The sequence below is a fragment of the Eschrichtius robustus genome, chromosome 7, assembly GCF_028021215.1.
Source record: "Eschrichtius robustus isolate mEscRob2 chromosome 7, mEscRob2.pri, whole genome shotgun sequence".
NCBI lineage: Eukaryota > Metazoa > Chordata > Mammalia > Artiodactyla > Eschrichtiidae > Eschrichtius > Eschrichtius robustus.
Genome location: NC_090830.1, coordinates 101,852,854 through 102,429,569, shown reverse-complemented (window position 1 = coordinate 102,429,569; position 576,716 = coordinate 101,852,854). Strand labels below are relative to the sequence as shown.

General features: G+C 40.1%; 7 protein-coding genes, 1 long non-coding RNA gene, 1 other non-coding gene and 3 pseudogenes across 28 annotated transcripts; 8 read left to right on the top strand and 4 right to left on the bottom strand.

The window, feature by feature from the left end:
* The first annotated feature begins 34,734 nt into the window (after positions 1-34,734).
* On the top strand, positions 34,735-42,378 carry LOC137767180 (serine/threonine-protein kinase MARK2 pseudogene; annotated as a pseudogene).
* Positions 42,379-93,038: 50,660 nt separating this feature from the next.
* On the bottom strand, positions 93,039-167,937 carry KIF20B (kinesin family member 20B). 9 transcript variants are annotated; one of them, XM_068548179.1, is made up of 33 exons: positions 167,806-167,937; positions 167,380-167,429; positions 164,265-164,412; positions 156,093-156,179; positions 155,872-155,988; positions 155,256-155,394; positions 154,184-154,368; positions 152,319-152,355; positions 151,619-151,846; positions 149,964-150,075; positions 148,881-148,952; positions 148,653-148,799; positions 147,834-147,996; positions 146,986-147,276; positions 142,932-143,071; positions 142,516-142,654; positions 141,195-141,423; positions 140,335-140,387; positions 137,170-137,323; positions 126,759-127,998; positions 126,278-126,416; positions 118,953-119,072; positions 116,619-116,679; positions 110,958-111,083; positions 110,194-110,321; positions 108,201-108,356; positions 104,535-104,711; positions 102,659-102,769; positions 101,061-101,258; positions 98,367-98,468; positions 97,810-97,960; positions 94,372-94,514; positions 93,039-93,223 (listed from the first exon to the last, which is right to left on the bottom strand). In XM_068548179.1, exons 3-33 carry the CDS (start codon positions 164,409-164,411, stop codon positions 93,146-93,148), a joined length of 5,370 nt encoding a protein of 1,789 aa, XP_068404280.1. In that variant the 5' UTR covers position 164,412; positions 167,380-167,429; positions 167,806-167,937; the 3' UTR covers positions 93,039-93,145. The 9 variants fall into 9 exon arrangements, with proteins under 9 accessions (XP_068404280.1, XP_068404276.1, XP_068404284.1 ...); XM_068548175.1 differs by having other exon boundaries at positions 167,811-167,937; XM_068548183.1 differs by having other exon boundaries at positions 141,195-141,303; positions 167,811-167,937.
* Positions 167,938-168,120: 183 nt separating this feature from the next.
* On the top strand, positions 168,121-278,408 carry PANK1 (pantothenate kinase 1). 7 transcript variants are annotated; one of them, XM_068548164.1, is made up of 10 exons: positions 168,121-168,226; positions 173,626-173,775; positions 180,624-180,679; positions 250,545-250,736; positions 252,113-252,465; positions 261,123-261,376; positions 266,409-266,585; positions 267,086-267,209; positions 273,704-273,829; positions 276,930-278,408. In XM_068548164.1, exons 5-10 carry the CDS (start codon positions 252,130-252,132, stop codon positions 276,987-276,989), a joined length of 1,077 nt encoding a protein of 358 aa, XP_068404265.1. In that variant the 5' UTR covers positions 168,121-168,226; positions 173,626-173,775; positions 180,624-180,679; positions 250,545-250,736; positions 252,113-252,129; the 3' UTR covers positions 276,990-278,408. The 7 variants fall into 7 exon arrangements, with proteins under 7 accessions (XP_068404265.1, XP_068404266.1, XP_068404264.1 ...); XM_068548165.1 differs by lacking the exon at positions 250,545-250,736; XM_068548163.1 differs by lacking the exons at positions 180,624-180,679; positions 250,545-250,736.
* On the top strand, positions 259,186-259,293 carry LOC137767909 (U6 spliceosomal RNA). The gene has a single exon (XR_011074600.1). It is a non-coding gene; the product is annotated as a U6 spliceosomal RNA (small nuclear RNA).
* On the bottom strand, positions 264,586-312,593 carry LOC137767320 (uncharacterized). Its single transcript, XR_011074508.1, has 6 exons — positions 312,535-312,593; positions 311,549-311,701; positions 302,689-302,837; positions 278,830-278,901; positions 274,255-274,314; positions 264,586-264,776 (listed from the first exon to the last, which is right to left on the bottom strand). It is a non-coding gene; the product is annotated as an uncharacterized lncRNA (long non-coding RNA).
* Positions 312,322-405,855, top strand: SLC16A12 (solute carrier family 16 member 12). Of its 5 annotated transcripts, none has more exons than XM_068548171.1 (7): positions 312,322-312,372; positions 381,265-381,513; positions 392,951-393,054; positions 395,684-395,785; positions 397,446-398,025; positions 399,978-400,237; positions 403,170-405,855. In XM_068548171.1, exons 2-7 carry the CDS (start codon positions 381,404-381,406, stop codon positions 403,430-403,432), a joined length of 1,419 nt encoding a protein of 472 aa, XP_068404272.1. In that variant the 5' UTR covers positions 312,322-312,372; positions 381,265-381,403; the 3' UTR covers positions 403,433-405,855. The 5 variants fall into 5 exon arrangements, with proteins under 5 accessions (XP_068404272.1, XP_068404270.1, XP_068404273.1 ...); XM_068548169.1 differs by having other exon boundaries at positions 395,642-395,785; XM_068548170.1 differs by lacking the exon at positions 312,322-312,372 and adding an exon at positions 328,771-328,910 and having other exon boundaries at positions 395,642-395,785.
* LOC137767723 (SNW domain-containing protein 1 pseudogene) lies at positions 363,565-365,193 on the top strand (annotated as a pseudogene).
* A 9,536-nt stretch (positions 405,856-415,391) lies between the features above and the next one.
* LOC137767316 (interferon-induced protein with tetratricopeptide repeats 5) lies at positions 415,392-427,809 on the bottom strand. Its single transcript, XM_068548157.1, has 2 exons — positions 427,644-427,809; positions 415,392-419,470 (listed from the first exon to the last, which is right to left on the bottom strand). Exons 1-2 carry the CDS (start codon positions 427,646-427,648, stop codon positions 418,027-418,029), a joined length of 1,449 nt encoding a protein of 482 aa, XP_068404258.1. The 5' UTR covers positions 427,649-427,809; the 3' UTR covers positions 415,392-418,026.
* Positions 427,810-532,596, top strand: LIPA (lipase A, lysosomal acid type). 2 transcript variants are annotated; one of them, XM_068548160.1, is made up of 10 exons: positions 427,810-427,951; positions 502,782-502,893; positions 504,952-505,069; positions 518,115-518,313; positions 519,436-519,545; positions 521,088-521,224; positions 523,744-523,890; positions 524,768-524,839; positions 531,329-531,400; positions 532,279-532,596. In XM_068548160.1, exons 2-10 carry the CDS (start codon positions 502,783-502,785, stop codon positions 532,510-532,512), a joined length of 1,200 nt encoding a protein of 399 aa, XP_068404261.1. In that variant the 5' UTR covers positions 427,810-427,951; position 502,782; the 3' UTR covers positions 532,513-532,596. The 2 variants fall into 2 exon arrangements, with proteins under 2 accessions (XP_068404261.1, XP_068404260.1); XM_068548159.1 differs by lacking the exon at positions 427,810-427,951 and adding an exon at positions 499,909-500,035.
* LOC137767722 (interferon-induced protein with tetratricopeptide repeats 1-like) lies at positions 434,022-451,251 on the bottom strand. Its single transcript, XM_068548963.1, has 2 exons — positions 451,092-451,251; positions 434,022-436,003 (listed from the first exon to the last, which is right to left on the bottom strand). The coding sequence occupies exons 1-2, from the start codon at positions 451,094-451,096 to the stop codon at positions 434,566-434,568; spliced, it is 1,443 nt and encodes a 480-aa protein (XP_068405064.1). The 5' UTR covers positions 451,097-451,251; the 3' UTR covers positions 434,022-434,565.
* On the top strand, positions 456,840-487,986 carry LOC137767179 (serine/threonine-protein kinase MARK2-like; annotated as a pseudogene).
* Positions 532,597-539,591: 6,995 nt separating the features above from the next.
* On the top strand, positions 539,592-540,940 carry CH25H (cholesterol 25-hydroxylase). The gene has a single exon (XM_068548962.1). The coding sequence runs from the start codon at positions 539,689-539,691 to the stop codon at positions 540,499-540,501; it is 813 nt and encodes a 270-aa protein (XP_068405063.1). The 5' UTR covers positions 539,592-539,688; the 3' UTR covers positions 540,502-540,940.
* Positions 540,941-576,716: the final 35,776 nt, after the last annotated feature.

The window sequence follows — 576,716 nt, the reverse complement described above, 5'->3', positions numbered from 1 at the left end:
CATCATGCTGGTCCACTATATTGATGACATCTTGTTAATTGGCCCTGGTGAGTGCTAACTAGTACTTCAGAAGAACTCTAACACTGAAGTCAGAACTGCTGTTAAATCCTCTGCTACTAGAGAAAGAGTTTTGGGACCTTAGGCAATTTTTTTAACCTCACAGATTTTCAACTTTTTTTTTCTCTAAAATGGGGGGAATAGTTCTCAAAGAATTATTAAGAGAATGAAACAAGATGAATATATATTAATTAGTTTAATGCCCAGCACGTAGTAGATATACAAAAAACTAAAGAAATGGACGCTATTTATACTGATATTTTTTTAAAAGCTTTAGTGAGCCTTAATTTATCTATTCTGTGTGTGTGTGTGTGTTTCCCTTCAAAAGTCTTTGTGTGTTTTTAATTCATGTTTTCCTCATAGGTTTTACTAAGTTAAAGCCAGAATTTTGTTTAAGAAAAAAGCTCAGAAGGATGACAAATGTGGGTCCCCATTGTAACCTTCAGGCATTGTTGAATGTTAATCTCTAATCTTTTTTATTTAAATTAAAACTTCTTTGAAAATCCAGTCAAGTTACAGCCAAAGAAGACAAACCAATTTTTTTAAATAGCTTTTGAATGTCAAAGAGATTTCTCTGCCTAGGGCACCAGCTACATAAAATTAACAGCCCCTCCTCTGACATGTTGAAGCAGAATAATTTTAAACCCTAAATAATTCCTTCATGCACATGCAATGCTTTCAGAATATCACAAAACATTAATCTTGTAGTTCAAAAATAAACTTTCACATTTAAAGACAAAAGATATTATTCTATTTTCCAGAACCAACAGTCTAACAGCACACTATTTCTGCAAAGATAGACCTCTAATCACCATTTCAAAGATTAGTGAAAGCAGGTAATTTACTCCCCAGTCCCAGCCTAGGTGGGCAGCAAGGCACAACAAGAAATATAAATAATTTAAATCAAATCAACACATCTATATAAGACCCTACTCTAGGATTTGTTTAATCATTTTTATTGCCAGAAAAATGGAAAAAAAACCAAACTGAAGTCAATATTTGAATGAATTTGTACATGCTTATAGGAAACCTGTACTGGGATGTTTCTGGAGGCAAGAAATGGTAAATATTAAATTCAAATCAATTATTCACTTGCAACAGCTGAGAAGGTAGAAGAAAAAAATATTTCCACTTCAAAAATGGCTTCAGGGTATGGGGATATTTGAAAAGAAGAACCTAAAGCTGAAAGAATAATATTAAATATGTTCAAGTGGAACAAAATGACACCATTAATTCTCCGGATTAGGGTGCAAAATGCTCTTACAGTTTAGATATTTTTAAGTTATAACTTGCAGCACATGTATCTAAACAGTGGTATTCAAATGGTTTTTCATCCCCAAAACCTAAGGACACGCTCCCAAAAGTAAGAGTGAGTCTCAAAGTTGTTGAGACCTGTTAGAACATTTAGAATGAGAATTCCTCTGGTTCTGTTGTGTTCCCCCTTTAAGGTGATCTATTCTCCCATCCTAAGCACCACTGATAATCACTGATCAAAATCCTGCCAAAGTCTGTATTGTACACATTAAAATATTCTGTAGCAAGAGTTGCAGATTTTTTTAAATATTGGAAAATACATCTTTCGATATACAGAATCCCAGATGGAAAACTTCACAGAGCAGGCCCCTGTGTTGTTAAAAGCCCTAGTTGTTAAAAGTTTTTCTGTTCAATGAGCCATAAACTGCCTAGTTCCTTCCTTCTGGGAGAGTACCCCAGTTTACTAATCATTCTACACAAAGGAGCTTCAAATCCTTGAACATAACACGACTTTACTAAAAGAAATGTGGACTCTATAGTTAGAGAGCTTGAGATTCACAGTCTACTTATTTGCACTATGACCTTGGACACATGATTTAACTTCAAACTCAATTGTCTAATCTGTCAAATTGGGATAATTACCTACTCTGCAAGATTGTGTAGGGGAGGAAAAATAATACCCTCCACCATTCTGAGTTCTTAGCTGAGATCCCTGTCATAAAAGAGATTAACAAGAGAAAAACAAATGGAAGTTTATTAACTTATATACCTCATGGATCCATGGGAGATATCCAGGGAAAAAATGAGTAACTCAGAGAGGTGGCTTAGAACCCCAACTTCAGTACCATCTTCAGCTAAAGATAAAAGAACGAAAAGTGTGGGTGGGAGGGAGGCCAGTGTTAGAGAGGTTACCAGGAAAATCATGGTAAGCACAAGTGAGGTTTGTTACGCAGATTTAAGTCACTGCCTTCTCTACTGAGAGGAATTTCTAAAGATTTAGAATCATCCTTCTCTTCCTGGTACGGAGAGTGAAATACTCTTACAAATGGAAGTTTTCTTTATAAATATAAACGTCCCTTACAAAAGGATAACTTCTACTCAGTTTTCAAAGCCTCTCCTGTATCTACTGTTTCTCAGAATAATCGTCTCAAAATAATGAAGAATTAAATGAGATAATATCAAGAAAGCATCCAGCACAAGTACCTTTGACCATTCTTCATCTGCTATAATTTCCAAATTGCTCATTTCCTTCCCCCATTTCAACGCTCTGACTGGATCATTCTTATGGTATATCTGAGTTATAATAGGAATCATTTAACAGTTCAACGGGTATAAAAAGGAATGTCTATGGCTGATGGAGAGTTTTGGGCCAGGACCCTTTCATCCCAGACACAGGAGTCTGCAAGGTTGTCTGTAAAACCAGATTAAATATTTTTTACGTTGAGGGCAACAGTCCCTGTTACATGCATATTTTGGGGTTTGGTCTTGGTTTTTAGTAACCTTATGGCAAAGACAAAATGCACCAGACAATTAAGGTGCTGGTTTTATTCAGGCTATTGGAATAGGGTCAACATGCATTAATAAGGAACGTCTCAGAGAAAGGGGAGGGGACCTGAGCTACACAGGGGAACCATCCATGAGTTTTAGAGAAGTCTTAAAGGAGATTGGAGACAACTTTGATCTCAGAATATGCCAGGGTGGGATGGTCCTCTACAATTAGCCTCAGAAAACAAAAGATGAAGAGATTGTTTAACAGTTCCTTTTCTCCAGGCGCACAGGGCTCAGGTGAAGTTCATTCAACGTTTTCACCTTTAAAAATGTGATTCATGTGGACTAGACAGAAACAGGCTGCCAGCCAGATTTGGCTCTCAGGCATATAGTTTGCCATACCCTGTTTTGGAGGATTGTTAAATTAACAGTGGGCCATCCTATCGTGCACCCCCGTCTCCCAACCTGCCTCATCCAGGCACTAAATACAAATAGTTACTTGGCACACGATGGATTTTTACCATGGCCCACCGTCAGACCAAGTGCTTTATGTGCACCCCCTTGCTTAAACTTCACAAAACCTTCTGAGGTAGGTACAATTGCAATCCCATTTTACAGAAAAGAAGCCTGGAGTATAAAAAGGTAACAAAATGGACTCAAGACCACCTGGATGGAAAAAGGCAAGGCTCGGCTCCAACCCAGGTGTGGGGTCTTTAACTCCACTACCAGATCCCTTAACCACTAAGTAGTAGGTCCCCTGCTAAGTTCTCATGATTTGATCAGCCAATTGCCTCAACTCCCTGACTTTCTTTTGCTGTGCAGACTCAGCCCGGATATGGCCAGGGTGTTGGGGTTTTGTTTTCAGTTTAACAGCTACAAAACCTTAAAATGACTTCAATTTGAAAACATAGCTCTTTATTTCTGTAAACAAGTAAGAATTTGGTACATAACGCATTCACTCAGTTACTAAATTCGGAGAGCAGCATGTGATAAAAGTCCCAAAACGCTCTGTAATTCTTGCCAAAACATTTTGGGTGCAGGGCTAGATTTACAGAAAATTTAAGATATTTATGAGCATTATTTGTAGAAAAACATTACCCTCAGCAGGTTATAAAATGTTATCAGCGTTCCTGATTCTAATAATAAGTTTCTTAGAAGGATTGGATCCATCAGAGCCGAGCTGCTATGCTCGGCACAATGCCAAATCAAAGCAGCTTTGGTTCCGAAAAGAGCGGAGTACAATTACTTCTAAGCTTTTTTCTGATATCTACCAAGGAAGGGAACTGCCCTGTGAGTCATGGCCAAAATATAGCTGTCCAGAGCCACCACTGAGCTAACTGGACATCACCTCTGGGAAGCTTCTATGTAAAATGGCATGCCCAAGCTAAGCATAAAAAAAGAACTATATTCAAGGGTGGTACAGGCAAGAAGCCTCTGTTAAGACCTATGTTTTGCCAGGAATCTAGTGTGTTATGTGTTTTACTTAGACTCTTTTGTTGCAAGTAGCAGAAACCAACTCAAGCTAGCCAGGAAAAAAAAAAGGAGAGGGGAGAATTTCTAAGAGGAATACAAAAGAATCTCATGGAACCCCATAGCAGAAATGTACATGGGTCTGAAGAAGAAACTGCAGGAAGGGACGGGAAGGACATTAGGACTGTCCACAGATTTGTGGTTACCAAGGAGGAGGGAGTTGGGACAGGGAAGGAGTGGAAGGCTGGGGTTAGCAGATGTTAAGCTATTATATATGGAATGGATAAACAACAAGGTCCTACTGTGTAGCACAGGGAACTATATTCAGTATTCTATAATAAACCATAATGGAAAAGAATATTAAAAAAAGAATGTATGTATATGTATAACTGAATCACTTCACTATACAGCAGAAATTAACACAACATTGTAAATCAACTGTACTTCAATAAATCAATCAATCTCTCTTTCCATCTCTCACTTACGCTCATCTTTACACATCTTCACGCTTCTTTCTGCTCTTCTTTCTTTGCTTCCCAATCTACATGGTAGATGTTCACCCTGCAGCTCCCAAGTTTACATGTTAAAGGTCCAGCTACAGGAACACTCTCAATTTTAAATTCCCAGGAGAAACAGCCAAATTTTCCTGTTAAACTTTAAGTTTCTACCCTTCGTCCAGTCGACCAAGACCAGGAGACCTAGGGTCACACAGGATAAAAACTTCAGCCCGGAAACCAATCTTTACAAATCACGGGACAAAACAGAGAGAAGACCAATTCTCATAGAAATAGATGGTTATTTACCTCTGTATCTAGACGAACAATTCTAAAAGCTCTATACGCTAGCCACCATAGCTCAGAACCTACAATGCACCGGGGTCTCAAAATGGTAGAGCAACACTGTGAAAATTATTATATCACCTCTTCTGGACTAAATGTGTGTGTCTCCCCATCATCTCATTCACTGAGTCCTACCTAGTCCACCTCTTAAGCATTTCTTGAACCCATCACTTCTCTCCAATCCCACTGCCCCCGTCATTATCCAAAGTACCATTCTCTCTCAGCCTGGATTTCAAAAGCCTTCTTAGCCCTCTCTCTTATCTTTCCCCATCTCTACTCTTGCCCCCTCCAATCCTCTCTCCACTCTGCAGCCAGGAGGAATGTTCTAAAACACAAATCTGATCCCATCACTGCCTTGTTTAAAGTTGTTCAGACACTTCCACTGCATTTAAATTAGAAACCAAATTCCTTCCTGTAGTTTAAAGAGGTCCTCCAGAATCTGATTTCTGCAGTCTCTCCACCATTCACTCTCTGCCTCCGTCTCTTACCCTCCAGACATACAGAACAGCTTTCAGATGCTTGAACACACCCTGCTATCTCTCACCTCCAGGCCTTTGGACATGCTGGTCCCTCCACCTTAAACACTTCCTTCTGCTTTCCCCATCCATGTATTTTTCAATTTTCTGCTTAAACATCTCTTCAGAAAACCTCCCAAGCTTCCAACACCTGAGTTAGATTGTCCCACCCATGGGCATCTACAGGACCCTATACTTTCCCTAGCATGATATGTAATAGGATTGCTATTTACTTATTATTTTCCTCCACTGGGCAATAAGCTCCACTAAGGCAGGAACCCTATCTGTGCTGTTCAGCATTAAATCCAAAGTGTCTACCACAGACTAGGCACTGAATAGGTATTCATGGCAGAAACAGCCTAAAATCTATCTGTGCTTTTCTCTTTCCGTCAGGCAGAAATCTTTATAGTCTTTTACCACCCTGCCCCCACCAGAAAGCTCCCTACTTCTCACTGTCTTCTGGGTATGTGGCCCACACACACACAGTGGTCTTATGGGTCTTGCTTGGCACAAACATCAACATAGTCAGCTCTTACTGAGCCACCACAGTCAGAGGAGAGCTGATGGGAGAGGTGTTTCATCTACTCTATGCTTCTTCCCTGAGCCTCCCTGGCTGCCCCCATCCCCGTGCTAGATGCTCTGGGCAGCACCTTAGGTGGTCCTGAGTTGCAAACAGTTGTGATCCTGAAAATACCAAATATCTCTGACTTTGTAAGCATCCCCCAGTATGTTTTAAAACCCCCTCAATACCTCAGAAATGGATTCGGGGGAGTAATTTGTATACTCACATAGGCTTAGAGCTGAACAGCAACAATGAAAATATCTTTGAAGGCACCCAGTTCAACTCAGACTTTCTAGTTAAGGAAACCAAGACACAGGGAAAAGATGTATCTTGTCCCAGGTCATAAACCTTCAAAATAAAGAAACTAGGAGGCCCAAGACCAGGATTCATGACTTCTTACACTTTCACCTCCAACAGGACTTCCCCAAAAAGGAAACACGTCAACTTGAACTTATGGCCCAAGGCACTCCCTGAACATCCCAACGCCCATCCCCCTGGAAACAAGCTGATTCTGCCAAATTAAACTTTCTGAACAAAATGACAAGTAACTTCAGGAAAATCACCAGTTAATCTGATTTTTTAACTGAATTTTCAAAGATGGTATGGGCTGCCTTTTTCACCGAATTTCTCCTTTTGTTTTAATATCATATTGGCTCACTGTCAATACAAGTAAAGCACTTTATTTCTCAAACCCTCACCTTAAATTGGTTCGTCTTATGCTCGACTAGGTAACATATCCACTTTCAGAGATTTTTGAGGAGTTGAAGTGGCTTGTATCATTTTGATTGAGACTTTTGTTTTCTCTAGAATTGAGGGAGAATTAATTGGATTGACCAGTGACAGATTAAGTATCTCTAGAATTTGCCCAAGCTTGTACACAGTACTTGGCATCTAATCTTGATGACCCAAATAATTTAGCTGTGAACATAAATATGTAAATACATCTGCCTACACATATAGGCAACTAATTTTCCCCAGGAATTAAATATGGAATGTGGATATTCATTTACACGTTCATTCAAAGAAAATTTTACTGAGCATCAAATATGTACCCAGTGGCCCTGTGCTAGTGATAAAAATAAAAAGATGAATACAACAGAAGCCCTGTCCTCAAGTAGCTGACTGTCTAGAGCAGAAAAGATGGTCAAATAAACAGATACAGGAGGAAGGAAATGGAAGAGTGATCACTCCATGTCTCCCTATGGTGAAGCCTGTGTTGTACATTCATCCAAGTGGGTGACAGGGGATCTTTCATTCTAGACAGAAATACTGGCTCACAGAGAAAGACACCATGCCCAGACACACTACTCAGAGGTCCAGGACGTGAAAAAAAATGATAACTTAGATGATGCTTATATTTAGTCCTATCTCAGCTTTCCCCTCTCCCCACTCCTAGCTCCAGCTACAAAACTATCCCTCTGTTCCAACATGGCCTTAACTAGAAATAATAACAGCTAACATTTATGACTGTCTGGCAGGCATGGCCCTGTGTTCCTGACATATGGTTGTGCATTCCATCCTAATGGCAACTACTAGGTAGTGTCATTATCCTCACGTCCTGTATAAGGAAACAGAGAAACAGAAAGGCTAAATAATTGGCACAAAGAATTTGGACCCGGGTTGTCTCCTCAGAGCCCAATGTCTCTACCTCCTCATTTCTCAGAATCTGATGCACTGAAATGATTTCTCTGGCTAATAGTTAGTTTATGGTGTCCTACTCGCCATCCACCCCCCAAAAAAGCTATTTTCTTTCTAAAGAAGCACTTGGACCCATTGTGTTGGAACATCAGGCACTGTGGAATGATGGAAAAATGAGTAGTTGGGGAGGGGGAAACAGATCCAGACACTGCTCCTCAGGAAACAGCAAAAAGTCATCTGACTTGTACTTTTTTTTCCAGTTTTATTCACGTATAATTCACATACATCACTATATGAGTTTAAGGTGTACAGCACAATGATTTGACTGGTATAAACTATTATGAAATTATTACTGTAAAAAGTTTAGTTAGTATCCATCATCTCGTATAGGTACAATAAAAGGAAAAAGCAAAAAAAGGAACAATTTTTTTCCTTGTGATGAGAAACCTTAGAATCACTCTCTTAACAGCTTGCATGTGTATCACACACAGTAGTGTAAACTATAGTCAGCACGTGCTGTATGATACCCCTAGTACTTACTTTTTTTATAACTAGAAGCTAATACTTTTTGACCACCTTCTTCCAATTTCCCTTCCTCCCACCCCGATGACTTGTACTTTTAAGAAGCAAGGAGCTGACAAATTTAGCCTTAGATCAATATGCAAATGGCTCACATAACAATCAACAAGAAGATGCCAAAGTCTGTTCCTGACTCATTCTGTTCTCTCTTGAGAGCTGAGTGGTAGGCTCCAAACACTCTGGCATAAACCCAATAATCTCAGCAATTACTGTGCACACATGAGTGGCATGAGTCATCTTGGCTCAGGCAAGATGAAAGGTCTAACAACCACATTTTTCAGGTACTTTAAGCTCTTTTAAGCAAGGTTTTTGGGGTGTTCTGTTTTGTTTTGTTTTACCTGCATTGCATTTCTTCCCAGATTAGAAGGGTAGGTATTATAAGACCCATCCTAAAGATGAAGAAACTCAGGGCCAGCAAAGCCTTGCCCCCAAAGCATGTGATTCTCAAATGGCAGAGTCCAACTCAGTAGGAATGTCCCTCCCCTGCAACTTGCTTTACTCCATGTGAACTGTTTCTTATCCTTCCAAACTCAGATGCATCTCCTCTGAGAAGACTCCCCCAGGAAGAATTAGTCCCTCTCTTTTTCTGTGTACTCTCAAGTCTCTCTGGTCACCCTTGCATAGTGGTTCTGGTTGGAAGGAATTCTTTTTTTTTTTTTTTTTTATGGCTGTGTTGGGTCTTCGTTTCTGTGTGAAGGCTTTCTCTAGTTGCAGCAAGCGGGGGTCACTCCTCATCGCAGCACGTGGGCCTCTCACTATAGTGTCCTCTCCTGTTGCGGAGCACAGGCTCCAGATGCGCAGGCTCAGTAGCTGTGGCTCACAGGCCCAGCTGCTCCGCGGCATGTGGGATCCTCCCAGACCAGGGCTCGAACGCGTGTCCCCTGCATTAGCAGGCGGACTCTCAACCACTGCGCCACCAGGGAAGCCCTGGAAGGAATTCTTTATACACCCAAGGTGCTTAGTAGAGGACAGGGGTCAGCAAACTACATAATGCAGGCCAAATTCAACCCACTGCTTTTTGCACAACGCTTGAGCTAAGAATAGTTTATATTTTTAAAGAGTTTTAAAAGAAGAAGAAGAAAGAGGAGAAGAAGATGGAACAGAGTCTGTGTATGGTCTGTAAAGTCTAAAAAATGTCCTATCTTGTCCTTTACAGAAAATGTTTGTTGAGGCCAGAACAGCAGAGGCACATCATGGGTGACTGTATGAAGTCATTCATCATTGGGCTTCAGTCTGCCTCTCTGGCCGTCGTCTCACTAAACTTGATGCTCCAAACATATGGAACCAAGGATTCGTGCCATTGGTTCCATATAATAGACATTTTCCACACCTTCATATTCTTTGCTGATGGTGGGCCCTCTCTTTTGGCTTGCCTGATAGTGTGTGTGCGTGTGTGTGTGTGTGTGTGTGTGTGTGTATTTTGTCCTCCTTTCATTAACAAATTTACTGTTGGTATGGCAAATTTCATTTTGCTTTTCTTTACTATTCAGATACAGTTTAAATGCAAAGAAATGTACTGATCTTAAGTCTACATAGTTCAATAAAATCTGATAAACCATACACCCTATCAAGATATAGAACTTTTCCATCACCTCAGAAAGTTTTCTTCTGTTCCTTCCCAGTCAATTTTATTCCCCACCCCAAGCCAAGAGACAACCAATATTCTGCATTTCTATCTCCATAGATTAGTTTTGCCTGATATAGAGCTTCATGTAAATTGAAGGCTTTTCAGCCTGTTTTTGAGATTCATCCACTGGTGTGCTGGAACTGGCTGATATTGGTCCACAAGAGCTGAGTGCCGAATTTTTAGGAATTCTGAAAGTTAGAAACAAATACTATTTAAAATTAAATTGACATTCACAGAAAGATAGACAAGATGAAAAGGCAGAGGGTTATGTACCAGATGAAGGAACAAGATAAAACCCCAGAAAAACAACAGAATTAAATGGAGATAGACAATCTTCCAGAAAAATAATACAGAATAATGATAGTGAAGATGATCCAGGACCTCGGAAAAAGAATGGAGGCAAAGATCGAGAAGATGCAAGAAATGTTTAACAAAGGTCTAGAAGAATTAAAGAACAAACAAACAGAGATGAACAGTACAATAACTGAAATGAAAAATACACTAGAAGGAATCAATAGCAGAATAACTGAGGCAGAAGAACGGATAAGTGACCTGGAAGACAGAACGGTGGAATTCACTGCTGCGGAAAAGAATAAAGAAAAAAGAATGAAAAGAAATGAAGACAGCCTAAGAGACCTCTGGGACAACATGAAATGTACCAACATTAGCATTATAGGGGTCCTAGAAGGAGAAGAGAGAGAAAGGACCAGAAAAAATATTTGAAGAGATTACAGTCGAAAACTTCCCTAACATGGGAAAGGAAATAGCCGCCCAAGTCCAGGAAGCGCAGAAAGTCCCATACAGGATAAACCCAAGGAGAAACACGCCGAGACACATAGTAATCAAATTGTCAAAAATTAAAGACAAAGAAAAATTATTGAAAGCAGCAAGGGAAAAACGACAAATAACATACAAGGGAACTCCCATACGGTTAACAGCTGATTTCTCAGCAGAAACTCTACAAGCCAGAAGGGAGTGGCATGATATAGTTAAAGTGATGAAAGGGAAGAACCTACAACCAAGATTACACTACCCAGCAAGGATCTCATTCAGATTCGATGGAGAAATCAAAAGCTTTACAGACAAGCAAATGCTAAGAGAATTCAGCACCACCAAACCAGCTCTACAACAAATGCTAAAGGAACTTCTCTAAGTGGGAAACACAAGAGAAGAAAAGGACCTACAAAAACAAACCCAAAACAATTAAGAAAATGGTCATAGGAACATACATATCGATAATTACCTTAAATGTGAAAGGATTAAATGCTCCAACCAAAAGACACAGGCTTGCTGAATGGATACCAAAAAAAGACCCATATATATGCTGTCTACAAGAGACCCACTTCAGACCTAGGGACACATATAGACTGAAAGTGAGGGGATGGAAAAAGATATTCCATGCAAATGGAAATCAAAAGAAAGCTGGAGTAGCAATACTCATATCAGATAAAATAGACTTTAAAATAAAGAATGTTACAAGAGACAAGGAAGGACACTACATAATGATCAAGGGATCAATACAAGAAGAAGATATAACAATTATGAATATATATGCACCCAACATAGGAGCACCTCACTACATAAGGCAACTGCTAACAGCTATAAAAGAGGAAATTGACAGTAACACAATAATAGTGAGTGACTTTAACACCTCACTTACACCAATGGACAGATCATCCAAACAGAAAATTAATAAGGAAACACAAGCTTTAAATGGCACAATAGACCAGATAGATTTAATTGATATTTACAGGACATTCCATCCAAAAACAGCAGATTACAATTTCTTCTCAAGTGCACACGGAATATTCTCCAGGATAGATCATATCTTGGGTCACAAATCAAGCCTCGGTAAATTTAAGAAAATTGAAATCATATCAAGCATCTTTTCTGACCACAACGCTATGAGATTAGAAATCAATTACAGGGAAAAAAATGTAAAAAGCACAAGCACATGGAGGCTAAACAATATGTTACTAAATAACCAAGAGATCACTGAAGAAATCAAAGAGGAAATCAAAAAATACCTAGAGACAAATGACAATGAAAACACGACAATCCAAAACCTACGGGATGCAGCAAAAGCAGTTCTAAGAAGGAAGTTTATAGCTATACGAGCCTACCTCAAGAAACAAGAAGAATCTCAAATAAACAATCTGACGTTACACCTAAAGGAACTAGAGAAAGAAGAACAAACAAAACCCCAAAGTTAGTAGAAGGAAAGAAATCATAAGGATCAGAGCAGAAATAAATGAAACAGAAACAAAGAAAACAATAGCAAAGATCAATAAAACTAAAAGCTGGTTCTTTGAGAAGATAAACAAAATTGATAAACCATTAGCCAGAGTCATCAAGAGGGAGAGGACTCAAATCAAAAAAATTAGAAATGAAAAAGGAGAAGTTATAACAGATACTGCAGAAATACAAAGCATCCTAAGACACTACTACAAGCAACTCTATGCCAATAAAATGGACAACCTGGAAGAAATGGACAAATTCTTAGAAAGGTATAACCTTCCAAGACTGAACCAGGAAGAAATAGAAAATATGAACAGACCAATCACAAGTAATGAAATTGAAACTGTGATAAAAATCTTCCAACAAACAAAAGTCCAGGACCAGATGGCTTCACAGGTGAATTCTATCAAACATTTAGAGAAGCGCTAACACACATCCACCTCAGACTCTTCCAAAAAATTGCAGAGGAAGGAAAACTCCCAAACTCGTTCTATGAGGCCACCATCACCCTGATACCAAAACCAGACAAAGATACCACAAAAAATGAAAATTACAGACCAATATCACTGATGAATATAGATGCAAAAATCCTCAACAAAATACTAGCAAACAGAATCCAACAACACATTAAAAGGATCATACACCATGATCAAGTGGGATTTCCCAGGGATGCAAGGATTCTTCAACATATGCAAATCAATCAATGTGATACACCATATTAACAAATTGAAGAATAAAAACCATACGATAATCTCGATAGATGCAGAAAAAGCTTTTGACAAAATTCAACACCCATTTATGATAAAAACTCTCCAGAAAGTGGGCATAGAGGGAACCTACTTCAACATAATAAAGGCCATATATGACAAACCCACAGCAAACATCATTCTCAATGGTGAAAAACTGAAAGCATTTCCTCTAAGATCAGGAACAAGACAAGGATGTCCACTCTCACCACTATTATTCAACACAGTTTTGGAAGTCTTAGCCATGGCAATCAGAGAAGAAAAGGAAATAAAAGGAATATAAATTGGAAAAGAAGAAGGAAAACTGTCATTGTTTGCAGATGACATGATGCTATACATAGAGAATCCTAAAGATGCCACCAGAAAACTACCAGAGCTAATCAATGAATTTGGTAAAGTTGCAGAATACAAAATTAATGCACAGAAATCTCTTACATTCCTATACACTAATGATGAACAATCTGAAAGAGAAATGAAGGAAACACTCCCATTTACCACTGCAACAGAAAGAATAAAATACCTAGGAATAAACCTACCTAGGGAGACAAAAGACCTGTATGCAGAAAACTAGAAGACACTGATGAAAGAAATTAAAGATGATACCAACAGATGGAGCAATATACCATGTTCTTGGATTGGAAGAATCAATATTGTGAAAATGACTATACTACCCAAAGCAATCTACAGATTCCATGCAATCCATTTCAAATTACCAATGGCATTTTTTTTACAGAACTAGAACACAATATCTTAAAATTTGTATGGAGAAACAAAAGACCCCGAATAGCCAAAGCAATCTTGAGAAAAAACAAAAAAAAACGGAGCTGGAGGAATTAGACTCCCTGACTTCAGACTATACTACAAAGCTACAGTAATCAAAACAATATGGTACTGGCACAAAAACAGAAATATAGATCAATGGAACAGGATAGAAAGCGCAGAGATAAACCCACGCACCTATGGTCAACTAATCTATGACAAAGGAGGCAAGGATATACAATGGAGAAAAGACAATCTCTTCAATAAGTGGTGCTGGGAAAACTGGACAGCTACATGTTAAAGAATGAAATTAGAACACTCCCTAACACCATACACAAAAATAAACTCCAAATGGATTAGAAACCTAAATATAAGACCAGGCACTATAAAACTCTTAGAGGAAAACATAGGAAGAACACTCTTTGACATAAATCACAGCAAGATATTTTTTGATCTACCTCCTAGACTAATGGAAATAAAAACAAAAATAAACCAATGGGACCTAGTGAAACTTAAAAGTTTTTGCACAGCAAAGGAAACCATAAACAAGATGAAAAGACAACCCTCAGAATGGGAGAAAATATTTGCAAACGAAGCAACAGACAAAGGATTAATCTCCAAAATATAGAAGTGGCTCATGCAGCCCAATATCAAAAGGACAAACAACCCAATCCAAAAGTGGGCAGAAGACCTAAATAGACATTTCTCCAAAGAAGACATACAGATGGCCAAGAAGTACATGAAAAGCTGCTCAACGTCACTAATTATTAGAGAAATGCAAACCAAAACTACAATGAGGTATCACCTCACACCAGTTAGAATGGGCATAATCAGAAAATCTACAAACAACAAATGCTGGAGAGGGTGTGGAGAAAAGGGAACCCTCTTGCACTGTTGGTGGGAATGTAAATTGATACAGCCACTATGGAGAACAGTATGGCGGTTCCTTAAAGAACTAAAAATAGAATTACCATATGACCCAGCAATCCCACTACTGGACATATACCCAGAGAAAACCATAATTCAAAAAGACACATGCACCCCAATGTTCATTGCAGCACTATTTACAATGGCCAGGTCATGGAAGCAACCTAAATGCTCATTGACAGATGAATGGATAAAGAAGAAGTGGTACATATGTACAATGGAATATTACTCAGCCATAAAAAGGAATGAAATTGGGTCATTTCTAGAGACGTGGATGCATCTAGAGACTGTCATACAGAGTGAAGAAAGTTAAAAAGAGAAAAACAAATATCGTATATTAATGCATATATGTGGAACCTAGAAAATGGTACAGATGATCCGGTTTGCAGAGCAGAAATTGAGACACAGAAGTAGAGAAAAAACGTATGGACACCAAGGGGGGAAAGCGGTGGGGGGTTGGGGGGGTGGTGTGATGAATTGGGAGATTGGGATTGACATGTATATACTGATGTGTATAAAATGGATGACAAATAAGAAAAAAAAATTTTTTAATAAATAAAAAGCAATATAATAAATAAAAATTAAATTAAATTATATAAACTTACAATTAAATAAATTATATTCAAAAACAAAGATAGTCAAAACACATCATTTCCTAATATTTTACTGCATTTCACTACTATCTATTCTCTTCAGGTTATTTACATCCATCCTTTCTGTATAGCAGTTGTGCTACTGTGCCTTTCTTCCCAATTCTGGGCTCAGCGTCATTACATTGGTAGCTGGAAATTGGACATCATAGCAGTAATAATAGCATGAAAATAAGAAAATATTACAAATCAGAACTTTTTCTACTTGCTGTTAGAAAGCCAGTTATTAAGCATTTACCAGCACACCACTAGATACATCTATGTGCTTGCACGTGTCAATAGCTCATTCCTTTTTTTTTAATAAATTTTATTTTATTTGTTCTTTTTTAGTTTTGGCTGCGTTGGGTCTTTGTTGCTGCATGCAGGCTTACCCTAGTTGCGGCAAGCGGGAGCTACTCTTCGTTGCGGTGCGCAGGCTTCTCGTTATAGTGCCTCCTCTTCATTGTGGAGCACAGGCTTTAGGCACAGGGGCTTCAGTAGTTGTGGCACTTGGGCTCTGTATTTGTGGCTTGCGGGCTCTAGAGCGCAGGCTCAGTAGTTGTGGCACACGGGCTTAGTTGCTCCACGGCATGTGGGATCCTCCTGGACCAGGGCTTGAACCTGTGTCCCCTGCACTGGCGGGCAGATTCTTAACCACTGCACTACCAGGGAAGTCCCGCTCATTCCTTTTTATTGCTAAATAGTACTCCATTGTAACTTTATATTACAATTAGTTTTTACTGTTTATGGATATTTTTATTGTTTCCATTTTTTACTGGTATGAGTAAAGCTGCTATGAACATTCTTCTATGAGCATTTCTGTTGACTTGTATTCCCATTTATTTTGGAGTTCTCATTTTGTTTTGTGTTTCTATTATTTCAGAGAATTGAAGAGTAGGTGTATGTTTGATTTTGTAAGAAACTGTCACACTTTTTCCAAAGAGGCTGTACCATTTTACAATTCCATCAGCAATTTATGAGCATTCCAGTTGCTCCACATTCTTAATTACATCAGTTTTATTTCTGCCATTCTATTAGGTGTGTAGTGCTAACCCACTGGATTTTTCATTTCCCTGATCACTAATAATGTTAAGAACTCTTTCATGTGTTTATTGGCCATGTGTATATCTTTTATTATGAGGTTTCATATAAAGAAGATATAGAAAGTTTCATCAACTCCAGAATTTCACTTGTTCCTCAATTCTTTGCCTGGTTTTGGTATCAGAGTTATACTGTCTCATAAAAGAATTTGGTAACTATTAGTTCCCCCTCTGTTCTCTGAGTTAGTGTAAGATTGGTATTATTTTTCCCTTAAACATTTGACAGAACTCACAAAAAAATGCATCCGGGCCCAGAATTTTTCACATGGTAAGGTTTTTAACAAGAAATTTAAATTTTTTTGTAGGCAACTCAGATTATAGGGTTCTTCTCGTGTCAGTTTCAATAATTTGTGTCTATCAAGGAATTTGTTTTGTCTAAATTGTTTAATTTACTGGCATGAAGTTGTTCATAACATTCCTTTACATTCCTTTCAGTGACTGTAAGTCTCTAATGATATTCCATTCTTTTATTCCTGATATTGGTTATTAAAAGTCAATCTAGATAGATGTTTATCAATTTTACTGATCTTTTTAAGAACCAACTTTCGTTTTGATAATTTTGTCTGCTCTTTGTCTATTTTCTATTTCAACGTTTCCACTCATATTCTTATTATTTCCTTTCTTTTATTTATTTGGGCTTCATTTGCTCTGACTTTTCTAACTTCTTAATGTTGGAAACTTAGAACTTTATGCCAAACTTTCTTTCTTTTCCGATAAAAGTACTAAAAGCCAAAAATTTCTCCTAAGCATGCTTTAGCTGCATCCCACAAATTTTGATATGTTAGTTTTTACTTTCAAAATTCCCATTGATTTCCTTTTTTCCTATTAGTTAGGGAAAATGCTGCTTAATTTCAAATATTCAAGGATTTTCTAGATATCTTTTAGTTATTGGTTTCTAATTTGTGGTCAGAGAACATAGTCTGTATGATTTCAATCCTTTGAAATGTAATGACATTTTTAAATTACTTACTGTATAGTCTACCTTGATGAATGGTCCATACATATTTGAAAAGAATGTGTACTTTACAGCTGTTAAGTACAGTTTCTATAAATATCAACTAGGTTAAGTGGGTTGTTAGTGTTGTTCAAATCTTCTGCATCTTTACAGGTATTTTTTGGTGTTGAATTCTCCGATGGTAATTGTGCATTTGTCTGTTTTTCCCTTAAGTTCTTTCAATTTTTTTCTTTCTGTATTTTGAAACTCTGTTACACAGTTAGGACTGTGATGTCTTCTAAATGCACTGCCCATCATAAGAGTTATAAAATGTTCCCTTTATCTTTACTCATACCCTTTTTCTGGGTCTGATGTTAACATACACACGCTAGTTTTCATTCTTTCTCTTTGTAGAGAATATTGTTTCCATCCTGTTCCTTTTCATCTATCTGTGCCTTTATACTTAACATGTGTCTGTTACAAATATATAATGGGATCCTGCTTGTAATCCAGTTTATTATTCTCTACCTTTTAATTTAAGCAGCCATTTGTCTATGGCAAGAGTACCCCTATTCTTTCTTTTTTTTTAAGGATTTAATTTTATTTTATTTTTGGCTGTGTTGGGTCTTCATTGCTGCACGTGGGCTTTCTCTAGTTATGGCAAGCGGGGGCTACTCTTCGTTGCGGTGCGCGGGCTTCTCGTTGTGGTGGCTTCTCTTGTTGCAGAACGCGTGCAGCCTTCAGTAGTTGTGGCACATGTGCTCAGTAGTTGTGGCTTGCAGGCTCTAGAGTGCAGGCTCAGTAGTTGTAGCACACGGGCTTAGTTACTCCACGGCATGTGGGATCTTCCCGGACCAGGGCTCGAACCTGTGTCCCCTGCATTGGCAAGCGGATTCCTATCCACTGTGCCACAGGGGATGCCCCAAGTAGCCCTATCCTTAAGGTATGATCTTTCTGGGCCCTTAGCTGTATGTCTGGAATGTTTGGCAAGGCCTCCCACTCTAGCTTTTCAGAGCTCCACTACCTCCCAGCACCAGGGAACCCTTGGAATCTCCAGTTGGCTCACAGCCCCTAGCAGCTATTTTCTGCCAGGTATCATAGAGACTCATCTTGCACATGCACAACTTAAAATCTGTCCCAAGACTGAAGAGAACCCCTATGCAGATTTCTGGAAGTCCTTTTCTAGGCAGTTTCCTCCTCTCGGGTACCCTGCCCCGCCAATTCCAATCATCCAAGAGCACCAAACTCTGATCCCTGTTTATTCTTCCCATTGAGACTACAGATCTCCACGTGGATTCTCCTTCCTTGTGCAGAGGTTTGGAAAGTGTACCCAAGCAAAAAGTTGAGGTGAACAGGAAGCTCACATCATGCATTTCCCTATTCTCAAGAATCTATCCCCATGGTTTTAAACAGTTGATTCATATCATTTTCACAGTTTTATATTTTCTTATAACAAGAGGATAAATCTGTTACCTCATCATGGCCAGAAAAGGAAGTCGGTATCTTCTGATCTTTTGAGATTCAGCTCAAGACTTTCCCTATCCCTAGTCCTCTGTTTGGTTCCCAAACTCTACATTATACATAATTTTTTGTAGTTTCATTTATACACATCCCTGCCATTACCTCTTAGGGTGTGAGCCCTTTGTGAGAGTGGACATTGGCTAGCATGGTATGGAACATACTAGGCATTCAAAAAATGCACTGGAATGGTTTTTTAAATAAATTGGATAAATGCTTTCTGCTTAAGCCATGGCATCCCTATTTATAGAATTAACATAAGTGTCCCACATATATGAAAACTCTTTGAACCAGCTGAGAAAAAGGATGGAAAAAAATTGGACACTAGAACCTCAAGATTTACACAAAGGGACAAAGATACTGCCCTTGGTCTGAGAGAATAAGGCCCAGTTAACAGGAAACTTGCCCTCATGTAGGAATGAGCTGGGAGGCCTGGGTTGTGTTCTGGGACTCTGGGACTGAATGGCTAAAGGGAGAGGAAATTTGCTTTTGCTTCAAGGAGAGAGAGCTGTCTTTCAAAGTTGCTCTGACCCAACCCTGAGAACTTGTTCACACTACTTATTAGAGATTAAAAACTGAAATAGCTAAGAAAAAAAAAAACGATACAAATGAACTTATGTAGAAAACAGAAATAGACCCACAGACATAGAAAACAAACTTATGGTTACCAAAGGGGAAAGGCGGTGGGGGGGATAAATGAGGAGTTTGGGGTTGACACATACACACTACTATATATAAAATAGAAAACAAACAAGGACCTACTGTACAGCACAGGGAACTCTACTCAATATTTTGTAATAACCTATAAGGGAAAAGAATCTGAAAAAGAATATGTATATATATATATGTGTGTGTTTGTGAATCATTTTGCTGTACTCCTGAAACTAACACAACGTTGTAAATCAACTATACTTCAATTTTTTAAAAAACTGAAAAAGCAAGTACAGCTGTCACATAGGCGTTTAGAGGTAAAGACTCTTGAGATGGATTTTGCTCAACTTCTAATGCTTGTCTAGCACTTAGTATTTGCTAGGAAGATTATTGTTGAATAAATTAATGAGTGACTAAACAAGTGAAGAAATATTTAAACCTTACTTCCAGAAATGAGGAGCCGGGCTCTAGGTGTGCAGCCAAGCAGCAATCATCTCCTCCATCTGGGGGCTGCTTTAGAGCCCCCAGAGTGCTTTCTCATGCAGCATTGCCCAGTGACCTGCACTGGAACAATGGAAGACAACCTTTATTAAACTACTCTGTTCAATTCAGAATTGAACAAAACCTAGTGAACTCAGAGAGGTCTACAGAAGAGCAATTTTTAAAAAAAAAGGATTAAGCAGACATTCTGAGGAAAGGTTAAAAGAATAAAGATTATTTCAGCTAGAAGAACAGAAGGTGACTATAAATTTTCAAGCGATGAAAGAGTATCATACAAAGAGTGGCAGTTAGCCATGAGCCCATTCCACTGAGCACAGAAGAGAAGAACTGACAATCCGAAGAGGGAGAGATTTGCATTAAATCTAAGGAAGAAATGGGAGGAACTGTGCTTTAGGACTAGTAAGAATAATCAGACATATGGATTTAAGGAAGTCTGTGTTTACATGACACATATAATGCATATTCATTAAGTTCTGTTTGAAGTCAGAGAGTTCTTATTTTTCAGAGTGATTTTTATGTCACAGTTCTACATATGTGGAAATTTCTTTGTAATGTAAGGCAGTATTTGGACAGGAGATTACCATAAAATGAAACTGGATTTTTTAGTGTACCACAACCTGAGCACCCTTAGGAGACACCTGTCTTATTCTCACTTCTATTTTACTGTGAATAATAACATTACGGAGATGTCAGTGAGTTTCTACCATAAAATTCGTGATCGTCAGGCTAATGAGCCTGTAGCTGTCTACATATTTGTTATGCTTTGGGAAAGAAACAGTTATCTAGTTTTGCATAAAAACATATGCTACTGAAAAGAGCCTCAAAAACAGTTGATGAGACACAGATTTGACTGGGGCAACGAAAACAAGAATAAGTGATTTCACACTGGAGAGAAAAACATCAAATTTCCAATCAATTAAATCTAGGAAATGGAAAAAAATTCAGACTACTTTGGCACTGGGTAAGCCAAACATTAGAAAGATTATCTGAATCTTTTTATATTTCATCCAGATGTTCTGAAACCCAAAAATGTTGGCCAAGAGAGAATTTAAAACCAGTATAAAATTTTAAAAAGTCTTGGAGACAAAACACCTACTAGACTTTATTAAAAGATGCAGAGTGTTGTGAGGATTTAAAGAAGTAATCATTGGACTTCCCTGGAGGTCCAGTGGTTAAGACTCCATGCTTCCACTGCAGGGGGCACGGGTTTGATCCCTGGTCAGGGAACTAAGATCCCACATGCCACGTGGCACAGCCAAAAAAATAAAATAAAGAAGTAATCATAAAATTCTGTGAGGTACAAATGGTTAGAAGTCTTTTCTGCAATGGCAGCTTTTGGATCATTGAAGGATGCTGGAATGTTATTAGGGCAGTAACAATGCTGGAGACGTACAAAGTAATAGAAGGACAACCAAGGCTTTATTTGGGAACCAGAGACCATTTCATTTGTCTGAACTTCATGGTATATATAATTGTTGGGAGCTACAGAGATCAATTGGAAGCAGAAAGGGGAAACCCTGAATCACCTATCCAAGGCATTATAAGAATTATACTACCCATTATACAGTGGGTAGTATGCCTAAGTCACAATGGGCAAAGAGCTTTCATCTTGAATACCACCTCCCATGAATCAATAAAGAACCAGAATGGCTTGCTGAGAAGGATTCTGAGGTCCTGTCTCTGCACAGTGTGAAAAATACTGTGATTAGTTAATGATGTCTGCCGTGGCCACTAAAAAGTGTGCTAGTACAGATTCCCCAGGGGTTTAGTTATGTCAACTCCATGGACTCTTTTAGTGATTTGAGATTCTAAGATTCTAGATTCTAAGCTTCCATGCACTCTGAAAAGCATGTGTTTTTATTGAAGACATCATCTATTTCTCAGTTTTTTAAAGTTAGTTTCCTTTTTTATTTTGCAAAGAGTATAAGAGCCAGGCAGTTGATTTGGTCTTAAGTATCTTAACTCATTGAAATTCTGTTACAGTAATAAGAAGGTGAAAGAGAGAGGAAAAAAAATTGGAGAAGGCCAACTTCTGTTGAATGGAATGTCTGAAAAACACCTATAGTTTTCTTTTTCTCTGAGCTTGCTGTATGTATTGCATTATCTTCGACAAGTGGTGTAGGAAGAGAAAAAGGAATCACGCTGCCTAGTGGCCACTCCATCTACTCTCCTTGCCACTGAAAGAGACCTGTTTGACACAGGCGCCAGGACTCAGCTTTTCTAAACAGAAACTACTGGGGGGAAAAAAGCAAAGGAAACACTTCCCACACAAAGGATGTGTTGGTTCTGGAAGGTCCTTCTCAGATGCCAATAAAAAGAAGACTATCTTTTAGTTAGCTTAATTCTTCAGGTATCAGAAATGTTAAAAACAATAAAGTTTACAGAATCATAGACTGGGTGAAATTGCGTGCATGGACATCCTTTGAACCATTCAAATTCAAAATAGCAAGACACGAGTTTTGGTTCTCACATTTTTCCTCTAGAGGTCTTAAGTTCTTTCAGAATTGGAATTCAATCTTTAGTGTTTACCTACGGAAAGTCAAAATAATAACCGAATATCAAGGCATGTCAGCTTGTCCCCTCTTTCCCCATCTCCTCCACCACTCACTTTCAGCTTCAGAAAGCAGAACAATGGACAGTACAAAACACTCTTGGGAAAACCCACTGGGTGTCACACATGAAAAGAATCTATGTAAGTCCAGTTACCTGGATGCAGGAATCATGAAAGCTCACCTCCTCAGGGCTCAACTAAGCACTGTGCACAGCAGATTTAACTGTCAGCTTAGAATGCCACTTCACCAAAATGGGAAAAGCCTGATGGAGGTGGGTGTCCGCCCATGACTCGGTGGGGGCGGGGAGGTCTGCTCATTGACTCAATACTCATGTTTATTTAAAACATGTCCTGAAACTACACAGTATGCTTGATGCTGTGCTGCGAAGATGAGACATGAGGTGTCCTGAGATCAGGGAGCTCCCAGTGTACTGGAGGAAGTAGAAACACACACCTGAAATAGTCCAGTGCAACGCAAGAATCGTCGTCACTGTGCCTGGGCACTCCTGGGTGGTCTTTTGGGGCAGAAAAGGCCAGAGCTGTGGAAGATATTTCAGAAGTGAATATTCAACACCTGACCTCAAAATCAGGTCAGGATGTCTTCTTTAATACTGCCGTACAAACACACTCAACATCCAAAATTTAGGCATAGGAATTTCATCTAAATGATGGAATATATTGCACTTTTTAAACATTTTAAGTTTCATACATGTATTTACACACATATATATATGTTGTGTATATACATATACGCATGTGTGAAGAGATATATATATATCTACACACATGCATATATATATATATATATAGATATTTTTTTTTTTTTTTAATGGACAGGGAAAATAACCAAGAACATAAAATAAGAAAAATTATAACAGGATAAAAACTGTGTGTGTGTGTGTGTGTGTGTGTGTGTATATATATATAATAACAATATTGTTTTGGATCAGTCTCAGCCTATTGATAGTGATGCCACTGACCAGAAATGCCTGGGGACATTAAACTGGGCCTGTACTACTTGTGGCGAGCCCCACAGACATTTCCTTTTTGGAGCCAATATTTTGGTTGGACTGACTGTTGTGGTTCTTATTGTAATTGCAAGACACCCTCAGCAATAACTATCAGGGAATTTTGAAAACTCAAGACTTATTACTCACATGTCCTGGAAGGTATATGGTACACCTGAGACCACACAGAGAGGTCACAGGTAGACAGAGAGAGAGAAAGAGAAAGGACCTGGAGTTCTGCCTTTATTGGGGTCAAGGGTGGGGTGCCTAGTGTTTCACGTGTTCACTCTTTACTGGTGAATTTAAAACATAAGATCCAACGGAAGCAATCTAAGTGTGTATTGACAGATGAATGGAGAAAGATGTGGTATATATATACAATGGAATATTACTCCCCATAAAAAAGAATGAAATAATGTCACTTGCAGCAACACGGACGGACTTAAGGATTACCATACTAAGTGAACTAAGCCAGAGAAAGACAAATACTGTATGATTTCACTTATATGTGGAATCTCAAAAACAACACAAATGAACAAACATAACAAAACAGAAACTGAGTCACAGATACAGAGAACAAAGAGGTGGTTGCCAGTGGGAAGGGGTATAAGTGAAATAAGTGAGGGAAATTAAGAGGTACAAACTTCCAGTTACAAAATAAATGAATCACAGGGATGAAATGTACAGCATGGAGAATATAGTCAATAATTATGTAATATTTTTGTACGGTGAAAAAGATAGTCAAAAGGTACAATCTTCCAGTTACAAGATAAATCAGTACTAGGCATACAATGTACAATATGATTAATATAACTAACACTGCTGTATGTTATACATGAAAGTTGTTAAGAGAGTGAACCCTAAGATTTCTCATCACAAGAAAAAAATATATTTTCTTTTCTTTTATTTTGCATCTATATGAGATGATGGATGTCCACTAAACTTATTGTGATAATCATTTCATGACGTATAGAAGTCAAATCATTATGCTGTAGACCTTAAATTCATGCAGTGGTGTATGTCAATTATATCTCAATAAAACTGGGGGAAAAAGAATATTTAGAACAGGATGATAAAGAACACATCACATTTAAAGAGTTGTGAGATGTAACTACAATAATAGAGATAAATATATCTTAAATGAGCAAATCCAAAGAACAGTGCAATTGAAGTAAGCATTCAACAAATGGCTAGTAAAAAAGAAAGACATAATTTTTTAAAAGATGAGAACATATGACAAAAACAGGAAAGAAGAAAACAATAAAGGTACTCAATAAAACAAAAACTACAACAGAAAAACTAAATCAAGAAAAAAAAAGAGATAAAGCATAAAAATCCCCAGAAGACCCTGTGAATCAAGAGTCACAACTCACTTGTGGAAGAAAAGACTACAGAAGAACCTTACTCTCCCTCCAGAATCTTGTATTTTTGAACTTTGTTATTATTTCTGAGATAGGCTGGGACCTGGGACCTGAGATCCTTTACCGGAGTACTTGCACCTGAACAAACATCTCCTCCATCTCCTAGAGCAGCAGCATGCAAAGAAACTATAAGGAACCAAAAATAACTGCGCACATGAGCAGATGGGGCAAATTATGAACAACAAGGTACAAAAAGGCCATAAACCAACTGCCACTTTTGAGGTGCAAAAGCAGGGTACTGCATTATAATCCCTGCACACAGTACCACCAAGGGGGTGGGCAGAACACCTAAGCCACCCCTGCAGCTCAACCCACTGATCTGCCCCTACCCTTACCCCATTTAAGGAACCAGCTCCCAGGGAGCAAACAAGGGCACCTGTTTCTTATTTTCTCGCCCTTGTGCTGCAGCATGAGTGCCTGAATTCCTCCTCTGGCCTCTTATCAATTTCTATTAATTAAAGGGTCCAAGAACCTAAGTCGGTAACATTTCTATCAATGACACAAGGAAAGGTGAAGAATTTCTGTCTATGTCCCTGCAGTTAATAAAAATACCTAATAAGTTCAATACACCCCTTCAAAAAAAACAAACCATTAAGATCCAGGATTAAAGCGCAGGAAGGAAAAGCGTGGTCAGTCAAAAGGTCAGTTATCTAGGGCAACCAGAGCTTTCTAAAAAAAGGGGAAACTTCATGGGTGGAAGGGGTCTGGCTCTTTATCTAGCTGTGTAGCTGGCAATGTGTTTGTTGGAGATGTATATCTTTGAAGTGGATGCCTCAGCAATCAAAAGCTTAATGTCAGGCACAGTTACAATCAAAAAAAGCAAGTAAGATCTCAACGATAAATTTCTAGCACGACACATAACCCAGCTGGATGTTTTCCTTCCCCAAATTTCTGGATATAGCTGACTCACCCCTGTCAGTCCACCACAGACTGTATAAGTACAAACGCCCGCCCCGAGATTTCTGCAGCTTCACGTGGGTTTCTGTGCTCATGGCCTGCTGAGTTCCCTCTTCCCAGACTCCGTGTTTATGCTGCTTGCTTTGATCTAGACCTGAAATTAACACCTCCGCACCGCACCCCCAAAATACCCATTCACACAATGCAACAAATGTTCTTTAAATTTGTTGCAAAAAAAAAAAAAGCCAGGTCATCCAGCCTCCTCCCACCTCTGAATCCCCTTTGTCAAAGGACACCCGGTCCCCACACCCCCATCTCTCTCCTTCTTGCAAGATGTTCTCCAGAAAATGTACCAGTTTATTTTTCTCAAAAAAGAAAAGAACCAGAAAATGTACCAGTTTATTTTCTCAAAAAAAGAAGAGAAAGAAAAAAGAATTTCACCCCAAAGATGAATGCCGATGCCAGCTGTTACTTAATTTAAAAAAAGAAAAAAAGAATTCAACTCATTACACACTAAAATGCTAACAGAGAAATTCTTTAGTTCAGGGATTGTGGGCAATTTTTTTTTTTTTTTTTTTTTTTTTTTTTGTCTGTGGTCTTCTGTATTTTCCAAATTTTCTGTATATTCGTTTCGAAATAAATAACACAAAAGGAAAATGGTGTTGTTTAAAGTACTCACTTGTGAAGAGGGTGTGAAGGCCTCCATGGGCGAGGAAGGTGGAGGCCCCCCCCTCCCCCCGCACAGGCCGGCTGCCGAGGGGCTGGTGAGTCGGCCAAGCACGCCCCCTAGTGGGAGAGCCCGTCGGCGCCCTCCGCTTTCCAGGGCCTGTGAAAGCTGCCCTTGCAAAGGTCACCCAATCTCCAGCTTCCACAGCCAATGAATGACCTTTTCTCAGCCTCATCCTTTTGGGCTTGCCCCTACTGACAGGAAAGGGGGAGGCCGTCTCATTCTGGGTGTACAGGAAGCCAGGAGGGAGCGCCTGGCGTCCAGGAGGGTGCAGGGCGGAGAGCCGCAGTGCAGAGCCGGCTTCCTCACAGGCTGTGGTCACCTCGTGCATTGCTCAACCTTAGTTGCAAGAGCGCGGCTGCAGGCAGCTCAGCATCACAGCAGCTGAATAGCTCCAACAGAGCAGTTTGCCTATTTGGGGCTACATATTAAAAGGCCCTGTTTCATTTTGTGTGTTTCCTAAACTTTAATTTGCAGCCTTAATCGTTTTCAGGATTCTTTGGCACAGGCTTGCCGCTGTTTGCTAAAGTAAGCGGCACCCCTCGGGCCTCCCCACTGTCTCGCTCAGCAGCCCAGGGCAGGGAAGGGGGCGTGAGCCTCGAATTAGTTGGGGAGGAGCGTATACACTCCAGCGGGCCCGGGAGAGATATTTCTCTGGTGAGTCCTGCTTTGGAAAGGTATCCTGCACCCCAACCCACATACACCCCAGCACTGCCCTGCAGGTGACTTCCCTCTGGGGCTGCTCTAGACTTCCCAGGTATCTGATCTTCTCCCCTTAGCTCTCTCCTCCCTATGTCACAGCCTCAAAGATGCTCTCTGCGATTTTACAGTTTGCACCCAACCTCTGCTCCAACTGGGAAGGGGTGGGGTTTACCCATTGTTCCCTCAACACCCCCTGAACTTTGGCCTCTGGGCCTTGGCTCCCCTCAGGTCCTGCCACTCAAAACACTTCCTGCTCTCCCGGGTCTGTGGGACTCAAGCTGAGACAGGCTGGGACCTGGGACCCAGGACCCTTTGCTGCAGTGCTTGCACCTGGACAAAGGTCTCCTTCAGCAACAGAATACAAAGAAACTATAAGGGAATAAAAATACCTGCGTGCATGCACAGTTGGGGCAAATTATGGACAATAAGATACAAAAAGACCAAAAATCCAACTTCCACTTCTGAAGGGCCGGGAGCAAAAGCAGGGTATTGTGCATGCGCCCTGCACACACCTAAGCCACCCCTCCGGCCTGACCCCTGGACACACCCCTACCCTCACCCCATATAAGGCAAAAGCCCCCGCCCCCGTCAGGGAACGAGCAAGGAAACTGTCCCTTGTTTTCGCTCCCCCACTGCTGCAGCAGGGGCCCCACTAAAGCCTTGCCTGAATTTCTTGTCTGGCCTCTCATCAATTTCTATTGATTAAGGAAGGCCAAGAACCCTGGTCAGTAACAAAGCCACAGATCTTTAATAAAGGTTGCCTCCACAGTTCCAAGGCCAGTCACTAGGTGATATGTTGATGACACTTTCAAGGCCATCTTACAGCACATCTGCCTGACGTCACCTTTTCTCAGATCCCCCCACCCCAGAAGCCTCTAACTGCCTAAATCTCTTCCCTCTAGTAAATCCCTCCAGGAATTTCTTCCATCCTCAGGAGTCTGGCAATTCTTCCTGCTGAAACAATAATAGCACTATTTTTGAGAGATTATTATGTGCTAGTAGCTGTGCTAATTGGCTGCTTTTCATAAATCAGCTCTAGTAATCCTCACGGCAACCCAGGAGCAGATACAGGCAGGTGATGTGCTCATGCCTCTGTCCCACACCTAGGGGACCTGAGCTTTCCTGAAGGGACTTCCTCACAATTTTCTAGGTTGCCCACCAGCACCTGGGACCTGACAGGATGCCAGTTCCTTTACATAAGGGTAGTGTCGACCGGGTGACAAGGAGTTCTGAGACCCGCACCTACGGGGTCAACCCAGGGCCACTGGGAGTTCAGAGCCCAAGCTCTTAGCCATGACATGACACCGTCCTGTTGCTTTCTTCTCTCTTCCTTTTCTAATTTCAGTGCGTGTTCTCTCTCCCTAAACGCTCTTAAGGGTGGCGGCAGTATATAGAGCCCTGCAGATTTCCCCACTCTGCCTAGCACACAGCACCTTGCCCATGGTAGCTCAGTAACCACAGCACTTGGTTGAAAAGCCAGAACACTTCCGCACAATTAAAGGTGACCCAGTGGGAGTCCCTGATCCCCAGGATTCCCAGCTGCTCTTCCAGGAGAAGCTGCTGGGTGCGTGGAGGCCTGAGTGGAGATGCTGAGACGCTCCCAGATACTGGACACCTCCTGACTGACAGGCCTGAGATGGCTGAGAGAGACCGAGGCGAGAGAGGAGAGCCACAGAGACATTTTCTGGAAGCTCCTTGGAGCAGTACCTTCACTCAGAGAACCAGGAAGCCCCCTGAAGCGTTACACATCCTCATTACTGAGCTGGCCCGGGCAGCAGAGGAGGAAGGAGCAGGACCAAAGTTACCCTCTCACTGCAGGTGCAGCTTTTGGCCACACGACTGCAAGTTTATGATGCGAACAGAAGAAAGGATAGGATGCCCTTAATGTGTTCTAACCCTGGAGATTTATTGCGTAATTCAAGTTGACTATCCACATCTATACAAAATAAATTATCTTTATTGGTCAGTTTCACTAAATTGCAAGTTTTATAAGTTCTTTTCATTGGCTTTTAAAAGTGAGCTTATGGTTTTTCAATGAGCTCCAGCACTGACGGCTTTCAGCAGATGTGACTGGCATTAGACCCCTACTGTCACCAGTGTTTCCCAGGTCATTCCAGCCTGGAGTCAAAACCAGAGTCTCCATAAGAGAAACAGAAGAGAGAAGTAAAACCCTGTTTCTCTGGCTCCATTTCCACCCACAAGAGCAGAATCCAGCCCTGCCCTAGTCCAACCCCCACCCCCAAATGTGTCTAGGAGCTCCATGGAATCTCCATGGGGCTTCTCCTCCCTGCTCCATGTGCCATGGTGACACTCCTGCCACTGTTCTCTCCAAAGCCCAAGCTGAGCCTGGTGTCCTTGGCCAGGCCACCTGTTCCCCAGTGAGCTGGCAGAAAGGTTTGCCTTCACTCCCTGCATGTACCCGAGTCACCACGTATGGAAACTGCAGTGATAGAGGAGCTTTAATGTACTTTATCTCAGTCTCCACTCCTCGAGGCTCTGGCACAAGTGCCTCGGACAGGGAGGGAGGGAGGGATGGCAGGTGTGGGATGCAAAATACTCCCAAAGTCTCCCCTCCCTTTCACACTGAGCCACATTCCCCAGACCAAATTCGTGTTCTCCCATTCTCTCTTCCCTTACCTTAAATTCTCTCTCAGGAAACTCCTAGGCATTTCCGCAAATGGCCCCCGGAAGGGCACCACCCCATACAGTGACACGCCAGTAACAATCGCCTCCATGCAAAGCCTTCTCCTGCTCCTGTGTGTAAAAGTAGAGGAACAAGTAGAGGGGCAGGGTGTGGATATAGGCTCTTGCGGGTGGGAGCAGGGCAATGCCCAGAGAAAGAGTGGGACCTCCCTCAATCGTCTCCTTCCAGGTCTCTCATCGTTCCAGCCTCCTGACCTTCACAAGAGGAGGGAAAATGTATTTGTACAGAATCAGATCAGGTAGGTAAAGTCACGCCTGTTGATTTGGGGCCATTGACACAACTCTCTGAATAAGACAGGAAGTAATTATTAGGTCTTTTGGTGCCTTTGATTCTATCATAAAAGGAGAAGAAAAGAGAGAGAGTAGCTGGAGAGAAATATAGATAAATGAAGCTCAAAACCAACTGGGGCTGGACTCTGAATCAATGGAAAATGTGGAGAAGCTGCATAAGAATGTCTGTCTTAGTCCAGTCAGGTTGCTATAACAAAATACCATAGATGGGGTGGCTTATAAACAACACTTTATTTCTCACAGTTCTCGAGGCTGGGAAGTCCCATGATCTGGACGCCAGCAGATTTGGTGTCGGGTGAGGGCCTGCTTCCTGGTTCATAGACAACCACATTTTCATTGTGTCCTCACAATGTGTTCCTTGCCTCTTCCAGCTTCTGGTGGCTTCTGGCATTTCTTGTCTTGTGGCTGCATCACCCCAATCTCTGCCTTTGTCTTCATATGGCCCTATTCCCTACGTGCCTCTGAGTCTTTTCCTTCTCTGTCATGTATAAGCACACTGTCATTGGATTTAGGGCCCATCCTAAATCTAGGATGTTCTCATTTCAAGATTCTTAGTTTAAATACATCTGGAAAGACCCTGTTTCCAAATGAGGTCACATTCACAAACACCAGAGATTAGGACCTAGATATATCTTTTAGGGGCCACAATTTAACCGACTACAGATTATATTCTCACCTGGCTAATTTTCCACTTTCTGTCTGAAACAACCCAGTGAAGATTACACAAAAGGCACCTAAATCCCAGAGAGGGACTTTTCTGGCGGTTCAGTGGTTGAGACTCTGTGCTTCCATTGCAGGGGGCAGGGTTTGATCCCTGGTTGGGGAACTAAGATCCTGCATGCTGCACACTGTGGCCAAAAAAAAAAAAAAAAAACCACTTTGGTAAATATGTGCTTCTTTAGTAATGCATTAAATAACAAGATCGATCTAATGGCAGGCAAAATAATTACCATAATTTCAAACTAGCAAGAAGCATAAATGATATTCTGAAAAACCTGCAACAACTGTGACATAATATGATTAAGCCTATGATTTCTATTGCTGACAAAGTCACAGGTTCTGCTCATACTACCGGGGTCTGTTGCCACATTCATAACCATAGGAAGTGCTAAATTTCAGTCAGAGGTTAATGAAAATGAACACACTGTTTTCTTTTTTATCCAGGTTTACAGAGCACCTGAATTTTCTCCATGGATCCCTTGTCTGTGGACCCCCTGACCTAGATACACACTGTGCCAAGCTTTCCCTTTCTATTGGGTGATGCTTTTTTAAATAATCTGTTCTTCTCTTAGCAACACCAAGAGTACTGGAGAATCACTGGCAGTCAGATCATTTTCTTGTCACCTGGAAAGCAAAGCCACGTGCCAGAGGCCCTGGGTGGGAGACGTCCCCTCTTACACAAAGGAGGAGGGATGGCCACCCCGCCACACCATATGTGCTCAGCCATCCTATCCCACAGTGTGTCCTGGGAGATGCTAGTCCGATGAAATACTCCATGCCGTGGTCAAGTGAGTTTAGGAAATGCGGGAGCAGCTCTCTCCCTTTTAGAAACTCACAGTGCACATGAGCAGAGCAAAGGCTCCGCAGGGTACTACAAAGTGGTTTACCTAACCCCAGCGTGACCCGACCATAGGACCACCCTCCCCCCTTTATTCCATGGCTGAGCTAGCAGCTTCAGAGAGCACAGAACTCACCCTGGGAAACACCAATTTGTGTAGTATTAAAAGTACCACAAAACAACTACCCAACCAACCAAAATAAACTGGCTTCAAATTAAACCCACGGGTTTTTCCTAGAACAAATCCAGAACTCGCTCCAGGAGGAAAAGAGAAACTGTGTGCCTGGGTAGTTTTTGTCACGTGCAGCAGTGCACACAGTTTAATGAAAACTATACTTCTTCCTGTGTGCCATGAAGGAGTTCTGGGGTCAGCTTCTACCTAGCGAGTGAATACCCCTCTCATAATCCCCACTCAACCACGAGAATCACAGTGGTTTTCAATACAACTTTAGTGATCTGATTTTTTAATTAGTACTCGTTTCAAGTCACAGAATCCACCATAAGTGATCTTAAACATCAAAGCATCAGAAGGTAAAATGGCACAAAACCCAAAGATAGGAATGCAATCAACCCTGTCTATCTGTGTGTCTGTCTGTCTATCTCTGTCTGTCTCTGTCTCTAGCGCCTTCTCGCTCTCTCCTCTTTTTCTGGGTCTCTTCGTTCTTCACTTTCTCACTCTAGTATGCTTTTGCTTTAACACAAACGCTCACGCTCTCTCTCCTTCCTTCACTGAATGGCTGCCCATGTCCCCTTCCCCCACCTCCCAGTACTGACTGACTTCCTCTGATTTTCCAGCCCCTATGGCAGAAAAACACGGCTACCATGAGCTCCTGAGTTTAAAGTCACAAGTACAACTATGACAAGAGAGACAGAAGTCAACCTGGTCCAGCTTGGGTCACGTGTCCCCCTGGCCTGCCAGGAACCACCCTTCCAACATTTTGAAGGGTAGCTGAGGAAGGGGAACCGTTTCCACAAACGGGGGTGGGAGGCGGGTAGAGGGGACAGGATGAAAGATACACGACCTGTGTCTATCACATCTGGGAAATTGCTTAAACACAACAAAGATTCACTTGGCTGATCACACACGTGTTATTCATTCCATGACTGTTACCAACCTAATTGTGACTTCAGGCTAGAATGTAATAGGAAATCAGTATACAGGGCAAAATGTGTTCATTCCCTCTTCTCAACTAAACACGGGGACAAAGGCCTCTTGGAAACAATTAAAATCAGCAGGATAGAAGGTGAGAAAGAATTACTCAAATGCAATGAATAATCATTAATAATTAAAAATCATCCCACCCACACACTGGGATTCTACCTTTATTGTTAATAAGCTAAAGAATCAAGGGCTGAATATTTTTCTGTGTTTATTTTTTAAATTTCTTCCCAAGCATTCTATAACTATTCCTCAAATTAGCCTTCAGTGTGAGCTTGAGTCTAGAGGGGAGATTCTTATTCTCTCATGACATTTCACAATGTGATCCCAATACACCCCCAGGTTCACCTGTGTTCCAGCCACTGACGGGGTATACTTATGCTAAACATTATTGTTTATCTGAAATTCAAATTTAACTGGCTGCGCTCTATTTTTTGTTTTCTGGCCCCGCCACTTGGCTTGCGGGGCCGAATCTTAGTTCCCCGACCAGGGATAGAACCCATGGCCCCTGCAGTGGAAGCAGAGACTCCTAACCACTGGACTGCCAGGGAATTCCCCATGCTCTATTTTTGTTTACTAAATCTGGCAACCCTACCCGGATCACACTTTGTGCTTTCAAACCTCCATGTCCTTGTCATAGGACTCTTCCCCTTAGGATACACTCCACCAGTCCCCTCCCCTTAGCAAACTCAGTCTTCAAGAACCACCTCAAATGCCCTTTTCTCTGTAAAACCTTCCCTAGTTTCCTCAGGTAGTTTAGATCATCCTGCGATATTTTCTCAACTATCTATTAAAGACTTGCAACAGTGAATTGACTACCTGTCTTCCCTGCGGACCGTGAGCTCTTCAAGGGCACTACTGGGTCTGGGTATCTTTGTATCTTCTTGCTTGGTATGTAGGAGATACTTAATAAATGTTTTTGATGGAATGAATTAATGAATTTTTGGGTAAATGAACTATTGCTGTTCCCTATGAACAGCCATCCTACTCCTATTTCCCCTCACCACACTGATTCATCTCCTTAAAACAATAGTTTTCAAACCTCGGGCCATTCCTGAGTAGGAAGAAAAATCAATTTAGTGAGTAAAAGCCAGCATGAGATAGAACAGAGAGAAGTGGCATAGAGAGAGGTGGAGAGTAGTCGAATGGAATGGGAAATAGAGGGCAGCTCATGTAGCGAGGCTGAGTCGTGTTCTGTTGAACTTAAGTTTCAGGCGTGTGTGTGTGTGTACTAGGTTTTGGTGTAAAATGTATTTCTTACCATAACATGGTCAGAAGAGTACGAAAGCCACTTCCGTGTTAGGAACATCAGGGTGAGCTGTGAGCGCTGGTTAATATTTCTTATGATTTCTTGGCACTCCTTCCAAACATCTTCAGTGGCTCCCCATTTCCTACATTCAAGGCCTTCTATAATCTGGCCCCAACCTATTGCTTAGCCCACTCTTACCGCCACTAACTGCACAAACCACCCACCCCAGACAAAGGGCCTACTGTTTGCCCATCCCACCCCCAAATGAACAAGATAAACTCTTTGCTTCCTTAATTTTGTTTACCTTCTCCCACAGTCAGCCCTCCACTCCTGCCGTTCCTGATGGCTTGTTGAGCAGCACCCCGCAGGCCTACCAGGTCTGTGCTTGCCCAGCTTCCTGACTAAAGAAAGAGCCCGGAGTCAGCAACAGAGACTTAATGAACGGGGAGGCTTACACGTCTGAAGCAAGGTCCTGGAGCGACACCCCACCACGACAGGACATGGCGGCAGTCTTCACTCCTGGGGCGGCGGGGGGGAAGATTATCAGTTACAGGGGAATTGACGTCAGGTGGGCTCATTAGTTACCAGGGAAACCAGTAGATGGGCACGTCTCTCATGGCCCCTTTGATGAAAACAATCACCAGCTGGGGCCTGGGGCAAGTAGGAAGGTCAGTCAGGTGAGTAAGGTACAAGAGAAGCAGGCACTGGTCCAGCAGGGGATGTACAGAGAGCAAGAGAACAGCCATCTTGAGTGGCCTGACCATACATGGCTTCACTCCTCTCTGCCTTTTTTTTTTTCATAGAATGAACCCAGCTTCCTGACATCCAATTCAAAGCAAACTCCTGCTTCCTTAAGCCCTCCACAAAATCACCTAAAAGAAACCAAATCCTATAATAGGCACGTCCTAATACCCTCTTACTGAGAAGCACCTCAGTTCCTTATGATGTGCTTTCTCCCTTGCTGCAGTGAGTAATAAGCCCAAATGCTACAACTAGTGATGTGTTCCTGGTGGTTTTGGCAAGTAGGCATTGACCCTTGGCTCATGGCAAGCACATACATAATGTTTGCTGTAAAATTGTATTAGGATTTTTGTACCACCAGATGAGTCCTTGTTTTTCACATGGTGAAAATTATCTGGATTGTGTGGCAAATGTTGTTTGGAAAGCACAGATTAAGAAGTTGGTTATGTACACAGTCTATGTTACCTGTGTCAGATCTGTATGAAAAGTGTCAGGCCCACTGCAACCTAAAAGTTCTTTTAATTGGCTGTGGCTTGTTCTCAGTCACAGAAATGACAAATCCCTCAAACTGCTAGCTCCACTACTCATGACTGATGTCAATAAGCCATAAAAAACTGAAACAACCAAATGCATTTGGGGGTTTGGGGTTTTAATTTAAACTACCTCAAAGCCTTTTGGAGAAAGACGCAGGGTGTAAATATAACACAAATGCTTTACATTTGTGTTTCACTTCATAGATTTCAAAGGTCTCTAACATCAATTACTTTCTGGTGATGTTCAATCCCACCAGTCATGACTAAAAGTGGCTTATTTAACATTTGTGCTCATTGTAAAAAGAATGCATATAAATCCAGGAAATGAATGTTTTCTTTCTCCAAAAACTCCTACGTGATTTTCATAAATGCTGAAAATCAATTTATAAGCTGAAAATCAACATATAATCAAATTACATGTAATCTGTTCAATCTACTTATATAAATTCTAAGTTCCTTTTATCATCTCCCCTCCTCTCAATAGTCTAGTGCATAGCAGAGGTCTACAAAATAAACTGATACACATTTTAAAGTCAAGTACTAAGTGTCTACTACATACATCTCCTTATTTGGTCTTCAGGCCTACCAAGCTAGACACATATGAGATACAAACTAAAATTAAGCAACATTTCTACAGTGGACTGGATTGTATCCCACCCCACCCCAGCCCCAATTCATATGTTGAAGTCCTAACCCCCCAATCTGACTGTATTTGGAGATAAGGCCTTTAAGGAGGTAATTAGTGTTGTATGAGGTCATAAGTATGAGGCCCTAATCCTATAGCACTGGTGTCTTTATAAGAAGAGGAAGAGACACCAGAGATATCTTTCTCTGTGTGCACACGCAGAAGAAAGCCATGTGAGGACACAGTCTGCAAGCCCGGGAGAAAGGCTTCACTCATCAATCCTGATGGTACCCTAGTCTAGCCTCCAGAACTGTGAAAAAATAAATTTCTCTTGTTTAAGCCACCAGTCATTGGTATTCTGTTTGGCAGCCCAAGTCAAAAAGATAATAAATGGTAAGGAAGGGATTTAAAAGCAGATCTCTGGACACCAAGTCTAGTATTCTAATACACCATGCAAAAGTATTTACTAAATGCCATTTCAGACCTGACTTTAGACTAAGCTCTGCACTTTCCAGGAACTCAGAGAGGTAAAATGAAACCTTTGTACACATATACACTGATGTGCTGTTGTTTCATCATAACTTTTCTCATTGGAAGTGACTGAGACTGGCGCTCTAGCTCAGCCTGCTGGAACTCAAGCTTGCCCAGCATCAGAAAGTACCCTCACTTACTCTTACTTTCATTTTAACCTGACCTGGTGGCAGCAGCCCTGAGGCCAGAGGCTGTACCATGGACAGGCTGGGGTCCAAGTTTTGTCCAGTGTCAGGATCTACCCCAGACTTTCTTCTGCTTTTCTTTTTACCCATCGCTAGGGGCCCTGAGGCTAGAGGATGTAACACAGAATGGCCAGAATTCAATTTTGTCCCAGTGTCAGGATGTACCACACACTTTTTTCTTTCAGTTGAACTTTACCCAGTGGCAGTGGTCCTTAGGCTGGAAGCAGAAGCTCAGTCCTGCCAAAATCCAAGCTCGGTCACTGGGTCCACCACTCCTCTCGATTACTTTTATATTAGCTCTTTATAAATAACAATAACCAAAGAACTGTGTATTCTGCCTTTTTCTTGTTATTTTGCATTTCCTTATGCATCCAATGAGCTAACTCCTGAGGAGCTGGATTCATCATTTCTATATTCCACTTGTGACTTTTTCTACTTCCAGTAACTGATTACAGCACAGCCATCATTCCATACCATGGGTGACCTTGTGGCCAACCAGGAATCAAAGGTTTGTCAAGCCCTGCTCTCTCATCCTTTCTCTTCCCAAACCACATATTTCAGTGAGTCAGGGTCATTCCCCTGAATCCCACTTCTCCTAACGCCAACTACTTGAAGTTAGCCCAAAGGTGAGGTTTGAGGGTATAGTCCTTCAGAATGTCAAGTCTCCCAAAACTTCTGATACTAACTGCCAGGATAGAGTCCAGCTGTAAAGTTAAAAGGCACAGTCTCCAAGGCTGTCCTCACTTATGACACAAACTGTAAATCCAGCGGGTTCCCAAAACCACCCTAAGGCTTGATCATACACTAAAAGGACTCACAGAGTTAACTGAAAGCTTATACTCATGGTTACAGTTTATTACAGAGAAACGATACAGATAAAAAAAAATTAGCCAAGTGAAGAGACACGTAGGGAAGAGTCTGGGAGGTTTCCAAACATAAATCTTCTTTACCCTCAGGACAGATTACCCTCCCATCACTGATATGTGACAATATGCATGGAGCATGGCCAACCAGGGAAGCTCACCCAATCTTCAGTGTCTACAGTTTTTATAGATACTCCCTATGAAGGCATAATTAATTGATTGATTGGCCCCATGTCCTTGAACTCAGCATTCAGCTGTCTCCCTTACCCCAGAGGTAGGGCTGATATCAAGGGGCCCAAGGGGCCCGCCAGGAGTCACCTCATTAGCATAAGTGTGACACTAAATTAAATAGACATTCCTATCACTCAGAAAATTCCAAGGGTTTAGAGGTTACCTCCCAGGAGCCAGGGACAAAGGCCAGACCTCTCTTTGGGAAAGGCCAAGTTCTTCACTACAGTCTTTTCATCTGTTTATGTCTTACAGATATGGCTAACAAAGGCAGTTAACAATGAAAAATAAAATTAGTAGCTACATTGTGTATTAGCTGCCAGGCACTGTACACTCATTTTTGCCTAATTCTCAAAATAACCCTGAAAAGTTGGTGTTATTCGTCCCATATCACCAATGAGAAAATTGAGGCTCAGAAAAGTTGCCCCAAGAAAGGGAAAACAACAGATGTGACCCTGTTGACACAGCATAACCCTCGGGCTATTACATCCATCTTGCCCACACATTCACTCATTCCTTCTACAAACATTTATTTCATGTCTACTATGTACCAGGAACTGTTCTATGTGCTGGAGATACAGCAAAGAACAAAACAGACAAAAATCACTGCTCACATGGAATAGATAGTCTAATGGGAGAGGGACAGAAAAATAGCCAATAAGTAAGCAAAATATGTAGCATTTGAATGGTAATGTTGCTATGGGAAAAAATAATAGAGCAACAGGTACGTCTTGTTTAGACCTTTATTCAAACATATCAACTGTAACAAAACATCTTTGAGACAAATGGGAAACTTGAATATGGACTAGGATTATATGATACTATTACTTTTTGTTAGATTGGATGGTGGCATGATGTCTGTGTTCTAAAAAACAGGTATTTACCTATTAAAGATGCAGGCTGAAGTATTTATGGATAAAATAAGATTGCAATAAGATTGTGAGGAAGGGCCTTTATACTAATATTTCTAATTTTGTGTATGTTTAAAATTTTACACAATACAAAGTTTTAAAAAAAGAAAGAAAGCAATGGATTGGGGGTGGCAGATAGTTCTTGCAACACACTTTATAAGACCAAAGATGTAAATCAGGGAAGGCCTCACTAAGAAGGTAACACTGGAAGGAAATACTTGAAGGAGGTAAGGGAGAGGGCTAAGTGGATCTGGGGAAAGAACATTCCAGGAAGAAGTAGGAGCTAGTGCAGAGCACTGAGGTGGGAGTGTGCCTAGTAGGGCATATTCAAGGAAGAAGGAAGTCCAACTGCAGGGAAGGGATGAGCAATTGATAAAATAGTAGAAGGTGGCATCAGAGAGTTAAAGGGATGGGTGGGGAGGAGAGGAAATGTATGTCCAGGGCCAAACCCAACAAAACATTCACGCCAAACTATGTAAGAATACCTACAAACCAGTAAGAAAAATGCAGGCAACCCAATAGAAAAAGGGACAATAGACTTGATCCTGCATTTCACAGAGAAGGAAAGGGCCAGTAAACACATGAAAAGGTGTTCTACTTTATTAGGCATCAGGGAAATGCAAATTAAAACCACAATGCTGCACTTCCACACACCCACGGAAAGATTAAAATTAAAGGGCAGGCAATACTATGTATTAGTATTGGTGGGTGTATAAATTGGTACAAATTGCAGTGTCTACTAAAACCAAAAATATGCAGCTCTCTTAAGCAATCAATCCCATTTCTAGGTATATATCCAAAAGAAAGCCATGTAAATATTCACCAAACACTGGAGAAGGATGTTCAGAGCAGCACTATTCTTAACATCCAAAAACTGAGAAATATCCAAATGCCCAGCGACAGCAAAATGGATAAAAAATGGGCTACCTATACAGCATTTAGAATAACAAAGCAAGCAATATAGATGGATCTCACAAAAACAGTGAGCAAAGAAAGCAGACACAAAGGGTTTAATACTGTGTGATTCCAGTTACGTGAAGTTCAAAAACAAGCAAAACTCATCTATGCTGTTAGAAGACAAAATAGTGATTACTGTCATGGAGAAAGCGACTGGAAAGGGGCTTGTGGCGGGGGGAGCCGGTAACATCTTGTTTCTTGACCTGGATGCCGGTTAAGTACGTGAGTTCAATTTGTGATCAGCCACCAAGTGGCACACATGATTTGTGCACTTTTCTGTATCTATATTATCCGTCAATAAAACGTTTTAAAAAAATCATGCAGGGGCATCTTGGTTTCCTTCTCCGAGCTACTGGTGACAACACCCAGATGCCGCTACCCTACCCGCCATCCCAAGCCGAATAAGAGGGACACAGAGCACGGCGGATTGTTGGCTTAAAAAGAGTAGATATGCTTTCTCAACTCACAGCTGCAACTTCTACATTTAAAGATGCTGAAACTTTGGCTCATGGAAGAGAGGAATCCACTGCAAAGAAACGGGGCAAAACTATAAACAAGAAATGGAAATATGATGATAGCTATCTTCCCTCAGATGTTAATAAAGGACCTTATTGTGTCTTATGCAACAGAACATTTTGGTATAGAATCGTGATACCAGTTAAGTTGTGGCACCATTTTGAGAACAATCACTTAGAGTTTAAAGAAAAGATGATTAAATATTTTAAATGTAGACATAATGAGCTCTTTAAAAGCCAAAAATTATTACAGCTTTTCAAACTAGAAATGAAAAGGCTGCTGAAGCATCCTACAGGTTTTAATTTCTAACAAGGTAAATACTGATTGCTCCAGCCTACATAAACAAAAAGCTCTTTGGGGTACTCAATATTTTTTTAAAAAACGAGTAAAGGATTCTGGAGACCAAAAAGTGAGAAATCACTGTGGATGATCCCAGTCATGACAGGTCAATTTCTTCTATGACCTCAAATGGAGCCATTGTTTTTAAATTCCAAGAACTAGATAAATCTCTAGCTGAGCCTAGGTTATCAGTCCTTCTAGCTCAGAAAGCTGCTTTTCAGTGACCTGGGAGGATTTGACCAAAGTTAGCTTTTTCCGCTTTGGCACTGTGGGTTTTCTGTTTGTTTTGTTTGTTATTTGTTTTTCCCTTTTTTTCTTTATTCATTTTTTGTTCTTGTTTCTTTATTCTTTTTATTCTTTTATTTCTACTTTTCTCAGTTTCTCTTTACTTAGTTTCTTCTTTTTAAATTAGTTTGTTGGTATTTGCTTTTGATTATTCTTAGTTTTGTCTGGCATTGTGTTTTGATTCAGTCATAAAGACCAGTTCATGGGGTGAACTTTGAACTGGTTTTCTTTTGATTTGGACCAAGCTTCTCACCAGCTCTTCCCAGATGTAAGCCGACCTTAGGACGCCTCGACTCCAAGCACAGCAGTGAGTCCAGCGTGCTGCGGGGTCTCTGAGCCGTCTCTGCTGAGGAGAGACTCAGATTCACATGGTCTCCTCCAGATCCTCGAGACCATCATCAAGGGAGACTGGGCTATGGTGAAGTTGGCCGGCATATCCTGGCTGGGAAAGCGAGAGCCGTGAAGATCTTTGATGAGACTCAGGGGAACTCCTCCAGACTCCGGAGACTGTCCCGCAAAGCAGGAATCATGAAGGCTTGGATCATCCCAACATAGTGAAGTATTTGAAGTGACGGAGGCTGAGGAAACTCTCCGCTTGTCAGGAGGACGCTAGTGGAGGAGAGGTGTCTGAGCACCTCGTGGCTCATGGCAGTAGGAAAGCAAAGCAGCTGAAAGCAGAGTCCACCAGGAGGGTACTGTCCACAGAGACTTAAAGGCAGAAAACCTGCTCTTGCATGTGAACACGAACATCAGACTTTGGCTTCAGCAACAAATGCACCTTTTACAACAAGCTGGACACCTTCTGGGGTGGTCCCCTCATGCTGCCCGGAACTCTTCCAGGGAAGAACCACAGGAAGTCATCCTGTCTACACTGGCCGATGGATTCCTGCCTTTTGAAGGACGGAAACTCAAGGACCTGTGGGAGCGGGTTCTGAGCAGAATATATCACATTCCATTCTTGTCAATGGAATGTGAATATCTGCTAGAGAAATGTCTCATTCTCGATCCCAACAAGAGAGGCCCTTTAGAGCAAATTGTGAAGGATTCGTGGATTATTGTGGGTCATGGCTATAAGGAACTAAAGCTTTACATGGAGCCACTCGCTGACTACCAGGACCCCGGGCAGACTGAATTCATGGCGTCCATGGTTACACGTGGAGACAGAGATCCAGGACTCACTGAGAGGCTGGAAAGACAAGGTAATGTTCCAGTATCTGCTCCTGGGTTATAAGAGATCTGAGCCATAGGGCTACCGGGTCACCCTGAAGCCTCAGCCTTCAGCGGATCTAACAGCAGCACTCCTTCCCCCGCCCCCAGGAACGGCACAGGGCCCCCGCCAGCTGCAAGCAGCACATTCCCACCTCTAACTGCTGCTCTGAGAACACTGCGAGGAGGAACGCAGATGTGCAGGAGGATCAGGGCACAGGGCGGAGGGCCACAGCACAGCCAGCGAGCCGGCAGGGGAAGAAGACCGCCGCTGCCGCCCACCGCCCAGCGCCCTCTCCACTGGCACAAATCAGAGCAGGAACCCCCCGCGCTGGGAGAGAGCCAGCCTCGGCCAGGCCTCCGTGCAGAACGGCCAAGGCAGCCTAACCGTGAGGGTCCGGGGCCCCCTTGGCTTCAGCTTCGGCCACAGTGTAACCCGGCCCCGCCTGCACCAGGAATCCAAGTGCAGCCCACGCCGGCCTCCGGGCCGCGCCCTACGGAGAGTACCTGTGAGGAGCCCAAGCCCAGCACAGCCCCCAGCCTGTCCCCTGCAAGGTCAGTAGGGAGTGGAGCCCCAGGTCTGTCCAAAGGGAGCTCCGCCCACCGGGGCAGCCCGACAGGTGCCAGACCCAGACATTCTGCCCTGAGGTGAGACCCCAGCCTCCGCCAGCGGCAAAAGCCACGATCGGCAGTGGGCCACTGGGAGCTTCTTCAGGAAGTTCAAGTCCAAATCGACAGGAAGAAATCGAGGTTTGCCCGAGGAACCTGAATGAACCTGAAAGCAAAGACAGAGGGAAGACACTCCTCCCTCACGTGGTGAGCAGCCGAGGCAGTGATAAAACAGTGAGCCGCGCTCACTACACTTGAGATGGACGACGGAGACCATGAGCTCCGTGGAGCGGGAGGAGATGATGCGGAGACAGGAGAGGATGCGGGGGCAGGAGAGGGTGCGGGGGCAGGAGAGGGTGCGGGGGCAGGAGAGGATGCAGGGACAGGAGAGGATGAGGGGGCAGGAGAGGGTGCGGGGGCGGGGTGGCGGGCGGCGCTCCAAGTGAGCAGCTGCAGGTGTGGTCAAAGCAGGACCAGCCGCTGTGCGGGCAGCCGGGACTCGCGAGCAGGGAGGGCGGCCTTCCGACCCGGGGGATCGAAACGCGGACCCTGGTCTCCACAGCTTCCAGAAGCATCGCCTCCAGAAGCACCGCCCGGGGACCAGAGGAGGGGCGCTCCGTGCTGAGGCCGCGCTCGCCCACCTGGTCCAACTCGCAACCAGGCCGAGCGCCTCCCTGGAACCCTGCTCCCGCCGCGGCCTCTTCCTCTTCTCTTCCACCCACTGGAGAGGCGCTATGCCCTGTAAGATAAACACAGGCGACTCTAGTGAGAACACACAGCTGTTTACTCAGAGTCGGTGGAGTGGCCACCATCACTTGCATCTGGCAGGGATCCCAGGCAGGCAGGGCAGTGGGAAGCTTGCAGGTGGAAAGGGAAGGCTCGGGGTGCGTTGATGGAAGCTGCTGGCCAGCGGCCCCCTCTCCTCCCCGCTCCACTGGGACACCCAGACTGGATCTCTGGAGTTCCCCGGGAGGGGCTCGGGCCCCTAGCAGGGCCCACTTCTACTCTACCCGCTCCGCCCCACTTTCCCCTCCAAGCAAACCACCAGCGCAGCCTGCCCCGACCTCGGCCCTTGGGCTGCACAGGTGAGGTGGGGGGAGCCTCTGGTCTCCTTCCACCGTGAGCCCTGAGCCCTCCCTCCTTCCCCAGAGCTGGCGTTTCTCCACAGGGCGCTGTGCAAGGGGTGGCTGTCCTCCTTGCCAGCTCTGTGCCATCCCTCCCCCACGCACTCTGGGGCTGGGAGTGTGGAGGGGCTGCAGGGACATTAGGCTCCCCTGGGGCCCCTGGGTCGTTAGTCTCCCTGGTGACAGGGACACAGCAATCTCCGTTCTAGGAGAGCCTTTGTCTGAAAGCACCACTACACCACCACCCATCATCCTCTTCCCCATCGCTTCCCTGGATTGCACTGATCTGGGCCACATCTAGTTCCTCTGCAGTGAGCTCCTCCCACCGGACCCTGCTGCCTCATCTTTCTGTCTCCCAGCCGTCCCTTCCTGACAGTGTCGCCTGTCCGTGGGCTGGGGGACAGATTGGGCAGAGTGGCTCCCTGCCTGCTAACCCCGCAGCTGGCGTGGAGACGGATGGTTATGGGCGCTGGCCGGTGATGGCACTGCATCCCTCCCTTAGACCAAGGGCTCCCCTTCCCTCCACTCCCTATTCCTGCCCTGTGGAACAGCCTGGATGCTCTGAGGGGTCCAGGAAAACATGGCTTTGCTCCCAAATGGGGTGGGGGCCAGGGGGACCCCAGCAAGTGGCCCCTCCCCTCCCAGCATCGCCTCCTGCGCTTAGTTTCTCCTGGGATCAAATGCAGAGTAATGAGAATGTTTTGAGGGGAAAAACTTTAGTCCTCTATAAAGACTTTTAATCTGAGAGGAATGGGGAGACACTGGAGAGTTTTCACAGAGAACTGACATAAGCTGATTTATGCTTTATCAGGAAAGCAAGAGTTTGGCATTTTCATCTCCCATGGGGTGAGGCAACCTCTCCATCCCACTATGGCTAATAAGGTTGGGGAAAGACCAAACATCCAAGGGATTGCAGATGCAATACACAAGTGTCCATAAGAGAAAGTATATCAGATGAGAACCAGTGAATGAACTATGATTATAAAATTACCAGACTGATTTCTGTGGCTTTAATTCATAAGGAAATCCAAAAGAAAAATTATAAAAATGTCTTTTGCGTTTAGTAACTGTTTTAGCCTCCTAAAAAAAAAGACCTTAAATTATTAACATTCATTTGGATATTTGTCTGAATATTATTGACAACATGATAAAATGTTTACTGTAAAATGTTTTTATGATATAGATATATCTGTATACACATATAGATATAGGTATACATATATATATATATAGAGAGAGAGAGAGAGAGAGATAGGGAAACGCTAGAACCCTGACAATATCTTTTAACACCCGCTTTGACCCAGCTATAACTAGAGGTGAATAGAATAAACTCTTGGAATTCCCAAGTACTCATAAAAATTAATTACCTTTTGGGTTTCAGTTAGTTTGAGATGCGTTTCCATCACTTGTACCCAAGAGATTCTAGAATTAAAAATATATGTATTTAAATATTATTGGTATTTAACATTTGTTGATTCTATTAGTTTGGACTACAGACATAAATGGACTTACATGAGAGAACTTTAATATCGTAAGTAAATGAGTTAATAAAAACGGAAATGATTACAGATGTCTTTTTATAACCCTCATATCTACAGCTATTACAAATTTTATATCTTAAATTTTTCCAAAGTTTTTCAAGTTTAGTTTTTCCTAATGGGTGTAGGTGGGACACAAGCATGTTTAACAAAAAGAACAAAGAGGTCTAATGTGTCTTGAAAAATTATTTTTAAGTTACAAGCAAGACAGGTTCCATTCATTCCTGGAAAGGAACTTGTTTTGACATAGATTTAACATTAGTGTGTGAAAGAAAGAATAGATTTAAAAAATTAAGCTATTTATAACAATGTGGGAAAAAATGAGTAAAGGAGATTAATTTGTGATTTAAATAAGTATAGTAATAGCATAAAATTAAGGCTCATCTACCATCTGATGCCCTCTTATCCTCAATACACACACACGTGCGCGCGTGCGTGCACAGCAAAACAGTTACTCTGCTCTAAGGGTTCTAGGACACTAAAGTTAAATAGTGTATAAAAATGTGTATAAGAATTTTATGAGACACTTCCCACCAATCATCAAAAAATGAACAAGGGCATTTACCTCCACTCCCCTCCTATAACTCCTAAAATGACAGTAGAGGGAATAATTTACAAGGTCAAACCACAAGGATAAGAAGAAATGGCAGGAAGACAGTAGCAATGAAAGTTTGGAAGCAAGAATGCGTGTGTATGAGTAGTAACTTTTCTGCAAACGTGGGAAGCCAAACCCTAACCAGCAGCAACAGAGTGTGAGCAAGCTCCTCCCTGCTGCGGCCCCTGGGAAGCTCTGGACCGGAGGCGTCAGGGACCCTGTGGAGGATCAGGTGGGTGAAAACTCGGGGGAGTCAATGCGAGTCTGAACACAGAGTGGCTGGAAGTCCGTTGAACACAGAGTGGCTGGAAGTCCGTATCCACTCCACTAGTTGAAGACTGGAGGTTTACTCCCTGGAGATGCTCATTCAACAAAGCTCTGGCCTCTAGGGCCCCAGCCTCCCCTGTAGGCAGTAAGGCTGTGCTGAAAACACGGGAACAAGTGAGAAGCTACACACCAAACAGTGAGCCTCTTGTCCACTAGGCTCCCTGAATATTGGGGGTTAATTTAGGGTGCAGCTTTCAGGCTACCTTTACTCTCTTCTTACTGTTTATATGTTTTTGAGTTCTATACAATGACATGTATGTAGTTAAAATTTAGGAGGTGAATTATTTCCAACCTATAATTCTATATCTAGCCACACTATCAACCAATTATAAGAGTAAACTGAAACCTTGATCTGAAATGTAAATTTACCTCCCAGATATCACTTAGTAGGAAACTTCTGAAAGCTGCACTCCATCAAAATGAGGGAATAATACGGGGGTGGGGTAGATATGAGATCTAAAAAAATAGAGGATCCAATATATGTGAGGAATGAAAGGAATTGTCAGGATGAAGATAAGGGAGATGCTAGGGCCTACAGAAGAAGTCCAGATTGGAGCAAGAGAGAAGAAGGCTCCAGGAGCCATGGATGCCATCAGAAGAGCCAACTCTTCCACTAGGCACAATAGACACAGTGCCAAGGGCCCATGATACCTTTAGGGACTTACAAAAATGTTTTCTTTTTAATTCTTTTAAAATTATGAAAAATTTTAGTAACAGTGAATATATAATAATGAATCCATCCTAGATTATATTCATTGTTATACCAATGCAGCTGTAAAGTATAATTTTTATTTTTTATGGAGGAAGGGGCTCACAAAGGCAACACTGCCTAGGATCTACAAAAGTCATAATGTTGCCCTGGCCTCCAGGGAAAAAAAGAAATTGGGTAGCTTTATTTGAACAGATGGAACGGTGATTTAGACTTCAGTCAGAATTTGGCAGAATGGACTTGTAATAAGTACACAGAAAAAAGTAAGCGAAGAAAAAACAAGACAATACATAGTAAAGGGAAGACAAGTCTATAGGAAAGGAGATGTAATCTTAATATATACTAGATCAGCAGTGAACAATACATTGTCAAAATAAGCACTGAAAATTGATATAATATACATTTCTAGATTAGGAAGACGGGAAAGGGGGATGTGTGTCCAACAGTAAGAAAACCAACTCATCTTCTACAGTAGGAAGGAAAGATAAAAAATAAATGGAAAAATTAAGAAACAGTATTAGACAAATGAACTTATTTACAAAACAGAAATAGACTCACAGATATAGAAAACAAACTTACGGTTACCAAAGGGGAAAGGGGGGTGGGGAGGGAGGGATAAATTAGGAGTTTGGGATTAACAGATACACACTACTATATATAAAACAGATAAAAAACAAGGACCTACTGTACAGCACAGGGAACTATCTTCAATATCTTGCAATAACCTATAATGGAAAAGAATCTGAAAAAGATATATATACACACACACATATACATAAAACTGAATCACTTTGCTGTACCCCTGAAACTAACACAACATTGTAAATCAACTATACTTTAAAAAATAAATAGTATTAGAGACATGTTATAGAAATGTGAAGCTAAATAATAGAGGAAACAGTTAAAAGAGGTGTAAGTTGTTGCCTTTGGGGAGTGACAATCGGTGGTGGTGAAGACTAGAACAGGGTGCTGGCTTGCATTATGACTTATATAACATTTTACTTCATGATGGAGAACATATGTTACTTTAATGAAATTAAAATTAAAGGAACTGGGGCTTCCCTGGTGGCGCAGTGGTTGAGAATCTGCCTGCCAATGCAGGGGACGCGGGTTCGAGCCCTGGTCTGGGAGGATCCCACATGCCGCAGAGCAAGTAGGCCCGTGAGCCGCAATTACTGAGCCTGCGCGTCTGGAGCCTGTGCTCCGCAACAAGAGAGAACGAGACAGTGGGAGGCCCGCGCACCGCGATGAAGAGTGGCCCCCACTTGCCGCAACTGGAGAAAGCCCTCGCACAGAAACGAAGACCCAACAAGCCATAAATATAAAAATAAATAAATAAAAATTAAAAAAAAAAAATTAAAGGAACTATAAGCATTGCTGAGTGTTAATATACTCACTTGAAGAATTTTCTATTTTTCTAAGTATTTGTGTCTTAAATTTGTAAAAGTTTAGAAAGTGCAAAAATGACTGAATTGCACGTTAGAACACTTAGAACCCATGAAAGATGTGCTCGTGGGACATTAAAGAGACTGAGTAGACTGTGAGGCCAAAGTGAAATTCTTAACATGATGGAGATGAAGAGAAATACTTCAAAACGAGGGAAATGACTGAAAATGAGGAAAGTGAAAAACGCTGAACCTAATCAAACAGAAGTTCCAGAAACAGCCAATATGTTAGAGTCAGTATGGAAGAATATAAAATAGGTTATAAATATGAGCTCCCCATAACAAGACACTGAAGGAAGAGCAAAACAAGAGAATAAATACCATTAATATTTTATGAATGACTATTATGGTCTGTTAAAATGGCATATATTAGGTAGGATATAGTATATCAAAAACCTTGAAGGTATTTGAAAATCTATTCCCAGAAAATTACTCTCCCCCAAAATTCAGAATGTGTCTTTCATGGATTCTTTGGAGTCCTTAACAACTTTCCAACAACAGCATGTTCATACCACAATGCTGTGCGCTCATCCATGGATGGGTGAGCTGTGTGATTTTGAAAAGGAAATAAGGAAAAAAGATACTCTGAGCCAAAACAAAAGCAAAGAAAATGGTTCTTCTCTCAGACATGACTAAATAGTTATGTATAAAATAATGAGTGTTTAAAGAAGTCCACACCACTTTACGGAAGTAGGGAAAGAAAATCCTGCAGACCATAGCATACTGAAGAGGAAAAAAATCTAGGAAAAGCAGAGAAGAGTTATGATGAAGGTATCAGTGAGCAGTGAGGTACAAGCCAGAAGTTTTCAGACCACCCTACCTACAGCACTCAAGACAATTTGGGGCTTCCCAGGGACTGGAATGAATTTAGAGGCCCAGGAGACCCTCAAATGCTGACCAAAATATTACAAAGTAGTTTTCCCTAATAACCTTTTTAAGCCAGATAGTAAAAGCAAGTTGCTTATGTACCTTCTTTCTCAGGCCACACCCTCATATTTGAGAATCTGAGTACTGGGTAAATAATAGGCTATCATTAATTGTGTGCTCATTATGGGCCAAGTACATGTATTAAGTCCTTTACCAGTTCAACAAATGTTTATTGAATTTCTTCTAGATGCCAGGCACCGGGGCTATAGCTGTGAACAAAACAGACACTATGCCTACTTTCCCAGAGTTTATGGTCTAATAACTTATAGAATTAGAACTTACACAATAATAGGAGGAACTGAGGAAGGAAAGTCCACACTGAGGAGGGAGAGGAAGAGAGAAAAGCCACTGTCGAGTCCTCCCAAAGTAGTCATGTGAGGGGCAGCTCAGAACTTGCAGGAAAATCTGGGGAACAGCACGTCCAGCTGTAAGAATGGGACACAGACGAGAGCTGGTGAAGAAATCCAACGAAGGCTGTGGCCTCTGCATCTGATGGTGGACTTGGGGTTGCTGTTGGCCAGCAGGGCAGACTGAGAGGAAGAAGCTGGAAGCAAAACAGAGGAGACGGAGAAAAAGCTAGAACCCGCTAGCACATCTGCCTCTACCTCTCACCACATCGAAGCTCCACCTACAGCCACTAACAGCTGCGGCTCCACTTCCACCTCCTAAATCTCGCACAAGTATCTCTCTTGCCAACTCGGACACGGAACCTTAACGAAAATGTAGTTCCAGCTTAGGCCAGTTGACCATACAATACCAGCACTGTTCACCCCTTGTCAAATTGGCATCTTACTCACCTCTTTTAGCCATATTTAACTTCCAATAGCAAAATCTAGCCTTCCCCTAAGAGGACGCAGCTATTCTTGATGCACCCAAAAGCACGCTAAGCCTCTCCCCAGATGAGGATGTGAAGTCCCACAGGTTACTTTATCTTTAGGGACTGTCCATTCCTTTTTTAGATAAATCACACTCCCTTTTAATATCCTATGAGATAAGCTGAACTACTGTTAACACATTTTACGTTTAATAGGAGAATGGAGGGTGGAAAAAAAGAAAAAGTCGGTATTACATAATTTGCAAAGTAGGTACCCAAATAAAGAACCAATTCTTCTCCCGCAATATTTGATTTTTTTTCTGAAAGAAGTTCAAATCGTGACTGGCTTTGGAGACAGCGGTTTGGTAACGCACCAGCATCCTTAACGGCTGCGATGGGCGTGAGCAACGGGGCTGCAGGGCTGTCCACAGGCCTCTAGCCTCGCGCCCACGCCCCCGTGGCCACGCTTGGAGCCGCAGCTCCCGGGACCGTATAGTCTGGCGGAGTTGCCAGAGGCCTTGAAGCGCCAAGAGAGACTTCTGTGCTTCGACCTACAAGTTTTGTTTTGAGACTTTATTCTAATGAAATTACCATGAATGTGTAGCTAAATATTGGTTTCTAAAGATGGAAATAACCTAAACAACAGTAAGGGGATCGGTTAAATTATGGTACCTCCAAGTGACAAAATCATACATGCAACCATTAAAAATGATTTTTTAAAATATTGAATGACATAGAAGGATTTCCATTATTAAGTGGGATTAAAAGCAGATACCTAAATAGTATGCATGGTGTGAGCACGTCTTGTGAAATTATGTAGGCAAAGGAAAATAAGGTTCAAAGCCCCAGAAAGTACCTATATTGAACCTACGTGATAAGAAGCCATTACTAATAAAGAGAATAACATTCAGCCATAAAAAAGAAGGAAATCCTGCAATTTTTCAACAACATGGATGGACATTGAGGGCCTTATGTTAAGTGAAGTAAGTCAGAGAAAAACAAATAATATGATCTCATATGTGGAATCTAAAGAAAAAACCTCATAGATACAGAGGACAGACTGATAGTTGAGGGGGGCAGGAATAGGTGGATGAAATAGGTGAAGGGCGTCAATAGGTCCAAACGCCCAGTTATAAAATAAATAAGTCCTGGGGATGTAATGTACAGCACGGTGACTATAGTTAATAACACCATATTGTCTACTTGAAAGTCACTAAAAGAGTAGATCTTAAAAGTTACATCACAAGAAAAAAATTTGCAAAAATGTGCAGTGAGGGAGGTTAACTAGACTTACTGTGATGATCACTTCGCAATATATACATATATTGAATCATTATGTTGTACAGTTGAAACTAATATAACCAATTATACGCCAATTATATCTCAATTAAAAAATAATAATAATCTAATTTAATTCAGAAAATGGAATTTACCATGAGGAAAACAGAAACAATAAAAGAATAAACAAACTGAGGAAAATATTTGCAAAATATAACATAATCTCTTTAATATATCACTAATTCCTTCAAATCAGTAAGAAAAGGATTAACAATGCAATAGCAAAATTGAAGACATATATAGAAAAGGAAATAAAACTGATTTTTAAACATTTGACATGTTTGATCTCACTCATAGTAAGAAACACACAAAATGAAACCAAATCTAAGTATGATTTTTTAAGCTATATGCTTGGCAAAGATCAGAAAGTTTAACACAATGAGTTGGCAAGAGTATAGGAAAACAGGCATTCTAATGTACTGCTGGTGGGAGTATAAATTGCTTAAACCTCCATGAAGTGAAATAGACAAATCAAAATTTCAAATGCATGTGCCTTTGTACCCAACAATTTTACTTAAAGGAATTTCTCCCACAATTATATTCAATCATGTGGTAATGACATATGTAAGGACATGCATTACAGCATTTCTGCATTTTTCATAATAGGAGACAACTAGAAACAACTTAGGGACTGGTTAAATTATGGCACAGCTATACAGTATAATATTCTGTGATGGTTAAAGATAGTAAGGCACCTCTTCATACACTTACATGGAAATACCTCCAAGATATAGTAAGTGAAAAATTCAAGGTATATAATGGTGTGATAATTGAACACTACCATTTCATAAAAATAAAATTAGAAATGAATGTGCACGTATATGAGTCTAAGTAAGTATGTATACACACAGGTTGTATACACGTTGACACCCACACAACTGTGTGGTCACAGAGCACATCTGGGAGGGTACAACAGCAACAACAAACTGATAAACTGCTTCCCTACAGTGTTGAAGTCAGCGTAGACAAGCTCCCAGAAGTTAATTCTAGTTCTTCGCCTCAAACTTGCCCCTTCTTTCATTTCTTCCTATTCAAAAAGGTACTACCACTTATCCCATTGATAATGTCAGGAAAGTGGAAATCAGTTTTCTTCCTTCTCTTTCTGTCACCTTCCCTGCATTAAATCAATCATTAAATCCTGCTAATTTTACCTCCAAAACATATCTCAACTTTGTATACTTCTGTGGCAGAAGATGTTAGTTGTCTCCATTGTTCATTGTTCCCTTTGTTCTTAGTCATAAAACCCGAGGTTTTCAACTAGACCTGTAGTCCTAGAATAACCATTTTATTTCTCAACACTCCTTGCAACCACATGGGGCCATGTGACTAAGTTCTGTCCAACGATCTGTAACTAAAATGTCATTTGTAATTTCTATAAATGCCCTTAAAGGGAGGGGACATAATCTTTTCTTCCCTTCCTCATTCATGTTGACTGTAATTAAAATAACATGGCTGGAATTAGAGCAGCCATCTTGGACCAGGAGGTAGAGACTACATGTTGGAAAACAAGATGGAAGGATCTGGTCCCCGGCGATTGGGAAGCCACAAATCTAATTCTAGGCTAACTATGGGCAGAGTTCAATTATGTGAGCAAGAAATAAACATCTTATCTTCCCAAGCTACTATAATACAGAGTTTTCAGTCACAGCTACTCCTAATTTCAAATGATAAAACATCTCTCCATTTCAACCATCAACAACTTGGTCCCAGCCCAGCCCATCTCACCTGAACTACTGCAATAGCATCCTAACTATTCCTGCCACATCCAATCTCTACCTCTCTCCATTCAACTCTACACACTCCAACCAGCGTATTCTTATAAAAATGTACTTATGATTAAATCACTTTTGTTTACAATCCTTTAATGAATTCCTATTCATTTTAGGACAAGTTTAAAACTCTCAAGACAGCCTATTCAATCTCACATTGGTCCCTAAAACTTCAGCTCATCCCTTGATATTTCCCATCCAACAATCTGTGCTGCTGTTGCATTCAGTGTAAATCTCTCCCCAATCCCTATTGCTTAACTAACTCTTACCGATCTTTCAGGTCACTGATAAATTGAAACTTCCTCAGGAATTATAGTGAGGAGCCACTTCCTCATGACATCTTGCACTGTTCTTGATAGTCTTTTTCTCCTTTCCACCTACAGCATTATTTGTGCAATTTTCCTTTAATGTAGAGGGTTCAAATGGTGTATGGGTCTAAAGTGCCTACAGAAAGGTACATCCCATAGAGCACTTTCTTCTTCATTAAACTTGAAACACTTCAGTCAGTAAATCTTCCTTTTGGTTTGTCACAGGTTCCACCAATTCATGTCATGTCACTGACTTCGGTCCCTCTCCTCTATTATCTAGGCCTTTGTATCTTTGGCCTGTCTCCCCCACTAAACAAGAAGCTCCATTAGGGTAAGGATGGTGCTTGTCTTCCACATCATTCTATGTCCTCTATCTTAATATGTTTGGGACATATTAAGGTGTTATAGAAATCCTTGTCCAATGATTGAAGGCAATGAATGAACCACCCTTGCCACCATTTTTAATAGACTTTTTTTTCTTTCTTTTGTTTTTTTATATCACATACTATAGGGAGATAAATGTGGGAAGTATCCATTTGGTAATTATTGCATACCAAATTTTGAACAAATTTAGCATTCTGAAATTTAAAAGAAACGTTTCCCTTCTTTTCTACTAGTGGACTAAATAGAAAGTAAAATCATATATTTACACTCTTGAAAGTTTTGAGAAGGACACAAGAACATTTCATCTGGGCCGTTTTAGTTCTGCTCTCAAGGAGTTAGGCACTTGGATGTCAGTGACCCAATTCCATATTGGTTTTTTAAACTCAGGATACTCCGAAATGTGTGTTTCTATAAAGAGTCTGTCCTTGCCAATGGCAACACCAAAAATAAATCCAGATCACATTGCTGAAAATCCTTATCACATCAAACATGGTGCTAAATACAAAACAGGAATTTTTGCTTTACATCAATAGTTTTAAAATGAAGACACAGAATAACACATTCTTGTACTGCCTAGATATTTTACTTTTATGTTTTCTATTTCCTCATACCTTGAAATGGCAAAAGTTTGAGGATTTGTATTTATTTTCTTATTTTTTGAGGTTACAAAATCTAGAGACTCTTCTAAAGCCCTGGGTCTTCTACATTTTGACAGAGAGAATTGGGGATGAGTTACTTCTAAAAATTATAATTCCAGGTTCTACACCCCTACACATCACTATGCATTTCCATTGTTCTGAAATTTTCTTATACCACCTTAACACACACACACACACATTTTGTTAGGTTTTCCTCACTTGGTGAAGACTGCAATCTTGTTACTATCTCTAAGCATTGTAGAGTTATCTAAGCTCTAGATAAAAATACCAGAATCCTTTTAAAAATTTTCCCCTGTACAGGGGAGGGGGGGAGGAAGGGAGAGAGAGAGAAATCAATTTAAACTTATAATGTTCAAATTCAAAATTTTAAATGGAATATAAATAGTTTCTTAAAAGATCTGTATAGAAAATATTTCCATAAGCAAAATAGTAAGAATATTTTCTTCCATTAAAACAAAGTAAATCTAGTGATGCTTATGAAAGTCAATCATAAATGTGACAACTGACGTCATGAGTTGTTTTTTTCATCAGTGTAATATATCACCAAGTATGAAAACCAAAACATCAGACTACTAGTTTTGTTCTATGTTTGTACAAATAGCTAAATGATTTGTTGAAACATTATATATTTTTCTATTTCTCTTCCTCTCCTTTCTACTCATACTTTTTTTGATTTGAAGACCAAAAGTAATCATCTTCTGTAACTTCAGCTCTCCATTTAAAAATATTTCTACTGGGCCTTCCTTCAACTCATTGGAAAGACAAATCACATTGTCTAAAAGTTATGGATTGTGTGCTGCTGTAGCTGTTTCTTTTTTGCTGAGAGCAATCTGTGCAGCCACCCTCTGCCCTTCAAAAATGAGTTTCCACAAAACTCATAGTTCTCTAAAATACCCTCACAACATTTTTCAGATGATTAAGTTGTTCCATATTTCCATTAGATGTCTCAGAAAATCCAAAATCATTTGAGTCTGTCACTGATGCAATCACTGATAATAATAATAACAGCTAGTATTTATTAAGCACTTAGTCTCCTCCAGGTGATATGTTAAGTATTTTATATGTGCAGACTCATTTTATCTTCTCAATAACCCACCATTAGTCAAGAATCTTTGGGTTGCAAATGGCAAAAGTCCACCTCAAAAATTTTTAAGGAAAAGAAAAGGCATAGGCTTGCATACCTGGAGGTCTTGGAACATAGTTGGCTAAAGACATGACACAGCCTCACTGATATCATCCAGACACTTTTTTCTCTCAGTTCTACTTCCTTCTAAATTGTTTTATTCTCAGGCTGTCTCTGTTATTTTGAGATGAATGCCATTAGCTCCATGTTTACATCCTATCAACAAAACAACCTGCTTTGAACTGTCTTGTGTCCCTCCCAAATAAATTCATATGTTGAAGCCCCAACCCCCAATGTGACTATACTGGAGATAGGGCCTTTAGGTGGCAGTTAAGGTTAAATGAGGTTGTAAGGTTGGGGCCCTAATCTGATGGGATTGGTGTCTTTATAAGAGTAGATGAAGACACAGGAGAGTTTGTGCTCTCCACTACGTGGGGACACAGCGAGGAGGCAGCCACCTACAAGCCAGAAAGAATCCTCACCAGAAACCAACCCTGCTAGCATCTTGATCTTGGAAGTTTCAGCCTCCAGAACTGTGAGAAATAAATCTCTGTTATTTAAGCCATCCAGTTTATGGTATTTTGTTACGGCAGCCCAGCTGACTAATACACAACGCTCGAAGGGTTTCCCCAGCAACCTCAGCAAAAGTCCCAGAATTGATTCTGATTGGTCTTGTTCAGGTCACAGTCCATCACTGAAACAATCACTGCAGTGAGGGTTCTCTTATTACCGCATCTGGGTCACCTGCTGACCCTTCGAGCTCATTCTGTGAGATCAGTCTTGAACTATTTGGATCAAAGTTAAGGGGAGATTATTCTCTATAGGAAAATTATTACCAAAAAAAAAAGCAGAAAGTGATGCAAAGAAAAACAGAACAGGAGTAGATAGCTTTACATACACTACAGAAAAGGTTATTTCCACTTTGTATAAGCGGAAACAGGCTGAGTTAGGTGAAGTTACTTGCTGAAAAATTCAAGTCTGGCACATAGCAGAGCTGGGTGGGACTCAGACTCTCAAGTCTGAACTCAGAGCCACTGTACTCTTCAACCTTCTTGATGCTGAAGACCTTAGGGAATGATATATAATGCTGTTTGAGCCCTCTTCATGGCCACTGCCCTGCTTCCCTTATCACAGGGAAATTTAGCAAGATGCTAAATAAGTAGTATGCCTCTTTCTCTATAATTTTTATCAAAATGATAAAAACAAAACCCCACAGCCAAAACAAAAACAATAAATGATAACTTTTCTGGATTGGATCAATGGCCATTTAGTCCAACAGCATCTTCAGCAATACATTTGGGACGTAATTTGCCCCTGATTATAATTTTAACAAGAACAACATTTCCCAAGCATTTCAGGGTCCTTTAATCATGGCTCTTTTAATGGTGAATGTATCAAAATATTTTTAATCTCTTAATAATATTTCTCTCAACTCACTGTCCACCACAGGAAGTAGTATCTCCTTTTTTTATCCTAAGCATGTCTCACTTAAGCTCCAAAGAAGGCTGCTCTCTCTTGTGTTCAGGATTTGGTGGGACAGTTTCTACTGATGCCCAGATCAGACTGTTGATCTTATAGATTAGCTGGGATTTTACTTCCCGATGCACCTCTCCTCTTTCCGGGTTAGATCTTGGGCAGTTAAGCTCATCCTCATGAGCCATCCTCCCATGACATCTTTTCTGAAAAAATGCACTTAGCTTTTGAGATATGGCTCATAATCATTTAAGGAAAAGCATGCTCCAAGACAAGGCTCCTATAGAGGCAAAGACTAAGCCATCTCAGTGTCTCTGGTCCAGATCAGTTAGGAACAGAAATCACTGTGCAGTGAGGGAGACAATGGAGAAGCAGGAAAGGGGTTGGTAAGCAGTAGGCAGTTGAAAGAATCCTCATGCATTGGATTTATAATAAAACTAGATTCCACAACAGAGATGTGAGTCTAGAGTGTTCATGAAAACCCTTCAGGCTATTTACTTATGGGCACTGTCACAGTTTATTACAATCTTGCTGCAAGGGCAAAAGCCTCTAGTAAGGGGATCAAAAATGCATTCTTTATAGGAAAATGTTACAGGAAAATACAAAAAGAAAAGAATGTTTGCTGAAGATGCTAGATTGTTGAGGGTCAGTCAGCAGGGTGGACAGGTGACAGGTTTCCCAGAACAAGAATTTGTTCCATTAGCTTTTACCAGAAAATTACTTAAGCATTTTATTGGGAATGTTCATTTCTTCCCAGAAAGGAGATTGCAAATTATTATGTCATATACAAAGATTCTTTCCTACACCAGGTTTGGGGCAACTTCTCTTTTATAGTAGCCAGCATGTTTAAAGGTAATGGCCATGGGAATTCACGTGACACTGTTAAGAATTGGAAGCTGTATAGCAGAGGGGGGGTCTGAGTGTGGGTTTTGCAGCCAGATGGACCTGGGTGTTCAACCTTAAACCTCAATTTATTCATATGCAAAATGAAGGTGATAATCACTACTTCGCTGAGAAGGGAATATTAATAAATACTATTTTATTCTTATTTTTTTCTCTGAATGTTTATAATTAATCACTTTTATATTGATCACTTTCATAATCATCATTATCATAAACAATAATATTTATTATTACTATAAAGTCTTCATAGCAACCAGGACCTGTGTTTATATCTACCATGGTCCCTTTCAAGGCCCCAGGGTAACTTTTAAAAATTTAGAAAATTTGGGCACCAGAATCTTAGGGAATAGTGAACACTGAGTTTTCCGCACTACGGGAATCAGGCAAATTCCTAGACCAAATCCAATTCTGAGCAAAGTTTTCACACACATACAAATTTGTAAGTAGAACTGTCTCCTCCCAATAGCCCATTGCCATGGTAATCCACTAAATAAAATAGGCTCAAAGGAAATATTTTTAATGCTTTCTTGTTCAGAGACCTTGGTTCAGAGATCTTGTCTTCTAAATGGACCATCAGCAAGTTCCTGTTGCCCTCTGTCAAACATCAAAAATCCAGAGCAATTCAGGTTTACACATCACATAAGGAAACATACCTTCATCCCCTTCTCCACCTTCAAACTTGTGTCTGGGGACCGCAGCAGACCTGAGGTTTGGTGGCCTGCTTGTTCAACAGTGGAGTCCTCTCCAGCACGAAGGAACAAAGGGAATCCATCTAGCCATTGTCTATTCATTCTGGGAGACCCCTGAGCAGCCAGGACAGAGGCATGGCAAGCCCCCCTTCAAATACATCAGGCCTCTGTATGATTAGTCATATTGCTCCTTGGCAAAAGCAATGTCCGTATTTTAAGATGTAAATTAAAGAAGCATTTAATGGGAATGCAAACATTGCATTTTTCAATGCTGGATTAAACCTTTTCTGTTTTACAATCAATAATGCACTTACATCACCTATTTTGGTAATCATCACACTTTAGTGTAACTCCTTGTTTAATCGTCTGATGCCCTTACTAGACTGTGAATTGGGAGTTCTGGAGAGAGCTATGTCTGCCTTGCTTAGTGCTATACATCTGGAGCCCAAAACAGAGCCAGTACCTTTGATGAGCAAATGTACAGAGGATAGGTGACTGAATAAATATTAATTTCAGTTGATTACTTGAAATCGTGAAAAACAAAATGTACTGGACAATTAAGGAGATGATGATTCTATCTAGGTTACTGCAACAGGGAGAATGTTCATTTTGTCAAAGAAAGGGAGGGGGTCTGGGCTTTTACAGAGTTGGATAGACAAGGGCGTCATCCTCAAGTCTCATGAAGAAGGATGGAGACAGGTCCTACCTTGGCATATGTGAGGGCAGTTAGCCATTTCCCAGAACACAAGAATGGGGGGATTTCTCTACCGGTGCTGCTCTCCAGGGACACAGGGCTCAGATAAAGTTCCACATTGTCAAAATAGAGTAGATAAAGCATTTAGCACAAAGTCTAAGAGCACATAGTAGGCCCTTCTAAGTGGCAGCAATTGTTGTATCAAATCAACAGAAGAGTAAAGGGTATCCTTCCTAAGACACCATCACTGTTTCCTTATCAGCAGCCGTTCCCACCAGTGCCTGAGGTTCTTGGCTGCTTCTCACTCTAGGCTGCCTGCCAGGCTCCTGGTAATTTCAAGGACCCTCACTGGTTTCCTCCCATCACTTTCACTTATCAGATGAGGCATACTTATCAGTCCAGCTCCCTTGGAGGCCTGTTCCCATTCAGCACAGTGCCAAACACACGTTTCGCATAGTAGGTGCTCCATAAACACATAAATTAATGCATGATCAAGAGCCTGAGCTTTAGAGAATCTAACGTCATATTTATGATAACAATTGTCCTTGTTTTCCCTCTCAATAATACACATATTTGGCTGCAGAAGCTTGTGGGTTTATGTCATTAGGCAAAAATTTACCACGACTCTAGAGTCCTTTTCCTGTCACATTTTAGAATCATCCTTTTAAATTTTTTGAATATTCCTGTTCTAAATGCATTACGTTGCACTTGTCCACACTTGAACTCATCTGCCACTTTCCTGCCCATTAGCACAGCCTCCTAAGTCTTCCCTGCTCACCAGGGAATTGGTACTCATCAACTTGGTTGTTCCCTATTCAGAATAGTTCAGCAGCATTAGCTGTAGGCTTGGAGATTTCACAGTACAAACCCTTCTGCAGATCATTTATAAAGGTATTAAATAAGACTGACTCAGACCAACCCCTGAGGAACCCCACTGTGTTTATCCTTTTCCTTCTAAACAAATGTGCGTTACTCCCTACTCAGTTTGCTTTCCGTCTCTAAGCCAGTACTGAATCTGAGACAAAATACCCTTACCCAATCTACGGTGACAACAGTTCCCATTAAACTGTACCTTGGGGTCTCACAAAGCACAAACTATCACCTGAGGGACAGAGGCAATTCATGGTTTGCCAATATGACAATATCCTCACCATAGTGCCACTTAAGAACTATTTAACCCAAAGGTTAAATGCTGTCCCCATAGAAATTCAGGCACAACAGATGGCCAGCAGAACTGAGGGGCAATGGAATATTTGAAACCCACATTTCATCAAGAGCATTTATTTAGTAGATGGGGTTTCCAAATCCTGAAGACTTCAGCATGAAGATGTGCCCATTTAGGAATGTTGCTACCTTTGAAATGAGGTTTTGTCAGTTGTTTCACAGAAACCTTGAAGGGCTCTTTGTGAACTTAAAATTCTTAATATCCATGAGCCAAAATTACTCTCTTTGGCTCAGTTTGCACCTATGCTAACTTTAACATCTGTTAACTTCAGGAGTCACTTCAGGACTCAAAGAGCTCCTCCTGTTCAGAGCCTTCTTCTACCCCTACTGCAACAAGAATGCCTCTCTATCATTAAACTTCTCACACTGTAATGCAATTATCTGTTTATGTATTTCTTCACTACCAGAACATGAGTTGACTTACAGTGAGGATCACATCGTATTCATCTCTATGTCACAGGAGCCTAGCATATAGTAGGTACCTACCACATATTCCTTGAATGAGTGAATGAATGAACAAATGAATAACCAAACAAGCCACATGGCACTCTTCCTCATCCCCAGCCACTCTACTTGAAACGGGAGCCATGAAATGAGAGCAAGGCTTATTAAGGAAACCAGGCAAGTAGCCAATGTGTTTCACCCCTGCAGAGTGGAAAGAGCACAGGGACCTAGGCAAAAATCTCAGTTAGCACATGACTAAGTTTCCAAGCCCATTTTTCTGCCCATTTCCCCTTTTCTCCTGCCAGTTCTAACCAAGACAGGAGCAAAAACTCTCGTGCCAAATACTACCTGTCTGCTAGGGCTGCCACAACAAAATACTATAGACTGGGGGGGGCTTATATAACAGAAATGTATTTCTCACATCTAGTTTTGGAGGCTAGAAATCTGAGATCAAGTTGTTGGCAGGTTTGGTTTTTCCTGAGACCTCTCTCCTTGGCTTGCAAGAGGGCCACCTTCTCACCGTGTCCTCATGTGGCCTTTTCTCTATACACACACATTTCCTGGTGTCTCTTCCTCTTGTAATGACACCAGTCCTATTGGATTAGGGCCCAACCCTCATAACGTCATATAATTTTAATTATCTCTTTAAATGCTCTATCTAAAAATGTAGACACAATAGGGATTAAGGCTCCAACATATGAATATGGAGGGGACAAATTCAGTCCATAACCACCCCATGCCCAACTGTAGCCCCAAGGTGGCCTGGGCTCCAGAATGACTTCTTACCCTTTTTCCCCTATCAAAGGGTTTCCTCCCAATCCAAATCAAAGCTCCCACTTTCAGGGCATTTTTTAGTCCATTTGCATCCATTCATTCAATAAATATTTATTGAATACCTATTGTGTGCTTGGCCTTTGAAATATATCAGTAAATAAAACAAATAAAAATACCTGATCTTGGGGAACTGCCATGGTGGATAGTGATGACAGACAATAAATGATAAACACAGTAAATTACACAATATGTTAAAAGCTGTAAGTGCCCTGAAGAAAAGAAAAAACAACAGGTAAGGGAGGTTGAGGGTGGAATGAAGAGGCAATTTGAGTATTAAATAGGTTGGTCCAGGTCGGCCTTATTGAGAAAGTGATATTCAAGTAGACATGAAGAAGATGAGTGATTAGGCCAAGCATACGTCTTGGGCGTGAAGAGATGCAAAGGAGACAACCAGGCAAAGAGCCACAGCCAGGGTATACCAGGACTGGAGAAGTAGCAAGAGGCCCATGTGGCTGGAGAGAGAGATAGGAAGAGTAGTAGGAGATGAGGTGAAGGAGGTAAGAGAGAGGTGGGAGTGGGCCATTATAAGCCCTTTGACTTTTACTTTTAGCATAACTGGATTTTGAACAGATAAATGACTTGATCTAACTTTCGTTTTAAAAGATCATGCTTGACATCAAAACATAAAATGTGGCAAGGGGGAGTAGTAGAAGGGTAGAGTTTTTGTATGCCATCAAAGTTAAGTTTTTATCAGCATGAAATGGACTGTTTTATATCTATCTATCTATAGATAGATAGATAGATAGATAGAGATATATAGAGATACATGCTCAAAGAAAAAAACTGTCAACCAAGAATACTCTATCTAGCAAAACTGTTCTTCAGAAATAAAGATGAGATAAAGACTTCTCCTGACAAACAAAAGCTGAGGGAATTCACCACCACTAGACTTGCCTTACAAGAAATGCTGAAAGAAATTCTTCAAGCTGAATAAAAGAATGCTAATTAGTAATAAGAAAACATATGAATATATACAACACACTGGTAAAGGTAAGTATATAATCAAATTTAAAATACTCTAATACTGTAATATGTTGGAGTGTTAAGCACTTAACTGTAGTACAAAGGTTAAAGGATTAAAGTATTAAAAATAACTAGAGCCATAATAATTTGTTAATTAATACACAATATAAAAAGAGGTAAATTGTGACCTCAAAAACATAAAAAGGGGGAAGGAGTAAAAGGGTAGAATTTTTATATGTGATTGAAGTTAAGCTGTTGTCAGCATACAACAGACTGTTCTGTCTATAAGATATTTTATGTAAGTTTTGTGGTAACAACAAAGCAAAAACCTACAGTACATAAACAAATAAAAAAAAAGAAGAAGGGACTCAAAGCACACCACTACAGAATCATCAACTCACAGAGCAAGGCAACCAGAGAGGATCAAAGGAACAAGGAAACAACAAAAAAGCCAGAAAATAATTAGTAAAGTGACATTAGTAAGTTCTTACCTATCAATAATTGCTCTAAATGTAAACAGATTAAATCCACAAATCAAAGGGCATAGAGTGGCTGGATGGATAACAAAACAAGACCCAATTATATACTGCTTCCAAGAGACTCATTTCAGCTTTGAAGACACATGTAAGCTCAAAGTAAACCAATGGAAAAAGATATTCCATGCAGATGGAAACCAAAAGATAGCAGGGGTAGCTATACTTATATCAGACAAATTAACTTCAGGTCAAAAAAATGTAACGAGGGACAAGGTCATTATATAAAGATAAATGAGTCAATTCATCAAGATGAAATAACAATTGTTAAATATATATGCACCTAACATTGGAGCACCTAAATATAAATATTAAGCAAATACTAACATATGCTGGCAGAAATAGACAACAATGCAATAATAATAGGAGACTTCAGTATCCCACTTTCAACATAGATCATCCAGACAGAAAGTCAGTAAGAAACATTGGACCTCACTATACTTTAAACCAAATGGACCTAACAGACATATATAGAACATTTTATCCTACAGCAGCACAATACACATTCTTCTCAAGTGCACACAAAGCATTCTACAGGATAGATCATATGTTAGGTCACAAAACAAGCCTTAAAAAATTTAAGAAGATTGAAATCATGCCAAGTATTTTTTCCAGCCACAATGGTATGAAACTAGAAATCAATAACAGGAGGAAAACTGGAAAATGCACAATGTGTGGAAATTAAACAACACACTCCTGAATAACTAATGGATCAAAGAAGAAATCAAAAGAGACATTTTTTTAAATCTTGAAACAAATGAAAATGGAAACACAACATACCAAAACTTATGGGTTGCAACAGAAGCAATTTTAAGAGAGCTGTTCATAGCTATAAACAACTACATTACTAAAAGAATAAGACCTGCAATAAACAATATAACCTTACACCTCAAGGAATTAGAAAAGAACAAACTAAGTCCAAAGTTAGCAAAAGTAAGGAAAAAACAAAGAGCAGAGCAGAAATAAATGAATAGAGACCAGAAAAACATTAGAAAAGATCAACAAAACTAAAAGCTGGTTTTTCAATAATTTGACAAACCTTTAGTTAGACTAACCAAAAAAAAAAAAAAAAAACATAAAAAGAAGACAAATAAAATGAGAAGTGAAATATGAGACATTATAACTGATACCACAGAAATGCAAAGGATTATAATGAACTAGTCTAAACAATTTTATGCCAACAAATTGGATAACCTAGAAGAACTGGATAAATTCCTCAAAACATATAACCATACAACCTAGAAACATACAAGACAGAATCATGAAGAAATAGAAAATCTGAACAGACAAATAAAAAGTAAAGAGATTGAATCTGTAATCAAAAACCTCCCAATAAAGAAAAGTCCAGGTCTAGATGATTTCATTAATGAATTCTACCAAGCATTTAAAGATGAATTCACACCGATCCTTCTCAAACTCATCTCAAAAATTGAAGAGGAGGGAACATTCCCTGTCTTATTTTATGGAGCCAGTCTTACCCTGATACAAATCCAAATAAGGACACTACAAGAAAAGAAAACTACAGGCCAATATCCCTGATAAACATAGACGTAAAAATTTTCAACAAAATACAAGCAAACCAAACTCAACAGCATATTAAAAGGATCATACACCATAATCAAGTGGGATTTATCCTTGGGCTGCAAGGGTGGTTCAACATACATAAATCAATAAACATGATATACCACATTACTAGAATGAAAGATAAAAATCACATAATCATCTAAATATATGCAGAAAAAGTATTGGACAAAACTCAACATATTTTCACAATTAAATATACTCTCAACAAGTTAGGTATAGAAGAAACATACCTCAACATAATATAGGCCCTATATGACAAGCCCAGAGCTAATACCATACTCAATGGTGAAAGGCTGAAAGCTTTTCCTCTAAGATCAGGAACAAGACATGGATGTCCACTTTCACCACTCCTATTCAACATAGTACTGGAAGTCCTAGCTAGAGTAATTAGGCAAGAAAAAGAAATAAAAAGCATTAAAATTTAAAAGGAAGAAGTAAAATGGTCTCTATAGATGATAATCTTGTATATAGAATAATCCTAAAAACTCCACCAAAAAAACCTGTTAGAACTTCTAAATGAATTCAGTAAAGTTGTACGATACAAAATCAACATACACAAATCAGTTGCATTTCTATATACTAACAATGAACTATTTGGAAAAAGAAAATAAAACAATCCTATTTACAATAGCATCAAAAAAGATAAAATACTTAGGAATAAATTTAACGAAGGAGGTGAAAAATCTGAACACTGAAAACTATAGGACATTAAAAAAGACACAAATGGAAAGATATCTCATGCTCATGAATCAGAAGAATCAATACTGTTAAAATGTCATTTTACCCAAGGCTGTCTATTAGATTTGATGCAATACTCATCAAAATTCCAGTGGTATTTTACACAGAAAAAGAAAAAACAATCCTCAAATTTGTATGAAACCACCAAAGATCCCAAATAGCAAAAACAATCCTGAGAAAAAAGAACAAAGCTGGAGGCATCACACTTCCTGATTTCAAACTATATCACAAAGCTACAGTAATCAAAATAGTATAATACTGTCATAAAAACAGACACATAGAACCATGGAACGGAACTGAGAGCATAGAGATAAACCCATACATATACTGTCAACTAATATTGACAAAGGAGACAAGAACATGCAATGGGCAAAGGATAGTCTCTTCAACAAATGGTGTTGGGAAAATTGGATAAGCACATGCAGAAAAACGAAATTGGACCCTTATCTTACACCACACACAAAAATTAACTTGAAATGGATTAAAGACTTAAACATAAGACCTGATACCATAAAACTCCTAGAAGAAAACATGGGAAAGAAGCTCCTTTACATTGGTTGTGGCAATGATTTTTTGGATATGACACTAAAAGCACAAGCAACAAAAGCAAAAACAAACAAGTGATACTACATCAAACTAAAAAACTTCTGCACAGCAAAAGAAACAATCAACAAAATTAAACGGCAGTCTATGGAATGGAAGAAGATATTTGCAACCACATATCTGATAAGGGGTTAATATCCAAAATATGTAAAGAACTCATACAACTCAATAGCCAAAGAATACAAATAGTCTGATTTTTAAAATGGGAAGAGGATTGAATAGATATTTTTCCAAAGAAGACAAACAAATGGCCAGCGGGTACATGAAAAGATGCTCAACATCACTAATCATCAGAGAACTGTAAATCAAAACTACAGTGAGATATCACTTCACACCTGTTAGAATGGCTATTATGAAAAAGACAAGAGATAAGTGTTGGCGAGGATAAGGAGAAAAGAGAACGCTTCTGCACTGTTGTTAGGAATGTAAATTGGTGCAGCCACTATGGAAAACTGTATGGAGGTTCCTCAAAAAATTAAAAATAGAACTACTATATTATCCAGCAATCCCACTTCTAGGTACATATCTGAAGGAAATAAAATCATTATCTCATAGAAATATCTGTACCTCCATGTTCATTGCAGCATTATTCACAAGTGCCAAGACATGGAAGCAACATAAGTCCCCATCAATGGATGAAATTAATGGATAAAAAAAATGTGGAATACATATACATTGGAACAGTATATATAATGGAATATTATTCTGCCATAAAATGAGGGATATTCTGCCATTTGCAACAACATGGATGGACCTTGAGGGCATTAAGCTAAGTGAAATAAGTCAGACAGAGAAAGACAAATGCTGTATGTTTTCTCTTACATGGGAAATCTAAAAGAACCCAACTCATAAAGAGTAGAAGAGTGGTTGGCAGGTACTGGGGTGTAGGGGAAATATTGGCTGAGTACAAACTTCCGGTTACAAGAGGAATGAGTTCCAAGTGATCTAATGTATAACATGGTGACTATAGTAAACAATACTGTATTATATACTTGAAAGTTGCTAAGAAAGTAAATCTGAAATGACCTCACTCTCCCCAAAAATTGCAATTGTGTGAGGTGATGGAGGTGTTAACTATCTTACTGTGGTAATCATTTCATAAAACATATGTGTATCAAATTATCACGTTGTGTGCCTTAAACTTACACAACGTTATATGTCAATTATATCTTAATCAATCTGAGAGGAAAAGATCACTCTTGCTACTGTGTTCAGGAAACTTTAAGGAGGTATGAGTGGTGGGATAATGCAAATGAATTACTAATTAGTGGCAATTTGGGCATTTACTGCGGGTCTCCTATGTGGGTCAGGCAGCTTGCTAAGAGTCAAAGATTCAAAGGTAATAAGATGTGGTCTCTGACTTCACAGATCTGGTCTTGTGTTGGCTGCGGATAGTTGATTACAGTGCAGAGCGATGCAGAAGCCACGGAGGATGCAGGATGCATAGGAGGAAAAGCACGCCCATGTCTGGAGTCAGATTAGCCCAGGTTTGAATCCTAGCTCCACTCCTTGCTAGCTGGGTGACTTCACACAAACTGACCTTCCTGAGGTCGGTCCTCACCTGGAAAATAACATCACTTCAGTGCATTCCAGAGATGGTTAAATGAGATCATGCATTTAAAACACCCAGGAAGACACCTGACACAGAGGATTGTGCTCAATAAATGAGGTCATTCCTGTTACAGGGGATAAGCAGTACACTAACGAGGCTCAGAGGAAGGGGATCCACCCCGATAACCTTCTAATCCTGCCTGGGGAAGAGAAGAAAATGTCGCAGAGCAGGTAACATATGAGCTGGGTCATGCAAAATTGGAGTTTTCCAGGTAGAGGAAAACAAGATGCTCCAGAAAGAGATTTCTTGAGCCTAGGGTGTCATTTTGAATCCTGCCCACTCTACCTTCTGGAACAGCTTTTGGGCAGTCGCCCTGGGATTCAGAAAGACCACCTACCTCAGAGGTCAAGAGAGCCAGGACAGCAAAGGTCTTCCTTCCACACACTCTTCAGTATTCAGGAAACACACCCACTGGCCAAAGAGGAGGGGGAGTTTGAAGCAGACGTTGGGAGAGATGAACAGCTGCAACCTTCACCTTGAACAGCTCCAGGGGGCATCATTCTTGTTGTACTCTAAGCGCACAGCACCCCCTTGTGGCAGTACAAGGAATAGCCCCTGGGGTGAGGAGTACAGCCGCTCTGCAGAGGAGCTCTCACAGCCACCAAGACTCAGAGAAGCCAAGCCATGGGCTCCCTCTGTGCCAAAAGGGTTGAGACCCAGACCCCTGTAGGTCCTGCTCAATGCAGAGCTTTGCAGCAGCAGTGACTGCACCGCCAGGTGCCAAGCATTGTGCCTGTGAATACCAAGGTAAACATAAGGGAGTTACACCTAGGAGAGGGAAGAGCTTCACTGGATCTGCATGCAGGTGTGCAAAAAAATGGAATGCTCTAGGCTTCTCTACGCTGAAGGTAAATTCTCACTAAGATCACACTTCAAAAATGTTTTAAAACCATCTTCCTTTACCCCTTCAAACATTTCCCCTCCCAGGTTCCCTGAGGCGGCCACTTGTGCTGGGCTCTTTCTCCACCTTCCCTTAGATCCATTCACTGCTTTGTTTGCAAAGTGGACTGAGCGGGGAGGGTAAGCCTACACCAGAGGAATGAATCACTTTCCGTGTGATTTCCATAGGTGGCTTCCCTGGGACGGGGAATTTTTGAACAGGGACTCTTCCCAGTATAACCCAGCTTATCTCAGTTGACACACCTGCATCTACCTGCTTCCAGACCTCAACCCCCTGACAAAGAAGGCCTTAACCTGCCCCTCAGCTTGACTAACCTTTAGTCTGGTTCCTTTCTGACTATAGACCCATTACTGACCTCCCTTTTCTTAGAGCATTAACTTTAGAAAATTTGTATTGTCCATTCTCTCTCTGCCCCTTTGCCACTTAACTTCTGCAACCTAGGAATCATTCTCTAGGAAGCGGGGGCGGGGGCAGCCGGGAGCAGCCCTTGGAAATGTAATCATCGAAATAGATTGGGCTCCTATTGCCCTAATCTATGGGCAGTAGGAGGCCAACGTCAACAAGCAAACACAGGTGGTCTAATCACATCAACCAACCTCCTCCTAACACTCTCCAGTACTTTCCCATTGGCACACCTCAGTATTAAAAGCCCTCCAGGCTTTTTATTTTCCCATGGAGTTGAGCTCCCTCCCTTGTTGCATAGTCTTGACCCCTATTGCAATAGTCTCAAATTAAGTCTTCCTTGCCTGTTTAACTCTACCCAGTGCAATTTTTCTTTGCCAACCTTTTCTCTTTTAAGTAGACTCCCTCCTTCTGAGGCTCTGGCCATCCCCCAGCCTGTTCGCAGCAGGCCAAGGGAAGTCTCAATCATAGCAATGTTTCCCAGCCGCTACTTTGCAACGTAACAGCAACAGCCTAGGAGATGCTCTTGTGTTCTTTTTGTTATGAGCAAACTGGAGAACATATGCCAAATTGCATTATGCTGCATGAGGATGCACTTTTCCTTTATTTCTTTTTATCCAAACTGTTCCAGTTACCCAAAGCTCAATTTTGCGTATGCATAGAAATAAAATTCCTTTTCTACATTCCTATATCCTAGTCAAAACAAACCATTTTCTGCCAGCCAAAATCTGGCAAAGGGACAGTATGAAAAAGAGGAAAGAGCACCAGATTCTGGCCACTAACCAGCTGGTTTAATCTTAGGACAACCTTCGCCCTTCTCCAGATATTCTTTTCTCTGAATAGTAAAGAAGCACAATGAGACGGAGGATTCTCCATCTTTCATCATTCGTATTCCCACTAATTACCAGGTCAAATAACGTGACTCCCACTGTGAGAGGGACCAAAGCCAACTCTCTCTGTAGAGGATATTTATATAGTTACAGGCCCCCTGTTGCTCTATTATCATCTTGTGTGTGTTTAAACATTGCAGTGGTAGAGCTGAGAATAATTTTTTTTGCTCTCATTTCTAAGCACAAAAAATAGTAATTCCATTAGTGGCTGAAATTTTGTAATAATGCCATTATCATATATGTTATTGCTACAGTAAATCTAAAACAAAAATATTTTTAATTGTAGTAGTATTATGTATAGTAATGGGAGGGGAGTGATTAAGAGCCATAAGAGATCCAAAATGAATCATCTGTATATAGAGATGTCTTACTCATCCATGAAACTGGGGTTTAAGTTATATAACAGGTGGGGAAAAAATATATTCACATTCTTTTCCCCTCCCCCAACAATTCTGACCATGGCCCTGCCTTTCTTCCTAACTCCCCACCTACCTCTCACTTCTGTGCTTCATTATGCTGATGGCAAGAATGGTGAGAAATCAGCAGGAAAGCCTAGATTTCCACAAGAAAGGAAAAAAATAATGAGAGAAAAGAAAAGAGAGGAGACAGAGAAGTGAGTCTGGGCTTGGAAGAATATTTGAAGTTGTGAGTTGAGAGAAAATGAGAGCTTCTGCAAGCAACTTCTGTCCATGAGGAATATTTCAAGAGAGGCAATGATTGGGACAAATATTTTAAGTTCTGCTATACATTAGGAATGTTCTTTGCCACCTCGTTAGACTGAGAAAATTTTTTTTAATTATGCCTTTGTTGTTGATATGGGTTTTCTTAAAATCACTACCATGTATGACTGGTGTACTACACCAGAAAGAAGCACATGAATGCCTTGCTTTATTCCAGTTATGATTACAGACTTTTTTTTTTAAATCCTGAGTTCCACTATCCTGCAGTCTGTAATTTATATTAAGTATTTGGCATTATAATCCTCAGGGGTCCATCGCCCTAAGGGGAACACCACTCCATAGTTGGCAGCTAGCGTTTGAAAGACTGTGACAGAAAGTGACACCTCAGAGGTGGCTCCTACGATTGTCTCTACCGTCCTTATCAATTCCCGGTAGTGATAATGAGGTATCGTTTTCCACTAGTATGAACGGTCTTCAAGACGTGGCTAAAAGTATTATGGAATCTCTTCCTGCCCTAGCATGAGCAGGGTAAACAAATCTAGCAAGTGCAGTAGTCTGTATCCTTTGAAATGTATTCCAAGCTTGATTCCAGACAGAACAGTTACTGATTCAGGGGATTCTTGCTTACTGTCAGGGCATAAATGTAAAGTTAGCTGAGTCTAGCCACATTTTCCTCTCACAGAGATATGGTGACAAAGATTTTCTCCTTGACCAAACTCTAATTGGTATCCTCTGAGCTCTTTTTCAACTCAGCCCCATCCTTGGGCATGTCCTCAAGAGCAAGAATCCTACTAAGTCAGTTTAGCCAGAATCCCCCATCCTCCACATCCCCATACCTAATTAGGGTCTCCATTCACCACCATTCCCCAGGTGACATCTGATCAACCCAGCCTGCCTTCAGCAAGAATCCCATTAGATCAATTTAGCCAGAATCCCTCCCCTCCCCTTGATGTTTCCTCTTAATAATTTTCCATGCACCAAGTCCTGCACACACACTGTTTCTTGGCTATAAATTCTCACTTTGCCTTGCTGTTTTAAGAGTTGAGCCCAATCTCTCTCCCTTACAGCAAAGCCCCATTACACTAGTCCCTCTACCTACCTTGATAGTCCTGAATAAGTTCTGCCTTATTGTTTCAACAAGTATCACGAATAATTTTTTCTTTAACAATAGTCAAAAGGCCTCAAAGATCAGATCTGATCATTTGGGGGCCTGCTGGCTACTAAATCTATGTGCATCAGGTTTGGTCTGAAACTTGCCTCCATCATAATCTAGTAGAAAGTTATGTGCAGGAGCTTCCAATCATTGAGAACTACTTACATTTGCCAAAAAGAACCTAATGGTTGTATCAGAGCAAATTAGTTTGGGTCATTTCACAACACCTACCTCAGTGATGATGCAGATTGAGGGAAGGTCAGAATCTCAAAGATCTCTCCAGCTACAACACTCCACAATTTCACAATTTCCCTGAAATATGCACAGCATCTGCCTCCCATGCCTGGAAGCAGTTATATAACCATGGAAGTGCTCCTTGTCTTTCGATCTTCATTTTCATGTTGACCTTTTCCATCAAAGTAAAGAAACTAACTAGGTTTTTCCAAAACCAGCAATCCCTATTTTCAAAGGTGCTATTAAGTAATGATGGCATAATTTATGTTAGCAGTCACTGGAACTCAACAATAAGGCCCCCCGAGAGAGTGAAGTGCATTTGTTCTCCCTTCTACCTGTCCAAGGAGGCTTCTCCCCGAGAGTCACGCCTCCTGAGGGGAGGCGTTGTTTGAAGAATGAAGCGTTCCACTCCTTTCCTTTTTACTTGTCTGGACTGAAAGCCTCTTACTGATGTCTCCTGCTGCTCTTTTAACGGAGGGTCCTTTCTCCTATAGCAGGAGTTCTGCCATTGCAGGAGAAAACCGGCTGGAGACCAGGAAATGGAATTTTAAACTATTGTGGGTACCTGGCACTGACAGGTAGAGGTGGCTACATGAACTACTCGTAGAATTTCCATGGAAACATGTAGCAGTTTGGACAGGCGATGTTAGCATTAAGCAGCACTGTTCCATGGACAAGCTCTCTCTCTCTCTTTTAAAGAGGAGTCCCAAGTTCAATTCAAACCAATATTTTACTGAACACCTACTATGGGCCAAGCACTGTGCTGCTGTGAGTACAAAGGTAAATGAAATACACATAGTCCTTACCAAAGGGGGAAAGCGGGGCAGGGGGGTGGGCGTGCAGTGATGGTGGTGGGATGAATTGGGAGATTGGGATTGACGTATATACACTAATATATGTAAAATACATAACTAATAAGAACCTGCTGTGTAATACATAAATAAATAAATAAATAAGAAAGAAAATATATAGACATAGTCCTTTGCCCTCATGAAACTCCAGTCTAGCAGACTGGAATGTGTTCTGAAAAGAAAGATCCAAGGTATGATAAGAACATAAACCAATCCAATTAAGCCATTCCCAGAGGTGTGAAATGTGAAACCTAAAAGATGAGTAGGCATACTAGAGGGAGAGAACTTTTTAAATAGATTTGTATACATATGTCGACGATATATATTAAAAAAGTTTTTTTCACTGCTAGGGGTGAGTGGTCAGAAATATTTGATGATTCTGCCCGAAAGCAAATGATCCCCAAACCTCACTTCATGTTAGAATTCCCCAAGGTGCTTATTAAAAGGACAGATTCCCAGTCCTAACCCCTAATAATTATGTTTGGTAGATTTGGGGTTGAGGTTCAGGAAACTGTTTAATAAGCACTCCAGGCGATTTTGATGAGTCCTGCTCTGCAGACCAGTTCCCTAAAAAACTAATTTTTCTCTGCCTCAGGTCCAGAGGAGGACTTTGAGCCTAGCCTACATTTCAACTTCGGGTGGGGAGTAGATTTTCTTCATTTCTGTGTTTCGGTGGCACAGAATTGATTATTTTGCTTATTGGTTATTCAGAGTGGCCTCAGTGACCTCCCCAACTTCTGGGTTTCCCCAGTAATTGAAGAGTTGAAATTTGTGACTCTGGGGGCCTACTTCAAGCAGCCAACCCCCTACCTGACTTCCCTTACTCCTGACCCCAGCCCATACCTCTATAGTTCACTGAGGCTGTCTCTTTCTCAGTGATTTTTCTTGGTCTTTTCCAGGAGGATGACCAACTGTCCTGGTTGGTCCAGGACAGAAAGGTTTACTAGAACCTGGAACTTTCAGTGATATAGCCAGGAAAAGTCCATCCAGGTAGATGGGGATGAGTTAGTCATTGTAGCAAGAAGCTTGGCTTTCAATAAACAGCTGTGCATTTGAAGAGCTAGAATGGCTACAAATGTGAAAAAAAAAAAAGTTAATGCTTCCTCGTAGGGCTGGTTTCTTCACCCCAGCCATTTCTAAGCTTTCTTTGTTTTCATCCATCTAACTTCCACCTAGTTCCATGGAAATAGAACTAGAATTTGAAACTCTCTTGCCAATTTTAGCTGCTGGCTGCCTGCAGAGATTTGGAAATGCCAAGTTTTACCTGACCCTCATGCTGTTTAAAGGGGGACAGTAATTAATAAACCAGTGTCCATGTTCATAAGTGTTGTCAGTCAACCCAATCATCTCCCTCTCTCTCTGGCTCCAGATAATTAGAAGTATGTGTCTTCAGGCCTGTAGCTTGAAGGGTTGCATCGGATCCAAATGACAGTCCTCCTGCAGAGAACTGCTCCGTTCCTTGTAATCTGTGTTAAAGCAAGAATTAGAAAGAGGGTTATGTGAAATCCCTTTCCCTCCAAGTTGAGTGCAGTCCCTGAGAGCCCCAAGCTTGCTAGATTACCCAGAGGGAAAGTGTTAGTTTCTGCTGAGGGAGGAAGAAATGAGCCAATAGTCACTGAGAACCATCTACGTGTTAGGACCCGCCATAGCTCTTTTAAAAGCCCATCTCCTCTCATCCTCAAATCAACCCAGAAAGAAGGCATTTACATACAGTTCCCCTTGACAAATGAGGAACTCAGTACACAGACAATTTGGGGAGCATAGTCAAGGCTCCACAGCTAGAAGGTATGGAGTAGAGATCCAAGCAGTGGAACTGGACCAAGCAACAGCTTCTCCTTCACCTGGCACGCTCTGCTTCTCCCTACAGGGTTCCTGCTCCTTTCCCATGTTCAGTTTAATTAGCATGGAGCAGGCAAGGAGGAAGTTTTTCAAAACCCATATCTCAACAGTGGAAGCTCCCAGCATCCCTCACTTCCTCTGTGCAGCACGTGGATTCTTAGACAGCTGGGCAGCATGCATGCTCTCGACTTTGTCTCCCAAGCAGCAGCCCATTTTGACCCTGATGTTTCCTGACTCCACAGGCACTCCACACTGCCTTTCTCACAGGGTGATCTTCCCCTTGCCCAGACTTTAGTTTCCTCCCCCCGACCCCCAGCTGCTCTCCTAGCTTTTTCAGCAGCTAGATGTTTCCAGAGTGTTCTAACACGGTTCCTCTGCATCTGAGATGATTCACTTAGAGGCTCCCCATCCATTATGCCTCTTCTTTTCATAAGACTTAAGAACAAAATGACATTTCTATCTAATTGACTGATGTGTAGAGAATCTGATGGGTCTTTCTGTAGCTCACAAGCCATGTACCGTTCATCAGGCTCTAGAGTTTAGTCAGGAATTAATCTATGCAACCCCACAAACACCACATCCACAAGCTTTCCCTGGCTTTTCATTAGGTAGAGCTTTTGTCCACCAACTCTGAAACTCTGGGTTCACTAACACACTCTCCAAGGAGCTCATCCTCTTCCAGCCAGAAGCCAAACTCAGATACCCACTAAGGAACCTAGAAAACGTTTCCACCTCAGATGTTCCATATCCCTCTTCCCCCAAAAAGCTGAGGCATAATGCAATGGAGGAGGAGCTCTGAGTACCTGATTATTGTCCCCAGGTAAGTAGGAATATTTAATTTTTAATTATTACTAGAGTTACAATGAAATCAAAATATATATAGAAGGTCTTTGTTTCAGTCATCTCTTTTCTGTCCAGGTTAGATCCTGGGCTTTATAATTAGATGGAGAGCGGAGATTTTCAGATTCTTATTTGTGAGGGCCATGGAGAAGAAAGGCAAGATAAATCCCTACTGGCAAAAATAGAGAAGAAACAAGTATTTTAGATCTCTTTGTGGACAGTTTACTTTCTGTGATAACATGATAAGGCTGGAAACTAGATGTTAAACCTAATCTAACTCTTAACTCAATATTGTTCAAATTTCTAAAAAACAACCTGGCCTTCCCTCTTCCAACACTTGGGAAAAACAATGGCATCAAATTACATGTTCACTATAAATTATCTGCCTCTCTTTTTAACTCAGTTACATCTTTATTAAAGCTGATTGTCTGTGTTAGCAGAAGATGCCCCAAGGCATATTTGATCTACAAATTCCTTCCTCAGATACGTCATCTGCCTAATGGACAGCAATGTTTTATTTCAGACAGCATCCAATTCAGCAAAGATGGCAAAGGCCTACTTCCTTAAACTTGCCCCCAAATCACCTACCACAAACCCAAATCCTGTAAGTCCATTCTACCACCTCCCCTCTCCCTGCCCTGCCACGTTTCTCCATGACATTCATTCTCCCTCGTTGCAAGTCAGTAAGCCCTATTCTGTTTGGCAACAGTGTGTTCCTGTGACTTTCCACTGGAGGCACTGAGTGAGCACAGGGGTTCCAGGACCAACACTGCTGCTCAATAACTAAATCCTTGAATAAATCGCTCCCTTTCTCTGGGCCTCATTTCTCACCTGAAAGATAGAAGAGCAGATGTGTCTTAGCCAGCCATAAATAACTATATGCAAGAATAAGATTCACTTTATTTTTATAAATACTTGAATTTTTCTTTTATGAGTACTCATTCGTTCTCAGAAAAGATGAAACTGAATTTAAGCCAATCTGGAAAACTCGACTCAACCTAGTCATTTTCTTTCTATCATTTCAGGTTTAAAATGTCGCTTTAAGTAACATCATTATCATCAGCCACCACGGACTCCTAAGTCCTCTCCCACCACACCTGACCCCTCCCAGTCTGTGTGTCAGCGTCCAGGGAGCTCACCCCTGACCCCCATCCCACAAGTCCAAGTCTTGTGGAGGGCAATCCAAACATCTGGGTGCACAGAGGTGATAAATACATTACTCATCAGATTCTTGGTTATTCTGCTAATTTTTTCCCACCTGGTGAGGTGTCATGGGTGATCCTACAGAGACGGGCCTGTTTCCTCCCCCATCAAACCCTGTGAGCGGCCCTGGCTTGACCCACTGACAGCACAGGCCTCCAGCAGTGGAAAAGTGACCAAACAGTCCCTGCTCCCCACTCACTTCCCAGATCATTCAGGGAGCACAGGAGAACTCCAGTGTGTCTGCCACGTCATGCAGCAGGGACACAGCTGCCCCCATCCCTCTCTCCCTTGCTCTCTCAGCTGTGCCTCTGCCCGGTCCTCCCCGTCCAGCACTTACAGGGCTCCAGATCAGAAGCAAGCACCAGCCCTTATCTCCAAGTCAACTCCCAACATCTGGGGGATTCTCTTGGGCCCTCCCCATGCTCAGAAGCTGCCTCTTCTCAAAAAAGAGAAAAAGACTGGGCACTTTGGGTTAAGACATGACCTCTGCTTACTTCAGAAAGCTCCTCACTTCCTTCCAGCAATCTTCATGTCTTCTTCTCTGGCAGGACAAAAAGACAAACCAGCTCAGGTCCCCTCAACTTTGCTTTCTGCTCCCCACCTGGGATGACCCCTACTATGTTAAGGTAGAACCCAAGGGTCTCACAGAACCCAGCTTGAAAAACTACAGTTTTTCCCTCCTCCACCAAAGAATTTTTATGTCATAACATGAAATGAGCCTTGAGGCTTCCTGAAATGACACCCCTTAGTGCCTGACTTTCTTCTCACAGCCAGAGACAGGAACTAGCTCCACAGTGCTTGACCCAGACTGACTCTCTGTGCGAGCATTGCTGGGACTCAGAGCTGAGGTGAGGGTCTGAGCAGTGCAGTGTGTGTGTGTATGAGATGAGTCACGCAGCGATTGGGGAGGCTTCCCCAGCACCATCTTACATGAAGCTCAAGTAGTTAGGGGACTTGTTCATCCTTTAATGTTCCTAAGAAAGAGACAAGAATAACAATAACATTGGAAAGAGAAAGGAGTGGGTGACTCTACTTTCCCTCTACCTGCAGAACTGAAAAAATGAGCAGTGTTCATCAGGTGAAACCTGCTAACACGGGTGCGGTGTAAAGTGAGAGACGTGTGACTGACAAGGAGGGAAGCAGGTCTTAGGCGGCCAAGAGGGAGCGAGCCAGGAATTGGGGAGCTGCACCACGAGAAAGTTTGACCGAAACACCGAGTAAAATCTGGCTGTAAGGTGGGTTAAGTGTAAATACTTCCTCTATGAATTGACCTAAGGGAAAAAAAAGTTTAATACATTTCACTGATGTATGTTAAACTTTAGCTCCAATACTGTTCAGGGCAGCATGTTTTTAACAGGGAAAACCTGGGAAACCCAGATGACCAACGAAGTGGGGTAGGCTAAATGAATCATAGCACATCCATCTGATGGAACACTACACAGTCTTTAAGGATATCATAGGAAAAATATTTAATAAAATCAGAAGATGTTCACTATATATTGTTAAATGAAAAAGCAAGCTACAAAACAGTATGTACATTTTTTTCTATTTTTGTTGAGGAAAAAAATATATAGGCCTAGGGGAAAAAAATCCAAAAGAATATACCTTAGAGATGTTCATCCCCCCCCACCTCTCCTCCTGCCCTGGGGAGGTAGAATTACATATGATTTTTATTTACTTTTTAAAAAAATCGGCACATTCTTAAATTTTATCAACAGATATTTTGTAATCCATGGAAGAAAAACAAAAATGTTTTTTAAAGACCAAAAGCAAATGAAGAATAATACCTGGCCATTGAGGGCCATGTCAAAATGTTGACATTTGTTCAAACGTGCACCTGGGAATTTTCAGTAGCAGAAAGACAAGGACAAAGCGGTGGGTTCAAACAGCTTGCCTTCAGGTGGCCAAGAAGAACTTTTGCTGAGCCATGAAAAATATTAAAGAGAGGAAGAAAGAGACTTGGGAGAAGACAATAGCCGTGAGGTCAATGCGAGATGACCAGAACTTAGGTGAGGAAGCAGGCCTAGCCGAGGAAGAAGGAAGGAGAAAGCCAGGAATCCTAAAGAGCAAGAAATGGCGAAATTTGATAAGAGCCTCAGCATGTGGATGGGTGAAGATGATAAGGATGTCCAAAATGACTTCTTCTACTACAGACCCGGGACCTGGCATGCTATGGGAGGAGGCTGGGTCTCTGGAATGCCTTTTTTAAAAAAACCACATTATAACTTCATCATCCTACACTTAGCAATGGCAGGGCTTCTTAGAAATATCCTAAATCAGGCAGGCAAATTCAGAGATAAAAACAAGTAAAGGAATCATCTCCTCATTAGTTTTAGAAAAATATTTGAAAGGAAATAAGGTTGTGATGAAAGCAGGTGGAAAGGAACAAGAATTGTGAGTCAGACCAATGTTCACGGAAATACTTTTTAAAATTGGAAGCAATACATGCCTATCACATAGCAAATCTTAATAAATGCAGATATAGTTACCTGTCACACGTTTTAGCTCTCCTACTAAATTAAGAGGTCCTTCTAAAGTTTTCTCTTGGTAGTCTCACTCCAAAGTGCCTAATACATGGCCTTGCCTGTAGTAAGTGCTCAACAAATGTCTGTGGAAAGAATAAATGAAGGCAGTTAATAGTTCTAGTTTGTCCTTCCTAAGTGCCAAAGAAAAGGACAAGGTATGATTAACCACAAACTGGATGATTGCTCCCTGTAAAATGAATTCACCTGGACTCACAGACTGTCACAGGTAGAAGGAATTCTAGAAATCAAGTCCAGTGGTTTTCTACCACCTTGGGATGGGGAGTGACCTATACTCAGCATCAATCAGAGCAACTCAGCTTTCATCTGTTTTATGTATTGAGCTTCTGAATAAAATTTCACTCGTGCAAAGTTTTGGAAGACAAGCGAAGTCTCAGAACCACTGGATCTGAAACCCTCTCATTTCATAAGGTAAGGAAACAGCAGAGGAAAGATGCAGAGCTGTGGCTAGTAAACCAGTTCTTCTGACACTTTTCCCAAAGTTCTTCCTAGCACATCAAATGAGCCCCTAATTTGGGGTATGTTTTTTCAAGCCATTTCCGTGCAGAGTTGCCAGTTGGAACACCTGATGCCCATTACATTTGAATATCAGATAAACAACACAAAATTTTTTTAGTATGTCTCAAATACAGCTGCACTTGTCCAGCTGTCCAAACACCAGGGTCCATAGATGTCTCATCTTTGAAGCTGCTACAGCACCAAGGCTTTCGGTGTATCGCTATCAAGAGACTACTCTTTTTTTTTAAATTTATTTTATTGAAGTGTAGTTGATTTACATTTTGTTAACTTCTGCTGTACAGCAAAGTGATTCAGTTATAGGTATATTCTTTTTCACATTCTTTTCCATTATGGCTTATCAGGATACTGAATATAGTTCTCTGTGCTATACAGTAGGACCTTGTTTATCCCTTCTATATATAATGGTTTTCATCTGCTCATCCCAAACTCCCAATCTATCCCGCACCCACCCCCCGCCCCCTTGGCAACCGCAAGTCTGTTCTCTACGTCTGTGAATCTGTTTCTGTTTGGTAGGTAAGTTCATTTGTGTCATGTTTTAGAGTCCACATATAAGTGATATCATATGGTATTTGTTGAGAGACTGTTCTTTAATTCCCAGTTTGAACAACAAAAACCCAGCTCGTAAATCATACTCTCCATGTGCTATTATGGATGGAGCAGCCATTACCCCAATAATCCTGACCTTCATTAGGGTAGGTGAAGGCTTTCCTGTTGAAAGTGGAAGGCACAACTGGTCAGTGTTACCTTAAAGATAATGCCCTCCACATGTTCACAATTCAGTGGCTCCAGCAGATGTGCCCATTTGGGACTGATGAGAACATGTGTTTGTGTAAGGGCGTTGTAATATCTGTGTTGCTGACTTTTAGAGCCAGCTAAACACTCAAGCCATAAATCGTCAGTTGCTTCCTTGTCTTGGGCATCAAATTATCAATACATTTCTTTCCAGGTAAACAAATATCTTTTCACTCTGGTTCCATCCCATAATGAGCTCCATCACATATGGCATTTACCAAGCATGCTGCTAGACATAGAGACAGGTAAAGTAAGACCCCCCCACCCTTGACGTGCCCACATTTTAGAAAGGGAGGCAAATGGGAAATATAATGTAGATCCTGAGTGCTGTAACGAGGGTAAAGAAGCATGAACCACTATGAGCAGAGGAGGGACGTGAGATAGAAGCAAACTGGAAGTTAAGCAAAGATGAGAGGGTGAGTTGCAACCACAGGGACGGGACAGCATGATCAAAGGCACAGAGGCATGAAATGCCAGTGTGCTCAAGGAACTAGGAGTAGTTTGGTGTTGCTCAAGTGTAAAGTTCAAGATGAGAAAAAACGACAAGTTTAAAAATCTGACCTGACTTTATAACATAAAATAGAAAACCACTAGGAAAGCTTTAGGCAGGAAAGTGACACGGTCAGGTATAGGTTTTGGGTAAAGCTGTCTGGAGGCAGTATAGAAAGGGATGCAGGGTGGGATGAAGGGCAAGGGAGAAAATGTACGAAGCTTGGCATCAAGGAGTCATGCCCAGTCTACATCGAAGATGGAGACAGTCTCAGCTAGGGTAATGAAGACGGGAAAGAGGAGATGGCCTTGAGAAATATTTAGGAGGTCAAATAGGCAAGATGTGGTGGTTGGTTGTATGTAAATGGTAAGAGAGGGAAAGGAGAGGATGATGCCCTGGTGACCAGGTGGGTGATATTCTGCCTGATTAGACAGAAGTCCCCCTGTTGACTCTCAGATATCCTTCTGGTGTCCATTCCTTTGTCAGCACAGGTTGAAATATGTGCTCATTTGTGTGCTTATTTGCTTAGTAGCAGTCTGCCCCTCCAGACTGAAAACGCAGTGGGGTAGAATCATGTCTGGTTTTGCTCATCCTTGTACCACCAGCACTAGCAAAGTGAGTGGTACATAATCAGCACTCAATAAATAGTTGTCAAAGAGAAAGACAAATACTGAATACTGCATGGTATTGTATGTGTGGTACATTAAAAAAAGGGGGGAAGTCTAACTCCTAGAAAGACAATAGAAAAGTTGTTAACAGGCTGGGGGTTAGGGAAAATAGGGAGAAGTTGATAGAAGAGTACAAACCTTCAGTTATAAGAAAAACTAGGTCTAAGGACCTAATGTATAACATGGTGACTATAGTTGACAATACTATTGTATAACTGAAATTTTCTAAGAGAGTAGAACTTAAATGTTCTCATCCAGAAAAAAAATGGTAAACATGGGAGATGAAAGATGTGTTCATTAACTTGGTGGGAGGAATCCTTTCACAATGTATACATATATCAAATCATCACGTTGTATACTTTAAATATCTTAGAACTTTGTCAATTATACCTTAATAAGGCTAAAGAAATAGTTGCCAAAAAATACAGAATGAGAGAGAATATATAGGAAAAAAAGACACTTTTAATGAGTTCCTTTTTGGACACCGTGAGTTTGAAATGACTGCAAAAATCCAGGTGTAGATAACCAGGAAGCAGCTAGAAATGAGTTTGAAACTCGGGGAGATTAGGTTTGGAGATAAAGACTTGAGAGATACCCACATATAATAAAAGCCTGAAAGTGAGAAGCGCATCAGGAGCAGACCTGATGAAGTTCAACATTTAAAGGGATTTACTTCCTCCTGCTTCTTAGTCAATTACCTTTGCCTTTGTCTTCTGGAAGTACACCGTCACTGCCCCCTGGGCAGCTCCCAGAGGGAGCATATGGCAGCTCCAGGCAACATAGTTCTATGCTGTGATCCAGGCAGGGCCCAACCTTTATGACCTTTCCAAGGAGACATTGTATGCCTATAATATCTTCCCACCTTTTTGCAACTCAGTTTTCCCAAATTCTTTAAACAACCCCCGATTTCCAGGAAAGCCTCTTCCATGAAATCCTCCCACATTGAAACATAGAAAAGCAATTATCCTGAATATCCTGGCCATCAAATAGCAAATTGCCACTCTGCTTTCTTTTTTTTTTATTTATTTTATTTTTGATTGCATTGGGTCTTCACTTTTGCACGCGGGCTTTCTCTAGTTGCGGAGAGTGGGGGCTACTCTTTGTTGCAGTGCGTGGGCTTCTCATTGCAGTGGTTTCTCTTGTTGCGGAGCACAGGCTGTAGGTGCGCAGGCTTCAGTAGTTGCAGCACATGGGCTCAGTAGTTGTGGCTCACGGGCTTAGTTGCTCCGCGGCATGTGGGATCTTCCCGGACCAGGGCTTGAACCTGTATCCCCTGCATTGGCAGGCGGATTCTTAACCACTGCACCACCAGGGAAGTCCCGCCACTCTGCTTAGTCAAAATGTAGAAATCTTACTCTTTCCCAGTTCTTTTTCAAATGAGATACCTTTTTTTGACGTCTACCTTTAATATCAGATTCAGCCTGTCTTGATGTCCTGTTGGTCTATTACTATTTGGTTTATTGTTTCTAGTCGGTTGACTGTGTTTTTGGCCACAGCAGGGGTCTGTGTGCTTTGACCTAGTTTGGACCCTGAAGAAATCAGAGGCTATGTCAGTTAAGATGACCAGACCTCCTGGATTTTTGAGCACCATCCTATTAAAAATATTCACCCTATAGCCAGGTGATATGTCAAACTATGTATTTTGGCTCAGAAAAGGTGGTTGGGGCAGGAATGCTTGGTAAATTGCCTGGTATTTATAATTTTTATGCTTTTTTAGAAATATATATGTTTTTTAGAAATAACAACTGAAAAAGGAAGTTGGGCTCCTAAATTCCTGGCTTTGTCTAAAACCCACAGGGCTTCTTTAACTTGAGTTTAAAAAAACAATAACTAGAAAGGATAATACCCAAGGTCAATACAATAAATATATTTATGTCTATGTGCCACTATATAACTTTTCAGTGATGGGTCAGTTAGGAATGAATTTATCTGCAAATAACAGGAAGCCCTTTTCCCCCTAACAAGTTCAGAGATAGGCAGTCCCTCACTAGCATAGTAGCTGCCCAGGACTGATGGAGACCCAGGCTCCTCCTGCCTCTACGCTCTGCCATCCTTAGCAATACTGGCTTTATCCTCACACTTGTCATCTCCTGGACAGTGATGGTTTCTCCACCTCCAAGTTTAATGTCCCCAAGCAGATGGAGAAAGTGGGGTGAGGAAAAGAGAGAAAAGAAACTTCTTTGTCATTTTATTCATGAAGGGAAGCCCTCCCCAGTGATTTTCACCTCCATCTCATGGACCATCTCCAGCTACAAGAGGACAGAGATCAAGTTTGTAGCTCTTATGGCTTCTATGATGGAAGTAGGCATGAGATGGGAGAAATGAAAATTGGGAGATGCCAATCAAGTACTTGTAGACTTAAAAATAAATCTAAGTCACATTATTATATCTGCATATTTCCTGAAATCTTGCGAGCATATCTTAAGCTAATTTATTTTTGCTGATGTTGATTTCTATTTGCAAGATTCCTGGAGTGATCTTATGTCAAAATTTCCCACTTTATATGAACAATATTACCCTCTTCTATCATATAGTCTATTTTATCAAAGTGAGCTGGGAAAGGATTGACAATATTTCTAGATGCTAGTCCAGGTAATTGGGTGAATAAGATATATTTTTAACCACATTACTTTTAAAATTAGTTCCTGGAATTTTCCCCAGTGATAGCAAGAACTTCTTTGGTTGGCAAGCAACAGTACCAAAGATAATTTTACCTATCTTCCCACATTTTTGCCCTGCTTGGCACATTACATAAATTGGAGTTGATGCAGCTGTGAAGTCAGAGAATGGGTTTTGTTTATGCGGGGGCTTTTTCCTAAAGAAGGGCTTTGTCTCCCTCTGGTGAACAAACTTATCTTTGCAACGTCACCTGTAGTTCTCAGGCCCAGGTACACTTTAGGATCACCAGGGTTGCAATAATCCCAATACCCAGGCCCTGCCCCAGACCAATTCAATCAGGTCTGGACTAGGACCCAGCCATCAGTATTTTTTTTTTAAAGATACGTAGGTAATTTTAATGTGCAATTAGGATTAAGAACCACTGAGTTAAAAGAAGCTCTAAATCAGTGATGAATACTGGACATTCATTCCTCGTCTAAGATTGCCACAAAGGAAAAAGAGCAATCTATGTATGCAAATTCTACAATCTTCCAAAGGCCCCTTTACAATTTCTAGAGGAGAAATCACCAAGGACTTGTTAAGAATATGAGAAATCTAAATCTGGACTTCCCTGGTGGCGCAGTGGTTAAGAATCCGCCTGCCAATGCAGGGGACACGGGTTAGATCCCTGGTCCAGGAAGATCCCACATGCCGCGGAGCAACTAATCCTGTGCGCCACAACTACTGAGCCTGCGCTCTAAAGCCTATGAGTCACAACTACTGAGCCCGCATGCCACAACTACTGAAGCCCGTGCGCCTAGAGCCAATGCTCCGCAACAAGAGAAGCCACCGCAATGAGAAGCCCACGCACCGCAACGAAGAGTAGCCCCTGCTCACCACAACTAGCAAAAGCCTGTGCACAGCAACAAAGACCCAATGCAGCCAAAAATAAATAAATAAATTTCTTTTTTAAAGAAGGCAAATATACAACTATAGAAGTTCTTACACATGTAACATGGAAGCTACATCTTATTTATTCCTTTTTACATATCCTAGAAGACTTCAAATGAAGATAAATAGATTGAAACTTGTTGCTGTCTTTTAAAAATCTTCTCAAACTAATTCCCACTGATAATGGCTGTTTTCATCATAATACATGCATTATTGGTACAAAATTTAGTTATTAAAAAGGAGACCAGGGCTTCCTTGGTGGCGCAGTGGTTGAGAATCTGCCTGCCGATGCAGGGGACACGGGTTCGAGCCCTGGTCTGGGAAGATCCCACATGCCGCGGAGCAACTAGGCCCGTGAGCCACAATTACTGAGCCTGCGCGTCTGGAGTCTGCGCTCCGCAACAAGAGGGCCCGCGATAGTGAGAGGCCCGCGCACCGCGATGAAGAGTGGCCCCCGCTTGCCGCAACTAGAGAAAGCCCTCGCACAGAAACGAGGACCCAACACAACCAAAAATAAATAAATAAATAAATAAAAATTAAAACAACAACAACAACAACTCACATTATTTAAAAAAAAAAAAAAGGAGACCAGTTCTATTTCTGGCAACACTGGACTAGAAGGTTCTGATCAACTAAGTACTACTTAAAAATTATACAAAATATGTATCATTAAAAGAGTGAAAAGAGTGAGAAAAAACATTTGCAACACATGTAAATGACAAAAGAGCTCATATCTAGAAGATACAGAATTCCTAAAAATAAATAAGGAAAAGACTGACGACACAATTTAAAAATGGGCAAAGGACTTAGTAAAAGGAGATAGTCAAAGAGTCAATAAATATATGAAAAGATCTCAACCTCATTAGTAATCAAAGAAATGCAAAATAAAACCATACAATACTAAGCGATTGTGAGCAACTGCAACTCTCATACCCTGCTGGTGATAATGTACTTTTCTACAATCATTTTGGGAAACTGTTTGGTAGTATCTTCTAAAGTTGAACATACAAATATATCCTATGACTTAGCAATTTCAATTCCTAGGTACACCCCATAGATATGCATGTTTATGACAGCATTATTTGTAAATGACAAGAAACTAGAAACCTAAATGTCCATCAATAGTAGAATGGATAAATTGTGATATATAATGGAATACCACATAGCAATAAAAGTGAAAAAACTATTAAAAAAATGGATAAATCTCACAAGTATAATTTAGCACAAATGGCGTCAGACAGAACAAATGCATACATTTTTTTGCATTCTATGCTGTTAGAAATTAAGATAGTTGGGACTTCCCTGGCCGTCCAGTGGTTAAGAGTCCTCACTTCCACTGCAGGGGGTCTGGGTTCAAGGATCCCTGGTTGGGGAACTAAGATCCTGTATGCCAAGTGGCACGGCCAAAAAGAAAGATAGTTGGTTAGGTTACCTTTTTTTTTTTTTTAACATCTTTATTGGAGTATAATTGCTTTACAACGCTGTGTTAGTTTCTGCTGTATAACAAAGTGAATCAGCTATACATATATCCCCATATCTCCTCTCTCTTGCATACCTTTCAGTAATAGGGAAATGTCATGCCTGGGACGGGGAAAGAGAGTAATGATAGAATTTTTGCTTTGAGTTTTCATTAAATAGATGTATTCACTTTGTGATAATTCATTGAGCTGTATACAGTTTTGTGTACTTCAAAATTTTTAAAGATTTTAAAAACCAGGATATTAAAAAATAATTTCATTAAGAATCAAGTCTTCCTTGTGCTTTTCTCCTTAAGTGGAGTAGTTTTAATTGATGAGATGTAACTGGCAGTGCTCCTCAAACTTTACTGTACATGACTTATCTGGAGATCCTGTTTAAAAAGGCAGCTTTTTTCCAGGAGTCTAGGGTGGAGCCCAAGATTCTGTATTTCTAGCAAGCTTCCAAGTGATTCCCAGGCTGCCAGGCCATTGACTGCACTTTAAGTAACGAGGACCTCGGGCCGTCCTTCCAAACTATGTTCCTCAAAAAGTAATGCTTCACAAATCATTTACAGATGTTATTAAAACTATTAAAATTTTAATCAAAATTTACTTTTAAAAATAATACTAAGCACTTTTAGGCTCTTCCTCTTATTTATGATGAACAAACATGTTTGGCACCTTGCTGGATATGTACCAGTTACCAACTGGCATTAGGTATGTTGGACTGTCTACTACAAGAGCCAACAAACTTTTTCTGTATAGGGTCAAATGGTAAAAATTTTAGGATTTGCAGACCACCAGGTGTCACAACCACTCCGTCACTATAGTATGAATATAGCTATAGATATATAAGTGAAGGGCATGCCTGTGGTCTACTAAATAGATCCTTGGTCTACTGGATCACTGGTCAACGATATGTATCTTGTCTTCCAATTTCCACTTAATGTGTTATCTGAGAGAATATTTTAAATCTCTTATTTGTTTTCTATTAAAATTTTCAAAAACTAGTTTTAACTTTTACCATCCATGTGCGTATTTTATCTCAAGAACATCATTTTGGTGTTGTAAATGATTATTCATGGTTATTCGTTGCTAAGTAAGTTTTAAAATGGTCTTCTAAGGACAAGCAGAGTCCCAAAACAAATGATAAACAGAATGATAATACAGGGGGGCTAAGTGTTAATATATAAATTGTATTCTTGCAGCATACACTGCTAGACTACTGGCCTAACTGCACTAGTTTCGTGGGACTAGCCATCGGTCATCATATTGCTGAATTGGTGTACACATTGCACAGAAATTATATATCTCAATTTAGATTGTATATAGAACCTAGTCATGCCGAGTCCATACCACAAGGCCCATCTGCTATTTTACATAAATTTATGTTCTTGATGCACATGGAAGGTATAATCAGAGAAAATAAAAAGTGAGTTTTAGAACCAAAGACCAAATTTTTAGCCAACTATTAATTAGACTAGTCTCTGTTAGCTCAAGCCTTAAGTTCAGAAAGCCACAATGAAGCCTTCCATTTATGAAAGTTTAGCCTACTTGGCCATGAAACAAGTCTAAGCAAAGCCTAAACTTCCTTTTTATTTGTGGGGGGGAATGTAGATATTTTCTTACTGATTTTATTTTTATTTTTAAAATTTTTATTGGAGTATAGTTGATTTACAGTGTTGTGTTAGTTTCTGCTGTACAGCAGAAGTGCATCAGTTATACATATGCCCACTCTTTTTTAGATTCTTTTCCCATATAGGCATTACAGAGTACTGAGTAGAGTTCCCTGTGCTATACAGTAGGTCCTTATTAGTTATCTATTTTATATATAGTAGTTCCTTAATTAGTTCCATATTTGGGGAAACTAGGGACTTGACTGTGTGTGTGACACTGAGACAGAGTTCAGATATTGGTTCAAAGGTGCTAGTCACCTATAATAAATGAAAAGCTTTGAAGATTCAAATTAGCCAGTAAAATTCCAGTCTAGTGCGCAGTCTGGTCATTCTTTGGGATTTGGCCAAAGCAGATATACTGATAGCTACTATGCTTTACCAAATATGTGGAGGGGCAGGAAAACGCCCATCTTGACCAAACTGCAATCATAGCAATTACATCTGCAGTGATGGTTGTAGGTGGAGATCAAATATGTAAAGTACAGTACTTTTATCTTGCTCCAAAGTAGTGAAGACGACCAAGATTAGGGAAGCTGGGCAGCTGGGAAGTGAAGCACAATTTGGTATGGTGGATTATAGTAACCAGAACATCACGTTCGTGGGTTCCTCCTTCTGGCTGAGATTCGAGACTCAGATCAGTGAGAATATTCAGAATATTGGACTACGACTTTGCAAAAACTGGTATAATTGGATCAAGTGATGAACAAACCTCTGAAAGCCATAGGGACAAAAAATAACAGGCTTGTGTAACATACTACCAATAATATTTTACTAAATTTCTTTGAAGTTGTTCCCTTAACTTTAATATAAAGTCTTTATTTCTCTTGAATGCTACTGAAGACGAAAAAAACTGTAACCTAAAGGAGAACTCAGCAGTATACATCCTCTTTCCATTTTTAGATATACAACATTTGGCTTTCTTCTCTTATGCTTTTAAATAGTATTTATCATCAGCTTTTGATAAGCATTTGCTAAACTGACTTGTAATCACAAATCAGGTATAACTTTACATAAGAAAAAAATAAAAATTTAAACTTATAAAACACATAAATTAGAAAGTGATTACCCTAAGTATTAACACTTATTATTTCCTTTACAAAAGGCTTCACAACAAGATTCCTCTAATGATCTCCCCTAGGGCATTTAGAATTAATTCAATTTACACTTGTCTAATATTCCATTTTGAATTCCATCTACAGATTTTCAAACTGTCCCCCAAATCTGCTATCAACCACTTCATCAAGTGGAATTATTAATACCTGTATTCTAAAGTGAGCTTTAATAAAATGCTTCAATTATAATTCTATTACTTTTAAGTCACCATACCTTACAGTTCTTTGTCAAAATATGCCTCCAAAACATTTTCCAAAGTATGATCTCTTGCCACAATTAAGAACGAGTGCAGTTACTCTACAGGGAAAAAAAATTTTTTTTCTTTTAAATATCACGCTAGAAGCCAAAATTTTTCACTTGGTATTGTCCATCTTTCTAATTTTTGCTATTCTAGTCTCCATGGAATGGTACCTCATTGCAGTTTTTTTTTGTTTTTAATCCTTTTTCCCAGCTTTTTATTGAGGTAAAGTTTCATACAATAAAATTCATTCATTTCAAAGACAATTTTATTTTTAGAAATTGCACACAGAATACAAAACAATCGAGGCATAGAATATAGCCATTTCTCCAAGAAGTTTCCTTGTGTCCTCGGATCCCATCTCTTGACCGCAGCCTCAAGGCAATCACTGATCTTCCTTCTCTCACTGCAGTTTTCCTTCTACTTGTGGCTTTAATTTGCCTTCCCATGAGAACCAATAACCTTGAGTATCTTTTCATATGTATAGTGACAATATACAATATACATACAGTATACTGATCACTGCCTGTATCTTCTTTAGTGGAGCACCTATTCAAGTCTTTTACCAGATTTTTGTTGGGCTGGTTGTGTTCGCACTACAATTTTAAGAGTTTTTAATATATTTTTGTATATACGTCCTCTGCCTGTACATACTCCAATATTTTCTCCAGGTCAGCGGCTTATCTGCAACCTGTTGCATTTCTCAAGACTTTGCTGGTTTTCCTGTCAAAGTTTTCTCTTTATTGTTGGATTTTAGTAGTTTGACTATGATTTTCCTAGGTGTAATATTCTTTGGATTTATCTTAATTGGAGTTTACAGTGCTTCAAAGCCAATGTTTCCTCATAAAATTTGTAAAATGTTTGGCCGTTATTTCTTCAAGTATATTTTTCTGCCCTATTTTCATTCTTTTAGCCTTCTGGATCTCCAATTACACCTGTTAATCCATTTGATATTGTTCCATAGGACCCTCAGGCTCTGTTCTTTCTCCAATCTCCCTTCTTATCCTCAGATTGGACAATTTTAATTGATCTGTTTTCAAGTTCACTGATACTTTCTTCTGACACCTCTAATCTGCTGTTAAATCTATCCAGATTGTTTACATCAGTTATTTTTGTTTTGAAAATTCCACTTGTTTTCTCTATACTTTCCATCTCTCTGCTGAGATTCCCTTTGCCTTACTCACTGAGATAGCATTTCCTTTAAATCTGAACATGCGCACAACAGCTGCTTGAAAGTTTCTGCAAAATTCAACATTTGTGCCATGTCAAGGTTTATCTTCACGTTTTTTTCTTTACCATGGGACTCATTTTCCTGTTTCTTTCCATATATACTAATTTTTGACTGTATATCACACATTATAAAAGATATGTTAAAGAGAATCTGTGCTATATCTTCCTCTGAAGTGTTGATTTTTGTTCCAGGAGGCATTTTGATTACTGACGGATTGCTTTCAACTTATGCAGACTTGGTTTTATGCTGTTAGTATAAGCGTGTGGAAAGCCCAAGGTATTTCTCAAGCCCTTCCAATTTGTCAAACTCTGTCTCCTTTGCAGATGTTGTTGAGGCTTGATTTCAGTCTACATTCTGGGATGTAGACACTCATTTACAGTATCAGAGCTGAAACAAGAAGCCAGTGTAATCTTGTTCAACCTTAGCTGGGAACACACATGTTGGGTGACTCCAATTTCTTGCCACTCTGGGGATGTCTGAGAATGACTACAAAAGTGCCTAGGTACTGATTTGGGGGTGACAAATAAATTTTAGCAAATAAGCAAATCTGTAATCATGTAATCTGTGAATAATGAGGATCAATTATATATATACGTGTGTGTATATATATATATATATATATATTTTAGCATGAAACCATGTAGCATAATAAAAACATGTTCATGCTTAAAGAGGTTTCAGTTTTAAATTAACTATTTTGATGGAAATTTTCCCCAAACACATATATAAGCCTCTCCTAAACAAGACACCAAAGATAACTTTTATTCCTGTCTCAGGGTTATGATTATAGTAATCAATGCTAAAATCCAATGAAACCTTAAAGGTTTCAGATGCATAAATGTGTGCTCTGAAAAAGCCCCAGTTGGCAACAACTCTTGAGGCCTCTGCTTTGTTTTTTGTTTCTTGTTGGTATTTTTTTAAACCAAAGCTTAATATATGTTAACTGTGTGATCTTGAAAAAGTAAATTTTATGGGTCTCAGTTTTCTCATCTATAAAATGAGGAAAGTGTATTTCTAAGGTCTCTCCAGGTCTAAAATTCTGTCTTCCCTAGATAACAGTATTATTTTTTGGCCTCTAGATGTTATCGCCTCTTCCCTTCTAACTTTTTGCTTCTAATCTTCTGTGTCCTGGAAAAATCAGAAAACCAACTCTATTCAATTATTTAAAAATAAAAGACATTCTAATTAAAGGCCTGAGATCTTTTCTAAATTATGTACATACATATTTTAGCAACTAGAAGACCTGTACACACTTACTCCCTGAATCTTAGCTATAATCCAAACAGATATGTAAAATTACCTGTGTTTCCTAACAGATACAGTAAAAGCAATTCCTAAAACACTGTGAAATATAAGTAAACCAAATACCTGACCTGTGATATCTATGTATAGAAAACCAAACAAAAAATAACAGCGTCTTTCCTAGGCTCCTCACTGGTCCCATGCCTGGGATAACAGGAAAATACACACAGTTTGAAAAGAAGCTATTATTTAAAAGCCTTAGAAAAGTAGACAAGCAAACTTACTGTTGACTTATTTTCTTTATTGAATTAAAATTACACTACTATAAAATAGCAATGTACATACAGAGGGATTTGCTGTATCATAGTATATACAATTGTCTTTAAAAAGTCAGGATGCAAGTTACAGTGATTATGAATATAAATTTTATATTAAAACATTCTCCATAAGTGATTTATTTGACTGTTTTGGTTCGAAGTCGTCGTTTGAGAATCTGATGATCACTTTCTTTCACTTTATGGTCCATCAAAATCTGAAATTAACAATTTCACAATTTTTTATAAATAAAAATAAAAATGAAAGCTTACTTACAATTAATAAGCTATGTTCATGTTCCTAATAATTGAAATAAGTACATGATAGTACTTTTTGTCTTTCTGGACTGCAGATATACAATCTTCTATAAAAAAGCATGCCTAAGGTAGTAGATTTTATAAAAGATTCTTTCAACACTACCTAATTCTGGAATTAAAATCATCCACACTTTTACTGAATTCATAGCTTGAAATAATTACTAAAATATTTGGAGACAAGTGCCTCAAATAATTTTTAGGAAATGATTTTTTGCAGTAACAAGTATATAACTTAGAAAGTAGAAACAGCATTATTTTGCAACTAAGAAAAGAAATAACTTCAGCCAAGGGAGAAAATTATGTACTTATCAGACAGATGGAGAAAAGTAACCAAGAGAACAGTACTTCCAAAAGCATGTCCTAATGATCCTAATTCTTTACTACTTGTTTCAAGTGTCTATCTTATATCTGATGGCTACTGTTGTAAAAGGTCTCTCCTGATTTTTCTTGGCCATTTTCTGTTGAAGGCTTTTTCTTTAATTCCTTTTCTATCTTCACTTCCATCCACTAGGCAGATGTAAGCATGATAGAAAATTAGAACTTTCCCTGTAATAGAACAGCCTGTTCTGAGTAAGGAGAATGAGTCATAGAGTCAGGGTGACAAACTATAGTCTTTTCTTAAGAAAACCTGGAAGCCTTAGAGGGAAAGTGGGAGGAAATGACTGAATGTCAATTCTAAATTTTTAGCAGGCAGACTTAGGCCCAGATTTGTACAACTCTTGTGATAAAGATAATAAGAAAAACAGATGTTAGAAGCCAATAAATTATTAAATAGTGATAATTCTACTGATGGAATTAAAATTCCTCTTATGAGTTTATAAATGTAGATGTAAGTGACACTTGTATACATTAATGCAGCATTTATATTCAATTACTATAAATTTAACACATCCAGTACCAAAAGTACAACATTTAGAGCGTGTTTTAAGAGATATGGTCTACAGAATAAAATTTCAAACCATTATATAATTTAAATTGTTATGACTACTTCAGAATTAAAAAGAACATAAACAGTTTTACTTTTAAGAAAACTTAAATAGTAGCTTACCACTTGGCCAGATATATCAATAGGAGATGAAATTTCATTTGTGTATAATTTCCGTTTGGCCCGTTTTGGTCGAGACACATTTTCTTTACTTACTTCTACATTTGAGAGCTTTGAAGAGCTTATTGTTTCAATTATCTTCTTTGCTATGAAAAAAATACATTAGTTAAATCTTGAAATAATTTTCTAACTGCAAATATTTGAAATCCTTAATAAAGAACCATATTAAAAAGAAAAGCACTGCAATTTATAAATGGTAAAAGGACACGAATAGAAAACTCACAAAGAAAAAAATTAAATGCCTAATAAACACACACATTAATGATCAACAGCAAAAATAAAAGGGCAAATAAATAAAATATCACTTCACTAATGTTCAACATATTGAAAAGGTTTGGTAAATTATAGTACAACCAGTAAAACTCAGGCATCTTTAATGACTTGGAAGAGGTTTATACTACATTAAGGAAAAGATCAGGATACGTATATAGTGGACCATGCATCACTAAGAACAATATGGTGGTAGAGCTAGTTCAGTACTCACATGTAAAGACGTCCACAATGAATACTAAGTGAAAGTAACTTGTAACTGTGAGCCCTTTACTTCTAGTTAACAAACGCGTGCACATGCACACATAGAGTAAAAGAAACCAAATTGTTAACAGTTGATTGCTTCTGGTAAGTTGAATAAGAATTTAAAAATTTCTTACTTTGTACATATGCTTTATTTTTTTAATAGACACATATTGATTTTAACAGAAAACATACTTCCATTTGGGAAAACTTCTGGATAGAAAATCCACGTACATATGATATCAACTATATATTTTTTTAAATAGAAAACACATTTAAGGAAATATGCTGAACTGAGGTCTACTTGTCAAGGGCTGAGCTGAGCCTGAGAGCTGAGCTGCCAGATGTCAGAGTGGCTAATTAAGACAAGTCAAAATGAAAGTTAAAGCCTTTAACCACTTAACTGCAGTTGAATAAGCAAGAGGCTAAACCTGAGAAAGCGCCACCTCCCACCGCCCTTCTACATTCCCGCATGGAATAATGCACAGCCTGGGTCAGGTGCATCAGCACGGAAGTTGGGGTGACCTTATTGCCAAGTGAGCCCTAAACAAAAGGCTCTTGCACTTGCAGTTTTATGGACCTTGGTGCTGGAGACCAGGGGGGAGGGCTAGGAGTGGAAAAGTAGAGTCAGAGTGGAGAAAAGTGTCTTCAAGTTTCCCTCCACTTCCCCGTCATAACGTCTTTGGCAGAGATGCCTGAGGACGTTCTCTACTGAAGGCCCCCAATTAATAGGATACAAATGAAGGCCCCTAGGCTAGGAATGCAGACATGTGTAAGAGTATGGCTGGCAAGAGACCTGGGTCCTTGACTAACTCCCTTCACAGACTGCGAGGCATTGGCTGTGTATCAAGTTTGATGTAGGGACGGTAGCTTTCCCTCATGAGACCTAACACGTAAAACCTTTTTAATTGCCTAAGGTCAGCCTGAAACAAATCACACATAGGATTTTGGCCTGGAGCTTCGAAATTCCTCACTACTGTGTGCCAACCACTATACTAAGAGCTGAGGATGTAAACTAGACAGACATTTTGCACTTGTAGAGCTTATATTCTACTGGAAAAGATAATAAGAAAACAAAAAATTATATAGTTTAAATAATTCATTTTGCACTTTGAAAAGATCACTCTGGCTTCCATGTACTGAATGGATAAGAGATAGACAAAAGGGATAAACTGGGAAACCAGCAGTTACTGAGTAATGGATTAACAGTAGTTAACAGAGCAGCAGAATTTTAAGCACTAATCTCTGTTTTCTTCTTTTCTCCCTTTATTTCCAAGTGATCAACAACAGACATGTACTGCAGTTACAATCCCAAACAGGGATACTTTATATTACTAGAAATAAGTTTTTAAAAATTCCACACCAGGTATATAGGTAGGGAAGCCGTTAAGGAGCTGAGTCAATCAAGCAAGGGAGTCATTACCAGGTGGGTACCTCCCTCTCCTTGAAAACATATTTCTTTTTAATATATAAGCAACGGTCAACATAATTTAAATAAAATACAGAAGCATCTAAAATAACAAGTCCCACCTCTCCAAATTTAGACATTTAACAGTTTGCTGTTTGTCTCTCCAGATATTTTCTATGCTTATACAAACTATACCTTTCAAAGAATGTGTATATTTTTTGAAAAATATATACAAATGGGTCTAAGTCTGAAGTTCCCAAACTGTGTACCAAGACATGCTGCAGCAAATCCACAAGAGCAGCTCAGAATATTTTAAATTTTTGAGGAAAACAGTGACATTCAGTAACTCAGGGTAGTTCAGTTTCAAAACGATATCACATTACCTTCCTTCTGATGATGACATATTTTGGCAACCTGGATTTTCAGGAGCTGAATTTTCAGTGATTGTTTGGCCTTAAGTATTAACGGATGGGACTATTAGGTGTTTCTTTGAGTGCATGGACACAATGAAAAAAATTACTGAGACATTAAGGGCACTGTGAACCAAGAAAGTTTGGGAAGCTCTGTGGTTAAGCTTTTACAGAAAGTATTTTTACACAACCAATCTGACTAAATTCAACTGTCCCTGCTTTCAGTCCCTTTCCCTCCTCATTCTCCCCACCTCTAGTCTCCAATTTATCCTATTGCTACCATTCAGGTACTCTAATGAAAACTCACTCCTTCCTGCCCCCTTCCTCCCAATAATCTCTCCACATTCTAGATGCCAGATGCATATTGCTACCTGTAATTGCCTGCACATTCCCTACACTTTCCTGGTACTCTGTTTGTGTTAAAACTGTTCCCTCTGGTAGATGTGTATATAAATATATATTTATGTATACGTGTATAGAGAGAATATATATCTTAGCACATGTTAATACAAAAGTATTAGTATGTCTACATTATATTATAAAGAAAAAAGCATTAAGCAACTAAATTCAATACGTATTTATAGAAATATATGCTTTTGATATATATGATTAGGTAATGTTTATACATGCAGAGAAAAAAACAGTAGAAGAATATATACCATAATACTAACAGTGGTTATCTCTAGGAGGTATAATCTTCCAACATGTCAACACCCAGGTTAAATCCCATCTCTTCTATAAAATCTTCCCATAGCCCCCAAACAAACAGCTCTCTTCCTCCCATACTACCATGCACTTTCCTTGTATCTCTACAACTATTACATTAAGTAGCCTGCTCTGCATCAATTACTTAAATACAGACCTTTCTCTTCCATTACACAGTGAACACCAAGGCATATCATCCTTTCATGTTTCCTCCCTAAATACCTAACATAAGACACTGTCTATTGGAAAAATAATAGTCACTGTTGTTGAGTTTATACACCAATCAGATATTAGAAAACACCATATATCTAACGTAAAAGGTCATTTAATTAATATTCTGCAAACCTTTTGATTGAAGAATAGTTGGAGAATGTTGTAAGAAATCTCCAAATTTCTGTAGCGTTCCTTCTTTTTTCTTAGCAGGCACGTTTATACTAATTGTGGATGCCTGACTCCGTAAAGAATAGGTTTTCTTAGATGATGGGCGTGTGGAAACCTAATAAACAAACACTTCTTGTTATTGTTGATGAGGAATGTTAGAAGGAAACAGTTATAGCCATAGTTGAATTAAAGAGGCCAGGCACAGGTTATGAATTCTCAGGCAGGGAACTTGGGATTAAGAATATAAGGAGAGGGATGAAAGGGCCAGAGAATGAGTGTGATAGAATGATAAGTCAGAGGTGAACACATCAAGGGGTACCTGCTACTTGCCAAATGCCAAAGGTTATATACTCTGAGCTGAATTAGATGAATAGAAAATGAAAGAGAAATAATTTATAACTGGACAAAACCCAACTTCTGAATAATTATTACTAATCAAATTTGACATTTTTATTTTCATCTTCTACTTTATAAATGTAAGTTATGAAAATGGTCAATTTTGGACAAATTAGAAGACAAACCTTTTGTTCCTTTTTGACAGAAGAATTTCTATGCTCAGAAACAGGGGACTTCAAATTAGTTCTGGGTGTAGTATTCTTCTTATTTTCAAATTTCACAAAGTCCTAAAAATAATGAATTTCAGCACTGATTAATTTCTTTTTTTTTTTTTTTTTGATTAATTTCTTGACAGTGTTTTCTTTCTCTCTCTAGACTCCAGGGGAGGAAAAAAAAAGAACAAAAGCAAACTAACAAACAAACAACAACAAAACAAGAAAATGGTTCTTAAACAGGGGCAATTCTGACCCCAGGGGACATTGGCATTGTCTGAAGATATTTTTGGTTGTCACTGCTGGGGATAAGGGGCAGGTTTAATGGAAACTAGTGGGTAGAGGCCAGGAACACTGCTAAAAACTCCTTAAAATGTATAGGGCATTGAACTCTCCCAAACAAAGAAATATCTGGCTGAAAATGTCAATCATGCTGAAGCTAAGAAACCCTGACTGAAGGTACAATGTTTTTTGCCAGCTTCATTGAAATATTACTCATATATAACATATGTAAGTTTAAGCGCACAGCATGATGATGTAATACATGTTTTTATTGCAAAATGATTGAAGGTATGAATTTTTCACATGCATCATGATGAAATTACATTAGTTAAATGAAGGGATAACATCTTTTATTTGAACCCCATCTTGACAATACAACATAGCAATATATTTATCTACCCTTTTCCCAACTCCCAAATCATGCTGAGCATGACCTCTAACTGATGCTTAGTGACACTGAAAACAAAACAAAAATCTGCAGTATAAGCACAGGTAAAATGTGAAGGTTCAGAAACACAATCTGTTTTTGCTACTAAAAAGGCATGACATCTTACTCTTCTTTTCCCCACTTAATCTTACTTAAGACAAAGTCTTTTGTAGTACATTAACTGAACTGAACTTGTGCAAATACTAATCGTACTAAAGATTATAAGCATAAAAGGAAAAAAAAAAAAGGCAAGAACAGAAGCAGAGAGATCATGACTGAACCTCAGAATTCAAGTTACCAAGTAAAGTCTTAAGGATCACAAGAAGAAGATTTCCTAAAAGAGGAAAGACAGATAGATGGTAATCAGGGGAAGCAAAGGAAGAAAGATTGTAACTCCATCATACTTGTAGTGTTCAATAAAGAGCTCTTTGGAGTCTTCACTAGATTAGAATATAGCACTGTATAAATTATTTTCCTCAGGACTTTACAACACTCAGTTTATTACAGCAGTGAAGAGCTAGCAAAATCAGTTAAAACTTTTAAGTTTCTACATGGTTACCCTACAACAATCTGTGTATCTATTCTGAAATTGGGAGTATATGCCGGCGGTAAAATGAATAAAATAATTTTATCTTAACCCTGAGTATAAAACCAATTTTTCCTTTTCCTTTGAAAAAAATGAATCAAGTCAACATAGACGTTAGTCACCATGTTAACAAAGATGATGAAATTAAACTACTTAGTACAGTTGACCCTCGAACAAAACAGGTTTGAAATGCATGAGTCTGCTTATACACTGATTTTTTTCAATAGTAAATACTACATTACTACACGATCTGTAGATGGTTGAATCCGTGGATGAGGAACCTCACATACTGAGGGCCGACTGTAAGTTACACAAGATTTTTCTGTGCAGCGGCTGGCACCTAACCCTCATGTCGTTCAAGGGTCAACTGTATCTTAATGGTATCTAAAGTGTACTAAATATAAATTAAATAAATATAGAATAAAAGGTAACTAAGGCTCTCCAAAACAACTGCTAAAGGTGTTCTATGTATAGAAGGAAATATGCTAAATAATGTTCATTCAGCAAATGTATTACCTGACAGAGAGCCTCAGGAGTACGGTTAATATTATTTCTGCTCTTCCACCAACTTGAAAATATACTACTCTTTAAAGGAGTGAAAAAGACAAGTTGGAAAAAAAGTTATTGTGCTAGAGAGTTTATAATTATAGTTTTAAACATAAATATTTCTGTTAACATAAATATTGCCATTTATTATGTATCTACCACATGTGGAACAAAAGCAAAACACTTTAAACATATTATATCTAATTCTTTATTTCCAAAAGGAGGAAAGTGAAGATCGGAAAGTTTATGTGACTGGCTAGAATAGAAGGTTTGGTAACCCCACAATCAGAAAGTTGCAGCAGGAAGAAGTAAATCGTTCTTGGCCTACCACTAAATCGAGACCCAAATTTTAATACTGGCTCATAGAAAAAGAATTTCTCTTCTGAAACCTACTATGATCATAGAGACCTAAGATTTTAGTTAAATGACAAAGATTATATTCAAGCAAGTTAGTCGTTTCAGTTTCTCTAATTCCTTTTATCAACCCCTTTTTTCTTCCACTGGAGGGAAAGTGACTAAGTTTGAACAGGACTGGTATACTGAAATAGCTTGCTACTAAAATTCACCACCATTTGACCTGTCATAGCTTCACTAAAAGAAGGAATAATCTATATATTTTAAAATCTATAAGCTTTTTGTTTGAGGACTATTCACCACAGTAATATTCTTAAAACAGTATTAAATATACCATAAACTATGATTTTGGTCTCTAATAGCAGTGCTTATGAATAGAAGGGCAATGTAACAGAATTTAACTATATATTATCACTGAGCTTAATAATAATAAGGTTTACTTGTTTAATTCACTTAATAGTTAAGTATTTACCTCCTCAATTTCATTACTCTTCCTCTTCCGGGCCTTGGGAATCTTAACCGTCACTGGTGAGGTACAACCCAGGTGTTTCACTGACATTTTGTTTGGCTGTAAAGGTGTAAATTGAATCTCTAACTCAGGTTTTGGAAATCGAGAACTTTGATTATTTTCTGTTGACACTTCACAAGAGTCAAGGACTACAGATCCATCCTACAACAGAATTTAAAAGGAAAACAAATCTTATTTGCAGAATATGAATTTCTAAATTGCCAAAAATTAACTCTCTCAAATACCTATTAAAAACAATAAATTGGAAAAGATAAAAAGTTTGCTGGATCAAATTTGCTACAGCAAGGACAGAAAGACTGAGTTATCATCTACTTTCTCCAGGTTTATACATGGTATGTTAAAATTGAGAGAAACTTAGAGATCAGTATTTCCCAAACCTGTGTCATCATAAGAATTATCTAGAGAAACTGTTTAAAAGATTCTTGGACCCTACCACAAACCTACTAAATCAGAACTCTCCAAGGAAAGAGCCAAGGATTTTTAACAAGCACCCTAGTTACGGTAAACTAAAGTTTGCTGTAAATTCTTTACTGTTCTTCCCATTGAGAGATAAGAGTCTCATTCCCCTTCCTTGAATTGGGGCTGGCCTTAATGGCTTCCATGACTAATAGCATGTGGTGGAAGTAACATGATTCTTCTGAAGCCTTGTAAGGAATGGCTTGTGTTATTTCCCCAGATCAAAATGCCTTTCTCTTCCCATTCTCTGCTTGGTAAACTTCTATTCACCTTCAAGACCCAGTACGATGTTACTTTTTCTAATCCACGTCCACAACCACTCAGGCAAAATTCATCATATCCTCCTCATCAGTGTTCCTTCTTAGCAGTCTCTTTATAGCACTTAGTCCATAAGGTGAAACAACATAGTCATTAAATACCTGTCTTATTAGACTTCTTATTCCTTGAGGATGGCGATCATATCTTACTTATGTCTTTCTCCCCAGTGCAAGGTTCCCAACAATGAATGCTCTCAATAAATGTGTTTTTAAAATAAATATTTAAAAAGTAATTTTATTTTCAAAAAGTGACATAGTATTTTTATCTATTTCATAGGCAATCTGAGAAACTACGTTAGCCAACCCAAGTCACAGAACCCTAAGCCCACTTCAAACTAAGGAAACTCATTGTGAGGTTATTGGGATTTGGTGGTAAAGTTATAAAATGGGTAAAATCTCCAAAAAATACTATCTACTAGAATGCTTATTAAATGGACTGCTTATGAGGGAAAATAGTCATCCATGTTTTATCTTTTGTGGGATTTCCTATTTCTGACCATCAAATTTGTTTATGATCAAAGACCTGTTTGAGATCAGTATCATTTTGAGACGAAATTAATACCATTTGGGGATCAAAATTTCCCCAAAAGAATTGCATCTCCCCTCAAAAGCCTTCAGTTTTCCTTTCCATAGCCAAGAGCACACACAGCTAACTGTACAGCAAGATACCTACAACAACTGATTAAATTATACTTGCAAGTGTTTTTTAGTAATTAATGGTCATTGGTAAAGAGGGTTAAAAAGTGGACTGCGTTATCAAATACCCACCTCTACTTCATCCCTGGAAATTTCAAAACTTGTTGACTGAGGTTCAGTTTCAACCCTGCCAGGATCCATTGAACTCATATGTCTGGGCTGGATATCCATGGTCTGTTTTTCCTAAAGTAAGGAAATATTAAAGCAACAAGCCACCGTAACCGAATATACATGAAAATACTTCACCTAAAGAATATAATATCAAGATTTGGGTGAATTAAATAGTGGAAGTAATTAAAGACTTCTTCAACGACCAACTAACTCTCCTTCTTCTCTTTCATCCTCAGAGAGTTAGGAAAGGCTGGGCAACTTTCCAGCCTCTTCTGAATCTGATCTAAAGAGAAATTTGAAAGATTACTTTCAACTTCCAAGGTGTTTTACATATATTCTCTCATTTTACTTTCACTGCAACTCTGAGATTTGGCAAGAATTGTTATTCCTACCTTCCAGATGAAGAAATAGAGGGAAATTAAATAACATGACCACGGTCTGTACTGAGTTGGAGCTTGAACCCCCAAAATCACTTTGATAACACAATTTTCAAAATCTAGAGGTGTCTTAGGAATGCAACTATAGCATTAGAATAGAAAAGACCATACTGATAACTAAATCTTTCCTTGCTGCACACTCTTCATCCCACTTAATCAGCCATAGGGTATGCTCTGTTCCTAAACCTTACTTAAGGGATCTATAAAAAAAATCAGAATACATTTTTAAACTTGATAAATTCCAACGTGCACCTTCTAATCACGACCATCAAAATCAAAAGTCAAATACATCTCTTATGTCACCTACCCATAATTGTCAAATAAAAAAGATCCTATTGCATTCATAATGGGGAAAGCAAGTAGCATGTACTGACTTCCACTGTGGTAATAACTGTGCTAATTGTTTTACAAATGCTCTCGATTAATTTTCACAGTTCTATTAGAAAGACACCATCATCTCTGTTTTAAAGTTTGCAAATGTTAAGTAATTTTCCTAAAGGTCCCAAAACCACACTGACAGCAGTTGATACCTAGTTTTTCTAACTTTCTATTCTGTGCAATTTATACCACATGCTAATACCTCTGTTTTGAGCAGTCTTTCTCTTAGAATCATGAAGTCTTTTGATGTAAGAGACATATACACACAAACACATTTAATTTTATTATTGTCTGAAGGCTGTAGAACAGCAGATTTTCAAATGCAGATTATTTACTCTGGAAAGACTAGCTTCAGATGTACCCTGATTCAATTTACCTGGGAAATAGCTATCTGTGAAATGCAATAGTTTCTTTATCTAGGGTTCCTAGCCCCAATGCAATATTACAAAAGTAGCTCCTGGGAATTCCCTGGTGGTCCAGTGGTTAGGACTTGGTGCTCTCACTGCCAAGGCCTGGGTTTGATCCCTGGTCGGGGAACTAAGATCCCTGCAAGCCGTGTGGTGCAGCCAGAGGAGGGGGAAAAAAAAAAGTAGGTCCTGAATGACTCACATCTCCTCACCATCGTGCTTATTTTCAAAAACAATTTGTATCTTTATCATAAATTTAGGATGGGTTCAAGTATTTAAATACCACCAAGCATTCAGGCTGAGTCACATTTCCAAATTTTAAAGGCAGATTAGGGACTAAATCATCAGTTGTTTATTTTCTAATTATTCTATCTGAGAGATATGACTGAAATATTGGAGAAAGTACTATTTCTCAATTAGTCATTGATGAGTCAACCATAATGATAAACTCTGAAAACTCAAAATTCATGACAAATATCCAAATAATTTTTTCAAACTATGATTCCCCACTGATCTACTTACATTTTTATTCTTTAAAAGTTAATCAATTAAATAATTTTGAAAACTTCCTATGTTTAATTTAAAAAGGCATAGAAAGAACATGATTCTACTGACTGTTTCAGAAGTTTCTGATGTGATCTTTTTTAATTGTTCAATTTCATTATCTTTCTGTATGTTACTGGAGATCAGTGCTTTCAGCTGTATTTCTAAAGCTGCAACCAGTTGATCGCGTTCTTCCCGCCACTGTTGGAGGTTACCATCTTTCTCAGCCAACTGTGCTTTAAGCATTTCCTAAACAGAATATGGACAAAATGTTAAAGTAAACCTTGCAAAATTATGAATCTAAGAATTTTTTGAAGTTATTATAAATAACACAATAAATACAACTGTGAACAGGATATATAACAAATTACGTAGTCAAGTCTCGATAAAATATTTACTTATAAAGCCAAATACATAATGCCTTTATATACCTTAAATGTCCACACTGGGCACTTCTTTCAATAAAAAGTTACTGCTTTTAAACTAATTCTAGCATTTCCCTCAATATTTGAGAAATGAGATGGTAAAATTACAATAAAACAAATGACAAAACTAATAGCAACAAACAATAGAGAAATGAAAATTAAAAATACCATTTTCACTGGGTTCAAAAATCATAATATAGTTAGTGGTAAATTAAAGAAAATATGTGTAAGACCTAAACATGACAAGCTACAAAACATTGCTGAAAGAAATAAAAGAACACTTAAATAAACAAAGAGAGAATCTGTGTTCAAGGATCAAAAGATTCAATATTGTTAAGATGCCAGGTCTCCCCCAAAAGCTCTATAGAGTCAAAGCAACTTCAAAATCCAAGCAAGCGTGTGTGTGTGTGTGTGTGTGTGTGTGTGTTGATAGAAATGAAAAAGCTGACTCTAAAAATAATATGAAAATGCAAATGACATAACAGTCAAAATTATGTTGAAAATGAAGAACAAAGTACGAGCAATCACACTACATCATTTCAAGCCTACTGTAATAATAATAATCAAGACCATGATATTGGCGTAAGGATACACAGACATCAGAAAGCAGAGGATAGGGTCCACAAATGTTATGGTCAATTGATATTCTATAAAAATGCCAAAGAATTTCAATGGAGGAAAGGACAGTCTTTTCAACAAAGAGTGATGGAACAACTGAATAGCCAAATGGAAAAAAAGAAAAAACCTTAATCGTAATCTCACACAATGTACGAAAGTTAACGCTTGGACAACTGATTTATGACAAAAGTTGCAGAGCAGTACAAAAGAAACAGTTTCTTCAATACGTACTACCAGGTCGATCGTTAATACACATTTACAATGACAACAACAGCTTTTACCCCATCTCACTCCAACACAAAAATTAATTCTAGGGTTTAGCTTTCATATGAAAGGTAAAACCCCAAACCTTTCAGGAATAATGTAAGAAAACATCTTCATGCCCTTGAGGTTCATAAAGGAAAAGATTGGGAAAATGAATTAAAATACCTAAGAATTTCTGTTCTAAAAAGGCAACAAGAGAGTAAAAAAGTAAACCAGAGATTGAAAGAAGGTAGCTGCAACACACTCCTATCCAGAAAGTATAAGGAACTCCTATAAAAAAAAAAAAAAGATAGTCCAATAGAAGATAAGCAAGGGGACTTGGATTGGCAGAGCCAATAAACTAAACATCCAACAATACTAGCTGGAGTATAAATGGATACAACTATTTTGAAAATCAGTCTGGCATTCTACTAGAGTTCCACATATGTTTACCCTATCAACTAGCAATTCTATTCTTGGCTATATAGGCAATAGAAATGCATGCACATGTGCACTAAGAGAAATACATAAAAATGTTAACAGGAGATCTTACGCATTAACAGCCCAAAACAGGAAACAATTCACATACATTCAACTTTAAATTGAATAGACTGAGGTATACTTATACACTGAAATATTCAGCAATGAAAATAGACTAACTCCAGCTACCTGCAACAATATAGATGATCCTCACAAACATGATACTGAGTGAAAGAAGCCAGACACAAAAAATGCATTCTATATATTTATATGTTTTCATTTATATAAAATTCATAAATGAGCAGAACTAAAGTTTAACATTAAAAGATAGAACAGTTATTACCATTCAGAAGAGGGTTCTATTTCTTAAACTCGGTGGTAGTTAAGTGGGGGCTGGCTTTATAATAATAATTCATTGAACTATACGTTTGTTTTGTTTACTTACTGTGTTATGTATGTTACAATTTAAAAAGCTTTTAAAAAAATCAACAATTTATTTCTTAAATATCATAGACACATATCCTAGGTATGATTGTAAAGAAATATATGGGAGAAAGGAGAAAGCTAGCTTTCTCTACGACTAAAAACTCAAAGGAGGTTTACTTGCTGGCATTGCTGCTAGAGGGACTACTGATTAGGAAAAGAAAGTAGGCCCATTCCTGGGTTGGAGGTAGAGTGACTATGACAGCCAACAGCTTTGATTTCACTTCTTGCCTCTTATTACTGTCCAGGAAGGTCGGATGGGCTATGGACAGAAACAGAACCAGCACCAACATTTCCTGTTAAGATAAATGCAGCATTACAATCTTGCTCAACCCAACACTTCCTGAAGATACCTCCAGTCATGTGGAGTTCTCACATGAAGTGAAATATATTGCCATCTCATTGCTGTAGTAATGACAAGTACTAGTCTCACATAACTTGTCACATGACAGAGAGAGTCAAGACTCTAAGGAAACACAACAACTAAATGGAACGTAGTATCCTAGATTAGATCCTATATCCAGAAAAAACAGTGGGAAAGCTGGTGAAATTCTAGTAAGGTCCATAAGTCAGCTAACAGTACTACAATAATATTGATTTGTTGGTTTTGATCATTGTACTGTTGTTAGGTAAGATCTAACATCAGAAGTTGGGTGAAATTCTCTGTACTAGTTTTGCAACTTTTCTGGAAATAAAATGATTTCAAAATAAAAAGGTAAAAAATTTTTTAAAATCATTGGAAAAAAATCATCCATAACTTATTGAAAATTAACATTCCTGTTTGTACAGGAAAGTTTAGCTGGTATAAGTAAAATTCTGTCATTAACAAAGGAAATTGCCAATAGATGACAACGTGATACTGCCACGTTACTATTACCGTAAATAGAGAACTAGTTTTTCATTTAAAAGTAATGTTAATGTATTACTCAACAGCTTTCCTAGGATCAATGATGACTTTAAACTTCTTTTTTCTGATTGTCAAACAGACTAAGTTGTCGATTTAAATAGGAGGAAAAAAGACAAGCTAAGATAGAATCACTTAAGAACTAGAGCCAGTCAATGTAAAACTGGAAGTTATTTCTACCTATAGTCTTCTAGAAACTATTGAGTTGACTTAAAAAAAAAGACCTGATAAAATCAGCTTATGAGGTAAAATATAAACACCATGTTAGTAGAATCTACAGTTCAAAATGTAAATGTTTTACAATACAGTAGGGATAACCCTGTGGCAGTCAAAAGAAGAGATTTTTAAGTTCTGAATCTAAATACTGAGATATAATTATTTTCCCAACAATAAGAACTTCAAGATAAAATGGGCTAGAAAAGTCATCTTACAAACAGACAAACTGCCTTTGAAAAAAAAGAAACAAAAAACAAAACCACACAACCATGTAGATACTGATAAGAATATAAGAATCCCAGGGAAAAATTTAAGAAACCAAAGAAAGCAGGCGAAATACATAGAAGAGAAAGTATAATTGTTACCAACCATTTCATTTTGTTGCTTCAAACAATGCTCTCTGTCTTCAGCATATTTTTTCATCTCTTTGTTTCGTAGATTCTCAGCTTCTTTTGCTTGAGTGAGAAGCATCATGTTTTCTTCTAACCATTTTTTTCTATCAGCTTTATATTTCTGTTCAGATTCCTATATGTATAAATAGCATAAGTAACTATCATATGCTTCAAAAGCAGTTAATAAATCTGTATTTATAACATTTCCATGTAATCCAGCACTTTTCATTTCACCTCTTCAAAAAGTTAAAAACAAGTGTTTTTCTTTAAATAATGACAAGATTTGAGTTTATTTCAGATTATCAAAAGAACATTGTTGGTTTGCTTTCCTAAATAGTTATTTCGTTTATAAACTTTATTTTGCTATAAAGTGCATTTGAAGACTTTCCATCAACAGTGAGCTTAAGAAGACACAATTGAAATTTCTCAAAGAGTTACAGAGAACCAAGCCTTCTTAAATGCCAGATTTAAAAAAAAAATTGATTTATGGTAGTCATTTCTAATTGTATGGTTCCAAAAATAAAATTTTCCTGGGTATACAGGATGCCAAATAAAGAATAACTTGTGCAACAGGGCAAACGTTTATTAGTTTAAGGAACATTGGGAACAGCTGGACAGAATATAGAGTTGATCAGTAAATTTCAAAGAGGTTTCCATAGATCCTTTGGGTTCAAAAATGTCTAATTTATACATTCAAAATTCAAGTAGGGCTTCCCTGGTGGCACAGTGGTTGAGAATCTGCCTGCCAATGCAGGGGACATGGGTTCGAGCCCTGGTCTGGGAAGATCCCACACGCAGCCGAGCAACTAGGCCCGTGAGCCACAGCTACTGAGCCTGCGCGTCTGGAGCTTGTGCTCCGCAACAAGAGAGGCCGCGATAGTGAGAGGCCCGCACACCGCGATGAAGAGTGGCCCCCGCTTGCTGCAACTAGAGGAAGCCCTTGCACAGAAACGAAGACCCAACACAGCCAAAAATAAATAAATAAATAAGTAAAATTTTAAAAAGCTAATTCTAAAAAAAAAAAAAAAATTCAAGTAAAACTTCATTTGAAACAAAAACAGTAATATCACATTAAAAGCTATGTATTTAAAAATCCCGTTTACTATCTAAGATATGTGATCACATTATTTTAGAACAATGTAGAACATACCGGTATTCCTTAATATGAACATTCTCAATGTAATTAATGTTATTTTTTTCATAATTAATGGAGTGGAAAGGGTAAATTCTAAAGTATATAATTAATAGTTACAAAAGAAAGTAACTGATTTCTTTTGTATTTGTTCAGTATCTGATTATATACAGCCTGAATTTAAGAAAATAATTTAGATGCAGTCTTTTCAAAATCACTGTTAAGTTTTCTTCAATCCCAAAACTACAGTTGGATTGCAACTTCTAATAAATAAAATGCACAAAATTTTACGTAGTATTTTTAAGTCCCATTAAAAAAATATTTCCCCCATATGCTGTATTCTATACATAGTACGTGAAAGCTAAACATGGAAAAACATATAAACACATAACAGAATATCTTCTCTGTAGTAGTATAGTTTCAAATGTATTCCAGTGTTCATTCAACTCTATTCTTTTCCAGCTTAATAATTAAATTTACAATAGTCAAAATAATTTTCCAAAGAGTCATCTTCTCCACAGCAGTATTTGATGAGTTAGAAGTTTAAAGCATAGAAAAATAGGTACAAAGACATAAGAAGTGATGATTTAAAAATTAAATATGTAAAACTGAAGACCCAACCACTGCATTTTCATTGGCACTTCCTTAGCTTGTATCTTGGGAATTTCTTCCCTGTGTCACTTGAGTGTATACTGAAAAATTATATATTAACATTTCCCAGCTATTGGTTCATCCATATCTAAATTAATTATAAAATATTTACCAAATTATCCTTTTATGAGAAATATAATGAATATATATAAAGATACAATTACATATATAGATTAAAAAATCATACCTGTAACTCATCTTGAAGCTTACTAAGCTTTATATTAAGTATATCTGTGTCATCCTCAAGTTCTTTATTTGACCTTTGATTGCTTTTGGTTTCCAAATCTTTGCATTTTTCCTTCCATTTTTCCAATTCTGATTTGAAAACATAAAATTATTTTTAAAGTACATGCAAAAGTTATACCACATAGAGCTATATGTGGCATGGGATACAGACAAGAATCAGCAGAGCCCAGAAGCAGAAGTACACAGACCAAGATAGAACCGAGACCATTCTAAGAGCTTACCAAATTCTTAGAGAAGAACTACAAAAACGTCTCAATAACCCACTGAATAGTGTTCTGAGTATACAGTATAAATGCATGCCAATATATAGGAAACTTCATGTTCTCAAAAATTAAAAACAAAAACAACCCACTGATGATATTCTGAAGGATAGAGTCAGAGTATTTATTGAGATAAACATATAAGATGATACCAGTTGCTATACAGAGGTGACACTCAGTTGAAAGTTTATTCTTAACATCTGGGGAACACTGCAAGCTATCGTCCAGTTATTATGAAAGTGTCCTTATTCCTTCTCTGACTTAGGTACAACAATTTTCATCATAATGAAAAATGACAAGTGACAGGATGTTCCAAAAACACACCAAATACTTTTTCATTATGAATTATTATAAACACTAAACTATGTTTAAAAAGGAAAGAAATCTAGGAAAATAAAGAAAATGAAAGAGTATGCTTTGAGATATTTAAGCAATCTTGTTTCACCTGTGGCCAGTCTTTCAGTTTCCTTTAATTTAGCCTCAAGCACTTGATCTTGTTCTACTTGAGTTTGTTCTTGTTCTTCTAGGGTCATTCGCATGTCTTCAATTATTTTCTCTTTAACGCTTAGATCTAAAAATTTGGAAAGAACATTTTAGAAATTACTAACATCTACATCTAGATATCCAATTTTTCTTTTGAGTTCTTCTAAAATTAAAATACACTTTTATTAACTATAATAGAATATGAGTTCCACATAGACAGAAACTTTGTCCTGTTCACTGCTATATTTTCAATGTCTAGAACAGTACTGGCATATATGAAGGATCAAATAAATAACTGATGTACAGATGGATGCTTGGATGAATGCAAGAATAAATGGATGGAAAAGGAATCTTTTCAGATAAAACTAACAATTTTCAATATAATTAAACTATTAATAAAAATAATAAAAACTATTATTTTACTGCACTTCGCTTAATTGTGCTTCACATATACTGTGTTTTTTACAAATTGAAGGTTTGTGGCAACCCTGCATTAAGCAAGTCTATCAGTGCCATTTTCTAACGGCATTTGCTCACTTCCTGCCTCTGTATCACATTTTAGTAATTCTTGCAATAATTCAAACTGTTTCATTATTGTTGTATTTGTTACAGTGATCTATGATCACTGATCTTTACGTTACTCCTGTGATTGTTTTGGGACACTATGAACTACACCCATGTAAGACAGCAAGCTTAATCCATAAACACTGTGTGTGCTGTGACTGCTCCAATGACCAGCTGTGCCCCATCTCTCCCTCTCCTCGGGCCTCCCTGTTCCCTGAGACACAACAATATTGAAATTAGTCTAATCAGTAACACTACAGTGAACTCTAAGCGTTCAAGTGAAAGGAAGAGTCACACGTCTCTCACTTTAAATCAAAAGCTAGAAGTGAAAGGATTAAGCTAAATTTAGTAAGGAAGGCATGTCAAAAGCCGTGACTGGGCAAAAGCTAGCCCTCTTGCACCAAACAGCCAAGTTGTGAATGCAAAGTAAAGTTCCTGAAGAGACTTTAAAGTGCTACTCTAGTGAATACTCAAATGATAAGAAAGCAAAACAGACTTATTGCTGATATGGAGAAAGTTTCAGTGGCCTGGATAGAAGATCAAAACCAACCACAACATCCCCTTAAGCCACAGCCTAATCTAGAGCAAGGCTCTAATTCTCTCCAATTCTACGAAGGCTGAGAGAGGTAAGGAAGCTGCAGAAGAAAAGTTTCAAGCTAGCAGAGGTTAGTTCATGAGGTTTAAGGAAAGAAGCTGTCTTCAAGACATAAAAGTGCAAGGTGAAGCAGCCAAGTGCTAATGTAGAAGCTGCAGCAAGTTATCCAGAAGATGTGACTGAACTGCTGCAATTTCATGATAAAACCTGAACAGATGACGAGTTGCTTCTTATGGATGAACAAGGAAAGTGGTTTCTTGAGACGGAATCCTGGTGAAGACTGTTGAAATGACAACAAAGGATTCAGAATATAGCATAAACTGAGTTGATAAAGCAGTGGCAGAGTCTGAGAGGCCTGACTCCAATTTTGAAAGAAATTCTACTGTGGGTAAAATGCTATCAAACAGCAGTGCATGCTACAGAGAAATTGTTCATGAAAGGAAGAGTCAACTGATGCGGCAAATCTCATTGTCTTACTTTAAGAAACTGCAGCAGCCACCCCAACCTTCAGCTCCCACGGCCCTGATCAGTCAGCAGCCTTCAGCATCGAGGCCAGGCCCTGCCTCCACCAGTAAAAAGATTACAACTCCCTGAAGGCTCAGCTGATGGTTAGCATTTTTTAGCAATAAAGTATTTTTTTATTAGGTATGAGCACTGTTTTTTTAGACATAATACTATTGCACACTTAACAGACCACAATATAGTGTGAGCATAACTTTTATATGCACTGGAAAACCAAAAAAAAAATTGTGCGACTTGCTTCACTATGATCTGCACTTTATTGTGGTGGTCTGGAACCGAATATGAAACATCTCTGAGGTATGCCCATACTAATAACACAGATCTTGGGATTTAGAGAAAACATTATTTGTCAAAACACTTATTTTTAGTGTTAATATTCTCAAACCAAAACTAAAACTTTTACCTCCTAAAAACAATACATTCTCAATCCCAAGTTTAATTTTTAAATCTCAAGTAATTATTTTTTCTAGAAAAATTTTCAAAGCCAAATATTTACTCCTAGTGTTTTTAAAACCAGCTCATTAGGAATAACTGTACTATTATAACCTTACCAAAACTGTTTCCGGCCCCTGAAAAAATGACTACAATAATGGTTTATACACAAGTCTATTCTAATCCTGCCTGATAGAAAGAGATAAGGAGGAACAATTGGCTTATCGTCTCTGGTGATAGACACATAGTAGCAGGGCTCACTTCTGACACCTCTTACCAAGACTGCTATGAATGTCAGAGGTGATGAATCTACAAATGCATAGCTCAAACTCAGGGCACTAAAAGTGACCAAAAAAATGACACAAATATCAAAAAATGGCTCCCTTAAAAATGCTTAATATAAAGTAAGCCTAAAACAAAACAATGAGAAAAAATTTTAATGAGTAATTTTCAGTATTTCTGTTCATTGATGTAAGCTGCCAGGAGAGCTAATGAAACAGAATTCCTCTTTAGGATTACAGGAGTACTGGTATTCTATCTAAAACTTTTTCTTTCAAAAAGCATGATTTGCAAATATATTCAGATTATACAATTAATTATAATTTTATTCAAAGAATCTGTTCCTTTTACACCCTATCTTTTGCTCTAAATTAGAGGGTTCAAAAGAAGGAGTTTAAGTATCTAGATAGCAATCAGTAAAGCCCCAGGACACCAATGTTAACTTCGCTAATGGCTATCCACCTATTATTTAAAAGGTAGGAACAGTAAAAGAAACAAGAGCATTATTGTATCAGTCACTGCCTCCAATAACTTACATTTTATCTCAGGAAAGAATCCAGAAATATGCAACAAATAAAACAGAAAATAAAGCAACATAAAGACAGGAATGAGATATCTCATCAAAGCTATCTAAAGATATCTATGAACTATCATAGCTAAACAAATGCCTGGCAAATGAACAAGCAATCAAGTGTTTAACATTCAGGGGAGAGGATCATTGAAAGCTATATAAAGAAATGACACACAAATGTCATGTAAAACCCTGGATTAGAAATACTCAGTGACTGGGAATTCCCTGGCGGTCCAGTGGTTAGGACACGGCACTCTCACTGCCAGGGCCCCAGGTTCGATCCCTGGTTGGGGAACTAAGATCCCGCAAGCCGCTCAGCGTGGCCAAAAACAAACAAAAAAATACTCAGTGATAGTTCAAATTTATTTCAGAATACCAGTATACCAGATGTACATAAGTACAAAAGATTGAGACTATGTGATACCTTGTTTCACTTATCACACTGGCTATAAGTTTAAAGTGTGATAACACCTAATACTGGCAAAAATGTGGGGAAATGGGCACTCTATACACTATTATTGAAAATATAAACTGGTATAATGACTTTGGGGAGCAGTTTAGCAAAATTCATCAAAATTTTAAATAAAACATTTGGGCCAACAATTACACTGCTAGGAATTTCCCATACAAATATATTTACATGTGTGCCCAAAGACTTTTACACAAATATATTCATGTTAATATCTGTAACAAAAACTAATGTCTGAAATCACCAAAAAAATTTTTGTTAATAAAAGGGGTCATATTACTGGAGAGTAGATTAGAAGATATGTTGATTGTTACTCCCTGTGAATATGACCTTACTTGGAAACAGAGGCTTTGCAGATGTAATCAAGTTAAGAATAAGGTCATACTGGATTAGAGTAGGCCCTAAATCCAATAAGACTGGTGTCCTTATAAGAAGAGGGAAATTTGGACAGAGACAGATAGGGTGAAGATACAGACACATTCAAAGGGAAGATGTCCATGTTAAGACAGAGGCAGAGATTGGAGTTATCCCAGAAGTGTGAATGGGGAGTGACTGCTAATGGGTATAGGGTTTCTTTCTAGGGTGATGAAAATGTCCTGGAATTAGATAGTGGTAGTGGTTGTACGAGCTTGTGAATTTACTAAAATCCACCATACTGTACACTTTTAAATGGTAAATTTTATGGTATGTATATCTCCATTTTAAAAAATTAATAAGATAGCTAAGTGAATGGCATTCAGTATTTAAATAGAAATGTAGAAGCCAGGGAAAGCCTCAAGAGCTAAAAATGTACTTTTTTGTTTGTCAGGGAATGTCTCATACATAGTTAAAATCACAAGAGTGAATGAACTCTCAAGAGAGAAAAGAAAAAGAAAAGAAAAGATGATGGCTTAATCAGGAAATCTGTCAAAGTGGCTGAGGCTCATTCTGAGAGAAAGGCAGTAACCCGAAGAATAGACCACAAAAGCCGAGGTAAGAGTTTCAAAAGGGGGCAAGCTACGCCTTACCTTTATATTTAGAAAAAATATGCTCATACACAATAAATACTATTTAAAAAATGAAAATGAAAGAAAGTGAGTAGACAATAATTCAAAGTAATTAAAAAATAAAGGAAAGATTGCAAAAAGCTAAAAGATTTGAAAATTTGTAGGTTACAAGTGATCTGGGAGAAAGTTTAAAGAGCATGGAGAAGATGGAAGATTAAAAGTACTCAGAATGGGCCTATGCCACACGTTTCAATATCTGGCAAAGAAAGAAAAAATTAAAGTATGATAAAAACTATATCCTGGTCCAAAGAATGCTTTTCAGAATACCTATTCACATCTACCAACAATGACAAAGGAGCCAAAGTAAAGGGAAGCTCCAAAAAGATTACGGAAATAGGAGATGTTAGAGGACAGTGGCCTAAAAAGGCAGGAGAAAATAGGACTGCGTGCAGAGATATATTTTCACATCCAAGTTACTGATCCAAGCGAACCCCACAAAAGTCCAAGTCATCTAAATAAGTAATAATCTTGTTGTCTTACACCTGCTCTTTAGTTGGCCAAGTACAAATGGCATGAATTAGTGAAGACAGTCTGGAACTTAAGACTGAAACAGACATGGGTTCAAATCCCAGCTCTATTACTCACACAACTAAGAAGTTAAGGGGCGACTGATGGGAAGGAGAGGAATCTGCATAATTTTATGAACAGAAATATGTATATATCATCTACAAAGATAATTTTGTAATATTTCAAATAAAAAAAATCAATCCAAATTGAGAAAAAAAATTTAGCACATACAATTTGAATCTAAAGTATTAAATAGTTTTTAAAAACATTTTAAAAATATTTTTTAATTTTAAAGATACTTTATTTGAAGTATAACATTTATATTATTTTGACTAGAAATCCATTCCATTCGTTGTGACCTATATAACTTTAATTTTATTTTTCACAAAATACTGGCCATTACCTAGAAATCAATGTTGCTTTGACTGAATATTTCTTAATGTTTTACTTCTCCAAGGATAAACTTTATGGTGGTAAGTGACCCTTTAGAATCAATGCTTTTCTCTTTTAATAAAGTTACATCTTATGTTGCCCTTATTTAACTTGACAATTTTCAAAGGAAAATATTAAACCAATTGTTATTCTAACTACTTATTTTGCAGTCATTTTAGTACTGGAAGTAGAGGTTTGTTTCTGACCTTTGCACACTCTCTCATACTGCTGTATAGCTTCTTCCACTTTCTGATTACTTAACTGCTCCTGCAAAATGAAAGAATATAAATTAAATGCACATGTAACTTAACTATACCCCATTATTTAATAGTGGGACTTGAAAACAGGGCTTAATATTAAGTTTGAAATCTGTCTCCTACAAGGCTGACTAATAGTCTCAAGCTCCCAAGTTTGTTTCACCTCAGAGAAAAGGGCAGGGTGAGAGTGGTAATAAGAAAAAACAAAACAAAACCCCCAAACTTTAAACTTTTAATGTACCCCAAAAATGCCAAATCATTTTCTTCACTCAACATTTCAAGCTAGCATGTATGTTCTCTTACACAACACAAAAAGCATAAAGAGAGAGAAATGAAAGTTTACTATGTATTTAATGTGGGAGGAACAAAGAAAACCATAAATAAATTCCTTAACAGTAAACTCAAAATGCAGAAAAAATAGGGTCCCCACATGCCCTATACGTAAAAAGTAGCTGGGAGGTTTGAAAAGGACGCAAGGTTAATTTCTGGGCACTGAAAATCCTTCAGTTCTAGTTTTAACCTGCCAGGTAATCCAACCTTCACTCCTTCTCTCATCTAACCTCAGCAATATCTTCTCATTTTATAAGTTTTAGAATAATCATTACAGAACCTGGAAATCTCTGAATACTATTATGAAATCAGCTGGAGATGGAAAGATGGTGAAGAGACAAAGAATGAGGGAGGAAGACGACGGAGAACTACGGACGTGGACGGAGAGAGATGGAGAACGAAGGAGGTGGACGGACGGGGAGGGAAACAGACGGAGAGCGACGGAGGTGGAAGGAAGGGGACAGAAACAGACAGAGAACCAGAGGTGCTCGAACAGTGATGGAGAGAACCTGTCAACAGATGGTGTCTGGCTACACAGGGGTGCACTGTAACAGGTTTTCAATCTGGTTTGAAACCTCACCATACCTTTGGGTTGACACTGAAATCATCTGTTATCACCAAGTACTCATAGCTGTTCCCCAAAGTCCCCTAAGGTGTTGGAATCGTGAAATAATTGTCTTCCTGAAAGTAGGATTTTTTTTTAAATTAATAAATTTATTTATTTTTGGCTGCATTAGGTCTTTGTTGCTGCGTGGGCTTTCTCTAGTTGCAGCGAGCGGGGGCCACTCTTCCTTGCGGTGCGCGGGCTTCTCATTGCGGTGGCTTCTCCTGTTGTGGAGCACGGGCTCTGCTGCTCCGCAGCATGTGGGATCTTACTGGACCCTTAAGTCCCTAGGATTTTTTTAACAGCTTTTTTTCCTAAAGGCTTCCAAAAAGTCTCCTGAAAACATCATGACTCTTGTTCTGTGGGTGTAGGGGAACATGCAGGCAGACTAGGAGACAGTCCCCCCAGAAACCCTGCTCCCGAGGACTGGAAATCTCCCTAAACCTTGGGACGTCCTGTTGCAGCGGCAGATGGAGAGACGGTTGGTCCGAGACCCAGAAGCAGGGGTTTGTGGAGTCGGCTCCACCGAGGACAGGGTGCGGTGCTTGGGAGCCGCAGCCCACACTTTGCAGCTACCTGCTGTCCAGACGGTGCCCAGGACACCGAAATCCAGGGTGGGTGGCGGGGGGGGGCCTCGACCTCGGGCACTGCAGGCAGGGGTCCCCAGCTAACCCTGACCCCGGCAGAGCTGGGGCTGCAGGGCCCTTCCCGGACCGCAAATGCAAACGCACCTCCGCTGCAACCCCAGCAGTGCTGTGCACCCTGACCAGACAACTGGGCTGGGTTTACCACCTGACAGTTCTCACTGAGTTGTGATAAAACAAAACATTTTTAAGGCAGGATAAGGAAAAAAAAAATTTTTTTTTTCAAATATAAAGTTCTCTCTGTGCCCACCCCCTACCCCACTTTAGTGTGCATTATGCATCTGCATTAACCCTTCCTTAGAAGACACAGGAATGCGGGCTGGATTGTAAAGAGCTATTTTCTCCTGGTGCCAGCAAGATACCGCCTTAGGAGATAACCTTCCTTCTTATGGTGAAAGGGGCCATGACTACCCACTACTCCCTTTGTACTGCAGATCTGGATTGCGTAAACTGTCAACAATATACCATTTGATGTATAACCCTTTGTCGCAAAAGGTATGTAAACCCTGCTTTGACCTCTAATGGGTAGAACAGTCTTAAGAGCTTTCTGAAAGACTGTCTCCCAGGTTACAATCCTCAGATTGGCTCAAATAAAACTATCCATTTCTTACTTTAAAAAAACAAAAAAGAACTGATACATTTAATTAAACACTAAAATATACCAACAGAATCTACTAAAATCACCTTTAAAAACAAAACTGTTACCTTAAGTTGCTGAATGGTTCGCTGTTTCATATCTAGTTCCTGAGAACACTGGTTTTTCTTTTTCTCCAGTTCATTAATTTTAATCCTCAACAATTTCTCCTCATCACGCATTACAGATACCTACAATGTAATAAATCAGATTAAATATTTCTAGAAATACTAATTGCTTTTTGTTTAAGATTCATGGTCACTCGTTCAAAGATTCATGTCCTTTAAAGCACATTAGAAAAATTACAGATTCCAACATACACGATATGGCTTCAGATTATCAGAAAATTTCTTGATATGATATGGCTTCAGATTATCAGAAAATTTCTTGATACTCCAAGGGAGATACATATGAAGAGGTCATTTTCTTTTTACAGTATTTTAAGACTCTCAAACCCTGTAAGTGCTCTCAAAAAAGAAACATAGACCCTTGCATGCAACAGCAAAATCATTATCATGGAAAAATCAATAGAGATACTCTTGGGGGAAAACACTGGCTCAGATTTCCAAGATCTATTAAGTAATGTGATCCAGTAATATAAGAAATACTTCAAAAGCTAATAATGGCACATAGAGAACGAAAATGGAACAATTACAAGATCAAAAGGTACCCATGCAAGTGAAGGTCAATTGACTTTTGGTATTACTGGTAATTTAATTCTATAAACCTATTAAAGAAATCAAAAAGCACTATGAATTACTATGCAAATCTTAGAGGAGAGGAGGAGAGAGGAGGGGAAAGGGAAGGGGAAGGGAGGAGAGATAGCAGGTAATCTACGTACACCTTTACGCCAATTTCCATGATACCAATCCTAGAGATCTCAAAAACTGAAGGAAGTTAATTGAACAAAGTTCCCCTTCATAAAAAGCATGGTATCTCCATGCTTTTTATAATAATAAAAATAAATAATAATAAAATAATAGTAGTTCTGAGGGGTTTGGTTTCAGGTGATTTTTACACTTCTTTTTAGGCTTTCTGTATGTTCCAAATTTACTACAATAAATATATATTCCTTTTATAATCATACATTAATAATATTTATTTTTATTGGCTTATTTTGTTCAAAAATATGGGACTTCCAGTAATAAACACCATCTTCATCAATTTTACAGATATAAACTGTCTGCCAATAATATACAGAAACTACGTGTTGCACCAAGATGCACATAAGGACTGCTTCAGTTTCCATCCTGGCTCTAACATTTACTGGCCAAGTGAACTTGGACAAGTTCTCTCTCAATGCCTACTTCCTTAGTCATAAAATGGAAGTTAAAAAAATGCCTATCCCTAATATTTGTGTGAAAATTAAATGAGATGATACACGTAAACTCAGAACAACCAATCCAGACTAAGCTCCTATTATTATTAGAATTGACATCATACATTGTTTATTTTGAAAAACAGAAAACACTATTAATACCCACCCTTAGAGGAATGTTAAATAGTCATCTATACAATAAAACATTAGTTAAAAAGAGATACCTCCTAAATTCTGCTATAAAAAAATCTTAAAATTATATTTTTAAAGCAATTATTTATATATAGTTGATCCCATTTATAAAAATAAAACCATACAAGCACTATTTACATATATTTATTATGTAAAATGCATATAAAAAGATCTAAAAGAACACAGAAGGACTGACTGTCAAGGGTGGTCATATTTAAGAAGAGAGAAATGAGACTGGGGAGAGGGCTTTCACTTTTACCTTCATTTCTTAAAAAATATTTCCTGGGCTTCCCTGATGGTGCAGTGGTTAAGAATCCGCCTGCCAATGCAGGGGACAAGGGTTCGAGCCCTGGTCCGGGAAGATCCCACATGCCGCGGAACAACTAAGCCTGTGCGCCACTTTGCCCTCTACAGCCCACGGGCCATGACTCCTGAGCCCGTGAGCCACAGCTCCTGAAGCCCGCGTGCCTAGAGCCCGTGCTCCACAACAAGAGAAGCCACCGCAATGAGAAGCCCGTGCGCCGCAACAAAGAGTAGCCCCCGCTCGCCGCAACTAAAGAAAGCCTGCACGCAGCAAGGAAGACCCAACGCAGCCAAAAATAAATAAATTAATTTTTTAAAAAATTTCCTAATAATGTATTATAATGAAAAGTTTTTAATTGGAAAAAGAAGTCATTTTTAAAGAACCAAGTAACTAGCTCCATATGAACACAAGTCAATTATACCATGTTTGATAATGCTTACTGATCATCATGGTGTTCAGAAATAGTATCTTAAACCAGGAAGTTTCTATACTCCAAGAATCTTCAGCCAGGATATCACTTAACAGAAATAAACAACCTGCATTACAACAATCTAAAACAAAAAACATTTTAAGAGGACTTCCCTGGTGGTGCAGTGGTTAAGAATAAGCCTGCCAATGCAGGGGACACGGGTTCGATCCCTGGTCCGGGAAGATCCCACATGCTGCAGAACAACTAAGCCTGTGTGCCACAACTACTGAGCCTGCGCTCTAGAGCCCGTGAGCCACAACTACTGAGCTCGCATGCTACAACTACTGAAGCCCATGCGCGTAGAGCCGGAGCTCTGCAACAAGAGAAGCCACTGCAATGAGAAGCCCACGCACCACAACAAACAGTAGCCCCCGCTCACCACAACTAGAGAGAAACCCGTGCGCAGCAATGAAGACCCAACGCAGCCAAAAAAAAAAAAAAAAAATTTTTTTTAAATAGATCAGAAAAGACAAAGGAATGGTGTTCTAGCCTATCCTGTAGTAAAGTCAAGAGAGGTAGAGCAGATCTCACAATCAGTAATTCAAAATCAAACTGCACAGGCCTTGCTCATACATTACATTTGATAGAAATGAGGAAAATGCATGAAGGCTTAAATACAGCCTAATGGTTATTTCCTTATTTGTTTTGTTGAGGATACTATGAACAACATGTGGACTGATAATAGGAATGTAAATCCAAAGTTCCCTCTGGACTACTTAGCTAAGTGAAAGGAACCTAACAAAAGGCAATAAGGTGCATAGGGCTAGGACTGCAGTTTATATTTTGGAGTATTTAATCCATTTACCTGTCATTTGCCCAGAATTTATAAAGCTTTCAAGCCTGTCTACCACCTATAGAAACTCTAGTCTTGATCCTAAGGTGTTAAAACTGAAATGTCATTCGAAATTTATTTTACAAATTCAGAATCTACACTAAATCCAAAGGTAAGTAATATATATCCAATGAGGGGAGGAACAAAGGCTGCCCTGGCCAGAATTACATTCCTAGAAAGCAAGCAATCCAAAAATTACATTCCTAGAAGGCAAACAATTCAGGCTTCTGAATGACAGACAAGTGCTTTTCCAAATTATGATTTTTAACTTGCTGATCTGACTAAACATTTTCCTATGCCTAATTACAGTTTAGGTCGTCTTTATTGTCTTACATTCTAATCTAGCCCACTTTGAAATACTTGTTGCGTGGCCTGGAAACTTTCTGTGTATAATTATCAGAAACAACATATATTTTGCATTTTATCTATGGTGGTATTTTTTGGATTTTTCTTCCATTAATCAAAAATTTTATTACATTTCCCTTATTATGAATGAATACATATCCATTATAAGAAATAATGCAATAAGTAGACCTTTTAAAAAATTACCTAGAATGCCATTACCTAAAATAATCAAAATATATATTTTTATATTTCTTTGCAGTCTATATTATTATACAAATTGTTTGCAAAATTTTAATCCTATTATATATATAAAATTGGGTCCGGTTTCTATTACTTAACATTATAACACAAGCATTTTCCCATATTATCATAAAAACTTAGTACTTATCACTGTACTTAAATCAAAATCCTGCTAAATAAATACACTAACATGAATCAGGGAACTTAACCACTAATAAAGCAGTGGAAAACACAATTTAAATATCTGTACAAATCATTATAAATGATAAAATAGGTCTTAGGCCAAATCTTCCAGGTATCAGAGTGCTTAAGAAGCTGGCAGGGAAAAAAAAAAAAGAACCTCTGCTCACAGAAAAAGGAGATGGACGCAGAGGGTACCAGGTCCACAGCAGGAGCTTCTCCTTTACCAGTATAGGCCTAATAGTCATGAAAATTATAATTTATTTAATCAAAAAGTTCATATCCATTCTTTCCATTCATTTTTAATTTACATTAATGCTATACTATTGTGAGAGTTTTCTTATGCTAAATAAAAAATTATTCCAGGACTTCAATGTCAGGTAGTTTAGAAGAAAGTAACCAATCCTCTGTTGAAAACAACAAAAAAATGCTGTATAAAAAAATGTTTTAAATCTTTTTGAAAGCACTGAGGAACTAACAAAAAAATAGGAAATACTGAGATAACAAAAAAATTAAGTGAAAAAAGAACCACAGAAATAAGTAGAGCACTGACTGGCTTTTATTTTGAGGACATTCATAGAAAGAGGAGCCCTGACTTTCAACAGGTAAACTAGAAGGTATTTGCAATATATTTTACTGACAAAGAATCAGAACCAAGAATAAAGAAATCCAACACAATAATAATTTTTTTAAAAGGACAGCAAAATTAAAAGAAAATATGAACAAATGGATTTCACAGAATAAAAACTGGAACAGACATATAGTGAATAAAAACAAAAACAGACACTCCATTTCATTAGTTATCAGAGGAATACAACTTAAAACCATAAAATACCCGTTTACATTCTCTGACCCAACAATTCCACCCCTTGTTATACAAATTCTTGCACATGTGTACCAAGGGCATGTATAAAATAGGATCACTGTTTCTAAGAGCAAAGAATGGAAACATCTAAATGGTCAATAGAATAGATAACTAAATTGTATAGTCACACAATGGAGTATTACACAGCAGTGAAAGTGATTAATTATAACCATACATAAATGTCAGGAATATGATGTGAAAATGTCTCAGAACACATCATAATGTTTAGAGATAAAAAAACAAATATGATTTAACTTATATTTTTAAAAGATTAAAAAAAGATAAACACAATACATTCATTACAGTAACCTCAGTGGGGGTAGGAAACATAGAAAATGGATGAGACCCACAAGCATTTGTTGTATCAATATTCTTCAGACATTACACATTTAAGTATTTTTTTGTAACTAACTCAAAGTAATGAAAAATATTTAAAATTACTTCAGCTTTTTAAAAAAGTCTAATTATGATACAAAATCCAACAGTCATAAAAGAAAAATAAGTTGCTCCAAGGCAAAAAAAGGAACATAATCAAAATGAAAAATGGCAATGTGGGGGAGAGATAGGGGGATATCTACAATTAATATCCTTAAAAAGTTAATTTCCAGAAAATATACAAATCAATTTTCACTGCAAAGTAAAGGAGCTGTTACAGTGGAGGATTACTGGACTGAATGTCAATATTAAGACACAGAAAAAAAAATATATATATGGGCTTCCCTGGTGGCGCAGTGGTTGAGAATCTGCCTGCCAATGCAGGGCACACGGGTTCGAGCCCTGGTCTGGGAAGATCCCACATGCCGCGGAGCAACTAGGCCCGTGAGCCACAATTACTGAGCCTGCTCGTCTGGAGTCTGCGCTCCGCAACAAGAGAGGCCGCGATAGTGAGAGGCCCGCGCACCGCGATGAAGAGTGGCCCCCGCTTGCCGCAACTAGAGAAAGCCCTCGCACAGAAGCGAAGACCCAACACAGCCATAAATAATAAAATAAATAAATAAACAAATAATTCCCATTTAAAAAAATATATATATATAAAAAAAAATATATATATATATATGTGTCATCTTGGGCAGTTACTTAACTTCTTGTCTCATATGTAATGGGATAGTAGTATTGTTGGGAAATTATGTGAGATAGTGTATGTAATGTAGAGCACTAAGAATGGTATATGGTTCAACCAAAGACTATATATGTGTTTGCTTTCTTCATGGTATTTTATTGTGTATATGCAATATAATTAATTTAGCTAGTTTCCCATTGATCAATGTATAGCATTTTCAATTCCTCTGCTATTCCAATGTTGTTGTCAATATCCTTACATATCCATTACCATTGGCAAAAAAAAAAAAAAAAAACAGTCTCCTTATTTTTCTCCTAAGAGATTAGCTTTTCATATTTAGATTTTCATTATTCTTATGTTTGTTTGATTTTTGTATTTGGTTTGTATTAGAAATCTATGACTATTCCCACTGCCACCCTTAAATTAAAAAAAAAAAAAAAAAGTTAATTTCTTAAGTATGTAACAAGCTCCCACAAAGCAATAATAAAAAGAAAAACAATAACCCAAACTAAAATACAAAGAATATGAATATACAGACCACAGGAAAAAAAAATACAAATGAATTTTAAACCAAAAAATGTTCACTCATAATTAGAGATACGGAAGTTAGAATTATAGTTGAGATACACTATTTTCATGTCAAATTAGCAAATATCAAAGAAATATGATAAAATACTACTTTGTGGATAAGAGTATAGAGAAAAATACTCTCTTGTTCTCATACATTAGTTCTGGTGAGTAAACTGGCATTATCTCTAAAAAGCATAATAAATATCAAAATTACAAATGTACAAACCAGTGACTCATAAATTCCACTTTTAGGAATTTATACCAGAGGAAGACTTGCAAATGTTCAAAATGACATCACTGCATGATTAACAAAAGACTGGAAATTACCTTAATTGTCCAACAATACGGGGCTGATTAATGGTAAATAAATGTTCAGAGTCATAAAAAAGAAAAAAAGCTCATTTGGAGACTCTTTATATCCTGAGATGGAAATATTGAGTGAAAAAAACCAAGGTTCACATAGTGTTTACAGGATGTTTCCATTTTTTATAGGAAGAGAAGGAAGGAAAAACAGAGGGACAAGGGAGAAGTGAAGAGAAAAAAAATAGTTGGTAACATCTGACTCCTTGGAGGGAAACTTGATGGCTGGGAGGCAGTTTTTCCCCTCACTATACATATTTTCATATATTTTAAATTTGGAATCATGTGATTATATTTCCTATTTTTAAATCAAATTATAATAAAAACTTGTTACAATTGCACTACATACTCTCCTAAATACTATCTGCAAACAAAAGTTTGCTATTTACTTTTCTGGGGGGACTTGAACTTAGCAGCCCTTAAAAGAAAAAAAAAGGTTCTAATCTTACATAAGGCACATATTTTTCTTAATATTAGACATCCTTCAGTTTGTTTAATCTGACTAAATTTTCTTTTGTGAAATAACTTTTCTCATCATTTAAGAAAAATTATGGAGTTGACAAATGTTCTGGTCAATACTAAACTTAGTGTCTAAACTTGATATGTAAGGAAAACAATCTTTATCATTTAAATTGGCCACACACCTTTTCAAATAACCTACCTCTTTCTGTACTTGCTCAATCTGCTTTTTGGCATCCGCCAGTTTCTCTTTCAGCTCAGCATAATCTTCTTCCTTCTTCTGAAGATCTGCTTTCAGATTCTGGGTAAGAGCAGTGCTTGCAGATAGCTCCTCTTTCAACCTAAAAAAAAAAATCACTTATCTATAGTGACATATCACTAATCACTTAGAATCATATGCATGAGCTACTAATAATCTACAAAATTAGATCTTTTCACAAATTTGGAATGTCCAAACCACAAAGAAATCCTTCAAGGAGGATTTCAGGAGATTTTGTAAACAGATCTTTGCATATAACATTTGGTTCCAAAGGTTTATATAAACAAAATTGAAGCTCTTCAGTCATCATACATGCTATACTTAACCAGATTAAGATATGCCCACCCAAATTCTTTAAAAGCTACACAGAAAAATCAATAAATGCTTCCCATATTTTCAAACATTTTAATAACTTTTAGCTTACTTTTCTGTTTCTTGCCAGTTTGTTTCTTTTTCTTCTTCCTTTAATTGAAGTGAATGCTTTGCATCTTGCAAATTGTTTGTTAATTTTGTGATTTCTTCTTTCAATTTGACTTCCCTTTCACTTAAATCTTTGGCGTTTTTGAGAGAATCTTGAAGATTTGCTTGAAATTCCTTCAGATTTCTTTCTTGCTTTAAAATGATAGATTCCTTTTCCATAATTTCTTGTTCTAACTTGGCTGAATGGCTACATTCATCTTTCTGAGTTTCTAACATTGCTTCAAGTTCCTTTATTTTCACCTTATAGCAAGTAACATCTTGTGTAAGTTCTGAAAGTGCTCTCTTTCCTTCAGCTACATGCTGTACTTGAACATCAAGACCAACAGCTTTTTCTCGCAATTCTTCCTTCAGCTGCTGTATAAGACTTTCTTTTTCTTTTAGTAGATCATCTTGATTTTTATTCTCCCTCTCCTCTGTTTTTAGTCTATTGTTTGCATCTTTACAGTCTTTTACTTCTGCCTGTAATTTTTCAATTTGTTGTTCCAGTTCCTGGATCTGATGTCTTTTTTTGGAGGAACTCTTTACAATCTCCTTACATTCTTCCCAAATGGCTTCAACAGTAGAGTGGAAAGACCTTTCCCTACCAAGTTCTTGAATACCATTTTCTTTAACTTGCTTACTTATCAAATAATCATTATCCAAAAGATGTAACTGTGTATTCGGCAAATTATCCTCTTGAGAACCATTTGACAGATCCCTGAGATTGAGTAAATCTATGTTTGAGATCTGAGAAACTGAATCAAGTGTACGCAATTCATCTATTTTTGTTTGCATTAATTTTATCTGTGAAACATTATTTGTGATGTTTCTTCTAGCAGTTTCTATCTCCTTTGACAATTTCATGATCCTCTCCTCCTGTTCTTGATTTATACCTCTCTGCACATGTAATTCAGAAATCGCATTGTCATAATTCGACTGAATTTGTTGGACCTCTACACTAAAACTACAACTCTTTTTTTCAGAAGAAGAGAGTTCCTGCTGCAAATTAACAAGCTGTTTATTTAATTCTGCTTTTTCTTCCTTTTCATTTTTAAGTTCATTCTCAACAATGAGTAAACGTGTTTTCAGCTCTTCATTATTTTCTTGTAAAACTCTAATGTTTTCCTCATCTTCTGAAATGCTCTCTTGCATTTCTTCACTTTTCTTTTGGTCTTCAGTGATGGTTGGACTAACATGTGTAGGTCCTTTAAAGATAAAAAAATTATTATTAATCTAGCAAACCTTAATATAAATCAAAAAGTTACCATATAAGCCAATATTCAAACATAGGAAACGTATGAAAGCACACTTTTAATGAAAAACAGAAATAAGCTATTGAGTAAAAAAGAAAAATCAGGTTGCAAAACATACATAGCATACACCAATTTATGTAAAAATTGTAGTTCCATTAAGTCACAGCAGAAAAAGTTAGCAAAGGATGTGCAAGAAAATCCTGGTAACTACTTCTGAGTGGGATTACTAGTTACTTCTACTTTCTTTTTATAGCTTTTATGTTATTTAAATTGTCTACCACAAATCTTTGTTATTACTATGAGATAGAAGGTAGGGAATTATACCCTAAGGCAGACTAAAGAACAGTTTTAAAGTACAATTATACTATAGATCTACTAAATTAGTGATTTGCAAACTGAGTACCTTACACTTTCACAGGTAAAATTAGGAGAAAAATGGTTAAATTTACGCCAAGTCTAATGTAGCCCTACCCTTCACTAGCTGCATAACTGTCAATAAACTGCTTGACCCCATAGCTGCTTCCTCAAATGTAAAATGGAAAATAATAGCAATAATACCACCTATCTCAGAGTTATCGTGAAGATCAAGATAATCAATGAGCTTAGAACACTGTGCTTGGGATATAGTTAGATATTATTAGAAACTGAAAATCTGTACAGAAGAGTTCAGCTAATTAAAAATAAATAAAAGTTTGTCTTTTTCAGGCTTAATATCTACATTTCTAAAATAAGGATATTTCTACCTGCCCTACTTACTACAGAATAGTGTTAAGAGGGCCAAATAAGTTAATATGTAATGTATGTTAAAGCATTTTGTAAATGTTATATAAGTACAAGAACATAGTTGGTATAGATTAAACTATGTCCAAAGAAGATGCACTATTGGCTAAAACTTAATTCTTAATATTTGACAAATTAACTCATCTCACACAACTGTCCAGTATAAACTATGTTCACATTTTTCTCACAGATTACATGATTAACTCTTGAAACATAATTCTCAATTCTCCAGATACACAAATTTATCTTTTTATGTCTTCATACAATTTCCATTGATATAATACTGATCTGATGAGTGTCTCATATCCTAGGAAAATTACTTCAAAACATATAAGAATCTGATTCTTTTGTTTTTAAATATTTTTCCTGTTCTATTTCACTTCATGGTTTGATGTTGATATGTGTGAACTTTACATACACAACTCTAATACAATTTTTATGAATTTTCTACACAATACTGTACTGATATAATCAACTCAACATGTCCTTTGACCTTCATTCACTCCCCCACTGGCCACTTATCTGTCAATTTCACCTATATTTTTATTTGGTAGTCTCACTAAGCACGTTGAGAATCGAATTCCTCATGCTTAAAGGCCCCAGATATAATATGAAATCCATAAGAGCAGAAGACAGTTATAAGGGAGAGATGGATTGAAATTCTCCTCACTAAGAAACCTGTTACTTTCAGTTGGTAACTGTCCAATGAATCTTTGAAAAGTGTATTTTATAGTTTTCTTTTTAGTGTGTGCCACCATATTATCCTATGCATCTGAGCACGTTAGATTATACTGAAATAATATGTTTACGTGTCACTCTCATTTACTAGATTCCAAACTTCCTGACAGCAGACTCTCTGTGTCTAATGCATCTTTATATACATGAACAATAATCCTAAATGAATTTTTTAAAATATTTATTTATTTGTTTTGGCTGCGCCAGGTCTTATTTGCAGCATGCAGGCTTCTTAGTTGAGGCATGCGGGGCTTCTTAGTTGCAGCACGCGGACTCTTAGTTGCAGCATGCATGCAGGATCTAGTTCCCTGACCAGGGATTGAACCCAGGCCCCCTGCATTGGGACTGCAGAGTCTTACCCACTGGACCACCATGGAGGTCCCCCTAAATGAATTATTTTTGAAATTTAGCTACATTGCTTATGTTCTCCTTTTCTATCTCTAAGACATATCATTGTATCAGAAAAACATAACTTTTGTCATCAGTAACCTATTCTGGTTCTAGATATGCGCAAATTTATAATCTAACATGCCTCGGTTATATTAACTTGGTTACTTTAGTGCAATTTTATGTTTTAAATTTTAAGCTGTTCTCTTTACAGTGCCTTTTTTACAACAGTGGTTCTCTAGTTTTAGAGAATTGGCAAAAGAGCTTATAATGTAGATTCCTGAGAACAAATACCAAACATACTGACTTGATAAATCTGGAATGTATTGTATATGTAAACACTCTGAGGGTACATGCACACTGCTCCAGGAATTTATTTTTCTAAATTTCTGGAAGACCTTGACAGTCACCCCTGTAATAACATTTGGGATCTAAACATATCAGTGTGTTTCATTACTAAGCCCCTATATGGCAGCCCTACATGTAACTGTTCCATAAGAGAAAAATGTCAAATCTCACATAGTAATGACATACAAGCCCTTAAGTTTTTCCTCCTGCCTGTGGCAGGCTCTCATGCATCCTAGATGAGAGATGATATTACCCTATGTAATGAATCTGTTCAATTAAGAAGGCATTTTTAAGATCATAAAAAGATCTTTAAAATTAAATCTACTATCCTACATACAAATAGGTTTCTATCTTCCTATATGCTAATCACAGTTGACATTGTGAGAAAAATAAAGAAAAAGCACAAGCATTTATGAAAGGTCTTTCAGATGTTATTATATAATGTGGGAGAAAAAACTTAAGTGACTGTTCAAGATTTTTAATCTTATGACCCCATTTGATAAATTAAAATCACAGCTCTCTCCCAGCATTACCCAGATAAAAAAGCTAGACAAGGACACTAGAAAAAAGAAAATTACAGGTCAATATCACTGATGAACATAGATGGAAACATCCTCAACAAAATATCAGCAAATCGAATTCAACAGCACATTAAAAGGATCATACACCATGATCAAGTGGGCTTTATCCCAGGGATGCAAGGATAGTTCAACATATGCAAATCAGTAAATGTGATATACTCTACTAATAAAATGAAGAATAAAAATAAAGAATAAAAATCATATGATCATTTTACTAGATGCAGAAAGAGTATTTAACAAAATTCAACATCCTTCATGATAAAATCTCTCAACAGACTGGAGAGGGAACATACCTCAACATAATAAAAGTCATATATGACAAACCCACAGCTAATGTCATCCTCAACCATGAAAACCTGAAAGCTCTTCCTCTAAGATCAAGAACAAAACAAGTATGTCCACTCTCACCATTTCTATTTAACATTAGTACTGGAAGTCTGAGCCAGAGAATCAGGCAAGAAAAAGAAACAAACTGTATCCAGATCGGCAAGGAAGAAGTAAAACTGTCCATTTACAGATGACAGAATTTTATATTATAGAAAATCCTAAAGACTCCACCAGAAAACCTTTAGAATACAGAAATCCACTAAAGTTGGAGGATACAAAATCAATATACAAGAAACACTATACAAAACAAAAACTGTACACTAACAACAAACTATCAGAAAGAGAAAATAAGAAAAAAACCCCATTTATAATAGCATAAAAAAGAATAAAATATTTATGAATAACTTTAACCAAGAAGGTAAAAAACCTATACACTGAAAACTATAAAACACTGGTGAAAGAAAATGAAAAAAGACATACAAAATAAGGAAAGATATTCCATGTTCATGGATTAGAAGAATTAATATTGTTAAAATGTCCATATTACCCAAAGTAATCTACAAATTCAATTCAATACCTATCAAATTTCCAATGGCATTTTTCACAGAAATAGAACAGCAATCTAAAAATTCACATGGAACCACAAAAGACCCCTAATAGCAAAAGCAATCTTGAGAAAGAACAAGGTTGGAGGCATCACAATTCCTAATTTCAACTATACTAAAAAGCTGCAGTAATCAAAACAGTATGGTACTGGCATAAAACCAGATTCATAGACCAATGAAATAGTTTCAAAAGCCCAAAAATAAACCCACACACATATGTCCAACTTATTTAACAAGAAAGCCAAGAATACTCGATGGGAAAGGATAGTCTCTTCAATATTGTGTTGGGAAAACTGGATATCCACATGCAAAAGAATGAAATTGAACTCCTATCTTACTCCACTTATAAAAATTAACTCAAAATGGATGAAGGACTTAAAACATAGCACCTGAAACCATAAAACTCCTAGAATAAAACATAGGGGAAAAGCTCCTTGACACTGGACTACGCAACAGGTTTTAGATATTACACCAAAAGCACGAGCATCACAAGCAAAAAATAAATAAGTGAAACTATATCAAACTAAAAAGCTTCTACACAGCAAATGAATCAGTCAACAAAATGAAAAGGCAACCCGTGGAATGGGAGAAAATATTTGCAAACCATCTATCTGACAAGGGGTTAATATCCAAAATATATAGGGAACTCATACAACTCAACAGCCAAAAAACCAAACAATCCAATTAAAAACTGGGCAGAGGAACTAAACAGACATTTTTCCAAAGAAGACATACAAATAGTCAACAGGTACAGGAAAAGGTGTTCAACATCACTAATCATTAGGGAAATGCAAATCAAAACTACAGTGAGATATCACTTAACACTTGTTAGGATGTCTATTATCAAAAAGAGATAACAAATGCTAGCAAGGATGAGGGGAAAAGGGAATCTGCACACTGTTGATGGGAATATAAAGTAGTACAACCACTAGAAAAACAGTATAAAGGTTCCTCAAAAAATTAAATATAGAACTATCTTATGAGCTAACAATCTCACTTCTGAGTATACATCCAAAGGAAATGAAATTATTATCTCAAAGTTCATGCAAGTTCATGCCCTATGTTCATTGCAACATTTTTTACAATAGCCAGGACATGGAAACAACCTAAGTGTCCATGGATGGATGTATGGATTTTTTAAAATGTGGAATAAATATGTATACAATGGAATATTATCATTCAGCCTAAATAAGAAGGAAATCCTGCCATTTGCAATGACATGGATGAACCTGGAGGGCATTATGTGAAATAAGTGAAATAAACCACACAAAGAAAGACAAATACTGTATGGTATCAATACGAGGAGAAAAAAAGATCCAACTCATAGAAACAGAGTAGAACGGTGGTTGTCAGGGGATGAGGGGTGATGGAAATAGGGAGAGGCTTGTAAAAGGGTATAATTTTTCAGTTTAAGATGAATAAGGTCATAGGATCTAAGTATAATACGGTGACTATAATTGATAACATTGTATTGTATAACTGAAATTTGCCTGGAGAGTATAACTTAACTGTTCTCACCAAAAAAGAAAAAAGAGGGGGAAAACAGGTGAATAAGTGAGGTGACAGATGTATTAATTAATGGTGATAAGGTGGGAAACTTTTTTATTGGTCAATTATACCTCAATAAGGCTGAGAAAAAAATCCCAGTCCTCTCAAGATACTGATGTCCCCAGTGAGAGCATGCACTCGCCCCAAAAATCACTATATAATCTGGGAATCTCACCTCCCTACTCCATCCAAGAATTTATCCAGTTTTACATTCAGTAGTATACATGTAAAAGCAAGCTTTATTTGTAAGTTTCCATTTTTCAAATACAATCCATATTCTTTTCCTTCACCCAATTGTTTAAATGCTCTTGGGCAGCAGTAATTGTGTAATCCCATAACAGGATTCCAAGATCTCTTTAACAGACTAACTTTAAAAGCTCATTGGACAAGGTTTTATTACCTATAACTTACATTGTCTCTCCTGCCTCAAAAAGGAGAGGAAAAACATGGCATTACCCCTGCTCTGTAGCCTGCTTTCTGAAAAGCTGATGAGTTTATTTTTGATGATTTTCCTATGTTTGTAGTTACATTTTCCTAATTTAGTTCCTTCATATTCTCAGTTTATCCTAAGGATTCCATCTACTCTGGAGACTTAGAGATTTACCCCTATTTACGTTTACAACAAACTTGCCCATTTACTCTTATGAATTTTTAAAAATAATGTTCAACCAGTGCATTATTTTTTATCAGATTGTCTCCTAACATCTTACAAAGCTGTGGCAAGTCATCCCAAAGTGGAATAACTGTCTTTTCCACTGATTCACACCTCTGTTCTACTCTCCCTTTAAGTAATTCTGAACTTATGATGTAATTTTCACACCTATGACTTCATCAGTGGAAATGACTAATCCTTTTGCCCTTTAAGAAGACAAGTTATAAAGATATCTGAACCCTTTATCAGGAGAGAAAGATGGGATCTAAGCAAGTTAAAAATGACAACAATCAGAAATTCAGAGCTCACAAATAAATCCTGAATATCCTGAGAGAAGAGATTTGAGTCATGCATACTCTATGGACATAGTCCCTAAACCCTGAAGTGAATTACAGTAAGTGCAATAAAGCTTTTGTGATCAATTAATGTTGTTCTCTTAATTTTACTATATTTCAATAACTAGGATAGGACTTCCCTGGTGGTGCAGTGGTTAAGAATCCGCCTGCCAATGCAGGAGACACGGGTTCAAGCCCTGGTCCAGGAAGATCCCACATGCCGCGGAGCAACTAAACCCGTGCGCCACAACTTCTGAGCCTGCGCTCTAGAGCCCGCAAGCCACAACTACTGAAGCCTGTGTGCCTAGACCCTGTGCTCCACAACAAGAGAAGCCACCGCAATAAGAAGCCCACGCACCGCAACTAGAGAAAGCATGCGCACAGCAACAAAGACCCAATGCAGCCAAAAATAAATAAATTTATTTAAAAAAAAAATAACTAGGATAATTACATAACATAAGGTACTGCAGATAATTTGTTTTGCACCTGATTTTCTTGTTCAGATAGTCATATTATTCTTTCAGAAATTTTTATGTTTTATATCAAAAGATTCATAGAACATATTCAGAACAGCCTCGTCAGTGAGAAATTAAAGCATTAGTCTAGCAATAAAGATGAAATAGGTTTTACTGTATATAAATCTAATATAGGTTAACTTATGAAAAGTAAACATAAACAATAGAAAGATAATTACTTTAATTCAATATTTCTATCACATTCAACCTATATATATACTGCTTACCTATATTTTGCAACAAAAATTAGTTTTGGTTGAAAAGTTACAGGTAAGCAGATTGTAGCATATCTCTGATTTGTCTCCTTTATCACTATTCTGAAGGCTTGTTTCTTGAACCGTTTACATGGTTATCAGCTTCCCAAAGTACAGATACAGTGACCTCAAACAAGTAAATTCACTTTCATAGGGAAATGACTTTGCATTCCCTTTAGGAACAGAAAACATACATCCAGTAAAACTATCAACCCCCTAATCCTATCCTAGTATTTATAGGAGTCCCATATTTTGTTCTGGAGATTTTTTAGTAGCAGGTAGAGGGGAAGAAGGGTGGTCATAGCTACAATTTTCTTATGATCCTGTATGTAGTCCCTTTAGCCTCTAACAACAAATAATTGAGAAATACCCACAGTGGTTATGAATTTAAGGAGGAAAAAAAAGTACTTTGTTACCTAAACTTACTTAAATCTACCCACATCCAAATTATATATCGCTAACAACTAGAGTTATTATACAATCATCTTCTTCATGAATGGGTTACCGTTAGGATTAGTCATACCATGTAGATCACTCGCTCCTGCCAACTTTCACTTCCACTTCCTAGTGATCTACTATTCCTGCATTCTCAACTACCCTATATTCTCAACTACTCTATGGCACCGATCAAGGTGAAAAAATAGAGGAACAGTGCTATGGAAATCATAACAAGGTTATACTCCCTGTAGCTAAGGCACCACTCTTTTAATGATAACAGAAGGTGACCATGCATATTAGTCTCAATCTATTAGCTCATACTTTATTAGATTAATATATCTAGCACTATATTATCCTTTAAGTCATCTACTTTTGAAAACATTAATTTTACTGAGGTTCTATGAGGTGTTTATTATATTGGTGTATTACCCAATTGTTTTTATTCTTAACAACCTCAGGAGGCAGGTATATTTAACTTATTTTACTAATGACCAAAGAAAGACTTAATTTATCCATTTTTCTCAAGGTGAAGCAGCTAACTAGTATATTTTTTTTTGGTTCATAATTCATAATATATTATTACTCATAAATATTAATAACATTCTAAATCCATCTTTTAAAAAAAATTTTATTGGGGTGTAGTTGCTTTACAATATTGTGTTAGTTTATACTGTACAGCAAAGTGAATCAGCTATATGTATACATATATCCCCTCTTTTTTGGGTTTCCTTCTTATTTAGGTCACCATAGAGCACTGAGTAGAGTTCCCTGTGCTATACAGTAGGTTCTCATTAGTTATGTGTTTTATATATATAGTATCAGTAGTGTATATATGTCAATTCCAATCTCCCAATTCATCCCACACACGCTTTCCCCCTTGGTATCCATATGTTTGTTCTCTACATCTGTGTTTCTATTTCTGCTTTATAAATAAGATCGTCTATAGCAATTTTTTCAGATTCCACATATATGCATTAATATACGATATTTGTTTTTCTTTTTCTGCTAATTAGGTTTCTAAAGCTAATGCACCTTCTCTTAGAAAGCCCTCCCTCCCTGTATCAGACTGTAAAAGTTTTCCAAAAGACAGAATGAATAGCTTAGAGACAAGGTGAAAGCTGCCATGTTCTTCCATATAACCAGGGATGTATAGTATAGAGAAGCATGCACCCACTTTTATTTTTTAGTAATTTCATAGAAAACAAAACTTGACCACATTTGTCTTTAGTAATGTTTAGCTCAAAGTCTTACTGTCAAATGGCTTTTTCTTCAAATGAAAAAACAATGTGGAGAAATTTTGGCAGAAAAGGTACTATAAATCATGAAGATGAAAGTGATGACTTTTAACTACTATAGGCACAGAAGTAAAAGAATTATTGTCATGTTAAAGTGATAAAAGCACAATATCTAAAAACATACTTATTAAAATAAAGGCAGCTTTATAAATATACCCATCCTCTAGACAGTTCATAACATGTTAGTGTAAAACTTAGGGACATTTATATTTTCTCAGTTTTTTTTCCTTAGATAAGTAAATTTCCTTCTCTTTACAACTTTTCTGTTTCCTGCTTTAGGAGTTAGCTTTCTTAAAAGTCTCCTGCTAGCAGCTGAAGAGTACCTTTCTTTGCTGGTGGTTCATCTTGTTGAAGTTCAATTTCATTTAATCTTTTTCTTCCTGAATACGTTTTAGTTTTGCTGTCCTTAGACATTTCAATCATTTCATTACAAACCAATTTATTGTTTATTATTAAAGGAGATATACCAGCATTGTCCTAAAGGAAAATAAATTAAAATTAGTTCACATATAGAAAGCTATAATACATTTAAGAACTATATAAATTATGATTCAATACTGCATCATAAAAATTTTATTTTCAAGTTTATTGAAACATTTTCTGAGTTATTTCTTAAATCTCACCCTAAGATAACCAATGACTCTAGGAAGTGAGCAATATTAACTAACTTGTACATTCACTAAGGAGGACAAAAAAAAACTTGTTAAGTGTGTAGTTTCACCCCGATACTAAAAACAAATTCATCTTTAGATTTTCTAAGGGAATCAGGTGGGTTAGAGACTTATTTGCAGATAACCACAGAACCCTAAAACACTTACCTCTAAGTCATAAACAAAATGTGCTTTGAAAAGAAAAATATGAAAACATTATGACAATATTGTTTCTTATAGGTACTTTTACTTAAAATCTTGAGTAATCTTGAGTAACTGGAGAAACTCATCAATTGTTTTACAACCAAAGCTTCTCAAAGTAATGTCAAAGACATCACTTCTCAAAGTAATGTCTTTGTTACTTTGTTCACAAGTCGCAGAAAAGGTTCTAGCCTTAGCTTCTAGCCTATGCATATCAAAGATACACAGTCTACACACTGCTTTAAAAGTGAGCTCCTAGCACCACCCCCCATGACACAACCTTCAGGAGCTCCGGTGGCACATGCATCCGTGAGCCTACCCCCTGGGCTGCCTACCCGAGGCCCACCTCTACCCACAGTCCTGTATAGGAGTCGAGCAAACAGGATGTCTCTGGGCCCTTGTCCCCAGCAGGCTGGCCAAGGGCTGCCCGCCAACCTGGCTCCATCAACCCTGCATGACCAAGTGATAGCTGGCAAGCTCTGCTACCCAGTCCCTCTGCTATCTCCCACCCTACCATCTGGCAAGGGATGGGCCCTCTTCTGTGCATTGACTACCTGTGGAAATGTGACCAAGTAGTGTGAAATGCATGTTTAGCAAATGTTAGGTACTGTATTTGAACCAATAAATGTGAATCCTTCTGCATGTGGAAACAAACAAACAAAAAAACCAAAAAAAAAATGAGCTCCTAGTTTATCTAGATGATAAAAGCCATTTAGATTTTTATTTTTTAAGGCAAAGACTATGCCTCCCTAAAAGGACAGCAGAAGAAAAGGTACCCAGAAAGAGGAAGGGTAAAACCTTAGCAGTTAAGTGTATGTTTATAAAGTAATTAAAGGTATGGTAAAGGCAGAGATTGTTTTAAAGGCAGAGACTAATTAAATTTCTACATACTGGTAGCAATCCATTTTGGGGGGGGAAAAAAACTATATGAGAAAACAAAACATCATTTTACATCGTAAAATCAGCAAATGTTCTTAAGAGATATAGATAAAATGACTTTAAGTCAAAAAGTAATGGATTATTCCAAAAAAAAAAAAAAAGCAAAGTCTTTTTAGATATCCCTAAACAAAGGATATCATGAAGAACAACCTCCATGCTTTTTCACAATCAGTCCCTTGGTGTCGCTGATAAATAACAAAATCCTGGGATAGAGGGATCAGACCTCTGACAAAGCTTGAGTTTTCAAACAGACCATGACAATTTCAAGCTGCCTCCTCTTCCACTCTCAGACCTATCATAATCACCTAGTCATTTTTTTCCTCCTTCAAATTATACAATCTTCACCAAGAAAATCCATCCTCCACAAATCTCAGTTATTCAAAGGAATGTTTTCTGCCTAGGGTATGCTTGGTAGGAAGGATGCTAAAGAACCATGCAAAACAAACTTTTAATCATTAAAAGAGTCTGCTTTCAAAACAACCTTTGGAACAGTGACCCTAGATCAACAGTTAATCAGCACCATGAGGTTAAGTTCTCTTAACCCTAGGCAAGTTATTTGACACCTCCATAAAAATAAAAAATAACAGTATCTACATCATAAGATTGTTCTGAGATTTAAACAAGTAAATATATGTAAAGAACTTAAAAGAGTTCATAGTAAATGTTCTATTAAAATGGATATATATAAAAGTCTCAAAGAGCTACCAGCCAAGTTGGTTTTGTTTTGTTTTTGATGTAGGAGAGACATTATGGGGTACTATTGTACTTTCTACTTTACATAGTTTAATATAGCTGAATTTTTACAACTAGCAGCTATTTTTGTAACTAGAAAAAATAAAGGAAAAGGAAAAGATCATGAATTGTCTAAACAATAGCTGTAATATCTTGTACTAAGTACATTATTTTGGTTACCTTTTTAAGTACTGGGTATTAGATACCAAGATCTTGAATTATTTATATCTGATCATATCTTTAATATTCAGCTCTTTAGAAGGACAAATGTAAGTTAAGAGAAGGTCAGGAAAAATATTAAGTTTAGAATTTTAAATTCACTTCACCTCTATGTATACCTGCAATTTCATATTTAGATCTATCAATGTCAAATTCATCTACGACCATTTAGAGTAATTATCTGATCTGAAGGTACAAAGTGCTAGAGATTTTCAGGATTCCAATGCTGCACACTGCTCAGGCCATATCCTAAATTTTAAAACACTCAGTAACTTCAGACAAAATAAACACCCTTTAAATATATCTAATCAACACAATGCACCTAGTAAAAGAATGACATAGATCTGTATGTGCTGCCATAGAATTATCTCTAAGACGTCTTCTAAGGGAAGAAAGCAAGACACAGAACTACAATCCCATTTGTACAAATTTTTTAAAAAGTGTGTTTGTTCCGTATATATATGTATATATATATACACACACACACACACACACACACACACACACACACACACATACACATATATCTTTTCTGGAAAGACTAAAGAAACTTTCCAGAGACCATCTTTGGAAAGAGGTATGAGGGTGAAGGCATTTATGCTCATCAATTTTTTTTACCATATTCTTTAAAAAAATTCTTTAAAAAAATTATTTTTAAAATAGACGTACCCAGTCATAATTCATGCTGCTTATTTTACTTAATGATTAATTTCCTTATCAAGACAAAACAAAGCTTAAAAGTATTACCTTAATAGATTTCTCAAGCTCTTGAACCAATGAATTTAAATTAATTTCTGATTCTGAAAAAATAAGAATATTAAAAATAAATATCTAAGCACCTAAAAAAATATATCACTGAATAATCATGAAACATAAGCTGCTCTAGTAGACGCTCTGTTGTTATACTCAGGAAAAAGAATTTTCACAGCACTAGAAGCACACAAGCACTTAGCTACAAATTCTACCACCAGAGAGTAATGTTTCTGAAAAAGCCACTTTTAAAACTCAGGATAAAAATGAATGATGTATGCTCAATAGTAAAAAATTTCTGGTATAATGTCAGAAAAGAACTAGCTGGTACCTTTCTGATATACTTCAGAGTGAGACATCACTTACCTGTTATTTTCTACCCATCTTGTTTCGCACAGAAAAAGGCAGAGTATTTCATCTAACACTTGAAACCCAGATGTGACAAACAATCCATATATATATATATAAATATATATTATATATATATTTATATATAAAAATAAATATATATATAATATATATATTTATATATAAGTAAATATATAATATATATATAAACAAAATTTACAGCTTTACAATTTCCTATGAGATTTCTTAATTTGCTGATAAAGCTATACTTAATTTTTGTTTTTTTTGAGAAGTTCGTTTTCTAGTAATATTGGTCTAAAAGTAAAGAAAAGCAAAAAAATATTTTTACTAGTAAGTTACTATAAACTCATACAAATGGTAAAATATTAAATACATTACCGCCATCATTTTCTGGCCACTTGGTAAATCAGCTGCATAAATTTCATACTTACCAACTGTCTTTTTATGAATTTATAACATCTACATAGGGGTAAAATACATCCACTTACCATTTTCTCTCTTTTTTAACTCTTCCTGGGTTTTGATTAATTCTTCTTTGGTTTTAGCTAATTCAGCTTTAACTTGATTAAACTTTAATTCTAAACAAGCAATAGCTTCCTGGGGGTCAGCAAGAGATGCAATACATAAGTGAGCAATTTCAGCCTGTTTCTTAATATCAGTGACATCATCTTGAAGAGAACCAATAATATCTTCAATTCCTACATAATTCTGTCCTTCCTAAAAATAGCAAAAACCACATACCTAATGTTAACAGTGGCTTTCACTATTTCAGTGTGGTATCATCTGATTGAGATAGTTTTAAAAATAAATAGCAAAAAAGTTCACAACTGAAAAATTTTTAAATAGATTATACAGAACTACCTCCAATTATGAAAAAGTTGTGCTCCATTACTCATTTTCTGTTCTATGGAACATGAAACATTATGTGTCCCTGACATAGTTTGGGATTTGGTCTGAATTATGAAAATGGAAATTTGTTTCCTCAGCTAGCCGAACAAAGCCTTTGAAGGCTCATTATATAACTGAAAGTATACCTGAACTAGGTAATCGTAATTGTTCTGTAATGACTTATCATAGTTTATGACATTGTTTTTATGGAGAAATAATGTTTCAGGTATACTTTCAGTTATATAATGAGCCTTCAAAGGCTTTGTTCGGCTAGCTGAGGAAACAAATTTCCATTTTCATAATTCAGACCAAATCCCAAACTATGTCAGGGACACATAATGATGGTTTGAAAGCAAGAGCCTGGACATCACCATCCCAGACCCCCTGAACTGAGTAATTAAAAAACAAAGGAAAACAAAAACAAACAAACTTTCCAAAAAGATGAGATTAATTTCAGCTTCAGTAGGAGCAGCAGGAAAGAATACTGTTTCCTCAACAGTAGGGAATGGTCAATCAGCCAAGCAAGAGTGATCTTTCTATATATAAATGTTTTTGTTTTAATCAGAACAGAACTAAATGACCCTTTAGGTCTCTCAGCCATTTAAAATTCTTTAAGTTTAAGACAAATCTGAGAGGGGTATCCCATAATCAGACAAAAAGGAATCTACCTACAATCAACACAATGACTCAATCAACACCAAACTGAGATATAAATGTAACAGATAGATATTTTTCTGAGTTCAATAGCTATATTTAAACTATTTGTGCTTACATTCTTAACAAAGCATGCTTAATTTTAATAAAGCTACATATTAAGTTTTTTGTTTCAATTCTAAAGTATATTAATGTTTCTCATCATTGATGTGGTATACTAAATCCTGGTACCTAAACCTCATGGATTTAATATTTCAGTTAACATACTTCAGTTTCAGCTTTCATGGCACGATCTTCATTGCTTGGTTCTTCCTGAGTGTCACATTTACCAACCAAATCCTTGAAGATAGCCAAACGACATTCAGCGTTTTCTTCTAATATCTCTCGTTCCTGAAGGAGAGTTTCCCTTCATAACAGAAATTAATCCCATTAAGAAACAGAAAAAGCACTACTTTGTGCTTTTATTTTAAATTTCTAAGATTAAGTACATTATAAATTAAAAGTGAGTTTAAATAATCATTCACGTATAATTCACAATCACCGTGGGGATTAGTAACAGCTATTTTCAAGCCTGCATGAAGGTCAGAATTCAGAAGTCACCTAATATAAAATAAAAAGCCAAAAAAAAAAAATTTAAACAATAAAATATCAATTTTTACCAGGACATGAATGAAAAAACTTACTTAAAGTCAGCTTCCCGTTGAGCCAAATACTGAGTAAACTCCTGTGTAACTTCTTCACGGATTTTAAATTCCAATGTTAACTTTTCTTTTCTTTCATCTATTAGTTTTTTTTTCAAGTCTTCTATTAAATCCAAAAGTTTCTAAAATATAAATAATAAAATTCTAATTAAAAAAACAAATATATTCCAAGAGAAAGACTGTCCAAGTGTTCAAAAATAAAACTTTTTTCATTTAGATTGTAATTATGCACCCTTTTATTAAAGATGATATTTTCACTGAAAATTATGTATTTGCAGAGATTCACTAATCTGAAAAATCAAGTACGCCTCTCCACATTTTAGAAACAGACATACAGTAATTCAAATGTCTCACTGTCTAGCTACACAAAGAAAGAAGAGAAAATAAAATTTGAGGATCTACTATCTACCAGAAACTACTGTGGGGAGTTCATATTTTATTTCATTTAATCCACACAACCCTCTGTAAGCCTGGTAGCAGCATCCACATTTCTTAGGTGGAGAAAGTAAAGACCAGGTCTGTGGTACACGTTTAAGTTTGAGTTTAAAATTAGTCTGTCAAAATATAAAGTTGAAGTATTATATGGAGTAGTTACTAAGAACCCCCAAACACATTCCAAGATGACAAAGAGAATGTTACATAAACTTAACCTATTGGGGACTTCCCTGGTGGTGCAGTGGTTAAGAATTCGCCTTGCAATGCGGGGGACACGGGTTCGAGGTCTGGTCAGGAAGATCCCACATGGCGCAGAGCAACTAAGCCCGAGCGCCACAACTTCTGAGCCTGCACTCTAGAGCCCACGAGCCACAACTACTGAGGCCGTGCGCCTAGAGCCCGTGCTCCCCAACAAGTGAAGCCACCGCAATGAGAAGCCCGTGCACCGCAACGAAGAGCAGCCCCCGCTCGCCATAACTAGAGAAAGCCCGCGCACAGCAACAAAGACCCAACACAGCCAAAAATAAATAAATAAATAATAAAATAAATTTTAAAACTTATCCTATTGGGCTTTTATAACTATTCAAATGAGAGCAACAACTGTCTTTGAAAGCACATACATAATTAATCACGTAATACAATGAATAAGGCAATTACAACTTGACATCATAGCCAGTATAGATATGTAATAAATCATAGCATTCAAGAAAAAAGCCTAATATTCTTTTTTAAGGTTTTTGATTAAAGTTTCTCAATAATTAATTAATAAACTCTCTCAAAGTTACAGATCTTTCAGTTTTTCGATTTTGTATTTGAAAATATTTCTATAGATATCCTGACTTTGAAATTCTGCTTCTAAGAACTTATACTGAGGAATTAATTATATAATAGGACCCAGCGTTTTGGCTGTAAGAATGGTCATTGTGTTTTTTGCAACAGTGATTGGTTGTACGTAAGTAAAGAAAAAGTGAAACCCAGCTCAACAGTCAAAGAGATGGGTTCAACTATGGTACCATCATACAGTAAACTACTGTAATGAATTATGATGACATATTTATAATTCATACTTTTCACAATTTATTTTTAAGTGAAGAAAATTAGGTTACAATATTATAATGTATAGTAAAAACCTACTAACGTGAGCAGTAGATTAGAGAGAGATTTATATTTAATTATTTTCCTCTTTTTCTTTTTCTAGATTCCACCATGATTATGTAATATCTTTATAATTTTAAATAACCACAGACTTTCCCACTGTTTAAAATAATAAGTAATAACTACCGAAGAAGAACTGTGGGAGACTTAGAGAAATCTGCATGAATGTGGGAATACCTTGGAAAATTGGTTTCTTTCAATAATTCTCAACAACAATTAGTTTTCTATCATTGTTAGCATCTGATAAAGTTTTTGGTGAAAAAAATTCTGGTTGGTTAGCCTAGTTAAATGAATTGTAAGTGTAAATATGCTAATATCAATATATTTCATAATGATCTTTAATACAATCCTCTAATTAAAATGCTAATAATATAAAGCATGCAAAGCCTATAATCATTTTCATTTTTAAAAATATTAGAAAAAAACTTCGATAAAATGTTAATTTTAAAGTACCTAGTCATAAAATAAATAAATGAAAATAAAGTACCTAGTCAACATTATAAGATATGCATTTACACTATATAATCCTTTATAAACTACAGCATTATTTTTCCCTAATAAATTCTGAAATTCTACTAACATTTTAAGTTTAATGGACATTCTATATAAACTTCAGTTTTGAGAAGATCAATAAAAACTAAAATAGGACTATTAACGGCTCATTTTGTCACTGAGGGAAGTACTACATTACCTTGGAAGACATCCAAGGTAAACAAGGTCCAATCACATAGTAACCAGATAAACTGAGACTAGTGGCATCTGAAGCTTTCATTTTCATTTCCAAACAACACAGGCACAACTATAGCTTTCAGGGACACTGAAATAAACTATTAAAATGAGAGTATTTAACTCAATACATCATCCATCTACTTAGACTTCTACAGTCCAAAAGAGTACTATGATGTCAGATGTGGCAATACCACTGAAGCACATCCATGAGCACAGGGTTACCAGTGTTCCTGTGACGCTGGTAAGAAGACTCCATGTATACATATGTAATAGTTATGACCAGTTAATGAGGGGAACTGGTACTGTGGACATGATCTACATTTCAGGATTAATACAACTTAAATGTATGTGTGAACTGTATTTGGACAGAGGATAAAAGAACCGCCACTGGGCTTCCCTGGTGGCGCAGTGGTTAAGAATCCGCCTGCCAAGGCAGGGGACACGGGTTCAAGCCCGGGTCCGGGAAGATCCCACATGCCACGGAGCAACTAAGCCCATGCGCCACAACTACTGAGCCTGCACTCTAGAGACCGTGAGCCATAACTACTGAGCCTGCGCACCTAGAGTCCATGCTCCGCGACAAGAGAAGCTACCGCAATAAGCCTGCACACCACAACTAAGAGTAGCCCCCGCTCGCCGCAACTAAAGAAAGCCCGCGTGCAGCAACCAAGACAAAACACAGCCAAAAATAAATAAATAAATTAAAAAAAAAAGAACCGCCGTTAAATCTTATTTGTTTACCATAAATATAAGACAACCAAACAATTTTTGTTTTTGAATAAATAGGATAATCGGTACTGGGCAGACATTTTGCACAATTGTACTTAAGACTGCAAAGTAAAAGTTTGGTGGAGTACGCTAAAATCACTGGGTGAAAGGATACTGGGGAACAAGATATTAACATGGCGTCAAAGCATCTTCACAGATGATATGCTTTTACAATGAAGAGAGATCTAAACACAAAACCTTAACCAAATGAGCAAAATTTAGCATCACCAAAAATGGGGAAATCAGACATCAGCTGCCTCCTGATGTGATGTAATGGGAAATTCACAACTTCACCTATATAACAGGCTTACCTAAAGTGTTAAACCTGAATCAGGAAATAATAAGACAAATCCAGACTGGAGATATTCTACAAGACAACTAACCACAATTTTTCAAAAACATCTACACTAGATTAGAGATTAACTAAAGAAACATGATAATCAAAAGCAACGTATTAACTTTGGTTATAGATCAAAAACAAAGTGGCTATAAAGGAAATACTGACCACTGGATAAATCTCAATATGGACAATATAACATTACGTTACTGTATCAATGTGAAATTGCTTAGGTATGAAAATGGTCTTTTGATCATGAGGAAAATGTCCATGTTCTTGGGAAACATGCTGAAGTAGTTTATTTGTAATGTGTCATTATGTCTGCATCTTGTTTTCAAATGATACACCAAAAAGATGTGTATTCACACACTCACAGAAAGAGAATTAAAGTAAATACGGTAAAATGTTAACAACTGGCAAATCCAGGTGAAGTGCAAATGTGTATTCATTGTATTATTCTTTCTGTGGATGTGAAAATTTTCAAAACATGAAGATGAAAGACAAAATTAGTGTACTGTTAAAAAAATGAGAGAAACAGCCTTAAGAATTATTAACCCTAACTTCAGAATAAGAAATAAGCCAACTTTAGAAGTATGAGTTCTTAATACATACCCTCTTCTCCTCATGGCTACTGAAAGCCTTATCATCCTCTAATGTTTTATCTAGATCTTCATCAGTAAATTCACTTTCCACATTTTGCTTTTCTTCAGCTTTTTCTAGATCCTCAACCAAATCTTCATCTTCCACCACATCTTCTAGACTACTTTCCCATGAAATTGTGGATCTTTTTTCATTTAGTATTTTATTATCTGAACTATTAATATCTAGTGATACATCTTGAGAAGATTTGACAGGTCCAAATGATTTCTCTTGAGAGGAATTTAAAGTGTCTGGAACACAAACCTGTTAAAATATTCAATGTAACTTTTAAAACAGAAAAGGCAAGAACTGTCCACACAAAACAAAAATTTTATAAATTTAAGTCAAATGACAACTTGAGAATTAAAAAACAAAAACAATGCAAACAAACATGCAAGAAGGAATTAGCATCCTTAAATAAATATTTGATAAGAAAAAAGCTAATTACACATGTATACTACAGATAAGTTTACTTTCCTGGGTTAAGTTCTTAGTATCAATACTATTCCTAGCAGGGGGTTTCCTGATTAGCCACTAAATGAACCAGATGGACAGCAGAGCAGACAATTTGCTGCAAGAATTACTCGAAATTTGTAATGGGTAAGTTTATTTATTACTGAGGTCATTTTACTCTTAAGCAGGGGTAACTTTCAATATTTTTCCTATGTCCTACTACTTTATCAAATATTACATTTTAAACTTTCAATTATTTTCTAGGTTTAGAGCTAGTGCAAAATGTATTACCTACTCCAAGAAAAAAATCATTAATACTCTAATGATAAGAGGCTTAATAAATTGTGCAGAAATTTAATTATATTTACTTTTTGTGCAATGGCTGAGAACTTCAACACATTGAGTGTCTCATCATAGGCAAGAAAACATTGGCTGATGTTGACAATCATACATATTTTCCCTTTACCATTGAAAAAACTTTGAAAATAGTGGGTCAGTTTACTTTCCCGGAAAGGCACATGCTGTTGAAACCTATGGAAAAATTTTTCAAAAAATTGTAAGTTAAAACAAATCTCATGAAGTCAGTATGCTGATAAATTTTACAAAGAAATAATATAGCTATGATGGACTTAAATTCTAGGTTAATAATTAGTCCCACCTATAATAATCATTTTCTGTTTATTCATGTTGTTTTCTTTATATACTACTACTAGTTTTAATAGTAATTCTAATACTAGGCAAAATGTAAAGAAAGTCACATTGAATTGGGTTGTGTTTTCTAGTGTAGGCCAATTACGCAATATATACACCTTAACTAGAAATGGTATAGGCTGATTCATAATTAATGCAGAAATCTATGACATCTAGAAACACAGAATGCATTAATAAGAATAACATGGTTTTAGATGCTAAACCAGCATCATCAGAAGCTTACTATCCAAGATGTCTGTTGATATATATTTGTTATGGAAAATACTGTGTTTACTTGATGAGCCACTGGCATTGACTGACATTTTTTTTATTTCTATCATTTTTTTTAATCCAAGATCTCTAAGTAATTTTAATTACAATCCATATATAGTCATAAGAAGCAAGTTAAAAACAAGAGAACTTTCTAAAACTAGCAAAGCTGAAGGTCTAAATATTGTAATACTTAATATGCTAATAACATGTTCAGCAACTCTTACTTTGACTTTTCACTGTTCTTCAAAACATTGATACACTTTCCCAGAGTCAATAAAGAAGTGTTGATGTTCCCAGTCTCTCTTAACCTTTCACCTTCATTCTGTGTCTTCATGCTTCGTTCTGAACCAGCAAGATCACATAAAGACAATCTAAAAAAAAAAAAAACTTTAAAAAATTCTTCAAAACAAAACAATTCAGAATAATTACAATTTAAAGAATGCTCAACTTACTCACTGACTCGCATTACACGAGGCATTTCCGATTCTTCAATCTGTAATATTCTAATAGTGAATATGCTGTGACTAAAAGACGTAAACAAAGATCAAATATTATCATTCACGTTTAATTTCTGCATTCTAAATAGGAGAGACAAGCATCTATATCAACATCTATTTATATCCTAATACTAGCCATAGCTCCAGCGCTGCATTCTCCAACTAGCTGTCAGATATTTCAATTCAGTGCTCCACTATCACCTACATACCACCCAACTACCTAAAACCAAATATCTTATCTTTCTTGCACTTAGTCCCAAATCCTTCAAACCTACTCTTCTTATTTCTATTAACGAAATCATTTATAATAAAGTCTCAATTTGCTTGCAAAGATATTACTAGTTAAAATGGTATTATTTACAGCTAATCTACTTTGAATATATACCTAAAGCAAAGTATACATCTGGCCTAAATACAGGCTTATCTGGATTATATATTACCTTCACTCCACACATGGGGGACAGGGCTCTTTCCCCCTTAAGAGAAAACCTGTTTTAAGTATAAACTTAAACTTATTTTCTTTTGTCCCTTCCATCAAAAACATCCTTCCTTTTTTTTTTTAGCTATACATAAACATATATCATACATATATGATATACGATATGTATATCACATATGATATATGATACATGATATGTATATCATATCATATATCATAAACATTTAAAAAAAAAATCCTTCCTTAGCCCTTTGAGATTTTGGCCCAACTCAGTATGCATACAGTGTCTATGTTCATGGGGTAAGTAGGAAAAACACAGAGAAAAGTTCACCATTACAGGCAACTAAAATACTGAGCTTAGATATTCACATACAGAAAGAGTAAAAATACCTCAGACTGAGTGTAAATTAGTAAATCTTACGTTAGAACAAGAAACAGTCCTGATAATCTTATGTGTTTAGTGCTCTTCAGTTTATAGAATGTTTTTATGCCTATGAATTCATTTAACATATCAGAGAACCTACTGTCCACTTTAATCTTAAATTAGTTGTGTTTAAATTAGCACACCTCAGGCTTACACCACAGGGTTTACTCCTTACCTTCTACTGGAAGCATTGTTCAGTTTTGTGAAAGCAACACTCTGGTGCTTTATTCCTAGTTTTAAAAGTCTATATGCTTCTTTGGAATCAGATACTTGAACCCATTGTAGATCTTTAAAAAATAAAGAGGACACATATCAATTTATAAAAACACAGCATTTGCAGTACAATGTAATCTCTTTGAAGATATGTAATCTCTTTCCTAAAGACATATAATAAAATCTTTCTTTTAATAACATGCCCTAGGTATAGTCAACTCAGCTATTCCATACTCCATTAGAAAAGAAGTACACAAGGGACTTCCCTGGCGGTGTAGTGGTTAAGAATCCACCTTCCAATGCAGGGGACGTGGTTTCGATCCCTGGTCGGGGGACTCAGATCCCACATGCCATGGGGCAACTAAGCCCGCACGCCCTAGAGCCCATGCGCCACAACTAGAGAGAAGCCCACTCGCTGCAACGAAGATCCCGCATGCCGCAACCAAGACCCAATGCAGCCAAATAAATAAATAAATATTTTTTAAAAAGTACACCAGAAGAGGATATTACAATGATTTTCCAGTATTTAAGTAGTACAAACACAGAAAGTAAATGTTCTTCAACAGAATCTGCCAAAGGGAAAATTAAAAATAGGTAAGATTCCTTAGAACTAGACATCCAGAAAAAAAAAAAAAAAGACAGAATACATTACAGATTAAACCTAGAAAATTACCTAGCTATGAGACATTATAGACTGCAATTCATTTGTGAGTCATGAAGTCAAATTTATTGAGTCACAACTAGCATTTTGTAAAAATGAAGTACAATATAGAAAACAACAAAGTGCATTCCTTGTAGTAAGGGTAAGTATAATTAATGAAATTTTTCAGTTGTATATATGCATATATATACATATGCAGGTACAGGATCATGATGTTATTAATATGTATTTCCTACTGTGGGGTAGTGATTTTTAAAAGGTTGGAAAAACAGCACTATGGAACAGAAACATTTATTGATACATGGCTCCGAAGTTTGAATACTGTTACAAAGCAGCAGAATAATGTGAATACCCACACACACAGCTTTTCCCATCCACTAAAATCCAATCAATAATACTCTAGCAAATACAACATTAAACTAGACCCCTTTACCTTCAAGTTTAATTAATATACCAAAACATACTTTCAAAGCACAAACTATTATCTTGATGTTAATAATCAGTATACAGGACTTCCCTGGTGGTGCAGTGGTTAAGAATCCGCCAGCCAATGCAGGGGATACGGGTTCGAGCCCTGGTCTGGGAAGATCCTACATGCCGCAGAGCAACTAAGCCCGTGCGCCACAACTACTGAGCCTGCGCTGTAGAGCCCACAAGCCACAACTACTGAGCCCGTGTGCCACAACTACAGAAGCTCATGTGCCTAGAGCCCGTGCTCTGCAACAAGAGAAGCCACCGCAATGAGAAACCCGTGCACTGCAACAAAGAGCAGCCCCTGCTCGCCACAACTAGAGAAAGCCCGTGCACAGCAACGAAAACCCAACGCGGCCAAAAATAAATAGATAAAAAATAAAAAATAATTAGTATAAAAATTTTCAATTTCTAGTCTTCTTTCCTACAACAAAGCCTAGAAAGGAATTTCAGAGCAATGAAGTAAAAAATACTCATTAGTATACCTTTTATAAAAGAATAGCCCTTTACATCTTGGGAAAGGCGTAGCATCTTTCTCTTTTGGAATTTAGATGAGACAGGAACAAACAAATCATAAATACATTCATTGTAAATCTCAAAGAAAGAAACCCACACAGAAAATTTTATATTATTATCCATATTCAAGCTTGTGTGTTCACAGTCTCTCATGGACCCTTCAAACTCTGGGATATTCGAAGAGTTTGTTAAACTTCCTACAGAAAATAAAAAAAGATAATCACAAAATTAAATGAGAAAATAGGATAGATCAAGACTCCTGGACTTGAAAAACTAAGTATATTTAATCTTTTGACCAGCAATGTTAAAAACTTTTTGGACCAAAGCAGATATAAATATTTGTATTAACCAAAATCCTCTTCTTATCTTTCTTTTCTTTTCTGCAAATACGTTAATAAACGTAAAAATAATTTTATGCAAAAATTAAACATAAAGGACAAAGGAAAAATTGTGTCTCTCTCAAAACAACATGAAAGTTAACAACCAGTGAAAGGGACTTATTTATTAAGTCCAAATAAAACTTTACAATGACTGATATTTCATATAGTTATGTACCATTTTCCAAGTATTACTGTTTATTAAAGAAATTAAATCACCAGAAGTGATTCAAAAATTAAAAGCTTTTCAAATAATCAACATTTTAAAAGTAAATGAGAAAGGAAACCTTACCATAAAGAGTATCAGAACTGTCATTATGCACAACAACCTGAAAAAGATTTTTTTAAAAAAGTTAAAAAACATTGTTAGTTAAGATTAAATAACCAGTTTATTAATTACCTATCCAAGTAAGTCACCTGCCTTTCATCTACTCAATTCAACGACCTCTATTAATTTCCTTCCTAGTGAAATAATACATTCTAATAATAGGAAATTTGGGAAACTACAGAAAATATTAAAAAGGATATCATCATATATAATCACTGCCATTCAGAGGCAATTACTAGTAAAATTTCAATATATTCCCTTCTATATTTTTCCCCACACTTATTGCATTGTAAGCTTTTTCTCTGTATTAATTAAAAATTATTTGTAAACATTTGGTGCCTGCCTAACTGAAGAGGTGTGATGTGAAATGACTTAACTAAATAATACTAAGATAAACATCGTAATATATTATTTTTTTCTTCTGTAATTTAATTGTTCCCTTAGGCTATATACCTAAATCTGAATTGGTGGATGAAAATATGAACTTTTTTTTAAGTTCTCACTCTTAGTATAGTATTGCCAAATTGCTTTGGAGAGACACATTTTACAATCAATATATGAAAGTGAAAGTGTGTGTATCTCACATCATACACCTGAAACTTCTTTAATATTGTACATCGACTATACCTCAATAAAAAGAACTTTTAAAAAAAGTGCATATCTCAAGTTTTTAAAATTTTAATAATTTCATAGGCAAAATAATATTTTGTTTTAACTAGATAACTTGTTAGGGAAAGTTTTTTTCATTATTAATGACTTTAATTTCCTCTATGAATTATCCATGCAATTATCCACCAATCTCCATAAATTGTGTTAAAATACTCACTATTTTACTTGCAGAGACCATAATCATGGATTCTGAACTTTGCTCTCCACTGAGCAACAATATTTTATTACCTTGAAACACTGATTTCTAAATTACTTTAAGAAGAAAACCCCCATCAGTGTTTTGAATATATTTATAAAGACTGTTAATAGTTTTTAACAATTTTAAATAGATAAAATAAATGTCTGAAAGCATAACACAAAATCCACAAGGCAAAGAAGGAATAAATAGACAAGTATACTTTATAAAAAAAATTTTTTTTAATAAGAAACTATTAAAAAGAAGAAAGAAAAGAGGAAAAAACATAACCTAACAGATAAGACACGTGAATTAAGGTAGTAAGAGATTTATGACATGTTAAATGAAAGAGCAAGTTACAGAATGTCTGTATAATAAAATCTCATTTTTGTTAAAAAAAATGAAGACCATATCCTACATATAGAGAAAAAGATATGAAGATATATGCAACTATATATGACTATGAAGATATATGCAACTATATATGACTGTGTTTGTGTGTGTATATATAGACACATACAGAAAGCTCTGTACATACATTTTTTTGTGTGTACAGAGAGAAAAAGATCAAAAAGGATATGTTCATATCTGCTAATATTGGTTTTCTCTTCAGGAATGGAATTATAGGAAATTTTCACCTTTATTTTTCACATCCTCTTGTTTAGATTTTGTGTATACATATTACTTTTACAATTAAAAAAAGGAATTTTTAAAAATCATTATATAGAAAGTTGCTGTTTCTACAGCAACCAAAAAAGATTTAAGAACCATTTACATTTGTATTGTTTAAACATTTCTGCTGTTTGTACAGTATGAAATAAGAAGAGATGACTTCAAAAAAGCTTTTAATACTTTTCTCAAAAAAGAAAAGACAATAGCCACAAGCACCACAAAACAGTCCAATATAGGCTGAAACAAACTAAAGAGCTACTAAAAGGTCAGGATTATGTATATTTTACATACTAAAATACTCTAAAATACATACCTCTTTAATTTGCCGAAGCAATGCACTTTTGCTAGCTACTTCTTCTTTCTCTTGGTCTGGTGATAAACGTAAGTATTCTCTGGACCTATGTGGTTTAAGGTTCATCTTTGTACACAGTCTTTCCTGAAGACTATCAAATAATACATTCAAAGTTCGAGGCAGAATGCCAATATTTTCTTCTGTGCCTATGAAAAGAATTTTTGTTTTATACTCTCTTAGAGTATAAGAAAAGAGGAAAAAAACATTCTTGAACTACCGAGGCTCCTTTTATACCACTAACAGGCAAGAGTAAAAAGCTGAGACAAAAGTGAGAGAAGTTGAAGGATTACTCGGTTTTCCATCATTTTGGTCTTCACTGTATAATTGACATTTTATCAACTATTATTCTGATGCAAAACCTGAAATTTTACATTCAGATCAGGCTTTAAGATTGGCTATCATTCATTATCACAAAGTATAAAAGTAAAATAAAATATAAAGTGTTTCCCTGGTTATCCATGCTTAATTCCCTATGTCACATCAATCCTTTTTCTAAGGTTTTTGTTTTTAATTAATTAATTTATTTATTTTTGGCTGCATCGGGTCTTCGTTGCTGCACACGGGCTTTCTCTAGTTTCAACAAGCGGGGGCTACTCTTCGTTGTGGTGTGTGGGCTTCTCATTGCAGTGGTTTCTCTTGCTGCAGAGCAAGGGCTCTAGGTGCGTGGGCTTCCGTAGTTGTGGCACACAGGCTCAGTAGTTGTGGCTCACGGGCTTAGCTGCTTCGCGGCATGTGGGATCTTCCCAGACCAGGGCTCGAACCCGTGTCCCCTGCATTGGCAGGTGGATTCTTAACCACTGCCCCACCAGGGAAGCCCCCTTCTGAGTTTTTATCATCATGTAATTCTCTATCATATGGGTAAAGTAGTCAATCTGCATTAAAAGCCATTGGCAATACACATTCAATATGCTATTACTATTAAAAATGGAGCAAATGTGCTAGGCAATGGAAACATAACTATAAGAAGTATTATGAAAATGAGTACATTATTAGTGCCTCTTTTTTCCTTTCTAGCAAAAATAAAACTATTTACCTTGAAATGTATAAGTTTTTCCTGAATTGGTTAGCCCATAAGTAAAAATCAGCCGACTTTGTCCTTTCAAGAGGTCTTTAACTGGCTGTAGAATGCAACCCTGGAAGAATTCCTTCTGTGTAGTTTCTGGGCCAAAAACCTAAATAAGCAATTTTTTAAAAAAATCTTTTTAGAATATTCAAGTTAATATTCACAATGAGTTCTACCCTTTCATGTTTTTAGTAGTTAAAAGATTTGCCCTACAAGATTCATTCTTAAAATAGTTGCCATATCCCCAATTCCCACAAATACACCTGCTAGTTTAACTACTTTCAAAAAGCTTTTAAGATAGAAATCTGACCCAACCAATAACTTTTCATCTAGATTTTGAAAAGAATACTTCCCTCCACCAAAAAAAGATTGCAAGAACTCTACAAAGATTTTCTCACTTCCAATTATATATTTACACACCTGAAATTGGAGTCCTACCATTGAAAAAAAAATACCAGTACCTAAGATCTAAGTTTCATAAGCACAAGATGTATATAGTTCATTATATACAATTAGGTAGCAATTTAGCCTAAGCCAAGTTTCTTTTCCTGAAAAGAAAAATCTTCCGTTTCACATGGGTACCTACCTTGGAAAAACTGAATGTCTGTGCCATCTGCCCAGAGCTTTTCTCACTTAACCGACCAAGGATACTTTGAGGATCCTTCAACACAACAGTCTGTGAATCCAGAATATACACACAGCCCTAGAACACAAATAAATAAATAAAAACTAACAATAAGTAAATTAAAACAATGGTATTTTGCCCATTTAATGGAAGTAAAACATAATATTAAATTCAACACAAACCTCAGACTCATGTTCTTTTTCTGACTGTGTGAATGGTCTTACTCGAAGACAAACCTGGAGATAATCTTTGGATTCCAAACTGTTTGCCTTAAAAGGAGAAAATATTTTAAAAATAAAAAATATGGCTTTTCAGAGATCATCTTTCTTTAAAGTGGCTGATTGCTATAAAACAATCTGAGATTATACAAAACCTCTAAGCAAACAGTGACTCTTCTGTTTTTAACCTTTATATGTTTAAAGAAAAACAAATCTGTTTTTAAAAAAACAAAAATACCACAGAAGACTCAATTTCCTCTGCCTTCTATATTTATACTTGAAGTTTACAATATGCTTCTTTGCCATAAGATCCTAACCTTTAAAACCAATACAAATAACAAGGCTCAAAGTTGCTAAAACACACAAGTGTAGAATAAATCACAAGTAACCAGAACAGTCTATTAACCCAAATGCTCAATTCCATCACGCACTTAGAATTGTTTTTGCCGTATTGCAGTCTCTTTACTGCTTCCTTTGAGGAAGAAATGAGCTTAGTTCATTTTTTAAAAAATAATTTTAAATAAATATTTTAATGTTTTTTTTTTTTAAAAAAGGAAACAATGACTTGAAAAACACAACTCACCAAACAAGACACAAGAAGTAGACGATTTGAATAACCCTATATCTATTAAAGAAATTAAATTTACATTCAAACAAAATAATCCCACAAAAAAACTCCAAACCCTGGTCATTCATTGGTAAATTCTCTCAAACATTTAAGGATATAATCACACAAATTAAAGACAAATTCTTTAAGAAAATAAAGGAAGAGAGAACACTTTTCAACGAATTTTGAGTTTGCCATAACCTGGTCACCACAACCTGACAAAGATATCCTCAGAAAAAAATTACAAAACAATATCCCTAATTAAGATAGAGGCAAAATGTTCTCCAAAGTGGCTGTACCATCTTCTATTCCTATAAGCAATGGATGAACATTCTAGTTGCTCTGCCTGCTCACCAATGGGTGGTGTGGCCAGTCTTCTTCATTATAGCCATTCTAGGGGGTGTGAGGGTGGTATCTGATTGTGGTTTTAATTTATGCATTTCCTTTTTGACTAATGATGTTGAGCACCTTTTCAGGTGCATATTGACCCTACGTATATCTTCTTTTGTGAAGTGTTTGTTCAAATCTTTTGTCCATTTTTATTAGATTGTTTGTTTTCTTATTATTAACGTGTAATTGTTTTTAATATATTCTGGATAAAAGTTCTCTGTCAGAATAAAGAAGAGGCAAAAATCCCCTAACAAAATATTAGCTAATATGTAAAACAGGATAGTACATCCTAACAAAAAATGGTTTATCCCAGAAAAGCAAGGTCAATTTAGCATTCAAAAATCAATTAGGGTACTTAAAAACATTAAAAGAATGAGAAGAAACTTTTATCTCTAATAGATGCAAAAAAAGTGCATTTGAATGATGACATGAATTTGATATATGAATTCAACATCCATTCATAATAAGAATTCTTAGCAAACTGGAATAGAAGGGAACTTCCTTAGCCTGATAAAGAGCATTTATAAGAAACCTATAGTTAACATCATACTGATGTTATACTTTCATCATAATGATGAAAGACTGAATCAAAGTAGCAAGATGAGTAGCAAGATGAGTAACAACCCAGGGATTTCTGCTCTCACTTCTATTCAACACTGTACTAGAGGTTCTAGAGATTTTAGCCAATGTAATCAGGTGAAAGGAGGTGGGGGAAGTGGAAGGGGGGGGGGGAAGAGAGAGAAAGGGAAGAGGAGGAGGAGGAGGAAAAGAAAAAAAAAGGAAAAGCATCCAGAATGGGAAGGTAGAAATAAAATCATCTTTATTCACAGACAACATGAACATCTACATACAAAAATCTGACATCTTCAAAAAAGTTACTAGAACTATTAAATGAGTTTAGCAACGTAGCATGATAGGAGATCAAAATGCAAAAATCAATTGTTTTTCTATATGCTGGGAAGAAATAGAAGTTGATTTTAAAGAGCAATACCATTTATGGTAACCTCAAAAATTATGAACTACTTAGAGAAAAATCTTACAAAAGATATGAAACACCTATATACTGAAAACTAAAAAACAATGCTCGGAGAAAGTAAAGGAGACCAAAATAAATGGAGATACACCTTGTTCATTATTTGGTAGACTCAATGTTGTTAAAATGTCAATTCTTCCAAAACTGATCTATAGATTCAATGGACTTGCAATCAAAACCACAGGAGGCTTTTTTTTTTTTTTTTGGTAGAAACTGACAAGCTCATTTAAAAACTCACAGAGAAATACAAAGTACCTAGGACAGTCAAAACAACTCTGAAAAAGAAGAAATTTGGTAGGCTAACACTACCACCTGATTTCATCACTTATTTTAAAGCCACAGTAATCAAAATAGTGGGGTATTGGCAGCCAGACAAATAGATCAATGAAACAGAATACATAGAGTATTCAAAAATAAACCTCCACATACAAGGGCATTTAATTTATGACAAAGGTGCAAAGGAAATACAGTACAGAAAGGATAGCTTTTTCAACAAATTGTGCTAGAACTACTGGATATCTATATGCAATAAAAAAACAGGAATTTGAATATACACCTCACATTATATAAAAAATTGATTCCAAATGGATCATAGACCTAAATATAAAATTAAAACTGCAAAACTTCTGAAAGAAAACATAGAAGAAAATCTTTGTGGCCTTAGGTAAAGGAATTTACCTTTGTGGAGTTAGGTAAAGATTTCTTAGATACGCCACAAACAGCACAATACGTAACAGAACAAACTGGTAAAATGGACTTCATCAAAATTAAAAACTTCTCTTCCAGAAACACTTGAGGGATGAAAAGACAAGCCATAGAGGAAATGTTTGCAAAGGACATATCTGACAGACAGATGTATCTGGAAAACATAAAGAACACTTAAGATTCAATAAGAAAACAATCCAATTTTATTTAATGGGCAAAAGATTTAAATTGACATTTCTCCAAAGATATACAAAAGGCAAATAACCACATGAAAACATACTCAACATCTTTAGACATTAGGTAAATGCAAATATCAATTTGATACCAATACATACCTATTAGAATGACTAAAAATAAAAAGATGACCCGTAATAGCCAGCATAAAATTGAAAGAATAAAGTTGGAGGACCGACAATACCCAACTTCAAGATATATTATAAAGCTACAGTAATCAAGATAGTTTAGCACTGGCAAAAGAACAGAAGCAATGGAACAGAAGAGAGCCTAGGAATAGATCCACATGAATATAGACAACTGATGTTTGACAAAGAAGCAAAGGCAATACAACAGAGCAGACAGTCTCTTCAACAAATGGTGCTGGAACAACTGGACATCCATATGCAAAAAAATTAACCTAGACATAGACTTTACACCCTTCACAAAAATAACTTAAAATATCTGGATGACCTTGGGTTTGTCAATGACTTCTGTGATTCAATGCCAAAGGAATGATCTATGAAAGAAATAATTGATAAGTTGGGCTTCGTTAAAATTAAAGTTTTCTGCTTTGTGAAAGACATAGTCAAGAGGATGAAAAGACAAGCCACAGACCGGGAGAAAATATGTGCAAAAATATATATCAAATAAAGGACTATTACCAAAATATACAGAGAACTCTTAAAATTCAACAATAAGAACACAAACTGATTAAAATGGGCCAAAGACCTTACCAGGCACCTTACCAAATAAGATATACAGAGGACAAATAGCATATAAAAAGATGTTCGACACTGTATGTCATCAGGAAAATGCAAATTAAAAAGAGATATCACTACACACCTACTAGAATGGCCAAAATCTGAACACTGACAACACCTAATGCTGGTGAGGATATGGATCAACAAGAACTCTCATTCACTGCTGGTGGGAATGCAAAATGTTACACCCATTTTGGAAGATAGTTTGGCAATTTCTTACAAAATTAAACATATTAGTACCATACACTCCAGCAATCACGTTCCTTGGTACTTAACCAAAGGAACTGAAAACTTAACATCCACACAAAACCTGCACGTGAATGCTCATTAACAACTTTATTCACAGTTCCCAAAACGTGGAAGCAACCAAGATGCCCTTCAATAGGTGAATGAATAACCACATGAAAACATATTCAACATCTTTAGACATTAGGTAAATGCAAATATCTATTTGATACCAATACATAAAAATAACCATACAATGGATACAGTACATCCATACAATGGAATATAGTTTAGAACTAAAAGCAAATGAACCATCAAGCCATGACAAGACATGGAGGATGCCATGACAAGACGTTAGATGCCTATTGCTAAGTGAAAGAAGCCAATCTGAAATAGCTACTGTATAATCCCAGCTATATGATACTCTGGAAAAGGCAACAGTTTGGAGACAGTTAAAAGATCAGTGGTTACTGGGGGTGAGGGAGAGACAAACAGGTGAAACACATGAATTTTAGGGCAGTGAAAATACACTGTATGATACCATAATGATGGCTACCTGTCATTACACATTTGTTCAAACCTACAGAATGTACAACACCAAGAGTGAACCACAGTGTAACTATATAGCAAGGACTCTGGGCGATTATCATGTGTCATCATGTGTCAAAGTAGATTCATCAGTTGTAACAAATGCACCACTCTGGTAGGAGATGTGAATAATGAGGGAAGTTATATGGGGGTAGAGGGTATATGGAAAATCACTGTACCCTCTGCTCATTTTTGCTGTAAACATAAAACTGTTCTAAAAAATAGTCTGTTTAAAAACAAATAAATAAATAAATAGATGGACGACACCAAGTGTTGGTGAGGACGTGGAGAAACTCAACTCTCCTACACTGCTGCTGAGAATATAAAATGCTATTATCACTTGGGAAAAGTTTGGTAGTTTCTTAAAAATGATCCAGCCATTCCAATCCTAGGTATTTATCCAAGGGAAAAAAAATAAAGGAAATATATGTCCATATAAAGATTTGTACACAAAAGTTCCTAGAAGCTTTGTAATAGCCAGAAACTATAAACACAAATGTCCATCAGCAAGTGAACGGATAAATGGATAAACGAATTGTGGCATATCTAAACAATGGACAATAAAAAGGAATTACCTATTGATATATACAACATGCATAAAACTCAAAATAATTATGCTTAGTAAGAAAAGAGTACATACTTTATGATTACATTTATATAAAGCTCTACAAGTACAAACTAATGTTTGATCAGCGGTTACTTGGAGGTGAGATGGGAGGGAGGGATTACAAGGAGGCACAAGGAAACCTTTAGGGGTAATGGAAATATTCACTATCTTGACTGTAGTGACAGTCTCACAAGCATATGCATTATGTCAAAACTTGTCAAAGACTATACTTCAAATCTGTACAGTTTATTGTATCTTGATTTTACTTCAATAAAGCTGTTAAAAATATAATTTACAATAGCATCAAATGCTATGAAATGCTTAAGAATATATTTAACAGAAGATATTGAAGGCCCCTACACTGGCCTTCAACAAAAGAAGTATAAAACATTGCTAAAACCTTAAAGACCTAAATAAATTGAGAAATATACCACAATCGTGAATTAAAACTCTCCAATATTATTAAAATATCAATTCTCTACAAATTGATTCATAGATTCAATGCAATCGCAGTCAAAAATCCCAGTAGGCTGTTGTGTAGAAACTGGTAAGTCAATTCTAAAATTTATGAATATATTTACAAAGAACCTAGAAAAGGCAAAATATTCCTAAAAAAGAAAAGCAAAGTTAGAGAATTCACACTACCTGATTTCACGTATTATTATAAACCTACAGAAATAGACAGTGTAAGTATAGGCATAAGGATAAGCAAATAGGTCAATGAAAGAGAATAATCCAGAAATAGATCCACACATAGATACACAGCCATTTGATTATCAATAAAGACACCAAAACAATTTAATGTGGAAAAGAAAGTCTTTTCAACACATAATGTTAAATAACTAGATAAATGGAGGTTAAAAAAAAAAAAAAATCAACCAACCAATCAACCTGGATCCCTACATCAACTATACACAAAAACTAATTCAAGATGGATAACAAATATAACCATTAAAACAGAAGCTCTAACCATTTCTAGAAGAAAATGTTTTAACAAACCTTCACCACCTTGGGCAAAGATTTCTGAGGACTTACAAAAGAAATCACCGTAAAAGAAAAAAAAGTTAAATTAGACTTCTTTAACATTAAAAACCTCTATTAATCAAGACTATTGATCTGATAAAGGATATGTATCTACAATGCATGAAGAACTCTCACAAATCAGTAATAAGACGAACAACCTAATTTTTTTAAGTAGGGAAATGATTTGAAGAGACATTTTACAAGAGAAGGTATAGGAATAGCCAAGAAATACTTGAAAAAGTGCTCATTTAGGGAAATGCAGACTAGAACCACAACAAGGTACTACTACACACTCATAAAATTACCAAGTGTTGGCAAATAGGTGGAAGAACCGGAACCTGCATACATTGCTGGTGCTGGTACAGTCGCTTTGGAAGACAGTTTCAGTTTTCTTATGAAGTTAAATATGCACTTACCATGTGACCCACAATTACTCGTAAGTATCTACCCAAGAGAAATGAAAACATAAGTTCACAGAGAGGCTTGCACATAAACTTTCAGAGAAGCATTATTTATAATGGTCCCAAAATGGAAATCACTCATATAGCCATCAAACTGTAAATGGATATGTGGCATATCTGCACAATGAACTACTATTCAGCAATAAAAAGTAACAAATTACTGACACATGATGCGTGATGAATCTCAAAAACATCATGCTAAGTAGGGATCAGCAAATTTTTTGTGTGTAAAGAAACACTTAATATTTTAGGCTCTAGAGGCCCTACAGTCTGTCACAACTACTCAACTCTGCCACTCTGTTGCAAAAGCAGACCTAGAAAATAAGTAAACCAATGAATATGACTTGTGATATTTGAATTCCATATAATTTTTATGTCATGAAACATGATTTTTCTTTTGATTTTTTTTCTTCAACCATTTAAAAATGTAAAAACCATTCTTAGCTTGTAAGCAATACAAAAACAGGCAATACAAAACCAGGCCATTATTTACCAACCCTTGTATGATATGAAGGAAGGCACACACAAAAGTCTAGTAATGTATAATTCCATTTATACACCAAGAGGCATTTATCCCTTCTTCTCTTTTCTTTATCTATGATTAAATGAGCTAAAGTAAAAGAGCCTAGCACATGATGGGTATTAAATAATTATTATCCTTCTATCTATGTTCCCTATACTCCTCTTTCCCCCTCCATCTTTCTTTATAAAATGGGTTCGTCCATCTCTCTAAGGCATCGAAGTTAATAATCTAATCTGTAATAAATAGAGTATAAATGGATTGAAAGTAAATGTATAAGAAAAAGTCTATAAACACAGCAAACATAGTGACAGTAGGTAGGGTAGTAGAAAGACTTATTTCTTAAATACTACTAAGTTAATTTTTTTTTAATCTGCATTATTTTTTAAACTAAGGCCTGCAATTCCTAGGGGCATAGTGGAATATTTTACATTTCTGAGGGAACCACAGCAGTACTTGACACATGTTGAACACCATGAACTATTAGCTTGAAGAAGTTCAGTTTCAACCTTAGATCACACTATTTCTTTTGATAATGTCATATGTTAGTGAAGCTGGATCTTCCAGTGGTGGTTGTGATAAAAAGCAAGTACGACCCCAAAACAATGAAGAATAGGAAATGCAGGTGGCAGTGTCTAATTTGATTCCAAAGCTTGAGAAGTTGTGCAGCACCCAAAATGCACATATAGCCCATTAGTAAGTAACCGTGGTTATTGAAAACTAATATTTAAAAATTTCATAAGTTATTTTTTTCTCAAATGGCTACTAGGTCAGGGCATAAAGAGTCATTAGGATGTCTGCACCTACTATGTGAAAAGGAACTGTTATGTATTTAGGGCACCATGAAAAAATTGCTGAGATATAAGTTTGCCTTAAACCTACAAAGTTTGGAAAGCTCTGCTCTAGTTGTACCTGTCCACAAGTGTGTGTGTGTGTGTGTGTGTGTGTGCCCATTTGCACTCAATCATGATAATCAACATAATACTTTCCTTGTACTTACCTCAGTGCTTGAAGCAACTAAGGAAAATTCACGAGAGAGGTCAAGCTTAATGCCATCAAAATTTATTTCCGAAGGCCTTGCAACTGGGTCAGCACTGAAAACATAAGATGGTCTAGGCACCCCATCTTGATTTACATTAGATTCCATTCTGCAAGAATAACAGTAACTTCCTTAGATAACCTTAATAAATCAGCATATAAGCTATCCATAGTTTATAAAGTCTGTGAGTCCAGCCCACTACTTCTTGCCATGTAACTACATTTCCAAAAGGAGAACATTAGACTATTTCATCTATAACATGATGACCCATGGAAAAGACAAAAGACAATTATTTACAGATTCTAAATCAAATAATACTGGCTACAGCCTACCACTACTATTCATGTGCTGCAACCTATGGGTAGATTCAGCCAAAGAGATTTCATGAGTAAAGGTAATCCATAAAGTAAGAGAGTATAAAACATTCAGACTCTGCCTGAAATCCTCTCAGAAATCAAACAGTAAGGGCGGAGTAAATTATAACCTTGTGTTATTTTAGTTATTTAGTGTCTTCTGAAGAATGTTACTTACAGACTTTGTAATGTTTTAGCAATTAGGAGTCAGTAATCTAGACAATTACTTTCAACTGAATTCTTCCAAATAATGCAAGTAAAAAGTGAAATAACGTATGTGAACATATTCAAAACAGTACCTGATACATCACAGGTCTTAAAAAAATAAGGTGAACATGGAATAATGCATCAGTAAACTATTACAACTAAATTAAACATCAAGTCACTAAATTTAAAGGTAAACTTAGGGGTAACCTTCACTGATAAAATATTAACATTAAGTGATACACACACACAATGGAATATTACTCAGCTATTAAAAAGAATGAAATCTTGCCATTTGCAACAACATAGTTTGAACTTGAGGGTATTATGCTAAGTGAAATAAGTCAGACAAAAACAAGAACCATATAAAAAAAAATTAACGTTAAAATATTTACTGAGAATCTATAGGTGCACAATACCAGGGAGAAATAGAGAGACCACTCTATTCTTTGAATATTATAAAATATTCAGAACAGTGACTGCCCACTAGAGTTCCTGCTTCAAGAAGGTAGTTAGTAATGGGCAACCATGGGGGTTAAATAAATGAGCCAAAGATGGCCCCTGTATACTGGCCCTGCGTTGTTTACTTCTTCACAGCAGGCCAAGATCATTAGTTCAAAAACCCAGTGAGGTGTCAAACTCAAATTTTTACACATCTGTTTGCTTTACATATAGCCAAAATAAGCTCATTTTTAGCCATTTAGAGCCCAACTGGTTCCCACATCCCATGAAACTGCACCCAACCATCTGCTAGCCACAGATGAAATCCAGGACGATAAGACCCCAAGCCACTGCTACCCTTTGGAGTTCTCTGACATAGTGACTGGCTACTGTGCTGCTGAGCAATATCACTTACCCAGAGTTCCCTCTCCTATTACCCCCACCCCTCCCCAATTCCCTTACCCTCTTCCCCTTCTAGGTGACTGGCCCTTCACTCTAGTCTCTGGAAAGTCTCATGCTGTGGGCAACTTCCCAAGCACGCAATCCTGTCAAAGCGCTACCCCAGTAAAGCTCCTCGTGTGTTACTGCCACCTTGCAGTGTATCTTTTCCCTTGATCAGTCCTGAAACCCCCCAAATTCAATACAACAGGGCTGTTTTTGGTTTTGTTTTTCCTAAACTGCAAAAAGAGTTAAAGAAATTACACGTTTACCTTCAACAAAACCCAGCAAACTACAAGATCACCCAATCATACAATGAAGTAAGTTTAATATCTTTATTGCTTTTTTTATTGTATAATCAGCGATGTAATCAAAATGAGAAAATTACTTAAATGCAGTCTGATAGAGTATTTCAAACATGCAATTTATGGGTGAAAATTAAGAAAAAAGGTATCTGATAGAATAAAAAATAATCACTGATCTAGAATATGGGAGAAAAGTGTGCAAAAAAATGAAAGTACCGGCTTGACCTTTCATAACTCAAATTTCATAGAAATGCCCAGGAAACTGGAAGGTAAGCTTCAATCTTTGCCTGCAATTAATTTTTGGTTAAAAAAAACATATTGGTAAGTCTTTTATGAAATTACTAAGTTAAAAAGAATATTGTACCTCCTTAAAAAAGTAAGGTTACAGTAGTTTGCACGTGCTCATATGTTCAGTTTTCAATGAATAAACTGCCTCTTAACAATTATAAAATTAATGAGATGTACTATCACTTCCTGTACTTTTAGTTAACTTCTACTTACGTGTGGCCTCCCCAACTAGACTAGAAACTTCTTGAGGGCAAGGACCTTGTCTTATACTACTCTGTATCCCCTACAACAAATTCAGAGATTTAATGTGATAAAAACTCCGTGTATAGTGGCTTAATAATAATAAATAAAATCCTCTCTGCAAAAAAAAAAAAAAAAAAAATTGGTCTTACTCTTTTCTTATATTATCTTTAGCAACAGCAAGGTTCAAGACCTCATTTCTCATTTCAGAAGGCTGTTCCCACGACTGAGAAACAGCATATTTTATCTTCTCTCCAGTGAGATTTCATGGTTGAAGACTGATGAAAAATAAAATCTGCTACTGAATGACGTTTCTGAATGTCATCCACAAAATATAGTCTCAAAAAAAAAGTCTTCACAACTGATGAGTCCTTTACATTATTTTGCAAGCTTAAGTCTCAGGTCTTGGACATCTAATAAAAAGTACACACTGTTATGCTGCTTCGGGGTGAACATGCTACCTTGTTTTAAGAACAAAAACAAACCTGAATTTGATCACCTTGGGAATTAAAAACAAGCTAACCTATAAGGCATGACCTTTTGTCAATTAGTCCTTCAGTAAGGAATACTAAAGAACTGCACCAGTCAGGAATCACTGATCCAAAAAGTAGAACGAGATGGGGGAAACCTCCCAAACTGGGGGATGACAGCAGTCATTGCACTCGTCACACACACCCCCTTCCGCTTAGCACTGCAAAGCCCAAGAAGGGCGAGCCCCGGGCACCGGCAGCAGCCTGTAAATAACTGCACAGACGGCCACCATCCCTCCCAAATAACAGCACGTCACTTGCCGAGCAAACTGCTCACCTTAGGGATTCAGGGCACCAGATCTGGCGATGGAGGCCTGATCCTCAACACTAACAGAAGCAACAATAATAAACATATTAATGATTGCAAATACTTAGTGCCTACTATACACCGGCACTTTCTAACAGGTTTACACATTATCATTTTATCTTCATAAGAGCCCGAAGAGGTAGGTTCTATTATTACCCCCTCTTACAGATGAGGTAACTGGCCCAGAAAGATTAAAGACGTTGCCTTGCGTCACACAGCCAATAAGCGGCGGAGACGAGATTTAAATCCTAACGCGAGTACAACGGCTCAACCCCCCAAAGCGCACCCGGTGGCCCAGGCGTCTTCATTGCTCCGCAACCCAGTTCCTGAGAGTGACCTCAAGGGTGTCCCGAGCCCCGTCGGAAGGTGCTCACACTGCCTGAGACCTTTCCTCACCTCACCTGGTATGTGCGCAGTCCCCCACCTCCTTCCGCGTACCCTCACTCTCAAACGTTGCCCGGCCGGCCCAACCTGGGAGCTTCACCGACTTATTTTCGTTTTCAAATTCAAACGGAACGCTGGGAGTGGGCGGAGCTTCCGGAACGACGCCCCGGAGCGCCGCCGGCTAGAGCTGTGGGCTTCCCACCCGCTCCCGGGAGAAGCTTTCAAACTTGGGGGCGGGTCTCGGAATGCCGGGCGACCAATGGGCGGAAGCGGCCTGGTGAGCGGCCAGTGGGCGGAGCTTCCCGCGGGGCTCTGCTTGCCGGGCTGGGTAGGGCGCTGCCTCGGGGCTGCGGTGGGTACCACCCTCTGTTGGCGGCGGCGCGGATCTCGGATTCCATCCTGGAGACAATAAAGACGTGGCGGAGTCCCCGAGGTGAGGTAGCTGCTACACTTAGCCCCGCGACTACACTAGGGACCAGCGGACGAATGGCGGGCCTTGTCCTTGCGGGCCGGAATAGGCTCCGCATCGGGAGAGTCACTTAGAACGAGCGCTGCCCGCACTCGGAGGGTCACTTCCTTCGCTGCATGATCCTACCTGTCGTCCACAGCGGCCCTCGTGGACGAGATACATTTTTCCCAGAAAAGATTTTCAAAAGCATTCTTTCTCTTTTTGTTTTTTTGTTTTTGCCATTCTGAAAATATAAAGCAACTACCGGCGTGAGGCGCTGTACTGTGACAATCTTCCATGCATAGGCAAGGTCTTTGCAGTGCCCGAAATGTAAGTGCCAGTACATCTTATCTGCTTCTTTTAAAGTGATCCTCTTCTTTTGATGCGGGGTTATTACAGTCATATGACAAGTATTTGCTACTTAGGCCATCTCTCCTTGCTGTACTTCATTTTAAAGAAAAGTAACTGCTAACGTTAGTTGAGCACTTACCTTGTGCCAGTCATGGTGCTTAAGCTTTTAAAACTGATTGTCGTACTGATCCTGAGAACAACCCTGTGAGGTAGGTACTGTTATTATAACCCTTTTATAGGTTTTGAGAAAACTGAGTTCATATGATTAAGTAATTTGCTCAAAGGCATACAGCTATTAATGGTGGAACTGGGATTTTAAACTCAGCTGAATGACTTCAAGACCCACCCTCTCACATGTGATCTTATTTTTGACTCTTACTTGGTTAGTAGCATTTTTAGAATAGTACCTGGTTTGATGAGCTTACTGTCTTCCTTTTCTTATTCTATATTTATATTTCCCATAACCTCCCCCTTCCTTCTCTAACTTTCCACTGTCTCCTTAATTCGGTTTGCCTTCTTTATCCACAAAAGAATCATATTTGTGGTGAGCCAGTTTGGAGTAGAGAAGAGGATGCAGGACCAGGAGTAAAAATGAACAGAGAAAGTAGGTGTGAAAGGGAAGAAAGGAGGGAAGATAGAATAAAACTGTGTTTTACTGTTCCGGCTGGAACTTAAGTCTTTAGGGGCCTCTGTGTCAAAGTCTCCATTTCTCCTTCAGGCACTTCTACCCCTAAATCTGCCCTTCCTGCTGTACCTCATAATGCCTTTATTGCTTTTACTAGCTGTTACTGATTTCCAGCTCTTGAGCCCTCCAGGTGCTACATTTATTTATGTTCAGCAAAACAGACCCTAACCCTCCAGGAGCTTATATTCTAATAATTGAGAAAAAATTGCAAAGACAAATAATTGAGAAATTACAACTATACTGAGTGGTTTGAAAGAAATGTTTAGAGCTGTAAGACTGTGTCACAGGGGAACCTGAGCAAATAATGTTTGATCTGGATCTCCAAGGGTCATTCGGCGTTAACTAGGTTTAAAAAGGAGAGGGGTAAGCACTCCAGGCCTAGGGAACGTAATACCAGGCACAGGGGCAGGATAATACTATACAAAATCCAATGGATTCTTTGTCTTATTTTATTCTAGCTCCCAGAAGCATTCCACACAGTTTGTTTCATCCACACAGTTAAATGTTTCAGCCTTGAAACTTCACTTGGCCTCTGGGTCAGCAAAAGGTCATTCTCTCCTTGTTTACTCTTAACCTTAATAGCTGCCCAGCTTAGTCTCCTTTTCTGTCTCTTCTACCTAAGCTGTAAATTATGGGAACCCTCAGAGCTTGGTTTTGAGCTTCCCCTCTCCCCCACCTTTTTCTCTCCTCTACAGTATTCCTCTTGGCAAACTCATCAACTCCCATGGATTTAAATATCTTTATACTGATAACTCCTAAATTCCTTATCCTCCCCAGACCTCTCCTCTGAACTTCAACCAAATGCAAATATCTCATTATCCACTTACCATCTCCACCTGGATGTATAACAGACATCTCTAACTTAACATATTCAGTATGGGACCTTGATTTTTCATTCCAAAACTTAAAGCCTCTCCTCCCAAATCTCTGTCTCGGTAAATGACACCACCATGTATCTACCCAGTTACTCATGAGAAAGAATCATTTTGAGTCTTCCTTTTCCCTCACCACTCTCATCCAGCTCATAAATGTATCTGTAGTACTTTTGTGTAGTAAGTGAAATAAATGCTCCTTTCCCTTTTCATTGCTCCGACCACTGCAGCCTCCCATCTGGTCTACCTGCTTCAGGTCCTGTTCTCCATTCTTTATAGGGCAATGAAACCAATCTTAAAATGGAAATGATCATGTCAGTCCCTAGCTTAAAGCCCTTCAATGAATTTTTAGAATAAAATAATATTTATATGGTTCAGTGAAGAAAAGGTGCAAAAGAATATACAAAGTATGCTAACTTTTGTGTAAGCAAGAAGGAGAAATGAGAGTCTACATACTTATATGTATGTATACCACACACCCGTTTTTGGCCTATTTTTGAAGATAGAAATACAAAAACTATAAAACAGAAAATTAGTTGAAAATGGTTATCTATAGGGGATGGGAATATTTTGCAAGGATTAGTGATGGGAGTGTGGCTCTCTGAATAAACTTCTTTTTAAAAAAAAGAGGACTTCCCTGGTGGCTTGGTGGTTAAGAATCCGCCTGCCAATGCAGGGGACATGGGTTTGATCCCTGGTCCTGGAAGATCCCACATGCCGCAAAGCAGCTAAGCCCATGTACCACAACTACTGAGCCTGCGCTCTAGAGCCTGCAAGCCACAACTACTGAGCCCATGTGCCACAACTACTGAAGCCCGTGTGCCTAGACCCTGTGCTCCAAAACAAGAGAAGCCACTGCAATGAGAAGCCCAGGCACTGCAACGAAGAGTAGCCCCCGCTCACTGCAACTAGAGAAAGCCCGCGTGCAGCAATGAAGACCCAATGCAGTCAAAAATAAATAAATTTTAAAAAAAGAGTTTTGCCTTTTCAAAAAATTAAATCTAAAACAATGGAAATAAAAGCAAGCCCTAAAATTTAACACAAAGAAAAAGATGAACTTACCTGTATATCAAATTGTCAGCATAGCCACACAGAGAAAAAGAACTTGTTCAATTAACTTGAGCGTAGTACTCTATATATTGGAGTTAGGAGTTGTGGGATCCAATGTAAGAGCAAAAGAAATGCAAAGAAATCAATAACTTGGTTTAGTAGGTTTGATGTTGAAAGGGGTATTGGTTTAGTAATTTTGAATCTATTATACATGTGTTACAGGAAGAAGCAAAGGAGTAAATATATTCATGTTGTTTAGTACCAGGGTTCTCACTGTGGGAGAAGGGAAATAACAAATGTGGTATGATAGAAAGTAAGGAAGAACCCCATGATGACGGATTTGAGTTGGTAGTAGAATGACATTATTATTATTTTTTTTTTATCTTAATTGGGTCCACTGAGAGGGCCTGAAGGCCTGGAAGCCCTGGCACCCCAGTAACAATGAGCACCCCTAGGACCAAGCCACCCAAATGGTTTCTAAATACCATTTATCACTAAAAAGAACCAGTACTCCTTGGAGAAAAGGCTGATTCCAGGACTGGAGCAGGGAAATTATAAAGTGAGCCTAGAACATTCTTGTCAGAAAGCAAAGAAGTCCTTAGAGATTAATAGGGTCATTTCAAAAGGACACTGGATCTGGCCTAAAGGGGCTTCCACTAACCATGCTTGGAACAATTTGAACATCAAAAAGAATAAGAATAATGATGGTAATAGATTAAAACAGGTTTAATTTTTTAAGTCCTCTTCGTTAGGGGGATGGATGGGGGAGAAAAGGACTAACAATGAAAAGCTCTTCTTTACACAAGAATGCCAGTTAATGAATGCAAAAAGAATAATAAATTAAAATATTCCCCATATCGCAACTCCCATTGTAAAAATTGACATAGATAAAGCTTATCAAAGAATACTAAAACGATGGATAAAGGGTGCTAAACCATTGGCTAAAAGGTTGTTGGGGGAGCAGGATATTAACACTATCTCAAAGAATCACCCTAGAGGTTAACTCTTAATTAGGGGAAAAGGTAACTTTACAATGTAGAGATTTATTTATGAGACATACCTTAATCAAGTGAGGAAACATCACCAGTAATGGGACTGTCTATCACCTGGTACTATTTGTGCCAGCAGTGTTTAACCTGAATCTAATCATGAGGCAACAATCAGAAGGTAGAGCATCTTACAAGACAACAGACCCAGGCTTTTCAAAAATGTCAGTGTTCGGGAAAGAGAAAATCAAAAGGTGGTGGATTGCTTTAGTCAGGAGACAGATGTTGCTAAATGAAATTCATGAATCTTGATTGGTTCATAGATTTTTTTAAAAAGTAACTGCAAAACACAATTTGTGGACAATTGTGGAAATATAAATATGGACTACAACGTAGATGATACTGAATCAATATTAAATTTTGGACGTGTGATAATTTGTGACTATGTAGAAGCATGTCTTTGTTTTGGGAATATGTTTGCTTCAGTATTTAGCAGCAAAGTGTCACAGTGTCTGCAACTACTTACCTTCAGAAGATTTGGGGGAAAAATAAAACAAAAACAAAATAGAAAGATGTTAGGGAGAACAAAAGAACAGAGAACAGAGAAAACAGAACCAAAAAAGCAAATGTGGCAAAAAGTTAATAATTTGTGGATCTAAATAAAGGGTATAGCGATGTACATTGTGCCACTCTTTCAACTTTTAAAAACAGCTTGGAGCTTTTCTAAAATAAAAAGAAGAGGGAAAAAACTTTCTAATTCTTTACAATGGCCTACCAGGCCCTACAGGACCAGGCGCCAGCCAATCTTACTCCCCACTTTCTTACCTTTGTGCAGTGAGTTGATCTACTCTGGGTACCTCAAACACACCAGGCTGTTTCCAGCATATGTGAACCTTTGCATGGGTTCTGTCCACCTGAATTCTCTCCTCCCCATTCATCATGTGGCTCACTTCTCTTCCTCCTTTACATCTCATCTATATAATATTACCTGCTTAGAGAAGACTTTCTGTCCATCTTATCTCAAATGACCCTCTTTTTATTTGCAGGCTCAATTCCATTTTCCTACTTTTTACAACGAGCAATTATTATATTTTTTATAATAATTATTATATGTCTGGTTTTTGTTGCCATTGTTGTTCTCCCACCTCCTAAAGGTAAGTTCTATGAGTACAAAAACTGTGTTTCTCTTTGTCACTGATGTATCCTCAATGACTCCATAAATACATGGTGATCAAACAAATATTTGCTGAACAATGAACGAAGGCTGATGTGGCTGGGGTGGGTAGATACCACGGAGAGGGACGGGCCAAGGCTAGATCCCACAAGACTTAGTCAGCTAAGTTACTGATTTGGGTCCTTATTCTAAGAAAAATGAGAAATCAATGGACTGTTGTAAGTGTGCACACTATACAATACAATTTGCCTCTGTGTTTTGAAAAGGTTAATCTCCTGGAGCAGAGAATAGAGGCAGCCAAGGAGAATGCCGTTGAACCAGCTAGGAGGCTATTGCAGGCATCCCAGCAAGAGGTGACAATAATGTGGACTTGGGAGATGCCTGAGCAGATGCAGAACACTGGACGGATTTCAGAGGTATTTTTTTCCTATGTTTTCCATTTCAGCACCAGCCACTGGGTTTTCCCTTAGAAACGTAGAGCCAACTTGACTGGGAGATGCTTAAGATTTAGTCCCCATTCCAAATAATTCCCTTGAAGTGAACATTAGCATAAGATGAAAAAATTGTTAAGTTACATCAAGCCGATGGTCACAGCCTCTACTGGTAGTAATAGCTAACTTTTTATGTGCCGGATACTATTCTAAGCACTTTACACTCATTCAATCCTACATACCCTATATTTTGTTATTAGTATCCCGCATTTAACTGAGGAGAAAACTGAGACGTGGCACTATTGAGGAATAGTAAAGGTATCTGCTACATGGAGGTGTTAGGTTTAGTTCAGGTAATGTTTGTAAAGTACTTATAAAAGTGGCTGGCACATGTTAAATAATAATTTGTTGTATAAACCGTAAACAGTGGAATTGGAATTGGAATCTGGGTAGTTTGGCTGTAGAGTCTGTGCAATTAACCACTGCATTCTACTGCCTCTTAAAGTTTGGACTGAACACCCTTGGAATTCTATTAAAAAGACTGAGTGCCTAGCTCCTGCTGCAAAGCCACCTTCAAACGCAGGACTAACATAGTTTTTCAACCCCAAAGCTCAGTATGTATTGATTACAAAGGTTTGAAGAAAAGGTTCAATGAACATTTATCAAGCACCCATTACGCAGCAGGTATCTCTACCCTTAAGACGTCTTCAGTTTAGAGCAAGCCTTTCTCAGTCTGAGATTTCAAGAGTTAATCCCTAATTCCCTAAGGCACCCACTGTATGTAATGCATTAATTTCACTCCGGTGTCTCTAGAATGGTATTACTTCTGTACCATCCTGAGAAAATTGAAAAAATAGTCACACAAATAATTCTTTTATGTCCTGTGGTTTATGTGGGGAACTCCATGCACAGTTTCAAAACAGTATGACAAATGTTATGGTAGAGGTGTACAAGGAGTAATAGCTGCAGAATGAGTATGATTTAAGAGTGACACCTCTGAAGTTAGGCAGATTTGAGTTTGAATATAAGCTCAGCCACTTACAGGAAGTGACCTCAGGAAGGATATTTAACTTCTTAAAGTCCCATAGAGGTGTGAGGATTAAAATAGCATTTGTGAGTTATTTAGTAAAGTCCTGACACATCGTGTGTTTCATCACGGTGGTTATTTTTATTAAGTCTGCTTATTAAGTCACTGGAATGCAAGCTCATGAATGTCTGTCTAGGACCACTATAGCCCTGACACCTAGAACAGTGCCTTGCATATAACAGCCATTGAATAAATATTTTTTGTATTTAATAAATGGCATCCAGCAAGGAAGATCTCATAAAGTGGCATGTAGGCTAAAATGAATGAATGGGATTTGCCAGTGAATTGCAGAGGGAAGCCCTTCCCGGCAATGAAAACATATGAGGCAATGAGAAAAAAAGACAAGAGCACACAAAAGTTTACAAAAACTGCAAGTACATAGTTCAGTAAAACTGTGAGTATAGCGAAAGTGGATAATGTCAGGAGATGAAAAAAGTAGGTGGGACCTAGAGCCTGAAGAGCCCTGTATAACTGCTAAAGAGAGTTAGAACTACTAAAGTTTATAGGGCATAGGAGGCTGTGCCCAGCAGAGACATGGAGGGAAGAGTGGAGGAAGAGAAGCAGCAGGAAGAATTAGGTCTATAATATCTCAGTCTCATGATCTGGGAGTCAAGATATGAAGGGACAAGACATAGAAGTTTATTATTTATAGGTGCAAAGGTAACCAGCAGAGGCAGAAAAATAACCATAATTCTCTTGGCTACATGCTTCTCTGTCATTGTAGGAAGTAAATAGATAATATCTATAATTGATACATGAAGAAATAACATTAGGAGCATGCTATATTCAAAGATATGTCAAAAGAACCAAAAGTAAATTATAAGGGTGATTGCTTCTGGGAAGCAGGGCTGGAGCTGGGGGCAGGGGAAGTTTTTCGTTATAAACTCTTTTTAAATATGTAGTAAACATTTTCTAATGTAATGTGTCAGAGCAAAGACACATTTCTTTATTAAGCACTTACTCTGTGCCAGCTGTAAGACCCCATCATCTTAGTGAAGGAGGCTCCCCACTCCTGAGTCTGCAGAGGTTGCATCATTTGCCATCTTTCTAAAACATGCTAAACTACTGTGTGCCTGAGAGCTTCTGCACTTTCTGTTCCCTCTATCTGTTCCTTCCAAATGTCTCTGCATGACTAAGTCCTCCTCATTATTCAGTGTTACCCTCCCCAAAGAGGCTGTCTTTGCCCACCCTCCCTGCAGTTGCTCCCTTCACCCTCCAACCAGTCACTTTCTATCCAATTGGCCTCTTTTACTTTCTTCATGACACTTACAGTAACTGAAATTACCTTATTTATCTGTTTACACTATGTCTTCCCCCACCACAGTGCAAGCTTATGAGACAGAGACCTCATCCATCTTGTTTACTATGTCCCTAGTACCTAGGACAGTGCCTGGCACATAGTAGGTGCTCAATAAATATTCATTAGGTATTCAATAAAATTTTATTAATTGGATGTATAGATGAATTAGAACTGTGCATTTTCCTATATGCCATCTCATTTAGTCTTAAGACCCTAATACTTCTCCAGTATAAATATATACATGTAAATGTATATACACACACGCATACACCAGAGGTGGGTTTCCCAGTCCAGACTCTTCCAAGTGCCAAAACTGTGGCTTCTCTTTCTTCTTCATTTTCAATGTCCTCTGGTGGTGAAGGATCTCACACTATTTTGAAAAGATGTTTTGTGTCCTGTTAACAAGGGTAAAATTTAACAGACAGCAGTTCACGTGGGAGGCTACCAGAGTCGTAGGACACAGGTGGACATCCTTCACCTGGATGAGCTAAGAGGCCAAGTGCAGGTGCTGTGATGACCTGACAGTGATGACAGTAGCACCTGTGGCTCTTCTACACAGAGAGGCATGCGCACGTGAATGGTGGGGATGGGCTGCAGTCACTGGCCTCCCTTCCACATAGCTCTCCAGGGTTGGTCAGCAACCATCTCACATGAGCTCCCTCTCCCTCCTCTTTGAATCCCTGATCTAACAATCTCAGTTGTCCACAAGTCAACATGGGTACATGTAACTACACAGAAGTGTGGGGCAAGAAAGAAAAACACAGCACTAATATTTCAGGACCTTTTCTCACTGCACATATGAAAAACCACAACATTCTGTTACCAAAATGGAAATATTTAAAACCAAAATAGTACTATTTATACATCATATCTTGCATTGTTTTATAAATAGCACAAGGCGGTGCTAGTGGACCTCACATACATATTTTTTAACAACAATTATAGCCTTTCTGGTCAACTTTTCTATTCTAAAGACTTCTATTTCTGATGAGCTATTTCAAGATTCTAGCTTCCTCAAAAGGAGGAAGCAGGATCGTGCCAATATCATCTTTTTATTTTAGAAAATATTATCTTTATTATATGCTTTTCAGATTTCAATTACTAGGGAGAATAATGATGTCATGAATAGTTTGATTATTTTTTGGTTGAGGGAAGCCAATGAATTACTGTAATTAATTGATAAATAATGAGACCAATTTTAGTAAATCCCTCAAAACATACAATCTTTGCTCTACGCCAACAGGGCCTTAGTGATATTGGGAGGGAAGAAGGAAAATGAGAAAGGGGAAAAAGAGGAAATGCATATTTGGATACTTTTTGTTTTCAGTCATCTAAAGGAATATTTCTGAGTCTTTAGTCACAGAGAGAGACGTAAGGGGGCCTGCAAATGATGTGGTTCAACTTTCACATTTTATAGGGAAAAAAAGAAACCAAGGCCCTGAAAAGATAAGCACATACCCAAGCTCTCGTCATAGGTGAGTGGCAGAACCAGAATACGAATACATAGAACATAGAATATAACCAATACATAGAGTATATAGAACATAACCAATTTTTAAAAAATAGATACACAAGAAAAAATATCAACTTATAAATAATTAGAGTATGATCACATGTTAGCAACTTTGAGACTAGCACACATTTTTTAAAAATACATGAACTCTTCCTTAGCAATCAGAAAATGAGCGTTGTTTCTTTTTACTTCTGAACTCCTTTGCATTCCAGTTCCCCCAGTTTTTCACCCTAATATAAGTTTTTTACCGTAATGTAGAAGTGTTTGTGCTCAAGAAGTCTTTCATTGATCACCTTATGATGTGTCTCAAGCAAAAGTACTGATATAGGTTTTAATTTTTTTAGTTCCCTCTAAGTTAAAAAGAGTACTTCTGTAGTTATAATTATTATTGTTATACAAGTGGTTAAAACAATATAAATATATTAACTATTTTTTATAATTGCCAAACACATAAGTAGAAATTTTCAGGGATGTACCTCTTATTGAAGTTAATGGGGATTTATTTTTCTATTAGTTCAGGTACTCATGGAAGAATATTAATTATGTCTAAAACGGGACAGAGTACCACTTCTATTCATTGATGTTTTTCACAATAATAATATAAGAATAGAAAATTTAATTATGGCAATGTCACCCAATTCTTTGAAATTCTGTCAAATTAGATGTCAAAAATAATAGAGTGATTTATTATCCAGAACTACTTAAAAGATTTATCAGCTAATAATTCAATTAGGTCCTCTTTTTAGTTTTGTTGAAAGCTATGAATTAGAAGCCATCTGACTTATAAAGCGTTTAATTAAACAGACATTAGAGTCTCAGTCTCTGAAACTGTACCAAAAAGGCTTTGTCACAGATTATCAAGTGACTATTAATTATACCTTTTATTCTTTCACCCAGCAGCACTTCATTTAAGTTTTTACTCAGTAAAAATTGGAGATATTTATTTCAGTATCTGTGGTAGTACAGTATTTTTTACAAACTTTTATCACATGTTTTAAATATAGTTATGTCAAAACTTAAAGCTTTCTTTCATTGAATACATGGAAAGTGCTTCTATCCTGTGGTCAACCAGACCACAAATGACAAAGCCATATGACCTAATTGACAAAGCCAGTCCTCATTTGCAAGCTAATCACTAAAATCTGACTTATTTTCTGTCAAAAAAAGTCTTATTTTATTTTTCAGTTCAGATGTGTTAATATTTCTTTTAAGGAATCGTATCAAAAACACTGAGAAGTAAGTTACAGAATCCATGTTGTACAATATATTTCTAAAAGCAATCAAGATTAAAATGATATAACTCTCATATAATTAATTTTACATTAGTTAATTGAAACAAAGTAATACATTTTTCATTACTTAATTTGCAGTAATACATTGTAGTATCCAGCTAAGAGTAGAAGTTATGTATGAATCAAGACCTATGAGAGCAGGTATGGTATTCTTTAGGAAATGTACAATACATGATTCGAAATCTGAAATGCTTAATAAAAGTATACACTGTTTATGTTAATCGGGGTAATTAAAGCTAGCTGCTGTAAAAAAAAAAAAAAACTCCACACTGTTTTTTTTCTTAATTTTTTTTTTAATAAATTTATTTATTTTATTTTTGGCTGCTGCTCGCAGGCTTTCTCTAGTTGCGGCGAGCGGGAGCTACCCTTCACTGTGGTGCACAGGCTTCTCATTGCAGAGCATGGGCTTGTTGCAGAGCATGGGCTCTAGGCACACAGGCTTCAGTAGTTGTGGCACGCGGGCCCAGTAGTTGTGGTCGCATGCTCTAGAGCGCAGGCTCAGTAGTTGTGGCGCACGGGCTTAGTTGCTCTGTGGCATGTGGGATCTTCCTGGACCAGGGCTCGAACCCGTGTCCCCTGCACTGGCAGGCGGATTCTTAACCACTGCACCACCAGGGAAGCCCCACACTGTTTTATTTGTCATTCATTTCATAGCCCCAGTGAGAGTAGGGTGACTCTGGGGCAGCTGTCTTCAAAACAGCGGCTTGGTTCCTTTCATCTGGTAATCTGCAATATTGACCTCCATGGGCCCAGCAGAAGGGAAAGAGAGAGCTTGAATAATGGTGCTGGGGGAGTTTATAACTAGGCCTGGAAAGTGGTGTCCATTACTTCTGCTCATGTTCCTGTGACAGGAACCCAGGCATGTGGCCTCAATCTAACTGCAGGGGAGAAAGGGAAATGTGGTTTTCCTGCACACTCAGGAAGAAGAAGCCCAGCTGATGAGCACATAGCCCATCCCTGTCACATAGCTAATAACTAATTGGTCCAGCAGCTAGCAAATTCACGTGCTGTTATTAGGAGATAGTAAAAAGTAAATAATTCAGAAGATGAAATAAAATGAGAGTGTACTATAATCGGAATAAATATCTCATGATCTAGATTTGATAAAATAGGGTTTAGCTCTCTATTGGATCATATACAACTAATCTGAGAAAAATCTTGTAAAAATCTTACCTGTGGGTGTTAATCAATGTATCTTTAAAAAGTTGGTATTCCTAAAAAAATCCAGTTACGCTGAAAAATAATCGGCATCGCTACCACCACTGTTCATAGGCTATTTGAAGGTGCTTTTCTTTCTAGCTAATGACAAGTGCCAGGATGAGTATTTTTTAAATATCTGAAAAGAATTGCTTTCCTTTAAAAATTTTTTTAAGCTGTGTTTGCTTTGCTCTCATAGAATTTTCAAGGGCATTGCATTCTTTGATTGCAGTCCAAAAAGGGCAGAAGTACAGTCACCCCCACTACACATTCTGATTTAATTCAGAATATCCCAACATCAGCCAAAATACCCTGGTTGTAAAGCAACATTTTGCTCTTACCAGAAATATGTATAAGGAAGACAGGCATTGGGCAGTTTTTTTATGTGCTTTGATTAATTATTCAAGGAGGCTTCCCCAGTCATTTGAATTGTCCCTTTCGTAGGTAACCAGGAGATTTTTACTTCTTGGGACAATGCACCATAAGAAGATTCCAGATAAGTGAGTGTATGCCTTTCTTTTCTAAAGTAGGAGAAAGGACCATAGTAAAGGGAGAGGTGGGAACATAGAATGTATGCTCAAGACAGAGGAAGGAGTATATTTAAGTTGGGGGAAAAATAAATAGGGCTTTATGGTCAAGTAGACGGGTCAATTCCAGGCTCTGTCACTTAGAAGTTTGTGACACTGGGCAAGGTCAACGGACCTTTCTGAGTCTGATGCTTCTTTCTTTTTTTTTAATTTTTTTTATTGGAGTATAGTTGCTTTACAATGTTGTGTTAGTTACTGCTGTACAGCGAAGTGAATCAGCTATATGTATACATAAACCCCCTCCCTCTTGGACCTCCCTCCCACTCCTCCCCCCATTCCACCCATGTAGGTCATCAAATGCCAGCTTCTCTTGGGTACAGAAGGTACCAATAAACGGTAGTTATTATTACAATCTTACAGGAGAGACCAATGTAGAAAAATAACATGAGCATGGCCTAGATCATAACAAATATGATCTTTTCCTCTCCTGAGGGAGAGAATCCTCATTGGATTTTATACATTTCTCATATTTATTTACTAGATTTTAAACACTTCTGGGTTTACAGGAACTGTGCTTTACTCATTTTTGTAAACTCCTCAGTCCTAAGGACTGCCCTTGCACCTAATGGAAAAAGACGAAAGACTTGGGACTGAATCAACAATCTTCAGTTCATATTAGATGTTCGATGAAGATCTGAACAAATATGATGAGAGGATGATAAGAATGAGGGAGAAAAGCTGGCTCTCCAAAAAGAACTCATAAAATAACACATGATGTAGGACCCAAACCACAAACGCTTAAAAGGCATTCAAAGTTCTAATGAATTCTTTCTAAGTTGAAGGAAATATTTTAGTAGAATGTCTAAAATACGTTTCTAATTCTGAACTTGATTAACAATAATTCTGAGTCACAGTTGTGATGTACAATTTGTGGAGCTGTTAAAAAAAAAAAAAAACCATTCAAATGAGTGGATATTCAGGGGATATTTGTAGGAGTGTTTGGGACAGATCCGAAATGGGTTGTTTTATTTCATTTGTTCTGATTACTCATTGTGGGGCAATAAGTAACTAGGCAGATTAAGTACCAAACAGATCATTTGGAACAAAAAGAAACATCTATATTCAATGACTATAAATTTAGCCTATCCAGCCTCTTCTTGCCACATCTTCACACTATCCAGCATGGGGCTCAACTACTGGCTGTGTCAGTCAAACAGCCAAGAGTATCAGGTTCCTTTGCTAAAAATATTCCAACTCACATCATCTTGGCAGACAATACCAAAAAAATTTCTTTGTCCAATAAAGTGACCAAATTTTAGGAGACTGAATAGAAACAGAAAAGCAAGTTACTAATTGAGCTTTTCTGAAATGTTACCATCAAGTGTCTAGATGTGATCTGGGGTTTGTTTGTTTGTTTGTTTTTCTATTCATTCTAAGCAGCGCTCATGGGGCCTTTCATTGGAGGTGGTATGTCTTTCATTGACAATGAGCTGTTTTATTCTGTTGTTTTTTGAATATTTCCTCTTCTTCGTTCCCTCCATTCTTTCCTTCTGGGACTCCTCTTTGTTTTTCTTCAAATGTTTGGTGATTCTCGGTTGTCCTTCTGTTTGCATTTTCAGTTGTCTCTTAGCCTTGCCTGTACGTCTGAGTGCGTATCTGTTCAATGTTTCTGCTTCCTGTGGTTATAGGGGAGAGACAGGACATACTACCAGACAGAGCGGATCAGTAGCTCGTCTTCTGGGCACGGGGACTCCCACTTTCTTTTGGGGTACACACACCTCTTGGTTACTATCCTGCTTATAATGCCCAGGGGGTCCCATTGGAATTGCCTTTGCTGTTTGCTGCGTAGCACAGGTGGAAGGAGGAGAAGAGGAACTGCCTGATTGTTCCTACTGCTGTAATGCTACCCAAATCACACTGAATGTTGGTTTGGTGCTGCCTCCCGTCCCTGTATGCGCTTTCCCCAAGCTTGGAGCAGTACTGAAGCCTGACTCACAACTTACAGGTGCCCTCTTCTTTAGTGTTGGGCAGTGGGTCCCTTCTTCAGTGTTATCCCAGTTCTACTTTCTGTCTTTCAGCAGTTTCTGCAGAATTTTTGGTCCATTTAGAGCAATTCATCTTGTAAGTCAACATCATCTTCAAATACCTATATATCTACAGATATATATATATATATATATATATCTACAGATATATATATATCCTTTAGGTTAGTTTTAGGGTTTAGATCAGGGGAGGAAGGCTGGTTGAACATGTGTTTGTTTATATTGCCATATTGATCCAATATCTCTGTAGAAGTTTTCTGACATTTTTGAGAGACATACTACTTTTCAAACAAAATCTCATGTAGAGGATCAACATATTAAACAGGTAAAAGCAAAACCGATCTAGTTGAAGTAGAGGAAGCAGCCCTGCATGTGAACTCATTGGTCTCCCTTTGGCTCTTCACTGCAGTTCCTGAGACCCTCCATGGAATCTTAGAGCTCTGCAGAACAGGTGAAAAACCACGGACAAGATTTATAGTCCAGGAATGCCTGGCCCATAATAGGTTCTTAATGAATACTAGCTATCATTATGGATAAAGAAGATGTGCTGTGTGGATGGAATGGAATACTACTCAGCCATAAAAAAGAATGAAATTTTGCCATTTGCAACCACGTGGATGAGCCTAGAGGGTATTAGGTTAGTGAAATAAGTCAGACAGAGAAAGACAAATACTGTATGATATCACTTATATGTGGAATCTGAAAAATGAAACAAACTAGTGAATATAACAAAAAAGAAACAGACTCACATATATAAGGAACAAACTAGTGGTTACCAGTGAGGAGAGGGAAGGGGAGAGGGACAAGACAGGGGTAGGGGAGTAAGAGATACAAACTACTGTGTATAAAATAAATAAGCTACAAGGATATATTGTACAGCACAGGGAATATAGCCAATATTTTATAATAACTATAAATGGAGTATAATCTTTAAAAATTGTGAATCACTGTACTGTATATCTGAAACATATAATATTGTAAATCAACTTATACCTCAGTAAAAAAAAGTCCCCAATTAATAGACCAAAAAAGAAAAAAAAGTAACTATTATTACTGTTAAAAACATTGCCCCTCTACCTTCCCTAGCCCAAGGCCTTCCATAGGTCCTCATACCAACTTCTGCCATTCATTCCGGCAGTCCCATCTTGGAGAGAAGGAAAAAATTTTTTTTAGAGAATCCAGAGCAGTTGAGCACCTACTAAATATACCCAAGCACTGTCCCAGGCCCTCACATGTTAACCTGGCTTAACCCTTACAGTGATGCTATGAGGCAAGTGTTTGATCGCCAGGATACGGTGAAGAAATAGGAACTCAGACAGACATAGCAGGAATGTACACAAATTCAAATGAGTAAGAAATGTCCAGTTATTTTATTTTCTTAAATTTAATTAAAACTAACTCCTGGGGCTTCCCTGGTGGCGCAGTGGTTGAGAATCTGCCTGCCAATGTAGGGGACATGGGTTCGAGCCCTGGTCTGGGAAGATCCCACATGCCACGGAGCAACTAGGCCCGTGAGCCACAACTACTGAGCCTGCGCCTCTGGAGCTTGTGCTCCGCAACAAGAGAGGCCACGATAGTGAGAGGCCCGTGTCCCGCAATGAAGAGTGGCCCCCGCTTGCCACAACTAGAGAAAGCCCTCGCACAGAAACGAAGACCCAACACAGCCATAAATAAATAAATAAATAAATAAAAAATTAAATATTCACCTACAATTAAAAAACAAAACAAAACAAAATAACTAACTCCTAGCATGACTCCACTAGAATGGCAGGAAATGACTTCTCAGCCATTCAGGGACCTGACTCGGGATTCTGGTTCTTGCCCAGTGTGCTAACGCATGGAGAGGGCCTGTCCTCTCTCTTCCAACTGCATGTATATCTGCTGGATGCCCATTTTCTGTACTAGAAAAGTTTCCTCTGGAGTGAGCCACTCCGTGGCTTCTGTGTGACTTGCGACGTCGAGGATCTTTGAGGGGTTGGGGCAGGTCAAGGTACACCTCACCTCACAGCCGTCCTCCCTGAGCACCAGCTTCCTCCTCCGGCCACTGCACCGAGGCTACTCAGGTCTCAGGAATCCTCCCACCCACAGACCCCCATTTTTAGTGACAGGTATATTTGTCTTTTCCTTCTTGCTGCCCTCGAAGAGTCTCCCTTTCTCCTTCTAAGAATCCGTAGGGGACTTCCCTGGTGGCACAGTGGTAATAAGACTGCGTTCCCAATGCCAGGGCCCAGGTTCGATCCCTGGTCAGGGAACTCAATCCCACATGCATGCCGCAACTAAGAGTTGGCATGCCACAACTAAGGAGTCCTCGAGCCACAGCTAAGGAGCCCACATGCCACAACTAAGACCCAACTCAACCAAATAAATAAATAAATAATTTTTAAAAACAGAAAGAATGTGTAGAAGGCTCTAGCAGAGTTTGAACTTTAACAAAACAAAAAGTGCTCCATGGAAATGTCTGTTTTCCTTGTGTAAAAAAAAACCCCAAGGCAAGAAATACCATGAGCCTTTTGCTGAGAAAGGGAGTGGTGAGCACAGGATATGGAGAATATGAAAAATTGATTCTCAGTTTTCCTGCCTCAAAAATTAAGTCACTGATTGACAAAGCCCTGCAGTAGTAAGAGGCAGACCAACACCACCTGACTAGGACACGCATGGGTAGACCAAGCTCCAGTCGCTGCAGGGCAGGTGCTCCTGGGCGGGGGAGAGCAGCAGCTGCAGATTCTAGCTCAGAGTGGCCCTGTAACCACATTGATGAAGATCACGAGTGGATGAGATCCAGGGACTAGAGTCTTAGCAGAGTCTGCAGTCCGAGCCGAGAGCTGACTCACCTACAGGGACATTCCATCATCTTACACTAGACAAACAGTGTGTCCCAAGGACAGAATCTAAATTATTCTAATCTTAGAATTTCTGCATGTTTAGGCTTATGTAAAGCTTTGCTTGCCAGAAACAGAATGACAACACTATTAAAAAGCATTTAAATGGAACAAACCCAGGCACTTTCTCAGATTTTAGTACATGTGTCATGTAAGGGAGAGTAAAAGGAAATGACTTTTTTACACATAAATGTGCTTACAGATTTTCAAATTATATCCCTTTGAACAATAATTTCATACTTTTAGATGGAAGACTTTTAATCCTTTTTCAAACAACCAAGAATTTAATTTTGTTCTAAATTAATTTACTTGCAATATGTTAAATGGCCAAGGAGTTAAATCACAGAGAAAGCTGAACAACTTAATTTTGGATCTATCTTTATTTTTATGTATACAGTGGTATTTTTATATTGACCTCAACTGTCAAAAACACATTAAAAATAAAAAAGCAGGGATGTGGGAGGTGGTATAATTCCTCTGACAGCCAAAATAGTGGTTATAGTGTTTATGTTTTCATAAGTGACACCCTTGGACCCACAATTTTTGTGTTTACCCCAGTTCACTTTTCCTTTACTAAACATTCTAGATGTGTTGTAAATTATGGAAAAAACAAACAGACAAAACAAACAAGAAAATTGAAAGTTCAAAGAAAAACTCTCCTGAAGACGCACCAGCCAAAGGCTACCACCGTTAACATTTTCATCGGTTTCTTTTGGGATGTTTTCCTATACATATGTTTCAGATTCCCACTATTGTTACTGTAACTTCTTTCTTTTATAGTCATGGTCAGCAGTACATTCTCTTTTTTTTACTTATTATTGTAAAATAAGTATTTCCCCCATTTAAAAAGTAGACTCTTCATAAGCCTTTTTAATGGCTAATAGTCTATCATATGGCTGCATTACAATTCACTTAACTAGAGAGATTGTCTTCCAGAAAATCCATTCCTCTGATTCCATACCTTGCTTCTCAAATGTGGCTAAATGCCAGGGGTTTCTGGATGCCACAGGATAAATACCTTCTTAAAGTAACCAATTTCCGACAAAATTGGAAGAGGAGATTCATTCTAGATAAACCCAGCCCAGACATTATGGAATAGAACAAGAAATGTATATGATTCTTAAGATAAAGCAGGAAAAGGATTTTTAAAATTAAATGAAATGTGGTAGAAGAGAAAATATTAACATTTGTGAAATGTCATTGCATCCTGCGATGTGATGGTCTTTTGTGATGCATACAATATTTGTCTTTTTGCACCTGGCTTATTTCACTTAGCATAATGTCCTCAAGGTTCATCCATGTTGTAGCTTGTGATAGGATTTCCTTCCTTTTTATGGGTGGATAATAATATTCCTATAAACCAAATTTTTTTAATCTATTCATCCATTGATGTACATTTGTGTTGCTTCTACCTCTTGGTTATTGTGAATAGTGCTGTCATGAACACGGGTGTGAAAATATCTCTTTGAGATCCTGCATTCAACTTCTTTGGATGTATACCCAAATATATATCCCAGTGGGATCGCTGGATCATATGATGGCTCTATTTTTAATATTTTGAGGAACCTCCATGTTATTTTCCATAGTGGTATAACCCATTTAAAAAGGAAGAAGACACACAAAGAAACATCCTATTTGTAGAAGGTCATGTTGGACCAACATTCTTGATTCACAAGGAGCAGGAATTCACTTCCCCACGTCAAATGTCCCCATTCCTTTCCCTGACAAAACCCTGATTTTTGTTCAAGTATCCACTCTTTCTTCAGAAGGCCCATTACTCAAAGAAATTTTACCTCATCCCCAGCTTTGGGAGTATATCTTGCTTACTCTAAACTGCTCATGGGAATCCCACAACCTTGCCATTGAATGGTTTAGGAACTCAGACTTCAATCATTCATGGCACAGCTCTTTCTTGGGGAGTGTTATTGGCAGAGGAGTGGATATGTGACCTAAGTTGGCCCAGTCAGACTAAAGGGAAAAATTCCTGTGGTACATTGGGTAAAAGGTCTTTTTCTCCTACAGAACATGAACAAATAAATGTGTGTCCCTATTTGTTCCTGTAAGCCATTTATTAACAGTGAGGAGCCTGGTCTGGAGACAAAACTGATACACAAAGGAATACTGAACCAAGAGAATATCAAAGAAATGGAGTGCAGCCCTTATGACACTGGGCCTGGAGCCCTTTTGAGCTCTGGACTGCCTGTTAATAAATTTCTTCACAGTGTAAGCTAGTCTGAACTGGGTTTTCTGTTACTTGCAGCCCAAAGCATCCTACCTGATAATAACTCTTCTCTGCTATTCAGGAACCTTTGGGGAAAAGTTTGAGAATCACCTATCCGTCTTACAACTCTGAGGTCTAACTGCTCCTGCTGCATTTCCTCTTTACACATTGGCTGGTCAGTGTAGTGTTCCCACCACCAACCTGGGGATGTCGCACCCCAGGACATTTTAAAATCTAAGAGAAAGTTCCATTTTGTAGCTGAAGGAGAGATGAGGAAAGGGGATATCCCTCCTGCCAGGAGATGGCCTATGACTAGATCTAATCTAGAAGAGAGGTTGTACCCTGCTGGTGACTTTGAAGGGAATGGAGTGCAGGGCTACTGCTGACTCATACTGTGAATTAGAAAAAAAGTGCCCTTCCCAAGACACTTTACTTCCATATGATGGTAAACTGTCACAATATATTGATTGTGTTAGCACAAAATATTTTTCTCTCATTTGCCAGGAAGTTGTCATAATGAATATACAAATGTATGCTATCTAGGGTGTAAATAGTTCTCTCTTAGATCTGGCACCATTGAGCATGGTACCATCTGGACAAAGAGCAGGGCATCCTCTTAGAGACAGAACACAGAATGCCAAGCAGATGAGAAAGCTGGTGGAGATGCACTTGCAGTCCATTGACTTGTAGTTCAGACATAATTTTGATAAGTAAACACCTTTAACAGGTGAACTGGGATAGATAAAGGTTGTTATTTTAAATTTTTCATTTTAAAATAATTTCAGACTTTTAAAAAAATGCAAGAAAAAGTCACCAAGAAACAAAAATCAGTTATCATATATCCTTCACCTAGTTTCCAAATGTACACAATTACGTAATGATAGTACAATTATGAAAAACAGAAAATTTACTTGGATACTATACTATTAACTGATATATAGATCTTATTCAGATTTCCCTAGTTGTCACACTAATGATTTTTTACGGTCCTTGATCCAATCCAGGATCACATATTGCATCTAGTTGTCATATTTTCTGTCTTCTTCAGGCTAAGACAGTTCCACAGCTTTTCTTTGTCTTTCATGACATTGATACTTTTGGGGAATATTGGCCGGTTACTTGTAGAATGTCCTTCAAGCTGGATGTGTCTGAGGTCCTCATGATTAAATTTAACTTATGCATTTTTGGAAAGAATACTACAGAAGTGATGCTGTGTCCTTCTCAGGGCGTCATTTCAGGAGTCACGTGATGTTGGTGTATCTCATTACTAGTGACGTTAACTTTGATTACTTGGTTACGGTATTGTGAGCCTGATTTCGCCACTGTAAAGTTACTGTTATTCTCTCTTTTTTTTTTTTTTAATTTTATTTTTGGCTGTGTCAGGTCTTCATTGCTGTGCACGGGTTTTCCCTAGTTGCGGCGAGCGGGGGCTACTCTTCATTGCAGTGCACGGGCTTCTCATTGCGGTGGCTTCTCTTGTGGAGCACGGGCTCTAGGCATGCGGGCATCAGTAGTTGTGGCACGTGGGTTCAGTAGTTGTGGCTCACAGGCTCTAGAGCGCAGGATCAGTAGTTGTGGCACATGGGCTTAGTTGCTCCGGGGAATGTGGGATCTTCCCAGACCAGGGCTCGAACCCATGTCCCCTGCGTTGGCAGGCGGATTCTCAATGACTGCGCCACCAGGGAAGCCCCTGTTATTCTCTTTATAATTAATAAATATCTCATGTGGAGATACTTTTTAAATATGCATATATCCTGTTTCTCATCAAACTTTGTCCCACTAATTTGATGAGTCTTAACCTACAGCAATTATTACTGTGGTATTGGCCAAATGTGAGGCCAAGATTTGGGCTTTAGAATAAAATTGGAAAGAGTCTCCAGAAGTAGGTGAGGAGTATCTCGCAATCTGACAGGTAATAAAGAGCAGTTTGGAATCAGACAGATTCACATTCAAATATTGGCTCCACTGTGTATTAGCTGTATGGTTTTAAGCAGTCTACCTTATAGAGTTTTTATGATGGTTATAATGAACAGAAAGAACTTTGCACAGTCTCTGGCACACCATAAATGCTCAGTAAATTTTTAGCTGTTATCATAATGATTTTGGTTATTGTAAGAATCTTCAATAAAAAGAAAACCCAAAGGTACTTTCTTGGCATAGTTCCTTATGTAGAAAGTGCCCTTTCTTTTTTCTTTCTTTCTTTCTTTTTTTTTTTTTAATTTTTAGCCTTTTATTAAATCTCACTGGGAAGAAAATACTTTTGATGTACCATTTAAATGAGCAAGAAACCACACTGAATATACACACACACGCGTGCGCGCGCGTGCCATATGCCCAGCACTTTGGATGTAATGACAAAGGAGAGAGACTAGCTGAGATTAAAAGTATTATAAACATAATATCCAGGACTATTGAGCACTTTAGCAGATACTGCTGGGGTATTTTAAGCCAGGAGCCAATCTCCCATTCATAGTAGAACTCTGCTGTATGAGTAAGTGGAAATGTTATGGGTTAAAAAAATTTATTTCCCAAGTTCCCTTGCAGTCAGAGGTGGCTAATATGGCCAGTAAACAGAAGTCTGCTAGAGGTGACTTCAAGGAAAGCTGCTGAATTTTGATAAAAGAGACACAGCTGACATGTGCCTTTTAACCTTCATTCTCCCCCCTTCTTCCTGCCTGGAATTCAGAAGCAATGCTTGTAGATGCAACAGCCAGCTTGCAACCTAGGGGTAGAAAGCCACATACAAAAGATGGCAGGGCAGGAAGATTAAAGGAGCCTGGTTCCTTCTGCACCCGGTCTTCTCTTTTTATAAATGAGGAAACTGAAGCTCAGAGATGTTAAGCAAATTATCCATGGTTAGCTCTTAAGCAGTGCAGCTGAGATTCAAATCTATGTCTATATGACTCCAAAGGCGTCTATTTTCTACTACAGTACAAAGCTTCCTGAACATATTCAGAACTCTTTCTCCCCACATTCACACAGTATGATGGACAAAGCAAAGTGTGATGGGCAAAACAAAGCGTCCAATGTCTGACGGCAGAGCCACAAATATTACTTCCTCGTTCTCTTCGTTGACTACCAGCAACCCCAGTCTGATAAGCAAACATGACCAGCAGTTCTCTGACACTTCATCTTCTACTCATGCCAGTAAATAAGGCATCAAACCGTGATAAGCAACTCCTGATGAGTGTCACCAACAAGTAGTTGCCACCCACAGGGCACATCCAAAACATCATGGCCTAAGTCAGAGGTCACAAAGAAATGGTAGATGTGTTTTGATTAGTCTGCTTGGATGCTTAATTAATTGCTTGAGCTAAGAAATATCCCATAATAATTGAGATTTCTTGCTGCTCTTACAAAACCGTGGCCTGAATTCCTGGGTGGCACCATTTGACTGGAGCTGCTCCTACTCCAGTACACCATTCTGTTCCATACTGCTTCTCTGATGCTAAGCCAGAGTATCTGTTCCCAGTTATCATCAGGCTGTTCTCTTCTTAATGTCGACTGAAAAAAAATGCACAACATGAGAATTGTGAGTTAAGTTTCATTTGGGGCAAAATGAAGACTGTAGCCTGGGAGACAGCCTCTCAGATAGCTCTGAGGAACTGCTCCAAAGAGGTAAGGGAAGAGGTCAGTATATATCTGTGATTTTGGTGAAGAGGGATACATGCAATCAAGCACACATTTTGGCAGAAGGTTACTGCTGGTCACAGGAAGGTTGCTGCTCGTCACAAGGAGCAGATGTCTCCGGTAATGATTTTAGTGCTTTTCTAGATATGAGGAGATGCAAGAAATTGGGCTCATAAAATCTCCTGAAAATATCTAACTATGGGAAGACCTGTTCTGCCAGTTTTTCCCAAAGCACAGAGTACCTCATTCCTGATCTCCACGCTGAACTCCTTTCAGGGTAAGCAGGTCAACGACTGCAGTGGCTGGTGGCCTAATCCTTGCAGAGGCAGATGGCAAGTGACAAATTTTAGTTGGCATTATAATAAAAAAATGTTCTCTCTATTAAATATTTGATCTTTATCTAAAACAAAAATTGATAGATAGAGCTGTTCCTTATACCTGGCCCGCTTAAGGCATTTCAGTTACTTACCAGGAGGCACCGAATTGAAACAACACTCAGACATGTGCTTTCTAAATCTGTTTTCAGATTAACACCCCTTCTAGCTCATTCACAGTAACTCCATTCCATGTGTGTTACTTTAGCAAGCCTTACCAGCAGCTGTCCAAGTATTATCTTTCTCATCAGGATAGGATAGGTTAGATGATTTTTCGGAGACCTTGTTTTGTAATTACTGTGTTGGTTAGCATTTTGACTGCTATTTTGTTGATTTGCCAAGTTGTTTTCTCTGAGTATCCTTTTTGCAAAACAGGAACAGGTGAATAGGTAGACCAGTGGACCTTTGTTTCATCTAAATTGGTGACCTCACATCATTGCTTCTTCACTACCCTCTTCCTTAGCATTGTAAAATGAGCTAATTATTATTGAACACTCTGTGTCAGGCACAGTGCTAAGGGATTCACATGCATTGATTTATTTATTCATCATAACAACACTGTGATATCTGTCAAAGGGTAAATTTTTTTTAAGTTGAATCATGACTCACATACAAATATAAAATAAACATATGTCTCTGGTTTTATTTAACATATCAATTAATGATATAATAACTAAGATGTTACAGCCAGTCCAAATGAGAATCCGAAGAGCAAATACATTAAACCATCAGGAATGCTTAAATGAACTTACTTTATTGGTGTAAAACTGACCTTTATCCATGGGACAGTAATCAGTTGCATACCAGTAGACACAATTTGCATTTCTATGAATAAGAACATTTGCATTACTCTGTTTTCTACAAATTACAGAGTTGTGAAATAACTCAAAGACAGTGAGATGCAGAGATAATCTGGATGAATAAACTAGATAGGACACCCACTAATCTTTTCTTATTCTCATTTCAGAGTATTTCACAATTTTTCCTGAGAAGTACTTCTGTTATGCCTCTTTTCCAAAAAAGGAAATTGTAGCCAAAAGAGGTTAAGTAAATTTTCCAAGGTCTCATAACTAGTAAGTAGTGGAGTCGTGTTTGAACACAAGTCTTACTGAATCTGGCAAAAGTAATGCAGTTTATTAAATCATTTTTCCTCTTGGATTTATGATGCTTGAAAAGTTCAGTTCAAAGCAAGCAAGAATCAGAAAATGGAAGGCCACTGTTTCTTGCTTTCTTCTCTATAGATATTATAAACTGGTAGCCTGAATTCAGCAGAAGGAAATTTTTTTATACACAATGTTTAACTTTAAAAAATTTTAAAAGTGAGTTATGACCATTATCAGTTACCTATTGCTGAGCAACAAAATATAAAAAAAAAAATAGTGGCTTAAAACAACAATAAGAATCTATTATCTCAGTGTCTTAGCTGGGTGGTTCTATCTCATGGTCTCCTGTGAGGTTGCAGATGTAACGTTGGCTGGGGCTGTATCATCTGAAGGCTTGACTAGGGACGGATGATTCACTTTCGGGGTGGCTTACTCACATGATCGGCATGATGGTGCTGACTGTTGATGGGAGATCTCAATTATACCCCATGTAGGCCTCTTCACAGACTGCTTGACTGTCCTCATTTCACAGTGGCTGACCTCCCGCAGTGTGAGTAATCCCAGAGAAAGCAAGACAGTCTTTCATATGTTTTATGACCTAGCCTTGGAAGTAGGTCACATATCATCAATCCCGTCATATTTTATTGGTCACTCAGACCAGCCCTGACACAGTGATATACCTTGTGTAAGTGACTACACAAGGACATAAATACTATAGCCAGAAGATCATTGGAGATCATCTCAGGGACTATATCACATGAACATTTAAACATCACAAGACTTCACATAGGAATCTGGATTTCTGGCTGCTCTAGAAAGATCAGATCTGGCAACCCTGCATTCCCACGTGACACTAATTAGTTGGAGTTGAATGGCTACCACTCACTTAGAAAGAATATGCACTTCCTGAATTCATCCGGGTTCCCATTCAACTCACTTATGTAACATACTCAGCTCTTGTGCCGTATCATTGACTTTTTTTTTTGGTGGGTTTTTTTTTATTTTTAAAATTAATTAATTATTTATTTATTTATTTTTGGCTGCGTTGGGTCTTCGTTTCTGTGCGAGGGCTTTCTCTAGTTGTGGCAAGCGGGGGCCACTCTTCATCGCGGTGCGCGGGCCCCTCACTATCGCGGTCTCTCTTGTTGCGGAGCACAGGCTCCAGACGCACAGGCTCAGTAATTGTGGCTCACGGGCCCAGTTGCTCGGCGGCATGTGGGATCTTCCCAGACCAGGGCTCGAACCCGTGTCCCCTGCATTGGCAGGCGGACTCTCAACCACTGCGCCACCAGGGAAGCCCTCATTGACTTTTGACAAATGAAATGTGCGCAGAGTGATGCACCGCTCACAGACCTAACTCCTAAAACATCCATGTGATTGTCCGTGCTCTCTGTCCTCTTCCAGCTGCTGGCTGGATATCCATGCTCAGAGCACCTTTGGGAGTCATGCACTGAAGATGGTAGAGCCTCTGTTAGCCTCATGTCTGACTGCACGGTGCAGGCTTCCCTCTCTCCACACTCGCCCTCACCCCTCCCTACACAGGACCGTGGAGTGAGAAATGAATTTGATTGCGTTTGCTGTCTTAAGGTACTGTGATTGAGATTTGGAAGTTCTTTTTATGCAGCTAGCAATAATACTATAACAAAAGCCACAAATGAGACCTTGAAGTGGGGTACTCCTAAAAAAAAAACCCCAGAACCTAAAATAAGTGGCACTGGCTTATTAGCATGCCAGTTGTGGGAAGAAAGAAAACTGATCCCAGAGGCAGAAAAGGTGGCAATCCATGCTGTGCATGGCAAAACACTTGGCAAAAATTCTCGCTTGAGAGGCAGGCCATATGCTTACAGACTGCTGGCTCCAAGAGAAGCAGTTGGAAGGAATCAAACTGTTAGTGCGCTTTGGCCACAAGTGACTGGCAAGTTTTGGCAGTTTGCAGCAAGAAATGAAAGAACATAGGAAAATTACATAAATTGGGGGTCTTGAAGTAGACTACTTCTAGACCCCAAATAGCAGAAAATAAGAGTGAGAAAACTGTGAGCAACACAGGACTGCTCAGTCACCACCACTCTTGGCACAGCCACGTCACACGTGTCTTTCCCTTTCAACCTGATGGCGTCAAGGTGGCTGCCAGTAAGGAGAGGGAGGCATGAGGATAAGGGAACAAAGACATAAAGGATATTGAGAACTATGTCTAGGAAAAGTGTTTGGGCTGTAGTTTGTGGCATAGGAACTGTCTAGAAGGAAATCAGTGGGAAGCCTGTTAGGTTTCTGAGGAAATAGTAATTCCAAAGAAAACAGAAGTCTGGGACAAAGACTAGTCAAGGCAGGAAACAACAACCAGCTTTGGACTCCCAGGTTTCCATGAGAAGGAAGCCGACTCCAAAATCTGCATAGTCCCAGAGATAATTTACCCCCCATCACCCACTTCAGATATTGCCACAGAGGATAATGAACAACGAAGAGAATTCCTGAAGAGTGGAACCAGGGGTCACAGAAAAGTATGGACAAAACAATGCCTCTCATAGAGGAGAAACAGAGTCCAGTCGAAGACATTTCTCAATGCTTCCTGGTCAGGGAGATGTCACAGTGCCTGACCTACCGCTTTGGAGCACTGTAGGCTTTCTGTCTTTCATTTCTTCCCTTTCCATATGGGACACTGAAGTTCCTTGTCTCTGCTTACCAGTGTATATTTGGGGATGAGAAAGGAGCAGGGGGCAGATGACTCCTCTTTTTAGTTTATAAATTACTCAACCAAAAAGAACCACATGTGAACCAGATAGAGCTGACTGAGCATCACCCAGGGCTTTGAGCTGGATTCAGTGACTTCGGATATTGTTCTAGCGAGTGGGGTGGGGAGGAGTTTATTCTATAAGTGAGAGGAAGAATGAAATGGAAAGTTACTGACCAAAAGGGAAAATAATGGCAGAGACTGGCCATGTGTTTTCCAAGGTCATTTGTTTTTCTTCCTAGGCGTTAATTTAAACTATATTTCTCAGGCTCTCCTGCAATTGGGGTGGGTGTGCGGAGGGGCACGTGACTGATTTCTGGCCAACGAGATGTGGACAAAGTTGATGTATGCTGTTTCCAGTCTTGGTTCCTAAAATACCTCCACAATCCTCTCTGCTCTCTTTTGTCCCTCATCTGCTAGCTGATGTCAACATCTAGGGCAACACCCGTTTCCTAATTAACTGCACAGAGCAGACACCCCCAGCTGACAACATTGAACTCTTTGTGAACAACAAATACACTTACCGTATTAAGTCGCTGAGATTTTGGATTGATTTATTACAGAACCTAGTATTAAGTATGCTGACTAATAAAAATTCCACTGTACTAATTTAACATGCTAAATGTTATTATGACCAATGGGCAGCTTAAGGTTTATTCGGAGATTCCAGACCTTTTAAATACATTATTTCAGCTGTTGGATGACTGCAGACTAGCTGATCTGATAAATAAATTTTAATTTTCTGGGTGTTGCATTGATGACACAAATATACCCATCCATAATGGAATAATGAATGTCATATCTAAACATGCCTGAAGGGTGGACCAGAAACAGATGCCCAGGGAAGTGGTTAAAACTATTTTCAGGTATGGTCCTAGGCCCAATCCTAAGTCAATATCACAGATGGTCTATCGTAAAACATCCCTCAAAAGAGAGGGTTGGTACAGGAAAGAAGAGGCAGAGAAGCTAGTCAGAGGACAGTGAGGCAGCACAGACTTTAGCAACAGCAAGAAGCCACCACCATCCTTAGGCTGGCAAGACGCAGGGAGAAGGTGGTATCATCAGAGCCCAGGAGTTACGATCACCCAGCAGAAGACAAAGTCAAGGCAGGCATGTCCCATACTTGCTGGAGACCTCAGAAGAGGGGCAGCAGCTTCGGGGAGATGCCTCCCAAGGCAGCAAAGGAAGGAGAAGACAACTCTGCCATTCTCACCAGCGCCTCGCATTGACTAAGCCAGCTGGAAGACAGCTGACCCTGGATCCTGAGAGAGCCGGCCTTCAGGAGCCAGCAGCAGGGTAGAGGCATGGCAGGCAAAGCATCTGAGCACATAAGCGTAGGACCCACAGAATCTGGTAAGAGCAGGAAGAGATACAGAACATTCTATTCTCAATAAAATCAAAGCTCAAGTGTTAGAGCAACTTAAAAGAGTGTTGCAATCAAAGGTGGGATATTTTTAAATTTCTTGCTTTTCAGAGGTCCTGTTCTAGTTGTGATTTGAGTCATCACTTCTTTTCATTTTTTATTTTAGGTCATGGAAGACCCAGCATGTAGGGGAACTTCTTTATTCTGTGTCCAAATATGAAATCTGTACGGGTGTAGCTTCTTTCTCCCTCAATTTTTGTAAGCAAATTTGATTAAGCATTTGAAAACTGCAGAGGTAAAAGGTGGAAGAAATTCTGCCTCTGCCAATTGGCAGCTCTGTGATATTGGACAATCCACACAACCAAACTATGCAGGTGTAAATTCCTCATATCTAAAATGGACACAGTAATATCTTCTTACTTATCTCACTGGCTTATTGAAATGATCATAGTTTTTGTTTGCTTTATTGAGAAAATGTATGTGAAGATATTGGTATACAGAAAAGCATTATATATTGTTAAAACATTATATATATTAACACGCCTCCAAATCTGTCCCCCTACCATTCCATCCTTTATTTAGGGGGTTTGCTTTACTGAGATATAATTTGAATACAAATACATCTAAGTGTACAATTTAATGAGTTTTGACCAATATATACAGTTAGGTAACCACTACCACAATCATGATATAGAATATATTCATTGCCCCCCAAAATTATCCCTCATCCCCCTGTGCATTTTTATACTTTGAAACTCAATATGAGGGAATTCCCTGGCGGTCCAGTGGTTAGGACTCCATGCTTTCACTGCGAAGGGCCAAGGTTCAATTCCTGCTTGGGGAACTAAGATTCTGCAAGCCATGGGCCCAGCCAAAAAAAAACAGTCAATAGGTACCCACACAAAAACTTGTGCATAAATGTTCATAGCAGCATTATTTGTAAGAGCTCAAAAGTGGCTATTAAAAAGATAAAAATACTATTATACTATTCTATAATATGAATATAGAATATACAACATGAATATACATTTTTGAAGCCAGCCACCACATTAGTCTGACTACCCTGAGACTGCCATGTTGTGAGGAAGCCCAAGCCAGCTCAGCAGACTTATCATGTGGAAAGAGAATGAAGACCAGCCAGCCCAGGCTGCTCCATCCACCCCAACCTCGGTGCCAGACATGGAAGTGAGGAAGTCATCCTGGATATTTCAGCTCCAGCAGACACGATGGGGAGAAAAACTGAGGAACTAAACTGCAGTCAGAATTAAGGCCTCAGATATATGGCCCCAGTTGAATCATCCCAACCATCTATAGCCATTTGAATCATCCCAACCATCTAGTCATCATGAAATAGACAAGCTATTTTCCCTGAGCCCTGTCCTAATTCCAGATCCACAAAATCAGGAGCATAATACATGCTATCTAATGCCACTAAACAAACAAAACCTTTTTTTATCCACCATGGAATTTGAAAAAGGTATTTGAATGAGAAACACTGGCTGAAAATAAGTGCCATCCCTACCCTAGTTGCTGAATTGGCTCCTATGTAAAAAAACAGTAGCTCGTTATTGGCATTGACTTTGATTCAAAGTCATATGTGTGACCTCTGCAGAGCAGCCACAGGGATGGCATCTGAAAACTTACTCTGGCAGAATTTTCTTCAGCTGCTTTAGCTCAGAGGACCAGGAGTGATCTGTGAAAGCTGGTGTTCCTCCAACTTCCAGAGGGTGCTCCAGACACTCTGCAGCTAGATATGACAACACTACCTCAGCTTACCTGGTTTGGCGGAGGAGGCTCTGGCTTTTATGGGTACCCAGTCTGGGTTCAAATGCCACTCCACCGCCTAAACCAGTGTATGATTCTGGACAACTTAATGAATTTGGGGACACTGAATTTTCTCTTTGAAATGAGGATAATGACACCTAACTTTGTAGGTATGTTGTTAGGGTTAAATGAGCCTTACTTAACTGGCATTTAAGAATAATGATAGCTAATATTTACTGAGCATCTCACAAATAACTTTAAATCCCTCATCACCATCCTCAAGAGGTCTCTCGACACTGCCTGGCAATTTCAGAAACACTGCCTGGCAATTTCAGAAGTAAGCTGAATTTGCACTATTTTATACCCTTCCTCTCTCTTCACACCTTCCCCAGACCCTCTCTCCCTCACTTTAAGCTGATGACTTCACATCATATTTCACTGATAAAAGAGAAGGAAACTACGTCATCTTTTAGTCACCAAATCTAGACTTCTCCCTGCATCTGCATCTACTTCTCCATTGCTCTTTCAACCATGGAGGAAGTGCCCCTCCTCCCACTAAAGACCAGTCCTCCATTTGTGTTGTAAATCCCATCACCTTTTACTCTCATCATTCTATGGGCATTCAGATAGGCTCCACTATCTCTTTGTCTTTGAAAACTTTACCTTGACACCTAAAGTCCCTCCACTTACTGCCTTGTTTTTCTGCTCCTTTTATGGCAGATTCTCAAGAAAGTTTCTACACACACCATCTCTACTTCATCACCTATTTACTCCTCAGCTCACTCAGATTTGGATTCCAGCTCCACCACTCTTCTGAGATTGTTCTTGACAAGGTCACCAATGGCCTTATTATTATCAACAGCAGTGTCTCCTTTATTGTTTTCTTATTTCACTTCTCAGCAGCATGAGGCCCACTTGGACTATGAAATATTCCCTGCTCTTAATTTCTGGGATACCTTATGGTCAACCAAACCAGATTATCACCTGGTTTTCCTTCTCCTTTATGAGAGTCTCCATCCTCAGTCTTTTTTCCTTTCTCAGCTCCGTGTGTCAACGTTAGTATTTCTCAAGATTCGATCCTGGGTCCTATTTTCTTCTGTATCTACACTGTTTCTCTAGGTGATCTCATCCATCACAAGCTTTAAATGCAATATTATGCTGATGGCTTCCAAATGTATATCTATAGTTCAGGCCTCTCTTATCATCTCCATACTCACATCCCTACTGCCTAATTGGCATACCTACTAGGATATCCAACTGGCATATGAAGTTTACCTCTTCCAATTCTACTTTATTGCTAAAACCAGAAAACTAGGAGCCACCCTTGACTTTTCCCCTTCCCTAATTTTATAAATTTATGTAATAATTTCTGTTGATTTTACTTCCAAAATAGGTCTCAAAACTGCCCACTTCTATCCATCTCTACTGCCAGACTTCCATCATCTTTCATCTGGATGGCTGCCTCCAGGATTTCCCACTTGCCCCTGCCCTTGTCCTTTCTCTATGTAGCAGCCAGAGTTATCTTTCTAAACATAAACAAATCAGTTATGTCACATGTCTGCTTCAAAACTGTCACGGGTTTCCCATTATGCTTAGAATAATCCAAAGTGCTTACCAGAGACTACCGTGCCTCAAGCCTTCAAGCCCTTGTCTACACCTTCAAGCTCATCTTACCCTACTCTTCTTCTCCCTCATCATGCTGTAGTCACACAGGCCTTCTGTGAGTTCCAAATTCTTAACTATCCCAGGGTCTTCTGACTGTGATGCCCTCTGCTTTGCTCTGCACCTAGATTGCTCCTTCTCATATTTTGGATCTTAACAGTATGATCTAAGAACGGTCTTGCCCGCAAATCCAAGAGGGGGTTAAACACGTGGAGGTTTGTTTATCTCTTATAACAAAATTTCCAGAAGTAGGCATTCTAGGGCCGGCACAACAGCTCCGTGAGCTTATAGGGACTCAGCCTCTTTCTTTCTTTCAGCTCTACCATCCTTCATATATTGCCCTTCTCATGTCTGACCTCATACTTGCTGCCTCATGGTCACAGATGTCTGGTACACCTTAAGGCCTTAACTCTATCTTCAAGGCAAAATAAGAGGAGAGTAAAGGAGCAAAGCCCACTTTTGATTTAACTTTTTATTATGCAGAATTCCAAACATAACAAAGAGAATGATATGAAGACACTCCCCATCCATGGATCCATTATGCAACTACAATAATTATCAATCTGTGGCCAGTCATGTTTCATCTATACCCTCTGCACACACTCTCCCTCTCCCCTTATTATTTTTTTATTTTTTATTTTTTTTAATTTTTTTTAAATTTTTGGCTGTGTTGGGTCTTTGTTTCTGTGTGAGGTCTTTCTCTAGTTGAGGCAAGCGGGGGCCACTCTTCATCGCGGTGCGCGGGCCTCTCACTATCACGGCCTCTCCTGTTGCGGAGCACAGGCTCCAGACGCGCAGGCTCAGTAATTGTGGCTCACGGGCCTAGTTGCTCCGCGGCATGTGGGATCTTCCCAGACCAGGGCTCGAACCCGTGTCCCCTGCATTGGCAGGCAGATTCTCAACCACTGCGCCACCAGGGAAGCCCCTCCCCTTATTATTTTGAAGCAAATCCCAGACACTGTATCATTTTCCCCAAATATTTCACTATGTATCTCTAAAAGATAAAACTCTTCCTTTTTAAACAAAACCACAATACCATTATCACACAAAAATTAACAGTTCATTAATATCATCAAATATCCAGTATTCAGATTTCCAAGTGTCCCATAAAAGTCATATTTTTTATAGTTTAAAGTATCCAAATAAGACTACTACTTGCAATTGATACATCCTTGAAGTCCCTTTTGATCTGTAGGATCCCCCTTCTTTTGTTTTCTCTCAATTTATTTTTTGAAGAAACCAGGTCATTTGCCTTGTAGAGTTTCCTACAATCTGGATTTTCCTAATTGCATCCGGATGGTGTCCTCTGTCTTCTATATCTTATAAGTTCATAGTTGGAACTACAGGTTTGATTAGATTCAGGTTTGTTTTTTGTTATGTTCTGCTATCTGAAAGCATCTAATGTCTGATTGTTTCTCTTTGTGATAATAGCAGCTTTTGATGATTACTGCCTAGGTCCATTAATTATGTTATAAAATGGTGATGTTTTAATTATATCATTCCTTCTTCATTTATTAGCTGGAATACTTCTATAAAGAGAAACTTCCTGCCTTTATTATTAGGTTACTCAACGGGTACAGAAAATAAAGGAAAGATAAATGCTTGATTCTTTTCCTTAGTTTACCAGTTTTCAAAATAATTCACTAGTGATTCACTAGTGTCCTCCAATGATAACCAGTCAGCCTTTTTTAAAAAGTTGTCTTTATGAACTTTTGGATTTAAACATATTTGATGAGTTTCAATACATTGCAGTTATTATCCTTATTAATGCTCAAATTGTCTCATCTTTGCCCTTTGGGAGTGTCCTCAAATTGGTTCACCAGTTCCTTTTCTATGAAAAAAAACCCAAATCTTTCCTGAAACATCGTTTGGCTCATTTCCACTTCTGTCCCTCTGGCCAGAGTTGTGTCACGTGGCTACGCTGAGCTAGAAGGTAGTGGTAGTTTGGATCATTCACTGTCTCTTGAAAGAGGTTTCCTCTCATGCCTCATCTAAAGAATGCACCCCCCATTATTCTGTAAAGCTCTATCTTGTTTACTTCCTTTATACTAGTAACTGTAAACTGTAGCTATTTTATTTGTTCATCTGTTAAATGGGTCTGATTGCCTTACTGGTTGTAAGCTTCATGATATTTTCCCTAGCACAATACCTGTAGGTGCTCACAGAAGATACTCTATAAGTATTTGTTGAATAAATAAGTAAATGAGGTAGACACTACTGTTATCCCCATGGTATACATTGCTGCCCAGTACGGTAGCTAGTGGCCACATGTTACTATTTAAATTTAAATAGTACAGCTACTATGGAAAACAATATGGAGGTTCTCCAAAAACTTAAAAAACAGAACTACCATATGATCCAACAATCCCGCTTCTGGGATTATATATAGAGGAATTGATCTCAGGATCTTGAAGAGATATCTGCACCCCCATGTCAATTACAACATTCTTCACTGTAGCCAAGACATTGAAGCAACCTAGATGTCCATCAGTGGATGAATGGATAAAAAAAAAGATGTGGTATGTACATGTGATGGAATATTATTCAGCTTTTATAAAAGAGGAAATCCTGACATTGGCAACATATGGATGAACCTAGAGGACATTATGCAAAGTGAAATAAACCAGACACAGAAGGACAAATACTACATGATGCCACTTATATGAGGAATCTAAAATACTCAAACTCATAGAAGCAGAGAGTAGAACCGTGATTGCCAGGGGCTGGAGGGAGAGGAAAATGGGGAGGTATTAGTCAAAGGGTACAAAGTTTCAGTTATGCAAGCTAAGTCTTTGAAATCTACTGTACAACATAATGCCTATACTTAATAATAGCGTGTACTTACAAATTTGCTAAGATGGTAGATCTCATGTTAAGTGTTCTTATCATCATCATAATAATGTAATAGTAGGGAAAGAGGGCAAAAGGAAACTTTTGGAAGTGATGGATAAGTTTATGCCGAAAATTGTGGTGAAAAATTGTGGTGATGGTTTCACAGGTATATACTTATCTCTAAACTCATCAAGTGGTATACATTAAATATATACAGTTGTTTTATATGTCAGTCATAGCTCAATAAAGTGGCTTTTAAAGTAAGTTAATTTTTTAAAATCGTAAATTAATTAAAACAAAAATACAATTTAAAATCCAGTTCTTTTGTCACATTAGCCACGTATCAAGTACTCAGAAACCACTCATGGCTAGTGACTGCCACCGCAGTGTAGATATAGTGCATTTACCCCATCACAGAATTCTATTGGAAAGTGCTGGATAAAAGAAGAAGCTGGCTGAGAGGAGGAGCTGGGATTCAAACCTATGTCTGAGTGACTTCAGGGATAGAACTGTTTTTTTTTTTTAATTAATTTTTATTGGAGTATAGTTGCTTTACAATGTTGTGTTAGTTTCTACTGTATAGCAAAATGAATCAGCTATACATATACATATATCCCCTCTTTTTTGGATTTCCTTCCCATGTAGGTCACCACAGTGCATTAAGTAGAGTTCCCTGTGCTGTACACTAGGTTCTCATTAGTTATCTATTTTATACATAGTATCACTAGCGTATATGTGTCAATCCCAATCTCCCAATTCCTCCAACCCCCCCACAGATAGAACTCTTAACAACATGTAGTATGTAATATCATTGTTGTTATTACTTGCTTAGTCCTTTCAATTTCAGCCCCTCTGAAAGAATTTACAGGGAGCTTCAAGCCTGGCTACCTCATAGGGTAACCAACTGTCCCAGGGAGTTTCCAGGATGCAGAAAAGTCCCAGGCAAACCATGCTACCTAATTATCAGAATTCTCTATTGAGTTTTGTGGCAGGCAAATAGATGGGCTCACTCAACTGCATTTCAACCCCTTGTAATATGCCGTATTGTGCACTACACGTGAGAAAACTGCTGACTTCATTTCCCAGACTCCCTTAGAACTTGGGTCCTGTACACGGCTTAGCCCAGCCAAACAGATGCACGTGGGCAGCATCTGGAAGGCCAGATTGAGGAGGAGGCTGCACTTCTGCTGTTTTGTCTGGTGGGTGGTGCCATGGCAGCAGGGGTCCCAGGGTGTTGTCTTGGACATCATGGATTTGGAGAGACAGAATACAGGACAAGAATTTTGTAGGTTTCCATTCAGCCTGAGACAGTCAGTCCTGGACCCGGCGGTAGGAGCAGTGACTCCCTGATTTCTTGGTTTACTGTTGTACAAGATGTAGCAGTTCCCTTATAGAAGTTCCCTTAGGAAGCTGATCCTGTGGTGGGATCCTGGGATTCATTACTGGGAGCCCATCCTAGAGGCTGTTCCTTCAAACTTTCCAGTGATTTTTATTTACCCAATTCCCTGCACTAATTCATTTTATGAGGAAATGAGTTAAAGTGGCTTTTATCACTTGCAGCTGAAGAAACTTCAGTATTCAGAGGGGACTTCGCCCAGAAAACAGGGAAGCTATAAGACAAATTTGAATGCCCTGAATGCTGGGACCCTAATCGAAGCCTCTCCCTTCCACTGATATCATTCTCAAAGGAATGTGCATACCCCCTTTTCACCAGCATCCCCCCAAATATTGGAACTTTGGTGATGAAGAGATGAATACATATATACACACATACACACAGATGTAGATATGGATATGGATATAGATACACATTTTTTTTTCGTCTTCCATATGCTGGAATGCTCTTCCAAATCTCTCTACATGATACTTCACACCTCAATCTCTCAACCTTCAGGAACCAGGATCAATGTGGTTTCCTCAATTACCCCCATGTAAACTGGTTCCTTTCTTCCAATAATTCTCTTTCACATCATTTTATTTGATTTTCATGTTACTTAACACAGTCTGTATGTATTTATTTAATTGTTTATTTTCTGACTTCCCCTGCCCCCCTCCCCAGAGGACGGTGTGCTCCATGATGGGAGGGACTTTTTACCTTGCTCATCACTGTAACTGGGAACAGTGGGTTACACACGGTAGCATCATTTTAAAATATTAGTTGAATAGGTATATAAAATAGAGAATGGTAATAGCTAGGACATTTTTTGGGAAACAAAGACCCAATGCAGCCAAAAATTAATTAATTAATTAATTTTAAAAAATGGGACGGACTTCCCTGGTGGCGCAGTGGTTAAGAATCCGCCTGCCGATGCAGGGGATACGGGTTCGAATTCTGGCCCAGGAAGATCCCACATGCCGCAGAGCAACTAAGCCCATGCGCCACAACTACTGAGTCCGTGTGCCGCAACTACTGAGCCTGCATGCCTAGAACCTGTGCTCCGCAACAAAGAGAAGCCACCGCGATGAGAAGCACGCGCACCGCAATGAAGAGTAGCCCCCGCTCGCCACAACTAGAGAAAGCCCGTGTGCAGCAACGAAGACCCAACGCAGCCAGAAGTAAATAAATAAATAAATAAAATTTTAAAATAATTTAAAAAATAAAAAGGGAAAAAAGGCTCTTTTGGAGACATAAATCTAAGATACTAGACTGCAAAAACATTTCAGTGAGAAATAAAGGGACCCAGTAATTGTTGTGAAGAGCAATGCTGTGTGGGCAGTGGAATACTGTATCAGGTGTTCACAACCATGGCGTAAAGTCTGCAAGTGACCGGAGATACGCCACCTTTTGGGAGGCACTATGGCTGAGTTATGAAACGTGCAGGTTCTAGGGCCACCCAGACCTGACTTCAAGTATCTGTTATACATTTCCTGCTGTGTGAAAGTGGGCAAGTTAGCCTCTCTAAGCTCTAGTTCTCTCCTTCAAAACATGAGGATAATAACAGTACCCAACTCATGTGACTACTGTGCTAATTAAAAAAGATGACACTTAATAGTGTGCTTAGTACAGTGTATGGCATGTAAGAGCTCAATAAATGTTAGATAAGAAGACTACTATCATTTTGCTAAACCCAGCTCCATTCCTAAACTTATGCCCAGTACTTGGGGTCGCTCTGATTATAGCTTATCAAATTTCTAGGCAGCCACACTCCACCTCCCTTCACCAAATCATAATTGGTAGCTGCTCAAAAAATATTAGTGACTGACAGGAAGTTGGTTCATGTGAGGTGTGCTTCATTCCTGTACACACGGTGATTACTGGTAGTGGCAGCTGCTGATGATATAGTTTTCCACCTCTGTTGGCCAAAAACAAAACAAAAACAAAAACAACCCAACAACAAAAAAACTAAAATAGGCAACAATAGTATCGAGTAGAAAATGCTCCATCAACCCACATAGAAAAACAGTAAAGAGAATGGGATTGGCCTGAACCCTCTCCCATGGTCTGTTCCAGTGAATAATCTTCCTTACTTTTTTTTTTTAATATATAAATTTATTTATTTATTTATTTATTTATTTATGGCTGTGTTGGGTCTTCGTTTCTGTGCGAGGGCTTTCTCTAGTTGTGGCAAGCGGGGGCCACTCTTCATCGCGGTGCGCGGGCCCCTCGCTCTCGCGGCCTCTCGTTGCGGAGCACAGGCTCCAGACGCGCAGGCTCAGCAGTTGTGGCTCACGGGCCCAGCTGCTCCGCGGCACGTGGGATCTTCCCGGACCAGGGCTCGAACCCGTGTTCCCTGCATCGGCAGGCAGACTCTCAACCGCTGCGCCACCAGGGAAGCCCTTCCTTGCTTTTGATTTGCCCTATTGAGAGGGACAGGGTCAATTCATCCTGTCAGTCAGCAAGTGCCTACCATATTTATGGTAAGAATACCTCCTCCACTTCTACCCCCACCTTAGTTAACTTCTATTCGATATTCACAATTCAGCTTAAATATCATTTCAGCTACTAAGGTTTAAGACTAGGCCAGGTCCCCCTGGTATGTGCCCTCATGGCACTGGGAGTCTTACTTTGTTTTGCACTTCGCGGAATGCACTTACAGTTTTGCTCTTGTGGTGATTATGTGCTTAAGGCTTGTCTTTTCTGTAATCTAGATAAGGAGGGAGACTTGGTGTTTGCTTAAGAGTGTGTCCCTGGTACTTAGCTTGGTGCCTGCTGTGTAGTAGCTGCTCGATTCTGAAGAAAGGAAAAGAGGGAGGCTCTGATGCAGGGGTCATCAGCATCTCCCCATAGCCCATTGCTCACCAGAGCAGCGTTTGTTTGCTTTTGGTGGCCTCTGACTGCCTGGAGCAGCGCTCCTCCCCAGGGCCCTGAAGAGAGCAGCATGAGAAGCAGGGTCATTGAGAATAGCACTGTCCTCGGAAAGCGTGTCTTGTGTGAGGGGCCCCATGCGAATCTCTAAGAAAGGTACCAACACCGATAGCAAAAAGGCAAAAAAGCAAAAGAGAAGTCATTTTGGGTCAATATAATTCTGGCAGTTAAAGTTCTAGTAATTCTTTTTAAACTATATCTTGAAGAGTACCCTTTCTCCGAGCTCATACTGTCATCTGTGTGGCTATTAAGGGGTGGAAACTTGGGCAAATTTGCCTTTATTTCCATTTTAGCAAGGAACTAGAATGTCTACAGTGATAATGTGTAATGATGGCATGGTGGACAGGTTTTATCTGTGTCTTCAAAAAACAACAGTAAATTACAAGTCTTATTTAGAGTAATAGAAAACTAGTGCTGATGTCCCTTTTTTTATGGGAGGGAGGGAGGGAGAGGGAGAGAGGAAGGAAGGAAGGAAAGGGGAGGGGAGGAAAGGAGGAAGGAAGGAAGGGGGAGGGGAGGAAAGGAGGAAGGAAGGAAGGGGGAGGGGAGGGGAGGAAGGGTTGAGTTAGACTGAGATAGGCAAATATTGATATGGCTTACATATCAATGTAAGTTTAAGTACAAGAATGTCATGATCAGATCTATATTTTTAAAGGATCACCCTTTTTAAAGTATAAAACCCAGAGAGAATATAGGTAGAAGAGCTTGCTCCTTTTCTGCATATTTTATCTTGCATGCTGAAACCACCACATTCCCAGTTGCCCAAACTAGAAACACAGAAATTATCCTAGCCTTACCTCTCCCTCACCCTGCAATTAGCCACTAAATCCTATAGATAATTTAAATAATTTTTAAATCCACCTGATGATCTCATTCTGAATGGTGTGTCCTTCACTCAGTCCCTTCTCACCTCTTTCCTGGTTGTTTCCAGTAGTCTTCTATCTAGTCTTTCCAACTAGGAACTTCCTCCCCTATTTTATTCTCCAGACTGCTGCCAGAGATCCTTCCAGGATGCAAATCTAGTACTTTTTCCACAACCTAAAACTCTTCAATGGCTTCTCATGGCCTTCAGGAAAAAGTCCAAATTGTTTCCTGTGGTGCAGAAAGCCATCTGAGATTTGGACCCCATCTAACCTTTTTGGCCATCACTCATCTCCTCCCTTCGTAGGTTGTGTTTCAGCCTTGCTGAACTCCTGGCAGGTTCCCAAACATGCCAGATGGTTTCAAAACACCAGCAGAGTCTCCACTCCCTCAGTTCTGAATGGAATTCCTTCCACCTTCCACGATGAAATCCCATTATTGTTCAAAATTCAGTTTACGGGTCGTTTCCTCCCTGAAGCGTGTCTTAACATCCATCTCAGCACCATCTTCCTCCTCTGTCCTCCTATTCCATCATTGCTCACTCTCTGGAGTCCTCTGGAGTTCCCTTCCATGGCATTCGTGACATACTTTGTTTCATTCATTGTTGCTCCAAGGAAGGACCATCTGCATTTTTTTTTTAATCCTGTTTTTAAAAAAGTTACTGTTAGTGTTTTGTTTCTTTAATTTAAAAAATATTTATCATCATCATCACCATCATCACCATGCAGACTCCTGTGTTCCAAACCTACTGAAGGTCTATGAACCTCGGCCCAAAATTGGCTCTTAAAAATTCTCCTAGGTTACTGGTCATGTCCTGTTTGTTGATCAGGTGCTGGCTACACAGGGTGTTCATTTGTGCAAAATTCACTGAGCTCTACCCTTAGGGTATGTGTACATTTCTGTATGTATGTTATTTTCAGCAGAAAGTTGAAAAGGAAAAAGCTCCCTAGGTTATTCTTATGATGGAGAACCATTGACTTTCCTCTCCCTCTCTCTCTGAATTGTAAGCCCCTAGAGGACAACAAAGGCATTTATTTTGGCTTTGTACTCCCTGCATTTGTTTCACTGCCTACAGTATAGTACATGCTTAATAAATGATTAGTAAATAAAAAAATGAACAGAGGGAGAGAGTGCCTTGTGGCACTCTCCTCCCTCCCTCTCTTCCAAACATTATTTGTTCAACCCCCCTGCTGGAGCACATGATAGCTCATGCCTCAAAATTACACCTCCAAAACCACCCCCCGCCCCCATAAACCTGTGAGATGCCTCCTGGCTTCTTCTCTACCACATGCAGGGTGTAACTGATCCAGGGCACCAGCCTGACGAGGATGAGAGAAAGGAAGCTGGTGCAGGACTTTCTGTCCCCAAACCAGTACTTCTGCCCTACCTGGGTCTGAGCCACCTGGCTCAGGCCTTCCTCACCATGCCTGGGAATCAAGCTGGAGAGAATATGTCCTTGGAGATACTGCATTGCTAAATCTTCTATTTGCATTTCTGATGTAAAGTGCTTCCTAAACTACTCAGCTTAAATTATGTAGGAATTTGAAAACTTTATATTTGAATATTAAGGTGTAACAGTGGAGGTTTTTGTTGTTGTTGTTTTGGTTTTTTTTAGCAAATTTGCAGTAGAAAGTGAGAGACACCCTGGGTGAAATATCACCTAAGTCATTTATTCAGTCACAGATGATTACCAAGAGCTTCCTAGGGATACAATGATGAATGAGAGTCATCTGCCTTAATGGAGATTACAGTGTAGTGGAGGGAGACGATCAAATAATATCTAACTTTTTCATAGCACCTATGATGTGCTGGACACTTTACATATATATTCATTTCATCACTGTAACAACTCAGTGATGTTCTATGATTACCCCCATTGTAGCATTGCAGACTGATAGAGTCATGAAGGTCAAGTGTAGGAGGAGAGAGCCCTAATCTTGTCCTAAGGGTCAGGGAAGATTACTTGAAATATAAGCAGTTGAAGCAGAGATCTGAGGATTGAGTTGGAATCTAGTAGACAAAGAGGTCTGGGAACAGGCAAGGGAAACAGCAGATGCAAAGGGATATTCGTGTGTCTGAGGAACTGAAAGGCTTCTCTGTAGAGGAAGCATCAGGAGCTCAAGACGAGGCAGGGGAGGGAGGCAGGGGCCACATCACCTAGGTTTATCTCCATGTCTTCAAAAGTATAATAAGGTCAGGGAAGCAAAAGTAGGAGAATTAAGGTTTATTCTTAGCTTTGTTCTTAATAACCTCAGCCATCCCTCTGTGGCTCCGTTTCCTTATCTGAAAAAATGTGTGAATGGACCAAAGCACTCAAGTGGTCATGGGTCCTAAAGCTCTGATTCTAGGTCAGGCTCTGCTGGAAGGAATTCCGATCAAGCTGCAGGCCCTGGCTGCTGCTGAATGCGCCGAGGCCTCTGACTCCTATGTAGATTAAGTAAATACAGATGATGGAGAACATCACACACAATAAGTTACACGGTAAATATGGCTGTGAGTATGGTTTGTTCCCCTTGTTGGAAATGAAGGGTGATCTGCTAATAATAACAGTGTAATAAGGATAACCACCTCTTGTGGGCATTTAACTGTGTGCCAGGACTGTACCAGGTACTTTCAGATAGATTTCTCATGACAGCTCCTAGTTAGATTCAAAAGCTGAGGCCTCACGGGATTACACAGCTTTAGGAAGGTCCTCACCACCCATATTTGTCCTGCCCACTGAGCGTGTCCAGTCCTGTTCCCTGTCGCCAGGTGTGTTAACTTGAGCAATGACTTTCTCTTGGTTTGATCAGGGGCTGAGTTGGAATTTGAACCCAGCTCTGACTCCAGAGCCTATGGGGTTGTCTACCCTGCGATGCTGCCTTCCCTTCTTAAAACACAGGCAACTCCTTACTCTATAAATAGAGTGACATTGTCTCTTAAACGTCCTTTCTGGGTGAGGAAAGTGCTTTTTATAGCTTGGGACTGCTTCTGTTTACTTGGTCTCTTCCAGCACCGGTTAATTCCGCCTACATCTGTGACCTTCACTGTCCTTACACTGAATTCCTAGGTTTCCTCCCTGCAAAAGACAACTCCACGAGGCCACATGGTGTCTGTGTGTGCCAGCAAAGAAATTACACTCCTCTCCCTCTCCAAATCCGCCTACCTTTCTATAAATAATCGTTCTCCTTCCCCTCAGGCCTGTGAGTAGTTTGGTCACTTCACTGAACACACACACACACACACACACACACACACTCACAAAGGTTTCGGGGAGGAGTGCACGACGTGAATGACCTTGCAGAGGTATCTAGCTCACTGGGGACAGGATTAGCAAACCCAAACCTCTACAAATATTTCTTGTCTTCACCCCGCATTCCTCCCGAAGCTGCTCGCTCCTCTCGCGCCGGCCTCGCCCAGTCCCCCCTCGGCTCGCTCCGCCATACAAAGCCCAACCCGCCCATCTCTTCTTTGCAAAGCCAGAGAACTTCAGTCCCCATGTTGAAGCTCGGCGGTGGCGGCGGCGGTGGCGGGCAGGACTGGGCATGCTCAGTAGCGGGGACAGGTCTGGGAGGCGAGGAAGCCGCGTTTGAAGTCGCGCGGCTGGGGGATCCGGGGAAGGCGGGCTGCCGGGGCCCCGGCTGGGGGTGCGCTGGTATCCCCAATTCCGCGCCGGGAGTGGGCATGCTCCAGGCCGGCGCCGGGGGGCCGGAGCGCGGGGGGCAGGGCGTGGAGGAGGTTGGAGCGCCGGCGGGAGGAGGGGAGGAGCGCCCGGCTCGCCATCCCCCGGCGCCGGCTCTGCGGCTGTTGAATCGGAAGCCGCAAGGAGGATCCGGGGAAATAAAGACGCCCGAGAATGACCTCCAGCGAGGCCGTCTGAGCCGGGCCCCGCGCGCCGCCCCACCAGCCCCTGGCATGGGCGACCACGGCGGGCAGCCGGAGCGCTCGGCCCCGCATGCCCCGGGGACTCCCGCCGGCGCCGGCGCTGCGGCCGTGAACGGGCTGCTGCACAACGGCTTCCACCCGCCGCCCATCCAGCCGCCGCGCCTCTGCAGCCGGAGCCTCCCGGGAGGCGGCGACGCGGCGCCCCCGCGCCTCCCGCTCCAGCCAGAGCTCCAGCCACAGCCGCCGCCCCCTCAGCACGACTCCCCGGCCAAGAAATGCCGGCTGCGGAGGAGGATGGACTCGGGGAGGAAGAACAGGCCGCGTAAGTCCCTCCGGGAGGGGAGCGCGGGCGCCAGGCAGGCGCAGCGCGGGGTCCGGCACCCGGGAGCGGCGGGCCAGGCACCGAAGCGCGCGTCGTGCACACCAGCGCCCGCCGTCGGCGGACGGATCTGAGGGGGCGCAAGCACTACGGATCGTTGCCTAAGCCTGACCCTTGCTTGCTTCCATCTGTAGAATAGGCCGATTGGACTCGGAGTCTGAGCTGCTCCTCAGGTCACGGCTCTATGGAAGGCAAACGCACTGGCCACCTTACTAATTTGTCGGTGGGGAAATGCACGTGTGTCAACATTTGGTGGGGTCCGGGAGTAGAGTTAGAGCAGCGGTGGGTGGAGAGCCTGAGTTGCCCTCGTTCTTCTCTCCCCTTTCCCTTATGAGAGCTCGGGTTGGCGCTCAGGCAGTCAGCTTGCCCTTTGAATCGCAGAGAAGCCGCCAGCTCCCTGGGTCTATTCGCAAGCGCGAGGTCTGGAGGCGTGGAGTTTGACAGCCCCGGAAAATCACAGCCTATTAAACGCTGTTTCCTCGCAGCCAATGAGAGGACCTGTTGGGAGGGTCACACCCACTGATACCATGTGGGCCGGAACTATGTGGACCAATGAAGATTGGAGGTGAATTTTTTTCGGGGAGTTGGGAGGTGGAGTTGAGGTTTCTAATAGTAATGTACAGTGCAGAATGCTGAAATGCGTTATTTCACAGTCTAAAGCTTGTATATATGTAAGTTTGTGAAGAGTCCCTTCCCCGCTGGAAATTCTGAGATGCAAATTGTAGATCGAGTTTACAACAGGTTTTTCTTATCCGAGCTGAACTTAATTCAATTTGTTACCTCTTTCTGGGTCTCCTTAATGAAGCTTATAAATGGCAGAAAGCAAAGTAAGTAGAATGCATGCTAATAAGTGATTGCATTCAAACATGCACCTTTTGCATATAGGTTTTTCTGTTTCACATAGGGAAATTGCTGGATATGCTTTGGATTCGTCTGTAAGAGCTTGATATTTGGCAAACAGCTTCACTTTTTTCTGTTTCTGTTTATCAACTTAGACTCTTAGCTTTTCTGCATTCAGTTAAAGTCTCTGAGACTTTGGAAAGCGTTTTAACTCGACTGTGGGACGCGGTAACTCTGATACTTGTGTTTTGTAGGTCTGAAATGTTTCGGTTGAAAGTTAACGTCTTGTCGGGAACTTTGAACCCATACAGCAGATTGGCTACGGTTGTAAGGAAGGCAACTAACACCTGAATTTCTGTTTTTGTTTTTGAGTCTTGTTAGAAAATGACATTCTTTATGGATTTAGCATTGATTCCTAATGATTTATTAACCTGTTTTACTTCTTTTGAAGCCACATTTTAGTTATTTCTCTGATTTTACATTAACAAACTGTATGAGAATTCACAATGTAAATAGCTAAAATATAACGAAAGAGAACTGCTTTGAGTATTTAGTATTGCTAGCTTAAATGGTCTGTGTTTGAGTGTATAATACCTCTTGAAATAATTTTTGAGGAATTGAAAATACACTCTCTTAACAATAGCATGAAGGCAGAGAAAAAATAACCTTGAGCCTTAACTTTTGCTTGCAAATCCACAGGAGGTATTATTCTAGAATACAAGAAAGTATAACTTTATGCCTGTGTGCTTTGTCAGGTATTAGTTTTGTATTTTTTTTTTAATGAAAACCATAGTTATTTTAAGTTTAGCGATCATACTTATTTATCAACTTTTAAAAAGAATTCATCAAAATTGACTTTTCATTATCCTATCATGTTTTTTTTTCTCAAATTTGAACAAACATTTCTGAAATAAATTTTACATGTTCTGAGCCACATCTGCTGTGTAGACTACCAAAATCTCTTAGTTAAAACTAGGCTTAATGTAGTATCTTTATACCTTGCCTATTAGCATTCAAGTATCTTTTTACAAAAAAAAAGAAAAAAAATACTGCCCAATCAGTTGATATTTAGGTAATCTAAGACAAATCTACTTAGACTCAAGCACATCCCTATTTTCTGATGACTGATAGATTTTTACATAAGCAATTATTACAAAGAGTATTTACATGTTTTAAATGAAATTTGAGTATGTGGTTGATAAAAGCATCAAAGCTGGACGAATAATTAATTCCTACTTACAGTTTGCAACTTCAGACTCCTGCTTCTGTCCAAACCAGAGGTGTTTTAGGGCAGCCAGGTATCACTTCTCTCAGATAGGCACCTGGATTGCATATGTGAGTAGGTATGTTTCTATTTGCTAATATTTTGGGTAGAGTGCAATAAACATTAAAATACTTCATGTTTAAAAACAATGAATGGAATGAAACAAACAATTCAGTAGTTTTTGATTATTTAAAAATTTTAAATCTGATCCCTCAGTGCAAGGACTATTCACAATCTTGTAATCTAAATATCAGAATAGTGGCAGGTTGATTTTGCTAAATCAGGAAATCTTGTCCACTCTTTTTATCAAAAGATCACCTCACTCACTGTGCTTATCCTTGGAAAGCTTTTCCAAGACTTAACTGCTTCTTCAAGCTTTCTTGGTTACTTTAGCAACTGGGTGACCTCAGCCAAGTTAGCTCTCCTCTTGGAATGCTGGAGTCGGCTAGATGATCTTCAAGTATTGTTTGTTATGCTGTACCTTCAGATTCTAAGATACTTCAGAGCTGACGGTTCTTTCTACATGACTTCTGCGCTAGTTATCCAGTCTGCCACATGGCTTAGCATTTTATTATTATTATTTTAAAAGTTTTTATTTTTGCCTTGTGCTGATTGTTCCATGTATGTTATTGGTCTTTTCTCCGCAATTAAGTTGGAAGTCTTATTATAGACGGTAGTTATTTTCATATGCCGTGCAACTTGGGTACAGATATTTGAGTATTTGATTGATGTTGATGAAAAAGGTACAGGTGACATCATCACCACCTCATTGAAGTAGCCATTTCCATCTGTATGACAGACGATGGCGAAAGTCCTTCAGTGGAGTTTCCATGAGGTCTCTATAGGGAGATTCCTTTTGCATGCTCCTTGGTGCTCTGATTTTTTTGAAGCATACATAAGTAGCTGACTCCTTACGGAGTCAGCTCATACACCAAATATTTCTAAACTAATGATAGTCCTAGTAAAATGCCAAGAGCCTAATGTTTGTAAATGGTGTAGTTATTCAGACTCTGGAGGGCTTGAGTTTGAATTGCAGCTGGATGACCTGGGGCCATTTATTTAACCTCTATGCTGCAGTTTCAGTGTTGGTAAGATGGAGCTAATCATACAACCTCATCAGGTTGATGTGAGGATTAAATAAGATAATGTGTATGTAAAGAAGTTAGATTCCTGCTTGGCACATAGCAGTTATTCAGTAAATGCCAGCTGTCATCACCGCCATACAGAACACTGTTCACCACTAACCCACAGGACAAGACGACTGAGCTGGCAGAGACACCTCAGAATGACTTCCTTACTTAAAAAGGGGGGGTGGGGGGCGCTACAATAAGAAAGACCACAAAGTTTTATTTGATTAGCTATGACACTCCTAGCCCCACAATTACCTTTTCCCCCCCTTCCCCCCCAAAATATCGGGTAATACAAAAATGGAGGAAAAAAGCAGGAAAAAGTACTCACAGTACCATCACTCAGAGAAAATGACTGTTTAAAATGTGCTAAAGGTAATTTTGGATCACACTAAGATAAGATTTTGATAACTTTTTTTTATTAGACTGTATTTGATTTACAATGTTGTATTAGTTTCAGGTGTACAGCAAAGTGATTCAGTTATACATATACATATATCTATTCTTTTTCAAATTCTTTTCCCATTTAGGTTATTATAGAATATTGAGCAGAATTCCCTATGCTATACAGTAGGTCCTTGGTGATTATCTATTTTAAATATAGTAGTGTGTATATGTCAGTCCCAAACTCCCAATTTATCCTTTTTTATTTAAAAATTTTAGCAAAAGCATTTTCTTCCAGCATTAAAGCATCATTTGTAATGGTTGTATTATATTCCCAATGTTCCATTATATAGATATACCATAATTTATTTAACCTGTCTCTCATAGCTTTAGGCTGCAGCTAGAGTCTCTAAACATCATAAACAGTTCTGCAGCAACAACTTTGTACATAACTCTTTATTTTTGATGAAATTGGTGAATATATACTTTTTGGAGAAGGAACAGAAATGGCACAAAGGAGTATATAGCTGTTGCCTTGAAATCCTGGATATTTTATTCATTTATTTATTTTCTTTTTTCAGCTTTATTGAGGTATAATTAACATTTAAAATTGCAATATATTTAAAGTGTAGAACATGATGATTTGATATATGCATGCATTGTGACAAGATTCCCATCATCAAGTTAAGAAATACATCCATCACCTCATATATTTACTTTTTTATGAAAACACTTAATTCTGCTTTCTTAGCAAATTTCAGTTATACAATACAATGTTATCAACTATAGTTACTGTGTTTACATTAAATCCTCAGACCTTATTCATCTTATAACTGAAAGTTTGTACCCTTTTACCGGGCTCTCCCTATTTCCCTCACTACCACCACCCCAATCCCTGGCAACCATTGTTATTCGACCCTTGTTTCTATGAGTTCCACTTTTTTTTTTTAAAGTTTCCGTATATAAATGATACCACACACTATTTGTCTTTCTCTGTCTGGCTTATTTCACTTAGCATAATGCCCTCCAGCTTCATCCATGTTGTTGTAAATGGCAGGATTTCCTTCTTTCTCGTAGCTGAATAATATTCTATTGTGTACACATATGCCACACTTTATTCATTCATCCATCAGCGGACACTTAGGTTGTTTCCATACCTGGATATTTTAGACTCTAAGGATACTTGGAGACAAGCCACACTAGTGAAGAGAGGAGAAAAATGCAAAGGAGGAAATTGTTTGAGCCAGCAAACACTATGCTGCAGAAAGGTAAATATCTGAGTACCATCAGAAGACTCAAGGATGTGAGCTGCGCTCTTCCTTCCCAGTGTGTGGCAACAGACACGAGTAAGGGCTGGATCAGTGCCTGCAGCCTCCTGGTGGAAGTTCCGAATTCTGAGATTCTCCAGATCGAACACTAGCAGAAGATGGGTGAGAGTTCCTTATGCATGTAACACATTCGTGGGTACAAACTGAAGAGACCCTAACCTGTTACCAGTTTTAGCTAGCCACCACTGTCAAAGTGTAAGGCTTCACTTTTCTAAATATTGGGATATTTACCTTTGGCACTTAGAATTTCCCCTACTTCTGAGTCAGGCTAATTAGAAAACCCAGGATAAAAAGGTAAACAGGTAGAATTTTCTGGTTGTATCTGCATAGAGTGTGAATATATATGCTTTTTTAAAAACATAATCAGAACTTCTAGATGGACAAGGAGGTTTGCAAATCGACAACAAAAGACTAAAATGGAAAGCGAGGGCACATTCTAGATTGCTCCCTTCTAGGATGTGGTCAGATTTCTAAGCTTGTTGATGAAGTTAGGAATTGTACAATGCACATCTGAACTGAAGATTTAAGAATTTAAGGGCCCAAGTGTTCAGTGTCTAAGTGGTTAAGTCAGGTATCAGGATTTATTAGGGACATGAACACCACTTTTCCCCAAAAGGCCAGTAAGTGAATTTCAACATTAATACAAAACGTATTTTGTTTGGCATAGTAACGAAAGATGGAAAAAGTACTGTTACTTTTTAACATGTGGGACATTCAACAAGTAAATAAAAACAAACTCCAGCCTGGTGTTTGGAGACAGAATTGGTAGGGAAACAAAGAGTACTGGTTTTAATTAACAGGTTTGGGGTTGGCTTTTTTTATCTGTCTGATAGCCTCACTTTTAATAGTGTGTGTGTATGTTTTAATACAAACCAATTACCATGAAAATCAATCAAGGTTTGACTTCCATTATATTTAATTATGTGCTTTAGCTTTACTATGTAGGCCAGTGTTCACCTTGGGATGACAATATACTGAATCAGATAGGGCACACAGAATTTCTTTATTTTTTTTTAACATAATTTATTGGAGTATAATTCCTTTACAATGGTGTGTTAGTTTCTGCTTTATAACAAAGAGAATCAGCTATACATATACATATATCTGCATATCTCCTCCCTCTTGCCTCTTCCTCCCACCCTCCCTATCCCACCCCTCTAGGTGGTCACAAAGCACCGAGCTGATCTCCCTGTGCTATGCGGCTGCTTCCCACTAGCTAGCTATTTTACATTTGGTAGTGTATATATGTCCATGCCACTGTCTCACTTCGTCCCAGCTTACCCTTCCCCCTCCCTGTGTCCTCAAGTCCACTCTCTACGTCTGCGTCTTTATTCCTGTCCTGCCTCTAGGTTCTTCAGAACCTTTTTTTTTTTTTTTTATGATTCCATATATATGTGTTAGCAAACGGTATTTGTTTTTCTCTTTCTGACTTACTTCACTCTGTATGACAGACTCTAGGTCCACCCACCTCACTACAAATAACTCAGTTTTGTTTCTCTTTATGGCTGAGTAGTATTCCATTGTGTATATGTGCCACATCTCCTTTATCCATTCATCTGTCAGTGGACACCTAGATTGCTTCCATGTCCTGGCTATTGTAAATAGAGCTGCAATGAACATTGTGGTACATGACTCTTTTTGAATTATGCTTTTCTCAGGGTATATGCCCACTAGTGGGATTGCTGGGTTGTATGGTAGTTCTATTTTTAGTTTTTTAAGGAACCTCCATACTGTTCTCCATAGTGGCTGCATCAATTTACATTCCCACCAACAGTGCAAGAGGGTTCCCTTTTCTCCACACCCTCTCCAGCATTTATTGTTTATAGATTTTTTGATAATGGCCATTCTGACTGGTGTGAGGTGATACCTCATTGTAGTTTTGATTTGCATTTCTCTAATGATTAGTGATGTTGAGCATCCTTTTATGTGTTTGTTGGCAATCTGTATAACTTCTTTGGAAAAATGTCTATTTAGGTCTTCTGCCCATTTTTGGATTGGGTTGTTTGATTTTTTGATATTGAGCTGCATGAGCTGCTTGTAAATTTTGGAGATGAATCCTTTGTCAGTTGCTTCATTTGCAAATATTTTCTCCCATTCTGCGGGTTGTCTTTTTGTCTTGTTTATGGTTTCCTTTGCTGTGCAAAAGCTTTTAAGTTTCATTAGGTCCCATTTGTTTATTTGTGTTTTTATTTCCATTTCTCTAGGAGCTGGGTCAAAAAGAATCTTGCTGTGATTTATGTCATAGAGTGTTCTGCCTATGTTTTCCTCTAAGAGTTTGATAGTGTCTGGCCTTACACTTAGGTCTTTAATCCATTTTGAGTTTATTTTTGTGTATGGTGTTAGGCAGTGTTCTAATTTCATTCTTTTACATGTAGCTGAAGAGGCTGTCTTTTCTCCATTGTATATTCTTTCCTCCTTTATCAAAAATAAGGTGAGCATATATGCGTGGGTTTATCTCTGGGCTTTCTATCCTGTTCCATTGATCTATATTTCTGTTTTTGTGCCAGTACCATACTGTCTTGATTACTGTAGCTTCGTAGTATAGTCTGAAGTCAGGGAGCCTGATTCCTCCAGCTCCGTTTTTCTTTCTCAAGATTGCCTTCGCTATTCGGGGTCTTTTGTGTTTCCATACAAACTGTGAAATTTTTTGTTCTAGTTCTGTGAAAAATGCCATTGGTAGTTTGATAGGGATTGCATTGAATCTGTAGATTGCTTTGGGTAATATAGTCATTTTCACAATGTTGTTTCTTCCAGTCCACGAACATGGTATATCTCTCCATCTGTTTGTATCATCTTTAATTTCTTTCATCAGTGTCTTATAGTTTTCTGCAAACAGGTCTTTTTTCTCCTTAGGTAGGTTTATTCCTAGGTGTTTTATTCTTTCTGTTGCAATACTCCCAATAAATGGGAGTATTTCCTTAATTTCTCTTTCAGATTTTTCGTCATTAGTGTATAGGAATGCAAGAGATTTCTATGCATTAATTTTGTATCCTACTTTACCAAATTCACTGATTAGCTCTAGTAGTTTTCTGGTACCATCTTTAGGATCCTCTATGTATAGTATCATGTCATCCGCAAACAGTGGCAGCTTTACTTCTTCTTTTCTTATTTGGATTCCTTTTATTTCTTTTTCTTCTCTGATTGCTGTGGCTAAAACTTCCAAAACTATGTTGAATAATAGTGGTGAGAGTGGACAACCTTGTCTTGTTCCTGATCTTAGAGGAAATGATTTCAGTTTTTCACCATTGAGAGTGATGTTGGCTGTGGGTTTGTCATATATGGCCTTTATTATGTTGAGGTAAGTTCCCTCTATGCCTACTTTCTGGAGGGTTTTTATCATAAATGGGTGTTGAATTTTGTCAAAAGCTTTTTCTGCATCTATTGAGATGATCATGTGGTTTTTATCCTTTAATTTGTTATTATGGCTTATCACATTGATTGATTTGCATATTGCATATATTGAAGAATCCTTGCATTCCTGGGATAAACCCCTCTTGATCATAGTGTATGATCCTTTTAATGTGCTGTTGGATTCTGTTTGCTAGTATTTTGTTGAGGATTTTTGCATCTATGTTCATCAGTGATATTGGCCTGTAGTTTTCTTTCTTTGTGACATCTTTGTCTGGTTTTGGTATCAGGGTGATGGTGGCCTCGTAGAATGAGTTTGGGAGTGTTCCTCCCTCTGCAATATTTTGGAAGAGTTTGAGAAGGATAGGTGTTAGCTCTTCTCTAAATGTTTGATAGAATTCGCCTGTGAAGCCATCTGGTCCTGGGCTTTTGTTTGTTGGAGGTTTTTAATCACAGTTTCAATTTCAGTGCCTGTGATTGGTCTGTTCATATTTTCTATTTCTTCCTGGCTCAGTCTCGGAACGTTGTGCTTTTCTAAGAATTTGTCCATTTCTTCCATGTTGTCCATTTTATTGGCATATAGTTGCTTGTAGTAATCTCTCATGATCCTTTGTATTTCTGCAGTGTCAGTTGTTACTTCTCCTTTTTCATTTCTACTTCTGTTGATTTGAGTCTTTCCCCTTTTTGTTCTTGATGAGTCTGGCTAATGGTTTATCAATTTTGTTTATCTTCTCAAAGAACCAGCTTTTAGTTTTATTGATCTTTGCTATTGTTTCCTTCATTTCTTTTTCATTTACTTCTGATCTGATCTTTATGATTTCTTTCCTTCTGCTAACTTTGGGGTTTTTTTGTTCTTCTTTCTCTAATTGCTTTAGGTGTAAGGTTAGGTTGTTTATTTGAGATGTTTCTTGTTTCTTGAGGTAGGATTGTATTGCTATAAACTTCCCTCTTAGAACTGCTTTTGCTGCATCCCATAGGTTTTGTGTTGTCATGTTTTCATTGTCATTTGTTTCTAAGTATTTTTTGATTTCCTCTTTGCTTTCTTCAGTGATCTCTTGGTTATTTAGTAGTGTATTGTTTAGCCTCCATGTGTTTGTATTTTTTTACAGATTTTTTTCCTTTAATTGATATCTAGTCTCATAGCATTGTGGTCAGAAAAGGTACTTGATACAATTTCAATTTTCTTAAATTTACCAAGGCTTGATTTGTGACCCAAGATCTGATCTATCCTGGAGAATGTTCCATGAGCACCTGAGAAGAAAGTGTATTCTGTGGGTTTTGGATGGAATGTCCTATAAATATCAATTAAGTCCATCTGGTCTAATGTATCATTCAAAGCTTGTGTTTCCTTATTTATTTTCATTTTGGATGATCTGTCCATTGGTGAAAGTGGGGTGTTAAAGTCCCCTACTACGATTATGTTACTGTCGATTTCCCCTTTTATGGCTGTCAGCATTTGCCTTATGTATTGAGGTGCTCCTATGTTGGGTGCATAAATATTTGCAGTTGTTATATCTTTCTTGGATTGATCCCTTGATCATTATGCTCTGTCCTTCTTTGTCTCTTGTAGTAGTCTTTATTTTCAAGTCTATTTTGTCTGATATCAGAATTGCTACTCCAGCTTTCTTTTGATTTCCATTTGCATGGAATATCTTTTTCCATCCCCTCACTCTCAGTCTGTATGTGTTCCAAGGTCTGAAGTGGGTCTCTTGTCGACAGCATATATACGGGTCTTGTTTTTGTATCCATTCGGCGAGCCAGTGTCTTTGGTTGGAGCATTTAATCCATTTACATTTAAGGTAGTTATCAATATGTATGTTTCCATTATCATTTTCTTAATTGTTTTGGGTTTGTTATTGTATGTCTTTTCCTTCTCTTGTGTTTCCTGCCTAGAGAAGTGCCATTAGCGTTTGTTGTAAAGCCAGTTTGGTGGTGCTGAATTCTCTTAGCTTTTGCTTGTCTGTAAAGGTTTTAATTTCTCCGTCAAATCTGAATGAGATCCTTGCTGGGTAGAGTAATCTTGGTTGTAGCTTTTTCCCTTTCACCACTTTAAATATGTCCTGCCACTCGCTTTCTGGCTTGCAGAGTTTCTGCTGAAAGATCAGCTGTTAACCTTATGGGGATTCCCTTGTATGTTATTTGTTGCTTTTCCCTTGCTGCTTTTAATGATTTTTCTTTGCATTTAATTTTTGATAGTTTGATTAATATGTGTCTTGGCGTGTTTCTCCTTGGATTTGTCCTGTGTGGGACTCTCTGCACTTCCTGGATTTGGTTGACTATTTCCATTCTCATATTAGGGAAGTTTTCAACTATAACCTCTTCAAATATTTTCTCAGTCCCATTCTTTTTCTCTTCTTCCTCTAGGAACCCTATAATTCTAATGTTGGTGCATTTAATGTTGTCCCAGAGGTCTCTTGAGACTGTCCTCAATTCTTTTCATTCTTTTTTCTTTATTCTGCTCTGTGGCAGTTATTTCCACTATTTTATCTTCTAGGTCACTTATCCGTTTTTCTGCCTCAGTTATTCTGCTATTGTTTCCTTCTAGCGAATTTTTAATTTCATTTATTGTGTTGTTCATCATTGTTTGTTTGCTCTTTAGTTCTTCTAGGTCCTTGTTAAACGTTTCTTGTATTTTCTCCATTCTATTTCCAAGATTTTGGATCATCTTTCCTATCATTACTCTGAATTCTTTTTCAGGTAGACTGCCTATTTCCTCTTCATTTATTTGGTCTCGTGGGTTTTTACCTTGCTCCTTCATCTGCTGTGTGTTTCTCTGTCTTCTCATTTTGCTTCACGTACGATGTTTGGGGTCTCCTTTTCGCAGCCTGCAGGTTCATAGTTCCTGTTGCTTTTGGTGTCTGCCCCCAGTGGCTAAGGTTGATTCAGTGGGTTGTGTAGGCTTCCTGGTGGAGGGGCCTGGTGCCTGTGTTCTGGTGGACGATGCTGGATCTTTCTGGTGTGCAGGACCATGTCCTGTGGTGTGTTTTGGGGTGTCTGTGACCTTATTATGATTTTAGGCAGCCTCTCTGCTAATGGGTGGGGATGTGTTCCTGTCTTGCTAGTTGTTTGGCATAGGGTGTCCAGCACTGTACGTTGCTGGTCATTGAGTGGAGCTGGGTCTTAGCATTGAGATGGAGATCTCTGGGAGAGTTTTCGCTGTTTGATACTACGTGGAGCCGGGAGTTCTCTGTTGGACCAATGTCCTGAACTCGGCTCTCCCACCTCAGAGGCACAGGCCTGACACCCGGCCGGAGCACCAAGACCCTGTCAGCCACATGGCTCAGAAGAAAAGGGAGAAAAAAAGAAAGCAAGAAAGAAAAGAAAAGGAAAGAAAAGAAAGTTAATAAAATAAAAAATAAATTATTAAAAATAAGAAAAATTTAAAAGTAATAAAGTAAGAGAAAGAGAGAAAGAAGAGAGCAACCAAACCAAAAAACAAGTCCACCAATGATAACAAGCGCTAAAAACTATACAAAATACAAACAAACAAACAAAAAACGAACAGACAGAACCCTAGGACAAATGGTAAAAGCAAAGCTGTATGGACAAAATCACACAAAGAAGCATACACATACCCACTCACAAAAAGATAAAAAGGAAGAAAATATATATATATCTATATATTAATTTAAAAAAAGGAAGAGAGCAACCAAGTCCATAAACAAATCTACCAATGATAATAAACTCTAAATACTAAACTAAGATAAACATAAAACCAGAAACAAATTAGGTGCAGAAAGCAAACCCCAAGTTACAATTGCTCCCAAAGTCCACCACCTCAATTTTGGGATGATTCGTTGTCTATTCAGGTATTCCAGAGATGCAGGGTACATCAAGTTGATTGTGGAGATTTATTCCACTGCTCCTGAGCCTGCTGGGAGAAATTTCCCTTTCTCTTCTTTGTTCGCACAGCTCCTGGGGTTCAGCTTTGGATTAGCCCCACCTCTGTGTGTAGGTTGCCTGAGGGCATCTGTTCCCTCCCAGACAGGACGGGGTTAAAGTAGCAGCTGATTCTGGGGGCTCTGACTCACTCAGGCCGTGGGAGGGAGGGGTACTGAATGCGGGGCAAGCCTGTGGTGGCAGAGGCCAGCGTGACGTTTCAGCAGCCTGAGGAGCACCATGTGTTCTCCCAGGACGTTGTCCCTGGATCACGGGACCCTGGCAGTGGCAGGCTGCCCAGACTCCTGGAAGGGGAGGTGTGGATAGTGACCTGTGCTTGCTCACAGGCTTCTTGGTGGCTGCAGCAGCAGCCTTATCATCTCATTCCCGTCTCTCGTGTCTGAGCTGATAGCCGCGGCTCGCGCCCGTCTGTGGAGCTCATTTAGGCAGTACTCTGAATCCCCTCTCCTCGTGCACCCCGAAACAATGGTCTCTTGCCTCTTAGGCAGTTCTAGACTTTTTCCCAGACTCCCTCCTGGTTAGCTGTGGCGCACTAGCCCCCTTCAGGCTGTGTTCACGCAGCCAACCCCAGTCCTCTCCCTGAGGTCTGACCTCCGAAGCCCGAGCCTGAGCTCCCAGCCCCTACCCGTCCTGGCGGGTGAGCAGACAAGCCTCTCGGGCTGGTGAGTGCTGGTTGGCACCGATCCTCCGTGGGGGAATCTCTCCGCTTTGCCCTCCGCACCCCTGTTGCTGCGCTCTCCTCCGTGGCTCCGAAACTTCCACCCCCCCCCCACCCCCTGTCTCCGCCAGTGAAGGGGCTTCCTAGTGTGTGGAAACTTTTCCTCCTTCACAGCTCCCTCTCAGAGGTGCAGGTCCTGTCCCTATGCTTTCGTCTCTGTTTTTTCTTTTTTCTTTTGCGCTACTGTGGTACGTGGGGAGTTTCTTGCCTTTTGGGAAGTCTGAGGTCTTCTGCCAGCATTCAGTAATTGTTCTGTAGGAGTTGTTCCACATGTAGATGTATTTCTAATCTATTTGTGGGGAAGAAGGTGATCTCCACATCTTACTCCTCCGCCATCTTAAAGATCCCCCCCAGAATTTCTAAGTAGATCTTTTCTCTAGATAGTGCAGCTGTCAATGGTAATGGTATCTCATTACTTAATTTATGACATCTTTTATATGCTTAGAGTTGTTTAATCATACATGTGTTCGTGTGGGACTGTTTTTTGTCCTTGGGAATGTATTCGAACACAGCCGATGATTCCACAGGGTAAGGCAATGTTATTTTTAGGGGCAGTTACATCAAAATAATGATCTGGGCCTCTAACAGATTTCTCTATGGTTTGGAAAGAGGGTGAAAAGACTCATGACAGTAGTGGGTACTTATGGTAGTCACTTTGATTGACCGAGTAATCAGTGTGGCTATTATTGAGCAACAACTATGTGTCCCATTGCTCTTTACGTGTCTTTACAAAAGCATGTGATTACCACTCCCACACTCCATCTTACAGATGGGAAAAGAAAGGCCCACAGAAGTGAAGCAACCTGCCTGAAGTCTGAATGGCAGAGCCAGAATTTGAAAAACAAGTCTAACTCCGTTGCCAGCTAGCCAGCTTTCTTTTATGCCACATTCAGCCTATTATTTTGCGAAAAGGAAGTGCGTTCTGTAAAACTTGTAGAAGAGATAAGTGTGTGCAATTGGTACACCTTTGGCAAAAAGCTCATTCATGTATTTGTGGAAGTAACAGTAGCCGACATTTAGAGACGCTTACTCTGTGCCAGGAAGCTAAACACTTTACATGGATTATCTCATCCAACACTCCTAGCACCCTGTGAGATAGGTACTGCTCTAGATTGAATGCTTGTGTCCCCCCAGAATTCAGATATTGTAATTCTAACCCCTAAGGTAATGGTATTAAGAAGTGGGGCCTTTGGGAGGTAATGAGGTCACGAGGATGAGACCAGAGAGTTCTCTAGAGGTTACAGCAAAAAAGAGACAGCTGTCTAGGAATCAGGCTCTCACCAGACACCGAATCTGCCAGTGCCTTGATCTCGGATTCCAGGACTGTGAGAAATAAATTTCTGTTGTTTATAAGCTACCCAGTCTATGGTATTCTGTGACAGCAACCTGAACAGCCTGAGACAGGTACCATCATGATCTTCCTTCTGCAGATGAAGAAACTGTGCGAGGGCTCCAGGACTAGGGAAAACGGAGCTCAGATTTGGACTCTGCTGCGCCAGGGGACCAGATTCAGGACCCCAGTGGATTCCTAGGACGCATCGGTAGTGTTTTGTAGTGGAAGGAGTTTTGGAGCCACCAGATCTGTATTCAGAGCCTCATTCTACTACTTACTAACAGTGTAGCCTCCGTTGAGATGCTTAACTTCTCAGAGGCTCACTTTGTTGACTAGAAATAACTGGTGTCCACCTTACCAGTCGTGAGGATCGAACGTTGAAAGTGTAGATAAAGTCTATAGTAGAATGCCTAGACCCTGATATGTGCATAGTAAAGGATATTTTACTATTAATACTAGCTGCTATTCATAAAGGGTATTTAATATTAATATTTTTGCTATTGTTTAGTCACAGAAGCTTTCAAAACTTTTCTGAAATCTCAGGATTTTCATCAACTCATCTTGCTCCAACTGAGAACCTTTGGGGACTGGGTTTCAGGGTATCCTCCAACCTGATCTGACATCACCTCCTGAATGGAAGCTTCCCTAATTCCCTCTGAGGTTTCTGGAGGCAGGACACATGGCCTGTGTGTCGGGTCTTTATCTCATTGTCACTTTCATAGATTGCTCCATTGCAACTCCTGAGACCAAGTACAAGCATGCCCTGCCTGAGAGTGATGTTGGCAACTTGGTGAATAAGAAGACTGTGTAATTTATTTTATTGCTAATTTAGTGTCAGGACAAAGTTATTTTTAAAACAAGAAATATCTTTCTTTGATCTTTACTGTTTGATATCTCAGCCCTTGAGTGAGGCAGATAGGCACCAAAAAGAGGAGAAAGATTAGGAAAGGGAGCACTTTTCCTTTATAAAAGCTGCATGAGTTGAACAAGCCTTCAGAATTCAGAACAGCTGCATCTAGTTCTTAGGCCTAAGTTTTTTTTTTTCTATTTTATCTTTTTATTTTATTTATTTTTTTAACATCTTCATTGGAGTATAATTGCTTTACAATGCTGTGTTAGTTTCTGCTTTATAACAAAGTGAATCAGCTATACGTATACATATATCCCCATATCTCCTCCCTCTTGTCTCCCTATCCAACGCCTCTAGGTGGACACAAAGCACAGAGCTGATCTCCCTGTGCTATGCGGCTGCTTCCCACTAGCTATCTAGTTTACCCTTGGTAGTGTATATATGTCCATGCCACTCTCTCATACTTCGTCCCAGCTTACCCTTCCCACTCCCCATGTCCTCAAGTCCATTCTCTACATCTGCGTCTTTATTCCTGTCCTGCCCCTAGGTTCTTCATATCCTTTTTTTTTTTTTTAGATTCCATATATATGTGTTAACATACCATATTTGTTTTTCTCTTTCTGACTTATTTCACTCTGTATGACAGACTCTAGGTCCATCCACCTCACTACAAATAACTCAATTTCGTTTCTTTTTATGGCTGAATAATATTGCATTGTATATATGTGCCACATCTTCTTTATCCATTCATCTGTTGATGGACCCTCAGCCTAGCAAACTTTGTTCTGGCAGATGATAAAATGGATATTTCTGGGTGCTTCTTGCCCTCAAGATCAGCACGTGAACCTTCTGGTGTGCCTGGCCTTGACTCTACACTGAATCTGAGGCCACAGGACTTCAGATAGAGGCTCAGAACAGTCTGGACCTGCATGGACCTCTGTGAGCTGAGGCCAGCCTGGGCAGTGCCAGTTACTGGAAATCCTCTGGGGCTTCTGGACAAACAACTCCTTTACAGCCTGATGTAGGCAGTTCAGGAGTGAAAAAGGCAGAGATGGACTTAGTTGGCTTGAAACTCAGTATGTGTCAGCAGGATGGTGAATCTTCCATCAAAACATCAGCACTCAATAAAAATTATGGGAGGGTGGTCTTAAATGTCCTTCCTTATACTAAATCAAAATCTGCCTCATAATTTCTACCCTGTGTTCCCTGACAGTACAGTACATCTAATTTATCTTATACATGGCAGCTCATTAGATATATAAAGACAGCTATTTTATTTGACTTTTCCTTGGGGTCCTACCCTCTGAAGAACCAAGAGCCGTGCTCTCACCTGCCAGACTCCATCACCCATGTGATTCAGTACAGGTTGTATTGAAATGCTAGAAAGTATTAAAGTTTAGACTGCAGGGTGGCTTCTTTGGGTTGTCATAAAGGAGATCAGGTACGTATTGACCTGGGTGACCTTGAGCGCTGAGATTTAATACTCCCCGTGGGTCGCACAGGGGCTAGTCAGTTTTTATTCCTTTGGGCCAAGGCACCATGCTGGACCCTGGGTGTGATACTTGGTTTCATGCGATTCCAAGCTGTAGTGTAGCCTGAAGCCAGTTACATGACTTGATTTTACTCAAATGCTATGGCAGTTCCTTTAAGTCATTAAATTGTGTGTTTGAGTCAGAGGGCTTGAACATAGTTGAGGCTGTTTACCATTCATATTTCCCCCACTACCTACATTTGATGAAAAACACCTAAAGAGATACTATATGTTTAGGGGAAGGAAGGTAGTATTAGTTTGGTCAAGGAGATATCACATCTTACCTTTTGTGGAAGCTTTCTACTATGAAGAAGTGGCCCAAATGTGATTTATTCTTTGGAGTGACCACATAATGTTTCATCAGCAATCTTAAAAGGTGGTAGAGGGTAACATTAATAATTATGCCGGGACCATCTTGGGCAAACCAGGAGTTCCAGTGGTGTGCTGGATCCGGCTCCTACAGGCTCTGGGAGCTGGTTGTACACAGTACTTCCCAACTCTGCATTCGATCCTTGTGTTGGTAGCTTGAAATTGGCCACTGTGGGTGTATTTACACGGTGAAAATTGGCAAATGCTGAAAATCAGGGCTTTATTTTCAGAGTTCTAATTGTGAAATACTTACCAGTGCACCACTGCCTGCAATACATGTCACATGTCACTCAGAGAAAAGTCCCAGAGGGCATCAGTAATACAGACTGAATCATTAAAGCATTTGGGGCAGAGAATGGGAGAAAAAGCTCAACATATCCTCTGATACGTAGGACAGTGCCAGAAGATGAGAAGTTAGATGATGGAGCCTCATTCTCAAGAAAGAAAGTATTCTACAAATTTTTGAGAGCCCACTGTAGTATAAGGGTAGAATTTAGAATCACATTACGGTCAGCCCTCTGTATCTGCCGATTCTGCGTCTGCGGATTCAACCAACTACAGATCAAAAATATTTGAAAAAAAAATTCCAGAAAGTTCCAAAAAGCAAAACTTGAATTTGCCATGCACTGGCAACTATTTACATAGCATTTACATTGTATTAGGTATTATAAGTAATCTAGAGATGATTTAAAGTATATGGGAGGACGTGTGTAGGTTATATGCAAATACGATGCCATTTTACATAAGGGACTTGAGCATCCGAAGATTTTGGTATCTGCTGGGCGGGGAGGGGTTCAGGGTTCTGGAACGAATCCCCTTCGGATTTTGATGGACAACTATTATCTGCCACCCTTTTTCCCTCTGAAATTCCTACACCAGAAATAGTTGGGCTCAGTGCTGGATGACCCAATAGGTAGAACAAGCAGGTGTTAGTGTACCAGCAATCCAGCATGGGAACCACGGAAAGGAGAAGATAACATACATGTCTTTATATGTGTGTATACACACACACACACACACACACACGCTTTCACCCAAGTATTAATCATAGGAAAATCATAACTTTGGACTTCTTTATACTTACTTCACAATTCACTATTGTTTTTATTTTGAATGACAAATTATTTTGAGTTACACTCCTTGCTTGTGGATGGTGGAACAGCATAATTTTTTCTTTAAATGGGTGTAAATCTGGCCCCGGTTGAGCGTTGCACCTTTGTAGGGTGATTTAGAATTTATTGCTGCTGAAACAGCAGGGTGGAGTTGCCAGAATATCTTCATTTCATGTTTATGGTTAGTGTGGGAAGGTTGAGATTTGTCCCAGCCAAGAGGAGAAGGAACTTGGTGTGTATGTTTGGTTCCAAAACAGGATCTCTCAGGAGGGACTTCCCCAGTTCATACCCCTTTGCATTTTACTCTAAAGATAACTCATTGTTCTCCATTTATTCTCTCACTGTCCTGAAGAAATGTTTGGAGAGTGTTGGGATTTTTTTAAAAAATATTTTTATTTAGGAAAATTTCAAACATTATACAAAACTAGAGTGTATGGTATAACTAACTGCTAATTACTCATCACTCAGCTTCTATAATTATCAACTCATGTCCAATCTTATTTTATTTTGCCTATTACATGCAAACCTTCCCCTCCCAAACTGGATGATATTGAAGCAAATCTCAGATATCATAACATTTCAATGGTAAATATTTTCATATATATATCTAAAAGATAAGAACTCTTTAAAAAAACATAACCATAATCTGTTATTTGTTAAAAACGTTAACAATATATTATATCCAGTTGAGACAATAGTATTTTATGATGCACAATTAGGTGTAGAAATTCAGTTATCTAACCACAGTTAAAATTGTTACATCCTGTTTGTTGATAGATGAAAATCTGATATCATGTTGCCCTGGAGGATTCCTTTGTTTGCCAGTACCTTTTATTGTTTGTTTATGATTAATTTTCAACCATTTCTTTATGGTCTGAGATTTTGAAACCTCATTCTTGTAATGAAATGGTCCTGTACTCCAAAATAGGTACTTTGGAATCACCCCAAAATCACTGAACTAGAAGCGATTGTTATCTCCTAAACAGTTTTTGTCTTGAGATTGAGAGATTAGGAACAGTCTTAAAAGAATTCCACCCCTCTCCTTTCCTCTGGAGTCATTAGGGTGGGAACAGGCAAGCTAGCACTCAGTTTGAAGATGAAGACAGTTAGGATGTAGGTGTGGACTCAGGCCTGGGAATCTGGAGGTGCTAGATTCAGGGTTGAACCAACAGGGGTATTGCTGAAATTTGTGAGATATTCGGGATTATCCACAATCTCTCTACCTATGACCCTGTATCTCAAGTTAACCACAAAAGCAAAGAAAAAGATCCTGAATCTAATATCACTCTTGTTTGTCAAGCATTCCTAGGGATCCAACCAGTTAAACATCAGTGAATTCTTATCTATATAACTGCTAGAACTGGTTTACTTTTGTCGGTTTTATGACTTTATCAGTTCTATGAAAAAAGTGCTTCAAATGCATTTTATACACCCCTGCCTTCTTTGATGGAATAATGAGTGTCATTTAATATCTTCTAACAATCTTGGGGCATTATTAATATCATTTTTTATGCTGAGTTATAAAAGTAATGGCGTACAAAGTGTTTGCGTTTGCTCTTTTGTTTTCCAGTCAATGGATGTTTGTTATACATCAGTTTTATACAGGACAGAACTTTTAGGGGATCCAAATATTTCATTCAAAATTCTTCTTTAAAAATATTTTTGTCTATTTAAAAGCTGTAATTAAAAAGGTAGAGATCACCCACCTTAATGTTTGGCTGGGTTCCTTAACCTCTCTGAGCCTCAGTTTCGTCATCTGTAAAATGAGCATAATAACAGTGCCTACCTCATTGGGTTATGGGAATTAAATTAAATATTACATGTGAAGCTCCTAGCACAGCACCTGCCACATAGTAAACCCTTAATGTTAGTTGGTACAATACTGCTGCATTTTTTTTATAGACCCTGGAATAAGCTTCTTCTGAATTCTTATAAACAGACCATTGATTGGCAAGTGTGCAGCTCTGAAGTATTTTTTGAAGTTTGGCCTGTGCGTCTACGTCCACATAAACTTACACAAGCTAATACATCACTTCAGCACACGTTTACCACACTCGATTAAATTTTGGGCAAGGCTTAGGCATATTTGCTTTTAGCAAATGCTCTAACAAGTAAATGGATAACCTGTCAAGTCCTGATTATGTTGTCTTAGAGTTTTAGCACTTTTTATAAGGTTTTGATGCTTTTTGTTCGATTTTTATATTTATTACAAGCAAAGTGAGGAGTAGTTAGATATTTTAGTATTCAGCTTTTTGTGAAAATTTTCCAGTAAATCTTTTCAAGCTACTGCATCAGTTTTGATTCAAGAAATCTCTGAGATCGTGAGGAAAGCTATTCAGAAAACCAGTTAGGATTGGCACCCACTCTCTGCAAATCAAGCTTGTCTCCATATTGTGTAATCCAAACAAGGTACAGAGATAAATTGGATGCTGAGGTTCCTGAAACTGCAGCTATCGTCCATAAATGACAGTTAACCAGCCTTTATGTTCATCGAAACAGCATCATTCTTACTGGTTAACTTTACATTAAATGTGAGATATGTTTTTAAAATAAACCAATTTAAATAAGATGTTGCTTTTATCTCTTTCAAATGTGAGGTCCAGAGTTAAGGTGTAAAAAATAAAGGTTCCAGTGCTAAAGAGTTTGAAAATCTCTTAGTGATAGAGAAGGGCAGTGTGCCCCCAGACTAAATGGTGCCAGATAAATAAAATATTTTGAATACTCATATTTATATTTGTAAAGTTTTCATCTCTTTTCCCAATTAGATATTAAATCTGGCTGTGCCTTTGACACAAATTGTTATAGTAAAAAAAACAGTTGTTACTAATCACAGTGATCATCACTTCTGGCATCTTGGCAGCGATAACCCAGAAGGCAGCTGAGAACCTAGAGGGAAGCAAACACTTCTGAGCCACCAAAAATCACTGTTGGAAAGTAGATAAAATTGGAGATGCTCATGCATTTTACACTTGGAGTACTTCCTGGGCTCTCTCTGAGTCTATTTACTCTTACCAAAGTCACAGCTTTACCAGACTTGATTTTCTGGTTTCTCTGCAATCATACATAGCAGGTTCGGGATAGACATTGCAGTACACTGACAGCAGCCGAGAAATTAACAGTGTCAGCTTCTAAAAAGCAAGACACAGAAAGCTATAACAGAGACAGAAGAATACGCAAACCTAGCAGCCTGGGAAGCACAAGTTTATGTGGTTCCTGAGGGCATCAGTATATAGTGGGTACAGTAATTGATTCTTACATGACCCCAAGTCATCAGAAAGAGCTAAGATTTTCTTCTGGTTTCTTTAAGAATATGAAGAGGTGGGTCATGCATTTTAGGAAGATTTCCTTCAAAAACGATTTATAACTTGGCATTTATATCTTAAAAGTCATCTATAAAAGGCAGGGATTGGGCCAGAGTTTTATATATGTTATAAAATCTGCTTTACTGAGATATAATTCACATAGAATTCACCCATTTAAAGTGTACAGTTCAGTGTTTTTTAGTATATTCAGAGTGCAACCATCACCACAATTAAGTTTAGACTACATCATCACCCCCCAAAAAACCTTATTAGCAATCACTCCCCTTTTCCCCCATACCCGTAACTCCCAACCCTAGACAACTAGTAATCTTTTTGTCTCTATAGACTTGCCTATTGTGGATATTTCTATAAATGGAATCATATAATACCTGGTCTTTTGTGATTGACTCCTTTCACTTAGCATAGTGTTTTCAAGGCTCACCCATGTCTTAGTATGTATCAGTATGTCGTTCCTTTTTACTGCCAAATAATATTTCATGTTATTTATCCATTCATCGATTGATGGACATTTGTATTATTTCCACTTTTTGGCTATTATGAGTAATACTGCTCTGATCATTCACATACAAAGTTTTGTGTGGGCATATATTTTCATTTCTCTTGGGTATATGCCTGAGGCTGAACTTGCTAGATCATATACTAGCTTATGTCTAACCTCTTGCAGACCTGCCAGACCGTTTTCCAAAGTGACTGTACTATTTTATATTCCAACCAGTGGTGTAGGAGGGTTCCAGTTTCTCCACATCCTCACCAACACTTGTTATTTTCCGTGCTTTAAATATAGTCATCCTAGTGTGCTTGAAGTAGTATCTCATTGTGGTTTTGATGCGCATTTCCCTAAAAGGTGTCTTACATCCCTCAAACACTAACATCCTTGTGATTTTGAAACTTTTTGTAGGTTCAAACTTTATATTCAGTTTAATTAGAAGGTTCTTGAATGGGGACTTCCCTGGTGGCACAGTGATTAAGAATCCGCCTGCCAGTGCAGGGGAGATGGGTTCGAGCTGTGGTCTGGGAAGATCCCACGTGACACGGAGCAACTAAGCCAGTGCGCCACAACTACTGAGCCTGTGCTCTAGAGCCCGCAAGCCACAACTACTGAGCCCACATGCCACAACGACGGAAGCCCGCATGCCTAGAGCCCATGCTCTGCAACAAGAGAAGCCACCACAATGAGAGGCCTACGCACTGCAACAAAGAGTAGCCCCCACTAGCCGCAACTAGAGCCCACGCGCAATAACAAGGACCCACCACAGCCAAAAATAAAATATAAATAAATAAATAAATTTATTTAAAAAAAAAATCCCAGGACTTTAAAAAAAAAAAGAAGGTTCTTGAATGGCTAGGAAGCGGTGTCAGGCTTTACTTTGTGATAGTTACTGTGCTCAGAAGGGAACCCTGCAAAGAGCTGCTGCCATTTGTAAATATTAGAGGATTGTTTTAATTAAGTAGTGTCTGGTACAAGGACAATGTGAATTTCACTCATAGCAGAGTTTTCACTCCTTCTCTCCAGACTGTTTTTTTTTTTTTAACTTTTTACTTTATGTTGGAGTATAGTTGATTAACAGTGTTGTGTTAGTTTCAGGTTACAACAAAGTGACTCAGCCATATATATACACGTATCTGTTCTTTTTCAAATTCTTTTCCCAATTAGGTTGTTACAGAACATTGACCAGAGTTCCCTGTGCTATACAGTAAGTCCTTGTTGGTTATCCATTTTAAATATAGCAGTGTGGACATGTCAATCCCAAACTCCCTAACTATCCCTCCCACCTCCCCTTCCCCCCTGGTAACCATAAATTCATTCTCTAAGTCTGTGAGTCCAGACTGTTCTTGATTAACGATCAGTCCTTGCAAACGAGAATGTAAGTGCCAGGGGAGCAGGTTCATTGCTGCGCCCTGACTCTGCCACAGTGGCTCCCACTGTCTATAGGAACTAAATATCTATTTAATGAATCAGTGGAGGCATAAGCATGTAGCTTGGTCTCAGATTGTTGGAGGAGGGTCGTTGTGACCTCTTTATTGCAGCTTGCATTGCCACGTGAGCGGTTGGCACATCTTTTCTCGGTCCCCACCCATCTTGACTTGAAAGATTTGCCAGGCTTTCACAGCTAAAATAAATGAACAAAGCCCATTTCTGGTAACCCTGTTGTTCTGCCCTGCAGTGCCGCCTAGCAATGCTGTTCTCCCCGAAGCCTCTTTAATTAACCACTCCCTGGTATTAAATTGTCAGTAGCATCCCTAGAGTAAGTAAGCATGCTCTGGTGGCTTGTCAAGACAGAAAGCTAAACCTCTTGGTGGTTTATTCTGGGATTTGTTTAAGTAGGTAATGAGATTACCATCTTGAGCCTCAGTGCAGGGCATTAGGTAGCTGGAAGAACCATTCCTGGGTGGATGCTGGGATCAGCTCTGGTGGCTGAAACGCTCACACTGGTGACAGTTGCACAGGTGCACTGTACTCAGGTCCCCGTGGCATATCTCTGCATGGTCAAAACGGTGGAATCTTTTTAGTCCACGGACTGTATTTCTTATGAATAAGGTGGTGTAATTAACGGTGAGAACCACATGGAAGATTGATACTCACCTTCCCTTGCCTCTAGACTGGGCGGGACAGGCAGCTTCTGGGTGAGAAATAGGGACGATGACCGTAACTGTCTGTAATTGTGTTTTCCTCACCCCCCACCCCTGCTCCCCCACTTAACCTGAGAACATTGCTGTGGAATGGGAAACAAATTACATCTGCCTCTCATTTTCCCTCTTAAGACCTGGAACAGAAATTCAGGGCTTGACTGCAGGGGTGAAGGGGAGAAGATGAGCTCGGTGGTCTCTCTGCTCTGATTTCTCTCATAAGAAGTTGGCATAGAGAGGCTCTGGGACCTTGGGAAAGAATCTGCACCTCACTGGGCCTCTCAGGGACTTGAGGAAGAGACTCGAGGGAAAGTTTGTTTTAACCTCATGGCTTTGACATTTTGGGTCCCCTCATGTCTACCTCCAACTTGGCCCTGCTAACTCCTGGCCCAGACCCAAGCTAAGAATACATTTACTGGTGCCACCAGAATGGCACCCTGCAAGAACTTTTGTTCCTCCCAAATCTTAACCTACAAAAAAAAAAAGTGACATAGCTTTTATGTCGATGTATCTGTTTGTTCTTCTGATTTCATGTGGTTGTCTGTGCCATGGGTTGCAAATCAAAGAATATCTGCCTGCCTGACCTAAATACATGAGTACTGTTGCCAGAGCACACTTCTTTATGGAAGAATGCCTGGTTGCCTTTAAAATGGGAGTCACTGGGAGAGATTGGTTCAAGATGGTGGAGTAGAAGGATGTGCGCTCACTCCCTCTTACGAGAGAACTGGAATCACAACTGGCTGCTGGACAATCATTGACAGGAAGACACTGGAACTCACCAAAAAGACACCCCACATCCAAAGACAAAGGAGAAGCCACAATGAGTTGGTAGGACAGCCGCAATCACAATAAAATCAAATCCCATAACTGCTGGGTGGGTGACTCACAAACTGGCGAACAATTATACCACAGAAGTCCACCCACTGGAGTGAAGGTTCTGAGCCCCACGTCAGGCTTCCCAACCTGGGGGTCCGGCAACGGGAGGAGGAATTCCTAGAGAATCAGACTTTGAAGCCTAGTGGGACTTGATTGCAGGACTTCCAACAGGACTGGGGGAAACAGAGACTCCACTCTTGGAGGGCACACACAAAGTAGTGTGCACGTCAGGACCCAGGGGGAAAGAGCAGTGATCCCATAGGAGACTGAACCAGACCTACCTGCTAGTGTTGGAGGGTCTCCTGCAGAGATTGGGGGGGCAGGGCAGTGGCTGTGGCTCACCGTGAGGACAAGGACACTGGCAGCAGAAGTTCTGGGAAGTACTGCTTGGTGTGAGTCCTCCCAGAGCCTGCCATTAGCCCCACCAAAGAGCCAGGTAGCCTCCAGTACTGGGTCGCCTCAGGCCAAACAACGAACAGGGAGGGAACCCAGCCCCACCCATCAGCAGACAAGTGGATTGAAGTTTTACTGAGCTCTGCCCACCACCAGTCCCTCCCATCAGGAAGCTTGCACAAGCCTCTTAGATAGCCTCATCCACCAGAGGGCAGACAGCAGAAGCAAGAAGAACTATAATTCTGCAGCCTCTGGAATGAGAACCACATTCAAAGAAAGATAGACAAAGTGAAAAGGCAGAGGACTATGTACCAGATGAAGGAACAAGATAAAACCCCACAAAAACAACTAAATAAACTGGAGATAGGCAACTTTCCAGAAAAAGAATTCAGAACAATGATAGTGAAGATGATCCAGGACCTCGGAAAAAGAATGAAGGCAAAGATCAAGAAGATGCAAGAAATGTTTAACAAAGACTTAGAATAATTAAAGAACCAACCCCTAGAAGAATTAAAGAATGAACAGAGATGAACAATGCAATAACTGAAATGAAGAATACACTAGAAGGAATCAATCGCAGAATAACTGAGGCAGAAGAATGGATAAGTGACCTGCAAGACAGAATGGTGGAATTCACTGCTGCGGAACAGAATGAAGAAAAAAGAATGAAAAGAAGTGAAGACAGCCTAAGAGACCTCTGGGACAACATTAAACGCAACAACATTCGCATTATAGGGGTCCCAGAAGAAGAAGAGAGAGAGAAGAGACCAAAGAAAATATTTGAAGAGATTATAGTCGAAAACTTCCCTAACATGGGAAAGGAAATAGCCACCCAAGTCCAGGAAGCGCAGCGAGTCCCATACAGGATAAATCCAAGGAGACACATGCCGAGACACATAGTAATCAAATTGGCAAAAATTAAAGACAAAGAAAAATTATTAAAAGCAACAAGGGAAAAATGACAAATAACATACAAGGGAACTCCCATAAGGTTAACAGCTGATTTCTCAGCAGAAACTCTACAGGCCAGAAGGGAGTGATGCAATATATTTAAAGTAATGAAAGGGAAGAACCTACAGCCAAGATTACTCTAACCTGGCAAAGATCTCATTCATATTCAACAGAAAAATCAAAAGCTTTACAGACAAGCAAAAGCTAAGAGAATTCAGCACCACCAAACCAGCTCTACAACAAATGCTAAAGGAACTTCTGGAAGTGGGAAACACAAGAGAAGAAAAAGACCTACAAAAACAAACCCAAAACAATTATGAAAATGGTAATAAGAACATACATATCGATAATTACCTTAAACGTGAATGGATTAAATGCTCCAACCAAAGACACCGGCTCGCCGAATGGATACAAAAACAAGACACATATATGTGCTGTCTACAAGAGACCCACTTCAGACCTACGGACACAGACAGACTGAAAGTGAGGAGATGGAAAAAGATATTCCGTACAAATGGAAATCAAAAGAAAGCTGGAGTAGCAATACTCATATCAGATAAAATAGACTTTAAAATAAAGAATGTTACAAGAGACAAGGCAGGACACTACATAATGATCAAGGGATCAATCCAAGAAGAAGATATAACGATTATAAATATATATGCACCCAACATAGGAGCACCTCAATACATGAGACAACTGCTAACAGCTATAAAAGAGGAAATTGACAGTAACACAATAATAGTGGGGGACTTTAACACCTCACTTACACCAGTGGGCATATCATCCAGACAGAAAATTAAAGGAAACACAAGCTTTAAATGACACAATAGACCAGATAGATTTAATTGATATTTATAGGACATTCCATCCAAAAACAGCAGATTACACTTTCTTCTCAAGTGTGCATGGAACATTCTCCAGGATAGATCACATCTTGGGTCACAAATCAAGCCTCAGTAAATTTAAGAAAACTGAAATCATATCAAGCATCTTTTCTGACCACAATGCTATGAGATTAGAAATCAATTACAGGGAAAAAAATGTAAAAAACACAAACACATGAAGGCTAAACAATACGTTACTAAATAACCAAGAGATCACTGAAGAAATCAAAGAGGAAATCAAAAAAATTTTTGATTATAATTGTTGGAGACAAATTATAGCAAAAACACGATGATCCAAAACCTATGGGATGCAGCAAAAGCAATTCTAAGAGGGAAGTTTATCCTAATACAATCCTACCTCAAGAAACAAGAAAAATCTCAAATAAGCAATCTAACCTTACACCTAAAGGAACTAGAGAAGGAAGAACAAACAAAACCCAAAGTTAGTAGAAGGAAAGAAATCATAAAGATCAGAGCAGAAATAAATGAAATAGAAACAAAGAAAACGATAGCAAAGATCAACAAAACTAAAAGCTGGTTCTCTGAAAAGATAAACAAAATGGATAAACCTTTACCAGACTCATCAAGAAAAGGAGGGAGAGGATGCAAATCCATAAAATTAGAAATGAAAAGGGAGACGTTACAGTGGACACCACAGAAATACAAAGCATCCTAAGAGACTACTACAAGCAACTCTATGCCAATAAAATGGATAACCTGGAAGAAATGGACAAATTCTTAGAAAGGTATAACCTTCCAAGACTGAACCAGGAAGAAATAGAAAATACGAACAGACCAGTCACAAGTCATGAAATTGAAACTGTGATTAAAAATCTTCCAATGAACAAAAGTCCAGGACCAAATAGCTTCACAGGTGAATTCTATCAAACATTTAGAGAAGAGCTAACACTTATCCTTCTCAAACTCTTCCAAACAATTTCAGAGGAAGGAACACTCCCAAACTCATTCTACGAGGCCACCATCACCCTGATACCAAAACCAGACAAAGATACTACAAAAAAAGAAAATTACAGACCAATATCACTGATGAATATAGATGCAAAAATCCTCAACAAAATACTAGCAAACAGAATCCCAACAACACATTAAAAGGATCATGCGCCGTGATCAAGTGGGATTTATCCCAGGGATGGAAGGATTCTTCAATATACACAAATCAATCAATGTGATACACCATATTAACAAAGTGAAGAATAAAAACCATATGATAATCTCAATAGATGCAGAAAAAGCTTTTGACAAAATTCAACACCATTTATGATAAAAGCTCTCCAGAAAGTGGGCATAGAGGGAACCTACCGCAACATAATAAAGGCCGTATACGACAAACCCACAGCAAATATCATTCTCAATGGTGAAAAACTGAAAGCATTTCCTCTAAGATGAGGAAAAAGACAAGGATGTCCACTCTCACCACTATTATTCAACATAGTTTTGGAAGTCCTAGCCACGGCAATCAGAGAAGAAAAAGAAAAGGAATACAAATTCGAAAAGAAGAAGTAAAACTGTCACTGTTAGCAGATGACATGATACTATACATAGAGAATCCTAAAGATGCCACCAGAAGACTACTGGAGCTAATCAATGAATTTGGTAAGGTTGCAGGATACAAAATTTAATGCACAGAAATCTCTTGCATTCCTATACACTAACAACGAAAGATCAGAAAGAGGAATTAAGGAAACAATCCCATTCACCATTGCAACAAAAAGAATAAAATACCTAGGAATAAACCTACCTAAGGAGGTAAAAGACCTGTACTCAGAAAACTATAAGACACTGATGAAAGAAATCAAAGATGACACAAACAGATGGAGAGATACACCATGTTCTTGGGTTGGAAGAATCAATATTGTGAAAATGACTATGCTACCCAAAGCAATCTACAAATTCAATGCAATCCCTATCAAATTACCAGTGACATTTTTTATAGAACTAGAACAAAAAAACTTAAAATTTCTATGGAGACACAAAAGACACCGAATAGCCAAAGCAGTCTTGAGGGAAAAAAGCAGAGCTGGAGGAATCAGACTCCCTGACTTCAAAGCTACAGTAATCAAGACAATATGGCATTGGCACAAAAACAGAAATATAGATCAATGGAACGGGATAGAAAGCCCAGAGATAAACCCACGCACCTACAGTCAACTAATCTATGATAAAGGAGGCAAGGATATACAATTGAGAAAAGATAGTCTCTTCATAAGTGGTGCTGGGAAAACTGGACAGCTACATATAAAAGAATGAAATTAGTCCCTAACAACACCATACACAAAAATAAACTCAAAATGGATTAAAGACCTAAATGTAAGACCAGACACTATAAAACTCTTAGAGGAAAACATAGGAAGAACACTCTTTGACATAAATCACAGCAAGATCTTTTTGACCCACCTACCACCTACTAGAGTAAGGGAAATAAAAACAAAAATAAACAAATGGGACCTAATGAAACTTAAAAGTTATTGCACAGCAAAGGAAAGTATAAACAAAACGAAAAGATAACCCTTAGAATGGGAGAAAATATTTGCAAACAGATCAATGGACAAAGGATTAATCTCCAAAATATATGAACAGCTCATGCAGCTCAATATTAAAAAAAAAAAAACCCAATCAAAAAATGGGCAGAAGACCTAAATAGACATCTATCCAGAGAAGACATACAGATGCCCAAGAGGCACGTGAAAAGCTGCTCAACATCACTAATTATTAGAGAAATGCAAACCAGAAGTACAATGAGGTATCACCTCACACCAGTTAGAATGGGCATCATCAGAAAATCTACAAACACCAAAGCTGGAGAGGGTGTCGAGAAAAGGGAACCCTCTTGCACTGTAGGTGGTAATGTAAATTGATACAGCCACTATGGAGAACAGTATGGAGGTTCCTTAAAAAACTAAAAATAGAACTACCATATGACCCAGCAATCCCATTACTGGGCATATACCCAGAGAAAACCATAATTCAGAAAGACACTTGCACCCCAATGTTCATTGCAGCATTATTTACAATAGCCAGGACATGGAAGCAACCTAAATGCCCATTGACAGATGAATGGATAAAGAAGATGTGGCACATACATACGATGGAATATTAGCCATAAAAAGTAATGAAATTGAGTCATTTGTAGAGACATGGATGGACTTAGAGACTTATCATACAGAGTGAAGTAAGTCAGAAAGAGAAAAACAAATATCATATGTTAACGCATATATGTGGAATCTAGAACAGTGGTACAGATGAACCAGTTTACAAGGCAGAAATAGAGACACAGATGTAGAAAACAAACGTATGGACACCAAGGGGGGAAAGTGGGGGGAGAGGGTGGTGGAATGAATTGGGAGATTGGGATTGACATATATACACTAATATGTATAAAATAGATAACTAATAAGAACCTTCTGCATAAAAAATAAATTAAATTCTTAAAAAATGGGAGTCACTGGGAGAGAAGAGCACATGGATGAAATTTAATTATATATGGAACACTTCTAGACCCATATCTGTGGGGTTTAGTCCCAGATGAATGATAACTGGAAACTTTAGAAGCTGTATTTAAGATGTGAAAATCGCCTGTGGCACTCATGTTATAAATTGCTGAGAAATAATTTCATTAACAAGTGATAAGTTGTTTCCAAGTCCCTCCTGGGAATGGGGAGTCAGCTGGGTCATTACCGTGCATTGCCCTCAGCTGGCAGCCTGAGTTCCCAGGAGCAAAGGCAGCTCATTCAAACTCTGATTGTCACTTTCAAATCGTGGTCCAGCTACTTAGAGCATTCATTGCGATTCAGCTAGAACTGTGGTTTTGAGCTTGACCTGTGAGAATTCCAGGGGCCCCTCTTTGAAAACATTTTCTCCAGTCCTACTGCTATGGGCTCTCCAGGCAGTGGCCTAGGAATTTTTGTTTTGTTTTGTTTTTTAACGTTTTGGCCACACCTCACGGCATGTGGGATCTTATTTCCCTGACCAGGGATCAACCCACACCCACTGCAGTGGAAGTGCAGAGTCTTTTGGACCACCAGGGAAGTCCCAGGGAGTCTATATTTTTAACAAGTGCCTTTGATGGTTTTTATGATGAGGCAAATTTGAGAAACACTGTGGTTGAATACAGCCAGTTTTAAAAAATAAAGATAATTAAAACATTTGACTTTAAAGTTTAGTTGCATAAAATACTAAAATGGAAGTTGCTTTCAGGAAATACAATTGTAAACAAATCGTAGAGATCCAGTTCAAATTGCACACACAAATCTGGTCGCGTATGGTCATTTCTAACCTGGGGTTGGGTGTAGAGCAGAATATAAACAGCCTAACTTTCATAGACCTCAGGCACTTTTGCCTTTGCGGGCCCCTTGCTCCATAAAAAAGAAATAAAAATTGTATTTTACGACTCTTTTGATATAAAGATGGATGTGTTGATAAGATGTATTACAACATTTTCTTTGACCTGAAAATTCATATATTTTCTTCTGATTTTAAAAGAAATTACAATATTTTCATGATGGCTTATAAATACTATAGGCACTGAGCCTATTGTGCCTAACAGTTAATTTGGGCCTGCATGGCAGAGGTGGTGAAATCCAGAAGTTAGTTCTGGAGGCTGATGTGATGATACTTCTACTTGTCTCGGGAGTTCTGAAAGGAATCCTCACTATCCTTTTGCTCTTTCTCATGTGAGACTATGATCAGCCCTTTTGTTCCCACCCTTGTCCGGGTGAGAGGGAGAAAGTTGATGGGCATCTGAGGCTGTGTCAGTGGAAGAAGGGTTACTGTCACACGGGGGTATGTAGCCTTTCCCATGGTGATCCATTCCCACAAACATACCTGTGCTTCCTTAACTGTGTTTTGAATTGCCAAGTTTAACATACAGGTTTTGCCTTGACAATAAGGGAGTAATTCAGGTCTCTTCCTACCTGAAGGAGCCCTGGTGATGTCAAGCATCTAACTGGCTAAAGGACTCTGCTCTTGGGTGTCAGGCTTCCCGTCATTCTTTTTTTTTTTTTTTTTTTAACTTTTTAAATTGAAGTATAGTTGCTGTACAATAGTATATAAGTTGCAGGTGTACAATATAGTGATTCACAATTTTTAAAGATTATAGTCCATTTATAGTTATTACAAGATCTTGGCTATATTCCATGTGTTGTACAATATATCCTTGTAGCTTATTTTATACCTAATAGTTTGTACCTTTCACTTCCCTACCCCTGTCTTGCCCCTCTCCCCTTCCCTCTCCCCACTGGTAACCACTAGTTTGTCCTCTATATCTGTGAGTCTGTTTCTTTTTTGTTATATTCACTAGCTTGTTTTATTTTTTAAATTCCACATATGATAGCATACAGTATTTGTCTTTCTCTGTTTTTCTTATTTCACTAAGCATAATACCCTCCAAGTCCATCCATGTTGTTGCAAATGGCAAAATTTAATTCTTTTTTTATGACTGAGTAGTATGCCATTGTACATATGTACCACATCTTCTTTATATTGCCATCTTGGATTTCAGTAACAGGCTTGAGATGGGCAGAATATTGCTTGAGAAAGGAAGGAACTGTTGAGATGAGGAATGCAGGCATACTTTTTTTCACGGGCAAGACCACAGATCTGCTCTCTGCTCACTGAAGCAAAATTAAAACAGTTGTTTTTTTTTTCTTTTGCATCATTACAGAGAAGTTTTTGATTGAGAATTCTAAAATAACTCTGATTATGAAGATTCAACATATTGACTGTAAAAAATTGAAAAACATCATATCAGCAAAGCCAGAAGAAGAAAAAAACCTTAATCCACTATACATAATGCCTGTTAACATTTTGGCCTGAAGTTTCTAGTCTTGTGTTCTGCGAACAATAGCTGTTTAATTTTTATACAAAATTGTAATCGTACGAAATGTACCATTTAATCACCCACACTTTTCACCTAACAATATATGATGAACATTCTGCTTACATCGTTAATTGCCATCCTACAAAATGATTTTAATGGTGATGTATTGTTCCTTTGTGTTAGTGGATAATCATTTATTTAACCAGCCTTCTATTTTTGGACATTAAATTTCACATCCTCATTATTAGTAGTAAAACTTTAATGATTTTTGTAAGATAAATTTTTAAATGCATGCGTAATTATTTCTTTAGGGTAAAGTGGAACTAATGTATCAAAGGGCATAGGAATCTGGAACTTTTTGATGTATATTTCCAAATAGTCCAGAGGAAGGATTGCAACAGTTTATATTCCCATTAGTACTCTGTAAGCGCTTGTGTTCTTGTATCCTTGCCATGTGACTAAAATATAAACTAAAGAAATCTGGTATGCATTAATTTGAAAGAAACCATGATGCAGGTTTCTTTGCATAAGAGTATTTAATGTTTAGCAGATTGCTCTGTGTGCAGTAATTATGGGTTTCTTCACAATGTTATGGAAACCCTTTTATTAAATTTTACATTTACCATTTTCTTCAAGGTCCTTAAATAGTTCTTAGGGTCTCAACTGTTACATTTTATGCTGTTAAAAGTACGGTTTTGGAGGACTTTGTGTGTGTGTATTTAGGATGATAGAATATGAGAACCAGACAGAACTCTAGTTAGTTGGGTTAGTCTACCTCCATCTCACAGATTAATAAATGGCTCAAGAAAGAAACTTGCCCACAATCATTCTATCTCTTGCAAGTGACAGACAACTCAGACTAGCAGAGCGAAATGGGGAATTTGTTGCTCATGAAACTAAAAATAGGTTCTCTTACCTACTGTGACTGACCTTGGGTAATTCCTTGATCTTTCTAAACCTTGATTTTCTTATCTGTAAACAGGGCGTTGGACTCCACCAAAGGTCCCTTCTACCTGTTAAAGTTCAATGTTTCTATGAATATATTAGCAAAGAATTTCATTATACTATCAACCAAATTTAGACATAGTGAAGGGAAGGCTAGCGCTCAGGAAATTTTTAAAGAAATACAGTTTGTATTACACACTTGGATCTAAGTTAAAGTTGTTGTGGTTGTTTTTAACTTGCAGAGATCCTTAGGCAACTTGAACATAGTCAGTATTCACAGAGTGTAAAAATATCTCCAAAGTGCTTGAAAAGTCTCTTTTCTCTGTTGATCACACATCATGTTCAAACATCTTTTCCGCCTATTTATTAGTTTGCTTAACAAACCTATTAACAAATAGTGGGGAAAGAAATTCAGTCCTTTTGCTCCCTGTTCACAACTCTTATAACAAATTTCAACTTGGTGAACCTAGGGAGAACTGTCCATGACAGCAGCAGGTTGCTGAGTCAGACCCGTGCACACAGGAGCTAATCTTGAGCGCTGGGCACCTACTTTACACACAGGAAGACATACCGATGGTAGGGAAACTTGCCTCACCAGGAACACCCTGAAGCTCTGTGGCTGGTTGTTTGAGAGGAGGTAGATTTTCTCATGTCAGGCTCCCTTAGCTCTTTAAGATTGTTTCCTTGACTGGTAGGAAAACTTTTCTCTCTGTTTGTGTGTGGTTGTTTTGTTTTTGATTTTGGTTTTGGTTTTTTCTCAGTCTTTACTCATTTATGCTATTTGGAATTCACTGTGTAACCCTTGAAATTTACTGTAAGAAGCGTAAGTGTCCCTCGTTGTAAAGCAATTATACTCCAGTAAAGATGTTATATATATTTAAGTGCCCCTCAGAGACTATTCTAGTGTTCTGAAAAGGTCTTTAAGAAACAGGCTTTGTCTTAAAGCCATTGACTACCAATAAAATTTTAAAATATTTTCACCACACTATGTAGAATACAGATTCACTTCAGGGTTTTAACTACTATCAGATTGCCAATTCAGGTTTGTGTTTCCAGAAATTTTTACACAAATAAATGCAACAGAGCCTACGTACTCTTTTATTCACACTCAGCTACCACATGTTTATCAGCGATACTGGCAGTCCCTCGATCTGGTTCTGCAGGAGAGGGAAGGTTCCAGGGAAAAAATCAGCCAAAGATTTTGATGGAAAGTATACTAGTCAGGACAGGCAAGATCATCCTGCAGCAACAACCTCCAAATCTCAGTACCTTAAAACAACAAAGGTTTATATCTCCTTCACCCTGTAAGTTCATTGATGGGCAGCTGGGGTTCCAATCTGGCTCATCTTGACTCTGCATCTTGGCTGATGGAGCAATCATTATCTTGAATTTCGGTGGTGACGGTAACAGAGAAAGAGTTCTGCAAGGTCTGACACTAGCCATAAGTGCTCTTGCCTGAAAGTGACACACACCATTTCCATTCCTAACTCACTGTCCAGATTAAGCACATTGCCCAGCTCTGTTCAAAAATGGCCAGGAACTGCAGTCTGACCCCACAGGCCAGGAAGGAAGGGAAGCAGCAGCGCTAGTGACGACCACAGTTTTCTCTTCTGATTACCAGATATTTGGCTCGCTGTGCCTCCTGCAGGTGAAATACTCATCCCCTCCCCAAAGCAGAGAACCCCGCAGTCCCACCCAGTCACAGCATCTGGCTGATGCACAGTTGGTACTAAATTAGGGGGTCATTTTGACATCCACTCTGGATGTGGGTCCTCTTGATCTAGAGACTTCTGAACTAGAAAAGTCATCTGGGTTTAAAAGGGAGGAGTAAAGGGTGAATGCAGACATTCTGTATCTAGAACGAGCATCACTTCTGGCCAACACAGAACAGGCTCTTAGTGGTTCAGCTGAATTTATCAAAAGCATCTGCATACCCTGGATTAAAGAAAACGTGAGTCATGGATTATAGCTGCATTGGGATTTCTTCTTTCCCTTTCTCTTCTATCTCCATCCACAGCTTGTATATGGGAAGTGTAGTTTAGGTAGACCTTGATATCAGGAAGATAAATAAAACTGAACATTTAAAATATGACAGTGTCCTATAAAAGCATTAAAATGTGAATAGAAGAGCATTTAATTTTTCGTGACGGTAAGAAATGAATATAGGTAAGTGAAAGCAATTTCTATTGCCATTCAAACTATAGTTTTCCAATCCTTGCTCCCTTTTACCTTAACCCAAACTGCTGATATGACATTTAACTGAATTTCCAAAACTCTACACTTTTTCCCTCTGTTTTGCTGAGTTGCTAACAAAAGCTTTGAAATGGCTCAAAACTGCGCAGGAGGTGAAGCAGGAAGAAGAAACTGGAATCGTAAATAACTTATAAAATGCTTAGCTGTCCCCTGACGCATTTTAAAAAGTGAGACCTCTTTTCAGTTTCCTGTACTTAACAATATCCAACCAAATAAAGGCCATGTAGGGGCTCTTCTGGGTTACACACAACTTATTCTGTCCGTTCTGTGCTAAGGTTGTCTCCTATTTTCTGTTATCACTGAATTCTTATTTTTTTACTTCTTTATATACTGAAAGTTCTAAGTATAGAATTTCTCATCCTCTCCCCTGACTTCTAACCTCTACCTATAAAACCTGCTTATCCTGCCACCCTCTGACAATATTAACAACCTGAAGGGGTGGCCCTCTGTACCTTCCTGTGGGCTCATAAAATCATAAACACTTAAGGGTCTTCTTTCCACCTGCCTGCCTGCTGTCCTTCGTCCCTCCCTTCCTCCTTTCTTTCCTCCCTTCCTCCCCTACTTTTTTTTCAAACCAGATGGGGTTAATAAATTATTTACACTTCTAGGTATCTCTTGCTTTTCTCATTAACAGAAGATTGGGGGTGTATCTCTCTAGGCAGTTAGTATAGATCTCATTCATTCTTTTTAATGTCTGCCTAATATTCCATGGTTTGGAAGTCATACTTTATTGAAGTTTCTCTGTTAAAGAGTATGCACGTTGTTTCCAATTTGTTTTGATCTTGCTTTTTGTTTTTCTTCAATTTGGCCACTGTAAGGGGTGCAGTGAACTTCCTTATACCCATCCTCGAATACTGGTCCTTTTTCTAATATGGTCCAAGAGAGGGATTAACTGCATTTAAAATGTATGTGTACTTTTAATTTTAATAGATGTTGCTAGATGTTTAATAGATGTTGTTGTCTTTCAAAAATAGTTACCCTAGCAATGTTCCAGAATACCCTTCCCCCATCCTATCCAGTAGTACGTGTCTTTCCTACTTTGATGAGAATGGATTACACCTGCAACCCCAATTGCATAGCCTGGGCACCTGTTGACGTACTATAGCGTATTTCAGTGGAGTTTAAAACTAGGGCTCTGGATGGCCTGTGTAATTAGGGGTAGTTGCAATTTTTTGTGTGTGTTTCTTAAAAAATCCATGGAAAGTTTATGGGAGGGAGGGAACTGGAGGCCATTCTTATGCAGTCCACTCCTTTCACAGATAAGGAAATTGAGATCCAGGGAGGTGGAGGGAGTTAATGTGAGCTAGTTACTGGCTGCTGCTTCTGGGAAGCAATTGGTCTGAATTCTAAATCAGGGATTTACCTATTACCTACACTGTGGGCCATGCTGACAGTAATTTTTAGAGAATGGAGCAAGAAATGTCATCTGTGAGATAGGGATGAACTGTTTCCAGTTTTCTATTCTCTCCTGCTAGAATAAGCAAGCTTCCCACCCTACACTGGGCTGTGTGGGATTTGCTTTGCAAACTTCTGCAAAGATAATAGGACATTTGTTAAATTGGTTTTGTCAGTGGAATTTGCTGCTCTTAATCTGTTTGGGAGTTTGAGGTTTTATTTTTCTATACCATTAGAGTTACTGCTTACTAAGTGTGGAGCAGCTGGCTTGTGTCACAGCTAAAATGCCAACAGGGAAGCACAAGAGAGAAGATTCTGTTCAGGAATGGCTTCCTCCTATGTACTCCTTCCTCCTCCCTCCCCAGTGTACCCATGAAGAGAGCTAAATAGTGGAGCTGCCTAGAAAAAAGAAGCCCTCTAGGTCCCAGGTATGTTCTTGGCAATGTAATCTCTAGGTGTAATGTGCACAGTTTGACCAGGGCTCAAATGGATGTTCTCTAGGGCTGAATAAAATAAGCTTTTTGAAAGAAGCCACTTTTACTGCTTGAGTCTTTAAACTCAGTCTTAATAGAGGTTTCAGCTTTAGCCCATGGAGTCTGCTGAGGAAGATGAAAAGGGAGACTCCAAATTTTGGATTCCCACTTGGGTTTGCCCTGTGTTCATTACAGATCATATGACAGCCCAGCGTTAACTTTCCAGGTTGCCTCTAAATAAAGTCAGCCTGTTCAGGGAGCTCAGCCCGTTCTCTTAATAATAATAAAAAATAATTACGATGGAAATTCATTTTGTCATAGATAAGCCTCTCCAGCAGATTAAATATAAATATATATTTATATATAAAAATATAACACAAAACATGCCTTTGTGTTGCAGACCTGGTCAGGAGCTATGCTTATTTGTGGGCTTGACTCTCAGTGGTCATGGTTCTTGTGGCTTAGCAGTTTGCAAGCCTGCAAGTTGAAACCTCTGGGGAACGTAAAAAAAAAAAATGTTCATGCCTAGATCCTCCCTCAGAATTAAATCAGAATCTGTGGCAGAGGACACATGGCTGAGGTGAGGACTTCTGGGCGGGCCATTTGAGATGGAGAGAGTATCTCTCCTTAATAAAGAAAGAAATGAGTTGTAGCTCGAGCTGTTCTTTTGAGAATTCTGTCGCCATAGGGATCATCATGTGTGCCCCTCAGCTCTCACAGCCCACTCTCCCTCCTTTCTCCTTCCTATTTATCCTGTAGATTAAAGCAGTGGAGTCATGTCATATAAAGTCAGCTCATGAAGGCAAAAATTGAATGCTGTAAAAATGATCTTCGAAGAATGAGCTAGGAAGACACCGTGAGGCATAGAGGCCAACATACCATCTCTTGGTACACTTAGCATAGCCAGCGTTTCCTCTGGCATCAGAACAGATCACTGTTTCTTTGGCTGAGATTCTGATAAAATAGCATTTGGGAGCCAGAGTGTATGCAAAATATGTATCTTTAAGTATTGGAGTTAACTCTGTTTGGTGAGATTCTGGAGCCCTGAGAACCACGTGGGAATTGAGACTGGCTTAGGGAATCTTATTCTCATCTCATATTCGATTCCGAGGCCGATTCTGAATGAAGTGTAGGCAGAATCATGGACACCATTTAAAGTGTGAATTTCTCCTCGCCTGTCTCTTCTTTTAGGCACCTATAGTTGAATTCAGGTAAACTGCATGGTAAATGCAGCTAGAGATGCAACACCACTGCATTTCATTATTGACTATTCAAAGACAGCCCGTTTCTTTGTCCAGAATTCAAGGGCACTCTGTCTTTCTGTCCGCTAGCGTTCCCGTGGTTCGGCATGGATATCGGTGGGACGCTGGTTAAATTGGTCTACTTTGAACCGAAGGATATTACAGCTGAAGAGGAGCAGGAGGAAGTGGAGAACCTGAAGAGCATCAGGAAGTATTTGACTTCTAACACAGCTTATGGGAAAACCGGGATCCGAGACGTGCACCTGGAACTGAAAAACTTGACCATGTGTGGGCGGAAGGGGAACCTGCATTTCATCCGCTTTCCCAGCTGCGCGATGCACAGGTTCATCCAGATGGGCAGCGAGAAGAACTTCTCCAGCCTGCACACCACTCTCTGTGCCACGGGAGGCGGGGCTTTTAAGTTCGAAGAGGACTTCAGAACGGTAGGTCCGCTTTACCCCCGTGCAAACAACAAAACCACCTCTTAGAGAAAGAAAGAAAACCTCTCCCATACCCATGATCATGGCATCTCTTATGGAAGAACCTGACCACTAGGCTTGGGACTTTGGACAAGCTTACTTCACCCCTCTGTGCCTCAGTTTCCTCATCTATAGGAGAATAAAAATAGTTTCTGCCTCGTAGGGTTGTTACGTGAAGGATTGAATGAGATAATATGTACCTGGCACTTAGTGCTCAATAAATATTGGCTGTCCTCATCATTTTTGTTACAATTACTTCTGCACAATATGCTAAAGACAAGGTGATGTAAATCCCCTTCTGAAGTATTTTAGTTTTCCACAGACTCTTATGTTTCATGAAAAACATAATCATTGTGCCCGTTTCATAGATACATAGACTGAGGCCTGCAGGAAAGGCTTTCTACACATCTTACTAAAAATGATTACTTCTTTCTACCCATTTGCTCTGTATCTTTTTTGTTTTATGACTGTCCTTCAGAAGTTTTGCTCACAAGCAAAAATGAAATCTTTGACATTATTTAGAGGTGAATTCCTGTATTGATGAATATGATCTAGGGAGTATGGCTCTACATAATAAGAATAGTACTATATCCTGACTGGCAGTGTTGCTCATTTAGATTTGACACAGTTGGCTAAGTGGAAGATATGGATGAGTGACATGGAGTCCTAACTTTCTCTTTACTAAGCAAGCCCTAACACCTATGTGTTCCAATTTCCCCATTTCTACCGTCAAGATAATCTCTATACTGTCTAGCTTCATCTCACAGGGAATCAAATGAGAAGAAAGAGAGACAATAGATAGAGAAAATAAAGAAAATTAAATTAACAGTAGTGATTGAACATAGGAGAAGGAAGGGTTGGAAGATTTGGGGATTAGTCTTGCCAGAAAGTTTATCATTAATGAATAAATGAATAAATCAATGCATTATTCATTGTACTTAATAAAGCTATAATTGCAAATTTTATTTGCATCATCAAAAGTAACATCATTTATCTCATTGATAAGTAGTTTCTACAAGAGCTGACAATACAGCCCTAGAGCATTATATTAAGTCAGATTGATTATATTCAGGTTTTGGCTTTTCCTCTTGTGTCCCCTTTCCCTTTGCCAGCAGAATCTGGCACTGCCACTTACTTAAATGATCCATGGGATCTTTTTCCCACTAAGGGGGCCCAATGATTGAAGAGTTTTGAAACTGAGAAAGTTGAGATCCAGGGGCATGAAAATTAAGTTCAAGTTCATAAATGAAAAAGCACTGATCCTGAATTCTAGTGCTGTTTCTGCATTTAACTAGCTGGGTGACTGGGCGCAAGACATGTCCCTCCTGTGGGCCTCGGTTTCATCATTTTCAGAAAGTGGCAGTAAGGTGTTCAGGCGGATAAGGAAACTAAAGCTAAAGAGAGATGAAGAGGCGCTAAATACCGTCCCCTAGGTAAGAGCTGGGTGTCAGCTCAATTCTGATTCAGGAAATGCTGACCCACCCCTAGTGCTGTGAGCTCCCCAGGTCCCTCAAGGATGTCCTCTGTTTCCATCTCCACTAGGGAGCCTGAAGTGTACCAAGGTGACCTGGGACACTTAAGCAAGCTCCATCAAAGTCTCCATCCCTCCTCTTGGGTAATGCCCTGGATTCCAGAAAGTGACTCAATCTATGTTGGCCATGAGCAAGTGTGTTTCTCAAGTTTCTGAACTGAGAAAGGTCATATCTTATTACAGCCAAGATAAAGAAGCCTCTGCTCCTTCAGGAGGCTTCTGGAGCCTAATGAACAGACTGGAGCAGGGAGCAAGTTTGGAGTATTTGCCTAACAGCCTGGCCATCTGTAAAAGGAAGTATTATATGGCCTGCCTTCTGTTTCCATGCTCAATCTTGGCCAAAGTGAAGACAATTGAAGACAGATCTCTTCCTGTAGCCCGTCTGTCAGTAAGTGATATGCCCTGATCCTTCCAAAGTTTGTGAGGATGAATAGTTTTTATCATTCTCTTTCCTAAGCATTCATTCTCATTCAACAAGTATTTATCATACTCTGTCAATGCAACAAGTACTGTTATGAACAAAACAAAGCCCCTGCCTTCCTGGAGCTTATATTCTAGTGCAGGGAGACGGTCAATAATCAAATAAGTGATTATAGAGTATATCAAATGGCAGTAAGTGGGGAAAAGAAATAGGTAAGGGGGATAGGAAGTGCTGGGCGGGTCTTTGTGTGATGAGGTAACATTGGAGTAGGAACCCGAAGAAGAAATAGAGCAAACCAGGCTGGTATGGGGAAGAGTTAGGGTTAGTAAGTGCTAAGGCCCTTAGGTATAATGTATCCAAGCTCTTCCCTTTCCAGAATGGGAAATTGAAGGTGCACACTAAGTTGTAAAGGATCAGTATATACTACTATACTATGTAGTAAACAATCTGACAAATAATAAAGCAGTGCATATACATACCTGTAAAGTCCTGTCATTGTCGTTATATAAAATCACTCTCAAGAGCATAATACAAGTTTGCAGACATGTATTTTAAAAACCTGAGTAACTAGGGCTATCTAAATGATGTTCAGCCGACCCTGAATGGTTAGCAATTGTTACGGCTGATGACTCTGTCCTTTTCATATATAGTAAATGTACTTAAATCCTTAGATAATGTTAACTAGTCTTCATCAATTTAGAATGTACAAGAAAGAGTTACAAAGCCACGAGACAAGCGTTAAACTAGACCCCTGTGTAGAATACTTTCAGTTGAACAAAGCTGCATTTCTTTCTTCCTTTTTCTTTCTTTTTTTCCTTCCTCCTTCTTCCTTTCCCCTTTTCCTTCCTTCCTTTCTTCCTCCTTCCCTCCCTCCCTCTCTTCCTTCCTTCCTTCCTCCCTCCCTCCCTCCCTCCCTCTCTTCCTTCCTTCCTTCAACATTTTAGGATCACTGTCACAAACAAATTTCTGGCTGGCAAAAGTTTGCCTTCAAAATTAATGATTCAACAAAATGGAACACAGAAGAAAAACTTAAACAACATATGCTCCAAGAGATTGGTAGGCCAATGAAGAATCCTACCATTTGAGAAAGTGATTCTCAAAGGGGAGACTCCCATGTGGTTGTATACCAGGGCACTTAATCCTGTAGATTTCATTTAACTTTGTGTTTCTCCCCACTGTCTATGTTCTGCGAGTGTTGTTTTAAAGAACCTACCAGAATATTTTATGTACCAAATCTATTATTTTCGTCCACAAGTACACTTCCCAACTTCAACAGGAGTCCTCTTTAGAATGCAAAGTATTCTAATGATAGAAAATTTTTAGAAAAAAATCATCCGTTTTGTCCACTTAGCTCTTCATTACAAGAGATACTTTTCCTTGTAAGTTTTGTTCAGTCCAAGACTAACATTTATTAGAAGTTAGAAGTGACTCTTTTCATTTTTTAGAAGAAAACAAATACCTACCTTCTAAACAAGCAGGATATAACAACAATCTTACTTGGTTTACATGAGATTTAGGGAACAGTAAAAGATTCTCTTATTGCTTCACTACATTTTTTTCAAGGTGTGAGGACTTAAGAATTGGCCTTCATTTAAGCCAGAAATCTCCAAGGACACAACCGAAAAAAGTTAATAACGGTGGAAAAATCATCAGGAGGGGATAATAAGGTAATTGTGGATGTGTGAAATTCTAAATCTAAGTAGACCATTCATTATTAGCTGGGTTCCTATCATTAATCCAGGGACTGATTTGTGATATTGCAGGAGCATAAGCTTTGTAGATACCGTCACCCTCCACTTCATTCTGGCTCGACCCTTTTGGCCATTCATGTACCCCTTTTATCATTGGGTGCCAGGAGGAAGAGGCCATCTTTGAGGTTTTGTTATTTTTCTCACTCACAGAACATATTTGAAATTCATCTCTCTCTCAGGTCTCAGTTAGCTGTCCTGTGTGAGGAGAAAAGAGCCCCGAGTGTAATTTATAATTCAGAGTCAACCATTTTATATGCAAATTGTTCTTGGTTTAGTAAGATAACCTTTTCTGCCACTTCCATTATGATTTATGGAGCCAGGGTCAGCAAAAGCACCTTGGGAAGTGTGGGGTATCATACAGATGTGTATTTTATTCTTTTGGTGCAAAACGATTTGGTGGCTCATTTCTCAAGCACAGGAGAGTGATGGAACTGGTTTGGGGTAGGTCCCTAGAGACTAGGTATGGAACCTCCTGGTATGGTTTTTACCAGATTTATTTACTCAGCTTTTTATTTAGTTACTTTTTAAGTTTATCTTATTGAAGTCTAGTTGATTTACAATGTTGCATTAATTTCTGCTATACAGCAGAGTGATTCAGTTATACATATATATATACCTTCTTTTTCATATTCTTTTCCATTATGGTTTTTCACAGGGTATTGAATATAGTTCCCTGTGCTATACAGTAGGACCTTGTTGTTTAGCCATCTTACATATAATAGTATTTATTTTTGACAGACTGAAGCACATAAGGAGAACCTCTTACAGTTGTATCCTGAACATGTGTTTAGAAACCATATTTTTTCTAATTTCATCGTACAGGGAATCACTGAATTCCTTTGAGAAATTAGAGTTTTCGGTTTGGAAATGATGTTTCCAAATGTATTTCAACTTGAGATAAGAAGACCTGAGTTATTTTACTTCTTATATAAAATTCACGTATAACTCATGTTTCCAAAGCATGTTCACACAGCCATCTCGCTGGATTCTTGAAAACAGCCCTGCAGGTTAGCCAGGGCAGCTGCTGTTGGGGAGAGTATGTAATTTTATTGAAGGCCTGTTGTCACTGTACTGGAGTGGGGTCATGCATTAACCCCAGCTCTTCAGCTCCAAAGTCTGTGTGGTCCTAGGACCAGCAGCACCGCCTGGGATATTGTTAGACATGCAATCAGAAACTCTGGGAGTGGGACCCAGCAGTCTGTGACTTAACAAACCCTCCAGGTGATTCTGATGGCACCTAAAATTTGAGAACCCCACTGCACCCATGCTTGTTTGGGTGACTTTGGGACTAGGCAAAGCAAAGTTAGTTTATCATAGCAGTAGTTTGAAAAAAAAATTATTTTTTTTACTTTATTTCTTCCCCTACTTCCATTATTTACAGAGTTTGAGTCTTAGGGCAAGTTTGGTTTGTTGGTGTTAAGTTTGGGGAATAGTTTAAACTTAATGATTCCTAAAGAATTGGCAGAACTCATACTTTCCAAAAGTGCTAAGGAGAGTCACAAGCAGTGGGGTGCTGAAGCCAGCTCCTACTGCCTCACGAGAGCCCATTGTGTGCATGAGAGCGCATTGTGTCTTCCCAACACTGTGTTTAGTGACATCGTGTTGGTAGCTTGAAGTTGGCTATGGTGGGAGTGATTATACCATGGAAATTGGTAAATGCTATAAACCAGGGCATTTGCTCCCTGAGAGCTGGTTGTTAAACATTTACCAGCACATCTTGGTGACAAGGTTATGTTCACATTAGCTGAAGCTTCATCTGCATGTTTGCTGGATCTGATATTTTTTTAAAAATTTAAAACTAGCTGCCAGCATTTAAAAATTGGAAGTTTTCACATAAAATCTGGATTTCCAGCTCTTGAGAAATAGAATCATTTGGCAACATTAAGCCCCCATTACCACATGGCAACAACGGGCTGCAGTGAATTTTAAATATGTGTGGATTGTCTTGTGTGCCACAATCCCCATCACTCTGTTACTTTAACATTTAGTCAAGGGGCTTCACTCCTTTACTGGCTCCTGCAGCATTTGCTTTTGTTACCCTGGTATAAAGAAAACTAAACCCAAAGAAAGAGTGTTTCTCCATAGCTGGGATCTGAACATACTGTCCAAGTAATGATTTGACTCATTGCTTACACTTGGGAGCCTGTCCCTTTTCCTGGATGGAAAAGACCTTTGAGGGAGGTCTCCATAGGTCTCAATGAAAGTGACTAATATTTCTGTCTCCCAGTTTGGGGATGCATGACCTCAGGCTTCAGAAATATCCATCCCTCAGTAAAATGTTATAGAAGAGATGTTTGTTTGCTGCTAGCACTTTATTTGAAAGTGATTTTGAGGGGAAAGGTGAGATCTTTCCCTTCAGAGCAAAGCTACATGCTTTGTTTACTTGCCCTGACAGGTTTTTCTTTTTCCCGAACATAGTTTCAGGATGTCCCCTGAACAGACGGTGTCACTGTTCGTGTTTGTGATGTTGGTTCTGGGTACTGCTGTCAATATTGTTGATGGACCTCCGATTAATTTTTAAGCAGGTGAACCTATGGCCCCAAGACTGGGTGATGAAATCGCTACCTTTCAGTTTGTGGTGATCCAGGAGGGGACAGTTTTCCCTGTTCCATTTAAGAAATGTTTATTAAGCCATTATTATGGACAGGCCTTTCAGCGTGGTGCTCAGGGGCACCCACTGAACCAAAAACAAGCCAGAATGTGACCCACGCTGTGAGTGCGTTGGAAGACGTTGATAGGGCCAGGGAATCCCCGAGGATGAGAAAATAGCCTTTACACGGCTGTGTCACTATAGTGTTTAGGTCTCCAGATAGCCTTATACCTATAGTATTACCCCCTGAACACGAGAATCATGACATGCATCTCACCCAAAAGTTTCACTTGGTGAAAAATGAAATGTTCAAAATCACTTATGAGATAGATGTACTTTATCACCAAGTGTCATTTAGAATGATTGTTTCTGTGTATCAAGAAAACGTCTAGTGCTTGTTTCGGCAGCACATATACTAAAAATTGGAACGATGCAGAGAAGATTAGCCTGGCCCCTGCGCAAGGATGACACGCAAATTTGTGGAGCATTCCATATTTTTAAAGACGTTAACAAAAAGAAGACGTCTACCACCTTGCTGGTAACCTATTCTAACTAATTCTGCTCTGCAGCTATAGCTTCAGTGGATTTTGTTGAATGGTACATTCAGGTGAGTGACCAAAAGTCAGAAGTTTTCTTCTAGCTATTAACTTTTATAATGAAGATGATGCTTTGGGGGCAAAATATCTAAGTATAGTAGTTGTGTAGGTGGTTTCCAGATCCCAGAAGCAGGACTCATTATGAATGAAGACAAGAGAAGACCAGCGAGTTATTAGGAGGCATTTGCTAGTTGTATCACTTAGGGAAAATTATTTAAGCTCTATGAGCCTTAACCATAGAGTTAGGATAACAATATCTCCTCATGGGGTTTTTGTGAGAATTAAATGATCTGGTACAGGTGCTTGGCATATAGTAAATAATAAATACCAGTTATTATTTTCTTAAAGGGATTTTTTAAAATTTAAATTAGAACTTAAAAATGATCTTCCATCATTGGTTCAGTTTCATGTTGTTGAATGTTAGATTTTTTTTTTTTTTTGGGCCAGCAGTAATATCACTCTTGAGGATCGTGAATAAACTTTTGAGGATGCAAAGTACCCATGCTCCGCTAAGGCTAGCCCTCAGCCAGCTTATTCCCCTTTACTTTTTTCCCCCGTACCTAGGAGAATAGGAGTTTTTGTTTCATAGGGGCGTGAAAGGACACTCTGGGACCACCTCAGCTATTAATAAAAGAGTCAATATTTTTTGAGTCCTTTGCACCTACCAAGCCCTGTGTTAGCATTTTACATATATTATTATCATGTAACCTTCACAATACTGCACTGTGGGTATTATTCCCATTTTACAGAGGAGGAAACTGAGGCTTGAGAAGTTAAGTAACTTGCCCCACATCCCTCAATTAGGTAAGTGTTGTAGTTATAGCATTCAAAGCCAGGTCTGTCGAACTCCAAAGCCCAGGCTTGGGAAAAGGAGAGTTGGGCTGTGTGGGCTCAGAGGAGATTGTCCCCAGCTCCCAGGCTCACATGCCTCCCTCAGGACCCCTTATCCTGCCAAGAAGTGTAGGAGCCTTTCTGCTTTCAGAACATTCTCAGTCGCCTCACCCTGAGGTGTGCTGGGTTAGCTTCCTGTGACTGCTCTAACAAATTACCGCAAACCTAGCAGCTTAAAACAACGGAAATTTACTCAGTCATAGTTCTGGAGGCCAGAGGGCCGAAATCAAGGTGTTGGCAGGACCACACTTCCTTCAGAGACTCCTGGGCAGAAGAATCCATTCTTTGCCTCTCCCAGCGTCTGGTGGCCATCGGCCTTCCTTGGCCTGTGGTGCAGCTCTCCAGGCTCTGCCTCCCGTCTTTACAAGGCCTTCTCCTCTGTGTCTGTCAGATCTTTCCTGTGTCTCGTAAGGAAACTGTCAGTGGACTTAGGGCCCACCCAGATAACCCAGGATGCCCTCTGCATCTCAAGATTCTTCACTGAATCACACCTGCAAAGAGCCTTTTTCCAAATAAGGTAGCATTCACAGGTTCTGAAAATTAGGACATGGACGTATCTTTCAGGGGCAACCCTTCTGCCCACTCCACGTGCTAGTGGCTGCCTTGCCAGCTGTCAGGTAGGGTCCTGTCTCTCGGCAGGCACCGTGGGTAGACGTGACGTCCGGTAAAGGCTGCCTTTCCAGCGGAATGACTGGTTCTCAACAAGATTGCACAGCGTGGTGCTTGAAGGATGTTTCCATGCTTTTCCTGTTTGTGACACATGTTCAGTTCAGCTGAAAGCTTCCGGGGGCTTCCCCTGAGGTGGCAGTGGTCTCTCTCACAAGGGCTCCTTCTCTTTCAGATTGCTGACCTGCAGCTCCACAAACTGGACGAACTGGACTGTCTGATTCAGGGCCTGCTTTACGTTGACTCTGTTGGCTTCAACGGCAAGCCGGAATGTTACTATTTCGAAAATCCCACAAATCCCGAATTATGTCAAAAAAGGCCGTACTGTCTGGATAACCCGTACCCTATGTTGCTGGTGAACATGGGCTCAGGTGTCAGCATCCTAGCAGTGTACTCCAAGGACAACTATAAAAGAGTTACAGGGACCAGGTAAACGTGGTTTCCACTAGAAGAACCTTTTTGTGCTTAAACCCAGGCCTCTTCCTTGAAGACCACTTTCTGAAAAGGTTATTTATATTTAATACATTTTTAAAAGAAAGATCTTACCCTCCTCAGCCAACCAAAAAGGATCTATTGGATGTGTTACACAGGGTGATTTATAGAAAGGTTAATAAAACACAGCCTTGGTTGGAAACCGGTCAGGTTGTGGGAAGAAAAAGTGTTGCACATACCAGAAATTTTCCCAAAGGCAGACATGTTAAGTGCCAGGTGAATGGCAGGGACCACAAGTATAGTAGAATCCAGGTGGAAGGATGCTTGGGATGGTCAAAGAGGGCTTCTTTTTGGAAGTACCTTGGTGCCTAGCACAGGAAGAATTGCTTGAAATAGTCGTTCCAATCAGTGAGCCAGATTGGGTTTACAAAGAATGTTTTTTACCCTCAGGTGAATGCTCCAGCTGCAAACTGGAATAGTCAGCACACCTCACAGGGAATTTGGGAGTGCAGTGGATGGGAAAACAGCCCTGCGACTAGAGCAGAGCAGAGTACCATGTTTCTTAATGTACACACTCCCCAAGGGCACGTGGGCTCAGCTTCCTGTTAATGGGGATTCAACACGGGAAAAAGATCCAGGGTCAGAAGTCTTTGCGAAATTGTAGTATAAACAAAATTAGACAGGTTTTCCTTACTTATAAGAAGATTTGGTATGAAGTGTTTCTTCAACTTATTGGACCACAGAACCCAGTTTTGGAGGAACAGCTTAAGGAACTAGTGTTGTGTGGCGTGTGCTTTGAAACATGGTATTGAAACCCTTGTTTTGGATAGATGAAGATATCATGTAACTTCTCTGGGCCTCAGTTTCCTTGTTTGTGCCATGAAGTGAGTGAGTTGTTTCTTAGTTTCTACAAGCTTTTCCAGTACTGAAATTCTGCGGTTCTACTCACCCGTTAGGAGGAGAGCACTGCTTTTCCCCTGTATTGACATGACTTGTGATGGGTTCTGCATACCTCAGTGGTTCACCACTGGGGAAGGGAAGATTGAGGCCCCCAGGGGACGTTTGGCAATGTCTGTTTTGGTTGTCACAACTGGAGGTGCAGTGATAATGGCATCTAGTGACCAGAGGTTAGGGGTGCTGCTAAATGTCCTACCGTGCATTGGTCAGTCCCCCACAGCAAAAGAGTATCGAGCCCCAAATGTTAACAGTTAGTGGTGTTAAGAAACCCTGAACCACACATTCTGACTGATCCTGCTTGTGTCCAGAATATAGGCTGTGGTGTGTACGTTAATTGCCACTAGTCAATACATTTTCTCACTGAGAATACAGCACTAACCTTACTTGCTCACATGAGAATCACAACTGGCCCCATGGCCTCATTAGGGCTGTCAGAACTATCAGAGACAAATGAAGAATTCGGCTGAGCTGGTTTTACCTTAAGAGAGTGATCTCCTGAGAAAGGTACAATTTTTAAGAAACTACAAACTGCTTCCCAAAAGGAGCCATTGAATTGGTGGTAGAGCTAGTCTCAAGGTAACAACAAGCTAAACATTTTCCAGAATTAGAGATATTTATAATTTTGTTCACTAACACTTAACAAATTCATGAATTATATCACAGGTACACTCTCTCAAACTTGGGGGTTCCAAGGATCTGGGTTGTCTTTGAATAATGAGCCAAATTGTAACGTTTGGCATCTGTCACATGTGCAATAATGCCTACCCATTCCAGTTATTGGTAAATGCCAGTTAATGATCACTGATTTGCAATCATCAACAAATCCTATGTGGATGCCCAAGCTTCCTTACAAGCTCTCTTTAACCAGTAGTTTTGGAAAGGTGCTACAGGAGACTGAAGGTTACTAGAGAGCCCTTTCTGGGGCTGCCACAGGTCGGGGAGGGGAATGAAATATCAAGTCTCTGGGCCCCAGATCTTCCTTGTCCAACCAGAGTTGTTCTGCCAAAGGTTTTTTTTGATCCAAGTTAGAAAACCACTGATCTAAACTACAGGCATACCTCGGAGATATTGCAGGTTCCATTCCAGACCGCCGCAATAAGCGAGTATCGCAATAAGGCGAATCACACAAATTTTTTGGTTTCCCAGTGCATATAAATGTTGTGTTTACACTGTACTGTAGTCTATTAAGTGTGCAATAGAATTACGTTTTTAAAATGTATATGCCTTTATTTAAAAATATGTTTTTGCTAAAAAGTGCTAACCATCAGCTAAGCCTTCAGTGGGTTTTAATCCTTATGCGATAGTAGCACCAAAGATCACAGATCACCGTAACAAATATAATAATAATTTTAAAATTTGAAATATTGGGAGAATTACCCAAAATGTGACACAGAGACACAAAGTGAGCAAATGTTGTTGGAAAAATGGCACCGATAGACTTGCGGATGCAGGATTGCTGCAAACCTTCAGTTTGTAAAAAATGCAATATCTGCAAAGTGTAATAAAGGGCAGCACAGGAAAACGAGGTGTGCCTGTATTTTGGTCAGCAGTGAACATCAGTGTGTGGAATACACTTTGGGAATCACTAATTTAAACAAATGGCTTCAGTTTTAATTTTGTTACTCCTACTGTGATAGCTATAACTCTAGGTTTTTTGTTATTCTCGTACACCCTATTTTCCCGTTAAGCATTTTTATTTTTAGGAAGCCACATCGTTACAGGATATCAGTTTTCTTTTAAGCATATGATTTTAAATGGTTCGTTTCAGTGTTGTGTGTAACTTTACTGCATCCTAGATTAGTAGCAACATTTCTGTTGACCAACTCCAATTTTATTATAGAAGTCAACTGAAAAAACAGAACTTAACAGCTAACATTGTTAGAATGTGTAATCTATTAAAAGAGGAATGAAAAGAATTTTTAAACTTCCAGTGAAATGAACAGTGCAGCTTATTTCATTCTCTTGGAATCAATTTTCAGGGCATGAACATTCAGTAATTGGATTCTTCTACTTCTTCTTAAAATTCCTCACTACAAGTTTGTTGGGTTTTAAAAAAAAAAGTGATGTTTTGGTCTCTGATTTGCTGAGGATCTTGCTGTGTGTCTGCTGAAACAAACATGTATCTGATTACGAGCGAGAGAATCACTAGACTAGAGAGTGGTTAGCAGGTTGAAGATGTTAATAAAGTGCTCTTCTGCAACCATGCATTCTTTCCTCCTATCTGCAGTGCTCCAGCTGTGCCAGTTCATACTCGCTTTCTCCATTCAGCTCCGATTCTTTGTCTGGAGTCACCTGTCACTTTCCAGTCATACAAAGCCCGTGTCCTTTTTCACTGATACCAACACAACAGATGATGAGTTGCCTTCTTTCTAAGTCAGCCAGTGTCTTCAGGTGCCTATGTTTGGAGTTGGTTGTTGGACACCTTGCTGAATACAAATACCTGATATTCAAAGAAAGGTTATTAGTGTGGATGAAAGGTAGAAACTAGAAATGTGAGCCAAGCCTTTTAAAAGAATATAAAGAGAGAAAACAAGGCAAATTCAGATGACACGCAAACCAAAAAGTGTTCCCATTAAACCACGCTAGCTTTCTAGGGTAGACTGAAACTAATGACGTCGCAGGAGGTGCCATGTTAAATGTAAATGAAGACAAACTTTCTTAGAGGGAATCCAAAATTTCTACTGTGACTGAGGTGTCAAGGCAATAATGCCCACGGAGCTCTTTTTGTCCTCGTGGTACTGCACCTACAGTTTGGATATTGTGACTTGTGCCTAGCTACCTAATTTTCCACGAGAACCCATCATTTCAATCAAGTATGTATTTTTGTAAGAATCACTATTTAAGAAACATCACAGTTACTCCTTAGATGTGATTTAAAGAACTGTGTGTCTATAATCTGGTGCCTTCTTGGTAAACAGTTATTGACAGTCAGTATAATTTACCCTAAATTTTCTTTTTTCAAATTTAAGTTTTGAAAATAACCTCGATCTCAACTTGAATTTTCTCTTAAAAGCCAGTAGCCAAACACATGTGGAATTCCCAGGGCTAGCAGCTCTTGAGGCTTCAGAACAAACTGATATGCATTTGCTCTTCTGTCTAGTAGGTAAAGAGAGTAAGGCCCATTCATGGCCGTATCAGTGCTCTTTCCTGCCAGGAGCTCACTGGTGACAGCTTTACTCTGAATCTGCTTTTCTCCCCCTCAGGTAACTTTGATATTAATACACAATTGAGTTCACTCTCAACTATCATAATTGGTTTCTAATTTTGTCTCAAAAGACTATTTTAGAAGAATTTCCCCCCAAACAACTGAAAGCTTTTAAAACATGGTTCGAGCACTGAAACCATTTTAAGATCTTTGTTACTATTTTTTGACTATTGGGTGGTAAGTAAAGTACTAATAACCTTTTCTAGAGTTTACTAGAAAAAAATCCAATATGAGATCCATCGGTGGTTTCCTTTTTGAAATTTTTGAGGAGCTTAAATGAAATTATTTCTGCTAGAGAAGCAAGGTCAGATGAAAGATACAGCTTGGGGGCCAGCTGTTCCAGGCAGCGTCCCAGTTCAGTTTTGTCACCACAGAGTTTGTCTCTATAGATACGAACTATGATTCAGGTACACACAGTTTCTTTTTCTAAGTATTTGTGTTTAGCTACATATGTTTGTATTTTTTCTTTTTAATAGAGGTCATTTCTCTGGTTATTTGCTGCTTTCAGACCACCCAAATAAGGCAGCTAGATCATGATTTGGCCCCATTTTATAGGTGGGAAGATTGCATGAAGCACTTAGGTCAGTGGCTAGTTCAAGGTCTCACAACGGAAATCAGTGAGAGTCTTTCTCTGGTTTTGTTCTTAAACTTCGGGGCGAGTTGTCCTTGATGTTTCTTTTAGTTTCTGCCCTCTTTTTTTAATCCAATCTACCCTAAAGCTCTTTTTCACCCAGCACTTTGATTCAAGTGCCCCTTTGTTTTTCTTCTGTTCTTATTAACCCATATTAGTGATATTGATGTAGTTGGGGACTTGGATGGGCATCTCTTAAAGTAAAACTTAAAAAATAAACCTTATTGTTCCTTCAGTCTTGGAGGTGGAACATTCCTAGGCCTATGTTGCTTGCTGACTGGTTGTGAGACCTTTGAAGAAGCTCTGGAAATGGCAGCTAAAGGCGACAGCACCAATGTTGATAAGCTGGTGAAGGACATTTACGGAGGAGACTATGAACGATTTGGCCTTCAAGGATCTGCGGTAGCATCAAGGTAGAGACTAAGTAGCTAGGAGCAGTAGTGATTAAACACAAGGCAACCTCTCCACCCTGGCTGTTCATTTAGTTGTTGTTTTTTTTAAATGTCAACCCACCAGCCTGGTGCAAGGATCTATGGTATTGGAGCTCAGACTTGATCTCCTGCCCTTGATGAAGCACTGAGATGTTTAGCTCTTGATGCCTGTGCTTAAAATAAGGCAGCTTTGAAAGAAGGTTCTGGAAAACTGCAACAGTTTCCCCCGTTCCATTCTTGTCCAGATATCTAGAGGCATTTAAAATTTTTTTTTCCCCGTTAATAGCCATGCTACTTTGTCCCTATTAAGAAAAGGGCAGCCAACCATTCATACCGTAATCCTGTCTGCTTGTAAACCATGGTAGCCAAATCAGGTCATTTGAGCTCAATCAGAGTTATTCATAAAGCTTTCCACAGGACTTTGGTGGAAGCATGGGGCCTAAGGATGATTTTGAACACTCTCGCTAATATTTCCAACATAGCTTTGGCAACATGATGAGTAAGGAAAAGCGAGATTCCATCAGCAAGGAAGACCTCGCCCGAGCCACCCTGGTCACCATCACCAACAACATTGGCTCCATTGCTCGGATGTGTGCACTGAATGAGGTAAGGCCTTAACCTAGGGAAAGCCATGTGCCATTCATAAACATCGTTTGGCAGTGCAATAACTGTTGACCCTCACAAAACCACAGATCCTTAGGAAACCTGCCCTTCCTCATAGTCACACCTGGTAGAACATGAGGGGCGTGTGCTGCGGGGAGGGAGGGGAGTACGTTTTAGTTTTAAGTAGGCACTAGATGATGACAAAACCATCTAACTGTGGAAACATGGTAAAAATGACAATCTATACCATAACCTCTCCAACCTCACGGACACACACCTAATGAAGGGTGGCGAACATCTCTCTGCATCCTTGCAAATAATTGCAGGTAAAACATTCCACTTGCAACATTCGATATTCTCTCTGCTTTCAGCTTCTTTACAGTGTTGCCTTGTGGCATGGAGTTCAAGCAGCATTGTACAGGGCTATCAAAGCACAGAGAGCTTGCTACAGCTGAGGCCAGCCAGAGCCCCAGGCACAAGAAAGGGTGGACCTGATGACAGACCAAGCTTTGGTACCATGTTTTAAAACACTGCAAAATTCCTTTGGAAAGAATGGAACCCTTTTCTGAAGTACAAGATGTGTAAAGTAGATGTGTAATACAACTGAGTTGTATTAGGAAGACAAGAAAGAGGGGGGCATGGAATACGCAATAGTAGAAGAAGCACTAAAGAATCTAGTAGCATCAGTAATACAGGTTTTTTTAAATATCAATTTTAAGAGAAATATGACATACATACAGAAGAGGGCTCAAATCACAAGTGTACAGCCTGATGAATTTTCACACACACACACACACACACACACACACACACACCCCTAATACCCACCACACAGATCAAGAATTAGAACATTACAGGTACTGCAGAAACCCTTTCCAACCCCCTTCTAGTTGAATAGCGGACTGTTAAACAGGGTATGAGGCAGTCTTTATAATAGGTGGATGGCAGCCCTGCCTTTGAACTCTGGGGTTACAAGAGGGACATCCTCCTTTCACAATATTTTTTTTTCCACGTCTTTATTGGAGTATAACTGCTTTACAATGTTGTGTTAGTTTCCGCTGTACAACAAAGTGAATCAGCTGTATGTATACATATATCCCCACATCCCCTTCCTCTTGAGCCTCCCTCCCACCCTCCCTGTCCCATCCTTCAAGGTTGTCACAAAGCATCGAGTTGATCTCGAGCTATGCAGCAGCTTCCTGCTAACCAGTCCATTTCACATTTGGTCTCACTTCGTCCCAGCTTCCCCTTCCCACCCTGTGCCCTCCAGTCTGTCCTCTACATCTGCATCTGCATCTTTATTCCTGCCCTGCCACTAGGTTCATCAGTACCACTTCTTTAAATTCCATATATATGCATTAGCATACAGCATTTGTTTTTCTCCTTCTGACTGACTTCACTCTGTGTGACAGACCCTAGGTCCATCCGCCTCACTACAAATAACTCAGCTTCGTTTCTTTTTACGGCTGAGTAATATTCCCTTGTGTATATGTGCCACATCTTCTTTATCCATTCATCTGCCGATGGACACTTAGGTTGCTTCCATGTCTATTGTAAATAGTGCTGCAATGAACATTGTGGTACATGACTCTTTTTGAATGATGGTTTTCTCAGGGTACATGCCCAGTAGTGGGATTCCTGGGTCATATGGTAGTTCTATTTGTAGTTTTTTAAGGAACCTCCATACTGTTCTCCATAGTGGCTGTATCCATTTACATTCCCACCAACAGTGCAGGAGGGTTCCCTTTTCTCCACACCCTCTCCAGCATTTATTGTTTGTAGAATTTTTGATGATGGCCATTTTGACCGGTGTGAGGTGATACCTCATTGTGGTTTTGATTTGCATTTCTCTAATGATTAGTGATGTTGAGCATCATTTCATTTATTTGTTGGCCATCCGTATGTCTTCTTTGGAGAAATGTCTGTTTAGGTCTTCCACCCATTTTTGTATTGGGTTGTTTGTTTTTTTGATATTGAGCTGCATGAGCTGCTTGTATATTTTGGAGATTAATCCTTTGTCAGTTGCTTTGCATGCAAATATTTTCTCCCATTCTGAGGGTTGTCTTTTCGTCTTGTTTATGGTTTCCTTTGCTGTGCAAAAGCTTTTCAGTTTCATTAGGTCCCATTTGTTTATTTTTGTTTTTATTTCCATTACCCTAGGAGGCGGGTCAAAAAAGATCTTGCTGTGATTTATGTCATAGAGTGTTCTTCCTATGTTTTCCTCTAAGAGTTTTATAGTGTCTGGCCTTACATTTAGGTCTTTAATCCATTTTGAGTTTATTTTTGTGTATGGTGTTAGGGAGTGTTCTAATTTCATCTTTTACATGTAGCTGTCCAGTTTTCCCAGCACCACTTACTGAAGAGGCTGTCTTTTCTCCATTGTCTATTCTTGCCTCCTTTGTCAAAGATAAGGGGACCGTATGTGTGGGGGTTTATCTCTGGGCTTTCTATCTTGTTCCATTGACCTATATTTCTGTTTTTGTGCCAGTATCATGCTGTCTTGATTACTGTAGCTTTGTAGTATAGTTTGAAGTCAGGGAGCCTGATTCCTCCAGCTCCGTTTTTCTTTCTCAAGATGGCTTTGGCTATTCACGGTCTTTTGTGTTGCCATACGAATTGTAAAATTTCTGGTTCTAGTTCTGTGAAAAATGCCATTGGTAATTTGATAGGGCTTGCACTGAATCTGTAGATTGCTTTGGGTAGTAGAGTCATTTTCACAATATTGATTCTTCCAGTCCAGGAGCATAGTATATCTCTCCATCTGTTTATGTTATCTTTGATTTCTTTCATCAGTGTTTTATATTTTCTGAGTACAGGTCTTTTGCCTCCTTAGGTAGGTTTTTTCCTAGGTATTTTATTCTTTTTGTTGCAGTGGTAAATGGGATTGTTTCCTTAATTTCTCTTTCTGATCTTTCATTGTTAGTGTATAGGAATGCAAGAGATTTCTGTGCATTAATTTTGTATCCTGCAACCTTACCAAATTCATTGATTAGTTCTAGTAGTTTTCTGGTGGCATCTTTAGGATTTTCTATGTATAGTATCATATCATCTGCAAACAGTGACAGCTTTACTTCTTCTTTTCCAATTCACATTCCTTTTATTTCTTTTTCTTCCCTGACTGCTGTGGCTAGGACTTCCAATACTATGTTGAATAATAGTGGCGAGAGTGGACATCCTTGTTTTGTTCCTTGTCTCTTGTAACATTCTTTATTTTAAAGTCTATTTAATCTGATATGAGTATTGCTACTCCAGCTTTCTTGTGATTTCCATTTGCATGGAATATCTCTTTCCGTTCCCTCACTTTCAGTCTGTATGTGTCCCTAGGTCTGAAGTGGGTTTCTTATAGACAGCATATATAAGGGTCTTGTTTTTGTATCCATTCAGGCAGTCTGTGTCTTTTGGTTGGGGCATTTAATCCATTTACATTCGAGGTGATTATCGATACGTATGTTCCTATTACCATTTTCTTAATTGATTTGGGTTTGATTTTATGAGTCTTTTTCTTCTCCTGTGTTTCCCGCATAGAGAAGTTCCTTCAGCATTTGTTGTAAAGCTGGTTTGGTGGTTCTGAATTTTCGTAGCTTTTGCTTTTCTGTAAAGCTTTTGATTTCTCTGTCGAATCTGAATGAGATCCTTGCTGGGTAGAGTAAGGTTGTAGGTTTTTTCTTGGTTGTAGGTTTTTCCCTTTCATCACTTTAAATATGTCCTGCCACTCCCTTCTGGCTTGCAGAGTTTCTGCTGAAAGATCAGTTGTTAACCTTATGGGGATCCCCTTGTATGTTATTTGTTGCTTTTTCCTTGCTGCTTTTAATAATTTTTCTTTGTATTTAATTTTTGATAGTTTGATTAATATGCGTCTCGGCATGTTTCTCTTTTGGTTTAGCCTGTATGGGACTCTCTGCGCTTCCTGGACTTGATTGACTATTTCCTTTCCCATGTTAGGGTAGTTTTCAACTATAATGTCTTCAAATATTGTCTCAGACCCTTTCTTTGTCTCTTCTTCTTCTGGGCCCCCTAAAATTCGAATGTTGGTGTGTTTAATGTTGTCCCAGAGGTCTCTGAGACTGTCCTCAACTCTTTTCATTCTTTCTTCTTTATTCTGCTCCCTGGCAGTTATTTCCACCATTTTATCTTCCAGCTCACTTATCCATTCTTCTGCCTCAGTTATTCTGCTAGTGATTTCTTCTAGAGTATTTTTAATTTCAGTTATTGTGTTGTTCATCGTTTGTTTGCTCTTTAGTTCTTCTAGATCCTTGTTAAATGTTTCTTTTATTTTCTCCACTCTGTTTCCGAGATTTTGGATCATCTTTACTCTCATTACTCTGAATTCTTTTTCAGGTAGCTTGCCTATTTTGTCTTCATTTATTTGGTCTTGTAGGTTTTTACCATGCTCTTTCATCTGTAACATATTTTTGTCGGTTTTTTTTTTTTTTTTGATTGGTGTGGCTGTATTCGTGTCTTACTGGTTGTTTGGCCTGAGGCGTCCACACTGGAGTTTGCAGGCGGTTGGGTAGAGCTGGGTCTTGGTGCTGAAATGAGGACCTCTGGGAGTCCTCACTCTGATTAATATTCCCTGGGGTCTGAGGTTCTCAGTTAGTCCAGCGGTTTGGACTTGGTGCTCCCACCACAGCAGCTCAGGCCCCCAACCTCCAGCCTGGGAACCAAGATCCCGCAAGCCACGTAGTGTGGCAAAAAAAAAAAAAAAGAAAGAGAAAAAAAGGAGCAGTTCAATAACAATAAAAAATAAAATAAAATTAGAAAGATAAAAAATATCTAAGGAAAAATAAAAATATAATTGAAACAAATGCAACAAGGTAAAACAAATCCACCACAGAAAAAAGGAAAAAAAAAAGGAGGGGGAACAAGCCAAAAGGAGCAGAATAATAACAAAGTATAAAGAATAAAATAAAATTCCAAAAATAAAAGAATTATTAGAAAAAATGAAAATATAAATGAATCAACTACAAGGTAAAACAGAACCCCGATCTAAAAGAGGAAAAGAGGGAAAAAAAAAAAGCCTTGTCCATGGGGGGCGGAGTTTAGGCAGGGGGTGGAACTTAGGCAGGGGCGATGCTCAAGCATGGGGCGGGGCCTCTGCTTAGGACCTGCGCGGAAGGGGAGAGGCAGCACGTCCAAACAGGGGCCTCTGGAGTGTGGAGTTCCAGAGTTTGGAGGTAAGGCCCTGGGTGAGGGTGTGTGGCTGGGGTTTATGCCCAGCGTGTTGGAGGGGGTCTCAGAGGGGGTCTCCGCGTGCAGAGGCGGGGCCCTGGGTGGGGGTGTGGGGTGAGGCTTGGGCTCTGCAGGGTAGGAGGGAGGCTCCAGGGCAGAGGATTAGGCCCGGGAGCCCAACAGGCTCCCCGGTGCCTAAGTGGACAGGGAAAGCACTGGCCACCTTCCCTTCCCTTCCTTCACACTTCCCCCCCACCCAGGGTCTCCCCTGTCCCTGCTGGACCCCTAATCGTGGGCCCACCTCCCACCCCTCTACCCAGGGAAAATTTTCACAGTGGTTAATGGGTTCATGTATTGTTAAAGCTTGAGACAGTTAGAAGGCGATGTTCCCAGACCCTGGTTGCTCTTGATAGACTGAACAGAAATAATGCCAGCTCCCAAGACTCTCCTCCCTTTGATATGAGTGACCATAGCAACTGGCTCTGTGAGTGAGTGAGGAGTGAGCAGAGTCTGTGTGGCAGATAGGCTGAGCTCGGTGTGAGGGGTGTGTTCAGAATACAAATCTGTATCCATGACAACAAAAATATACATGTATTTTTTGTTATCATATTGTAACCCACATACTGACCAAACAGGATATTTCACCATATATCTTAAAGGTAGAGACCGGGTATTGTTTCTTTTTTGTATTCCCAGTGTTTGGCACAGAGCAACCTGACCGAAGTTGTTAGATGAATAACCCATACCATAGCCATTTAATTTATTGAGTTGGTGGGGAGTTCCCCGGTGGCCTAGTGGTTGGGGTTTGGAGCTGTCATTGCCATGGCCCAGATTCGATCCCTGGTCGGGGAACTGAGATCCCATGAGCCGCGTGTCATGGCCAAAATATTTTTTTTAAAAAAATTTTTTTAATAAATAAATAAAATTTTAAAAATAATTTATGAGTTGGTAATATATTTTATAGTTGGAAGTTTGGGGGATTTAAGGAATGCACAGGCAAATTTAGATGAACTCCAGTTTTAATTTCATATGTGAATGTTGGGAGCTGAATTTCATATCAGATCTAAGGCAGCCTAACATAATACCTGTAAATGAGCCCAGTATCAGTCTCTGCCTCCCCCAACCAAATTCTACCCCTCATGTTCTTGTGGAATGCATTCTGAGGTTTGTTTGACTTCATCTTGGAAATCCTGAAATAATTCCACTTAAAAAAAAAAATTCACTCTGCAAGGTCCTGGAGTACAGTGATACACAGCACATTGGGTCTGTTGCTAAATGCTATTTTTATGTCATGGTTCAATTGTTTTTCTCTCATTTTTTGTTTCCAGAATATTGACAGAGTTGTGTTTGTTGGGAATTTTCTCAGAATCAATATGGTCTCCATGAAGCTGCTAGCATATGCCATGGATTTTTGGTCCAAAGGACAGCTAAAAGCTCTGTTTTTGGAACATGAGGTAGGTTGAGTTCACATGGACTTAATTGTCCTACATGGAAGTTTTTGGGTTGTCTTAACATATGAGCGGGTTCCTTAGTTTGCATTTATGCAAAGGCTAAGGAAGAACATTATATAAAATGGAAGCTCTATTATCCAACAATCAGGACTAGTAGATGGTTAATTTAAAAAAAAAAAAAAGTTAAAATGGGTAATCATGGAAAAATATCTCTCTACTTTTACCATTCTATTTTAATATAAAATATATAAATGTTCATTCACTCACCAATTTCTTGATGTAGGACCAAGACCTATTTTTGAGCATGGGTTCTGCTGATCAGAGCTTTGTAATTGTCCTTCTTTTTTCCATAATCCACAAGTATTATGCACCTTTTATGATTTCTGGTTTGTTTCTTTAAAGTAGATCAAGAAATTAAAGATACTTACGAAGCAATTTGGTTGCAGAGTCATTCTAGATTTTCCCAATCTTTCATATGTAGGATCCACCTAAATAGAGGGCAGTGGTTTGTGACTACCTTTTTCAATCTTTGTTTCGTTTTTTTCCATTTTTATTGAGATATAATTGGCATATAACATTGTGTAAGTTTAAGGTACACAACAATGATTTGATAATGTATATACTGTAAACTGGTTATCAGTGTAACTTTAGTTATCGTCCATCACCACACATTGTTACAAAGATCTTTTTTTCCTTGTGATGAGAACTTTTAAGATCTACTCTCCTAGCAACTTTCACTTGTTAACTAGCTTTTTAATCTTTCTCAAGAATTTAACTGGATTTTCAAAGAGGTGACCATTCATCTTGTACTCTTTTTATTGGTTTAGGTGGCATATAATTACATTAGATTATTACATTAACAATAAAACTGTCATAAACAAATTTGAGGATAAACACAGGTGACTCTTGGCAAGTAAACAACTCAGCTGGTGAGAACAGAAGTGCTTGGGCTGCTCAGAGTAGCCTGGTGGGCTTGAGAGGCTGGTGTGCTAGACATTAGGCAGCCTGTTTACAGAAGAAGTGGAGAACTCTGGTTAATGCAAAGAGCCCCTTATATCCAGTTTCCACACTAATACAAATCGGAGGTTTCTAAGACTGAGTGGGGAGCCCTCATCTCTTCCCACCTCTTCTATCCCCCTTTAAAATCAATACTGTAGAGAGCAGCTGTTTATCACAGGAGGTACCCAAAGCCTTGGGTATATTGCAGCAGAAAGAACATTGGGAGAACGAGTGTCATAAATTTTAATTGTAATGAATAACTACTGTGGCATTTTTCTCATTTCCAAACTGAATTATTTATTTGAAAAGTTGCTGATGCATTTATAAATTATTTAGAGCTCTCTAAGCCTATGTTTTGTTTTATTAAAGCGTCTAAAACAATATGAAGTTAAATACCAAGTAGTTAACTGTTTAACTATACTAAATAAAGTTTTTGTTTTTGTCTTTTTAAGGAGGCTAAGGCATGAAGTGATATAACTTTTTTATGGGGGGTGAGGGCAGTGGAGTCTCAGAATTTTCACTCCCCCTCCTCCAACCACAGCAGCTCCTTTTTTATCTGCTTAGTTATCGATTTCCCTTGCAAGATTTTGTTTAAAAAAATAATTAAAATGAAAAAGAAGACCACTCTTCTAGCCCATCTGGTGTTGCCATATTTAGTGATTAAAAATATAGGACACAGTTATTTTATCTGGCATTTATCTGGCAACCCTAAGTTTAGATCCTCTTGGACTAAGGCAGAAAACAAACCCTGGAAGCCGTCAGGGATTAAAAGCCATCTACAAGGGCACACAGGTAGTTAGTTGATGGTAAGATAAGGAAAAAGAGCCAGCATTTGGGGGAAACCTACTTCTCTGGATAAAAAGGCATATCCCTTTGTACAATCTTAGGCCTCTGTGAACGATGGCTTTGGTTTGTTACTAAGTATCATAACTCAGTCTCTGTGGCCAATGAATGTAGAGCAATTTTATATCTCCTTGTAGGTGTTTCTCAGAAAATTCTCTACATTCTTAGGTTCATTCTCGCTTAGGCAGGTCTTCCTGGAGGATATTATGGAGAGAGAACTTTTGGGAGGTCCTGGTGAGGTGGCTTTCCTGCCCTGCCTGGAGTCCTCACTCACTCAGTCTCATTCATTCCACTTATGTAAGTGAGCGTCTCCTAAGAGAAGTAGTCTAGCCAAGCAGTTGAGAGCACAGGCTCTCACTGACTTGGAGACCTTAGGCAATGACTCTACCTCTCCATTTCTGTTTTAGCTTTTGTAAAATGGGGTGATAATATTATTTGTCTCATAAAGTTACTGTGATGATTAAGTGAGGAAATCCATGTACATTTCTAGCATATAGTGAGCCCTCAGATGTTAGCTGGCAGTGGAGGCAAAGATCCTACCATGTAGTGTTCTGCCAGATGCCACCCATTTCGCAGTAAGTAACTGTTGAGTCAGGCAAATACCAGAGGAGTAGAGTCTCTTGCCTTTTGGAAACCAGCTTCTCTAAACATTTCCATTTTTCAGCTTCCTTCATTTTCACAGATACATGGGCTTTTCCTTTACAGATGAGCAAAGGGAAACTTGAGCTGATTTAGATGGCTTTCCAGGATCTACTGAGGGAAGCTTAGAGCTATACTTTGTGAGACATTACAACTTTGAAGTCAGATAGATTTGCGATTGAACCCTGGCACAACTCATGTGACCTTGAAAGGGTAATTTACCTTATTACCTCCCATTTCTCATCTGTGGAATGGCAGTAATAATGTGAATTTTGCCATGACAAGGATTAAAATGAAATAATCGTAATCCTAAAAATCCTAAAAATTGCCAACACTGACGTAGTATACACTGTGGTGCCAGACATTTTTCTACGCACTTTACATCAGTTAATTTATTTAATGTATATAAACAAATAGATATCCAATGTATTATTATTATTATTATTATTATTATTATTATTATTATTATTATTATTATATCATGTTTCATGCCAGAGGTCAGGTTTTAAGTTTCTTGTATCTATAGCATTAGGGGGCAGCATTCCTCGAATTATGAAAAACAGTAGGTATTGGACTAAGGTTCGGAGATAATCGTACAGAAGTTTTCTCATTGTTGTTGTAGGGTTATTTTGGAGCTGTTGGGGCACTGCTGGAACTGTTCAAAATGACTGATGACCAGTAGAGATGGGCCACAGATGGAACAGCCTTCTGTGAGAACAGGGATCCAAGCTCTGCGGCTGGAGAGGGTGAAAGCCATTGTGGGACGGAAGCCAAGCCATTATGGCAGATGAACCTGCTGGATTTGTAAATAATTAAAATCCTTCTAGCTGATCTTTTACTCTTGGGTTTTGAGCTTATGATTCAAAATGGGGAATACAAGAGTTTTTTCTGTATACTGTATTTTTTAAAAAAATATTTGTGCAGCGTGGCCAAACCTACCAATTTTATGCATTGACTTTGAAAAATTGTATGATGTTTAAGAAGGACCTGAAACGAAAGTGCTGTTTATTTTTCTTCTGGGGTTTACTGATCAGTGTGGTAATTTTAACTTCATTTAGTAATTACTCTAGGAGATTTTACCTTGACTTATATTTTTCATGACGTTTCATGATTTGCTGTTGGTTTCAAATGAAACTACAAATCTGGCATGTTTTACTGTGAACACTATTTCGTTTGTTTGTTTACCTTTTTGGGTCTTGTTTTTTCTGTTTGAATGTCTTAGGGAAAAAGAGAGTCCTTCCCCCTGTTTCTGTCCTCGGATGACTCCCCATCCCCCCTCCAATACCGTTCTTTGATGTAATTGTTCATATTAATCAAGGTGCTGACCAACTCAATACAAAGTTAAGCACGAGATCTAAAGCTCTCAAAAGTGCCCTTGAAGAGAAAACTCTGAAAAAGCGTTCATGAATTTAGTGAGTCTGGCAAAAGCTGAAAATTATATGCAATTTTGTCGTATCCCTTATGAACATATAGTGTTGCGTTAGATTTATTTTATGTTAGGTTATGTTAAATTGAAGTGTTCTCTGATGAAGTGTCCTCATCCATGCACAGCGTATGAATGGCAACAAATCCTTGTGCAAGATGTTGGGATTTACAGGGGAAAGTCTCCCGGTAGATTAACTGTTCACGTTGGGATGTTTAGGAGAAGTCATGGGTTGAGATGTCATGTGGTAATATCTGTGTTTTGTACATGTACGTAGCTAGGAGCTTTGTAACAAGGCATCTTAAATAGTAATAAAGTTGTTTTTTATTTGAAATATTTTAAACTGTATTTCAATCCCACTTTCTAAAATTAAAAAAAAAAATTATGATACTGATCTATATATTTTTTTTCTGTTTGAAAGATATCATTGGGACTGATGGGTAACTTTCAAATGAGAGTCTTGTACAAATACCGAAACACATGAGATCTAATGATTTAGAACTAATTAATCTTTTGAATTGAGCATATTGCTGAAAGGGATTTTTGAAGGGCAGTACAATTGCTCCATGATGAAACTTTCCTTCTCTGCCTTCTGGGCACTATCTTTAATTTCCATGTCTTCAAGTCTTGAAGAAGTTGATGTTAATGGAAGTATTCACTTGTCTGGTTGAAATAAAGCCTGTTTCTGTTGTGATTTTTTTTTAGTGTATATGTTATTTTCATTTCTTAACCTTTATGTCCATCTTATCTGCTTTTGTATCATAAAATGAATATGTGTTGTACTTTTGCTACTCTACATTTCATAATTTGAAGCTTTCACATAAGCATGGTAAGGTCCAAAACACTGTGTCTTCAGTTGAAGCTGTAGCCCTATGCAGGGTTGTTTTTGGTTTTTTTTAATGTAGCTTTATTGTTCTTATACAACTAACTCCTTATTCCCAAAAGATCACTACTATATTTTGTAATTCTGAAAGAGTTCCAAAATTTGGTCATCACAATTATATTTGATCAACTTCCGCCCGGCTTAAAAAAATTCAAGCAATTAAGATGCTCTTGAAAAAGGTAAGTGTGAAAATCCACATATCCTCCGTGATAGTACCTTTTTTAGATGGTTCTCTTCTGCCATTCCTACTCTCGTCTGTTAGGGAATAGCACCCCTTGGATCATGGTTCTGCAAAAAATAAAATCAGGGCAAGTTAGTGTGACTACATAATTTTTTAATTATCTGGAATTACTTGATCTCTCATTACAAATGTTTAAAACATTGGTTTAGCTGAGGAGATAAATTACTCCATTATACAAATATCAGTTAAATGTTGGTTACTTATAGCCAGCATTTTTTTTTTTTTAATGAGGGAGTTGTAGCCTGAGGAATTTTTTTACATTCACTTGAATTATAGAAACTTTCCTTTGGCTCAACATCATGAAGAAACTTGGCAAGACTAAAGAATTTTTATCTTGAACTCCATGAAGTCAGGGTGACCAGGTGGTCCAGAACATGACTTTTGGTTCTGAGACAGCTGCAGTTTTGATCCAGCTCAGCTATTGACAAGATTTGTGGACAACTTGCTAACCCTCTCTCTAAACCCTAATTTTCTCACTCATAAAATGGGGCAAATAGTAGTTTTTACCTATGTATTTAAGAAGCTTAGCACAAGGGCTAACACACAGTAAAAGCTTCATTAATGCTAGCTATGCTGGGAAAAAAACAGATGTTTTTAAGTTAATGCATTAAATCGGTGATTTCTAAACTGGAATGTGGGGAATCCATTTTAGCATAAAGCATCACACAGATCTGCATATGCTAGTACACGTCTACAGCCCCATATCCACACTTCAAAATCCCAAACTCTTAACATTTCTCTTGACAAAAATTCACGACAGAAAAAGTTGATTTGAGCATTATTTATCATTCTTTGGAGGGCTCTTCACATGTTTTGTTGCAAAGCTATTAATGTGTTTGATTACAGGGTCTGCCCCAGACCCTACCAGAGGTGTTAATTAAGTAGGGAACAAGTCTGAATCTTGAAACAGAAGTGGTCTCAAGAGTTTCAGATAAAGGGCTCGTGGAAAGATTTACTTGTATTCTTCAGCTTATGTATTCTTCCATATTCCATATTTACATGGATTCAGAGTCCCTTTGTTGGGAACCATTGTTACAGGTAATTTATACTTGACATCATTCAGTCATACAAGGAATATTAAGAAGTTATTTTGTGCCAGGAAGGAGCACTGAGTAAACTAGGAGGAATAGGATTCAACCCCTGCTGTCCAGTGCGGGGAAGACAGAAGTCTTAAACCAACACATATAATTAAGTGTCACAGGTGTCATTCATTCATTCATTCACAAATATTCACAGCAGTGAACAAACCAGACCCATCCTCACAGACCTTACATTCTGGAAAGGAAGACAGATACATTCCTAATTATATAATGTTACATCCGTACTACAAAGAGAAAAAGTAAGGTAGAGGGGCCTCAGAGGGAGGTAATTCTGTTTAGAAAATGAAAAGGGGATTGAAACTTCTTTGGTTAGAGTGCTAAAAGACAATCTGTCTTAGGAGGTGACGTTGGAGCAGAGGTGAATGAAGCTGAGAACACCCCGTGGAAATACCTGGGGAAAATACTTGTACTCCTGGAAAATGAGAATGGAGGTTGTGAAGACCTGTAAGGAGGCCAGTATGCCTGGAGTAAACAACGGGCAGAGTGGTGGGAAATGCAGTTTTAGGAGTAGCCGGGGACCAGGTCCTATACGAAGTCCCCCAAGTGAGGGTAGAAAACTGCCCTTGAAGGAGGCATTGGTCCCCTCTCCTGGAGGGGAGGGTGCAAGAAAAGTTTTCATAAGAGTCTTAGCCAACAAGTAGAGACCCCCGAGTGGAGCAGGAGGGTAGGGCTGCCCGAGCAGAGAGAGCAGGATGAGAGAAGCACTGAGAGAAGAAACAGCCTGGCTTATTCGGGACGCCGTTTGCTTCAGCCGGAGTGTGGTTAGTGGGAGAGAAAGCAGGTACTAGGAGAGAAGAAAACAGATTATGGAAGGACTCGTATTCCATGTAAAAGATGTTTCTGTAGTCAGTGTGAAGCCATCAAAGAGTGTCAAGTAAAGTGAAACTAGAACTAATCTGGCTTCAAAGTGATAATAGAGCAAAATGATTCCGCTTATATAAAATGTCTAGACTAGGCAAAGAGACAAATTCGATTAGTGGTTTCCCAGGGCTGGGGATTTGGAAGAAATGAGGACTTACTGCTAATAGTTATGAGGCTGCTTTTTTGGTGATGAAAATGTTCTAAAATTGATTGAAGTGATGATTGTACAACTCAACTAGAAACAACTGAATTAATTAAATGGTATGTGAATTATATTTCAGTAAAGCTACTTTTCAAAAATAAGTTAAATTTGAAGGTTGAAAAAATCCTTTAAATACAGCACAAAAGTGAAATTAGGTATGTTAATTGGATGTTGTTCTTTATTTTAACCTAACTGGTGTCATTTTCAGTTTTGTAAAATATTCTACTCATTGTATTTGATTTTCTACCTTCTTTCTCCTGTACATTCCTGGAACATTTTCAGACACAACAACCAAGTGCATTTAGTCAAATGTGTATGGCAGAGTTGATGTGGTTACAGTAATAAATAATAAATGCCAGCAGCCTCAGCCCCAGTTGCCTAAGGTTTCTTTTTTTTTGAACAAATGGATTTCCTTTTTAAGTTTTGCAGTTATAGCTTAAGAAGAGTTTTTATTTTCCCTTAGATTTAAAACAACTAGAAAGAATTGGACTTTTTTTATATTAGACTTTTTCTTCTCTCTTCTCTTCCTCCCCTTCAGTCTGTTCATGAACTTTGCTGTTGCTATTTTAACCAGGTTCAGCATGTAAAGAATTAATGCCATTTGGCTGCCATAATGTGGCTAATGAATGTCTATTTTAGTTCCAGAGTGAGGCAGGTGGTCTATGTCTTCTTGTGTACCTTTAAGAGATACTTAAATTGTAATTTTAAAGAAAACTTAAATTTTAAAATAATTGTTTTCCATTGACTACTCAAGTTTACTTACCCTGACTTATTAAATATTTTTTCATGGTATGTTCTCAGACTATGTTTTCTAGCATTTTTCTTGTGTTTGCATGCTTGTGTGAGTGTGTATACATGGTGCATTGAGGAAGAGATAAACCCCAAGTTAATCCTGCAAGTAATGCATCTGGCGCTTATATGAGAACCATAATTTATGCAGAGTGTATTTTTAAATTCAATACTTGAACAGTTCGTCAAATGTTACATTATTTTAAATGTAGGCCAAGAGTGCTTCTGTATTAAGCTCCACAAGTGTGTGGGTTGAAATTAGGCAAGTTAAATGGGATTGTGAATGTTAAACAGGAATATTTTTAAGCATTCTCCTTTGGGGTTTGATTACTATTTATATTGGATTTATAAATTTTGAAAGAAGCAGTTACTCTTGTCTGTCTGTTCACATGCCAACATCAACATTGAAATTATCAAGTAATTATTTATGCAATGTTTAGACAGGCAAAATGAAATGGAGAAGGGAGCCAATTATCTGTGGATCCTACCCACACAGTTTTCAGCAACTGCAGAGAAAATGGGTTGGTTGTCCAGAACAACTGTTTTGTTGACTCTGCCCTGAACATTTAGTTAATTATGCAATTCTTCCTGTCCTTTAGCCTGTGTTTCTACATTCCATGCCTGGCCTCAGCTGTCCGTGGCAGTCATGACTGAGGTTGTTAATTAACCATGACGACTGCCTCAGCAAAATCAGGCTGGAGGAATCCCTGTCCATTACAAAGCTTGGTCTCAGGGAACCTTAAGGACCATTTCACCTGCAGCATAATCTATTTTAGTGGCCATCGAGAAAGATACTACCAAGATATAACCACCCTTGGATATAAGAAATTTACCTTTTTAAAAGGGTATATGACATTAAGAATTGCTTTAAAAAGAAAACGCCGAACTGAGTCTCGTTTTCGGATCCCAAGCAAATTCCAAACACACTGGCATGCAAACTTTAAGATTTATTAACTCATTATATAATGTTAACTATCGATTAATTAGTTAATTAAAGCTCATGTTTTAATGTCAGCTTTTACTTATTGATCCAGTGCTGCAAAAGAGAATTTGGAAGCAATGATGGAGTCTTACATTTCAACTCAGGGGAAATCAGTTTTGATCATTCAATCGGTAAGTTGCAAAACTATGCTAAAAGCTTTGCCCAAAGCAAGGTTACCAAGTATGAGAAGTGGAAATTAAACTTTTTGCTTTTATTCTAATTTTTAAATTCCTAAATAAATGTTGAACAACTGTTTAGGGAATATCAGTTACGAAGGAGCCAACTTACTAGCCTGCTTTAAACTCTCTTGAACACTCACAGGTTCTGACCTGGCACCGGATGAAGAGGGAGGGCTTGTGACAGAGAAGACCTTTAACATTCTTCCAAACCTGCGTTTCTGTGATTCTAAGAACTGAGCATTGAGCCTGCCCTTTATAAAGTTATCACATGAGAATAAATTGTGTTTACATGGAAAAGAGCTCATAACAGTGACAGCTCTGGGGGATTAAGCCTTTCATGTGCTTGGCATTCCGTGTACATGACCTCCTTTAATGTACCCAGCAAATGAACACGGTGGGGATTCCTGTCTCCATTTTATAGAAAAGACTGAGGTTTGGAGAGGTAAAGGAGCATGCCCACGATCACATACCGATCATCAGGAATCTTGAAATGGCCTTTTGGGAAAAATGAAGGCTTCTTTGAGTCCAAATGATCCAGATATTTGCTTCCATTTTCCAAAAGGGATTTTATATAGACACAATGTCTGACTGTGTAACTATCACTCCTATCATTCATCTCATTGAAATTTCTTCATACCCAGGCTCAATATTTCACATTGTCTGGTCTGAGGTCCTAGCTCAAGGGCCTTCCTTCTTTGTTATTCAGTTAATATTAACATTCCCCTACTTGGCCTTCTCTCTTTCTTCTTTAGTCACACTTCCACCACACTCTATACAAGCATTGATACTAGACTTGCACATACTAGAGTGCTTATAAAACAGACAAAACAAAAAGCTCATTGACTAAACTTCTATGCAGTTAAAATGATCTGTATTTCATCTTGTCCAAGAAGAAATACTTGAGTCTACAAAATACTGGCTTATTGTGAAGACCCATGCCAAAATTATTTTTGCAAAATGGAATAATTATTGACTTCTGTACCAATTTTCTCTATTATAATTCGAAATAATTTCTATTTTAGTCAATAACTTACATATCTGAGCTCTGATATTACTTTTGAAAATTTATTCTTCTCATGAAACAGTTCATCTTGATGTGATTTTTAATTAATCCTTTAATTATTAAATTTTGAAAGAGAGGTATATAGAAATTATGGTATTTGGTTTTTAAGTGTTTCTCATTAGATTTAAAATTTTTAGTAGGAATGCAATTTTTAGTATCAGCAAATAAACCTCTTTTCAATAGTTAATTAATATTTAAATGACCTATCATTTTGTCTTGATTATGATTTTTATTAGGAAGAGCATGTCTTCTAAATCCACTGTCATCCTTAAAGATAGAAGAAGAGTTCTTTATTGAGTTATTTTTATTCCTGTTCAATTTTTTTTTTGTCCCTAGAAATGATGTAGGTCAAAGACAGTTTTCTTTTTCAAATGGAATCCTATGTTCTCAATAACTTAGCCCAGAGTTAAATTGCTTAAATACTCATAGCGTCTCAGATGTCAGATGGCTTTAACAGAAGGAGATGCTCAGCATACAGAATATCTTATACTGTGGTATAGGCCAACGTGCCTCAGAATAACCTGGAGAGTTTGTTTAACATGACTATTTGGGGACCTCTCCCTGGACGATCTGTATCTGAATGTCTAAGATTGGGGTCCCAGAATGCATGAAAAAAGATCTTCTGAAATAATCCTTAAAAACCTAAAATTTGAGAATCACTGTCTTAAAGGTTATATTATTACTAACATTAAAAATCATATCCACATTTAAATAAACATTCCTGATTCTCTGGCAGGTCACACCCAGTTGCAGGAAAGCAACATTGTTCGATGATCAGCGACTGATTAAATAAGCCCAACTGCTGTCTCTGTTAAAAATGATGGCACCACATAGACATTAATCAACCATGGCCACTACATAATGACTGACACCCTTCAAAACAATAGACACAAATAGCACAGTTTTATAGCTTGGTTTTCAATTTCTGTTCCATTCCCACATTTTTCTAATACCTCTTCTGGTGTTCTGAATTTAGTTTGTAGGGAAGAAGGAATCTCTTAGCTGGGCAGTTACTCTGCTTAAGATTGTCTGAGGTTCATCTCGGATGAGCCACTATTCTCTCTCCAAGTACGGAAGCAACAAAAGCATCTTCATAAGGTCAGCCTGCACTTACTACTGCTGTCATCTCTGGTTACTAAATAAACACTTTGCATTTTTGAAGTGCTCTGCAAACACACTGGAAACTTTAAGGACAATTTGCACAGAAACTTAAAAGATTCCACGTCTTGGGCTTCCCTGGTGGCGCAGTGGTAAAGAATCCGCCTGCCAATGTAGGGCACACGGGTTCAAGCCCTGGTCGGGGAAGATCCCACATGCCGCGGAGCAACTAACCCCGTGCGCCACAACTACTGAGCCTGCGCTCTAGAGCTCGCGAGCCACAACTACTGAAGCCCGCATGCCTACAGCCCATGCTCCGCAACAAGAGAAGCCACCACAATGAGAAGCCCGTGCACCGCAACAAAGAGTAGCCCCCGCTCGTCACAAATAGAGAAAACCCGTGCGCAGCAACCAGGACCCAATGCAGTCAAAAATAAATAAATAAATTAATTAATTAAAAAATAATAATAATAAATAAATTCTTCAGGCTCAGGAAGAGGAGTTACTCTAAATTCCCAATGACTGCAAGTCACTTATTCACCTAGGTATTTAGGTATATTTATTAATATACCTAATTATTTAGGTATATTATTCACCTAGGTATTTAAGTGTATTAATTTCCAGCATATCCTGAAACACTGTTATTTTGAAAAACCTGTACCATATTAAATTAAAGATCATTAAAATAAACATATTTTCTTCACTCTTACTGTGTAATGGCTAAAAATGTTCTCCCCGGGGTCATTCAATTTATCTAAAACTAAAGCATGTTTTTTTTCCCACTTAAGGAGGTGATGATGAAGTGAAAATATTAAGGAAAAAAGCCCACTTTTTGTTTTTGCTTTGTATACACTCTATTATTCTGAAAGGTCCATCATTTTGAAAGCTTAAGGTATATGAATCATTTCACTGCAAAGGTATATACATATATCTACATCTATGTCTATACAGCTGTTTCATGGCTTTCAATATGTGTTCATAGATTGCTATTATATCTTATCATTAATAAACACTTATATTATATTAAAAACTCTAAAAAGAGATACAAATGAACTTATTTCCAAAACAAAAAGAGACTCACAGATATAGAAAACAAACTTATGGTTACCAAAGGGAAAAGGAGGGTGGGGAGAGGGATAAATTAGGAGGTTGGGATTAACATATACACACTACTATACATAAAATAGTTAACCAACAGTACATAGCACAGGGAACTCTACTCAATATTTTGCAATAAACTATAAGGGAAAAGAATCTGAAAAAATATATACATAAACATTTACGTGTATAACCGAATCACTGTGCTGTACACCTGAAATTAACATGATACTGTAAATCAACTGTACTTCAATAAAAACAATTTTTTAAATTTTAAAAAACTATTCAAAGCAAGCTTTTACTAATTGTTGTATTTCATGTAATTATGACCTCCTAGAGCTTCCTTGCAGCACTTAAACAAAGAGTCAACAGGGGGTATACAAAATCCCCAAATGATTTTGACATTTGGACCAATCACATCACTTGAGCCAAGACTCTTTGTTCTTAAAATCTCAGCTGGCTGTTCTAATGGCTGGCTACCCACCCGGCCCACCAAGCAGGGTTGTTTGTCAAGACTTTGAAGCACATATTCTGCCTCCAGAATCAACACTGCATAGTGATTATTTCTCTCTCTTTTTTGTTTCTTTTCCCCCAATACTTTATTTTCAATAATCTTCACTTTCCTGAAGGAACTGATTTGGGGAATGGGGACCACTCTTTCAAAAAAAAGTTAAAGTTAGTATTTTAATCCCCCAAAGGCAGGGACTATAAAGAACATTCCAATCACACGACCGCACCACATTTTTGTGTTTAAATTAAGTCAGGGTTATGATGGCGATTAATAACACACACTGACTCAAAAAGTCAGTTGGCATGATTAGGAAGGGCAAACTTTTCTGGTTTTAGTAGAGAAACAAAATAAGCATATGATTGACCTTTGCATTCCATTCTACTTGAAAAAGGCTTTCCAGCCTTTTTAAAAATCTTCATACTTCTGTTCCATATCACACTCGGAATTAGATACTTTAAAAATATGCCATTAACCAAATTTTGTCTTGGCAGCTGGTTTAAATATTTATTTAAGATATGTAGCAGTTGCGGCACTTAGAATTTAAAACAGATGGCAGAATTTCTCTCTCCCCCCTCCCAGGAAAAGTTCTTGAAGGAAATTAAAAGTGTTACTCCAGTGAACACAGGAATGATAAGAAAGTAAAACAGCCTAATTACTGATATGGAGAAAGTTTTAGTGGTCTGGATAGAAGATCAAACCAGCCACAACATTCCCGTAGGCCAAAGCCTAATCCAGAGCAAGGCCCTAATTCTCTTCAATTCTACAAAGGCTGAGAAAGGTAAGGAAGCTGCAGAAGAAAAGTTTGGAGCTAGCAGGGGTTTTGGTTCATGAGGCTTAAGGGGAAAAGCTGCCTCCACAAGTTGGACAGGCAAGGTGAAGCAGCAAGGGCTGATGTAGAAGCTGCAGCAAGTTACCTATAAGATCTAGCTATGATAATGAATGAAGGTGACTACACTAAACAACAGATTTTCAACGTAGATAAAACAGCCTTCTGTTGCAAGAAGATGTCAGCTAGGACTTTCATAGCTAGAGAGGAGAAGCCAATGCCTCGCTTCAAAGCTTCAAAGGACAGGCTGACTATCCCGTTAGGGGCTAATGCAGTTCATCACACAATAAGTTAAAGCCAATGCTCATTTACCATTCCAAAATCCTGGAGCCCTTAAGAACTACGCTAAATCTACGCTGCCTGTGCTCTATAAATGAAACAACAAGCCTGGATGATAGCATGTGTGCTTACAACATAGTTTACTGAATATTTTAAGCCCACTGTTAAGAACTACTGCTTCAGAAAAAGAGATTCCTTTCAAAATATTACTGCTCATTGGCAAAACACCAGGTCACCTAAGAGCTCTGATGGAGATATACAATGAGATTAATATTGTTTTAATGGCTGATAACACAACATCCATTCTGCAGCCCAGGGATCAAGGAGTCATTTCAACTGTCTTATTACTGAAGAAACACATTCCATAAGGCTACAGCTGCCATAGATAGTGATTCCTCTGATGGATGTGGGCAAAGTCAACTGAAAGCCTTCTGGAAAGAATTCACCATTCTGGATGCCATTAAGGACATTCTCATGGGAATAGGTCAAGATATCAACATTAACAGGAATTTGGAAGAAGTTGATTCCAGCCCTCATGGATGCCTTTGAGGGGTTCAGGACCCCAGCAGAGGAAGTAACTGCAGATGTAGTGGAAATAACAAGAGAACTAGAATCAGAAGTGGAGCCTGAAGATGTGACTGAATTGCTGCAATCTCACAATAAAACTTTTGCAGATGAGGAGTTGCTTCTCATGGATGAGTAAAGAAAGTGATTTCTTGAGATGGAATCTACTCCTGGTGACGATACCGTGAAGACTGTTGAAATGACAACAAAGGATTTAGAATAGTACATAAACGTAGTTGACAAAGCAGTGGCAGGGTTTGAGAGTATTAACTTCAATTTGGAAAGACGTTCTACTGTGGGTAAAATGCTATCAAACAGCAGTGCATGCTGCAGAGAAAATCGTTCATGAAAAGAAGAGTCAATTGATGTGGCAAACTTCACTGTTCTTATTTTAAGAAACTGCCGCTGCCACCCCAACCTTCAGCCACTGCCCTGATCAGTCAGCAGCCTTCAGCATCAAGGCCAGGCCCTCCACCAGCAAAAAGATTACAATTTGCTAAAGACTTAGATGATGGTTAACATTTTTTAGCAATAAAGTATTTTTAAATTAAAGTATGTAGGGCTTCCCTGGTGGCACAGTGGTTAAGAATCCACCTGCCAGTGCAGGGGACACGGGTTCAAGCCCTGGTCCGGGAAGACCCCACATGCTGTGGAGCAACTAAGCACGTGCGCCACAACTACTGAGCCCGCGCTCTAGAGCCCGCGAGCCACAACTACTGAGCCCAAGCGCCGCAACTACTGAAGCCCGCGTGCCTAGAGCCCATGCTCTGCAACAAGAGAGGCCACCGCAGTGAGGAGCCTGCACAACGCAACGAAGAGTAGCCCTCACTTACCAACTAGAGAAAGCCCGCGCGCAGCAACGAAGACCCAACGCAGCCAAAAATAAAATAAACAAATTTTGTTTAATAGAGTATGTATATATTTTTTAGACATAATGCTATTGCACGCTTAAAGGACTTCAGTATATTGTAAATTAACTTTTATATGCACTGGAAAACCAAAAAATTCATGTGACTTGCTTTATTGCCGTGGTCTCCAACAAAACCCACGATATCTCTGAGGTATGCCTGTAGTTATCTTTTCTCTCCCTTATGCCACTTATCACGTCCCACCATTTAGTCCTGTTTTTTGAACGTACAACCCTTCACCACTGACTTGTAGCTTTTAAGGATAGAAACTGGGTTATGCATCTTCGTATTCTCTTTGTGCCTAGAACATTGCCTCAGTCAACAAATGACAGGACACATATGGTTTAACATTCGTTTTGTATAAATGAAGGTATTACAGATTAATACAGTCTATATATTTATTTTATTTAAAACATTTTAAAATGAGGCAAAATTCACTTAATGGCATCTAGAATGGTGAATCCTTTCCAGAAGTGTTTCAATCGACTTTGCCCATTTTAAAGAGAGCAATTCAGGGGCATTTAATATATTCACAACCTTATGCATCTACTATCTAGTTCTAAAACATCTTCGTCACCCCAAAAGAAAGCCCCCTGCCCATAAAGCAGTTACTTCCTTAGCCCCTGGCAAACACTAATGTGCTTTCTGTCTCTATGGATTTACCTATTCTGGATATTTCATATAAATGGAATCATACAGTCCATAATCTTTTGTGTCTGGGTTCTTTGACTTAGCACAATATTTTCAAGATTCATCCATGATGTGGCACGTATTAATATTTCATTCCTTTTTATGGTTAAATAAACTATTCTATATATTTTATTCGCAATTTGTTGCAGGTATATGTCATCTGCTTGATTTTACCTCTAGATGGCATTACTTTCTTGGGAATTTCCTGGTCTGTCCCAATACTATTTAGTGAAATTAACTAAATTACACTGTAAAATTATATCAAGAACTGCTTTCACTGCAAAGCCAAATGAGTCCTAATGAATCAGCCATTATGGATGCTTTGACACTACAGCATACAATATGTCGTGGATCTGGCCATTACATGCTGTTATAAGCAACAGTGGCTTCTGGGTAAGTAGAGATTACTTTTCAGATGTGTTTTTAAAATATCTATTTCATACTGAATTATTGTAGCTTGAATCTTTTTATTAAGCTGGCAGTAAATAATAATACCCCAGTCAAGACTGGAATAACAAAATACTATAGGGGATTTTGTAATGTCATTGTGAAATCTACATGATACTTGGTTTGATTTATAGACCTGGCTCCGCCTATTACCTAAAGGACCATGGACAAATCTCACTGGTCTTGCTTAATCCTCTAGAAAGAGATGAAAGTAAATTAAAACCTTCCTTGTCGGGTTTTATGAGTATCAAATGAAAAATGACTGTGAAAATGCACTGTAATCTGGGAGGCACTATGCTAATTGTTACTAATTTTGAGGACTTAAAGATGCATACTCATTGGTGTTTATATTATGCATAAAAATGTTATTCTCTTTAAGGTAGTCAGTGTCATTAAGCTCAGGGCTTCTCAAGAATTTTAACAGTTTAAAAAGCAATTCCATTTTGAGTATCTTCCTGAGACTATCATCAGAGAGAGTGGTCCGAGAAGATTCTGTGAGGAAATTACAGCACTTTTAAGTAAGTGATCTCTGTACTGGATACTCCTAGTTTGTTTAGTTTAGTTAGGTGAGGTAACTTTGACTTGACTGAAATATATTTTAGTATGAGAAGCATTTGTCCTGTCTGGTGATAATAGTTCAAGAGCTTCTTTGTACCTTTAGTGCCCAAGAGAATTTGACATATAATAACCCTTAAATATGTAATGATAAATAAGTGAGTTCCATTTCCTATATTTCTCCTTTATTTGACTAGGAATTTATTTAGGGTAACAATAATTTTATTGTTTATTGAATTCTCATTACCAAATAGTGCCTGGCGGTCAAAAAAAAAAACAAAAAACAAAAAAACCCAACCAAACAAACAAAAAAAGAAGCGTTTGTTGTATGCAAAATGAGTAACTTACTGGATACAAATATTGCTACTAAAGATGCAGAAAATATAGGTTTAAAATCGTTTATGTTTTAAATTATTAAGAGCTTATTTCAAAGTTATGCATTCTCCCCTAGTTGACCTAGTTGCTTAGTTAAAGCTGCCCAAGCAGTTAACACCTGGAGCATCTTTTGACAGACAAAAAAATCAAAGCAAGTAAGTGGTGTTCATAGGTAGGTCTACAAATGATTCATGTGCCCTAAAGTTCTTAAAACATAAGCAATACAGAGTTCTTTGCATGTGTAGGAAGCACTGGGGTCTTGAAAACAGAATGGGCAGAGGCTTGGGGACAAATGGATGAAATGAGATAATACAAAGCATTCAATTCAGTACTTGGCTCCCAGCACCTTTGTGCTAATTAGGTAAAGACCTCTCTGGGCAGATGCAGCCCTGCAGGCTTACAGTTTGGCAAGCTGAGTGGGGATTGGATTACTGTTCCCAAGCTCCCTTGGGCAGCAACCTTGCACAATGAACAACCTGCAGAACAATTTTTGGAGGCCCTCCGGCTAGCTATTGTCATCGAGAGACAGCATGACAGAGTGAGTAGTCAGCCTCGCCAGCTTACCAGTGGGTACCTCGTAACAGAGTAATCTTTCCGTGGCTTGGTTACTCACTTGTAAAATGAGACAATACTAATATTCCCCTCGCTGGGTCATTATGCAGAGTGAATGACTGAATGTATGTAAAACACACAGAACAGTGCATGGCAAATGTATATATTCCATAAAATGTTAGGTATTGTTATCAATATTAGACTAGTTCTCAATAACAGACAAGGCAAGGTGGTATCAACTCTTTGACAGTCTTGAGGCATGGGGTTTAGGATGGTAAGGCTTTGAAGGAAGGGTGGTCGTCGGCACAAAGCTCCCTGTCTTGCAGAGAAGTAGGAGCAATTAAACCCTACAAAGAACCATCCAAATTTAGGGGTGTGGAATTCTTCCTTGGGACTCCATGATCTTATACACCACCTCCATTCCAATGACTTCCATCTAGATGTTCAATATGTATTTGTTGGTGGGTTTTTTAAGTAATTTTAAATGTCTAAAATCTTTGCTCTCCATCCAGCGCTGCCGGCTGGTTTGTTAGGATTGCTAGTGTTACTGAAGTCAAATGAGGCAGTTTTCTCAATCTCTTCCTCTGAGAAGATTATTTATGTGTACTTTTCCAAATACTGCAGCATTCTTTTCTTTTACCTTTCCAGATTGAACTTTTAATTAATTAATTAACTTAACTGAAGTATAGCTGATTTACAATATTAGTTTCAGGTGATCAACGTAGTGATTCAGTATTTTTATAGATTATACTCCACTTAAAATTATTACAAAATAATGGCTATATTTCCCTGTGCTGTACAATATATCCTTGTTGCTTATTTATTTTGTACATTGAAGTTTGTATCTCTTAATCTTCTACCCTTATCTTGCCCCTCCCCCTTCCCTCTCCTCTCTGGTAACCACTAGTTTGTTCTCCGTATCTGTGTGGGCACTTAGGTTGTAAGTTCTAATACTAAACACAAGGGGGCAGCGTTCTGCCACCTATCCCCGCCCTGGCTCCGTTCAGAAACCTGATTTTCATGAAGTGCTTTTTTTTAAGCCTATCTTAGTTAAGGAGGCAAATCCTTATTCCTTTAAGACCAGGCTTACTGTTTTTCTTCACTACTGCCTGGAATATATACCTATCCTTCTGTAGAAATAAAATTGAAATCTAAAAGCCTGACTGTATTTATACCCAGGACATGTTAATAGGGAGTTTAAAAAACAACAAAATATTTAAACCAAAGCATTTTAGGCTGGCTATCCCTCTCTACTGGGTAACATAAAATATAATGATATTGCCATTAAGGTGATTGTCTGGGCTCTCTTAAACACTAATTTGCTCTGTTAATCACCATAGATCCTTTCCAAAGGTAATTGCTAACCCTGAATACCTCATTCCACAAATATTTACTAAGTGCCTTCTATGTGCTAGGGATTTTTCTGGGGATTTAATGGAACCAAGACAAGGGTTGTATCTTTGTGTTTAGACTGGTGATATTCTGTCAGGAGAGGGAGGGAGGGATATACCTGCCTGCAGAGGCTCGGCCCCTTTGAAAGAATATCTTTAAAACGTTTAGGTTTGTTAAGATGGAAGGGAATTTAGAGATTACCTAGTGGAAACTCAGACGCCTAGAGGGGCCAGACAGATAAATAAATAAAATGGGCCAGTTGGGGTCTGCAATTAAGTGAAGAACAGGTGTCGTCTAATTTAAAGACCACTCTCTCCCAATAAGCTGAGGCTAGAATTTTCTTCTCTCTTCTTTTTTTTTTTTTTAAACCCAAAACAAGACCTGCTCCCCTCAACACACACACACCTTCTCCTAAAGTTACCAAACAGAAAGAACTGTTTTAAGGAAGGTGGATTCACAGAACCAGGAAGGGCAAGGAGTCAAGATAAATCACCTTGTCCTCCACCCCACCCCTCCCCCCAAATTTTTTAAAACAAATGTATTAATCCAAACCATGATAACTATTGAGCAATGCAAGACCACAACATGAACAGTGGCCAAAGGCTACGGTATAGGTGAGGTCACTGTTTTTCTCTTTCCTCAAGGAATTTTCTAGGCCATTAAGAGAGCTTCCCTTTCTGAGTCTGGTTTTTCTACGTCTCCCGTTAGCTTTCAGCAGGAACAGGGCATGCGGTGTAACCATCTTCAGGTGCTATCAGAAGAGAAATGCGAGGGGCTAGCTGTGTCTTCCACCCCTGTCACTAGTGAATGTGAGAAGGATGTGAGATGGAGGCAAGGAGTCTCTGGGGCCAGATTTGTCAAGGGAATTCAGATGTTGATCTTTCAAAGAGAAGCCAGAAATCTGGAGTTTCATGGGAAATCTCCCAATTTTAGAGAGCTGCCAATGAATTATCTCAATGCTGTGAAGGCCATTCCAAGCTCATCTGAGAGCTAAATTTGCCTCCTTGTCCAGTAGCTTAACCTCTAACCTAATTAAATCCTCTAATTCTACAGATTAAATTACAGGCCCAGAGAAGTTAATGACTTGCCCAACATCATCACATAATCTGTATTTTTTCCTCTAAGTCATAAAATAGCTGAAAAAAGTGGAGGAAATGTCTTACAACTAGTGAGACAACTATTGTCAACTTAAATAAAAGGTAGGTGCGAAATGAGCCAGCTACTTGGCAATGTTGGTGTTGAGACAATTCAGAAGAGTATGATCTATACTAACAATGAATGTAGTACCTAATGTGGAAAATGATGATTATTGCAGAGGGGCTAACGAGAAAGTAAAAGATGCTCTGGCTGCCATGAGTTACAAATCAGCACCATGATGGTTCTATCAAATTTGAGTAAGTAACTATGAACACAACAGGGTATTGGAAAACAGCTGCAGGCTTACATATCAAGAAATTCTGGGTAAGTCAGACATTCCATTATTTCATAAATCTAATAAGAGAAGTGCATATGGATTTTACTATTACATTAAGAAAAAAATGGCTCAATATCACACAGGAAATACAATAAACATGTAGGTATTGCTAAAGAGCTCAAACAAATGAGGGGATGAAGGAACATTTAAGTGAAGCCAGTTGGGACTTCAAATTCTGGGGCCATTTCAAACATGTCCAGTGGTCATTTTTTTTATATGGGGGCTAGAAATATTTTATACCATTTAAGAAAGTGCTAATTTTTTGATTGTTCACTACACATGGCTAATTCTTGTGCCACACTGACATTCCAAGAGGACAGCCAAGTGCTGACTGATGTCACCATCTGGTTTTACCAGGTCGTGTTCACCTCTCACTGACCGTCTCCAGATTCTGTTAGGGCAGAGTGGGTGTCTAAATTGTTCACGGTCATGCTCCCAGCTCAGTTCCTGGCACTCAGAAGGCCCTCAGTAACTGTTTAGTTAGGCTGAATTGGCTCAGCTAGAATTGAAGAATCAGAAGCAGTTGGAAGGGAGCTTAGAGCTAGTTCTCATCATCCTCATCCATCCCACCCCTCCCAGCACGATACCACCCCCTCCTCTTCCACGTCCCCCTCCATCAGTGATGGGAAATACAACGCACTGTTAGCGAGCAGCCAAATCTACTTCAATAATCCTGCCTTAGACCCTCTCCAGATGATGCTAATGCCAAACTAGATAGTCATAATGTTCTTGGCCAAAAGCCTATACTTTTAAAATGAGATTACATGAGATTCATATGAGTTTTAATATAACCCTAATAAGTATTAATAATGCATGCTGTATAATCAATTGGCATTCTCCCCCAAAGAGCTCAAATTCTTATTTCTTATTGTGATAAATTTGTACTTACAGATAAACAGGAATACATCTCTCTTCATAAGGGGCAAAACAACCTTTTAGCTTCATAGAAGTTTCCCAACAATAATGTGATCTAGCTCCACTAGGCTGGAAGAGCATGGGCTTGAGAATTTCAGGTCACCGGTCACCAGTATAACTCTGGAATGGAATTTAATTTCTAAATGCACACTCTCACCCCAACCAAAATGTCTGACTTGTCTATCTCAGGGACTCCACACCTTGAAAACTTCGGATCGTTTAAACCATTCATTCATCCAATAACTGAGTTCCTGATATATGCCAAGCACCATGCTAGGTACCAGAGGCACAATGGTGAACACGATGGGCATGGTTCCTCTTCTCACTGAGCTTTTAGTTTAGGGCCAAACAAAATGAAAGCAAACAGCAACAAAAAACTCAAGTTGAGATAAAAATTATGAAGGAGAAAGAAAGTGCTAAGATGGAGAATAATGGAGGAGAGAGATTGAGTTTAAATAGAGTGGTCTTGGGCTTCCCTGGTGGCGCAGTGGTTGAGAATCTGCCTGCCAATGCAGGCGACACGGGTTCAAGCCCTGGTCTGGGAAGATCCCACATGCCGCGGAGCAACTAGGCCCGTGAGCCACAATTACTGAGCCTGCGCGTCTGGAGCCTGTGCTCCGCAACAAGAGAGGCCGCGATAGCGAGAGGCCCGCGCACCGTGATGAAGAGTGGCCCCCACTTGCCACAACTAGAGAAAGCCCTCGCACAGAAACGAAGACCCAACACAGCCATAAATAAATAAATAAAAATTAAAAAAAAAAAAAAAAATAGAGTGGTCTTAGAAGACCTCTGGGGAGGTGATATTTAAGTTGAGGTCTTTGCAATAAAAAGAAAAAAAAAAAAGATGAAGAGCTTTCCAGGCAGGAGGAAGAACAGATGTAAAGACTCTACGTCCTTGGCTTGATGCTAAGAAAAAAAAAACAGACATGGGGAATGCGGCACAAGATGATGCAGCGATAGGCAGGGGCATGACACACTTATGGGCCATGGTCAGAGGAGCCCAGATTGGTGCTTTGGGAGCCATAGAAAAGTTATAAGCTGCGAGGCAATGTGATCTAATTTAAGTTTTGAGAAAAAAATTCTTGGTGTTCTCATGGCAGAGGCTTAGAGCAAAAACAAGTAGATGGGTTAGGCTGCTTTGACGGGAGTAGGCAAGAGAAGGCGGCAAGCGGGATTAGGGTGCTGGCAATGCAGATGGAAAAAAGTGAGGCGGATTTTGAGCTAGATTTTGATGAGTTCATTGACAGGACGTGCAGACGGATTGATGTGGGAGGTAAGGGACGGCTCTTAGATTTCTGGCTTGATGAATGGAATGGATTGGAAGCCCAACACAATAAAATCATAGAGGAGAGCTGCTCTGCTTAAAGAAGGAGAAAAGGAAAAGGGGAGGTCTGGGTCCTGTCCACTGGGGCGCCTTCCCAACTATCCTTGGGTCTGCCTAGGATACCTAGGTCATGGTTCTTAAATTTTAGGGTGCTGAGCCGTTTGGAAAGCCTATTAACATACCGGTTCCTACATGTAGTGTTTCTGGAACAGAGCACTTGGAGCAGATATAGACCAGAAGGTTAATGTTGATGTGTCTGCTTGCAAGATACACTGCTTTCAACTAACCTTCAGATTGGTTGGAAACACTTAAAGCAACTGGCAAGCCGTTTGCTGGCAGACTTATGGCTCCTTTTTATAAATGTATAAAAACCAAGGTAGCCTTTTTTTCTTCACTTCGTGTCTTTCCACTCTTCACACTCTACCGAAATAAAATAGAACCAATGGCTATTATTTATATTGCTAGAAACTCTTTGAGTGGTTCTTCCAGTGGTTGGGATGAATTGTATTTTCTTCGCTTAATGATGCTATCGTGTCATCGACTATAATCACGAGAACTAGTTCATATGAATGTATAAATGTGTCTCTGCTGAAAAAGACTGATACAATAGTACCCAGTATGTGTTAATTTGTGTAACTATTAAGATATACTTTAGCACAGAAACTAAAGGGGCATTTGGCCATTGTTCTTTTACCTCGATGCCTTATTTATTTGGATTGGCTTTATCCTCATCAAATACTTGCTTCAATTTGCACTTTCTGAATTTATCAAAAATGAATAAAGGTGAAGCAGAAACTTGCTAATTAATCCATTAAGAAGATCAACACAGAGAGTCAAAAAAGGTAAATCAGCCCCAAACAAAGCTGGCTGGTTGGTTTTTTTGCAAATAAAGTCTAACCAGCCTTCCCTGTGTTTCTGATGTTAGCAGGTGAGCTGTCTAGCTGGAACAGTGCATCCCTTCCAGTGACTTACAGAAGCCGTCTGGTCCTGCTGTGAGCAGGTCCTGCTTATTATCACTCATTCTTCTCTTGAAAGAGAATGTTTCCGCTCTGCTGGTGTACACCTCTCTCCTGCCTCTGAATGGTTATCACGCTTATGTGACTCATGAGGCACGCGCTCCATCCCGCTTAGCAGTCAGCTGTGCATCTATCCTATCTCCCCCACTAGACATTGCGAGCATTCCCCGAGGTCCAGGCCGTGTCCTCCTGCTCTGGTTTCATCTCAGCTCTCTTGCTCTGAAGATTTTCGAGCCTTATCTCTAACTGTGACCTTCTCCCTTGGCCCCTGACCTAAATTTCCAACAGTCTGCTGGGGATTTCACTCCCATCTCTAGCTCCACGTGTCATATATTGAATAGTTCACCAACTGCCACCTCTTAACTCCTCTCTCTGTTAATGATCACCATCCTCCCGGCTGGAGACACACATGCTTCTCGTGTCTCTTTCACTCCCTATCTAATCAGTCACTTTGTCCTATTGATTTTCCCCGTTCTCGTCAAAATGACTTATTTACTCACTGCCAAATACACCTTGCACTTTCCCACTGCTAATATTGTTACCTGCAGTCTCACCTACCATGAGAGCCTTCTTATCTGCTTACTGACATGCTCCAAGGAGTTCCAGGCTCACCTGTAAAGTCAGCCTTTACCTTAAGTAGCATCTGTCCCAAGCATTTAGCTTCTCCTCTGAATTCTAGCAGGTGTTGACCTCCTTTATCAAAATGATCATGCACCTTTTCTTTTTGAAATGTTAGATTGTGGTGACGATGTTTTTGAAATCTTTTATTGTTATTCAACTTCTCTCATTTGCGTGGTTACTTCAACTAGATTGTAAATTCCTTGAAGACAGGAACGCTCTCTTAAATACTATTGTACTGTGCACAGGCTAGACACTCAAAAATACTGGTTGATTTGTTTGCGTTGGATTTGTCTGATGATAGAGATGGAGAGACACGCACTGTAGTTCAGTTTGCAATTCAGTCGCTCATTAAGTTGGCCCATTAAACACAAATAATTTATTTTCTTTTCTAATATGTTGCTCACAACACTTTTTTTTTCCCTTGAGTCATTGAAAAGAACATACTAGCACAATAAAAACTGGGGAAAAAAGACTTCTGATAGATGTGTTTGCAAAAACTTTTCTCTTATACTCTTCTAAAGTAAATACAAGATCTGCAGACACTGAATTTGTAGTAGTCATCTCTTGGCTAAATAACGCTGCATGACAAACCACAACAACCCTGCAGTGGCTACAACAGGAAACCTTTATTTTTGTGTGTGAGCATGTAGGCTGGGCAGTTCTGCTGATCTGAGCTGATCTAGGTGGGCTCACTCTTGCCCCTGAAGCCTGCCATGGGGGTAGCAGCCAGCTCTGCTAATGTTGGTCTGGCTCTCTTGGTGTCTGGGGCCTTGGCTGGGGTGACTGAGCTGACTGAGCTTGGCCCTATGTGTTCGCTCATCTTCCAGCAGGCTAGCTCAGGCTCATTCTCATGGTGATGCAGGGTACTGAGAGAGAGCCAGTGGTGGCATGGCCCCCTAATATCTAGACTCAGCACTGGCCCACCACTGTTCCTCTTCCCCACTGATTCAAGGGGTGGGGAAACAGGCCCCACTTCCCGATGGGCAGAGCTAATTCACATTGCAAAGGATATGGAAACAGGGATGGAGAACCCCAGCTGTTCTTGCAATCAATCTATCCCAGAGTAGACAGACCTGATTTCATATACCAGCACAGTTTTCTAGTTGCATAATATTGGGCAATTTATTTAACCACTCTAAGCCACTTTCCCTCAATTGGAAAATAGGTCCTGTGAGACTCAAAGGAAATCTATACACAGGGCCTGGGACATTATAGGAAGTCATTAAATTCCTCACAGCTCTCCCAACAGCTGTTTAGAGAAGGGAAGGAGGTGTACATCATCTCTTAACATGATGAAAATTAGATAATTTTATTTAAATTTCATTTGGAGAAACCAAACGCTAAACCCAAATGCATAATTCAGGAAAAAATGACATAAAAGTTTGAGCAGTCGTTTGAAAGATTTTGAAGAAATTAACTGGGAAACAAAGCTCAATGTTATTAAAATCAGTAGGACCTTTGTGCTGATCCTATGGGAGCAAGAAAGGGCAGGTCACAAAGTCTGTGGGTCAGACCATGGGGACTTTCTCATCGTTTTTTGGGTCATACTCCACATCTGGTTGGGTGACAAAACCAGCAGTTTCTCTCGCTTTCCCATTCTCCATGTAAACTTTCTTATCCCCGATGTGTTCTCGGAAGGAGTCCTAGCTGGGTCAGAGAACTCTCAACCTGCACAGCAGCCCTGAACTAGGAAGAAAGTCATAGTGTGGAGCTATCTTGGTCCTGCCCACGGTTGCTGACTTAGCTCAGAATAAATGTCATAAATCCTAATCGAATGAATCTATAAGAGGAAGAATCACAGAGGTGACAACAAAGGTGATGCGTAACTAACATTCACTCATTCCACAAAGATTTATTGAAGTTCCTACTCTGTCAGCATTGGGGGAACAGTAAATGAGACTGAGAAGTTTTCTGCCATCAAATAGCTTATATTCTATGGGGTCAAGGGAAGAGTATTTGTATTTGCTGTATGTTCAGCTAACATTTATTTTATTTTTAATTTTCCCCTCAACTTTATTGAGGCATAGTTGACAAATGAAAATTCAATATACTTAAAGTGTACAGTGTGATGATATGATATATGTATACATTGTGAAATGATTCCCACAACCAAGCTAACTGAAACACCCATCACCTAATATAGTTACCTTTTTTGTGTGTGTGGTGAGAACACTTAAGACCTACTCACTTTGCAAATTTCAGTAGACAATACAGTATTATTAACTATAGTCACCATGCTGTACATTAGATCCCCAGCATTTATGCATCTTATAAGTAAAAGTTTATACCCTTTGACCCCATTTCCCACAACACCCAGGCCCTGGCAACCACTGTCCTATTCTCTGCTTCTGTGAATTTAAATTTTTTAGATTCCACATATAAGTGAGATCATACAGTATTTGTCTTTCTGTGTCTGGCTTATTCACATAGCATTATGTCCTCCAGGTTCATCCATGTTGTCGCAAATGGCAGGATCTTCTTGTTTTATGACTGAATAATATTCCATTGTGTATATATATATGTATATATATAGATCACATCTTCTTCATCCATTCATCGGTCAACAGACACGTAGGTCGTTTCCATATCTTGGCTATTGTGAATCATTCTGCTAACACTGATTAAGTACTTACTATGCATTAGCTACTGTGCTAGGCACTTCACGCATATATGTCTCATTTAACCTTCACAGTAGCCCTGGAAGGAAGGTGTTGTTATTTTGCTTGTTTCATAAGTGAAGAAACTGAAGTTTTGAGTTGTTATGTAACTTATCCAAGGTCACCCAGCTAGCAAGTTCCTATGATAGGTTAACATTGGAAGTGATGGGGTGGGGAGGATTTAAGTGACAGTATCCACTGGGGGTCTGGTGATAAATGGAGTTCAGAGAGAGGTGAGACTTGGAAACGCACTGCTTCTGACGGGCAGGTGTTAGCCACAGTCATGACAAGAGGGGGATCGGGATTTGGGCAAAGAAGGGAAAGCAGAGAAATAGGGGCTAAATTCTAAGAAAACCTTCATAAGAAAAGAAGTGATGTGATGAAAAAGGAACCAAGGAAGACAATAAAGAAAGTGGAATCTGAAAGGTGCCCATAGGATGTGATCTTATGAAAGAAGTCAGAAGAACAGGAATTTGAGAAAAGGTTATTCAGAAGTCTGTTTCTTGGTGTCCTGGGAAGAATCACAATTTCCCATTCCATGTGCTGCCCTCATTTGTATAACTGACAGCATAATATACTTGCATCTTTTCTATGCTGTTTGTAGTTATCCTTAGAATCTCTATTAGCCATGGAAATAAACTTTCAAATTCTATTTAGGCAAAAGCTTCACATTTCCATCCCCTACCCCCAACCTTCTGGTAGCTTCCAGTCTGACGTGGACACCCCAAATATTATTTATCTGGAACCAATGTTCCGTTTCTCTCTGCTGAGTCCACACATCCTTGTTTGACCAAATAACAGGAACAAACAATTCCTTCTATAATGGATGTACCCCAAGGTGTTATGCTTCTGAGAATCTCATCTGAAAATTGATTCCCCTGAACCATGGCACAGTATGATTTTAGTTCACACACTTGTTATTTATTGGTTACAAATGGTAGGGATTTGACTAGGTATGCTGTGTCTCTAGGCCAGAACAGTACGGATAGTGTCCAACTCAGAGAGGGGAGGAAGAAGCTAGGGGAGGGGGTTGGAGCACAGCCATAAATGGTAGTTGAGGTACCAGAGTAGCTGACCACATTCGCAAAAGGTTATTTAACTAATAATGATCCAACTGTAGTACCATGTCCCCCCCAACTTTTAAACATGTAAAATTATTATTAATACGAATACTGGTTAAGACGTCTTGCACATTTACTATGTGCAGGGCATGGCATCCAGCACATTCTATGGATTATCCCGTTTTGACTCTCACAAGGACTCAATGGCTTAGGTTTAACGATCAATTCCTCCACTTCCCTTAGGACAGATGAGATTCTGAGTAGAATTAGGAAAAGCTGAAATATCTGGGCTCACCTCCTTACCAAAATCCTGGCCTCTAGCCACCGCTGTCCAGTAGAACGTCCTGTGATGAAGGGGATGTTTTATATGCTGTCCAGTATGGCAGCTACGAGCTGCACATCGATGTAGAGCACTTGAAATGTGATTACTGCAACAGACTCGCACTAAGAAACAAACACACAAAAAACCTGAATTTTAATTAAAATTTAAATGTAAATAGCCACATTTCATAGTCATTTTGGACTGTGCCAATATAGAACATTTCCACCATTGCAGAAAATTCTATTGGATAGCACTGTTTAGGAGAAATGCTGCATTTCCCCCTTCCTCCCTGGTTGGATTCCAAGGCAAGCAAAGGGGTTTGTCCTCCCCTTCCCAGCTCCTCCAACCCTCCAGCCTTAGAGAAAGGAGATTCCTCATTCCGTCTTCTCCTACTTCACCTCCACACTGCCCACCCCATGGCACCAGCTTGTTCAACAGCCTTGAGTTGGGGGAGCCCCAAAGGGGGAAGCAGATGGGAGTGACTTTCTCTATCAGCAGCACCATCAACAATCCACAGTTACTCACTTCTTAAAAGATGAAAATCATTCTGCCAGAGAGAGAATCAGCCGAGCTAAATCTGAACAAACAAACACACGCACACAGCATTTAATGACATAAACAAAAGAACTGCTCTGTGCTTTGCTGGAGTCCCTATAACTAGTGACTTAGATGGAGGAAAGCCTGTGAGGTTTTCTTTCTCTTCTTCAAAACTTTAAAAAATAACTGGTTGGAAGAGAGACCTTCAAGATGGCAGAGGAGTAAGACGTGGAGACCACCTTCCTTCCCACAAATACATCAGAAATACATCTACATGTGGAACAACTCCTACAGAACACCCACTGAACGCTGGCAGAAGAACTCAGACCTCCCAAAAGGCAAGAAACTCCCCATGGACCACAGTAGGGCAAAAGAAAAAAGAAAAAACAGAGGCAAAAGAATAGGGATGGGACCTGCCCCTCTGGGAGGGAGCTGTGAAGGAGGAAAAGTTTCCACACACTAGGAAGCCTCTTCACTGGCGGGGACAGGGGGTGGCAGCGGGGGAAGCTTCAGAGCCACGGAGGAGAGCGCAGCAACAGGGGTGCGGAGGGCAAAGCGGAGAGATTCCCGCACAGAGGATCAGTGCCAACCAGCACTCACCAGCCCGAGAGGCTTGTCTGCTCACCCGCCGGGATGGGCGGGGGCTGGGAGCTGAGGCTTGGGCTTCGGAGGTCAGACCCCAGGGAGAGGACTGGGGTCGGCTGCGTGAACACAGCCTGAAGGGGGCTAGTGCGCCACAGCTAGACGGGAGTGAGTCCGGGAAAAAGTCTGGACCTGCCTAAGAGGCAAGAGACCATTGTGTCGGGGTGCACGAGGAGAGGGGATTCAGAGCACTGCCTAAACAAGCTCCAGAGATGGGCACCAGCCGCGGCTATCAGCGCGGACCCCAGAGACGGGCATGAGACGCTAAGGCTGCTGCTGCCGCCACCAAGAAGCCTGTGTGCGAGCACAGGTCACTCTCCACACCTCCCCTCCTGGGAGCCTGTGCAGCCCACCACTGCCAGCATCCCGTGATCCAGGGACAATTTCCCCGGGAGAACACATGGCACGCCACAGGCTGGTGCAATGTCATGTCGGCCTCTGCCGCCGCAGGCTCACCCCGCATTCCGTACCCCTCCCTCTCCCCGGCCTGTGTGAGCCAGAGCCCCTGAATCAGCTGCTCCTTTAACCCCATCCTGTCTGAGCGAAGAACAGACGCCCCCAGGCGACCTACACGCAGAGGCGGGGCCAAATCCAAAGTTGAACCCGGAAGCTGTGCGAACGAAGAAGAGAAAGGGAAATTTCTCCCAGCAGCCTCAGGAGCAGCGGATTAAGTCTCCACAATCAACTTGATGTACCCTGCATCTGTGGAATACCTGAATAGACAACGAATCATCCCACAATTGAGGCAGTGGACTTTGGGAGCAACTGTAGACTTGGGGTTTGCTTTCTGCATCTAATTTGTTTCTGATTTTATGTTTATCTTAGTTTGGTATTTAAAGTTTATTATCATTGGTAGATTTGTTTATTGATTTGGTTGCTCTCTTCTTTTTTTATATATATGGATATAGGTATATTTTTCCTTTTTCTCTTTTTTGTGAGTGTGTATGTGTATGCTTCTTAGTGTGATTTTGTCTGTATAGCTTTGCTTCTACCATTTGTCCTAGGGTTCTATCTGTCCGTTTGTTGTTGTTCTTTTAGTATAGTTTTTAGCGCTTGTTATCATTGGTGGATTTGTTTTTTGGTTCGGTTGCTCTCTTCTTTGTTTCTTTCTTTCTTTTTTTTCCTTTTTCTTAATTACTTTTTAATTTTTTATTTTAATAACTTTTAATGTAATTAAATTAATTAAATAATTAATTTTTTTCTCCCTTTTCTTCTGAGCCGTGTGGATGAAAGGCTCTTGCTGCTCCAGCCCGGTGTCAGGCCTGTGCCTCTGAGGTGGGAGAGCCAAGTTCAGGACATTGGTCCAACAGAGACCTCCTGGCTCCACATAGTATCAAATGGCAAAAGCTCTCCCAGAGATCTCCATCTCAACACTAAGACCCAGCTCCACTCAACGACCAGCAAGGTACAGTGCTGGACACCCTATGCCAAGCAACTAGCAAGACAGGAACACAATCACACCCATTAGTGAGAGGCTGCCTAAAATCATAATAAGGTCACAGACACCCCAAAACACACCACCGGACGTGGTCCTGCTCACCAGAAAGACAAGATCCAGCCTCATCCACCAGACCACAGGCACCAGTCCCCTCCACCAGAAAGCCTACACAACCCACTGAACCAACCTTAGCTACTGGGGGCAGACACCAAAAACAACGGGAACTACGAACCTGCAACCTGCGGAAAGGAGACCCTCAACACAGTAAGTTAAGCGAAATGAGAAGACACAGAAACACACAGCAGATGAAGGAGCAAGGTAAAAACCCACCAGGCCTAACAAATGAAGAGGAAATAGGCAGTCTACCTGAAAAAGAATTCAGAGTAATGATAGTAAACATGATCCAAAATCTTGGAAATAGAATGGAGAAAATACAAGAAACTTTTAACAAGGACCTAGAAGAACTAAAGAGCAAACAAACAAGGATGAACAACACAATAAATGAAATTAAAAGTTCTATAGAAGGAGTCAAGCAGTATAACTGAGGCAGAAGAACAGATAAGTGACCTGGAAGATAAAATAGTGGAAATAACTACCACAGAGCAGAATAAAGAAAAAAGAATGAAAAGAATTGAGGACAGTCTCAGAGACCTCTGGGACAATATTAAACACACCAACATTCGACTTATAGGGGTCCCAGAAGAAGAGAGAAAACGAAAGGGACTGAGAAAATATTTGAAGAGATTATAGTTGAAAACTTCCCTAATATGGGAAAGGAAAGAGTCAATCAAGTCCAGGAAGTGTGGAGTCCCATACAGGATAAATCCAAGGAGATACACACAAACTATCAAAAATTAAATACAAAGAAAAAATATTAAAAGCAGCAAGGGAAAAGCAACAAATAATATTCAAGGGAATCCTGATAAGGTTAACAGCTGATCTTTCAGCAGAAACTCTGCAAGCCAGAAGGGAGTGGCAGGACATATTTAAATGATGAACGGGAAAAACCTATAAGCAAGATTACTCTACCCAGGAAGGATCTCATTCAGATTCGACAGAGAAATTAAAACCTTTACAGACAAGCAAAAGCTAAGAGAATTCAGCACCAGCAAACCAGCTTTACAACAAATGCTAAAGGAACTTCTCTAGGCAGGAAACACAACAGAAAGAAAAGGACTACAATAACAAACCCAAAACAATTAAGAAAATGGTAATAGGAACATAAATATCCATAACTACCTTAAATGTAAATGGATTAAATGTTCCAACCAAAAGACATAGACTGGCTGAATGGATACAAAACCAAGACCCGTATATTTGCTGTCTACAAGAGACGCACTTCAGACCTAGGGACACGTGCAGACTGAAAGTGAGGGGATGTAAAAAGATATTGCATGTAAATGGAAATCAAAAGGAAGCTTCAGTAGCAATTCTCATATCAGAAAAAATAGACTTTAAAATAAAGACTATTACAAGGGACAAAGAAGGACACTACATAATGATCAAAGGGTCAATCCAAGAAGAAGATATAACAATTGTAAGTATTTATGCACCCAAGATAGGAGCACCTCAATACAAAAGGCAAATGCTAACAGCCATAAAAGGGGAAATCGATGGTAACACAATCATAGTAGGGGACTTTAACACCCCACTTTCACCAATGGACAGATCATCCAAAATGAAAATAAATAAGGAAACACAAGCTTTAAATGATACATTAAACAAGATGGACTCAATTGATATTTATAGGACATTCCATCCAGAAACAACAGAATACACTTTCTTCTCAAGTGTTCATGGAACATTCTCCAGGATAGATCAGACCGTGGGTCACAAATCAAGCCTTGGTAAATTTAAGAAAAGTGAAATCATATCAAGTATCTTTTCCAACCACAATGCTATGAGACTAGATATCAATTACAGGAAAAAAATCTGTAAAAAATTCAAACACATGGAGGCTAAACAATACACTACTTAATAACCAAGAGATCACTGAAGAAATAAAAGAGGAAATCAAAAAATACCTAGAAACAAATGACAATGAAAACACGACGACCCAAAACCCATGGGATGCAGCAAAAGCAGTTCTAAGAGGGAAATTTATAGCAATACAATCCTACCTCAAGAAACAAGAAACATCTCAAATAAACAACCTAACCTACACCTAAAGCAATTAGAGAAAGAAGAACAAAAAACCCCAAAGTTAGCAGAAGGAAAGAAATCATAAAGATCAGAGCAGAAATAAATGAAAAAGAAATGAAGGAAACAATAACAAAGATCAATAAAACTAAAAGCTGGTTCTTTGAGAAGATAAACAAAATTGATAAATCTTTAGCCAGACTCATCAGGAGAAAAAGGGAGAAGACTCAAATCAATAGAATTAGAAATGAAAAAGGAGAAGTAACAACTGACACTGCAGAAATACAAAGGATCATGAGTGATTACTACAAGCAACTAAATGCCAATAAAATGGACAACCTGGAAGAAATAGACAGATTCTTAGTAAAGCACAACCATTCGAGACTGAACCAGGAAGAAATAGAAAATATAAACAGAACAATCACAAGCACTGAAATTGAGACTGTGATTAAAAATCTTCCAACAAACTAAATCCCAGGACCAGATGGCTTCACATGTGAATTCTATCAAACATTTAGAGAAGAGCTAACACCCATCCTTCTCAAACTCTTCCAAAATATTGCAGAGGGAGGAACACTCCCAAACTCATTCTACAAGGCCCCCATCACCCTGATACCAAAACCAGACAAAGATGTCACAAAGAAAGAAAACTACAGGCCAATATCACTGATGAACATAGATGCAAAAATCCTCAACAAAATACTAGCAAACAGAATCCAACAGCACATTAAAAGGATCATACACCATGATCAAGTGGGGTTTATCCCAGGAATGCAAGGATTCTTCAATATACGCAAATCAATCAATGTGATACACCATATTAACAAACTGAAGGAGAAAAACCATATGATCACCTCAATAGATGCAGAGAAAGCTTTCGACAAAATTCAACATCCATTTATGATAAAAACCCTCCAGAAAGTAGGCATAGAGGGAACTTACATCAACATAATAAAGGCCATCTATGACAAACCCACAGCCAACATCATTCTCAATGGTGAAAAACTGAAACCATTTCCTCTAAGATCAGGAACAAGACAAGGTTGTTGTCTTCTTCACTCTCACTGGTATTATTCGACATAGTTTTGGAAGTTTTCGCCACAGCGAATCAGAGAAGAAAAAGAAATAAAAGAAATCCAAATCAGAAAAGAAGAAGTAAAGCTGTCACTCTTTGCAGATGACATGATACTATACATAGAGAATCCTAAAGATGCTACCAGAAAACTACTAGAGCTAATCAATGAATTTGGTAAAGTAGCAGGATACAAAATTAATGCACAGAAAGCTCTTGCATTTCTATACACTAATGAAGAAAAATATGAAAGACAAATTAAGGAAACACTCCCATTTACCATTGCAACAAAAAGAATAAAATACCTAGCAATAAATCTACCTAAGGAGACAAAAGACCTGTATGCAGAAAACTATAAGACACTGATGAAAGAAATTAAAGATGATACAAACAGATGGAGAGTTATACCATGTTCTTGGATTGGAAGAATCAACATTGTGAAAATGACTGTACTACACAAAGCAATCTACAGATTCAATGCAATCCCTATCAAACTACCACTGGCATTTTTCACAGAACTAGAACAAAAAATTTCACAATTTGTATGGAAACACAAAAGACCCCGAATAGCAAAAGCAATCTTGAGAAAGAAAAACAGAGCTGGAGGAATCAGGCTCCCAGACTTCAGAGTATATTACAAAGCTATGGTAATCAAGACAGTATGGTACTGGCACAAAAACAGAAATATAGGTCAATGGAACAAGATAGAAAGCCCAGAGATAAACCCACGCACATACGGTCACCTTATTTTTGATAAAGGAGGCAAGAATATACAATGGAGAAAAGACAGCCTCTTCAATAAGTGGTGCTGGGAAAACTGGACAGCTACACGTAAAAGAATGAAATTAGAATACTCCCTAACACCATACACAAAAATAAACTCTAAATGGATTAAAGACCTAAATGTAAAGCCAGACACTATAAAACTCTTAGAGGAAACTAGGCAGAATGCTCTATGACATAAATCACGGCAAGATCCTTTTTGACCCACCTCCTAGAGAAATGGAAATAAAAATAAACAAATGGGACCTAATGAAACTTAAAAGCTTTTGCACAGCAAAGGAAACCATAAATAAGACAAGAAGACAACCCTCAGAATGGGAGAAAATATTTGCAAATGAAGCAACTGACAAAGGATTAATCTCCAAAATTTACAAGCAGCTCATGCAGCTCAATATCAAAAAAACAACCCAATCCAAAAATGGGCAGAAGATCTAAACAGACATTTCTTCAAAGAAGATATACAGATTACCAAGCATCACATGAAATGATGCTCAACGTCAGTAATCATTAGAGAAATGCAAATCAAAACTACAATGAGGTATCACCTCACACCAGTCAGAATGGCCATTATCAAAAATTCTACAAACAATAAATGCTGGAGAGGGTGTGGAGAAAAGGGAACCCTCTTGCACTGTTGGTGGGAATGTAAACTGATACAGCCACTATGGAGAACAGTATGGAGGTTCCTTAAAAAACTAAAAATAGAACTACCATACGACCCAGCCATCCCACTACTGGGCATATACCCTGAGAAAACCATAATTCAAAAATTGTCATCTACCACAATGTTCATTGCAGCTCTCTTTACAATAGCCAGGACATGGAAGCAATGTAAGTGTCCATCAACAGATGAATGGATAAAGAAGATGTGGCACATATATACAATGGAATATTACTCAGCCATAAAAAGAAACAAAATTGAGTCATTTGTAGTGAGGTGGATGGGCCTAGAGACTGTCATACAGAGTGAAGTAAGTCAGAAAGAGAAAAACAAATACCGTGTGCTAACACATATATATGGAATCTAAAAAAAAAGGATATGAAGAACCTAGGAGCAGGACAGGAATAAAGACGCAGATGTAGAGAATGGACTTGAGGACACGGGGAGTGGGAAGGGTAAGCTGGGACGGAGTAGAGAGTGGCGTGGACATATATACACTACCATATGTAAAATAGATAGCTAATGGGAAGCAGCCGCATAGCACAGGGAGATCAGCTCGGTGCTTTGTGACCACCTAGAGGGGTGGGATAGGGAGGATGGGAGGGAGATGCAAGAGGGAGGAGATATGGGGATGTATGTATATGTATAGCTGATTCACTTTGTTATAAAGCAGGGACTAACACACCATTGTAAAACAATTATACTTTAATAAAGATGTTAAAAAAGAAAAAGAAAAAAGAAGCAAAAATAAATAACTGGTTGTCCTACATTATTTAAGTGGAAAATGGGTCTTCCTGACCACCCAAAGCAATGTTTAACTAAGGGAAGTATTTTTCTGAACTGCAAAAGTATTCAAGTCTTTAACCTAAAGACCTTCACAGATGAAAGCTCAGGACTGGCAGCTGCTTCAACATTTTAAGTACATTTTCAATGCTAATGAGTTCTTTTACAATTCGTATTTGCTAATTCTTCTGTGTGTTTTAGAGGTAGCTTCACTAATCATTACTTAGATGTAACCCAGAGCTTTTTGCAGGTGAAAAGAGGAGCTCAATCCAGATTTTATAGTTAAAGAGCAGGAAACTGGGGAGAGGGTAAAGAGACAACATAGCAGGAGGGTAAAATGAGGAAGGTCTTTAGCAGTCTATTTTTAAAATACCCTAAGGTATTGTGTGGCCACCGCGCCATAACTTTCTCTCCCCCTTCTCAAATTTTCCAAAAAGTCTTACTCACTCTGAAACTTTGAAGTACAACCGACTAAATCACCTAGGGATTCTTGTTAAACGGCTCTGGGGTTGGGCCTGAGATTTTGCATCTCAAGCAACGTCCCAGGTGACGATGCTGTTGAGTAGCAAAAGGATGTAGAACCCGAGAAATTGGAATCAGACCTAGTCAGTTCCGAGACTTTGCTTCTGACAGGGAGCATAATTTACAGGAAGGTCCCTCGGGCAGCTCCTTAGGCCAGTGAGACAGCCGACTTTAGGGCGACGTTTGGAGAGCTGGGCGAACCTTAGCACAAGCAGCAGCCGTAATTTTACTGGGGGTGTGTTACGTGCGTACGTACCGGACTCCTGCGTCGCATTCATTTTGTCCTCTTCAGCAAGCACAGGAAGTGGACGCTATTATTATCGTCGTTTTATAGGTGAAGAAAGGCTCGGAGATTTAAGTAACTTGCCTAAGGTCACGAGCTTTTCAGGAGAGTTGAATCTAGGTCCATCTAACAATAAGAAAGAGCGTTTTAAACACTTAGGGGGCCTCAGTTCCCTGCGCTGTGAAATGGGACGGGTTGTATGGCAGAGCCCAGATCCCCGCCAGATACACCTAAGGGAGTCCTTGGATTCCTCTTGCAGAGCTTTTTGCTCTTTGAGCCTGCAGGGGAAAGTTCTTTTTGAGAACACCCGGCCCCCTCTGCTTGCCTAGGTCAGGGGCACGCTCTGCAGTTGCCGGGGAGGGTCGGGCCGTCCCAGAGCGAGCTGGCTCGGGTCACGGCGGGCCGATCCATTACATAACCGCGAGGCGGCCCTCCTCCCGCGCGCCCCTCACCCCGCGCCAAGCCGCGGCACGTAGAGCGGATTTCAGGGATAAATCCCATTCACCCGCCGGCCAGAGAGTCCACGGCAGAGCTCGGGACGCTGAACTTGCTGGTGCCTTTCGGAGGCCGAGCGCCGGGATTTTCCCCGCCACGCTCTCCGCCTCCCGCGCTGCCCGCGGGGCACCCGCCGCAGCACCGCCGGCGCCTCCGCCCCGTCCGCTCCCCGCGCCTCAGACGCGCGGACCGCGGCGCCTGGGGCCCCGGAAGGGGCCACCGCGCGGGGACGCGGCACCGTGGGCGCGCCCCGGGGGTATGTCCGCGCGCGCGGCCATCCGGGCTGCAGAGGTCCACGCGAGGTGAGCACGCAGCGGGGCCTGGCGGGGGCAGGCGGAGAGCGGGGTCTGGGCGGGCTGCGGAGGGCTGGAGGCTGGCCCGCCGGGCTGCCGGGGCGCAGTCTCCCGCCGGTCGCTCTGGCGCCGGGATCCCCAGCGCTCGGGCCCGGGAGCCACCTGGCTCACCTTCTGTCCTATTTCCCGCTCGGCCGTGCTGAGGACGCGGCGGCTCAGGTGACCCGGGCATCCTTCGCGGCGGGGCGGCGGGCTCTAGGGCTGGGCTGGGCGGAGGTGGCGGAGGGCTCTCCCTTGGCTCCCCGCCGCCGCAGCGCCTGGTGAGACGCGCGGGGAGCCCGCCGCCGTAACCCGGTCCCTCGGAGCGCCCGTTGGTTTAGAGGAGAGACACGTGCCCACTTGCCCCGACGGTGCTGGGCCGGCGCTCGGGCAGTTTCTGGGCAGGTGGCTGGAGAGGGAGCGGCTTTGATCCCCATCTCCTGTGTTTTCCAAATGCAGACTTCTCGTGCAAGAGAGACCGCCTTTCTTCTGGATTCTGTTTCCAGTGTATCTTATTTATTTCTTTATTTTGAATCTCCCCTCACCCTCAGGTAATAATACTCACAGCCTTCAATTGACTTAATTTCTTAGTTGCCTCTTGTCCTCACAGAAAATCAGCGATACCTGTAGTGCAGATTCAGGGGAAAGTGTTTGAAGCAAAATTTAAAAGCACGATTCCAGTAAGTCCTGGGGCTCTTTGGTTAGCCTTCGGCTTTCACAACTCAGCATTCGGAATCTCTTGTAACTATTGTTTTTCTTTTTTTTTTTTTTTAGTGTTGAGTTGGATGGGACCTGCCAGGGCACTGGTTCAACCCTCACATTCTTTTTCTTTTTTTTTTTTTTTAACATCTTTATTGTAGTATAATTGCTTTACAATGGTGTATTAGTTTCTGCTGTATAACAAAGTGAATCACAACCAGGACCACTGCCCCGGGGTCACGCTCACCACGGGTGTCCCTTGATCACTAGGCCACCTTCTTTGGCTCAAACCTCAGGTGCTAGGCTTGCCCACCTGATCTCACGGGCCTGGCTTGTCTCGTCACTTCCTACCTCACATATTTCCAGGCCTGACATCCATGACCCCCACTTCCAGAAAACACACACACACACACACACACACACACACACACAGTCTTCTATTTATGCCTTTTATGCTTTTGTACGAAATAAATCTTCTCTGCATTTTGAAAAGAAAAAAAAAGTGCATCAGCTATACATATACATACATCCCCATATCTCCTCCCTCTTGTCTCCCTACCCAACGCCTCTAGGTGGACACAAAGCACGGAGCTGATCTCTCTGTGCTATGCGGCTGCTTCCCACTAGCTATCTGTTTTACCCTTGGTAATGTATATATGTCCATGCCACTCTCTCATACTTCGTCCCAGCTTACCCTTCCCACTCCCTGTGTCCTCAAGTCCATTCTCTACGTCTGCGTCATTATTCCTGTCCTGCCCCTAGGTTCTTCAGAACCTTTTTTTTTTTAGATTCCATATATGTGTGTTAGCATACGGTATTTGTTTTTCTCTTTCTGACTTACTTCACTCTGTATGACAGTCTCTAGGTCCATCCACCTCACTACAAATAACTCAATTTCGTTTCTTTTTATGGCTGAGTAATATTCCATTGTATATATGTGCCACATCTTCTTTATCCATTCATCTGTCAATGGACACTTAGGTTGCTTCCATGTCCTGGCTATTGTAAAGAGAGCTGCAATGAACACTGTGGTACATGACTCTTTTTGAATTATGGTTTTCTCAGGGTATATGCCCAGTAGTGCAACCCTTCCATTCTTGAAGGGACTCTAATTAGTTTATCTTACCTTTTCTTTGCTGAGAGCTGGGCACTCTGGTGGCCCAGTCAGCTTAACCCTGGAGGAAAGTCTTCAGATCCTCCAAATTTAGAAACACATTATGTCCAAGGGTATCGGAGATCACTAGTTTTTTTTTTTTTGGCCGTGTTGGGTCTTCATTGCTGGCTGGCGTGAGCGGGGGCTACTCTTTGCAGTGCGTGGGCTTCTTGCGGTGCCTTCTCTTGTTGCGGAGCACGGGCTCTAGGCACGCTCGGGCTTCAGTAGTTGTGGCACACGGGCTCAGTAGTTGTGGTGCACGGGCTTTGTTGCTCCGCAGCATGTGGGATCTTACCGGACCAGGGCTTGAACCCATGTCCCCTGCATTGGCAGGTGGATTCTTAACCACTGCGCCACCAGGGAAGTCCCCCGAGATCACTAGCTTTTAAAATCAACTGCCCCTGCATAGTTTGCTCCCCTCTCCCCCTATAAATGTCATGTCAAACTAAGCCAATGGTGTCTGACCCTCCCAAGGAATAGTAATTAAGTGACTGGATTTGGTCACTTATAATCACAGGATCTTGGAAACTGTACAGTTTTTTAGAGGTCATCTTGTCAAACTCTTCACCTTACAGCCGGGGAAGCTCTGTTTCCTGTTAGCAAGGATTGGTTAAGCTCTTTGGTGATGGAGCCAGCACCAGAATCCAGGCCCTCTCCTTCCAACTCCGTTCAATTTTCAAAGCATATTGCTTCCAGGCATTTTGAGCAAAAATGATGACTAGAATCACCTAAGCATGTCATTTTCCTGTTCTTATTTTTTATTTATTTATTTATTTATTTTAACTGGTGGGATTCTGAAATAGGTGAGAGGTTGATTTAGTCAAACCACCTTTGTAGTATAATTTTAAAAAAATACAAACCCTTAATTTTAAATAACACATTTTTAAATACATGTCTTCAAATAATAATACAAAGATGAATATGCAGATACATCCCAGATGAACTTCCAGGAGAAGAAAAGTAATAAATCAAAACATATGGATGAAATTTACCCTCATCTCTCTTTGGAGTCTTTTCCGATTCTTACCTCCCTGTGGTGGTGATTGGTTAGAGTTAAAAGTGTGATTTGTGACTTTGGAGCCAGCTTGAGAAAAGTGGCTTATATGAGGACAATTTGTGTGTTATGATTAACACCATAACCTATAACAGAGCTGAGAAAGGAATTTTAAACAGACTTATTTAGCATTTTAGCATTACATTGCACATTTTTTATGTCTTTCAATTTACTTTCATTTAATAGGTATTTATTGAGTGCCTACTATGTGCCCAGTGCTGTTCTGGGCACTTGAGGTATGTCAGTGAAAAAAACAGAGAACTTTGATCCTGTGGACCTCAAGTTACAATTAATTCATTAGAATTTTTCCAGGATTTTGTTTGGCAGATAGAAGAGAATTTCAATTTTGCCTAAAGTTGGGAAATGAACGTAAATATTCCAAATTATCTTCCTTCCAATACTGTGATTCTGCTGATTTTATAATCAGTGAAAAACAAACACAGAAATAAATTCAGTTAAAGTTACTTTAACTTTTATGAACTGACATACGTGAACTCTATGTGAATAGAAATTCCCGCACTTGGTTATTTTATGTGTGTTCATTCGGAGTCCCTGAAATTACACTTCCTTTAATGCAAGGACATCATTGTGGTGACATTGAACTTACTGAAGCATGGGAGGATTAGTTTTCTCAATCGTGTTGGTGCCCCTGTGCCAGTGTTGCGGATGGTAATTGTATTAGTTTTAAGATGTAGCTTCTTATTTATTTATGAAGATGGTGTTCTGCTTTTATTTTGTCTCACTTTACATTTTGTCCCCTGCTCCATATTAATAGGAGACACAGTGTTGTGACTTACTGGTAAATCCGTTACCACAGAGGTTTTTCTTTTCAATCAGACATCGCAGTTTTAAGCATTTTCTAATTTTCTCAATTGCTTTTTCTTCAAAACGGCATGGTTTGCAAGCTCAGGCATGTTTATTGTTTTTAACAAAGGCTTATCAAAATGAACTTGGCAGTTTTTCAGTCGTATACGGCCAAAAAAAAGTATTCAGTGCCGCTTTGGGGGTTGTTTATGCATTCCTTACCTAACCCATGGCTTTGCTTTTAAAAATCGCCAATTTGGAAGCTATGTTCTTATGAGTACATTTCTAGGATATCTAAAAACCCATTCACGTGGTATAATAATTTAATTGAGAAAAACCAAATCCACACTTGAAGACAATGGGATGTTTTGAGTACACAGATTTTTCTCTGTTTTTAATTTGTTCTACATCAAAGGACATCAGGAAGTGTCATTATCTAACAGTGTCCTATTTGCAAGTGATTTCTGTTAAACACTCGGAGGAGAGTCATGATTTCTGATAGCTGCTAGGCACCCAGAGGAGTTTATTTTCTTCCTTTGCCTACCACTCTGCCCCATCAGATTCTCATCCCCCTTCCTTACTGCACATTGAAGAAAGAGGTGCATTGCTCTATAGCCAGGTAGGAAGTTACACACCTTTACTTAATTATTTAATCAATGTGCTCATTCATTATTTACTTAATAAATATTCCTTGAACTTCTTATTACAGATTTGTGCAAAGATTGTGTCCCGAGCCCCTCTTTTCCTGTGCTGGTGGCTGTAGGAGATATAAAAACACAAGCAGCCTACAGCCTCATATGGAAGAAAATACATTGTGTAACTAGCTATATAATACCAGTTATAACCACTGTAAGAGATAGATAAGTATGTTGGAAATTGAAGGAGAGAGAGCATGTAGGCACTCTGAGGAGTCAAGGCTTAGGGAAGAATTTATAGAGCAGGACACGTTTGAGCTGATTCTCGAAAGATGAGTAGGACGGTAAAGCTTTTATAAAGGCAGGAGGGTATACCTATCTTTATGGGAACACATCCTTGCCTCTTTTGAAGTAGACATATAGAAGACTTCTTTTTGGGGATAGTTGAGGTTGTGTTGGGTTGTCTAATAGACACTTATCACCTCTACACCCTCTGCATGCATACCGCTCCATCCTAGGTAATGGAGTATCCACCAACACTAAAACGGCTCACGGGCTTAACCGGTGCTCTCCTTTCCCTCTGAAACACGAACCCGTTGCTGCTCAGAGCTCAGAGACCACTGTGGTAAATAACTGTCATCATAATAAATGGGTGTACTTTGCTTTTATCAGCTCAGGTGCACGCTTACTGTGCTGTTTGGTCACAGTCTTGTTTATTTTATTAATACTTGCTCTTGTAATTTCGCAATTTAATTAAATATTACATAAACTGATATAATGGGAGTGCCAAAAAGGAATGCTATTTCTATGAAAACAAAGTTGATTGCCATATAGACTCATAAAAATAAGCCATATTAAAAAACAATATCAACAGCTACAACCTGGATGAACCATGAACACATGTTAAGTGAAAGAAACCAGACACAAAAGACCACACATTGTGATTCCATTTATATGAAATATCCACAATAGGCAAACACGTAGAGACAAAATGTAGATTTGTGGTTGCCAGGGTATGGGGTAGGGGGAATTGAGAGTGAATGGCAGTAGGTACAGGGTTTCTTTTTGAGGTGATGGCTGGGTTCTGGAATTAGACAGTAGTCTTGGTTTTACAACATTGTGACGGTACTAAAAACCACTGAATTATATATTTTAAAAGGCTAAATTTTAAAAAAATCAACAAACTACTGCTCCCCAGGTATGGAATACAGAGCTATAAAAGATTGGAAACTATAGTAAAAAAAAACTAGGGAGATTTTGCCCTCAGTTTTTTTCACAAGTGCCTTTAAGGTACAAGTGCATTTAAGAAATGGAAGGAGGAAATCTGGGCGAGGTTTAACCAATAAAGGCAACACAGAACTGCAGTCATGACCTGGCACCCAAAGATTAGTGAATGATTTTACTTTTATTTATGTGACTAAAATTGAAATAAAATGTTTGAAACATGATGTATCAACTTTTTGACTCTCTGCTTTTACTGACTTCTGATTGCTTCCGTTAAGAGAGCTTTTAATGTTTCAACTTCTTAGGGTACCCTAGCATATCTTGAAAATAGCTCATTTATCTGGCTCTGGAGAGAAATTCCATGTTTATGAGCCTCTCTTATGGATGTAATATTAGTCCCTTATGATTATAGAGGAGGCCGGAACCTAGTTTTCAGTCTTCTAAATCACCATAAAAATCACAACCCATTTTTCCCCGAACTGTCCTTTGGCTCCCTTGTTCATATATGTAAACAAAGCAGCAACATAAAATCTTAACTCTACCAATACGTAAACACTTGTAGACTTTATGAATTTCAAAATATTTCTGAGCACTAGTCACCATTTTCTGGTTTACTTAACATATTACAGATTTAAGGCCACAATTACTTATTTTGTAATTCTACTTTTTTTTGCTGAAATACTTTCCATGGAAGTAAGCTCATATTTATCTACCAAAACCAGCTGTATTTCATGAAATAGCAATTTCAGTTCTCTAAACCTGTATCAAAACAGTGACATTCACAGCCCATGAAGGAACGACCAAAAAAAGAAAAAAACCCCAAACCCACACTCACAACAAAGTTAGATCTGCTTTAAAGGAGAAGAGAGTGCAGCCTCTTCAGTCAGATATGGGTCAACCAGACAACTAGCAGAAAGCAGCCTCACCCATCATTATTAACTAGTCACGAGCCAGAGGAGCCCAATTCACAGGCATCGCTGCTATCAAAAAGGAATGGTTGGGCTTCCCTGGTGACGCAGTGGTTGAGAATCTGCCTGCCAATGCAGGGGACACGGGTTCGAGCCCTGGTCTGGGAAGAGCCCACATGCCGCGGAGCAACTGGGCCCGAGAGCCACAATTGCTGAGCCTGCGCGTCTGGAGCCTGTGCTCCGCTGCAGGAGGGGCCGCGATAATGAGAGGCCCGCGCATCGCCATGAAGAGTGGCCCCCACTTGCCACAGCTAGAGAAAGCCCTCGCACAGAGACGAAGACCCAACACAGCCATAAATAAATAAATAAACCCAAAAAAAGTTTAAAAAAAAACAACAAAAAACTGCAGTCATGCCAGACTGTTTCTTCAAGTGATATATTAAAAAAAAAAAAAAAAAGGAATGGTTTGTTCGTGTTGGTGTTTGACAACTGAGTCGATCAGTTGATGCAAGACTATATCAATGGCTCTCAAGCCTGGTGACACATTAGAATAACCTGGGGAAGGAAAAGAAACTATTGGTGCCAAAAGCCACCCTCAGAAATTCTGATTCAGTAGCTCTGGGACGGATCCAGGGCATCAGGAATTTTGAAAGCTCCCCTGGTGAATCTCATGTGCAGCCAGGGTTGAGGGCCACCAATCGATACAATACTTAATCATTTTATGCTTTTTCAGAATAAATGTTATTGAAACAAATCGCTGGTATAGTGTCTTTTTTTTTTTTTTTATGTGGGATCTTCCCAGACCAGGGCTCGAACCCATGTCCCCTGCATTAGCAGGTGGATTCTTAACCACTGCGCCACCAGGGAAGCCCTATAGTGTCTTTTTATGATGGAAAAATTAAACATGATATTGGATCTTTGTAATTTCTCTATACAGTGTCCACTAAGTAAATGGGAAGCTTTTCTAATGGTTAAGTGAATTTCCACTGATTTTTCCCCCCTGTGAGATTCACTCAGCTTATGTGTGTACAGTGTCAAAGTAACCAAAGCAACCAAATTTGGTATCATGACAGTCAACCAACCAATCAGCTGCCCACCTTGCTTCATGTTTTTGGTGATTGTGGTGTCATATAGGTCTGTTTCTTGAGGACGGTAAGTTGGGGTTTTCCTGTACAACAATGTGTTTCCTCTATAATAACTTACAGATATGTCCTTATTTATTATGTGTTTCCTTAAGTTGACTGAGTTGTTAATCCTAATGCTCAAATTTGCCTCTTAAATAAAATAAATCCTTAAATAAAAGGGTACTTTTCCTTTTATTTAATTGTACCAAATTGATTTTGAAAATATAGGACTTTATATAAGAAAGATATTATAAGAAAGATAGCAGTTTAAACTTGGCCTTGTGTGACTTAAACAAAATATGACTAATTTTAGGTTTTTCCTTGTCATTGGGATTTACTGTCTTTGAGAAAATGTGGCGAGGTGGTTGACGTAGGACCTGAAAAAGACCGATCTAGGTCTCACTACTTAGAACCAACTTTATTTTTAGTGACATTTGTTCTTTTATTTATTTTTTTATTCATTTATTTATTATTGAAGTATAGTTAATTTACAATGTTGTGTTGTTGAATCAGCAAAGTGATTCAGTTATATATATATATACACATACATACACACACACACACACGCGCACACACACACACACACACACACACACACACACATTCTTTTTCAGATTCTTTTCCCTTATAGGTTATTACAAAATAGTGAGTATAGTTCCCTGTGCTGTACTGTAGGTCCTTGTTGGTTATCTATTTTATATGTAGTGTGCATCTGTTAATACTCATGGAAGTTCTCATGCATGGTTACCAGTTAGCTTTCCCAAACTCTGCTTAAGCTGTTAATTTTTGTATTAAAAGTAGCACCTTCACGGATCTTGACCAGTAGTTTTTGAACTATGTTTTGCAGATTTCTGAGAGTTTCAAGGAGCCTCGGGGGCTGTTCTGGGGCATGGGGACAATGTGGGCGGGAAGAGTCCAGCGTCCAGCTTAGGGTTCCTTTCAGTGGTTTTTTTCTGCAACCCGAGCAGGTGGGCTATTCTTGATTTCACATTTTGGGTTTCCAAGTAAGATTTTATTTGAACAAAGGATTTCTTGGCAAAAACAAGTTTGTAAATGCCTAGGCCACGTGTATCTACGTTTCTGCTTTCCTTTCCCTGCCAAATTTGGTTTTTGTGGTTCTGGTAGCTCCTAATTGTTTCTAGCTGCTACTGTGCATCTGTGTTGAAAAAAGAATGGGAAGACTTGGGTCTTACTAACTTTATATCCTTCATGCTTGTGGGGAGAGAGAACCAAATGAGCAGTTAGATATTCTGGGCAAGAAATATAGACTGGGAGTCATCAGCATAGAGACTCAGTTTAAGTTGTGCGTGTGTGTGTGTGTGTGTGTGTGTGTGTGTGTGTGTGTGTAAGTGTAATTACCCATGGGGAGTGTTTATAGAGAGTGAAATGGGTCAAAGATAAAATGCCGAGGAGTAGCTGTGCTAGGTCAGGTACCCTCTTCCGTACTCACATTAACCCAATACACATTGGTCAGTGATGTTTCCTTTTTACATTTTAATTTGCTGTTTCCCCACATATGCTCGTGCATAACTGTTGGAAGAGTTGGAACACGAGTGTATATGTGGGTGGGTGAGGTAGCCTGGTAGGGTCAGAGCACAGGCTGTGGGAACCAGCCAAGGAAGTTCTCCCACTCTTCAAAAATCCTATATCCTGCACAAAACTATTGGGCTTCTTCCATATGCGTATTGAGGTGCAGAAAGAGAAGATAAACTTGAGTGGTTAGCTAGTGGATTTGGCAGTGTAGACAGCCATTGTGGTATTTTTGGCATAAAATGATTTAAGAAGTAGTGTGGTTTCTTGACTTTTAAAAGCCAGATATCTCCCCCATGTCTTTGTTCTCTCTTTTGTAATCAGAGCAGCGACTGCCAGGTTCTAGTTGTAATCCCAATGAACCCAGGGGTAAGGTCCATTCCACCTGGGTCCAAGCTTCCTTTCGTTTCATTGACACAGACCCTGCCCTCCATGCTGGCTAGCTGTTTGGCAACTTTAGTTACAAGGCTCACCAGGCAACAGTGATAACTTAATTAAAAAACTCATAAACATTCTTAGAAAAAGTCAAAGTACGTGGGTAAAGAATAAATAAATGATTATAAATAAGATACTGTCAAAAATATTTTACTTAATAGTAAGGGTGTTCCAATGATAAAGGGACTGGTCATTGTATCAAAAATTAAGCCCCACACATTTTCCTCTTCTCTTTACTTCTTTTTAAAAATTTTTTCTTGAAATATAGTTGATTTACAATGTTGTATTAGTTTCAGATGTACAGCAAAGTGATTCAGTTATACATATTCATATAAATGTATGTATTCTTTTTACATTATCTTCTACTATGGGTTATTCCTTTTTACTTCTTTAGGTTGACTTCTTTGATTATCTTCCACATTCAAATAAAATAAAATATAGCCAACCATATATTCTAATTTTTAAAAAAATATTTATTTGGCTGCACCAGGTCTTAGTTGTGGCACGAAGGATCTTTAGTTGCGGCATGTGGGATCTAGTTCCCTGACCAGGGATCAAACCCAGGCCCCACTGGGAGTGCAGAGTCTTAACCACTAGACCACCAGGGAAGTCCCATATATTCTAATTTTATTAGAAATGAAGGTCTAACTAAAATTTCAAATGACATTGAGTCATTTGATCCCCCAAATTGTCATCTCAGAAGTGTCCTGGCCCATTCTGCTTTCTTTATAAATTCTTGCATAGTAGTATACCTATTTGGTTCCAAAGACAGGTTACTGTATATTAAGGTAAAATTTCAGTTTAGCCTTTTATAGATGTAATAATCTTAAGTAGTCTCTTCTGGGGAAGAGACATTTGATGAAACAGAATTAATTACCTTTAAAGTCCCTAATTAAAAAATACTGTGATTAAACAATGTTAAAATAACTGAGTGAGTTTACCTCTTCACCAGGCTGAGTACCCAGCACGTGCTAGTTGCTGCCCCCGATGCTGAAGGCCCACAGAGAATAGGCAGGGTCCTTACTCAAAGGCTTACACTATCCTAGGGGAGACAGGTGTATCAATAAAGAATCACTGCACTGTGATAAGTCCCAGTAGTGACTGCTTTCTATGGGAGTTTAGAGCCAGAGGCACTTAACTCTGCCTAGATTGGTCAAACAATTAAATGTAGAAATTCATGAGGTGAGCAACCAGAGGAAGGGCGTTCTAGGCAGCAGGAACAATAGGTACAAAGGCAATGAGGTGGGAAAGGACACTGTGGATTGAAAGAACCACATGGTTTTTCAGGGTGGTTTGGGGTGTCTGACGTGCAGGGTACGTATGTGGCTGTGTAGATGCCAGAAGAGGAGGCAGGAGCTAGATCATTTAGCGTCTTGTGTATCACACTAAGGTAGAAGGAGTTTCAATTTTGCTTTGGCCGCTAAGAGTAATCCTTGAAAGCTTTTACACAGGGGATTTGGGTAGGACTGGGGGTTTGGTGATAAAATTAACTTGTGTTTCAAACAGATAACTCTTAATGGGGCTTGAAGAAAAGTCCAAGAGGGTGATAAACCAGGGGGTCTGCTGAAGTGGTACAAATGGGAAATGATTAATGCCTCATGGTAAGACTTTTGCTTTATTTATATTTTTGGTGCTTGGTGCCCTCTAGGGCATGTGGTAGAGATGTTTGGTAGGCAATATGATATTCTGTGCAAATAATACAAAATTTGGGCATCTTCGGCTACTAGGTTCAGTTAAAATCACATGATGGGATGTAATTACCTGGGGAGGGTGTGAAGAGTGAAGTGTGAAATGGATCAAAAAATTGTGGAGAGTAACTAGGGTGCGTTCACATTCTACCGTGGTCACTGGACCTTTCTTTTTGTCCTCTGATTGTCTAGTTACATGTTCTTTTTCACTATACCAAGTGTGAGGGCAGGGCCCGAGCCGTGTCACTGCCACACACGACTTCAGAAAGGACCACTCAGATGTCTGAGTCGTTGTGTCTCACCATGAGTAGTGCCCTCTGGAGTTGTGTTTCAGCTGCCCCTGCTTAGCTGGTTCCAGCAGCTGTCATGGTACCTGCCCTTCGGTAAGTGTTCAGTACATGTGTTGAATGAAGGAATAAATGACACAGTATCTAATGAGTGGTCCGAGGAAGAAGGATCTAGCCAAAGAAGTAAGAAGCACAGGTCTCAGGGGGAGGAAAGCTCAACAGGAGAGCCTCCTGTCATGGAAATTCAGGGGAGAAATAGTTCAGTAATGAGAGAGAAGTCAGCAGTGCCAGATGCTACGGAGAGGTCAGTTAATTAAGGATGACAGAGCTACCACTGGCAATTAGGAGCCATCGGTGATAATGTCAAAAATAGCTTGCGTGGTGTGTATGGAGGGCAGGTGGCAAATTCCATTCCATGGTGGTGGGAATGAGGACAGGGGTGAGGAGACAGGTTCTTAAGAGGCTGGGAGTGCGAAGGGAAGAAAGTAATTGGTGGTAGTTGGAAAGGGTGGCAAGGCTGAAGGGTAGTTTTCGCCCCTTCTCTCTCCTTATGTCCCCTTCTTTCTTTTCTCCCATTCTTCCTTTCTGCTTTCAAGATGAGAGACACTTGAGTAAATTTATAGGCTAAAGAAGACCCAGTGTAAAGGTCTAGGTTCAAAATATAGAAAAGAGGAGGGGGATATTAACTAGAAAAATTAAATATAAGTGGACACATCTTTCTTTGAGAAAGGCAGAAAAGAAATAAGGATGCACATGGATGTGAATAAACTCGAAGAATAACTGAAGGAAAGGAAATAGAGGGAAATCCTATCCAGTGGCCCCAATTCTCTCTAAAATAGTAACTGGTACCAATAGTTTTGGACACTTTTTATGTTCTAAGCATTGTTAAAATTACATATATTAACTCACTAATTTCTTGCAACAACTCTGTAAAGATGGAATTATTATCCTAACTTTACAAATGAGACAACTAAAGCACAGAGAGTTAAGCAACTTGCCTGAGGTTGTACAGCTACTAAGAGGCAGAACCAGGAACCAATGTGTGGGTGGAATTGGTGCAACAAATTGGTGCTGAGTCACTCCACGCACTTAGCCTGTGTTAGAAATCATGATTGCGTCGCGCCATTAATCTGCAAGGTTGAAAGATTTGCTCTAGCAAAACTTGCCTTACCATTTATAGGAGTGGAAACGTTTGGATATTTGGATTGATGTGGAGTTGGGGACTGGTGGCTTGGAAGGATTGGGAATGCCAGAAAGAGAGCAATTGATGTGATGGATCATGAGCTCTAGCCTCTAAAGATAAGGATACGAGAGCAGGACAGGCTGATGGAATGGGAGAAAATGGAGGAACCAGGGGCCTGAGGGTTCAAGGAGGTTGAAAACCAGGTGCAATAGAAGTTGAGGAGCTGGAGACTTGGGGAGGTTGGAAAGTTGGGGTTAGAGAGGGATACTTAATTCTCACAACAACCCTGCATTTCAGAAGTGAGGGTAGGCACAGGTGATGATAGGTTGATGGTGTGGCTTTGGGAGGACATGACTCAAGTGGATTGGAGGTAAATCTCACGAGGTCGAGGTCAAGGTCAAGGCTGAGATCCGCAGAGATGTTGGGTAGATGTTGACTAGACCCTGCTTCTCCTGGGCGGATGGTGCCGAGAAGCCCCAAGGACTGGTCTAGACTTCAGAAAGCTGCAACTCAAGTGTGTTATGGTTTTAGGGAAAGATACAGAAGGTTAGCTGATACCTAGCATGCAATAAACATCACTCAATGGTCTCAGAAGAACATTGTCAAAGAACAGTTGAATAGCTTCTATTTTGCACTGTAATTTTTGAAAAAAGAATTTGAGGTGTTAATTGACAAGATGGTACGTTTCACAAGCAATTTTGGGTGTTTTAGCCAAATTGCCATTATCACCCTGGAAAGAAAAGACTACGTGCTCTGATGAAATCTCCTCTTCCCCTTCCTTCTCCCTCCTCTTTTTTTCTCCTGGTCGTGTGCAGTACAACACTCTCTGGATAGAGAGAGGCAGCTGAAGATCATCAGGCTTCCAGATGTCGAGCTTTGTTGTGATACGTGGGGGGGGGGGGGGGGGTCATGGGAGAGGGGCCAGAAGCTTCAGTGAGACTCTTCAGTGGGACTCACTGTGGTGTCCTCTGCTTCTATAGTTAGCCGTGTGATGGGAACTAGCAGTATGTGTTCCCTTTGTACAGCTGTGCATACCGCTGTCTCCCTTTTTCTTGTGCCCATTTAGGATTTCAGGAAATCAAAATTACATCTGATGGAAGCTTAGAAATCCCCACATGTGAAGTTATGGAGCTACCGCATAGGGAAAACAAATATGTGAGCTGGGTCTGATACATAAGTGGCACATGTAGATAATGTATCAGGTAGGATGTTTTGGGGTGTAAGGAACAGAAACCCTAACCTGGACTGACTTTACTAGTAAGGAAAAGAATTCCTTTGTGTAGTAGAAAGTCCAGGAGCAGAATGTCTGGCTCTGAGTTTGTTTCTTTGTGATTCTTTTGGTTTTGTTCCTGCCCCGTGTTGGTTTCATCCTCAGCCTGACTCCCCTCATGGTCCCGAGATGGGTAATAGTTTGAAGGGTCATATCGAGATAGGAGACACCCAGTGGAAGGGGAGAAGCCGTGTCTTCGTATCTCCTTAGTAATGAGGAAACCTTTCCCAGAATCTCCCTAAAGACTTTTCCTCAAGTCATTGGCAAGGGTTGGGTCACTACCCTTTCCTCGGGCTTTGTGACTGAGTAGTGGCAGCTGGCGGTGAGGCCCCTGACAATTTCTCTGTTATCTGCCACTGATTGTCTTAAGCTCACTAGTTCAGGGCTCACTGCTCTGGAGATTTGCAAAACACTTGTGTCTATGTGTACTTTTAGAACACGTGATGCTTTTCTTTCCACCATTCCTTTCTTTCCCCAGGTATAAGCTTTTTGCATATTTATGCTTTTGAAATAGTAAAGGGATTTACAAAAGTTTCTCAGGTTCTTGTATATTTTGTGTCATCTGAGCCTCATGAAGAGGTCAAGACTGAATTTGTATTGTATTGAGGCTTTGCGGTCCAGAGACCTATCAGGTAATGAAGTCAGTTAAGTGTGGGGCATCATTTTATTGATGTTGCACGTTGCCCTGCTTTGAACATCATTGTGGAGTGAACTTTTTCTGTATTTTGGTTTATATCCTTATGGTAGTTTCTTTGAAGGAGAATAGCTGGGTGAGAGTTTGAAATTTTTACATGAGTTGCCTGATCAGTTCATGGAAGGCTTTTGAGTGGTGAAAATGCCACACGTGTAATGTTTTTGGGGATTATGTGTTTTTTCATTCTGCTGTTTTATATGCCTGGGATCATAAAATATTACCAGAAAATCTGAGCTGTTCTGTCTGATACCACATAACTTACTTTTTCCCGGGCCCCCTGTGCAATTTTAATAAAAATAGTGCTTGAATTGCTTAGCCTACACTGGATTTTGAGGAGATCCAGCCTACGTCAATTCTTCCCCATTAGTTGTCAAGTTCAGGGGAGAAACTCAACTTGTGCATCTTGGTTTATCCTCCCTTAGTGTGAGTTACTGCTCATGAGGCCTCTTGATCTGCTTGCAGATCGACTCCCTGAAGTCCTGTTTTTCAGACACATCTGCTTTTTATTCATGGTTCTGGCCCTCATGCTGGGACCTCTGCTATACTCTTAGACATTCTGTGAGTAAATTGATGGGAAAGATGAAGTGAGAGATACTGTTTTTTTTGTTGATGCAGTATGAACGTGGAGTATTTGTTACCGGTTTTGAGGAGGAAGTAGAAAGACTCCTTCGTATGACCCAGTGTAATTCTTTCAACAGTTCCTAAAATACTTCTCCCCAGGTCTTGCCACCGCCCACAAGATACATTGATGAATGAAGCTATGTAGCAACAGAAAGTCAGAGGAAGGAACTGCCACTATTCTTAAACAGATTTTTAAAAGTCATAGTTGAGAGTAGAGCGTATATGATATAAATCGTGTTCTCTGCCTATATGTTTCCCCAGGTAATTTTAAACACTAATGTGTCATGTATGATATTAGGAAAAAGCAAAGAGTGGGACCACCCCCCCCCCTGCCCTGGAAGAACCCATTAACAGACTGACCACACAGTGTGACCAGGACTGTGGAGGTGGGGACGGGGAGAGAGTCCAGCGGCAGCAACTAAATCGTTTGGAACAACGCTGTGAAGTGGGGAGACAGTGGAGACGTGGTTACACAGCAAGTCAATGGGAGAGCCTGGATTTCAACCCAAACCTTTCTATGTCCAAATCGCACATTTTAGATTTGCTTTTCTTGGTTTCTTTTTCCAGATTTGCATTTTCAAAATCACCTCTGAAATAATTTAGACTTTACAGAAGGGAATAAAGGGCATACTGCTTCCCCACCGCACCCCCTCTTCTCCCATGCTCCAGGTTTACACTGCTAACGGTTTGGTGGGTGTGCTCCCTGGCCACCTCCTCTGCGTGTACAGATCACCTAAAGGAGCCAGGCATGCCTGTCTCCAGCCAGACAGAACTGCTGAGAGGGCAGAGGTGGGGCTCAGGAACGCATTGTCCTCTCCGGGACCTGCCTGGGTGAGGCTGCTGGAGGGCTGGGCTCTGGGAACCAAGATACTCCCAGGTGTAGCAGCAACGGAGTGTCCTGGCAGCCAACTCTTTTGAGAAAGGAGGGCTCTCTGTGCTGCTCTGGCTTTCTGCCTTGCTCTGTCCTGCCTTGCCCAAGCAGAGAGCAGAGCCCCTGACAGTAAGAGGTGGGGAGGACGGCCCGGGCTGCCTCTGCTCATCTCTGTTTTTCCAGCGCGTGCATGTATTGGTGCTCAGCTACTGTTGCACGAAAGAAATGAAGATCCCCTAGCCCTGGTCCTGTAGGCAAATCATGGAGTGACTTTGGGCAAGTCACTTGAAGATCAGAAGATTCTAGTCTCAGCTTCCCCGAGTCTAAGGTACACTATTTTTCCTTCTCATTTTAATGTTTCTGAAATAAGATGTGATCGGCAGTAGATGCATATATTTAATATCCTGGAGTTTCTTAATTTTTCCTTCTTCCTGAAAAGTTGTTTCTAAGTCCATGAGGTAACTTACAATCTCTGTTATTTTAGGGTTGTGGGAATGTGGTAATCAATCCCTTGAGGAGTGGTTTGGAGAATGGGTAATGCCTAATAACTCACTTTGTGAATGGTAGAGTTCTGTATAAATATGAAAGATCAGAAAACTGCCCAACTACCTCTGCAGGGTTATTTCTTAGAGATGCTCAGACAGGGACGTGAGAGTCTTCTGTTCAATAAAGTTGGTGTTCTAGGTTATGAGAATGTACATTTCTAATCTCCCCATTCTCCCGATAGAACTCAATAAGCTATTTTCATTTTGAATTAAAAAACAAAGAACATGGCTCTTAAACATTTGAATTTTTCTTGAATTAGGCCTCGGCAAGAACTGTTGGCCTGTCATGGATTTAGTGGATTCCTGGCCATTATTGGAAATATCACATTGGCCACAGAACTGTTGTAACTTGAACAGAATGTTAATCCAAAAAAGTGCTGTTTCAAATGGGAAATTACAATGCCACTTAGTTCCTATGATATGCCGGGTAATGAGGGGATTAAAAACAATTACTCACACTGTTGACCTAAAACAAATAGACTGCCAGATATTTCTCTAGCAAAGATGGGTTTATTCAGGATCAGCAGAGAATTGCAGTTTGGGGTCTGCAACCATGGTGAGCCACGTGCAAGTCCCCTCACAGCCAGGGAAGGAGAGCTCTTTTATAGAGAGGAAAAGGAAGTTGGCAGGGCTCTAGTAAACAGAGTCCATGGCCTTTCACTGGCTGAGCTGTTGCCAGGAAAGGAGTCTTCCTTCTTCGTGTTGAGCTCTGTTACCATCACAGGGCATAAGTGCTCCCCTTTCTGGTCTCCTGAATCTTTAATTGAGGTTTCTGTTTATCAGGTTTTTACAAGACTCTATTCCTCTCCAGGTGGAGTTCAGTTTGGAGAGCCTTCAAATGGTGAAGGTTAGGCACTGAGCTAAAATTTCCCTTTCCAGCTCAATTCAGCCAATTTGCCCCAATAACTAGTGTGAAGGAGTTTACGATCTGGTAGGAAACAAGGTGGACATTTGTTTTGGTAAAAACAAGGTGCTAAGCAAATAACCAGTGGAAACAAGATCACAGGGGGAATATTTTTTTTCATACAAGAAATTGTATCAGTTGCTTAGAATATTCATTTCCAAGCCAATGGTCTGTCATAGCACTTAAACCAGGGGTTGCAAAATCAAAGGTCTTTGGGGCTCAAGTGTGAAGTAGCTGAGTTGTGACATAATAAGGTGGGTCTGGGCTATAAAATTGAGGAGAACATGTAAAGGTTCATTCTCTCACCATCCATCAGATACTTGAGTTCTGTTCTCGGTGTCAGGGATATATCAGTGAACAAAACAAACAAAAATCCCTGCCCTGGAGTTTACATTCTAATTTGTTGCTGCCTTGAAAAACAAATAATTAGGCCAGTTAGAATTATCTCTAGAGTATAAATAAATGAATCAGATTCATTGATGTGTTCCTGTGAATAAATTGCACAGATTTCAGTTTTGTTAGCTTTTAGCCCTTTGTCACATAGCTAGCTAATATGTCTGGATAAGCGAGATTGTTGTAATTATAAGTCAAGGTAGCTTCTTTTTGGCATTCTGCTTGGGCTTTTGCCTTAATTTGCCAGATAATCACAATTATAAAATATTTTTGGCTCTACAAGGCAGCACCTGGTTTATTTAATTTTAATTTTAATTGAAAGTGAAGCATTGTGGAAAATCCCATCTCTCATTGTATTGATTGTGATGACTTTCCGAGGTTAACTAATGATGGCTGAGTGCAGTTTATGACCGCCCTAGTCAGTGGATCCCATGGCCAGGGCCAGAGAGCTGTGAGCTGAGCTGGGAACTCCCCCAGGAAGCCATTCTATGGGGAGCAGGGCTCTTGCAGGCCTGGTTTTCTGCAGGGCTTTCTGCAGAGTGACTGATGAGGTCACTAGAATAACAAGCCTGGGATCTTGGAGCTGGGAAACCATGTGCCTTTTCTTTGAGCTTCTTGTGGGAATATGGGGATAAGAAGCATTTGTGACTGCACTTATTTTCAATTTCCACAAATAGAACTTCTGCTGGGACTGTAAAGTGAAGCAAAATTGATAGTTTCAGAGAGAGAGAATGCAGGCTGCCGGCAGGGATTCGAGCCCTCTGACTCTGACTGTTTTGTGAAGTCTGTAGTGCCCAGGGGGACTGTTTTTAGCAAATTAATAGGTATTAGAGATGTGAATGTTTGTGGCCTAGACTCCTGTTTGAGGAGCTTCCTGGCATGTGCACCCAGGAGCTCCTGCCTTCTCCTCTATGTCGAGGGTGCTGCCCTGAGCCGGGACACAGCAATTCTGCCGAGCCGGGGGCTCAGCATTCTCAACCTGGGGGAGCCTGAGAGCGCTGACAGGTCATGAGTATTACAGAAGTGGTCTTGGGTTGTCATAATGAATCAGTGTACCCTCAAGTAATCACATCATCCAATGAACTTGCTGCCAAACACCTACTGGGTATCTTTACATTTACACAAAGTCCAGTGGGCACTTTTAGGGATGCAATGTTTGTGTGCTCCCCCCCCAATTCATATGTTGAAGCCCTAACCCCCAGTGTGATAGTATTAGAAGGTAGGGCCGGGACTTCCCTGGTGGCACAGTGGTTAAGAATCCGCCTGCCAATGCAGGGGACACAGGTTTGAGCCCTGGTCCGGGAAGATCCCACACACCGTGGAGCAACTAAGCCCGCGCTCCGCAGCTGCTGAGCCTGCGCTCTAGAGTCCGCGAGCCACAACTACTGAGCCCACATGCCACAACTACTGAAGTCCACGAGCCGAGAGCTCGTGCTCGGCAACAAGAGAAGCCACAACAATGAGAAGCCCGCGCACCGCGACGAAGAATTGCCCCCGCTCGTCACGACTAGAGAAAGCCCGCGCGCAGCAACGAAGACCCAACGCAGCCAAAAATAAATAAATAAATAAATTAATTAAAAAAAAAAAAAAAGAAGGTAGGGCCTTTGGGAGGTATTAGGTTTAGATGAGGTCATGAAGGTGGAACCCCATGACAGGATTAGTTTCCCTAGAAGAAGAGAGAGAAATACCTCTCTCTCCATATACACACCAAGGAGAGGCCATGTGAGCACATAGCAAGAAGGCAGCTCTCTGCAAGCCAGGCAGAGAGCTCTCACCAGAAACCGACCAGGCTGGCACCCTGATCTGGGACTTCCAGACTCCAGAACTGTGGGAGAATAAATGTTTGCTGTTTCAGCCCCCCAGTCTGTGGTATTTTGTTGTGACAACCCGAGTGGACTGAGACAGGCTCAGTACCTCTTCAGCAGGGTTGCAGTATTGTTCCTTTCTTCTTTGACTTCAGTGACCCCAGGCTCTCTCGGACTTCTTTTTACCTTTCTCAATTTCATTGCAGCCTCCTCTTCTTATCCTCTCCTAAAGATCAGGGTTCTTCAAAGTCCCCCTCTCTCTCCTTTTCTACCCACCCTCAGGACACCTTGTTTTTCATTTCGTAGTCTGGGGACCAGCATAGGCCTCACTCACCAACTTATCAGAAATGCAAATCTCAGTCTCCCTCCAGACCTGCTGAATTGACTCTGCCATTAACAGGAGACACCCACAGAAGTCTGAAAGTCCTGCTTTTAAAGATCTCTGTGACCAACTGTGTGCTCTGACCTCCAAGTGTATATTTGATCTACACACCAGATCTCTCTCCTAGGCTCTAGACCAGTTTATCCGACAGAACCTCTGGACTGTGCACTTCGAGGTCCCATAGGGGTATTGAACTTTACCAGTCCAGAGTCTGGCTCCTCTTTTCCCAATTATGCTTTCTCCTTTGGGCAACCAACAAAAGATAGGGTCTGTTCAGAAACTTTTGCTTTAGAACTCCCGTATTACTCCATACACCTGGTTAAATGGTTTCTTTGGGGTTAGTCAGGGCTAACTGGTCTGGCTGACCCATTGTTCAGCTGGCCTCTCCTCTGAGTGATTGGCGCCTTTATCCACCTCTTGTTAAGTATTTTGAATCTTGCCCATGGTGTCATGTTCAGTTAGTAACACTTCTAACTTTTTTCCTCCATAGTAAGTTTGAAAGTGTACAAGTACTGGGACTTCCCTGGCAGTCCAGTGGTTAGGACTCCGCACTGCCACTGCAGGGGCCATGGGTTCAATCCCTGGTCGGGGAACTAAGGTCCCGTGTGCCGTGCGATGCGGCCAAAAAAAAAAAAAAGTGTACAAGTACTGAATAAATATTTAAAATTAAGTATTAATCATTATCTTTGTTATTAATTATTAATATATTACAGGGACAAGTAGTTAATAAATATTTTTTAATGGTGTGGAAATTTTGCTGACTGAAGTGCAAGATTTTCAGAATATTTGTGAATGACCTTAATGAGTCCAAAAGAAAGATCATCAGGAATGTAGTGTGACCTGGTATGTCACATGATTGAATCATACAGCGTCTTTTGGGGAGAGAAAAATCAGAGGCGGCCTAACTGTCCAACAATAGAGGATTGGTGAACTCAATTATGGTACATTCATACAGTCAAATACTTTGCAATCATGTCTAAATGATCAGACAGAGTACCTTTATTAACAGCCATGGTATCAAATGAAGTAAAAACAGCAAATTAACAGATAGGATCATCATGGTGTTTTTTTTTTTAATTTTGGCAAAAAATACAAAATGTAAAATTTACCGTTTTAGCCATTTTTAAGAGTATAGTTCTAAAGACTCTGAAAAAGAATATATATATATGTGTGTGTGTGTGTGTGTGTGTGTGTGTGTATAACTGAATCACTTTGCTGTACACCCAAAACTAACACAACTTTGTAAATCAACTATACTTCAATAAACAAAGAAGAGTATAGTTCTGTGACATTAAAGTACATTCACACTGTTATGCAACTATCATCACCATCTATCTCCAGGACATTTTTTAAAATTAATTAATTTATTTATTTTTGGCTGCATTGGGTCTTCGTTGCAGTGTGTGGGCTTCTCACCGCCATGGCTTCTCTTATTGCGGAGCACGGGCTCTAGGCACGCGGGCTTCAGTAGTTGTGGCATGCGGGCTTCAGTAGTTGTGGCACACGGGCTTAGTTGCTCCATGGCATGTGGGATCTTCCGGGACCAGGGCTGGAACCCGTGTGCCCTGCATTGACAGGTGGACTCTTAACCACTGCGCCACCAGGGAAGTCCCTCCAGAACATTTTTTATCATCTCAAACTGAAACTCCATACCCATTAAACAATAACTCCCCATTCTCCCTCCCCCAGCCCTTGGCAACCACCATTCTCATTTTGTCTTTATGAATTTGACCACTCTAGGTACCTCACATAAGTGGAATCACACAGTATTTGTACCTCTGTGACTGGCTTATTTCATTTCATATAATGTCTTCAAGGTTCATCTGAGATGTACCATGGGTCAGAATTTCCTCTTTAAGGCTGAATAGTATTTCACTGTGTACATATGCCACATTTTGTTTATCCATTCATCTGGACACTTGGGTTGCTTCTATCTTTTGGCTATTGTGACTAATACTGCTATGAACGTGGTTGTACAAATATCTGTTCAAGTCCCTGCTTTCATTTATTTTGAGTATATACCCAGAAGTGGAATTGCTGGATCATATGGTAATTCTATATATTTTTAATTTTTTGAGGAACCATCATCCTGTTTTCCATAGTTGCTGCACTCTTGTACATTCCCACCAGCAATACACAAGGGTTCCAATTTCCCCACATCCTTACTAACACTTGCTAACTTTTTTGTTTTTGTTTTTAATAATGGCCATGGTAATGAGTGTGAATTCTCAGTTTTGTTTTTTAAAACTGTATTTACATACATATGTAATATAAAAAAAACTCAAAGGATTTATTCATTCCAAATAAAAGCAGTGCCTATTAGTTGGCAGGATGTAGCTGATTTTTGTTATCGTCTTCTTGCTCTATTCTCTCCTTTATCCGCATGAAGCAGGTATAATATGTGTGATTAAAAACGCTTGAAACTCAGAATCAAGCTGTATGAATTCAGAGGTTGACAGTACCTCCCGTTTGCCCTTGACTGTGAAGCCTTCACGTGAGTCCTCCTACTTGCTGACTTTGGACTTGATGCTGCACCTGTCGCATTGCCACTGTCCATGGGTGGAGGCCCTCCACAGATGCTCCAGTGCTGGAGGCCCAGCTGCCACACATTCCTCTGCCCAGTGAAGCAGACACAGGGCTTCTTGGCAGTGGATTAGACTACAGATATTGTTATAACCAGGCCTCAGCATGTGGCTTTCTGGTGCCCAAGTGCATCTTCTTCCCTCATTTTGATTTTTAGCACAAAGAAATCTCCTTTTTAGGTAGGTTGACTCAGCAAGGTTTTGACTGGTCATCTTGGTTGATTACAAATGAAAGGGGAGGCAGCTTTCTTCCTATTCTGTGAAATTATATATTTTGTAATTTTCCAAAGAGTTTTATGGCTTATAGCAAGTGCCTGTGTCAGCTGAAACAGCAGTAAAGATTACATATGTACCAATTCAGAAAGAATTGAAAGGAATCCTTTCATGGAGCAAATTACTACTACCTTTATGAAAATCAGGCTTATCCAGTTTACAATAATATAATTTATTTCTTTTTTTTTTTTTTCCAGTTACTATATTTGATCACCTACGGGGCAAAAGGGTGGGTTACAAAGTATGTTTTTGTTTTTTTGGTTTTTGGGGGGTTTTTTTTAGGGATAGAGAGAGTGATGAACCAGGGGACAGGTGATAAGGAAAGGCACTAGTTAAGGGCCTCTTTACACGTGATTGACTGTTTTAATCAATTATCAGTGACCTCTTCTGGGAGATTTTTTTCTTTTTGGTTTGTTTTCTCTTGACAAGATGATTTCTGGCTGCCTAGTCTGAGGGCCAAGAATTTGCAGCAAAGTCAGAGAGACTGTTGGAATGGTCCCAACTTGAGCTGTTAGGACTTGTGCTGGTTTTGTGTGGGTACAAGAAACAGTGGTAAGATGTGATGACTAAATTTGGGGCCTCATAGAGCTGGAAGCAGGTGATGCGGAGGACAGATTGTGTATCTGGGAGGCCCAAGAGTGATTCCACTTCTTAATCACACTACATCTGGATAAGACATCGCTGTTCATTTCATCTCAACATTTCTTGTGCTCGGTTTTCTCCCAAACTTCTCAAAAGAGAAGCAGTCAATGACTTTGCGGTTTGGCTTTCTGTCGCCTTCCTCCCTCCTTTCCACCCTTCGGGCACGTGGCCTCGCCTTCCTGCAAAGCCTCTTCCAAGGGCTGCCGTTCGCTTCCATCACCGATGCCCCGGCCCAGCACAGGCCTTAGTGGTCCAAATCATATGAGGACAATTGCAAACTCCCCTGCAAGCCCCTTTCCATCTGACCCGGGGCTTGTCTTCTCCAGTGACTCTGCAGTGACACCTCCTCCAGCCCACATGGCCCCCGTGGCCTTTACGGGTCACTGCCCATGACTCATCTATTCGTGTCTCTACTTTCTTTACACACATTTAGAAATCCATGTGCTCCAAGCACTTCCGGACGCGCCCTTCTCTGTCTACCCTCTGGGCGTGAAATCACTTCATGTTTCATCTACTTAATCACTCTGTGCTTCCACTTGGAGAAGGCACAGAGCCATGAACAGAGGTTCTTCTCAGGTTAATGGGATTTTACAGGGACCTTTTATAATTCTAAGTAGGAATGGCATAACAACCATGGATTGCATGGCACTACATTAATTGTTTGTGAGTTTTCTTTTATGCTGAAGCACATTTTGACCACCTTATTTTAAAATCTTTCTCAAATAAAACAAGGTTATGTTTATGTAATGAGGCTAGTCAAGGACCTACCACTTTAGTGAGGTATATTTAATGTCAAGGGAAAATAATGTAAAAAAAAAAAAAAAAAAAAAGGTAGAAGTCAGTTATGTGAGAAACAAATCATTTGATAGGTTATCATTTATTAAGATTTGTTATAGAAAGAGAGTGTTGCTTCATCGTCCTTCATGCCTGCTGTTTTGAATGACATGGGGCTGCTTTTGAGAACGTTCATCAGAGAGAAATGAACTAAGCACGTGTCTGGTTTGACAGGGTCCTTAGTACCAAATAGGAACCCCCTGACCTGACCTCCGCTTGTGGTTTTGACCTTGGGTAGAGCACATGTTTCCTGCAAGTTTTGCCCGTCACTGTCGCTCCTCATCTTTTCAATCATTGATGAAGGGATAAGAGAAAGCTGACTGCTGGCTTCTTTGGACAGATGGAGGCCTAAGTGATACAAAGTCAGGGACTTCTTTGTCCTCTGCCAAATTAATACTTACAAGCGTTGTGTTGGTCTCAGTCTGTGGCAGCCAGTGTGATTTGACAGCTGGAAACTTAAATGCATACTCCTTATGGAAGTGGTATCAACTGTATCGATGCCCGGCGGATGTATGGCCAAGATGATTGATGTTTATTTGCTTCTCTAATCCCAAGGGCTCCAGGCACTTGGCACATTTTGGATAGCTCTCCAGTGTGAGGCTCTGCAATGCTGCAAACTCCTGGGCAAGCGGCTTAACTCTGCTCAGGAGTGTTGCCCACCAGCTGGTGAATGCCAGTGGCCTCTAGTTCGCAGCTGGACCAGGAATATTTCTGGGAGCGTCACTCTGGCCCGAATTCCAGCCTCAAATGGTGGTTGTGCAGGCTGTGTACTCCCTACACCGCCCTAACTGAAGCAGGGCTTTCAAGCAGTTGAGGGTCTGGGCCGTGTGAGTAGCCAGCCTAAGTAACTGAAATGCAAAGCAACACGGTAAGGATCACGTTGTCTTCAATTAATTTTTCAATTTCAATAAATGTTTGTTTACTCAGGACCTGTTATATGTTAGGTATGTTCTAGGTGCTGGGAATCCAGCAGTAAATAAGACAGGCAAGATTGCCTCCCTCCGGTGCTTTGTGACCACCTAGAGGGGTGGGATAGGGAGGGTGGGAGGAAGAAGCAAGAGGGAAGAGATATGGGGACATATGTATATGTATAGCTGATTCAGTTTGTTATACAGCAGAAACTAACACACCATTGTAAAACAATTATACTCCAATAGAGATGTTAAAAAAAAAAAGATTCCCTCCCTCATAGAGCTTGTGGTTTTGTAGTGAAGACAAACAGTAAACAAATTAATGAATGGGACAGCTTCAAATAGTGATAACTGTGCTACGAAGAAAATGAAACAGTCTAATTTAGAGGTTGTGGGGACAGGGGGTATCATGCATTGTTATGGTGGGGAAGGGCCCTCTTAGAAAGAGACATTTGACCTGAGGTCTGAATGACAAGAAAGAGCCATTTTTGTCAAGACCATGGGGGTGGAGGGGTATTCCAGGGAAGCAAGAGCAAGTGCAAAGGCCCTGAGGCAGAAATGAGTTTAGCATGTTCAGAGAACAGACAGAAGACGTGGGAAGCTGCTTCAGCATGACTGAGGGGAAGAGTGGTAAGAGGTGACATTTGAAGGTACGAAGATGGTCCTTCAAGGCCTTGTATGTTATAAGGAGGATAGGTGGTATTCTCAGGGCAATGGAGAAACCACTGGAGTGTTTTAAGGAGGGGAGTGAGGTGGTCCGATAAATAGTGCCACCTTCCATCCAACTGGACATTTATGGTCCAATCTAAAAAGCCCTCCAAACTGTGGCACTGTGCCTGCTGTAAGAATGCTCTTGAGGGTGTTAGTCTTACATCACACTTTTTTCCCTATGAGGGATTGAGGAAAGATACTGTAGCGGCTAAAAGTCACTCTGTCTGAATTCCAGCCTCAAATGGAATTTGTGGGGACTCTGGAGCCAGCACTCGAGGCAGGGTTTAAACACCTGTGTGACCTTTGGTGAGTCACTCATTAATTTCTGTGTGCCTCCATTTCCCCATCTTTACAATGGCACTAGCAGTTTTAGCACTCACTTGGGTCATCGTAGAAAAGATTAAATGAATGGTGCCCCGGCATATGGTAGGCACTATGTAAGCACACTATTATTACTGTTAGGAAAAATTGTCTGGCTTTAGTTCAGCTGGTTTGTCATTACCTTATAGACATTACAAATCATGTATCTGGCTGGGTTTTCCTTTATTGGCTATATCTAGAAATTTTAAGGCCAACTTTTGTGGCCTCCCCATAGGAAGTGGATTGATTTTACCTGAATTAACATTCTCCTTTGTTCCATTTTATACAATGTTCCAGATGTTTTGTAGATATTTTACATATTATGTGTATTTGATAAAAATGTGGTAGATCATACATAGTTTTACAAATTATTTTGTTCACATAACTGTAACTATATATCTGGAACGACTCCCCTTGTCAGGAATTACACTTCAGCCAGTCGTATGTAAATGAGAGCTCATAGCTAATGTAATTAATCTCAGTCAGTTGAACTAGAAATATCACTATATTTTTACTGGGTGTTAACAGTAGTACTTGTTTCTTATTAAATTTTCAAATAGTACAGAAGTAGATAAAATAAAAATTGTACTTACTTTTAGCTTTATCTTATGTAGCCTGTGTGCCCTTATAATTTACAATTTGGGGGGAATAAATATGTAGTTCACATGCATACATAAAATATAATTCTGACCTCAATAGGAAAATGTTAGTTTATATCTTACTAGAAAGGGTCTTCTTTTTTATTTTAATAAATTTATTTTATTTATTTATTTTGGCTGCGTTGGGTCTTCATTGCTGCGCGCGGGCTTTTCTCTAGTTGCAGCAAGCGGGGGCTACTCCTTGTTGCAGTGTGCAGGCTTCTCATTGCGGTGGCTTCTCTTTGTTGCAGAGCACGGGCTCTAGGCACACGGGCTTCAGTAGCTGTGGCACGTGGGCTCAGTAGTTGTGGCGCACAGGCTTCGTTGCTCCACGGCATGTGGGATCTTCCCGGACCAGGGCTCGTACCTGTGTCCCCTGCATTGGCAGGCGGATTCTTAACCACTGTGACACCAGGGAAGTCCCGAAAGGGTCTTCAGAGAAACATGCTCTTAATGAAATCATTTTGGGTTTTCTTTCTCTTTCTCTCTCTGTTCTTTTTTTTTTTTTTTAAATTGGGGTACAGTTGTTTTACAATGCTGTGTTAGTTTCTACTGTGCTATACAGCAGGTTCTCATCAGTTATCTATTTTATACATATTAGTTAGTGTATATACGTCAACCCCAATCTCCCAATCCCCTCCTTTCCCCCCTTGGTGTCCATACGTTTGTTCTCTACGTCTATGTCTCTATTTCTGCCTTGCAAACGGGTTCATCTGTACCATTTTTCTAGATTCCACATATATGCATTAATATACGATATTGGTTTTTCTCTTTCTGACTTACTTCACTCTGTATGACAGTCTCTAGGTCCATCCACGTCTCTGCAGATGACCCAGTTTCATTCCGTTTTATGGCTGAGTAATAATCCATTGTATATATGTACCACAACTTCTTTATCCATGCGTCTGTCAGTGGGTCTTTCTCTTTCCGACGTCTACACACTTCTAATCCTTCAATCAGTAGCTGTACACAGGGTAGCAATAGCATGTAATAGGATGTGTGCTAGATTAGGAGTCAGGAGATCCAAATTTAACTCCATTCTGCCTCTAACCAGCTGTGTGCATGTAGGGAAACTTTGGTTCCTGAGACCCTAATTCAGCGCTCTTTTCCCTGCACCATGTGGAATTTTCCCCCTGTGCTTTCCAGTTACCCCTATTCACCATTATACTTTTCTACCTCTGCTGAAAAGACCTGGTCTTTGAGTTTTCAGAAAATTTTTTAAAAATATTTATTTATTTTATTTATTTATTTTCCTTATTTTTTTTGGCTGTGTCGGGTCTTAGTTGTGGCACACGGGATCTTTGTTGAGACACGCAGGATCTTTTCGTTACAGCACGCGGTCTGCTCGGGTTTCTCTGTAGTTGCGGCACACGGGCTTCTCTCTAGTTGTGCCTTGTGGGTTTTCTTTCTCTAGTCGTGGCACATGGGCTCCAGAGTGTGTGGGCTCTGTAGTTTGTGGCACGCGGGCCCTCTCATCGAGGCACGCAAGCTCAGTAGTTGTGGCGTGTGGGCTTAGTTGCCCTGTGGCATGTGGGATCTTAGTTCCCCGACCAGGGATCCAGCCTGCCTCCCCTGCGTTGGAAGGGGGATTCTTTACCACTGGACCACCAAGGAAGCCCCAGAGTTTTCAGAAATTTGATACAAAAAAATGCAATATACTGTAGTTCGATTTAAGAATAATATACATTTCTTATTGCTATGAATACTATATGTTAACTTCTGAATTTCCTGTTTCTACCTGTATTCTTTAAGAATAAATAAATAAAACCAAAGAAGCTTGATATTTTCCTTGACCCATGGGGAAAGTGTTTATCAACAGGGCGCATGACCAAACACATTAATTCTGAGCAGACACAGCGCGTGGATACTCTTTAACTAAAGTGCAGATTGGAGGTAGAGGCACGCAAGCCTCCTCTCCCTTAGTTTCGCTCCCTCCCCAGCTCACAAAGTGTCAGAACTTCCTGAGGATTCAGTGCTCAACCTCCCTGACATGCAGCTGCAACCATAAAAGGAGTTTACTTCCTGTCCAGCAGGTAGAAGGGAGTTGTAAGCTTTAGAACCATGCTTTTCTCAGCTCTTTCTGAATCCCTGGGCTCCATGCAGGTGGGTCAGGCTGTAATTTATACTTTTTTTTTTTGTTTCAGAACACTTTTTTCATTGTAATGGATTGATCGTAACCCCTAGTTTCCAGTTCAGTATCAAAGTGGACCTATGCACAGTCCCTCTTCTCTTGTATTTTATGTTATTTACTTATTTATATTATTTATTTATAATATTTTATTCCTTTTGCCCATTTATCCATGCTCAATCCCACTCTTTTTTTCTGTATATACATTTTTTTCTTTCAAATATCTTAATGCCACCAATCAGGTTAAAGACGGTTCCTAAATTTCTTGCCACTCGCGTAATAAATCCTGAAATCACTAAGAAAACTTTTGCTTAGAGTTGATCATATCCTTTTGCTTTTAACTGTCAGAGTCTTGTTGGTGTCAGAGTCCTGTTGGTGCCCTCGTCATTGCCAACTACCCTCACTTTACAAAGTTGGTTCAACCAGAGAGCTCTCTGAAGGACCCTTTATGAAGGCGGAGGGAGAATAGAACAGTTCACAGAGTTCTATGAAAGTATTTGAAGGACCTAGTCCCTCCTGGCCCTAGAACTTTGCTTACTGATGTTCTGACTTGGCTGCTGTGAGAATGACTGATCTGGAGACCAAAAGCTAAAAAACCAGAGGGGCTAGTTACATTTTCAAAGCGTTTTGCTCTTTTTTTCTTTTTTTTTCTTCTATGTAACTCCACCTAGATTAAGAAATAGAGCATTGCCAATATCTTAGAAGACACTCCGCCTCCAGCCCCACTTCTTGTGCGCTGGATCTCTTTGATTACGTTTCCTTCCCCCAACCTGGTAACCACTGTCCTATGTTTTGTGGACTTCGCTTTTGGATGTCTCTAAATAATACAATTTAGTTTTATAAAATTTTATAAAATTTTTGAGGATGGAATACCACTGTTCATATTACTTTGGGACTTGTTCCTTTCACTTATTATTAGGGTTTCTGAGATTCACCTTTATAGGTGCATGTAGCTGCGGTTCTTTCATTTTAATCGCAACATGGTATTCCTTTGTTCGAATTACTAATATTGATAGACATTTGGGCTTTTCCAGTTTGGGGTTTTTATCAGAAATGCCTGCATAAACACTCTCATACATGTGCTCTCATACATTTGTATATGCATTTCTGTTGGTATACACTTAGGAGCAGTCATGTGGAAATCCTGTCTTTAACTTTATTAGATAATGCCAAGTGGTTTTCCACAATATTTGTACCAATTTACACTTCCGCCAATAGTGTACGAGAGTTCTCATTGCTCTGCATCCTTGCCAACGCTTGGTATCGCCAAACTTTTAACATTTTTTGTTAGTGTGATGCATGTATGGTGGTATCTCATTGTGTGTGTGTGTGTGTCTGTGTTTAATTAATAGACTTTATTTCTTAGAGCAGTTTTAGGTTTACAGAAAAATTGAAGAGAAAGTATAGAGTTTCCATATACTCTTTCTCTGCCCCTCCATGATTTCCCCTATTATTAACATCTTGCATTGGTGTGGAATATTTGATACAATTGATGAACCAGTACTGATACATTATTATTATGATTATGATTAACTAAAGTTCATAGCTTACGTTAGGGCTCACACCCATCTTGTGTTTTTAATTTGTATATCTGATTGCAAATAAAGTTGAGCATCTTTTCATGTACTCATTGGCCCTTGGATTTCCATTTGTGTGGATTGCCTGTCCAGGTCCTTTTTCTATTGGATTGTCCTATTAATCATATTGATTAATAGGGGTGTCTTTTATATTCTTGATAGGAACCCTTTGTCGGTTATATATGTTGTAGATACATTCTTCCACTTTCTGTCTTGTCTTTTTACTCTTTTAATCATATCTTTTGATGAACACAAGTTCTTAATTTTAATGCAGTCAAATATATCAGGGTTCTTCCCATCATGATTAAGGGCTTTCTGAGCTCTGTTTTAGAATTCTTTCCCTACCTCCAGCTCATGAAGATATTATATTCTTAAAGCTTAATCATTTTGTTTTTCATATTTTGTTGTATAATACACCTGAAATTGATTTTTGTAAATGGTGTGAGATTGGGAGCTGTGGGGTTTTTCATTAATTTTGTTGGACACTCAAATGTGGAACATGTTTCTGTAGTGTTTCTTTCATCATGTATTTCTTCCTGTTTCCTCTGTTTTGGGGATACCTATTACTTGAATGTTTGATCTTCTGAACCAATGTAGTAACTTTCTTATTCTTTCTCTCTAATATTCTATATTTTTGTGGTTTTGTCTCCTTTCTGGGGTATTTCTTAAACATTGTCTTCCAATCCTTCCATTAAATTTTAAATTTCCACTATGATGTTTTTAATTCCAAGAGTTCTTTTTTGGTTCCTGAATGTTTCTTTTTTATAGCCTCCATTTCTTGTTTCATTTGTGCACTATCTTTTCTCTATCTTTTTGAAGATATCAACTAAAGTTTTTAAAAAAAAATTTTCTTTCCTGACCTTGTCCTTCTCTTTCATGCACTGAATTGTCATTGTCCTTGTTTCCTCTGAGTTCATTTCCCCCGCCGTTCCCCTCCTGATTCCCTCTATCCGAGCTTTTATATTAGAGGCTTTTAATTATCTGGTGATCTGTGGTTGTCTATTCATTTAAGAGCGAGATGCTAAAAAGCTGATTGGATGGAAGAATTGGTGAATTGGCAAGCTGCATTATGAATGAGGAGCTCTGGATCCAGCCGTTTTGCTGGATGTAGTTCCTGCATCTCCCAAGGGTTAGCACTTTTGCTCTCAGTTTGGTCGGTTTCTCCAAAGATACATCTCAGTCATTTGCCCTGAGGTCAGAAGCTTGGCTGCTAGTGTTCTGGGAGTCCAATGAGACCTGGGTTTGGGGACAGGGTATCTCACCTTTCAGTATGGTTTTCATTTAATCCCCTGTTTTCATATGGCGCCTCACCTTCCCCCTGCACTCCCAACTGTATCTGCTGTTCCCAATAACATAGTGTGTAGCATTTCCACAGAGTAAACACCATTCTCCCCCCAGTGGAGATGGGGAGGCTAATTGTCTCAGGGTGTGGGGGGCGAATTTTTTAAAAAATCTTATTGACGTATGGTTGATTTACGTTGTGTTAATTTCTGCTGTACAGCAAAGTGACTCAGTTATATATATATATTCTTTTTCATATTCTTTCCCATTATGGTTTATCACAGGATATTGAATATAGTTCCCTGTGCTCTACAGTAGAACCTTGTTGTTTATCCATTCTATATATAAAATAGTTGGCATCTGCTCATCCCAAACTCCCAATCCACCCCCCACCTCCCCCTTGGCAACCACAAGTCTGTCCTCTATGTCTGTGGGTCTGTTTCTGTTTCGTAGATAAGTTCGTTTGTGTCATATTTTAGATTCCACATGTAAGTGATATCATATGGTGTTTGTCTTTCTCTTTCTGACCTACTTCATTTAGTATGATCATCTCTAGGTCCATCCATGTTGCTGCAAATGGCATTATTTGATTCTGGGGCAGGCGCGGGGGGGAGGAGAACTTTTAAAGACTTTCCATCAATACTATTTTTAACCACATTCACCGCCTCTAGAAGTCCTCTGTTCCTCCATCCCTGAGTCTTTCTGTGATTCAGCTTACTCCTTATTGTATTCCTTCCCTGTTGGCTTAGGTTTCAGCGTTCTCTGTTTGGCTAAGTCCTATACCATCTGTTCATTTACTTCCCAGCTTCCAATATTTGGTTCACATTTCTTATCTGCTATCATCATCTTTCCTGCTCTCTTTATCTTTGTGGCTTATTTCTTTTTTATTCCTTTACCATCAGTGGCATTTTAGGAGACAGCAGAGATAAACGTGTGTGTTCAATCTATAATAAATCGGAGTCTGAATGTACCACAATTTATCCAGCTGATTCCCTGCAAATAGAAACTTATTTCAATGTGTTTGCAGTTATAAATAATGCTAATGCACCGTTATCCAAACATATCTGAGCGTATATGACAGATTCCTAAATAAATGTAGAAGTATTGGGTCAGAAGTTAAGTTCATTTAAACTTTTGATAGATGTTGTGCAAAATATCACTCCAGAAAATTGAACCAATTAATACTCCTATCAACAGTGTGAGATAGAACATATGTCTTTGTTAATGAACTAGCTATATATCCTCTTTGATCCTTGGCTGATTGATTTCTTTGTTGGATTTAAAACATTTGCTTTATTTAATAATCCTGGCAGACTTTCACATAAGATAACTGAAAAACTTGATCCTAAATATCGCTGTATCACAGTTCTTCAAGAAAAGAAAAAATAGTGTGTGGGTGATTGAATTAGTCTACCAACAGGAATGGAGCCAGGATGGTTACTTGGATTTTCTTTATTTCTACTGTGTTCCTGTGGCTCACAATACTTCAATTTCCTAGGCTTCCAGAACTTTTAGCATTAGAGGAACTGAAGATTGATTTGGTACTAGTCTGCTTTGACAAAATTACTTTAGTGAGAACCCTTCATTTATCTGCTGTATGTTATAAACTCATTCTCCCGACCCTCCTGCTTCTGATTACTGCTGGCTCATCTGATTATTTGAGCGTCTGGGCAAAAAGAGATAAAAATGTGTTTGTTTAGGCCTATAAAACACTGGTAGGATAACTTTGAGGGATGGGGAACCAAGCTGAGGAGCTGAAAAGAGCTACGGATGGAAGATTTGACAGCTTTGAGTTTGCATCCTGGTTTAGCCACATATTACTGCATGATCTGGGACAATCACATAAGCTCTGAGCCATATGTATAAGACCAGAATAACAATGCTTCAAAAAATTAGTCAGGAGCTTGGGTGCAAGTGACAGAAATCAAATTCAGCTTGACTAAAAGCAAAAAGCTAATTCATTTATTCACTGAACAGAGAGTTCCAAGGGTAGGATTTAGTTATAGCTGATTCAGATGTTGATACAATTTCAGAACTATGTATTTCTCTCGCTCTTTCTCTTTCCTGGGTTGACTTCATTTTAGGTGGGGTCTCTCCCAGTGGAGACAAAAATGGCCACCAGCAGCTCTATGTATCCATTCTATGACTTGGAATCCCATGCAAAGAAGGCACTTCTTCCCAGTTGTTCCAGCAAATGCTGCAAGGCTGACTCTTACTGGTCTAGTTTGGTTCATAAGTCTCTGAATGAATCACTGTGCCTCTAACTGGCCAGGCCTTTCCAGGAGCACATAGGTTTCCAAAGCACATGATCTGAGAATGGGTAAGATGCCCAATGGAAAACTGACATGCTGCTGCCTCAACGATATGGCCTGGATGCTGGGCAGAAAAAAAAAAAAAAAAAAGCAAGAGATGACCATTACTTTCTCTGTTTTGCTCCCTAGATCATCTGTGGCTTAAATACAGTAATATTTGTGGATAGAAAGTCCATTGCACTATACAATAAATGTAAGTTATTCTTTTTCTTTTATTTTATGGATACTCAGCCATTACTAAGTAGTGCAGACTTACTAAAATAAATTATTTATAGATAATTTTTGCAAATTCTTTTAGGCATGGCTGGGTTGTTCCCACTCTGTGCCTAAACTGCTCTTGTCTCAGGCCATGGAAGATAAAGGATAACTTCAAGGGAAGATCAATAATAACCTTTAGTGGATAATCTGTATACATTTATCATCATCTTTATAGAGTCTTATTTAAAGTGCCTTGGTCAATGAAGTAATAATCATGATGGATGATTCTATCTTAGTATATGATGGTTATGGTCAATTAAGATATGTGTAGCTTTAAAACATTAAAATTGACCTTTTGTTTGTTTGTAAGTGTGACACCATGAACAGATGAAGCCGGTAGGAGGACATGGATATCATGTTAGCCCCAAAGTGTGATGGCATCTTCCAAATATTCCCTCTTTCTCTGGGTAACCTATTTTGATATTATCCATGAATTGGTCTAAACTTCTCTTGACTCCACTCATACTTCAATTGGTATTGCCTCTGGAGATGAGTTCCATAAAATTTTTATAGGTCACAGTGATGTACTTCCTCTTGTGTGTATGATGTTGGACAGGCATCCCTTGCGGGATGTAATAAAACTGCAACTTTTTTTTTTTCCATCTCTCATTTCCTCTTTAAAACTTGTTCAGTGGAGAATAGCCCACCGCTATCTCTGGGTGAAAACGTGTTCAGGTCCTATGGCTATCTATTCATTCTTGGTCACTTCAAGTCACACAGCCTCAATTCAGAAATTAGAATATCTAACCCATGCACATAACAAAAATGTAGAATTTAATCTAATGTCAAGTCTTACCTTCTCCCCAGGTAGCACCACTATGAAGTTGGCTGTTTGTAGAGGGAGAGGCAGGCATCATCCTTCCTTCTTTTCCAGCCTAAAGTTTCCTTTCTCCCAACTTGTTGTAAAAAATTTTTTTAACTCCTTAGGGCTTGGCTCAATAGGAGAGGAGATTAGGAAACTAGGGTACAATCTTACTTGGAATGTACACTCTTTGTCTAGGGGATGATTTCATCTTTATTCTATTCTATTCTATTCTATTCTATTCTATTCTATTACTTTATTTTTTCATTCATACTTTCTAGGCCCAGCCCCTGTGAGGCATATAACACTTCTCCTCTGGCTGGTTCCATCCCCCTCAGCTCTTGGTCCTCTGGTGGTTATGGACCCTTGCCTTCCTTAGAGAACCATTTCCCCTGCCCGGAGGCCCTCTTGGGTGGGACTGTAATGGCTCCAGGCAGCTTTTTCCATGGCAAAGTCTGTAACTGGCCTGTGGGAAACTTTCCTGCATCCCTGGAGTCTCCATGGGGGAGGGGGCGTGCAGTTACTATTCCAGGGAGGGTGCAATTCTCCTTTGTGCCAGGGTCAACGCCATTTGCCAGCCTTTCTTCTGATCCCCTGGGCCTGGAGTCCCCTCCACTGAGTTTTCAAACAGAGTCCCAACTAGGCCCTGATTTCCTCCTTTTTCTAAGCTTGAGGTGGGGTGGGGGCATCCCCCATCTCTGAAGAAATTGTCTTAAAATAATCCTCTTTTTAACTCCATTCTCCCAGCCCTTTTCTATTTTCAAAGCTAGGCGAGGAGCCCAAGAGCTGTGAAATGAGATTTTTTAGTGTAAATTCTGAAGATGGTCATCTGGCCCATCACAATAGAATTTCATATTCATTTTATCTCATTATTTCAGTTGAAAGTTGAACTGAACATTCTTGAGTTATAGTAAAAATATATATATATTTGATCTTTGTCTATGGCTACTGGCAAGGCACCCTGAAAACCCTTGGGATTTCCTCAGTGACTGGAGTGTCTTTTGTTATTCATAAGCAGCACCTTTGGAGCACACCTGAGTTTATGCTAATGAAGTAATGGGGGGCGGGGCTTGATAGCCTCAGGGCGGGGCTGGTCTCCAGAAGGGCTAAGTGATTAGAGGGGTGGAGCTTTCAGCCCTACTCCCTGATCTCCTGGGAGAGGAAAGAAGTGGGGCTGGAGATTTAGCTCTATAAAGGGGCTGCCACAACTAAGACCCGGTGCAACCAGATAAATAAATATTAATAAAAATAAAAACATAAAAGACAAACATTTAAAAAAAAACAGTCTTGAACAAGAGCTTCAGAAACCTTCTAGGTTGGTGAACTTGACATCCACTTGCTGGGAGGGTGGCACACACTAACTCCACTGGCAGAAGCTCCCAACTCAGGACCCTTCCGGACCTCGCCCCACGTACCTTTCTATCTGGCTGTTCCTTTGTATCTTTTATAATAAACCAGTAAATGTAACTAAAGTGTTTTCTGGAGTTCTGTGAGCCATTCTAGCAAATTTTATAACCTGAGGAGGGGCTGGTGGAAACCCCAGTTTCTAGTTGGTCAACCAGAGGTACAGGTGCCCTAGGACCTGAGACTGGCGGGGGCAGTCTTGTGGGCTGAGCCCTGTAACTTGTGGGATTCGATGCCAACTCCAGGATGATAGTGTCAGAAATGAACTGAATTGTTGGACATGCAGGTGGTAGAGGATTGTTGGAATATTTGAGAATCAGAGAATACTGTTTTACATATAAGTCAACCCCATCTTTTCCAGACTTCAGGTGTTGCCAGCAAGTTCTGAGATTTGTTGCTAGTCTAGGTTCACCAGATTTACTCATCAGGATTTTGTAATCTTCAAGCCCATCGCCCTTTGATCTACTTCTCTGCCTATTGAAGAAACACCCTACTTTTTAATTCCTTTTCATATGAAGACACTTCATATCTTGAGACACATTAGTCATCTATCTCTGACTCTTCTGAGATTGTTATATATGTATTTTTTATTTGCAAGTGAACAGAATTATATGTAGCATTATGGATACTGATGTTTGGTACAAGGGGAATTATATTTTTCAGTTTATTCCACTTTCTCTTTGATGATGACCAGCAATTATATTGAGTTTTATGATTATAGAAGGACATTGGACTGATATCTTTAGGGATGAGTCAACAATAACTTTTACACCTTTTTTTTCATCATATCTGAAATAACAGACCTTATTATATATTCACAGGTATAAATACATGTAGTAGAATATTGTTTCAAAAGTATAGTGTGAAATAGATATCCAAATGATATTATCCTCTTAAAAGTATCCTTAGGAATTTTTAAGGTCAAGCTATCATTGTTCATGATATTTTAGAGCCTCATTTTCTGAAACTACTTTAAACTTTTAGCTTATTCTTTTGAATATCCTCAATAATGGCTGATCTCCAGGAAGGTGAATATAATTTTTGGAAACATCAAAGGTCATTGGGAACCAAGTCTGGTGTGCATTATTGATTATCAAATTAAGCAGTACTGTTGGGGTCAAACTACTACGTCTACAAAATGGTGAGCATGGATTCCTTATTTAAATAACCTGACTTTGAAAGCAATACCAGGAGTAATTTCAAAGGCTTTTTCACTATATAATGCCATTATAATATACCCACATTTTCTAGAGATTATTATTTAAAAGTAAAGAGTTCAATCACCCTTTCTTTCTTCTCAAAAGACACCTTTCAAGAGGCCATACAATAGCTTGTGCTAACAGGGATGTAAGCCACTCCCTAGTCACTTTCCTGACACGTCAGTTGCCATTTTGACTCTTGTTGTATAAAAGCTTCTACTTATCCTAATATTGTGCAGAGTAAGCTCAACCAGCTCTTGATATCTCTGGGTATAGTTTGTATCTTAGTTCACCGTGAGCTTTCTGCATCCTGGTCATCGTTCCTCCCAACTTCTTTTACAGAGGGAGGTGGTCCTTTGAAAATCCCCCAAACTGCTGAGGGAAAAAGCATCTTTAGATGTCTAAAGCATCCTTTGGTGGGGAACTGTCCCTGTTGTTGGTTTGTTGCTACTGCTGCTATCCCAGGCACAGGCATTGCAATGACCCAACTAATGAAAGCCAGCTTATTTTCAAAGCCTAACTGAACCCATCCCATAGCCTGCCAATTTGGGGGTGAAGGTTTGGTTCCCAAGCCCTTATAAGCACTTTTATAGACATAGCATTAATTCAGAAAGGAAAGTGAAATTCTGCTGTGCAAAATTGTGGTACCATGATGCCGAGCTGCACCGATGCTGAAGAGCAGGTGCCCAGATCCCTTTCTGAATGACTGTAATTAATGTTTGTAACTCCCTGAGCACAAGGCCTGGCCCACAGGTAAATGCTGGAAAAGTGACTGCTGTTGTGATGATGATATTCATCTATGGAATTAAAATGTTGAGTAGTCTTTTTGCCACACCATCCTGGGCATTTCCTTTAAACACCCAATTGGTCAGTCAGATGTTATTTCCCATTAGAGGAGCCTTGTTGCCTTTCCCCAGGATGGCTGTGCTCGCTCAGAGGAATCTGACCCTTTGTACAGATCCCACAGGGCCCAGGCCTCCTTCCCAGCCAGCTGTGAAAAGGTTCCTGGTGGCCATCCACCAGTGTCTGAAGCACTTCCCGTTGGCAGTGAAAGGGTATGCGTTTCATCCCATAGATCCAAATTTCATCTTTGAGTGTCTCTTGAGCTGCAGGGGTCGATTCAGTACCAGGAAGCCACACACACCTCTTCTGGAACATTGTGTATCCACTGTTTTCGGATCTAAGACCTTTGACCTGCTGACTACAAAAGCAGCTTTTCCTCAGGGAATCACATTATCCATGTTAGAAAGCAAGGGAGAAAAAAGAGAAACAAGGCATTGAGGAGGCCTCAGTTTTAATAACATTCATTTCCTTTTCTCTTTTTGTTTCTAGACTTATTTCTCTTACATGTCACCGTTGCATAATTGACATGTGTGTTCGACTCTCTTGTTTGTTTTTTCTTCCCCAGAAAGATTTAGTGGTGCTTTTATGAATCCTAAATCTCCTTCCTTGACTGAGGTGAAGGGGAAGGCCATTTCTCAGTCTTTGTGGACTTAAAAAAAATTTCTTTTTGAAATAAGTAAGCCATATGAGGCTTTTACATACAACCTCAGACCCTTCTCAGTGCCAGGCAGTGAGATCGCTGCCCACCCACCCTGCATCTTCCCTGGAGTACAGAATGGGGAGCCAAGGAGCTTATTGATTAAAAACTCTTGGCTGATTGCCATGAATGCTAGAGATTTCTGTCTCTGCTTTAGTTTATTTCACATATTGGGAAAATGCTGTTTGTTGCTTTTTTTTTTTCTTTTTCTTTACTGAGAGGGCAATGTTTTTACCAACAAGAGATGGCTTGCTAAGGGAGTATACATTCCCAAACGTGCTTTTCTTCTTTTATCCATTCAAAGGATGAATTAGGCCTAGAACAGTCACTGATACGCAGGCCTGTATTACAGTTGTATAGTCTGATGCCTCTTTCAAAGCTGTTTCCACTGAGATTAATTTCTTTCATTTCCCCCGCACACACCTGCTGATCTAGTCAGACCACTCTCCTTTCTGCATGGAAACACACCATGCTTATGGCTGCTTCTGTGCCCTGACTCATGTTTTTTCCTCTCACCTGCATTGTTCTTCATTTTTCCCTCTGTGTTTCTCCACCTGCCTTCTCAATCTCTGTGCCTTTACATATACTGTTCCTTCTGCCTGAAACACTGTTCCCACCATCCTGAGTTGCTCTCCCCCAAACCTGTCTCTGGTATCTTTGGTTGCAGGCAACATCAACTCATTACACTGTTGTAAGGTAGAGGGGAACTTTTATGGAATGTTACACGGACAGGAAGAACACGGGCCATAAAGTAGTTCAGGGGAACTTGGGGCAGGAAGAGCTGTTAGGTTTTCTGAGCAGCTGCAGTCAGGGCCTGGGGAGCCACTGGAGCTAAAGGAATTGATTCCTCTACCTCACCCTCTCCGTGTGCCGCATGGTTGCTTGCTCTGGGTCTGTACCAGGGTTTTGCAGCCTTGTCATGATTGACGCTTTGGGCCAGATGGTACTCTTTCTTTTTTTTTTTGCAGAGCTGTCCTTTGCACTGTAGGGTGAAGCAGCATCCTTGACCTTTGTCCACCAGATGCTTAAAAAAGCACTCTGGCTGCGACAGCAAAATATGTGTCTAGACATTGCCGAATGTCCCCTGGGGGACCAAACTGTCCCTGGTTGAGAACCAGTGGTCTGCACGGAACTGCTACCTTCCTCCGCTGGTCCCCAGATCCTGTGGGTATGTACGTGGCAGAGAATGGCTCCCCAGCTTGCCTCCTAGCACCTCCCAGCTCCAACCTGACTCAAGTCACTTCATTTTCCCATTCCCAGTTCCGAAGACGTAGAATCTCAGAGTTTGGTTCAGCCTGTGGTTGGCTCCTTGGGATCGGGTGTGGACTCCTGTTCGGTGAGCTGGGCCAGGGAGGTGCAGATCTTACAGAACTGACATGGCTGCAGGCCCCCTCCCCCAGGGTCTGCTCTTGGATCATTCTGAATGATGGAGCTGAATTCCCTTGAAGCTGAGCTGGATAAAATTTCTAAAAATATTTTATTAAAACGTTGCCTTTTAAAATTTTTTATTTCATATTGGAGTATAGTTGATTTACAATGTCGTGTTAGTTTCAGGCATACAGCACAGTGATTCAGTTATACATATGCATATATCTATCTTTTTTCAGATTCTTTTCCCATTTACTATTGGGTATACTTCCCTGTGCTATGAAGTAGGTCCTTGCTGATTATCTATTTTATATATAGTAGCGTGTATCTGTTAATCCCAAACTCCTAATTTATCCCTCCCTCCCACCTTCCCCCTTTGGTAACCCTAAGTTTGTTTTCTAAGTCTGTGGGTCCGTTTCTGTTTTATAAATAAGTTTATATCACTTTTTTAGATTCCACATATGTGATATCATATGATATTTGTCTTTCTCTGTCTGACTTACTTCACTTAGTATGATAATCTCTAGGTCCATCTATGTTGCTGCAAATGGCATTATTTCATTCTTTTTTATGGCTGAGTGATATTTTTTAAACATGGAACATTGAACATGACTGAACAGAAATGAAATGTATGTAATTTGTAGAGAGGGTATAGTGCAGTGGTTAAGACCACAGTCTTTGGAGCCAGATTGTCTGGGTTCACTTTCAGCTGTGCCACATGCTGGCTGTGGCTTGGACAGACTGCTTGATCTCTCTCTGCCCCAGTTTCTTCATCTAGAGAATGGCAGTAATAATAATAACAAGAACAACAGCAATAATAATTAATACTAGTACATCACTTACCACATGTGCCAGGCACTGTTCTAAGTATGCTAGTTAACTAAATTCTCACAGCTGTGAGTCGAAACCTTTTCAGAAATCCTTAGGACCAAGTGTTTTGTTGTGGTATGTAGAACATATACATGTAGCCCCCCAACAGGGCTGGGGGAAGCGCCCTGTGATCAACCAACCACAAATGATTCTGCACTAAAACATAAGAATATCCCACTCGGAAAGATAAATAAAAACTATGAATGTTTGGGTCTAGCCACAAAATGAGTACGTTGCCAACCTATGGAAAAATTTTGGAAAAAATTTTCAGAACTTTTTGGAATTGTACACTTGTATATTCATCCCCATTTTATAGAAGAGGAAACAGGTTCAGAGAGAGTTAGTAACCTGACCAAGGTTACAGAGCTAAAAGTGCAGAAGCTGAGATGTGGACTCAGGCAGTCTGATGACAAAGGACTTTCTCTCGAGCATGGTGTTATAATACTTCATATATCAGAGGGTTGTTGTGTTAAATGAGTTAATATGTGTAAAGAAACACTGAGAGCAGGTGTGGCACATAGTGAATGTTATTTAAGCATTAATTATTATCGTAATTTTTCTTCATTCTAAGGGGTCACTGAGATTTATTATCATAGTGGTCGACAGTGCAGTGATGCATTCAGGGTCCATTAAAAACAGTGCTTCCCAACCTCTTTCATGGAGCCAGACCTCAAAAATCATTATCTTTCTCAGCCAAATTGGGGTAAACCACGAGACTGTTCCTGGCCTGGGCTCTGGCCAACTCAAGGTTCTGCCCAGCTGAGGGATCCTGTTATGGGCTGAATTCTTGTGTCCCCCCTCAAATTCATATATGGAAGCCCTGACCACCAGTGTGGCTGTTACCCATTTGAAGATGGGGCTTCTAAGGAGGTGATTAAGGTTAAATGAAGTCATAAAGGTGGGGCCCTTTCTGATAGGATTAGTGTCCTTATGAGAAGAGATACCAGAGAGCTCCCCCCACCTCTCTCTATTTCTGGCCAAACACACCCCCCGCCCCCAGTACACACACGTGGCAAGGAAAGACCGTGTGAGGACACAGCAAGAAGGTAGCCATTTACAGGCCAGGAAGAAAGCTCTCACCAGAAACCAAATTTGTCAGAACCTTGATCATGGGCTTCTAGCCACCAGAACTATGAGAAATAAATGTCTGTTGTTTAAGCCACCCAGTCAGTGGTATTTTGTTATGCAGCCCAAGCTGACTAATACAGACCCATATCACACCTGTAGCACTGTTCAGCAGTTGGGAAGCTCTGAATTAAGACATGTTGATGTATTTCCTTGTATACAAAATGACTCCAAGCCATTGAATTTTCTGGGTCTTTTCTTTTTCTCTTTTCTTATTTTTCTTGGTCGATTCTATTGCCATTAGACCCTTAACAATGATCTCCTCACACTTGGTTACAGATTTGTCTGTGATACCTTTTTGCACCGCACTGTGATTATAGCTTATCATTGGCGGGCTTGAAACCCATTAAAAACAACCTTGTTAGCATAGAATACACAGTAAAAATACACTGGCCTTTGGAATGTGGACTTCAGCCATTCATCAGCCTGTTTTGCTCTGTTCTTAATCGATTGCATTCTTGAGAAACAAGAAATCAAATAAATTAAATTTGTATTATTTGACATTCTCTTTTAAGTGAGGAGTATGGATTTAAGACTTGAATGGTTAATTACAGATGAAACTGTACTTTTCAATCTTATAGGCAATTAATTATTTTGTAGAAGTCAAAATGTTTAGTTTCTATTCTCATTCTAAGATCCTAAAATTATTTCAGTATAAATCAAGCCTTTATTTATTTTTACCCTGAAAATATTAAGGAACTCATTCTTCTACTAGCCCCCAGCCAAGACAGTTTTGTCATTGTCAGCATTCTCTCAAGAAGTTTATCAAAGAAAAGGGAATGATATCCTTACGTGGGCCTAAAATGCCACGAGAAAGAACATCACATTCTCATTCTGTCTAGTACAGTTGCCCGTAAGTGGATTTTTTCATTCCCTATTAGTTACTCATCAAATATTTCATCACTTTTTAAGAGAAAAACAATTTTGAAAATTATAGTGAAAGAGCATGCTGGAATAAATTTCTTTATTTTACACACACACAACGCACACATTCACTTTTTTGGGAAAAAAACCCAGAACTAAACTCTGCTAATTGGATTGTTTCCTTAGACAGCCTTAAAAAATGATTGTAAATTTTCTCTTTCCACAGATAGACTCTTGTTTTCAGCCTGTTAGGAAGAAAAGAAGTGAGGGGTGACCTTTAATCCAAGTATAAGAGAGTGGTCCCAAAGTAAAGCCCTCCTAAGTATTCCAAGAGGATAAAATCTTGACAAGTTTAAAAGAAGAGGGCAAACCCAACCATGGTAAAGATATAAAATGTCAAATGTCAGCTCTGTCAAATATGCAAAACATATATGAATCGATGTTGAATGGGAAAGAAAGCAGTAAGAATACACTTAGATACAACTATGTAAAAGTGGTTTTATTACTTTTTATAAGAAGGGTATAAGATTATTCCAAGTAGTTCGGAAAATACAGGAGGAGACCATTCATAATCTTACTTTCCTCACACAACTGTTTTCTCTCTCTCTGCATTCCCTTCTCATTTTGTCCTTGTGCACATGTATTTTCTGTAGTTGTACTCATAGCTTGTACATTTTGTGTTCTGACTATGAGTTAGCCCAACACAGGCATTTTTTGGGTGCTGCTACAGTCCTCATAACCATCATTCGTAAAGGCTTTATAATGATCCATGGTTGGGACATGTACTACTTAGGAAAAGTCACTAAAAAGGGAAGAGAACATGGACACAAATATTCGATATACAGATATTTGCCTGCAAAGAATTTCAGTGTGCAATTCAAAAGAAAGAACCAACTAAACACTGCAAAGAAGTAAAAATTAGTTTAAATGTTCAAAGAGCATAGTATTTCTTGGATTTATTGTTTTCCCCATCATTTTCTCTTTGCCACTCTCCCTCATTCAATTATTTAGCTCTTTTGCCTTGTCCCAATATCATAAGGGAAAATTGACATAGAAAGATAAAGTCTCTGGGTCTCTCCCTTTTTTCCTTTGGATACTCTAAGACAAGAAATATGGGTGCTTTCAGCTATGATAAAGATACTTATTTACTAATAATTTGCTAACCATGTCACTATTTGAACTAGTAACTGGTATATGTTTAACTTAGATAAGTATTTTTTGAGTGCCTACTGTATGCTACTATATAGGTTGTATAATTGCTTTTTTTTTTGCTTCACTTTTTAATTTGGAAAATTATTGAAAGATACAAAAGAAGATGAAAAATGTATCAGCTGGTATAATAGGGAAGGGAATTAATGTATGTTATTATGTGACTATTTTAATAGGTGTCAGGAGCTTTTACACATATTTGCCCTTTAATCCTCATTAAAGCCCTAATAAAGAGGAACGATTAACTTCAATATACAGAGCAGGAGACAGACTCAGGAAGCTAAGTCGCATGTCAGGTTCATACAGCTATTAGTTGTCAGCACTGGGTTTCAAAGCCAGGCATGTCTGACCCCAGGCCAGGTGCACTGGTTTATGTGCTTCAAAATGCAATGCAGCATCCATATTTGTAGCAATCTTAAAGGCCTCAAAGAGCAGTAGTATAACTGAGGGTAGGGGAAACCTCTGGAACTCTTTAGAGAGGAGTATCCTGTCAGAGGAATGTGGGTTTCTTTTTTCTTCTTAAAACTTTTTTTTTCTGAGCTGTGTTATGTTACTATTTACAGCTGCATCGTGGCCTAAGGGCCTCTTGTAAGCCTCCTCAGAGAAATGTGCTTTCAGAACAGCTTTCACACCCAGCCTCAGAACACATGTGAATGCCTCCATGTGAAGTCTTTGGAGAGGAAATGGTGATAGATTTTCTTCTGCCCTTTAGAAGGTTCTGCTTTATAACTTTTATTTTACAAATTAAAGTTCTATAACAGCTTTATAGCTGTTATTCTCCACACTATCTTGATATAAAGTATTATGATAATCATAGGATATTGAAATTTTAAATTCCCGTCCCTTTCCTAAGACTCGTGGAAGCAGTCTATAACAACAATAGCCAAGGCAGTAAGACGAGCTAACATTTATTTGAATGCGTACTACGGGCAGATCCTATGCTTTGTGATATAATATGGATTACCTCATTTCATTTTCTTAAGAACTCCATGAGGTAGGAATTGGGATCAAAAGGATCAATAAAAACCACCTGTCTTCTCACAAGTTCAAAACCAATTTAGAGGTAGAAACAGGAATCAACGATTAAAATGCTGCCTTATGTGCTAATAATGCTGACAAGAGGGGGATGAGGCTTAGGACTACCAGCCAGGAAGGACTGCAGTACTCTGGGTACATCAAAGATGGACTTACCCAGTCACCACCCTTGGAAGCCCTCAAACAACCATAGGCCTCCTTTGAAGGGCGTGTACCCCTGTTTCGTGTACAGGGTGGAAGAGCTGAGAAGGATGAGTGCTCTCTACTCACAGGCAGATCCCAAGTGGGGAAAAAAAAGAAAAACAAAAAGCTGAGCACGTGCATCTGTTTCTCCCGAACCCATGAATCAGATAACCAACTTCTCCTCCTGCAGAGAAAAGTAGGTGAGTAGGTAAACACGAGGGGTGCGAGCTCCACTGGAGTTTCTGCCCCGTGGAATCAATGGAAAGGAGGGCTTTGTCCCTAGTTGTAGGTACTGTGCATGGCTCTACCTTACAGATGAGGAAACTGAGTCCCTGAGATACTATATACGAGTCATAATTAGTAAGCGCAGGAAAGTCTAAACAGAGTCACTCTCTAAGTGGTGGAGTCAGGATTAGCGAGGCCAGCCGGGACAGGCTCTGACTTCGTTCAGGTACAAGGTCATGGGAAACTAAAAAGGGAGGGCAGGTGTGAGAGGGATACCAGCGGAAGTGGTACGAGTTGGACTCACTTATTCTGAGGGTTGGGGAGGAGAGTCAAAAGACTCAGAGTGTTCTAGCATACCTAGTTGGAAAATGGTGAAAGCATGAAAATAAAATGTGTCTCCAGGAGAGACCAGCCAGTGCTTTGAAGGCATGTGACTTTGAGGTAACTTATAGGCTGTTGGAAATCGGAGTTTTCAACTCAGGAGGAAGATCGGCAGCAGAGATGCAGATTTTTGAGTTGTCCTTTTAAAGGTGATCGCTGGCTGAAACTAAGGGAGCGTTTTAGTATGAGCAGCAAAAGAGGAGGTTGGTTCCACAATTGAGTTTTGTGTTTGAAATACACGAAAAGATTTGAATCGGTAACCTTGAGTGGCTTGATCTAATTTAAAGGCAAAGCCCAGCAATGATTGGCTCAGGAGTTGATCTCGTTTTTAACCATAGCCCTAGTGCACTACAGGGCAAGCTTACAGGTTACCCTGGTGTGCAGGACAGTTTCCATTTGCACCTCCAAGTTCACTGTTCATCCCATTTCCACCCACTTCTCTGCCCTGGAAGGCTGACACTTATAGGCTACATCAACTGGGTTCCTGTTCGGTTCAGTCACTGATGGGACTTGGAAGGCAGGAAGAGGGTGAGGTTGGTGTATTTTTTTCCTTGGTTCTTTTACTGTCAGATCCTTATGGACTGGCTGCTTTCCTTTACCCAGTGACTCTGCAGAAGGTTCCAGTAACTACTCCCTCCCTTTGTCTCTCAGGCCTAGAAGTGCTAGTGTTACTGGCCCCAGAGGACTCTACTGACCTTTGTTAGATTTTATGAACACTTGTTCACACCTTTATAAATAATATCTTTGTTGAAGTCTCCCCAGTTTCCCAGTTCCTACTGGGACCTTGAATAAATAATATGCCTCGTAAACCAGAAGGAATTGATGTTCTTCAAGGCACTAGGCTTACCCTTAATAAAGAGAGAGGGGCTTCTAATCTGGGGGTCTCAGACCTGGGAGGAGACGACAGAATTAGTACAAGGTGTGCAAATCCACACGTACATGACGGCATCCTGTCAGTGGACAGAAGAATATCTTACACAGTTACCACAATTTTTCAAATGTTTGTAAATGTCTGAGTGATTCATCAAATAAAACAAAATGTATTTGAAAATGCCATGAAATTCATTTTAACTGTTGCCTTTACATATTTTATTGATCAACAGATAACTTATTCTAAAAACATAACTATGGCCTTGCTTGGCTAAGGAAATACTTTACGATGTATAGAGGGACCTCACATGCAAAAAAGTTGGGAACTACTTCAAAGGCCTTTGTTCATCAGACTTTTCTGTGGGTCCAAATCTAGAAGGAAGTGGGATGAACTGGTTCATTCCTAACTATTTCAATAAAGACAGAGACAAAGACAACCACCTACCTGTTGAAGGAACTTTTGTAAAAAGCGCTCCTAACTCTTTCATTTCCGGGAAGAAGTTCAGGTCCTGGGTCTTGCACTAAGGAGCACCCACATTCTCAGCTTGGCAACACCTTGTCCTTCGTGTGACCTGCCGTGGCTCCAGCCGCGAGCAGAGTCTACAGAGTGCAAAAATAAACATCTCTAAGGGCCTGTGGAATTTGATGGCCTGTGCAGTATGGGGCAGACATGGGCCGAGGGCCAGGCCCTGTAGGTGAGCCTCTCAGCAGCCCACGTTCGTTTTAGCCACTCGGCCAAAGCAAGAAGAGACAGCCAGCCTGGCAGTGAAGTTCTGTTTCCAGGTTTGGCCCTGTCTGGTGTCAGGACCTGGCCCTGCCCCCGTGTTCTCAGTGTATCTCATTGAGATATATTCACTTAGGCCTCTGTTACCCAGATAATGGGAAGGCTAGTTAATCTGGTTTGACAGTGGCTAAAAAGAACAAAGAAAGAATGGGTAATTTCTTGCCCCCATTCCTCAAGCTCCCTGGGCCTCCTCCCCACGTGACTTGAGAAAACATCCAGAACTCAAGAATTGGGGGTGTTCCTTTACTAAATATTTACTGAGTGCCGTTTTCTTCCAGGAACCATCCTAGGCACTGAAGCATTAAGGGTCCCTGCTCTCAGGGAGCTCACACTCTGAGTGCAGACCTGAGTTCTTCTGCTTGCACTCTCTTTTTTATATCTTTATTTATTATTTACTTATTTATTATCTTTGGCCGCCCCACGCGGCTTGTGGGATCTTAGTTCCCAGAGCAGGGATTGAGCCCAGGCCCCCAGCAGTGGAAACACAGAGCCCTAACCATTGGACTGCCAGGGAATTCCCTGCCTGCACTCTCTTTGAAACACAAGTTCTCCACAACACTCCGTGAGACTTGAGGGGGTAACTTCCAGCCAGCTGAAATATTTCACTCGGCTCCCCTTCCATGTCAACAACATGGCGAGAGCAGTGATTACAGAGTAAGGAAAATGCTGTAGAGACAGGCAGCACTGTTCTTCAATAAAAGGTTCTCTGTCAACTAACAAAACGACTCTGTGAAATGCATCTCAAGCTCCAAGTTTCTCCTCTGTAGCCAACAAGCCTCTGATATAACGTAATCTGATTTAATGATTCTATATGCTGTTGAGTGTAAAATTAGAATTTAAGAGTTCTGCAAGGTCACTGAGTTAGACACAAAAATTTCTTCCTTGAACCCCACAGATATTGAGCACCAGTTTTATACCAGACATTGTGCTAAGTGCTGGAATATTCAACTACGTGTTGTATTTTTTATCAAAGAGGGCTAGCTGCAGCTCAGGCCTATCACTGCTTTTACTTGTATTTCCAGATAGGAGAGAAAAGAACTGTATTTTTGCAGAAAATCGTTACTGGGGGCAAGCTCCTTGTTTTGAATTGCACTGTCAACAAACTATTGGACTCAGGAGTAAGCATTTTTCTGATGTTGCCTAGAATCAGCGACTCTGGATTAGGAACTGACAGGGTGGGAAAGAAGCTTGCTTTCTACTCTCTGCCTCTTGTGAATCACAAATTGTACCTTTTTCACCTTTTCTGTAGACCAAATACCATATAAATCACCCTGCTGCTTATTCTATGTCTTATGTAAAGTATTCCTATCCTCAGAGTCTCATAGACAATGTAGAAACGTCGGCAGCTTTATTAGCAAAGGTTAGTGTTTCAGTTTAGTGCCAAAAGGTCCTGACAGACATCCAGAAATTTCTGGTTGAAGTCAGTAATTATTTACTCCCACATTACCAGAATCTGAGGACTAAGCAGAGAGAAGCAGAAAGGCAAAGAAAAGCACACACACACACAAAAAAAGCAAAGTCTTTCTGCGCTTAAGAACAATATATTTTTAAATTAAAAAAAAATTTTTTTTTTAAATTTTGGCTGCGTTGGGTCTTCGTTGCTGCGCGTGGGCTTTCTCTAGTTGCAGCGAGCGGGGGCTACTCTTCGTTGCGGTGCGCAGGCTTCTCATTGGGGTGGCTTCTCTTGTGGAGCGCCGGCTTTAGGCGCACAGGCTCAGTAGTTGTGGCGCACGAGCTTAGTTGCTCCGCAGCATGTGGGATCTTCCTGGACCAGGGATTGAACCCGTGTCCCCGGCATTGGCAGGCGGATTCCTAACCACTGCGCCACCAGGGAAGTCCCAAGAACAACATATTTTTTTCACAACATATGTGTAATATCATTGGGCAACAAAAATAAATAAATCCATATGCATTAGAAGGCGTCCCTAATACCCAGAGACTTCAAGTGGAAAAAAAAGTTGGGTCCCTGAGCCAGAGACTTATCTAAACCCAAGCAGAGAGAGAAGGGGTTTCTTTAACTTCTCCCCGACTTTCAGTTGTTTTGGGGGCTTGAGTTTGCCCCTGGATAGAAGTCGGTAAGGCTCAGCTGGAATACTTTTCTACACTGTTATAAAGGCCGTGCAGAAAAGTGTTGGAATTCCCTTACGGCAGACCTGGAAGATGGCCCTTCAATGCACATCCCCTAGGCCAGGGTGTTCAGTGGGCCCTTGAGTCCCGGGGTGGGTAGAACCAGACATCTAATCATTGGTAAGAGGGTGTAATAGAATATCCAGGGGCTGGGAGGCAAGATATCTTTCTCTTTCCCAAGAGGTTTGTATTTCACCGTAGCATTTAGCAAATATATGCCAGGCACTGTTCTCGGTGCTAGAGACACAAGATCGAACATAATCGTGCTGGCTTCCACCAGGAGGGAGCTAGGAGGCCAGTGGAGAGCAACAGGATGCAGAGATTAAGACCACAAGCTTTGAACTCAGGCCGAGGCTAAATCTTGGATAGTTAGAGCATTCTTTATCTGTAAAATGGAAGTTATAATACCTCCTTCACAGGGCTGGGATAAAGATAAAATGAGAAGAAGAAGCGGAAGAAGATGGTGCTCACCAGCTTTTTACCTGCACCTACTTAGCTATCTCAGAACCAGCTTGAGGCTGAAGAAAAGGCAAGATCCCAGAGATCACGACAGACCTCACTGGTCTCCTCCCAAAGAGAACCTCCCCCATGCGGGTACCGGAAAGGCTGGATACCTCAGTTATTAGAGGATTTTGGAGATGGAGGTGCTTTTCCAGCAATCCACGTGGCCCAGTATCCCCTGAATCTGGGACAAGAGAAAAAAATGTCAAATGCACTGGCCATTCAGGTGGATGCTGAAGGAAAAATTAAGTATGATGCAATTGTTCGACAGGGACAGTCAAAAGACAAGGTCATTTATAGCAAGTACACTGACATGGTTCCCGAAGAAGTCATGAATGCAGATGACCCAGACCTGCAAAGACCTGATGAAGAAGCCATTAAAGAGAAAACAGAAGAGACAAGGGTAATCTTAGAAAAATCCGTTAGCACAGAAGGTTGCTGCGGCCATGCCGGTCCAAGCAGCAGCTGATAAACTGGCTCCTGCTCAGTATATGCGATACACACCAGCTCAACAAGGAGTGGCTTTCAACTCTGGAGCTAAACAGAGAGTTATTCGAATGGTGGAAATGCAGAAAGATCCAATGGAGCCTCCAAGGTTCAAGATTAATAAGAAAATTCCCCGGGGACCACCTTCTCCTCCTGCACCTGTCATGCATTCTCCTAGCCGAAAGATGACCGTGAAGGAACAACAAGAGTGGAAGATTCCTCCCTATATTTCAAACTGGAAAAATGCAAAGGGTTATACAGTTCCATTAGATAAACGTCTGGCGGCTGATGGAAGAGGACTGCAGACAGTTCACATCAATGAAAATTTTGCAAAACTGGCCGAAACCCTCTATATTGCTGATCGGAAGGCTCGTGAAGCTGTGGAAACGCGTGCTCAAGAGAGAAAGAGAGAGAAAGATGGCTCAAAAAGAAAAGGAGAAACATGAAGAGAAACTTAGAGAAATGGCCCAGAAAGCCAGGGGGAGAAAAGAGCTGGGATCAAAACCCATGTGGAAAAAGAGTATGGAGAGGCACGTGAGAGGGATGAAATCCGGCATGACAGGCGAAAAGAGAGATGGCATGACCGGAATCTTTCCAGGGCAGCTCCAGATGAGAGGTTGAAACTGCAGATAAATGAAAATCGAGATATCAGTGAAGTCATTGTTCTTGGTGTGCCCAATCCTTGGACTTCCAATGAAGTTCAGTATGACCAAAGGCTCTTCAACCAATCCAAGGGTATGGACAGTGGTTTTGCAGGTGGAGAAGATGAAATTTACAATGTTTATGATCAAGCCTGGAGAGGTGGTAAAGATATGGCCCAGAATATTTACAGGACCCGGTAAAAATCTGGACAAGGACATGTATAGTGATGACCTAGAAGCCAGAATAAAGACTAACAAACAGATTTGTTCCCAATAAGGAGTTTTCTGGTTCAGACCGTAGACGAAGAGGCCGAGAAGGACCAGTTCAGTTTGAGGAGGATCCTTTTGGTTTGGACAAATTTTTGGAAGAAGCCAAACAGCACAGTGGCTCTAAAAGGCCCTCAGATAGCAGCCACCCCAAGGAACACGAGCATGAAGGCAAGAAGAGGAGAAAGGAGTAGATACTTTCTTCAGAGTGAATGAACTATTATTCATAACCCTAATGATGCAAGTCATATGGGGGAACACTTTGTAAATGGCCAGGATAAAAACCAAATCTGGGTGTCAGAGCCCAGCACTACTTTTTATTACAGGAGAAAGAGGGGGATGGGAAAATTCTACTTTGACTTATTTAGTTTTTTTAAAGAGTGTGTTGTGTTTGTGCTTCTCCCACCTTTTGGCATCTATAGAACATACTGCCCCACACATGAAATTAAGGCCACTTCCTTTCGAGTGACATTAGCACTTTTGGGTTACTATTTTGTCTAAGAGTGACTGCTTACGAATAAAGTTACCCCAACCACAGTGAGTAGAAAGAAGGATGTCCACGTATCGGAACTGTCCTGCCAAATGATGTTTGCCCCTATTGGGCTCTGTTTTAATTTGGAGTGGGCAAAGTAAGCTCTTGCTTGGTACAACTATTTGTTTCCAATAAAAACATTTAGACAAAAAAAAAAAGATAAAATGAGATAACATATGTTTATACATATATACATAGTGAGTTCAGAGCCTGGTGGATTAAGTGCCCCCAAATAGTAACTGTTGTTACTGTTATGGCTGTGTGGCTTACTCACTGGCTCAGGAGTCAGAGACTTGAGCTCCAAGTACTGGCTGGTTCCTCTGTGACAAGACTGCTTTGCTCCTGGGTGAGCGTCCTTTAGAGAGAAGCCAGTTGTGCTGAATATTCTTCATTTTCTAGTTAGAGTGGTTGATTTTCTTGCCTGATGTCTGAAGATTAGACCTTTCTGATGAAGATGAAGTGCATTTCCCGTTTCTTTCAATTGAATTACCACGTTAAAACTCATGACTGTTATTTATGCTTCTAATTTATTTTTTATGACTTGCTGAGGTTCTCTCTGGTGAAGGCAGAACTTATTTCATTCATTTATTAGACACTGATAGAGCTCTTACTCTGCATCAGACATTGTGTGTGTGTGTGTGTTGGGGTTTGGAGGTGGTGGAGAGAATTGGGGGAAGAGACAAGGATGACTTAAGATTCTGTTCCGTGGAGTTAAACAGGCCAGTGGTAGAGAGAGACATTAAATAGATAACAACAGTGCATCTGATAAGGGCCAGGAGGGGTATGTACAGAGAGCTCCAAGAGTCTGTAAAAGCGAGATAACTACTTTGAGGATGGGGGTGGAGTGGAAGCAGTTGAAGCAGAAATGATAAGTCGGGGGGGAAGTGGCGAAGGAAGGAATTTGAAGGTAAAGAAAACAGCATGTAAGAAGATACTAAAGCTTGATTTTTTCAGTGGGTTGCAAGAAACATATAGTATCATGGGATAGGTGGGAGTGGGATGATGGGCTGGGAATGAGGCTGATATTTGGCTACGGATATGGACATATATATGGGCTGAATACGGGACCAGATGGTCCTCAGCCAACAGGTCGTGGCTGAGGACACTGAGTTTCCATTATCAGAAATAGTATCTCTCAGTTTCCCTCTTGTTTCTACAGAGACAAGACTGAGTATCTCAATAAAGAGCTTCAAATGGGACACCCCAAGGGGTACAAGCGGTGTATCATTAAAGAGTACTTTCCCACTGTAGAGGCAATAGTAGAGTCCACTTGGAAATCTTCTCTAGTAAGTTGTGGTAGGGTTGAGATTTGCTCATATGATGACACAGATGTGAAAAAAATAACAGCTTCTTTGTTGCTATAATAAATCTAAACCTCTTCAAAGCCTCTCTGAAGGCAAGAGTGGGGAGTTCCTTTTGCTTTTTATGTCCTGTCTAAAAAACCTTTACCTATCCCCCAATTATGAAGATTTTCTCCTATGTTTTCTTCTAGAAGTTTTTTTTTTTTATAGTTTTTGCGTTTATGTTTAGATATGCTATTTCAAGTTAGGTTTTGTGTATGGTGTGAGGTAACACTAGAGAGTCATTTTTTCCCCATATGAATAAATGTGTGGGTCTATTTCTAAACTCTCTATTCTGTTCCACTAATCTAATATACCAATATCACTCTTGATTACTTTGGTTTTAGAACAAGTCTTTGAAATCAGTTAGTTTAAGCCTTCAACTTTTGTTCTATCTTTTGAAAATTATTTTGGATTTTCTAGGTTCTTTGCATTTCCATATGAGTTTTAGAATCAGCTTGTCAGTTTCTATTTTTAAAAAAAGGCTGCTGGACTTTTGTTTGGGATTTCATTGAAACAATCAACTTGGGTAGATATGACATCTTCTCAGTCTTCCATGGAATGAACATGCTCGCTCGCTCTCTCTCCCTCTCTCTCAAGCCTTTATAAATTTCTCTCAGCACTGTTTTGTAGTTTTGAATGTACAAATAATGCACGTATTATGTTAAAATTATTCCTAGGCATCTCATGGCTTTTGATGAAATGCCTAATGTAAAGTAGTATTTTTAAATTCCAATTTCTATTTGTTCACTATGAAATTGTGTACAAGCCCCTGTGTCCTTGTCTTTTGAAGTAAAAGCCTGACTCAAGAGTTAATGATTGGGAAATGTGAAGATGTAGAAACAAAGAATAGCTGTTGGGCTGGGGAACTGATAACAATTTAGACTATAAATCTGCCACATAGCAGAATCACTGAACTTCCAGTTCCCTGAAAGCTACAGATAAAGGCCTGACACACATTGCTAAGGTGTTTTTATAGGGAGCAGACCCCCACCAGATGAAAACTGCTGACCGCAAGAACATAGACCCTAGACTGGTTGAAACCAGAAGGTTGATGATGCTTGAAACTTCATCTTGATGCCAACCAATCCAAGAATTATCCACGAGCTGATCACGCCCTGCTCCTTGAACACTATAAGACTCCTCACTACCTCCTGTAGGGCGGGACACCCAGTTTTGAGGGCATTAGCTCACTGTGGCCCCCTTTGCCTGGCAAAGCAATAAAAGCTATTCTTTTCTGCTTCACCCAAAACTCTGTCTCTGCATTTCTATTCGGCAGCGGTGAACAGAGGCTGAATTTCAGCAACAACTACTAATATATAGAAATACAATTGACTAAAAAGAAAAAATAATAAATTTCAGTTCACCAAAATTAATAGTTTCTGCTCTTCAAGATGCACCATTGGGAAATGAATGGGCAAACCACAGAATAGGAGAAAATATTTGCAATACATATATCTACAAAAGACTTGTATCGAGAATATACAAAGAATTCTTATATCTCAATAATAAGGTAAACAACCCAATTAAAAATGGGCATGATATTTGAATAGAGGCTTCACAAAAGAAGATATATGAATAGCTAATAAAACATGAAAAAATGGTTAACATCATTAGTAGTAAGGAAAGTACAAATTAAAATTACAGTGAGGCTCCATTACACACTGGAGCTCTAATATGTTACGGTAATATCATACAGCCATGTTGAAAAACAGTTTGGCAGTTTCTTCTAAAGTTAAATATACACTTACAATATGACTCAGTAATTTCATTCCTAGGTATTTACTCAAGAAAATGAAAACATGTCCATAAAAGACTTGTATACAGATGTTCACAGAAGCTTTATGCATAATGGTCAAAAATCGGAAACAATCCTAATGTCCATCAACAGATAAATAAATTGTAATATATCCATAAAACAGATTACTATTTAGCAGTAAAAAGGAATCAAGTACAGGTATGCACAGCAACCTGGATGAATCTCAAAACATTATCATAGGGACTTCCTTGGTGGTGCAGTGGTTAAGAATCTGCCTGCCAACGCAGGGGACATGGGTTCGAGCCCTGGTCCGGGAAGATCCCACGTGCCGCGGAACAACTAAGCCTGTGCGCTACAACTACTGAGCCTGCGTGCCACAACTACTGAGCCTGCACACCTAGAGCCCGTGCCACAACTAGTGAGCCCGTGTGCCACAACTACTGAAGCCACCGCAGTGAGAAGCCCAAGCACTGCAACGCAGAGTAGCCCCTGCTCGCTGCAACTAGAGAAAGCCCGCGTGCAGCAGCGAAGACCCAGTGCAGCCAAAAATAAATAAATAAATTTATTTTAAAAAATTATCATAAGTGAAAGAAGCCAGAAGCAAAATAGTCCATATTGTGTGATTCTATATTTATGAAATCCTTGACCGGCAAAACTCATCTACATCAACAGAAAGCAAACCAGTGGTAACGCAATGCTGAGGTTGGTGGAGATTGACTGCAAAGGAGCATGAGGGAATGTTTGGGGTGATGAAAATGTTCTATATCTTGATTGTGGTGGTTTTACATGAGTGTGTACATTTGTCAAAAGTCATCAGAATGTAGACTTAAAATGGGTGTGTTTTATTGTATGTAAATTATACCTCAATGTAAAAAAGTTTCTAGCAGGTTTTGCAAGTTTAAAGTAATGTCTTTCATTTAGCTCAGTCTTTTTTGAGTCAATAAGCAGCCAAATTGAAGGTTGATTTCTGTATAAAGGTCATGTCTCCCCTGTATCGTGTTCATCCCTCCCTCTCCTGTACGAGTGGTTGGTTTAGGGGAGAATTCATGTGACCTCATGGTAATGGTGGTGGAGGTGGTTGGCATGCAGATCCGTGAATTCTCATTGGCCTAAGCAGAACTGTCCCTAGTATTGGTCACTGGGCATCCTGCTGATGAAACTCATCTTGGTGGTCTCTAGGTAATGGCTTCTCTCCTCATTGTGTACTGTGATGACATATCTGCTGCTGGTGGAACTTGTAGTTTGTACTCTCTGACTGTCCAGCATGTGGGGAAATTCCTCCCCTTTTTTGTTGTAGTCCTTGAGGATCAGCCACGATTTCCATTTGGCTCAGGTTATTGGTCACGGAGTCACTTTCCCCTTGGCCCCAGCCCTGCCTCTCCTCTCTTAGCTGGCTTCTACTGAGAACATGAGAGAGCCTCAGACCACTCCTGCGACGGATTGGCGTTGAGGGACAGTCGGTGGACACTGTCTCTGGCTTTCTCTCTGCCCAGACACATCACAGGCCAAAGGCACCCAGTGAAACAGTGTCTTCCCACTGTTACCCATGGGACACACAGCACAGGCCTTCTTACTGCAGCTTCCACCTCAACTGCTCAGGTTCCTATGTCTTCTCTCTATCACATACCTACCCCTGGTCAAGGCTCTAGGGGGTGGGAGACGTGGTCCCTGAGATATCTGGGCAGCTCATCACTCTTCCTTTAAAAAAAATGTCCCCTTCCTCTCTTGGTGTAGGCTTCTGCTCTCCCTTTCTGTGAGGTGAGAATGGCCTCTACAACACAATACTGTGACTTCTTACTTATAAATGGATTTATTCTGGATGGGACCCATTTCCTTGTTCCACACAGCAATAAACAATAAGCATCGTCTACCAGGTATCTTAGATATTGGGGAAGAGATACTTAGCAATCAGCCAACTGGTTTAAAGTTTAGACATCAGTAATTTGATGCCCTGTTTTTACAGATTAGGAAATAGTGGCAGAGAGGAAGTGATTCACTCAGGATCATACGACTAAATAGTGTCACTTGGACCCAGTAGTCTTGAATCCCACTCTTGGTATCTTTCTGCCACACACCTCTACCTCTCTTATGTCTGCAAACCAATGTAAAAAGTAAGGATACTGCTAAAGGTTAAGGCACTGGAAATAAGCAGATAGGATCGAGGAAGGAAAGAACAATGGAAAGACAGTGTTGGGAGCCTACCCAAATAAGTGCCTTTTCTCCAACTGCATACTAACTGAAAGAAATGTGTAGATTTTCTACTGATAGAAGGGATCACTTCAGAAAACTATACTGAGGGCAATGTGAAAGATTTGCCCTACAAATGGAGTGCTTTACTGGAAGGTGATCGACTGTTAGCAAGAATTCTTTGCACATGATTAGATTTTTGAAAGCAAAGAGGACAAAGTGAAATTGAAAATATATCCCAACCTGCACTGTTTAAGGAGTAACCTTAGAGGAACATCATAATATAGAGCCTCTTTTGTTTCAAAAATTATTTTTCTGAAGCCAAAATGAGAAGCAGAATGCAATTATATTTTAGTGGTTGGATGTCAAAATAAAATAAACGGAAGGCTGCTTAGTAAAATGAAGAATTGCACGATGGAAATGTACTTTCTTTGCTTATAGTTGTAGGTATTCTCTTAGTGAAGACTTTTCCATTATATTTGTGTCATATCAGGTGGGTTAATTATTTACAAGAGGCTCAGGCTGATATTCTAAGGGAACCACAGGCTGCTCCAAAGTCTCCAGGAAACTAGGTTAGCCTTGTTTAACCTGTGCATCTCTTCTGAATACATATAAATCTATTACATGACCTGTTTTGAAAGAAACTCACATGTTGTTTTGTGAGCAGAGGTATACCCCTGAGTTAACCTCGGGGTTAACCTCCCCTCCTACACCCCCACCCCCTCCTTCCTTTGGTCATGGTCACTCACATGAATGAGTGCTTAAGCTTTACCATGGCTTGTTGGCAGAAATGCCCAATAAGAATTTTGAAATCTGGAGGGCAGATGGGCAAATGCACTGTCCAAAATCCACCAGAGCTACTCATCCCTATTTCGACTCAGATACAGTGTTGTCAGGCGAGTCCCTTTACTTCTGAGAGCTTCAGCTTCATCATCGTGGAAGGGGGGAAATCGTGCCCATCTCTGAGGCTTGTGAGGCTCAAGGGCGACTATTCATGAGGAATTATTAGTAACAGTCTCGCATGCTTATGCTTTCAGAAAAGTCCTTTCTCCCCACCCTGGAACCGTGTGAGGATGTTCCCTGTTCTGTGGTTTACCCAGCTTGACTCTAACTTACAACATACCTTTGCTCACTATGCTGTTACTTACATTTTTTTATTTGGATTTATGCAATTATCTTTTTATGAGAGACCCTCACCAATCATTCTTAACTTATAAGTTGTGGGAATGCCAACGGAGGTTGTCTAACTGAAACAAATAAAAATGGAATCATCTGGGGATAGCGGAGGCAAGGTAAAAATTAATGATGTTAAATATCTTTTAAAGAAACAGAACATTTTATTTTGCCAAGGGCTTGTTACCTTCCCTGTGTCTTCTATGGGATAATCACCTAATTTTCAATGTGCAGCATCAATAAATAATATGGTTATTTTTAGTCCTGGAGAAACCATACAGAAGAGATTTTTGTGCTCATATTTACACTGCAGGAGTAACCTGAAATATTTATTTCAGAAAATTATATATAAAATGGTATTGAATGCAATTTTATTTTATTTTATTTTATTTTAATTAATGGACTTTATTTTTTAAAGAAATTTTAGGTTTACAGAAAAATTGAGCAGAAAGTACAAAGAGTTCCTGTGTACCCTTTCTCCTTCCCCCACCAATTTCCTCTGTCATTAACATCTTAGCTTAGTGTCGTACATTTGTTACAATTGATGAACAAATATTGATACATTATTAACTAAAGTCCATAGTTTGCATTTGGGTTCACTCTTTGTGTTCTACAGTTCTGAGCTTTGACAAATGTGTAATGTCATGTATCCACCATTATAGTATTCCACAGGATAGAATGCGATTTTGAAAATAAATCTTAATTATACCATCACACCTAAATTTCTTTTTGCATATTCTTCCCATTCTGTTAGTTACGAGTATACAACTTTTACAGAAGTTTTACATAGCTTCCCTCACATTGTACACACAATTTTAGAGTCCTCTTTTTGCTTTAGCATTGCATCATAAATGTTTTCCCATATTACAGTATTTTCTTCTTCTTTATAATTTTAAAGGATTGTCTATTATCCCATTTGTTTGACATATCATAATTCTCTAGACATTTCCCAGTTGTTGAGCATTTAGGTTGTTTCGGTTTTACGTTATTCATAACACAGCTATTATTTTTTGCTGGTAGTGTTCAGCTTCTCTTAACATTGTTTTCTTAGGATAACTTCCCAGAACTGAGATTACTCTTCAAAGAATACGAATAACTTTCTAATCCTTGATCCGTTGCCCTATGTTGCTTTCCAAAGGGCTGTTGCATAGCACTGCCTGTCTCAGAATTTTTCAACAGCACTGGGCAGCACAGACCGAGGATGGTCTCACACTGGCCATTTATGGGTAGATGGCTTTATAATCTTACATTGAAGACAGTTTAACCTTGGGGACTATTTTAACAGAAAAACCTCTGAAGAGGCTAGGACTATAGTAAGCTTTCTAAGCTTTGGCTTTTTCACTTGTACAACCGATCCTATCATTTCGTGACACATATTTGTGTCCAGTCGGTGAGTTATTACATTGTGTGTGTTTGTCCGCGGGTGCTGGTAGAATCGCCGGTGCTAGTCCTATTGAAATTGCCAGAGTGCTAGACGTCAAGCATGCCATACACATGACTCACATATGGCTGTTCAAGAAACTTTGATTTATGGCAACACAGTATAGGCAGAAGTGGAAGATCTTATTGCCTAAAGGAGTCAGGCAGGTGTTGTACATGAGTGAAACAGCACAGGGATTGGACAATACAGGAGGTCAGGGGCAGGCTGAAGGGGCTGTACAGGCGTTATGCAAAGGAAGGGTGCCATACTTGACTCCAGCTGATGGCTGCCAAGAAGGAATGCCTGACCAGTATCTTTAGCGCTGTTAGTTTTTCAAGACGACTTGGAAATCTGGATTTTTAGATATCTTAGCTGGTACAGGCTGCTATAACAAAATTCTCACAGCCTGGGTGGCTTAAACAACAGACCTTTAGTTCTCATAGTTCTAGAGGCTGGGAAGTCCAAGATCAAGGAGCTGGCACTTTCAGTGTCTGGTGAGAACCCACTGCCTGGTTCATAGATGCCATGCTTTTACTGTGACATCATATGGCAGAAGGGGCAAAGTAGCTCTCTGGGGTCTCTTTTATTTTTTTTATTTTTTAAACTTTGCATCCCTTGTTGGATTTCTAATATTTATTTATTTATTCATTCATTCATTCATGCTGCGCCGGGTCTTAGTTGCAGCACACAGGATCTTAGTTGCGGCATGCGGACTTCTTATTTGCGGCGTGCATGCGGAATCTAGTTCCCCCACCAGGGATCGAACCCGGGCCCCCTGCATTGGGAGCACAGAGCCTTACCCACTGGACCACCAGGGAAATCCCCTGGGGTCTCTTTTAAGCGGGCATTAATCCCATTCTTTATGCGCAGGGCCCTCGTGACCTAATCACTTTCCAAAGGCCCCCACCGCCAAATACCATCACATTGGAGATTAGGTTTCAACATATGAATTTTAGGGGAACAAATTCAGTCTATAGCATTAGGAAAATCTCATATTTACATGTGGCAACCAAAGTAAACATTTTAAAAACACTATAGGCCTAACAAAAATGTCCTGAAGTTTGATTTGCTCATTGCTGCCAGTTTGTGACTGTTCTCATCTGAATCTAACTACAGTCCCACAAAGTACGTAGAGGGGATTTTTTTTTTTTTTTTGTACAAACAAAGAAGCTAAGGCTCAGAAATTATTGTTCAACAGATTATTGACTGCCTGTCCCGCTAGGATGTAAGCTCCCTGAAGGCAGGGCCATTGTTTATTTTCTTCACTGCTCTAAGCCCTGTTCCTAGAATAGTACCGGATGCATACTGGACACACAATAAATATTTACTGAATTAATAAGTGATGAATAAATGAAAACAGGTTAAGTGATAATGATTGATTGATTGATTGATTGATTTATACTGAAGTATAGCTGATTTACAATATTATATTAGTTTTAGGTGTACAACATAGCGATTCGATGTTTTTTATAGATTATGCTCCATTTAAATTTATCATAAAATATTTGCTATATTCCCTGTGCTGTACGTTACATGCTTGTATCTTATTTATTTTACACCTGGTACTTAGTACCTCTTAATCCCCTTCCCCTAATTGCCGCTCCCCCCATCCCTCTCCCTGCTGGTAACCATTAGTTTATTCTCTGTGAGTCTGTTTCTGTTTTTTTATATTCATTCCTTTGTTTTATTTTTTAGAGTCCACATATAAGTGAAAACATACAGTATTTGTCTTTCTCTGTCTGACTTGCTTACTAAGCATAATACCCTCCAGGTCTATCCTTGTTGTTGCAAATGGCAAAATTTCATTCTTTTTTATGGCTCAGTGTATTCCAGTGTATATATATTATATACCACATCTTCTTTATCCATTCATCAGGGTTTTCTTCAATTACTTTTTTTTTATTGAAGTATAGTTGATTTACAATGTTGTGTTAGTTTCAGGAGTACAGCAAAGTGATTCAGTTATACATACATACATATATATATATTCTTTTTCAGATTCTTTTCCATTATAGGTTATTACAAGATATTGAATATAGTCTCCTGTGCTATACAGTAGGTCCTTATTGTCTATCTTTTTTATATATAGTAGTGTGCAGGTACTCCTCATATTTTATCTCATTTTAATCCATACAACATTCTGTGAGGATAATATTAGCCCCATTTTATGGATGAGAAAACTGAGGCTCAGAGAGTTAAAGTAGGTTGCCCGAGTTCATATAACTCATAAGATAGAGAATCAGGACCAGGAAGGACCCGAATCTTCCTCTGACTGCTAGTTCTTTTTGTTCTTCTACCCTGCACTCTGCCACCATAGCCATAAATATCGATTCTCTCCCACCCCATCCTCCCAGATATTGGCATTTTATTCTGCAGATCAATGCATCACATCTCCCTAGAACAGGGGTCTGCCCACTTTCTCTGTAAAAGGCCAGATAGTAATTATTGTAAGTTTTGCTAGACTAAGTACTTTTACTTAGTTGCAACTACTCCATTGCCATTGTAGCATGAAAGCAAAGACAAAATGCAAATAAATGGGTATGGTTGTGTTCCAGTAAAATTTTATTTACTAAAAGAGGCAGCAGGCCAAATTTTGCTTGAGGGCTGTAGTTGGCTGATTCCTGCCCAATGAGACAGAAAAATTATCTTATTTAAAAGGTGACAAGCTAGCTAAGTGGCTAGCTCACTGTATAGATATTTAAATTCTTTTCTGGTTCTTTGGCTTGACTTCATAGTTCATAGAAAATATTTACTGTATACACCTTAAATTACCCCAACATTGCAGTGGTGTGCTAGTTAAGTGTTTAACAACTGGTTGTCTCAGAGGATACAAAAAGTTTGGATGTGTAGTTTACCAATGTATGGTTTCTGTGGTAGAGGCACTCCTCACATGGCCAGTTTCAAGCCACCGGTATGACATCACTGAACGTGGCATGGGGATGAGAGGCAGCAGATGCTGACTTCGACATACCACTGTCTGCAGGCATGTATCCATTTGTATCCTCTTGGCCGAAGTAACAGAAATCTCAACTAGTTCCCACAATAAGTCAAATGGGGCTTCCCTGGTGGCGCAGTGGTTGAGAATCCGCCTGCCAATGCGGGGGACACGAGTTCATGCCCTGGTCCGGGAAGATCCCACATGCCGCGGAGCAACTAAGCCCGTGAGCCACAACTACTGAGCCTGCGCTCTGCAATAAGAGAAGCCACCGCAACGAGAAGCCCGCGCACCACAACAAAGAGTAGCCCCCGCTCGCTGCAACTAGAGAAAGCCCGTGCACAGCAACAAAGACCGAACACAGCCAAAAATAATAAATAAGTAAAAATAAGTAAATTTATTAAAATAAATAAATAAATAAAATAAGTCAAATGTGTTATGTTACCTAACAAGCTAGATAGGGTGGCTCCAGAATTGGTTAGTTTAGTGACTCAGTGACGTCATTAAGGTTCCAGGTTCTTTTCATCTTTCTGCTGTGCCTGCAAGACGGCTTATTGACATTGTCTTCAGGCCAGCTTCCTTCATGGTGAAGAAGTGATGGCTGTAGTTCCAGGCGTCATATCCAGATTCAAAATGTCTATAGGAAGAAGCAGGGCTTGTTTCTTTCCTGCGTCTCTTCTTAAGAGCAAGGAAATCTTTTCCAGAGGACTTTCCCTCATACTTCATTGGCTGGAATTGCTTCACCTCCTAGTCCCTAAGCACTTACTGCGAAGGGAAAGGGAGACCAATCAAAAGCCATTCCCTGAAACAATGGATTGGGCCACCCTTCCCTGAAGCAAATGGCTGCTGGAGAGAGAGCAGATAGAGTAGATCCCTGAACCAAGCCAGGGCTATGATAGAATGGAGGAGAGGTGGGCTGTGGATGCGGGGTAGGCAACCAGCTCTGTCTGCTGCAGTAGGCTGTGTATATTAAAGTGAAAATACAAGTATGGTAGATCTTTTAAATGAGTTTTTCTTTGAGTGTTTAATATTGGGGAGGAAAGTAGTTGACTATTAAAAGTAGCCTACCCATGACTGCCCTGGCAGTCCAGTGGCTAAGACTCCACGCTTCCACTGCAGGGGGCGCGGGTCGGATCCCTGGTCAAGGAACAAAGATCCCGCATGCTGCGTGGTGCAGCCAAAAAAAAAAAAAAAAGTAACTTACCCATGACACAAAGTTATGTTTTGTAGGGACTGACCCTGAAGCTCCAGAGTGTTGGAGACTCCTCTGGTTGTTTTGAAATCAGGGAGAGTTCCCTAGCTGATCAAGTCAGTGACCTTAGGCATGTTTCAGGGAAATGCCAATGGTACCATTTAAGGAACTGTATTTCTAGCTGCATCAGGCTGCAATTAATGTCCTACATTAATTGTAGGACATTAATGTCCTACAATTGTAGGACATTAATTGTAGGACATTAAGGCACACACACATTAAGGTATGCCTTCAGCAAGAATTATATGCATATGATTAGATTAAAATGTATATGAATTTACATCAAGGAATAAGGAAAACTAGTGGAAGTAGTGTAGGGCATTGGTTAGGAAAAGTAAGACTAGGGTTCATATCCCATTTCTGCTCCTTGGTAATGATAATAATAATTAGGAAAATTACTGCATCTCTCTAGTCTGAGTTACGGTATCTGTAAAATAGGGATAATAATACCTACCGTCTATGGTTGTTGTAAGGATTAAATGAGATACTGTCTATATAACGCTGCTTCATAGCAATGTGGCCTATGGATGGTCTGAAAAGCTACCTCCGTATTGTTGTTTTCACTTAGCCCAGTGTTTTGGCTATGACTCTGTCCCTAGGCCAGTGATTAGCAATATTACCATTTCAAATAATAATTTTGACTTTCTGTCAATCAGTAGGCTTAATATTTGTGTCAATACTGCTCTTCTAATACTTCTGATGGATTTATACTCTCCAGCCATTCACTCCATCTCCTTTGTCAGTCTCCTCACATTCACAGGATGGCCAATTAAGGTGAAGAGGGAGGCACTTCCAGGTCTTGAAAGTGAGCAAACCTAAGTGGTCTACGTGGAATCACTCTTGTTGCCTTTGGCTCACTATCTTTGCTCCGCATTTGTTCTCTGAATTCACAGGCTGCCAATTTGTTCCCATGGCTTCAAAGATGAACGCTTGCAAGATTTTACTATGAGCCATTTTCTTGAGAGAGTCATGGTTTTAAAGTAAATTTTTCTTCATTAGACAGTTTGGTTTGTCCATAATTTACCAGGTGGTGCGTGGTCTATGGTCACCAAACAATGCATGCTCAGTCATATTTGAAATGATGTTTTATTTATTTATTCATAAAGAGCAGTTTTTTTTTTAATATTCATTTTATTTATTTATTTATTTATTTATTTATTTGGCTGTGCTGGGTCTTAGTTGCAGCACTTGGGTTCTTTTAGTTGCGGCATGCAGGATCTTTAGTTGCAGCATGCAAACTCTTAGTTGCAGCATGCGGGATCTAGTTCCCTGACCAGGGATCAAACCTGGGCCCCCTGCATTGGGAGTGCAGAGTCTTAGCCACTGGACCACCAGGGAAGTCCCTGATGTTTCATTTAATTAATATTATTTAAAATTTCTTCTGGTGATCATTATAAAATTGTACCCCAAACTGGGTGATTGGCTCAATCCAGTGGAAAAATCATCTGTTAAACTCTGATTTAGTCTCTTAAAAAATTCATCCCTAACTGTAATTAAGAAGCTTGATTGACATGCCAAAGTATACCATAAGAAACACTTGATCTCACAGTTCTTGTGGGACCACATTCAGGCCTCGCTTAGTTGGGCCTGGCTGGCTTGGCTCAGGGTCTCACAAAGCTGCAATCAAAGTGTCAGCCAGAGTGTGTTCTCAACTGGAGGCTCAACTAGGGAAAAAATCTGCTTCCAAGCTCACTTGGCATGTTGGCAGAATTCATTTCCTTTTGTTGTAGGACTGAGAGCTTTAGCTTTTTGCTGTCACTTTAGCTTTTTGAGGCTGTCCTCAGCTCCTACTGGCTACCCACAGTTCCCTGCCACGTGGCCTTCTCCATGGCAGTGTGCAACACGGCAGCCTGCTTCTTCAGGGCCAGCAGGAGAGTGAGAGTGAGTTGGCTAGCAAGGCTGAGTCTTATTCAGCATGACCTAATCATGGGAGCCATGTGCCATCACCAGTGCCATATTCTGGTTAGAAGCAAGTCACAGTCCCCACCCACGCTCAATGGAAGGGATTCACAAAGACAAGAACAGCAGGATGTGAGACCGTAGGGGCAGCTTAGACTCTGTCTACAAGGAGCTGTGTGTGTCTTGCTTATCGCTGAATCCTCGGTGTCCGGAATAATGCCTAACACATATTAGATACTCCATAAGTGTTGGTAGTTGAATGAATTAATGTTGCAGATATTACTTCTTTGAATCATGTGTTGCTTTTTTTTCCCCCCAAGTCTATGGTTCACCTTTTGGTCTTATTTATTACATGTTCTGGTGTATAGAAATGTTAAATTTTAATTTAGACAAATCAACAAAATTTCCCCTTGGTTTGTTAACATTACATTACATCTCAGGGAGTCCTTTTCCCATCTAGAGGTTAGATAATTATTTGCATATGTTTTCTCCTAGATTTTAAATGACTTCTTTTTTACATTTAACTCTGATCTATCTAGAAGGTTAAGAACTAAATGGAGGGACTTCCCTGGTGGTGCAGTGGTTGAGAGTCCGCCTGCCAATGCAGGGGACACGGGTTCGATCCCTGGTCCGGGAAGATCCCACACGCCATGGAGCAACTAAGCCCATGCGCCACAACTACTGAGCCTGCGCTCTAGAGCCCGCAAGCCACAACTACTGAGCCCGTGCACCACAACTACTGAAGCCCACGTGCCCTGGAGCCCGTGCTCCGCAACAAGAGAAGCCACTGCAATGAGAAGCACACGCACCGCAACGAAGAGTAGCCCCTGCTCGCCGCAACTAGAGAAAGCCCGCGCACAGCCACGAAGACCCAGTGCAGCCAAAAATAAATAAAATAAATAAATTTATTTTTAAAAAAAGGAATTAAATGGAGAGTTGTAACGGGAGGTAGCAAATAATCCTTTTTTTCCCCATCCCTATTTGCTACCTTATTTAGTTGTACTGAATTATTATGTGCTAGCTTCTGGGCTTTCTATTCTGTTTCATTTATTTTTCATTCTCTTCTTGCTTCAATTTTTTCCATCTAAGAATTATAGCATTCTTGGTCAGAAAGGCCAATGCAGTTACCGTCAGAATCATTCAGTATAGTAATTAAGACATAGCCTAAGCTGTTGTAACAGAAAGACTCCAGAATAGAGAGCCTCAAATAAAGCTGAGGCTTATTTACCTTTGGTGTAACAGTGAGGGGTGTGTGAAGTCAGGAGCTGGAGAGGCACCTCTTCCCCACAGAGTCGTTTGAGGGCCCAGGCTCCTTCCGTCCTGTAGCTCTGCCAGCCCCTAGGGCGATGTCTGGCCCTGTGTGGTTGGAACTGTTTCATCCCCACATCCACATTCCAGTCTATGGGAAAGGAGGTGTTGGAAGTCTTAAGAAAGTGCCTTTGCCTTTGAGCTGAGGAACCCGAAGTGGCATGTATTATTTTGCTCATATCCCTTTAGTCTAGACTAAACCACGTTGCCACATCTACCTTCAAGGCATGGTATCCAAACTGTCGTCATGGATTTGGCTAAAAGTTGAAAAGATCTGTTATTAAAAAAAAGAAGAAGGGGGAGAGGTTGCAAGGACAACTAATGGTCTTTGCACCAGGCCAGTATTCATAGTTAACGAAGAATCATATTTAAGAGGAAAGTAATAATCATTTTCACCAAGTGAAAAACTATCTTTGGATATGGCAATAAAATACAACTATGTCCTGATTTTTGGTTTTAGATGGCCAGTAACCCATGTGCCAGGTAGCACTCTATGCCAGTCTTGAATGCCAACAGGAAATCACTGGACAGCAGACCCTTCCAAGATCATAACTGGGCTGTTGGAGTAACTTGGAAAAGAAGAAAAAAGAACTGAAACCATGGCAAAAGTAAATAGAGCTCGGTCTACCTCCCCACCCGATGGAGGATGGGGCTGGATGGTTGTGGCTGGCTGTTTCCTTGTTACCATCTGCACCCGGGCAGTAACCAGGTAGGTGGGACTTCCTTCTCGATTTATTATCAGATGACCTGGCTTGTCTTTTTTTCTAAGTCGGCTTCATTCTAGTTCTGAACCTGTCATTGTGAAAATATATGTTTTGTGCGCGTGTGTGTATTTCCTTTGACTGCTCGGATATCTTTTTCTTTGCAAGGAATGTGATTTTCTGACAGTTAAAAGTCCTGGATAGTGGTCTCTTGTAATCTCTGACACATAAACGTGGAGTGTTAGGACATTTTTCAGCTAAATATTATGGCTGTGCCGGACATTTATTTTCATAAGCAGTTCATCCCACAAAGGACAAATATATAAGCTCAAAATAGTCCTTGAAAACCTCTCAGCTCACCAGGAGACTGAGCCGCTGGAAGCTTAAAGCCTAGAATTTAAATTCTTTTGCTTCATTTTGCACTTGGCTGTGGTAGCGGAGGCTGGTTTCTAGGTTGAAGGAGAGAAAGAGCATAAATACAGGGATTCTCTCATCTCATTTGGTCATGTTTCCTCTTTTCCTTTTGCCCAAGGGCATAGCCTTGACTATACTTAAGTTAAACGTGCGTACACTGAGATGCGTTCATCTCATTTACATTTGGAATAAAGCCACACTTGAAATCTGCATGTGCTAGCTCTCTCCTCTAGAGGTGCCTTCATTCAAATTGAACTGTGTTGCTCTTCTCTGGCAACACTCCCTTGGCAGCCAAAGAAACTGATTTGCACTACATAACTTCACTTGATGGCATCATCAATAAAAGCATCGATGTTCCCCCCATAACAAATAGATAATGCAGGAAAGAAGCAGGATGTTTGTGTTTGCTACAATAAGAATTCGTTGATTATGTGTCAAAATAAACTGTAGATCTTTTTAAAATAATATGATGGTTGAGTCTGATTTTTCTCCTGTCTAGATTATGGATCTTGTGTTCTGGGAGTGAGGAGGTCATAGAGTTAAAAGGAATCTCTTTCATCTTGGTTCTTACATGTGGAAGCTTTCATCATTCCCATGAGAGGAAAGTTCTGGAAGTGAGCTTAGTGCTTCTATAAGAAGGGCAGCTGGAAACCAGAAAAGAGGATTGTGGCTGGCAGCAAAGGACTGTTTTCAGAGGTTCCTGGGAGAGGCTGAGAGGAGGATACCTGAGCACAATAGGCTCAGAGGAGGAAAGGGTGACACACCAGGAAGCAGCCAAGAGAACTGGAGACAGAGACTAGGAAAGCAGCCTGCACGGTGATTTGTCAATTCAGAGGATCAGTGCCTATTGGGCAGTTAATTCTTTTTCCAGTTTTATTGAGAATTAATTGACATTCATCGCTATATAATTTTAAGGCATACAGCATGATTTTTTTAATTGAAGTATAGTTGATTTACAATGTTGTGTTAGTTTCTGGTGTACAGCAAAGTGATTCAATTTTTTATATGTGTGTGTGTGTGTATATATATATATATAACTGAATATATATATTCTTTTCCATTATGGTTTATTACAGAATATTGAATTTAGTTCCATGTGCTATACATTAGGACCTTGTTGTCTATCTATTTTATATATAATAGTTTGTAAGCATGATGATTTGATTTACATATACTTTAGGTTCAGCTAACATCCGTCTTCTCATATAACTACAATAAAAAGGAAAGAAAAGAAAAAAGAAAAACACTTTTCTCTTCATGATGAGAACTCTTAGGATTTATTCTCTTAACAACTTTCCTATCTATCATACAACAGTGTTAGCTGTAGTCATCATATTGTTCATGACATCCCTAGTACTTATTTATCTTATAACTGGAAGTTTGTATTTTTTGACCACCTTCCTCCAATTCCCTTCCCCTCCCCCCCACCCACCGCCCCCTGCCTTGGTAACCATAAGTCTGATCTCTTTTTATATGCACTTGGTTGTTGCTTTAGATTCCATATATATTTAGGATTATACAGTATTTGTCTTTCTCGCTCTAACTTATTTCACTTAGCAGAATGCCTTCAAAGTCCATTCATATTGTTGCAAACGGTAGGATTTTCTCATTTTTTTTTCTGGCTGAATAATATTCCATTGTATATATATACCACACCTTCTTTATCCATTCATCCATCCATGTCTTGGCTATTAAAAATCATGCTGCTATGGGCATGGGGGTGCGGATATCTTTTCTAGTTAGTGCTTTCATTTTCTTTGGATCTATTCCCAACAGTGGAATTTCTGGATCACATGGTAGTTCTATTTTTATCCCTACTGTTTTCTATGGTGGCTGTACCAATTTGCAATCCCATCAACAGTGCACAAGGGTTCCCTTTTCTCTGCATCCATACCAGCATTTGTTATCTCTTATCTTTTTGGTGATGACTATTTTAACAGGTGTGAGGTAATAGCTCATTGTGGTTTTAACTTGCATTGCCCTAATGACTAGTGATGTTGAGCATCTTTTCATGTACCTGTTGGTCTTTAGTATATCTTCTTTGAAGAAATGTCTATTTAGGTCCTTTGCTCATTTTCTAAATTGGGTTATTTGTTTTTTTACTATTGAGTGGTGTGCATTCTTTGTATGTTTTGGATATTAACCCTTTATCAGATATGTGGTTTGCACATATTTTTTCCCATTCTTTTCACTTTGTTGATGGTTTCTTTTGCTGTGCAGAAGCTTTTTAGTTTGATGTAGTCCTGCTTGTTTATTTTTTATTTTGTCGCTTGTGTTTTAGGTGACATATCCAAAAAATCATTACCAAGATCCATGTTGAGGAACTTTATTCCTATGTTTTCTTCTAGTAGTTTCATAGTTTCGTGTCTTATATTTAATCCTTAAATCCATTTCAAGGTAATTTTTGTGAGTGGTCTAAAATGTGGGTCTAGTTTTATTCTTTTACATGTGAATATCCAATTATCTCAGCACTATTTACTGAAGAGACTGTCTTTTCTCCATTGAATATTCTTGGCTCCCTTTTCAAACATTAGTTGATGCTTAGGTTTATTTCTGGGTTCTCAGTTCTGTTCCACTGGTTTATTTGTCTGTTTTTATGCCAGTACCAAACTGTTTTGATGACTACAGCTTTATATTATAGTTAGAAATCAGGAAGTGTGATACCTCTTTCTTAGGATTTCTTTGGCTATTTAGTGTCATTTGTGGTTCCATATAAATTTTAAGAGTGTTTTATCTACGTCTGTAAAAAATGCCATTGGATTCTTGATAGGAATTGCATTGAATATATAGATGGCTTTTGATAGTGTTGACATTTTAATAATGTTAATTCTTCCAGTCCACAAACGTGGGATATCTTTCCATTTATTTGTGTCTTCTTCAGTTTCTTTCACTGATGTCTTGTAGTTTTCAGAATAGAGATCTTTCATGCCCTTAGTTAAATTTACTGTATTTGATGCTATTGTAAATGGGATCAATTTCTTTATTTCTTTTTCGGAAATTTTATTGTTAGTGTATACAAACACTACTGATTTTTGTATGTTAATTTTATATCCGGCAACTTACTGAGTTCATTGATTAGATCTAAGAGCCTTTTGGTTGCGTCTTTAGGATTTTCTATATATAAAATCATATCATCTGTAAATAGAGACAATTTTACTTCTTCCTTTCCAATTCTAATACCTTTTATTAATTTTTCTTGCCTGATTGCCAAGGCTAGGGCTTCTAGGACTATGTTGAATAGGAGTGATGAGAGTGGCCACCCTTGTCTTGTTCCTCATTTTAGAAGAAAAGCTTTCAACCTTTTACCATTGAGCATGATATTAGCTGTGGGCTTGTGACTTATGGCTTTATTATGCTGAGATATGTTCCTTCTATGCCTAATTTGTTAAGAGTTTTTATCATGAATGGATGTTGAATTTTGTCAAATGCTTTTTCTGTGTCTATTGAGAGGATCATACAATTCATTTCTTTCATTCTATTAATATGATGTGTCACATTGATTGATTTGTGTATGTTGAACCATCCTTGCATCCCAGGAATAAATTCCACTTGAACCTGGTGAATGATCCTCTTAATATGCTGCCGATTCAGTTTGCTAGTATTTTATTGAGAATTTTTGCCTCTATACTCATCAGGAATATTTGGCCTGTAGTTTTCTTTTCTAGTAGTGTCCTTTTCTGGTTTGGTATTAGGATAATGCTGGTCTTATAAAATGAGTTTGGGAGTGTTCTCTCCTCTTTGATTTAAATAATATGCTTAAAAGTTAAACCATACATCTGGAAGGTAAAAATTCAAACAATACAGAAACATATAGGGTAAAGCCTTTTTCTCCTCACCTCCTGAATCCCTGTTTCACTGCCTAAAGTTAATCTCATAAATAGTTTCTTGAGCTCTGTCCAGAAATTTTTTTAAAAACCTTATGTCCATATATAAAGCGTGTTCTTTTCATTTACACCAATGGGATCATATTATACACACTGTTTTGAGCTTTTTTTTTTTTTTTGCTTAATAATATCTTTTGGAAATATTTCCATGTCAGCACATATGGCTCTACCTCACTGAAAGATAGGTGCTTAAAATTTCACCATATGGCTGTTTCCATAATTTATTTAAAACATTTTTATTGATGGACATTTATATCGCTTGCTGGTTTTTGCTTTACAGACAATGCTACCATTTATAATCCAGGGCATTTAAAAATCATATTTCACTCTTACCTTGTAACTGATGATGCTTCCTTACACATAAAATTTATATAAGCTTAAAGTTGTGCAGGCTATTAAAGTAGTCATTCTCATTTATTTACTCCCTCTGTTTGTTAATGTGCATTGATTACATACTTTTTCTTCGAGACATCTTGTTACCAAACACATTATCTATGTTAAGAATCATATTTCAGGACTTCCCTGGTGGCACAGTGGTTAAGAATCGGCCTGCCAATGCAGGAGACACGGGTTCGAGCCCTGGTCCGGGACGATCCGACATGCCGCGGAGCAACAAAGCGCATGAGCCACAACTACTGAGCCCATGTGCCACAACTACTGCAGCCCGTGTGCCTAGAGCCTGTGCTCTGCAACAAGAGAAGCCACCGCAATGAGAAGCCCTCGCACCGCAACGAAGAGTAGCCCCTGCTCACCACAGCTAGAGAAAGCCCGCGCACAGCAGCGAAGACCCAATGCAGCCAAAAATAAATAAATAAATTTATATAAAAGAAAGAATCATATTTCATAGTGTAATTACATGACATTCTATTAGTAAATTGATAAATTGAATTGAAGTTGATACTTGCAAAACAACACTTGTTTTAAATGTTTAAAGAAAACTTTTCTCTCAGTCTTCTGGGTCTAAATTAACTTAATTGCAATAGATGTCTAGAGTCCTGTGGAACTGTGGAGCTCTTTTAACAACAGCTGAATTCCTGTAAATAATTGCTAATGTTAGCTGAGCACTTACTCTGTGCTTGTTGGCATTATTCCAAGCACTTTTCATTGATTAAGTCATTTAATCCTTATAATAACACACAGAGGTTGAATGATGTGTCCAAAGTCACATGGTGAATAACTGGCAGTGCTTTTACCCACTGGGCTACACTGCCCAGTGGATTACTTACTGCGTTGACTTAGTGGATAACTTCATCAACCAGAAAAAAGTCTTTACCAAATATCAGATGCTGTCAGCCTCCAACTCTACCAGAGAAGAATTTTATAGCAGAGTGACAAGATAGAGACAGCAAGTATGTTGACCTCTTGAGAGAAAACATCTTTGAGAACATTGTAACAAACAACACTTGGGTGATATTATGAACAAAACCTGTCAACCCCTGAAGGGTGTTCAGAGTTGTTCACTATTGCAGCATGATCTAATCCACTCTGACTGATGCAGTCATGCTCCCCAAATGCTTAATTTATAGATGAGGAAACCAAGACCGTGAGGGATTAAGAAGCTTCATCAAAACTCTCAGTTATTCAGCACGGGAATCAGAGATCAGAACCGAGTTCTCCTGACATCTGTCAGATGCACAAATATTCCAAGGGACAACAAAAATAATTTGTAAAGTGAGAAGCTCATGTGCTCCCAATAAGATTTGTTTTCTTTAAGGTCATGCCTGTGTTTAGAAGGCATAAATCATGAAACTTTACCATTTGAAAACTTCCACGGTCCTTTCCTTTTGGAGAACAAATTAAAATACAATAATTCTTCCCATATTTCATAAAAGTCACAGTCATTCAGAAGCATGTGGGACTTCCCTGGTGGCACAGTGGTTAAGAATCCGCCTGCCAGTGCAAGGGATGTGGGTTCGAGCCCTGGTCCGGGAAGATCCCACATGCCACAGAGCAATTGAGCCTGTGCGCCACAACTACTGAGCCTGCGCTCTAGAGCCCATGAGCCACAACTACTGAACCCACATGCCACAACTACTGAAGCCCGCACGCCTAGCTCCACAACAAGAGAAGCCACTGCAATGAGAAGCCCGTGCACCGCAACGAAGAGTAGCCCCTGCTCACTGCAACTAGAGAAAGCATACACACAGCAACGAAGACCCAACACGGCCAAAAATAAATAAATAAATAAATCTATATATTAAAAAAAGAAGCGTATGTATGTGGTTATTAAATTTTACCTCTGACAAGCCTACTCACGTGTTTGGACAAGAATCTCAGGTGTTACTTCTGAATTTTACATAACTACAGTTTGATATGACTAGTCAAATCAGTTGGAAAAAACCCATCAAACAGAAAACAAAACAACAGAACAAGATAAAAAAAGTCACAAGAAATAAACATAGTCCCACAAATGTTAAATCCCCCGAAACAATTTAGTGGAGAGAAGAGATTATGATTTACAACACCAAAATATCTTATTATCATTTGGGGTGCTTTCCTCTTAGTTGTCCTATGTTCTTCCACGTTTCCAGCTTCTGCATCTCTCTTTTACTAATTCTTTCTCTCAGCTTATAAACTCAGATTCTTCACACCTCTACTGTACCGTATCTAGCCATGTGCTCCTACATAGCTGCCATCCGTTCTTCCTCTTCCTTTCTCATTCAAGTTCTTGAAGTTGCTACTCAACCATTTCACTTCTTTATCTTCCAGTCACTTCTCTACCAGCTCTTAGCCTGCCTTCCCTCCTAATTTCCTTCCTTTCGTACCTTGAACCTTGAACAATGTTTAATGAGCACCCCATACATGGAAGCTATGGTACTAGATATTTGGGATTCAATGCAAGATAAGACAGACATGGTCTTTGCTGTCACAGAGCAGGAGTCTAGTGGAGAATACAAACAAATGCAAAGAACATCGCCACACAGTGTGGTAAGGGTCCAGCATGTAGTGGAAATACTTAAGAAAGGTATCAAGCCCAGACTCAGGTAGTCAAGGAAGCCTTCCTGGAGGAGTTGACTATTATCTTGAGACTAAAAGAATGAGGGAGTCTGGGAGAGCATCCTAGAAAAAACAAAATGCTCAGAGGTGTGAAAAAGCATGTGTGGTACGTCAAAAGTTGTAGAAAGAAGTTCAGTCTGTCTGAAGTGAGGAATGCACCAGATGGGAAGAAAGGAGAGATGCTAAGAAGGACCAACTTATGCAGGGTCTCATAAGTCATGTTAAAAAGTTTGAAGCATCAGGATCTGATTTGTGTTCTAGTGAGGACACTTGGACCATGGAGTGTAGAATATACTGAAGGTAGCCAAGTGTGAATTCAGGAAAATCAGTTAGGAGGGTTTTGGCTGCAGTCCAGGAGAGGAGTGTTGTCATGAATGATAAATGATAAAGGCAATGGAGCTCCGTGGCAGCATTTGAAAGATACGTGTAAGGTAGAATAAGCAGAATTTGATAGTTGATTAGATCAGTGGTCCTGAACAGGCTGATTTTGATCTCCGGGGGGACCTTTGGCAGTGTCTGGGGACATTCTGAGCAGAGGCCAGTGACGCTGTTAAACATCCTGCAACGCACAGGACGACCCCCAGGACAAAGAATTATCACGTCCGAAATGTCATTAGCGCTTAGATTGAGAAGCCCTGGGCTGAGGATAACTTAACTATTTTGATACTGAGGCTATAGCCAAGAAATCATTATTCACTTAAATCGAAGGCCTAGTGGTTAGGAGAAAATAATAGACTTTTTGTGCTAGTCTAGCAATCTTTAGGATGTTAAGAAACATCGTAGAGTTTCCTGTTATTATTGTACCGAATTAAAACTAGTATAAGGCTGTTGCAGCTAGCTCATGCTTTAGAAAAAGTTCTGCAATATTTTAATTAAATTTCAATTTATATACTCAGCCAGGTAGTTTATGTTATCGTTCTCTGCGTTTTCGTTGTGACTATGTTTCAGTCCTCCAAACTCTGATATAATTATTAACCTAGCATCGGATCTACTGTAGCACGTTGTCTGGTTTCTTAAATCAGTGGAAGGGGAAGGACAACTTTCGATGTCCCTTTGATAGATATCATCACATACAGTGCTCAGTGCGGAGGACAAGAACGGGGCTCTGGTGAATACGGAGGTGTGCCATCCAGAGGGCCTCAGCTGCAGGGTGAACGTCAGCAGGCAGCTTGCAGCTGTCAGTGTCCGCAGGGTCCCCCTCACCTGCGCAGAGCTGCCTCTCCCGAGAGCTCGCCCTTCCAGCGGTGCCCACGTCCAGTGATTGACGGAGGGAGGTGCGTAAAGGCCCGCCCATTTCCCTGGGGATTGGCTGAGGCCCGTCAGGCCGGCGTCTGTTTGCCCAGCTCTCTCTGCCCGAACCTGCTCCCGTCCTCTTCCTTCCACAAGTGTCGATCCCTATCTGTACTCTGCACATCCAACTCCATCCCAGTACCTTCTGGGACTTACAATTTAGCACCCTATACCAGGGTTCTCCAAGCCCCGGGCTGCGGACAGATACCAGCCCGCGGCCTGTTAGGAACAGGGCCGCACAGCAGGAGGTGAGCAGGGCGAGAGTGAGCGAAGCTTCATCTGCCTCTCCCCATCGCCCGCATTACCTCCTGAACCATCCCCACCCCACCGCACCACGCCCCCCTTCGTGGAAAAATTGCCTTCACGAAACCGGTCCCTTGGTCCCTGGTGCCGAGAAGATTGGGGATCGCTGCCCTATACCGTCCCTTTTCTCTTTCCTATCACCAGGACTGACAACATAATTACAGGGCCTGGTGCAAGATGAAAATGCAGGACCCCTTGTTCAAAAGGCAGGGGGAAAAAAGGCTGGTAAACGTACTAAAATGGGAAGCTTTTCCTTTTTTTCAGTGGTCTCGGTTTTTCACGGTGTTTTAAATTTACTATTTAGTGTTGTTCTGAGTAAAGAAAATGGAAATGTTAAATAAGTAGCACAAATCTGGCGTTCGTCTTTATATTACCAGTAGCCCTACCTTTTACTTTCCTTCTGTGTCATCATTTTCAGCATAAGCGATCAGCTAATCCAGAGAAGCAACACGAGTAAGAAACGATCTGATAGGAATCCTCGGCCCTTTGCCTTTCTTAAAACACCATTGCCTTCTTCTGCATTTGAAGCAAGTTTTGGTTTGAAAGGAAAGCATGGTCTCTCTCACTCCCCTGTGCACATGCTCACTCAGTTGTAGGTGTAACACACTTACCTGGTACTCAGTCCGAGTCTTACTGGACTCCCACACAAGAGTCTACTGGAATTCTGCGCCCTGGGGCATCTCTAAGACTATGTGCAAATGGAAAAGCACAGAATTGCAGACTGAAGAATCCGTGGCTCTCTGCTCACATGCATGCTTCGTTGTCCCATTGGACTTCACTTACAAAATGCAAATTCAAAGATAAAATTATTAGGAAATTTAAGACAGTGACAGCTGAGTTAAGCCAAGTTTAATGCTTCTGAGTGCCAGATTCTGTGTGACTGTATAGGTTGTATGCCCGTGAAGCTGGACCTTCATAACAGCAGTCCTGATTCACCCTGATTCTCTTCCCCCTTCTTTAACTTTTCCATCACTCACTTTTACATCCAGCAGCAACTGGAGAGGAAAGGGAGAGTAAAATAACAGGTTATTAGGGGCTGCTGAAGCATAATGAGTTGGAATGTGGTCCTATCCAAGGAGACAGATAACCTCCTATCTCATCCCCAAGCTGCAAGGCCTGATTTCTTTCCCTGCTATCACGGAGCTCTAAAAGCTTCCTGTCCTGACTTATCTGTGTGTGGTTCATTCCAAACTATTGCTTCTGGATCACTTATGTCTTGTTTTTTCCTAAGTAATTAGCTATTTTTCAGCATAAAAATTTCTCTGTCTCTGTCTCTGTTTCTGTCTCTGTCTCTGTTTCTGTTTCTGTCTCTGTATGTACACCCCCGTACACACACACACACATAAATTTCTGATTGTATAAGAAATCAGGTTCACTGTAAAATAATTCAAAATGCAGAATAAAGACAAAAAAATCATTTAGAACCTCACCATGCACATATAATGACCGGATACATTTTCATTTATATGCTTTCAGGCTTTTTCTAGTTACATGAACTACATTTTTATAAAAATAAGCCCTTACTATATGAGCTATTTTGCAACTTACTTTTTTACTTAACATTATATTGTGAATTTATTTCTAAATCAATAAATACAAATCAAATCATTTTTAATACCTAATATTTCATTTTATTGATATGCTATAAGTTACTTAACCAGTCCCTTACTGATGGACGTATATGCTGTTTACAATATTTGGCTATTATAAATAGTTCTCCAGAGTATATCCTTTTATGTGTATCTATTATTATTATCATCACCATCTGTTTATTAACTTTGCTTAAAACCTAGAAGTGAAATTGCTGGGTGATGTATAACACTTTATTGTCAAGTCTTAACTTGTATAACAACCTCTTAGAAGTTTCAGATGTTAGTGAAACAGTATGATGTGTAACAATCCATGTGTCTGACCTGTCTGTCATCTTTTCCATAAGACCTTCCCTACAGCAGTGATCTTCACATCCACTTGGTTTCAGCAGCTGCTCTAGTGGGTGAACACTTGCTTCTTTTTTTCTTTAATTAATTAATTTATTTATTTATTTATTTATTTATTTTTGGCTGCATTGGGTCTTCGTTGCTGTGCACGGGCTTTCTCTAGTTGCGGCAAGCAGGGGCTACTCTTGGTTGCAGTGCGTGGGCTTCTCACTGCGGTGACTTCTCTTGTTGCAGAGCACGGGCTCTAGGCGCGTGGGCTTCGGTAGTTGTGGCACACAGGCTCAGTAGTTGTGGCTCACACGCTTAGTTGCTCCTCGGCATGGTGGATCTTCCTGAACCATGGATCGAACCCGTGTCCCCTGCATTGGCAGGTGGATTCTTAACCACTGCGCCACCAGGGAAGTCCTAAACACTTGTTCTTATCCCTTAGAACATCCCCATGGTTGGCTTCTGATTTCCCACTTATTACGGGCCAGCAACGTACCATTGAAAATCAATTAAAACCCCTGGAGACCGGAACAGATGCTTGAACCAAAACTTGAAACTCTCAATCAAATACATGTTCATTCTTTTTTTTTTTTTTTTTTTGGTATAAAATGCTTGCACTTTTTATTTTTCAGATGTATTTCAATTTTTTTTGTGGACTTCCAGACATACTTCTCTCAGGATTATGCACAGACAGCCTGGATCCATTCCATTGTAGACTGTGTGACCATGCTCTGTGGTGAGTATCTCCAGGGATAGATAATTACTGGCTACCCTTGAACTATACATGACAGTGACCTTCCACTGCCTTTGATGACCAGTTTTTCTGAGTAGAAGGGCTATGATTAAAAATTGGCTAAAACCATATAAAAAGAAAAGTATGATCCTGCCTCTAGCCAAACCCACCCAGATGTGCTTTTGCAGTTAACATTCTTGGCTGATGTCAGATGGACCAGGTAGTGAACACAGTCAATTGGACACATACCTATAGAGATAGGGAACTGGGCAATCACAGGACTTGTCCTGATTTTGGACGCAGTTAACCGTACAGTATATGCTTGCTTTCTTCTGAATGCTGTGGTCCCCTCATTCTCCAGCCACATAAACAGCCATTGGAAAGCACCATGAGCCATTTCAATGTGATCTCCTTATATGAGTGCCAACAATATGTGCGTCACATCTCAAGCCTTGTTTTCATTCTCGTCCCTTCCCAGAGGGCTCAAAGTTTGGCTCGTTTTTCATGCATCAATCTTCATTCTTAGAGAAGTATTGTAGAAGGATAGAATGGTGCAATCATGAGATAAGCACATTCATTACGGCTGTACTTTTCATCAAGAGCCACACAGGTGCTATGTACAGTGTACAGAGTGTTCTCAAGATTCATGGAATCTCTCATCGATCTGTATAGTACGGAAAAACTAACCTTGAGATTTTTTTTTTTTAAATTTCCAACCAAAGTTATTAAATGAGTGCCATAGAAATTTTCTGTAATTGGGTCAAATCAAAATGATCTATTTGCAGACTAGACCCATTTAATCCTTTCATTTAGATGACTCCTGAGTATTTTAGAAAACTGTTATATCTTCAGGCCATGTCTTAATGGCAAAAGAGAAATACTATATTATTTGGTATCATAAATCATGTCATCTATTCCATTCTAGGTACTGATTCATATTTATTTTTAGAAAAATGTACATAATCAGGAATTGGTTGATTTGTGCTGAAATGTATTTCCTTGGTTGGGAGGAATTTGAGTGCAATTCTAGGTTTCACGGGACGGCTAAGTTGACACTACTGATAACGCTGGAAGGTCATAAGGGATCAAAAAATCATATTTTCAGGTTTTCTTTCTAGCCTTTTTTTTTTTTAACCAGTAAGATGATCACTTGGTTTTCAGGGTCAGATGATTAGTCACAGCCTTTGTGTGGGCATGCCAAGACAGCCATGTTTATCTTTCATGGAGGATACAGGTGACTCATATCTCTCACTATTATCCTTTGGAGAATATTTATAATCCCTCAAAGAGGAATAAATGACCTTCAGTGACCACAATGGTCACAATGACCATGTGAGGCATTGAGCTAAAAGCAGCGTCATGTTAGGTGCAGAATATTTAAATTCTGCAGAATCACATCTGGGACACCCATTGGGGTCATATCTGCCCTATGATGAACAGAGAAGTGAACATTTTTCACTGAGTTTAGTATACATTTTGTCACTTTCCAATAGCCATAGCAGCATCAGTCTGGAGAATTAGATATATTTTCAGGAGATTTGCTCATTCCTATTCTCCAGAGGTTATATATGCAGCCAGCCACTATTCTAACTAGATGGGATATTAAGCTGATGACTGATTCTATCATGTACATTTGTGTCACACCCAATTTTAACCTGATTGATATAAAAATTATACTCCACAGATACCTAGAGAATTGGCTCTTCTGATCTTGTTACTAGGAGTACTGGTGTCAGCATGAATTATTCTTCAGAAAGAAATTCACATACATTCCTCACCCATCGTCTCTGCCATCAGTCTGAGAGACCCAAGGAGCCAGAATAACAGGGTGAAATAACCCTGCACTCGGTGTCAGGTTCCCTGAACTGTATAGTTCTTGGTGATCTTGGGTATGTCCTATTCCCCTGAACTTCAATTTCTTTTTGGCCTCTTCCAGCTTTAGTTATTAGTCTATAAGCCTGGAAGTTGGCACAATTCTGACACATTGTTAAACCACAAATAGAGTGAGGCCAACCAAAATGTCATCATCTCATTTCCTAGATTTTCTGGGCTTTGATTTCTCATCCACAGGGTTTCCAAAAGCCCGGGAACAGTGCCAGGTTGTGAAATTTGTCTATGATCTCTCTCCCTGGCCTTTTCCTGCATAACACTGCTGGCCATGCCGTGTTGCCCACTTTCCTTCTCTACCATTTACCTGTCATAATTATTGTTAATTGTGTGTGATCACTACTATATGAAACATACAAGGCACATCGCTGTGCAAGTGACATGTAGTTTAAAGGAGCTGATTCGCTGTTTAAGAAACACCACATAATCCTGGGATTATGGCTGTCATAGAATGGAGATGTGCAATGAGCCGTCAAATGCCAGTCAGGAGATGTGATCCTAATTCCAGCTTTGCTACTTATTCTCTGTGGGACCATGGACAAGCCCCTTCCTCTCTCCTTGGTTTCCAAATCTGTAGAATGAGTGGGGCGGGCTCGAGGCTTTGAAGATGGACTGTTCTCTGCTCTGCCAATGCAGCACCCACAGCCTTTCCACAGTGCCCTCAAGGCCTTTGTGTTGAACCTATTTATTATTGTTTTTGAAGCTCCACTTGGGAGTGTTGTCAGTAACCATTTTTCCTGTCAAGTGGGAATCATGCTGGGTGGCTTGCTTGCATCTACTGGTCTCATCCTGGGCTCATTTGCCACCAGTCTGAAGCATCTCTACCTCACTCTGGGAGTTCTTACAGGTAAGGGCACTTTGTACCACCCTTCTCACCCCACCCTATCCGGGGGTTGTCAAGCCCACCAACAGAGCAGTAATTCATAAAATATTCATTTTGTAAAATGCATAATTTATCTTAATGTCTGCCTACCTAGCAGTTAACCAAAAGGGCTAGAAATGCAATGGACTGTCGTACTGTAGTGAAAATGTATCACCACTTTAATTCAGCCACTTGACAACAGTGACTGCTGGCTTTCCCTTGGGCAGCCATGTATGGCTGAGATTCTCCACTCGGAAGCAATATGACATTAGCCAGAGCAACATAAATTTTCGGCAATGATCATTCTCCCAACATCTTTGCCAAGACATTGAAATACTGTCTGTGGTTGACCTGAGTTGCCCCTACTTTATAGTGAATACCATTGTCCAATAAATGGGGGTTTACCATTTTAAAAAGAAAGCCCCTTGTGCATATTCTTACGTTGCACATTTTCTTTCGATGTTATGGAAGTATCTTTAGAGAATGAAGCCCATAGAAAGAGAGGCAACTGATGTGCATTCCATAAATCACACTTACAGGGACTGCATAGGATCAAGGTGGGCTTGGTTGGTGGGACTAGAGTAGCAGTTTTCTGCCCCATCACTCAGAGGGGAGGGTAACACTAAACTCTTGTCTGGGCCACAGAGGTAGCATGATCAGGCCAATAAAGGATATAATCTCATAGTAAGGTTATAAATCTAGCTCTGTCAGCTAAAAAAGGTATCTGTCCCCTGTCATCCAAAGGGCCTGACTGCTAGGGTGTCCCATCATCCCAGTTTACCAGGAACTATCCTGGTCTTGGTGCTGAAAGCCTCACATCTGGGAAACCCCTCAGTCCAGGCAAATTGGGATCATTGCTCACCGTGCTCTGCAGATGGGAACAGGAGCTGAAGGTAGTTCTCCTTTTCCTTCCTTGACATTTAAATTCCGGGTTTAAAGCCCTTCAGATTTTCTTGACTTAAAAGGAATAGAAGTGGAAAATCTTGAAGAGGCTTTCTGCTGACTTTAAGGGATATTTTCAGGTGGCTATGTGTACATGCTATGTTCATGTATCAAATTGGCACCGTGTTTCCTAATATGTGAGATTACTCTGGAGCTTTCACGGGGTCACAAATGCTATTTAAACCCAAATTCCAGTGTGGTCCAGACTATCAGAGTTGTGTCTTCAGGGGCAGTGAAGAGTTGAAGTGATTCTCTGGACAATTTAAAAATACTTAAATTTTCCAGAGATAATTTAAAAATACTTAAATTATCCAGAGATAATTTAATTTATTAAAATTAATTTTAATTTATTAAAAAAGAAGTGGGGAGAATAAATTTCTTAGGTCAGTGTTATCCTGATTTTCTAGTTAATTCAAATTGAGCTTGTGTAATAGTTTTTAAGTTCTTCATTTTATTTTGCTTAAGTCATATTCCCTTAAGGCTTTTCTTCCCAAGAAGAAAGTCATATATATGCTATACTTTCCAAATTGTGGATGACTGGTGAGGGGAGACTCATTTTCAGCTTGGTGTAGAAAGCAGTTTTAAAAGGGTTTATTTGAAGGTCAGATTCTCTTTATTCCAAATAGTATGATTCTGAGAAATGTTCTTTCCGTAGCTGTTCATGCCGTGCCACCAGCACTCACAGAGTTCTCTTTATCCCCAGGTCTTGGATTTGCACTTTGTTACTCTCCAGCTATTGCCATGGTTGGAAAGTATTTCAGCAGACGGAAAGCCCTTGCTTATGGGATCTCCATGTCGGGAAGTGGCATTGGCATCTTCATCCTGGCTCCTGTGGTTCAGCTCCTTATTGAACAATTTTCCTGGAGGGGAGCATTACTTATCCTTGGGGGTTTCGTTTTGAATCTCTGTGTTTGCGGCGCCTTGATGCGGCCAATTACTCTTAAAGATGACCAAACAACTTCAGAGCAGAACCATGTCTGTAGAACTGAGACACAAGGCTTTCAGCGGGCGTCTCCCTCTTCGACTTGGACTAAAGAATGGGTGCAGACCTGCCTCTGTGGCTCTTTGCAGCAGGAATACAGTTTTTTACTGATGTCAGACTTTGTTGTGTTGGCCATCTCTGTTCTATTTATGGCTTACGGCTGCAGCCCTCTCTTTGTGTACTTGGTGCCTTATGCTTTGAGTATCGGAGTGAGTCACCAGCAAGCTGCTTTTCTTATGTCCATACTTGGGGTGATTGACATTATTGGCAATATCACGTTCGGATGGCTAACCGACAGAAGGTAAAATCCATGAAACCGCCATTGGTTCCCCACTAGGGACTTTAAACTTTGAGTTTCCCCTCATCATCTTACCCTCTAGAATACCTAGGTCTGAATAACGTTAACAGGTTTTCGATATCTGAAGGCAACTCCCTTGTTGGTTCTTCTAGTCAGAGGTCAGCAAACTTTTCTGTAAGGGGACAGACATTAAACAGACAAAGTCACATTGGCTTTGTGGGTCGTATGATCCCAACTATCCAATTCTGCTGTTGTAACACAAAAGCAGCCACAGACAATATGTGACCAAGAGAGAGTGGCCATGTTCCAATAAGACTTTATTTCGTTTTAAATTAAATTTTTAATTTCTCATACAATTTTTCCCTCACAAAATTTTATTGTTCTTTTGATTTTTTTCCAATCATTCAAAATTGGAAAAACCATTCTCAGTTCACAGTCCAAAACACAAGTGGTGGGCTGGATTTGGCCATAGTTTGCTGACACCTGTTCTAGATTGTTTCGGATGGTGGGTATGTATAAATGGCAGAAGCGAAGTTCTGGTGACAGATTTAATTCCATTCTAAGTCAAGTCAGTCCTCCGGTGAGACAACTTCTGTTTTAGTTTCTTTTGAAACACCCCAGAGAGTGGCTGGCAATAGAGAGAAGAGCCGACTCCAGTCCAGGCAGGAGAATCAGGTCAATAATAACGTGTTATCTGTAGCCACGTATTTATATTTGACAGTGCAAATAGCAAATAGTTTCATTAGGCTTCTAGGCTTAGAAACCAAAGTTATAAGAAATCTACTGAGTAGTTTCTTCAGCTAATGCTAATCTGTTTGGATTGAAGAGAGCAAACTACTCATATTCTCCTAAATGATGGACTCTTCACACTTGAGCTATGACCTGGAAGAGCTATCATCCTATGGCTTCTCACACGTTATGTCTTTGGGAACTAATCAGGATCCAACTGCCATTATCCAGCATCGTGAATATAATATTTAGGATTAAATCCACATTTTTAATGGTTAAGGAGTTGGTGGGAGAGCAAAGGGTAACCATCTTTACAATCAAATCACTCAACAAGAAGCAGCCTGGTATAAGTCTGAGAGAGGGATCTCTAGTCTGAGATATACAAGACCTAAGTTCTTGTGCTGGCTCTGCCCCGTATTATCCCTGTGACCTAGAGAAAATCACCTAACCCTCAGATCCTCAAGGGTCTTCATCTGTAAAATGGACCAGTTCAATATTTGCCTATGGACATTATAGCATTTTGTGAGGCTTAAATGAGATTGTGGGCAGAAAAACATTTGTAAAGCATAAATTGCTGGTGCTGATGTTATACAGAGTCTTTAAAATAATAGGTATCATAGATGGGTTTGGATCTACAAAGGGAAGTTTCATGGAAGTACCACTGGGGAGGTCTTGAAATAAGACATAGTCCTAATACGAGACCTTCATAATCTCTGGCAAATCACCTTCATTTCTTCATATTATGGCTTCCTCTTTGTATAACCACTTGGGTTATTGAGCATATATGATGTGCTGGAGACTAACGGATGACACATCTGAAAGCATCTAACATGGTAGACTTCTAGACAATATTAGTCTCCTGACACTCTATGTGTTATTTCACAACTATCCTTGAATAACACTATGAGATAGACAGCCTCCCCATTTTATAGCTAAAGGAATTGAGGTTAGAGTTAGGCAGTTAGTAGGTGGTAGAATTGGATTCAAACTTCTATCTTTCTAATTTTAGAGCACAGGTTATTTTCTACCATACCATGCTTCCTGGGAAGATACATTCTTGCATTTGCATATACCAAAAGAAAGACAGGAAGACAACATAGAAAACACACAATGGGGAGGCCATCTCTATAAATAATTGTAGTGCTTACTGCTACCTGGGCATGGTTCTAGAGCTCTTTGATAGAACCTGTGCATACTGCCCTCATTCTTGGTCTTCACATCCACAGGTGTCTGAAGAATTACCAGTATATTTGCTACCTCTTTGCCATCGGAATGGATGGGCTCTGCTACCTCTGCCTCCCAATGCTTCAAAGTCTCCCGCTGCTCGTGCCTTTCGCTTGTACTTTTGGCTACTTTGATGGTGCCTATGTGACTCTGATCCCAGTAGTGACTGCAGAAATCGTGGGGACCACCTCTTTGTCATCAGCGCTTGGCGTGGTGTACTTCCTCCATGCAGTGCCGTATTTGGTGAGCCCACCCATCGCAGGTAAGTTGGCAGAGAGAACCCCCAGTCACCTCTGTCATATTGATGTAAAAACAGTGAACTCTTACACACCCATGAGGATTGGAAGTAAGTTGGGAAGGGTGAAAGAGAAAGGGATGCCAGAGCCACCAAAACATCATGGTCTAACCTACATCCTTGTTTTATAATCTTCTTCCAACTAACTGGGGGACCTTAGCATACTTGGAAAGAAAAAGTCCCAAATTAGGATCTTGATTCCATTCCACACTAATGATAGAAGCAATGGAATGAAGCAGCTGTTCAGACTTATAAATAAGTTGGGCACATTCAGAGGGAAGGCTGGCAGGAGAACAGGATTCCAGTAGGGGGGGCGGTAGGCAGTGAGGCTGAAATGATAAAGTGCGGGTGTCATAGTGGAATGTCTTAAGTGCCAGCCGAAGGAGTGGGGCCCTATACGCTTCAGAGAATATGGCTAGTATTACAGCTTTTGGGCAAAGGGGTAGTAAAGTAAAGAGTATATTTTAGAAAACATGATCTAGCAATTGATCTGGTAACTTAGGGGAGAAACAGGATTTCATCCTAATAGTTCAAGAGCCATCTGATAAAGGCCTGAACTAGGGCTGCTGCGGCAGAAATGAGAATGAGCTCTGGGACAAGGGGGAAATTTTGGGGGAAAAAATCAACTGAATTTAGCATGTGGGGATGAAGGAGGGAAAGAAGTCCAAGATAACTTAGGAGATAATGGCATGGCTGAAAGAAATAAGGAAGTTGGAGAGAGTAGCTTTGCCAGAAAAATACTAAAAGTTTAATGTTTAGACATATTCAGATATCTGAAATACCCAATAAAATGCTCAATAGCGCTGTTCAAGGATGAAATCTGAGCATTTGAGGGAGGCCAGATTTGGATATACAGATTTGGGATTCAAGATAAAGCTTCTAGAATGTTTTGTAAACTGTAAAATGATATAAAAATTGAAAACATAATTAAATAATTAATTCAACAAATATTTATTGCATGCATTAAACAAGTAATTCAACAAATCTTTATTGCCTGTGTACACCAGCACTGTGTTTGGCTCTGTCGGTATAGCAGCAAACCAGTCAGAACCCATGCCTTCTTGCTGGGGTGTGTAGTCTAGACCAGTGTCTCTCAGAATGAGGTCTTGGGACCACCTGCATCAGAATCCCCTGGGGCCCTTGTTAGAATGCAGACTCCTTGACCCTCCCTCTGAGATCTGGACCTTTGGGGGTGAGTTCCAGGAATCTACACTCTCAGCCAGTTTTCTTGTGATGCTCGTGTACACTAAAGATTGAGAATAATTGGTCCAGATTATTACCTGCCTAAATTAAAAACGAGAGTGAAGAAGTTCTCTGAAGATAGGCAGAAGAGAAATGAGCCAAACATTTGCTTAGAAGGAAGGGAGGGAATTTTTTGAAGAAGGCAGGATTTCTGCTTTAGCTGCTATTACGAGTAGACAGTTCGGGTTATTTCTAAACTCCAGCAATTGCTAAAGCATCAAACCAAGGGAAACTGACTGCTTGATAGCTGCCGATGAAAATTCCTCATCAGTTTAAACTCCATGATAAAGGACTACATGTTTAGTGCTTCATTTTTGGAAAATGCCCCCAAAATGTTCCCACATCCTCCCTCCATAGCCACTTTTTTGTATTTACCAACCTTTAGGGACAGTGTAACTCTGTTTAAAAGTCATAGGACATAAATTGGGATTCCTGGATACTTTTTTCAAACCATGGCCTTCATTTGGCAAATCAGACATTATACTCATTGCCAGGTACTAGAGGATTAGCGTGTGAGTTCCTATTTAATACTTCTCTTATTTAATTACTTTTAAGATAACTCTCTACTCAATCTCTTCCGTTTTCTTCTACAAAAATGTACAAGCAAATCACATGATAACTAAAATATTTGAGAGTAGTTTGGATTGCAGGAAACTTTGGGCTTCTAACAATTTTTGCATGCCATTTTTGACTAATGGTTTTGAAGTAGGTGAGAGGAGAAATCATACACTTCTCTGGTGGATTTTCTTGGCATATAAGTAAAGTTTGGAGGAATTTTAAAAAACCTTTTTAGAATTTGGAAAAGAACAGATACATGTATATGTATAACTGAATCACTTTGCTGTACACCTGAAATTAACACCACATTGTTAATCCACCATACTCCAATATAAAATAAAAATTTAAAAAACCTTTTTAATCACAAAATAATTTCCTGCCAAGGTCTAATTTTACCCCACTGAGTCTCTGATTATTGTGACCTATATTTTGCATATCATATACTCTGGTGCTCCTCAAAATTTAGAGCCGGAATAGATATTGTGGTTGATTTGTTGCAATAAGAGATAAAGAAAAAAAGCTGTGATTACAGAATTCTGCTTTCTGAAGTTTGCATTTTAAACTGTAAGATGGTCCAACGATCTGATTTTCAAACTGGATGGGGTACGATGACTGGATCCAACAGAAAATTTGGATTCTGCTTTATCTAGAAGCATGTTCTATTACTCAGGATAGTCAGTATATGGCTGCTGGGAATACTACTACTAGCATTCTGTACAATTACATTCTCTTAACACCCTAGGTAAAGAAAGAATCCCATCATCAGTAATTTGAATGATGCTATTTTTATCTTTTCTACCGTATTTCATGGGATTAATAATAATAATAACAACTAATATTTATTGTGTGAATACTAAGAGTGTGACACTTCCAAGCACTTTACGTAATAACAACAATCCATTTTAGAAGTTTCCCTAGAAAATAGAATGCATTTTTCAGTTGCTGCACAATACTCTTAGGACGTCTGCTTTTTGTGTCAAAATTAGAGCAGCGGTGCTCGCAATCTATTGTTATTATCCTCACAAACTATTAGATTTGAGAGTGGGTAAATAATTGAATTTTCAACTCAACAGTATCATTTTGCTGTTGCTTGTTACAGGATGGCTTGTAGACACGACTGGCAGCTACACTGCAGCGTTTCTTCTCTGTGGATTTTCAATGATATTTAGTTCTGTGTTGCTTGGCTTTGCTAGACTTGTAAAGAAGATGAGAAAAACCCAGCTGCAGTTCCTTGCCAAAGAATCAGATCCCAAGCTGCAGCTATGGACCAATGGATCGGTGGCTTATTCTGTAGCAAGAGAATTAGATCAGAAAGATGGGGAGTCTGTGGCTATAGCCATGCTTGGTTCCAACCCCACATGATCGATGGCCTTGAGCCTGAATCTTCAGGGCTGAAAGAGGTGGGACCACTGTATTGTACATGTTTCTGAAGGATTTTATTTTGGCAGAAGTATTGCCTTCCAAGGAAATGTATCGTTTTATTAATATGTTGGTAGTGGAAAAATGGCAAATAACAAAGCAAGCTGGACTGGCTCAGAGTTTCCCCATTTGGGATTTGTACTCACAATTGAACTCACATCTTTTGGGCAATGAGCATCAGACCATGGAGAATGTTAGGACATAGCTGATATAATTCGCTGTAAATAGAGGTAATTTCAAGGCATGACCAAAGCAGATGACACTGGGCGCAGCTTTGTTTCAAATTCTCTGCCCCTCCATCTTCCCTCCTCAGTTAGAAGGTAAACAGAAACGTTGACATGTAGGTTTCTTTATGCTGTTTAGAGAAGGGGGTCCTGTATTAATCATTGCCTTTTGAAGAATCTGAAGTACTCTTCAACAACCTGTTTCAAATGCTAATGAGAAACTCCACTAGGAAGAAGGTTTGGCATCCTCACCTTCCACCACCACTGAAAGCTCTTTTCCTAAGACGAGGCACTTAACCTCCAACCAGACGCTCACCTCTGTTGCTATCACATATAATACTTACTCTAAATTGAGTAGAACACACCAAGACACATGGGCGATTTCTAAATCTTACCAGAAATGTTAACACTAATGCTTCCCTTTTTTTTTTCCTTTAGAAATAAAGCATTTATTTAAACTGTAGACAATTCCTGTTAGGAACGGAAAAATGTTGGCAGCATGCCAACTGGGCAGGAATTGAATTCTTGAATCAGCAGGTCTCTGGTGAAAGTTTTCTTTTCAGATCAGATATTTAGGTTCGTTACCCAAAACAGGACTTGGGAGTTTTGCCTGAAAAATATTATTCTAGAGATACTCTGAAGCTGAGATTCCTTTCTCCCTGTGTTAATTTTTGTTCCAGTGTCCACTGCTATTCATCTCTTTATAGATAATCATTAGTGGACCTTTTCAGCTGAATGAGAAGACGTCAGGGGTTAACCTCAGCACCATAGCCCTCCCACAAATTGTAGCTTTGGTCAGGGGAGAGGGAGGACAAAGTTAAGAAGGCTAGTGGTGTGTTGTTTTTACAGTTTATAATCACATACCTTAACTCATTGGATTATAGTTTGCTCATTCCCAAGTACCCTACTTTCCTGTGGTGTGGGATAAAGTCTTCAGATTGAAGAGGGAGGGCATGGGGGGAGAAGAGAAAGGCCAGATCCCCCAGCCTGTCTCCGACCATTTTAAGTCCTCTGAATTATAATCCTGAATCCCAAATCATGTTGCACCTGTAACATAGGGGCAAGTTATACAATTGAAAGGGGATTTTAATTATTCAAAAATTAACATCTGAACCTCAGGGAACTATTTTTACCCTGAAGGCCATTCAATCCACTGTCCCCCAACAGATCTCACAAATGCCTTGCCAGGGATGCTGAGAGAAAAAACACAGCCATGAGGAAGATCCAGGGTTGACTAAGCACATTCAGCAAGAGTCTTTGCCTATAACTGGATTATAAATATATATATAAAATTATATATTAATACATTGCTTTCCGAATGAAATGCTGACTTGATTTGATGGCAGAAAACTAGTATCTCATAGGTGTTTTCCAAAGAGAAAACAGGAATGTTTCCTGTTATCTTTATACTTAGTTTGAGAATTTAGTTGTGAAACCACTTCCTTTGTCATTTGCAATTTAAAAACAATATTTGGAAAATATCTGTAAACAGTCAAAGTTAAAATGAAGTTTTATGTGTTTGGAATAGCACTTTACACTAAATGTCATTTCTTGAATCTTCAAGCCTAAAGATTTTTTGAAATATAAAGAGTTATAAATATTCTTATACTTATTTTTTCCTAGTGATGATCACAGTAAAATTTTGTTTATCTGGTTCTGTGATGTAATTTCTCTAAAGTATTATAAGTATTCATGAAAAATGAGCATAGAGATCAGAGCTTTTTAAAATTTGTATAAAATATTTGTGATATTCTGCCTTTATACATGCATACATTTGTATTTTACTTTTCTTTTTGGAGTGGCATTTTTAGGAAACCAGTAAGGAAAATGTAGATCTTAGAGGTTACCATTGTCATCGACACAAAATTTTACTGTTACGTTCCACTTGTCTATACTGTTTATTTCAGAATGGAGCAATTCATGGGAATGATGTGTTTGTTTTGTAGAATCAAGAACAAAATTGTGGTGGGATGATTTTACATCTTAAATATTTCTTTATATCACTGCAAGTTCTACTTTGAAATTGACTGAGTAGAAAAGCAAACAAAATGTGTAACTTCTGTAGATACACTACCATTTGGCCTTTTGTTCAGATTGTGATTTCACTAATAGATTGGATATTTATGATAATATTTTCTTATTTCAAAAGCATAATAAAATGAGTTTATAGTCATGTTTGGAAAAACATTTTTCCCCTGCACAAAGGGTTTAGATTGTATTGCGAGTGGCTCTGTCTGGATTATGCCAAGATGTAACTGGCATATAAAGATGTGGTAAGTAATCAAATAATTTACAAAAAGCGTAACCATTTATTGAGAACTTCCAACGTGTTAGCTACCGTGTTAAGCACTTCCTATGCATTGTCTTATTTAATCCCCATAATAGTCTATATTATCACCGTTTAATAGACATGGAAACTGAGGCATTAGGTCCCACGGCTTCTGACTCTGTAGTCACTGCACTCTAGTGCCTGTAGTGAATTCCTGTAAAACTAGGAAGCTGTCTGATGCTGGAGTCTGCCTCCCTCCCTTTGTACCTGCTCAGATCATCTTCTCGTGTGGGTTCAAGAAACCATTTGGAAATAAGCCCTTCCTTGGGGAGATGAAACCCTTTGGGTTATGCTTCAGTCTTCCAACCAGTATAGATGGGAAGATCCTGGATTGGAAATTTCCAAGAATCTTCCCAAGAGTCTGGTTCTATCAAGACCACTACTTCCAGGCTAAGTGGCTTAATTTGCTGTCTGTTGATCCAGGCTCTTCTTTGGGAGCATTTGTCAAGGGCGGGGGTGGGAGGGGCGGAATGTGGAGAACGTTGGGCAGCACGCTTTGTCCCACGTTCCGCATTACCAAAGTCACGCTTTCTCAGTCAAGAGGTGAGTTCTTTCTGAAGTGCCTATACCATTGCCCAGTGATGATGAAGATGGTAATATCTATTTGGCACTCACCTTCCTGGTCCTAATAGGTCTAATTTGGAAATTGTTTATTGAAATGAAATAGTGTGAATCCAAGGTAGATATCTGAGTTTTTCTTCTCACACTTCAAAGTTTGTCTTTTTTTTTTTTTTAACTCCGCTGAACAATACATTTTTATACATGTTGCCAGAGCAGCTACCAGTAAGAGATGACTGGGATTTTGTCCCATTAGCACAGAGCAATATTTGGTGGGAGGAGTGGGAAAAATATTAAATAATGATAAAAAGATTGATGTTTAAAACATTTTATTATGAAACTTTCCAAACATATACAAAACCAGAAAGAAAAGTACAATGAACTTGATGTACCCATCCCCCAGCATTTATCTACCCCTTTCCCTACACCCCTGATGAAGCCAGTTGAAATATGTTGACAGAACATGTCTTCCATCAGTTGTCAAGGAATAACTAAACTTGGCAAGAACATGCTAGCGGAGGTTATGGGTGGTCAGTATCACCTATCAAAGAGCCACATCATTACCTACAAAGCTGATGGGGACCCCTTGCTTGCCGCGGTCTTCCTTTGGGTGTCTGAATTGCAGGCTAAAACTCTTTCTCCTTCTTTCCCAGCCCCGATGTGGTCTATCTACCTGAAGCTTAAGGAGGTGTCAAATAAGTGAAAAGTGCTTCTGAATTCTGGGAGAGAGTGATCACTATTACTTTCATTATTACTCTTAATTATTTAAGTGTCAGAGCCCTCTTTGAGGGGTCCAGGACCTAGGATTGGGCTAAAATTAAATACAAAGCACTTTATTGTTGAGCAGTTAATGTATGTTCCACTAAAGATTTGCACTGGCATTAAAATTAGCATTTAAAATGCAGCCCTTTTAAAGTTTTCCCATAAAACTGCTTCCATTGTGATGGCAAGTTAGGTCTTTTCCCACTGACACATGTAAAGATGGAAGAGTTAGTGGTCCCAGTCCTAGGAAAAGTGAAGACATATCTCAGTCCCTGTCTTTTCAACGGGGCCCTGAGCAGAGTCTGAGTGTGTTTCGGTGGGGAAGAAGGTCTTCACGGGGGAAAGGGATGTGGGGCTACCTGAGGTTCCCGTGGACACTGAAGGCCTCTGGATCTCTAAGTGTGTCATTCCCTGCCCAAGCAGAGGTGGAAGAGTTTGGACATCAGACTCTAGTTTGTTCAAACAGAAAGGGGAAAGCCTTTTTCAGAATCGCTGAAGTTGCACACTGGAATATGGCCCATGATGTCCTGCAGGGTGTGCTCTTGCCTAACTTCCAAACCTCCTATTGGGCTACATTCTTCCCACTCACCACACTGCAGTGCCCTGTTCTATCTGTTTCCCAGGTCATTTTGCATATATGGATCCCTCGGGATACTCACTTCTCATCTTTTGGGCCACAGTTTAAATGTCACTTCCCTAGAGAGTCTGTCCTTAACCATTGCCTCCATCTAAATCACCTATCCCACCATCACCACCCACATGACTCGTTCTCATAGCACCCTGCTCTTTCCCATCAAAGAATGTATTTTAATTACAATTGCATGTTCATTTGTGTGTTTATTTTTAAATGTCACCTCCTCCACAAAACCACAGCTTTCTGAGGATAGCGATCGTACTGACTGACTTACCACTGAGTCCAGTGCCTAATCCACAGTCACTCAATAAATACTTGGTGAATGAATGAATGAGTGAAAACGATAAGTGAGCAAATGAGAAAAAGAACGAAGGAAGTAACTGCTAAACAGAATTATAATGCAGCAAGGGTAGGGCTGACTGAAGGTCAGGTTTGCTTGAAGTCGCTCTGGCACCCGGAATGCATAGGAAATGTTAGATGTTCCCAATTCAGTGGGCCTAAATAGGACACCTGGTAAGAAGTGTCACGTAAATAGCAGGCGCTCCAGAGCACTGAGTATCATGGGGCAGGTTTGGGAAAGGGAATAAAGGTGGCAAAGAGAAGAGTTGGTAGAAATATATTAATTAAAACTCTAGATTGAGGCCTGAATGTAAAAATGATACAACTGTGTTGAACCCAGACAGACGTAATTAAATAGCTCTGTTGTGCTCAAATGGAGTGGGAGGCCTGGGCAAGAAGCACTGCCCATGCAAGGGAGCCCTGGAATATTGGGAAAAGGTGGACACAGGAGCCTTATCGTGAAAAGATGGGGTTTCAGTTACAGGGACCACACGAGCTGCTTTTACTTTACCTGAAAACCCTGCTGCAGGGTTTGGCCAGGAGCAGAAGTCCCTGGCCGGAGTCTTGCCCGGGCCTATGGCTGGCCTCTAACTCACAGGGCATGACTGAAAATCAGACGGCGTACGGGCAAACTTGTTTTAAGAGTTGGTGAGAGGAGTTCATCAACCACAACTAGTTATTAAGCACCTCCCTGGAATCTGGCACCATGTTATATATGGTGGGGAATTTAAAATACACCTACCACCGCTTCCGTGATCTCGGGTGTACTTCCTAATTGGTAAATGGAAACTAGCTCAGGTGAGAACAATCCCAAGAGGTTCTTACATGCTGACTGCTGACTGAGGCTAAGGGCGTTGCGTACTCTGGGCGTTAAGAGAGGAAGAATTCGTGATGGGCCAGAGAAATCTGAGATGATGCCGAGGAACTCAGGTATGGAATTGAGTGGGTTGGAAACAGCCTCTGCCCTTGTCAGGGGAAGAAGCTGGGGAGTAAGGGAAAAGGATGGTGGGGAAGCCGCTTTATGTGGCTACCTGAAGTTCTAGTAGATTCCTAAGGCCAATGCAAAATCAAACACAAGCTGACACTAATAAATGTTCTGGTGAGGGGATCCACAAAGGTGTCTGGGACTTTTGGGACTGCTGGGATTTGGGGCTGCATTTGGCTTCTCTAAATTAAAAACAGGGATTTTTCAGGGCCTGCGGTTACACTTTCATAATTACCTCTCAACTCTAAAAAGGAATCATTTGTAAGTTTTTTCTTCTTAAATAGTCCAGAGATTCAAGAAAGTTTTTTGTTTTGGTTTGTTTTGTTTGTTTTGTTTTTCAAATAACTACATGTTATGCAGCACTGCCATCTGCTGGAATTAGTGAGACCACTTCCCAAAAGTTGGTGATGCCTCCAATTAACAGTTTAATTGGACAAGGCCAGCCTTAGAACAAAGTTTGTTGTTTCCTTCTCTTCCCTCCCCTAGTCCCTACTCACTACCCATCCCACATTTATCCTCTTCCTCTTGCAAGTACAAATATAGGGATAAAGATGCTGTGTTGTATTTTTCAGTATATATTTTGATTGCCTAGTTCACTTCTCTATGTAGAATATCAAAGTTAATATGAGTGATGATTTTAATTGACTTAACTAGGGCTAACCATGGGTAAAATTTAAGGTGAAAAAAAAAATATTTTGAGCCCTCTGTGGCCTTTTTTGGGAATTCAGATTGCCATCCTGGGTCCCATTCTTTGTCCCGTACTATTGTGTTAATTGATTTGATATGAGTTGATAAAGGATTAAGTTAAAGTGTAAGATGAAATCTCAAACACATACCAGAAGTCAAATTTTGAGACATGTTGAAACCAAATGATATAGGGGAGTGAGTGTATTCTGTATAATTTGGAAACATAAAATGTCATGCTTGTTATCCTGTATACCAATTATGACAGATTTAGTGATTGAATTTACTTCTAAATGTGTAGTTCCCATGAAATTGTGAAGGGATGCTGTTTATTTATAGCAACAATTGCCTTCAAAGAGAGTGTATCATGTTAAAATGCAAGACTCTTTTGTTGAACTAAGCAGCTTAATGAACTTGGTTATGCATAAGTGGGTCTGTGGCTGTATATGAGGATAAGAGAAAACTGAATTACTCTGTTTCAGGAAAACAGTGGAATTGGTTTTTTTTCAGGGGAAGAGTAGAGATAGGGAAGGAGATAAGGCCCGGAATCATGGCAAGAGGCAGGAATATCAAAAAATGGTTAAGGGTGTTTCCTTCTTTCTTTCTCTTTTCCCCTCAATCCATCTCTCTCTTTTCTTTCTTTCCTTCTTTCTTTCTCCCCATCTCCTCTCCCTCCTTCCTTCTATGCTTTCTCCTGCTCTCTTCCTTAAAAAAGTGATTATATAATACTAAATTATTAAGTTGTGGATTCCTCTCTCCTAAACTTTATCAATAAAGGGTTTTTATATACAAATGGCCTGTAAATGGCTTTCATTTTTGGTGTTTGTTTGGTTTTTATGTTTGTTTTGGTGAGATTGAGGTGTAAGGTTACTGGAGTTAAGGTGGTATGGAAAAGGGAAAGCATGTGAAGAGGTGAAGTGCCTCTTAAACTAAATTAGTATTCAGTGGAATTGGGGGCTCAGAGCTACTTTCCAAAGTCCATGGCTTGGAGGCTCAAGGCAAACTCAGGGGATATTAAGGGGCAGGTGATCCCAGCCTACTTCTTGTCGTTACATGAGTTATAGCACCCTCCTTCCTTGCCTACTTGTGTCGTTCTCCACACTGGGTAAAGTTCTGATTCTGGTTGGTATGTGCATGGGAGATGTATCCTTCTTCCCAAGGGCAAAGGACAGGATATTCTGGCTTCTAATTGTTTACTGGTTTTCCAGCCTTCCAAAGTAGGTTTGCTTCCTTTTTCGAGGAATTTATTCCAAATCTCTGATTTCTAACATCCAACTCTTAAGCCCCTCCCTTAGACTGAGTCCCTTGATTTCTCAGGCCATTCTCTCCAGGGGTTTCAGAGCAGCTTTTAATTCCTTTCACAATTCCTTCCAGGGAGTTCTGGGACTCTATGTGAAAGTGTTGGGTGACCTATGATTGTAGAATGTCTGTGCTTTGTGTGATTCTCTGTAGCATTCTCCTACAGTTTCTGTAAAGATTGGTCCTATCTTCCTATATCCTTCATTCCAAATTTTAAAACTATTTAGAAAATATTTATTAGTGGTTAAATGCTAGATTCTAGAACCAGATACCCAGGGTTTGAATCTTTTTCTACCTCTTATTAGCTACGTGACCTTGGGCTTACTTAATCTCTCTCAATTTCAGTGTACTCATATGCAAAAGGAAATAACAAAAATGCTTATCTATAGAGATTTTGTGAGGATTTTATAAGTTTAGTACATGTAATGCACTTAAAACAGCACCTAGTACATATTATATTCTATGTAGCTATGAGTTAGCTATGGCTATTCACGTGACACTATAGTCTATATATGTGGCTGAACTAGCATTCCCTCCTTCCTAGGGCTTTGCTCCAATCCGGTGGTGAGTTAGGGACATGTTTGGAGGAAGTTGACCTATAGGCTCACTTTTGAACTCTTGGGTATTCATCTCTTCCTTTCTTCCTCACCCCATTCTACCCTTTGATATTGGAATGGAAGAAGTTTCAACAGGAATGGCTTTTCCTGAAGGATAGGAAAGGCCAGTGTGTTCAGTGTCTTTGGTGTTCAATCCAAGTGACATCAATCCATGCTTGTCCTTCAGAGTTTATCCACGAGGCATCTGTGTGCTCCCGTGAGATTTGGCTTTCCCAAAGCTTACACATCTCACCGTCATTATTTTGTTGTTTTCTCTTCCTAGAGCCCATCATGAAAGGAGATATTGAGAATTCTAGTTCATCACTTATAGAGGGCCCCTAGGTTCCGAGCAGATAGGAGAATATATACATGGCATTTCTGTGCATGTTTCTAGTAATTAGATCTGTTTTTTAATTCACTTAAAGTGAAGTACAACAAAACGCTTAATGAACAAATTTATCTTAGTAAATAAGACACTGCCAGAGAAGGTGGGAGTTTTGTTTGGGGTGGGATAGGTATGTTGGCTTGATACAGGAAAAGAGGAAGCTAAGGCAGAAAAGAAACCACATCTCAGTGATCCAGAGAACGTTGTCTAAGAAGAGAATTGCAGAGGAATGGGAGGCTGTGGTCCTGGGAGAGAAGTGGGAGAGAGGAGTGGAAAGGTAAGATCCTCCCCAAACCTCTGATTCTACATTATTCTTGCTTATTCCTTCTTTTATTTCCCCTAACCTTTTTATTCAGGGAGCTTCCACATAACAGGGTAAAAGTTGTATCTAAACTTGGGCTGTTGTTAACTTTAACCTAACATATATAGTTTCCCTTAGGATTTCTACTTAAAAATGGAATGCATAGGATGTAGAACAGACAAGGCCATCCCCCCCAAAGTTATTATAGTTGTTTCCTTACCTAGATGATCCTCAGAATCACTTTGGGTGCTTTACAAATATATAGGTCCCACCCCTGGAGGTTCTGGTTTAGTAGGTCTTTCATGGGACCTGGGAATTTGATTTTTAAAAAACTTCACCAGTGGTTCTGATTCAGGGTTAGGTTTATGAACCACTGACACAATGGAGAGAGAGTGGACTGTAAATGAGGTCAGATCTGGTTTTAAATCCTAGTCCTACCACTTAGTAACTAAGTAGCTTGTGTGATTCTGATAATGTTACTTAACTAACTTCTGAGCATTGCTCTCTTTATTTGCAGTGTTGAAATAGTTAAGGTATAATATTAAAGTACCTTATAATTAATGCAAAGCAGATATTTTTATATGGGCCTTTACCATTACAGATATATATATACACACACACAGATATAGCTGTACATATATATGTACAAGCTGACCACATGGGTAATCTGGTTGTCCTTTGATGTCTAGGTCATCCCATACTCACTTTTATCATCTACCTTTGTCACTTTGAATTTGGACAAGGCCAGTTCAAGGCCTGTAGACCTCACAGCAGCTGTGAATAAGCTGGTGATGGCTTCTGCAGGGTCTGCTCAGCTTTATTGGATATAAGTCATTATTTCAGTCAACACAGCCATCTTTGGTACTTCAGATACATTCCCAGCCATAATTCTACCTATTTTTTAAAATTTATTTATTTATTTATTTATAGCTGCGTTGGGTCTTCGTTGCTGTGCGCAGGCTTTCTCTAGTTGCGGCGAGCGGGGGCTACACTTCGTTGCGGTGCGTGGACTTCTCATTGCGGTGGCTTCTCTTGTTGCGGAGCACGGGCTCTAGGCACGTGGGCTTCAGTAGTTGTGGCATGCAGGCTTCAGCAGTTTTGGCTCGTGGGCTCTAGAGCACAGGCTCAGTAGTTGTGGGGCACGGGCTTAGTTGCTCCGCGGCATGTTAGGATCTTCCTGGACCAGGGCTCAAACCCGTGTCCCCTGCATTGGCAGGCGGGTTCTTAACCACTGCGCCACCAGGGAAGCCCATAATTCTACCTATTTTTTGAAGTTGTCTGAATTACAGTTGGTAGCAGTTGCTACAATGTGAGTATAACTTCTTCCCTTGCTCCACCTTCCATACACCACTCCCCCTACCCATGATGCTGAGAACAGATCTGTAGGAATAAAGAGGAATAAGAGAACCAGACTGAACTCTCAACAGAAGAAGTTTACTGGGGGCTTCAGTAATGACTAGAGCTAGAATGACTACCTCCTTTTTGAAATACTTCACTTGCTATAGAGACGTGTATGGAATGGGGAAGAAGACACAATTGGAATCTACATGACTTTGGTATTTTTGGCTGCCAGTATCCAATCCCGATTTTCTCGATAATTCCATCCCCGCACCTTGCAGTCCATGCTTCTAAGGAAGTCAACTTTCTCCTCATTACTGTCTTTCTGTGCCAGCTATGTCTCAGGCCTAACTAATGAACATGGTCTCTTCCTCTCTGGCCATGATGACTTATTTGAAAATGGTTCCATAACCTAAGACGGTCCTATCACACTGCAAACCTGGACTTCTCAGATGGTTCGGGGAGGAGATGCGCTCTTTTCCGCTGCATAGAGACAAGAGTGCGTGTGGCAGCCATCTTAGGATCACAAAGGTAGTTTTCTCAGAATGGAGCCAAATTTGATAAATCAGTGCTGAGAAGTAGAGAGAGTGATTGTGTCTTGGTCACAGTACTTTGAAAAGATTAAGCCTTGTTTGAAAACACGATTTACTTTTGTTTCTTACTGGTTTAAAGACAGCTTATGCCAGGTTTTCTATTTTCTGTCATTTGCAATGAATAGCATCTTATATACAAATATTTATATAATTTCTTTAAGAGATATGAGTCATCTGAATTGAAGTGCTGAATGCTACCAAGTAACATAAAACACTTTCAAAAGCCAAATGGTCAGGTACAGGATATGAAAGCCATGCCTTAAAATGGCATGTGTAGAAAAACCTACACATAAGTAGATAGGAAGTGGTTATTATTATTTTGGCTACATTAATATACATATAGTTCATAGAAAAGATAAGGGATCATTCTACCAGAGTCCTAAAACCTCACTTTAGGTATGAAGTTAAACCCTGTGCACAAACCATTGCCAAAGGATAAAGACAATTTGGAGAAAATTCAAAATAGCCATGATGGGGAGGAGACTTCAATATGTCTTATGGGGGTGGGTGAAAGGAAATGGAATGTTTAACTTAAGTTTCAGGGGACATAGGGCAATTGTCTTCAATTACTTTAAGATATGTGTAGTAGACATTTGGTATTTGGCTACTCAGTGTCACTTGACTTCACGTAACAGCCGTATGTATTTGGTGATTCATTTGTTCCTTCAAATTTATCTGAAATTAGTGCTGCCCCTGGACTATTAAATTACATCAGTCATTATATTTTCATTTTTGCTTAGGTCAGTTTAGCTGAGTTTTTTGATTTGCAATTAAGAGATTTAACTAATACAAAATGTCATCTCTAAAAAGCATTAGATCATTGAAGTTCCTAAGGATAGACCAAAATGTGTAAACTACACGCTAGAAGTCTTCAGTTAAATGGCAGAAACAAACTTTATTTTTTAAATAAATTTATTTATTTTTGGCTGCATTGGGTCTTCATCACTGCGCACGGGCTTTCTCTGGTTGTGGCGAGCGGGGGCTACTCTTCGTTGTGGTACGCGGGCTTCTCATTGTGGTGGCATCTCTTGTTGTGGAGCACGGGCTCTAGGCGTGCGGGCTTCAGTAGTTGTGGCTCGCGGGCTCTAGAGTACAGGCTCAGTAGTCGTGGCGCACGGGATTAGTTGCTCTGCGGCATGTGGGATCTTCCTGGACCAAGGATCTAACCTGTGTCCCCTGCATTGGCAGGCGGATTCTTAACCACTGCACCACCAGGGAAGTCCCAAATTTCTAAGAATAAGGACCATCTGAAGACAAAATTATCATTTAGGAAGATAATTCAACCTTCAAATTTTGATGGTTAATTAATAAAGGTGAATTTTGAGGTCTTTTTTAAACCGAAGAGTCTATGAAAGTATCTCCAAATAGTTATAAAGTTTAGGAAGGCAAGCACAATACTGACAAAATTTAGTTATTATAAATATTAATTTTAGTTCAACTTATACAGTTGTATTATTCATATGCTGATTTTATACTTTCTTAGTATGTTATGCTTCTTATATATTTCAATATTTTAATATCTAGTGGATTTTAAAATCACTTAATAGACCTTAAAGTCTAATGTTTAAATAGAGAGGCTTGTATAGTTGTATCTTTGTTTTGATATCACAACTGTAATTTTATTGCGTATGAAGTCTCTACTTGGGAACATAACCTTAATCGTAACATTATTCCCAATGGCAGAAAATGACTTGCTGCAAAATAAGCTATTTGCTGCAAAACAGGACAAATGCTTCTACTGATAGGTTAGGACTTCGGTCCTGAATTACTGAAATACTTAAAGATCATTCCCTTGCCTGTCCTTAATTCTTGAATAAACAAGTGAAATCAGCGAAATAAATAAAACCAGCAGGGAGATAAGTAAAACAAACATTTTAAAAAATTTAATTCATGAGATACACTGCAGTATTTATGTATGTTTGAATATGCTGAGAAAAAAATATCTGGAGGGATACCTATCAAATTATTAACAGTTTACCTTGGGCATGTGGAATTGGGGTAGGGTGAAGGAAGTGCTCTTTTAAATTCATATACTTCTGTATTGTTTGAAAATTTTACAATGAGAATTCATTACTTCTATAATAGTCAAAACTATAATAGAAATTTAAAAAATAAAAATAGTAACAAAAAGTAAAAAACACACACAGTAGTTTTAGGAGGTACGGAGAATATATACAGTATATATTACAGTAGTTTTAAGAGCTACATTGAAGGAAGGTACGGAGAATTAAATCATATGGCATATTTTTCCACTAACACTGTGGTGGTTAACATAATTGTGTAGTCTATAATCAAGGAAACAACATTAAAGAAGCCACTTTTAGCAACATCCCGATTTAAAAAGTCCTCTGGGATAAAAGCCCTTAAGCAGTGACCCTTCAAAGTGGATATTAAAACTGAAAATAGGGCTTAACTATTCCTAGAGGATCTACAGGAAAACATGTCAATCTGAAAACTTCAGACAAAAGGAAAAGCTTCATAGAAGTAACTTTGGAATACTAAAACAGTTAACCACAGGCCAGAAATTGTGTAGGTGAGAATTCCAACCAGTCCAGACCCAAAACTAAATCACTGAAATCTTGGTAATCTAGGGATGTAGGTTAGGGGCATCTACTTTACCCATTTGTTTATCATTTCTCCCAATTTCTCAATTGGTCCGCTTTTTATCTCAATGATTTTAACCTAAAAATACTGCAATTTTAATTGGAAGGAATAAAATTAATTCCATCTAGATTAACTTTAGGTTTATTCTTCTAGTTAAAAGAACTAGAAAAATTTGAAACTAATGATTTTCCATTATTCATTTTTTTTCCTCATCACTATTTCTTAGCTACTTAATGAATATTTTGGGAGGTAATACTTTGGATTTCTCATGGGTCCCTGAAGTTCTGTATATGGGGAAATCTTTTTTTCTCATGTTCTAGTGTTTTCTCCTTTTACTGAAGTCATCAGGGATGACGAACTTCTATTATAAACTTTTTTCTTCCAACAAAGAGGATTCTTTAGGTAACTATCATGTTGATGGTTAAATATCCTCAAAGTCAGAAGAACATCTGTAACTTGAAGTTTCCGTCTTTTGCAAGCTACATAGTTAAGTGCTTAAACTAATATAATTTTGCACTCCTAAAAGACTGTTCCTGACTTAGGTGTCAAAGGCTTGTGTAGGATTATACTCGCAGCATAAGGAAGTAATATGGAAAACTTCACAAAATCTAATCAGAAAATTATTATAAATAGCAGAGATAAAGAATATAAAGTCAGAATGACCATACTTTTTAAAGTTACAACAGCCGGAATTTTGCTGTTTCTCAATGGATTATTGTAGTTTAATTAAAAAAAAAAAAAGATTCATCATAACGTATATAAAGTATTTAGCATGATGCCAGGTACAAAATAACAATTCAATAAAAAGTAGCTCTATAATGAACAATGGATTAAAACAATAAACAAAAATATAAGAAACCAAAATGGAGGAAAAAAAGCTTAGAACTAATTTCCTGGAGTATGTATTTAAATGGAAAGTCGAAGCTCACAGAGAGCAGTAAGAAATTCTGCATTTTCTGGATCTATCTTTTGGGCCCTTTCATAGTACTCAGCAGCTTGCCTCTTTTCTCCCTCCAGCTTGTAAACAAACCCTAGGGCACTTAAACTCTGCACATCTGAAGCATTGTGACCAAGTCTCTTGGTAGCCAATTTCTTTAAAGCACTTGTCAGTTTAGTACGCAGAGATGACCTGTCTTTGACCTTTAAGGCTTCTAAATAATGGTGGATGGCAGTATTTTCTGATTTACAGTGAAATTCCTGAAAGCGGCCATAGTGGTAGTGGATCTGATGTTTGTGATCATCAGTTATGTTCTCCAGACGAAGAGCTTTCTGGAAAATGTCTTCAGCATTGCTATACTGGCCTCCCTCAGCATACATGTTGGCCAGGTCCGTGTAGGCAAATGCAAACATAGAATCTCGCTCCACAGCTTCTTTGAAATGAAATATAGCTGATGTAATCAGCTCATCAACTTTCAGTTTATCCTTTCCTTTAGGTCTGTTGCGAGTGGCCTTCTTGATTTGGATCATCTGTGCCCTATAGCAAAGTCCCATTTGGTGATGCAGGAAAGAAGAGGTTGGTGTCGCCTCTAAGGCCTTTTTCAAAAGTTCAAGAGCTTTGTCCCAGGAATTTTTTCTCCTATAGAATTTGGCTGCATAACGAAGAACGTAAGGTTGGGATGATATTTGGTCCAGGATTTCTTCAATATACTTTTCCCCTTCGGCTTCCGCATGTACATCTTGAAGCTTCAGCGCCAGGAAAACCTTAATATAGGAATTATCTGGGTTCAGGGTAACAGCTTTCCGCAGGGGGCCCAGAGAAAAGCTCTTTATAGGCCCTTCTCTGTCAGAATCATCCAGCCGATACACTGTGATGGCATAGCCGATGTTAAATTCTGGATTGTCTGGTTCTGCTTCCAGAGCCTTCTCAAAAGCTGCTTTAGCCTTTTGGTAATACTTTCCTCCAAATTTCAAGAGTGCCCACCCTTTCTCACAGTCGATCTCTGGACGTTCCAACTTGTAGTCAGAAGGACTGGACAATTTCTTGCAGACGTTCCCTACCTTGTCTATATACTTCTGAGCTTCTTTAAGCTCGTCCGTGTGATAATAGACCCAGGCGTAGTTTCCCCAAGTGACCAGACTTCGTACTTCTTCTTTGTCCGAGTGTTCTCGCTGTATTATTTCTTCTGCTTGTTTCAAGCACTCTAGAGCATCTTTATTTTGGCCCTTTAGGTGTTTCACATAGGCCAACAGGTTATAAAGAGTAAGTCTGGATTTTGTGGTAAGAAATTCAAGCTGTTGCCCAATTGTATCTTCTACATCAAACAGATCAATGTCTTCCTTAAGTAAATTCCATGTGAAGTGACATTCTAACTCCAACAGAATGGCCTTCAATGAGTCCTTAGGAATTTCACTGTCAAAGATAAAATCCTTTTTAATTTTTGAAGAAATAAAGGAAATAATAAATTTTTAAATCTTAAACAGGTTGTTAAGCAAAGAACTATATTTTATCTATTTGATCTTACAGTTAAAGCACTAGGTTTCTGTAACTCTATACACAGAGGAAACTAGTATAGTTATGTCCTAGAAATATTTCATTAAATTCACATTATTTATTGCAAAACCAATTCTGGAGAGATGACAGCATTTTCTATGTTATAGGGTATCTATTTCCTTTTGGCAGTCACTAACCCACAAGGACCACCTAGTTTTAGAGAGTGGAATTTAAAATATTGTATTTACTAGTTCTGAAAATTAATAATAATAGATAAATACACAGTTAATAAACAACATAAAAATTTCTTTTCTGTATTACGAGTAGTGAAGGGAAAGAGGAGAAGGTGAGAAAAAAGAAAAAGAAGTACACTGAAGGAGACAGAAGCCATGTGAATATATAATTTTTGCAGAGAAATAAAGAAACAAACAAAGGAAACCCCAAAGAGAAAAAAAGACACAGAGTCAGACAGGAACAGGAATACCAAGAGACGGGAAGAAGTATAAGTTTGAGATATAACAAAGATTTAGAGAAAGTGGGGAAAAAGCAAAAGGAGGGTTAGTAGGTTTTGATGTTAAGTGCTATATCCTTCTGACCTTTAGGATTGTGGGCAACAATAAAGGCTACCACCTATTATTAACTTAACATTACCCTTAATGTTCACTTCACAAATATTTGTTGAACTCCCTTTGTGTGAAGCACAGTGTTATCTCTGCAGGGCCTAGTTTCATCTCTGAAGCTAGGAAGATGAAGGGGAAAGGAAAGGACAGGAAGTATTTATTCATTACCGAAAGGCTTATAGGTGCAAGATCTTCTGAATAACCCTGGGGATGTAACTGAATAAGACACAGCCCCGCTTATACAGAGCTTATAAGTACACTAAGTACACAGTCAATTACAACTCAGCATTCCAATAAAGTTCCATGGAAGTGACTCAGGAAGGGCACATAGTCCAGTGTTGTGGACATCTGGGGCCTTCATTTGGTGGAACATCTCCCCCTACTCTCAGTCCATGTGATTTGAGACAGGCTGTCTACACTTTCCTCCAGTCTGTAGGAAAGCACACATATTCCAGCCATTCCTTGGACCCCGTGATATATTCAGAGATAATCCAATTAAAATATAATTTTGCTGAAATGGGGCTTTGCTGGAACTCTCTTCCAAAAATTTTAAGCTTGTAGAATATAAGCTGGAGTTACTGGTGGCCATCTTTCCAAACTCTTGGGGACAGCCTGCCTGAGAAAGAATCAAACATAGAGGAAAGCAGGGCTTAGACAGGAATAAAGACAGATCGCCTGTGGTGCTGACTAAATACCTGGATCACCCTGTCCATCCCTGGACTTCTACTTCTTTAAGGAAATAATCTCTCTTTTTGCTTAAGCCAGTTTGAACTGGGTTTCTCCTGTCTGCAACTGACAAAATCCTGATTCACATACCTAGTTTTGTTTGTTTTGCTGATGGTAGTGGTGAGGCAGTCAGGAAAGACTTTCTAAATCTACAATTGGCCACAATTAAGGGTTGAAAGAAATTTACAGAAAAAAAAAAAAGCTACTTAAGGCTTCTCGCAAAGAGGGAAATGTTCTAATTATCGGATGAATAATGTACAGTGTGTGTGTATTTCCCTTTATGCTGTGCACAGGACTCTCCTCCTTACGTGTATGTATGCATATGTGTATCAATGTTTATGGAACTCTAGTATTTCTATCAAGAAACATTTATTGGGGACTTCCCTGGTGGTCCAGTGGTTAATAATCCGCCTTCCAATGCAGGGGACGCGGGTTCGATCCCTGGTTGGGGAACTAATATCTCACATGCTGCGGGGCAACTAAGCCCGCACGCCGCAACTACTGAGCCTGAGCCTGAGCACACTCTGGAGCCCACGCACCACAACTAGAGAGAAACCCGCACGCCGCAATAAAGAGCCCGCGTGCCCCAACGAAAGATCCCGCATGCCGCAATGAAGATCCCGTGTGCCGCACTAAGACCCAATGCAGCCAAATAAATTTTTAAAAAAAGGAAACATTTATTGATCACCTCATGTCATACATGTCAGGCGATATGCTGGTTGTAGTGAATACAGTAATGAGCAAGATAGAAAAAGGCCTTTTCTTCATGGTAATTCTATTACAGGAGAGGAGGGAACAAAAGGGGTTGACAGAAAAGAAACATGTAAACAAATCAACGGACAACATAATTCCAGACAGTAATAAGTGTTAAGAAAAAAAAAATCAGAGCAATGGGATTATGTGGTGGTGGTGGTGGTGGTGGTGGTGGTGTACTTTAGTTATGATTGTCAAGGAATTCTTTTTGTTGGGGCTGACCTGTGCATTGCAGGATATTTAGTAGCACCCCTGGCCTTGACCCAGTAGATGTAACTAGCATTCCTCCAGTGGTGACAACCAAAACTGTCTCCAGATATCACCAAATGTCCCCTGGGGGGGGGGGGGCAAAAATCACCCTGGTTGAGAAGCACTGGCTTAGACCATTCTGCCCTCAGATCCTTTATGACTTCCTCCTTTTCACTGTTGAGATCTTACTTCAACTCAATTGCCCCTTTCTAATCTTAATAATCAGTAGGGGAGCAGATAAACCAAGAAATCTGGTGTCATGAAAGCCTAAGGAAGAAAATGTTGATTTCGAAAAAAGAGAGATAAATGTTTAATGCGCACAAATGATCCTAAGAGGTTGAGAAAATGAGGACAGAGATCACTGTTTTGGGAGAAGTAAAGTTGTGGGGGAACTTGATGTTTTAACAGAACGGTAGGGATGAAAATATTACTGGAGAGGGTTGAGGGGATAATGGGAAGAGGAGAAGAAGTGGACATGGGGAATACAGGTCACTCCTTCAAGGAATTTTACTATGAAGGGAGTAGAGAAACAGAGGCAAATCTGAGGAAATGGTCAACAATTTTTTCAATCGTATTTTTAATGACTGAACGACATGTCAAAGGGAAATGATCCAGTATTAAGGGAGAAAATGATGCTTGTGGGAGAGACGGGGATAATTGTGAGAAGGACGGAATATGAAGCGGAGTGAAACTATACACTGTTAATACTACTCAAATCTTTATCTCCAGCCCCAAACTCCTAACCATGGTTACTATGCCCTTTACCATCTGGCCCATGTCTACTTCTCTAACCTCATTTTGTACCACTTTCCTCATGCTCACTGCACCCCAGTCATACAAGCCTTTACAAAAGTTTATTGTTTATTATTTCTTATGCCCAGTAGGCACCTACGTCAGGGCATTTGTACCTGCTTTTTATTCCCTCACTCTGTGAATTCTTCCTAAGAGAGTACTAGGGTTTACTTATTCTCTTAATTCTGGTCTTGGCTCAAATCTCAGCTCTTCAAAGAAGGCTACCCCTGACCACTTTAGCTGAAGCTGCGTCTCCACCTTGCCTGCCATCCTAAAGCCTAGTCTATCACATTTTCCTATTCTTCACAGCACCTTTATCAATATTTTCTGGGAGTTGGGAAGGAAGAGAAGAGTGCTTTGAATCAAATATGAGATTGAGGTTTTAAAATGAATTGGGCTGAGTCCTTAGGCACTGGAAAGAGGCTGTCCTAATAGCCAAAAGTGGCAGAAGAGTCAGAGAACTGGATTAATTACACAATTAGTAGTAGTGATTAGAAAAATAAAACCACTTCATATTTATAATCTAATCATATACTTCATGAAATGTTTTCTAATTTTTATAAATACTAAATTTAAACATTAATAGCTAACTTAATATATTTAGTAGACATTTATGTTCACTTATAATTACTAATTTTAATTTTATAATATTTTCATATTTATTCTCTTTCTCGTGTGGTCTGTATATACATATAAACACATATATACAGGTCCCACATTTTAGTGATTGCAGGTTCTAGTAGACCAGAGCTTTCTAATAGAACTTCCTGCCACGATGGGAATGTTCGTATCTGTGCTGCACAATGTGATAGACACTAGCCACACGTGACCACTGATCACTTGAAATGTGGCTAGGATGACCAATGAACTGCTTTTTATATTTTATTTACTTTTAATTAATTTGAATAGTCATGTATGACTAGCGGTTACTGCATGGGACAGGACAGTTGAAGACACCAGGCCTATAGAGCTTAATGTATAAAACAGCCTCAAGCCCAACAGGCTAGACCTCTACTCTAACTTGAAATTTTCCCTATTTTATTCACGGTGAGGGCTAAGTTAAATGGCAAACAAGGATATATTTGAGAAAACAACTTTATGCATAAGACCTAGGTTCACTACAGATTCAGCTCAACAGTATAAATGTTACACTTGTACAACATATTTCTAGAATCAGATGAGCGGTCAAACAGAAACACCCCCCAAAACCATTTACTTCTTCCTAAGAGAGTACTAGGGTTTACTTATTCTCTTAATTCTGGTCTTGGCTCAAATCTCGGCTCTTCAAAGAAGGCTACCCCTGACCTGCACGTGTCAGGCAGTGTGCCAAGGACTTCACACAAATTACATTTAATTTTTATAACAATGTCTTATTATTTTCACAACAATGTCTTATTATTTTCACAATTTTATGGATGAGGACTGGGAAACAGAGTTTAAATTACATGTCCAAGGTTACACAGCTACAAAGTGTCCAAGCACAGAGTCAAACCTAGTTCTGCCTGACTTAAACAAAAGGTTATGCCTTTTAACCATAATGTTATACTACCTCGTTCACATAAAAACTGGAGTTTTGTTTTGTTTTGTTTTGTTTTGTTTTTTTCTTAAAGAATAGTTTGCTTTAAAATATCGGATATGTCTAACGTATGTAAAATTCACTTTGCCTGGGAAGGACTTAAAAGAAAACAAGAGATTTTAGAGCAGCTTAACGAGCAGGTAAGAGGTTGTGTAACCGCCCGTTGGAAAAGACATGTCAGACAGTTAAAGGTCTCAGGAGAAGAAAACAATGGTTTCAAATACGAGCCCTCAGTCTAAAGTCATAGCATTCTGCGTGGTTGGAGTTGTTCTGAGATCGAGCTGCTTCTTACTAGACACGCTGTGGAGCGGCAGAGAGGGTGATTAATGATTCTTTCAAGTAACAAAAGAGCTGGGTGGAAATGTATTAAAAGCGATCTGAAGGAAGGACAAAAATCTTAGTTATCAAAGATATAATTATCATCATCATTAATGTAAGGGAATTAAAATACCTTTTTTCCTAGAATCCAAAGATGTGTATGCTGATGCTCTTCCAAGGTATTTCTTCTATCTCTGATCTCTCCCCTGAATTCCAGACTTACCTAATTTTTCGTTTACATCTTCAATTAGAAGTTCAGTTGGCATCTCAAGTAAACATAGAAATTATAGAAATCTGGGTTCCTTGAGCCTGTTCCTCCCTTAGTTTTCCCCCACCTTGTTTGGCACCTCTTAGTCTCCCACAGGCCAAATAACCTAGGAGTAATCTTTGATTCCTATTCTTCTTTCAACCTCTCATCCAATCCAATAGGAAGTCCTGTTAATTCTATCACCCAAATACATCTCAAATCCATCCACTTTTTTCCATTTCCACTGCTATTCTGCTAGTCTAGGAAAACAGGAAAGACTATTACCTTTCCTTTGAGCTGTGGCAAAAATCTGCTCTCTGTTTCCACTCTTGGTCCCCGTACAGTATTAGTAAACTTTTGAAAATGTAAACCAGATTACATCAGTCTCCTGGTTTAAAATCTCCCAATAGCTTCCCAACACCCTTAGATTTTTTTTTTTTTTAAACTTTTATTTATGTATTTATGTATTTATTTATGGCTGTGTTGGGTCTTCGTTTCTGTGCGAGGGCCTTCTCCAGTTGCGGCAAGCGGGAGCCACTCTTCATCGCGGTGCGCGGGCCTCTCACCATCGCGGCCTCTCCTACTGCGGAGCACAGGCTCCAGACGCCGCAGGCTCAGCAATTGTGGCTCACGGGCCCAGTTGCTCCGCGGCACGCGGGATCCTCCCAGACCAGGGCTCGAACCCGCGTCCCCCGCACCGGCAGGCAGACTCTCAACCACTGCACCACCAGGGAAGCCCCACACCCTTAGATTTTAATCTAGCCTTTGCCATGTCTTCCAGGTCCCTAAAGGAGCTGGACTTGTCTACCCACCCAACCTTGTCTTCTCCTACTCTCCTCCTCATTATCTGTGTTTTAGACATACTGACCTTCTTCCTATCTTGAACGTATCAAGTTCAAGGACTTTTACACCTGTTGTTTTTACTCTACTTAAAAAGCTCTGCTCCTAAATCTTTGTATGACTAGCTCCTTCCTTTAACTCAGCTCAAATATTCCTTACCCAAGAGGCCGCCTGTGGTAGAGCTATCTAAAGTAACACCCTCCATTCTAGGTCACTCTCTTAGCCCTATTTTATTTTCCTTATAGCTCTTATCACTTTCTGAATTATGTTGATTATTTACTCATTTATTCTTGGTTGTCTATTTCCCCCATTTAAATGAGAATAAGGACCTTACTCCAGTTTTATGTTTTTCACCTCTGTGTCCCCAGAATCTATGATTTCATGCATATAAGAGAAACTCAATAATAAATATTTGTTGAGTGAATGCAGTCAGATACTGGTAGCTTCTGGCATTTCCAGCCCAGAGGCATGAGCCTAGCATTAAAAAAAAAAAAAAAAAAAAAAAAAAAGCACCTGAATTTCAGATGAGGGAATTCCTGTTAGTTCTTCCCATCCAAACTTTCTGCCACTTCAGTCTTCCCTATCCAACATGGGCTTACCAGCCCTCCGCCCAACCACAGAGTAAAGTGAACATCTGCCTCTGCGCAAGGACGATGAGGAGGGAGGGCTGCCCCAGGCGTTATGATGCAGCTGTGAGATCTCCAAGGGACATTCCGTTAGCCATGTGAGTGCTGTGCCCACACTCTATGGGATTTGTGCACAACTGGACACTACGACAAGTTTTACTTTTTCAACTATGTCTACTTAATTTTTAAACTTTGTCTCTGGGAAGCTGGCAGAGAGAGGCTATTGTGCCTGAAGAGGCACCATCTATCTTCAGGTAATTTTGTGTGTGTTTTGGGGGGGGGTGTGTTTTTTTGTTTTTGTTTTTTGCCAGGAAGGAGTAGTCTTTCATTTTCCTTGGGAGACAGTTAGCGCCCAATGGGGTCCACCCCTCTTCCACACCAACCTGCATCCACATACAGCGCACCCGCCTTTCCTTCCCTATTTCTTCAGGCCCCTTCCTGATACTTCCCACCTCCCTCCCTTCTTACAAACGGTAGAAGTGAGGCATTTATTAAATCTTTTTATAGTCAACATTTGCAAATATTAAGTGCCAGGCATCAGTCAACAAGCCCTTCTACAGTCCTAAGAGACGGACACTATCAATTTTTACAGATAAGAAACAGATTCACCGAACTGAAGAAACTTTGCTTTGGGTCACCCAACTCGTAGGTGGTCAAAGTCAGGATTTAGAACAAAGGGCTCTACGGGCTTCAGGGGCCCAAGATCGGAATCTCCCACTCCTTAGCTTCCCAATGGAGACTGTTAACTACCCACGTGCAGGGCAGGGGACCGCATTACATGGGTCAGCCAAGGACCACCCACCACACGCCAGTCAAGGAGACGGAGAGAGAAAGCCTCATAAAACGGTGGATGGCGTGGAACAAGAACCATCTGTCCACGGTACACAGGAGGGGGAGAAGTCAGACCCAGGAATCAGAAGGCAAGATGGCAGGAGCGGACGCGTGTGACGCCGGGGGCTGCGGCCTGCGGGGACCGGCCACGCAGAAGCCGCCCGCACCGGCCCCGGGGCGGCGACGACCGGAGCCGCGGGGATGTGACAGGCCCGCGGGACGCATCGCCCGGCACCCCCAGCCCCGCCGCCCCCCGGCCCGACAGTCCCGACCGCGGAGACGCCCGGGGCTCGAAAGAAGGGTCCGCTCGGCCACCCTCCCCAGCAGGCCCGCCTTCAGCCGTCCCGGGCCCGGACGGGGCTCCCGGGGAGCGTCCCCAACGCAGACGCCCGGCGGCCGGGCTCGGCCCCTTCAAAGGCCGCAGCGCTGCGCTGGAAGCGGAATACGCGAGAAACGCGGGTGTGCCACAAAGGCCCCACGGAGTTGGGGAGAAGAAGCGGGCAGAAGCCCTCACCTCATGGTGGCTGGGCTCCGCGGCCGTCTCGGGAGGCGCCGGTCCTCTCCGCTTCTCTGCTCAGCGCTCGGCTGCTGCGCGGACTGAGCGGCCGCGTGCGTGTGCGCGCGCGCGCGCGAGCAAGATGACCGCAGCGCTAGTCCGCGCGCGCGGGCGGCCGCTTTGTTCAAGGCAGGACCCGAGCGGGAAGAGGAAACTAGAAAGTGAATCTGATCCCCGACTAGGCGGAGTCCAGCTCCGGGAAACAGAAACTTCTGGAAGAGCTAGTTGAGTGGGCCCCGGAGCCGGCTGAGGAGTCGCAGTGAGAGGTTTGCGCAGCGCGGGGTCGTTCGGGGTGGAATTTACAGCTGGGCCTCGAGACTTCGGTGTTGGCTCTCACCTGCCTCGCTGAGTCCACTTGCCTCTAGATTAGCTTCCTTGGGGGTTGTTGTTTGTTGTTGTTGTTTTAACTAAAATGACAGGAGATTGCTCAGCGTTATTTTGGTTGGGTGGAGGCGATGCTCTTTCCAGCTTTCTGCGTCCTAGGCTGGAACTCAAGTCTTGATTCAGCCAACACAGGTGCAGTGCCGTGCACTTGTGCCATGATTTCCATTGGGTAAATCTGGAGAAATTTGGGGGCCAAAATGTGTATACATTCAACATTTTGGTAGCTATTGCCGAATAGCTTTGCAAAGATGTTTATACACCCCCCCCCACCCACAATTGTATGAAAGTTCCCTTGCCTTCCATGCCCTTGCCAACCGAGCTTCCTATAATAAGGTCCCAATAAAGATGAGGTGGTATTAGGAATCTAAGCGGAAAATAGCGAATGCCGATACACTAAAAATTTTGTCCCCTTCGAATTCAATCATTCATTCCTTCAACAAGTTTTATTAAATAACTGCCAAGAGCCAGACATTGCTGAAGGCCCTGTCAATATAGCTGGGAATAAAAGAGACAAGGGGCAAGCCCTACCCCGTTCACCGTCTTCTGCATTTTGTTTCTGGTTGTGCACAGAGAGTGGAGATAATTCTCAAACTTTGAGAAAACGTGTTCATCATCGAAACGTTTAAAAGGCACCAGCTTATCACTTTTATACCATCCTAGTCACTTTGCTTTCAAATGAACAGACAGTGATGTCGTTTCTACTATGTGGTCACTAGTTTTAAAAGTGCTGACTTTTTCATTCGGTTTTGCTGGGAAAAGGGGCCTGTAGATAAAGTCAGTTCTTGCTTCCCCAGAATCACGTTAAACATGGCTAACAGTGTAGGTACAGAAGTGTAGTTAGTTGTGCGTTTGTGATTTTATTACTCTCCTGTTTGTTTGGAGTTAATTTCTAGTGTGAGAGGTAAAGATAAAGAACGTACAAAACATTTTTTGTTACGTGGTGCTATGGAGAAAAAGCAGAGAGAAGGTTGGAGTGCAAGGTGTTTTGCTGTTATAAATATCTTGGTGAGGGAAGGTTTCATTGAGAACGTGACAGTTGAGCAAAGATCTGAAGGGGGTGAACGAGTGAGCACTGTAGATATGGGACTAAGGAAGAGCGTTCCAGGCTGGGGGAACGGTTAAGTGCAAAGGCCTGGAGATGCAAGCATACTTGGCAAGCGCAGATCGGTGTGGTTGGAGTGCAGAGAGCAGGGAAAACGTCCTAAGAAGTGAGGCCGGAGCGGTAATGTGGATGCGGTGGGCGTGTAGGCTGTTGTAATGTTTAAGTGGGAAGCCACATTTTAGAAAAAGTACTGAATGGTTTATTTGGAGGTAGAAAAATAAGCCCAGAATTTCCTCCTTCCTAAGGATGTAGAACATTTAATAGAGCTCTGTTTGAAAAAATTTCCAGTGCGTAGGTAGTGTTTTTGCTTCCTTGTTCCTACTCCTTTCCTTTCGTTTCTTTTAGCTGTATCTGGGCCAGGAGATAGTCTTTGCTTATTAAGGTTTGCGTGGACAGCAACTAAACAATCAATGATAAAAATCAAAAGGGAAAAAAAGATCCTGGTTATCAACTTATATTGTTTAGGAATTCAAATTCAGAAAGACAAAAACCGTCTATAAAAAGTTTAAAGGAATATACACTTTCAGGATTGAGAAGAAGCGAAGACCCGACTGTTGAGTAGGTGTTGAACATGGTGAAAGTTCTGGATGGAATTTGAGTATCAGTCTTTTTTTCACAGACTGTTGGATTGGGTGGATTCTTGGGAAAATTAATCATGTATTACCTTCTGAATTTATTCTCATCAACCTGTGAAACACAGCAACTAGAGAAAAAGAGAAATAGAACATGAAACATGGCAACTGGTCAAAAATCTGCTTGGGAAACTGAAACTTAAGTAATAACTCTTCCAAGGAATAGATATAAGCCAGAGTTTCTCAACCTTGGCACTATTGACAGTTTAGGATGTTTAAGCAGCAATCTTGCATCTCTCCACTAGATGTCAGTAGCACCCTGCAGTTGTGACAAATGAAACTGTCTCCATATAATGCCAAATTCAACTTTTGTTGTTGTTTTTTTTTGGTCCCGAGGGGCAAAATCCTCCTCTTCCCTCTTCCCCACAGTTGAGAACCATGTAAGTAATACCCTCATGTATATACCTAATTTATTTGAATTAGTCTTCCCAGCACAGCCCGAAAGAGAGAGGAGGTGGACTTTAGGTAGGAGAGGGAAAGTGGATACAGATCAAGGGAAGTTGAGGGTGGTACTGGAGTTCAACAGATGGCCTGGGTGAAAAGATTGATATCCAGGGCAATGGCAGTGAAGGCCTACTCCCTTCAGCATGGGCTTCAAAGTGGAGGTGGCTGTATCACATTTGGTCTGGCTGGGGACAAGATACAGAGCTATGGAGACAGACTGAGGGTGGGCAGTTCAAGCTGGGGCAGGCTGTAGGGTAGAGGCTTTTAGTCCCAATGCAGTTCCAGCTCTAGCAGCATCGTGGGAATGGAGACATTGGTGGGCAGGATGATCCTCAACGAGGTAGAGCCTGTGCTGGTGTGTAGACAGCAATTAGCGAAGACTTGGGCTGGGGCACCTATAATAGTAGTGAACGGCAGGAGCTATGGCTTGGCTTGATTTAGGGTACATGAGAGACCCCCGCTGGGCACTTGGGGGGACCTCTAAATAAGGACACCGACTGAGGTTCTGTCAGTCATTTCCATGGGAGTAACAAGCTCCTGAAATTCAGCTGTCAGTTTAAAGAGACCTCTTGGTAATCCCTGGGTATATTCATTTGTAAGTTTGGCAGTAGTATCTTTAGTACCAAAGAGCATCTGTTTTCCTGGATTTGCTGCTTGTTGTTTTTCTCTGCAGACATCCAGGCTGTCACACATTTTAGTTTTACTGAGCTCCGGGAAGTGCAGAGATCTCTTCCAGAGTTGGGAAGGATGGAAGAGAAAGGTGGTATTAGGTTATAAGATACACTAAGTAAATGTGATCTCTGGAGATTGTCAAACACATCTCACACAAACACATTACATAATCCAGAGATTTATTTTACATTAATGAGCTCTGCTTTCTGGGTACAAACGTTGTATAACAATACCTGGGAAAAACTGCCTAGTTGAGAATTGACCACTTATCCAATAATTATTTACTTTTAATATTTCTGACTCAGGGGAGTTGGCAGTGGTTACACTTATTTTAGTACCTTACAGCCTCCTCCCACCAACACAAGCACTTTAAGTTATGTTTTTGTTACTCTAATAAATCTCTTGTTTCAGTGATAAGGAAATTGTGAAGATTGCTTCTGTGTAACTCTGATGCCTGCCCCTCAATGGTATAAATTTTGCTCACTTCATTTCCTATAGAATTTCAGTAGAAATCCAAAGCCTTGCCCAATATTTCTGGGAATTCCCTGGGGACTTGTATTTTCTGTGGATTAGGGGTCCGTACCTGGAAATACAGGCAGCCTCCAGAATCTGGAAAAGGTACCAAAAGAATTGTCCCCTAGAGCCTCTGTAGGGAATTTGGCTGTGCCAACACCTTGATTTCAGGCCAATGAAACCAATTTCAGACTTCTCATCTCTAGAACCGTAAGATAATAAATTAGTGTGGTTTTAAGCCACCAAGTTTGTGGTAATTTATTAGAGCCACAATAGGAGATTAATACATCCTCCCCCCAGACACACACAAGAATGAAAAAACAATAACATTGGTTCCTTAATTTTCCTTTTAAAAACATTATTTGTTGTGCATTGTCTATTAATAAAATGTCATAATCAAAGATGATTGCTACAGGCGGTCTCTCAGATCCTTTAGCATTCTTTTAATATTTCTTTTTTCTTTTTTTTTAACATCTTTATTGGAGTATAATTGCTTTACAATGGTGTGTTAGGTTCTGCTTTATAACAAGGTGAATCAGCTATACATATACATATATCCCCATATCTCTTCCCTCTTGTGTCTCCCTCCCTCCCACCCTCCCTATCCCACCCCTCTAGGTGGTCACAAAACACCGAGCTGATCTCCCTGTGCTATGCGACTGCTTCCCACTAGCTATCTATTTTACATTTGGTAGTGTATATATGTCAATGCTACTCTCTCACTTCGTCCCAGCTTCCCCCTTCCCCCTCCCTGTGTCCTCAAGTCCATTCTCTACATGTGCGTCTTTATTCCTGTCCTGCCCCTAGGCTCTTCATAACCATTTTTTTTTTTTAGATTCCATATATATGTGTTAGCATACGGTATTTGTTTTTCTCTTTCTGACTTACTTCACTTTGTATGACAGACTCTAGGTCCATCCACCTCACTACAAATAACTCAATTTCGTTTCTTTTTATGGCTTAGTAATATTCCATTGTGTATATGTGCCACATCTTCTTTATCCATTCATCTGTCAGTGGACACTTAGGTTGCTTCCATGTCCTGGCTATTGTAAATAGAGCTGCAATGAACATTGTGGTACATGACTCTTTTTGAATTATGGTTTTCTCAGGGTATATGCCCAGTAGTGGGATTGCTGGGTCATATGGTAGTTCTACTTTTAGTTTTTTAAGGAACCTCCATACTGTTCTCCATAGTGGCTGTATCAATTTACATTCCCATCAACAGTGCAAGAGGGTTCCCCTTTCACACCCTCTCCAGCATTTAATGTTTGTAGATTTTTTGATGATGGCCATTCTGACTGGTGTGAGGTGATACCTTACTGCAGTTTTGATTTGCATTTCTCTAATGATTAGTGATGTTGAGCATCCTTTCATGTGTTTGTTGGCAATCTGTATATCTTCTTTGGAGAAGTGTCAATACCAGCAAATGACTGAATCAATAGTACTTCAAACAAAATGGCATAAAACAAGAGAAACTACTTGGCACAGTTTGACAATGAATTAAATTTCAAACATCTTCATGGGGAAAGCTGACCTTTAATTGACTGTGTATTTGTTTTACTGTCTTTCTCACTAGATTGTAAGCTGCATGAGATTTAGGGAAAATGTCTGCTTTGTTTCACTGAAGGGTAGCAGAATATGCCACCCCCAAATATGCCACCTTGCCATAGGACTATTTTGAGCTAAAGGCAGTTGAAAAGAAGCAGATATAAGGAAAGCTCTCTGCTCTCCCCCATCTGCCTGAAAAAAATGTCTCTCCTCCTCTACCAGGAAGGACAGAAGTTACTCACCTGAGACAACTCTAGTCCCTAATCAGCCCAGAGACACAAACAGAAAAATATACTTAAAAAACCTTATAAGCAGGCTATTATCTTCCATTAGTTTCCCTCATATATTTGCCTTCCTATAATTTGCCACTTAGAAACTAAAGTTCTTTGCCTTTACCATATCACTTCTCTAAAAATGTCCTGTTTGTTTGTTAGGATGCTATATAAACCCACCCCTTTGAATTACTCATCACTGGGTACTCCCCTGTGTATGCCCGATGCATGTGTTAATAAACTTGTTTGTTTTTCTCTTGTTAATCTGTCTTTTTTCAGTTTAATTTAAGGCCCAAGCCAATGAACCTAAGATGGGTAGAGGAAAAAGAATTTTCCCTCCCCTATATCACCATAGTATTTTTGGTATCTGGCACTGAAAACTATTTATTGATAAAATGAATGAGTTGAACATTTTATTTTACGTAAGTCCAGTGTTTTTTTTTTTTTTTATTAGATCTTTATTGGAGTATAACTGCTTCACAATACTGTGTTAGCTTCTGTTGTACACCAAAGTGAATCAGCCATATGCATACATATGTCCCCATATCCCCTCCCTCTTGACCCTCCCTCCCATCCTCTCTATCCCACCCCTCTGGGTCATCGCAAAGCACCAAGCTGATCTCCCTGTGCTATGCTGCTGCTTCCCACTAGCTATTTTACATTCGGTAGTGTATATATGTCGATGCTACTCTCACTTTACCCCAGCTTCCCCCTCCCACCCCGTGTCCTCAAGTCCATTCTCTATGTCTGCATCTTTATTCCTGCCCTGCAACTAGGTTCATCAGTATCATTTTTTTTTTTTTTTTAGATTCCATATATAGTTCGAATACAGTACTTGTTTTTCTCTTTCTTACTTACTTCACTCTGTATGACAGACTCTAGGTCCATCCACCTCACTACAGATAACTCAATTTCGTTTCTTTTTATGAACTGAGTAATATTCCATTGTACGTATGTGCCACATCTTCTTTATCCATTCATCTGTCGATGGACATTTAGGTTGGTTCCATGTCAAGTCCAGTGTTTTATTTGCTACAAATCTACTCAACCAACTTTTTTTTTTCTACTGTATAACATTCACAGAGAAGTGGTTCTTCTCTCTCTTCCTCTCTCTCTCACACACACGGAGACCTGTATAGTCTGTTTCACTATTTTCTCAATGCAACCAATGTTTTATCAGGTTTGAGTAATTGTTCAAAGATTACATCATTGTAGTGAATTACATAATATGTTTCTGAAAGCAGCAAGCAGAAAAGATGATTAGTATATGTTGACGTAAAATCAAATGATATGTAAGAGTGGTCCATATTTCAATGCCTACAGGTCACAAGCACAGAGTTCTCCAAGACAGGAACCAGCCTCAGGGCCTGCTCGTAATACTCCAGGGCTTCATTCATTTCTCCTTTTACTTTGTGGATGAACCCAAGGATGCACAAGCTTTCTATATCTGATGCATCTCTCTGAAGTTTCCTTAAAGCCAATTTCTTCAAAGAATTGATACTTTTATCCCTTCCTAATGATGCGTTTTCTATTTTTACTGCTTTTAAATAATGGCTGATTGCATCAACTTCAGATTTTTTTTGAAATTCCAGAAATCGGCCGTAATAGAAATGTACCTGTTGCAGCATAGATGTGTCGAGTGATTCCCTGCATAACACCTTTTGATAAGCATCTTCAGCTTTTTTGTGGTCACCTGCTTCTGTGTACATTTCTGCCAGGTCTATGTAAGCCACCTCAAATGTGGGCTTTTTTTGCACAGCAAATTCAAAATGAGGTATGGCCGATTGTATTATTCTGTTGATGTTTTCTTTATCCTGTCCTTTAGGCTGCCAGTTTGTAGCTCTCTTTATTTGGGTCACTTGTGACTTGTAGCAAAGCCCCATCTGGTGATGCAGGAAGACAGAGGAGGGTGTTGCTTTCAAGGCCAGTTTTAAGAACTGAAGAGCTTCATCCAGAGAGCCTTTTCTTCGGTAGAACTTGGCAGCATATCGAAGGATATAGATCTTCGAGGACGCATTGGTCAGTGCTTCTTTAATGTATTTTTCTCCTTCAGATTCTTGTCCTACATCTTGAAGCTTCAGGGCAAGGAGAGCCTTAATATATTCATCGTTTGGATTTAGCCTGACAGCCTGTTTTAGGGTATTCAGACAAAATGCCCCAGTATCCTGTGCTGCTTTGTGAAAGCCCTCCAGGCGATAGACGGTGATTGCATACCCAGTGCTGAATTCAGGGTTTTCAGGGTCCACTTCCAGAGCCTTTTCAAAGCAGACCTTGGCCCGCTCATAATTCTTTCCTCCACATTTCAGCAAGGCCCATCCTTCCTCACAGTCCACATGAGGACACTCCATTCTATAGCTGGAGGAATTTGCAAGCTTCCTGCAAGCGTTCTTCACCTTGTCCAGGTAAATCTGGGCTTCTGCATGTCGGCCCATGTGGTAATGCAGCCAGGCATAGTTGCCCCAGGTAACCAGACTTCTCACGTCTAATTGGTTGGCATGTTCTTGCTGGGTTAAGTCTTCAGCTTCTTTCAAACTCTTCAGGGCTTCCTCATTCTGGCCTCTCAGGTGTTTCACATAGGCCAGTAAGTTGTGTATTCCCACGTTGTATTTGGTGTCTAGGAACTCAATCTGCTCCAAGACCCTGTTTTCTAAATCAGGTATTTCAGTGTCGTTAATGACCAACTCCCATGTAAAGTGACATCTCAACTGTTGCAGCTTATCCTTGATCTGATCCTCATCAGCATTATTACTATAAAAACAAAAGCAGATTTTCTTTGTTAGGTGACAAACAGCCAACAGAAATAAGCCAGGCAAAACAACGCATATTTAGAGCTTAGCCTTGAAAAGGGCACGCCTGCTTTGATCTTCCTTTGAGTTCCTGTATTTCTAAGATCCATGTGGCCTTTGAATGCACTTTGCTTGGCTTCATACACTGGGCCCAGCACTTTCTAGCCATGCAACCTGTCTGTGCTTCAGAGTCTCCTTTGCAAAGTGGGGAAAATAATAGACTTATCACACTGGATTTGGTGAGAATTAATAAGCTTATCTACGTAAAGCACTTAGAGCATACATATTTCATGCTATGTAGGAGTTTCCTAGGAGATTGGTTCAAGATGGCAGAGTAGAAGGACGTGCGCTCACTCCCTCTTGCGAGAGCACTGGAATCACAACTAACTGCTGAACAATCATCGACAGGAAGACACTGGAACTCACGAAGAAAGATACCGCACATCCAAAGACAAAGGAGAAGCCACAGTGAGACGGTAGGAGGGCCGCAATCACAATAAAATCAAATCCCATAACCGCTGGGTGGGTGACTCACAATCTGGAGAACACTTATACCACAAAAGTCCAACCACTGGAGTGAAGGTTCTGAGCCCCATGTCAGGCTTCCCAACCTGGGGGTCCGACAAGGGAGGAGGAATTCCCAAAGAATCAAACTTTGAAAGCTAGCGGGATTTGATTGCAGGACTTTGACAGGACTGGGGGAAACAGAGACTCCACTCTTGGAGGGCACACACAAAGTAGTGTGCGCATCAGGACCCAGGGGGAAGGAGCACTGACCCCATAGGAGACTGAACCAGACCTACCTGCTAGTGTTGGAGGGTCTCCTGCAGAGCCCAGGGGCAGCTGTGGCTCACCGTGGGGGCAAGAACACTGGCAGCAGAAACTCTGGGAAGTACTCCTTGGCCTGCGCCCTCCCAGAGTCTGCCATTAGCCCCACCAAAGAGCCTGTAGGCTCCACTGCTGGGTCACCTCAGGCCAAACAACCAACAGGGAGGGAACTCAGCCCCACCCATCAGTAGATTAAAGTTTTACTGAGCTCTGCCCACCAGAGCAACACCCAGCTCTACCCGCCACCAGTCTCTCCCATCAGGAAACTTGCACAAGCCTCTTAGATAGCCTCATACACCAGAGGGCAGACAGCAGAAGCAAGAAGAACTACAATCCTGCAACCTGAGGAAGGAAAACCACATTCACAGAAAGACAGACAAAATGAAAGGCAGAGGACTATGTACCAGATGAAGGAACAAGATAAAATCCCAGAAAAACAACTAAATGAAGTGGAGTTAGGCAACCTTCCAGAAAAAGAATTCGGAATAATGATAGTGAAGGTGATCCAGGACCTTGGAAAAAGAATGGAGGCAAAGATCGAGAAGATGCAAGAAATGTTTAACAAAGACCTAGACGAATTAAAGAACAAACCCCTAGAAGAATTAAAGAACAAACAAACAGAGATGAACAATACAATAACTGAAATGAAATATACACTAGAAGGAGTCAGTAGCAGAATAACGGACGCAGAAGAACGGATAAGTGACCTGGAAGACAGAATGGTGGCATTCACTGCCATGGAAGAGAATAAAGAAAAAAGAATGAAATAAATGAAGACAGCCTAAGAGACCTCTGGGACAACATTAAATGCACCAACATTCACATTATAGGGGTCGCAGAAGGAGAAGAGAGAGAGAGAAAGGACCCAAGAAAATATTTGAAGAGATTATAGTCAAAAACTTCCCTAACATGGGAAAGGAAATAGCCACCCAAGTCCAGGAAGTGCAGAGAGTCCCAGGCAGGATAAACCCAAGGAGAAACACGCCAAGACACATAGGAATCAAATTGACAAAAATTAAAGACAAAGAAAAATTATTGAAAGCAACAAGGGAAAAATGACAAATAACATACAAGGGAACTCCCATAAGGTTAACAGCTGATTTCTCAGCAGAAACTCTACAGGCCAGAAGGGAGTGGCACAATATATTTAAAGTGATGAAAGGGAAGAACCCACAACCAAGATTACTCTACCCGGCAAGGATCTCATTCAGATTCAACAGAAAAATCAAAAGCTTTAAAGACAAGCAAAAGCTAAGAGAATTCAGCACCACCAAACCAGCTCTACAACAAATGCTAAAGGAAATTCTCTAAGTGGGAAACACAAGAGAAGAAAAGGACCTACAAAAACAAACCCAAAAGAATTAAGAAAATGGCCATAGGAACATATATATCGATAATTACCTTAAATGTGAACAGATTAAATGCTCCAACCAAAAGACACAGGCTTGCGGAATGGATACAAAAACAAGACTCATATATGTGCTGTCTACAAGAGACCCACTTCAGACCTACGGACACATACAGACTGAGAGTGAGGGGATGGAAAAAGATATTCCACGCAAATGGAAATCAAAAGAAAGCTGGAGTAGCAATACTCATATCAGATTAAATAGACTTTAAAGAATGTTACAAGAGACAAGGAAAGGACACTACATAATGATCAAGGGATCAATCCAAGAGGAAGATATAACTATTAGAAATATATATGCACCCAACATAGGAGCACCTCAATACATAAGGCAAATGCTAACAGCTATAAAAGAGGAAATCGACAGTAACACAATAATAATGGGGGACTTTAACACCTCATTTACACCAATGGACAGATCATCCAGACAGAAAATTAATAAGGAAACAGAAGCTTTAAATGACACAATAGACCAGATAGATATAATTGATATTTATAGGATATTCCATTCAAAAACAGCAGATTACACTTTGTTCTCAAGTGCACATGGAACATTCTTCAGGATCACATCTTGGGTCACAAATCAAGCCTTAGTAAATATAAGGAAACTGAAATCATATCAAGCAATTTTTCCGACCACAACGCTATGAGATTAGAAATCAATTACAGTGGAAAAAAACGTAAAAACCACACACACGTGGAGGCTAAACAATATGTTACTAAATAACCAAGAGATCACTGAAGACATCAAAGAGGAAATCAAAAAATACCTAGAGACAAATGACAACGAGAACACGATGATCCACAACCTATGGGATGCAGCGAAAGCAGTTCTAAGAGGGAAGCTTACAGCAATACAGTCCTACCTGAAGAAACAACAAACATCTCAAATAAACAAGTTAACCTTACACCTAAAGGAACTAGAGAAAGAAGAACAAACAAAACCCAAAGTTAGTAGAAGGAAAGAAATCATAAAGATCAGAGCAGAAATACATGAAATAGAAACAAAGAAAACAACAGCAAAGATCAATAAAACTAAAAGCTGGTTCTTTGAGAAGCTAAACAAAATTGATAAACCATTAGCCAGACTCATCAAGAAAAAGAGGGAGAGGACTCAAATCAATAAAATTAGAAATGAAAAAGGAGAAGTTACAGTGGACACCGCAGAAACAAAAAGCATCCTAAGAGACTACTACAAGCAACTCTATGCCAATAAAATGGACAACCTGGAAGAAACAGACAAATTCTTAGAAAGGTATAGCCTTCCAAGACTGAACCAGGAAGAAATAGAAAATATGAACAGATCAATCACAAGTAAAGAAATTGAAACTGTGATTAAAAATCTTCCAACAAACAAAAGTCCAGGACCAGATGGCTTCACAGGTGAATTTTATCAAACATTTAGAGAAGAGCTAACACCCACCCTTCTCAAACTCTTCCAAAAAATTGCAGAGGAAGGAACATTCCCAAACTCATTCTATGAGGCCCCCATCACCCTGATACCAAAACCAGACAAAGATACTACAAAAAAAGAAAATTACAGACCAATATCATTGATGAATATAGATGCAAAAATCCTCAACAAAATACTAGCAAACAGAATCCAACAGCACATTAAAAGGATCATACACCGTAATCAAGTGGGATTTATCCCAGGGATGCAAGGTTTCTTCAATATACGCAAGTCAATCAATGTGATACACCATATTAACAAACTGAAGAAGAAAAACCATATCATCATCTCAATAGATGCAGAGAAAGCTTTTGACAAAATTCAACACCCATTTATGATAAAAGCTCTCCAGAAAATGGGCATAGAGGGAACCTACCTCAACATAATAAAGGCCATATATGACAAACCCACAGCAAACATCATTCTCAATGGTGAAAAACTGAAAGCATTTCCTCAAAGATCAGGAACAAGACAAGGATGTCCACTCTCACCACTATTATTCAACACAGTTTTGGAAGTCCTAGTCATGGCAATCGGAGAAGAAAAAGAAATGAAAGGAATACAAATTGGAAAAGAAGAAGTAAAACTGTCACTGTTTGCAGATGACATGATACTATACATAGAGAATCCTAAAGATGCCACCAGAAGACTGCTAGAGCTAATCAATGAATTTGGTAAAGTTGCAGGATACAAAATTAATGCACAGAAATTTCTTGCATTCCTGTACACTAACAACAAAAGATCAGAAAGAGAAATTAAGGTAACAATCCCATTCACCATTGCAACAAAAAGAAAAAAATACCTAGGAATAAACCTACCTAAGGAGGTGAAAGACCTGTACTCAGAAAACTGTAAGACACTGATGAAAGAAATCAGAGATGACACAACAGATGGAGAGATATACCATGTTCTTGGACTGGAAGAATCAATATTGTGGAAATGACTATACTACCAAAAGCAATCTACAGATTCAGTGCAATCCCTATCAAACTACTGATGGCATTTTTTACAGAACCAGAAAAAAAAATCTTAAAATTTGTATGGAGACACAGAAGACCCCAAATAGGCAAAGCAATCTTGAGGGAAAAAAACGGAGCTGGAGGAATCAGACTCCCTGACTTCAGACTATACTACAAAGCTACAGTAATCAAGATAATATGGTACTGGCACAAAAACAGAAATATAGATCAATGGAACAGGATAGAAAGCCCAGAGATAAACCCACGCACCTATGGTCAACTAATCTATGATGAAGGGGGCAAAGATATACAATGGTGGAAAGACAGTCTCTTCAATAAGTGGTGCTGGGAAAACTGGACAGCTACATGTAAAAGAATAAAATTAGAACGTTCCCTAACACTATACACAAAAATAAACTCAAAATGGATTAAAAACCTAAATGTAAGACTGGACACTATAAAACTCTTAGAGGAAAATTTAGGAAGAATACTCTTTGACATAAATCACAGCAAGATCTTTTTTGATCCACCTTCTAGAGTAATGGAAAGAAAAACAAAAATAAACAAATGGGACCTAATGAAACTTAAACGCTTTTGCACAGCAGAGGAAACTACAAACAGGGCAAAAAGACAACCCTCAGAATCGGAGAAAATATTTGCAAATGAATCAACGGACAAAGGATTAATCTCCAAAATATATAAACAGCTCATGCAGCTCAATATCAAAAAGTAAACAACCCAATCCAAAAATGGGCAGAAGACCTAAATAGATATTTCTCCACAGAAGACATACAGATGGTCAAGAGGCACATGAAAAGCTGCTCAACATCACTAATTATCAGAGAAATGCAAATTAAAACTACAATGAGGTATCACCTTACACCAGTTAGAATGGGCATCATCAGAAAATCTACAAATGACAAATGCTGGAGAGGGTGTGGAGAAAAGGGAACCCTCTTGCACTGTTGGTGGGAATGTAAATTGATACAGCCACTATGGAGAACAGTATGGAAGTTCCTTTAAAAACTAAAAATAGAATTACCATATGACCCAGCAATCCCACTACTGGGCATATACCCAGAGGAAACCATAATTCAAAAAGTCACATGCACCCCCATGTTCGTTGCAGCACTATTTACAATAACCAGGTCATGGAAGCAACCGAAATGCCCATCGACAGACGAATGGATAAAGAAGATGTGGTACCTATATACAATGGAATATTACTCAGCCATAGAAAGGAACGAAATTGGGTCATTTGTAGAGACGTGAATGGACCTAGAGATTGTCATACAGAGTGAAGTAAGTCAGAAGGAGAAAAACAAATATCGTATATTAACGCATATGTGTGGAATCTAGAAAAATGGTACAGATGAACCGGTTTGCAAGGCAGAAATAGAGACACAGATCTAGAGAACAAATGTATGGACACCAAGGGGGGAAAGTGCGTGTGGGGGGGGTGGTGGTGGGATGAATTGGGAGATTGGGATTGACATACATATACTAATATATATATAAAATATGTAACTAATAAGAACCTGCTGTATAAAAAATAAATAAATAAAGTCAAAGCACAGGTTCCTGAGATCACACAGCTACATGAGTGGCAAAATCAGGACACAGGCCATTTTAAAAAAAAAGAAAGAAAAAAAAGTTTCCTATTTTTGTAATTAGGATAGAGACCAGTAAGAAATACAGAGCCTTAGGAAACATTATTGACCTTAGGAACTTAGTCTGCAGATTATGCAACAAATTAAGGCCACCTAAAAGCAATAATATTTGACCCATTTATTTGGAAATAATAATGGATTCCCAGAAATTTGCAAAGATAGTACATAGGTCCATTGTATCCTTCACCCAGTTTCTCCCAAAGATTATATCTTATCTAACTATGTCAAAACTAGGAAATTGGCAGTGGTACAATATGCATACAGTTCTGTCATTCTATCACATGAGTAAATCCATGGAACCATCACCTTGATCAAGGTAGAGAACTACTCCATCATCACAAACATCTCTCTCATGCTGTTTCTTTAGAGTCAAAACTGTTGCCTCCCTCCATTTCCAAACACTTCTAGCCTCTGATAACTACTAACATGTTTTTCATCTCTATAATTTTGTCATTTCACGAATGTCATATACATGGAGTCATATATTATGTAATCTTTGGAGATTGCCTTTTTCACTCATCATAATGCCCTTGACATACATCCAAGTTGTTGAGTTTTATCAACAGTTCATTCCTTTCTACTGGGGGGTCATTTGCCATGGTATGGGAGTATCACAGTTAACTATTCATCTATTGTAGGACATTTCAATTGTTTCTGGTTTTGGCTTATTACAAATAAAAGTGCTATGAACAGTTGTATACAGACCTTTACATGGACATAAATTTTCATTTCTCTGGGATAAATGTTGAGGAGTGCAATTGCTAGGTCATATGGTAAGTGTATGCTTATGTTTTTAAGAAACCGCCAAACTGTTTTCCAGATGAATAGTATCATTTTTCATTCCTACTAGTAATGTATGAATGATCTAGTTCTTTGCATTCTTACCAGAATTTGGTATTTTCACTTTTTTTTTAATGTTAGCCCTTTTAATAGACATGTAGTGGTATCTCCTTGTGGTCTTAATTTGCATTTCCCTAATGGCTAGTGGTGTTGAACATATTTTTATGTGCTTATTTGCCATTCACGTATCCTCTTCATGAAATATCTCTTCATTTCCTTTGCCTATTTTCTAATTAGGTTTTTTTTTTTTATTGTTGGGTTTCAATAACTCTTTATAGATTCTAGATATGAGTCCTTTGTGATGTTTTCAAATATTTTCTCTCAGTGTGTGGCTTGTCTTTTTATCCTTTAATAAGGTCTTTTTTTTTTTTTTTTTTAAATATTTTATTTATTTATTTATTTATTTATGGCTGTGTTGGGTCTTCGTTTCTGTGTGAGGGCTTTCTCCAGTTGCGGCAAGTGGGGGCCATTCTTCATCGCGGTGCGCGGGCCTCTCACCATCGCGGCCTCTCTTGTTGCGGAGCACAGGCTCCAGACGCGCAGGCTCAGTAATTGTGGCTCACGGGCCCAGTCGCTCCGCGGCATGTGGGATCTTCCCAGACCAGGGCTCGAACCCGTGTCCCCTGCGTTGGCAGGCAGATTCTCAACCACTGCGCCACCAGGGAAGCCCAATAAGGTCTTTTGAAGAGCAAAATTTTTTACTTTTGATGAAGTATAATTTATTGATTTTTTTTCTCTTATGGGTCATGTGTTTGGTATCATGTCCAGGAACTCTTCACCAGGCCCTAAGTCCTGAAGATTTTCTCCTGTGTTTTCTTCTACAAGTTTTATAATTTTACATTTAAATCTGTGATCCATTTTGAGTTAATTTTTGCATAATGTATGAAGATTAGGTCAGTGTCTCATTTTTCAGCCTATGGATATCCAGTTGCACCAGCAGCATTTGTTGAAGACTGTTCATCCTCCATTGAATTGCTTTTGAACCTTTGTCAGGAATCAGTTGGCTGTGCTTGTGTGGGATTATTTCTGGGTTCCTTATTCTGTTCCACTGATCTATGTGTTTATCCTTCCACCAATACCATACGATCTTGTTTACTGTGTGTAATCAATCTTAAAATTGGGTAGGGTGACTCCCCTCTATTTTTCTTTTTCAAAATTGTTATTCTAGTTCCTTTGCTTTTCCATATAAATTTTAGATTAATATTTTCTATATCTATAAAAAATCTTGCTGGAGTTTTGATAGGAATTTTATATCAATTGGGGGAGAATTGACATTTTTGCTATGTTGAGTCTTCTAATCCATGAACATTCTGTATCTGTTTATTTAGATATTCTTTAATTTCTTTCATTAGCATTTTAATAGTTTATAGGCATTCAAATCCTGTGCATGTTATGTTAGATTTACACTTAAGTACACTTATGTGTTTCTTTTTGTGCAATTTAAAATTATATTGTGTTTTTAACTTAATTTTCACATGTTCATTGCTAATATATAGAAATACAATTGACTTTTGTATGTAAATCTTGTATTCTGCAACCTCGATGAACCTACTTGTTAGTTCTAGGAGTTGGTTTATAGATACCTTGGGATTTTCTATGTAGACCATCATGGCATCTATAAATAGGGACAGTTTTATTTTTTCTTTCTGATCTGTATAGCTTTTATTTCCTTTTTTGCTCACTGGAAAAATTTCTTTAGCTATTCCTTAAGGGTAGGTCTGTTGGTGCCAAATTCTCTTAGCTTTCCTTCATTTGAGAATGTCTTAATTTCCTGTTTATTCCAGAAGGATATTTTTTGCTGGATATAGGATTCTAGGTTGAAAATTCTTTTCTTTCAGCACTTGAAAAATGTTATGCCCCTTTCTTCTAGACTCCATGGTTTCTAATGAGAAAAAAGCTGCCATTAGACTTGTGTGTATGTTTTTCCCTTCCTTATAGCTGAGGTGTCATTTCTCTCTACTGCTTTCATGGGTTTTCTTTTTGTCTTTAGTCTTCAGAATTTTAACTGTGACGTGTCTTGGATTTCTTTGGGTTTATCATCTTTGGACTTTGGTCAGCTACTTGAAATAAGAACCACATTGGATAATTTCTATCATTGTGTCTTCAAGTTCATGAATTCTTTCCTCTGTCCTCTCCATCCTGTTTTTGAGCCCACCCACTGAGTTTTCATTTTGGTTATTGTACTTTTCAGTTCTAAAATTCCCATTTGGTTCTTCTTTATATCTCCTTTTCTTTGCTGAGACTTTCTATATGTTCATTTGTTTCAAGTGTGTTTGTAATTGCCCATTGAACCATTTTTATGATGGCAGCTTTAAAATCCTAGTTAGACAATGCTAATATTTGTGTCATTTCAGTGTTGTTGTCTGATGATTATTCTTTCTCATTCAAGTTGAGATTTTCCTGGTTCTTGGCATGATAAGCAATTTTTAATGGAAACCTGGACATTTGGGTATTATTATGTATTATAGGACTCTGAGTTACATATAAATCTGTTTTATCAGGCCTCCTCTAATACTGTTGTTCTAGGGAAAGGAGAAGGACACCTCATTCCGCACTGCCAGCGCAAGGTGGAATCCTGTTTACTCACTTGTCTTTCATTAACACTTTATGGGGAGCCTGGGCTCCTCATTACTGCTGGATGGGGGTGGGAGTTCAGGATCCCCCAGGCCTCTGCTGATACCACCCTGGCTTGAAGGGGTAGGTGTGCCTTGTTACTCTTCTCCATGTGGCCTTTACTGATGCTGGGAAGGGAGGTGAGTGGGGAAGAGTGACCTTATTACCTCTGGATGGTGGTGAAAGTCCTGAACTCCACTAGGCCTCTCTGATACCACCTCAGTGGGGAGTGGGAGGATACCTCATTACCACTAGGTGGAGGCTGATGTCCACACTCCCTTTGTGGTCTTCACTCCCTCACTGCAGAGAGAGGGACCCTTGTTACCACCCTGGTGGGGATGAAAGTCTTTGCATTCCACTTGCCCTTCTCTGGCATCATCCATGGGGGTAGGGGAAGGGAGAGAGTTGGGATGCCTAGCTATAGCCTGGTGAGGGTAGAAGTCTAGGCTACCCACTCAGCCTTTGCTGGCAAAGTTCGGAATGGGGCTTTAGTTTTTATTTGATTTTTTCCTGTGGTATTTGGCTGGAGTAGAATGATTGTTCATAAACTTTTTGTCTTGCTAGGCTGTCCCCTCCTTGGTCCTTTGGCTAGAGATAGCAGGCTTTTCATGGGACTTTTCTGTCTATGCCTGCTGTCATTTCTAGGTTGCTGGCTTCTCCAGCACTCAGTCTGGGATATATGCAGAAAAGAGGAATATCCATATACAAAAGAATGAAGTTGGACCCCTACCTTATACCGTATACAAAAAATGAAATCAAAATGTATCAAAGATATAAATGTAAGACCTAAAACTATAAAAATCTTGAAAGAAACAGGGAAAAAACTCCATGACATTGGATTTGGCAACAGTTTCTTGGATATGACACCGAAAGCACAAGTAACAAAAGTAAAAATAAATAAGTTGAACTTCGTCAAAATTAAAAACTTTTGTGCCTCAAAGGGCACTATCAATAGAATGAAAAGACAACCCACAGAATGGGAGAAAATATTTGCAAATCATGTACCCGATAAGGGATTAATATCTAGACTATATAAGCAACTCCTACAACTCAACAACAACAAAAAAACAACTGATTAAAAAATGGGCAAAGGACTTGAATAGATATTTCCCTAAAAAAAATATACAAATGGCCAGTAAGCAGATGAAAAAATGTTCAACATCACCAATCATTAGTGAAATGCAAATCAAAACCATAAGATATCTCTTCACACCAATTGCGATGGCTGTTATCAAAAACACAGAAAATAACAAGTGTTGTCGAGGATGTGGAGAAATTAGAACCCTTGTGCACTTCTAGTGAGAATGTCAAATGGGGCAGCTGCTGAGGAAAATGGTGGTGATTCCTCAAAGAATTAAACACAGAATTACCATATTATTCAGCAATTCCACTTTTGGGTATATGCCTAAAATAAATGAAAGCAGAGACTTGAGTAGATATTTGTATACTTATATTCATAGCAGCATTATTCACAATAGTCAAAAGGTGGAAGCAACCCAAGTGTCCACCAATGGAAGAATGGATAAACAAAATGTGATCTATACATACAATGATATATTATTCGGCCTTAAAATGGAAGGACATTCTGACACATGCTTCAAAATGGATGAACCTCGAAGACATTATGATAAGTGAAATAAGCCAGTCACAAAAGGCCATGTGTTGTATGCTTCCATTTATATGAAATATCAATGATAGGCAAATCCATAGAGACAAAAAGCAGATTAATGGTTGCCAGGCCTGGAGTGAAGGATGAGTGGGGAATGGCTGCTCAGAGTGACAAAAATGTTCTTGAAGTAGATAGTGGTGGTGGTTGTACAACATTGTGGTTGTATTAAATACCACAAAATTGTATACTTAAAAATAGTTAAAATGGTAAATTTTGTCTTACGTGTATTTTCTCACAAAAAAATCATATTACTGACTTGAATAGAAATTCTACAAATTATATATGTGTGTGTGTGTGTGTGTGTGTGTGTGTGTATATACATATATTTCTAGTACATGTTGAAATAAACACAAAAGCATTAAAACATAAAAGCTAATTACTATGCCATCTGAAATGAGCTCATGAACCTCCACTGGTACCCTTTAAGAAACATTTGTTTAAAGGTTAAATAAGGTATCGTTGAATAGAGACTCTGGTTCATGTCTCAGCTCTATCACTTATTATCTGTGTAGCCTTAACATTTCTTAATTTAAAATTTATTATTGCAAAATAAGTATAATAGGAGTACCTGCCTCATAGGTTTCCTTTGTAAATGTAATAATTTATGTAATACTTTGGAAGCCAGTTTGGCGCTTGATAAGCATTCAGGAAGTGATATCTACTTTATCATTATTATTACTATTTTCTTAATTATCAGTGATAGTCCACTCTTATCTGTCTGTGGACCAAAGGAGGGGAGAAAGGTTGATAATAGGCCCATAATTATGCATTTTCTGAAGCTGTTGCCCGTTCCAAATTTTGCCCACTGGACCACTGAGGGGGAACTTGCAGGTTGATACTAATTAATGTTTTTTTGATCTGCTGATATCAAGAGTTATTTGAATCAAGATTCAGTTTGGGTAATATAGAAATGTTCGCATTAGGCCCTTTCCCTAAGGAAGATGAGGGAGTTCCCAAGCACAGAACTCTAGCCAAGCCAGGAGGCTGGCAAGCGTCTGGCTTCCCCAGAGGACAGGTAATCTGCTAATCTTTTTATTTATTTATTTTTTTCAGTCTTTTGCTCAACATTTAATCTTTTATTTATTTATTTATTTATTTTTAACATCTTTATTGGAGTATAATTGCTTTACAGTGGTGTGTTAGTTTCCTCTTTATAACAGAGTGAATCAGCTATACATATACATATATCCCCATATCTCCTCCCTCTTGCGTCTCCCTCCCTCCCACCCTCCCTATCCCACCCCTCTAGGTGGTCACAAAGCACCGAGCTGATCTCCCTGTGCTATGCGGCTGCTTCTCACTCGCTATCTATTTTACATTTGGTAGTGTATATATGTCCATGCCACTCTCTCACTTTGTCCCAGCTTACCCTTCCCCCTCCCCATATCCTCAAGTCCATCCTCTAGTAGGTCTGCATCTTTATTCCCATCTTGCCCCTAGGTTCCTCATAACCATTTTTTTTTTTAGATTCCATATATATGTGTTAGCATACGGTATTTGTTTTTCTCTTTCTGACTTACTTCACTTTGTATGACACACTCTAGGTCTATCCACCTCACTACAAATAACTCAATTTCGTTTCTTTATATGGCTGCGTAATATTCCGTTGTATATATGTGCCACATCTTCTTTATCCATTCATCTGTCGATGGACACTTAGGTTGCTTCCATGTCCTGGCTCTTGTAAATAGAGCTGCAGTGAACATTGTGGTACATGAGTCTTTTTGAATTATGGTTTTCTCAGGGTATATGCCCAGGGATTGCTGGGTCATATGGTGGTTCTATTTTTAGTTTTTTAAGGTATCTCATATGTTTTTGAAAGTTGCTTTAAATACTCTCTCTCTCTATATATATACAGACATATATACTCTCTATATACACATATAGTGTATAAAATTTAATAAATTGCTGAATAATAATTAAATTCAGATATTTAAGGGAACAAGGAAGCAGGTAGGATGCTGGCTGAAGTAAAGAGAATGTCTAAGTTCAGGTGAAATGTGGAGAGTTGAGTTCCCTTCCTACCTGGAGATTTGGTATCTCATAGAAAGAATTGGAGAGGTAAGAGTCCTTTGGGCCCAGGAAGAGATTTCTCATGGCCTCAAGCTGCAGCCGTGACCAAAGCAGATAAAACCAGCATTGCTAGTCCTTAGGAAATATCCAGAATCAACCCATTTTACAGTCTTTCCTCCTTCTCCTTTCTGCTGACCCGCCTGGATGGTGGCACTGCCCACACACCCCATGGTAGTTGCCACATCTCCTTCCAGGACCTTGTCAAAGCCATGACTAGAGTAGAATCTTGAAATTTGCAGGAAGAGGCCCTGTTTAAATGGTAAAAGTAGGAGTTTCAAGGGAAATCTCTGAGGCAGCTTGACCACGGATATTCTGGTTATGCTTCTGTGGAGCATATGACTCTGTGAAGGGACAGGCAGACCTCATGCCCAGTTAGTTGTTCAGAACAGGGACAACCCAAGGAGCCCATCACTTCAAAGAGTGAGCCAAGGAACTCTCCAGAGCAGTGCTTCTCACACTTTAGTGTGCACAAGGACCAAATCACCTGAGGATCTTGTTAGAATGCTGATCTGGATTCAGTAGGTCTGGGATGCTGCCTTTGTAGCAACCTCCCAGGGGGTGTTAGATTTGAACCACACTGAGTAGCAAGGTTCTGGGAAGATTTCACTTTTTGGCAGTGAATTCCAATCACCAGTTTCTCATCCCTAAAACATCCCTTAAAGAGGCAAGCCTTGCTTTATGTCAACATCCCACCCCTCCCACTCCCTACCCACTTTGGGCTTCCTCCACTCACATTTATCCATGTACAATGCAGGAAGCATTTAGCGTGTGAATGAAGTACCTGCTGTCCCCTTTAAATACATATTTCTTTCCTAGGCCTTATTTCTGATCTGTTCAATCAGGATTTCTGAATGCAGGGCCCAGTAATTTGCGTTCTAATAGAGCACTCAGGTCGGGTGTAGTACAGGGAATCTGCTACGCAGTTTGAGAGACTCTGTGACACTTACTCCCTGTTTATAGTTCACACGGGAGGTCTAGCAGGTCGGTAAGAAGATGGTTCACGTAGACATATTCCCCAATCCTGTCAGAGCACATTTCAAGGCAAAAGGGACTTCATTATGAAGTTTCATAGTGCTGAACTAATCCTTAGCACGTTTGCCGAGAAGTAAGCATGCTTTTAAAATAACCACAGCAACCATAACAAAACACACAAAGCTCTGATTTTGTCCTTTCAAATATAAGAAACAAAAGGGGGACCAGGACCTGCAGCAACTTTCCTACAGGCCCCAGCTCTCATTGACCAGATTTTGCCTGAAAGGATCTGAGCATGCCCTCGTAGGCTCTCTCAACATCCCTTCCCAGCTGCCAGCTCTGCTGGGAGCACATCCCTCAGCTCCTGACTCTGTAAGTCAGGAAAAGCCACAGAAATAAAAGTGCATGAATTGGTAAGATAGATTAGATAGATGTTAGATGATTAGTGAAATGCATATTTAATCTACTAGCAAAAACTGAATCAGCATAATTCAGGAAGTTGCACTCAAGAACAAGATTTGGGAGAGATTCTCAACTTCCTATCAGAGAACCAGGGAATATTTACCTCATGATGGCTGTTTCCCTGCAATTCTGGAAAGCTGGGGTTCAGGCCGATTTTATTTTCTGTGGTGGGTTGCAAGCAAATGCAGAGGAGGTTTCCACTCAGGATGCTAGCTGTTAGGTCTGTGCTTTTATAGAGTAGAAAAGGAAAGCAAAACTGAGGCAATGCTATCAGGATTCCTGCTGAGGAGAAACTGAAACTGAACATGCAGAGCTGAGCTCAGTTCTCCACTGGGAGTACCATTCTACGCAGATTCTGCAACTGTGCTTGAGAGTTTGAAAGAAGGCATTGTCGATGCCATACACATTATAGGCCCTCCTCCCAGAGATTCAGATGCAACCTAGGGGTGGGATTGGGCTCCGGACTCTGCATTTTAACAAGCACCCTGGAAATTCTGTTGCAGAAGTCCCTGTATGTGTTTTGAGAAGCGTAGTCCTGGAGGAGTTTTGTTTTGTTTTGTTTTGTTTTGCTTTGGCAGTACGGTATGCGGGCTCTTAGTTCCCCCACCAGGGGGATTGGACGCATGCCCCCTGCAATGGAAGTGAAGAGTATTAACCACTGGACTGCCAGGGAAGTCCCTGGAGGTATTTTGAAAAGCAGTTTCCCATTTACTTGTGGGAGATCATGTAATGTATCAAACAGTGAGTCAGACATCTAGAAGAAAGGAAAATAACCACAGAAAGCCTGGACTTCGGTTTTCTCTTTGACCAGCTCTGGGGTATTTCTTGAATCACACCACAGCCTCATTTCCTCACTTCTAAAATAGGCTGGAATAAATTTCCTTTTTTCTTCCATCCAAATGATAGGAAACTGTGCCGTAGGGAGATCCACTTTTACCTTCGTCTCAGGTGTGGCTCTGGGCACTCTAAGAACTGATCCTCCCTCTCCAAATAGGGACCCGAGGGTCCAGACCTCCGGGTCCCTGCCCCTCCTCTCTAATGTGAGCATAATTAAAAGCATTAATACATTTCACCCGTTTGGGCTTTGTACCCAGAAGAAGCTCAGCCCTGGAGTTTGGCACCTTAGTAATGACCCTGCTCTGACACACTTTCTATATGACTTCTTGGCCAAGTAATTTGCCCTCTGAGGCCCATTTTTCTCATCTAGAAAATGAGGCTAATAAAAAAGAGTAGCGTTCCCTTCCTAGGGCTACTGGGAGGATGATAATAGATAATGCGTGTAGAGCCCTGGACAGAGTGCACTTCTAACTACTGATCACAAGGAAACTGTTACTGCCATGATCACTGGCATATCAGTGTTATAATTTTAAGTGAATTCTGAGTGTGCAAAGGGGCCAACAGAGTTCCTCAGTGGATGGGGCAGAGGAGGGCACTCATTAGCCAGCTAGCAGGTATGAGGTGTTTCCCCAGGTGGCTTCCCCGTTTGGAAATTTTTAGCACAGCTGAGAAGGAACGGCCTAACTTGCCCCTGTCCCTACAGCCTCTGGGAACAGGGCACCTTGATGTGGGCTTCAGTCCAGCATAGTCCAGAGAGCCTCCCTCAGACTTCCTCAGGTCCGTGGCTCTGGACACACCCAAGCACAGATCACTGCCCAACTTCTTAGGCAGACTGGCTACCAAGGCCCTGGGCGGGGCTAGGTTTTTGTCAACTCATTCATGCAGACATGATTCACATCACTCATGACTGGGAGCCCATCATATAGGGAAAGTGACCTGAGGCATTTAGCAGTGAATTCCTCTTATCCACCCCATCCCCAGATACAAGCCTGCAGAGCATTCGGGAGCCCTTGGATGGCCCTGTCCTCATTCCCTGAATGGTCACTAGGATGCTCCCTCCCCAGCCAGTCAGCCCCTCAATCCCTTCCCATAGGTGTTTGATGGGGAAGTTTTCCTTTTCTCTCAGCTGTATTTTCCCTGAGGCTCTAACTGATGTTAGAACTCGAGCAGGTCTATATGCATCTTTGAAAATCAAGTTTACTAAGATTATACTTTACATATAATAAAATGTACCCATTTAAAGTGTAGTTTGATGAATTTTGACAAATGTATATACCCATGTAACCACCACCACTATCTCCCTATAGACTATTTGCATCATCCCCTGTGTACCCTCCTAGTCAAGCCCAGTCTCACCCTCCACCATACCCAGGCAACCATTGCTCTGCTTTCCTTCATTAGAAATTAGATCAGTATTAGGAAAGAGATTAGGTCATTATGTTTTGAAGAGAAATTATTTTCTGCTGCCCACAAGTTCTCATTACAGCAATAAAAATAAACTCTCAGCTTCCAGTTTGTTTTCATATAAGAAATGGAAAAAATGTCCATCTGTAAGGATTGTTTTCTCCACTTCCCACCTTGAAGTGATCAAACTTTCAGGGCAAAATTCCCAACATGAGTTGCCTTTTTACTACCAATTTCATCTTTAATAACATCTGCTTAAAAGAAATGCTTCCTTTTAAAATGACAAGAAGAAAGCCTCTTAGTTCTTTCAAAGAAAACAACAGAAAAGCCTCAAAAGAGTAATTTGCTTAGATCTGACTTTGAACCAGCAAACTTTGTACCTGATTGGACCTAACCACTCCTGCCAAGCCTCCCTCACATCCAGCTCCTGGCTCCCAGCTCCACCGGTGAAGCTTAGGGAGTCTGAGTGCACACACCAGAAAAAGTCACAGAAATAAAAAGTACCCATATTGGTAAAGGCATGTTTAGTCCACAAGCAACAGGGCAACTCTGGAACTTGCCTGCACCCAAGAAGCTCAGCTTACAATTTGGTTTCAAGATCGAGGGTGCTTGCGAGGTATCTCGCTGACCTCATGATGGTGATCTGTTCTCTGCTGTTCTGAAAAGCTGGGGTCCAAGCTGATTTGCTCTTCAGAAATCTTTCACGTCTACCTCAAGTAAATACTGAAGGAGCTATATAAGAGGGACGTGGGGTAGGGAGAATGCATCAACTGATGCTTTCTCCCCGTCTCTGAGTGACTGCCTTTATGAAAGAGAAGAGGATTTGGAAAGTGAAACTGATTTAAAATCAAGAGGAGGAAAAGGAAATTTAAGGTTATGTCATCACTCAGTAGAAGTAAATTGTTTAAAAATCATGACTGCGGACTTCCCTGGCGGTCCCGTGGTTAAGACTCTGTGCTTCCACTGCAGGGGGCATGGGTTCCATCCCTGGTGGGGGAACTAAGATCCCACAAGCCTCGGGGCGCAGCAAAAAAAAAAAAAAAAATCACACTCCCAGGAATCTGACCCTAACTCTAGGGTGGGTGCCAGGAAATTGCATTTTTAATAAAGTCTGTAGGAGATTCTGATGTAGGGGTTTTTGGGAGCACATATTGTGAAAGATTGCTCCAGAAATATGTTGTAAAAAGTAACTTCGTCAAGTCAATTTACTTGTGGGAGACAATTTGCACCTTGAGACCTGGATTTAATTCTGTGTGTTATTTACTAGCTCTGGGATTATCCATGAGTCAAATCACTGAGCCTGATTTTTTTTTTTTTCCCCCATGCTAAATATAAGAAGACAAGCCCTGGAGTAAACGCTGAGCACTTTCAGTCTCTGAGGTCTAAGGCAATCGTTCAGTTTTTCCAGCTATAAAATGGGAAATAGTAACACATATAATATTGTTGGCTAGCTGCCTAGCTGATAAATTTACATATTTATGCTTTAAGCTCTGAAGGAGTGACAATACCCTGAGAGATTTTTTTTAAAATAAAATTTTCTATGATGTAAATATCCGTGAAAATATAGGGAGTATAGTTCTCACGGCTGATTTGAAGATGAAGGAATTGTCAGTTGCGTAGGAGAAAGGCTCCCTCCATTCTGAAGCTGCAGAAGGTAGAGATGCTTGTGTAACAAAACTCACACCTGTTTGTTTTTTCCCAACAATGGGAGTACCATAAGATACTTTGAATTCAGAGACTGTGTTATGTCCAGCCAAAGTAACCTGCAACTGGGAAAGGCTGTAATTCTGTTGGTTGTCTGACTTAACAATTTGTTATCCTGGTAGTGATAAAGTGACATCCCTTTATACCTTTTATAGTGTCACCCAGGTAAGAGGGGCCCCTGCTTTTGGCCCTGTGCTTTAGAGGGCCCACATACCACAGACACACAAAATGTAAATTTGTTAAGGAACACATGGCGTCTCTGTTACTGAGCATCCGGTGCTTAATCCTGGGATAGCGAGGCTTGAAGCCTTAAACGTCCCACATACCACAGACACACAAAATGTAAATTTGTTAAGGAACACATGGCATCTCTGTTACTGAGAAACTGGTGCTTAATCCTGGCATAGCGAGACTTGAAACCTTAAACATCCAGCCCAGGGAAACTGTGTCTCTATCTCTTGCCTTCTTTGCTCAAAGAAAAAGGAAATTGTGTCATGAAAATTTCTGTGTTGTGAGGGTGCTGATTTTAGGGATAGACACTACTTTGAAGTGCAGAAATGATCGGAAGTGGTGAGATCAGAGAAAAGGCAAATTTACTGAACTGGCCAAAGCCTTCCTCTCAGCCTGAATGCAATAGATCTTACATTATGAAGTTATTTTCCAGTACAGTTGCACCAGCTGCCCATTTCTTGCTGCTTTTCTTGCTCTAATTCCTGGCTTACGCAGCACTCATGAATTAGCGTGGTATTTGCAACAGCTGCATATGGTTGTTGAATAACATTCTGTGTGTTAAGAAATTCGTAGTGTGCTTAAATTTGTACACATGTACATTGAGACTTACACAGTGAATCACATTTTCTTCTGCTTTCAAACTCTTCCTCTGTGCCAATTTGCTGATGAATGGTTCCTGAGAATGGGTATTTAAAAATAAAACAAGTGGGACCAGATTTTCATACCCACACCTTACTCAGAAAATAGAATATAGAATTTCTCCAACATGTCTCTTGAGTGCAAAAGTAATGATGGTACTTAAAATGTTAGTAATAAGAAGGGCACAACACAGTGCCAACAAACTTAGAGGTTAAAAATAGAAGGTGATGAAAGGAAAGCTTGCTTTCTTTGTATACATTTATAACAAGAGTACTCATTCTTTTTTTAAATAGCCATATTGAAATATAATCCACATACCGTACAATTCACCCATTTAAACTATACAATTCAGTAGTTTCAGCATTTCACAGAGCTGTGCAACCGTCACCACAGTCAATTTTAGAATATTCTCATTACCCGAAAAAGAAGCCCTACCCCGCTTTGCTGTCATCTCCAGTTCTCCCATCCCTCCCAGGCCTAGGCAACCACTAATCTACTTTCTGTCTCTTATAGATTTGCCTACTTTGGACATTTCATATAAATAGAATCATACAATATGTGACCTTATGTGACTGGCTTCTTTCATTTAGCATAATATTTTCAAATTTCATCTATGTTGTAGCATGTATCAGTAAGTACTTTATTTTTATTGCTGAATACTATTCCACTGTATGGAGATACTTTATTTAATACATCAGTTCGTCAGCTGATGGATCCACCCTTTGGCTATTGTGAATACTACTATAAACATTCACGTACAAATTTATGTGAATGTGTGTTTCCCTTTCTCTTGGGTATATACCTAGGAATAAAATGGCTGGGTCATGTGGTAATTCTGTGTTTAACCATTTGAGGAACTGCCAAACTGTTTTTCCAAAGGCACTGTACCATTTTTACAGAAAAGATTTTAGTCAGTTTCCCTCTTTGTGGCCTCCCAAGAAGGTGTAGATTACCAGTAATGAGGCAACTATGCTGTAAATCATAAGAAAATTTTGTAATTAGTCAAATCAAGTTACTTCCTTCCCCAAAAGAGATGATGGGGGAAATGGTGGAGGAAGGGAGGAAACAGGAGTACGTGGTCTCTCGTTGGAACCCACGTTTTCCACATTGGCATCCAGGGTTGACGCTGCACATGGTAGGGATCCCAACACGGTCCTATCCGTGTTTATCTTCAGGATTCTCGCACTTGCATGCTTCCAGTCGCACTGGACACACATTGTGCAAGTCAGCTGACGTGAAGTGGAAAGAAAGATGAAAGTTCTGTGGAAAAGGGGGCTGGGGGCAGAGGCTGATGAGTCTTTTGCTGAGGATTCTGAGGCTGAGGAATAGTTAGTATCACTTAGAGCCCAGGCAGGATGAGAGAAATTCTCCTCACTCCTTCATGGGCATCAACACACTTGAGAACGTCTTTGGCAGGGATATCAGCACTCTCCAGGTGACAATCAAATACAGAGAATGACGAGCTGTATTGGAGCAGTTTTGTGGGCAGAAGACATTGTGGGTGCTGGAGCCATGCAAGAGGCAGATGTTATCAGATAAGTCGACAGACTTGTTCATCCACGCTTAGGAGACACCTGTTGGGGGCTTGTTATTTATCTGGTGAGTATCTGAGGGGAGGGAAATGCACTGAGAGATATGGTTAAGAGCCAGGGAATTGCAAGTCATTCCAATTAATGTGGCTCCATTTGTTATTTCTGGATAGTGAGATTTCAGGAAACAAGAGCTACATACATAATTGTTTTGATTGTTTTCCAATCATTTCTCTTAGCTTTAAGTCCTCCAATAAATATTAAGTGTAATATGACATACATCTCTTCCCTACCCTTTCTACCTTTTTTCCTTTTGGGCTCCTGTTCCAGCAAGGGTTTTGGTGGCATGACATGCAAGGACAAGGTCACATACACCTGGGGTACCTTCTTTAGCACTCCGCAGGTGCCGATGGTCCTCTCTCAAGGTCAGCATGCCTGCCCATCTTACCCTCCACTCAGAACACTCCCAGTTTTTCTCCTCAGGCACCAGATCCGATAATAAGTTACTCAGACCAAGTGAGCTAAATCTTGCCCTGCAATGGACACTTGTCCAAGTTAGTGCAATAGAATAAGTTTACCTTTGCCTTAGAATAAATTTACCTGGTGTGAATTGTATTTTCCACCAGAGGCCTCTTGAGAAACAAGAGAGACTTCATGGCTTCCTGTCTCTCTCTGTTCTTTACTTAACAGAAAAAATCCTCCCACGTGTGTGTAGATTGCCTCCAGGATGGGGCCTAAAACAGAATTGGAGATACTCCTCATTTCTCCTAATGGACATCAGAAGAGGAGAGAGAATGTGGGTGGAAGCACAAGATGTTAACAAGATCTAGCAGAGAGAAGGGCAGCAGCCCACCTGCTTCCCTATGGGGGCAGGGTGTTTATGTACACGGGGTGCTTGGTGGTGGTGTCAGGGTGTAAGCTGAAGCCCTGGACTCTTAAAGCTGTAGAAGAAATGGTTGTTCTATCCAGTGGTCATGAAGTTAGACCAGTCTGTGTTACATGGAACCAGTTCATGCTCAGTGTAGCATTGTATTTATCAGTAGTTGAGTCCGGAAGATTTAAGGTACAGCAACATTTCAGAAAAACCAGAACACGCCCTTATGTTCCATCACATCTAAGTTATTTATTAATTAAATCGATGACTTTTTCAGGCATCCACACTATGTATACTGATGATCTCAAGTGCACCCCACGCTATTTTTGAAACAAAAAATATTCACTATACTGTGCATTAAACCTCCAGGTCTTATTTATCTGCCGGTTGGAAGTTTATACCCTTAAACTACATCTCTCCTATTTCCCCCACACCCCAGCCCCTGATAACCACCATTTACATTTAAATTAATTCCAACAGGCAATCATTTTGCAACCCAGAGGGTGACTGGTGGTCTCATGCTGGGTCAGCTGACTGTTTTGATTCACACCAACCTTGATGTCTGTCCCTGGTCATTCAATATTTACCTAGAGAATCCCAATTGCCCCAGGCATACCATGACTTTTGTGGTTTCCCTCAAGATTTTCAGGGTTAAATGAAGTTTTATATCACCTAATATACAATATTTCTAATGGGTGAAAAAAACCTCCATTATTATTTCCTAAGACCTTTCACTAGGTCCTTAACCACCAAATAATTCCTCTGTCCAGCCGCTTTCCTATCATCTTGAACCTGGGCTCATCAAAGCGTTGTTGAATAAAGCAAGTCTTCATGTTATAAAGAAATTTTCCCAACAGTGGCTAAGAAAATGAAATTTTCTCCATATGATTATAATCTACAGTGACAAACCAGCATTCTCCTCTCCTTCTCTTTTGCCTACTCTTTCCCCATTCCTACCGGTAAGACATTTTTCCATATAAGTTTTAAAGAAAAGTATTATTTTGGTTTCTAGCGTATTGTACAGAATCTACTTTTTAATCCTTCACATGCTGTGTTATGATTACAGGGGGGGCAGAAAGGAGGCGAAATCTCCCCACATGCCTCCTGGAACTCTTGTATTGTGGTTGCCTGACCCCATTTCTTCTAGATATGTTCCTTCTAGATTTGACCTGTTCTCTGCTCTCTTTTTCTAAAAACTCTCTTCCCCCTTCACTTAATGGGACAGTTGGACTCATGTTTGTAGAGTTTGTAGAGACAATCCTAGATGGAGGCTTTTCTGAGGAGGAGGGAGAAAAAGGCAGAAGGGAGGGAGAGAGGACACCCAGCCCTCTCTAGGCTTTGGTCCCCCAGCCTTTGGATGGACACAGCACATTAGTGTCTATGCAGGGTGTCGGGGAGGGGAAATTTCCCCTTACCCTTTGGGGTTCCTCTGGCTGATCTAATAATTAAATTGACGCAAGACAAATGAACAGGAGAAAATCTAAGTTAATTTCATACATATGGAGGTCTCATAGATACAGCCTAAGAAGTGACCAAAGCAAGCAGCTTTTATACCTTTTAGACAAAGAAATAATAAATTTGTGAGGAATTGACAAGGCAGAGAAACTTGGGCTTGGGTACTAATTAGTGGAGAATCTAAGCAGACCTGGTTTACATAGCCTTCTCAGCCCTCAATTCCCTATCTCTGGCGACAAGGATGTCTCGCTGCCTCCTGCTACAGTGAGGGTACCTTTCACATGGGAGATTTATTTCCTGCTTTCAGAGGAGGGTCAGAGTGTTCTTGCACTGGCTGTTTTCTCAAGCAACAAATTCAAAATAATCAATATGCCACTGGCATATTTTGGGGCAGCCTGCATTGAACTGTATCACAGGGCCAATCTGTACAGGATCTAAAATGACTCCAAGGATGGAAAAACATTGCTAAAAAGGACCACAGTGTTACAGGTGTGAGGTATCTGACTGCTTTATAGAAACATAGAAACAAACCCAAGACATCACCCAACAGAGGGAATGTCACAGTGCCAACTGCTCCCAAGAGGTCAATCGGGAAATAGCCCCTTTACTGAGCCCCAGGACCTGCCCCCAATCTAGTCCCCCTCCCAGAACTCCCTGAGCAATTCAAGTGTTAACACTTGCCCAGCAGAGTTTCTCCTTAACCCTGATCCAGTACTGTTGCCAGGGTCTAAGTCCATGCCTATGCCATACCAGTTGTTAAATATTTTGAATACCAACTTGGTGGAAGGGTTTCAGCTCCCTTGCAGCAGTAGCCCTATGGGTACCACATTCCGATTCCTTATTCCTCAGCTAAAGATGCTAAAGGGATGAGGTTTCCAGAGTCCAGACCCCTCTCAGAGTTTATCTCTGCTAGCTGCATTTCTCCATTCAGTCCCTGAAGAAACGCCAAGAGATGCAAAGCCTTAGGATCTGCTCCGTTTTTTGAGAGCTTGATTTTGGCAAATCTTTGCAGTCTGTTTCCATTTTTTCTCTCTCCTTTGACTCCTGGTTTATTTTCACACCCGTCATAAAATGGTGGATGGCATTGTCTTCACACTTCATTTGATACAGCTGAGAGTTGCCATATCGCAGATGGAGCACTTGTTTGGCTACAGGAGGAAGCTCTTTGCTGAATTCTTTTTGAAAGTAATACTCGCATGGGGAACTCTACCTAATGCACTGTGGTAACCTAAATGGGAGGGAAGTCCAAAAGGGAGGAGATATCTGTAGGTGTCTGGCTGATTCATTTTGTTGTGCAGTAGAGGCTAACACAACATTGTAAAACAACCATACTCCAAAAAAAATTAATTAAAAAAAATTTTTTTAAAGAATATCCTTTCCTTTTATTTTTTTCTTTCTATGTTTTGGCATATGTGTTAATTAAATACACAGGGAAGCAGAAATTGGGTGCCTGTGGGCAGCAGAAGAACTAGGGAGAGGGTAGTGGGCAGGTCTCTGAGCCTGAGGCTCAGTTTCTCTGAATCAGGCAGTTTTTGTTAGGGATGCTGGCCCTCAGGTTTCTGCTTGTGAGGGCCTCTGCAGGGGCAGCCAAATCCATGGGAACTGATTTCAGTGGAGGTTTGATCTTATGTAGTTTTAAAGAAGTAATTGTTAAAATAGAAAAGTTCAGAAAAAAATGAGAATATAGACTGTCAAAATAACCAAAGGACCAAACAAAACCAATCTGATAAAAGCTCCAAAAGTTTGGATAGACAAAATCAATTAAGGATTTATGACGAGTTCAAATAATTTAGACAGGAAAATAGGAAGTAATAAAGATAAATTAAGGAGAACTAAGGAATTTAAAACATAGATGATAAAATGGAGTTGAAGTTCAGACAGACAATGAGGAGATTCAAATCATGATGGCAAAACAATAAAAGAGTAGGAAATTATAAAGCTGAAATTTCAAAATACAAAAGCAAAATGCTAGGTAAGAAGGAAGAATAGAAATGAAGAGCAATGCAATGTCTTACTTCTTTGGCAATTTCTGTTCTTAACATCTCACTGAGTTGATCTATTAATAATTTTGTACTTGTTGTTTTCATTTTCCTTTGAAATTTAACTTTTACCCTCCTATGGTGTGCTTTTGAAGGAGTTCAGAACAAGTCTTCCCAAAATGTGCCACTTGGGCAAGTGGACTGTTTTGAGCGGAAAGCAATCAAGACCCAGTCAATTCAAGAAAAACTCTGACGTCTCCCTTAATTGCCTAAAAGAATTTGGATAGAGGACCTAGTCCAGGAAGAGAATTATCACAAGAGATAACTGTGAAGAATATGGGCTAGGTGTGATAAGCTGGGGAGACCTGGGCTGAGCCTGGAGATCAAATTCCTCTCTGTGTCCCATTGTCTCTGATGGCATGGCAAACACTTGTTTGCCAAATATTTGCTCTTCCCATCTTCCTGTGAATTGTCTTCCACCCTTTGCAGTCCCTGACCCTTACCCCCTTCTCCTCGGCTCAGAATGGCACGTAAGCCTCAATTGCCTGACTGCCAGTGGGTCTCATATTCTTGTGGGACCCCCGTATGTCCATAATTAAATTTGTTTTCCTCCTGCTAATCTGTTTTATGTTAATTTGATTATTAGACCAACCAAAGAACCAAGAAGCGTACAGGAAAAAAATTTTCCTCCCCTACACTTTCATAAAAGGGGGCAAGAAGTGCAGCTAGAGAAGGAGGCTTACAAGACAGCTAGCATTTTCCTTATGGGAAGTGCTCTTTTTCCTTGAGGGTGCCTTTGCAACTCTTCTGGAAAGATTTTTCATTCCTTTGTGTTGGTCCACTAAGTAAATAAATAAACAAATAAGCAAAAACCAACGGAAACAGCAAATAAATAAAACCCCTATCTTGAATAAATTTGGAACTAAAAATCATTCATTGCCCTAAATTGTTTTTCAACATTGCCTATGTATTAAGTCCCTGAAATGTTGTTTATTCTTAAACAACTTAAATTTTTTTTTCATGGTATATATTAATCAGCTGTCTTATCAGGGGCCGATATTCTATATATTATGGATTCTGACATAGACAACCAATAGAAAACTGGGCAGTCTTGTGATATGGCAAGGATCACTCTTGAAATACTTCTCTAAATGGAAGATTATAGTCCCTCATTTTCTTCCTACCCCCTATCTTTCACTTTTTGTACCTCCCCTCAATTTGATTAGACCAAGACTGGGCACCCGAACTCGAGTGGAAGCTGGAAATGGAACTGAGAAGGAGGGAGTGAGTGAGTCTTCCCTAGTCTTTATATGTTAAGAAGAGTGCTGTGCACGCTGGGATCTGATGGTGGCCCTATTCTGTATTATATGCTGCAGAGAGAGTGTCCCAGATGCACACGGAGAAGACCCAGTGAATAGGTCCCCCAAGCTCCCCAGTGTCCCGTTCTAGTCCTCCTGGGGTCATTCTTGTCCTGTGCATGGATTCTAGGAACTTTGAATCAGTTTCTGCTCATTTCTGTTACTTGTAACAAATGGAGATGTAATTACCCCAAGTAGAATAAACAAAAAAACAGGAGGGGAAAACTCTCTGTCTTTTCAAAGCCCCGGACAGGTCTTAGTGAAGAGCCAGGTTGTCTGAGCCTCTTGATGTAACATGGCAGATGTGGGCCAGGAGAGTGCCTCACTTGGTATCTGACTTTGTAATGACAGCAGTCTCCCCTTGTAAAGTTCATGTCCAATCTGGTCTCTCTTCCTTCTCAGTAAGGTTACAGGAAGGTTCCCTTAGCACATGAGCTCTTTAGCTCCTTTCTCATTGTATACAGGGAACAGAGAGAGTGAATACAGTTGAGATTATCTCTAACATACAAAACATATAGTCAATTATGCACTTGCAAGATAGAGACATTTACTATATACACGTATGTGAAATTCTTTTGAGTAGGCATTCAAAAGGCATCCAATTTCACTGTGTGGTTTTGAGTTTTTATTTCTATTGGTAAATCAGAAGCTGCTCCCAGATACTTGCTTCCTGGACTCAGACTTGTGAGATTTGTGCCCTAGATGCCCCTAGAAATTCCAAATATTTACACAGCAAACGATTTCTTCCCTTGCTTCTTGTCTGGATGAAAGCCACAGTCACACCATCTACCAGGCATAGAGCCAGTGCTGACACCACATTGTCTTAGAGCAGTACCAGCACCACTGGGGTGGGAGGGGCCTACTGGAAATGCACATCTTTGGATCCCAAACCAGTCCGACCAAATCAGAGTCTCGGGGTTTGGGGGGAAGTATTTAAGCTCAAGTATCAGTCTTTAAGAAGCTCTCTGTGGATCTTATACATGCTCGAGCTTGAGAACTACTGTCTTAGACCACAGGAGTGATGCCTGATGACAATCGCTATAGCTAAAGAATCAAAGGAAATGAGAAGAAGGACTGATAGGTCTGTGTTATTATGGGAAAGATTCTAAGAGAAGACCATGCTAAAATTCTACGAAATAGGAACAAGGTTTCTAAAGATTCTGAGTTACTATAGAAACAGACATCTGAAAGTGTCTCAAATTATTATTTTTTTTCCTGTCAGGCAGACATGCTGACTAATAGTGAAAATATCATACTTCCTCTAGGAAGTAAGTACTGGGGCTGGTACTCCTGGATTCTGGAGCTGCCAGGACTGAGGCTTGGGCATCCAGTCTGACTACCCCACCCTCAATCTGGAGAAAATAGAATAGAAAGCTCCCTTCCTACTCAATGAGCTAACACTTTCTCCCCAGGGAAATCTGATGTTTCTGGGGTATGAGGGGATTTTAGAGGTGGGGACTATTTTCTTCAAGCAGTCCATCTTCAATTCATACTTCAGGTAGGAGGACGCTAGCCAATCAGTAGAATTTTGGGGTAAAACATATTTCTGTTATTTTGCCAGCCCTAACGCAAATCTGAGATGAATGAACACATTAAAAGCAAAATCCACCTTAGCATGAAGTGGGATTGCTACCCTGAGTACACTTTTAACAATATCTGCTAAAAAGAGATCTTTTGTTAAATAAGAATCTTATTAAAAGCCCCTCACTTATTCCTTTCAAATAAGAAACATAGGACTGTCTACAGGAGCAATTCCCCCAGATCCATCTTTAAATGAAGCACCTGCTTAATTTAATCTCTCTCTCTCTCTCTGCCACCTACCTTTCTGCTTCGCTCTTCTCTGACCTCAGTTCTCCGCTTCCCTGTGAGAGATGACTGTAGGAAGCTTGACAGTGTGAGGCAGAAATAACTTAGGAGTACACAAGCCAGCATCCTAAAGACAAATATATGACCTACAGAGATAGATGAGTAGTAAGGCTATAAACAAACAGTAAAGCAAAACAATTCAGGAAATTGCCTTTTAGGAGCATGGCTCTTTAAGATTCGCTTTCCACAACAAAAATGAGTAGACATTTTCAACACAGTCAGAGAAGAGAGGGTCTTTGCCTCATGATTGCCGTGCACTTCTCAGCTGTTCTGAAAGGCTGCAGTTCAGGCTACTGTGCACTTCAGAGGTCTTCCTCCTCTGTTTCAACTGAATGTTAGGGACCTCTACAGGGAAGCATCACCAGGTTCATTTGCCTAAATAGACTTTAGGAAAGAGAAATTGAAACTGTAAAGGGAAATTGGCAGGGCTCTAAGAGGAAATGAATCTTGAGTGTTGGGTAAGAGCCAAGCCCATGGGGTATCCTCCTTCCCCACCCCCTGCAGTGAGTCAGAACTTGTTTGTGAATTGTTTTGATGTCTTACATCAGCTGCCATCAAGGGAGCCCAACTCAGGGAAGGATACATTTCCCAAACACTCTGCCTCATTATTGGAATGTTAACCCATCTTCACTCTGTCCACCCTTATCACCAGGATGACCTGCTGGCCCCTGTAATGAGCAGTTACGTAACTCCCACAGGGCAGGGGAGTTTCATCTGTTTCACTTACTGCTGAATCTCTAGTTCCTGCAGTAATACCTGGCACATGGCAGGCATTCAAAAAGTAGTAGTTGAATGAGTGAATACATGATTAGAACCATGGGCTCTGATGTCAGTCTATCTAGATTTGAAACCAGGCTCCATTTATATGCTGGAAATTACTGAATGTCTCTGTGCTTTAGTTTCTTTCCCTGTGAAATGGGGATACTGCCGCTACCCTATGGTGTTTGTTGTGAGGATCAAATAGCTTAATACATGAAATGCCATTAGAATAATGCCTGGAACATAATAAGTGAATATCAGTTTTTATTATAATTAGTAACTAAAATCATGAACCAAAGAGACCAGAAGGGAAACTTCTAATGTTTGCCTTTTCCAGAGCTTTAGCTGACATTCCGCGATCCATCATGATCACTAACCTAAGCCAAACAATTCCTAACATCTCTACACATTCTTGGCTTCCCTGAGCTCCACATTTTGAATCCCCGTGGGTCACCTTAGTATTTAGCATCTGCACATGTCAATTGGCAGCCAGAGTGGTTTGTTATGATAGAGGAAATGTGCTTTATCCTTATTCATATCCTTAATCATAAAGGGATTACAGTGTACATAGACTCAAGAGGGAAAAGGTAACCACACCAGGTGTCTTTGAGGTCAGGAAATTGCACAGAGTGTAGGTGAAACATTCCCAGTAAAACTGAGGTTGCTGATGCAGGTTATCCAGTTTTGGGGAAAGCATTATTTATCGTGGATTTTTCTGCGCAGGGCAGGGTAGAAGCAGAAGCTATGCTTCGTGACAATTCCCTACCCTTTTATTAGGCCACACAGCTAAGCCTATCCCAGTTGGTAACGCTTACTCGTAGGTCTCACTCAAGAGTTACAAGTTCTAGTTCTATTTACAAGTTGTATGACGTATTTATAGAAATGCAGGCTAGATGTACAAGAAATGCTGAAATAGGAAACTAGAACACTGTGGATTTTGTTTTGGTTTTTGGAATTTGCATTCAAGAAGACTATTGGATAGAAATGTTTAAATCTCGTCAATAAAGGTCCTGGCTGGGGAGAAGCACAGAGAAGGCACATGGCCACTGTGTTTTGAAGTGCGTAGAGGTACTGATTTATTCTTCAGAAATCTGTGTGGCCAGTGCCTGTGTATGATGCTTTCGCAATAGGAATGCATCAGCAGATGAGGCTGCTGGGTTAGTTTGAGAGTACATGGTGTGATTGCAAAATAGAAACTGGAAAGGAAAATCAACTCACTCCTAGCAGTATTTCTGTTTAGAGGAAAATAAAACTTAGTGAGAGTTCTGATTACTCAGCTTGTTAGCAATATTTATGTGTCTGTGTCCTAAAATATAGGCCTAGGGCTGCCCCTGTCTCAGTCTAGACTAAGAGAGAGTCCTTATTTGCTGTTCCCCAGAATGAGGAAAGCCGCCTTGAGGGGCTGCATCAGCTACAAAGTGGTATAATGCCTTAGTTCTCACATTGTCATCAACCCCCAGCAGTACCAGCGTCACCTGGGAACCTGCTATAAGGGCAAATTCTCAGGCTCCATTCCAGACCACGCGAACCAGAAATTCTAGGGGTGGGGTCAAGCAACTCATGGACCAATTAGATGTAAGAGAAGGTTGGGAAATGTAGTCCAAACTGGAAAGCCCCCTTCCCAATGACAGCATCATGCTATGGAGGTGGGAGCACTAATTTGGATGGGCCATGAGTATCCTACTCTGGCCCTAAATACCCACACTGTACCCTTCTTCCCAAACACGGAACCTTCCCAAGGAAGTCAGCCCTTGCGAATCAAGGCAATCATTGCACCCAGCTCGTGATCAGAGATCTCTGGGTGATTCACTGTCCTCTCTAGTGATCTGGGTGTGACTCCTTGTGGTCTGGTGATTAAAAAAACTAAAAGACTAGATAAGACTAGATAACTCGTGTGTACCACATGCAGTGGTGGGGTGTGATAACTGTAATAAACACTCTCAGTTGAAAAAGAAGGGAACTTGGAGGAATCTCAGAGGTCACAAGTCCGTAGCAATGATGAAATTCTGCTAGATAAGCATTTTGAAGATCCTCTATCCTGGCAATGGTGGAAGTTTCTTAGTTAGACCCTGAGTTTGCTCTCTGATGGGAACTATTTTGCCATTGTTCTCCATATCCCTGACTCCAACCTCTGGGAGTTCTTTTTTGACATTTGCTCTCTTATTCTCACCTCTTCTGCCTGGGCTAGGGGTTCTGTTTTTACCTTTTTGGTCTCAGAGACTCCTATACTCACATAGAACCCTTGTTGGTAGCATCCCTAAGGAGAGCATTTATTCAAACATTAATACCCTCAAGGAATGCCTCAAGTATTTGTCAGTGTTTGGTTCTGAGAATAAAAAGAGTATGAAAAGTAGATTATCATGGAAGCGTTGGTAGGTAAAAGAGAGATGAAAAAGGCCACCTAAAAAGGTAAAAGGGATAGCAAGAGTAGTCAGCAAACGTGTGGATTAAGTGTTCTCAGCATGGATATGAATTCCTGAAAAAAACCTTGAAATTAGCAGTAGGAACATTTCCACCTCTCTCATCAGCTGCCTCCCCAGGTCTCTGGCAAAGCTTCTAGGGTACTTCACGGTTTCCAACCAATCTTTGCATCTGCCTTTAGACCCTTTTGTACTAACTATAGTGCTGCAGGCAGAGACCCCCCAGACTCATGCAAGGCCAAGCAACACCAGCTAAAATTGCCCCTCAAAGTCAGGGAAGGTAAGTATCACTATGAAATAAAAACCCTGGTCCCTGCCTTTCTAGAGTTTACAATCTGATTTCAAGATTAAACTTTCACACATCTGAAGACAGAGAGGCAAGCCCTTCAAAACTGAAAAGCACATGGAATGGACGAAGCTAATATTGGGAAATGAGACAGCTGAAGGCTGTGTGTGTTATCAACAGAAGCACAGTATTGTAGTGTGAACTGTTAAAGATGTGTGCTTTTCATTTTGGTACCCCTTCATTTATCATGTTACTTGATACCCATTGGGAGCCCAAGACAAGTTTGCTGCACAGAAAGTAAATTCCCTAATACTGATAGCAGAAAAGAGCAGAGTAGGTTAGAGCAAACTTCCCAGGACAGAGGTTAGAGCAAACTTCCCAGGAGATGATGAAATTTTTTAAAATGGGTTTTGGTAGATATAATTACGGGTTGGCGAAAAGAGAAGGCATTTTGTGTACGTTTGGGGAAGGGGGGAGTGAGCAGATGGGTGGTGGTGGTAGAGATTAAGGCATGGGAAAAGATCTGGAAATGGAAACTAGTTAATTATGTGCAGAGATTTTCAAACATTGACTTGGGTGGCCTGCACACAGTTGAAACTCTTTGTAGAACGAACACTGATGAAGTAGTCACAGCATTCTGGTCTGATCAGCTTTGTTTTGAATATGTTTTGTTAGTTATGTTAGATGACTATGTAATATTTGCTTTGGACATCAAACTCAAAATTCAAAAAAATATACAGTTGAAAATAAGTCTCCCTTCTATTTGAACTCCCTAAGTTCCTTCTCTAGAAACTATTCCAGGAGGGAAAGGGGGGGTAGGAAGGGATAAACTGGAAGATTGGGACTGACACATATACACTACTTATATAAAATAGATAACTAATAAGGACCTACTGTATAGCACAGGGAACCCTACTCAGTACTCTGTAATGGCCTACATTTTGATTTTTAATGTTACATTCAAACCTAATTCGTTTTATAATGATTTTGAATTCTTTCACTTCCTAAAGGTACACAGTGTGCCCTCCTCTCACCAATAGCAGGTGGCATTTCAAGGATGTTTATTAAGCATGCAGAAGTGTGTTAATTGGTGTGAGGAAATGATCAAGCTCTATAGCTAAGACGAATGCATGCTATCATGTGTTCTATCATATGTAAAATATAATAGAACCTTGAGAAAGAAGATAGATAATGATAATAAAAATAAGAGCTAACATCTATTGGGCACTAATTACATGCCAGGCACTGTTCTAGGGGCTTTACTTGTATTAATTCACATAATCCTCACAACAACCCTGTAGGGCAGGAGCTATTATTTGCGGATGGGGCATTAAGTAACTTGTTCAAGGTCACATAGTTTATTAAGTGGTAGAGATAGAATTTGAACCCAGGCAGTCTAGCTTCAAAGCCTACACTCTTTTTTTTTGTTTGTTTTCATAATTATAGTTGATTTATAATATTGTGTTAGTTTCAGGTGTACAGCAAAGTGATTCAGTTATATATATATGTTTCAGATTATTTATGTATTTCAGATTATTTTTCATTAATAGGTTATTACCAGATACTGAATGTAGTTCCCTGTGTTATCTGGTAAGCCCTTGTTGCTTATCTATTTTATGTATAATAGTAGAAAACAGCACGGAGTTTCCTTTAAAAACTAAAAATAGAGCTACCATATGATCCAGCAATTCCATTCCTAGGCATATATCCAAAAAAGATGAAACTCTAATTAGAGAAGATACATGCACCCCAGTGTTCATAGCAGCTCTAGGTACAGCCGCCAAGACATGGAAGCAACCTACGTGTTCATCAGCAGACGACTGGTTTAATCAAATGTGGTGTATATATATACATACACAATGGAATGTTACTCTGTGATAAAAAAGAATGAAATATTGCCATTTGCAGCAACATGGATGGACCTAGAGATTATCATACTAAGTGAAGTAAGTCAGACAGAGAATGACAAGTATTGTATCACTTATATGTGGAATCTAAAATATAATACAAATGAATCTAGATACGAAACAGAAACAGACTCACAGACATAAGAAACAAACTTATGGTTACCAAAGGGGAAAGCGGGGGAGGGATAAATTAGGAGTACAGGATTAACAGATACAAACTACTGTACATAAAATAGATAAGCTTCAAAGCCTACACTTGTAACTACTAGTCTAAAACTATAGATAGCAGCTATGTAAATATAATTCATTTGTTAATCAAACATTTGATTTGAAATACACACACATAGTGTGTGTGTATGCATGTACGTATCCACAAATATTTGTTGAACAAACGAATGAATTTATATGTCTATCTATATGTCTGTTATTCCCTTGTTCAACAGTGAATATGGCCAGGTGCCATTTTAGGCACTAGAGACATAGCAGTGAAGAAGACACACAGGTCCTTACTCTCTCTCGGCTCACATTCCATTGGGAGAAGATAGCAATAAACTACAATTACGGGACCATACAAGAAAATATCCTTGCATGCTACTATCCTGTCATGATTACTGCTGTCCTGGTAAAATTAAAATTGAGAGTATTGGTGGGTGCTAGGGGGGTGGAATTATTTTAGGGAGAGTAGTTTGAAAAAGACTCTGTAAGGAAGATACTTTTAAGCTGTGACCTAAATGACAAGAAAGAACTAGGTGTTCAAAGATCTGGGGGTTAGGGGAAACCTTTCTAGGCATAAAGAAGAGCAACTGCAAAGGCCCTAAGGCAAAGATGAACTTGGCCTGTTTAAGAAAAGAAGGCTGGTGTGTATGCCGCAAGGGAGAGAATCCTGTGAGGTGAGTCAGAGAAGCGGACAGGGACCAGATCACACGCGGACCTTGACCTGCCGGATGGGATAAGGAGCCTGGCTGTCGTTCTTACTGACGTATGAAACCAAAGGGAGGGGTGTGTGTCGGGGGAGAGCTTAAGCAGAGGAGTGACTTGATATCTATTTGAACAAGATCGTTCTGGCTGCTGGATGGATTTTAGGAAGTCAAGTATGCAAACTGCTAGACCAGTTAGGGAGCTGTTGCCGGGGTCCAGGCAAGGAGTGATGGTGGATAGCAGAAGAGACCGAGAAAAGTGAACGTATTTGGGGTATATTTTGAATGTCAGGTCACCAGGGCTTGCTGATGATTGCATCTGGAGTATAAAGTAAAGAGAGAAATTAGGATTATAGTGAGTTTTTGACGTGAGCAACTTGAGGGGCCCTGGTAACACTGAGATGCAGAAGACAACAGGAAAAGTAGGTTTATGGGAGAAACCAAGGTTTCTGTTTTGAAATTGTCAAATTGAGATGCCTATTGGATATCCAAGTGGAACTGTTAAGTCAATAGCTGGCTATTTGAGCCTAGAGTTCAAAGGTCAAGGCTGGAGTGGTAAATCTGAAAGTCCTGAGCATGTAGGTAGTTCTGAAAGCCTTGGGTCTGAAAGCCATTACCTATAGAAAGAGTGTAGAGGTAGAGGAGAGGGCTGGCCCGGACGGAGCCTTGGGGCACAGGGACGGTCAGGGATTGGATAGAGGACGAAAAGCAGCAGAAGAGGCTGAGGAGTGGCTGGCGAGGAGGGAAGAAGGCCAGAAGGTGATGCTGCCCTAAGAGCAAGTTAAAAACAAATTTTTAAAGTTCCACAGAGGAAGTGGTGGAGTTAGTGTCGTGCTCCGAACGCGGGCTGGGAAAGAATTTCCAGACACAGAGTATTTCAGAACAGTGAGTTTACTGAGAAACAAAGAGCAGATTTAGTGCGGGGTGCTGAAAATACAGCGGGCCGGCTTCCTGACAGACCAAGGAGAGCCGACCCCTTTCGCAGGCTAGCAGCCAATTTTTATAGCCTCAAGAAAAAGAAAATTCCCTGCTGGAAGGACGGCCTTAGGTGATTGGTCAGGATGCTATATGGTGAACATTTTACCTAATATGGAGTCGGGGAGCCGGCCGGTTTAGGTCAGAGCCCATGGCAACAGTTGCTATGGGGCTTGGTTAGTTCTGGAGATCTTTGTCCAGGGCCCTCGGTATAGGGGTCCACAGTTAATTCTTGAGAAAAAACTAGAACGGGGGCTTCCCTGGTGGCGCAGTGGTTGAGAATCTGCCTGCCAATGCGGGGGACACGGGTTCGAGCCCTGATCTGGGAAGATCCCACAGGCCGCGGAGCAACTGGGCCCGTGAGCCGCAACTGCTGAGCCTGCGCGTCTGGAGCCTGTGCTCCGCAACAAGAGAGGCCGCGACGGTGAGAGGCCCGCGCACCGCGATGAGGAGTGGCCCCCGCTTGCCGCAACTAGAGGAAGCCCTCGCACAGAAACGAAGACCCAACACAGCCAAATAAATAAATAAATAATAATTAAAGGTGCTAATAATTAAAAAAAAAAAAAAAAAGAACTAGAACGAAGACAGAAAGGTAACCACTGGATTTGGCAGCACGCTGATCATTGGCAGCTTAGTGTGTAAAGATGGGAGTCAAAAGTGATGAAGTAAATGCTCCTTTGGGATGAGTTGAGGCGAAAACAAGAAGTGAGGAGACAATTCTTCTGAGAAGTTTCACTGTAAAAGCAGGAACTTGGGTGGCTATAGCTGGAGATGGCTGAGGGGAGATTATTTTTGAAAGTGGGTGGTATTAATGAATGTTTATGTGCTGATGAGAGTGACACAGTAGGGATGGAAAAACTGTGATACCAAAGAGCTGATAATTGCTGGAGAGAAGTCTTTAAGGAGGTGAAATGGGATGTGAGCTAGAACAAAATTATGATGCTCGACCTTCTTTTTTTAACCACTAGGGATAATTCATCCAAACTATGGAAGGGAAGGCAGGCTGAAGGCATAGATTTAGGCAGGTAGAAGATTTGGTAGTGACACGTGAGGGTGGTTCTCTAAGTTTGCTTCTTAGGGAAGGTATACACCAAAATGTTAGCAATACTTTTTATCTTTATTTATTTCTCTGTGTTTCCTTCTCCTCTACCTCTGAGTTTTTGCTTTTGAGCGTGCATTTCTGTAAACCAAGAAATGTAGACATTATGACTCCATGGAATCAGGACTCGATAGTTTCCACTTGCCCCTTCAGATCCACTCTGCATCCTTCTCCACCAGACTGTCACCGTCAGAGAGGGAGCTCCATGGTCTCTGGCTTCCCAGTGGGTTTGGCCAAAGGGAAACACAAAAGCTCAGAGGGAGGGAGTGGTATCCTCGAGTATTCACTTCTGGGGCTTCCACCCTGCAGAACTTTCCTCTCCTGAAGCCCACAGGTGCTGTCAGTTGGCCTTCTGTTTACAATTCTTTTTTTAGGTTCCTATAACTTCTCCTTTCTCCTGCGGCTTGGGGACCTAGTGTGTTATTAGCCCCAGGGTATTACATCACCTCTTCTTATCTCTGAACCCAAACCACTTCCTTATTCAACTTTCTTTAATTACTCAGCTTGAGTTCAACATCAGTTTCCTGCTAGGAACCTGAGTTACACAGAAAAAGAAAGAAAACCTTAAAAACCAAGACTCAGGACCTGAGAACTAATTGGCAGATGAAATTAGCACATTCTTTTTGTGACCTTGTGCAAGTTGTTTAGCCTTTCTGAGCTTAGATTTCTTATATCTTTTGTGGGGATTAAATGAGATACATATAAAGTGCCTGTAACATTGCCTGGCACATAGAAAGCATCTGAAAATGTTATTTGTTAGTACTGTTTTCATTATGGGCAACAACAAGCTACATTAATCAAGTGAGGCCATTCACAGGGATCATCTTATTTGATACTCACAACAGCCCCAGGAGGTAGGTGGTCAATAACCCCATTTTCAGGTGAGGAACTGAAAGAGCTAGTTTCTTACACAGTATCACACAGCAAATACATTGCCATTTCAGTCAACCAAATGTGTGTGTGTGTGTGTGTGTGTGTGTGTACAGGAAAAGAAACGTCATTGTTGAGCAATGCATTCTTGATTTCTGGGATGATGACAGAAGTCATAGCACCAGAAGCCTCTGCTAATAATAGCAGCAGCACCAACAAATGAAACCATTCTGCATCTATGTGGGTTCTGAGAGGAAGAAAACTCCAAGAAAGTCGATCCTCAGGGAAGTCACCTCCCTTCCATCAGACAAAGAAATGACAGTTCTTGCTGGGAGCCCCAGTCCCCATCCTTACCCATAGTCTCTTGTCATGGTCCAAGGATCAGGGGAAATTTTCTTCATCTTGCCAGATTTCAGTAGCATAAACAGTATTGTTGTTTGAGCCAATGAATACAAGATCCAGGATGCTAAGGGACAGACATCAGTCAAAAATGTTTTTTTTTTAAAAAATCCCTTTATTTTCTAATTAAAATACTGTGAAGACATGATCTGCCCTGGTTAGCTGTGCAACACAGAGGTCTCTCTTTTTAACTTGTGGGCTGCTTTTGGGGACTGAGCAGAGCAGAGACTTGAGCACCCCCCCTTTTAAGAGGACCCACACCAAAGGCTGCCTGGAATCAGGCACCGTGGACATATCCTATGTCCATGGATATGGTCCTTTCCCTCAAGGTCATCTGTCTCCTTCTCTAATTATCCCCAAATGACTGACAATGACGACGTCCATATATGTTTCTCATTTTCATTTGGGTTTCCATTCTCTCATCTCTAACGAAGACAATTCAAAGCAACAAGTGTGCAACTATTCTTACAGCAGAATGCAAGACCAGAGGCAATCCTTTGCTCTATTTTAGATTCTTGTTATTATTTAATTAAATTATGTCTCATAGGAAGCATTGAAACATTTCAAATAACCAAAAAATGCCCCAGAGGGTGTCTGTACTTTTGTCCAGGGGTCCCTGGCACACCATCAGCAGTTCCTACCATCTGGTGAGTCTCAAGGATCCCAGGAGTGGGAATCACAGCTATAATAATGTTCTCTAGCAGAGATTGCTAACTTTTTTAAAGGGCCAGATAGTAACTATTTTCAGCATTGTGGGCAACAGAGTCTCTGTCTCAACTCCTTAACTCTGCTGTTACAGTGCAAAAGCAGTCATAGACAATACATGTTCCAGTAAGACATATTTACAAAAGCAACTGGCAGACTATACTATCGTCCATGAGCTGTAGGCTGTTAGTCCTTGCTCTATGGCCCACATTCTTCATATTCACAGAGCATCTTGAGGAAATGGCACATAGTGTTATTCACTCTACCTCCTTTTACTTCAAATTTCTGTTAGTTTTTAAATTTTTTATTTATTATTATTATTTTTTTTGGTATTTTTCGGCTGCGCTGCACGACATACAGGATGGTTCCCTGACCAGGGATCAAACCTGGGCCTCTGCAGTGAAAGCGCCGCATCCTAACCACTAGGCCACCAGGGAACTCCCAAATTTCTGTAATTACAACAAATGACCTACAGGAATATCTCATTGAACATCCCAAACATACCATCTCCGTCTATACATTGGCTAAATCCTTTGACTAAGTGATCAATAAAGTCCTGACAATTGTGGCCTGATCCTCTCCTTAGCAGGCTCCTCGCTGCTCCCCACTTTACAGTATTTTTCCTAGCAGACTTCTTTCCTGGCTGTCAAAAATGCGATTTGATTGATACTTGGGTAAATTGGGGCAGACATGGTTTCTTAAACAGGAAACAAAAAGCATTAACCATGGAAGAAGTCTTGGTGGCAAAACACTTGCTAGGGTTTACTAGAAGGTGCAGAGTGCTGTGAAGATTTAAATGAAGAAGTGATCACATAAAATTCTCTGAGGCATAAATGGTTAGAAGACTTTGCTGCAGAAGCAGCTCTTGGATGCTCGCTGAAGGATGCTGGAACGTTATTGAGATGGGAGCACTGCTGGAGACTTCCAAAGACTTACAAAGTAATTCAAGAACAGTGAAGGCTTTATTGGGCACCAGAGAGCATTCCATTTGATGGCATGTCATTGTTTAGAGCTAGAGAGAAAAGTTGGAGGCAAATGTGGGAAGCCTTGAATCATCCATCAAAGGCATTATAAGAGGATTGTCCTCTCTAGAATGGGTATTATGGTTAAGCCAAGATGAGTAGAAAGTTTCTTCTTGAGTATCAGCTCCCATGAATTGGTACCTGACGTCTCTCGTGGTCACTCCAAGGAGTAGTGGTGTATTGATACATATATATATATATAATAACAGCATGATTCCAGTGGTATATTTCTAGCATGACACAATAACCCAGCCAGATGTTTTCCTTTCCCCAAATTTCCGGGTATAGCTGACTCACCCCTGTCAATCCACCACAGACTGTAGAAGTCCAAATGCCCAAAGTCCAAAGCTCCAGATTTCTGCAGCTTCACGTGGGTTTCTGTGCTCATGGCCTCCTGAGTTCCCTCTTCCCAGACTCCATGTTTATGCTGCTTGTTTTGACCTAGATGTGAAATTAACACCTCCGCACAGCACCGCCAAAATACCCATTCACACAATGCAACAAACGATTTTGCATTTGTTGCCAAAAAAAAGCCAGGTCACCCAGCTTCCTCCCAGCTCTGAATCCCTTTTGTCAGAGCACACCCGGTCCCCACACCCCATCTCTCTCCTTCCTGTATCCAGGGACAAGATGTCCTCCCACTCCGAACCCAGAAAATGTAGCAGTTTATTTTTCTCAAAAAAAGAAAAAGAAAAAAAACATGAAAAAAGAAAACAGAACCCCCACACACAAAAGGAATTGAGATGCCAGTTGCTACTTTAAAAAGGAAAAGTCAACTCATTCCACACTAAAATGCTAGTGGAATCCCAGTGTTCTAAGACTGTGGATAAATTTTCTTTGTGGTTTTCTGTATTTTCTTAATTTTCTGAGTAGTCCTTTTCAAGAACTACAAAAGAAAAGTGGTGGTGTTTTTCAAGCACTCACTTCTGAAGGGGCTGTGGAAACCTTTGTGGGGAAAGAAGATGGACAGGCCACCACCGCCCAGCTCACAAGGGGCCGGTGAGTCGGCCAAGCCCGCCCCCTAGTGGGGAATCCTGACAGCGCCCTCCACCCCTCCAGGGTCCGTTAAAATTGTCCTTGCAGAAAAAGCTCCTTGACATCCGTCTTGACAATGATTTTTTTGGATATGACACCAGAGGCACAAGCACTAAAAGCAAAAGTAAACAAATGAGACAACATCAGGACATGAACGCTACATGACACTGTCCTTCTGTTGCTTTCTTCTCTCTTCCCTTTCTAATTTCAGTGTGTGTTCACTCTCCCCAAACACTCCTAAGGGTGAAGGCGGTGTGTGGAGCCCTGCAGATTTCCCCACTCTGCCTAACACAGCGCCTTGCCCATGGTAACCACACTACTTGATTGAAAAGCAGAACACTTCCCCACAATTAAAGGTGACCCAGTGGGAGTCCCTGATCCCCAGGATTCCTAGCTGCTCTTCCGGGAGAAGCTGCTGGGTGAGTGGAGGCCTGAGTGGAGATGCTGAGACGCTCCCAGATACTGGACACCTCCTGACTGACAGGCCTGAGATGGCTGAGAGAGACTGAGGGGAGAGAGGAGAGCCATACGACCACAGGTTTATGATGCAAATAGGATATGATAGCCTTAATAGGTTCTAATGCTGGAGATTTTGTCATTCGTTTGTTATCCACATCTATGCAAAGTAAATTCTTTTTATTGATCAATTTCACTAAATTATAACAAGTCTTACAAGTTCTTTTCATTGGCTTTGTAAAATAGGCTTGTTTTCAATGAGTTCCAGCAATGATAGGCTTTCAATAAATGTAACTGGTTTCATACCCCTACTGTCACCAGTGTTTCCCAGGTCATTCCAGCCTGGAGTCAAAACCGGCATCTCCATGAGGGAAACAGAAGAGAGAAGTAAAACCCTGTTTCTCTGGCTCCATTTCCACCCACAAGAGCAGAATCCAGCCCTGCCCTAGTCCAACCCCCCACTCCCAAATATGTCTGGGAGCTCCATGTTATCTCCATTGGGTTTCTCCTCCCTGCTCCACGTGCCATGGTGACACTCCTGCCACTGCTCTCTCCAAAGCCCAAGCTGAGCCTGGTGTCCTTGGCCAGGCCACCTGTTCCCCAGTGAGCTGGCAGAAAGGTTTGCCTTGACTCCCTGCATGTAGCTGGGTTACCACATACGGAAACTGTAATGACAGAAGAGCTTTAATGTACTTTTACCTACACAAGTGCCTAGGCCGGGCAGGAAAGGAAGGCAGATCTAGAATGAAAAATACTCCCCAAACCTCCCCTCCCTTTCACACTGAGTCATGTTCCTCACACCAAATCTATGTTCCCATTTTCTCTTCCTTTACCTTAAAATCTATCCCAAAACACTCCTAGTCATTTCTGCAAATGGTCCCCAGAAGGGCACCACCCCATACAGCGACACACCAGTAACAATTAACCCCTGAATGCCCCCAGTGGCATGGTGGAGTCACACTCAGCTTAGTACCACTTAAGTTTTTAAGCCACGATCCTGCTTCCCTTGCCTGGACACACGCACACTAATCAATCATACACATCAGCCCACACACACACACACACAAGCGCATACACATGTACACACACTGATTTGTCTCCTATTTGAAATATTTCTATCTTTAATCACTGTTTAAAAAAATTTTTATTTTATGTTTTTATACAGCAGGTTCTTATTAGTTATCTATTTTATACATATTAGTGTATATATGTCAATCCCAATCTCCCAATTCATCACACCACCACCCACCCACCCACCCACCCCCGCTGCTTTCCCCCCTTGGTGTCCATAAGTTTGTTCTTTGCCATCTGTGTCTCAATTTCTGCCCTGCACACCGGTTCATCTGTACCGTATTCCTAGGTTCCACATATATGCATTAATGTACGATATTTCTATTTCTCTTTCTGACTTACTTCACTCTGTATGACAGTCTCTAGATCCATCCACGTCTCTACAGATGACCCAATTTCGTTCCTTTTTATGGCTGAGTAATATTCCATTGTATATATGTACCACATCTTCTTTATCCATTTGTCTGTCGATGGGCATTTAGGTTGCTTCCATGACCTGGCTATTGTAAATAGTGCTGCAATGAACATGGGGTGCATGTGTCTTTTTGAATTATGGTTTTCTCTGGGTATGTGCCCAGTAGTGGGATTGCTGGGTCACATGGTAATTCTATTTTTAGTTTTTTAAGGAACCTCCATACTGTTCTCCATAGTGGCTGTATCAATTGACATTCCCACCAACAGTGCAAGAGGGTTCCCTTTTCTCCACACCCTCTCCAGCATTTTTTGTTTGTAGATTTTCTGATGATGCCCATTCTAACTGGTGTGAGGTGATACCTCATTGTAGTTTTGATTTGCATTTCTCTAATAATTAGTGATGTTGAGCATCTTTTCATGTGCTTCGTGGCCATCTGTATATCTTCTTTGGAGAAAAGTCTATTTAGGTCTTCTGCCCAATTTTGGATTGCGTTGTTTGTTTTTTTGATATTGAGCTGCATGAGCTGTTTATATATTTTGGAAATAAATCCTTTGTCCATTGATTCGTTTCCAAATATTTTCTTCCATTCTGAGGGTTGTCTTTTCGTCTTATTTGTAGTTTCCTTTGCTGTGCAAAAACTTTTAAGTTTCGTTAGGTCCCATTTGTTTATTTTTGTTTTTATTTCCATTACTCTAGAGGTGGATCAAAAAAGATCTTGCTGTGTTTTATGTCAAAGAGTGTTCTTCCTATGTTTTCCTCTAAGAGTTTTATAGTGTCCAGTCTTACATTTAGGTTTTTAATCCATTTTGAGTTTATTCTTGTGTATGGTGTTAGGGAGTGTTCTAATTTCATTCTTTTACATGTAGCTGTCCAGTTTTCCCAGCACCACTTATTGAAGAAACTGTCTTTTCTCCATTGTATATCCTTGCCTCCTTTGTCATAGATCAGTTGACCATAGGTGCATGGGTTTATCTCTGGGCTTTCTATCCTGTTCCATTGACCTATATTTCTGTTTTTGTGCCAGTACCATATTGTCTTGATTACTGTAGCTTTGTAGTATAGTCTGAAGTCAGGGAGTCTGATTCCTCCAGCTCCGTTTTTTTCCCTCAAGACTGCTTTGGCTATTCAGGGTCTTTTGTGTCTCCAAACAAATTTGAAGATTTTTTTGTTCTAGTTCCGTAAAAAAAGGCATTGGTAATTTGATAGGGATTGCATTGAATCTGTAGATTGCTTTGGGTAGTATAGTCATTTTCACAATATTGATTCTTCCAATTCAAGAACATGGTATATCTCTCCATCTGTTTGTGTCATCTCTGATTTCTTTCATCAGTGTCTTATAGTTTTCTGCATACAGGTCTTTTGTCTCCCTAGGTAGGTTTATTCCTAGGTATTTTATTCTTTTTGTTGCAGTGGTAAATGGGAGTGTTTCCTTAATTTCTCTTTCAGATTTTTCATCATTAGTGTTTAGGAATGCAAGAGATTTCTGTGCATTAATTTTGTATCCTGCAACTGTACCAAATTCATTGATTAGCTCTAGTAGTTTTCTGGTGGCATTTTTAGGATTCTCTATGTATAGTATCATGTCATCTGCAAACAGTGACAGTTTTACTTCTTCTTTTCCAATTTGTATTCCTTTTATTTCTTTTTCTTCTCTGATTGCCGTGGCTAGGAGTTCCAAAACTATGTTGAATAATAGTGGTGAGAGTGGACATCCTTGTCTTGTTCCTGATCTTAGGAATGCTTTCAGTTTTTCACCATTGAGAATGATGTTTGCTGTGGGTTTGTCATATATGGTCTTTATTATGTTGAGGTAGGTTCCCTTTATGCCCACTTTCTGGAAAGTTTTTATCATAAATGGGTGTTGAATTTTGTCAAAAGCTTTCTCTGCATCTATTGAGATGAGGATATGGTTTTTCTTCTTCAATTTGTTAATATGGTGTATCACATTGATTGAAGAATCCTTGCATCCCTGGGATAAATCCCACTTGATCGTGGTGTATGATCCTTTTAATGTGTTGTTGGATTCTGTTTCCTCGTATTTTGTTGAGGATTTTTGTATCTGTATTCATCAGTGATATTGGTCTGTAATTTTCTTTTTTTGTAGTATCTTTGTCTGGTTTTGGTATAAGGATGATGGGGGCCTCATAGAATGAGTTTGGGAGTCCTTCCTTTGCAATTTTTTGGAAGAGTTTGAGAAGGATGGGTGTTAGCTCTTCTCTAAATGTTTGATAGAATTCACCTGTGAAATCAGCTGGTCCTGGACTTTTGTCTGTTGGAAGATTTTTAATCACAGTTTCAATTCCATTACTTGTGATTGGTCTGTTCATATCTTCTATTTCTTCCTGGTTCAGTCTTGGAAGGTCATACCTTTCTAAGAATTTGTCCATTTCTTCCAGGTTGTCCATTTTATTGGCATAGATTTGCTTGTAGTAGTCTCTTAGGATGCTTTTTATTTCTGCTGTGTCCACTGTAACTTCTCCTTTTTCATTTCTAATTTTATTGATTTGAGTCCTCTCCCTCTTTTTCTTGATGAGTCTGGCTAATGGTTTATCAATTTTGTTTATCTTCTCAAAGAACCAGCTTTTACTTTTATTGATCTTTGCTATTGTTTCCGTTGTTTCTATTTCATTTATTTCTGCTCTGATCTTTATGATTTCTTTCCTTCTACTAACTTTGGGTTTTGTTTGTTCTTTTCTCCTTTTCCTTTAGGTGTAAGGTTAGATTGTTTATTTGAGATGTTTGTTGTTTCTTGAGGTAGGATTGTATTGCTGTAAACTTCCCTCTTAGAACTGCTTTTGCTGCATCCCATAGGTTTTGGATCGTCGTGTTTTCATTGTCCTTTGTCTCTAGGTATTTTTTGATTTCCTCTTTGATTTCTTCAGTGATCTCTTGGTTATTTAGTAACATATTGTTTAGCCTCCATGTGCTTGTGTTTTTTACATTTTTTCCCTGTAATTGATTTCTAATCTCATAGCGTTGTGGTCAGAAAAGATGCTTGATATGATTTCAATTTTCTTAAATTTACTGAGGCTTGATTTGTGACCCAAGATGTGATCTATCCTGGAGAATATTCCGTGTGCACTTGAGAAGAAAGTGTAATCTGCTGTTTTGGGATGGAATGTCCTATAAATATCAATTAAATCTATCTGGTCTATTGTGTCATTTAAAGCTTGTGTTTCCTTATTAATTTTCTCTCTGGATGATCTGTCCATTGGTGTAAGTGAGGTGTTAAAGTCCCCCACTATTATTGTGTTACTGTCGATTTCCTCTTTTATAGCTGTTAGCAGTTGCCTTATGTATTGAGCTGCTCCTATGTTGGGTGCATATATATTTACAGTTGTTATATCTTCTTCTTGGATGGATTCCTTGATCATTATGTAGTGTCCTTCCTGTCTCTTGTAACATTCTTTATTTTAAAGTCTATTTTATCTGATATGAGTATTGCTGCTCCAGCTTTCTTTTGATTTCCAGTTGCATGGAATATCTTTTTCCATCCCCTCACTTTCAGTCTGTATGTGTCCCTAGGTCTGAAGTGGGTCTCTTGTAGTCAGCATATATATGGGTCTTGTTTTTGTATGCATTCAGTGAGCCTGTGTCTTTTGGTTGGAGCATTTAATCCATTCACATTTAAGGTAATTATAGATATGTATGATCCTATTACCGTTTTCTTAATTGTTTTGGGTTTGTTTTTGCAGGTCCTTTTCTTCTCTTGTGTTTCCCACTTAGAGAAGTTCCTTTAGCATTTATTGTAGAGCTGGTTTGGTGGCGCTGAATTCTTTTAGCTTTTGCTTGTCTGTAAAGCTTTTGATTTCTCCATCGAATCTGAATGAGATCCTTGCCAGGTAGAGTAATCTTGCTTGTAGGTTCTTCCCTTTCATCACTTTAACTATGTCATGCCACTCCCTTCTGGCTTGTAGAGTTTCTGCTGAGAAATCAGCTGTTAACCTTATGGGGGTTTCCTGTATGTTATTTGTCATTTTTCCCTTGCTGCTTTCAATAATTTTTCTGTCTTTAATTGTTGCCAACGTGATTACTATGTGTCTGCGCGTGTTTCTCCTTGGGTTTATCCTGTATGGGACTCGCTGCGCTTCCTGGACTTGGGTGGCTATTTCCTTTCCTATGTTAGGGAAGTTTTCAACTATAATCTCTTCAAATATTTTCTCTGGTCCTTTTTCTCTCTCTTCTCCTTCTGGGACCCCTATAATGTAAATGTTGTTGCATTTAATGTTGTCCCAGAGGTTTCTTAGGCTGTCCTCATTTCTTTTCATTCTTTTTTCTTTATTCTGTTCCATGGCAGTGAATTCCACCATTCTGTCTTCCAGCTCACTTATCCGTTCTTCTGCCTCAGTTATTCTGCTGTTGATTCCTTCTAGTGTAGTTTTCATTTCAATTATTGTACTGTTCATCTCTGTTTGTTTGTTCTTTAATTCTTCTAGGTCTTTGTTAAACATTTCTTGCATCTTTTTGATCTTTGCCTCCATTCTTTTTCCAAGGTCCCTGATCATCTTCACTATCATTATTCTGAATTCTTTTTCTGGAGGGTTGTCTATCTCCACTTCATTTAGTTGTTTTTCTGGGGTTTTATCTTGTTTCTTCATCTGGTAGATAGCCCTCTGCCTTTTCATCTTGTCTGTCTTTCTGTGAATGTGGTTTTTTTCCCACAGGCTGCACAATTGTAGTTCTTCTTGCTTCTGCTGTCTGCCCTTTCCTAACGCCTTTGTTAAATTATCCTCAAAACTCCGGAACTCCATACTCCAGAGGCCTTCCTTTCCACATGCTGCCTCTCCCGTTCTGCGCAGGTCCTCTCCAATCACTCTTGATATTTCTATTTGTCCCACCCTCCTGACCTTTCATAGGATGATGGGAAATGTATTTGTACAGCATCAGATCACATAAGTAGAGACCCTCCAATTGATATTTGTCCCATTGTCACAACTCTCTGAAAAAGCCAGAAAGAAATCATTAGATCTTTTGGTGCCTCTGACTCCACCGTAAAAGTAGGAGAGTGGGGTGGGAGTTGGGGGAGATATATTGAGAATAGTGACAGAGAGAGAGAGAGAGATAAATGAAGACTGAGAACCAGTTTGGGCTGAACTTCAAATCCATTGAAGATACTGTGACCATGCTCCAAACCATTGGATTGGTTGAGGCCAAGCATAGTACTCTGTGCTGGGTCAGAGTGGAGGAAGGTGTTTAGATTCCTGTGGCAGCTATAACAGATTATCCCAAACTTGGTGTAAGACAGAAATCCCCAAACTACAGAAATTTGTTCTCCACTGTTCTGGAGGCTAGAAATCCAAAATCAGCGTGTTGGCAGGGCCACACTCCCTCTGAAGGCTGTAGGGGAGAATGCATTCTTGCCTCTTCTAGCTTCTGATGGGTCCTGTGTTACTTGGTTTGTGGCTGCATTACTCTAGTCTCTGCTTCTGTCTTCACATGGTCTTCTTCCCTGTGTGTTCCTGTGTCTTCTCCTTTTCTGTCATAAGGACACTGTCATAGGATTTAGGGCTAATCCTAATCCAGGATGATCTCATCTCAAGATCTGCAACTTAATGAAAAATACAAATAGTAGCCTCACTGAGGATGTACTACATGCCAGGCACTGTACGCATATTTTCTCTGTTTCTCACAACAAGACTGCAGCCCTGCAATCAGTTCTGCAAAGTGGGTGTTATTAGTCCCACTTTACAAATGGGAAAACCGAGGCTCAGAAAAGTTGCTTAAAGTTTTAGAGATAGAAACTAACAGATCTGACCAGGTTTAGACAGCATGCCCCTTGATTGTCACATCCTTGTTGCTAATTCCATTCATTCATTCATTCCAGAAACATTTATTGAACGCCTACTGCATGTGAAAGCCATTCTAGGTGCTGAAGATACCTAGAACAAAGGACAAAACAAAAATCTCTGTTTGCTCAAAGTTGAAATTCTAATGGGAGATACAGACAGGAAGCAGATATGTAAAATATGTAATATTTTAAGTGGTGATATAGCTATGGAAAAATTATAAAGCAATGTATGTACCTTGTCAAACATATCAACTGTAACAAGACATCTTTGAGATAACAGGGAGATTTGAATATATACTGGTATATGATAATGTTAGTTTCTTAGATTTGATAATGGCATGGTGGCAGTGTTTCTAAAATACATTTATTTAAAGATGCAGACTGAAGTGCTTATGTATAAACTAAGATTGCAAAAATGTTGCAAATTATTGATACTGGATGATAGATACATGAGGAAGATAATTTAAAAATTTTTTGTATGTTTAAAAAATTTCCATAATACATAGTTTGGAATAGGGGTGGCAGATAAGACATGCAAGGGGTTTTGTAAGACCAAATAGGTAAATCAGGGAAGGTCGCACTGAGAAGATGACACTGGAGCAAAGACTTGAATGAGGTTGGGGAGGAAACCATATGGATCTCTGAGAATGTTCCAGGCAGAAGTAGGAGTTAGTACAGAGCCCTGAGGAAAGAGAGAAAGAGAGAAAAAGTGTGGAAAGAGAGAAATGTACTCCAAAGAAACTGGGCAGAACTGTGAATAAGAAATCAAACTATGATGCCTGCTAGCTTCCCTTCAGCTTTAGAGTTATTAATAATGTTCTTTACTGTGTCTTATGCAACAGAACATTTCAGACAGTATCATAATGCCAATTAAGTTGTGACATTATTTTGAGCCGAATTATTCAGATTTTAAAAGATCTTGAATATTTTAAGTGTAGACATTATGAGGTTTTCAAAAGCCAGAAACGATCACACCTTTCCAAACTAGAATAGGCCACTTTTCTAGCATACTAGAAGCATACTACAGGTTTCAATTTCTAATAAGGTAATGTCACTTGCTATAACCCATACATAAAGCTCTCTGAGGTCCTTAATATTTTTTTAAAAGAGTAAGGGGGTTTTGAGATCAAAAAGTGAGAAAATCACAATGGATTATCCCCAGCCTTGTTGGTAGATTCATTTCTTCCCATGACGTCATATGAAACTATTGCTTTGGAGTTCCTAGCACTTATCCAAGTCCCTGGCTAGGCCTAAAGTGTCAGTCCTTCTGGCTCAGGAAGCTGCTTTTCAGTCACCTGAGAGACTTTGACCAAAGGTACCCTGTTTCCTCTTTGGCATTTTTGTCTATTTCATTTGTTACTTTCTTTTTCTCACTTTTTTCTTTTTCTCATTTTTACTTTTTATTCTCTTTTTTTCTTTTTTATTTGTTTTACTCACTCCGTTTTCAGTTTTTCTTATTTGTTTAGTTTATTTTCATTTTTGTCTGGCATTGTGTTTTTTTTCAAAAATTATTTATTTATTTATTTTATTTTTGGCTGTGTTGGGTCTTCGTTTCTGTGCGAGGACTTTCTCTAGTTGCGGCAAGCGGGGGCCACTCCTCATCGCAGTGCACGGGCCTCTCACTATCGCGGCCTCTCTTGTTGCGGAGCACAGGCTCCAGACGCGCAGGCTCAGTAGTTGTGGCTCACGGGCCCAGTTGCTCCGTGGCATGTGGGACCTTCCCAGACCAGGGCTCGAACCTGTGTCCCCTGCATTGGCAGGCAGACTCTCAACCACTGCGCCACTAGGGAAGCCCTGGCGTTGTGTTTTGATTCAGTCATAAAGACCAGTTCATGGGGTGAACTTTGAACTGGTTTTCTTTTGATTTGGACCAAGCTTCTCACCAGCTCTTCCCAGATGTAAGCCGACCTTAGGACGCCTCGACTCCAAGCACAGCAGTGAGTCCAGCGTGCTGCGGGGCCTCTAAGCTGTCTCTGCTGAGGAGAGACCCAGATTCACATGGCCTCCTCCAGACCTTCAAGACCGTCGGCAAGGGAGACTGGGCCATGGTGAAGCTGGCCGGCATATCCTGGCTGGGAAAGCGAGAGCCGTGAAGATCGTTGATGAGACTCAGCGGAACTCCTCCAGCCTCCGGAGACTGTCCCGCAAAGCAGGAATCATGAAGGTTTGGATCATCCCAACATAGTGAAGTATTTGAAGTGACAGAGGCCGAGGAAACTCTCTGCCTTGTCAGGAGGACGCTCGTGGAGGAGAGGTGTCTGAGCAGCTCGTGGCTCATGGCAGTAGGAAAGCAAAGCAGCTGAAAGCAGAGTCCACCAGGAGGGTACTGTCCACAGAGACTTAAAGGCAGAAAACCTGCTCTTGCATGTGAACACGAACATCAGACTTTGGCTTCAGCAACAAATGCACCTTTTACAACAAGCTGGACACCTTCTGGGGTGGTCCCCTCATGCTGCCCGGAACTCTTCCAGGGAAGAACCACAGGAAGTCATCCTGTCTACACTGGCCGATGGATTCCTGCCTTTTGAAGGATGGACACTCAAGGAGCTGTGGGAGCGGGTTCTGAGCAGAATATATCACATTCCATTCTTGTCTATGGAATGTGAATATCTGCTAGAGAAATTTCTCATTCTCGATCCCAACAAGAGAGGCCCTTTAGAGTAAACTGTGAAGGATCCGTGGATTACTGTGGGTCATGGCTATAAGGAACTAAAGCTTTACATGGAGCCACTCGCTGACTTCCAGGACCCCAGGCAGACTGAATTCATGGCATCCATGGTTACATGTGGAGACAGAGATCCAGGACTCACTGATAGGCTGGAAAGACAAGGTAATGTTCCAGTATCTGGTCCTGGGTTATAAGAGATCTGAGCCAGAGGGTTACCCGGCCACCCTGAAGCCTCAGCCTTCAGCGGATCTAACAGCAGCACTCCTTCCCCCGCCCCCAGGAACGGCACAGGGCCCCCGCCAGCTGCAAGCAGCACATTCCCACCTCTAACTGCTGCTCTGAGAACACTCCGAGGAGGAACGCAGATGTGGAGGAGAATCAGGGCACAGGGCGGAGGGCCACAGCACAGCCAGCGAGCCGGCAGGGGAAGAAGACCGCTGCTGCCGCCCACGCCCCAGCGCCCTCTCCACCCACACAAATCAGAGCAGGAATCCCCAGCGTTGGGAGAGAGCCAGCCTCGGCCAGGCCTCCGTGCAGAACGGCCAAGGCAGCCTAACCGTGAGGGTCCGGGGCCCCCTTGGCTTCAGCTTCGGCCACAGTGTAACCCGGCCCCGCCTGCACCAGGAATCCAAGTGCAGCCCACGCCGGCCTCCGGGCCGCGCCCTACGGAGAGTACCTGTGAGGAGCCCAAGCCCAGCACAGCCCCCAGCCTGTCCCCGAGTCCACCCGTCTACCTGCAAGGTCAGTAGGGAGTGGAGCCCCGGGTCTGTCCAAAGGGAACTCCGCCCACAGGGGCAGCCCGACAGGTACCAGACCCAGACATTCTGCCCTGAGGTGAGACCCCAGCCTCTGCCAGTGGGCAAAAGCCACAATCGGCTCCACTGGGAGCTTCTTCAGGAAGTTCAAGTCCAAATCGACAGGAAGAAATCGAGGTTTGCCAGAGGGACCTGAATGAACCTGAAAGCAAAGACAGAGGGAAGACACTCCTCCCTCACATGGTGAGCAGCTGAGGCAGTGATAAAACAGTGAGCCGCGCTCACTACACTTGAGATGGACGATGGAGACCACGAGCTCCGTGGAGCGGGAGGAGATGATGCAGAGACAGGAGAGGATGCGGGGGACAGGAGAGGGTGCGGGGGACAGGAGAGGGTGCGGGTACAGGAGAGGATGCGGGTACAGGAGAGGATGCAGAGACAGGAGAGGGTGCGGAGACAGGAGAGGGTGCGGGGGCAGGAGAGGATGCAGGGGACAGGAGACGATGCGGGTACAAGAGAGGATGCGGAGACAGGAGAGGATGCGGGGGACAGGAGAGGATGCGGGGGACAGGAGAGGATGCGGGGGACGGGAGAGGATGCGGGGGACAGGAGAGGGTACGGGGACAGGAGAGGGTGCGGGGGGCAGGAGAGGATGCGGGGGACAGGAGAGGGTGCGGGTACAGGAGAGGATGCGGGGGCAGGAGAGGATGCGGGGACAGGAGAGGATGCAGGGGCAGGAGAGGATGAGGGGGCAGGAGAGGATGCAGAGCCAGGCAGTGCTCCACGCGAGCAGCTGCCAGTGCAGCAGAAGCAGGACCAGCCGCTGTGCGGGCAGCCAGGACTCGCGAGCAGGGAGGGCAGCCTCCCGACTTAGAGGACTGAAACACGGACCCCCATCTCCACGCCTTCAGAAGCATCGTCTCCAGAACCGCCGCCCGGGGACCAGAGGAGGCGCTGTTCCAAGTTGAGGCCGCGCTCGCCCACCTGGAGCCAAACCGCAGCCAGGCCCGGCGCCTCCCTGGAACCCTGCTCTTCTTCTCTTCTACCTGCTGGGGAGGCGCGATGCCCTGTAAGATAAACACAGGCGACTCCAGTGAGAACACACAGCTGTTTACTCAGAGCCGGCCAGAGGAGTCGCCACCATCACTTGCATTTGGCGGGGACCCCAGGCAGACAGGGCAGTGGGAAGCTCCCAGGTGGAAAGGGAAGGCTCCAGGAGCCCAGACTGGGGGCTGTTGGCACCGGGAAGCTGGAGGAGGACTAACTAAAGATGGACATCTTATGTGATTGGTTTAAGAAACGTATTTGGCTTTCTCTGGTTGGACCTGAGTTGGAAGGGGAGTGTAGATGTGGGGAGGAAAAAAAAAAAAAAGGAAGCTGGCAATCATTGACCCAAGTTCTGATGCCTGTTGCATTACTGGAATAAGGAGCCCAAAGTGGTGACTTAGCGATTTCAGCTTCCAGGTTAAAGGAGCCACAGTCAATGTAGATCCATTAATTCTGGACATCTTTCCTTCTTGGAAAGATTAACATGCAGGTTCACTGTTCAAAGCTCTTCCACTGGGGGAAATTCCCATAACCACTGTCCTTCAGAACCACCCCTAAATGGGGCTAGATTGCTACAGTTGTCAACTTTGGGGAGGTACCAAACATATCATGCAGAACCATGTATAAACTGGTCCAAATGATCTCTTCCTCAGTCAGCTAGTCACATGGAACTCCCCATGAGGCCATAGATGAGGACTGAGAGAGAAAGGGCAATGTAGAAAGAATACGGGTCATGGGAATCTTGCTTGTGGGACTTCCTTGCGTCTTTAGGTCCTACATGGGCTCAGTTTCATCTACAGCACTTCTTGATGATGGAGATCTCCTGTGCACACCCAACTTTATAGTTTGATTGGTCAGGCTACACCCAATTCATGATGGATAGTCAATCACATATAGCTTGATGGCCTACTGTCAAGTATTCATTCAGTCTCTACTAAGAGTCCTGAACAAGCCAGACACTGTTCCTCAAAGGAGAATAGTAATTTGCAGAGGATGACATAGCTATGCTCCAAGATCCTAAAGGTGTGTTCTGTGATTCACCTGACAAAGGCTCCATAGAGCATCACTATCTGTCACAGACACTTTGGGCATCTCAAATCTGTTGGGTCATATGGCACAAGTAGCAGAGCAGCTTGCCTGCAGCTCAGACCTGTTGCAGACCCTTCTTTTGCTCTGTGGGCACTCAAAACTGGCAGCCTTTAGGGTAATTCAGAAAATGGGTCAAAGTAGCAGGCTCAAACGAGGTACACATTGTCTCAGACTCCAAGGAGGCCCACTAGGCTTGGTGCCTCTTTATCAGTAGTAGAAGGGAGCAGATGCAACAACTTGTATTTCACATTGGAAAGTACATGTCAACATGCCCCAGACACTGGACTCCTAGAAACGTCACTAAGGTGGCAGACCTCTGAAATGTTAAGGGGCTTATTTCCACCCACTGATATACATGAGTCTTACCAAGGTGTCTAGAATGGTTGCAACTTCCTGCTTACCATGTCCAAATCAGCAGCATACCATCAGCATCACAGTGGACCAGTATGATGTCTTGGGAAATGAAGAAATATCAGTCTCTGTGAAGGAAATAGTGACAGAGGGCTGTATCCCTGCGATAAGTCAGGGAAGGTGAATTTCCGGTCTGGCCAGCTGGAAGCAAACTGCTTCTATTGGTCTTTACTAACATGAATAGATAATACAGCATTTACCAGTTGCATAGCTGCATACCACCTGCCCCAGAATGGGTCAATTTGCTCCAACAATGAAAAGCTGGAACAGCAGCTAAACTGAAGTGACCATCTCATTAAGTTGACTAAAATCCACTGTCCCCAAGATCCATCTGCCCTTTGCATAGACATAGTTAAGCAATCCTTTAAAGAGAAAGAAATTGGCACTGAGACCACACAACTAACAAATGACAGACCAGAATTCTGACTCCAAAGTCTAAGCCCAGGTCCTCACATCTTAACACCTCAGCGACTCTGTAATCACATCCAGTTGCCATCACAAATTGGACCTGCAGATTCATTACTAGGACTTAATCTCAATTTTTGGTAAAGAAATTTTTAAAAATTCGTCCTCTCTCAAATATGAAATAGATTGCAAAGTAGGTACCCAAAATGTGATCCAGTCCTTCAATAATTGATCTCTGATGGAAGTTTAAATCGTGACTGCCTTTCTAGATGGCGGTTTGGTAACGAATCAACATCCTTAACGGCCATGATGGGCGCATGCGGCGGGACTGCCGGGGTACCGAGTTGTCCGTCGCCCTCCAGCCTCGCGCCCCTGTCCCCGCTTGGAGCCCCAGCTCCTGGGACTCGGGCCGCCGAGTCCGCCAGAGCTCCTGGAGGCGCTGAAGCGCTAGGCGAGGCTTTGACAACGACAAGGTCACTTGCAAATTGCCTGCCGAGGATGAAAAGAGCTTCAACTCTGTGGCCAAACTGCACAACGTGAGGAGCTTGGAGGTAAAGCGAACAGTTTCAGCCCGTAGACCGTGCACCAAGGCGAAAAGCCACTGTGGGAGAGGATGTGGACCCGGCTAAGGCCCAGAATTCTGACAGTCATTCGCGACATTTTATGACCCGTTCCTGGCTGTTCCTTTGCAGATAACAGCCGGTCATCTAAAGCAACCTCACACAAACAGGGACCACTCGTCCCCTTCACGAACGATGGAGAGACTTCAAAAGCGAGTCCACAGCGGGAGAGAGCCGGCCTTCCAGCTGCAGAGCCCGGGCGCCTTCCTCTTCCGAAGCTAGTGAGTACCTCCCTCAGCATCGACATTCAAGTGAAGCAGAAGATACTCCAGCTCTGACAACCTGTTTATTGATAGGTTACAAAGGATCACAAGGTAAAAATCACTCAGAGGAAAACACAAGTACTGTACCTGGATAGGCCTTCATAGTGGAACTCAGAAGGAGCCTCTTTCGTGGAAGTGCTAGGAATTTGGGCCAAAAACCCAGCATCCTGACCACATAAACTTACAACAAATGTATTCCCTTTTGTCATTATGCGAGAAGAGGGCCTCCTGTTTCCTCTGAAGAAGGAGGCACAAGGATAAGAAGCATCTTAATGGCATCACAGCAGCTGGACTTCTACCACGTCACCGTACACCTACACAGCTGCTTTCCTAGAAGGATCTTTGGCACCTCAGAAAGGGTAGAAACAGTTGTGAGGAGATGCAAGCCAAGATCACAGGACAAAGATTAGCTGAAAGATTGAATATTAAAATGCATACCTAAAATCCAGAGGGTAGACTTTGGGGGAAATACCAAGAAGTAAGGGATGAAGTTGGTGATCAGTTCTCTGATGATGTATTCTGAAGACAGGCATTAGGATGATCTCCTAAATCTCTCACTGTTGAGATGTGGTTGTCTTACATCAGACTTTTTAACAAGTATCAAGATCAGTGCCAGACACTTTTGAAGGCAAGAATTTTATAAAGTTACACTAAGGAAACTATTGAAAAAAATGCCCAATTCATCTGTCAGAAGATGACCTTCATGTACTTGAATATTGTGTTTAACCACATTGTATTAAATTTTTGCACTATATCATGCACTGGTCTGAGTACTGCTTATAATAGAGTACTTTCTTTTTTTTCTTTAAGCCAAATGAAAGCAAGTGAGTCCTTTTTGTCTTATTCTCATCTCTATTAGATATTACTTACTACCTTTCAGTGAGATACTTAGTTGTGCCAGGAGTCACCTAAAATGAATTAGAAAGACATAGCATCCTTCTTTTTTGGATAAAGAAGTGAGCAGTCTAGAGAATTTTATGCATATTTGCAAGGGGTTATTGAGACATTGGATGTGAAGTACTTAGGAAGACACTCATAGAAAATGCTTAACAAATGTGTTTCCTCCTTCTGCCTTCCCTTAGGAAGAATGTTATCTTTCATCTTGTTCGGAATAAGGAGTACTTTTAGTATGAGCTAGAGGTGAAGGGTCTTTCTAGGTGACCAGAATTTCCTGGAGCAGCCTGGGGTCTAAGAAAGGTCTAAGATGATGCACGGAGGTGAAGGGAGTACCCATGCTTGTGCTTTTCCTGTGTTGAGTTCTTTGATCTAACAGGGGATATGTTCATCTACCGGATGTTAACATTTGGAAAGGAAATATTTTCAAAAGCTACGGTTGAGGGACTTCCCTGGTGATCCAGTGGGTAAGACTCTGCGCTACCAATGCAGGGGACCGGGGTTCAGTCCCTGGTCACGGAACTAGATCCACATGCATGCTGCAACTAAGAGTTCACATGCCGCAACTAAAGATCCTGCGTGCTGCAACTGAGACCCAGTGCAGCCAAAATAAATAAAGTGCTTACCCATTGAAAAAAAAAAAGCTACAGTTGAATTATTGTCTTGCCAATATGTCACTTTAAATTTACCCCCAAAGAGAGGGAAACCTCTAGGCTGCAGAAACCTCAGTCTCACTTATACACACTTTCATGTCATCTTAAAGGATTGTATGGTTGTCTCCAGAGAAGTTAACACTTACGTTACCAAAGATTTGTTTGTCTAATATGTTGGCATCTCTTCTTTTTTGAATTTATTTTTATTTATTTATTTTTGGCTGCGTTGGGTCTTTGTTACTGTGCACGGGCTTTCTCTAGTTGCGGTGAGTGGGGGCTACTCTTCGTTGCAGTGCACGGGCTTCTCACTGTGGTGGCTTCTCTTGTTGCGGAGCACGGGCTCTAGGCGTGCGGGCTTCAGTAGTTGTGACACAGGGGCTCAGTAGTTGTGGCTCATAGGCTCTAGAGCGCAGGCTCAGTAGTTGTGGCACACGGGCTTAGTTGCTCCGTGGCATGTGGGATCTCCCTGGACCAGGGATCAAACCCGTGTCCCCAGCATTGGCAGGTGGATTCTTAACCACTGTGCCATCAGGGAAGTCCCTATGTTGGCATCTTTAAACAATGCTGAAAGAAGAATAAAATATTAATTAGAACAAATAAGAAAAATCCTTAAAGGAGAACCTTTGTTAGACCTATAAATTTTATTTCAAAGACTTTATCCTAATGGAATTACCATGCATAATAGCTGATATTGGTTTTTTATAAATTTATTTATTTATTTTGCTGCGTTGAGTCTTCGTTGCTGCACATGGGCTTTCTGTAGTTGCGGCAAGCGGGGTCTACTCTTCGCTGCGGTGCACGGGCTTCTCATTGCGGTGGCTTCTCTTGTTGTGGAGGCTTCTCTTGTTGCAGAGCATGGGCTCTAGGCACGCGGGCTTCAGTAGTCGTGGCTCATGGGCTCTCTAGTGCAGGCTCAGTAGTTGTGATGCATGGGCTTAGTTGCTCCGTGGCATGTGGGATCTTCCCGGACCAGGGATCGAACCCGTGTCCCTGGCATTGGCAGGCGGATTCTTAACCACTGTGCCACCAGGGAAGTCCCTGATATTGGTTTTTAAAAATGGAAATAACTTGGGCTTCCCTGGTGGCGCAGTGGTTGAGAATCTGCCTGCCAATGCAGGGGACACGGGTTCGAGCCCTGGTCTGGGAAGATCCCACATGCCGCGGAGCAACTGGGCCCGTGAGTCACAACTACTGAGCCTGCGCGTCTGGAGCCTGTGCGCCGCAACAAGAGAGGCCGCGACAGTGAGAGGCCCGCGCACCGCAATGAAGAGTGGCCCCCACTTGCCGCAACTAGAGAAAGCCCTCGCACAGAAACGAAGACCCAACACAGCCAAAAATAAATAAATAAATTAATTAATTAAAAAAAAAATGGAAATAACTTAAACATCCAACAAAGGGGATTTGTTAGTAAATTATTGTACCTCCAAATGACAAAATCATGCATGCAACCGTTAAAAATGATTTTTAAAATGTTGAGTGACATAGAAAGATTTCCAATATTAAGTGGGAATAAAGTAGACAACTAAATAATATGTATAGTAAGAGCCCATTTTTGTAAAATTAGGTATGCAGAGGAGAATAGTGTTAGATATATACACACCAAAGTGGGAATTATATTGAACCTATATGATAACTAAAAGCCATTAATAATAAGCAGATAAATTGAATTTATAGAAAGGAATTTACTGTAAGGAAAAATGTTAAAAAAACACAAAAAATTAACCAACATTTATCGAGTGCTATATGCCAGACCTATTATAAGTGCTTTTTTTTTTTTAACATCTTTATTGGAGTATAATTGCTTTACAATGGTGTGTTAGTTTTTGCTTTATAACAAAGTGAATCAGCTATACATATACATATATCCCCATATCTCTTCCATCTTGTGTCTCCCTCCCTACCACTCTCCCTATCCCACCCCTTTAGGTGGTCACAAATCACTGAGCTGATCTCCCTGTGCTATGCGGCTGCTTCCCACTAGCTATCGGTTTTACATTTGGTAGTGTATATATGTCCATGCCACTCTCTCACTTTGTCCCAGCTTACCCTTCCCCCTCCCCATGTCCTCAAGTCCATTCTCTAGTAGGTCTGCGTCTTTATTCCCATCCTGCCCCTAGGTTCTTCATGACCAATTTTTTTTTTTTTTTAGATTCCATATATATGTGTTAGCATACGGTATTTGTTTTTCTCTTTCTGACTTACTTCACTCTGTATGACAGACTCTAGGTCCATCCACCTCACTACAAATAACTCATAAGGGCTTTTACACATTTTATCTTGTCTAAACTTTGAAATGGTCTTAAACACTACTAATTTTATTTGACAGATGAGGAAACAGGCAGAAAGAAGTTAAAAATCTTCCGCAAGTTTGCACAGCTAACAAGTTGTAGATACTGGCTTGAACTGGGGAGCTCTGATCCCTGAGTCTGCATTGTTAACCACAATTCTGGACTTCCTCCTACTTCCCTCTGCCAGCATAGCATGTAGAAAGATCATGTGAACATCATCTTGAATTTCCCCAATCTAGCTCCATTTCTCATCCTTTTCCATCCTGCCCTGTGAAGTGGAAGGATTATGGAATAGACTATATTAACAGGTTCCTACGTCCTTCAGCTACTGATTGGGTTTTGTCAATGGGGAGCACCTTGCAGAAGAAAGAAGGGAGAGAGACAGTGATGGTTGAGGGTTTATTTCTCTGGTTCTCTCCCTGCTGAGAGGCTAAGTGCTGTGTCATTCTACTGAAGGGTACTGTTCCTTTCAAGGGGGCTTCTATGAGACTCTTTCCTTCCGTTTTCCAGTAGCCATCTCATCTCTTTGGGCCTAGGGATGGCTAACTGCTGTGCTGTCTTGTGATTCCCCTACCCAACAACTGTTAAATAGTCCCTTTGTAAATCAGCTCTCTCAATCATCCCATTTTAAGTGTCCTAGTTAGAATCCAAACTGATACAAGTCATGATACCTGTTTTCAAAAAGCTGACATTGAGCATTTTGGGTATACACCACATGAACAGGAAAGTTGAAACTAGTATAAGAATAGATCCTCTGTAGGAGTAAGGTTGATGGTTACAAACTAAGATATTTTAAGTTGCATGTTCATGGCCACCTGCACCTTATTCTATTCTCCATTCCTTATTTTCCTCTTTTAGACAGATTAGCTGTAGAGATATCTGCAAAGCATGCTTCATGGTGATCAAAATGCTCTCCGAAGTTTTGCAGTCTCACTGTCATAAGTAATTATATCAAAGCAATTCTCACAGCAGTTTTCAGAGCAATTTACAGACCTTGTGACACACATGGACACAGAATCATAGAGCATTTTATAGATAGCTCTTCATCTGGAACAGATTTATGAGGTCATTAGATAGGACCTCTATAGAAACTGAGAAATAGAAAATAGAAGCTGAGACAGACTTGAGTCAAAACATTTGTATAGACTCCTTATCTTCCACTCAAGATAACATAAAGCATAATATAATAACACAGTTCTTTCCCTGCTTTCTCAGTCCTCTAATGTTGAGGCCCTTCTCGTTAACTGTTGAACTATTTCACAAGTCTGAGCAGAACAGACATTTGAGGACTTGCAGAAAAGGTGTGTCTATAGCCAAGCATCACAAGTCATGACCTGGTCACTCTTCCACTCCCTTGAGGCAGCTGCCTTCTTCTTTTGTATCCAACATGACTGATGGTGATAACATATAAAAGTTTCATAAAAGCAAAAAGTAAATATATATTTATCTAAATTTGAGGCAAGGAGAGAGGCTTTAATTTTCTGCTCTGACAGCTTAGTTCTGACTCACACAGGAAGGGAAAGGGTTGGAGGAGGAGGTGGAGAATAAGGAGAAATTCTAGAAAGTTGCCTACACAAATAAGGAACAAGCCAGCAGATATAAAGGTACAGAACATCTTTTAAAGCTAATGCTGCATCTGCTAGTTCTGTCTATAGTTGCTTCCTTAACTACATTCAGATATGTGCTTTCTATAACATGCAAATAAATTCTGCAATACTTGGAAAGACTGATCTTATGAGAGTAATTGTGAGACTGGCCTGGATGTCTATAATTGGTTGGCACTTAGTATTGACACTGATTTCCATATTCCCAGGGTTTACAGGGTAACCAGAATCTTGTGGGAGAACCCAGCACTGCTGACCACTGTGGCCTTTACTCAGGTCTCAGTCTGCTCCCTTTCACTGCCTTCTTTTCTCCTAAAGATCCCAGGGATTTAGCCTGGTTCTTCTCTTCTTTGGAAGATTCCTTCTCTATAATGAAATGAATGGTACAGACAAAAAGTGTAATTGCCCTCTCTCTCTCTACTTTAATAGCTCCTCTGAGTTTGTCTGTTTGTTTTTTCATTTGTCTGGTTTTTGTTTTGTTTTGAACCATGAATCATTTTTAAAATGATAATATGTTATAGAACTCCAACAGAAATTTGTGGATTATAATGTTACAAGGGGTATAGAAGGCACTGCAAACAAATTGTTTAAAGACATAAGCACAATTTCATTGTTTTAAAATATCATGTAAATGTATCACAGAACAACCACAAACTCAATAATGAGCAATATTAAAATAAAACAACAAAAGCATTTTCAAATCAGTAAAAGCCAAAGTTCTCGCAAGGATTTACGTGGCCATACATGATGGACTTCCCCATCCTTACCTCTACCCCTGCCACCCTCTGAATCTCTACCTGGAATGCTCCCCTGCCCCTATATTGACAGGGCAAGCTCCCCCATTTCCTTCAGGACTCAATTGTCCCCTTCTTTGTGACAAAGTGAAAAATGGCCCGCTGGCAGTTTAACTATTAAGAGGGAATGGAATAGAGAGCCCAGAAATAAACCCACACACCTATGGCCAATTAATCTATGACAAAGGAAGCAAAAATATACAATGGAGAAAAGACATTTCAACAAGTGGTGCTGGGAAAACTGGACAGCTATATGCAAAACAATGAGATTACAACATTTCCTCACACCATATACAAAAATAAACTCAAAATGGATTGAAGACCTAAATGTAAGACCTGAAACCATAAAACTCCTGGAAGAGAACATAGGCAGAACATTCTTTGACATAAATCATAGTAATATATACATATATTTTTAGATCTGTCTCCAAAGGCAAAGGAAACAAAAGCAAAAAAAGGGGGGGGGGAACCTAGTTAAACTTAAAAGCTTTTGCACAGCAAAGGACATCATTGACAAAATAAAAAGACAACCTATGGAATGGGGAAAAATATTTACAAATGATATGACTGACAAGGTATTGTTGCCTTTCTCCTGAAAACCTTCCAATGGCTTCTTATCTTGGTCAGAAGAAATAGCAGAGTCGTTACAACTGGCCCCCAAGGCACCTCTAGGACTTCCTGTTCTACCACTCTCCACCACGCGCATTCTGTTCCAGCCACGCTGACCGAATTTCGCTTACTAGAAGCTACTAAGAATATTCCTGCCTCAGGACCTTTGCATTTGTTATTCTCTCATCTCAGAATACTCCTTCCCCAGTATCCACATGGCTCTGAGTCACCTCCTTTTTGTTTGTGCTCCGGCGTCACTTCATCAGAGAGTCCTTTCCTGATTACCTTGTACATAACATAGCACCCACCTTCATTATCCCTTTAGTTTTTTATTGCTCTTCATAGCACTTTCCACTACCTCATTTTTTTATTTATTCATGGTGTTTCTTCCCATTAGAATGTAAGCAGGAGAAGAGGGCTCTTGTTTGGCTACTATACCCCTAGTGTCTTAATAATGCTAGGCATTTTAGCAATAAAAATAAAATGTACAGCAAGATTGCTTTGCATCAGGCACACCGCTAAGCGCTTTATACGTAGCATATAATTTCTTTTCACCTGTAGAGCCCATGTTTTCCGTGCTAGGCGCAGAGAGTGCCGGCCCTGCAAGAGCCCCTGGGGCAGAGCCGGGGGCAGCCGCTAGGAGACCGGGCGGGTGCCGGCCTGCAGGTGGAGCTGGTAATCGACTCCGCCTGGCGCCGCACCTCTTGGCCCATGGCGCATGCTCCGCTTGAGCGGAGGACCCTCTCGGAAGCGGCGGCGCCAGGCCTGGGCGGTGTCTCCGCGGCACTTCCCGGCGGCCGGCTGCTCTGATTGGGGGCGCTGATAGCCGGAGCCGGGGGCGGGCCCTGGCGTCCAGCCGTCTCCGCCCCCTCCAGGTCCCGGCCGGCGACCCAGCTCTGCGAGCTGGCCCTGCGGCTGTAGACAGCGGTCCGGGAGGACTGCGCCAGGTGAGTGCCGGCCACGGTGCGCTGCCAGGTGCGGGTGCCGCAGCTTCGGCCTCCCCCCACGGGCTCTGAGGCCAGGGCCCCGCACCGCTTCCGAGGCTCATTCCCGCCGACCCCGAGCCTCTGCACGCCGGCAGGACCCCCTGCGCTGGTTTCCGGCGCGTCTTACCTGGAGCACCTGCGGGTGCCTCTTCTGCAGGCGGTCGCCCGAGGCATCTCGCGGTGACCCAGGAATTGAGGGCTGTCTTGAATTTGCCTGCCCTTTCCCGGGTGCCCTCGGGTTTCCTGGTCAGGCGCGGTCGCCGCTGGGCTGCAGTGACACCCAGGATTTCTGATTCCCAGCTTCCCTCACCTCCTTCCTCCTTGTCCTTTACTCCCATTAACTCCCCCAGGCAGCCTGCAGACCACTCTGACTTGTTAGTCAAGGTGTGGTCGAGAACGGTTTGACATCGGTTCTGGTGAATATCTTGGCGATACTATTTAACCAGTTGGCATTTTGCTTCCAGTACTTAACTTGGGTGAGGCTCAAGTTTCCTGGAAAAAGGACTTAACGGTACTGCAGAGAGTTGGCGGAGGCCTAATTAACATAGTAGGTCGGAAGCGCTGCCTGCGGAAGTCTGGAGCATAGCAGGAGCTTAAATGGGAGCGGAAATTATTAGTGGTGGTGTTATTATTAGAAAGCTGAATGACAAGCTGCTTTGGAGCTTTTCTTCAGCCACTGAACTCTGGACCGCCCCAATCCCATTTTTCAAAATCAGTCTTGTGCATCTACACTTTGCTAGGTCCTGGGGGTTCAGAGTTGACTCAGATGTTGGCTCTGCCCTCCGGCCGGGGTAAAATGAAGACAGACAAGTACTTAATTGGATTGTTACAGTATAAAAAGGATTGAGATAAAAGTTGCTAAGAGAGCCCAGCGAAGCACATTGAATGCATCCTGGAGGAGGCTTTTTCTCATTTGAACTTCTCAATCCTCATCCTTATGACAATTACTGGACTAGTAGGTTGAAAAACTTACTAGTGTTTTGTTGGAAGGAAAAATCAACTGGATGACATTTCCAGTTGAGTGGCTTCAGCTGTTATTTTCTGGCGCTTCCATTGTGGACAGCTGGTCCAGGTCCCGGAGGATAGGCCTCAGTGGAAAGGCAGGAACTGCCAGAGGCTTCACTGTTCCAAATTGTGGTTACAGACTTTCATTTTTCCTTTCAATATACTCCTTATTCCCGAGTAATAATGGGTTTTGAAAGGTTATATTTATGATAAAAGGTAGCCCGGAACTGTAAAGCCCTTCCCAACACTGTAAAGAAATACAAACTTGTGAGTAAGCACAGTGGGCTTGCTTTGCCAGTACAGACTCAAGATAACATCCCCTCCTGTCTAGAAGTTCCAGGTTCACCACTGCTGGGAGAAATCACTGTAGCACCATCAGGAGATGCATCGACAGAAGGGAGTCAGTTCACTTTTGCAATCTTCTGAGAAGCAATTTCTTAAGACTTGTGGAATACTCAGTTTAAGCCCAAGTCTTAAAAACAGCTGTATTGTTGTACTGACGTACAATAGCAGGACATATTTAGAATGTACAATTTTATGTTTTGATATGTATACACATGTGAAACTGTGATACGTTCAATATCATTAACCTGTTCATCACCCCCAAAAGATTTCCCTTTGCAATGCTTAGCTCCTGGCCCTCGTCTCCCCAGGCAGCCATTGATCTCCTTTCCGTCAATAGAGATAAGGTTGCATTTTCTAGAGTTTTATAGAAATGAAATCATACATATTTATTTATATGGTCTGGCTTCTTTCACTCACCATAATTGTTTTGAGATTCATCCATGTTATTTTATGTGCATTCCTTTTTATTGCTGAGTAGTATGTATATATCACAGTATGTTGACCCATTCACCCATTAGGGGCATTTGGGTTTTTCCAGTGTTTGGCTGTTGCACATAGAGCTGTTACAAACATTTTTATACAAGTCTTTGTATGGGTATACACTCATGCATCTTTTTGAATGATTATATTTATTTTAAAAAATGTGGGAGGTCTGGGCTGTTGTCCCAGCTTTTCCTCTAACCATCTGGGTGTCCTTGGAAGAGTCGCTTCCTTTTGCCTTTAACCTCCATCCCCAAGGTCTTTGCTACACTGTGATTTTGTGCCATCACTGCCAGAAACTAGATGGTCTTTGTTGATGGCTGGAGGGTCTCAGAAGCAAAGAGGGGTGGTCTTCTTTCCCTCTATTTCTCTTGCAAGCTCTCTTTTCTTTCATTACACTTTTTCCCTTGGGTGTAATTTTATGCAGGAAGGGAAGTGAATAGCTAGTGGGAGCAAGAGCTCATATGGGCTGAACTTAAAAGTGTTTAAATTACAATTAGAGAGGAAAAGGTGGGAGATTAACAGGCTCCGGAATTTTGGGGATCTTCCTTTTTCTCAACCTATTCTGAGTCCTCCTTTCTGCTGTTTCTCTGGGAACATTATGTTTAACCACCTGGTGAGGAGGTGAGTGGGTGGTCTGGGCTCCAAATGTCACATATTAACTGGGGGTGGTGGGTGGGAGGTTTCCCAGTACAAAAGAATTCCTCAATTTTTGCTTTGAGGTATGGCTTGAGTCATTTGTTCTATATTTGCCCTTTACCTAGCTTTTACCTGACCTAAACCTGGTTCAGAACTTTTCATGGGAGCATTATTTACCAACATAATTTTGTGTAATAAAACTTTGTGTAGACAAGTAACAACAGACTGTTTTATACAGAATGAAAATGTGGCTCTGGTGTTTGGTGGTCTGTTTGGTCCTTGGGACCCTGCATTCCGAGGTATCCAGAGGGGAGCTGACGCCTGTGGATCCTGAAACAAATATGAATGTGGTAAGTTTCTCAAAGTCATCTGTTTTTAAAAACGCATCTGTGATCAATATTAATTATTTTCTGAAATCCAGTTATGTAGCCCCACGAAGCCACAAACTCTATTCTCTTTATATCTCATTATGTTTTTCCTGTTCTCCGAATCTTAGATTCAGCTAGCTGGACTTTACCTACAAGGTAATGTGTATTTTACAAACCTCATTTACTGTTAAAACATACACTTCTTAGTAAGATAAGTGATATTTTTATACATTCATTTCATTTTTAAGTCTCACTGAATTTGTTTAAACAACAGTAAAAAAAAGTGTCAAAACTTTGGAAGAATGTTAATACTCAATGTGCTGAACAAGGACAGATTACCAATGTCCATAGTTCAATACAAAAAAAAAAGTATCTGAAAAAAAATTTGTTAGAACAAATAAGCAAAAATAATCCCTCGAGTAATGGAAACATTTCAAAGTTATTAATCTTAAGTAAACAATTAAATCTGGAGATACCTTATTTAGGCATAAAATATGAGGAAAGTACATGTTGCTACAGAAAACAGCAGCTTTAAAACAGATGATGCAGTGACGCAACTGAAGAATCAGGCAGCCTTGGAGATGGAGATAAATTTATAGTCAGCCAAGAGAGTATGACCTGATATCGGGGTCTTAAGGTTACATTTTATTTCTTGTCCCAGATCTTTTCTTTTTAAGTTTTTTTAAAATTAAAAGCATTTTTATTTTTTAATTTTTTTCCTGTAAGAATGATAAACTTAAATCCTTTCAAGTGTTTGTGGTAGAGAGAATAATGAGTACTTATATACATTAAGTCTTCTGGATAATTGAGTTATCCATATGCCACTGAGCTCCCAATTAACAATTGCCCCATGGATTAATTGGTACAAACTGCTATGTATAAAATAAATAAACGAGGATATGTTGTACAACACAGGGAATGTAGCCAATATTTTATAATAACTATAAATAGAATTTAACCTTTAAAAATTGTGAATCACTGTGTTGCATACCTGAAACTTATATAATATTGTACATCAACTATACCTCAGTTTTAAAAAAAGAAAACAAAAAACAATTGCCCCATGGATCTTTCCTTATGGAGTAGTGAATTTGATCATAATTCCTTACTTTTCCTCTTTTCCCTCCAGTTTTATTGAAATATAATTGACATATAACATTGTTTTAGTTTAAGGTGTACAACATAATGATTTGCACTATGTATATATTGTAAAATGATTACCACAATCATTTTATTTATTTATTTATTTATTTAACATCTTTATTGGAGTATAACTGCTTTACAATGGTGTGTTCGTTTCTGCTTTATAACAAAGTGAATCAGCTATACATATACATATATCCCCATATCTCCTCCCTCTTGCGTCTCCCTCCCACCCTCCCTATCCCACCCCTATTTACAATAGCCAGGACATGGAAGCAACCTAAGCGTCCATTGACAGATGAATGGATAAAGAAGATGTGGCACATATATACAATGGAATATTACTCAGCCATAAAAAGAAACGCAATTGAGTTATTTGTAGTGAGGTGGATGGACCTAGAGTCTGTCATACAGAGTGAAGTAAGTCAGAAAGAGAAAAACAAATAGCGTATGCTACCACAATCATTTTATCTTTTCTTGTTCAACTCTACCTTGACATTCTAGTGTAGTTTTATTGGTCCATTGGTTAAAAACAGATTAATACTTTTTATGCTTCATTTCGCAAGATGGGGTCTCTTAAAACAAGGAAAATGGTAGATTACAGTATTACCTGGCATATTTAGAAAGAAAGAAGTGTTTATTTGTACCTGGGAACCAGTATGGAAACAAAGAAGCCCAAAGCTATGGTAAAATAAGACACACTTGGTGTAGAACATGTTAAAATGGTTTAGCTGAACATCTATGAGTAGAACACAGAGGTAAAACAAGTGGAGGATTTACTTTTGCAATGGGATGTTGGCTACTAGATTGAGCAGACTGAAATTTCAGTAACAATTCATTTCTTAAGTAAAACCTGGAGAATGTCATTGACACTTTGTCTTCTCCTTTGCTCCGCAGAGTGAAATTATCTCTCACTGGGGATTCCCTAGTGAGGAACACCTAGTTGTGACAGAAGATGGATATATTCTTTGCCTTAACCGAATCCCCCACGGGAGGAAGAACAATTCTGACAGAGGTATGGGTGTTTTCTGTGGTGAGAAAGGAAAGCTCTGAAAATTTTACAGCATTGCTGGAATTTGGCTCTTTTTTTATGTCAGTAACCAAGTTCAGATTTAACTTGAAAACATTGAAATGGGATTATTTTTTAGACCAAAGTACTCAACATGTTACATTTATGCAAGGTATATAAAAAACACTTCTTCTTTTAAAGGAATAAGGACAAGAGTCATCTAATTTCATATTTCGCTTAAAGGTTCAAAGGTCAGGTTTGTTTGAGGATATGCTAAAATCTCTGCTTTCTTTGTTATAAGGAAGCATTGCATTTAATAAAATGGTTTGAGCATTAAGTAGATAGCTCTTGCTGTTTGAAAATTACTTAATTTTTTGAATAGGTAATGTATTCACATAGTTCAAAAATCAAAGAGAATAAAAAGATACACAGTGAAATACCTCCCTCCCATCTCATTCTCCACCTCCCCAGTTTTTTATGTATCTTTCCAAAATCTCTTTATTTTAAATTTCTTTATCTCTAAAAAAATCTCTTTAGAAACAAACATAAATTATTATTTTTCCCTGCTTCCCTTTTAATATAAAATGTGGCTTATAATGCACATTCTTTTGTTCCTTGAATTTTTTACTTAATATTTTGGAGATTTTTCCATACAATACAGAGAGCACTTCATCATTTATCTCTGCTGATACACAGTATTCCACTGTATAACTGTACCATGACTTATTTAACAAGTGTCCTATTGATGGGCATTTAGACTATTTCTAGTCTTCGATTAACAAATATTGCTGCTATAAGTAACCTTGTGTGTGCAGGTTTATTTATAAGATACATTTTCAGAAATAGAATTTTTGGGTCAGAGGATATATGGATTTGTGATTTTGATAGATATTGTTAAATTGCTTTTCATGTGGTCTTGTTCTGGTAATTACTCTCATAAGCAATATATGAAAGTTCTTATAGTTTTGGCTTAAAATATATGCATATTTTTTTCTTTTTCTCATAACTCAAGCAAAACTGCGGTTTCCAATGCAGATTGAGGAATTTCTAGATAGATTACTTGAAATTGTTAGACATCAGAATAAGGATCTGATCCTTAGTCAATCACCTCTCCAGATGTAGCTTATTTTTTTTCTTTTAACATTTTCTGATTTTAGAAACTTTCCTTAGGAAATTAAGGTGAGATTAAGGTAATTGGATAACTATCTCTTCTTCAATTAAAATTTTATGTGAGTAGAAAATTTTTATTCAAAGGGAACTTAAAAGCCCTCTGTGTTAATATGAGCTTTGTATCATTATCTGTTTTTCTCTTAATATAATCTGATTTATCCATGTTGTTCTGCCATAAATTCTAGCTATAATGAGCCTTTCAGTAATGTTACCTGGTCAAGACAGCCAATGCTGTCTTTGAAATTTAATTTCTAACTCTTGAGAGTTTTATTATTTACAGATCCTCTTAAAAGCATGTTACAAAATGAGCAATGAGTTACAGCAAGGGCTTCTATTTTTTCTTCTGCTCAAGACACACAAAACATATTTTATTTCAGAGTGAACATATGATCTTGATTTCCTTCCCTTTTTTTAAAAAAAGTAAACCCTGTATACAGATTTCGGATCCCATATAAAGAAAAATAGGTATTGATATTATTTCTCTTAAAAGTGGTTAGTTGACTAATAATTAGTAGTGTGAGCCATTGTTAAAAAATGCAGGGAACCACAGTAAAAACATGCTTAGAGAATGTGCCTCCTCTTCTTTTTCTATATCCACCTCCAGGCTTCTCTTTCCTACAGCAATTAAAGCAAATAGTGCCAGATGCCCTATGGTATGTATCTCAACCACTGCAGGTGAAGGTGCTGTGCCCTGGGAAGTGAGCATCCTTTTTGATTTGCTCTCAGGTGGTAGGAAGAAGAATCAGGAGAATTCCGCCTGCCCCTAAATACTTCTGTGCTTTCTCCTCTGTAGGCCTTGGATTCCTCATCTGTAAAAACAGTCGACTGGCTGGGATGATCTCAAAGTTCCCCATTAGTCTTTATCACTCTCTGGTTCTATGGGTTATATTCTATATTCATTCATTCATTTATTGGCAGGGGTGTGTGGATTGGGGCAGTGGATACCCTTGGTTTTCAGAATGGGGAACAGACTGAGCGCACTCTAAATTAAGTCTGGTGATAGCATTAAGTTCCCACCCTTTTCCTCTGTTCTGCCGAGGCCTCCCTGTAGAGGATCAGCGGTATGTGTATAACACCTGCTGTGAGCTAAGCTCAGAGGCGAGTTTTGGAGGAAATCTGTGACAAATGACTTAGTTATCTAAAGGAATTTGTGATTCTCCTGAAAACTGCATCGGTGCTTCTCTGATGGTTTGCATTTCCGTGGTCCAAGGCAGAGCACGGAGCTGAGGCTCTGCACTGTCCTTCACTCCCATTCAGGAGCAGTTTTGTCAGTGGTGCTGATTTGGCTTATTTAAGCCAGATAGACAAAAAGAATACACACAGTCCTTCACACCCAACATGGAACCCAGCTCATCCATGCCACTTCCTCTCCTGACTTCCCCCTCTATTAATAACACCCTCGCCCTCCTGAACCTAGACCAGAAACTGCATAGTCACTCTTGACTCCCATCCTGGAGGAGCTGTCAGGTCCTCTCTAGGCTCCCCTGTTACATGGCTTCAGTCCAGCCCTTTCTTCTCTTTGCCAGGCCACCATCGTACCTTATCGTCTTGTGACCATTTACTTGGCCATCTGAAATAAGCTCAGAACCTGAGAGAGAGAAAGAACTTCAAAACAGGAAGAGGGAAATTCAGTCTGTTTATCTTTTAAGAAATTAATGCTTTTAAGAAAATAATGCCATACATCTGTACTATTTATAAGTCATTACAAGATACATTAAAACATTATTCATTTATCAAGGATGAAGTGAAGCTATTCCTCTTACCCTTCTTAATGTAGTTTTTCTCAGTTTTTGTGTTCTTCTGTGATGCTGTAACCTTACCCCTGGGTTCAGGGATGCTAACAGAGGCATTCTTGTCTGTGGATAGTTGCTAAGTTGGTGTTTCTGTGAGGGGGCTAGGGCTGGGGATCTCCTATTCTGCCATCTTGCCGATGTCACCTCTGTTATTTATTTATAGGTACCACATTCCTTGTGGAACCTTAGTTTAAAGCTGTGTGGTGAGCATCTTTCAGTCCTGTCTCAGTGACCCCCTCTGATTGTATGTAGAGCCTCACTTGGGGACCATTGGAAGTTTTTATGATCACAGGACTTGGCCACATGGCTCCCCTACCCATGCCAACTGCTCTCCTTTCTGCCAACCTCCCTGTTCTCATCCATCTTATGTAGTTTTGCAGGATTAAGCTTCGTAGAGCCCAGGTGTAATTATATGATATTGCCACTCAGCAATCTTCCTGAGTCTAATAAGTGAAGATAACACCATTCCTTAATATTTTGTCCTAGCTGTTGTCTTTACTGTTCACCCTCATTTTATACAGCAGTGGACCTTTGAAGTTCACCATGGATATGTGCAAGAGCTTCATGATTCCTCAAACTAGTGATTACTGTTATAGGCTATGATGTCTACGGTGCCTTCCTCTGTAGAATGGGATAGAATACCTCTTTCACAGGGTTTGTGAGGAGTGCTTGAGAACCACTGGTTGCCAGCTGTGTTTACCCATCATCTAAGAAACATTTATCATTTATCAACTGCACAGGTTTAAATTGGCACCATAGCCAAATTGCAAATGGTATAGCTGAAGTTGTATCTGTGATAAGTATCAAAGAACTGCTCTCTCACATGCTGAAATCCAAATGAGTTATTTCCCTTTTGCTAAATTCTCCCTGGGCTTCAGCTGGTGACACAACCCTCTGGACTGGTGTTCACCCTACCCACCATCTTTATTTCTATGCATTCCTAAAAACATTTTTTTTTTTTTTCTGTCCTTCCAGCCCCACCCAGCTTAACTGCCAACTCTCCATGTTGCTTGAGCATGAAGGAGACACACCTTCCTCCGAACTCCCAGATGCCTTGCTAACACCCCTCCTGAGGTGCTTTTCTTCCTCTGCTTCGGGGTTAACTCACGTGTGTACTTCTCTCTCCCCACCATCCCTCCTTGCAGCCACTGTTTGAAGGCAGAGGCTGTGTCTTTGTCACCTCTGTGTTCCTCACAGCAACCAGCAGCACCACGTTGTCTGCGTGGGTGGCCTAATTAAGAGGTATTTCGGGCAATCTTCAGAATTGGGATTCTGAAGTGCATGAAGGCAATGGATCCTCTCTCTAGTAAAATAAAACAGACACTTGTGCACACACAAATTTTATGTTAAGATGCAGAGGGTGTGTGGACTCAGTAAAGAATCCCCTGATTTATTTTTATTTAAAAACATTTTCTTTATTGAAGTAGAGTTGATTTACAGTGTTGTGCCAGTCTCTGCTGTACAGCACAGTGACTCAGTTATACACATATAGACATTCTTTTTTCATATTCTTTTCCATTATGGTTTATCACAGGATACTGAATATAGTTCCCTGTGCTCTACAGTAGGACCTTGTTGTTTATCCATCCTAGATGTAATAGTTTGCAGCTGCCAACCACGAAGTCCCAGTTCATCCCTCTCCCTCCCCTTCTCCCCCTTGGCAACCACAAGTCTGTTCTCTATGAGTCTGTTTCTGTTTTGTAGACAGGTTCATTTGTGCCATATTTTAGATTCCACATATAAGTGATATCATATGGTATTTGTCTTTCTGACTTACTTCACTTAGTATGTTAATCTCTAGTTGCATCCATGTTGCTGCAAATGGCATTATTTCATTCTTTTTTATTCCATTGTATGTATGTACCACATCTTCTTTATCCATTCATCTGTCGATGGACATTTAGGTTGTTTCCACGTTTTGGCTATTGTGAACAGTGCTGCTATGAACATAGGAGTGCATGTATCTTTTTGAATTATAGTTTTGTCCGGGTATATTCCCAGGAGTGGGATTGCTGGATCATATGGTAATTCTATTTTTAGTTTTCTGAGGAACCTCCATACTGTTTTCCGTAGTGGCTGCACCAATTTACATTCCCACCAAGAGTGTAGGAGGGTTCCCTTTTCTCCACACCCTCTCCAGCATTTATTGTTTGTAGATTTTTTGATGATGGCCATTCTGACCGGTGTGAGGTAGTACCTCACTGCGGTTTTGATTTGTATTTCTCTAATAATTAGTGATGTTGAGCATCTTTTCATGTGCCTACTGGCCATCTGTATGTCTTCTTTGGAGAAATGTCTTATTAAGGTCTTCTGCCCATTTTTCAGTTGGGTTGTTTGTTTTTTTGTTGTTGAGCTGTATGAGCTGTTTGTATATTTTGGAGATGAAGCCTTTGTCTATTGCATCATTTGCAAATATTCTCTCCCATTCTGTAGGTTGTCTTTTCATTTTTTTATGGTTTCCTCTGCTGTGCAAAAGCTTGTAAGTTTGATTAGGTCCCATTTGTTTATTTTTGTTTTTACTTCTATTGCCTTGGGAGACTGACCTAAGAAAACAATGGTACAATTTATGTCAGAGAATGTTTTGCCTATGCTCTCTTCTAGGAGTTTTATGGTGTCATGTCTTAAATGTTTAAGTCTTTAAGCCATTTTGAGTTTATTTTTGTGTATGGTGAGAAGGTGTGTTCTAACTTCATCGATTTACATGCAGCTGTCCAACTTTCCCAACACCACTTGCTGAAGAGACTGTCTTTTTCCCATTTTATAATCTTGCCTCCTTTGTCAAAGATTAATTGACCATAGGTGTGTGGGTTTATTTTTGGGCTCTCTGTTCTGTTCCATTGATCCATATGCCTGTTTTTTGTACCAGTACCACACTGTTTTAAAGAATCCCCTGATTTAGGCAATCCTTTGCCTGTCTGGTCAGACCTCTACTAATTAGGAAGCTTGAAATGTGTATTTAGAAAGCTCTTAGTGACCTGTGGAGTGTATGTGGGCTGTTTCTCATTGTTAAGCAAACTTCTCCATCAAAGTGTTGAGCTTACCCCTACTTTGCACCAACTCCAATAAGGGAATTGAAATTCAGAAATCCATCCTTTATAGGGAAGTGGTTATATTTTAATCTGCTCAGCCTTATTTCAGAAAGTCACGGGATGCTGACACTAGAAGGATCTCAGAGTCCTGCCTGGGCCGGCAGTTTGGAGAACTTGCATTTTTAACATAACTCCCTAGTGGATTCCAAGGGAAAATCCTTGGGTTTGGGAACCCAGGTTCTAGAGCAACACTCTCATTTTACTGGGCGTGACAGGTTCAAAGAGGGAAGGGGATTTGCTTTAGGTCAAAAGATAGTGGCCCAGCCAGTTTGACTCCGGGTTCAGTGTTCTTTGAAATGGAGTGCGCGGCCTTATGTAATAAGTATTGAGCAACTTGATCCTATGATAGCATATTTATTTCAGTTGGTTAAAACAAAGAAATAGAGAAAGGCCTGGCCTAAAATACATAAAGTAGCAACAGTAACAGCGAGGCCAACTTACTTGTGCCTAACTGGGAAATAAACTGTAAAATAAAGCCATCATCAAAAAAAGCGCCAACTGTGGAACATTTATATCTGAAAAGCAGTATGTGTCTGACGGCCTGGTGAGTGAAGTGCATTCTGGAGTGTGAGTAATTGCCTTTGTGCAGAAACGGTCTTTGAACTTTGCCTTGGGGTTGCCCATTGAACTTTCTGAGTCATAATTGAAAATTCACAACCTGGCTTGTGAGTTAGGTTTTGGGGGGAAAGACCATCAGGCTATGGTTTTAAAAAAAAATTTTTTTTTTTTTTATTCTATGCTTTAGGTTTCTGACCAATTTCTGGGTTTTCTATTCTTCCCTTGTACGTGGTTCCTAAGGAAACCATTTCCTAAACGCAGTGCTCTAACAAGCTAAACAGAGGCCTTGATCAGCTGGGATGTAATTCCTCGCCTCCCAGTGGCACTGGACAGATGTAGGGCCATTAGTCAGTGCCCGGGCTTGTTGACTCTAGCTCCCTGAGCTCACGCCCAGGCTCGCTTGGACCTTGATGGCACGCCGGGTAGGGGGCTGTATTCAGACCCTCTGCGTAACTGAGCATCACAAGGCAGTGTCAGCTGCACAGCACAGTTTGTCTCGTATTGGCAGGTTGGAGCTGGGGCTCAGAGTCAGAGTGGAAAGGAAACGAGTGCTCTGCTCGGCACCCCTCCCTCCTCCAGTGTTCCCTCCCTTCCTCCCGCTTAACCTCGATGTCACTGCAGGGAGGAATTCCCCAGCTGCTCACACCCGCTCAGGGTGGCCCCTGGCTACATAGCCTCATAGCTCTTTGTGTGTTTCCTTCATAGCAGTTAAGACATGTAAGACAATAAATAATAGCGTATTATGTCAGTGATGATGCTTATAACCTCGGTCCTCCCCACTAGACCATGAGCTCTTGGAGAGCCCAAACCTTTTCTCATTACTTGATAATCTCTCCGGCCCAAGGCTTCAGTCTACCCGCTTCTACAGTCCTGGTCCTCCTGGGGACCGGGTTGACCAAAGCATCCGCACTTTATAATGTTCCTTGCCCAAGACCACATTGAATTAAGGATCCTCCTGAGCTCGGAAGCACCGTACCTCTGTTTGAAGGCAGGCTGTGGTAGCAGAGAAGGGCAGGGGAAGCAGAAAGGCAGTTTGGCATGGAGATAACAAGCACTTTGGTGTCACGTAATCACATGGTTCCCAGTTCCACCATATACTAATTGTATTTACATCCTTGGGCGAATTATTTCTTTTTTCTATGCCTCAGAGTCCCCATCTGTAACGTAGGAAGAATAACATAAATGGCATAGTGCCATCCTGGGTACGCAGTAAACTCTAATTAAGGCAGCGCCCTGGAAAGTGCACATGGTATATGTGGGGTGGGTATCTCTGTGTGTGTGAATATGCACTGTTTTTTTTTTTATTATTTCTTTCCTTCCTTTATTCCTTCCTTATTGCTTTTAGTCATCAAATTTGCCTGGAGCGAGCGCCACGTGACAGACTCAGCATTGGGTGCCACGGAGGCTGCAGTGAATGAGACAGACCGATTGCTGCCTTCTTGTTGCTTAGCGATCAAAGTGACCACCACTGCTGCTGGTGGGGCGAATGGCATCCTGAGGATGGGGTGTTTTTCTTCCCTGCTCTGTGATCCCGGCACTATTGTGTTTCCTTCTGCCGAGGGTCACCCCCTTTCCAGCAGGGTGACTGTGAAATGTGAGTGCAGTGATCTGGGCAGTGGCAAAGTCTGCATGCCTTTCTGAACGCTTCCTGTGGTTGGGCCATGTGCTGCACTCTGTGTGAACTGTCACATGACTTGTCACACAGCTCTTGGATGTAAGGGCTCTTATTACCCCCTGTTACAGAGGAGGAAACCAAGGTTACAGAGGTTAATTAACTTGCTCATTATAAAGTAGCTGGTTGGTAGTAAAGGCAGGATTCCCACGGCTTGTGATGGCATGTCTGCCCCTTGGGCTCTTAGCACTGCAGCAATGTCTCTGATCAAGGGACAGTGTGCAAAGTGCTTGATTTTAGATAACCTGCGTACCAGCTTCCATTGCTTAAGTTCCTGATGATGAGTGCTTTGGAGATAAGCCTCTCCTTAGTAATGATTTATTACATTTGTACATTTATTATTATTATTGTGAGTCACTATTATTTATCAGCTATTGTATCATCCCCACTTTAGAAAAGGACATCGATACTCCAGAGAGATTGAGTAAATTCTAAAGGGTTTCATATCCAGTAAGAACCAAAGTCTGTTTCATGCCAACGCGCTGATCTTTGTGATCGCCTCCTCCTCCTCCTTCTTTTGGTTCTTTGTTGGACCTCAGCTGATTTCTCACACCATTTTTGAGCATGGTGGAGGCCTGTCCAGACACTGCCCTGGTAGAGAAGGCCAGTGCTTGGGAGGCAGGAGGAACTTCCCCGTGCACCCGGTCATCTTCCTCTTGTGAGGCTGTGGGCTCAGCAGATTCATTTTTGGAGGCTGAGTAATCCCCTCCTGGCTTCCACCCATGTTTGGCCCCATCAGGCAGGCAGCGCCGTGGCGGCCCGTCACCGGGATGCATCTCTTTGCTGGCTCTGTGCTAACTACGTAGGTGACTGTGATGAAGTCACTTGCCCTCTCTGGGCCAAGGTACTTTTAGGCCTTTCCCTCAGCCCCCGGCCCTCGTACAGCCAGTTTGGACAAGCTAATTGCAGGGCACAGCAGGAAAGGCAGCCCTTGTCCTGACCTGTTGGTTTGTTGCTCAAAGACAGGCCAGGCTGCAGGTGCTGGAGTGTGTGGGCTAGGCTGGTCCTTGGAAGAATTGCCTGAACGGGCAAGGTTGCATATCGCGGCCTGGCCTCCTGTTCTCTGTCTCCTCCATCCATCTACTAGAGATTCCTTTCTTCCAAGCACTTGGTCCAACTCCCTCCAAAATAGCTTTCTCTCTTTGGCTTGTCATTCCCTGAGGGCCTCTGTATGTTGTAGAATGACTCTCTGTTGTTAGCCTTTCCCGTGGCAAAACCGCTAAGAGCGTGGACCCTGGCATTAGACTTATGTGGATTCGAATCCCAGCTCCCCCGCTTACTAGCTCTTATCCAATCTTGTGCAAATTACTTGACTTCTCTTAGCCACAATTTCTTGTTCTGTTAAATGGAAATAGTACTAACTTCATAGGATTTTCAGCACAGTGCCTTAGAGCACAGGGGTGCATAATAATATAGCTAGCTGTTAATTCAGTCAGCTTCTCTCAGCAGGATGAAAAGAAATCTGATTAAAGTAATTCACTGGAAGATGTGAATGGCAGTAGGTTTAACCCTCCTAGAGAGAAACTTCTTTTTCCAGCAAATCCTTAAATCCTTGATCGGTGGCGGGATGGGAAAGATGACATCATGCCTTCCTTTCTCCCCACTCCCCCCCTCTTAGGAGCAGGTGGGAGAAGCTGGCAGACAGGTGGGTAGGCCCGTCACAGTGCCCTTGTCTATTCTGCTGCCCTTTTGCATTCACTAAATGCCAGAGGGAAGGGACAAGCAGTTTAGCACCCATTTTCCACCCCGGGACAGGATTTGTCAATATTTTCTCTTTGTTGGTGGCCCATCATGTCAAATGGAATCACGGGCATGGGAAGCCCAGTGGGTTGTATCCTCTGCAGCTTCCTCCTTAGAGGCCCCTTTTGTTCTGGGAGGAAAGGGAGCTGGCCACACCTGCAAGGATGTGCACCCCTGAAGGAAGTCCTTCATATCCCCTCTATGCCCAGGTCAGACGAGGCACCACGCGCTACCAGCAGTTTCCCAAGCTGCCTGTGCATCCGACTCCTATAGGGAGCGTTTACGTTTTACAGTACCCTCTGGGGTCCCATCTGGCTGAGGCCTGGGATGCAGTGTCAGTTCTCTGCCAATCCAGGCTGCCGTTTCTTCACCCGAACCCTTTGTGGGGCAGTCTGTCTCTTACTTAAGAACCGGCTCAAATATTCCTCCCCTGGCTGAGTACTTTTCTCTTTCCTCTGGGCTTTCCTGCGTGGTGGTCTGGCCTTTTCCACACAGGGCTAGAAGGTAATCGTGTGTCTGTCTCCTTCACTAGAATGGAGCTCCGTGGGGGAGGGAGCATGGCTTACCCACGTTCGTGTCCCTGAATCCAACACAGTGACTAACACAGAGTAGGTAGCAGGACAAGTTTATACAAAATGTAACGTGTGTTTTGAATCACTTGATTTTTTTTAACTTCTAGTGCACTGCTTATTATACAGTAAAATTCTCAGTAAAATCTCTTCAAATGAATGAGTAGGACACAGCTGAGAGGCCTGAGGTTGCTGAGGTGCCATTTCTCAGCCATGTGCCTTTCCATGCCAGCCCCTTTCCTCCCCTGCTGGCATTTCCCACGAGAAAGCCGTGGGGTCTGCCATATGCTTTGCAGTTCTTGGCCCAGATCCTCCAGATTTGAAAACACCTGGTTTTTCAAGAACAGATTCACTATTTTCTTCCTATCTGGTGCCATCTTTTATATCTGTTCATTGAGCTTTCGTATTCAGCTTGAAGTGAGGGATGGGGGAATCCCAACAAACAAAAAGAGAATTAGAAAAAAAAGTGACTTCGATCCGCTCCCTTCCCCTGTGACAGGTGTCTTAACAAATCACTGAATTTTCTCCACCACCCCGTCCCCCGACACACACTGGATGGCTTTGCTGTCACCCTGGGGTCTGCATGGTCGGTTTGTGCGTGTGTGTGTGTGTGTGTGTGTGTGTGTGTGTGTGTGTGTAGCTGTGTCCTCTTTGTCCTTGGGCAGTTACTTTCATTTTGTAGGTACCCAGCTGATTGTGGCATAGAGTTAATGGATGTCCACAGATTACCCCTTAATGTAAACAGTTTATTTAAATTCCAAAGTAATTAAACATATTTTCTTTGTTTCTTTTTCTGTTAAACAGAGACTCTTTATAACCTGGATTGCAGTAGTGGTTGTTTTAGGCAAAGCCAAGTCCATGGAAATTCAATGTATGGGGCAAATATAGGAACTTTGGGAAACCCTTCTATGGAGTGTAGGGTGAGGGGTCTGGGAATGTTTTAAGCCTCGTGCAGGGGTGAATGGTAGGTACAGGCTGCAGAGGTGAATGGTAGGTATGGGCTGCAGTGGGGGATTTGCAGGTATTGTTGGAAGCCCCTCAGCCACCATAATTGGCACACGTGCATGGTGGGCACACATGCGTGGTGGGCACATGCTTGAGTTGGCCGCCTGCACTTTCCTGGGCTTCACGCTCACCTCCTGGGAAAGTGTCAGTGGCTCCTAATTGCCTGTGGGAATCCAGAAGTTATTTATTGGTGATGCTTAAAGAGTTTCCTGGTATATCTTCAACTTGCCAACTCCCAAATTTCTCCCTTGAAGCCTTCTGGGGGGTTAGGGAGGGAAGTGCAGAGAGATTTCAGGGGAATTTGAAATACTCCCCATCAAGAAAAGGTAGGCAGAGAAAAACAAATACCGTATGCTAACACATATATATGGCATCTAAAAAAAAAAAATGGTTCTGAAGAACCTAGGGGCAGGACAGGAATAAAGACGCAGACGTAGAGAATGGACTTGAGGACATGGGGAGGGGGAAGGGTAAGCTGGGACGAAGTGAGAGAGTGGCATGGACATATATATACTACCAAACGTAAAACAGATAGCGAGTGGGAAGCAGCTGCATAGCACAGGGAGATCACAAGCTGGGTGCTTTGTGACCACCTAGAGGGGTAGGATAGGGAGGGAGGGTGGGAGGGAGATGCAAGAGGGAGAAGATATGGGGATATATGTATACGTATAGCTGAAACTAACTTTGTTATACAGCAGGAAGTAACACAACATTGTAAAGCAATTATACTCCAATAAAGATGTTAAAGAAAAAAAAAAAAAGAAAAGGTAGGCAGCTGACTCCTGGTCCCTGAAAACTGGCACCTGACCCCCTTTCCAGCTCAGTCCTGGCCTGGCTGCCCCACTCTCTATCCTGCTCTCCCCTCCTCGGTTCTCCCACCCCCATTGAAACCCGTCCTCCTTTCTCAGGACTCTGCCCTGTGAAGTCGGCTGCACAGCCTCAGGTTTTCCACTAAGTGTCTGAAGAGGCACAGGTTGGAACCAGCAGCAAGGAATTTGGCCCCCAGCGTGCTCTCCTTCTGCCTCGCTCTAACTCTCCTTTCCCCAGCAGAGACCACCGCGGTGCCGACACGCCTTCTCTCTTACTGATGACCAGCAGGAGCGCCTCTTGGAACAAGGCAGTCCTGCCCCACTGGTCCCCATATGTTGCCAAGGTCTTTTCTTGGTTAGCCTGACTTCCTGGTCTTTTAAGGTCAAGTCTTCTTCCTCATGGCCCAGCCCCAGAGCACCTTGGATGGGTGGGAAGTGTCTTCATGTGCCCAAGGAAAACACAGCTCCCAGGCACCCTTCACACAGTATCTATAGTACAGTTACCACTGAATGATAATGCTACCTCAGTCTTTTGTTTCTGTTGCATTATTTGCTTTGTGATCTTTTGTGACTTTTCTGATTAGCAGGATATCATGTTTGTTTTGAAGCTTGGTGCTGCTAACTCCTAAACATGATTGCTTTCCAGGTCCCAGACCAGTTGTGTTCCTGCAGCATGGCTTGCTGGCAGATTCCAGTAACTGGGTCACAAACCTGCCCAGCAGCAGCCTGGGCTTCATTCTGGCAGATGCGGGTTTTGATGTGTGGATGGGGAACAGCAGGGGAAACACCTGGTCTCAGAAACACAAGACTCTTTCAGTTTCTCAGGATGAATTCTGGGCCTTCAGGTATCTTTGAATTGATTATGAGGGGGGTCTTTTTCCTTGGGACCCTCAACGTAGACACTGGGGAGGCAAATAGATGGGAAACTCAAGATCATATGATGGGAAACTAATGGTTTATGAAAGGTTTTACACCTTGTTAGGAATTTAATAAATAGCAGTAAGGTAAATTATAAATAAATGATTACATTTATGGATTAGATTCAATAAGGGATTTTTAGTTATTTTGACATTCCTGGTGGTGTGGGTGTCGCTGTGTAAATTGTGTACCATACCCTTCTCCCTTCCTCCATAAACACGTCCTCCAAATATTCAGTCTTCTTATTTCTAGAAGTTCTCCTCTTCTCTCTCTTACTTCTGGCTATACCAGTTGATCACTGCATGATATTAGGCATGTGGCATAAGCCCTGTGTCTGTTGCCTTTTTTGTAAAATGGGGATAATAAATACCTTTCTCATAAGGTCACTGGGGGCTTAAAGGAGAGGATACAGGGAAAGAGGCTGGCACAGAGCCTGGCACAGCACAAGTGGTGGTTACAGTCAGTACACATGCGTACAGGTTCAGGACTGTGTCTCTGTACCAGGCATTAGAGAAAGTCAGCACCATGACTCCTTCAGGCTTGCTTCCCCATTTGTAAAACCAGAACCTACCCGAGGCCGTGAAACACAGGAATGAGAGCTTTTACCAAAGGCATGTCCAAGAATATACTTGTTGTTAAACGCTATTTGTAATAGCGAAAAATTGGAAACTACCAAATGCCCATCAGCAGTGAGTGAACAAATAGTGTCATGTATTTACACAGTGACCAGCCGACAGCTATATGTGACGGCAAAGATGAAGTCAGATGCAGAACGATACACGCTGTTTGATCCCATTCATAGAAAAGTTCCCAAATGGATCAAACTAATTTATGGTTTAAAAAAGGGAGGATAGTGGTTATTTTGGGGAGGCATGGTTAGCAAGGAGCCCAGGGAGGCCTCTGCAGTGCTGGTAATGTTCAGTTCCCTGTGCTCAGGGCTGGTTTACCCAGCTGTGTTCAATTTGTGATAACTCATCAAGCAGCACACTTGTATGCTGTTGTATTTGTATGCAATGTCTCAATGAAAAATTTCCTTTTCTGGATTACAGTTACGATGAGATGGCAAATTATGACCTACCAGCTTCAATTAACTTCATTCTGAATAAAACTGGCCAAGAACAAGTGTATTATGTGGGTCATTCTCAAGGCACCACGATAGGTATGTATAAAATAAAGATGGGAGGTTGATATAATGTTTTTTTACAGTTTGTATCCATTCTTAAAAGTGAAATATAAAAAAATAATGTTCAGATAGAGTTTTGTGTTTGTTTCTTAATGCCAGGCAGAAATAATGAATAGGGCAAAGAATTTTGGTAATGTTGAGTCTTCTCTGGATATTCAGACAAACATAAATAGATGAACATGGTGTATGGTTCCCTTGATTGAAGGAATCAGTGTAAACCACAGCCTATTACATATTTTCCTAGTTAAGTGATATGGGAATGTGAGAGAGTATAAAGCAGGAAGTTGTATAAGTGCAGAGACTTTTATAAAGAAAACAAGGAAATACACTGATTTTTTAAAGTGAAGTGGAATAAAGCTAGCTACAAGGATGCCATAGTACACTTTATTTACAAATAATTTTTAAAAGTCATATATATTTTTAATTTATGCTGATGATAAAAGTATTGTGTATTCATTGTAAACAGAAACAGAAAATTTAGCAAAGTTTAAAAAAAAAAAGATTGCCAGGAGTTCTCTGGTGGCTTAGTGGTTAGGACTTTGAGCTTTCACTGCCTTGTCCTGGGTTCAATCCCTGGTCGGGGAACTGAGATCCTTCAAGCCACGCGTTGTGGCTCCCCCCCTTCCCCCCAAAAAATGCTCATAATTCGAGCAAACAAGAGTTCCTCTGATTAGGGACTAGAGACCTGTCCCATAATTTATTTAATTCCCCCGTTAGTGTTTACTGTGACTAATATCTTTGTGTTCCTATCACACAATCTTCTTAGAATACATTCCTAGAAGAAAACTATGATATGAAAGGTATGAATGCTTTGAAGTGTCTCCATATACGTGGTTAAGTTGCCTTGCCCTCACTACCACTCCTCTTTGTCAACTTGAGAGACTTCAAGCAACAAGTAACATAGACGTAATTGCCCTTCTTATCAATGGACTTAAGCATTTTTTTCATCTATATTCGTTCTTCCATGACTTGTCCATTGGTGTCCTTCGCCCCACTGCTTTCAAAATTGACATTCTGGGGCCAAGTTTAAGGCAAGAAGTGACCTGAGAGGAAGCTAAAAGATATTTTAAAGCTAGAGGATTCTAAATGTGTAAGTTCCTTTCGAGTCCTTGGTGACTGCTTTGAGTACCTTCGTACATCATTCTTAGTGATGGAGGCAGAGCAGTAGGGGATGGACACAGTGGGGTGGAGCTGTTAGGAATAGTCTTGGATTCCCTGGCCTACATCATTAAAGGAACGGGAAACATCTTCTGGTTCTAGCAACCTGGATTTCTTCCAGTGCATATGTAGGCTGAAGATCGAAACAAGCACTTAACAAAACTTGATTTACTGGTTTAATCAAACTCAGTGTTTGTGCGCATAGGAGTTCAGAGGCCCTCATTTCACGAGTTTTGCCTCCTGGCATTGCTTGCACAGTTCTCACATTGCCACTAGAAGGCGACACGCATGCCTGCCCTTGCCTTTTCAGAGAAAAGTCCCAGAAGATGGAATTCTGTTATTTTCCTTTTGTTCCCACAGGTTTCATAGCATTTTCACGGATCCCGGAGCTGGCCAAAAAGATTAAAGTGTTTTTTGCCCTGGCTCCCGTGGCTTCAGCCAGGTTTGCTACTAGCCCTCTAGTTAAATTAGGACAATTTCCAGATCTTCTCATTAAGGTACTTGGATTCCCCCCACCTCCACTCCCTTCCCTCACAGATTTCCTTTTTGGTTCTGAAGAATTGGCCTTTAGAGGAAGAAGGTGTGCCTTCCTCCCCTGTGTTTTGCTATCAATGGAACAGTGGGTTTTCTTCTCTCCGTGGTTTTTCTTTCCCCCTTCACCCCTACCTCCAGATCCTGGGGAGTCAGGGAAGGTATCCTTAACTCCACACTGGAGCTCCCTGTTCTCGTGGTTAACACGTCAGTGCAACTCCCCACCCACCTTACAAAGAGAGCACGAGGAAGGCCAGGAGAAAGCAGCTTCAACCTCCTTGAAGTTGCCCTTTATTCCATAGGGTGGGTCCGTGCCTAGGAGTAGGCAGGAGATGGGAGACAAGCGATGTGCTGTTCCACATGCCCGACCCTGACCACACGGAGGGTGATCTATTATATTTTATTATATGGCCCCTAAGCAGAGGCCAGTAACTTCATCGGACCTCAATGTGTGAACCCTCCAGGCTTCGCTCAAGGAGGAAGCAGTTTTTATGAGGAGTTGAGAGCCAGCTGAGGCCAGATGGTCCGTTACGCATGCACTATCTATGTTTTATGTATGATACGTTTGTACACACACATATGAAATTCTATACAGAAATATATACTTAACTTACACTTATCTCTTGGCCATTTAAGAAATATGTTCACAGGACATATAGGCTATACTCTGACCTCAGAATCTGACTCTCACATAAGATGGGATTCTCTGTACCAGTGATCAGACAGGCAGGTAAGATGTGGACCCCTCTAACCACATTTATTTTAAATACCTTGGATACCAGAACCTTCGATTTTCATTATAAACAATTCGGAGATTACAAATAAAGTACCCTTCAACTACCAAGGCTTCTCCTAGTGCCTTCCTCAGAATTAAGCACCATGCTCAGTCTGGGGTCTTTTCCTATAGACCTTGTGTGTGAATTTATATACCTATATAGGTCCAGAGAGAAATGTATTGTTTTGTTTTAATGTAGACAGTATCCAACTATATAACTTGAGTACCTTGATAAAGACCCTATTTCCAAATAATGTCACATGTTGAGATACAGGGAATTAGGACTTCAACATATCTTTTTCAGGAGGGACACAATTCAACCCATAAAACTGCCTTTGTAGGCATTTGAATTTTTCACTCTGCTTGTCCCTCCAGAGGGTAGGCATCAGTGAAAGTGTAAATTGTAAGGAGACAAATTTGGGTTCACTCTAAAGAAGATCTTTTTCCTATTTCCTATTACACATGTACACGACGATCTGCCTTGAGGGCATAGTGACTGCCCCAGAAATACTTGAGCACAGGTCCAGGGGCCATTGGTCAGGCCTGATGTACACCAGGAGTCAGCAAGCGTTTTCTGTTAAAGGTCCAGATAATAAATATTTTTGGCTTTGTGGGTCATATGGTTTCTGTTTCAACTACTGAACTCTGCCTTTGTCTTTTTTTTTTGGCTGTGTTGGGTCTTCGTTGCTGCGCACGGGCTTTCTCTAGTTGCGGCGAGCGGGGGCTACTCTTCGTTGGCGGTGTGCGGGCTTCTCATCGCGGTGGCTTCTCTTGTTGCGGAGCACGGGCTCTAGGCACGTGGGCTTCAGTAGTTGTGGCACATGTGCTCAGTAGTTGTGGCTCGCGGGCCCTAGAACACACGGGCTTCAGTAGTTGTGGCACACGGGCTTAGTTGCTCCGCAGCATGTGGGATCTTCCTGGACCAGGGCTTGAACCCGTGTCCCCTGAATTGGCAGGTGGATTCTTAACCACTGCGCCACCAGGGAAGTCCTCTGCCTTTGTCTTGTGAAAACAGCCAGAGACAGTGTGTATAGAGAAAAGCATGGCTGTGTTCCAATAAACTTTATAAAAACAGGCAGTGCTGGCAGAGGAGGCATGGGGAGTTACTGTTTAAATGGGTACAGAGTTTCAATCTGAGATGTTGAAAGAGTTCTGGAGATGGATGGATAGTGGTGATGGTTGCACAACAATGTGAATGTACTAATGCTGCTGATCTGAACACTTAAAAATGGTTAAAATGGTAAATTTTGTATTAAGTATTAATAAACCCCAAAAGGCAGTGGGCAGGACTTGGCCCACTGGCCAATAGCATCGGATCAGATGTATGTGTCCTAAGCAGACACATTGCTGACCAACCACAGTTTCAACTCTTTCTCAGAAGTCGCTAGCAATCCATCAAAGTCAGATGAAACTTTGGGGATGGCCCTGGGATGAGGGATCATTCAGGCCCTCTCCCACTGTAAAAGTCTTCTGTGGACCTATTTCATTTTTTGCCTTCTTTTTTTCATTTGAGACTTTAAATACACGTCTATAACATCTGCTATTGCCTTAGTAGACGTATCGCACAGGTGTCCTAGTTTGAATGCCCACTGGTTGCCATTTCTCTTCTGAGGCCATCCGTGGACACGGTTGGCATGTGTCTGCTTGTGAGGTGGGACGTGGAGGCCATACACCAGAAGGAAATGCTGAGATATTCTTTTTATTTTGCAGGACTTATTTGGGGTTAAAGAATTTCTTCCCCAGAGTACATTTGTGAAATGGCTGAGTACGCATGTTTGTACTCATGTCATTCTGAAGGAGCTTTGCGGAAATATCTTTTTTGTTCTGTGTGGATTTAATGAGAGAAATTTAAATATGGTATGTATGTTTACAATAACACTTGGTTTTTACTGTCAGTGATTTTATCTGTGAATGTGCTTCTTTGTGTTGGAGGATGTGGGAGAGGCAGGAATGACCTCATTAGAGCTCTAAAGGATCTTTCATTTAAGGGGTATAAGAATCAACCTTGGCAGGTGCCTGGAACACCGTTTGTGGCTAACCTCGGGCCAGCCATTGTCAGCTTCCTACATTGTACCTATGTGGAAACTATGGAATGAGGAGATTGCTCATCATTTAAATTGCAATATTTATATTTATTCTAGTGATGTTTTTCTTCAAAATAATTACTATAAATGTGTTTAAATTTGGAATGGCCATTTACACACACACACACAGGCACATACCCACCCACGTATATATATTTATTTATTTATTTTATAAAATGTAAACCCTTGGCCAGCAATGTGCTGGTGTTTCTAAATACATTCGTAGTTTGTCATGTTGTATTTTGAAAACAGGCCTTAAAATTCTGGAATAAAGGCTCTAGGGAAGTTTTAAGGGATGTTAATTTTTCTTGTTTCTGATGAATAAAAGCAAGGTACGATTGTTATGTAAAATTTTGGAGATTCAGAAAAACATGAAGAAGAAAATAGAAATGAGCAGTAATCTCAACCAATACAGCCCCACGGTTACCATGTTACTGTATATCCTTCATGTGTATTCTGTGTGTATGTGTGGTTATTCATATTTTTACAGGACGTATTTGTAGTCAAAGAATCTTTTTTCCTGCTCTTAATCTCACGTATTTGAGATTGTGGCTCTGTAGTTTTTAATGCTTCAAGGTGCGAACTGTGTTTATTATCAATGCCTCCTTCAGGCTGTTTTCATTCTTTATTTCCACGTGTTTATTTTGCAGTCTAGAGTGGCTGTGTATGCCACACACACTCCTGCCGGAACTTCTGTGCAAAATATGTTACACTGGAGCCAGGTACGCATTCCAGGAGTACAGTGGGGGGTTTGTGGAACATCGGCCTTAGAAAGTTCTGTGCACTCCATGAAGCAAATAGAAAGATAGTCTGCTTACACATCTGAGCTGCTTTCCTTCATGAGTTATGTTTATATTGCTTGTGTTATCCTCCCTGGGGCAGACTGTACTACGGTGTGAGTTCACCAAACAGCTATTGGGGTTGACTTGCTTGTTCTTTTCTTCCCCCTCCCCTCTGTCAGTTTTTCACTGAGTCCCAGATTTATTTTATTTCTGTGTTGCTCCAGAAAGCAAGATTTTAGAGCAGCTTTGGAGATAGAAGCTGCTATTTCAGCATTAACCTATGAACACTGTATGCCTGAAACCTCAGTGGAGAAACAGAGCTAAATCAGTCAAGGATATAACTAAGGGACACTAAATTTTAAAGTACAGTTTTGATTGTATGATCACACATCACAAAAGTATGCGTGTTCATTCTAGAAAATTTATAAATTACATACGGGTATAATAATAAAAATTCTCATAAGGTGAAAAATAAAATTGTTCTGTAATCCCACACAGAGATAGAGAATGTGTACCAGGGATATAAAATGTCTCTGCATTCTACTCCATATCTCTTGCTGCGTATCATTTCAGAAAGAAGTGGTTAAAGATACAGATAGAAATCATAATTGTAGAAATAGATTGATTTCTTTTCTTCTTACTCTTTTATAGCTTTTTTTTTTTCACCTGACAATATGTCAGGGACTTTTTCTACCTCAGGACATGTTTTTGTACAATTTTTCCCCCAAAATTCTTTTTAAATATGAAATAACTCACCATTTAAGCTTGAAACCAAGAGGCAGTGAGTGCCTTGGATAGCAATTTTCAAACAACTGGCAGTCACTGCCTGCATCAGAATCATGTGAGTTGCCTTTAAAAGTACACTTTTTAATAAAATATTATTTTAAAAAAATAAGGGATATTGGGTTTGTGGTAGAGCTGTTGGATTAGCTACAATCCAGGCTTTTAAACACAAAGACTTCTGTGTCCCATCCCTAGAGATTCTAATTCATTTGGACTGGAGTGTGTATACCTTTATTGTTTTTAAACATCTTTGTCGAGGTATAAGTGACATACAGTATTTAAAGTGTACAGTGTAGTATGTTTTGCCATAGATATACACCTGCAAAGCCATCGCCACGATCAAAACAGTGAACGTTATCTGTCACCCCCAGAGGCCCCCTTTAATACCCCCTCCACCCTCTCCCATCTGCAGTGACCCATCTGCTTTCTGTCACTATAGGTTACTTTGAATTTTCCAAAGTTTTGTCTAAATATAATCATACAGTATATATTTGTTTTTGTCTGGCTTCTCTCAGCATAATTATTTTGAGATTCACCCAAGTTGTCATGTGCATCAGTACTTCATTTCTTTCTGGTGCTGAGTGGTGAGAATTTATATTTTAAAAAAATTCTGCCCATTAGATTCTTCTGCCCAACCGGATTTGGGAACCTCTGATCCGGGACATCACTGGCGCTTTGGTATCCTTCCTCAGTTGTCCCAGGAACGCTGTCAGTTGCGAGTGCTATCGGTTACCTCTCCTTGGGCTCATCCCTATGGGACCAGGCGGGACCCAGCCTGAGGCTTTTAGCCCCATAGTGACTGTAGGGCCTAGTGTTAAGCGTCAGTGACTCAGTACCAGAGTTTGGCCTAGAAGAGGGGCATCTGGAAGGCAGGTAGCTCATGACATGCTGCAGAGCACACCCTTACCTCTGAAGGAATGTCCCGAAACCTTCAGAAGTCCTCAAATGTTCACTCCCAAGTGTCCACTCCGTCCCCTACCTTTCTCCTCGGGCACTTCTCCATCTAGAGCCGCTTGTTTTCTCTGTATACCCTGCCATCAGAAGAGCCTTATCTTTCTGAGCATTTTTACCCTCTCACCTAATGGACATTTTTCAGCAAGGTCCAGTTTCTGTCACCTCAGGAGTCAGTGCTCCCTTGTGTGGAGGACCACTAAGCTGAGCTGAAGGCAGATGCTGAGCGGCCCACGCGTGGTACCCCCCATGCCTCAGCAGAGCGCAGATGACCGCCAGCCCTAGCCTTTCAGGTACCCTTGGGAATGTGGTGGCCAGAGCTGTCAGAGTGCCCTGTTGCATGTCACGGCACTGTAGTCCTGCAGCCTTTTGTGCTGCAGGCCCCCACTGGCGCTAGGTTTGCCTAGAGCTCTTGGCTTGGCTGCAATCCAGGCCCCTGCTCTTGTTCCAGCCCTTTTGTCAAGCAGCTGACTGGGGCCGGAGGCTGCTGGCTGTGGATCAGAGCACCACCCTCGGGCCCAGTGGTGACCCTGTGGGTTTAGGTCCTCGCCGCATCGCAATGTGCGCCGCGAACGTTTCTGACCCCAGATTCCCTGCAGAGGGCAGCCCTGCCCTTTGTTCTTCTGCTCCGTGTGTCATCCCTTTGTTAAGAAAATGGTTGCTTTGTGCAGCTGTTTCATAGGACCTTCCTGATTCTCCCTCCTCTGGGCTGTTGGCCAAGGGCTGCCAGCCAGGGACTGCCACTCTCTGCCTACCCAGGACATGCTGGGACAGCAGGCCTGGTTCCTGCTGGGAGAGGCTTTTGCTGAGGGTGTGCAGGGCCTGGACGCCGGCAGGCTTGAGGGCTGCGATTCAGATGTGAAGTTGGGAGGTTTCCAGTGGCAGGAGTTTGGGGGTGCCCTTAAAGGCCATTCTATTCATAGTAAATTTTGAAATGGATCTTTTGTATAAGTAATTAACATTCAGTTCTCGAAGTTCTAAAACCTAGTTCTTCACTGGGTTTTTTTAATTTAGCTTACAAATCTTCTTCTTCTCTTTATAAGCCTCCCACGTTTCAGAGACCCTCCGGAATCTCTAGCCCCCCTTGCCGGCTATGCCCAGAGCCCAGCTACTTGCTCCTGTTTGAAGAAGGCCGGTCCTAATATATCTACAGTGCTGTTCAGAATTACTTAGGGCGCTATAAAAAAATACAGTTTCTTGGGTCTACCCAAGACTTGTTGAGAATCAGAATTCCTGAGGGTATGGCTCTGGGATCTGCATTTTAATAAGCACCTTGTAAGATCTGATGTTCTCTATTGTTTGAAACCTGCTGCTTAAAAAAAAAAATGCATAATATACATTAGCTAAGCTCTTCAAAACACTGTAAGAGACATTTAGTGAAATTTTTGTTATACATATATGTTCATTATGAAATTTTAAAAATATGTGAGTACAAAGAAGAAAATACATTACCTGTATGCCTACCACCAGGGATAACTACGATTAGTATTTGCGTATTATAGGGGAGGTAAAATTTTTCCTTTACCCTCTTTGGGTTTCTGATTGGGACCGCTATAGGACAAATTAACTGGAGAAAAGCATATGGATTTTATTTACGTGTACATAGGAGCCCTCACAAAAATGAAGACCCAAAGAAGTAACTAGGCCTAAGTGCTTATATACTAGGTTGAACAAAGAGTAGCAGTTGTGGAAAAGTAACTAAAATATATGGGGAGACTTACAAGACATGAGAGTTATTTTCACAAGGTCTTTTTGTATAGATTTCTCTCAGCCTCCTCTTTTACGCTTCTTCCTCCCTGGTATAGGGAGGGCTTCTTTCACATGGGAGTTTTGTGTTCTCCTTTTAGAAAGAAAAAGGAAGGTCAGTGTCCTCTTCACATCTTCTGTTTTTCAGGTGCCTTTAACTCAAAATAATCATTATGCCAAAGCAGCATATTTTGGGGTGGCATGTCCTGAACTCTTACACTGTAATCTTATAATTTTTTGGTATAATTGTTTCCATTACAGGAGAAGGATTATGCTACATGCACTTTTTAATAATTTTAGTTTTTATTTGATTAAACAGCATTGTATTTCTGAGGTGCAGGCTAAGTTGCTGTATCAAAGACCCTAAAATACAGCAGCTAAATAAATAGTTTTCTTCCTCAGAATCCAGTCCAGACATCAGTGGCACACGGTTGTGGAGGAATTGTGACTTCTCCGGGAAGTCATGCAGTGACCCGGTGCCCCCCTGCACTATAGCTTGGCCATCTCTGGGGTGCTGGCCTCTTCTGCCTGGTTGAAACTGGGTCACGTTCATGGCAGTTCCAGCCCCCAGGAAGAAGGCACATAAGGGATATGGTTCCTACCCTGGCAGCCATGTGCTTAGCAAAGACTTTAGAAATTTTATTACTGAAAGGAAGAAGGCAAGAATGGGTACTGGGGGCCAAATAGCAGTCTCTGCCATAATCAAAAATGATTTTCCAGGTCAATAAACTACACTGAAAAATATTTGTAACTGAGGACAACTTTTTATTGTTTGAATTTATAATTATTATTACTACTACTATGATAGGTTTTTTTCGGCAATAAAACATTCTGGGATAAATATTCTTGAATTAGAGATCTGTCCTTATACATTAGGCAGATGACTTCCTTAGGATACAGTCTTAGACTTAGTGATCAGAGGGTAGGCATCTCTTTAAGACTTCCAAATATGTATGGTACTTTAGAAAGGTTGAACCTATTTACATTTTCATTACCAACAAGATGTTAAAATAATTTTTAAAATTATTTTACAATAGTTAATTTTAACATAATTTTAATTTTTAAAATTAATTTAAACTTAAAATATTCATATGTGGATAAAGGTGAGGTGGAAATGCTTATAATATTAGGAGAGACTTTAAAAACTGTCTCTCCCAGTATTATAAGCATTTTCACCTGACCTTTATCCACATAAGATTACCACTTAAGTATAGCCATAGTGCACGTTCAATTTTACTTTCTGACTTTTCTGCACTTAGTATTATTTATAAACAGTTTATCTTTCTATTGTATTATATTTATATTTACGACAGTGGCATACCATGTGTATATCGATGTAATATAATGTATTTAACCAAGTATCTGTCATTAGATGTTAGCTTATTAGCAGGTTTTTGTTACTATAAATAGTCTTCTTCACATTTCCCTCCTTCTGAGATGCCCTTTCAAGGGCGTAGTTTGAAGTCCTGTGACGCTGAGCACAAAAGTCAAATCTGAAGTTCAGCCTGAACTCTCGGCACGTCTTTCCTTTGTTTCTACACTCACTCTGGGTGCTTTATGTAAAAGCCAAAGACATATGTGAGAAAGTGACAAGCTAATGTCTGTCTGTGGGGGCAGAACAGCTTGCATTGATATATTTTCACTGGCAATTAGAGCTAGGGAAGAGATGCACTAACAGGTGCTGTAAATTCATATCTTACTCTGCTTGTTAAATGTGCTGCAGGTATTAATATGTGTCATTTGCAATGGCAAAAGCAGATGCTAAACATTCCCCCTGTAGTACCTCATCTCACACTGTTGTTTATTGTATAAAACAGTAGAATTTTATGCAATTGATAAGAACTGAAGCCAAAGGCAGTTCTGACAAAGAATGCCTAGGTTTGTCCTGTTTACCAGGCGCCACCCTCTGGCCAACGCTTAAACAGTTTCCAGTTCATTTGGTTCGCCAATTTTGGATTTAATTCTTGACATATTTTTAATTGGGGGATATAGAGGCGGTATGGATTTGCATTATTTAAAAATTTATGAATAAGTGAGTTTTTGTTAATATTTTTATATCATGCTATCCTAAATAAGCATACATTTAAATTTCATATACAATATCATTTCATGGCTCTAGTATCCTCAACTGATTAGAATTGTTCGGTGTGCAGTACAATTTGGTGATTTTACTGGTACTGGTACTCAAGAAAAAGTGTTAAATAAATGAAATTAATAAAATATTAAATAATATAGTCAAATAGGATGGATATATAGGAAATATGGAGATTATATGTAATATAATTACATGTACAATTAATGTATTTACATACTAATGTAAATATATTTATCCATATAAATACACATTAATATATTAATCCATGTGTTATATGTAATACGTATTTCTTTTTTTTTTTTAACATCTTTATTGGAGTATAATTGCTTTACAGTGCTGTGTTAGTTTCTGCTTTATAACAAAGTGAATCAGTTATACATATACATATGTTCCCATATCTCTTCCCTGTTGCATCTCCCTCCCTCCCACCCTCCCTATCCCACCCCTCTAGGTGGTCACAAAGCACAGAGCTGAAATATATGTATTTCTTTCCCAAGTGAGATAGTTAACTCTTTGGAAAAGTTTAAGATTCAAATTCCAATAAAAAAACATCAGCGTAAAGTTTATCCAACGGATGCAGTGTTGATCCAGGGTCATTTACAGCACATATGTGTAGCTGCTTTATTGTGTCATGTAATAGCTACTTTCCAATCATACAGTGAGAAATTGAGTCATTTAGGAAAGGAGAGCAAAATTATGCCGTTTTATTTTAAATTGCAGTTTGGAAATTAAAAGTGAATCTGGGTATCGGTGTAAACTTGCTATCTGAGGGGGTGAACTCTTGCAACCGGTGATGCTATATCAGATTTCTGTGTTAGATAACTTTATTTCTCCCGCAATTATCTTCTGTCTAGCTTATTAAATTGCAGAAGTTTCAAGCCTTCGACTGGGGAAGTAGTGCCAAGAATTATTTTCATTACAACCAGGTAAAGTCTTCAGAGTCTTTAGAATTAAAATGGGCCCTGAAAACTCATCAAGGAAGCCAGCCTGAGTTACGAGGATTCTGGCTGGGCTCAGGTGCGGGGCGAAATGGTCGGGAGGGTTGACTAGGTAGCCTTTGTTTTTCCCCCAGTCAATTCTAGAACAACCTGAGCATCCTGGTTCGTGCTTTGGACTTTGTCCTTTCCCTGGCTCTGTATAAATAGTCACCTCTGTCATCGGTCATGAGTAGTGACCAGGCACACAGACGTTAAGAGTCAGACAAGCCTAGGGCTGTTACCTGGTGGCTGGGGGCCTTGGCCAAATTGCATTGCCTAAACCTTTTCTTCCATATACAAATGAATTGACCACTTTTTGGATGCTAAGGGCTCTAAAATGTGAGGCACTCTGCCCGTGTTTTTCTTATTTAATTCTCAGAATATCCCTGTGACATGGATGTGATGATGATGATGATTAAAGAGGAAGAAACAGAGGCTTAGAGAATTTCTATGACTTGTGTCACACCCCAGAGGGAAGGGAGGTGTGGGTATGACTCCAAAGCCCCTTCCCAACCACCTGGTTTAGTTCTACAGCTTGGCATCAACTACCTGGGAGAATGACGCCTTCCTCCCAGGGGATGAAACTCGTTACCTTGCCCAGCACAGGGTAACAACTCGATAGCTAGCAGTTGTAACGGCCAGTATTTTTTTCTTGCGGGTTAGGCTTCTTTTTGTTCTGGTAATAGCAACTTGAAAAGTAAACAGAGTGATTTTCAAAATTTAGTCTTTGATTCTCAGATCGGATTTACTAATCAGTGTTTACTGGGGATTGTATTTTTGTCAATTAAAACAACGAAGACAAAGCTTTCTATGGGTTTTCATTACAGAGTTACCCTCCCTCTTACAATGTGAGAGACATGCTGGTGCGGACCGCTGTTTGGAGCGGGGGTCAGGACTGGCTTGCAGACGTCAGCGACGTCAATGTCTTACTGACCCAGATCTCCAACATGGTGTACCACGAGCACATTCCTGAGTGGGAGCATCTTGACTTCATCTGGGGCTTGGATGCCCCGTGGCGGCTCTATAATGAAATGATAAATCTAATGAGGAAGTATCAGTGAACGCCAGACTGGAGACATTTACTATCAAGTCATGTTAAATTTGTTTGCTTAATTTCTCTAAATATACTTGTTTTCCTTTCCCAAGCGTTTTGTATTTTTATATCCAAGAAAATTATGCCGTTGAAGATGCCCAGTTCTCTCCAGTTAGGATAAGAAATGCTTTCGCTTTTTTTGTCTAATCAAACAAACTGCCTGCAAACCTTTGATCCTCTCCCATGGGGAGGAGAGTGGTCTTAAACCTAAGGAGAGGTGGGTGATGGTTTGGAAATCTGCAGTTTCCACTGAGTGAGGCTGTGAGTGGAGACTGAGCCCTGATTAACCCCATTTGCAGGTAGTGGCTGCAGGTGGGACCCTGGATTCAAGGACTGTCCATCAAATGCTCTCCTTGAACAAATGAAGCAACCAAAGCTGGCAGAGGCAATGCCATAGGGCCCCCAAAACATAGATTTAGGGGTCTAATGTGATCTCTCCCACTACTCTGTAAGCTTGAAGATATATCTCACTTATCTCTGAATGCCCAGAATCTAACACAAAGCCTGGAATATTAGTGAGTTAATAAATCTATGCGGACTGACAGAATGTGTGACAAACGATGGGTCATTTAGCCATATGAAATTAGATGCACAGGTAACATCTGGGGGGGGGGTGCTGAAGTGGAATCTGATTTTTCGTGGCAACTAAAGTGAAATTGTGAAGAAAAGAGTAAAATTGTACTAGATGCGAAGGATATACATCCCCAGGAGGATGCCACTCTCCCCGCTGGCCTTATGTCCCCCTAAAGAAAGAACAGTTCTTTCTCCTTTGACCAAGGCAAACTGGTTTGGCCAATCAGGTACAAGATTCTTGGGTCAGGGCCAGAAAGAACAGGACAGTGAGTGGATATTTTTGTTTGTTGTTTTCCAGCAGTAGTGGGAGAGAGCTCGTCAGAGAATGGCTTCTGTGTCCTAGGTGACTTGGTTTCCCTTCTTTGGTTGCTGCCATGGAGTCTCCTTCAGATGCCCTTGAGAACTTGTGGTCAGTAAATCTGCCACTCAGACCATGGGAATGAATGAGCAGGGGCTACATTCTGTAGAGTCCGCCTGTTATTGGAGTGTTTTTCACTTCACCTCCTTCCCAAATTTTCTTTGGGATTTTTCTTCAGTATGTGGGCCAGTCCAGAGGTGGAGATGTTGCATGGTGGTTTTTGCTACAGTTGGGTTACACGGTGCATTTGCCTTTGTTGCTGGCCTCTAGCTCCTGATGCAGCTGTGTAGGCTCTTATATCCTTACAACCCTAGCTGCATTCATGTAGCTTTGTTTCACTGTTGGCTGACAGTGCAGAACAAGATTGGACCTTGTGCCTTGAGAAGTCCTGTAACAGGTTGGGAGGAGTTCTGACTCTGTTCTTTTCCACTGGGTTTACTAATATATTCTTTTGAGCAGAACACAAAGATCTCCACAGACCTCTAGGGCAAGGAGAAGACTGGTTAATATTCTGTCAACTTGCAACGCCAAGATCTTGTGTTTACTTGGGCAAATCCACTACATGTAGTCACAATTGAGAATGAAGTCATTTTTTTCGTTCGCCATAAGGGGGCACCCTTGGCTCTGCTTCTTACCTTTTCTGGGCTAGGCAGAGAACTTTGTTGATTTAGGAGCCAACTCGTAATTTGAGGCCTGGTAAGACCAACCATGTCTGTGGTCATTTCTGTCCGGGATTATAACTAATTCTTGCCTAATTCGTAATATCTGAAAAATGTTCTCAAAGAATAACTGTGCCCCAAATGGGACATGAAAATAAAAACTTGCCTAATAGGTAAGAGTGGTCAGAAACTCAGACATGAGGAGGAAGTGGGGAATGCTTTAACCAAGGCTTCACACTTATTAAGACTGTTGATATTATCTCCAAACAATGATTATTTTGTGTTTATGGGTATGAAATGTGTTAATTTGTTAAATGTAAACCTTTAAAGTATCCTATCATTTTAACTCGTCATTTTTTTTTTTTTGATATATGCAGAGATTTTCAAAATGTGACCCCTGAAAGACAACATCAAGTTATCATAATTCTGATTTTTAAAGTTTGTCAGTGATTCATTCAAGAGTATTTATTGAATATTTATTGTACTGTGCAAGGTACAGATTTCAAGATCAATTCCAAACTAAACAAGTAAAACCTTCTCTACCAACTTGGTTTAGTAGTACTAAAACAAATTAGTTTTACACTGTGTAAATGTGTGTAGTTTTACACGCATTTTTACACTGTGCCTTCCGGGGTTTTGAAGCCTTCTCATAAGGCTTTGATCTTTACAACACCCCTTTGACCGGTAAGGTGAGTATTTTCTCTGCTTTACAGTCAACGGTATGCCTTTTAATGGGGACGATTTTACATGCTTTAAATATTTTAAGCAGGTTGTTGAGAGTTCCAACAATGTCAGTAGAAGCACCCACTTACATGTGACACAGATGGATCAAAATATAAAGAGAACACTTTTAAAACCAAATGTGTATCAGCATCTGTGTCAAGTAAGGCCATCAAGGACTCTCTTGGGGGAGCTTATACCCCGCCCCCCCATGTTCTTCATCAGCATCCCCTACTGTTTTGGTGTTGATAATTATTGTTTTCTGAGTCTTTTGTAAACTGCCCTATAAATGCAACTTCGACGCCCCACTCCAACACGAACCTCCTCCTGTAGAGGTACCTACCTTGAAATTGACAATGACCAAGTTCTGCTCTCAGTTTGGCTCTTACTTCCTATTGAACCCTAGCTAGTCTTGACTTTTCTGAGACTGAGTCTTCATTTTTACAAGGAGGGATTAGATTTTGATCTTTGAGTTTGCTCCACCCTCTATGAGTTTTACGTGTTACAGCTGTAAAATGTTACAATACTTCTCATCTCTGATATCCAGGAATAATCGTTTCGGTTAGATAGATGCCAAGACAGTCTCACCTAATTATGGAAAGAAAAAATAATCGTAAAGGCCATGCAGAAAAAGAGATTGTGTCATTGGTAAAGGGTTTTTCCAACTACATCTTCTATTTTTTCTTGGGCGGGGGTGGGGGGGGCATTACACGTTGTCTTTTGGTGAGTTGGTTCCAAATAGCTTTGAGATTGTGTTAAATATGCACAGACCTGATTGGTGTACTCTCAGAAAAGTGATTGGATTTCTGTCAGAAAGACCACGCCAAGACAAAAATACACAGAAGTCAAAACCACCTGGAGAAGCACAAGAAATAGTGTGGCCAAAATCCTAATACCATCACAGGTCAGTAAACACCCCCTTCTATGGAAAACCATCCCAGTAATCCCAGTAAGTAAATAGACTTAAATGATATCAACCAGTGCCCCAGAAAAAAATGATTCCTTTTTAAGCCTCTATTTAAAGCCAGTATCTTCTAAAATGAGCATTGAGTTCACAGATACCTTTTGAACGTCATTATGTGCAAGGTACGACGCTTGACACTGGGGGAAAAAAATCCTAGAAGATAAGACTGTGTGCCCTAAAAAGACCTATTCATCTAGCAAGCCATGAAATAAATTTTGTGTAAGTTTAAAGTGTTTAAAGGTGCATGTTTGCCAATGCAGGGAGTGGCACCACTTAAGTCAAGGATAAATAGGGCTCAGTTTTACTTGGGTCCGTTAAGTGATGCTGGTTTCGATCTGTCAAAACGTGCCTACTGTTTCAGCATCCTCCATGAGAGAGAGTGGACAACTGATGAGATTTTAACTGACCACTTTCCCCGAGACAATTGCATTTGTAGATAGGAGGACACAGACTTCTGTCCCGGGGGTGCTTCACGGGCTGGAAAGGCAGAGAAGCTGGTGGCTATTCTTCCAAGTGCTGCGAGTAAGAGGGGAGAGCCTGGGCCAAGCAGGCTGAAGCTGTGGCTTCAGGTCTTGCTGCTCAGGGTTTTATGGAGCAATTCTAACAGGCTTAGGGATAGAGGACGGAAGAACCAAGGAAGGACAAGAACGTGTTGGTTGAGGCTGGGACCTCAGAGGAGGCAGTCCTGATAGCAATCTATTAGCTAACTCCAACTTAAGCAAATGAAGCCACCCACTTAAATCTGAGAGAACCCAAAGCATTCAAGCATGAGAGCTGAACCCAAAGAGAAGAACAGCGTGTGCTGAAGGGAAATTTGAAGGTTGACTTAACTTCTGTGGAGGGCAAATCTGAGTGGTATTTCACTCCTGAGCAGAATTCGTTTGTAAGTCTGAGAAAGTGAGCTTTGATGGTCCCTCTGGAGCATTGAGGGGCCCAAGAGTGAAGGCGTAGTAAATGGCATAAGAGACATCCAATAGAGTGGTGTAATTCTCAAATAAACTTCTTTTTAAAAAATCACCCCACCCCACCCCACCCCCCAACACCCCCCAAAAAAAGTAAAGGGCAAAAGGCCCTCCCCTTGGGCTTCCCTGGTGGCGCAGTGGTTGGGAGTCTGCCTGCCAATGCGGGGGACGCGGGTTCGAGCCCTGGTCTGGGAGGATCCCACATGCCGCGGAGCGACTGGGCCCGTGAGCCACAATTGCTGAGCCTGCGCGTCTGGAGCCTGTGCTCCGCAACAAGAGAGGCCGCGATGGTGAGAGGCCCGCGCACCGCGATGAAGAGTGGTCCCCGCTTGCCGCAACTGGAGAGAGCCCTCGCGCAGAAACGAAGACTCAACACAGTCATAAATTTAAAAAAAAAAAAAAAAGAACGTGAATTTCTTAAAAAAAAAAAAAAGCCCTCCCCTTCTCTCTGAGACGCTGCTTGAGTTATACAGAATTCAAACGTAGGGTGATGTCTACCAGGAATGGGAAAGAAGAAAGTGCCTGGGTTGTCCTAAAGGTGACCTGCAAAGAGCAGTGGAGGAGGGGGAAGACTGAAGAGAAGCCTAGAAAGGACAGGCTGTCTAAGTGGGAGAAACCCCCCAGCAGGGAGGCCAAGGGCCTGTATGGTACCTGTGTCTGCTACCATTCAGATAGCCAAGCAACATTAGAAAATTCACCCCCTTTCCTATTTTGCATTGGCTGTCAAGAAGCTCAAAGCTGCTTCTGAACATTTATCTGATCAAGACACAAACAGAATATCATAATATTCTTATGACCAACTGAGTTTAAAAAAAATTAAAAAGGCTGCGGTAGGGCCAGAGGCTGGGGGTTCCAGAGAATGGGCATCTGAGGAATATCCATATTCCATTAGTGGCAGTTCAAGGAGGTTCTGAATTATGAATTGACCTAGTATAGGGGTGTGTGTGTATACATACACATAAAACATCCTATATATATCATATATTAATATATATGTTATGAATTGGACTATTACGTATCCTATATTTTAGGCCCATATATTGGTCTATATTTTTGTTGTACTTATTTCCTCATAGTATATGGCTTTACATCTTTTATTTCTCTTTACATAACTTTATTTGATTTTAAATGCAAACTTGCTCAGTTATTCTTTAGGTAAAATGTGGAGTACACGTTTAAAATAATATGTCTCATTCTGTAACTCTGTTCCAGGCACTATACTTTTACTTCTGTAAGACCATGGCGATAATAATCTTGGCAGTGTGGCAAACCCTGCTCTTCTAAGGACTGGATGAAATCACTTCAAGTAAAACACTTAGTTAATGCCTGGCAGACGTTACATAGTAACTTTGACATTATTATTATTGTTTTCTCATTTAATGCTTGCAGTAGCCTCATGCGATGGCTACTATTGTTATTTCCCTTTGGAAAGGAAGGGGTGATAAGAATACGCAAAGCTTCATGGAGAGAGGCGCTGGCCCCAACCTCATTGTCTGTGAGGCAAGAAGAGGCAGAGCTAGGCTGAGGAATGATCCCTGGCTTCAAAGTTTCCGTCCCAAACTTCTATCCTCTAGGCGCCCCTTGTGTCTGGCCCCCGGGTCAAACGCGGAGGTTGCTTTTCATGCAAGTCCTGGGGTCACCCCCTGCCCCCGCCCCGAGCCCCCGCAGAGCTCTCCTAGTACGACTTGCTCAGGCTCAGTCCAGGCCAGTCGACTCCTGCGGATGGTGGAGAAACGCAGAGGTGAGCGTGGCCTCGCCGGTGGGCTCTCTGAGCCTGGGATGGTTTGGGGGGATAGGCGTCAAGGACGTGGGGTAAGTTGGCGTCGCGAAGCCAGCAAGGGAAAAAGGTAGGGAGGGCGTGACATCATCTGTTCAATCAACAGACTCCCCTGAGGCTTCCAGAATGCAAAAATATTCCCTTGATTCCTCAAAGTGGGTGGTTTACTGATTTGACTGCTTCCACCCCAAATTGAGATGCGGCGGCTTTGAGCCAGATCTGGGCAGGCTCTGGATGTTAAATCCAGCCCTTGACTTTTTTTTTTTTTGTAAAGTGAAGGATAACAGTCGCGGTCCCCTCTCCTCCCTCCGTGCCTCCAGGTTCCCGTCGCTGGTCTGGACGACCCGCCCGCCAGGTTTTGGGGCTCCTCCAGGGGAGTCTGCGTGAGGTGGGATCTGCAGCACTCCCGAGCTGGCGGGCATAGCTCCTCACCGGAGACCCTGAAACTGGAGGAGGCTCCCGTCCCGCCAGTCGGATTTCCTGCGCTGCTCGCCGCCGCGCGCCACCAAAGACCCGCGGTTATCTCTGCGAAAGGTTAGTTTGCTGATCACTGCTGGTTACATCAATACGGCGAGAGCAGAAAGAAAAGATCCGAAATACGAAAGGTACGTCGCTTTTAAAAGTTTTTTGTTTTTTTAATGCAGTTACACTTGTATCTTTATTAAAACACATAGACGCAATTTTATGTATGTATTAAAAAACACAAGTAATTCTGCAGTGGTTGCAAAGGAGCTCTTTCCGGTGGTGATGGAAGTATTCTCCATCTTGTTTGGGAATGGTGAGTATCCATGAATTGAGTTGTCAAAACTCGTAGAAACTCTACACTGAAGACCTGTGCATGGTATCGTGTGTCAATTGTACGTCAATTAAAAAATCAGAACGTAATCCTGCATGCATAGAAAGTACTGCGTGCCATTGCGTAACTGCATACATGAATGCCGATTAAATGCAGGGGTAGATGAGTATTTACAGCAACTAAGCGCAACTCTGTTGGATTATTTAATTATGCAAGCTCCCCGAAGCCGGGAAAGGGAGAAAAACGGCGGCTGACATCACTCGGGGGCGGGGCCGAAAGCCCTAAGAAAAGTCGGTAGGACCCGAGCGGCAGCCGCTGCTAGACACCACCACATCATGAGCAGCCGCAACGGCTCCGAGCTCCACGTCCTCTGCAGCTCCGGCCAGCTGTTCTTGCAGCCCCTCTGGGACCGCCTGAGGACCTGGGAGGCCCTCATCCAGTCGCCCTTCTTCCCCGTCGTCTTCTCCATCACCACCTACGTGGGCTTCTGCCTGCCCTTCGTGGTGCTGGACGTCCTGTGCCCCTGGGTGCCCGCGCTACGGCGCTACAAGATCCACCCGGACTTCTCGCCGTCGGCTTGGCAGCTGCTGCCCTGTCTGGGGCAGACGCTCTACCAGCACGTGGTGTTCGTGTTCCCCATGACACTGCTGCACTGGGCGACCAGCCCCACCCTCCTGCCCCCCGAAGCCCCCGAGCTGCTCCAGCTGGTCCGCCACGTCGTGCTCTGCCTGCTGCTCTTCGACACCGAGTTCTTCGTGTGGCACGTGCTGCACCACAAGGTGCCCTGGCTGTACCGGACCTTCCACAAGATGCACCACCAGAACTCGTCCCCGTTCGCGCTGGCCACGCAGTACATGAGCGTCGGGGAGCTGCTTTCCTTGGGTTTCTTTGACATGATGAACGTCTTGCTGCTCCAGTGCCACCCGCTGACTGTCCTGACCTTCCACGTGGTCAATATCTGGCTGTCGGTGGAGGACCACTCGGGCTACGACTTCCCCTGGTCCACGCACAAACTGGTACCTTTCGGGTGGTATGGGGGCGTGGAGCACCACGACCTGCATCACTCCCAGTTTACCTGCAACTTCGCCCCTTACTTCACACACTGGGACAGAATACTGGGAACTCTGCGGTCTGCTCACTCCAAGTGACATGCAGGCACCCCTCCCGGCGTAGTAGTGTGTGCTGTGGTGAGGAGTGGGTGTACCTCAGACATTGTGCGTTTCACCCTTGAATCGGGAGAGACACACTTGAGGTTGCTTTTTTTGTTTTATTTGCTGGAAACTTATAGAGAAAATCTGATGTAGTTTTCACAATCTAGTAAAGTAATTTATGTGATGTTTGTATGTCAACAATTATATTCTTGATGTGGAATTCCAGCTCACTTCAATAGCTTTGATTTCTGGGTATAAAGTATCCAAAATCACTGGCGTATTTAAATAATCTCTAAAGGGGTTTGTTTGTAGAACAAGGAATTTCACTCTGTTTGAAGGTGTCCTAGAACTAGGCTAAAATAATATATTTTTATGGAGGATCTGATCTCTGACTCTGTAAACAATGAAACATGTTCCTGCTGGGCAGTGACTAGGATTATTGCACCTTTTTTCTTTGTTTTCATAGAACTGTATATTTATATTGAAGGAAACGTTATTTATGCTTGAAAAAAAGTAAAAAAGAACATAAATCAAACAGGTACTGGCTTCTGGCATTTTCACTGGCGTTTTGACTGATAAAAACTGAAATGAGAGGAGGGGGCTGGGATGGCAGGTGCTCCTCAGAGTCTGCATCAGCCCAGCTGTGGAAACAGGAATCTGGCGGTGGCAGGTCTGGGGGAGGGGGAGCTTGTAGGAAAGGAGGTGCGAGAAGGGATCTGTTTGTTGGTTTTGGTCTAGAGATTTCACAGAGGGAAAAACAGTTGTTCTGGATGTGTTTTAGTTGATTTCTGTGTAACAGAAAACTGATAAAACTTACTCTGTAAAATTTTACGGAGAGATTAATGCTGGGCCACCATTGCATTATTTGGGGGGAAAGGGCTGTGTTGGGGGGATGAATAGGATTAGTGAAGTGCCTTGCTTTGCAAAACTGGTAAGTCAAGTGTGTGCTTTAAAAGGGCTGATAGGTAGGGGAGGGATTATGAGTGAGCCCCCCCCTTTTCATAAAGCCATCTAATACAAATGACCATCACACATTGTCTCTGCAATCTGAGATTTTTGTATGTTCACTTTTCTTTATGAAGACGTACATGCAAACTGCATACTCCTTTCTCAAAGAAAGAAAAAAGTGAAATTTGGCCCTACATCCCTAGTTCCTCACCTGCAAAAGGAGATTGATTGTGTCCCAGATGTTCTCATAGATTACTTGTGACAGTAAATGTGCCTATAACTGAGTGCACACCTGTCACCCATCATGTACCCCATTCTGCTGCTGCGTAATTGTTTTAATTTTATCTTTGGAACACCATTTAGATAGATAGGGTAAAGTTAAAAAATCAAGACAGTTTAGACAAAAGATCTAAAGAACGGCAGCTTTGCATGGAATTCTAGGCTCATAATATGTGCACCAAACTGTCTTGTTTAAAGATGGAAAAAAATCCACCTAAAGACTTGATATCCATACTCTGCCAAATGAACCTCCCTAGAAAAATGTTTCGGTGCTCCAGACCTTTGCAAGACGCAATCAGAGTGCCTCGCTGCCCCTCTGATTTTCTCACATTCCCTCCCAATGGGCGTGCCCTCTTGGCTTCTGCTGAAGTCACCTCCTCCTCTGTCCGCCGCAGGACCATGCTGGGACTTAAAGATTATATCATGAATAAAAAGTGAAATTCACAAGAGCAGGTAGTGAGGGGAAAATGCCTCACTGGAGGTAGTATGTTAGTATCATGAGCTAAACGGTGAGCAGAGAAAGAAAAGGGGGATGAACAAGCTGGTGTAGAATATATACTATTAGTTGCTTTGAGCAGCTTTAGGCATCCAAAAGCAGCCTGCAAATCTTAGATAATGACAATTTGTTACAGCTCACTCCCAGAGAATTTTTGAAACGGGTCATAATGCCTCACTGTGTAAGTGAATTTACCATTTAGCACAAATTGTACACATGGAAATTTCTTGGGTTCAGAAACACTTTCTCAGAGTTGGATGTCTTAGCAGTTTTTAATACCTTGGGGGGTGGAACTGGGGGAGGGAGTGGAGAGGATGAGCAATTTCTTGGATAGTTTTGAGAGAAGAAGAAGAATGATAATAACGGAATAATGCACATTTGCATGAACTTTCTCACATTGTTTCACTTGTAACTTACAGTTACACTCTAAAGGATGTAGAATAGTTATTATTTTTTTAATTTTTATTTTTATTATCATTATTTTTCCATGTTATGGATGGAGAATTGGTATCTGCACCAGTTAAGTGACTCCGGTGACCAGTTAACATTGTTAACTGGTTAACATTGCTCCGGATGATAAAATACTAGGATTTGGAGCTGGTTCTTGAACTTAGGTCTTGTAGTGTATACTATACCTGTCTTTGGATGGTGCTTATGGTAATCTTCACAACTGCCAGTGAGCTACAAAGCCTGCAACACCAACAAATGGCCTCCCTCTGCTATTCCTCCCCTGTCAAACACAGCGTCCGCCGTGAATTCAAAGCCTCTGCTTGGCAGGGGAGAAAGCCAGATTAATCTCAGCAGGACTTGGGAAAGCATGAAGCAGGTCAAAGGCTCTGTTTTCTGTACCCCTCATTGCACATCAGGGAAGAGTACACATGCTGAAGCCAGATTGCCCCGGGAGGGGTGTGGGGGGAAACTTGACTTGGGACTTAACTAGCTGAGTGACTCTGGACAAGTTACTTAACCTCTCTGTGCTTGGCTTCCTCATCTGTAAAATGTAGTTAATTATAGAACGTACCTCCTAGAGCTGTTGTGAGAGATTTTGAGCTACTCTGTGTGAGTGCTAGGTGGGTTGGAGGTCTGGACTGTATTTGTGTTTGCTACAAATGGTGCTTCACGATGTGAGCTCCAGGACTGTACCAGGATCGTAACCTTCTGTCCACACACGTTTGAGCTCTCCTGTCTACAGGGAACCAAAAAAAGCCAAGTTTTTGATCCAGCTTTTACCAAAGCTGCTTCTTTCATCATCCTTTCAAAGCCAAAGTATTGGAAAGAGCCAGAAGTCTGTGTTTGTCTGATTCTGTTTCCTCACCTCTGAGTCATCCCACCCCCACCTCTTCTGGAGACTTTCACTCCCTATTCACTGCTATCTTCCTAACGATCAAATCCAACGATTTCCCCCCCCTTGATTTTCCGTCTCCTTGGCTTTGTTTTTAAGGTATTTGTTTCTGCTCACCAGCCTCTTAGAATGTGGTTCTTGCTTGGTTTTATTGATGTTTCTCTATGTTGTTTTCCTTCCTAATTCTCCAGCTGTTTCTCCTTCCTTCAGTGGCTGCATGCTCTCCTCAGCAGGGAGGCCAGCCTCAAGGTGCTTCTCATTTTATTAAAAAATATCTATGTTGTGTGTAATGACGATCCTTCCTACCATCTTCTGGTGCGCCCTCTAAATCTCCGCTTGCATTGCATTCCAGCGCACACGTGGGCACCTCTACGTGCACAGGCCATGTGAATGTGCATAAATGCACGACATATGTATACACACTGTATATGTACCTACCACGTACAAACTGTATGTCCACACACTGTTATACGGACACAGACATGCATTTGCCCACTATATGTGTGTATGTGAACATACACAGTATATGTATGAACACTATATATGTACAAACATACTTTATACACCCTATACATTTATATATGTACCCGTAATATATACACTATATATATACATGTTCAAACGTGACATATATGTGTACATATATAGAGACATTATATACGTACATCTACCACATTATATATGCGTATGTAATATGCATATGTATATATACAGATATATGTGTATATATATGTATATGTATATATATACATATGTATATACAGGTATATGTGTATATATACGGATATGTGTATATATATATATACTCCTCTCTCTTTCTCTAACTACACACACACACTACCATTTCAGTCCTGTTTATCATTCATCTGTGCCCCTAGTACTATGCCTCGTTCTTGATAAATACTGGTTCAGTGTTGTGTGAATCCTGGAAGCAGTAGAAACACATTTGCCATTAATCATGTTTTTCTTCATTCATTCCATCCTCCATCATTTGTCCATCCTAGCTTCCTAACTAAGGCCATGCCCACAACCCATAATCTCTGTTCTAGAGAAGTTCACAGTCTACTGGGAAAGAGAATCAGGCAAGCAAATGCATCTAATCTAATGTAGTTAGTGCTATAATGGGGGTGTGTTAACAGGTTGTTAAGGGAGCCCAAAGAAAAGACAGGTCCTTTGAACACTAGAAATCATGAAAAATTTGTATGCATTCACTGGGTGGGGTAAAGGGCATACCTGGAAGAAGAAACAGCACGTAAATCAGAGAGGGATGAAATAACAGGATATGCCAGAAACATGGTGGGAAGCTGCAAGCGCTGGGTGAACAAAGAAGGAACGTCAAGGCATGTTGTCTCACCACTTGACAAGCTATCGAAGCTGCTTCGAACCGCTTGCTCGTTTGCCTGTGTCACAGGGATCTGGGAGATTGTATGGAAAATTGCTTTGAAATGAACATTAGGCCTTGCTATTATTTGTTGATTTATAATGAGTACATGGATGAATTGAAAACCGGACTTGGAAATGACATGCTAGTAAGCTTAGGTTGTATTCTTTAGGCAATGGTGGGGGACAGGGGTGAGAGTTCCACAGATCTTAAGCAAAGGGGTGATGTGATCAGATCTGGTGGAAGAAGATAACCGGCAGCAGAGAGTGGTAGTGGTGATTCCAGTTAGGACCGTTGCAGGTTCTGCCTGGATTCCAATCCTGCCTCCACCGTTTATGAACTTTGTGTGTTTGAGCAGATTACTTCATCTAAGGCTCAGATTCCTCATCTGGAAAAAGAGGGTGGTAATACCTACTTGTAGAATTATGGTGAGGAATAAGGAGGATATTTAGAGAATTTAGCACTCTGCCCCACACAGAGCAAAAACTGTAAATAGTAGCTCTTTTGTTAGAAGTTGTTACAAAAGGGTTGTAATTGCGGGTGTGAGATGATAAGCCTGCAGCAAAACAAGCCGAGAGAGGTGGAGACTAAGGCATAGATTTCTCTTTTAACATAAAAGTAACACATGGTCATGGAAAAATTTCAAACCTAGAGAACAGTGTAAGGTAAAAAGTAACAACCATCCCCATTCAATGAACTTAACTTCCACCGCAGATATAATCAAAGTTAACCCTTTTTTGGATGCCAAACCGAAAGTCAGTCAGTCAGTGTCTTTTTCTCTCTCTTTCTCCCTTTCAGCTGGGATGCCTTAAGTGGTTTGCATTGAATGAATGCATTAAAATAAAAGGAAGTTAGTGTGAACAGAAGTTCTTTGGACAAAGGCCCAAGAGCATTTCCTCCTTTTAAATATCTTTTGCTTATTTCTTTTTTCTATTCCTTTTGATCACTACTCAAAACAAGAAGAGAAACTCAAGTTGTCTCTCTTCCACAGCTCACAGAACTGCCCGGGGCCAGAGGAAAAGAGAGGTTTTCCTTGCTTCCCCTTCTCACGCCTAGAGCGTTTCTTTGGTGCCTCTTACAGTGACTTTACCTTCTGCCTTCCAGCGAGGCAATTGCCTTCTCTGCGGGAGAGAAAGGTCTCTGAAAGAAGAGGTCTTGTCTTACAGATCTTTGATTCCTTCAAGGATCTTACACTTGAAAAGTGCTCAATAAATGTCTCTGGAGGGGAGGCTCCAGGGCTTGGAGTCTGAAGAGCCTGAGGTTGAGCTGCCTGATTTTCTGTTTGGGGAGAAATCATTGAATCACGCTGAACATCAGTTTCTCTCTCTGTGAAATGGGTGGAGGTTGGGGTAATAATAACTGGCATTGCCTACTTCCTCAGGCTGCTGGGATGATCCAGGGAGATAGAGCAGCAAGTTGCTGAGTGGGTGTGGGACGATGTGGACCTTCGGCAGCTGGGAGGCACCAAGATGCTACGGCTGCCATCTCCCTCCATCTCTGCCACGACCACACTCCTCCATGGATGGTGGGCTTCCTCCAACCAGCCCCTGCCTCTTGGACTCCATACCTTCCGTTACTTGTGTTCCTCTCCTCTGCATGCCCTGGCTCGTGCTGCCCTGCTGAATCTCAGGAGAATATAGGAGGAGAGGCGAGCTTTAGAGGGACCAGAAGTGGAGGAAGCTGGCCCCAGGGTAGCGCAGTTTGCAAAAGTAGCCGGAGCGGTAGTATTTGTGCCAGAGTCAGAAGTCGTGTCAATCTGAGACACGCCAGGAGAGGGCTCTTCTTTCTGTACCAAGGACGGGCTCCAAGCCAGGAGCTGCAGCCTGCTGGATAAGTGGAATTTGGCCGCAAAAGGCTTTTGAAAGAAGAAGCCTCTTGGAGTTGGACAGTAACTGAAAAGAGGTCACCCTTCACTCGGCAGTTTGAGTTCCTTGTCATGAGGTGAAAAGGAAGAGTGACCCATGCTTGGCAGTGGGTTTGATCTGCCTGAGATCCAGCATCGCCGAGGGAAGATAGCTCACATGCTGACACTGTCAAGCTCGGAGATTCTACAAATGCTAAGGCTGAGACACCACCGTCCAGTTTCCCTATTTTATGAATAAGGAAACTGAGGCTCAGAGATGGGAAGTAACTTTCCCGGGGTCACACAGCTGGGTTAGAACTCAAAGACCCGTGCTCTTCCTGCTTTTCCCTTCTGCTTCCCTCCCACCCTCTGGGTCCTCAGAGCCACTGGGGGCCGTCTCCTGCTGAGTAGCAAAAATGCAGTTACGGGGACACTGCTTAGGAATTGTTGTGATCCATATTCTTCATTAATCATTTGGATAAACACAGCATAAACAGCTCTGCTGATTTGTAGGAACTTGAGTGAAGCGTTTATTTCAAATTTTGCTAAGGTCTATTTTGCATACCTTCATGCATAGCTGGTGTGAACTTTTCTTTTATTCCTGTGAACTCTGAAAATCCTGTTTTAGAAAATGTTTAAGAAAGCCTCCATGCAATGGAATACAACTCAGCAATAAGCAAAAATGAACTCGATGCGTACAACAACAAATATGAATCTTAAAATAATTATGCTGAGTAAAGGAAGCCAGGCCAAAAAACTGTGTACTATATGGTTCCATGTATATAAAATTCCAGAAAATGTAAATGAATTCATATGACAGAAATTCATATGACTGCAGTTGTTTGGGGGAGGAAGAGTGGCTGCAAGGATGGATCACTAAGGGGCAAAGAGAAAACTTTTAGGCATGATGAATATGTTCAGTACCTTTGGTTGTGGGACTGGTTTCATAGGTGTATACATATGTCAAAATTTATTGAATTTTATACTTTAAATATGTGTAGTTCATTGGATATCAATTATAATAGATGATGGCGATGATGGTGATGATAAGTTAATCCAGGACCTCATGTTTTTAGTTTTAGCGTTGAAGCTAATTTAACATGGAAAAATACAGCAGGGGACTTAATGATAACATAACAGGCACACACATGTCCACGGACACACACGCAGTCTAAGACCCATCCTTTGCTTATCTGTATTCCTGACCTATCAGAGACAGCCTCAGGTGGAAAAAGACCTGTTTGAGAACCTGAAAAATCTAGACTGCTTTCTCTGAGGACCTCCCCTCCTCCCCACCCCACCCTACTCCACACACACAGAGTTCAGGAGCAGCCAATTGTACTATCTGATCCCTCTATTGTGGCCACAGTTTTCTGGACCTGGGTTGGAATCTGATCCACATTGGAATAAAAAGATTATCTTCCAAGAATTTAGGATATTAAACAAGGGGTCAAGATAACCATTTGGGGGCTACCATCTTGTGCCATGTGAATGGAGATGCAGAGAAAGGTCATCCGCAGAACAAAGGGAGGATGAGTAGATTTCCAAGGAGGAGAGATGAGACACATACAGCCCTGGAAGGAGGGTGGGGGAAGGAGAGTAGTAAGGGCAGTCAGCTGCTTTGGTTCCTGGGGGCTCCACAGGTTCCAGGCAGTAAGCCCTGCTGTACTTCCTGCCTTTGAGTTCCATGACTTTCTAATACATTCCTCTTCTTGGCTGTTTAAATGCCTTTCTGGTTCTTGTCAAAGAGAACGCTGATTAAAACATGGGAGTTCTGTGGTGTCCTTCTGCCTTGAGGTTGAAGGAGGAAATCTCTTTGGTGCAAGCAGTCTAGGAGTTAAGGGTGGTTGTCTTCAGTGGACAACAAGTTGGCACATCCTACGTGGTGGCCAGAGGCTGTGTTGCCCCACAGCCCAGGTGGGCAAACTGAGTATGTGTGGTTGTTAGGGACGAATGTGAAGTACAAAGTGAGCGCTCTGACATTACGTAGTAGCAATAAATCCCATCTTGACCTTCCGTTGCCCAAGGTGGGCAAGGACTGCTGGTTTATAACAGCAGAGTTTATTTTAAACTTGTGCTAAGACATCCCAAGTCCCAGCAAAGAGACTTTGAAACAAAGCCTACTTGGAAGCCCAAACCTTACCCAAGTCCCATTTTTCCCATAGAGGACATATCTCTATTTCCTAACAGATCTCCTACAGGTAATGGACCCAACAGTGGCACATTGGAGTCCTCATGGGTTTGGGGTCTCAGCTGATGCGAGCAGCTCTCTAACACATAGCCTGACCTCTGCTGGGCTAATTTCCCATGTGATGCATCTTGGTATTTTCCTTGTCTCTGTCTGTCTGTCTCCAGCTGTCTCCTTCGTTGCCTTTTTCTTTTGTTTTTGTTTTGTTTTGTTCTCTAGCTGATGTTTATCAAATGTTTACTATGTGCCAGCCTCTATTTGACTCATTTTACATCTAGTAACTCATTTAATTCCTCACAGCAAACCCAAGAGTGACAGAGAGGTTAAGAAACTTGCCCCATATCACTCAGCTAGTATGTGCAGAGTCGTGACACATACCAGACTGGTTCCAGAACCTACACTTGTCAGCAGTATTCCTCAGTAGTTCACTTTTTCCTTTGTCATGTCAAATTCTCATGCCCTCATAGAAAAATGAGTCAAAGACTTCTTAGAAGAGTTTGTATTTGGCCTTTTCTTTATGACCCTGTTCCTCTTTCTGCAAGGAAAATATGAATTCCTATAAGCAGGGATTATACTGTCATCAAGGGAGGCTAGATCATGAACTCATTCAGGGAGACATTTCCAGAGGCAGCTTTTCCCTATATTTCCCATAACTGGGCTTGCTCAGTGGGATGTTTTAAGACTGGATGGGAGGAACAGCAAAGCTAGTATTCAATGATGAAAGCGAGAAGGGGATCATAAATGAAAGAAGTTTGCAAAGAAAAGTTCTGTGTGCAACTCAGGTATGACATACACTCTTCTGGTGAGATGGGGTGGTGATCCCTCCTGAAGGGCAATGAAGAGGAACTGGTAAGGGACTGTAGAGGTGGGTCCCACGTGTGAGTCCTGCCAGCTGAGCAACCAGCCAGCTATGCAAACAGCCGGGAACTGAGGTCTGGGGCTCCAGGTATTGACCCTGGTTTGACCCTCATCAGTGGCCTGCTTCAGCCAGGGAGCTTCTTTGTGACCATGTCACCAGAGCACAGTCTAGCACATCAGCCCACTGTGGACCGCTCTGTGTGCCTCCCTGGCCTCGTGCCCAGCTCTTCAATTCAATCAACACTTTTAGGAACACTTACAGTGTGATAATAAATAATAATGATAGCAGTGATCACCATCATCACCGTCATCATCATAATATAGCTCTTAGGTAACAATTGCTTACTATGGCCCAGACATTTTGCACAAATGATTCCTTGCATCCTTAAAAACAACCTTTTTGTCAGAGCTAACTATCTGCTTACTTAAGTAATGTCTTTATTAATTGATCTCAAAGCACCACCCCAGACAACAAACAAGTAAACAAATGAATGAACAAATTAATTTCAGATTATGCTAATGCTTGAAGAAAATGAAGCAAGTTAATGTGATAGAGAGGACCTGAAAACTTGGGGGAGGGTTCCTGTATATAGGAGGTGAAGGAAGTCGTCTTTGAAGAAGTGGTATTTAAGTGATGTTGAATGACAAGAGAGAGCCAGCCAGGTGAAATACATTGTGTGCTTGTTCCTGTTTCACAGACAAGCCTGAAAGTTTTAGTAAATTGCCCCCAATTAAATAGCTTTATAGTGAGAGCTAGAGCAGGGACCCAGGCTGGTCGTATTGCATTGCTCACGTCCTTTCCAATGTATCCATTCAATACGTCATGGCCTGAAGTAGCTGCCACCATTTCACCTGACTGTAAGTTCTCCCTTGCTACTGGCTCTTGCAAGTCCTATCCCTTTCCTGTTACCCATATCACTCTGACCTCTGGTTTTCCCAATTCAAGCTCATTAGCCAGGTCTTAAGGCAGGTTTTACCCTTAGCTGAAGACCATCTTCTAAGATGTTATCTGACCTTGTCTTTGTAGTTACTGTGAGATGGGGGTTGTGTATACATTGTCACTGCAGCCTGTATGCAGGATGTTGCATTTGAGAAATTCCACTCCATTCCAGATCCCAGTCTGCAGAATAAAGATGATAGTCAAACTCTGACAGGCTGGGATCCGAAATGGAGTGGAAATATGCAAAGAAGGTATGCATACAAATAAGGAAAATTTTTTCTTTTTCCTTTCCAATCTGAATGCTTTTTATTCCTTATTGAGCTGGCTTATTTATGCCTTATTACACTGGCTTATTTACGCCTTAGTGCACTGGCTAGAAGGCTAGACCCTCCAGTAAATTATTAAATAGAAATGATAATAGAGGACATCCTTGACTTATTTCTGATCTTACAGGAAAAACATTCATTCTTTCATCATTAAGTATGATATTATCTCTAAGTTTTTTGTACTTGCCTTTTATCAGATTGAAGAATTATCTTTCTTCCTAGTTTTCTAAGTTTTCATGAGGAATGAATGTTGGAAAGCATTTTCACCAATTCTTTTACTGCATTTTTGAGATGATTATATGGTTTTTCTTTCTGGTCCGTTAATATGGTGAATTGGATTAATCGATTTTCAAATGTTGAACCAAACTTGCATTCCTGGTATAAATCCCACTTGGTCATGGTGTAATATCCTTTTATTATATTGATATATTAGATGGGCTAAAATTTTGTTAAGAATTTTTCTTGTATGATTATGAGGACTATTGTTCTATATTTTCTTTTCCTATAATGTCTCTTTTTCTGGTAATATATCAGTTTAATGCTGGCCTCATGGAATGATTTGTAAAATATTCTTTCCTTTTTGATGTTACAGAAGAGTTTACTTAGAACTGGTTCTATATTTTCCTCAAATATTGGCAAAATGAAGCCATGAGAACCTGGAGTGTTCTTGTGGGACGATTCCCTCCTTCCTGCCCCTCCCAACACCAAATTCAATGTTTTTAATGGATACAGGGATATTTAGGTAATCTGTTTCTTTATAAGTTAGCTCAGAAACTTCTCCATTTCTTCCAATTTGTCAAATTTATTGGCATAAAACTTTTTATGATATTTACTTATTATCCTTCTAGTATCTGTAGGATGTGTATTTATGTTACCTCTCCCATATGTGATATTGATAATTTGTGTCTTCTTTTTTTTTTTTCTCATCAGTGTAACTAGAGGTTTATCCATTTTATTGATCGTCTCAAAGAAACTGCTTTTGCTTTCATTTATTGTTGTGGTATTTTTCTGGTTTCTACTTCATTTATTTCTATTCCCATACTTATTTACTTAGGTTAATTTTACTCTTCTTTTTCTAGTTTCTTAAGGAGGAAACTGATGTCATTTATTTGATATCTTTTTTCTAATACAGATATGTTAGTACTATAAATTTCCTATCAACACTGTCTTGGCTATATCCCACAAATTCTGTTATGTTTTCATTTTAATACAATTGAAACAATGTTCTAATTTCACTTTTGATTTATTTTTTGACCCCTGGTTATGTCAAATTGTGTTATTTCATTTCTAATTTTTGACATTTTTCCATGTTATCTCTTTGTTATTGATTTCAGATTTAATTCCATTTTGGTCAGAGAATGTACTTTGTATTTTTTTTAATTGAGATAAAACTTACAAAACATAGAATTTACCATTTAAACTATTTTTAAGTGTACAATTCAGTAGATTTTCAGATAGTCACAAAGTTTTTCAACCATCACCACTATCAAATTCCAGAGAATTTTCATCACCCATAAAGAAACTCATACCCATCAGTAGTCACTCCTCATTTCCCCTTTCTGTTAGCTCCTGGGAAACACTAATCTACTTTCTGTCTCTATGGATTTGCTTATTCTGCCATTTCATATAAACAGAATCATATAATATGTGACTTTTCCCTCTGACTTCTTTCAACTAGAATAATGTGTTCTAGGTTCAGCCGTGTTATTGGAGGTATCAGTACTTCTTTTTTTTTTTTTTTTTGTCAGATAACATCCCTTTGTATGGATATACCACATTTTGTCTCTCAATTAATCAGCTGATGGACATTTGGACTGTTTCTACCTTTTGGCTCTTATGAATAATGCTGCTATAAACATTCATGTATGGTTTTTTGTGGGAACATATGTTATCATTTCTCTGGGGTATAATTAGGAGTGGAATTGCTGGGTCATACAGTAACACTATGTTTAATTATTGAGGAACTGCCAAGCTGTTTTCAAAATGAATGTACCACTTTATATTCCCACCAGAAATACATGAGAGTTCCAGTTTCTTCATATCCTCCCAACACCTGTTATTTTCATTCAAAAAAATTATGGTGTTTTGTGTGCCAGTCTCAGCCCACCAACAACCAATGTTGAAATTGGATTGGCCTTTGCAGTTCTTATTATGATTACAAGATGCCCTTCAGCAATAGGGATCAGGAAACTTTGAAAAATAAATGTTTATTACTTACAGGAGCTGGGAATTATGCAGCACACCTGGAGCCATACAGCAAGGCTGGGGGCGGGGGGTGGGGGGAAAGAGAGAGAGCGAGAGAGCGTGAGAGAGTGAGTACACACAGACCTGGGGTTTGGCTTTTACTGGGGTCAAGGGTGGGAGCCTAGGGTTTTGTTGGTTCACTCTTTATTGATGAATTTACAAGCTAAGATGGTTGCGGGGGGGAGACAAGTGGCCCAAATGGTCAGTTATTTAAATTAGCCAAGATCTCTAAAACAAAGACACCTCAGTGGCGGAAGGCAGCCTGGCTCTTTATCTAGCCCATGTGACTGGCAATGTGCTTACTCGAGATAGTCATCTTTGAAGTGGATGCCTCGGCAGTCAAAACTTAAGTCAGGCACTTACATCACAGAAACACAAAAAAGACCCACTGTCAGGGTTTACACTACATATGGCCATTCTGGCAGGTGTGAAGTGATATCTCATGGTTTTGATTTACATTTCCCTAACGACTAATGATGTTGAACTGGGAAGTGGGAGATTGGACCACGGTAAGTTAGTTAGGATTCAGCCATTTTTTTCTTGATGAAGCACTTTCCTGCTTCCTACAAGCTTTTGGTTTGTTTCCAGGGTTCCAAAAATGCTGTTTCTGAGAGTTTCGCCAATAAATTTTTGAGTTCTTTACCTTCCATTTTCATTGATGACATCCACTTTGTATGTTTTGAATGGTTTTAAATTCATGGAGGCTTGTTTTGTGGCTCAGAACGTCGTCTATCTTGGCAAATGTTTCATGTGTACTCATATTAGTCAGCTGGTGCTACTGTAACACAATACCATAGACTGGTTGGCTTAAATAACAGCCATTTATTTCTCACAGTTCTGGAGGCTGAGAAGTCCAAGATCACTGGCAGATCAGTTCCTGGCAAGGGCCCCCTTCCTGGCTTGCAGATGGTCACATTCTTTTTACGTTCTCAGGTGATGCAGAGCAAGCTCTGGACTCTATTCCTCTTCTTGTAAGGACACGAATCTCATTATGGGAGCCCCACCCTCATGACCTCATTTAAGCCTAATTGCCTTCCAAAAGCCTCACCTCCAAATACCACTGCAGTGCGGGTTAGAACTTCAGCATATGCATATAAGGGGTGGGGACACAAACATTCACTCCATAATAGTACTTGAAAAGAGTGTTCTAGTGTGTTGAGTATTCTGTAATTGTCAATTACATCAAGTTGATTGAAGTGTTATCTAAGTCTCCTATATATTTATTTTCTTTCTACTTGTTCTGTCAATTACTGAGTTTTTGAAGTCTCTGCTTACAATTGTAATTGTAATCAATTGTGATAGAAATATTTCTCATTTTAGTTCTATCAGTTTTTGCTTTGTGTACTTTGAGCTCTGTTATATGAGGTATGGAAACCTTTACAATTATTATGCACTCCTAATTTATCGAGTACCTACTATGTGACAAGCGTTCTTTTACCTGTTTTCTATATATTAACTCCTTTATTGTTAAAAGTGAATCCAATAATCGGTATCTGACTTTTAGAGAGGAGAAGAAAACTGACACACAAAGAGGTGAAGAACCTTCACAAAGTTTTACATAGTAGGATAAAACCCCAACCAGTTAGATCCCAGAGTCCTCAGTTTTAACTACTATGCTATTTTCTGTGTGGAGTGGGGACTTGAACCTTGGGCGAGGTCAGGGTAAGGAATATGACTGGATTGTAAGTTCCCAAGACATTTGGCCTTTTGTTGTAGTTGTTGAGCTGGTTCAAATCTTGGCATATCATGCACACCTATTATCAGATGAGAAAACAAAGCACATTTCCTGACAAAACAGAAGTAATTTAGGTTGGAGCCAACTTTCAAATCCCTCGTGTTTCTGTTCCTCTTTCCTGGTTTGTCTGTGTGGCCAGAGAGCTGATCTCTCTCCTTGTCCTGGATTGTACAAAAGCAGTCTCAAGATGGCTGATGAGGGCTTCCCTGGTGGCACAGTGGTTAAGAATCTGCCTGCCAATGCAGGGAACATGGGTTCGAGCTCTGGTCCGGGAAGATCCCACATGTCGCTGAGCAGCTAAGCCCATGCACCACAACTACTGAGCCTGTGCTCTAGAGCTCGCAAGCCACAACTACTGAAGCCTGTGTGCCACAACTACTGAAGCCTGCACGCCTAGAGCCCGTGCTCCGCAACAAGAGAAGCCACCGCAATGAGAAGCCAGCGCACTGCAACAAAGAGTAGCCCCCGCTCGCCGCAAGTAGAGAAAGCCCACACGCAGCAACGAAGACCCAACACAGCCAAAAATAAATAAATAAATAAAATCTATATATAAAAAAAAGATGGCTGATGAAAAAAGATGGAGGCGCCTTAAAAAGACTTTGGCGAGTCCGTGAAACCTATTGCCAAAGAAGATCAGTAGCCAATCCCACTTTGCCAGTAGAGCTTCCTTCAGGTGCTTCCCACAGCCCCCTTTTTTCTGCTTAAATCACTCTGAGATAAGGCATTGGGCTTTTAAGGAAAAGAAGGGATTTGAGTCTTGGCTTTTCCATTTAATAACTTTGTGACTTTGGGAAAGTGACTTAATAATCTGTAAAACGGTCTGCTAATAGTACCCACAAAAAAGGTTATTTTATTTATTTATTTATTTATTATTTATTTTTGGCCACACTGCCTGGCATGTGGGATCTTATTTCCCCGACCAGGGATGGAACCCGGGCCCCTGCAGTGGAAGTGCGGAGTCTTAACCACTGGACCGCCAGGGAAGTCCCAAGAAAGGTTATTTTAATATTAATATGTAAAACACTACTTAACTATGGGGTATTATTATTATAATTATCTCTCTCTGTAAAGAAAGGAGGCCTGCTTCCTCCAGTATCTGCTTGGCAGTCTGAGTCAATACAAATAATTGTTAGTAACTGAGTCTCTTCCATGTATCAGGCATTTTTTTTTTTTTTTTAAGTTAAGATTCTTTTTTCTTTTTTTAAAATTTATTTCTTTATTTATTTTTGGGTGTGTTGGGTCTTCGTTTCTGTGCGAGGGCTTTCTCCAGTTGCGGAAAGCGGGGGCCACTCTTCACCGTGGTGCGCGGGCCTCTCACTATCGCGGCCTCTCTTGTTGCGGCACACAGGCTCCAGACGCGCAGGCTCAGCAATTGTGGCTCACGGGCCTAGTCGCTCCGCGGCATGTGGGATCTTCCCAGACCAGGGCTCGAACCCGTGTCCCCTGCATTGGCAGGCAGATTCTCAACCACTGCGCCACCAGGGAAGCCCTATCAGGCACTTTTATCTACATAATCTCATCTAGCCCTCATTTAACCCCACAACTTTGTAGAATCTTTCTTGTTATCAGATTTTACAGAGGAGGAAATCAAGACTCGGAGAGGTTACATTACTTGCCCATGATCATGCCCAGAGTGTATGTGGAAATAGGGATACACGTTCAATCTATAAGTAAAGCCTCTTTCTTCCCCATGTCTCTCCCCTCCTCCCTCCCTCAAATGAGAGAGGGGCTCTCCACGCTTTTTTGATACTGAGCAAATGACCTGAAGGGACCTGACAGCACCACCTCTTACCACGTGGTGTGACTTTCTCAATACGATGGTGATGGATATGCCCGCATTCGTATCCTTTGGGTATTTACCTTCCACACACCCCTACATGCCTGTCACCTTCCAAAAAATTGCTGTGAAAGAAATTGCCTGGCTGGATGTGGCAGTATGGTGCTAAAACATAGGCAAGGGTCAGCTATTTTCTTTGAGTCCATCTTAGAAGATTTCCTTCATGTGTTATACTTGTGTGTGCTGACACTTCTAAAAATCTGAGAGGCAGTCTTACATGAAGTAAACCCTTTCATGTCTCATTTTCCAGAAAATTGCTCTGTTCTTTGGCTGTGAGCTATGCCTTTATCCATATATGAGTGAACGTCTGAGTTTAGGGATAAGTTAAAGGACAAGAATAGTTTTCATTTGGCATGTTTCCTTCTTCTCGATGCCAATTTCTTAAATGCTATGGTTCCCAGAGATGCTTTTCTATGAGCTAAACTTTAACACTAGTGTTTGTTTGCACTCAGGGGAGCTGGAGGCAGTGGAAACACTAACTCTCAGTGGATCTGAGAAGGGTCTGCGATCTGGGCTGGGCCCAGTGAATGATTTCATTTAATTAGCTCAGTAATAGTTACAAAAATATTATACTACTTCCCTTACATTTATATAGGGTTTTACAGAATAATTTCACACGTCAAAACCTGTGATCTATGTTATAACCTTGTGAAGCTGGAGAGATAATTTTATGTCTTACAAAAGAGGAATCAGGAATAAGAGGCTAGAGATGTCGAACAAAAGGTCCAAATTCACAAATCAAGTAAGAGTCTGAACGCTCTTTGAGCTTTCCTTTTAAGGATGGCCGTAGCAATCACTGAACCCATTTAAAGGTCACAGAGACGTAAATCCTTTGCTTTTCTCAATGCCTAAACCCAAAGATTCACTGCAACAATGTGGATAACATTAAAAACCTCCCCAAATTATAGTGATTTTAAACCAGATAGAGTTGAGTGAGTATTCCAGTAGAATAAATCCATGTTTTTGTAAATTGCCTCATCCAGAAATAGCCCTTTATGTAATCCTTTATCTCATCTACAAGTGCCAGCATCAACAGTAAGGGGCAGAACTGCAGTCGTTGTCTATGAAGAATTGCTTCAACAAGAACTACCCCAAGACCAGGCAGTATTCATACCCCAATGTAAACTGTGGTCCCTGTTGGGCTACAGAGTCAGAGAGAGGTGGAGCGTGGACAGCCCAGCCAACTGATTGTCACTCAGCCAGATTATGATGCTTTCCTCTTCCTGGGGCTTGGAAATAACTTTATTCTCTCAGAAATCTGTGCTTACACTCCCCAAGTTGTTCCCTTTACTACTTCTGTCTTCACATAGGGTCTCCAAGGGGACAGGAGTCTTTTTTTCTGTTTTTGCCTGCACCCCATGCAGCTCGTGGGATCTTAGTTCCCTGACCAGGGATTGAACCAGGGCTCTCAGCAGTGAAAGCGTGGAGTCCGAACCACTGGACCGCCAGGGAAGTCCCGGAACATGAGTCTTTTGTGTCTAAATGTGTATACTGACAGAACCATGTGCATTAATGTACATCACTAATTGATGACTGAAAAGGAGGCTCTTCTTGTTCTCATTCAACATCTGGGTTCTTGTGAACAGCTGAACAAACTTGATGGTAGGATCTGGATGTGAATGGCAAATATTATTTTGGAAATTGGAAATGTCTTTTGATTCAATGGAAGCCGGTGCTGATCCACAGCTCAGTGGGGAGTTTAGCCAAGAGGTCAGCCTAGACCAAGATTGGAGCAGGATGGAATGAGAGAGCAAATTCAGAAAATGGGAGAGTGAAGCTTTGAGGTTCCAAATCTCCTTGTGTGGCTTGACATGGTTCCAAAAGCTTTCTCTTCCAAGTGAAATACCAAAGCAGCAGTTCTGCTGAAAGTGAATGTTTCTAACTGCTTCCAGCTCCCTTGACGGCAAACACCTTCATCAGATCTTAGCTGGTGGGGAAAGAGTTTATGACATGTAACACAGGTAGACGCGTTCCCTCTGAGTAACCAGAAACACCACAAAAGACAAGGGTAGAGTGTGATATAACGTTAGAAATAGAAACTCTTTGTTGGAGATTAACACTTGACAATGCATCTATTCTAGGATAATATATTACAACTTCTCTTTCTTGTCTTAACTGAAATTTCCATGTAATACAAAATATGTAGAGAAAACTGGAGCTGTTATGGTTGAATGGGAGGTTGTTATATGGAGCCTACTTGATCTGCCACCCACACGTATCCTCTGGGGAACATCTGAGGGACTTCAGATCTCTAAGGAACACAGCGAAAAACCAGTGGACTAGGGAATTTCTAGAATTTCTTTGTGGGGAATGAAGTGGTTGTTCTGTAGTAATTGCTAGATGAGGCCAGGAAGAAAAGATTGGACTCTGAACTCTTTGATGGGAAGGACACTAACTTATTCATTTCTGTATTGTTGATGACAAGCACAAGGTCTGGCTCATGGCAGGTGCTAATTAATTTTGTAATTTGTTAAGTAAATGACTCTGTTTTAAGAAATCTGTATTTGAGTGACCAAAGTACCTAAAATCAAGTGAGACCAGGAAAGTAAATACATTAAGGAGAATTATGTGCCTTGATGTCCTCATAATTGCCTGCCTGCAGAAGTACCTCTTGCTATTTGGTCCTAATGAGGAGTACAATACATAACACCAATGAATCTCCCAACTTAATGAAGCTTGACACTGATATACTGTCAGATCTAGTTCATACACATCCTAGGAGTCAGATTTAAGAATCTGTAAAGCCATGGCTCTCAAATTTTAGAGTGCATAAGAATCACTCCAGGAAACTAAAAAGAGATTCTTGTGTTGTGTTTATAGGAGAGCAAAACTTGCCCCCTCAAAATGTCTCTTTGGTATGTGGATTATTCCATACTGAAAACAATCAGACCCAAAAGACTCAAGAAGAGATTTTAACCTTCCCTGTAAATGTCTAAAAAAATTTAGATAGAAGCCCTGTTATAGCGATAGAGCTATCAGTAGAGATATCTGCAAGAATATGGGCTAGATGTCATGGGGGAACAGAGCCTAGAGATCAGAGTCTACTCTGTGTCCCATTGTCTCTGCAGGCCCAGCAAACATTTGTTTACCAAACATTTGCTTTTCCATCTCCAAGTAAATTGCCTTCCTCCCCTTTGATGTCTCAAACCACTATCCCAACAACCTCTTTCCTCTTTAGCTGAAGATGATATTTAAGGTGACATGTGATATTTAAGGTGACATTTAAGGTGACAAACTTTTGGGAACATTTGTCTCCCTTTTAATTAACATTACAAATCTTCAAGTTTCTTCTTGCCTCCCTTCTTCCTTTGAGAATCACTCTTTTTCATAGATGGAATCTTCTGTTAATGGGGATCCTTAAAAATAATCTGCAAATGGGGAATATAATGAAGCTATGTGATAAAGAGCTCTGGAATAGAAGTTAAAAACGTGATGGGTTTTATTCATCCCATGGGGCCCGACTCCACCGTATATAGCCTTGTACAATGCACCTCCCTCTTTGGCCCTTTCCATTTTTCGTTTATAAACCTCAACCTTCAACTTGCTTCCAGCTCTGATGTATTATAATATGCCATCAGAAATATGACAGAGTTATAAATTGTGATCATGACCGATAGGGCATGTAAAGTATCTGGCTAATTTCTTCAGCTGGGACTCTGGAGAGCAAGAACACTGCTTGGAAAAGAGGAGAGAAAGTATCATGTGTCATGATCAGTGCGGGCCTGTTATCTAGATAAGATCTAGTATGGAAAACATGGATGTAAGTGTCACAGAGGAAGAAATTTCCCTCTACCATTCTAGGGTCTTCTGGCTGGTCTAAGAATTAAATTGACAAGAGACAGATTAACAGGAGAAAACCAAACAAAAGTTTAATAACATGTACACTTGGGAAAGACCCAGAAAAACTGAGTAAATCACTAAAATGGCTGAAACCCTCACCTTAAATATCATCTTCAGCTAAAGACAAAAGGGGATGTTGGGGCAGTGGTTTGGGACATCAAAGAGGAGGGAGGTAGTTCACATGGAGATGGAAGGGCAGATGTTTGATACACAAATGTTTGCTGGACCAGGCAGAGACAATGGGACAGAGAGTGGACTCTAATCTCTAGGCCCTGCTGAGTTTCCCCCCAACACCTGGTCCGTATTCTTTGCAGATCTCTTTGGTGGTAGCTCTCTATTCCTGTAACAGGCCCTCTATCTAAATTTTTTTTTAGGCATTTAGGGGGGAAGGTTAAAGTTTCTTCCTGAGTCTTTTGGGCCTCGATTGTTTTCAGCTTGAAATAATTCACATGTCAGAGACATTTGGGGGGTGGCACGTTTTGATCTCCTATAGTCCGTCTGTGAAACTTCTGGTTTCACAGCCCAGAAGTTGAGTTGACAAATTGCTTTATATCTCCTTGAACCAGCCTTAGTCCTGACAATAGGTCAGTCCTGTTAAATTCATCTCAGGAGGCTGTGGTGCAGGTGGACTCTCAAAGTTAGGCCTATAAGGTGCAAGTAATCAGGTCTCCAGGCATTGCTATGGAGACAAAAGAAGAACAAAGGTTAATGATTAGAGCAAATTATAAACCCAGTGTCTGAGTCCTGAGAGCTGCCAGTAGAGAAGATTTCTAGATGTCAGGGTTGAAACATCTTTTGCAGGTTGAAATGTCTGATGATGTCATCAGGTGTTCAGGTAAACTTTCTGAGTTACACAGTCAACAGACACAAGGATTGTCTAAACATCAGCTATTGTGATGTCTCTTAAGTTTATATCAAGTTGTTCAGCTTCAGTTTTCAGGGCTTCAGAAAAAGGACAGCTTTAGTTCTTAATGATTCCAAGTCAAAAGTGGAGAAAAATTGGAAATGTTATTTTGGAGAGCTGTAGCCAACATTTTGAGGAAACCAAAAGAATTCAGGATCCAGTCTATTTTACAAGTGGAAAAGCAAAACCTCAAAGACAATTAACAGAACTAGAATCTAATCCACAACTCTGTGTTATAGTTTCTACAGAAATACACTTTTTTTTCCTCTAAATCATCCTTATTTCTATTGAAATAGCCAAATAGAGACTAATTTATTTGCAAAATAGGTTTAGTTTCCTCAGGCTTGGCTTGATTGCTTACATAAGTCCAGCAAGAATAGCAATTGACCACATAGGCTTTTAAAAATGTGCTTTGCTGGAACTTCTCATAAGGAATCTCCAGATTGAACTTTTTTACTTTCTTTTTTTCTTCCAATTTTATTGAGATGTAATTGACATACAGCACTGTATAAGTTTAAGGTGTGTATGATTTGACTTACCTACGTCATGAAATGATTATCACAATAAGTTTAGTGAACACGTATCATCTCATATAAGTACACAATTAAAGAAAGAGAAACAATGTTTTTTCTTTGTGATGCAAACTCTTTCCTCAGTGGTATGATCCGGAAGTTATCAGAGACTCTATTTGTCAAAAAGTTTTTTCTATGACTCTTCTTGAAGATGAAGCATTTTTTTCAAAAGCATCAGAGCAAAGCAGTAACTGTCTATAAATGACAAAAGACTTAAAATGGCATGGTTAAGGATCTGATTACAATGCAATGACAAAGAAATTTGGTTATCTCTGTGACACACAACACTTCAAGATAATAACAAGAATTATGACTGATAACATTATACTAGAACATATCCAGATTTGGGGAATTTCCTATAATTTCTAGAACATTTGTGTTAACAATATTTACCCATACAATATAACCTAAGGTTTGTCGTCACTCATTTGACAATGCTTTCCATGTAATTTAATCTACCAAATAAGTCTAATTATTTAATATCTCTCTTTTGAGACATTTCGGGGGGCCTCGGAAACATTCCAAAGTTAACTAGAGGTCAAAAGGACTTCATTTGGAATTTGATTTGGGAAGTTTGTCAAAGATATCAAAAGATTTTAAAACTCTTGGTTAAATAGGATTATAGGTCACTGTGAAAGAATACTTACTCACTTAACCAAAGTGACAATAAAAGATTTCAGAGGCAAATACAGACAATTACAACAGATTACTTAAAAAGTAAAGAAACTTTATAATCTTGCGTCAAAACAGATCAATATTTCAAGAAAATCGTGTCCTCTTAACAGAGAAAGAAAACCAAATTCTAGTTTTGCACCAGCTTACTTTTAATATTAAAATTCATTCATCTCTCTTTAGGACAAAATTACTTCCTTTTCCCTTAACAAAATGCCTTTCTACTCCTTATATGTGTTTTTCTTTGCACATGAAGATTTTTCCCCTTATTAATTTTAATAGGTTTGATACATACAGTAATTAGAATTTTTAACCCTTAGAAACCTTAATTTCTAGTAAAAACTAAGCAAGCAATTGTGAACTGTTTGTTATACCAGTATTTCTAGATTGGCAAATTTATGAATATATTTCATAATTTCTAGAAACATACCCTCATAGCATAATAAGTTTTTTCAATGTGGTACATGACATATTTCTAATAGACCTAAATATCTTTAGTTTTTCTGTAAGAAGAAGACAAAAGCAGGTAAACTCAGACTTGTTTAGCAATTAATGTTTCAGTATTTTAACTTATTTGGAAATGATCTAGACGTTCAATAAATTCTCATCATTTAAATTAACCTGGCAAAACTCTAAAGTTTTAAGTTACCAAAAAGATTTGAAGAAACTATTTTTAAGTAGACATACCATAAAACATAATTATTCTTAAAAGAGTTTACCTAAAAAGTCTTAGCTATTTACATCTAACTAGATCACTTGTTCCTAACAATTATGTTTAGGTTACCCATGAAAACTTCATGAGACATTAGACAAAAACCACCTATTCATCTCAAGCTATTTTTCTTGCTGACAAATTTTGTAAGAATTAACATGATCTTATTTGACTAAACCTAGGTACAATAAAAGTATTAGACAATGTTGTTAACTCTGAAGACATGTCTGTATTAATTAAACCAATAACTTTAAAATTGCTTTTATTTACTAAAGATCAGTCCTAGATCACATGGACTTGAAAAACATTTGAATTAGTTTCTATTACATTTAGAAATATTTAATTCATAAGTGCATACATTTAAGCCAAATAATAGAGCTCTTTTACAAATTAATTTTGGTAATATTTTCCAGAGGTAGAAAAATACCATATCTATGTACATACCTGCACAACCAGAGATCTCATCACTTTCATTTTAAAACTTTAGTCATGAATCAGGTATAACAATATAAAACTCACTAGTTTTTATTTATTTATTTTTGTTTATTTTAACATCTTTATTGGAGTATAATTGCTTTACATTGTTCTGTTAGTTTCTACTTTATAACAAAGTGAATCAGCTATACGTATACATATATCCCCATATCTCCTCCCTTTTGTGTCTCCCTCCCACCCTCCCTATCCCACCCCTCTAGGTGGTCACAAAGCACCAAGCTGATCTCCCTGTGCTATGCGGTTGCTTCCCACTAGCTATCTGTTTTACATTTGGTAGTGTGTATATGTCCATGCCACTCTCTCACTTCGTCCCAGCTTACCCTTCCCCCTCCCCATGTCCTCAAGTCCATTCTGTATGTCTGCGTCTTTATTCCTGCCCTGCCCCTAGGTTCTTCAGAACCTTTTCTTTTTTTTTTAGATTCCATACACCTGTGTTAGCATACAGTATTTGTAAAACTCACTAGTTTTTATAAATAACAAGTTTATCAGCTCAGATGGCTAAGGCTTTTTGCTATTTGTGGGAAAGATTTTAAGATTTGTGTTTATCTTTGAAAAATCCTTGAGGAATCTGTGAATTAGATTTTGGCTGAGGGCGACTTTCCAGCAGTTTGTGCTTTTAAAAAGGCCTCTTTCTCTCTCTCTCTCTTTCCCCTACCCCTTTGGTTTCAGGTTCTACCTGACTGAGTCAACTTGGCTTAGTCTTAGGTTATTATGGGCTGTGTTTACATTTCTGATTTTGTAGAGATTTGCAAGACAAGGACAGTTGCTTTCCATTGCGAAAAGAAATGGGCTGCAGCCTGAATTATACCCAAAAGCTAATCTGCTCATTAACAGATTTTCTTTAATTTGCTTCTTTATATCAGCAAGGAGATTTTCAACCAACATGGAAATGGAAAGATTTCTATGTTCTAGAACTTCATGGTTCTAGAAGACCAATTCACCTTTGGGGCAAAAAGCCTCTACTATTGCTTCTATTGGCCCTCGAATACCAGCCCCCAGTTTTTACCTCACATTGTGTGGGTTCAGGAAAACCCATTGGCTTCTGTTAGCCTGTTCAATTAACAACGCCTGAAGGGTGGATTTACATGCTCTGTCTTACAATACCAGGCAGGGGAAGTATTCCCCAATGAGACTTGTCCATCCTCACAATACAATCAGGCAAAAGAGATGCAGCCATCTTATATAAAGCCTGTTCAAACACACCAATTTTTAAATGAACTTTCATCTCAGTTCCGTCAGCTCTCATACCTTTAACTTTAGTCACCACTAGGACCCATCAGCAAGTGTCTGTCTTCCAAGGAGTCCCAGAAACTTTTCTATTCCCTGCCATTTTATCCATTCCTGTATGAAAGGCTTAGGGTCCCCAGTGAGGAGACAAGCCAAGGGACCCAGGCTCTTTCAAAGTCAATCTTTAACTTGATTAATTGACCTAACTATTGCTCCAAACAACAACTGCTGGTCAGGTTTCTCAGTGTCATTTTTGCCTTCAAGCTTTTAAAATTTCTCCAAACTGGTGTAAATAGAGCAGACTCGTTTGGGGCCCTTTAATGCTGGAGGGGACAATAGTGGGTCCCTTTGACCCTACATTAGGCAGTGGGGTATTAAAAACCCTTCATTTTAACTCCATCAATGTCTGTTTTTATTTATCCCATTTCTTAATAACCATCTAAAGATTTCCATCCTGCTAGGATGAGTCCTCTGACTCTTCCCTTCTGATTTCTCTTTATTCTTCCACTTTTCATATTTGCTTTATTTACTTTATTTCTTAATAACTTTTAAAAAAGTGTCCAGCTTCTTGGGAAGAGTCTCCTGACTTTCCCCTCGGCTACTTCCCATTTTCTTGTTGATTAATCTAATGTTTTTATTAGCATCCGTAAAACCCATTGAGGGGAAAGTGAGACCACAGATCCAGTAAGGCTTCCCAAACTTTTTTTTTTTTAACGAAGGGATTTGTTAAGATTAGCCACTATATTTCTTTGTATCCACCTTTTATTTTGGCCTTTCCATAGGTACCAATAAAAGAGCTGTTTATGATGAGAGCTCTCTAAAAATTTCCCAGTTTAGAAGTTCTTCCAGCTTAAAGGCTCCATCCTCTGGCCATTGATGAGTAAGCTCTTAATAGCGACTCAAACCAATAACCCTATTTTTCAAAAGACCCGGAAGTAACTTTCCAGGCTTCGTACCACGGTTGCAAGAGGCGTTCCTGGTGAGGCACAAATGATGTAGCTCTCGTGATCCAAAGGCTCACTCCCAAAAATAGTCTAAGAAAATTTGAGACGACAAAGGCCCCTTATGGTCTGAGACCCTTGAGAGCTGGCACAGCTGGACAAAGAGATGCTTGGAATCCCAGTCTGTTTAACTGGTCCCCAAATGCACACCAGTATGTGTGTACTTTCCTGATGGCAGAGACTAGAGAGAATATTCTCACTGATTAACAAGCCAAGCTCTGAAGACAGAATAAGACGAAAGGAAAATCTCATCAGACCAATGGTTTTCTTCCTTATGACAAATAACACAAAAGACAGAAACAAAGAAAAACTGAACATCTCTGGGAGGAAAAGAATCAACAAATCAAGAGTACTCAATCAAATTTCAAACCAAGAGTTGCTGAGTCCGAGGAGCTAGCCCTACAAATATTTTCTCCTGTTAATCTAATTTTGGAAAAAAGAAAAACTCTTACCACTCTTGTTTCCAACAGACCCTGCAGGCAGAGATCCAGGAGAGTGACTGATGTGGTAGGAATTCTTACCTTCTGCTGGCTTCTGTCAGGTATCCCAGCATCTCTTAACTGCAACGGCTTTGGGGCAAGTAGTGTCCAGCCAGTAAAGTTGCATCGCATTCTCATCCCAGCTGTTGGGTAGGAAGAAATTGCCCTCTACCCTTCTAGGTTCTTCTGGCTGGTCTAAGAATTAAATTGACAAGAGACAGATTAACAAGAGAAAATCAAACAGAAGTTTAACAGCATGTCTACATGGGAGAGACTCAGAAAAACTAACTCACCAAAATGGCTGAAACTCTCACCTTAAATACCATCTTCTACTAAAAACAAGAGAGTGTTGGGGGTAATGGTTTGGGACTGCAAAGGGGAGGAAGGCAATTCACATGGAGATGGAAAAGCAAATGTCTGGTAAACAAATGTTTGCTGGGCTGTGCAGTACAATGGGCCACAGAGGGGATTCTGATCTCTAGGCCCTGCTGAGTTTCCCATACCACACCCAGTCTATATTCTTTGCAGATATCTCTGGTGGTAGCTCTATTCTGGGTACAGACCCTCTATCTAAAAATGTTTTTTAAGCAGTTAGGGGGAAAGTCAAAGTTGCTTCCTGAGTCTTTTGGGCCTTGATTATTTTCAGCTTGAAATCATTCACATGCCAGAGATATTTTGGGGTGGCACGTTTTGCTCCCCTACATAAGCATATCTAGATGACTATAAATTAGTCCAAGAGGAGAACCACTATTCCCCTGCCTGGAAGACTCTGAGCTCTGCTCAAAGAACTGTTGCTAACAAATTCATCCATGATGGAGGAGCCACTGTAATGGGAAGGGCCTGGAAGGGTTTTCTTTCCCTGGCACATAGGTTGTGGCAGTCGGCAGCAGTTTTCTGGCAGAAAATGGATGTGTGTGTATTATGACAAGGATTGAGTGGTCTTGCCCTTTTGGGAATGCCAGCTGGGCTGTGATCCTACAGCTGTCTGATATGATAAATTGGAATTAGGTACTGGCAGGATAGGCTGAGACCCTGTGGGAACAGGAAAATGGCCAGAAGAGTCATAGGGCTAGAGGTTCCTTCTAGGTGTTGGTTGGCATTTGTATGAAATTTGGCCTTGACTGATACCTGCCTTCCAATTCTTATCATAAATACTCCACAGATAAACACCACTTAAAAAAATTTTTTGCACTAGGAAGTCACTAGAAAACCAATTATTCTCCTCATCAAAGCATTGCATTATATGTTTTTACCATTAAAATTACATGCAAATGTCTATAACCTTTGTAGATACTTAAGAAAAAGCATACAGTTTGTAATATATTGTCTAAAAAATATACACCAAATTTTTAAAAGATATAATCCCTGGGTGATAAGATTATAATTGCTTTTTTTCTTGTGTTCTTTTCTTTCTTTTTAATTTTTTAAAACATAAATGTGTATTATTTATACATTAAGAGAAATATAAATGTTATTCAAAATCAATGTAATGACAATTGCTGACAATTTTGGAGACTTTTTTCTAGGCCAGGTTCTGGGCTCAATACTCTGCATGTATTGTCTGCTTTAATTGCCCCAATACCCTCTGAGGGTGGAACTTGCATTTTCCACATTTAACCAATTCAGAAGCAGGCTTATCAAGGGTCAGTGACTTACCCAAGTTCGTACAGGGTAAATCCATGGCAAAGCCAGGATTTAAACCCAGGGGGTTTGTGATGCTAGGGCCTTTGGCCTAAACTTTATTAATAAAATCAGGGCACCTCTTCTACTTTCCTTGCCGTTAAATCCTCAATGCTCTCATTAGGATATAACCACTAAGCTAATCCTTCTAACATGGCAAATTCTGGATTTTTATCTCAATAATGAGATTTTTTTTTTCTACACTTTTTACCATTTTACTCTCTCTCTCTCTTTTAAACTTAGAATCCCAGAAACTTAGTATTTTGAACAAACCACAAGAAACATGATTCTGAAAATCAGTCTTATTAGTCGGGACTCTAGATGGCCTGAGGTTGGCTGAAAATTCAAGGATGTCAGAAAATTAGCTATTTTCACAAAATCTGTTATTTTTCTTATGAGCTGCCCCCACCCTTCTCTCCTTTTAAGGAAAGAACTCACACAATGTTGATTGAATAAAAGTTATTCAGGTGAGTTCTGCTTAATGAAAGACTTATATTCCCTGGGGGAAAGCACAGACACCAACCCGTCAGAAGGGGGAGTCTTCCATGCTATGGAGACCCCTGCTGGGCCTTCAGCTGATAGATACTGGGGGAGTCTAGAAGGGTAGGGTAGGCAGGAAGAGGACAGGGCAGCCAAGGCAACAGGACAGTCAGGGTGTAGGACTCATAGCTATTTACTAGAGAGTATGGAAGTACAATTGATTCTCATTCTTTGTGGGACTTAGGTGCTATAAAGTTGCTATGATCTCTGAACTGGCAAACACTGAACCATTGCTCCTAAGGGGAATATGGGGTTAGGTTTCTGAGAGCCTCTGGTCACAACATTTTTGTCAACTGACCCATAGATAACCTTGTTTTATGTGTGTTTCTGTTTCAAGACATGGTATTTAATATATATTGTTGATTCATTAACACTGAATCCCGGTCAACATCCCTATAACTCATGCCTGAACTAAGCTTGCTTTCTCCATAAAGCACATCACAGCCTTTTTGTGCTTACGAACACTAGACTTCATTCAACACTATGCTTGGGAGCTATTTAAAACACCCACAAAAGCACAAAATGTGAAAAGCATAGCACTACACAGACCACGGAGAGGACACTCCTTTGCAGTATGAGAGCTGAAACAGGAAGACAGAGTGTCGCCTTGATCAACCTCAGCTGGGAACGTGTGTGTCAGTTGACTCAAATTATTTTGCTGCTCTGGGCATGTCTGCAAATGACCGTGAAAATGCCATGTGAACTGATTTTGGGGTTACAAGTAAATTTTGGCAAGTAGGTAAATCTGCAAATATGGAATCTGTGAATAACGAGGATAGACTGTTATTTTAACACATTAATGGCTTGTAAGCCCATACTTGGGCATGGAGCTGAACAGCAGCAGTGGCATAAAATTCCATGGCCTTGGGAGATGTCACCTTGCTCTGAGACTGACCTTCTCCCTCATACCTTCTTCTACCATCTGTGCCTCTGCTCTTGCTAGTTCTTCAGCTTCGGCAAATTACTCCCTCCTTTTTCCCATTGAAACTCATCCTGTAAGCCTGCCAAATATTCAACCTCCTCCATAAGATCACCCCTGATAACCTTAGGCAGTATTAGCCTTCCCAACTGCCTCCCCCCCTCATCATAAATACTACTCCTTGATGATATCTTGCTTCTTAATACTGGGTCTCTTTCTTTTACATCCACCTAAAGGTTGCTCAACAGAAAGTCTCCTTTGGGACAGTGGCCTGTCCTTTTCATGTCTCCCTCCCCCTTCCCCCTATCAACCTTCCTTTCACAGAGTTTAATAAGATTGATTTTCAGCTGGTCATAGACTGCAAAAAGCTCTTATAGACCACTGAATTAAAAGTTATACACATAGATTTAAGCTTAATTTACTTGATCTAGCTTAAAATTTTAACCCTTCAATCATTTTCTTAACAGATCCAATTCAGTTCTACTACAGACTGCATAGCAATTCAAGCTCTGAATTTTGAAGTTGTTCAGTGCTATACTTTTAGATGCTTGCATTGATATTTCCAGTCCGGGTTGAAGTCACTTTCTCTAAACTGGGCTATGAAGTTTATGCAGGGAAGGATAATGTCTGACATATTCACCACTGAATCTCCAGTGATTTGTATAGAGTAAATGAATATAGCCACTTGAGCTCCCATATAAAGATTCTGTTCTCCGATCAGTCTAACCCTGATTAATCAAATCCAAGCCTGCCTTCCTTGGCACACAAAGCGGCGGTTCATCACACGTTCTTAGCCTTCCCATCCTGCTTTGAAATTTCCATTTCCCCCTCTTCACCCTCTGTCATTGGCACTCATCACGTATTGCCTTGTGTTATGGTGACTTGTGTGCATTTATCATCTCCTCTTTAGAACTATCAACACCTCAGAGGCAGGTGTTGTGCTTCAGTGGACATTTGTTCCCACTCTAGTCCTCAATCTCTAGCAAGTGTGTAAGTATGTTTTCATTACTTTATTAATTCATTGACCAAATGAGCACCTATCATGTGTCAGAAACTTCTGAGCACTGGGAGATAGTTGTGAGTAAACAAGCATTCCAGCCCTCATGGAACTTACGTCATAGTGGGGGAGACAGATAATAGGCAGGATGCACAGTATGTTTGAGGTTTCTGAGGGCTTGGGGGACTAATAAAGAAAGGAAGGAATAGAGGCCATGTTGGCCAGGATGTTGGTGGGAGTTGTCACACAGTCTTATAGAGGGTGGCCAGGAAGGCTTTACAAAGAATGCGACGCTTGAATAATAGCCTGGAAGAAATGAGGGGGTCATGGACCTAACTGGAGGGAACTCCAGTTAGAGGGATTCCCAAGGGTAATGGCTTGAGATGGACACAGGCTTAGAGCTTGTGAGGAACACAAAGGCTAAAATGGAATGAGTGGCTGGGAGTTTACAGGAGAGGAGGTCAGAGGGGTCAGAGGTTAGAGAGGCCAGATCACGTAGATCCTTGCAGGCTATTGTGAGGACTCTAGGCTCCATCCTCCCATGGGAAGCCAGGGGAAGAGTTTGTGCAGAGGAGTGACAGGTTCTGACTCCTTCGCATGCTTGCTCTGGCTGCTGTGGGGAGCGTAAACTCTGGAAGCAAGTTTGGAATTGAGCAGAGAATTAAAATTACTTCTATTTTCTCAGTGAATAGAAGTCAAAATTATCAGCTGAGAGAGAAGATGAGGGCCTGGAAGTTCGAGGAAAGAGGAGAGGGAATAAAATAACCATCTAAGAGACTGAAAAAGTGAATGGATTAGGGCGAAAATAATGTGATTTCCAAGCAACATTAAGTTCCCACTTGGGATTAATGGTCATGAATATAAAGCATGGCCATCAGCAACCTAGAGATTATCATACTAAGTGAAGTAAGACAGAAAGAGAAAGTCAAATATCATACGATATCACTTATATGTGGAATCTAAAATATGACACAAATGAACTTATTTACAAAACAGAAAAAGACTCACAGACATAGAAAACAAACTTATGGTTACCAAAGGGGACAGGGGGCGGGGGAGGGCTAAATTAGGAGTTTGGTATTAGCAGATACAAACTACTATATAAAAAAATAGATAAACAATAAGATCCTACTGTATAGCACAGGTAACTATATTCAATATCCTGTAATAAACCATAAAGGAAAATAATATGTAAAAGCATATATATGTTCTTTATGTATATATCTGAATCACTTTTCTGTGCACCAGAAACTAACACAGCATTGTAAATCAACTATACTTCAATAAAGGAAGGAAGAAAGAAAGCAAGCAAGCATGGCCATCAGCATGATTGTGTCTTTTTCTCCAGTCCAAGTATTTGTGTGGGAGCAGGGGCAAAGTAGGTGGAGATCTGGACTGAACAAAGCTTGGGGCTTTGCCAAGCAACGACGTCAAACAATAGAGTAAGGAAGATGAGGGAGAAAGCAAAGGAATGGTTATAATAACTGACCATGTCATTGAGCCTGGGGAAGGAAGACAGTGAGACTCCAACTGGGTGAGGCTAGTGAAAAGTGGGAAAAGCCTATGGATTATAGGTCTTGGTGAGGATCAAGTTAAAATAGAGCAGGACCCTATGGTCTATGCCTCCCATGTCCTCAGGCTGCCTTTTGTCTGTGAAAAAACTTTAGCCAAAAAAATAAGTTTAATCAGAGAAATGAGAAAATGCAGAAACAAAGGAAAACAGTCCAACAAGACTAAATAATAATAGTTTCGTCATTAAGCATAGTCAAGGACCTTTAGTTCCTTTTCAAGGGCTACAGATAATATTCTGAGCTGTATCCTGTGAGCTGTCTTGTAGATACTGAGTCCCCCACCAGGTGGAAGAAGTTAACTCCATCATGACCAGACTGTAGCCATGACATAAGCTGCCACAATTTCTAGAACTGGCCTCCAGAGAATGGGAACAAACCGACCCTGGAACTGAAGATTAACTGTGCTTAAAACAATCAAGATGATGCTGTTTGGATCACCAATCACCACATGACCAATTTCAAGAGGACTGTCAGAGCTGACTGCGCTGTTTCTACATGTAGCCCCCTCCCTCCGCCTTATAAAAGCTCTTGCCCACTGGTTGTCATGGGGTGGTGGGTGGGGGGAATCGGCCTTTGGACGGGAGTCTGCTCCTCCTGCCCCCTGCCCTGGTTGCCAGCATCCAAAATAAGGCAAACTTTCCTTTGCACCAATCTTGCCTCTTCATTGGCTTTTGAGTGGCAAGCAGCCAGATCCCACTTTCAGTAGCAAAATGACTGATGGGGCTGGGGCTTTAGGGAGAGTTAGGTGCAAAGGTAGGCAGTGGGGTAGCCAAAAAATGGGATGGTTGAAATTAGATTCTGGTGGGAAAGCAGTTATTGGTAATGACGATGTCTAGCTTATGACTACGAAAGTGAGTGACTAAGGTAGTGTGGTGGGCAATATCGCTGAAGGACAGAAAGTTATGACATTCAGAAATCGGAGAATTGGAAGGATAATTTTTTTTGGGGTGGGAGAAATTTGGAGGGAATAATAGCAAGCCAGGAGCTAAAATCTTCAAGGAATGAGAAGGAGTGTCCAAGGGATCTTTAGATAACTGTAACGAAGTGTAATAATGCAGGATGGTATAATCTGATGACATAAGAATCAAAGTTAGGTGATTTTAGGGAGGACAGATGGGGGGAGGATGGTTTCAAGTAGCATTAAAGAGTAAGAAAGGCATCTACTCACCCATCTTCAGATCCAATATATAGGGTTGGGAGGGTGGCATTTAAGAGGGCTGTGGGCTAAGCAGATTTCTCAGGGGAGAGCCAGGTTTCAGTTAGGACATGGAGGTGAATGGAATCCTCGTGAAAAAGGATACAGATAAAGGAGAGTTTGCTGATGATAGATGATAAGTCCAAGAGCTGATTTTCATTTTTGGCTTTTAGGGAATGGGGAGGGATAGGAGATGGGGTCAGAAAAGGTGGTAGAGACTAGAGCACAGCATCTGGAAGACATGAGCATCTTTGGGATTATCCCTAAAATTCTCCTTCTTGCAACAAACCATTTGGTCCTGTTTGGTTCGAAGTCTCCTGCTCCCTATTCCGTACACAAAGCTAGAAGCTCAATCTTCACATTAATAATGTAGCCATCAGAAAAAGCATGAGGGATTCAAGATCCAGAGGCTCTATAATGAGTGGAGGGAAAAAGGAATTTATAGAGGTTGCATACACGTTCAATGACCACAATTTTCTCTGTAAAAATATGCATAAAATAATGACAAGACATTGAAATTTCTAGAAAATGATGCTCTTCCAAAAAGTAAATCATGCATTACAAACCAAGCTAAAGAAAAATGGATTTCTAGGGACTTCCCTGGTGGTCCAGTGGTTAAGAATCCGCCTTCCAATGCAGGGGACACGGGTTCAATCCCTGGTCGGGGAGCTAAGGTCCCACATGCCTCGTGGCCAAAAAAGCCAAAACATAGAACAGAAGCAGTATGGTAACAAATTCAATAAAGGCTTTAAAAATGGTCCACATCACAGAAATCTTAAAAACAATTAAAAAAAAAAGAAAAATGGATTTCTGACGGAGTTATGTCAGAATTATAGAAATGCCGGAGAAGATTGGCCTGCTTCCAGATATTCTGCTATTTGTTTTGAAACATGACAAACGCTCTAAAAGCACGCCCGGTCTTGGGACATTGTGAGAATGGATTACAGACAGCTCCTAAGGACAACTGAATAGCACAGTCTGGAGTGGACAAGCCAGGGTTGCCAGTGGCCAGACTTGCACTGTCTCCCTACTTTCTCCCTGTGTGGCCAGGGGCCTGGAGCAGACAATATCATCATTTGGGTCCTTCCATCTCCCTAGGCGTCCCCTCTCCTTTCTTCTTCCCACATACATTCTCACTGTGTGGGTGTTTCCTTATGGTCCTCCGGTGGGCACTGGCTCCCAAAAGAGTTTAGCTGGATCTGAACAAGGTTTTCCACCCCCCCAACAACAGCACCCTCTAATTAGATACGTGCTCAACAGAGGCAAGCTGCGGAAGGCATCATGAAGCCCTGTAAAGGATCACAATGCTAATTGCTCTCAGCAAACTTTCCTGTGCTCTGATTAGAAGTTCCTTCTCCCAGATTTGAGGTTCCTTCTCCTGGCTCTTCAGAGTGACTCTCTTGTTTGCTTGGCTACTACACCACCTTCCCCTCAACTGACCGTGGTTGGTGTGTGTGCTTGTGCGTGCATTCTATCTGACCCAAAGCTTGGGAGTAAAGAGCTGAAAGCTTTCCCTATGTCCCCTTCATGTTCTTTCCCCTGGGGAAACAAATGGGACAAATCTGTAAATGAAGCCTGAATCAGGATTCTCTTGTGTCTCACTTCGAACAGGCAGTGTCTTACTCCATTCAAGCTGCTATAGCTAAATACCACAATTGGGTGGCTTATAAAAAACAGAAATTTATCTCTCACAGTTCTGGAGGCTGGAGAGTCCAAGATCAAGGCAACAGCATGGTTGGATGAGAGCCCTGCTCCCGGTTCATAGTGCCTTCTCTTCGCGTCCTCACATGGTGGAAGGGGCCAGGGTTCTCTGGGGGGCCTTTTCTATGAGAACGCTAATCTCATTCATGAGCGCTCATGACCTGAGAACCTCTCAAAGGCCCTGCCTCCTAATACCATCATCTTCAGAGGGTTAGGATTTCAACATATGCATTTGGGGAGGATACAAATATTCAGATCATAGCAGGCAGCATTTAACCTAAAGTTTTTTGGAAGGATATTCTGTTTGTCCTTGGAGTTGATCTGAGGTTTTAGGCAGAGACTAGTCTTCTTCCACCTTCCTCACCCTGAAGCATCAAGCCTTCTTAGGGGGATGAACAAATGAACTTGGAGTATCACGACAGTGGTGGTAATCCAATCATTTCGTGTGGCTTCTCAGAGTTGACTGCTGTTCAGTCAGGACGTTTATCCTGACCTTTCCAGCTGTTAATGGAAGAAATAGTGAAGGCAGTGGAGAGATTTATGAAAATCTGACCATCCTGAGTGGGAGAGCAAGATTCTTCTCATCCTAGTACTTCTCAACGAATAAAATCACAAGGCACACATCCCTCACAGAATATAGGAGGGCTTAGAATGAACTTAGCAGAATCAGCAAAATCGATTTGCTTTCTTTTAGCCCTATTTTTAAGGAAAGACATGTACAGAAAATAGTTCCAAACACATAGAAATGTAAGAGGGAATTTTGGCCTCAAAGTCTTCCTTGAATGTTGCTGAGAACATTTGACTGAGTGTAGTCCAGAGATACCCCATGAGGTTTTCATCCCTATGCCCCTTTTTAAAATTTGCTTAATTGACTACTAATTTTATTAATAGCTCTGCAGTACTACAACTCTAGAGTGTATTGGCCATGAATAAGGCACAAACCTCATTCATGATAAATGAACAAATGCATGATTCCATCACACTTGGCATTCCTCAGGCTAATGCAAACATTTCATTACTTGTTGAAATAACTGTGACTTTTCTTCTTCCAGAAATTATTCCAGCTGGTTTCCACATGAGAGTCAGGGGTTGCATTGGCTGACTTTAAAGTGCCTGATATCTTTTGAGAACAAATAAAAATAGCTAACATTTATTCAGCACTCGCTGTATGCTAGGGAGGGTGCCAAACACTTTAGTGAAGCACATTATAATATTTCATCCTGTCAACTGTTAGGGGAAGTTACTGTTAATATTGTCTTTGTTTTGGAAGTGGAGAAAACCAAAACTTGA

Excerpts from the sequence above, each read along its gene's own strand:
- KIF20B (XM_068548174.1), bottom strand. The coding sequence starts at position 158,998 with ATGTCCTTTGCAAACATTTCCTCTATGGCTTGTCTTTTCATCCCTCAA. Across the intron at positions 151,847-152,318 it reads CAGTTCTGATACTCTTTATG|GAAGTTTAACAAACTCTTCG; the intron begins GTAAGGTTTCCT and ends TATTTTCTGTAG. Across the intron at positions 148,800-148,880 it reads CGTGTAATGCGAGTCAGTGA|ATTGTCTTTATGTGATCTTG; the intron begins GTAAGTTGAGCA and ends TTTTTTTTTTAG.
- PANK1 (XM_068548161.1), top strand. The coding sequence starts at position 211,952 with ATGTTGAAGCTCGGCGGTGGCGGCGGCGGTGGCGGGCAGGACTGGGCA. Across the intron at positions 266,586-267,085 it reads GGATCTGCGGTAGCATCAAG|CTTTGGCAACATGATGAGTA; the intron begins GTAGAGACTAAG and ends TTTCCAACATAG. Across the intron at positions 267,210-273,703 it reads GGATGTGTGCACTGAATGAG|AATATTGACAGAGTTGTGTT; the intron begins GTAAGGCCTTAA and ends TTTTGTTTCCAG.
- SLC16A12 (XM_068548169.1), top strand. The coding sequence starts at position 381,404 with ATGGCAAAAGTAAATAGAGCTCGGTCTACCTCCCCACCCGATGGAGGA. Across the intron at positions 393,055-395,641 it reads CTGTGTGACCATGCTCTGTG|CTCCACTTGGGAGTGTTGTC; the intron begins GTGAGTATCTCC and ends TTGTTTTTGAAG. Across the intron at positions 395,786-397,445 it reads CACTCTGGGAGTTCTTACAG|GTCTTGGATTTGCACTTTGT; the intron begins GTAAGGGCACTT and ends CTTTATCCCCAG.
- LIPA (XM_068548160.1), top strand. The coding sequence starts at position 502,783 with ATGAAAATGTGGCTCTGGTGTTTGGTGGTCTGTTTGGTCCTTGGGACC. Across the intron at positions 518,314-519,435 it reads GATGAATTCTGGGCCTTCAG|TTACGATGAGATGGCAAATT; the intron begins GTATCTTTGAAT and ends TCTGGATTACAG. Across the intron at positions 524,840-531,328 it reads ATATGTTACACTGGAGCCAG|CTTATTAAATTGCAGAAGTT; the intron begins GTACGCATTCCA and ends TCTTCTGTCTAG.
- CH25H (XM_068548962.1), top strand. The coding sequence starts at position 539,689 with ATGAGCAGCCGCAACGGCTCCGAGCTCCACGTCCTCTGCAGCTCCGGC.